Source organism: Sceloporus occidentalis, unplaced genomic scaffold, assembly GCF_023333645.1.
Source record: "Sceloporus occidentalis isolate IW3139 unplaced genomic scaffold, rSceOcc1.0.p SCAF_1, whole genome shotgun sequence".
Classification (NCBI taxonomy): Eukaryota; Metazoa; Chordata; class Lepidosauria; order Squamata; family Phrynosomatidae; genus Sceloporus; species Sceloporus occidentalis.
This window is the reverse complement of record NW_028316981.1, coordinates 127,257,745-127,758,819: the sequence shown is the minus strand read 5'-3', so window position 1 is coordinate 127,758,819 and position 501,075 is coordinate 127,257,745. Positions and strand designations below refer to the sequence as shown.

The 501,075-nt window shown below is 42.4% G+C and overlaps 3 protein-coding genes and 1 long non-coding RNA gene across 6 annotated transcripts; 1 reads left to right on the top strand and 3 right to left on the bottom strand.

Moving 5' to 3' along the window:
* Positions 1 to 33,322: 33,322 nt before the first annotated feature.
* Positions 33,323 to 373,101, bottom strand: SEPTIN9 (septin 9). Of its 3 annotated transcripts, XM_089534879.1 has the most exons (12): positions 372,950 to 373,101; positions 312,785 to 312,841; positions 186,834 to 187,493; positions 79,913 to 80,104; positions 59,719 to 59,847; positions 59,366 to 59,447; positions 55,154 to 55,291; positions 44,083 to 44,200; positions 42,879 to 42,974; positions 42,142 to 42,238; positions 38,409 to 38,460; positions 33,323 to 36,589 (listed from the first exon to the last, which is right to left on the bottom strand). In XM_089534879.1, the coding sequence occupies exons 1-12, from the start codon at positions 372,969 to 372,971 to the stop codon at positions 36,451 to 36,453; spliced, it is 1,782 nt and encodes a 593-aa protein (XP_089391005.1). In that variant the 5' UTR covers positions 372,972 to 373,101; the 3' UTR covers positions 33,323 to 36,450. The 3 variants fall into 3 exon arrangements, with proteins under 3 accessions (XP_089391005.1, XP_089391024.1, XP_089391015.1); XM_089534898.1 differs by lacking the exons at positions 312,785 to 312,841; positions 372,950 to 373,101 and adding an exon at positions 288,726 to 289,407; XM_089534889.1 differs by lacking the exons at positions 312,785 to 312,841; positions 372,950 to 373,101 and adding an exon at positions 244,020 to 244,150.
* A 52,916-nt stretch (positions 373,102 to 426,017) lies between these two features.
* On the bottom strand, positions 426,018 to 437,788 carry LOC149322119 (T-cell antigen CD7-like). Its single transcript, XM_089523658.1, has 5 exons — positions 437,773 to 437,788; positions 436,585 to 436,668; positions 433,288 to 433,629; positions 429,889 to 429,995; positions 426,018 to 426,634 (listed from the first exon to the last, which is right to left on the bottom strand). The coding sequence occupies exons 1-5, from the start codon at positions 437,786 to 437,788 to the stop codon at positions 426,518 to 426,520; spliced, it is 666 nt and encodes a 221-aa protein (XP_089379784.1). The 3' UTR covers positions 426,018 to 426,517.
* Positions 437,789 to 438,797: 1,009 nt separating this feature from the next.
* Positions 438,798 to 463,812, bottom strand: LOC149322118 (uncharacterized). The gene is made up of 7 exons (XM_089507737.1): positions 463,687 to 463,812; positions 450,349 to 450,406; positions 445,875 to 446,042; positions 444,246 to 444,563; positions 442,663 to 442,917; positions 441,232 to 441,375; positions 438,798 to 439,933 (listed from the first exon to the last, which is right to left on the bottom strand). Exons 3-7 carry the CDS (start codon positions 445,933 to 445,935, stop codon positions 439,791 to 439,793), a joined length of 921 nt encoding a protein of 306 aa, XP_089363863.1. The 5' UTR covers positions 445,936 to 446,042; positions 450,349 to 450,406; positions 463,687 to 463,812; the 3' UTR covers positions 438,798 to 439,790.
* A 15,305-nt stretch (positions 463,813 to 479,117) lies between these two features.
* Positions 479,118 to 500,298, top strand: LOC149322117 (uncharacterized). Its single transcript, XR_016279802.1, has 3 exons — positions 479,118 to 479,306; positions 494,133 to 494,226; positions 498,770 to 500,298. It is a non-coding gene; the product is annotated as an uncharacterized LOC149322117 (long non-coding RNA).
* The last annotated feature ends 777 nt before the right edge of the window (positions 500,299 to 501,075 follow it).

The following is a 501,075-nucleotide window of genomic DNA, read 5'->3' as shown; positions in this document are numbered from 1 at the left end:
AGCAGCATGAGCTTTCATAGACTTACGTCTACTTCCTCACATTTATTTCAGGTAGTTTCAAAGGGGCTACAAGATCTCTCTACATACTGATTCTACAGTCAAACACAGCTATATCTTTGAAACCTACCCTAATTAGTTTTTAAAAACCTGATCTGGCATCAGAAGCAGAGTAAGGATGAGGTCATCCTAGCCTCTCTAAAGAAGGATTTCCAGAGCCTGGGAGCAGTCACTGAGAAGGCCTTCTACTTTGTTCCTTCCAAATGATCCTGAGAGGGCAGTAGGATAGAGAGAAGGGCCTCTTTGGATGATCTGAACACACTAATGGGCTCATACTACAATTTCCAGCTGAGGATTCAGGCAGCACTGCATCCTGTTACACTCCAATATATGCCCCAACTCTAAGGATCTCTAGGCACAAGAGATGACTCATGATTAACTGTTTCACAGGCATAGTTAGGAATAGAATATCTTGACAATAGCCTACTTATACAAAATGCTGAAATGATTTTGCAGTTTTAATGGGATGGTGGTGGTGGCAGTGCTTTTTAGTACAGCCTCCTTCATTTGGTGCCCTCTTGATATTCTGGACTACAACCCCCAACCACTTAGCATGCTGGCTAAAGGTGATGTGACTTTGGCAACAGGATGCAACAGATGCACAGTGAGTGTTCATGAGACTGGAATGCTGCACATTAAAGCGTGCTGCCATAACTCTATTAAAAACTTCCCATTCCTTTTCACCAGTGTGGTCTGATTAATTCAGAGTTAATTAATTAACCAATTGACATTCCAGCAATATAATTTATTGTCATGACTCAAGAATCCAGCAGTAGCTTGGGACAAGGACCCAGAAGCTGAGGAGCCAGAGGTGCCAGCAGAGGAAGCACTAGGCCCAGACTACACCTTGGGATGACATGGTCTAGTACCTGAACCTGAGGCCTATGTTCCTGGAACAAAACCGCAGCTCCTGGGCCTGGTTCCAGTATGGGGACAATCTGGCCTCTTCAAGGAGTTCCACAATTCTGGGAGCCAGTAATAGCATGCCTGGCACAAGCCCCTAGATAGGCCATGAAGTGCCAGGTTTCAAGCCAGAGACCTGTACCCTTTCCATTTGCCCATCTCCCAAGGTTGGAGCCTGGAAGTAGTTTGTGGCAGGGGCCCTTTCACACTACACAATTATAGCACTAATAATTCCACTTTCAATTACCATGGCTGCCTGTTATGGAATCCTCCTAGGATTTTTAGTTTGCTGAGAGGCACCAAAGGAGCCCCCTGGCTGAGGATTCTAAATGTCTCTCCTTCCACTGAAAATCTCATGGTCTCGCAGTTAAAGTAGAATCATGGTGCTATAATTGTGTAGGGCGAAAGGAGCCCTGAGGTATAAATGACCTTGGTTAAGTTCCAGACTTTGGGGTCATCCACGCTGCACAATTATAGGGCTATGATTCCACTTTAATTGCCACAGCAACATCCCATGGGATCCTGGGATTGGCAGTTATGGAGAGGCCTTTAAACTTCTCAGCCAGAGGGTTCCTCTGGTGCCTTTGACCAAACTAAAAGCCTCCGCCCCATAATTCCATGGGATGCAGCCATGGCACTATTATGTAGTGTGAAAGGGGGACTGGTTGAAGCAAAATGCTTACTGGGAGCTATCCTTGGTGCTGTACCTTTCTATTCTTTCCCATGGGCTCTTATTACCCATGGACATAACACTAAATAAGATATAACAAGACAGAATTATAAGACATTACCTTGCCATTCTTGTGTGTTTTATTATGTTGGGTCAATGCAGGTGCCTGGTTTGAACCCATTTAATGGGATATGGGATATTGCGTAAAAGGGAAGCAGTTCTGTTTCCCAGTGCTTCCCTTCTGACTGCAGGTCTAAGTGTCTTGTATCTTCAGTCTCTAGTGCCAGTTTCATGGTTAGACAGATATCAGATTTCTATGCTTTATATTCATTCAGGAAATCACATGGGCTTCCTTCATCAAGTATAGGTCAGCCTATATACAAACATCAACCACCTGGTGACTACTTGAAACACTGCAACTTGGCAGCTGTCAGAGGCCAGAAATAGGATGAAATTGGGTTTTATATGAAGCTCCACAGGCAATCCTGCTGTTTCGCTGCTATTCTGGCTTGAAGTCACAGAGATAACAGACACAGAGATAATAGCTATGATTCTCTTCAATTCATCAGCATGCTACAAAACGTAAAGCTGGATGGCATCCTTGTTAAGATGCTGCATTGGAATGGAACAGCCCTAAGTACTTCCGCTGCTTTTCTAACCATGAAGAGTAATAGCACTCCATCTTCTACCACAAGCTAGTCTGTACAACCACCATATCTGCCTGCAGGAGAGGGAGCAAGTGACTACAGTTTTTGTGATTTCTCTACCACAGGGTTTTCCAGCTGTTAAGTAGTGTTGCCAAGCCTTCATCTTGAAGTGATGCAGCTGCTGTAAGACCTGCTCTGCGGCCTTTTCAGCCTTCTCATGTAGCAAACAGGACTCTAGTATTATCTCCCAATTAGTGTTTTCACTTATACAGTTCTGTCTCCAAATAAAGTACACCATCAAGAGCCCTCTTTACTAAACAACATCAAAACTTTTTAAAAAATTGTTACTATCATTCTTGAATAACCTTTCCTTATTACCGTATAAAACATAAACCATAAGGATCTGATTGTTTTCTTACATGTGGCTGTATGGTTGTAAACTTTATTTATTTATTCATTAACTTATTTACCTCTTGCCCATGATCATAAGATCTCATACAAATAAATAGAAACAATATAAAACAACTCCAGATTGAAACAATAAACAGGGGGTTAGACTAGATGTGGTCCCTTCCAACTGTAGCATTGTATGATTCAATAGGGGGAAAAGAGAGAGGACAAAAGTGGACAAAAGAGGCTAACATTTGCCTATGATATGTGCATGCAAATTTTGCAATTACCATCATCAGAAGAACAATTGCCATTTCATCATAGGAATGTAGGCTGTGAGTAGGCATCTTACACCTGTTCAGTCTGCTGTTCAGATGAGGAATATTTTAAAGGTTCCTGCCCTCCCTTCTCTTGGTTTGTCATCATTAAACACCAGACTAAGACCTCAATTAGAGGATTGTCTTCTGCATATCTCCAGGGTTACAGAAGATACATAGGCAAGGAGCAAGATTCACACCAAGGTCTTACTTAATGGAGGGGTGGGAACCATGTGCTCCTCCCAAACTAGATGGCATGTTTAGCACACCTTTTGCAGAAAAGTTCCCCCAAGTGGTGAAAGATACCTGTTGGTCCTAGCACATGATTTTCCTTATCTACATCCAGTATGCTTTTCTTTCTGACAAGTATTTAGATGATAAACACATCATCTTAATATGGAAGGTCCAAAACACACTGCAGAAACAATCCAGTTTGAGGCTGCTTTAACTGCCCTGACCCAGTGCTAAGGAATCCTGAGAACTGCAGTTCATTGTGGCTCCACAGGTCTCTGAAAGAAAAGGCTAAATGTCTCACAAAACTACAGTTCCCAGATTTCCCCAGCATTCAGTCAGGGCAGATAAAGTGATCTCAAACAGGATTATTTCTGCAGTGTGTTTTGGACGAAAGTCTGATTACTGGGACATCTATCTCAGAGAATTCTGCCTTGTGAAGAAAATGCGCTAACTAAAGGAAACACAGGCCTGTTACAGACAGCCAAAATAAAGCTGCTTCGAGTCACAGTGGAGGTATGCTGTTTCAATGATGCATGCGTCCTAAGAGTCCAGAAGTCGCCTGGAGCATGGCTTTGGTGTGGCTTCTGGACTCTTAGGACGCATGCATCATTGAAACACCATACCTCCACTGTGACTTGAAGCAGCTTTATTTTGGCTGTCTGTAACAGGCCACAGTTTCACCCACAGACCAATTCAATTCTGGGTCAGAGCTCAGGCCTGGGCTGCCATGCACGCCATCTTGCCTTTCATACAACTCTCAATCCTTGCTCCCCCCCCCGCCTCCCAGCAATAAAAAACCGCAGAGCTCTGCTCCAATACAATTGTGCTAAACGTAAATATAGGTTCACTTTTAAATGACTGGTTAAGCTGACTGCTAGCTTGAAGGGATTATGGCTCTGAAATCCTTGAAATCTGTGGGAAACACTACTGAAAAAGGATAAATACACGTTACAGAACAGCAGGTAATAAAACATTGTGTTTAACTCTCCTAATACCATTGCTTATTAATTAAATCTCAACCCTCCCCTCACCCCGTGTGTGTGTGTGTTTGCACATAGGCATGAGTGTGCACACACAGAGAGACTGCAACGTAAGTAACAATTAGCTACATTGTACAGATGGGCTATGTAGGAGGCTCAGAGAGATTAAGGTGACTTCCTGAAGATTAAACACAGCAAGCCCACAAAGAGCAGACCACCAAGGACTCTTGTCAAGCCATTCAGTTGCCAGAAGGCTTGATTAATTGTGCCATTTCTTCTTCTTCTTCTTCCCCTGCAAGCCATTAAGAAAAAGGCCAGCACAGAGTGGGTTAAAGGCAGCTTATCAAATTAGGCATTAAACTAAGTGGAGAGAAAGCACTGGTAAGAGTTTGTAGTAAAACCATTCAAATTACAAGTGTGGGTTACAGTAATTGCTAAATTATAGTGTGGCTGCTTCATTGCACACAACTCTGACCTACCCCCCAACTTTAATCATATGCAGGGGCTGACTCTGGCAGACAAAACCCAGGGAGTCCTAAGTTATAGTTTGACACTCTTATTATTCTGATTATTGTGATTATTACAACTACATTAGCACCTAGAGGACCTAGCCAAGGACCATTGTGCTGGGAACTGCAGAGTCACAAATAATAAAAATGTTAAATCTGACAATTTAAGTAGTCATGAGAGACAGTGAGGCTTGGAGAACAGCGTGTGGGAGGTAGTTTGGCAAAGAGAATGAGTATTGCATTGGCTTCAGAGAAGAAAGAGTGAGAAATATGGAAAGAGTCATTGAAGTGATATCTGTTGTACAACCAGTGATTGAATAATAGAAGCAATGTATTCAAAGATGAATGCCTATCATTTGACAGCTGCATCATCTCACGGTGACTAGTGTGGGGGAACACCAGAGAGTCCACCCTCATAATCCTGCCACTTTAAATATAAATGCTTGTTCATGTTCACATCTAGAGCTTCCAGTTATCAAACACCAAATGAATCACAAGTGGCAGGGAATTCTCAAGCATCAACCTGTCCAACGCACACCACACAAGCCTTCCTTTGACATCAGGTATGACCAGTTTAGATGTGGGGATTCTGCAACTTCTCTACACTGAGCAGCCATGCCTTATCGATAAAAAATAGTATGACCCCATAAATGCTTACTCAGATGTAGGACCCAGTGTCTTCTGTGGGGCTATCTCCTAAGAATGACAAGAACTACAGGCTTAGGATGGCACTTTGGAAGGGTACCCAGATATGCATCCAAATACACATTCCATGCATAACACACTAGAATTGTTAGCCCACCCTGATCTTTACCTGTTCTTACGATCCATCTGACAGAAAAATAAGCCCATTCTGAGCACTGTTGTCTACATATTCCCAGCCCAAGGAAAGAAAAAGATTTGGTTTTTATGAATGCTCAGCTTTCTTCACTACTACAGGTACATACTCTTTGACACTGGATTTCCACTAATGTTTATGTTGTTACTTCAAGGGCCTGTATAGACAGCCCCTAAGGAGTGGTCTAGAGCCGATCTGGCCTTTCTAGGGCATGAAAAGGAGCTACGAAAAGCGGCTTCTTTTGTGCCCAGAGGGGCACTGTGATGCCACACACCATGCGGTGTGGCACACAGCAACACACTGCCCTAGGGGCAGAGCCAGGGCGTGTGTCATGTAGACACTGTGCCCTGACTCTGCCCTCAACCCTGCCTTTAAGGCTGGGGTGTACAGGTCCCAAGCTAAAAATCCATGCACACTCTAACAATTACCATGTGTTTAAAACTAGAGGGCCAGTGTGGTGTAGTGGTTTGAATGTTGGACTAGGTTTCTGGGAGTCCAGGGTTTGAACCCACACTTGGCCATGGAAATCTACCGATGATGGTGACCTTGGTCAAATCACACTCTCCCAGTTTCAGAGGAAGGCAGTGATAAAGCCACTCTGAACAAATCTTGCTGAGAATACTCCGTGATAAGGTCACCAAAAGTTGGAAACAACTTGAAGGCATGGAAAAATACAAATAACCATGCTGGGATTGTTCCACTTCATATGACAGGTGAGCAACTGAATATTCTTAATGCTTTTTTTGTGGGTATGAAAAGAATACTTACCTGAAAATGGGTTTACAGATACTTGGGGAAACCAGTTAGGAAGAATAAGACAGAGCCAAGAATTTTGTGCCTTTTTTCACCTGCTATTCACACATCCCAAAGAGTTCAGGAAATTGATCTGCACAGAGACACATTTGGTGCAGAATTGGTGTTTTACACAATTTTTATTCAAAACCATCACAGTTTACAAAAACACACTTGGCGAGACTGCTCAAAAACATGTATTTCACAAAAAGTGTGTGTTTATGGATTTATTATTATTATTATTATTATTATTTGTGCATGAACACTGTATATTTCACTGAATTACTCTGTTGTTGTGAAAAAAGCCCCACTTTTTCCAAACGCATGCAAGAATTTCATGCAAAATCTGTGAGGAGCAGCCAAAAACATATATTTTGCAGTAAAAACCATGTTTCTGGAAACAATAAAATGTCTGTCACAAAAAGTGTGTATTTCTTTCAGAATAATTTCCTGAAACACTTTGAGATGTGCAAATACTTGGGGAAAACTAAATAGAAATATCCATTTTTTCCTACATGCAAGATGTGCATCCATGCTCCTTTGCATAAAAGCAACTACTGCAAAATTCTTGTCACTTGAAAAACTGTTATATTGGGAAGAAATTTTAGCTCAGTGTGGCAGCTCCCCTAGTGCACAATTGCTTCCTTCTAATGTCATTGTCTGGCTAGCTATCTGCATATCCTTTTTATCCAGTAAAAGTAACATTATCTTAGCCACTAGCTTTTTGAAGTTGCAGCAATTATGAGGTGATGACTCAAAAAGAAAAACTAACCACAAAAGCAGCAACAATCTAACACTACTGGTATCGCTGGCTGCTGTAAGTACATCTTTTGAACAGAAATGAAGAAGCTGAACAATGGGAGTATGCTGGGGTCTGTTAGTGGAGGGGAGTGACATTTCTGACCAGTGCATAACAATTCAGAAGCTGTGTTGTAGTATATTTAAGAAAAAATTGTATTTATTCTAGTAGTGTGATGAACATATAGCTATTTAGTTGGGGTAACTATTATAGATGACTGTACTTAGGTAAAAAAAATAGAAACAATAATTTTATTGTTTAGGGAAATCCATCAAAGATCTGAAGAGTCCTTCAGTTGATTACAGAAGCCCCTAATACTGTCTTCCCCATCTGCACATTAGTTAGGCGATCATTGTACAGGTGGAATCTCCCTTATGTGCAATTCTGAAATCTAAAATATTCCAAAACCCAAAACTTTTTAAATGGGTGGCTAAGATAATGGCACCTTTGCTTTCTGATTATTCAGTGTACACAAACTTTGTTTCATGTGCAGTTTTTTTTACAAAATTACCTTCAGGCTATATGTATAAGGTGTATATGAATATAAATGAACTTCATGTTTAAACTTCAGTCCCATCTCCAAGGTATCTTATTATGTACATACAGGTAAAGGTAAAAGTTGTCCCTTGACAATAACGTCTAGTTGTAATCGACTGTAGGGGCTGGTGCTCATGTCCATTACCAAGCCGAAGAGCCAGCATTGTCTGAGGACTGCTCTGATGGTCATGTGGCCAACATGACTGCACTGAACACTGTTAGCTTCCTACTGAGAAGTGTTACCTATTTATCTACTTGCATTTGCATGCTTTTGAACTTCTAGGTTGGCATAAACTGGGACTAGTGACAGGAGCTCACTCCATCATGCAGCACTCGGGCCTCGAACTGCCAACCTTCCAATCTTCCAATAGTCAGAATTGGCATTTTAACCACTACGCCACCACATCCTTATGTAGGATGATCCAAAAAGAATGCTGAAAATCTGAATAATAACAGCTTTACTTTTGCTCCACTCCTTTTAAATCATCAGGTATATGCAAAAACAGGTATTCCAAAACAAACAAAGAAAACAAAACAAAACCCCAAATCCAAAACACCTCTGGTCCCAAGCATTTTGGATAAGGGAGACTCAACCTATATGAACTACCTCCTGCTTTCTAGCTGGGAAAACAAGGAAGTGACTTCAGAATAAAAAAGAAGGGAGTAAAGCCTAAGAAGAGCAATCTATACATAATCTAGGAGCACACTTGAACTATTTTCCATCCCCCTCCCCCTTTCAGATTAGTTTCTGCACATTGGTCCAAGAGTACGACCCTCTGTTATAAAAAATGTCTACTTTTCTTTTTTTCTCATCTTGAATTTCTGGCTTTTTATTGTTTTGAGGACCCTTTGGACTTTTATTTGCGTCTTCCAAATACATGTGAACTAGAAGGGGTTCTGCCCCTCAAAGGCAACTGTCTCAGGATCATCTTATTTTTTTTTATATAAAGAGGAATGGGAACATTGATTCCAACCAACTTAATTACAGGCGATGAGGTTATAACAAACTATATGCAAAACTAATTCCACATTATCTCTTGCAAGGTGGAAGCTTTCAGTCACAGTTAACTTGGCCAACAAGAGATGGGAAAGAGTCTACAGCCTGGAGTTTGTTATTAATTTGTTGGCAGTCCCAGGCTGCAAGGGAATATACACTATCAGACTTAGCCAGCATGAAGAGCCATATCCGGACCACTGAAATCTAGAAAATGCTACATATAGGAGCCAAGTGTTTGCTTTGGACATTTTGTCTGATCCACACCATGTTGCTGGGATTGTTTATGTACCATGTGTCTACTGGAGTGTGAAGGAATTGTATAAGGATTATGCTGCATTATAAAGGATTTTATGAACATTGCAACACCTGTGAAATGATGAATGTTACATTTGCAAGGTTTGTAAAATATCACAAATGAGGATCAGGTTACCCTAGCTCATGCTCAAGATCTTGTTATTTTAAATGGACTAATCAAAAGGACACCACTCTGTCTCTAAAAATGCATGCCCTAAATTAAATTAGTTAAACCTTTAGTCTTTTGGCACCTAATTAATAATAAAAAACTAATACAATGAATATCTTGCTTAGTATATCCTGTCTTCTCCCTCCATGCTGAGACTAAAGTGTGAATTACTATTCTTTGAGAGTAAGCTCTCTAACTGTGTACGTGCTTTGCATGACAAGTAGACATAGTTTTAGTTCAGGACTTGTTTTCCCTCATTCAGCCATAAGCACATAGTAGTATGTCAAAGGTAGGGCTGTGCACCAACCTAGAGGTCCAGTTCAAGCCATGACATATACGCCTCATCATTTGACAGATGAAAACCAGGATGCATGTGATGAAGTATGATGAGAGTGTGATCAGGATGGCAAAAAATTATTAGTTAGGAAGAATAATGCAAGTTAGGAAAGGTTGCAGCAGTTTGCTTTTGCCTGCCCCTTCTGGGAAGGGAAAGATTCCTTCCCAATCCTTTCTTGTACCCCATATTGGGGCTGCATCTGCACTGTAGAAATAATGCTATTTGAAGCTTATGTAACTGCCATGGCTCAATGCTATGGGACCCTGGGATTTGTAGTTTGCTGTGACACCACAGCTCTAACAGAGAAGGCTAAATAATCCACAAAACTACAAATCCCAAAATTCCATAGCATTGAGCCATAGAAAGCAGTGTCAAACAGCATTATTTCTGCAGTGTAGATACAGCCTGAGTTAACTAGGTGCAAACTACTTTTGCACTTTGCAGCAATTAATCTGAATACAAAGGGGGAATGTCAGGAAGAGGGAGAAACCGGGACATTTTAAAATCAGCTTTGAAAAGTGGAACAACAAAGAACTGCTCCTGACAAAGCAAGGAGTTTGCTAATATGGTAATTCAGAAAACAACCCAGTTAAGCTTGGATGGATTGGGAGGCCTGCAGTAGCATTTTGAGCTCCTGTTTCCTTTTCAGGGACAGTGCAAGAGATTTTGCTGCTTGAGATGAAGAGTAGGATGTTGCCTTCTCCCAAGCATCCTGTTTTGGACATGCTTTTTCTGGCAGCTTGAAATCTGGTCCTGTATTAGGAGCATGCAGAACATCTCAAATCCTGGATTCCTTCACTTCTTGAAAGTGGGCACCAGCCACACTAACAACAGCCTGTCCCCAGAGCATTTGGTACACAACAAAATGGTTTCAGGCAGGGGTTCATCTGTTGCAAATGCAGCTCTATGGGCAATTGAGGCAGTAGCAACTTGTTATAAACCTGCCTCAAGCCTGATGAGAAAAGGACCTCTCATGAGAGCTCCAGGCTCCTGTGATGTATCTAATCTTATGGGAACCTGGAATTTTCTCAAGAGGTACTCCTTTCATGACACTTGAGGCAGGCTTTGTATAGGTCTAGTACTGGCCAGTTGTGAGCTGGTTAGGCAACAGAAAGGCCAGACTCTCATTAATGTCTGAAAAAATCTGGCAATCCTACATCTCCCTCTCCATATACAAAAGTTCACTCAAATGGCTGTGGACTTTCTCTTCTACCTGATGGTATTTGAAGCTGATGTAACTGCCATGGCTCAATGCTATGGGACCCTGGGACCCCAGAAGGGGCAGGCAAAAGCAAACTTTCCTAACTTGCATTATTCTTCCTAACTAATAATTTTTTGCCATCCTGATCACACTCTTAAAGGCAGAGGGCTAGTTTAGACAGCAAATAACAGAATGTGTCACATTCGGTTCCCTTCTCTGACACTTTGTTGCTGCCTTCCACCACCTGAAACAATTGTCTTGCTATGCTTAAAGACAGGGTTTACTCTCTTCCCCTTTTGGGGTTTACTCTCATCAGCACTTTGCAAATAAAGCTTGGGTCTCTGCCTCCCTGCTTTGCTGCTGCAGCTGAAGCTGCACAGTACAAAGCCAACATGGACATGGTGGGCAGTCATTCAACCAAAGGTCCAGTTTGGAGGGGAAAGTTCCAGCATACCTTGAGAGACTATGCAGCACACAACCTTCACAACTGCACCTCTCCACCTATCCCAAATCAAACGTTGGAGTCAGAAGGCAATACTTGAATAGTAGTTTGTACAAAGTAATCTTGGTTAGAATACTGGGTTTCCATTGCCAGGGTTTTCCATCACCCTTACAGAATACATGCTACAGAGGTAGAAAATGAACCTTTGTTAATGACTAAAATAACTTGAAGACTGTTTTAGAGAGCAATAATTGAAGACATAAATTTCCGTGTTCTTCATAGCTGAGAGAAAGGGTTGGCACTGAACCTTTGTGTACAAATCCAATCCATATTAAATTTAGGGGAAGGGGGTGATAGCCACAGGTACTCAGAAACTAAGGGACTATCTTGAAGACTCTTTTATCCCCATCCCCATTTGTCAGAAATCTGATGCAGGAACTTTGTCACAAGAGAAACACAGAAGGTACTTTGGAAGGTTTAAAGGATGTCATCAAATTTAGCCCTCCTGATTCATGTGCCCAGGAGTCCTCTCACACTAGGATGGCATCAGGTCACGGATACTCACATATGTCACACGTATGCTTCCCTTATGCATACTTATGTCCTCTTTTGGGTGCTATGAGGTTTGGTATCTCCTTCCTTCCTTTACAGCACCCAAAGCCACCTTCTCAGTATTGAAAAGCCCCCCAAGCTGCCCCACATGGCTGTTCTCTGCTCCATGGGGAGCAGACATGAAATGATGACACCAGTGTTCAGATCCACTGGAGTCCTCCTGATGTCTCATTACTGCTGTAATAATTTCACATCTGGCTATGAGAATGTAGCCAGTCTCTTTTGCATTCCTGTCTATGCCTTACAAAGCAGGGAGTGGTTATACATTGGCTCTGAGTCTGTTTAACAAGTCAGGAGTGGTATATGGCTAAGCCTAGGATAGGTCCACATACAGACCTAAGATGCTACCTTGAACCATATAGGATTGCAGCCTACGTTCCACAAGTGTACTTTGACATGTGCATTCTGCCACAAAGCAACTATTCCCAGCATAATCTCTTGGGCTGCATCATAATAATTTTTTTAGACAAATCATTGTCAATGAGATGAATTCTAAGTTCCTTTTTCCTCATGAAGGACATATGGTGTTTTCTTTGTCCTTCACCAGTCTATTAAGCCCCTGATCAGCATGATGCCCAAGAGCTGAACACCCATCATTTGAATGGGAAGTCCTTGAGCTTTATGACAGGATCTCCAGAAGGACCCCTGAATGGAAAAGCACTGGCAGCATGTTTTGTTTGTTTGTTTGTTCATTCTGGAAGCTCATCAAGCCTTACTTATTGAGGGCTCATCAAAATTGGCCAGATAACACTCCTCCTGTCCTGCTTCTTCGAGGGTGTTTTTGTGAGTCAAACCATGATTTTTGTTTACACCCAGGGAAGAAGGAGGTTTTTTTTAAAAAAAATCCATGAGAGCTTCCAAGCCAACCAGTGATACATTCTCCATCTGGTTGCCTCATCTTGGTTCCTTCCATACACCTGGGCAGTCCCCAATCATGGCAACATGGACAGGTGCATGTTCTTCCCCAGCTCTCCTCAGTAAGCTTCTGGGGAGGGGAGGAAACCCACTCACATCAAAGGTCAACCAGCACAACAAACCCCAGTATATTTAAGGCATGACTGGGTGCAAGGGCAGGAACAAGCACATCAGGTTGTGCATTCAAGGCACAGAATAGTCTGACACTTACAACATGAGAGTAGTGGAAAGGGCCTCATGTGTAAGAAATATTGGTGTTTATATTAAGCAGGGATGTAGCCAGGAATTTGGGAAGGGGGGGGGGTCCAGACTAAGTGCCACCATTATAATGGGGCTTGGGTGCGGCAGCGCAGCAGCACACACCATTCATTTTATCTAATGGAAGGGGGGGGGCGGACCCCAAGACCCCCCCCCCCCTTGGCTACATCCCTGTATTAAGCAGAGTGCAGCATGCCCCAGTGCCATATGAGCTTCTGGTATAAAACAGGATAGAAATATGCAAGATGTTCTGGTAAGATTAAAAAGTCAAACTTGCCTTTATTGTTGCAGGAAATGAATCAGAGATAGGAGAGTAGATAGAGAAAAGAAAGATTACCTATACTTGGGTAAAATAGTCCCTAATGCTAACTCTCATGTGTGCATCCTCAGGCTGAAAAAAGATTCAGAGATGCATTCTTCTCAAACAAAGGGTTGTAAAGCACTAAAACGTTTTGTGGAGAAGTGGGGGGGGGAGTGACCTCTCTAGGCAGGAAACGGGGAAAAGCTTGAGTTTCATAGTTCAAGAAGCAGAGGTAAACACAGGCATGCACTTCAAAGTTTCCACTATGCCAATTACTATAATAAAAACTTTATTTGTATCCTGCTTATCTGCTGCAGGGAAATCAAAGCGGCTTACATGTTAAAACAGCATCAATATACAATACATGATATGTATACAATACACTATCTAACCCCCCTTAAAAAGAATTAAACATAATACAATTAAAATTGATTTGTTAAAATAGGGTATTGTCAACAGTCCAATAGTCCAGTGGGCAAAATGGTGGCATACTACATAAGAGGGGGAGAATTTATTCATACCTGAGTCAATTGCTGATGCCTCTTCATTTTCAACATCTTAATAAAGACACAGAAGACTTGTAGTGCCGGGGTGGGTGGGTGGTGGCAAGTGAAGTGAAAACCTTACTTCAACCAGAGAGGTTCAGGGATCAAGTATGTGCATGCACCCAGGTCTTCCCCCCAGGCTCCACCAGCACAACATGACCCTGTCTTGTCCATGCTATGGCAATTCCATCTGAGTTTCCCATGCTTTCTTACACTTACCATATTGCAAAGAGGGAAAAAAGACATCCCAAGGGGATGGCTAAAGTGACAGTTTCAGACCTTGCTCAGGGTATCCCATTTCCAGTGAGAACTCTGGAATTACAAATCTGTGGTGGTGGAACAAATTATTAGCTGCAGTCCATGTGTCAAAAGGAATAATAAAGGATGGCTTTCTGAGTTGCTACAGGCAATTACTACTTTGAGCATGCTCGGAATGGTTTGCACTAGAGAGATAGGAAGAAGTTTTTATTGCTGTTTCCTCCCATGTGTTGCAACAGTAAGTTTGGAAACATATGGGAGGGAGAATGAAGAGGGAATCTGGAAAATGGAGGGATGGAGGCTAATAATTATAAGTAGAACTGCCATGTAAGGGCTGTGTCTTATAAGCTTATCGCATGGCTCTCCATGGCACGGGAACAGAATGTGTCTTAATGCACAGGAGAATGTGTCTTACCGCACAGGAGAATGCCGCCGATGCTGCCGGAAGCCCGATTCCGTTCCCCATCCGTCCCACAGCAGCCGATTTTCAAGAACAGTTCTTGAAAATCGCCTGCTATGGGATGGATGAGGAATGGATTGAGGACTTCCGGCAGCATTGGTGGCGTTCTCCTGTGCAATAAGACACATTCTCCCCCTATTCCATACCCTTCTGTTCCATTCCATTCCCATGCCACAGAGAGCCGTGTGATTAGCTTTGGGATCAGCTCATAGTAGCTCCAGGCTCTTCATATTGTGGAGTTTCTTTCCTAATCCACCTACTACGTTTTCAAAAAAAAGTTCACCATCAATAATTAGATAAGTTACCCAAGCATAAGTGTCACTTTTTGAAGCAAGCCACAGCATCACAAGACAGCAAATGTTACATCTCAAAAATGTATATTTTCATACATATTCCACCTTTCCTCCAAGGAACCCAACAGGGTGTATGTACATCAGCCTTACCTATACTAACAGATGTGCCAGGTTGCAGTTTCCATAGTCTCCAGCCACCCTGGTCCTTGACAGATTGATAGCCCTCTCATCTTTCCCTGCAAAGCTTCAAACAGTATACCTCAGCCAGGGATGTAGCAAAGGAGAGGGGGGGTTCTTGGGGTCCGGACCCCCCCCTTCCATTAGAAAAACGAATGGTGTGTGCTGCTGCGCCGCCACACCCAAGCCCCATTATAATGGTGAAACTTAGTCTGGACCCCCCCCCCCTTCCTAAAATCCTAGCTATGTCCCTGCCTCAGCCTCCCCTGCCTGATGTCTTCCAGATGGCTTGCCTAGATAAGGATGATGAGAGCTTCAGTTTCATACTTTCAATGGACATTAGACTGGGGAAGAATGAGCCAGCAGGGATCCAAGGTCACCCAGTGAGGTTCATGTGGCTTTGAATCTGGACTTTCCATCTCCTAGCCTAATACTATAACCCAGGGATAGGCAACGTTTTTGAGCCGGGGGCCGGGTTGGTGTCCCCCAGACAATGGGGGGGGAGCCAATAATTAAATAATTAAATAATTAAATAATATAGGGCATTTTCAAATGTAGGACAAATTTTTAAAAATGGAGGACATGCCAAAAATTGATGATTTTTTTAAAATGTTAATATAAATGCATGTTTCTTAGGCATGATCAAAATGGAGGACATTTGGGCATTATTCCTAGACAGATGGCAGAAATGTACTTCCCTTTCTGGTCAACCCCCCCCCCCCCCCATTCCAAACAGTACATTTGGGCATTGAACATGGCTTTACTTAAGACGGCCTCTTGCATATTTCAGAGGCTTATTGCATAACCAAACTCTTTGGGTTTCACACTGAACATGGGTTCACATGGCTATGCATATTGAACATGTCAAGGTGGTTTCACAGTTCTTGCACCAAGTGTACTTCTCAGAAGTGTGTACTTGGCCACGGGACTTTGGTTTTTCTTCACTGCGCATGAGTTTGTAAAAATCACAGCAATTTACATTGGCCTTGCCTCAGAGGTTTGCTGATATCAAGATCACCATTAAAGAACCAAAAACACACAGAAAAGGCACTTTGGAAAGTCACACTCTCTTGGCTTCAGAAACAGTGCATGCATGCCTCTCAAGCTGACTCATATCATCATCATCATCATCATCACCATCATTATCACACTATCACTGTCAAAACAAGGGAGACTTGTTAGCATTAAAAGCACCCAAAATAAAAATTTAAAAAACCTTGAGGCCTCTGGCCACTCACCACCTCTTCCTTCCTCCTCTTCCTCCTCCTCCTCTTCTTCCTCCTCCTTCTGCTCCCCCTCCTCCTCCTCCTCTTCCTCCTCCTCCTCTTCCTCCTCCTCCTTCTGCTCCCCTTCCTCCTCCTCTTCCTCCTCCTCCTTCTGCTCCCCCCTCCTCTTCCTCCTCCTCTTCTTCCCCCTCTTCCTCTTCCACCTCCCCCCTCCATGCACCGCGTGGCCTGGGGCGGGGCAGAGGAGGCAGAGGAGAAGGAGGTGGGTGGTGCGGGCCCACACAGGGAGGCAGGGAGGGCAGCGCGGGCCCGCGTGGGTAGGCAGGGAAGGCGGCGCAGGGCTTCCCCCTTTGCCTCCTCTGCCCCAGGCCATGCGGCCCTCCTCTTCCTCCTCCACGCAGTGGAGGAGGGGGAGGGCAGCACGGTCAAGACCAGGAGCAGGAGGAGGAGGAGGAGGAGGCGGTGGTGGCAGGACCGGGCTGGGGCCGGTCCTGCCGCCTCCGTGGGCCAGATGCGGCCCACGGGCCGGGGGTTGCTGACCCCTGCTATAACCACTACAAATCATTGCCTCTCAGTGTGGTGCAGTATATACCACCTTCATAGACTCCTTGTGAATAAATATTGCAAATACCGTTATATTTGCAGATTGATATCATCTTTTTAAAACCTCAGCAATAATAATGCATATTTTACATTGAATCCATCACATAGACAGTCTCCCAAAGTTCCTTGAACCCCACAGAGCACTTATTTGCTGCTTAACCTCAATTGGATGCAACCTCAAAGTCAAAAGTAAAATATGGAATAGATAAAAGTATGCAATAAAAATCCACTGCAGAGAATTTTCTCTACCATTCCCTTCTAAATCCTTACATTACATCCATATTACCTAATTCAAAGTGACAGAGGCCCCACTCTTATCCATGGCAAACACAACACCTCTTCCCCTTCAGCTCTGTCTATCTGTTTGCCTCTCATCCCTCCGCCATTGAACTGATAAGTACACCTCCTTCCTTAGGATTTCCACACCCAGTGGGCCAAGCCAACTACTCATAGAGGTTACGGTAGCACATCATTCTATTTCCCCTCTCACATGTACTGCTTCAGATACTTTAGGTCTTATAATTATCTGAGTCATCTCCAAGTTCCCCCAGATCAAGCAGTCTCTTGTTCCTTATCCACTAAAGCCAAGAGAAAGTGGCAGAAATGCCGAATGCTCTTAGGAGGAGAGATGTTAAAGCATCTTAAGGCCCTTTAAATGATTCAGATACAACCCTGTGTGTAATAAGACATCTATTTTGGTTAATCTTTTAGTTGCAAATCTTGGAACTTTTGAACCTGCCTGAGGCTGCTGTCAGCCACACTCTATTTAAGATTGCTTATTGGGAATAACTGCCGTTTCCCAGTGTAACCTCCAAGCTTCTTAAAGTTGCTCTTATTGCTTTGCCCAAATATACTTGCCTGGAGGATACAGAGTGAGGTTTTTTTAATGATTCCTCTACGAAAATTATTTTACCATGATGATTTGAGCACCATAATGAATCAGAGGAGACCAGGTTATTTCCAATACGTGAAAGCAGAAGCTGGAAATAGCTTTCTTATGTTTGGGGAGATTTAATTTTCTTTATATATGTTAAGTAAGGTTATGGACTTGAATGACTGTGCTTTGATTACTGAGCACAAAGGATTTGAGGAGGCTGGAATGGTTTGATCTTCTTGAGGGGGGGTGACTTTGCAAGAGCATTCTTCACCTGCAGTCCTGTGTGACATCTGTACATTGGAGGTTGGATGACTTGCTTCTGTCTTAGGGTGTATCTGCACTATACAATTAATACAGTTTGACACCACTTTAAGTACTGTAGCTCCATCCTATGGAACCCTGGAATTTGTTGTTTGACAAAGTCTTTAGCCTTCTCTGTTAAAGAATGCTGATAGCTCACAAAACTACAAATCCCAAAATCTGCAATATGGAGCCATGGTATCAAACTGCCTTATTTCTATAGTATAGATGCACCCTTAATTTCTGGATTACTGACAACAAGACTAGTGTCCACACCTGGCACAGCAAGTGAAACATCCAGGTTCTAAAGGTCCCAGAGGGTATACTGGGACTAATGCCAGTACTTTCCCCTTCGTGTTATCTTTCTTTTTAATGTTTAACTTGAAAGCAAAACAGCTGAGGCAGTGGCATCATTAGAGGGGTGCGGGAGGTGTAGACTGCACCAGGAGACATCCATGGGGAGCATGACACCACTGATCCCCAAAGGTTTTCCTTTTGGCAGAAATGGCCTGTGACATTTGCCTGCATCCCTTTAAAACACTGGAGATGGTAAGAGTGGGGTGAGGCTTAGAGGGAGAGAAAAGAGAGGCCTCGGGTTTTTTTTAAATTAAAATTCTTTTTTTAATTTAAAATTCTTTTAAACTTTTCTTTTTAAAACACACACCACATCTTACCAAATTTTCACATTAACCACATGAACTTTTGTCCATGTAAATACATTTAGGCTGTGTGTATGATACTATAATTTGAAAAAAAATGTAATTTTAATTTTGTTAGTTATGTTACAACTATTGCCATTAGATTCAGTGAATCAGGGGAATTCTAATTTAGGAGTAATACTAGGACAAACAAACAAAAAACATTACTAAGGATTCTGTATGGTGTGGTATGGGAGGAGATCAATGGGGGCAGTGATGCCAACCTTAGTAGTAAGCCCAGCATTGAGCTGGACCAGGTTGTGACTGAGTCCCTTTCACACTAAATAGTTATGATGCTATGATTCCACTTTAAATGCCATGGCAATATCTTGTGGAAACCTTGGACTGGTAACTGAGGGAGAGGTCTTTAGAATTCCAGTCCAGGCAGCTCCTTTGGTACTTTTGATCAAACTACAAACCCCAGGATTCTACAGGCAGCCATGCCAGATAAAGTGGAATCAACCTGCTATAACTATGCAGTGCAAAAGGGCCCTAACTGTGTTTGCCACTTACTACTTCCTGGTAGTGGCTATTTGACACATGAACTGAGTTCTGGAGCCTGGACTTCAACCCTGAGCTCCACCCACAGCTAATAACTCTAAGCAGTGTAAGTTCATATTAATTTCTGCTTCTTTCCCGGACCTGGATGGTGGTAGAGGTGGAAATATCTCTCTGTTTATGCTAGGAATGGCACTGTACAGATATGATTTTGAGCACTTATAAAGCTTTCGAAAGAATCATGATAGAGGTGGTTAATAAGGAAAAGTTATAATCATTTTTTGCTTGTTTCTTTATGAGTATCTAGAAATGTTGAGCAAAACTTTTCTTAAAACATCTCAATTAATTGTTAAGATATGAAAGAGCTTGATCAAATAGGAAAGATAAATAGGGGAGCTAAGGGGAAGCACAAGAGGAGAGAATATGATTGAATGGGGAATGTTTGTGCAATCTAAGCTAAAGTGGTTGGCTGCCACATTAATAATGAGGATATGCATTATTAATAGCAGTGTTTATTATTATAAACCAAATACAGCAAGTTAATATTTAATTCAGAATCTACAGTGCATGAATTCCTATTCACTCCTTACTCTGCTCTTCACTGTTCTACTGGAAATACTCTGGACATAGATTTGCCACAGAAGATGAAAGGAAACCTGGGCTAAATATTGTGGTGACATGAGCCTATTGTTAATCCCAGCTAAAGGAGAGCCACTGGATCAATGGGACCATTTAACAATTGATTCTATAGGACTATCCAACAGGACTCCAACCATAAATTCCTCTGCCCAATGCCATAATTTGGTGGTGTTTCCAAATCCAAAGAAAAACAGTTCATGCAGTACCCATTTGTAAGACAGTCATGGTCTGAAGCAGGAACTCTTTTGGACTAGCAATGTCCAGAATTTTCAGCCAGCCTAGGGATTCTGATAGTCATAATCTAACAAGTAACTTTTCCACTGCCTGCACATTGTGTATGGATGTCTGCAAAGGTTTTTCCACACATTCTGTTCATTAGATGTTCCTAAACATGAACAACTGCTCGGGCACAGGGTTTACTTTCCAGACAACCATGTTAGTTACCAGAGGGTGGGGTCAGTACAGAGCTTGGGAAAGTTACTTTTTGGGACTTCAGCTGCCAGAATTCCCTAGAATGGCCAGTTAGCATGCTGCCTGGTGCAATTCTAGGCACTGTAATTCAAACAAGTGAACCAAAGTACCATTTCTGCACATGTTGCTCTACACACAAACAATGCACTGAACAGGGATGTTTGGGCTGGGGAAGGCAGTATATGTAGAGCACGCCATTGGTGATATTATTACTATTATTATTTATTTATATAGCGCTGTAGATTTGCACAGCACTGTACATAAAAACAATAAATATAAAAGAGTAAACTTGCCTATGGTGTACAATAAGAAATAATAGGATAATGCATATAAAATACATAGCAATACAAGAAATGATTCAATAAAACAGGCAACAAAAGAACATCAAATAGCAAGTGACAATCATGCAATGCCTGGGAACGCTTCTCTGAACAGGATGGTCTTCAACTCCGTTTTGAAGCTGGTTAGAGAAGTGATGGCCCTTGCTTGCGGGGGAAGAAGGTTCCAGGAGTGAGGGGCAGCAAGTGAAAAGGGGCAAATCCGAGATGGGGCAGAGGAAATGCTGGTCTGGGACAGTAGACCTTGACTACCAGAAGGGAGGGCCCTAATGGGAAGGTGAGGAGAAAGAAGGTCTGATAAGTAAGGAGGGGCCAGCCCATGGAGGGCTTTAAACATTGACAGCAGGAGCTTATACTGAATATGGAAAGGGACGGGAAGCCAGTGAAGGGATGCCAACACAGGAGAGATGTGGTCAGAGTGGTGGGCAGATGTTACAATGCGTGCAGCTGAATGCTGGACAGAAATTAAAGGACGGAGGTGAGAAAGAGGAAGCCCAGCCAGGAGGATGTTAGAGTAATCAAGTCATGATAGAGCATGGACCAGAATCTTGGCAGTAGAGGTGGAGAGATATGGTCGGATTTTGGCAATGTTGTATAAAAACAATCTACAAGCCTTGGCTGTGGTCTGGATCTGAGGGATACATGACAGAGAAGAATCAAAGATAAAACCAAGACTGCGGGTTTCTTTACTAATTTTCTTCTCAAAAGAAGCAACAAGTAAAGTTGGCAATTTTCTTTCCACTATGAGAAAGTCTTCAACGACTACAGTGTTTGAAGCCTATTAACAATTCACAAATAATTCTGTGCAAAATTCGCACATGGTTATTATGCACAAAAGATAGCATTTTCAGCACAGATAATAATAATTTTGCACTATTTCCTGTGCAGAAAATTCTGTTTTCTATGGACAAACAAACAAAAACACATGCAAATTTTGTGTAATGTAAGTCCAAACTGTGAAGATTCTCATCAGTCCAGTATTCTTCTCAGGATTTTTTGACATCTGAAAAACATGTTTTTTTTTTTTTAAAAATGTTTTTGAATATTTTCAAACATTCTTTCTATACTTAACCTACATTTGCCATTATTGGACTTCTCACTGAGGAATCTCAAACAGACTTTGGCCAAAACACACTGCAAAAATAATCCAGTTTGAAACCACTTTAACTGCCCTGGCTCAATGCTAGGAAACTCTGGGAACTGTAGTTGGTTGTGGTACCAGAGATCTCTGACAAAGAAGACTAAATGGCTCACATAACTACAGTTCCCAGAACTACCAAGCATTGAGCCAGGGCAGTTAAAGTGGTCTCAAACTGTATTATTCCTGCAGTCTGTTTTGGCTCTATCTTAAAGTTATAAACATGTCATGCTTATTGGGTAGCAAAACTTCCCCTAACCTGATGCACCAGACCAGAGTTGCCAGCATCCTCAGAGCATGGTTATTGTCACAGCCCTATTAGCAATAGCTGTAGGGGATACTGAGTAGGACTTTAGAGTAGAGGAGGGAATCATAGAGTCCTCCAGATATTGTTGTTCAGCTGTATCTATTTTTCATTGCTTGCTTTGTTGACTGGGTTGTTGGGAGTTACAGTCCAGCACCATCTGGAAGACTATGTGATTCCCATCCTGGCTTTAGGGAATCATAGGCTTGAATTGAACTGGTCGCACTAACTAGGACTGAGCCACTAAATCAATGGGATTTCCATTATTAGTATTGGCTGTATTTCAATAGGTTTATTAGGTGCTGCTTATAGATTTCACACCATAACTCCCCTGCTTTCCATGTGGTTGTGATTGGTGCAGAGAAATCTCCAGACTACCAAAATAAATAAATAAATAAAAATTATGACAGAGTGAGGAACGGCTCTGCTGGCTGTGGCTTATGGGACCTGTAGTCCAATATTTCTGGAGGGCATACGGTTGAGAAATGCCTGAATAGAAAATTTCATGAGCTGGGGTATGGTTTGTTTTTGCATCCTAGTTGTGGCTTAGGGCATCCGATCATGGCTCAGGGAGGGTGGGAAGGTGGTCTGCACTGAGCAGAATGTAACAAGAACGATGGCTTTTTTCTGAGAGAGTCAGACAGGGTTTGGTTTTGAGAGAGATAGGGTGCAGAGTTTCAATGAGATAAGGGTTAGGATTTGTCTATACTTTCCAGAAGACTCCAGCACAAGATGCACATGCCCAGCCTCATTGTGACTTCAGGCAAGTCCATAGTGACTCACATCCTCAGAATGACTTGGCAAGGACACTGCAGCTTCCCGTTGCCACCTATTGCTGCCATGTTTTGCTCCAGGTTTTCTGGAAAACCCAGAAAATGTTAGCTTTTAAAATGTGGAACAAGGGGGGAGACCCCAAACTGGGTCCGGGCATTGTGCAAATAGGCTGCACCAGATTCAGGATTTTGGTGCTATGTGATGTAAACACCATACAGTCAGCCCAGTGGGGATTTGTTGCATAGGGCTAAAACAGACAAGCCCAAAGACACGGTTTGGATTGAGGATAGCCGCAATAGCCAGTCAGAAGAAAGAACTCACTTGGGTTTTGGGGAGCATAAAACAATAGAATATTCAAAAGCAGAATTGCAATAAACCTATAGTTATTGTTGCTTTTAAAACTGCCTCTGTCTCTATCAAGCCTGGTAAGAGGTCAGTCACATGTAGCAATACAATCACACCACAGCAATATAGACACAGGTCCATATTTAAGGGGTCACCTCCTGGTCTGAGTACCCAATGTGGGGGTGGGAGGAATCAAGTGGAAAACCAATGGTAAAATGAGTGACAGGATTCCACATGTTGAGACTGTGGGGCCATCCTAGAAAGGGGATCTGTCACACTAGTATTTTAGAAATAGATGATGGTGGGAAACGAGAGTTCAAATCCAGCATATCTGGAAGACATCAAGTGGGCGAAGGTTTCCTTTGTTCTGTAAATTATAGGCATCAGCTCAGGGTCTGCAAGCAGCAGCAGGTCTTCCATTGTAGGATTCTTTCAGTAACACACATATCACAACACCAAATGTGTGTCTGTGTCTGTGCGTGTGTCTGTGTGAGATTCCTTGATTAATACATCCATACAAATGGTAAACCATATGTCTCCTCTGAAGTGTGTTCTGCAGTTTGAAAAGCTGCCGTCAAAACAAATATGGTAGTTCACATGATGCCCCTCCATCTTTTTGTTCCTGTGCCACGGCAGGAAACAATACCTAGATGAAAAGAATTGTTCTTGCACCTAGGATTGCAGTTTGACACAAAGCCTGCTGGTAGTCAATATGGTTATTTTCACTGCTTATTTTCGTTATGCCATTTGTAGCAACTGGGCTAGGGTTTTTGCTTGTTCATTTATTTGTTTTAGTGGTAACCATATGTCAACTTTTAAAAGTTATTGAAAATAATTTCAACAGGTATAATTTTGGGGACTGCAGGTGTCCAACCAACAACATGTTCTACTCAGCTATTATGACAAAAGTGGGCAAGTTCCAGAGAGCAATTTCCTTAAAGGTTCAGCAGCCCTGTGTCCCTTACACCTGGTCTTTTTAGATAGGAAGAAGACACTAGGACAGGGGTGAACACAAGACAACTTAAAGGCCAGTAATATTATTGTTATTATTATTAGTATTAGTATTATTAATATCCTGCCTTCCTCCTAGTATAGGGACTCAAGGCGGTAGCAGATCTCGTGTTTGACTGCAATGATTATAAAAAAAATCGCCAGGCCCCAACTGGCTTCATAAGCACTGCAGAAGTATTGCAGTTTGACACCACTTTGTCATGACTCAATGCTATAGAATCCTGAGAATTGTAGTTTGTTGTGGCACCAGAACTCTCTAACAGAGAAGGCTAAATATCTCACAAAACTACAAATCCCCAAATTTCATGGCATTGAGCCATGGTAGTTAAAGTAGTGTCAAACTACATTGTTTCTGCAGTGCAGATGTAGCCACAAAAGCTATTTTGAAACTGAACTGGATTTTTAGTTGCCATCTCTAATCCTGATGAAGCCCAGTGCTCTTGGGGTGAAGTAAATACAGTAGGCCTTGGTATCTTTGGGATTTGGTTCCAGGATCCTCCATGGATACAAAAATATATAGATCCTCACATTCCATTGTATACAATGGGGTGGTAAAATGGTGTTCCTCATATCAAATGGCAAATTTACTTTTAGCAATTTATATACTTTTTAAAATTATGGTTTAATCTATGGATAAGTAATCCGTGGCTATGGAGGGCTGATTGTAACTGACTCTCCTTCTGATCCACCATTTTGTACCTTCCTCCAATGGGATAAATTCAGGGTCATAGAACAAAACAAAAGACATATCACAAACTTGGAAGTCTGCCCCCCCCCCACCCAATCCTGTGTAACAGGATTCCTTCTTTCCAAGACAACACCTTCTGTGCTTATGCTACTCTCATTTTTATTTTCTGTTCCAGTCCCGAATCTACTGCCTGTTGGTGTCTTTGCAAACCAAAGCTCTCTATGACACTGCCTCCTGTACTGTTATTCCTAGAGAGGATTTATAGGAATTGAGGAGAAGACTCCAATGAAGTTATTAATCAGAGAGATGGAAGAGTCCAGGACAGTTTATTGTGTGATATATATGAGACAGAAGTCTGAATATTGATGTCTCGGAGAATGATTAGGATAGAAAAGAATTTAGGGGGAGGGGAGGGGAGAGAAGGAAGAGCAGCATTGTGGGTAAATATATATGCAGTTTCTGGTGGTGATTACCTTCCAAGTAATTAGTTTTTAAATCAGGCAGACGTTTCAGGAGCCACTTACTCTGAGCTGTTTTAATTATTTATGTTCCCTTTTATTCATATTATTTATAGCATAGTTTTCTTTTAAATACGAGCAGCCATAGTTCGATGGGTCCACTCATCCTGAACAGAGACCCTTTTCTGCCACAGCTCCCACCCAGCGGAGATCTCCTAAGTCTTTACTTTGTTGACAGCAACAACCAGCAGCCAGTCAGTCAGATGGACATCTTATCCCTGTCTTGTTCTCTCTGTTCCTTAAGGTAGGGAGAGAACTGGGAGGTGAAAAATTCTACAAGGCCCTGCTTTGCATGTGCATCTCTGTTTCTTTCATTTGTTACAGGAACTGTGTTTCCACCATCAAATATATAGGCCAGTTTGCTTCTTACTCTGTTGTAATATATAACAAAATAATCTAGCCATTATGGTAGTCAATGTAAAAAAAAAAAGAGCTTGGTGTTCAGTGAAATCATTCTAGTTTTCATCATCTAACTCAACTGGCTGTCTTGCACTAGAATAGTGCACTAGGGAGTGTTAGATGTGTCAGTCATTTGCTCCATATTAGCATTTTAAAATATTGATTTTCACAATCAATTTTATGAAAAAATCCCAACCTGTGAAAAGTTAGCAAAAACAGCCCCCCCTCCCAATGCCCCTGGCCAAACTTCAACCATCACAACTGGCAAAAAAAAAAATTCAATATGTATAACTATTCCCAGTAGGGAGTGTTTAATGTTGTATCTGGCTGCCACGTAGCCATTAAATAGAAGAAGCCTGCAGGAAAACAGAGGGAGCAACCCTATTTCAATTCCAGAGATATCAATTAATACACCAGAATGTGAAGCCAGATTTTTAGGCGCTAAGCACTCCAAGCTCTCTGCCTGGATGGGCAAATTTATCAATCGAGCTTCCTTCTACATTCAAATCTTTTAAAGTCCCAAGTTCTTTTAATCATATTTATGAAGAAATTTGCAAATTTTGGAACATGGTTATCAAAACCAAACCAAACTACCCATTCCTAATAAAATCTATAGATCTGACACATATATCACATCTTCCTTCACTCGTGGCTCAGCCCACAAACTGTTTCCAAGATGGATGTACTATTAAGGTCACAACCTTAATAGTCAACCATCTGTGTTTTAAAGTAAGTTGAGCCCTTTTGAGCTCACTGGGTCTTTTGGCAGTTTTTTGATACCTTCAGTCAATAAGTGCAGATACTGAAGCAGTAGCCAGGATAGGTCAGTTGAAGCAAAAAGAACAGGTCAAGTGTACCTAACTAATTTAGGCTTAAATCCTACTGGTCAGCCCAACAAAACAGACCCATGGAATCAATGGGATCTACATATGTGGTGGTGGTGGTTAGCTGCTATAGAGCCAACTCTGACTCAGGGTGACCCTGTGGATGAGACCTCCAAGACTCTTTATCCTCCACTGCTCTGCCCAGGCCCTGCAAACTCATGCCTTTGCCCCCCCCCCCCCCCAAATCTGGCATGCGGTCTTCCCCTTTCTTCTACCCTCTACCTTTCCAAGCATTATTGTTTTCTCTAGTGATCCATGTCTTCTCATTATGTGGTCAAAGTATGACAGTCTCAATATGATCATCTTGGCTTCTAAGGAGAGTTCTGGTTTGATCTTTTCAAGGGCCCATCTGTTTGTCTTTTTGGCTGTGATGTACTATTCACTAATTCAGAATCTGATTACCATAAGTATGTCTTCTTCAGTTGAGACTACCAGCAGGATTCAGGCCTTAATATTATAAATTCTCTTGAGCTATCGTTTTGTCAAAGCATGAATCTGACACACTGGGCTCAAGTCCAGGAAGTCTTATGCCACAATACATTGTTAGGATTCATAAAGATGCCCCTCTGAACTCAATCTGAAGAAGTAGTTTTATATCCACAAAAACTCATGCAAAAATAGAAACCAGTTAATTTTTAAAGGTGCTCCTACATTCCTGCCCCCTCTTTTTATCCAGGGTCCTTGGTTGTTTTTATTCACCCAGAAGTGTAGTCAGCAACAATTCATGGCGACCCACTTAGAATCATAGAATCATAGAATCATAGAGTTGGAAGAGACCACTAGGGCCATCCAGTCCAACCCCCTGCCATGCAGGAAATCCAAATCAAAGCATCCCTGACAGATGGCCATCCAGCCTCTGTTTAAAGACGTCCAAGGAAGGAGACTCTATCACCTTCCGAGGAAGTGCATTCCACTGCCGAACAGCCCTTACTGTCAGAAAGTTCCTCCTAATGTTCAGGTGGAATTTCTTTTCCTGTAGCTTGCATCCATTGTTCCGGGTCCTGTTCTCTGGAGCAGCAGAAAACAAGCTTGCTCCCTCCTCAATATGACATCCTTTCAAATATTTAAACAGGGCTATCATATCCCCTCTTAACCTTCTTTTCTCCAGGCTAAACATCCCCAGCTCCCTAAGTCGTTCCTCATAGGGCATGGTCTCCAGACCCTTCACCATTTTTGTCGCCCTCCTTTGGACACGCTCCAGTTTCTCAATGTCCTTTTTGAATTGTGGCGCCCAGAACTGGACACAATATTCTAGGTGGGGCCTGACCAAAGCAGAATACAGTGGCACTATTACTTCTCTTGATCTAGACACTATACTTCTATTGATGCAGCCTAAAATAGCATTGGCCTTTTTAGCTGCCGCATCACACTGTTCACTCATGTTCAACTTGTGGTCTACTTGGACTCCTAGATCCCTTTCACACGTAGTTTCATTCAGCCAGGTGTCACCCATCCTATATCTGTGCATTTTATTTTTCCGCCCTAAGTGCAATACCTTACATTTCTCTGTGTTGAATTTCATTTTGTTAGCTTTGGCCCAGCTTTCTAGTCTATTCAGGTCATTTTGAATCTTGATCCTGTCCTCTGGGGTATTAGCTATTCCCCCTAATTTGGTGTCATCTGCAAATTTGATAAGTATGCTCCCAATTCTGTCATCCAGGTCATTGATAAAGATGTTGAATAGCACTGGGCCCAGGACAGAGCCCTGTGGGACCCCACTGGTCACTTCTCTCCAGGATGAAAAGGAGCCATTGTTGAGCACCCTTTGGGTTTGGCCGGTCAACCAATTACAGATCCATTTAACAGTTCCTTTGTCTAGCCCACATTTTACAAGCTTGTTTGCAAGAATGTCATGGGAAACCTTGTCAAAGGCCTTACTGAAATCAAGATATACTATATCCACAGCATTCCCTTCATCTACCAAGCTGGTAATTTTGTCAAAGAAAGAGATTAGATTTGTCTGGCATGACTTGTTTCTCTGAAACCCATATTGACTTTTTGTGATTATGGCATTGCCTTCTAGATGTTCACAAACTCTCTGTTTAATGATCTGCTCCAGAATCTTTCCTAGAACTGATGTCAGACTAACTGGACGATAATTGTTGGGATCCTCTTTTTTCCCCTTTTTGAAGATGGGGACAACGTTTGCCCTCCTCCAGTCTGCTGGGATCTCTCCTGTTCTCCAGGAGTTTTCAAATATGATTGCCAATGGCTCCGATATTACTTTTGCCAGTTCTTTTAATACCCTTGGATGGAGTTCATCTGGTCCCGGAGACTTAAATTCATTTAGATTAACAAGGTGTTCCTCTACTATCTCTTTATTTATTCTGTGCTGAAATTCCCCTATTCTGTCCTCTGCTCCATTATCCTCAGGTTGAGCACCCTTTGCCTTTTCTGAGAACACTGAGGCAAAGAAGGTATTGAGTAATTCTGCCTTTTCTCTATCTCCCGTTAGCATTTTGCCATCTTCTCCACGCAGTGGCCCTACCGTTTCCTTCTTCTTCCTCTTGCTGCGGACATATCCAAAAAGCCCTTTTTATTGTTCTTAACCTCTTTAGCAAGCCTGAGTTCATTCTGCGCTTTAGGTTTTCTGACTTTACCCCTACACATGCCTGCTATTTCTTTGAATTCCTTTTTCGTGATTTCCCCCTTTTTCCATTTCTTATACATGTTCCGTTTCAAACTTAGCTCGGTTGAAAGTTCCTTAGTCATCCATCCTGGTTTCTTGAGACACCTCCCGTTTTTCTTTCTCACTGGAACTGTTTGAAATTGTGCCTTCAGTATCTCCCTTTTGAGAAAGTCCCATCCGTCCTGAACTCCTTTATCTTTTAGTATTTCTGACCATGGAATCGCCCTCAATACTTCTCTAAGTTTACTGAAATCCGCTCTCCTAAAGTCTAGGATGCGTGTCTGACTCTGCCTGGCTTCTCCTCTCCATTGTATAACAAACTCCAGGAGAACATGGTCGCTTCCACCTAAGGATCCCACCACTTGCACCCCATCAACCAAGTCATCCTTGTTAGTTAGGATCAGATCTAAAATAGCTGACCCCCTTGTTGCCTCTTCCACCTTTTGGACCATGAAATTGTCTTCCAGGCAAGTGAGGAATTTGCTAGACCTTGAGGATTTTGCTGAGTTTGACTTCCAGCAAATATCAGGATAGTTGAAGTCGCCCATCACTACTACATCTCTCTTTTCTGACTGTGTGGTCATCTGTTCTAGAAAGATATCATCCAATTCCTCAGTCTGACTTGGGGGTCTGTAGTAGACTCCCACCGTAACACCCTTGTTGTTTCCCTCCCCTTTGATTCTTATCCAGATGCTCTCCACCTGGCTTCCATGATTGATGTCCAGGATCTCTTCACTGGTGTAAATATCTCTGACATATAGTGCTATTCCTCCTCCTTTCCTGTTTGGCCTATTTCTCTTAATAAGGTTATACCCCTGTATTTCCACATTCCTATCATGAGACTCATCCCACCTGGTTTCAGTGATGCCTATTATATCATATTTGCTTTGTTGTACTAGGAGTTCGAGTTCATCTTGCTTATTTCCCATGCTCTGTGCATTAGTGTAGAGACATCGCAGACCATGGTTCCCTTTTACTTGCTGCCTGTGCAAGTTTTTTTGCCTCCCACTGCTGGGTCCTTGCACTGTTTGCCTTGTTTCCTCTATGTCAGTTTGACTATTTTCGCCATCCCTTTTGCCTTCCTTAATATTGTCTCCCTTCCCCTCGGAACTCAGTTTAAAGCTCTTCTGATCAAGTTCTTGAGACTGTTGGCAAAAACATTTCTTCCAACTGGCGTGAGATGCAACCTGTCTGTTGCAAGAAGTCCCTCTTCATGGAACCGCAGCCCATGATTGAAGAATCCAAATCCTTCTCGGCGGCACCATCTGCGAAGCCAGTTGTTCACATCTGCTATTTTCCTCTCCCTTCCTGGACCATGCCCTTCAACTGGCAGAAGAGACGAGATGACAACCTGTACATCCATTCCTTTCAGCTTCCTACCAAGCGCCTCGTAATCCCTTTTGATGTTCTGAATGCTGTGTCTTGCAGTATCATTAGTTCCCACGTGGACCAAAAGGAAGGGGTATTGGTCGGTAGGCTTGACCAGTCTTGTCAGCCTCTCTGTCACATCACGGATCTTTGCACCTGGAAGACAACACACCTCTCGAGACATCTTGTCAGGCCTACAAATCACTGCTTCTGTACCCCTCAGCAAGGAGTCCCCCACTACGACTACATGCCTCCTCCGAGGCTTAGCAGCGACTGTTCCCTCGGGTGGGACTCTGAGGCTCCCCTGCTCTGTCCCAGAAGTCTGTCCAGGCTGCTCTTCTTCATCCTCCTTGATAAGGGAAAGAGCTTCGAATCGATTTTCTAGCTGCAAGCTCCTCGAACAATTCCTTCTTGGCTTACTTCTCTTTGTGACATTCCTCCAGCTGTCTGCCTCCTCTGTTTGGCAAGTGACCTCTTCCACCCGAGCATCTTCCTCTGCGTGGTACTCATCCAAGATGGTTAGTTCTATTGTGTCCAGGAAATCCTCTTGTTCCCTAATATGCTGAAGTGTAGCTACTCTGGACTCCAGCTGCTGCACTTTCTCCTCCAAGAGTGCTACCAACTTGCACTTGGTGCATGTGAAGTTCTCCACTTCTGTAGGCAAGAAGAGAAACATCCCACAAGAGTTGCAGGTGACTGCGGCAGATCCCTCGTTCTCCATACTGCAAAGTCTTTAGTAATAAATATAACAGTCAATCTACTGGGAATACTTCTTTAAAGGTAAGTACTGGCTGCTATCTTACACTTAAAGGGAAGGTTGAAATGAAATGAAATGAAATTTTATTTATATACCGCTGTTCCAATGATCACGGCGGTTTACAACAAAGTAAAATACATCACAATACAGAATACAACAGCTTAAAAACCCATGTACTATTATACAACTATAAATCCATCCTGTTTCAATATCTGATTCTAACCTGATGCCACTTGAGCAGAGTTGTTGAGTTAAAGAAAACGAAAATTCTGTGACTCACAGAAGCTCCGCCCCTTCAGCAACGAGCACACGGTCTCGAGCACACGGTCTCAAAATGGCTGCCAAGCAGCTCCTCTCCTTCTCCTCTCTCTGGCCGGACTGTTCTGGAAGGCTCTGGAAGTTGGTATATAAAGCTAGTCTGCTAGCTCCGCCCCCTTGTGACTCACAGATGTGACTCACAGAAGCTTCGCCCCTTCAGCAACGAGCACACGGTCTCGAGCACACGGTCTCAAAATGGCTGCCAAGCAGCTCCTCTCCTTCTCCTCTCTCTGGCCGGACTGTTCTGGAAGGCTCTGGAAGTTGGTATATAAAGCTAGTCTGCTAGCTCCGCCCCCTTGTGACTCACAGATGTGACTCACAGAAGCTCCGCCCCTTCAGCAACGAGCACACGGTCTCGAGCACACGGTCTCAAAATGGCTGCCAAGCAGCTCCTCTCCTTCTCCTCTCTCTGGCCGGACTGTTCTTAAGACATTTCAGCTCATATCTGCCTGAAAATCCATACAAAATGGCAATGAGTGATGCACTGACATTTCTTCAAAATTCTTCTCATGAATTTCTATTTTTCTGCTTTCTTCCCTTGGCTCAAAGCTAGTGGATAACATTTACCTAAAAATATTTAAGTTATAATTGTACTGGACTCATGGTGCTGCATTTGGCAGACACATGATTTGTCTGTGGCCACCCACAGCAGAACCCATGAAATGCTGGAGCTTGGATTATTGACCAGTTTTTAGATGATCCCAGACATTCTGATGAGCCTGAAATTTGGGCATGGTAAGGTACTGAGAAGAAGGAATGGCACTGGGTGTAACCTTCCACTTCTCACATTCACATTTGGCTTTTGTTTCTGCACATGGCTTTGTGAAACTGAGATTAGGTCCATGTGGTGTTCAACAGACTCTATATAGAGTTGCTTCATAGTTGATAAATAAAAGTTGATTGATAAAAAACATTCATAATTTGAAATTATGAATATGTAAAAGAAAACCTTCTAATCTTTGTCCTAAGGTGCAAATGTAAAGCTCTCAGTTGGGTGTGAGTAAAGGACTCTGAAGGCATTGGTGCTTAACTTTCCTCCTTTAAAAGCACTCCTTTAAGCACATCCTTTTTTGGAGTAATGGCTAAGGTTGCAGATCAGCTACTTAACTATGCAGTGTCTCCAGCTTAACATCCCCCGATCCTACTTTACAGGGTAACAGACACTGTGAGCAATGGGGATCTGTGAAGCATACTGACATTTCCACCTCCCTCCTTCCTCTGGTGCGACAATCAGAAGCAAGGGTCTCTGTCACAAAGTGTCCTCACGCCAGATATTACTATGCTGTGTCCTGATCAAAAGGAGAACAGATTTCTTGCTCACAGTGGCTGATGCCCAGTAAAGCAGGATTTTAGAACTTTTACAATCATGGCAATAGTACCATTATTGTGAATACATAGGGATTGTGAATACAAATCAGTTACCATCTGTAATTGTGATAGTGTATTCAAGGCAATGTTTTGAAACTTGCTTTGGACATGGAAGCTGGAGTAGCTTCATTTGGGCAAAAGTTCCTAAACAGATTAGTTGCCAATGCATATTGTATGGCTTTAAGCTTATAGGTATATTTTCTGATCCTTAAAAAGCATGCACACAGACTTGTTCTCACATTTTCCATTTGAAACATTTATTTTTGGGAAATACATATTAAACACTATTATTTATACAAAACAGGACTAAATTTGCCATAATGCATACAATCCTCAAAAAGGCCATTTCTGTAGTTTTGGATGACTTTTTTTTTTTGGTTTATTCAATAACACCTCTTCCCTCACCCTGCAAAGTACAATATAAAAAGAGAAAGTCATTTTCCCTTGCTTTCACTAGATGAGATATTAGCAAACACAACATGATGCATTTTTTTGTTGTTGAAATGCATCCAAGGGGAGAAAAAGACTCTCTGTTTCAGTTACCCATTTCATAGTTTTAAACACTTGAAATATATATATTTTAGTTAATACACAATTTTTATTTTGCTAAAATATAGCAAGTCAGCAAGTAAAAAAAATAATTTTCCTCAGCTTAACACAGCTCAGTAAAGTTTCCTCCATTTTATTTCATTTTATTTTATTTAGTTTCGGAGCGAAAAAATACAAGTTAAAAAGGGCAGTTCAGATTTACTTGCAACAAACAATGTATGAGAGCCTCTGAACAAAGAATATTTGGAGAACTATTAATCAGAGATGAAATGAGACAAAATAAAAAATGCCTGACAACTTGGATTAAGACAAGAAAAGCACCTTTGTCACCGGGAGTTATGAATGCAGCAGATGGGGTCACCTGAAATCTAAGGTACAAATCAATTTGCATGCTTGTGTTATGGATACCAGAGTTTGGATGGCAATTCTGAGAGTTGCATGCTTTAAATAAGCAACTTTTCTCACCGCCTATTACGATAACCTGCAACAGATAATGGCTACTGCCTGGCATCCTCCTGTGATGTGTGAAGGTGCAAAACATCCCCATTTGCCTACTTAGAGGGGGGCACATTGGCACCTATATAAACAAGATGGTATTTTAACATTTGTCTTCGGTGAAAGCCAGGATCCAGAATTACTCTTTTCCTTATATTTTGTTTTTGAGGGTTCCACAAGAGGGCAGCATGGTCAGAGCTTTCATTTTGCAAAAAGGGTCTGCTAATCTACCATTTTATGGCATGGGAGAGCATGTGAATGTTCTCTGGAGTACTTGATTTAACAGCAAAGAAAACAAAACTCTATTGTTTCCATTTTAAAAACAAGAAGAATAATGAAGAAGGATAATGTTCAACAAATCCCTCCAATGTTGTGGGGGAAAGTGGCAGCTTTGCAACTTCTGTCTTTTCAGAAGGAAAAGACAAAACCACCTTCCATTTGCAATATAGTTATCTTACCAATGCATTAAGACTGGTTGGAGAATCTGCATGAAATCTATATTAAAAGAACCCTCAGAATAATCCACAGAAGTGGCACAGCACTTCTAAAAATTAGGGTCAGCTAGCACAGGCAAACAACTTTCATTTACTCCCAACTCATCCACAGGGATTGAGATCACATGCAGAAGTGTACTGTGTAAACTGGTGCTCTTCTTACATCTGTAACTCTGACCAAAAGTTCTGTTGCAAAATGCATGCAAAAATCCTAGACTCAGCTTTTCATACAGAGTATGGCTTTTCACATGGAGCTGAACAACATGTACCGGCATGTCTCTGCATGCACAGTTATTTAACCACAGTTAGAAGGGTTACACACAAAATTGCAAACAGAGATAATCCAAGTAGATGAATGCAGTGATTAGCAAAACAATTGTAAAGTTTTCTCCACTGACTTTGCAGAAGCTGTTCTGAACAAGCATCTGGTAGGACATCTGAACAAAAGTCTGACTCAAGTGTACATACATCAAACATACAAACTTCTAAGAAGGCAACAGGATTTGGGATTTCAGGCCTGCAGGAAAGGAAAACAAAGGAGGATACCCTCCAACAAAGTCTGCATTTGCCAACAGGATCTTGGTCTCATTAAAAGTTGCTATGCTTATCCCACAGTAGGCCTCCTCCTCTTCTAGTGAGGAAGGTGGCTCCCTATTATTGCTGGCTTTCTGAAAGAAAGAGTACAGAAATTAGAAGTAAGAGGTACACAGTACTCAGTGGAATAGGGCCATACACTCATAATTCATCCTTCTGTCACTCTACCCTCATGTTAAGAGCCATATCTAGGCATAAAAATCTTCATCTGAAATGGATGGTGTTTGATATAAAAAGAGAGAGAGAAATACACAAACTGAAAAATAAACAAAAAAATCCCTTTCCACACCCCTGGTTTACCACAGTGTAAACCTTTGGCACTACTTAAATCAAGAGGCTCAGAGGGGGAAAGCCCATAGTCTGAACCACTGAAATAAAGAAGGCAGAAACAGGCTCCTCTTTTAACTGTCTCCTTCCACAGAATATGGAAATATGTGCTGGCACATTCTGTCTATCACGCTTTAGGGCCTTGTCAGGCCTGTACAAATAAACAGGATAACATTACCCCAATCAACTTTGGCCTTCCAGGATTTCCCTGCTATGGTTCTGCCTTACTACAGTGGGGAATCCAGCAGATAGAGGATGACCAGCTGCATGGACGGGGTGAGGAATGCATGGCATTCTCTTGAGTGCAGCTGTGCCCCATGCTGAACTAGCCTGAAACCATGGCAGAACACAGGAAAGGATGATGGACTTTTCAGGCAACCCCACCAGGCTTCCGTACTAGGGCAAATGTCCCATGAAAGTATAGTTCAGTTCCTAATATGCCAAAACGGGGAAAAGTTGCTCTCTACCTTCTAACCAAGTTCACTGTTTCAGCCTCAAGAGCCTAAAGCAGAGAGGCCATAATCAATCAGTTTTCTCCACTGAGTTCCAAAAAAGGATGGCTGGCCCATCACAATGGAAGATCTAAGCTAACATTTCCACAGCTAACATTAGACATCAAATTAAGGAAAGCTTCTTCTGAGCCTGTCCTCAACATCTTTAGCTCCCTATTGGTCTCTTACAATAGCCTAAATGGACAGAATGGTCACTTTACCCCACAGAGACTGGGAAAAGGGCAAAGCGCTACATTTCCTATGGAAAGTACTGTTATTTGGTCATCATGGTAGGTTTCAGTAGCAGAGAGAAGAGACAACAGAGGGGCTATATGGTTTTTGTTTTGTTTTTAAGAAGAGAGAAAGATGGGGAAGGCAGGAAGAGAGAAATGTGGATCAAAGCTTGATGAAGGAGTGTTACATTTCATTTGCCACCAACTCCTCCTTGTCAGCCACACCATTGGAGAGCATGTTCTTGCTTTCATTCAAGCGTTTGACTCTGTAAGCTTCAAAATGGATGCTGCTGGTAATGTCCTTGATGTTTTGCATGTGTGTCCTACAGGAAGGATGAGAGATTATTATAAAAGAGTTTGCGTCTAATATTGGAAACAAACAGCTGGATAATATAATATAAAAGGACTCTGAAACCACAGTAAAGAATGTGCTTTGCCCACACGAACTCCCATATTAGATCCCTGACTTCTCCATTTGCTATGAAAGACATCTGCTCCAGATCCTGCTGCTAAAACTAGGGGTGGGAAACTCATGCCCTCTACATGAAAGAAAAAAGAGGCTCCTCCCTCCCCAACTGTCATCGTTTGGCCTCTGAGGGAGAGAGAAGGCTGGCCCAGTACCATCAGGGGCTAGCCTGAAGAAAGAGGCTCCTCCCTAACTGTCATCTTTCGGCCTCTGGGGGAGAGAGAAGGCTGGCCCAGTACCATCAGGGGCTAGCCTGAAGAAAGAGGCTCCTCCCTCCCTAACTGTCATCTTTCGGCCTCTGGGGGAGAGAGAAGGCTGGCCCAGTACCATCAGGGGCTAGCCTGCAGAAAGAGGCTCCTCCCTCCCCAACTATCATTGTTTGGCCTCTGAGGGAGAGAGAAGGCTGGCCCAGTACCATCAGGGGCTAGCCTGAAGAAAGAGGCTCCTCCCTCCCTAACTGTCATCTTTCGGCCTCTGGGGGAGAGAGAAGGCTGGCCCAGTACCATCAGGGGCTAGCCTGCAGAAAGAGGCTCCTCCCTCCCCAACTATCATCGTTTGGCCTCTGAGGGAGAGAGAAGGCTGGCCCAGTACCATCAGGGGCTAGCCTGCAGAAAGAGGCTCCTCCCTCCCCAACTGTCATCTTTCGGCCTCTGAGGGAGAGAGAAGGCTGGCCCAGTACCATCAGGGGCTAGCTTGAAGAAGAAGAGCCCTCCCTCCGGTCCATCTGCCTTGGTCCAGGCCTCAGAGGGAGAGAAGAATGCTGGACCTGATTCCCTCCCCCCCTCACCATTCCCTTCTCCTTTTGTGTCGTGTCTTTTAGATTGTAAGCCTGTGGGCAGGGAACTGTCTGTTATCCCCTCTATTGTAAACCGCTCGGATTCCCAGTGATTGGGCGGTATATAAATAAAACCTATTATTATTATTATTATTATTATTATTATTATTATTATTATTATGTTACTGGAGTGCAACTCCCATCAGCCTTAGCTGATGGTCTGGAACGTCCTGTGAGGAGTAGCTTAAGGAACTGAATATGTTTAGCCTGGGGAAGAGAAGGTTAAGAGGTGACATGACAGCTGTGTTTAAATATTTGAAGAGGTTTTCTGCTGCTGAAGAGACTAGGATCTGGAGCAATGGATTAAAACTACAGGAAAAGAAATTCCGTTTCATTGTGTGAGCTGTTTGACAGAGGAATACAAAGTCTTCTTTGTTGGAAGCTTTTAAACAGATACTAGATGGCCATCTGTTGGAAGTGCTTTAATTGTGTATTCCTGCATGGCAGGGGGTTGGACTTAATTGCCCTTGTTGATAATTAGTAGAGTATATAGAGGGGGTGATGGGAGGTGTAGTCCAACACCTGGAGAACCACAATTTGCCTAGGCTGATGGGTGCAGCCCTTTCTATCAGTTTTCTAGGACAGGGTAGGAGACATAATTATTTAAGTGGTCACTGCTTGTGTAATCTTTGACTTAAAAGCACCATTACTAGCTATGGGGAGAGCAACCAGGATACCACTTCATATCTCTCTCTCTCTCTCTCTCTCTCTCTCTCTCTCTCTCTCACGCACACACACACACAAAGAGAGAGAGAGAGAGTTGCTTGTGCTGTACCCTTCAAATGTACGTTGTCTTTATTTACCCACCCCATTTCCTTCCTGTGGGAAAAGTGCTACCCACCTGATCAGAAGATCCCGCAAGTAAGCAAACTCACAATGTGTCGTGTTCTCAACTGTAAAAGCAAGATACAGGAAAGGTGGTTAGCATTAAATCAAAAAACGAACACAAGGCAAAATTCCAATGGGCTCATCAATTCACAAGGACTGTCTTCTCCCTCCCTCATATCAAACTTTAATAAGTTCCTTAAAGAGCTGCCTTCTACATGCCTGGAAAAAAAGAGGGCCCTCAAAATAACCAAATGGGAAAGTGACCCCACCCTGAGACTTGGGGACACTATTTGTTATTTTAGGGGCCTGGGGGGAGCTAGAGAATATGAAGATAATGCAGTCATCACCTCCAGACAATTGCTCACCCCTGGGTAAGAACAAACATCCCCAACTTGATGCCCTTCAGATGTCCTGGACTACAACTCCCACAACCCCTGGCCAGCATAACCAGTATTTCTAGCAGTGATGGGATCTGTAGTCAACACATCTGGGGGGGAGAGTTAGGAAGGCTGTTATTAGAACACAAAGAGCTCTTTAGGTGGTGGTATATCCAAAGAATACCTATCCTGGAGCTCTTTCTTTATAGTGGTGCGTGCGTGTGTGTGTATTTTCTTGCAAACAGGCCAATGCCATCTTCCTTTGAGAAAACTATTTAGTGAGCACCTGCCTTGTGATGGTCTCTCTCTGCTTTTATGAGTTATCAAGGATTGGCCACAGGGGGGAAGCAGAAGCTTAAAATGAATTGGCTTTTGAATTGTTCAGAATTCCAAGCCATAGAACATACAGAAGCAGAAAAGGAGCCTCAAACTAAATGTGGTTTGTGGCTGTAGTTTAGCTTCACAACAGTTAATGAGAAAGTGTGTGTAGGGAAGGAATGAAGTCATTTGGTGTTGCCAGGGAAGGCAAATATCTCTGCACACATGTCCAGTGGGATGCCATGCAATGATCTGAACTTCTCTACACATACACCCCTGCCGACTCAGGCCACCAGTAGTTTAAAGAATGGAAGGAACACAGACAGTGTCTCCCTTCTCCCCACACCACAGACAGGAATATTTTTGCATGCTTCCAAAAAGCAAAAAGCAGTAGACAGAAATTTAAGGTAAATTGTGGGGTTTTCTCCACTTATCTCTCCCCACCACATAGGTAAAAAAGTGAACTTGTGAGGGAATACCACCTAATGCACTTCTATTTATAATCTTTACACAAAGGAAAGCAGCCATGATGAAGCCATTTTTTACTTTTTCTGCCATGTAGTATGTCACTGAAGACATATCCTGCTTTCAGTATGTTCCTCTATGAGTGATAGGAAGCAAATGCCAGTTCACTTGAGTTCATTTGGCCTAGGATTCTACTTGGTCACTCACATCCTTTGACCCAGAAATAAAATGCATGACTCTTCTTGTGTACATACGGGCCTTCAACTTGTCTGTTCACTTGTGGTGACCCCATGAATTTCATAGAGTTTTCTTAGGCAAGCAATACTCAGAGGTGGTTTTTCCATTTTCTTTCTCTGAAATATAACCTATAACACCTGGTATTTGTTGACATCCCTCAAGCTTTTCCAGGGTAGAAAGGACTCAGGGGAAGGGAACAGTCCCTTCCTCTGGTCCTTCCCATACTGGAAAGGCTTCAGAGACACTTCTTCCAAGCCATCCCAGGGCGGGAGAGGATTTGGGTTTACATTCGTGAATAACCAAAACTGCAAATATCAAACCCATGACTGGAGAGGGACGACTGGACTTCCCTGGAATACCTTTCACAGGGATAAACTACAGTGGTGAGTCAGCATGGTGGGAGGAAGTTACAGAAGCAAATTGTGGGTGCCAATCCATGACTTAAGTACATTTTCACCCTACACAGTGTCAGAGGCAGGCTGGGGAAGGATCTGATCCACCCATGACATGCCTTCTAATTTGATCCCACTCTAGCAATGTTGTAGCTCCATTTGGGTTGAGAACATGTTTCCAAGGTCAAATCTTCACCTGCAAGAGTAATTGTCCTGCATTATCTCTGTCTTTGGAACAAATGATCTGATCTGTCTCTTGGCCCTCCAAGGACATGCTCCATCTGAGGCAGTGGATGGGATGGAAGACTTCACCCATGCCAGCCACTGATGTGTCCCATCACATGTGTCAACAAGATGTGGCTAGAAGCAATATTCTCTTATTTTGATTGCATGCACAGTAAGTTACAGTGAGTTTGAATTACATGAGAGCCTAGTGATTCTGAATTGTTTTGACTTCTTAATGAGGGATTTGAAGAAAGTAAGGGTGGTATCATCTCAGAATGGGAAATAGCTCCAAATACTTCTGCATCATTGAACCAGTTTGACCTCAAGTTACTCTCCTTCCCTCTGACAACTGCCTCTTCAGAGTTGTGTTTTTTATTGAATTTATGGCTTCAAACTGCTTCTATTACAGTATGGTTTAAATTGTGAGCTAGTGATGCACTGGGATTTAATACCTTGTTGGATATATTGTTCCATTTTCAATGGGTGTAATATTGAACGTGGAGCAAGCTTGTTTTCTGCTGCTCCAGAGACTAGAACATGTCACAATAGATTCAAACTACAGGAAAAGAGATTCCACCTAAACATTAGGAAGAACGTCTCTAATTTGTGAACTGTTGAACATTGGAATACGCCACCTCCTTTGGATGGTTTTAAACAGAGGCTGCATGGCCATTTGTTGGGAGTGCTTAATATGTGTCTTAATGTATGGCAGGGGATTGGGCTGGATGGCCCTTGTGGTCTCTTCTGGATCTATGATTCTATGTTTCTAGAATAATAATAATAATAATTGCATTTCACATATGTTAGGATATCTCTATACCAAAGTTGCATTTGCTTTCTCTTCTCTCTTGCTGCAATTTCTACTAAGCACTCCTTTCTTAGTCTGTGTAGGGATAGGCCATAAAGTGGTATGTTGTGTTTGAAGATATTTCAAGGGCATGCCTCATATTAAAAACACAAGATGACCCTTTGCTCCTAACAAATCTGGATTAGATGAGGTTGTAATTTGATATTTATTCTTACTATATTATACATTTTGATGTTGTATCCCACCTTGATTCCTTGTGAAAAGGCGGGCTAAAAATAAATCATATCATCATCATCATCATCATCATCATCATCATCATCATCATCATCATCATCATCATCATCATCGGGGGACCTTGTTGTTGGGCTGTATCTCCCAACAATCCCTGACCACTGGTCATAATGAGTGGAGCTGATGAGAACTACAGACCATCCCATCTGAAGACTCAAAATCTCTACAGTCCTGGGCTAGGACACTACATCTCTCCAAATCTCTATAAAGACAAAGGATGGGAGATGGAGAATTTATGTTGCAGCATTGGAACATTTTGGCCAAGTAGCAGATCACTGTCAATGGCTTTCCCTGTACCTGAAAGCTCGATTCTACTATCCTCATAGACTGCTGGAGAAAATAAGCCAATCCCCACTGTCTGCAGTGCCGCCAACAACAATCAAGGATACTTTTTGGATGGCACAGACCGAAAGGGAATTCCTCTTCATCTTCCAAGTTAAAAAACATGTGAGTAACTTCATCAAAAGAATTCAGGGTTCTTTTTTCTGTCCAGCATGAGACAACAAAGCCCATATTCTAGGGAACTGGTGATACACTTCACTGTTGCTCTCTCTGTACATCCAAACATCACTTTGGCAAATCTGAAGATATGACAATGGCAAGGAAGCAACAAACAGGAGTGAGAATGCTCACCTTCTATTGTTCCCCACTTTGTCTTCCTTCCCAAAATTCGTCGGCCATTAATCTGGTATTCCTGGTCACTACCCACCACAGCAAATGGAATCATTTCCTAGAGTGGAAGAGATAAGTGTCAGAAATAGGAGTCATAAAATCCAACATCCTTTAAATCAAAGCTACATTAAAAGCATGAAACTGATTCTTATTCCACCCTACATCTCATTATTTCTGAGTCTTCTGGAATCCCTTTTCAGTACTTCTATCAAGAGTCTCCCAAACAGTGGGGTTAAATAAAACCCCAGTGAATAAGAGATCCTGACAAGCTTTTCTATTTTATACCTCATTTTATACATGGCGTGGTGACTGGGCTAGTTTAACAGTCTAGGCAAGATGGCGCACACTGCCTCCCTTTCCCCATCTCATGTACAGAAGACTGAGTAGGTTGGGCTGGCACTTTAATCTGTCATCAGAACAGCTATCTCAAAATCAAGGCTAGCAGTCTGCATGGCATACACAGGTCTTTCCTCCCAACCCCCTGCTGAAGCTCTCTGCATTTGCTGCAGAGTGCCTAACTCTGTTGGGTGGCAGGGCTGGCCCTTAGAGAGTGGCTCACTTTGCAAGCCATTAGTAAAGATAACAAATAAGTAAAATACTTGTAATTCAGCATGAACCTTTAGGGGTAGGCCAAAAGCTCAACTGTAAAACATCTGAGCACACGCTAAATGAGATGCAAGGAAGGACTGTCCACTTACTCTAAATTTTTCATTTATTAGTCGGTCTTCAGAATCTTCATCAAATTGCTTCTGTGGATACACATCAATGCCATTGGCAAGGAGATCTGCTGTGATCTAAGAAAACACACAGAACAGATCTGAGATTAGACATAAATTTCTCCGCCTTGCCAAAGAAAGAGAAAGTAACAGGAAGAGACAGAGAAAGAAAATAAAATTTCACTTCTTGAAAGGGCTGGAGTGCTGAACCTCAAATGAGCCAACAAACTGCAATGAAGTTCACATGGGGCCTCATTCCTCCTCACCCACAAGGGGTCCCAAGACACTGTCTAAGGAATAACAAGTCAGACTGCTAAGCTGGTCTGAGTCTGGTTAGTGTTTGGATGAGTGTTTGCCTGGGAAAACCCAAGGACAGTGCTTTGAGTTCAAAGGCGGGTAGGCAGGCTGCATTTTTCAAAGCAAACAAACAGTGACTGGCTGTTATAGACATGGTTGACAAGATACACATTAAACAGTAAGTGCAGAACATTACTAGGGAGTGTCAACATTTGAGGATTTCCTTTGATCATCCAAAAGATCCATGCTGTTTACCTCCCACTGAGGTTGCACAGCGATCTTTCCCTTCTGCCCATGGGCTATCTGCTCTAAGGGCACCCATGGTAGGAAATATGTAAAGGGAAAGACAACTCTCTCATTACTGGATCACAGGGAAGTAAAGGAAGATAGAAAAGTAGGTAACCAGAGCAGGGTGAGGGCAAAGATTACACCGCTTTGGCTACTAACTCCAGGCCCAGAGAAAGTGGTTGAAAAGTTATATGGCAAGAAGCCAGGGGTAGAAAATTCAGAATGCTTCTGGGTTACACAGAGAGGCTCCCTTTTTCCAAAGCAATTTTAGCAGACGGCTGTTTTGTTTTCTTAAAACAAAACTTGTAGAAATATCCGAGGGGAAAAAAAAGAATTAAAATAGGGAAATTGAATTTATTCCCTCTCCCTGAAGAGAGAGCAAGCCAAGAGAAACATAGGCAATGGGTCTGGAGATCGATGAAGGCCTTTCCTCTCACCACGGAGGACTGCTCTGAGCTGCGTCGCAAGGAATGTGCTGGGCTCCTGGCCAGCGATTGGGCTTTTCAGAGAGCCATCATGCAGGAGGGGAGAGTGGGAAGCTGTAGTAAGATCTTCAGGAAGGTCAAAGGAGCACCATCTCACCACCACACCTGCCCCTTACCCTCTGTTTGAAGTAGTCCCTCTCCTCCAGTGTTAATGTGTCCGCTTTGGCGATGACAGGCACAATGTTGACCACTTTGCTCAGGCGTCTCATGAATTCAATGTCCAGTGGCCGGAGGCTAAAAGTAAGATTACAAGAAAAGGAGACTATGGAGGTTACGATGTATGGCTTTAATCCATTGTTCCCTCTCCCCGCAGATTCAAATGCCCATCTCCCTGCATAGGAGTTTCTAACTGAAGTGAAAGTGCAGAGCTAGAATATGAACACAGGTATCCTTGGTTCTGTTCCATCTTCTCTCTCTATGATGTGAGAAAGTTGGATAGGACCACATGAACTAGATGGGGCTGGGACCAATATTTTGTCACTGAGGGCTGATACCTTGGGCCCTAAATCTGTTAGACCCAACTCAATGGAATTCTAGTGATTCAACATCAACCTAAGTTCTATTAATTCTATGTATGTACTCTAGTTGGGGGTTAACAACTGGATTCAGTCCTTAGACTGTCAAAATAGCATAGATACTACAGTCGGCCCTCCACATTTGTGGTTTTAATTTTTGCAGATTTGATTTGTGGATTTGATTAATATGTTATCTCTAGGAAATGCTAGGTCCTCCAGAGAAATTCTGCTGGAAGTTGAAGCCAAGCATAATCAGACATGCACTGTAGACTTTAGGAGAGTTGATTTTAATAAACTTAAGGAAATACTGGGAGTGAACCTGTGGTCAGGAATACTAAAAGAGAAGGGAGTTCAGGATGGATGGAAGTTTCTCAAAAGGGAGATGCTGAAGGCACAATTTCAAACTGTTCTAATGAGGAGAAAAAATGGGAGGTGTCACAAGAAACCAGGATGGATGACTAAAGAACTTTCAGTGTAGCTATGTTTTAAACAGGGCATGTATAAGAAATGGAAAAGGGGGGAAATCACCAAAGAGGAATTCAAACAAACAGAAAGCATGTAAACTCAGAAAAGTTAAAGCGCAGAATGAGCTCAGGCTAGTTGGAAAGATTAAGAACAATAAAAAGGGGTTTTTTGGGTATGTTTGCAGCAAAAAGAAGAAGAAAGAAATGGTAGAGCCACTATATAGGGAAGGTGGAAAAATGCTAACAGGGGACAGAGAAAAGGCCAAACTACTCAACACCTCTTTTGCCTCAGTCTTCTTACAAAAGGAAAAGGGCACTCAAATTTAGGAAAATGGAGGGCACAATACGGGAAATGCAGCACAGAATAAGTAAAGAGGAAGTACCGCATGCCCTTCCCATATGCGGGGGATCTGTTCCGGACATGCACACACTTGCGTAAGGGAAATTCCATGAATCCTCAAGCCCCACTGAAAACAATGGGGCTCGTGCACGTGGCACGGTATGGCATGTGCACCATTGCCTTTTATGGTATGCCACTTTCAGCGTAAGCTGAAAACCATGTATAGCACGCCCATGTATGACATGGATGCACTATACAGGAATATCTGGTTAATCTAAATGAATGTAAGTCTCTGTGACCAGATGAACTACATCCAAGGGTATTAAAAGAACTGACAAATGTAATCTTGGAGCCTGGAGAACAGGAAAAGTCCCAGCAGACTGGAGGAGTTGTCCTCATCTTAAAAAAGAAAGAAAGAAAGAAAGAAAGAAAGAAAGAAAGAAAAAGAGGGGGGGGGGGGGAGAAGGAGAATCCCAACAATTATTGTCCAGTTAGTCTGACATCAATACCAGGAAAGAATCTAGAGCAGAGTCTGTGAACATTTAGAAGGGAATGCCATAAACACAACAAATTCGCATGAGTTTCAGAGAAACAAGTCATGTCAGATTAATTTGATCTCTTTTTTGATAACATTACCAGCTTTGTAGATGAAGGGAATGCTGTAGACATAGCATATCTTGATTTCAGTAAGGCCTTTGACAAGGTCCCCCATGATATTCTTGCAAACAAGCTAGTAAAATGTGAGTTAGACAATGCAACTGTTAAATGGATTAGTAACTGATTTACTGGCTGAACACAAAGGGTGCTCAACAATGGAGCGACGTGACCAGTGTCACAGGGGTTCTATCCTGGGCCCAGTGCTATTCAACATCTTTATCAATAGGGGGTATGCTTATCAAATTTGTGGATGACACCAAATTGGAGGGAATAGCTAATACCCCAGAAGACAGGATCAAACTTCAAAATGACCTTAATAGATTGGAAAGCTGGGCCAAAGCTAACAAAATGAATTTCAATAAAGAGAAATGTAAGATACTGCACTTAGGGCAAAAACAATGAAATGCATAGACACCTGGCTTATTCAGACTATGTGTGAAAAGGATCTAGGTGTCCTAGTAGACCACACGTTGAACAGTGTGTTGAGGCAGCTAAAAAGGCCGATGCAATTTTAGGCCGGATCAACAGAAGTATAGTCTCTAGGTCAAGGGAAGTAACAGTGCCACTCTATTCTGTCTTGGTCAGGCCTCACCTGGAATGTATCCTGTTCTGGGCATCACCACTGAAAAGAGATTTTGACAAGTTGAAACGTGTCCAAAGGAGGGCAACTAAAATGGTGAAAGGTCTGGAAACCATGCCTTATGAGGAGTGACTTAGAGAGCTGGGTATGATTAGCCTGGAGATGAGACGGTTAAGAGGTGATATGATAACCCTGTTTAACTATTTGAAGAGATGTCATATTGAGGATGTCACAAGCTTATTTTCTGATGCTCCAGAGAATAGGACATGAAACAATGGATGCAAGCTACAGGAAAAGAGATTCCAACTAAACATTAGGAGAAACCTCTTGACAGTGAGAGCAATTCGACAGTGGAATACACTCCCTTGGAGTGTGGTGGAGTCTCCTTCTTTGGAGGTCTTTAACCAGAGGCTAGATGGCCATCTGTCAGGGATGTTTTGATTTTGAGTTCCTGCATGGCAGAGGATTGGACTGGATGGCCCTTGTTGTGTCTTCCAGCTGTACAATTCTATGACCATAGAGTTGTGCTGGAAGACCTAGAGATTCCTAGAAAAAACACTTCTCTAGGCATTTGTAAATTCTCCACTATGATTCTATGGTCAAATTCTGGAAGATTTTGACCACTGAGTTCTGTTGGAGGACCTAGAGCAGTGATGGCGAACCTTTTAGAGACCAGGTGCTGAAACTCAGTGGCATTCCCACACTGGCTGTCACCTGATGCCATGCTAATGACAGTTACCACATAAATGTAACCACGCTACTGACATTTACAAATAGGGAACTAGGTTCACATATACGTTGGTGTACACAAGAAAAATAAAGTGACTGTCACACGTAAGTGGTAGTGTCACAAATTAATACGGAAAAGATTTTTAAAAGTACAGGTGCTTGACACAAATTGGTGGCAGCTGCAGGATAACAAAACCCATTAGGCTGCCATCTGAGGAAAATAGTTAGGTGACTGAATGTTACCATCACAACATATAGCCATAATAAATCAATCGATAAAATAAAATGGTCGTAATCTCCAAATATGTGGTCCTGGCCTCTTTGGAGGAAGCACAGGATAGGAATGTGATGACTAAATTTTAAAAATCCCTATTGTGAAACTTAAAAGTTAGCAGTTAATTGCACATACTTTTCAATTGGGGCAAGATGTGGAAGTGGATTGCTAGATGCAATATTTTAATCAGTGCAACAGGAAGCAAAAGATTACTTTCTTTGTTCTGTATGCATTCAGACATTTGAGAAGGTGATCATATACATGTGGGATCGCCTTCTTCTGTGCAATCCACCCTGCACATTAAGGTCCTCTGGGAAAAACTTACTGTGGGTAATAAAGACCAGGCTGGCTGCAGTTACCCAGAGGACCTTCTCATCTGCCACTCCCAAACTATGGAATGGCTGGTCAGAAGAGATCTGAAACATTACCAACCTTGACAGTTTTAATAAGGCTGTCAAGACGGTTCTCTTCTGATAGGCCTTCCCGGAATAACCGACTTGGTCTCCCGTTGACATGGACCCCATACAGAATATTCCATGTACCCATCTCTTTGTTGTTCTTTGATTGTTTTAATAATCTGAATGTCATTTTCATGGTAAACTTTCCAAATGTTTGACACATATATTATAAATAATAAAATTTTATTTATATCCCGCCTCTCCATCAGGATTGAGGCTGCATACAATAAGGGTAAAAATACAACAATATAACAGTATAAAATAAAACCATTCCCTCCCATCAATACAACAATTAAAATTCCCTTATATAATTTTAATTTGTAGTCCTTTTTGGACTACAATTCCACAGTCAGCATAAATTGTAGCCCCCAAAGTAACTTTGGACAGATAGGCACATAAACACCACATGTACACTTGTCACATATCAAACACTGGTAATATCTCTTCTTTTGTGGGAGTGACAATACAAGTTAAATTGGTGTGTGTTAAGTTCCTTGACTTATGTAGACCTCAGCAAAAAGAGGAGGTCCAAGAATTTCAGCTCAGAGAAGGCTTCCTAATTAGGGAGTGTTTTTGCCAAGAAATACAATGCCAAATGCTTAGCAGACCAAAAGTATATTCTCCCTTTTCCCTCCTCCTCATCCCCCCCATTTCCAAAATATCTTCACTGGGCCTGGCAGTTTATAAGGAGTAGCCATTCCATACCAATGACCCACAAAAGGAAAATGTTTGTCAAGAGCAAGTTTAAAGCAGTTTTCACAGTCCCAAAGAAATGTGACTCTCCTCTATGCTCAGCAGAAGCTAACTGGGATCCAATTAATCCTTAACCTACTATGGCACAGGCCTGACTGACTAAATGGTGTGTGTGTGTGTGTTGGTGTCTGTGTATAAATTTTGGCTGCGGGGATAATGCTGCTTTGCTACAAGCATGCTGGTTGGCCTTCTGGTTGGTTGGCAGCCCTGGGTGCTCATCCCCTCTTCCCATAAATAAAAACAACATGGGAATTTGTATTACCTGACATTTATTCATTTTGGCCTTGTATGTGAACAGACACACGTTGCCAAAGGAGAATGCTCCTACAGGAAAAAAGCAGGTGATAACAGAAAGAACACAAGCTGGATGCGGTGTAGAAGAAAATTATGCGGGGAAGCCTAAGAGGCATAGAGAAAAGGGATAATATATGGGCTGGAAGCCACGCTGCCTGGGAAATGCAAATGGGCAAGCACTAGCCTTTTGATGTCAGGCCACAGCACGGTACAGATGGAAAAAATATTCAAATGACCAATGAAGTATATGTTTCTCAGGTGTTGGGAAATCCCGATGATGAGGACATGGGGGGGGGGGGGGGGGACAATCTTTGCAGTTTGGGTTTTCTTTACAAAAGATTTGCTCATTTTTTGTGTAGGTGCAGAAAACATCATTTTATTTTCTGCACAAAAGATAACGCTTCTACGCAGAAAAGAAAATTGGCAAACAGGAAGTGCTGTTTTCTGCATACACAAAAAATGTGCTTTTTAACATAAAGTCCCAAACGGTGAAATGCCCTTGAAACCTGCATAGTTCTTGAGACATTTCTTACTGTGGGGAGGAAAACAGAAAAATTATTTGTTGTTGCCCACAAGGATGAAATTTAAGAAAACTGGCATTCCTACTGTGAAGTCCCTAAGAGAAAATAAAACACATGGGAGACAGCTGCTTATGTGATGTATCACATGGCAAAGTGAATATTAAACCCTAAAACCCCCCTCAATTAAATATGTCATCCAATTATAGTTGGCTTTACTGGATAGTACTCACTCACTCTCCTACTTGTCCCCCCCCCCCCCAAAGATGTCTTCTCCCTAAATATTTTATTTCATGCTAATTGTGTCCTTATCATGATACCTATTGTAGTGAAATGAGGGTTCTCAATCATCTATCTATCTATCTATCTATCTATCTATCTATCTATCTATCTATAAAATAGAAGGAAATCCTTCATCCTAATTCTTCCTTTGTTAGATTAAGGCTTCTTTTTGTTTGGGGTATTGTATTAGAAATGAAGTTAACTTAAAAGTCTGAAGAGAATCATATGTTTCAAATTAACCTTATTGAGAGAAGGCCATTTTTGACAGGGAAAAAAAAAAACCAAGCCAATAATATCCATCCACATTCCTTATTTTCTCTGAAAGGAAATTTTACTGAGGAGGAATTTTGTGTTCTGTATGATTTGAATAAAATGATAACAGAAGGCAAAACAAAGCAGGTACCAATGCAGGCCATTGAAACACTATTTTTGGTCAATGTGCTCACTTTCTCATTAGTGATGCTATTCTCTCCATATCTACAACTTACTATTTATGTTGTGCAACAGTTACAGAAGGTTAGCAGAATATCCAGACACGTCCATACATATTACAAAAGCGTAACATATAACAATGCAGACTGACTTAATGTCACGATGCTAGATAAGGGGTAGGTGACCTAGCATCCTCCAGAGTGGAATTAACCATAGCAAAGCATTGTGTGTGTGTGTTGTGTGCCTTCAAGTCCTTTTCAACTTATGGTGACCCTAAGGGTTTTCCTAGCAAGATTTGTTCAGAGGTGCTTTGTTATTGTCTTTCTTTGAGGCTGACAGAATGTGACTTGCCATAGGTCACCCAGTGGGTTTCCATGGCTGAGTGGGGATTCAAACCCTGGTCTCCAGAGTCATATCACAGTCCAACACCCAAACCACTATGACAACTGACACTGTGTGTGTTGTGTACCTTCAAGTCATTTCTGACTTATGGCAGTCCTAAGGTGAATCTATTATGAAGTTTTCTTTGCAAGATTTGTTCAGAGAAGGTTTGGCATTGCCTTCCTCTGAGGCTGAGAGCATGTGACTTGCCCAAGGTCACCCAGTAGGTTTCATGACTGAGCAGGAATTCCTGAGCAGGAATTGAACCCTGGTCTCCAGAGTCACAGTCCAACATTCAAACCACTATTCCACACTGGCATTACAAGGTGTCAAATCCTCAAATAGAACTTGTATTATTGGCAATCTAGATGAGCCCACAGCCATACACAGTAATGTACATAGACAAAAAGAGCTAATGAGTTAGGAAAATGTCCTAATTTATAGCCTCTTTTCAGAACCAACTGGGAATTTTCTAGTAGGGTGTTGAATACTTGCTGTATTACTACCTAGGATGGTCAGAAGTATGGTTCATGCTGGGGAGAGAGAGAGAAAGAAGGACAACTTCTCCCTACAAAAGGATTGAACTACTGCAACTGCCAAAAATGATTTACATAAAGTTTTGCTTTAGAAAAAGATAAAATGAGAGAGGCTTTATAAAAAATACTATATCCAGTCCAATTTCAGAATCAAGCAAACAACCCATCAAACTTGGGCTGTAATGAGATGGGACAATAGAACTGCCTTACAGACTTGAGTAAGGGATTCAAAGAGCTCATAAAAGCTACTTGGAGCTTTCCTGTGGATGCCTGACTCAGTATATGATAAATATTTATGACTACTGAACGAGTGAGAGAGAGACAGACAGACAGACACACATAGAGAGAGACTTGAGCTGAATTGAATTTTATCCAAATTTTATCAGCCTAGAAAACAGTGCTCATTTCAAGCTGAAGTCCATGTCCCAAAGGCATTGAAGCTTGATGTATAATATGCTAATACAGGCAGTGTGTAAAAAATGCATGTGCTTCACAGGGAAAGAGCCAGGACCCATGGGTGGCTTAATTAGAATAGGGAGAAATGTCAGACATGTTTGAAGCTTATTGGCATTTCAAGATGTGTGTGTAGAAACCTGTATTTATTTATTATTATCATAATCCACTGACATATTTGCTCTTTCACTATATATAGTAGTTTTCTGCCTAGGGAAGACCCATAAAAATGCCTTCCAGTTTGTGTACATTATAATAAATTACTGCTCACATATCTTCATGCTTCATAATTCAGTGTGGGTTAGGAGCTTTGGTATTTTTGAAGCAGGAGACCCTATGGAATAGGCATCTGGTACAGGATACTTTCTATGCAGTGGAACCACAAACATGTGGTTTTTAAATTAGGAAGAATGAACTGTTCACACTCTTGGGATGTGGCTAAGCTCTTCTCTTCTAACAAGCACACAACAGGAACATCCCCATCATTTAATAGGGAAGACCATGAAAACAAAATGGGAATTTGGTTGCACTAAGAGGCTTCCATTAAAAAAAATGGTTAAACACACCAAGCAATAAACCAAAGACCACAACCAAGGTCAACAAAAATACTGCATTTTGTGTGCATACACATACACAAGCATTGCTGCTTGCCCCTCTCTTTTATCTTATTTCAATAAAAATAACCCAAAGGTAGGTGGAAGTAGGGTCAGGTTTCTGTTTCCCCCAAAGCCTCCCACATGGAGCCTCACCATTTATAAAGATCTATGATTTTCCCAACATGTAAAGCCTGGGGTACATGCAAAACAGTATCTAGAGGAAAAAATGCATATCTTTACATGAATTACACACCTGATTTAGGGATGCAGGGTCAAAGATGGAACACTCTTTCCTCACTTAAGTGTTTTCATATTCACCCTGGTGAGGGAAGGTAGAAGGCACGGGAAACCAACACAACCCAAGTGTGATGGCAAGAGCATTCTTGCCAGGAAATAATGGGGCACATCAAAGTCACCCCAATCCTGGACCTGTCTGAAGCTGGCACATGGGTCAGGGAATTCATTTTGTTACATGTAGGCAACTAACATAGATCCTTTGAGACCCAAGGGGAAGGCTGTCTGGTAAGGGGGAGAGCAGATCTGTCAAGAAGGAAAGCATGACAATGCAGGGACAAATCCTCTCCTCTTCCTGACTTCTTTCTGTCAATAGCCCACAAGGATATAGAATTTCACCCAGTATCAGACAATGCAAAGCTAGTATTCCCTGAAAATGATCCAGCTCTGTTACAAGGAATCAAAGAGCACTGTTTTTACATCTGAAAAGTTCTGTGAAAGGCAAAAATAGCCAAGCTTAGAATTCATTTCTATCACTAAATTGCTGGCACTGAAGTGGGAGTGATATGACAAGCCAAAGGAATTTCTAGGACAATGATAACCATCAGCATATGCTTTTGGGTGGGGGAGGGGGAGAGGCTAGGGGAGAGGGACAGTTCCTTGTTGCTTTCTGCTAAAATTTCTCTTCTGCTCCAAACTCTACCTCACCCCTCCTCACCCAGCTGGAAAACTGCAACTTAAGTCTTAATTAAGGCTTGCTGGCTTTGTCTTCCTCCATCTACAGATCTGAATGTTCATTTTGACATCAGGATCAGAAACCAACAGCCCCAGAAGAAGCTGTCTGTGGCAGGAGCCAAGAGAACACCTACTTCTAACCCCCAGCAGGGGTATCATGCTACTTGTAGCCAAAAGTAACTGCAGAGACATGAAAGTCAATAATGGAGTGTCTCATAGCTTCAAAACCATTTCTTCTATTGGAAACACATGTTCTTGGGAGAAGGGGAATACACCAGGCAGACTTCTAGGCACCATCTACCATGCAAGCAGCTGGGTGAGAGGCAAACTGCAGGATGCCATTAGAAGGTCTCGGTCAGGCAAGCTAATGTTTCAGTGGCTGTGTATGTGAGAAACAGAAGTTATAATTACACTGGTTCACAAGAAGGGCCTGCCTATTGAATAGGATCTTTACCAAACAAACTCAGAATCAGCATTATAGCCATGGTCCTAAGTGAAAAGGCATACACGTGTGCACATGCACCACATATGGGGGTATATGATAAGAGTGCTCAAAAGAATATAAGATTTGCTTTAAATGAGAGACTGAATGTGCCAATTTGTTGGATCTGACTAGTTCCAGAGATAAACTGTGGATCAGTTCACCCTACTGGAATTTTGTTTTTGATTATGATTCACAGCCATACCTATACCTACTGTATTCTCGACTATAAGTCGAAAAATTTATGCTCCAAAATTGACCCTAAAATCTTGGGTCAACTTAAATACAGGTCAATACACTAGTACTACTTAGAAATGTCCTAAAACAAGCAAGCTGATGCCCATGTTTTTCTCTGTGTGAAAGAGGTTCCCAGTCTGATCTTCAATGCTTCTCTTCCCAGGGAAGAAAATCTCCAATTAACACCACTTGCTTCTCTCCTCAGTCCAATCTGCAAGGCTTCTCTTTCCAGGGGAAAAAACTCCCCATTGAACACTACTTACTCCCCTTCTCAATCCAATGTTATTTCTCCACCTCTAGCTGCCTCAGAAAGACAGCTGGAGACTGTAAAACACCATGGAGGAAGAGCCAGAGGCACGCACCTGTGGGTCCTGCCCCCTAGAACCTGTTTCCTGGCCTCTAGATGCCTTAGAGAGGCAGTTGGAGGCTGGGAAACACCTGGGGTGAGGAGCCACGGGTGCGATGATGCCTGTTCCACCTCTTTCCTTCCCCTGTGAACGGCGAAATGGCATCATGTGCCACCTGTGACACATATGCCATAGGTTCACTGTCACGGGTATATGCTAAGGTAGGTTATCTTGACAAATAGTAACTAAAGTTCTAAAGTAACTAAAAATAGTAACTGTTGGCGCGTTACAGACCGCCCAAAACGGGAGGTCTCGCGCCGCTGCCGATTGCTGTGTCTGGGAACCGCAGCAGCCAAACTGCGTGGTTCCCGGGCGCAGCAACAAAGAAGCGCCAAAATGGTGCTTCTTCCTGTGTCTTGGAAGAGGTGCCGCAAGGCGCACACTCGCAGCGCCACTTCTGGTGCGTGATGTCTGGACGCTGCACTTGCGCGATGTCAAAATGGCAGTGCCCATCTGTATGCGGTGCCGCCATTTTGACATTGTCGTTACGTGCGAGGGGCAAGGCGCATCAGGAAGCACCGCCCCTTGTGCGTAACGACGGCGCCCCATAGGGCCCGTCCAGAATGCGCCAAAGTGTCCTAAAGTCATCCGATATCATTGTCAGTGGGTGGGATTTGAACTCAGCTCTCAGTAGTACAACATTCTAGCCATTACACCATATCTCTGCTTGAATCACAACCTACAAAAGCCCTAACTTGTGAGAACGCAGCATAAAAAAGTGATAGCAAGCCAATTTGGTAGGGGAAGTAGGGCAGATGACTACATATCTGGACTTTGATACATGAACAATTTATTTTCTTTACAGAAAAAAAGAATGAGGAGTATACATACGAATGGCCAGTGGCAGGGATGAAGTATATACAGCAGTGGACTCTGCTATCTGGTATCCGCTTTTTCCGGTTAATATTGAGCTCTTCTTGCAGGTACTTCTCATATTGGTCATTGATGAACTTCATAATGGGTTGCCAACTGAACAAGGAAAAGCATGCATGTAAAGGGAGGAGCAGTATCTATGTAGCATGCTTCATAAAACACACACACACACACTTTAATATGCAGTACTGACATCTACCTGCTTTTATTTTGGGTGCTCTCCACAGGCTGCTTTTGTGTGATTATATCATGGCTTAATAAGCAGAGATATAAACAAGACTTTCCCCAACTCATGCAACTCTTCATGCAAACCATGGTTGAACTAGGATGTTTCTAATTAAAGAAATTTCTTCTTACCTTTTAAGTGAAAAATCATGGTTATTTAGCATTAGAACAAGTCAGGATATTAAGCCATATCCATACTAGCATTTTATAACATGACTTGTTCTGCAGCTAAAAATGTTAGCTTTCTGGTATAAATGAAATTGAGAACTATGGTGAATTTGAGACAATATTTGTTTCTGTATGCTGTGAAGGGAAGAAGAAAGGAGAGGCATGAGGAGGAGTTGTTGCTGTTGTTCTTATATGCGTTCAAGTCATTTATGACTTATGGTGACCCTAAGTCTTTTTGCATGTTTTTTCAAAGGGAGTTTGCCATTGCCATCCTCTGAGGCTGTGATTTGCCCAAGGCCACCCAATAGGTTTCCATGGCCAAGTGGGGACTCAAACGCTGCTCTCCAGGGTCATAGTCCAACACTCAAACTACTACCCCATGCTGGATCTCATGCATGTGAAAGCAAAAGAAGAATTCATATCTTATCTAATGTATATCTCCTGTTTTACTAAGCTTGGGTATTATTTGGAGCTAGCTTACATTCTGCTTTAGATTTGTTATCCAGAATAACCAGAAATCACCAACAAACTTACTAACATCACTCGTTTTAGTACCAGGCAGGCTTCCTAGGAAGACACTAATTCATCTTTTGAATTTTTTTCCACTCAGTACTTGGCTTTAAGAGACCAGGACTCAGTTGCCAGCCTACTTTTGTCTGATTCGCAGCATAGTATTTGCATACAGAGTCTTAGACTCTGATCTTAGTCCCAGTTTGAGCACACCTAACAGCAACCCAGCAAGTTTACACAACATGAGTTCTACTGAGTCAGTAGGTGTAACTAATGTAGTTGGGATTTAACAACAGAATTCAGGTCAAAATTTCTCCTCAACCTGTTGTGGGTGGCAGTGGCACAGACAGAAAGAGTTCTGCATGAGAGTTCTTGGGCTGCAGGAATATGCTATACCTTACAAGTTTCTAGTTTGCTGAGGAGATTTCACCCAGTGACACTCTGCTAGTTTCTACACTTAGGGACAGCAATGAGGTCCAAAACAGATTTGTATTTGTTGAACTTAGGGAGGCTCAGACATTGTTTACTGCTTCTGGGAGGCTGAGAACTCTTGTTTCACATACCATAGAGAGTGGTAAAGAAATTACTTTTCACCTATTCCATCCTATTTCTCCCATCTAAGTAACCCACACAGATGGCAGATGTGACCGTTCTCTAATTGTGCATCAAGAGCATAGTAGATTCCTATGATTTCCAGGAGAAAGCCTTTTTAGCTTCCCACAAAGAAATTCAATAAGAATGATGATCCTCATGAGTACAGATGTATGAGTAATTACAAAGGTCCAAATCTGAACAAGTATGATTTTGTTTTAGCATCTTTGCTAGTACTGAAAGCCCTCCAAATAAATTTCCCCTTTCTTTTAAGTTTCTGTTCTCATCCGGTGGGTGAAGCAGGAGAATTCTATCCCCATTCCTATCTCTGACCCAGCCCTTGGCTGTCAGTCTCACTGCGAAGGAACTCATGCGAAGGAACTCTGAAGATAACACTCAAACTAATGCCCTTATTCCTGCTCAGGTTCAATCTCTCTTTCTCTACTTCCCAGTCCAGAAACACAAAAAGTCTGATGGATAACAGTGAATCTTTTCAATCCACTTGATCCAAAAGAAGGGCTGGCCATACTGTAGAGCAGTGGTTCCCAAACCTGGATCCCCAGATACTGTTGTGCATCTACTCCCAGAATCTGATTACCGTCTATACTGGCTGGAGTTTCTGGCTGCTGAAGTTCCCAAAACATCTAGGGACCCAACCGTGCTCTTTAGTGCTCAGTGTGGCTTCACAAAGCTCAGATAAGAGCAGACTTAGACGCCAGTATTGTAACAGAAACAATGGACAAGGTGTCCAGCGATTCCATTAATGAGATTGTACTGGATCAGCTTCAATCTGTGAGTACCGATGACGTGGACAAGCTCCTTGGTAGAGTGAGGAAAACAACTTGCCCTCTCGACCCTTGCCCATCATGGCTGGCCATCCGAGGGGCGGGGGGATGCATTGAGGAAGTTCCTTATGGATATCATCAATGCATCCTTCAGGGAAGGACATATTCCATTTTGTCTGAAGGAAGCGGCTGTTAGGCCGCTTCTGAAAAAAACTTCCCTGGATCCCCTGGATATGAACAACTATAGGCCAGTCTCTTTGCTACCGTTCTTGAGCAAGGTAATCGAGAGGGCGGTTGCTCTTCAACTCCAAGCTGTCTTGGATGAAACTGATTATCTAGACCCATTTCAAACTGGCTTCAGGACAGGCTTTGGGGTTGAGACTGCCATGGTTGCCTTGACTGACGATCTGCATCTGAGCATCGACAGGGGCAGTGTGACCCTGTTGGTGCTCCTAGACCTCTCAGCGGCTTTTGATATGATAGATCATGGCATCCTCTTGGATCGCCTGAGAGGGCTGGGAATTGGAGGCACTGCATTGCAGTGGTTCCGTTCCTTTCTCTCGGGTGATGATCGGGGACAGTTGCTCCAGTAAAAGGGAGCTCACCTGTGGAGTCCCGCAGGGTGCTATTCTGTCCCCGATGTTATTTAACATCTATATGAAGCCGCTGGGTGAGATCATTCGGAGTTATGGAGCTGGGTGTTATCAGTATGCTGATGACACCTAAATCCATTTCTCCATGTCTCGTTCGTTGGCCTCAAATTCTGATGGTGTCTCCTCTCTCAATGAATGCCTTTGGGCAGTAATGGGCTGGATGAGGAAAAACAGATTGAGACTGAATCCAGACAAAACGGAAGTGCTCACGGTAACGGCCCCGAAACCAAGAACTGGGTTGCAACCTCCAGTCCTGGATGGGGTCATACTCTCCGTCAAGGACTGTGTTCGCAGTCTGGGGGTGCTCCTTGACTCGTCGCTCCTAATGTCGAACCAGGTAAATGCGACAGTCAGGAGCGCCTGTTATCAGCTTCAGCTGATACGCCAGCTGCGCCCTTTTCTGGAAGTAAGGGATCTTGAGACTGTTGTGCACGCGCTGGTAACCTCACGTCTAGACTTCTGTAATGTGCTCTACATGGGGCTACCCTTGTGCTTGGTCCGGAAACTGCAATTAGTACAGAATATGGCAGCCAGAGTAATTTCTGGAACATCCAGGAGGGACCATATTACGCCGGTTCTAAAGTCCCTCCACTGGCTGCCCATTAGCTTCCTGACCCAGTAGAAGGTGTTGGTTATCATCTTTAAAGCCCTAAATGGCTTGGGTCCAAACTATCTTCAGGACCGCCTTCTCCCCTATAATCCTCCCCGCGCACTCCGCTCCTCTGGGAGAGGCCTACTCCAGCCACAAAAATCTAGGCTTTTGACTACCTCCCAGAGGGCATTTTCCATCATCGCCCCCAGACTGTGGAACGGCCTGCCGGATGAGATCCGTCTACTTACATCCTTAGACAGCTTTAAAAAGGCTGTTAAGACGGATCTCTTCTGGCAGGCCTTCCCAGAATAGAGAACCCGGCCTTAGAAGAACGTCTGGGAAAGATACTGCTGCTCCCACTGATTGTTTGCGGGTGTGATGTTGCTGACTTTTTGGTCAGTTTTTAACTTGTATGTCTGTGTATTTTTTTGTTTTGTGCCTTTTTAAATACTGTATTGGATTTAATACTTTTTTAAGGAGGGGAGGGTATTAGGGATTTTATATGTTCTGTATTTTTAACTTTGTTAGCTGCCCCGATTGTTCTCAAAGGGGCGGGATACGAATAAATTTTATTATTATTATTATTTACACACATACCCCCAGCATACAAAGTGGCCTCTGAGATATCCATTTAATTATTACTTACCAGTTCTCATTGTTGATATGGTCTCCAAATCCTGGGGTGTCAATGACTGTGAGCTTCATACGCACACCCTTCTCTTCAATATCTGAAACAAAAGTTGAAGAAGGTAGGTAGCAAGATGTCACCCTAGATGAACCCTGTGGAGATGATCCCCCCCCCAGTCAAACACCTTCAGTAAATGGACAAAAGGGATCATACAGACATTTAAAGAGTTTCTAAAATCTGCTGTTCTAAGGACCCAAAGGAATTGCCCATTCTCTTAGTCTTCCACCCTGTCTCCAGGCTGTTGAGATTCTCAGCATCCCCCCTGACTCCCCCCAAAAGCAACAACCTCACAATCTCTTGGCAAAACTCACCATGTGTGATGGACTTTATTTCAATTGTCTTGGGGATTCGCTCTTCAGTACTTGGCTGCACAGATTTACGGCTGATTTTCGATTTGAAGAGAGTGTTGATTAGTGTGGATTTTCCCAAGCCACTTTGACCTGAAAGGCAGCAGAGGACACAGATATCAGAAACCATGCTATTGCATAGCTAAAATCACCCCACTGTTGGCTTGTACAGTGTATACATTTAAGTTCTGTTCAAATATCATTTGGTTAGACACACAAAGATTGCAAGAACTCAGTCACTGTTGCAGAAAGTCTCATAAGATTGATTTTGCCTTGTTCCCACAACAGTAAACATTTGGAAGGATTTAATATCTTATGTGGGGCACCATACAAAGTGCCCCATAATGGCAATTGAACATGCCTATCAATATACCGTCAACTCTTTCATTTAATCTTCCTCATGTACATAAGACAGCTTAAACTTTATGAAGAAACAGGGACTGAGCAACCTTTAATTTAGGGGCAAAACAGACTGCTCGAAGGAATGAATCTGTGCCTCCCCTTTCAGCGCCAGATTGGGTCTGCAGCAACCACATGCTGCAGCCCAATTGGGGCTGCTCCTTTTGGGCAGGAAAAGAAATGCTTCTTCTGCCGCCCTTGCGGCTCTTCTGCGCTCCTGCACTGTGTGGCATCTGGTTGCTGCACTGTTAGAGCATCACAGTGCTGCCCACCTTCTGGTCAGGTGGGTGGCATGATGGCAGCTTGGGGGCAGAGGTGGGATGGGTGGCATGTGGCCACCCATCCCACCTCTGGCCTTTTTGGCTGGTCTGTTCAGCCCCTTAGTTTAAAAATGGAAGATATATTTGGTCATAGCCTGTGTGATTTCTGCCCCTTTCAACTTTGTTTTAAAACTTTTTCTCCTTTAACACAAACTCCTGTTATTAGCAGTGGTTTGAGCATTAGACTAAGACTCTGGAGACCAGAATTCAAATCCCCACTCAGGTATGGAAACCCACTGGGTAACTCTGCTTAAGTCATACCCTCTCAGCCTCAGAGGGAGGCAAAATCAAATGCCCTCTAAACAAATATTGCCAAGAAACCTCCATAATAGGTTCACTTTAGAGGTGCCATAAGTCAGACCTCTGCTCTCTTTGTTGCTTGGGAAAGGGAGGGGGAGGATATGGATGTGGGGAATGCTTTGGCTGGGGAGGAAGAGGGTAATATCAGCATGAGCGGAGCTCCCATTGAGGTAGTGTGGGGCAAGGGGAGGTATGGCGGTAGGAGAAGGGACTTGCGTTACAGAGGAAGGCGAGATCGATGCGTCATATCTATCTCCCCTTCCTGTACCCCTCCTAACCAACGGGACCTGAGGGTCACTCCAACCATGCCACAAACCCTGTCGCTGCTCCTGTGCAATGCCAGGTCGATTAACAACAAGACCCACATAATCCACGATCTGTTGGAAGATAGCAATTGCGACCTGGCTTGCATTACCGAAACCTGGCTTGGGCCTGGGGGAGATGTTGTGTGGGCACAGGCCCTCCCTGCCGGGTTTTCGGTGAAGGACCAGACCAGGTTAGGTGGGCGGGGGGGTGTGTGGCCTTGGTACACAAGAACACCTTGTCTCTCACCAGGAACCACATCCGTCAAACTTCCTTTATCAAGTGTATTTACTTGACCCTGAGGGCTAGGGACAGTCTAGGGATTTTGTTGGTGTATCGGCCACCCCGTGCGCTAACAGACTCCCTTAACGAGCTGACACAGTTGGTTGCGGAGCTGATGCTGGAAACACCCAGGCTGCTTGTCCTGGGTGACTTCAACATCCCCTTCGCAGCCAACTATCTTCCATCCGGTGCGGCTCGGGAATTCATGGATACCATGACGGCCATGGGCCTGTTCCAGCTGATCTCGGGTCCAACGCATTTTGCGGGTAACACACTCAATTTGGTTTTTTGTACGGATGCGGAAAATCCGTGGGCGGAAATAACCAATATTTCCCCCCTGTCATGGACGGATCATTTCCTCGTGGAGGCAAAAATCAAGGCCTTTACCCAGATCCCCCCCGGGGGTGGTGGACCTATTAGGATGGTCCACCCTCGAAGGCTGATGGAACCCAAAAGGTTCCAGGAAGCCTTAGAGGGGAACATGGTTGGAAATGACGGCGACTCTGTTGACGCCCTGACTGGTATCTGGAATACTGGTCTCTCCAGGGCTATACACAGCATCGCTCCCAAGCGCCCTCTTAGGCCTGCTTCCAAATGTAAGCCCTGGTATACGGAAGACCTCCGGGCGAGGAAGCGGGTCCTGCGACGGCTAGAGCACCGCTGGCGGAAACACCAACGCTTAGCCGACAAGGCTCTCCTGGACCACCTTTTGGAGGACTACGGAGAGGCGATACGAGCAGCTAAGAACTCGTTCTATGGTGCTCGTGTCGCGTCCGCGGAGTCGCGTCCAGCAGAGTTGTTCAGGGTGGTCAGGGAGCTAACTCAGCTCCCTCCTGCCCCGAACCAGATCCTTGAACCTACTAAGGCCTGCTGTGACCAATTTAACAACTTCTTCGCGGATAAAACCTCTCGGATAAGCGAAGGTCTTAACGCCGGCATTAAGGCAGAACCTAGAGCAGAGGTATCCAGAGCCTCCGTGGACTCCATCAAACTGGATCAGTTTGAGTCGGTCAGTACCGATGATGTGGACAAGATCCTTGGAAGCGTTCAGAAGACAACCTGCTCCCTTGATCCCTGTCCCTCATGGCTAGCGGCTCAGGGGGGACCGGTGGTAACTTCGATGTTACACCGGATTATTAATACATCTTTGAGGGATGGGCAATTTCCATCCAGCTTGAAATTGGCCACTATAAAACCGCTGTTAAAAAAGCCCTCCCTCGACCCCCTGATACATAGTAATTATCGGCCAGTCTCGCTGCTGCCATTTTTGGGGAAGGTGATCGAGAAGGTGGTTGCAATCCAGCTTCGATCGATCTTGGATGAAACGGATTATCTGGACCCATTTCAAACTGGCTTTCGGGCGGGTTACGGGGTTGAGACGGCCATGGTCGCCTTGGTCGATGATCTCCGTCTGGGCATCGACAGGGGAAGCGTGTCCCTGTTGGTGCTCTTGGACATCTCAGCGGCTTTCGATACCATAGACCATGGTATCCTTCTGGAGCGCCTGGCAGAGGTGGGAATCGGGGGCACTGCGCTCCAGTGGTTCCGGTCCTACCTCTCTGGGAGGTTCCAGATGGTGCAGCTGGGAGACGTGTGCTCCAAAAAGAGGGCCCTCACAACTGGGGTCCCTCAAGGAGCCATTCTGTCTCCGATGCTATTTAACATTTACATGAAACCGCTGGGAGAGATCATCCGGAGACATGGGGCGCAGGGTTATCAGTACGCTGATGACACCCAAATAGTTTTCTCTATGTCTCCGACTGATGCAGTGACTGGGGATGGCGTCTCTCCTCTCGTGGCGTGCCTGGAGTCAGTAATGGGCTGGATGAGGGAAAACCGACTCAGTCTGAATCCAGAGAAAACGGAGGTGCTCGTGATAGGTTCACCTGGCCCAGGGATGGCGGTGGTTCCACCTGTCCTGAACGGGATCACGCTTCCCGTAAAAGACTTGGTATGCAGCTTGGGGGTGCTCCTTGACTCGTTGCTCCACCTAACATCTCAGGTGGATGCGATGGTCAGGAGCACCTGTTATCAGCTTCGGCTGATCCGCCAACTGCGTCCCTACCTGGGCCAGAGGGACCTTGAAACGGTGGTACATGCTCTGGTAACCTCTCGTTTGGATTTCTGCAACGCGCTCTACATGGGGCAACCCTTGTACCAAACCCGGAAGCTACAATTGGTACAGAACATGGCAGCCAGACTGGTCACTGGTACATCCAGGACCAGTCATATAACACCTGTACTTAAAGATCTGCATTGGCTGCCTATTCGCTTCCGGGCGCAATACAAGGTGTTGGTTATAACTTATAAAGCCCTACATGGCTTGGGCCCAGGATACCTTGAGGACCGCCTCTCCCCATACGATCCGCCCCGCACACTCAGAACATCCGGGCAGCAATTATTGAGGGTCCCAGGGGCAAGACTATCCTCCACTGCAAGGAGGACATTCGCCATCTCGGCCTCGACCCTCTGGAATACGCTGCCCATAGAGCTCCGCTCGGCCACCTCCCTGGCACAGTTCAGGAAGGATCTAAAAACCTTCCTGTTCAAGCAAGCATTCCCTGAATAAGTCCTAGTTAGCCCCCCCCCCCTTTTTTTTTTTTGATGGCAATGGTGAACTGGCTAGAAGGTATTTTAATGTAATTTTAATGTATTTTTATTGTATTGTACTTTGTATTATGTTGTACACCGCCCTGATTGATAGAAGGGCGGTATAAAAATAAAGCTTTTATTTATTATTATTTATTAGAAACAATCTGAAGGTACACAAGAACAACAAAACTGCCCCAAATCCATTCATGCTGCAACACAGAAATTCTGTTTTAGTGAAATCCCTCCAATTTGTATTTCTCCCAGGATTATGTTTCCCTGCAATATAAGAGAGGTTTGTTTCAATGAGATTTTCAACAAGAACGAGACATATGAACTTTTTCCCACAAGGTTCCACCTGATATTCTTAACTCCAGATAGGAGAAGGTTTCCACTGTGTTTGCCCAGGTTACATTTACATTCCTTCCATGCTTTAAGAAGTCACAAGGGTGGCTAAAATATTAGTTTAATCAGTACCTCTTTACCTCAGGTCAGATGCAATGGACTACAATTCCTGTAATTTCCAGCCATGCTGTAGGCAACGCATTCTTGACTTAGTTTGACAGATAGTTGGCTGGACTCAGCCTGAGCTAATAGCACTCAGTTCCCATTAAAATAAATAAGACTAAAGTGATAATAACTTTTCACATCTCAATGAGTTCTATGTTCAATCAATCCAGTCTAGATCCAATACAGTGATTTTCCTAAGGATATTTCACTACTGAACCTATTCCTCTCAACCCAACATAAAAATTAAACTTTGTACCATTGTCGTTGTGGACCTTCAAGATATTTTCAACATACAGCAACCCTAAGGCAAACCTGTCATGGGGTTTTCTTAGCAAGATTTGTTCAGAGGGGGGTTTGCTTTTCCTTCCTCTGAGGCTCAAACAACTTGACTTGCCCAAGGTCACCCAGTGGGATTCCATGGCAAAGTGAGGATTTGAACCCTGGTCTCTAGTTGTAGTCCAACATTCAAACCACTACACTACACTGGTTCTTTTGCACCATACTGACTGACAATTAGGAAAAATTTTGTTCGTTTGTTTATATTTAATATAAATACATCTTGTATTCCACCCTGCGCAGGACTGAAAGCAGTTTGCACTAATTCAAAACACAGTTCAGCTAAGATCTTATTATGCAAAAGTTTTTTTTAAAAAAAATAAGCAAACTTTTCTGTTTTAAAACCACATAGTTAAAACAATTCAAATCAAATTTGAAATATAGTTTAAAAGATAAAAGCACAGGACACTACAAAAAACAAAACAAAACCAACAATACCCTTCTGCAATATGATTTAAGAACCAAGGCCCTGCCTAAATAAAAAAGGTCTTTACTTGCCATCAGAAAGAAAGTAGAGGGGGAGGCAACCAAACCTCCCACTCCCCCCCCCCCCCCAGTATAACTGTCTAAATACCCTAAAGGCAAAAGATTCCATCTGATTTTGGAAGCTAAGCAGGGTCAGTCCTGATCAATACTTGAATGGGAAGCCACCAATGAATACCAATTGCTGCAGGCTATACTTCAGAGAAAGAAACTGGCAAAACTACCTCTGTGGATTCCTTGCCTATGAAAACCCTATGAAATTAAAGGGGTTGCCATCAGTTGACAGGCAACTTGAAGGCGCACACACACCTGCCCTAGGCTGCATCTGCCCTGCAGAAATAATGCAGTTTGGCACCACTTTAACAGCACACAACAACAACAAAACTGCCCCAAATCCATGGCTCAGTTCGATGGAATTCTGGGATTTGTGGTTTTGTGAAATATTTAGCCTTCTTTGTCAGAGCACTCTGGTGCCAGAACAGATTACAAATCCTAGGATTACAAAGCACTGAGCCATGCTCACCAAAGTGGTGTCAAATTGCATTATTTCTGTAAGGCATATCCAGTCCTAGTCTTATAGAATTTCTTCAAGGGAAAAAACACAACTAAATGCTGTGTTATATCCTACTAACATGAGATGAGATGAGATCTTTTGAGATACTACAAGTTCTAGTGACTGAAGTGGAACAATTCAATTTTCCTGTCTTGTCTTACATTTTTCTTTTCCAATTGACTCTCAACATTCCAGGATCCCAGTTGTTCCCTGAGCATGCTTAGCATGCTTAGGCCACATTGGTCTGTTTGGGAAAATCTGTCACCATCTGCCATTAGACATTTGGATACTTGGCCTTCACATGCATACTGGGAGCTTCCTCTTGTTTTCTAGTTCAGTTCCCTATCTGTTGGCAAAGGAATATTAGAGAGAGAGAGAGAGACTCCATCTTCAAGATTTTAAAATGACCTCTAATCTTCTATGCCTTATTTTCTTTCCTTGAATCAGCCCAGGCCACTAGCTGTATAACAAATCTAGTTAGTGCAAAAAAGATAAAATTGCACCTAATAGTTTTGAAAAGATTGACACATACTTTCATGGATCATTTCCCCCCAGCCAGATGAGATGCAGTACTGAAAACATGTACAGCAGTACTGAAAAGGTATTGACAAGGATAATTACTGGTTCATTTACAAAGATAAAGCCATCACTTGCAGCTTCAAATTTCAGTCAAAACTGAAATATGCAAAGGTAAAAAATAAAAAAAAGGAAACCAGTGAGTTTGTGTTGTTTAGATAACAGCTTTTGCTGGTTAGTTTTTATGCAGGACACAGAAAACCCAGGTCACAGAGTTCCCATACACCAAGGGAATGATACAGCTACTTTTAAAAATCTAAAGTGGAAGCTTTTGCAGAATCATTTCTAAATATTAGCCCAGTAAGAACACAGCAAAAGCCATGCTGCTGGGTCAGACAAAAAGTCTATCCAGTCCAACATTCTGTTTATGCAGCAGCCAGCAGATAACTAAGAATCAGGATATAAGTGTAACAGGACTCTATAATAACATCAAAAATTCAAAATACAGTGATATCTTTATTGGACCAACCAAAATGCACAAAATACATTTTGTAAGCTTTTGAAGCTCCTCCAGCTTCTTCATCATCACAATCAGCAACAATAACACATTTTGAAAAAATGCAGGACTGTGACTCTAACATCATCATAATTTTCTTTCTTCTGTATGATTTTTAACATATTTGCCTGATGAAGAAGCCAGTGGGCCATCAAAAGTTTGCAACATGTATATTGTGCATTTTGGTTGGCCCCATAAAGGTATCATTGCCTTGTGGATTTTGGATGTTATTCTATTTTGTTACATGGCCAATATGGCTACCCCTGGATATGTTTTCAGGTCCCTATAATGTACACCCTCCAGCTCCTCCTCTCTCTCTCTCTCTCTCGGCCATCAGAAAGATAAGTGCGCTTAGTAGGATGAGAAGCAGCAAGAATGGGATGGATAGAAAATGCTGGCCTGTTTCACTCAGGCTGGCCTTGACATGGGAGGTTGTTTTGGACAGAAAGGATGGCTGACATTGGGGTGGGGGGGTGGGGGGGGTGGGGCGCAAAAGGAGAAACTGCACTTATTTCACCTGAGCTAGTAACAAGCATGTTGTAATGTATTTTCAAACACCATATGAAATGAACATCACAAACAGAAGGCAGCAACTGATATATACTGATCTCTTTCATACAGCCTATATTTCCTATACCAAAACATCTGGAGAGTCCAGGTTAGATAGGCTTGCCATATCCCGCCTGGGGGCGGGACTTTCCCGGTTTGGGGTGGGTCCACACGGTCCCGCCCCGGTTTGGCCCTGCCCCCAGGACACCCCCCTCCCAGCGAGGGCCTGGAGGCTGGGGCTTGGGAGAAGCTCTCGCAGGCCCCTCTGGAGGCCCTGGAAGAGGCTCCGCGATCGCGGAGCAGTCCTCCTCCAAGGCCTCTGGGGCTTGGGAGAAGCTCTCCCAGGCCCCTCTGGAGGCCCTGGAAGAGGCTCCGCGATCGCGGAGCAGTCCTCCTCCAAGGCCTCTGGGGCTTGGGAGAAGCTCTCCCAGGCCCCTTTGGAGGCCCTGGAAGAGGCTCCACGGCCGGAGCTCCGGCTGTGGGGTCCTCCAAGGCCTCTCCAGAGGGGCCTGGGAGAGCTTCTCCCAAGCCCCAGAGGCCGAGGAGGAGGCCGCTTGCCACCGCGGCAATGGCCGTGATGACAGGCGGCCCCCACGCTCCTTCCCGGCCTGGGAGCAGCCTGAGGCTTCCTCCCAAGCCGGGAAGGGGAATGAGAACAAGGCTCAAAAATGTGGGACCTTTTTTTTTTTTAATATTCCTGGCCAGGAAATTTTTTTAAAAAAAAAAAAGTCCTACATTTTTGAACCTTGTCCTACATTTGTCCCGGTTTGGAGGTCCTCACCTATGGCAACCCTAAGGTTAGAGAAGATGACTGTGAAAGTAAGTTCTTTTCATTATGTGTTTCATAGCACAGGATTCAAAAGGATGCTAAGGCACATGCATACTCATGGTCTAAAAGAAACACAAGGGGGGAAAGGTCTCCAAGAATTTAAACACATCTGGTTAAGTTTACAGGCAACCATATAAATATCCTCACTGAAATCATGCTCTAGCTAACTATACAGTTTTACTTCACTGTTAAATTGGGGAGGGGGTGGTTTCCAGAATTGCTGTATTGGCTTCAACCAAGAGCAGGCAGGAAGTAAGAGAAATGTAAGGCAAATGATTAATGAAGAGCTAGAGAAAACTACTGAAACAGACCCAAGGGGCCATGAGGCTACAACATATTAGCCCAACATGGAATTGCAATGCAGGCCAGTGAGGGAGAGAGAGAGAGATCCAGGTAATCTTTGGAACTGCACTTTTCACCTCTATTTTCTGGAATAGCCAGCCAATAAATCATTCATAGCTCCTATTACTATGAATTCAGTATCAAAATATCTTTGTTCTTGCCATGTCGGAAAGCACGTCTCCTGATATCTGCAAACAGACATGCTAAAAGAGCCAGGGAAAAACCTAAATCTTTTCCCTAGACATAAGCCACACAAGTACAGGATTGCCAATTTTCCTATTATAACCCAATCCAGTGAAGTGCAAGACAGGAAGACCAAACCAAAGGAAGTAAAATCCTAGACTGTCCCATTTGTGGTCTTGCATACTGGTGTTTGTTTGTGTGTCTTTGTGTGTATTTCATATATATTTGCCACAGAGCAGATGCAAGTAAATTCATAAACCCAGGAAAGGAAAGGATAGTGGTCCGAGGATATGCTGCAATGTGCAGACAACTTGGTTCTGTTGATTCAGCAAACTGCACAGAAATGTGTATGTGCACACACACTGGAGTTAATCCAATTCAGACTTCCAGAGGTATACTGAAGCTGCTGTGTGAAGAGAAATGAATATTTTATGGGCCTCCAAAGAAATAAGGGAAGCAGATGGATTGCTATATTCCTGGCGCTGCCTTCCATCAAACTTCAAATAAAGACAGAAGAATTTTAAACTTAATGCTTCACTTCCTAAATATCTCAAGCCAGCTCTGCACAGGCTGCAGTACAATCTAGGGGTTTATTAAAATCTGTGTGACCAAGCCATTGCTAGCAGATGAGACAGAGGATGCTTAAAATTCAAATATTCATGGTGTACAATTCATTCAATGAGAACTTCGGTGAGGATGGAAATTTGTAGTTTTAACTACATTCCAAATAAAACTGAACTATCTCAATTTGTCTGTTTGGGCTCATTTGCTAAGCAACTAGCAACTCTAAACCATGGCTAGGGATAAATAAATGTTAAAACAGTATGTAAATGTAGTTGGTAGTAAAAACCCCAGAAGAATGTGTGCTTGTTTTAAACAATCCCAGCAAGACAGCATAGAAGAACAAGTCATATCTCTCTCTCTCTCTCTCTCTCTCTCTCTGTGTGTGTGTGTGTGTGTGTGTGTGTGTGTGTGTGTGTAAAGTTTATGTTTGGTTTGGAAATCAGAAATAGAAGAAGAGGACACTTCAGTGGTATTCAGGACTTAAAATTGGTCAGGACAGTAGACCTTCCCTGGTTGCCTTGGCTAGTTCTAGACAGCCAGATAAGAAGGGTCTCTGTGTGCTGTATTGTGCTGTAACTCTGAAAATGTCATGTTCAGTTTCCTGTCTTCCCTCCTAGAGATCAAAAGGTTAATGGCTACATTCTAATGCTTTTTCACATTACACACTTACACCAATGTGATATTACTTTAATTGACATGATTCCATTCTAGGGAATCCTGGGATTTGTGGTTTCGTGAGGTAGTTTGAATTCTCTGCCAGACCTCTGATGCATTCTTAAACTACAAATTCTAGAATGCTATTGTTTTCAGTCATGGCAATTAAAGTGGAATCAAAGTACTCTAACATCAGGCTTGATGGAGAAATTGTCAGGCAAATAGTAACAGGCTACCCTATTTCTCTCAGCTGGGTTACCTTCAGAATGGGAATGGCAAAGGGAGAGTGACCTGAGGTTAATAGTGCAATGAACCTCTTCATTTCCACGGGGCTTTAAATGTACACACAAACTGATGGTATCTCAAAAGTGGCTTTTATCATTCAGGAGATTCTCAGGATGCCCCCTTCAGTGAGAAGGAATCACTCCATCAGTGAGACCTCAGGTTCCTTAGGTGGCATTAGGTGAACATCTTTAGGCACTGCAGTCGCTACCACCAGCAATCTTATCTAGATGCACGAAGTGTATTGCATCAGTTCAACCTCCATCTTGTTAGGATTCTGTATCCCTCCATTGTTAGAGCTCAGAGTGAGTTCATTCTGCTTGATAATGAATCACCCTGCAGTGGAGTCTGCATTCCTTGGCTTGCTACTGAGCATAAAAACCAAAAACCCTGCCCCCATCTAGGGAAAACAAGTCTTAAAATGGGAAGCTCGCCACAGTAAAGAAGCTGACACCTTGGGACATGTTTGAGGCAGAAGAAGACCAGACTGATCTAGGATCACTGGGACATTTAATGAGGCCATCTTAACACAGCTTCCTTCCTCCCTTCAGAAGCTTCACTATGATCAGACATTTATACCTTGCAGGTGTTGTGTGTATGTGTGTGTCATTCTTTCTCCCATCTGAACTTGGCAACTGGTGAACCCCCTACCAGAACTATGGCACTGCTGCAAATCCAACTCATTCTGTAAGTCGGCATTCCAAAATAGTTTGGATACACTAGAAAACATTCCAGCTGGCAAGAAGTCAACCTAGCCTCAAAAGCAATGCCCTCTGCTCCTGGCGTCATTGTTAATTACAGTATTATAGTATGCTGTCTAAATACCCTAAAGACAACAGATTCATCTGATCCTGGAAGCTAAACACAGGAGGTGTGCACTTCCAGGCCCCCAGAACAGTTTTTAAGGAGTGGGGCTCATCACTGGTAGGCAGATTCTTAATAATTTTGCCTTCTTGCAGGTACATTCTTGCAGGGAGAGGGCAAATTACTCTTCCCACCCATTATCATGCCAGCACCCTTAAATATGAAGACTCCTACAAGTTCAATATGTACATAGAATATATACAGAGTATGCACATCAAAGTGCCTTCTACGTTTTCAGTGCAATTTGTTCCCAAGTAAGTGTGCATAGGATGGATAGATTGCAGGCAGCCTTCGATATACCCGGGAGAGTTCAACTACAATAGTTGCCCCTATATTTCTTAATGCTAAATTATTTAGTACACTTCTGATTGATAATCCCTGAGGAGGCCCAATTATCCAGAAGTCCTGCTGGTCCAGCTTTTTCCAGATCATTTCAAGGGGCCTCATTTCCCTAAGCTAGTTTTTGGGGAAGAGGCTCAAGCCCTTCTGTTGGCTTTGTTCCAAGGTCCATACACAGTTCAAAAGGGCTGCAGGATGTGGAAAAATCCCAAAATGTGTTCCTCTCTCTGGACTGTCCCAGAGACACACAAATCTCTAAACCACATGGCAAAATCTCTGCTGGACAGGGAAACGCAGCAAGAGAAATGAAGCCATCTTCATACTGGAATATGTGGTAAAGCAAGGAATCTTCACTTGTATCCAATAAACAGTAGGTGAACTAGCCCACCTACTAGTCTACTCCCTGTGCCAGCAGCCTGGTTTTTTTTAGTTATGAGCTCTTTGTTGTTGTTGTTGTTGTGTGCCTACAAGTTGTTTACCACCTATGGCAAACCTAAAATGAACCTATTATGGGGTTTTTTTTTTTGGGGGGGGGGAGTTTTTTTCAGAAGGGGGTTGCCATTGTCATCCTCTGAGGCTGAGACAGTGTGATTTGCCTAAGGTCACCCAGTGGGTTTCATGGGAAGCAAAGTACTATCACTTTCCCCAAAGGGCCAGAGAGCACATTGTTCCTGTAGAAATTTTCTCCAGGATCTATATATCAGTAAAGGAGGAAAACTCTGGAAAAATGTGACCCCCGGTGTTTGGAAGAGTAATGGATCAGCTGATTTTTTTTCTACCAATGCTCACCACTCTCATTTAATGAAACATGATTGCAGCGACACTCACCACATAGACACATGTTCCATCACACTGAGGAAATGAGGGGTGCTTCCATTTGTATTTAAACCACAGAGAAAACTGCACTTTTCTACTATATAATACTAGCTTGTTATGTTACAGACCTTCTATGTCCCATTTGTATTTTGTCCCACTTTGCCTTTTACCAAAAAAACCCCAACAACAACAACAACAACAACAACAACAAAAGAGAACCCAGTCTAACTGTACACACAAAGAATTAGCTGTGAAACAAACATCTAATCTTAGAAATGGAAATAAGCCTCTCCAAAGAGTCCTGCATGGCTACATGGCTGTGAGTTCTGATGACATGGACAAGATCCTTGGAAAGGTAAAAAAGACAACATGTCCTCTTGATCCCTGCCCATCATGGCTGGTCATACAGGGGGGTGAGGCACTGGTGGCACTTCTTAGATGTATCATCAATGCTTCCCTTGGGGAGGGCCATATACCATCCACTTTGAAAGAAGTGATCGTTAGACCGCTCTTGAAAAAACCCTCCCTGGACCCCCTGGAGATGAAAAATTATAGGCCTGTTTCTCATCTGCCATTTCTGAGCAAGGTGATCGAGAGGGCAATTGCTCTTTAGCTCCAAGTGGTCTTGGATGAAGCCGATTTTCTTGATCCATTTCAAACGGGCTTCAGGACCGGTATGGGGTGGAGACTGCCATGGTGGCTTTAACTGATTACCTTCATCTAGCCATCGACAGAGGGAATGTGACCCTGCTGGTGTTGCTGGACCTCTCAGCGGCATTTGATACAGTAGATCACAATATCCTTCTGGAACGCCTGAGAGAGTTAGGAACTGGAGGCACTGCGTTGCAGTGGTTCCGCTCCTTCCTCTTGGGCAGGTTCCAGAGGGTGATGCTCGGGGACAATCGCTCTTCAAAAACAGAGCTTAATTGTGGTGTCCCTCAAGGTGCCATCCTGTCCCCGATGCTATTTAACATCTATATGAAGCCACTGGGAGAAATCATCTGTGGATATGGGGCCGGGTGTTATCAATATGCTGATGACACCCAAATATACTTCTCCACGTCCCGTTCATCAGTGACAATGACAGATGGCATCTCTCCCCTCAACCAGTGTCTTCAGGCAGTAATGGATTGGATGAGGGAAAACAAGCTCAAGTTGAATCCAGACAAAACGGAGGTACTTACAGTATTGGGCTGCAACCTCCAGTCCTAGAGGGGCTCACGCTCCCCTCAAAGGATTGCGTTCGAAGTCTGGGGGTGCTTCTTGACCCGTCGCTTCAGATGAGGAATCAGGTGAATGTGACGGTCAAGAGCGCCTGTTATCAGGTTCGGCTGATATGCCAGCTGCGCCCTTTCCTGGAACAGGGTGACCTCAAAACTATAGTACATGCACTAGTAACCTCAAGACTTGATTTTTGCAATGCGCTCTACATGGGGTTACCCTTGTGCCTAGTCTGGAAACTCCCGTTGGTACAGAATATGGCAGCCAGGTTGGTCACTGGAACAGCAAGGATTGACCATATAACACCAATATTAAAGTCACTCCGCTGGCTGCCTATCAGTTTCCGAGCACAGTACAAGGTGTTGGTTATCACCCTTAAAGCCCTACATGGCTTGGGCCCAACCTATCTAAGGGATCGCCTGCTTCCATATAATCCGCCCCGTACCCTCAGGTCCTCTGGGAAGAATTTATTACAGCCCTTAAAGACCAGGTTGATGGCGACCTCCCAGAGGACATTCTCTGCAGCCGCTCCCAACTTATGGAATGGCCTGCCGGACGAGATCCGTCAAATCACCAATCTAGAGAGCTTTAAAAAGGCCATTAAGATGGATCTCTTCTGGCAAGCCTTCCCGGAATAAAATGCTAGGCCACAAATAAGACTTCCCATTCAGTAAACTCTGCCCATGATGATTTTTATTTAGCTTAGTCGGTTTTAATGTGTAGTTTTTAATCTTACATTGTTTAATCTTGTTTTAAGGGGGGTATTATGTATATATGGATGTATTTTAACCTGTTGTATGCCGCTTTGATTGCCTGGCAAAAAGCGGGATAGAAATAAAATTATTATTATTATTATTATTATTATTATTATTATTATTACTCCTCACTGGAATCCTTGGTTGCTGTAGCAACCAGAGGTTATCTGTTGCAAAACCTTAGAAAACAACAGAAGATGCATGGGTGATACACAGAGACTTCAAGGGAATCTAGGAAAAAAATCAAAGGACTAGGGGAATCAGGCATAAATAGAAATATACTGGCTGATGCTCCATAAATTAATCTGCATGTAATAAGAGCTAAGAAATTCTATCTCCTCTCAGCAGATGCTTTTGTTTTTTGCTCAGATCACAACTGTCTAATACAGAGAAGGTCATCTGTAATGTTCTAGATGTTTTTGGACTGTAGCTCTCACAATCTCTCACCACAGGATATTTTGGCTAGCACTTCAAGACCAAAAAATGTGGAGGGCCACATGCTTCACACTCTTTACCCATCACTTCAGACATCACTCCATATACCAGAGAAAGAGAATCTTTAGTTCTCCAGGTGCCTTGGGACACAAATCATACAACTGCTTTCCACTGGCCATGCTAGGTGATGCTGGTGGGAGCCGAGAACCAAAACATCTGATGTGACAATGATTCCCTGTTGCTGCTCTTGGGTGCCTTCAAGTTGTTTCTGACTTATGAAGATCCTAAGGAGAATCTATCATGGGGTTTTCTGGCTTACTCAAGGTCACCCAATGGGTTTCCACCATTAAGCAGGGAACTGAACCTTGATCTCCAGAATCATAGCCGAATGCTCAAACCACTACACCAGGGGTCGGCAACCTCCGGCCCGCGGGCCGGATGCGGCCCGCGGAGGCCTGGCGACCGGCCCCTGCCTCCCCTTGCCGCCGCCGCCGCCGCGGCGGCCGCCCGTCGCGGCGTTTCGCCGCTCTGGGCGCCGCCATTTTGGGCGGCAAAATGGCGGCGAAGTCTCGCGCGACCTCCCTCGAGGTCGCGCGAGACTTCGCGGCCATTTTAGCTGAAAAAATGGCGGCGCCCAGAGCGGCCTCTGGGGCTATGGGCGCCGCCATTTTTTCACCCAAAATGGCGGCGCCCAGAGCGGCGAAAAGCCGCGATGGGCAGCCGCGGCGGCAGCGGCGGCGGGCCTTTGAGAGGCCCGCTGCCGTCCCTGGGGCCCTCCAGGAGGGCTCCGAAGGCGGCAGCGGGCCTCTGGGAGGCCCGCTGCCGTCCCTGGGGCCCTCCAGGAGGGCTCCGAGGGCGGCAGGGGGCCTCTGGGTGGCCCGCTGCCGTCCCTGGGGCCCTCCAGGAGGGCTCCGAGGGCGGCAGGGGGCCTCTGGGAGGCCCGCTGCCGTCCCTGGGGCCCTCCAGGAGGGCTCCGAGGGCGGCAGGGGGCCTCTGGGTGGCCCGCTGTCGTCCCTGGGGCCCTCCAGGAGGGCTCCGAGGGCGGCAGGGGGCCTCTGGGAGGCCCGCTGCCGTCCCTGGGGCCCTCCAGGAGGGCTCCGAGGGCGGCAGGGGGCCTCTGGGTGGCCCGCTGTCGTCCCTGGGGCCCTCCAGGAGGGCTCCGAGGGCGGCAGGGGGCCTCTGGGAGGCCCGCTGCCGTCCCTGGGGCCCTCCAGGAGGGCTCCGAGGGCGGCAGGGGGCCTCTGGGTGGCCCGCTGCCGTCCCTGGGGCCCTCCAGGAGGGCTCCGAGGGCGGCAGGGGGCCTGCTGCCGTCCCTGGGGCCCTCCAGGAGGGCTCCGAGGGCGGCAGGGGGCCTCTGGGGGACCCTTTTCCGTCCCTGGGGCCCTCCAGGAGGGCTCCGAGGGCGGCAGGGGGCCTCTGGGGGGCCCTTTTCCGTCCCTGGGGCCCTCCAGGAGGGCTCCGAGGGCGGCAGGGGGCCTGCTGCCGTCCCTGGGGCCCTCCAGGAGGGCTCCGAGGGCGGCAGGGGGCCTCTGGGGGACCCTTTTCCGTCCCTGGGGCCCTCCAGGAGGGCTCCGAGGGCGGCAGGGGGCCTCTGGGGGACCCTTTGCCGTCCCTGGGGCCCTCCAGGAGGGCTCCGAGGGCGGCAGGGGGTCTCTGGGGGACCCTTTGCAGTCCCTGGGGCCCTCCAGGAGGGCTCCGAGGGCGGCAGGGGGCCTGCTGCCATCCCTGGAGCCCTCCAGGAGGGCTCCGAGGGCGGCAGGGGGCCTCTGGGGGGCCCTTTGCCGTCCCTGGGGCCCTCCAGGAGGGCTCCGAGGGCGGCAGGGGGTCTCTGGGGGACCCTTTGCAGTCCCTGGGGCCCTCCAGGAGGGCTCCGAGGGCGGCAGGGGGCCTGCTGCCATCCCTGGGGCCCTCCAGGAGGGCTCCGAGGGCGGCAGGGGGCCTCTGGGGGGCCCTTTGCCGTCTCTGGGACCCTCCAGGAGGGCTCCGAGGGCGGCAGGGGGCGTCTGGGGGGCCCGCTGCCGTCCCTGGGGCCCTCCAGGAGGGCTCCGAGGGAGGCAGGGGGTCTCTGGGGGACCCTTTGCAGTCCCTGGGGCCCTCCAGGAGGGCTCCGAGGGCGGCAGGGGGCCTGCTGCCATCCCTGGGGCCCTCCAGGAGGGCTCCGAGGGCGGCAGGGGGCCTCTGGGGGGCCCTTTGCCGTCTCTGGGACCCTCCAGGAGGGCTCCGAGGGCGGCAGGGGGCCTCTGGGGGGCCCTTTGCCGTCCCTGGGGCCCTCCAGGAGGGCTCCAAGGGCGGCAGGGGGCCTGCTGCCGTCCCTGGGGCCCTCCAGGAGGGCTCCGAGGGCGGCAGGGGGCCTCTGGGGGAACCCTTTGCCGTCCTTGGGGCCCTCCAGGAGGGCTCCGAGGGCGGCAGGGGGCGTCTGGGGGGCCCGCTGCCGTCCCTGGGGCCCTCCAGGAGGGCTCCGAGGGAGGCAGGGGGTCTCTGGGGGACCCTTTGCAGTCCCTGGGGCCCTCCAGGAGGGCTCCGAGGGCGGCAGGGGGCCTGCTGCCATCCCTGGGGCCCTCCAGGAGGGCTCCGAGGGCGGCAGGGGGCCTCTGGGGGGCCCTTTGCCGTCTCTGGGACCCTCCAGGAGGGCTCCGAGGGCGGCAGGGGGCCTCTGGGGGGCCCTTTGCCGTCCCTGGGGCCCTCCAGGAGGGCTCCAAGGGCGGCAGGGGGCCTGCTGCCGTCCCTGGGGCCCTCCAGGAGGGCTCCGAGGGCGGCAGGGGGCCTCTGGGGGAACCCTTTGCCGTCCTTGGGGCCCTCCAGGAGGGCTCCGAGGGCGGCAGGGGGCGTCTGGGGGGCCCGCTGCCGTCCCTGGGGCCCTCCAGGAGGGCTCCGAGGGCGGCAGGGGGCCTCTGGGGGGCCTGCTGCCGTCCCTGGGGCCCTCCAGGAGGGCTCCGAGGGCGGCAGGGGGCCTCTGGGGGGCCCTTTGCCATCCCTGGGGCCCTCCAGGAGGGCTCCGAGGGACGGCAGGGGGCCTCTGGGAGGCCCGGTGCTGTCGCTGGGGCCCTCCAGGGGCCCCTCCAGCGCTGGTGGCCCCCACCAGCTTTTTTGCCGGTCTCTGACGGGGCCTGGGGCCCCGTCAGGGGCCAGCAAAGGTGGGGAGGCCTGGCCCCCGGAGGGTGGAGGCTCCGCCCCCGGTACGCAGCCCCGCCCCGGAGGGTGGAAGCTCCGCCCCCGGCACACGGCCCCGCCCCGGAGGGTGGAAGCTCCACCCCCCCGCACGTGGCCCCGCCCCGGAGGGTGGAAGCTCCACCCCCCGGCTTCGGCCCCCCAGTCGCCTGAGGGACACCAACCCGGCCCCCGGCTCAAAAAGGTTGCCTACCCCTGCACTACACCATGCTAGTTCTCCAATGATTCCTTACTCATGCCTTATACCATGAGATTGCAAGTAGTTTATCTATATTCTCTGTGGACTGCATTAGACAACAGTGTATTCACTCAATGCCTTTCACACCATACAGTTATAGTGCTATGATTCCACTATGATTCCCATGGAATCCTGGGACTAGCAGTTTAAGAAGCGGCCTTTGGAATCCTGTGCTAGAGAGTTCCTTTGGCTCCTCTGACCAAACTGCACACCCCAGAAGGATTCCATAGGATGCAGTCATGGCCATTAAAATGGAACCCTGGTGTTACAACTGTGTATTCTGAAATGACTGCTGAAGTACCATTTAGCAATCTCAGTCTTCTAGAATTACAAAGGCAAACCGGATCACAGATCATACTGGAAGAAACTCAACAGAACATACTACTTTGCAGTGTAGATACAACAGTAAAAGCAACTTATTAAAAGATACATTTTTTATCTTTAATATTCCAGAGCACAAGCACACAGTCACTTTGACTTTCAGACTACAGAACATCTGCAGTTAATTTGGAGAGGTTTTTTTTAAAAAAAATATGTAAGAATATAATGTAAGAATCTACCAAAGCTTATAAAATCAGAATTCCCAACCCTCAGCAGACTGCTCCTACAGCAGGACTGGGTAATTTCCAGGGTTTGTGTGGGATACATTAGCCTCAGGGGTGATACATAAAGTTGCCAAATCTAGGGCCTGGACCCATTAATTCAGTCCTCAGGGCAAAGGGGAGGAATTTCAGGTGCAAGCACTGTCTTGAAAGTGTGTGTTTCTCCCTTAATTTTTAGACAGCCTTGGCTGACCAGGGTGGAAGTGATGTGTAAAGGGGTGTTCTGTTTTAATATGCATTAGGTATTTTAAGTGTTTTCATTGTTTTAAATTTTAATATTTAAAAACAGTTTTTTAATTGAATGCACTATGTAATGCTTTTTTTTTTACTTCTGTACTTTATACTGTTTTAGCTGCTGTTTTAATTTATGCTGTAAGTCACTTGGAATCCTGCTTCAGAAAGTAAAGTGGATATAAATAAAATAAATGGCACCCACACACATTTACTCATTTGTTAGGCTTGTTGTTTTTTTGTTTTGTTTTTTGCTTAAATGGCATACTCTGTGCAACTGTTGTTGATACTTCATGTATCCTGCTTATTGACATCACTAGAATCTGTCCTTTGTAGCATTACAAGGAGTCATCTCTAGGTTTCAGGTTTTGGTAGTCCTGACATGGCAGCTCTAACCAATCTCTTCCTCCACTTTAACCAAATATGGCCAGTAGTGCCCCTCACAAGCTCCTAGAAGGGTGCTCCACCACTGTAACTCATTTTGGATGTCCTCGTGTGCATTCTTGTTCAAAGCCAAAACTGACCAGACAGTCACTTCCTATTTTGAAAAATGACCTGCATGGGCCCATCCCAGGAAATGGGATGAAACAGGCAATGACACACTCCCCAAAGGCTTTAGGGGGTACTACTGCCCCCCTTGTTTTCCTACAGAAAGAATGGAGAGATAATTGTAACTTTAATAAATGATAGAGGTAACAAGTGCCACCCAAGGAACAAAGGCATAGCCCACTGCTACTCAAAATGGTAATACATGGACCAATGCTAAATTATGAACTGTAGGTTATTAATCCCTATAGTTTCCAGGATAGAAACAATTGCAGCCAACGGGCACAAAAATGGTACTGGTCCCTACAGGACACTGGGGGAAAAACCTGTCGATCCTCCACATCAAATAGCTTAAGAAGCACCGCTGTAGTCTACGCTTACAGTAAGACTTACCGACTACCATAATGTTGAACTCAAACCCTTGCTTCATGGCTTTCCTCCGCATCTGCTCAAGAATGGCATCTATCCCAACATAAGAAAAGTCAGCAGCTGGTTTATCTGTTCGTGTTGGTGCAGCTTGCTTGAGGCTAGTATCTCGAGTGGCATCCATCATGCTGCTTGGGTAGCTGGGAATGGCCTCTGAACCTGCAGATGAAAAGAAAAAAAAATATTATAAATATTACATGGTAATAGTTCTACCAGCAATGAAAATAAATAAAAGCATTCATTAATAAATACATAAGCCTAAATCACTGGATATATTTAAATCTTTCCTTGTAGCTAGTAGTGAAAAGCAACAAATAAAAATCAGAAAAATGTATCTGCCTATCTATCTATCTATCTATCTATCTATCTCTCTATCATCTATCATTATTATTTTTTACTTCATTTATATTCTAGCTTCCTCCTTAAAACTGAGACAAGGAGATTTATAAAATATAAAACAACTAAAAAGCACATGCAAAAATACAAGCAAGCACATTTAAAAAAGTTATTTTCCTGTCTCCATAATGGATGTTAAATACCTCAGATGTCTCTGTGGAGTTTTCATACAGATATCTTTGCCATACAAAGATAGTATTAGATCAGGAACACAACTGACGTAGGTACAACACTGCACAAATAATCCAGTTTGAGACCACTTTAACTGCCCTGGCTCAATGCTAGGAAATTCTGGGAAATGTAGTTTTGTGAGACATTTAGCCTTCTCTGATAAAGAGTTCTGGTGCCACAATAAACTATAATTCCCAGGATTCCCTAGCACTAAGCCAGAGCAGTAAAAGCACTGGATCATTTGTGCAGTGTGCTTTGGACCATAATAAAATGAATATGCATTTGGTAGCAGATTTCAGTTTTCAGAGTGCTGGATAAGATCCGGATTTCTATACAAAAGACTCTCCAGGGGATCCTACGCCTACTTTTTGGCTCTGAAAGGAATAAGAAATAGAGTCCTCTCTTGCAACTGCTCTGGATACTCAAAACAGTGAGATGGAAATCTATCTTTCTTTCTTGCAAATGCATTCCACTCATTCTCAACCATACAGTCTATCCATATATACTTGAAGCTCTATACTGTACTTCTGCTTTTGTTTTGTGGTGGTGGTGGCAGCTTCCACTGCTGATCTGGGGTGTGTGAAAAATGGCCTCTGCTTCAGCACAGGGAGGGAGGAGAGGCTGCATCAGGCTGCATCCACACTAAAGAAATAACCAGGTTGGGCAGTGCTTTAACTCTTTTCTAGCTCATGGCTATGGAATTCTGGGAGTTAGAGTATGTTCTGGGGTCCAGATATCAAGGTTGGCTCTTTTCTGGCTCCTGGCTATGGAATTCTGGGAGTTAGAGTATGTTCTGGGGTCCAGATATTGGGGCTTGGCTCTTTTCTTGCCTCCTTTTATAGGACACATCCTACATTTCAGACTTCTGCCCAGAAGGAATTTGAAAAGTCCTCATTTTTTGTAAGATGAGCAGATGTCCTCCTTTTCTGGGATGTGTCCTATGTTTCAACCTTCTGGCCTGGATGAATGTAAAAATGTCTTCCATTTTTGGTAGGAAGACACACGTCCTCCTTTATCCAGGATACAACACACATTTCAGACCTGCCTAGGAGCAATGTCAAAACTTCCTCCATTTTATCAGCCTAGGAGGAATTTCAAAACATCCTGGTTTGTTCAGAAGTGTGCCTTTGCCAGCCTTTCCTTGAGACTGAGGCCTGTTACAGACTGCCAAAATAAAGCTGCTTCGGGTCTCTTTGGAGGTATGCTATTTAAATGATGCATGGGTCCTAAGAGTTCGGAGGTCACGCCAAAGCCACACTCCATTCCTAAGTACTAGAACGCAGCTTTGGTGCAGCTTCCAGATTCTTAGGATACATGCATCATTTAAACCGCATACCTCCAAAGAGACTCGAAGCAGCTTTATTTTGGCAGTCTGTAACAGGCCTGAGAGACTGTGACTTACTTGCCTAGTGGGTTTTCTTTGTTTGTTCAGAATGTGCCTTTGCCAGCCTTTCCTTGAGGCTGAGAGTGTGTGACTTACTTGCCTAATGGGTTTGTTCATAGAGTCTGCCTTTGGTGACTTGGGTGTGTGCGAGTGTGCGCCTTCAAGAGGTTTTCTTGGGAGGTTTGTTCAGAGAGGGTTTGACTTTGCCATCCTCTGAGGCTGAGAGAGTGTGACTTTCCCAATGGTTTTCTTGGAAGATTTGTTCAGAGGATATTAGCCTTCACCTTCCCTTAAGACTGAGAGAGTGTGACAAGCGCTGTGATGTCCCTTGTGCGCCGCACCATTTGGACATGATGCATGAGCCACGTCATTGACATGTAAGATATTTAGCCTTCTCTGTTGGAGAGAATCAGATTTTCATCGAATCCTGGTCTCCAGTGTCATAGAATCATAGAGTTGGAAGAGACTGCAAGGGCCACCCAGTCCAACCCCTTTATTCTGCCATGCAGGAACTCTCAATCAAAACATCCCCATTGACAGATGGCCATCCAGCCTCTGCTTAAAGACCTCCAAAGAAGGAGACTCTGCTGCACTCCGAGGAAGGAGTGTGTTCCACTGTTGAACAGCCCTTACTCTCAGGAAGTTCCTCCTAGTCTAACACACAAAGCTATATCCCAACCTCCTATCCAGGAAGAATGTCAAAATGTTCTCCATTTTGAGCATGACTGAGAAACATGAATTTATATTGTTTTTTATTAATGTTTTTGGCTTTTAGTTGGGTGTGTTCTCCATTTTTGAACGTCCTACAATTTGTCCTACATTTTATCGTGCATCATGTCCTACATTTTTCCTACATTTTGTGTCTGGGGGGGCTCTTAGCCTCTCAAAATGGCGGCACTTAGACTGGACCCCCCCCTTCTCAAAATCCTGGCTACGTCCCTGATTCAGTGCAAGGGAAGAACAACCTAACAAGACTAGAAACAGAACAAAAACAAACCAAAGGAGCCCAAACTAAAAATATCTTGGCCTAAACATCAGCAAATCAAAAGCTGATGGAAAGAAAGATCTTCAAACAAAGGAAAGGAGGGAGATGAGATAATCTCTTGGGAGCCGGAAACTCCACAGATGTGGCTATCAAACAGCATGCCCTATTCATCCACTGCCACCAAATGTATGTCAGGAGACTACAATATAAGTAAAAGCAACCCACTCCATAGATCTTGAAAGGTGGGCAAAATCACATGGGAGGAAGTGGTGCTTCAAGATCAGACCTATGGTATGTCTTTTTTCTTTATGACAGTGCAAGTCTCCTTGAGGCCTTGCCTGCCTATCTTTTGCTCCATTTTCAGCATGTCCATCCTTTCCCAGCCTTCTCTCTTCAGACAGATACTTTGTCTTCAATACTGGCTAATGAACAATCCACCCTCTGGAAAGCCCCTTAATGAACTGCCCTATGCCTTAAAACTCAAAGCAAACAGCTTGGGGAGTTCCCTGGTAAGACTGGCCACAGACGCTGCTGTCCTTGGGCATGGCTCTGCTGTGACTGCTTGTAACCCTGTGCTGATGGCAAACTTTGTCCCCAGCATTTCAAAAACATATTTTAAAAAAACTTTTTAAAAACCCCTCTTTTCTGATAATTTGTTACAGAGTACTGTATGGAACAAATGCTATTTATAAATGTGTTTTTCTTCTTAAAGCAAAAACTTCTTACTTCAAAGTAACTGTCTATCTCCAGTAAAAACAAATAAACACCAACAGTGTTTCCATTCTTCCTCCCCACTCTCCCCTTGTTTCTTTGGCAAGGGTTTTTTTTATTATCATGACTTCATCCTCCTTGTCTTCATCTCAGACACAAATCATATTTCTCCATCCTGTGTAACTTTGGAGCACTCTGAGTATTTTCGGATTAAGTAATGTCATCCATTATAGCTGCTAGAAGTGGGGAAGGAGGAATCTGTGAGCCAAAAATGTGCCACAATGCTTCAGGATAAAGTTTCCACAGAAGCAGTGGCAGAATTTCCTGTTATGGTGAAGAAGTGTGTCATCAAACTTACAACGCCATCCAGTTGGAGAGTGAACTACATTCCTACTGTCAGAGCCTCTGACTTGGGGTTTGCATTTGACAATGAAATCTTGCACGCACTTACTCAGGAGTAACCCTACTGATTTTGAAGGGACTTACTAACTTAGTAAATATGCTTAGGAACTTGTGATAGATAGAACACATGTAATGACAATCTTGGGCTTGCCCTTAGAAAACAAATTGAATCTTTGCTCTAAGTTGTGTGTGGTGGTGGTGGTGGTGGGGAAGCAACCAAAATATAAGATAAAGGAGTGGAAGTCATATTATAGTAATTTACCATGTGATGCCTGTTAAATTCTAATTGCATAATGAAGCCCAACATTATTAACTGCTTAGATTTGGGAAAGAAATGTTATTTTTAGTACACAAGAATAACTGGGATTGGATGAATGGTTTTCTGGTTCAAAATCTTGTTCTCACAGTGACTAGACTGGTGTGTGTGGGACTCCTGCAGGCATGCATTCAATAGCACTCTCTCAGGCATTTTAACACACATTCAGACATCTGTCACAGAGATACATACACCCGTGTGTGTGTGTGTGTGTGTGTGTGTGTGTGTAATGTGCCTTCAAGTTATCATAAGTCAAAATTTATGATGACCCCATTAATTTCATAGGATTTTCTTAAGCAAGGGATACACAGAGGTGGTTTTGGCAGTTTCTTCTACTGGTATTAGTTGGTGGTCTCCCATCCAAGTACTAACTAAAACTGATGCTGCTTAGCTTCCAAGATCAGACAGGATCCAATGCACTTATGATGTTTAGCCCAAGTACAGCCTTTCTAACTGGAGGTTATAGATAAACTATCATAAGCAGTAGCTATTGCTATCCTGAGTAATAGTTATTGCTGGCTTTTGTTGTTGTTAACTGTGTTCAAGTCAATCCCATCTAATGGTGACCCTGTGGATGAGACACCTTCAAGACTCCCTATCCTCCACTGCTTTGCTTAGGTCCTGCAAATTCATTCCTGTAACCTCCTTAATAGAGTCTATTCATCTAGCATGTGGTCTTCCTTTCTTTCTTTCTACATTCTTCCACCTTTCCTATCATTATTGTCTTTTCAAATGAGTCATGTGTTTTCCTGATATGGCCAAAGTACAATACCCTCAGCTTAATCATCTTGGCATCCAGGATGATTTCATGCTTGATTTGTTCTAGAATCCATTTGTTTGTCTTTTTGGCTGTACATGGGATTCTCAGCATTCTCCTCCAGCATCACACTTCAAATGATTTTTCCCCTTTTCTTATTTGCTTTCTTCATTGTCCAAGTCTCACATCTGTACATGGTGATGGGAACGTCAGACAGAGGCTTCCAAAGCCACCCTTCCGGACCTGTTAGAATCATAGAGTTGGAAGAGACCGCAAGGGCCATCCAGTCCAACCCCCTGCCATGCAGGAAATCTAAATCAAAGCATCCCCGACTGATGGCTATCCAGCCTCTGTTTAAGACCTCTAAGGAAGGAGACTCCACTGCACTCTGAGGGAGTGTGTTCCACTGTCGAACAGGCCTTACTGTCAGGAAGTTCCTCCTAATGTTGAGGTGGAATCTCTTTTCCTGGAGCTTGCATCCATTGCTCTGGGTCCCTGTCTTTGGAGCAGCAGAAAACAAGCTTGCTCCCTCCTCAATATGACATCCCTTCAGGTATTTAAACAGGGCTATCATATCACCTCTTAACCTTCTCTTCTCCAGGCTAAACATCCCCAGCTCCCTAAGTCGTTCCTCATAGGACATGGTTTCCAGACCCTTCACCATTTTAGTCACCCTCCTTTGGACACGCTCCAGTTTCTCAACATCCTTTTTAACTTGTGGTATCCAGAACTGGACACAATATTCTAGGTGAGGCCTGACCAAAGCAGAATAGAGTGACACTTTTACTTCCCTTGAGCTAGACACTATGCTTTTATTAATGCAGCCTAAAATCGCATTGGCCTTGTTAGCTGCCGCATCGCACTGTTGGCTCATGTTCAAGTTGTGGTCTACTTGGAGACTCCTAGATCCCTTTCACATATTGGCCTGTTACAGACAGCCAAAATAAAGCTGCTTCGAGTCAAAGTGGAGGTATGGTGTTTCAATGATGCATGCGTCCTAAGAGTCCAGAAGCCACACCAAAGCCACGCTCCAGTCCTTAGGGCTGGAGCATGGCTTTGGTGCGACTTCTGGACTCTTAGGATGCATGCATCATTGAAACGCCATACCTCCACTTTGACTCGAAGCAGCTTTATTTTGGCTGTCTGTAACAGGCCGTAGTCTCGTTCAGTCAGGTGTCACCCATCCTATATCTGTTCATTTCATTTTTTCGCCCTAAGTGCAGTACCTTACATTTCTCTGTGTTGAATTTCATTTTGTTAGCTTTGGCCCAGCTTTCTAGTCTATTCAGGTCATTCTGAATTTTGATCCTGCCCTCTGGAATATTATATATTCCTTCTAATTTGGTGTCATCTGCAAATTTGATAAGCATGCCCCCAATTCTGTCATCCAAGTCATTGATAAAGATGTTGAATAGCACTGGGCCCAGGACAGAGCCCTGTGGGACCCCACTGGTCACTTCTCTCCAGGATGAAAAGGTGCCATTGTTGAGCACCCTTTGGGTTTGGCCAGTCAACCAGTTACAAATCCATGTAACAGTTACCTTGTCTAGCCCATATTTTACAAGCTTGTTTGCAAGAATGTCATGGGAAACCTTGTCAAAGGCCTTACTGAAATCAAGATATACTATATCCACATCATTCCCTTCATCTACCAAGCTGGTCATTTTATCAAAGAAAGAGATCAGATTTGTCTGGCTTGACTTGTTTCTCTGAAACCTATGTTGACTTTTTGTGGTTATGGCATTGCCTTCTAGATGTTCACAGACTCTCTGTTTAATGATCTGCTCTAGAATCTTTCCTGGTATTGGTGTCAGACTAACTGGACAATAATTGTTGGGATCCTCTTTTTTTCCCCTTTTTGAAGATGGGGACAACGTTTGCCCTCCTTCAGTCTGCTGGGATTTCTCCTGTTCTCCAGGAGTTTTCAAAGGTTATTGCCAATGGCTCCAATATTACATTTGCCAGTTCTTTTAATCCCCTTGGATGTAGTTCATCTGGTCCTGGAGACTTATATTCATTTAGATTAACCAGGTATTCCTGTACTATCTCTTTACTTATTCTGTGCTGAAATTCCCCTATTCTGTCCTCTGCCCCATTATCCTCAGGTTGAGGTCCCTCGTGTCTTGTGGTGTTCAGGCAATGTTATCAAGCACTGTCGGCTTTTATTTTTCTGCTTTTGTCATTGTTACATTCTCTCCTGTTGATTATTAGATACGGAATCCTTTCCTTCCCATGGCTACAAGCGTTTCTCCTAATCTGATCCCTATTTGATCTCTTCCTATCTCCCAGCTTTCATTTTTTTCTTCACTCTGGAACTGTTGCTCTGTTGCTCCGAAAGCGACAGCAATTCACAATCTTTATCTCTCTAGATCATTTAATCTTGCTCTTACTGAAACCTGGCTCCCAGCCCATGACACTGCTACCTCTGCTGCCCTTTCTTTTGCCCTTTTCACCCTCACAAGCCGCCCTGAGGGTTGAGGGTTGGGGTTGGTATCTTATTGTCTAATTCCTGCCAGTCTCAAATTCTTTCTTTCCCCCCTAGCTATTGTTTCTCTTTGTTTGAGTCTCACTCTATTACACTCTTTTTTCCTTTACAGTTGCAGGTTGCAGTCTTCTATCGCCCTCCTGGTTCTGCTACCCAGTTCCTTTCAGACTTTGAGTCATGGCTGACATTTTTTCTTTTGGATGCAGTCCCCTCTTTGATCCTAGGTGTCTTTAATATCCACCTTGATGATCCCAAGAATCCTTCATCATCTTGCTTTAGTTCCCTTTTATCTTCTTTTGGTCTTCAACCTCATTTCAACACTTCAACCCATTCTTTCGGCCGTTGCCTTGACCTAGTTCTTGCTGCTAAGTTTGTCTTTTCTGACTACTTGACATCTGATTTTCCATTTTCTGATCATCATTTAATCTCTTTTATTCTTACTTATGTCATACTGTTCAACACTATTTTCATGATCTTCAGTCTGTTAATTGTGACCATCTCTGTCAGTCCTTGGATTCATCTCTCTCTTCTCTATCTCTTGGGGACTCTGCTGACTCAGCTATGTCCTTATTTAACTCCACTCTTTCTTCAACTCTTGACAGCTTTGCCTCTGTACCTGTACACACATCTTCCTCTATGACTAGGCCTCAGCCCTGGTTTACTCCCATTGTTAGATTCCTCTGGTCCTGTTCTCGAGCGGCCGAATGTCTTTGGAAAAAGTCCAGGGAGTGGGCCGATTTTATTCATTATAAATTCATCCTTTTATCCCTCTCACACACCCTGTGCATGGCAAAACAGAATTATTACAAATCATTGATCAGCGCCAATGATCATTCTCCTGCTTGAATACTTGACTAAAACCTTCCTCTGCCTGTGTCTCTTCATTATTTTCCACTACTGATTTTGCCAACTATTTTATTGCTAAAATCACCACTATTCAATCTGAGATAGTTCTTCCTGATTTGTCTTCTACCACTATTCTTCTGGCACCTTCAACCAAAAAACTCTGTGTTTCCTCCTGTTTCTTTGGATGAACTCTCCATGTTGCTGAACTCTTCCAAACCTACAACCTGTTTTCTTGACCCAATTCCCTCTCATCTTTTATTCTCTATAGCCCCTTCTTTTCTGCCCTCGTTTCTCTATATCTTTAATCTCTCTCTCTCTATAGGTTCCTTCCCTTCAGAGTTTAAACATGCTCTCATTTCCCCAATTCTGAAAAAATCTTCTCTGGACCCGTCTTCTTTGTCTAGCTATTGTCCGGTTTCTCTTCTTCCTTTTCTTTCTAAGATTTTGGAATGGGTTGTTTAGTCTCGCTGTCTTGAGTTTCTTGAAGCCAACTCCATTCTAGATCCCTTTCAGTCCAGTTTCCACCCATGGCATTCTACAGAGATGGCCCTCACCAAGATCTCAAAAGATCTCTTGTGGGCAAAGGCAAATGGCCTTTACTCTGTTGTCATTCTTCTTGATTTGTCTGTGGCCTTCGACACCATGGATCACAGTCTCTTAGTTGATATACTTTCTGACCTCTGGTTCTCAGACTCTGTTCTTGATTGGTTTAAATCTTACTTGTCAGATAGATCTTTGGCAGTAGTCATGGGTGGTCAGACTTCGTCCTTTGTTCCCTTATCTGTTGGAGTTCCCCGGGGCTCTGTTTTGGGTCCCCTATTGTTCTCTCTTTACACATTGTCCCTAGGAAAACTTATCAGTTTTCCTATCATCTGTATACCAATGACACTCAGCTGTATCTTTCCACCCCTGACCTTTCTCCGGAGCTTGAACAGCAAGTTTCATCTTGTCTCACAGTGGATGCACCATCACCGTTTGAAGCTTCTATTGTTTTATATGTATTTTGTAGAATGTACGCCATTGGCAGTTTTCATTTTTATCGATTTTATTGTCTGTATGTACAGTGCTATGTAAATCTACAGTGCTATACAAATAATAATAATAATAATAATAATAATAATAATAATAATAATACTTGCCTGCACTATGCTTCACTCCATACTTTAAGGACCATTACTCCAATCTGTAGCTCTTTTGGAGCTCCTTGCCATATCTTTTTGTTCAATCCACCAAAAGTAATGTTGTACCATCAGAGAAACCAGCTCACTCCTCACCCCTAAGTCCAGATCATCCTTGAGCAAGTTAAAGCATACTGGTCCCTATAACAATTCTCACTCCTTTAAGAGGAGTGATAGGTTTCTCCTACTTTCTGCTTTTTAACAGGGGAGGGTGGGGAGAGAAATCTTAAAGACTATTTCGAAGACTGAAACAGGCATTCGTATGGTATCTATGCTCAGACCACTGAAGGTGGTTTGGGAAAGCCTTTTAGATGTTTAACTCCTGCTTCTTAGTACCTGACTGCAAAAAGCAAAAGAATAAAGACTTCTACAGAAAGTTCCAGGAACAGCCAGTGCAAACCACATATAAACCATATTTTAAAAACATGGCATCAATTCAGACTTGACTAGCTTCTCCAGTATCCTCAAGGGAAATTATCTGTTGCAGGTATCTGTCCAGATTGATTGTAAACATGATGTAAAAAGCAGATATTCAAAACAGATTTAGAAACTGATCTAACAGTCCTGAAAAGCCAGACACCCAAGAGGCAGAAGGAATGTCCATGTATGTGATGTCTGGTTGCTGTCATGTGGGACACAACTAGTCTTTTCATGGAGGAAGGAATCCCCTTTACTAGAAAATGACCTATACTACAAAACATGTTTCTCAGAATTAATTTTAAAACATATTCTTTGTCATCCTTGAAAATGTTTTTTTAAATAAAAGAAGGGGATGAGCTGAAAGCCTATAACCAACAAGTATCACCTGGTTTTACCCTCTTGCTTAACATTTTCATCCCTTAAGGTATGAGGGGAAAAAACAAGACTGAGTGATAGGGAAGAATACCGTGCACTTTAAACACACACACACACACACACAATTTGAGGTTGTCTTTTTTTATTTAACACTGTCCACTTAAAATGTGCATAAAGACAAATTCTTATTCAAGCTCCCCTTTATTTGAAAATTTATGAGAGACATAAATAAGTATATCCCCAAATACTGAATAGGCCACAAATGCTGGGAGTTAGGGTACAACAAATGAGCAACACAGCTTGTTTAAAAAGATCTGAAATCATTAGACAAACAGAAAAGATAAGTCCTATACAAGTGCCTTATTGACTGTGCAAAACATTTTTAAAAAACCCAAAATTTATTTATTTTTTTTAAAAAATCCCCGCAAAACCCTAGAAAGGGCACTTCAACATATAACACGAAACCATGACCTACTAATATCTCTAGATCTCTTCTTCTTAATTGCATCTTGAGACTTTGATAATGCCTATACATTTGTGTAATCTTTGAGTTGGTCTAATAAAGGTATTAAACTAATACGAATTTGGGAACCTCTATTGGAGAGCACCCTAGTGATCAAAAACCTATTGTAGCACTGTTAGTTATCACTCACCTAAGAACATATTAGGCTTTAACTAACACACACACACACACACACACACACACACACACACACTTTACAGCAATATTGTTGTTCCTAGTCCTTTAAATGTTTGTGAAGATGGTTAGGCAACAAGACATTAAGAGTGTAAAAGCAATTTAATTAGGGACCTATTGTTAGGGTGGGAATCTTGCAGCCTTCCAGATGTTATACAATGGCAACTCCAAGCTTTGCTTACCACTGACTATGCTGGCTGGGGTTGCTGTGACCCAGATTAAACTAACAAGAGAAGGTGAGTTCATTCTGAAAGCCATTCTCAGAGTGCTCATTTAAATCAGCGTCCACATGCTAGTTCCAGAAGATACTTCTGAGCACTACCTGGGACTGTAAGCTTTTGGTTTCTCTCATTTCTCATATATATATATATATATAATGTTGATATTTAAAAAACAGATACACACATGCATTGGCCAAACACAGTTGCTAATCATCGTGCAGTACTACTACCTGTGTGCTTTGAGGATGATGGAACAAGCAAGAGGAATTGATTCATTATGGCCACTACGTGAAGTTCTGCCACACGGGAATGCTTTGCAGTTGCCCCCACATGATATTAAAAAGGCCTCTATAGCCACATGGAAACACTCACAAAAAGGCCTTCTGTTCCTTCCTTGGTTTTCCCCACTTCCACCCCAAATTTAAAGAGAGAAAGGCCTGTTACAGACTGCCAAAATAAAGCTGCTTCGGGTCTCTTTGGAGGTATGCTATTTAAATGATGCATGCATCCTAAGAATCCGGAAGCTGCACCAAAGCTGCACTCTGGTGCTTAGGAATGGAGTGTGGCTTTGGCGTGACCTCCGGACTCTTAGGACCCATGCATCATTTAAATAGCATAACTCCAAAGAGACTCGAAGCAGCTTTATTTTGGCAGTCTGTAACAGGCCAAAGTAATTTGTTCCATGGCTAAGCTAAATATATTGTCTAGGTCTCTTTGGTTCTGATACTTGTAGGTGGTCCAGAGTAGCATGTACACCATGCAATTTTGTCTGTATTACACAACTTATCTTCTTGAACACTCTTTTTCATACAGGAGTCCAGTTATAGATAATAATCAACCTCCATTCACATACAAAGCAATTTAAGACATTTGCAAGCAGCATCTCATGAAGCAGGGAAACTCAAACAGCACTCTTCAGATGTTGGAAAACTACACATCTCAGTACTCCCCCCCCCCCCTTACAAACTGGCTATGCTACCTAGGACTGCTGACAACATTCCTGTCTCTCTTTTAATGCTCAGAAGTAGGAAATACAGCAGGAATGGGATTTCTGATCTGTGCTCTGCACAACTGCCTATTTTTCATTAGGATTGTTAAGTACCATCCAGACACAGGGCTCCCACCACCAGCAGCATCACTAGGGATGGGTCTGGTACCTCATGGTGTCACCTCCACAGTGACCTTCTCCCTTACCACACCATGCAGTATCCTTAGTAAATTTTTTGTACTAATTTTACTCGTAAATCATAAGTCTCATACAGTGCTACCTCGGGTTACGAAATTAATTCGTTCCGCGGCGCCGTTCGTAACCCGATACATTTCGCAACCCGAAAAGCCGCTGGAAAGCCGCTAGCCGCGCTTCCGATTTGAATTTCGCGCCGAAATTAATTTCGTAACCCGAAAAATCTTTCGTTACCCGGAACAGTTTTTTTAAATCTAACTTTTTCGTACCCCGGAAATTTCGTAACGCGGTCAATTCGTATCCCGGGGTACCACTGTATATCAATGAATGTAATGTCAATAGTTGTGACATAAACAACTCGCAAAATCAAAATATACCTTCAAATTACAATATCATATGCACAGCCTGTATGTATTTACCTATATATAGTTTCATGTGAAAATTTGGTAAGATTTGATGTTTTTAAAGAAAATTTTAAAATAATTTTAAAAATTAAAAATAATTTTTTAAATATATATATTTTTTAGAAACTAGGGCCTCTCCTTTCTCCTCCCACTGAGTCTCACCCAATTTACACCATCTCTTCAGTATTTTAAATGGATGCAGGTGAATGCTACAGCCTGTTTCTGCCAAAGGGCAGATGTTAGGGGAGCAGTGGGGTCACTCCACCTTAGAGGGTTACCTGGTGTGTCCTGCACCCCCCCCTAGTGACATCACTTCCCACCACATTCAAAAACAGGCCTTCTTCCTCTCTTTCTTCTCTCCACCACACACACACACACAAATGAAAGGGAAAGTCATCAGAAAAGGAACAGTGGAGCACCAATTCCTGGGAAATACTAGTTCCAATTGGATAGCATAGGCCATTTCACTTTCAAAATAAAAAATAAATAAATAAATAAACTTTTTTTGTATACCGCCCTTCAAAACATCAGGGCGGTTCACAGCAGACATCCATACAATTATTAAAACAACATATTAAAACCATCAATACAGTAAAAATAGTCTGTGCCAAATCACAGATGACTCGCCAATGGCTAACAGGGGAACTAACAAAGGGACTTAACAGGGACTTAACAGAGGGGGGAAGGGCTCACAAGGCAGAGGCTTAGGGATAAGCCTGCCTAAAGAGAAGCGTCTTTAGCTCATTCTTGAATTGGGCCAGGGAGGTTGCTGAACGGAGCTCGGTAGGCAGCGCGTTCCAGAGGATGGGGGCCGAGGTCGAAAAGGCCCTTCTGGTGGTGTTGTTCAATCTAGCCTCTGGAACTTTTAGTAGCTGCTGCCTGCTGGATCTGAGCGTGCGGGGCGGATTGTACGGAGAGAGGCGGTCCTTCAAGTACTCTGGGCCCAAGCCATTTAGGGCTTTATAGGTTATAACCAACACCTTGTATTGCGCCCGGAAGCGAATAGGCAGCCAATGTAGGTCCTTTAAGACCGGTGTTATATGACTGGTCCTAGGTGTATTAGTGACCAGTCTCGCTGCCATATTCTGCACTAATTGCAGCTTCCGGGTATGGTACAAGGGTTGCCCCATGTAGAGTGCATTGCAGAAATCCAACTGAGAGGTTACCAGAGCATGTACTACTGTTTCTAGGTCCCCCCGGCTCAGGTAGGGACGCAGCTGGCGTATCAGCCGAAGCTGATAACAGGTGCTCCTGACCGTCGCATCCACCTGAGATGTAAGGTGGAGCGACAAGTCAAGGAGCACCCCCAGACTGCGTACAGAGTCCTTCACGGGGAGCGTGATCCCGTTCAGGACAGCAAAAGCAAGCCCTGATATAAAGTCAAAGGCTTCCATGGCTGACATCCATAGTTTTTTGTGGGTTTTTCAGGCTATGTGGATTCTCTGCATTCTCTGAAGATGCCAGCCAGAGATGCTGGCGAAACATCTGGAATAAACTCTTCTAGAACATGGCCACATAGTTTGATAAACCCACTAAAAACTAAGCCCTGATACATTTTGCCTTCAGAATTTTGTGGCCCCTGTGGATTCATTTGTCAAATTGAAGAGAAGATTTTAATCAAATGAGGTTGCTCTGCTTTGCCTGTGTTCACAGGTTTGTGGCAACGGAAATGTCTGTTTAAAACATCTCTAGCTTAAAAAGAAGAAGAAAAAGTGCAGCATTTTTCAAGTGGCTCTTCAGTCGCTGCACACCTCCCCCAAAGGGAAGTACAGCCCCAGCTGGTTCTGCAGTTGCCAGCAACATATGTGTATGCTGAAGTGTGTAACTGGAAGCTCTTCATTATACAGAGGGTTAAAAAAAAAACAGTTTTGAAAAAAGCAATGGGAGTTAAATTCTTTTTGTTCCCCCTCCCCAACTGTTCTGAATTCAGTGTGGAGGCTTCCCTCCCCCTACACACACACCATGACAGGAACTCAGAACTGGTTAGTGTGGATCAACAAACTCCCAGTGGGACTCCTTGCCTCTCTCTCTCTCCTTCCACCGTTTAAAGGAGCTCACACTATCTTGGCCTCTCCTTCCTGCAGAGCTAAGCCTCCTACAGCTGGTGTGAGAAATGGGGATGGGAGGAGGGAAAGACTCTTCTGTGTGTGTGTGTGTGTGAGAGAGAGAGAGAGAGAGAGAGAGAGAGAGAAGTGGTAGTGGAAAGGGAGAGCAGGACAACTGGTTATTTACTGCATGCCTGTCTTACCTTTCCACCAAAAAGGGTGGGTGTCCAAGGTGACTAAGAAGAAGAAAAGAATCTCAGAACAATCAAAGGCGATCAATCGCATGTCTATCTCACAATCAAAACTCAGCAATACAGACAATTAAATTCCACCCCACCATTTACAACCTCCTTCTGCAACAAACCAGGTTAAATGCCAACAGTCTTCTTCTTGTTGTTGCTTTGTGCCTTCCAGTGGTTTCCAGTCTTATGACAACCCTTAGGCAAACCTATCGCTGGGTTTTCTTGGCAAGATTTGTTCAGAGAGGGGTTTGCCTTTCCCTTCCTCAGAGGCTGAGAAAATGTGACTTTGCTCAAGGACACCCAGTGGATTTCCATGGCTGAGTGGAAGTTTGAATCCTGGTCTCCAGAGTCATACTCCAGTGCTCAAACCACTAGACCACACTGGTTTCTCTGAATACAAATCTCTTTGCTAGCAAGACAGTCTCTTGGCTGGGAGTTCACAACCCAGGAGAAGGCACTGAGAAAGCCTTGTTTTGCACCTCCACCAGTGGTAGTGGGAGCAAAAGAAGGCTCATTTCAATAGCTTTAAAGCTCAAACAGGCACTTTCATATAGCATGAACCTGTAAGATAGGGCATGGTAGCTCATAACCAGCATTTTTAATAGGCCATTTGCCAGTGGAGCTGTTGTAATAGGAAGTCACATACTCCCTGTTCTTGGTCTTAGGCCAGAGACTGGGCTCCAGCACTGTGGACCAGCTGGAGTTTCTAAATACTTTCTGAAGATAGCCCAGGTAGAATAGGATTCTGTTCGCAGTTTGGGGGTGCTTCTAGACTCGTCTCTCCATCTGATGGCTCAGGTGGATGCGACAGTCAGGAGCACTTGCTTTCAGCATCGGCTGATATGCCAACTGTGCCCCTTCTTGGAGCAGAAAGACCTTAAAACAGTAGTACATGCACTGGTAAGCTCTCGGCTCGACTTTTGTAATGCACTCTACATGGGGCTACCTCTGTGTCAAGTTTGGAAACTTCAACTGATACAGAATATAGCAGCAAGGTTGGTTACAGGTACATCTAGATTTGCCCACATTACACTAGTTTTAAAATACCTTCACTGGCTGCCTGTTAGTTTCTGGGCAAGATACAAAGTGTTGGTTTTAACCTTTAAAACCCTACAAGGCGTGGGTCCTGACTTCTTGTGGGAACGCCTTCTCCCATTTCATCCTCCCCGAACTCTTCGTTCTGCTGAGAAGAATCTGCTTCAACCAAAGAAGACTAGACTTTAGGCAGTAACCCAGTGTTCTTTTTGAACAGTTGCTCCTAGACTCTGGAACAATCTGCCGGATGAGATCTGTCAGATTACCACCTTGGAAACTTTTAAGAAGGCTATTAAGTCTGATCTCTTCCGGCAGGCCTTTCCAGACTAGGTCCACCTCTATTTACCTGCCTCCCCCCCTCTTTTCTCCACCCCTTTTCCATCCAATCTGGACCCTGCTATAAATTTCTTACAAATCTTCTATTGATTTTAACTGTTATTTTATACTATTGTTTTAATGTCTTTCTGGTTTAATCTCTTTCTAGTATTACTATGTTTTTATACTGGGGGGGAGGGATAGTGGTTTTTAAAAATTTTAACTGTATCTCGTTTTATTGTTGGAATCTGCTTGGATTCCAAGTGATTAAGTAGAATATTAATAATAATAATAATAATAATAATAAGTTACAACAGTTCAAAGCGGATGCAGGTAATGAATGTATCATTGTTGCCAGATTTGACAACACTAAGGATGGGCACAGTTGATGCACTAGCTTCAGCTGCAAAAGCACATTGCCTGGCCACCACAAATACCTAGCTATCCCAAGTTCTGAGCTAGATCCAACTTTGAGTACATTCAAACTGAACCAGGTGTTCCAGGTGGAAAGGTTTCAGAAGGGTAAGCTAGGTAACATCAACCTGTTTCAACCTCTAGCAAAAGGCAATTTTAATCCTTTCTTACTTTTCTTAAATTTGGTTGCCCTCATTTGCTACATTACTTGGCAGCAGCTAGTGGTTTTCAAACTAAAATAGCTTCCTTTGATTTAGGTGGAAAGAAGAGATAGAGATGGGGGTCACCAGCATAGTAATGCCACCAAACATCTCAAATTTCACAAACCTCTCCCAGCAGTTTCAAGTGTGTGTTAAATAAAATGAAGGTAAAGAGTGCCAGTGTAGTGTAGTAGTTTAAGTGGGCAACTGTGTGTTCATTGTCAGGAGAAGTTCTGAGCTGAAAAAGGGTCATTCTGGTACTGAGCCATTTTTAAAAACATCTTAGAGCTTTTTCCAAAGTGATTTCTGAGTGAAATAAAATCAGAATTCAGAAGTAATGAATTCACACTGCATAAGGATAATGAAAAGAAAAAGAAGCAAGATTTGTGCACTGCAAATTTCCCCAAAAATATGATTGCGGAAAGAGAAAAAATGAGAACTGCAAAGGACACAAAGCTAGGGAAAGCAGTGCAAGTGCCGCTCCCTGGCTGCATTGTAGACTCTCTCAAAACGTTTACAAAAGATGCTTATTTCTGTTCCTATCAGCAAAAGTGCTGATCCACTGGCATGCCAATCCTTAGCCAGCCTGGAGGCCCTCTCTTTCTCCCTGCCAAGAACAGAGACAGCTATTCATTCCATGGTAAACAATACTGTTGCATCTAAGCAAGCCTTCAACCATGGGATGTTTGGAGGGGAGGGCGAAGGGGAAAGCAGAATAACAACAGCTCTTCCTATGACAGTGGAGCAATTAGAAAGACAAGGGAAGGACAAAAGAGAAGAAGTCTTTTTCCATTAGGCCTCATATGTGACCTGGTGGGTTTGGTGCATGATATATGATGGGAAAAAGGCACCACAGTTTGCCTCCTGCTGCCTTGAGCTTTGGTGCTGGGAACAGTTCCAACTGCATTGTACCCATTGTTTATTGACCCAAATTAACCTACAATATGCTGGCCTTTATCCTGTCTTATTTATCTTGAGGTAGTGGCTTGAATTTTGGGCTATGACTATGGAAACCCACCGACTCACACTCTCTCAGCCTCAGAGGAAAGAAAAGGCAAAATCTCCTCTGAGCAAATCAAGAAAACCTCATGGGAAGTTTGCCAACAAGCATTTGTCCTCTTACAAGTGAAATAGGCTGCTCAGTGCATTTACATCCTCCCATCAGCCCCTTTGATAAATAAAACTGAAGATTTTCTTTTCATTTGACAGAGCACTGCGAGTTGCTTTCGTTTCACCAGCTTTTTCAGTGAAACTCACTCTGACACCCAAATCTATTCTTGGAAAGCTGCTTGTAGCAGAGCACCTGCAAATGATCACCTGAGATGGACAAATGAGCAAACTCTTGTTATTAGCGATATCCCTAGTCAACCAGCAATGAACCCTGATCCTCTGGAGTAACATTTTGAAAAGGAAGCATGGGAGGGAGGGCTACTGCTTCAAGTCTCACTCAAAGTAACCTGCTACTGCAGTTTTGGGCCACATAGACACAACTAATATACCTTTTCCCTGGAGGCTGGCAACCATGTGGGGTGGGGGAGGTTTAAACCTCATTATTTATTTGGAGCTAGCTGTGCACCCAAGGACCTAAAAAAAGTGAACCATTTCTATACTATTTGACAAAGCACACCAGTGAATTCTCTGATCATAGCCAGCAGCCTGTTCAAGAAGTCATACTGGCTTTCACTACTGGAACAGGACTGGCCCAAATAGAAGGACTGGTTCATCAAAGGTAAAGGACCACTGTAGTCATCATTTACACACTGTTGAGATAAGCATTACAAGTACAGAATCTGGGGAAACCCTATAGCAGGGGCAGGAACTGTGTGACCGTCCAGATATGAATTCAAAGGGTTCTTTCACAAGGAGGAGGCAAGCATAATTACATCGTGATTAAATCAAGCTAATAGCATGATCAAAGGGGGGAAGACTGTCACCCCCATGCGCTTCTCCCATTCAGGTCTCACATGTAAACAGTAATGGACGCGTCATTGAGTAATAACAGGAATTTCTGTTATTACCCAATGACACGTCCATCACTGTGTGATAATCCCCCCCCCCCCGATCGCACTATTAGCACGATTTAATCGCGATTTAATGACGCTTGCCTCCCATGTGAAAAAGTCCATTGACACAGCCATGTTAGTCTGGATCAGTATGCAAAGAGATCTTGTAGCACCTTTGAGACTAACTGGGAGAAATAATCTGGTAGTGCAATCTTTCATAAATCTTCAGATATGATTAGGCTGCAAATCCTGAAAGCCCTTGACAGCATGCTACTGCTAAAGAATGCTGGGAGCTGCAGTCCAACAACATCAGCGTGTGTGTGCACGCACGCACACACACACACACATTGTCTCACCTTTTTCTTGGCTTGGGATTCAAAGCAATTTACAACTATTTAGAAGTATGACTAAAAACCCCCGATTATTGTAATAGAAAAATCAGAACACAAGTAAACAAGTTGGACTGGATGGCCCTTGTGGCCTCTTCCAACTCTACATTCCTATAATTCTAAGTTAAAAATACATGTTAAAATCAATTTTAAAAACATATGATCCCCACCCATGCCCTATTAACATGGTGAAACTGGCACATTTTCAATGTCGAAAACAGAGAAAGCATTGCTTTCATATACTTTCCCCCCATTTTGCCTGCAGAGTCACATTTCCAGAGACTGTAATTAAAAGTCAGTACACATATTCTTTTATCTTGTATGCCCACTATGAATTCAAATAATCAAGCACATCACTGCCTGCAACGGAAATGGAACACTTTCTCCTTCGCTGCCTTATGGTAGAAGCAAGCAACCTGAGCATCCAACTAGTTTGCAAGAAATTGGTAAAGACCACCAATGCCCACTTCATTCAAGAGGCAGGTGCTAATTTTCACCTCCATCCCCCACTCCATGGGCTGCACTGGTACATCACTGCCACACTAAAAGTGATATCATGTCACTTCCAGTTCCCATTTTGGATGGTTTGAAAGTTTCCAAGGGATGGGGGTTGGAGGGAAGGATGTAAAGAGCAGCATTTCCAAATCGTCTTAGCACATGGGGTGACTTCAAGGGCAAAAACCATCACCCAAAATTAAAATAGAGGGATTCTGGAGACTTTGGAGGAGGGGTTGATAGGGGCTGGCTCAAATGCTACATACAAGCCAGAGGCCATACTTTTTTCACACCTATTTTGGAAGAACCAACTGTTTTTCTCTCTATTTAAATAATCCATTATTCACACTCACCTAGAAGAGCTCTCCTGACCACCTCTAGAGAGCTGAAGAACATAACACTGCCTTGCCTTCTCCAATAACCTATTCAAGTCCCACAATGCTCACAGATACCACCCAGGCTAGAAACAGGAGAATATCTTCTCCCCTAAGCGTTGTCAAAAGCTGACAAACCCATTCACAACATCTTCACAAAGCACTGCAAGAATACATATGCCTAGAGAGTAACTTTGTAGCAGACATACCAATTCATTTGCACCCTGCTGATTTTCTCTTCAGCTTTGAAGATGACGTTGCCCTTGGTGGGCACACAGTAAGATGATTTATGGGTCTGCCTGCAGTACTTTTGATTCAGGAGAGTGGACATTTGTGAATGAATATAAGTGTTTTATGGGTGTTCACTAGTATCTCAAGATAGGTAGCTAAGGCCTAGTCCAGACGGGCCAAATACAGTGTACTTGCACTGTATTAGGGCTAAGGGACTGCGCGGCAACCACATGGTCCCCCCTAGCCCTATTATGGCACCGCGTCATAGCAATGGTGGCACCCTGTACAGATGGGCACTGCCATTGCTACATAAGCACTGTGTGGCACTGTACAGTGCTTATGTAACTAGTACGCCATGGTGAGGCATGGCGAACTAGTTACGCTGCAGCCGTGGTGTAAGAAGAACCCGTTTTTTGCGGGTTCTTTTTTCACCAGCGGGAAGCTGTGCAGTTTGTCCACTGCAGCTTCTCGCCGGCGGGAAAGTGCCTAACACACTCCAAATGTGGGAAGCATCTTTTGTTCTTCAACTTGTGTAGCATTTACAGAACAGCCTATTACCCAGCAGGGAAACAAATATCTTGATCCTCACTCAAAGGTAAATCCTACTGAACTGTATTCTATTCCCCACTCACTAGGTGATCTTGGGCAAGTCACATGCTCTCAGCCCCAGAGGAAGGCAATGGCAAACCTCCTCTCAAGAAATCTTGCCAAGAAAACTCTATGATAAGTTTGCGTTAGGATTACCATGAGTCAGAAATAACATGAAAGCACACAACAACAACAACACTTACCCACATAGCCTTACATACCCTTACTAGGAAGTCTCATTGAACTTAGTGGAGAATTGACACTCAGATAATATGCAGAGGATTCAGGTTACAGGCAAATTGGTCAAGGTGAGTCAGAATAATCCATTGATTTGGATTTAGGCTGGAGGATCATGTCACTGTTTACCATATTAAACCAGGTTCCTGTAAGCATCTTTGGTTCAGACCATCACACTGAGTAATAAATTATAATAATAACATTTATTTATATCCTGCCTCTCTACAAAATGCAATCGGGGTGTCTTACAAGGTTAAAATATACAATCCAAAGCCTCAACCCACTCCCCCTTAAAATACAGTTAACAATGTGGAATTAAAAACAAAAAAACATACTTAAAACAATTCAATAAACTGTGGGGAAGTCAGAGGTCAGCAATTAGATTTTCCTTCAGATGGCCAGGGGACTATTCAGGAAAGACCTGCCGGAAGAGATCTGTCTTTATAGCTTTTTTTAAAGCTATTTAGGGTGGTAATATGATGGATCTCGTCCGGCAGGTCGTTCCACAGTCTGGGGAAAATAGCTGAAAAAGGCCTCTGAGAGGTTGTGGACAGCCTTGTTTTACAAAGCTGTAACAAGTTTTTCCCCGAGGATCTAAGTATGCGGGGAGGATAATATAGAAGGAGGTGGTCCCGAAGATAGGTTGGACCCAAGCCATTTAGGGCTTTAAAGGTGATAACCAACACCTTGTACTGGGCCTGGAAACTGATGGGCAGCCAGTGGAGTGATCTTAGGATCGGTGTTAAATGACCTCTTCTGGATGTACCAGAGATCAGTCTGGCTGCCACGTTCTGAACTAACTGAAGTTTCCGGACCAAGCACGAGGATAGCCCCATGTAGAGTGCATTGCAGAAATAAGATGTGAGGTTACCAGTGCATGTACTATAGTCTCAAGGTCCCTGACTTCCAGGAAAGGGTGCAGCTGGCATATCAGTTGAAGCTGAAAACAGTACTGCAGGTTGTGCAATATCTTTTTTTAAAAAAAAACAATCCACACTCAGAATTGGCTATCCTTCTCCATGTTGAATTGTTATTAGCTGCCTCATTTCCTACACCCAATGCTCAACTTCCCATTGATTAAAGATTTAACACAGTTCAGCTGGATTTTTGCTTTTCCATCACTGCACTGCCAAGAACTTTGGCAGTTACAAGCTTGTCATTGGAAAGTAATGGGTTGAACAAAGAGATCTGAGTCTCTTCCACTCTAGAAAGATGCAGAGACAACAGTGTGAGAAATCACCACCACTATGATGCAACCCAGGCTGGAACTCCAGCCATCAATCTGACCTGCTGGCAGCATGCAAATTTCCTGTGGATTACACACCCCTTTTTATGACTTAATAAAAGCTTTACCCACTATCAATGGGCATTAGAGGTTTTTAATCTCCTTAATCTTGGTGAAAATCCTCTGCTTGATGCCAAACATGACCTTGCCCAGTAGCAGCTGGTCTCACTTCTTAATACAAACTCTTTCCAGGTTCACATTAGTTCAACCCAGGGAACCAGAGCCAGGTTCAAACTAGCCAGCTGAATAAGGCCAGTTGGCTGCTTCCTCAGCACTGACTTATGCTACTGGCCTGTGTCAATTAGCCTCCGATACAGACCATGCAGAGCCAACATGGCATAATAGTTTGACTGTTGGACACTGGGAGCCCAGGGTTTGAATCCTTGCTTGGCCAAGTAAACCCACTTGGTGACTTTGGTCAAGTCACACTCTCTTAGCCTCAGGGATAGGAAAGGACATAGGCAGGTTTACTCTTTTATATTCATTGTTTTTATGTACAGCACTGTGAAAATCTACAGTGCTATATAAATAAATAATAATATCCCCTCGGAACACATTCTGTCATGAAAACCCTATGGTAGGATCACTTTAGGGCTGTCCTAAATCAGATATGACTTGAAGGCATACAATTTCTCCTTCCTTGGAGGTCTTTAAGCAGAGGCTAGATGGCCATCTGTCGGGGATGCTTTGATGTGGATTTCCTGCAAGGCAGGGGGTTGGACTGGATGGCCCGTGCGGTCTCTTCCAACTCTATGATTCTATGAATTTATACAATAGCAATAGATAATCATCAGTGTAAAATAGCTTCTCTTTGAAATGAGCAAGCCCAGGGCTGCCTCTGCCATGACCACTTATGTGAAGCATTCTGCTTTGATTATACATAGAAACAAGTAAGCAAATTAACTCTCTAGTCAACAGCTTCCTAAGACTGTACATTCCTTCATTGCTAGTGGAACAGTTACTGGTGATCAGTAATAAAATTTGTAAAATTTCCAAATGAGATGTACAAAGAGCCACCATTCTCCTCAAATTGCAACTGCCAAGAAACATGACACCTTCCAAGCTTCTTTCCCTCTACTGATATTTGGTATTCCCCACAATGGCCAGTTCCCTAAACATTCCTTATGATACTGCCCACCATTGTATCACTCTGTCAGTAGCAGCTTCTTAAAAAGTGCATATCTCTTCATGCACTTGCACGCTTTGTATTAAAGGGAAACCTGGCTGTATCAGTTAGAAAACCAATGAGTACTAGGAGCCCTACAGATGTGTTACTGTCTTTGGAGAAAAGAGAGTTGACTTCTCCAAAGTAATGGTACCTTGGTGGACTGGAAAGTGTTCCAGTGGTGCATAGTGCAAACCCACTGCCTCCTTCTTCTCTCCATCTCTTCTGTCCATCTCTTCAACTTAGTGGAAGTCCCAAGATACCCTCTTGGTGGAAGCCAGGGAAAGCAATGTAGTGTATTTTAAGATAAATCCCTCATCACTGGCCATCCTAGGTGGGATTGTAATGGGAGCTGCAGTCCAAAACATCTGAAATAAATAAAACTGCCCAGCCCTATGTAGGTAATATTTTAAGGGACCAAATACAGACACCCTTCTCATATACCTTTGAACCATGGGAGTGTTTGCCTTCCACAGTAATAGCTGGCTTGGGTTTTACTTTTCTCCAGTCCATAGACAGATAAACCTCACAGGGGCATGCTTTAGTTCAGATCCATCAGCTCACAGCTTTGGAAGGCTAAGTACATATGTTAACATTTTTCAGAAACAAAAGAGCTATACAGCTGTACTTGTACTGCCACCATTCTTTAGTTTTGTATAGTCTCGCATATTATTTTCAACTGTGATATTTAAATTATGGGTTACCTGCGTGTTACTTGTTCTGATATTGATCAATAGTCATTAATGCGGGGTGGTTTATGCATCCAATCATATCTGGCAGATCTAATACCCTAATGGCACTGAATCATATCTACAGACAGATAGCTGGAAGGCTAAGCCATGAGGTTTACATGCAGCTATTGGTGGTCCACCTTAACCAATAAACAAGGCAATCACTCTGCTCAGAAGTGGTTATTTTTGTAATAGAAAGTGACTTTAATAAAAGTATCTGGTTTTAAATTAAGAAAGGGTGGATAAAAAGACTGAGTTGTTTGAGGTAACAATTCTGAAAAATAAGACGTATAAGTTTCATAAAAGGAGCAAATCCATTTGATGAACAACTTATTGAAATGGCACCCATGCTCTCACTTGGGTATCTCATATTGGGTCTCTCTCTTCTTTTGGTAAAGACTGTTGTAGTGCAATCACGATCCACATTTCTTCTGGCTTCTGAGTAGGGCAAAAAAAGTTGCACACTGAGGGACTGTACATACAGCCCCGAAGGGGTGGCCTCCAACCACCCTTTTCCTAGCCAGATTGGAGTGACAGCAATCTCACACTGCAGCCCTGATCTGGCCTTTCAAGGGTGCAAAAAGGAGCCACAAAAGGCGGCTCCTTTTTGCTCCCTCAAAAGGGTGCCAGAGCCGTGTTGCCATGGCTATAAGGCACTCCTTTGGTGCTGCATCATATGGATGCAGCGCTGGAGGAGTTCCATGATGCCGCATGCTGTGTGGAGCAGCACGTGGAATCAGGGTGCCCTGGGGGCAGAGGTAGGTGTGTGTCATGAGGACACTATGCCCCGACTCTGCCCCCATGCTGGCCTTAATGGCCAGTGTGAACAGGGCCTAACTCAACTATTTTATTTCTCTATGAACCTTCAAGGTATGTCTTCATATACAGAACTATACAACATAAAGAAATCACAATTGTTTTAAGCCTGGGTAAATTGATAATTCTCTATGGAGTCATACAGTGGTGATGTCAGCAAAACTAGCTTTGGGGCTCTCACACAGTACATAAAACAACAGTAACATGTTCCTCAGTTTGTCTATGCAACTCCATCGGTCCCTCGCTCGGCAGAGGAGGAGAGGAGGCACCTGTGTCTTCTCCTGGGGCGTTGGCCTGGCAGGCGGTCATGGAAACTGCTTTTGCCTCCTTTGAACCTTGATCTGTTATATTTGTTTTTTATTAATTGTGATAAATTGTAGTTTTTGATGTTTATTATGTTGTATGGATTATGGTTTTTGAAATTTTGTAATTGCTATTTTTATGGTTTTTATCAGGTATTATGTTATGTTTATATTTAATTTGCTTAATGTCATTTTGATCTGGACTTGTGTTGAGGGGTTGGGGTAAGGATTTTCTATGAATCTTGTTTGACTTGTAATGTTCCTATATTTTCCTACTGATTGCCATGGTATTGATATTGCTTATTTTTATTGTTGCTTTATATGGCTGGGGGGCTGGAAAGGGATTAGTTTGTTTTTTATTGTATTTTTAATTGTACTTCCACTGTTGTTAGCTGCCTGGATTCCTCGTTGGGCGGGATATAAATTATTTATTTTTTATTTGTTTATTATTAACTGTCCAGCTCAATTAATTTCAAATATTGTAAATCACTCCACCTGCTAGTGCCTATACATCTTCTCTCCAAGCTACATATATACACACAGCCTCATTGTCCACTTTATATTACATGTCCTCTCCCAGTTTTGTTTTGTTTTTGCCATCTTTGTTTTGCATGTACACATAGAAACACCATCTAACCACACACAAGGTGGCAGCTAATTAGCTACCTAACTGACTTCTTAGAGATTTCCAAGAACAGATTTTTTTAGCTCACCAAGGCCTCCATGGAGGCAATATCCAGATTCTAAAGTTGCAAAGGCATGATTTATCCCCTGGCTTTCATATTTTGTAAGCCATCCTGGGAATTTAATTGAAGGGCAGAATGTAAGTCTCTTTATTTCTATCTGTTTAAACACACCCACATACACATACACAGTTCCTAGACAATTATGCCTGTTGTGTGACAGATCACCAAAGTGCAAAGAACAAAGACTCTCTCACTGCTATTGCCATGAAATAAACAATAATAGAACCACCCAGCAAAAAAAGAAAACACATTTGTTCCAGAGAACACAGTAGTTATTTGCTCTCCACAATCAAAGCAGCTTATTCTCACAGTCTACCATACCGTATTCTTCTGGTTGCATTCCATGGCTAATAATAAGGCATTGCATTATAATACTTCAGTCTTTGGCCCATTTTAGTTCACTGCCATTGTATCTCCCTTTATTAGCCCATTACAGCTCTAACATCTTCAGGTGAGGCCTCCTCTCTGTCCCAGCACTTTCTCAGGTTCAAGTGGTAGAACAAAAGAGAAAGTCAAAGGAGGCTAGGATGGCTCATTCCTTGCTCTCCTGGCAGGTCAAAACATTCCTGTGCCACCAGACATTTTGAAACTGGCTGGGATGAACTTTCAATGATATACCATGCTGTTTTGTGGTTTATATATAGTTTTTCAATGAATTTCAAGTGTTTTAATTTTATAAATTGTTTAATTATTTTTAAATATATACATTTTGATGTTTCTATAACATGTTGTAATTATAAATTTGCCCTAGAGTGTCCATATTGGAAACAAATAGAAGACACACAATGACAACACTTGGGGGCCCATTACTTGGGAAAAGGTGGGATATAAATGAATAAAATAAACAAATATATCCAACATTTCTCTATGCTAGGAAAAATGAGGATATAGTAGCCTGGAGCTGCATCCTCAACTCACTTATGTGTAGCTCTGCTAACATAGGGAGATATCCTAATAGATGCAAGGTGGGAGCCAATATGGTGTAGTGATTTGAGCAATGGGCTATGACTCTGGAGACCAGGCTTCAAATCCTTGCTCAGCCATGAAAATCCACTGGGTGACCCTGAGCAAGTCACACTGTCTCAGGAGACTACTACACATAACCTTTCAACTGCTATTCAACCAATAAAAAAGCAACATTGGTAATATTTATTGCACAACGCCACCCCTAACCTGTGGCTGCTCTGTCGCCAACCCGTCCCTTTTCATTGATTGGGAAAACCCATCAATGACCTCACAACAGTGCAAATCCTCAGATGCAAAATGTCACTGCCAGAGGAGCTTCAAGATTGGCAGTCACATGGTGTCAGTGTTTGTCCTCTAACACTAGCCCTAACTCTAACCCTCACGCCCACTACTCTCAAGTAGCCTGATTCCCTTTATTTTATTTATTTTAATACTTCTTTTCTTTCTTTTTTTTAAAAAACTTATCTCCCAGTACCAGAGTTCTGGAATTGCATGAAAAAACTGGGGGGGAGTAAAAATGAAATAACTGAAAGGTATGCTGGGTTAGGTATAGGGCAGAGAGGCAAGGTTAAGGGAGAATCAGGAAGAGAGCACAATGGGAGCAGCAACCCTAGTTATGTGACTGAGAAGATGTGTGGTGATGGTTGCTCTGAGAGAGGTATGTTTCCATTTTTAAAAGCCTGATTGCTGTGAGAATGGGGCTCTCAGCCACAGACGAAGGCAAGGGCAAACCTCGTCTGAAAAAAATCTGCCCAGAGAAACCCATGATAGATTCACCCTAGAGTCTCTATAAGTTGGAAATGACTTGAAGGCACACAACAACAACAACAACAGCAGAAAGAACAACAATAGTGAAGCAGAGAACAGGAAAACATGAATAATAGAATCTGACAACCGTCAAGAAGAAATGAGTTACCTTAAAGTTTGCAACATTTGGGGCTGCAGTTTTCAGTAATGCAGGGATGGTGAATTTTACCAAAATGGATTAAATTATTTGAGATGCTTGAGGCAATAGGAAAGAAGTGGTGACAGTTCAAAGGGCCATATACATTTTTAAAAATGTTGCTCTTAGTTGGAGAATTGTGGAAATTCCATCAGAATTCACAGGGACTGACTTTTATAAGATGCATGGTTAGGCTGGCTAAACTTTTGACTGTTTTGTCATTTCACCTAGTACTGAATCTGCCTACTCTTGGCCTCATCCAGTACATTTTATCTTAATGTGATTTAAATGTGCTTTAAATGCATGTACACATTTGCATTTTGTTTCAATGAATTCAAAAAACTCTTCAACCATGTTACCGGTGGTGTCCCTTCTCAAAAGTTATGAACTCACAATCTCTAACCTGCTGGGGCTTGAACAGAAAATCTGAGTTTCCTGTCTCCAAAATCTCCTCCTTTTTCACCCAGTTGACTGGCTGTTTTCATTAGCAGTGACAAATGAGTTGTTAAACATTTCCTGTTTATCTCCATGGGGCAACACCAGATGAAGAATGCATGCTCCTGCGTAGGACATTAGGAAGTGCTTCCCTGGGAAACCACCATACCCTACTCTTATAACACAATCTATTTGACCAGCAGCAAATGTCTCTCCCAATACAGTGTAAAAGGAGGAAGGCCAGAATCTGTATGACGCTTGTTGAGACCATCCCCAAAATCTGAACAATACATCTTTTTTCTTCTTCTAGTTCACAAATTATGAAACAGGTAGAGGAAGGAAAGTGCCAAGGTTTGATGTTGAACATTAAGAAAACAAAAATAATGAGCATGGGAGATCTATAAGAATTCATCCTAGATAATAAAAAAGTTGAAATAGTCAAAGAGTTCCCATACTTTGGATCAAATATTAATCAGAACGAAGACTGCAGTAAAGAAACTAGAAGAACGCTGGGATTGAGAAGGGAATCTGTGAAAGATCTGGACAAGATCTTAAAGGGCAAAGATATAAACTCTGAACAGTAAAGTGAGGATTGTCCAAGCCATCATATTCTTGTCACTATATGTGAAAACTGGACAATGAAGAAAGACAATCAACTAATTTGAGATGTGGTGCTGGAGAAGAATGATAGGATACTGTGGATGGTCAAGAAGACAAACAAATGGGTTCATTACAGTAACCATATAGATTTAGAACTCTATAAACTCAACACAGTATCCAGCTGTCAGATGTTCTAACAATCCAGGGAACTACGAGAATATCCTCCATTTCCTAGTTGTCTGTACTGGCAGGACTCATTAACAAAAATATATGTTTATGCCATCTTCTTCTTAAAGGATCTACAGTAAGACTTTCCATCTATGCCACTTCCATTTTTGTCTTCCCCTGAGGCTGAGAGAGTGGGACTTGCCCAAGGTCAAATAGGTTTCCATGACTGAGTAGGGATTTGAATCTTGGTTCCGAGAGTTATAGTCCAACACACAAACCACTACACCAGTGATGGCGAACCTATGGCACGCGTGCCAGAGGTGGCACTCAGAGCCCTCTCTGTGGGCACATGTGCCATCGCCTCAGCACAGTTTGCCAGAGTTTGTTACTAGAAAGCCAGAGGGACACGGCACTTTGCAATAAATAAGTGGGTTTTGGGTTGCAGTTTGGGCACTTGGCTTCTAAAAGGTTCACCATCACTGCACTACACCATTCTGGTTTTTATATATAGCATAAGGCCTCAACAAACTGGCATAAAGAGCTGGTCTTGGGGTTGAGTGGGGGTGTGGTATCTGCACGCCAGCCACCCGGATGCTGCCACCATGCCGCCTGCCTGACCAGACAGCAGGTTGTGTCATGCTGCGTCTTTGGCGTAGCGCTAACATGCGCTGCACCGAAGAAGTAGTGAAAGGCCGCCACCACTGTGGCTAGGACACCCTTTCCATGGCTCCTATTTGCACTGAGGAAACACCAGATCAGGGCCATGGCATGCAGTTACAGCGGCCCCAATCTGGAGACAAATGAGGCAGCTGCAGACCACCCCTTGGGGGCACTCTGTTCAGCCCCTTGGACTCTGTTTCATTTATAGTGAAAGGCCCAAAACAGATGGGTGAAAAGGTGTGGCCTCTGGCTGCTTCAGGGGTGTGGTGTGCAGATGACCCCCCCCCCCCCCCCCCGATTCAGCCAGAAGCTACTGCAAAGCTGCTGAAGGCAGCCCAAAGTCTCCAGCAAAAGGAGCAGCAAAAGTCCGCTCCTTGCTGGTGGCTCACCCTCTTTCGGAGCCGGCCATCCAATCGCCATGGTCCCCAGCTGATCGCAGGGCGATAGTGCCACCCGTCTGCTTCTCCCTAAAGCTAGCCAGACTTACCTTTGGGCCAAACAGTGGCATCACAAGGGGGGTGTGGTCGTGCAGACTGCAGTGAGTGGCACCTCAGAAGAGGGTTGACACTCAGCCAAGCACCCCCACGTCCCTGCCCGGTGCCATTTTACTCACAAGTAAAGTAGCACCAGGAAGGGAGGAAGAGGGCATGGCCTTCCCCCTCTCCCCCGCCGCACTAGATGACACCCCAGATTGGAATGCCACTGGGTCCAAAAACCTTTAAATGGAATTGGTTATAGCAACGTTTTCTAACAAAACATGTTGTTCAACATGTCTGGGAGAGAGAGAAAGGAAGAGAGAGCGTATGTGCACTAAGCCTTTTCCTTTAGTTTTCCATTGTCAGATGAACAGTCTCCAGTATGTTTAGTTGTATGATGCCTGCTGAGATCTACAGAACGCAGACAGAACTGAGCTTTTAGATTATATCAGGGGTAGGCAACCTTTTTGAGCCGGGGGCTGGGTTGCTGTCCCTCAGACAACTGGGGGGCTGAAGCTGGGGGGGGGGAGCTTCCACCCTTCAGGGGCGGGGCCGCGGGCCGGGTGTGGAGCTGCCACCCTCCGGGGGCGGGGCTGCATGCCCGGGGCGGAGCTTCCACCCTCCAGGGGCGGGGCTTTCTCTGCTCCCTTTCCCGACCTCCAGCTGTCTGAGAGACAGCTAGAAGTGGGGGGGGGATTGGGAGAGGGGGTGACAGGCGCGCACCTGCTCCTCCTGCCTTTCTTTGTCCCCCAACTGCCTCTCAGAGACAGCTGAGAACCAGTAAGGGCCCGTGAGGGGCAGGAGCAACAGGTGCGTGGCCCCTGCTCCTGTCCTCGGGGCTTTGCCAGGCCTGAGGTGTTCTCCGAAGGACACCTCAGGGCTGCCAAAGCCCCATGGGCAGGAGGAGGCGTGTGCCCGCCTTCTCCTCCTCAGCCCCTTCCTTTGGCCGAACAGGCTCCAAGGGGCCCTTTCGGCCGAAGGGGACGGCTGAAACCACTATCATTGTTAAAGCAGACCTTTTAGCATTAAAAGTACCGAAAATACACAGAAATTCACTTTGGAAAGTCACACTGTCTCACCTTCAGAAAGAGTGCATATCTCAGAAACTGATATCATCATCATCATCATTATCATCATCACCACCACCACCGCTATTATTGTTAAAGCAGACCTTTTAGCATTAAAAGCACCGAAAATACACAGAAATGCACTTTGGAAAGTCACACTGTCTCACCTTCAGAAAGAGTGAGTGCATGTCTCAGAAACTGACTGATATCATCATCATCATCATAATCATCATCATCATCATCATTACCACCACCACTATCATTGTTAAATCAGAATACTGGAAAAAATGCACTTTAAAAACACATTTAATTAAAATAAATACTGCAAAAATGCACTTTAAAAACACATTTAATTAAAATAAATACTGCAAAAAATGCACTTTAAAAACAGCACACTTAACCAAAATAAATACTGTAAATGGGCACCCACCTCCTCCTCTTCATCCTCCTCCTCCCTGGCGCCAAAAAAGGGCAAAGGAAATGGCCCTTTCCTTTGCCCTCTGGCTGCAGCCCGGCCCAACAGAGGAGGAGCTCCTCCTCCTGAGCCTGGCTGGCCAATGGGGGCAGACTGGGGCTGGAACAGCCCCGCCCCCTGCCAGCCCTCACAGGCTCCGGCCTGGAGAAGGGTCGGGCTGTTCAGCCCCAGCCTCAGGAGAAGGAAGTCCTCCTCATTAGCCCTGCGCGTGGCCCTGCAAGGGCACGCGCAGGGCCAGTGGAAGTGCCCGCGGCCCAACGTAGAGGAGGAGGAGGAGGAGGTAGGTGGGCCGCAGAGGAGGAGGAAGAGGGCGGACTGCGCAGCCGTGCAGCGCCCAAAGGAAAGGAGGTGGGGGAGGAGGAGGTGGGTAGCCGCTGCGGGAGCACATGGAGGAGGAGGAGGAGCGCCGCCCGGCCCACAGCCAAGGCAAAATCCGGGCCCCAACCAGGGAATTGGTGCCACGGTGGTGGCAGCGGCAGGACTGTGCTGGGGCCGGTCCTGCCGCCTCGCCGGGCCGGATGTGGCCTGTGGGCCGGGGGTTGCTGATGCCTGGCTTATCTTGTTTGCTGGAAACTTTACAACAATACTGCACTTCTGCTTTATATTCAGATTGTGAACTCAAACATAGGCAAATGTACTCAAGTATTCATGCAGCCACTTCATTCTGATTTTCCCTCCCCTGCCCCTGCTATTTTTAGAGTAAAATACTTCAGAAAGTCAGTGTTTGGTTAATATTATTAATATGACTGATTGATTAATATTATGTTATTTTTTTAAAGACATCTTATTCAGTTATGGATGAGATATCCCTGCAGAGAGGAAAGGGAGACTGGCTGAAGAAGAAGACAGTCATAATCCTTGGCATTCTCCTATACTGGCTTTAAATTTTATTGCATTCCACTTTAGACATTTGAGACAAAAGAAAAAAAAGAAAGGGGAGGTAGCTTTACACAAATCCCAGAAAAAAGAACCTGGAAATGCTTCACCACCAAATAATGCCTCTTTAGTCTGCAATTGCTGTAGTTATCTGTAATCAGGACAACTCTGACTTGCACAGATTTTATGAGATACTGCCAGAAGGTTCTGTTATTATCAGCCCTGCTCAGGCCTTCCACAGTCAGGGACTCCTTTACTGAGTCAAAATTTGAGATAGCCAGAGTGCATTGGGTTATATTGTACCCCATAACCTGATGTTGGATGCAGATTTTAATTCATGTGGCACCTTACACACACATACAGTACAGATGGGTCTGTGGGAGATACTTTGATTGAGATTTCCTGCATGGCAGGGGGTTGGACTGGATGGCCCCTGTGGTTTCTTCCAACTCTATGATTCTATGAAAGTGTTGTTCTGGTACTGTTTTCACATCAAATAGTATTTCCTAAACACCCCCCCTCCCCCAAGATTCTGAAATATGTCATCCATCCTTTAAGCATCTCTGGGCAGAAGGTACCTTGGAAGATTTGAAGGAAGGGCTGTTTATATAGTATTTGCCCACATGGGGGGGGGGGGGAAGGGAGAATTCTATGGTTCAGCAACTGGGGCTGACAGACCTTTTGGATCAGGATGACTACACAATACAGTAAAGATCTTCAGTTTTCCTGCACTCTATTTATATTGCCTAGCCAAAGTCTAAAACATAAATGCTATCCAAAGGAGCAACACACATAAAATAAGGATGTGAAATGTGAGAAGAATGAGCCATGGGAAGTTGGACATAGTAAAAATGGAAATGGAGCGCATGAACTTAGCAGTATTGGGGGTGAGTGAATTAAAATGTACAGGAATGAGCCACTTGGGGGCAAAACAGAGAGCAAGTTAGGAGTGGCTTGCCGCCACCCCTTTGCTCACTGGGTTGGGGCTGCAGCAACCATATGCCACTCCCCCAACTCTGCCTTTCCCTGGTGCAAAAAGGAGTGACAGAAAGGCATTTTTTGTGGCTGGGAAGGGATGCCTTTGCCACTATGGTGGCATTTTTTCAGTGTTTCTTTGGTGCAGCATGTGTAATATAAAAGAGTTGACAAAATGAAGGACACAAGGCATGAAGAATTATATGAACTCCAATATGCAATAAGAGAAAAGGCAAAAGCAAATCACCAGGAACAGACAATATTCCTATTGAACTGCTGCAATCCACATTCTACTCTAGTGTTAACCAATTCTAGTGCTAACATATGTCAACAGATATGGAAAACAAAACGATAGCCAACAGATTGAAAGTGGTCAATATACATCCCCATCCACAAAAAAGGAGACACAAAGTACTGCAGCAACTATAGGACCGTACCACTAATCTCCCAAGCTAGCAAAATTATGCTCAAAATTCTGCAATATAGACTCCAACCATATATGGAGAAAGAAATCCCAGAGATTTAAGCAGGTTCAGGAAACGAAGAGTCACTAGGGACCACACTGCAAACATAAGGCTAGCCTGGAAGAAGAGACTCCTCCTTCCATAACTGTCATCTTCCGCCTATTAGGGAGTTGATCAGGCAGGCCCAGCTCCATCAGGGTTAGCCTGAAGAAGAAGAGCCCTCCTTCCAGTCCATCTGCCTTGGTCCAGGCCTCAGAGGGAGAGAAGAATGCTGGACCTGATCCCCTCCCCACCTCACCATTCCCTTCTCCTTTTGTGTTTGTGTGTCTTTTTAGATTGTAAGCCTGGAGGCAGGAAACAATCTATTATCCCTTCTGTTGTAAGCCGCCCGGATTCCCAGTGATTGGGCAGCATATAAATAAATCCTATTATTATTATTATTATTATTATTATTATTATTATTATTATTATTTTATGATGGCTAATGGAAAATCAGCATGTGCTTTATAGACGATAGCAAAACCTTTGACTGCATAAATCATGAAAGGCTATGGAATGCCCTTAAAGACTTGGAAGTGCCAGCACATCAGATAGTCTGGATGAGGAATCTGTACTCAGGACAAGAGGCTACTGTCAGAACAGAACACAGAGAAACAGAATGGTTGTCAATTGGCAAAGGCGTCAGACAAAGGTGCATCTTATCACCCTATCTGTACCACTTATATGCAGAACTTGTAAGAAAAGCAAGCTTGGACAAAGAAGGAGGAGTGAAAATAGGAGGAAGCAATATCAACAATCTGATATGCAGATGATACCATAATACTAGCAAAATACCCCCCAGACCTGGAACAACTACTAAGAAAGATCAAGGAAGAAAATGCAAATGCAGGCCTATTGCTGAACATAAAGAAAACAAAACAATGACAACAGAGAATCTTGACAAAGTTAACCTAGGCCTGTTCCAGACTGCCAAAATAAAGCTGCTTTGGGTCTCTTTGGAGGTATGCTATTTAAATGATGCATGGCTCTTAAGAGTCCGGAGGTTGCGCCAAAGCCACACTCCATTCCTAAGCACTGGAGCGCAGCTTTGGTGCAGCTTCCGGATTCTTAGGGTGCATGCATCATTTAAACAGCATATCTCCAAAGAGACCCGAAGCAGCTTTATTTTGGCAGTCTGTAACAGGCCCTAGATAATGAAGAAATAGAAATGGTAAAAGAGATGTCATACATGGGATCAAACATTGATAGAAATGGGGACTGCAGCCAGGAAGTCAGAAGAAGATTAAAAATGGGGATGGTAGCTATTAGAGAACTAGAAGAGATTCTAAAATGCCAAGATATACAACTGAGCACAAAAGTGAAAATCATACAAGCCATTGTATTCCATATTACCATGTATGGATATGAGAACTGGACAGTTAAGAAGACAGGAAGCAAATCAATTTACTTGAGATGTGCTGGAGAAGAGTGCTGAGGATCGTGTGGATGGCCAAAAGGACAAACAAATGGGTCATGGAAGCAGAAAGAGAGGACGGCCACATGCTAGATGGATGGACTCTGTTAAGGAGAACATGGGTATGAGCTTACAGGACCTAAGCAGAGCAGTGGACAGGGAGTCTTGGAGATGTCTCATCCACAGGGTCACCATGGGAAGCGATTGACTCAAGGACAGTTAACAACAAACAACAAAGCCAAGGCCTACCCTATTCTGGAGGGATAGAAAGATTCAACAAGCAACTATTGTTGTAATTTAGTTCTCCTGAAAACTTTTTTTTAAAAATCAATGAAAAGGATCTTCAGCACTGACACTGACACCAAAAATATTGTGTTGTGCAAGTATGTTGCAGCAAAAAATAGTAAAGCATTTGACTGCACTTTGAAGTCCATCAGATTTATTGTGGAATAAACTGCCAAGGGCCAGGATCTCTGCATCCAGAGCAGGACATGTTATTTCCAGTGGACACAGATAACAGGAGAAAGAATGTAGTGAAATTTATAGTTTGAAAATGACTGAACTAAGGCTATCATACTTTGGACAAGACTCATTAGAAAAGACTATAATACTTGGTAAAGTGGAAGGCAGTAGGAAAAGAGAAAGATAGTATTACAGGTGGACAGACTCAAATAAAGGCAGCCAGGGCCCTGAGTCTGCAAGACCTGAGTAACATAACAGGGGGTCTTGGAGGTCTCTCATTCATAGGGTTGTTACATGTCAAAGCCAACTTGATTGCAGTTAACAACAATATAAGGTTGGTCATCCATATTCATGGATTCTGGATTAAATAATTAGAACTCAAGCATACATGACTTGAAAATATTTTTTTTAAATCTTCAAAAGGAAACCTTGATTTTGTTATTTTATATAGGGAACACCATTTTCCTATACCATTGTATAATGGGACTTGACCATCAATGACTTTGGTGTCCATACCTGTGGCCTGTACAGCCAACCCCTGTGACTGGAACTAATAAAAAAATGTTATTTATGTTTCCCCGCCTCTCCCAATGGATCGAAGCGGGGTTACAGGCTACTACTAAACCCCAGCAGGTACCAAGTGTGTACTGTACAGGCCTTCTGGAAAGTAAGCTCTAATAAATGAAATGAGACTTCCCATTAAATATAGGTTTGCAGCAAAGGTGGGAATCATGTGATCTTTCACCACCACCCATGCTGGCAAAGGCTGCTGGGAACTGCAGTCCAACAACATGATTCCACCCTCAGTTGACAGCCTTCACGCCTGTTGTGTCTCACTCTGAAAAAACTCAAATCTGCAAATAATTCCAACTCAACTACTTCATGCTGGGGTCTCCCTTTGAAACTTGTGTTATTGCTGAAGCATGACAACTTTCATGTCTGTTATAGATCACACAGTACAGGCAGACTAAACTAGTTTCTGTTACCATTTAAGTATCTGACTCGTCTCTGGTTATTCTCTTATAATGAAAGAGGCCAATTGGCCTCTGTGAATAGGAAAAGGACATTGCTGGCATGTAATGAAGCCTACTGTCAGCCCTCCAGCTATACCCAGTTGAAGAACTGAGGCCTGAAACAGACGGGCCAAATAGAGTGGCTTTTGGCTGGTTCAGGGTTGTGGCATTTAGACAACACATGCCCCCAAAGTGGCCTGAAGCTGCCGGCAAAAGGAACAGATTTAATCCGCTTCTGCTGGTGGCCTGTTTGGAACCACAGTGGTGACCTGATTTGGGAGCAGGCTGTATGGTAGCTGCAGTCGCGGAGTGATTGCAGCTGGATATCACTCCTTCTGGGCCGTCTACTTTGGCTCTTAGCACATGCCAGTAGTAAGGAAATTTTGGTCTTCAATTCCCATCAGCCCTACCCAGCCATTGATACAGGACTAGGCAAGTAAAGCTTTGGAGAGCCTTGCATGTGTAAGCCTTCCAGTCACTTGCTGATTTATGGTGACTATGGCGGGTTACAGACTGCCCATTTGGGGCGGGCTGTACCCGCCCCTTTCCCCGGTGTATCGGGGCCTCAGCTGCCAGAACGGCAGCTGCTGAGGCCCCTTCTCCGCCGCTTTTCAGGCTGCGGGGAAGCGGCAAAACACTGCTTCCCCACAGCCTGAAAAGGGGTGTCCTTGGGGCTTCAAGCCCCAAGGACACCCCACGGCGGCGGGGAGGAGGAGAAAGGGGCTGCTTGGCCCCTTTCTCCCTTGCTTCGCTTGGCGCAGCCGTCTGAAGGCTGCGCCCAGCGACGCAAAGCGGCACCGCAAACCTGGAAGGAGCTCTGAAATGGAGCTCCTTCCTGGTCCGCGGAAAGGGCGCAGTAAGCACCCTGGTGCGGACCGACGACGTCACGTCCGCCCCGTATAGAGGCGGCGCGGTCGTGATGTCGTCATGGCGGCCCCCATGTGGAAGGGGAGCCGCCATTTTGTACGGACTCAGTCCGTACTAGGGTTAGGGGGGTGCGGAAGCACCGCACCTTCCTAACCCTAGTACGGACTGACTCCATACTTTCATGGTGGTGTGTAACCCGCCCATATGAATTTCATAGGGTTTTCTTAAGCAACATCTGGTATAAAATGAGTTTGTGGAGTAAGCTGCAAAAGCATAATTGCCAAGCTAACACCATACTTGCAATCCTCTTCAAAACCCCTACATTTACAGGATGTACACTGGTAACCATCACATTCATGCAAATTACTGAGACCAAAACTACACAGATGAGTCACAGCCCACCAGCTCAGCTTCTTTTTATCATCCTCTGTACAGAGCCATCACCCAGCATGACACTTTAAAAGAGAAATACAAATTAAATACTGTAAGAAAGACATATCTTTGCCACAAAGACCCTACAAATTTAGAGGCTGAATAGTTAGGGGAGACAAGAAGGTGAGATGTAATGGTAACCAATAGATTCTGTTTGATGGCTTTGACAAACAAGAGGAAAGTTCTTTCCTTCCCCCTTCCATCCCCTGAAAATTACAAGGAGGTCAACTTCATTCACGATTGATGCATGGTCTCTCCCAATGAACCTGCATTCATGAGAGGTTTCAAGGGCATAGTTATTTTAGAAACTATTTGAGGAAGGTATGTCTCTGTGTACATGTCTTCTGAAAAGGACTGCAAAGGGCACTTACAGGAACACTAACACCTATGTCCCTTCACACTGCTTCAGTCAGTGCACTCTTAGAAACCACAGGGGCAGTGCTGTCTGGCCCTTTCAGAAAAGTTTGGTTTCCTCTTCCTACACTGCCTTTCAAAATGCATTTCTTTGCACTTGCAAAAGAAATAGCTGCAGCTCTCCACCCACCACCATGCTATCTATGTGGTCATCTAGGCTAATGGTTCTCAAACGGTGGGGTGGGACTCCCTGAGAGTGTGAGGGTTGATCAAGGGGTGGGGAAGTCTTGGCGGCTCCAATCCCTCCTGTTTCCAAACTTTTTATGTGTAAAATGTACACATGCGTTGAATTAAATATTGAATTTATTTAAATAAAAGTGTTCTAATTTGAATCAAGTTATTTCCTTATAAAATGTTAATATATGGATATACATGAATGTGAAAAATGAAAATACACACATTAAATAAACAGAATATTTTTATTCCTATACAATGTTGAGTGGAGTATGTGTGACATCCACAGAAAGCAAGTACCAAGGAGAAAATGTTTGAGTACCATTGATCGTCTAGGCCTTTAAAAAACAGGTTAAGAAGCAGACTCTGAGGCAGAAAAAGAAATGTGTCTGGCCTCCCGCATCCAGTATGCAGTAGGCCCCAACAAGAACTGGATACACCAATATATTGCTACAAAGTATATCCAAATTAAAACTATTGTTTGTGGGGGGGGGGTAATTTGTTGTTGTTGTGTGCCTTCAAATCATTAAGGATGTATAAGGCAAATCTATCATGGGGTTTTCTTGGCAAGATTTGATTAGAGAAGGTTTACCATTGCCTTCACCTGAAGCTGAGAAACTGTGACTTGCCCAAGGTCACCCAATGGGTTTCATGGTCAAGCAGGCATTGAACCCTGGTCTCCAGAGTCAAACACTCAAACCACTACACCACACTGGCTCTCCAAGGGGTAGTAGTAGAGTTTCCATTTGGGAATAACTAGACAGCACATGGACAACTTCCAGTGCCCCCAATCATTTCAAGAAGGGTGCCCAGAGTTATCTCTGTTATTAAGGGATGCTCCATACAGTCCGCAATACCACAATGAGAAGAAGAGTTGGCTGTCTAGCAATTTCCACATGTTCTGAAATGTTCCTTATTATACATTTTACAGGTGATTCCTTCAATCATAGAATTATAGAGTTGGAAGACCATCTAGTCTAACCCCATTCTGCCATGCATGAACTCTTAATCAAAACATTCTCGACAGATGGCCATCCAGCCTCTGTTTAAAGACCTCAAAGGAAGGAGACTCTACCAAACTCCAAGGGAGTGTGTTCCACTGTCTAACAGTTCTTACTGTCAGAAAGTTCCTCCTAATGTTGAGGTGGAAACTCTTGCCTGTAGCTTGCATCCATTGCTCTGGTTCCTATTCTCTGGAGAAGCAGAAAAAAAGCTTTCTCCATCCTCAATAAGGCATCCCTTCAAATATTTAAACAAGGCCAAGGAAGCCATGATCCTGAGCTTGCAAGGCCTGGGCAGAGCTGTGAATGACTGGGGCTCTTGAGGTCTCCCACACATAGGGTAGCCATAAGTCAAAGCTGCCTTGACAGTAAGAACACATGGCTAGAAATGTTCACCTGGAAACTCATCTGTCAGCTTCCTTTGTCCAACACGCATTAATTTTTTTTTTTGGGGGGGGGGGGGGGAGACAAATTTCTTGCCCTGTTTTGAGCAAAGCTTCACAGTGTGGTTGCCCTAGGAAGAGGAGGAGGAAGAGGAGGAGGGAAGGAAGGAGAAAAAGAAGGAGAACCTCCCCGAGGAAGAGTTAATAAAGTTTCAAAGCCAAAGGATGACCAAGTCCAATATCTACCTCTGGGACTTAAGTTCTGCAAGGGCAGGGAAACGCAGGCGCTCCCAGTGTGCTTTCTCAAGCCAGATGGCTAGATAATAAGGCGTAAGGGGAGGGAAGGCTGGGGGGCTGGGGGAAGGGGAGGGAAGGACAGTGAAGTTTTGTCCCTTCTTTTCAGAGAGCAACCCCCCCCCCCCCGAGGAAGGCGGGGGCAGAGGGAAGGCGCTCAGCAGAGGCAGCAATGAGCACACTCAAGGCACCATTGGCCAAATATTTACAAAGAGATAGCTGTGAGGCACAAAGCCCTTTTCTTCCCGCAGCAAAGCAATCTGGTCAAGACATGGCAACTGAATTCCCTTCCAGTGCTGGCTTCGCTCTTCATGCACGCCTTTCTTCTGAAGAGGAGGCTAAAGAAAGGGGGAATAAAGTCTACAGGCTGATTCTCTGGTTCCCATCCCCACACCAGGCACCCCTTCACCTGCCCAGGAAGGAAGCCTGAAACTCACCGCGCCCCCCTGCCTGGCCCACCCAACCTTTCTTCCCTTGCTCCAGTCCACCCTTCCTGCCCCATGCCCCCTCCCCCCTTCTCCCTGCACAAAGCAACCTGGAGCAGGAAGGGAAGGCAGAAAGGAAAGGCAGAAAAAGAAAGGCAGAGAGAAGCAACTTCCCCTTCCCAGCTGTAGGCAAAGTTTGCCTGCTCTGCCCAAGAACAAAGGCAGGGAGTGCTGCAGAGAGAGAACTCACCCCAGCAGCTGAACCTTCTTCTCCAGGCTCCTGGCTATGTTCACTGAGCAGGCCCCGCCCCCTTCCTGGGTCACGTGGCCCAGAAGCCTCCTCAATGATCAAAGGCGCATTGTCATCCTCTGACTAAGGGCTAGCAGCATCCCACAACTAGGCAAGGAGAGCCCCAGGAGGTGGGCAGGAGGCGGGGAAGGGAAGAGCACACCACTGGGGCTAGTGGCAAAGGAGGAGAAAGCCTGGCCGGATGGGGCCCAGGTGGCTCTGGAAGCAGCAGGATGCCCAAAGGATCTGGTAGCACCACAAGTTCCCTTGCCGCACTGATTTTCCAGAGTAACACTACTACAGTATGTCTTTGCAGCCTACCACCATGGAAGCAGCAGTGTGTGTGTGTCTGTGTATGAGAGAGAGAGAGAGAGAGAAACTTGGTGGATGAGCCATTTGCTTATGGCAGGCTCAGAAACTCATATCCTGACTCCAGACATGTTTACTGTAAAATAAATCTCATGAATTTCACTCGGTCTTTACAAATAAGTTTCCCTTCTCTCTCTCTCTCTCTCTGTCTCTTTTGCAGCCCAGCTCCACAATCCTAGGTGGGCTTCCGAGAGCCAGCCCCACTGGTCTCTGGGTGCATCTACACTGTAGAAATATTGTTAACTCATGGAATCCTGGGATGTGTAGTTTTACAAAGTGTTTAGCCTTCTCTGGCAAAGAGTGTTGGTGCCTCACAAAAGTACCAGCGCCAGGATTCTGTAGGATGGCACCATGGGAATTAAAGTGCATTAAGTGCAAAATGCATTATTTCTACATTGTAGATGCCAAGATGACGAAACAGAGGCCATTGTTCTTTGGCCACATCATGAGAAGGCATGACTCATTAGAAAAGACAATAATGCTAGGAAAGGTAGAGGGCAATAGAGAGAGAGGAAACCCACATGCCAAATGGCTAGACTCAGCCAGGGAGGTTATGAACCTGGATCTGCAGGACCAAAGCAGAGCAGTAGATGATAGGATTTTCGAGATATCTCATCCTCACAGTTACTAACTTGAGGGCCAACTCAGGGGCAGTTAACAACAATAAAAAGATGCACCATAAGTGGGTCTTTCTTCCAAGTAAACATACACTGGATCAGACTGTATGCCCTCTTGGCTCCAGCAAAACACAGATCAATTTCCCAAGGAGAAGATCCTCCAGCCCTACAAAGTCCTCCAAGTTTAGCTGCAATACTAATAGGACACACTACCTGGGGCCAAGTCCCATTGAATTCAGAGGGCCTTCTTTCTGAGTAAACGTGCAGAAGAATAGAAGGCTGCATTTCCAAAGCACCAGTCCTAATTCAGAGTAGAGGACTCAAGTCAAGGAACAGAATCAGCAGGCATCCATGTGTTACAATACAAAGATTGGAATTACTATAATTATCACAGCAGCAGCAAAAACACTACTTCTGCTAGGGGTAGCAGTGAGTGAGGCATCTTGGACACAAACATGGGAAACTCTTGTTCCAAACCCTGCTTTACTTGACTTATGGTTTGGAGCATATAATCCTCTGGTCAAACTATACTGAAGGGTTGTGCTATTCAATAGTTGTCCCCATCTCCTTATTTAAGGATGTGGGGTTGGGGTTGTTTTTTAATATTATACTGAACACATGTACAAGCTGTCAATATCTGTATTTCCCTTATTATGAATGAGATTCTCTTCATGTTCAATTCTGAAATGACTGTGCACACACCTCCAGAGCTGAAACTGATCTTCCATTCACAAACAGATCCATTCCCACCATCTGTCTGCATGGAAACATGCATCTGCAGATTTCTATAATCCATGCACACCTCCCTACTAACACTCTCCCATCCCAGAAAGATTCTTTCCACACAAAGCATTGGTGCTCATTCTCACCCATCAGGGAAGATTATCAAAACTCTTCCAGTTGTCAAGACATGGGTGCCTCAAAAACACCAAATGGGACTGAAAACAACACACTTTCTTGAGTAACACAGAGTGAGCAAACAGAGTGGAAATATAGCAGTAGTGCAAAAAGTTGTGCACAAAGTAGTAATAATTTAGAATGGCAACTGGGTTCACTGGAGATCAGCAGATGGACATTGCAATCCTATATATCCTTTTGAATTTGGAATAAGAGTCACTGAACTCAATGTGATTTCCTTCTGAGTGGGCATGCATAAGGGCAACGTGATATGCAATAGGTCTTTCCCTTTCTTTATTTTCTCTCCCAACATAGCCTCTCCATCTGTTCTTGTGGATCCTCCAACACTCTGAAGCTCAATATAGGGCACATGGGGAGGTTTAGTTTTAAAGCTGAATGGATATCTTTGAGTACAACTTTAGGATTCCATTGTGAATGGTTTATAGCAAAGGTAAGCAGATAATTGCATCCAAACTTCCCAAATTACAGAACTTGATACCACTTTGATTCAATTGTGATGGATTCTGTGGAATCCTGGGGATTATTATTTGTGGAATTTCACACAATTCCCTCATAAGGAGCTCTATTAGTGTTGTACTTTAGGGGAAGTGGACTTGAACTGTCTCTGGCAGAGAAGTCAAAGTATTTCATATTACAAATCCCAAGATTGTTCAGTCATTAATGTATATCATGCTGTTGTAACGGAGTAGGATAGATACACTCATCGTACCTATCTTAGCTGGAACATAGGATGGATTTTTTAGGTGCCATCCTACTACACTGACTAATCCTGGGCAGATTAATCCTGCCTAAACTGACTGAAGGGATTATCCACTGTCCAACCTGCACAGGATCATATCATATCATATCATTATAAGGAAGTACTTTTTACTTAATTTCCTGTAAAGATGGTTAGAATAAACCTATAACCATATTTGATCTCAGGTAAATATGGTAAGAGAACCTCTGTGAGTTACCAATCATGGAGGAATACAGAGCATAGGCTTTCCCCAGAAACAGCCCCCGTGTTCAACCCTGTTTGTTGTCAGGTTGAGTCTCCCTTATCTGGAATTCCAAAATCCAAGCTTGTCCACATGGGTGGCTGAGATAGTGACATCCTTGCTTTTTGATGGTTCAGTGTACACAAATTTTGTTTCATGCACAACATTATTAAAAATGTTCTTTATAAAATTACCTTCAGGCTATGTGTATATAAGCTGTATATGAAACATAAATGAATTTTATGTTTAGACTCAGGTCCCATCTCAAAGCTATTTCAATATGTATATGGAAATATTCCAAAATCTAAAAAACTATGAAATCCAAAACACATCTGGTCCCGAGCATTTCAGATAAGGAAAAATCAACCTGTATAAGCATTCTCCTCATAGGTCATAGAATCATAGAGTTGGAAGAGACCACAAGGGCCATCCAGTCCAACCCCCTGCCATGCAGGAACTCCAGATCAAAGCATCCCCGACAGATGGCCATCCAGCCTCTGTTTAAAGACCTCCAAGGAGGGAGATTGCACTACACTCTGAGGGAGTGTGTTACCCTGTCAAACAGCCCTTACTGTCAGGAAGTTCCTCCTAATGTTGAGCTGGAATCTCTTTTCCTGGAACTTGCATCCATTGCTCCGGGTCCTGTTCTCTGGAGCAGTAGAAAACAAGCTTGCTCCCTCCTCAATATGACATCCCTTCAAATATTTAAACAGGGCTATCATATCACCACTTAATCTTCTTTTCTCCAAGCTAAACATCCCCAGCTCCCTAAGTCGTTCTTCATAGGACATAGTTTCCAGACCCTTCACCATTTTAGTCGCCCTCCTTTGGACACGCTCTAGTTTCTCAACATCCTTTTTAAATTGTGGTGCCCAGAACTGGACACAATATTCCAGGTGAGGCCTGACCAAAGCAGAATACAGTGGCACTATTACTTCTCTTGATCTAGACACTATACTTTTATTGATGCAGCCTAAAATTGCATTGGCCGTTTTAGCTGCTGCATCACACTGTTGGCTCATGTTCAACTTGTGGTCTACTTGGACTCCAAGATTCCTTTCACATGTAGTTTCATTCAGCCAGGTGTCCCCCATCCTATATCTGTGCATTTTATTTTTCTGCCCTAAGTGCAGTACCTTACATTTCTCTGTGTTGAATTTCATTTTGTTAGCTTTGGCCCAACTTTCAAGTCTATTCAGGTCATTTTGAATTTTGATCCTGTCCTCTGGAGGATTAGCTATTCCTCCTAATTTGGTGTCATCTACAAATTTGATAAGTATGCTCCCAATTCTATCATCCAGGTGATTGATATAGAGGTGTGGGAATAAGAATAGAGACACATCTGTAAAATAATTATTTGGGTGTTTACTGTCTATGTGCAGTACTGTACACTATTTGTAGTCATCTTCCAGAAGAAGGAAGAATGTATTAATGTGGATTTTAGGAGTTGTGGAACATGTATGTTTTGGGATGAAGCATGGAAATGATAGTTTAATATCTGAGTGGAAAAAATGGAGGAAAATATGATAATGCTTGGCCTGCTCAACGGGCCCGGGAAGAAGTAAGCTTCCAACACATGATTTCAATTTGGCTAACTTTGCCCCAAAGATTAACAAAAGGAACTTCAAAGCTTTCCATGAGCCAGGCTAAATAAATTATAATTGGGAAAACTGTTTATGTTGTTATTATCTAACATTTCATAGAAAGCAAGGAAGACAAAGAATAGCAGATGGGGTCCCATTCTGCTGGCAAAAATTTGCAAACTTGGAGGGGATCTTTCATCTTGAGGGCTTACAAACTCAATCACAGAGCAGACCTATTTATGTCTAGGGCCAAGAGCTTTTCCCTTCCTACAGTGAAGCAGGCACTAAGGAACTGGCAAAACCACCTCTGAGTATCCTTTGCCTAAAAAATCCCTATTAAATTCATTGGACCACCATAAATTGACAGGTGACTTGAATGCATGTGTAACACACACACACACACACACACACACACACAGAAAGAAGGCAGAAATTCAACAGATGAAGCTTTTGAATCATTGCATCTCCATGCAGTTAAAGCTCCCCTGACTGAATGTATGTCAGCCATGTGACACTTAAAGGGGCAACAGTCTTCTAAGAAATTAAAAGAAAAGCCAGTGTGACCAGGGCCTGTAAGTAAACACAAGGAAATTGCAAGCATGAAAGAATAGGGACTGCGAATGTTGCAAATCTGCAGCAGTTAATCTTCATCATCATCATCATTTCTTACCCACCTCTCCCTAAGACTTGAAGAAGGGTATAATATAGATCAGTGGTCCCCAAACAGTGCCCTTTAAGAGATTTTGGACTTCAGCTCACAGAAGCCTTTGCCATGTTGACCAATAGTCAGGGATTCTGGGAGCTAGAGTCCAAAATACCTTAAAGAGCACAGTTTGGGGACCGCTGATATAGAAGAAAACACACAAAACCATTTCAACACATAGGTTAAAGATAGGGCACCTTAAAATCATTCAAACAAAAAAAAATTAAAATATTGTTTTAAATTCAGGCAGCACGTTTACCTGTTGAATCTTTCCTGGCAGGTCATTCCAGTCTATAGTTGGCCAGTGAAAAGGTCCTTTAGATTATAGTTGCCAATCTAGTCCAGGCAGGTGAAGTAAATTTCCCCCAGAGGATCTGAGTGTATGGGCAGATTATATGGGAGGAGGCGATCCCATAGGTAATCCAGACCCAAACCTTGTAGGGCTTTAAAGGTAATATAACCAACTCCTTGTACTTTGTGCAGGAACTAATTGGCAGTGATTTTAATATTGGTGTGATATGCTCACTCCTAGATGTACCAGCAATCAATCTGGCTGCTGTCTTTTGAACTAATAGAAGTTTCCAATCTTGGTACAAATGTAGCCCAATATAGAGCACATTGCAAAAGTTCAGCCTTACAGCTACATTTTCTTACAATGTCCAGGCAGGCAAACAAGCTACTAAACAAGCAAACATCAGATCTAGTACTTCAAAATTTAAGGGAATAGCTGTAGCTTGTGAAATATTGTTTCCACTGTAGGCAATTAAGTAGGGGGATCAAATGGATCAAATGGAATTTGGGCTTTTAGAGGAGGGGGAGAAAAGGGAGGGTTAACTGATAAATAAGTCAAAGGCCATTAGGCCAAACAATGAAATGTCCTCATTGGGTTTAAACAGGAAATTAGCTGCATTTTGACCTATGCTTTGGACTCATGAGCTGTTCCAGAGACAGCAGCAGCAAGCAGTTTAAACTTTTCTGGATACTTTTAAAGATGGTTACAAAGATAGCAGGCAACTTCAAGGCATAAGAAAAGAGTTGCAAAACCAGCCTTGTTCACTCTTACATGCTCCATATAGGAATAATGGAAGGGCCCTAATTCAGTTCATCAAAGGGCCACAGAGCACCAGTTTAGCACACAAAATGTCCCAGATTAATTCCCTGCCATTTTCTCTAACTAAAAGGCTCTCAGCCAGCAGAGCTAGATAGGCTGCACCCATCCCCCATCTGAGAACTCTGGAAATCTGCTGCCAGTCAAAGTAAACAATATTGGGCTAAATCAACCAGTGTCTGACCCAGTTTCAGACAATTTCTTATGTAATTTTCTTTTGTTTCTTAGAGATAACTGTTGTACAGACTCACAACAATGCATAAAGTTCATAACACCACTTGGCAATTATTAAGAGTTTTATTTATATTATTAAATACATATCAGCACTATATATTTCCACAGAACATAGGTTTACAGAATTTATAACCATTGCAAAAAGGTAGTGGAGGGGGATTTCAAGAATATCACTTGATTTCACCACACTTGATTACTGTACACTGGGAAGGTCGGTACCTGAATGCATGAACTATATTGTCCTTCAAATAATATGAGATGTAGATTTCCATCTGTAGTGGTATCTCTGCAATCCCCCATTCACACATGCAAATAATTAGTAACTGATATTACAAATACAGAGTGGTGATCATCAGTGTCAAAACCAGGACCACCAGGACCTAGCTACATGCACATACATACTCATATTGCCTATTCCTTGAAAAATTTTGTTCTAGTGGATTTATTACCACCACATAGGATTTCAGGGACAGAATGGGAAAGAGAAAGTAGAGAAGAGTCAGAGTTGCTGTTGGTTGGAAAAAGAAGAACAATGCCATCCAGTCTCAAACTTTGCACTGGCAAAGCAAGCTAAAAAAACAGAAACAAAAAACCAATGACACCATAACATGTGTCCTTCTTCCATTTAGTTTCCAGCATTCTCTGGACCCTCAAAAAGGTTTTCACAAGAAAGATAATTCTCCATGTTCCTTCTAGATTCTCAACTGTGTAAATCTCAAATTGTGAAGGCATGCTACACCCTTTGTGTGGGTTAGATAGTCTGTATTTATTCTCCTGAATCTAATGTAACAATATTAATAAAATGCATGAGCTTGTGCACACTTAGGGTCTTCCACATATCTTGGACTACAACTGTAATTTTGGGATAAGGAGGGCTGAAAATGAACATATTTGGAAGGCACTAATTTGTAAGTGTCTGTCATATGATCTATTCTACACTGGGCTTTCAGCTATCTTCAAGGTCTTCATTCTTCCAAACTCAGACATATGTTTTCCTTAAAAGCATCTGTGCATGTGTATATTTAACATAGGAGGAAAGTCCACAAAGGGGGAGTATTTGCCAGAGGCAACAGGAGCTATGGAACAGCCTGGACCAGCCTACTATCAAAATGTATTGACCTTGGAAAGTATTTATACTAACTCCACCTTCCTTGCATGGAAGGGGCTAGGTCCAGCATTTTCACATTCTGAAACAGCTTTATTGAAATCCATTCCAAAATAAGGGACTCTCTCCATGCTGCAGCAGGATCACAGGAGCTGCTTTTCTGTGAATTCATTCCACACCTGCACTATTGCTGCACCATTCAACATTGCTGCACCACTGAACAGAGATACAGAGCCAACTCTGCAGGTTCTTTCCCTGACCTTCTGCTGGTTGAAGAAGGGATGAATGATTGGGTAGAATTTATTGTTTTGAGGCTTAAAGTCTCTTCCAATTCATGGCAACTCTATGGCAAGCCTATCATAGAGTTTTCTTGGCAAGGTTTGCATTCCATCCATGGCATGGCATGCAGCTACTGTGAACAACAAGAACTACTCGTGAGTAGTGTTATTCAGTGTTTTAGATCTGCTGAGTCTTACTAGTGAATGAGCATTGCAGTATGGGAAATCTGATGCTCAGAAATGCATCTAAATGCAATCAAATACCTTCACAAGCACCATGACATTCAGATCTTCCTATTTCATGTAGGTTTGTAATGCAGAGGAAAATTCAGTATCTGGCCCAGAACAGGCAATTAGTGTATGAAACTTACAGAGAGAAAGGGGATCTAGAACTGCATGGAGCAGTTTCAGAGAATTCTTGTTCAGCAAGGAAAAATGCATGCCTTTCTGTAGTGCTGCTACTGGTTAATTGTAGCATAGGCAAAGGGACCAATATTTGGGTCTCTTGGGATAATGGAAGTATTTTAGACCCAATGGATCCAAGACCATAACCAGACTAGCCTTGGAGCATCAAAGTTGATGGCCTGCTGTTGGTGGTTTATCTATTCCTGCAGAACTTTTGTATAGCACTGTGCAAATCTACAGTGCTATATAAGTAAACAATGGCCTGATTTAAATGGGCCTTTTAGTACGTCCTGATTATGTACTAGAGTTGCCCAGGAGTGTAGTTTTTAGACGCTCCCTAACCCTAGTATGGCACTAGGACATCAAAAGGGTGGCACTCTGTACATACGGGCGCCACCATGTTGACGTGATGGATGCCTAGCGTCCACATGTCTTCATGACGCTGCAAGTGCACCATTGGCGCTTTGCAGCATCATAATGGCGCTGCAGAAAGAAGCCGCTTTTTGCAGCTTATTTTTGTTGCGCGAGGGAGCTGCATGGTTTGTCCGCTGCAGCTCCCTCGCTCAACAAACGAGGGCTGCGGGAAACTCCCCTTTTTGGGCGATCTATATCCCGCCAATAATAACAACAAAAACAACAACAACTTTCTCAGCAACATCAGGGACTGCCTGAAGGAAGAGGCCCCTCCCTCCTCAACTGTCATCTTGGCCTCAGAGGGAGCCATCAGGCAGACCAGCAACATCAGGGACTGCCTGAAGGAAGAGGCCCCTCCCTCCTCAACTGTCATCTCGGCCTCAGAGGGAGCCATCAGGCAGACCCAGCAACATCAGGGACTGCCTGAAGGAAGAGGCCCCTCCCTCCTCAACTGTCATCTCGGCCTCAGAGGGAGCCATCAGGCAGACCAGCAACATCAGGGACTGCCTGAAGGACGAGACTTCTCCCGCCTTTAATTGTCACCTTATATTTGTATTGTATTCAATTTTTACTGTACACCGCTATGATCATTGCGGAATAGCGGTCTATAAATAAAACATATTATTATTATTATTATTATTGGGTTTATTTGGTGGTTGTGTTGCCTGCTGGGGGTTCCCTATCCTACTAATAGAACTTCTCTCCACTGGCAGAGGGATACTTCTGTCCTGTCCTAACCTTCTTTCCTCTACTTATGAGCATGTCCCTGAATCATGACTGCTCTCTTAACCAAGGAAAATAGGAAAGAGATTTCATCTGGAAGAAAAGATAGGTACTGAATGAAGGAGGGTAAGGACAAGCAGGAGCTGCTGCCTTTGGCCTGCTGGATTACAGCAAAATCCTGCCTGCATCCTGTTTCCCACAGTGGCTACCCAGAGGCCATGAGAACCCCAAGAGTAAGACATGAAGACAACAGCACTTTCCTACTTGTCTTATTCAGAAACTGGAATGGATAGGGATATTTCCTCTGATACTGGAGGTAATATATAATGATGATGACTGCCTTATCCTCCATGAATTTATCTAATCCCCCTTTAAAGCCCTCCAAGTAGGTGGCCATCACCAGATATTGATGAACATCCGTTCCTATGAATGATCCAAATTTCTAATGTCCCAGGAAAGGAAGAAAAGCTTCATCCTACCCATTTTCTCTGCACCACTAACATACTGTATCTCCCCTGACTTGCCTCTTCCCCCACCTAAACTCAAAAACCCTAAACAGTGTAACATTTCCTCACCGAGGAATTACTTCAGGCTCTTGATCATTTTGGTTGCCCTTTTCTAAGTCTGGCAGCTTTGATAAGGATAGCCAGAAAACACAGATCCACCTTAAACCCAGGTTGCAGTTCTTCAGAAATAGTTCAGCAATCAGTGGAACTTTGAGGAAAAAACAGAACATCAGAATAAATCTCTGCATTTCAGTTAAGAAATTTTTATCCAACATAGGACAGTATAACTATGGAAGGGAGACAAAATGAGGACACTGCCTCCCCAAGTAAGAATTCTGCCCACCAATAAAATTTTCCTTCAGTATTCGAATTTCTATCACTGCAGAGTGAAACATTTTTTAAAAATCATTCACACCTAGAGCTCTTACATCTTCTTTTGATTTTCTTGGTAAATTTGCCCCTTTCCTTTGGATGCCTGAACTGTACTCCTAAATGCTCAGGTGGCATTTTAAGTTATTTCAATGCTAGAAATTTAGGGACCGGGGGGGAAAAACATATTTTGGACAGAAGAGGTAGGTATTTCTTGACAAAACATCCTTGCCCTCTGACAACAATTTTAATGCTATTCTTGGGAGACTGAAAACTGTTGGCTAAGAGAAGGAATTCAAATTGCCGCCCTACTTCATCCAACTACCCACCCCTTTAATGTCATTTTGGTGCCTCAGCTTGGCTGTGTATTGTGTACCCATTAACTCTGCCCAACACAGGGAGAACACAACCCCTTCATACAAGGCAGAATCTACAGTAGTTCCACTGTGCATTGAACATCCCCACCCTTAAAAAAAGCAGAGTGTGGCTATAAGAATGGCTCAGAATGAGGTCTGCATTACAATTATGTTGTAGCAATCTAAGATGAGCTGGTGAGTCTTAAAAGCGTGCTCTGTGGTGGGAAATGACTCAGACATATACAGCACCAGCTAATCAAGAGACGCAAGCCATTCTGCTTTGCATAATCACCTTTGCTTTTCTCAGCACATAGTCAAAGCTCTTTGCTGAGACGTCTTGATGCCTTGGGATTTTCACAATGTCTGGTTTGTAGGAGTGAAAAGGTGTCACTGGGATAGTTTGCTCTGAGCAACATTACTATAGCCATATGACCCCTTGCAGACCTACAAATTCCTCCAGGAAAGCTCAAGCTATGAGAAACCTGCCAGCTATAAAGGTGCCACAGGACTCCTTTGTCAGGGATGATGGGAGTTGTTGCTCTTCACCTCCGGCTCTAACTCACCACCTTGTTATGCAGCAGAGCTGACCAGCTTTGGTCAGTGGTTAATGCTTTTCTTCAAAGCAGCAGAGTTTCAGAGAATAGGCTGAAGACCCTGACAAACTCTCCAAGCCTTCTCACTCTTCTTCCTCAGATGTCTCCAAACTTCTCCAGGATTCTGCTGGCTCTTGTATCTTCACTCAAGACACCAGACAACTCAGTAGTCTTATATAAAAGATCTACTTTATTCTACTATATACAAATACTATATGCCCTACAAATCACAATCTCCAATACTCCACAATATCTCCAAACTACCTCAACTACCCAGCAAAAAACATTGGCAAACATTGCAATTATTATAGCCATTGTTAATCACCACCCACTAGTCAGTTTCCACCCAGTGGGTGTGTACATTCATTTGATTGGTTCACATAGTTCAACCCACACTTAAGACCAACCCAAGTATTTCATCATTTTACCTTGTACACTTAATGAATCTCAGGTGTTTCCAATTGTACATTCTATAATTCTGTCCTTGACTTTCAAGACTTCTAAATTACATTAGCTTTTTCACCTGTGTAGCTTCTTAATTGCTCTTGCTTAGTCATTGTGACTTTCACATACATGTTTTATTTCTATTACTGTATGTCCCATGTTGCATTTTCCTTAACATCCTTGTCATATTCCATACCTATAACGTTTTCTTGTTTGCTTCAGTGCTGCTCTTCCCACCCTCACCCTGTTTTCCTGGCCTCTCCTTCCTGTTACTCACACCCATTCCATCTTTAATGATAATTTATACCAGTGGTTCTGTCTGATGTCGTGGAGAAGAGCAACTGTCAGCCAGTAAAGGGGTGGACAGAGGCCACCCCTTTCTCCCTCAGATCGTGGCCATGCCAACCAAATGATGCGGCAACAATGCACCATGAAAAAGGAGCTGCAAAACACGGCTCCTTTCTCCACTGCTGCCCTGGAGTGGCGTGGTGACATCCCTTGTGCACAGTGCCATTTGGAAATGGCGCATGAGGCATGTCATCAGCGTACGCAGCATCTGAACATGAGCACACCAAGATGGCACCTGGACAGCACGGTAGGATTCGGAAGCGTGCGGACGTTCTGCTCTCCTGACCCCTAATTTCAGCCCCAGGTTGGCACATAGCGCCAGTCTGTACCAAGCCTATGTGACCATCCTAGGCCCAACCACTGCCTCTTTGTGTCAAATAGTAGGGGAAGAGAACTGCTCAAACATGAAATATGAAATCTCTGATAAAATATCATACAGTTTCAAGTCAAACTGAAAACTCACTTACTGGATTGGGGTTGGGTGGGGTGATGGGTGAACCAAGAAAACTAATGAAAGGAAATCGAATTCGGAACAGCAAAATGGAGCAATTCATAACTGAACAACTTTAGCTGAGATGTCTGGATTCTAATTGGAAACTTGATCCTCCTACTCTAAGTCCGCAATACTATGCTAAATTTGCTCATGAAGAGGATAAGGAAAATTAAATAAATGAATGAGAACACTCTGTCACCTCCAGAGGGCAGCTCAGGCCTTCCTTTCTGCTCCAACGAAATGCCAAGTTTGTGAGCCATTGAGCAACAGCCAAGTGGAGCGGGAAACTTTCAGAGGAAGAACACTGAACACATGGGAGTTACATCAGATGGGGAAGAGGTCCCAATGGCAAGAGGTCTTGAAATTACAGAGGGTTACAAGGACAAAAATGCACAACTCCTTGAAAAATCCTTCTAGCCTTGGAAAGAGTTGTTGTTTTGCATCTTTATATTCCCTACGGTTCAGAGAGTTCCTTTTCCTGTACTGGTGGGACTTTGAACGCTTTGGATTAAGGTAAGAAGAGGAACCAGGCAACAGAGGACAACTCTGTGCTGGGCTAACTCTGCTCCATTTCTGTAGTCCATCTCCCAGAGTCAAACTGGAATAGTTTCCATTTGTGCACAGCATTTGGCTTCTTGTCTCCTTCACAAGCAATGCTGGTTGGAGGAGGGAGAAAAAAATGAAGAATCACCTCTCAGCTGCAATGCCTCATAAATCTGTCAAGTTGCTTACATTATTGGCTGGACAAAGATAAACCTCATTTTCCTACTTTCCCCATTAATGTGCCTGAAATAAACAAAACAAAACTGTCTGAAACCAGTTGTTCCTCCATTCTTGGCATTTTTAAGGGTAAGAATGGGACTAGGAAATTAAGGCCCTTGGCAAGATCTTGCTCCAGGGCTGCAATTATTTGGAGATGGAGGGCAGAATGATGGCATTGTACCCCTAATAAATACTCTGGCCCTTCTTTTAAATTTTTCTTCATTCCCTAAATTTATAACAATGCAGAGTGAGACACTGAAAATTATTCACATGTAGAACTCTTCTATTTGCCATGTTCACATTTTCTTGATATTTTATATTTTGATGCCTAGACTGTATTTCTAAATGCTCAACTTAGGTTTTAAGTTACTGCAATGACAGAAATGTGGGGGCTGAATAAAACATTTCATGGAGGCAAAATTCTTTTTTTGGGTGTACATTACCCTCAACCCCTCCTCCAGCTATACTACTGACATAGCACTTAATTTACAAAAAAGGTAAAGAGATGTCTTTCATAGCATCTAGTTCAATACACCAGAAAGACTTCCTAATCTTACTAATTGTTCAATGAACTAATTCCTACCAGCAGCTTTAGAAATCTTTCTCATTTAACAACACAGGTCCAATAAAGAGGGATGATCTCACTGCCTAAATGCAGTTCACAGCCTTCCAATAGGCACATTGAAACTTCAGTTGACTTAATACCACTGGTGTAAAGTCTAAACCAGCTAAGTGCAGTTATGCATCCTTGAGGTTTTCTGCTTGCACTGTTTCTATCGCAGCACCATGATTATCTCACAAACCAAATCCAGCTGAACTATGTTTGTTGGGTGGGGGGAGAGAACAATACAAGTGTCATGCTGTAATGTTTTTTTTTTTTTCTGGGCAACCAGAGTGCAAGTGGCATCAGTGTTCTCTGTATCAATAAGTCTCACACTTTTGCCCTCCAGATGATTTAGATTTCAATTCCCAGAATCCTTTGCTATTGGCCATGCCTACGGGGGTTTCTTCTAAGAACTGAAATCCAAAATATCTGGAGAACCAAAGATAGCAAACCATGGATCTGTGCCACTTTTTGGATCTGTGTGCTGCTACCTTTGGAGAATCTTGTTATTTGCAGCCAAAGTTGACAGGAACAGAACTGTCTTAAATCCAAGATTAATGGATTTCTGAACAGGGCTCTGTGGCTGTGAGATCTGTGTTGTAGTTTAAATTTAAAGTTTTTTTTTTAAGTATTGCTTTCTAAAATAGTTTACATGTAATAAAATCCTACCCAGATTTGCAAATAGCTGTTGGCATTTCCTTTCCTCCTTAGAACTTGAGAGCGAAGATAGGATAGGGCCTGCTAGCATGAATGATGAGACAGGAAGACCTGCATTCAAATATATCATCCACAAATGTCATAGTTGGTTTAATGTAAACCCTCTGTTCTCTCAGCTTCAGCATCCCAGCTGCACTATGGAGGTGATTACACTGGAGTCCTTTGCGTTTTAAAAATATACGGTACTACATAAATGTTAAGCATTGTTTTATCTTGAGAGCTGAAAATGTTTCAGTCCCAGCAAATGCCTTGGCTCTGAGATTTGATCTGTGTGATGGATGGGGAGGGGGCTGGGTAGAGGAGGAGCACTAGTGCTTGCAGGCTTGCTGGGGTCAGAAGTGCTCTCTGCTTTGAGGTTTGCAGTTGCGCAGGAAGGATGTGGGTTTTCTTTCTGGTGCACCTCAGTGATAGCCAAGGGCAAAACATCAAGTTTCTGACTCAGAATTGCAAAGTGAGACCCAGAGTTTACAACTGAGCAGCCAGATGGCTCTTATTTTCAGGGGAAAGCTTTCTTGCAGAGTGCTGAACCTTATCCCAGAGCATCACAGCACCATGGGGCATAACGGATACAACTGACTTCACAACATTTCCAGCTTCAAAGCAAACACAATGCAATTCCACAGCATTCCTTATTTTGGAAATCTTGACTAGGGAGCAGCTCTGACTTGCAATGAAACCATGCCAGCAACAAAGTACAGGCTTGCATAACATCACCAGACACCTTTGGATTTTAAAAGAAAGATGTTAAAAAATAAATCACAAGCCTAAGTTTTGTTTGGTTTGCACAGATCTCCACAGCAACTCATTTTCTTGGTATTTTTGTGACCTATCCTCATCTTTCTTCTTTGGAAAGAAAAAGAGGGGGGGGGGGGCAGGTCAGCTTTAACAGTTTCCTTCTCTCCCCCACCCCTCAACTAAGATATTAACTCTAGTCACTACAAAGCTGCAGAATCTCTTTGTATAGCTCACTTGCACAAACCCAGTTCAAAATGTTACTATTATCTCCTCACATCCAGATAGCTCTGCCTTCCTTTTTCAACTTCATACACATGAAATGGAGAGGTTCAGTTGGACTGATGATACTGTATTATTGGAAGGAGGACCTTTTCCACCTCGGCCCCAACCCTCTGGAATTCGCTGCCCGGAGAGCTCCGCTCGGCCACCTCCCTGGCACAGTTCAAGAAGGGAGTAAAAACCTTCTTGTTTAGAAAAGCATTCCCGGATATAGGCTCCAGTTAGCCTTCCCCCCCTCTGATAGCACTGTATGCTGGCCAGAATTGTTCTATTGTGATTTTAATTGTATTGTTTTTCAATTATGTGGATGTGTTTTTACTGTTGTACACCGCCCTGATTGCAAGAAGGGCGGTATAAAAATAAAACTTTTATTATTTATTATTATTAGTTTTATGCCTTAATAAAGGAACTTTAGGAGAGGGGTGGGAATTGTACAATCCTACAGATGTTACAAGCCACACAGAGAGGAACAACTTGAGTTCTAACTAAAATCTGCCAAAATATATGGAAAACAAAACAGTGGGACACAGACAGGAGAAGATCAATATACATCCCAATTCACACAAAAAAGAGACACAAAAGATTGCAGGAACTGCAGGACCATAACATTGATATCTCACACAAGCAAAGTCATGCTCAAAATCCTTTGTAGAGACTCCTACCATATATGGGCGAGAAGTTCTGGAAGTGCAAACTGGATTAAGAAAAGGAAGAGGGACTAGGGTTCATACTGCAAACATACTGTATGTTGGTTAATGGAGAACACCAAATAATTCCAGAAGAAAATATTTATGTGCTTTATAGATTATAGTAAAGTCTTTGATTACATAGACCACAAAAAATTATGGAATGCTTGCAAAGAAATGGAAATGCCACTATACTTGACTGGCTTGATGAGAAACCTGTACTCAGGATACGAGGCTACTGTTAGAATAGATTATGGAGAAACAGAGTGGTTCCCAATTGGCAAAGGGATCAGACAAGGTTTTTTTTAATCACTCTACTTGTTCAACTTGTATGCAGAAAAAATCACATGCAGAGCAAGGTTAGAGGAAGGTGGAATCAAGACTGGAGGAAGGAATATTAATAACCTAAGAAATGCAGACAACACCATACTACTAGCAGAAAACAACCAAGACTTGAAACTATTACTAAAGAAAGTAAAAGAAGAGCATGCTAAGGCAGACTTAATGTTGAACAGTAAGAAGACAAAAATAATGACTACAGAAAATTTACATAATGTGAATATAGATGACAAAGCAATAGAAACAATAAAGAGTTCCCCTACCGTGGATCAAACATTGACCAGAACAAAAATTTCAGTCAAGAAATCAGAAGACTGCAACTAGGAAGGGCATTTATGAAGGAGTTAGACAAGATTCTAAAGTGCAAAGACATAAAACTGAACATTAAAGTTATCCTAGCCAAAGCCACTATACTCCCCATTATCATGTATGGATGTGACAGCTGGACAGTGAAGAAAGCTGAGAGAAAGAGAATCAACTCATTTGAAATGTGGTTCTGGAGAAGAGTGCTGAGGATACTGTGCACAACCAAAAAGACAAACAAGTGGGTTCTAGAATAGATCAAGCCTAAACTCTCCCTAGAAGACTAGAAGATCAAATTGAGACTTTCATACTTTGGACACATCATAAGAAGGAATAACTCATTAGAAAAGTCAATAATGCTACGAAAGGAAGTAGGAAAAGAGGAAGATCACACGCCAGATGGATAGACGCAGGCAAAGAAGCCACAGCCCTGACCTTGCAGGACTTATATAGAGCCCTTGAGGACAGGGGGTCTTGATGATGTCTCACTCACAGGGTCACCATGAGTCAGGGATGACTCAAGGGCAGGTCACAACAACAACAAATAGATGTTATTGGACTGCATCTCCCAATGGTATTAGCCATCATAACCAGTGGGGAGGAATGATGGAAGCTGCAGTCCCACAGTGTGTGGAGGGCTGTATGATTCCCATTCCTTCTATGGGACATTCCTGGAGATAGAGCTTTCCTAAAAAATATCAGTATGCCAGGCAAGATACTATGAAAGTTATGGACCACTTTCCCTTTCTTACTAATAGACACTGGAGTTTAAAAATCATAATGTACAATTCCTTCCACTCACTTGATCTTTTATGTGTGTAATAATTCATCAATTAAAATGGCCTTTCCCTAAATCATGACCGCTAATTAAAAAGTACTTCAAAAGCAGTTTTTAAACAGTGTCTTTGTGTGTGTGTGTACGTGTGCACACGCGTACACATGCTGGATACCTCCTATTACAAAAAGCAAGTATGGGGGCTCTGACTCTGCTTAGCTTGAACTGGATAGAGAAGATGAGTCTCTTGGAAATAACATAGTATCCTAATTTTTTTAAAGTAAAAAGCTTTCTCTGGAAAAGATTTCATTTGAAATGTTTATGTGGAAATGTAACTAGCCCTGCAGAAAAGACTCAGGTGATACTGCAATGCAAACTGCAGGTCAACTGTCAAAGATTTGTCTGATTATTTCCAACAGATACTTGTTCAGACTTCTTTATCTTTTCAGCTCCTGGCCTTGTGTCACCCTTTTCCCTGTCCATTCTCTCTCTGAGTTTTATTTCCTTCCTTAAGCATTCTCCTCTACCCATCTCCCTCCCTCTGTTTGGGAATGATGTGACTTGTTGTCCAACAAATCTAGGAGTAGGGTTTTCTTTCTCTCTTTTTTTTAACCATTGCTTTGTCAAATCTTCCTTTCCCTGAACCTGCCGTGTTTGGGGTTGACTTTCCGTTCCTCTCCTAAAGGCAGGAGTAGACAACTTGTGGCCCGTCAGATGCCTTTGGTCTGGAACTCTCCTTACCAAGGACTATAATAATTAGGGCTGATGTGGTTAAGGTTGGAGGGCAACATGCATTATCCACTCCTGCCTAAAAACTTTCTGCCTGCTTTCCTCTTCTTTAGCATATGATCAGCTCAGTCAATGGCAGCCAGAAAACCTCTCCTGCCTGCCCTCCCTGTAATGGCAGCTGACCAATGACTACCAGGGGCTCAGAAACTTATAAGCAAATCTGTTCCTACCTTGTAATACAGTCAACTGCTGCAGATGCAAGAAACACTTCATAGAATGACAGACTGGAAGTTACAATTTCCTGCTTTATTTACCATCCTCAAAGCATTCCTAAGAGATTAACTCCTACCACCCTCTAGATTAGTGAGATCAAAAGAGGAACTAAATTACCCCATGCCAAAATGTGCATGAGGACATGAAACAAATAAAACCAATGCAATCAGCTGACCAAAGAAAGTAAAGAATCTACCCAGCAGGGGACAGGAAAGTGAATAGCAGACATCTAACTGCAGAGGAAAGTCTTCATAGACTCAGATCTTACTCTCAATGGCATCCCATACCAGGGTGTCACCCTGTGTGGGGGTGGGTGGGGCTTTTGGGGTGAGGCTTTGGGGTGGAGCCAAAAGGAGCCACTCCCAACTCCCTGTCCCTCATGGTTTTACGTCAGAGTAAAGCTTAGGGAGGCAGGGATGGGGGTGCTGGGCCCTATCCCTCCCTGCTGTGCACCGTAGCACATGGCAGGGAGGTGAGGGACACTCACCGGGTGTCACCCCCCTTTTGTGGTGTCATCCCCCCTTCAGTTTATTATTATTATTATTATTATTATTATTATTGATAAAAAGATTAAAGGTGTTTAAACAAAAGATTTTTACAATCAGTTCTCTGGTAAAGGTTAGGAATCACTGATCTAGAATATAAAATGGTTTGCTGGGGTACTTGCAGAAGTTTCTCATGTTAACAGAGCATCACAGAATTCGCTGCATGGTTAAAGGGCGTTGCTTCTACTACAATATGACATATATCAGAGGCAGGATATGAGATTTAAGCAGGACATTGCCCTCTTTGTTATAACAACTCCTCTTTTCAAGTTCAGTGTTTCCCTGCCCTTCCTCCAAGGTTTCCTTCACAATTTATCTCCCAAAGATCCTGCAGACAGATGGACTCACACACTGTGCATTTCTTTCCTGGTGTTAACTCCTTGTTGGTTTTGTTTACACTCACAAAATGAAACCTAGGGAAGACAACAATATCGGTCAACATAATTTCCACCACTGTATCCAATACATTGGAAAGTAGAAAGCTTGCAAATCACTACGTGCCACATCTCAACCAGGAAGATCATGATGCATCATTCATCATGCTAGAAAAGTCTGAAGGAACAGGCCTAACATTAACAAAATGCTCACACGGCAAGCAAAGAAGACACACAGTGTGTCAAGGCTAGTGGCTGATAGGCATGGGGAAACAGATAATATCAGTTATGAGCAGTATGAGAAAAGTATGCATGTTCAAGGACTGTGTTTGATCTGCATTAAGAATATCCTTACCAGCTCTTACTAGCCAAGACAGACAAAAGTCAAGCTTTCATTTGGAAGGATAGGCTAATTGAAGCACCTAATCCACATCAACAGACTATAACAATTTAAATGTATCTTAGGCACGTTACAGGCCACCTGAAAGCGGCGGTCTGCCGCCGCCGTCATTAGTGATGCCGAGGAGGCCCAGCGGCCAAACCGCGGGGCTCCCTGACACCGCAAAAAAAGAAGTGCCAAAATGGCGCTTCTTGTTGCGGTGCGCCAATGACGCCACAAGGTGCCAATGTTGTACTCGTGGCATCATTAGCTCCGCACAACGTGCGGACGTTAAGCGTCCGCTACATCAAGATGGCTCTTGATCCAATTCCGTCACAATCCATGTCGGGGCTTGCACAAGGAAATGCCCCTTACACCAAGGTATCCAGATTTGGGCTAAAATCCGTCTTTTCTCAAAAGACTCAGGTTGCGCCAAATTTGAACTTGCCCTCGATCATGATTGGGGCAAATTAGGGAGGGATTAGGGTCAGGGGGCGGGCAGAGGTCAGAGCATTCCCTCCCATCATCAGAAGGGAGGGGGGAGGAGGAGGAGGAAAGAGCCGAAAAAAGGGGAATATGGTTGCAAAGGGTGACAGGAGGAAAGGGGGAAATCAGGGGTGACTTTTGGGCTGCACAGGGCTGTCAGAAAGAGGTGGGGGTGGAGAAAGTGATGAAGGAGGAGGAGGAGGAGGAGGAGGAGGAGAAAGGGGCCGTGGGAAGAAGGGAGCCATGGAGGGGATCCTAAAACGGAGCAGGAGGAGGAGGAGGATGAAGGAGCTGGGGGAAAGGGTCAATGGGCATCCCCAAGGAAGGAGAGGGTCTGAAGGAAGGAGGAGGAGGAGGAGGATTTCCAGGGGGAATTGGGTTGCGGGGCTACACTGGGGCATGTAGGGAAATCAGGCTGCTTGTTCTACTTGAACCTTCTTCCCCCGCGAGCAAGAGCCATCTTCCCCCGCGAGCAAGAGCTGCTTGTTCTACCTGGAACCTTCTTCCCCCGCGAGCAAGAGCCATCACTTCTTTAACCAGCTTCAAAAAGGAGTTGAAGACCATCCTGTTCAGAGAAGTGTTCCCAGGCATTGCATAACTGCCACTTGCTATTTGATGTTTCGTTGTTGTCTGTTTTATTGAATCATTTCCTGTATTGTTATGTATTTTATATGTATTATCCTACTAGACAGGCCCCTTCCCCACCACCTTTCCCTTCTCCTTTTGTGTTGGGTCTTTTTAGATTGTAAGCCTGAGGGCAGGGAACCGTCCAATTAAAAAGATTGTATGTACAGCGCTGTGTAAATTTACAGTGCTTTATAAATAAAGGTTAATAATAATAATACTTTCATTCCCTCTTGCGCCTGGATTATTGTCTGAGGGAGGTGGGGGTGGTGGAGAAAGCTGAAAGGGAGGAGAGGGTCGGAAGGAAGGAGGATTGCCCAGGGAAGTAGGGCTGTGGGTCCAAGCTGGGGGATGTAGGGAAATCAGCCTCTTTTGACAATTGATGCGCATTATTTTTTGGGTGCTTGCTTGTTCTACTTTCCTCTTGCTCCTGGATTATTATTATTATTATTATTATTTGTGTTATATGAGGATGCTACAGGAATGCCTGCGCTGCATTTCCATTTTATTCTCAATTCATTCCATGGGTCTACTTTAGTTGGAGCTGACAGGTCACACTCTCTCAGCCTCAGTGGAAGGCAATGGCAAAGCTCCTCTAGCAGGAGGAAAAGGGTCAGGTCAGGTCAAAGGCAGGGCACGAACGGAGCTCACATCAGGCACCCCTCCCTTTTCATATTTTTTAAAAATTATTTTTGACCAAATATGCGCATGATTTTTTTCCTTGAGGCAGACAGAGCAGAGCTAGCAGCTTGTGCACTTTCCCTTTTCTCTGCTAGCTTCAAGCAAAGGGGAACTGTTGCGAATGCAAATGTTACAATCAAAGGGCAGACCTACAATGCGAATGTTACATTTTTTGCTGTTGTCAATTAGACAAATGATACATGCTTTTGCTACTGAATTCAGAGGCAGCCCTGAATTGCTTTTAAAAGCAAAAAAAAGAAAAGAAAAAAAAAAGAAAAAAAAAAAAGGAATGCATGGCAATTGTATCCTTTACTGGCATTTCTGAGGTGAGGAATTTATTTTTATTATTATTAATATCATTATTATTATTTCATGTGTAAGAGACATTCTGGGGGGCAAGGAGTGGGGGATGCATTAGCTTGCATGGGATTGAAAATGGGGACAGGGGCAGATCTGACCCAAATGCCCACACATACACACAACACACAAAAAAGAGGTTTTAAAAAAATTGACACTTTGGGGCATTTTGTGCATGGCTCTTTAAAAAAAAGGAGGGGGGAGGACACTTCCGATGCCCCTGCAAAACGTCACCATGACGATTGCTTGATTGACAGCAGGCACCTTTGGCAGCAGGCACAGAATGCATTCGATTTAAAATGCCCCTCTTTTATATCGGGCACTTGCTAACAGAGAGATTCAGGGGAGGGGCATCTGAATCAGCCCAGTTCCTTCCAGATTTTTGATGCCAGTCTGAATGGGGCCAAAGTATTCAAAGCATAATAGGATATTTTTCCCCACCAGGCCCAAAAACTCAATTGGAACAGGGCATCTGAGTCAAGAACCCTATCTGATGCCATGCCACTGCCTCAAGGGAAACCTCAATTCGTATCACACAGCTAGAGGGTGAACCATCTGTTTACCTGCATGACAATTTATCTCGCTTCAATCTCCCATGAGGGAGGGTGGGTCAGAGTTTTGTGGGTTTTATTGTTTTTGTATTGTGTACTGCATAAAATCTGTTGTTACCTGCCTCAACCCCCAAACGGAAGAGGTGGGAAATAAATAATAATAATAATAATAATAATAATAATAATTAGTATCATTATCATTATTATTATTCTGTTTCAGTACCATTTCAGGCTATATATTTTCAAACTATCTAACATTCTGTCTGCCAAGACTATGCTATAGTTTTCCATAGCAAATATATAGAGTGGTAGGCAAAGACATATTTCCATATAGGCACTTGGTGTTGTTCAGAAGACAAGGCAGGACTCTCAGGAAGTCTATCCCATATTGATGAGTGTATGGGAGGGGGGAGTGTCTGGGTATTTTCTGAGAAAAATTCTAGTTAAGAACCAGCATGGAAATGGTAAATCATTGCTATATACACATCCCACCAGCTCTTAGACAAAGGGCAGTCTAGATTGTTTCTCTCACTCAATAAAGCTTACTGCAGACATGGGCTGTTTGTTGTATACAGGAGTGAAGGAATATTCTTCCCACTGATTAACTGAAATTAGCCTTCTGGGGCCTCCCTGTACATTTTACTTTCTCTCTTTGCAGCTGCCAGCCTTTGCTGGGTTGGCACAGTTCTGCAAAATCCTGATTTCAAATCAGGGTAACCTAGGGGATGCATCCATTCTTTTTGCCTGGGGTGGGTACCTAAGTGGCTGCAAAAAGTTCACATCCTCACCAGCAGAACTGCCATGAGTCTGGAAAGCGGCAGCACTCAGAAGTGCACAAACTGCTCAGCTCAATGATGACAAATAGGTTGCTACAGTCAGGCAGAAGACCACCCCAGGCATTGAGAGACTCACAGTGGATCTGGGGCTCTGCCTCTTGATTTATAACTTCATTTAACAGAGTCAGTGAGCAGAAGGGAGAACAGCAACAGAGTCCCTCCACTCTCTCTGCCTCTTTCTGCTTCAGATTTTTTTTGAGGATTTCCCCCCATAAATTTAAGAAGTACCCCATGCCTCCATGAAATAGCCAAAAAATTGACTAAGTGGCAGCAGAAATTCAATTAAACATTCACAACCAAGCAATAAATCAAATCTCTTATGCCATTTCTCATCCTCCACTATATAATTGTGCACACATCTTTCTCAACCTCCAGGTTAAGAGAAATGGATGATCAAGCTTGTCTTGGTACAAACAATGAAATGCATTTTCCAAAACCATAAATGTGACAAAAGGCTTCCTTTTATTCGTCCAGTTTATCAACACCATTAGCTTCAATCCTATATACAGTTGGCCTGCCACATTTAAGGCTTTGACTTTTGCAGATCTGATCATTTGTGGTTTTGATTAATATGTTCTCTCTAGGAATCTCTAGGTCGTCCAGTGTAACTCTACCAGAGGTTGAACACAGAATTGTGCTGGAGAACCTAGAAGTTCCTAGAGAAAGCACTTATCTAGGCATTTGTAGGTCCTTCAGCATGATTCTATGAGCAAGGTCTAGCAGATGTTGACCAGAGTTGCACTGGAGGATCTGGAGAGTCCTAGAGAAGTATTCTCGCAGGGAAAAAGAATAGTGTTTTTATTGGTGGTTTTTCCACATTCAGGGGATCCTTCACCCCTAACCCCAGTGAATGTGGAGGGACCACTGTAAATTTATTTCAAAAAGGGGTGGTTTGCAGCAACCACATGCCATGGCCCCGATCCAGCGTTTTTCCAGTGCAAAAAGAAGTAGTAAAATGCTGCTCTTTTTGCGCTAGAAAAGAGGCATCCATCCACTGCTGCCACTGCAGCTTTTCGATGCTCCTGTGACATGCGGCGTCTAAACGCCACACCACTGGAACTCCTAAAGCTGCCACTGTGTAAATGACCAGGTGGCTTCACAAGGGTTTCCTGCCATCTTGTGGGTGTGTGTCATGCATACACCACACACCCCAAGCCACTGGGAAGCAGTTCCGGCCCTAAGTCTACTTTCATACAGCAGAATTAACTTATGGGTGAAGATGCACAGAGTTGGTTATACATGATTAATGTACATAATGTGAGATATGCACAAGCTGTTCACCATCTATTTCCTATTCAATTTAGGGGTCTTCAGAAATCATGAAAATGATTTAGATCATTTTCATGAAGTTGGGGAGCGAAGAATTCATGTACTCAGAGTCTGAATCCATATGAAACCAAACTCCCATCATCCCATATACCAACTACAAATTATTGTTCTAGATGTGGATCTTAAGTTGCCAAAACCTCACCATCCATTTACAAGAGTAAGGTGTCAATAAGTTTGGAGAACCCCAAAGTTTGTAGAAGAATAAAAGGAAGAGGAAGCAAAAACAGACTGTTGGACGAAACACCAAAATTTAGTGTGGAAAGGGAGAGAGGATGAATAGAATGAAACAGGGCATGAGTGCCCAGAATTCTGGAGCTCTTCAGTCTGCAGTATTTTGTTCCAGTCATGCTTATACATGCAACCAGTAAACTCAAGTGTTAAGATTGTAAAAGTAGTTAGAACAGGGCTACTGAGGAATCATTTCTGGGGGAAGCTCAAGAGCTGCAGAAATATACTAAGAATTTGATTAAGAAAGCATTAAAGGAGCAGACCCACTATCCATAGCCCAGTGAGGACTGAGCATAGTCACTGGTCACAGAATGCTAGAAGTCTGTTAGAGGAAGAAACCTAGAATCCTAGAAAACCTGGGAGTTCAGGAAGATTTGAATGGGGTATCCTGAGAGAAGGTATAGCTAGCTAGCTGGAATACTGAGTACTGCAGGAGTAGTTCATGCTCTAACATCATGTTAAGCTTACACAGGAAAATATAACCCATCTGATATGTTCACCTGAACACGAGAATACCAAATGCATACTGAGGCAGAGGTAAAGGCATGTCCCTGAGGGCCTGCCTGCAGGACCCTCAGGCTTTGTGCTTCCCTTCAGAAGTCTATGTATCTGGTGTAACTATCTTAAAAGAGGTTTGAGTCCTTTAAAACTTGCATATGATTAAACCTGTATATTATTAAGCCTATCTTATCAGGGCTTCCAGTAAGATTTGAGTCCAGACTTTAAGTACCATGCAAGGTGCTGAACTCTATCACCAAAACAGATTCAGTGTCTTGAATAGCTTCTTTAGTTTGGAATAAAAACCTGAGAGAGTCACCACCTGACTGGCATTGGGGCTACCATGCCTGACCAGCAGTCAGGTGGGGGCTCCCAAGTGAATTCATCAGAACACACTGAGTGACTGTCTCCAGACCTTTGTGCCAAACATGTGAACATCTGAAAAGGGGCTTCACAGGGTAGAGGGACCTTGTTTACGTGTCTCTGCTGCTTCCATTGGTGCTAGCCCTCCTGTACTCAGATAAGACACCTGAAAAGAGCTGCTGCTCTATTTTACTACATATGCTTCCAGAGAATAATGGTGACCTAGAAAATAGTATCTAGGAGTCAAGGAGCACTCTTACATAATAACCTGTCCTTTCATGATCTCTCACATTAAAGAAACTAACCTGCACAGAGAACAAGTTCCACTTTTCATGATTAAATAGTGTACACCAGGGTGCATAACCTGTAGCCTGGGAACCCCATGCAGCTCTTAACCAGATGGGCGGAAAATGTGAGGCCCTCAGTCTTCCAGCCACTGTCACTCTAGTAATCCCAAAAAGAGATTGTGTACAACAACACTTGCATGTGTACAGCTGCACAATTAATTGTTTAATACACATTTATTGCAGAATGCAATTCAGAAATAAAACTGAAAGAATGCTGGCAGTGCTGTTGCCACTGAGAATATACTGAACATCACATATGTTCTCCAGTGCCACGTTCATAACATAGAGGGGAAACACAAACAAATCTGTTCTGTTTTTATAACTGATTATGTCTGATTGTCCTCTACTGTAGTTTTATTTACATTAATACAAATGCAATGGGACCAATGTTCTTTATATCCAGATTACCTCTTTGTGTCATACCATGAAAATGAAGCAGCACGTTCTACAGACTGCTATCTAGGAGGCCTTTCTCAAGGCAAATTACAAACTTTACCTCCTTTTGCCTTTGGTACACATACCAGAGTCCAGCACAAGGAGTATGTGCATGTAAAATTACATGCATGTCTCTTTAATTAGGTTTATTTATTTAAAGCATTTATTAATTGCTTCTCAGTCTATTAAGGCTCCCATAGCAATATGCAACAATTTATATATTTAAATAGTCTTTTTAAAAAGTGGAAGAAAATCCATTTTTAAAAGCCAATTTTTGGAAACCAACTTGAAAAAGCGAAGGCCATATGGAAAAATACTACTTTGATCACCCAGCCTGATTACCCTCGGGTAGGAATTGCACAACTACCAAGATGATACTACAATGAAAACTCTGTCTCATGCACTCTTCTAGCTTCTTGGAGTGAGTTTTAGGATGTTAAAAAAAGTTATTAGAGTGGTAACATTTTCAGAGACAACCTCTGATTTTTCTGTAATTGGAATACATGCTATTTAAAGGACTGCATCTCTCTATATGAGTTTGTTCAAGCTCAAAGATCTTTGGGAAAGCCCTTCTCTCTTTCCCACTACCTTCTCAGACTTGTTTGTTGGGGCTTCTCACTGGCTGCTCCCAGACTTTAGCATTCCCTCCCTAGATACACTAGGAGAGCCCCCTTGCATGGCAGGGAGTTGGACTGGATGGCCTTTGTGGTCTCTTCCAACTCTATGATTCTATGCTTCCTCCTGTTGACAAATGAAAACTTATTATTCTGTCAGACTTTTAGGAATTGACTGAGATGGAGTTTTAATCAAGTGCTGTTTTCTTGGTTTTTTAAAACATACACCATCTTTAAATTAATTTTAAATGGTATAAACTCTATAAATTGTATAATAGTTTTTTAAAAATATTTCCATACACCATATACATTTATATTAAGTTTTTGTATGTTTTTAATTTATTTTGTTGTAATGTGCCTTCAAGTCACTTATGGCAACCCTAAGGCAAACCTATCATGGAATTTCTTGGCAAGGTTTGATCAGAGGGGAGTTGCCTTTGTCATTTGAGGCAGAGAGCACGTGACTTGCCCAAGTGGGATTCCATGACCAAGTAGAGATTCGAACCCTGATTTCCAATTGTAGTCCAATGCTTAAGCCACTACCACCATACTCTTTGTACTAGTTTTAATTATTTGTAAGCCACCTTAAGTCCCTGTTACTGGTGGAAAGGTGGAAAATCAACCAATCAGTCAATCAGTCTATTAAAATGCTTTATTCAACAGGTATATCCTCTTCATGAGAAGCAGCCTGATATGTCAGTCTGAGTGTTGGACTGGGACTCTGTGAGATCAGGGTTCAAATTCTTGCTCAGCCACAGAAACCCCCGGGTGATCTTCCGCAAATCACTCTCTCTCAGCCTCATTGGAAGGCAATGACAAATCTTGCCAAGAAATTCCTGTGATAAGTTCAACTTAGGGTCAACATAAATCAGAAATTCCTTGAAGGCACACACACAAAAATGTCCTTCATATTTTATAGATTTATATATTGTATCAAAGTTGGAACTCCAAGAATAAAAGGAAATGAGAACTGGCCCCTGGAATCCTATCATTCAGAAAGTGGCTCCAAGCCTCTAGACCTAGGTCTAAACTGGAGAAGAAAGGCTTTTATCAGCAGTCTTCCTCTACTGGAGCTCGGAGTGATTATATCACAGGACCAGGGATGTAGCTAGGATTTTAGGAAGGGGGTGGGGGTCCAGACTAAGTGCCACCATTATAATGGGGCTTGGGTGCGGTGGCGCAGCAGCACACACCATTCATTTTTCTAATGGAAGGGGGGTCCAGACCCCAAGAACCCCCCCCCCCCTTGGCTACATCCCTGACAGGACCATCCTGATCACTTTGGATCTTGTTTAATTTTGGAACCTGAGCAAGGCTGAGCCTGGATAATATTTGGATAGCACACTATCGGGAAGGAAATATAGGGATCTCCTGGTAGGGCTAGACAGAAGAGACACTGCCAGTCAGAGCTGACAATATTGAGCTAGATGGATCAATGGTCTGACTCAGTATAAGATATCTTCCTATATTCCTGTGCACCTTTGGTGGCAAGCACAAACTTTGGCCAACAAGGCCAAACAACACATTTCTCAACTCCTGCATGAAGTAGAAGTGTTAGATTTTATTTTTAAAAAGTGTCAATTAAAAACAGGGATGGTATGCAACATTTACTTGGGGGTAAGCCACACTAAAGAGTGCATCTACATTGTAGAAATAATGCAGTTTGACATCACTTTAACTGGCATGGCTCCATCCTACAGAATCCTGGGATTTGTAGTTTTCTGAGGCACCAGCACTCTTTGGCAGAAGATTAAAGACCTTGTAAAACTGCAAATCCCAGGAAGCAATTGGCTTGTGACATAGCACTTAAAGTGTTATCAAGCTGCCTCAATCCTGTTGGAGAGGTGGGATAAAAATAAATCATCATCATCATCATCATCATCATCATTTCTACAGTGAAAATGCACACCCAAACTCAATGAGGCTTACTTGTAAGTAGTCATATGTAGGGCAGCACTATCAGTGTAGCTTTGCCATGTACTAACTAGCAGTCTATATAAAGAAACTCAAACTATTCCGCAATGGAGCCACAGCCCTCACTTGTGCCACCCACACATTTCCTGCTTGATTATAAGGACTTAGGAGGTGACCTTGCCAGTGGGGTGGTCCACTGGGGAGCAGGAAGAAGGTCTTGGCAGCCTGTGAGGTCATTTCTCAGAAACTCCACTCACTGATGCACTGGGCTTCACAGAGGAAGTCAGTTCATGGTCACACAGAGGTTGTCTAAACACTTTAGTGCTTTCTTCAAAGCACTGTTCAGCTCTCAAGTTCTTTTCCCAGGCAATTCCTGACAGCTCCAAGAGGTGTGTGTTGTGCTTGCTTGCTTGCTTGCTTGCTTCCTTCCCCCTCGCTCTTTCTGTCTTTTCATCCTTCCTTCCTTCCTTTCTTCCTGCCTGCCCCCCCCCCCCCCCAATCTCCTCTGTTTTCCCCAGGATGGAAGAAACCAACAAGGCTGAATAGAAGAGGCCAAGGCAAGCAGGTGATACTGGTGGGGAGAATTTTCAGAAGAGCTGTACAGCTAAACAGAAGATCTCTGAAATCTAGTTGAAAGACAGTATAGAGCCTGCAAAGTCTACCTTTTCTGGACTACAACTCCAGAATCTCCTAAATTACTAAAAAGTTATTTTTGTGGACTACAACTCTCAGGGTTTATGCTGGCTGGGAGATTCTGGGATTTACGTATGGTCCAAAAAAGCGACTGGGGGTAGTGCCTTCTTGGGATGATCAGCTAAAGACAAGGATGCTAATGTAGGCAAAGCTAAGAAGAGGTAACAGTAGAGCCCACTTTCTAGGACTAAAAAAATCACGCCACTATCCTGCTTCCTGTGTCTTAGAAAGAGAGATTTATGTGGGAGGAAAGAGTCATACTGAGTGTAAAACTAATGTGTCTGGGCAGACAAGTGGTAGAGAGGAAAAATTAGGGCTGTGGGTGAAGACATCAAGATTAATCAATAATATCCATGAACTGTGTTTCTCCAGTACACTGGGGAACCTTTTTAAATTTTGTTTTTAATTTAATATTGGGCTGCTATGAGCCCCAACTCCTAAAAACACCCCCAGGGTTTTCAGTCTATGCCACAGATATGTAATGCTGTGCAGCCAAATCCTATGCATGTTTACTCAGACAACAGTTTTACTAAATTAACTGGGATTTAATTTCCCAATAGCTGTGCATAGGATTACTAGTTTAATGTAATTTGCTCTATACTTCTGGGGCAGAGAGAGAGAAACCTCAACAGCAAATTCTCCGCAGCTTTAACACAATGCAATTCACAAATTTATTTGAGGAAAGTCAACTAAGGCCTGTTACAGACAGCCAAAATAAAGCTGCTTCGAGTCACTTCGGAGGTATGGTGTTTCAATGATGCATGCGTCCTAAGAGTCCAGAAGCCACACCAAAGCCACGCTCCAGACTGGAGTGTGGCTTTGGTGTGACTTCTGGACTCTTAGGACACATGCATCATTGAAACACCATACCTCCACTGTGACTCGAAGCAGCTTTATTTTGGCTGTCTGTAACAGGCCTAACTAAATAAAATAAAACCTCCAACTGTTGACTTTGGGGGAAACATCTCCTGTACCTACAATAAGTTGATCTGGAAATTATCTTCTCAGATACATGATAAAACCCAGGACATTCGAGATGCCTGGTTATACTTGGAGACAGAACAAGAGATTTATTATTCTGTTGTGAAAATTCTGGACTAAGCCTCTCTTACAACATCTGCTTGCAAAGCATTGGATATGAGCTCTTCAGAGATGCAGATAATGGCAATAATTTGTCCCAGTGATTCATTAACAAAATACTGGAGGTTTCTGAAAACAAACAAGTTGCCAAAACAAAACAAAACTCTGGGCTTGTAGTTGCAGATTTCAATTTGTGTTTCTTTTCTTTTTTTAAATTCCCCCCAAGTGTTAAATGATTTATCAACTTGTTGAGGTCCTTTGAAAAATGCTGTTGCACATGGAAAGTGCTTCTGGAAAGTACTTCATGTGGGCTTTGCTGGAACCAGAAACATGGTGTTTCAAAGATGAGAGCAGCCACTCTGCTGGGCCTTTGGCATTTTATGTTAGTACATGGAGGGCGCCACCAAGAGGCAGCTCTTAGTTGAGCACCAAAATCATCATAAAGAAGTAAACGGATGGGTGAAAGTATGTAAGACTAAGATTATACAGAGAAGAGACGGTAAAGAGGTGATATGATAGCCCTGTTCAAAAATGTAAAAGGATGCCATGTTGATGGAGCAGGCTTGTTTATGTAGCTCCAGAGATAGGGCACAGAGCAATGGATTCAAACTACAGTCCTCCCTCCATTCTCACGGTCTTCGGACTCGCGTCCCTTGGTTATGTGCAAGGGATGAACAGAGAGTGGAGGAATGGAGCATGCACCCATGGCACACACCTGTGCACTCCCATGCCTATATTTAAGCCAGTGGGGTCTGGAACATATCCCCCATGAAAAAGGAGGGGCGATTGTACAGGAAAAGAGATTCCACCTAAAGGAGGAGGAATTTCCTGACAATGAGAGTTGTTTGACAGTGGAACACACTCCCTCAGAGTGTGGTGGAGTCTCCTTCTTTGGAGGTTTTTAAACAGAGGCTGGATGGCTATCTGTCGGGGGTGCTTTGACTGTGTATTCCTGCATGGCAGGGGGTTGGACTGGATGGCCCTTGTGGTCTCCTCCAACTCTGTGATTCTATGATCAGTTTGGGGAAGATGCATCAAACCATCACCAAAATGTAACGATGCATCAGGGGCAGCTGAATTTTATACCAGGTAACATTTCTAAGCAGTTCTTCAGTAAGCAATTAACTACAACCAAACGATCCATTTTGAGTTTGATATTTATTTCCATTAACTACAATGTGTCAGAAACAACTTAGGTGGCAGTCAGTCAGTAATATTTTTCCAGACTACTGAAGGAACTCTCACTGGGTGACCTTGGGCAAGTCACATGCTCTCAGCCTCAGGGGAAGGCAATGGTAAACCTCCACTGAACAAATCTTGCCACGAAAACTGCATGATAGGTTTACCTTAGGGTTGCCATTTCAGGTACACAGCACACACACACACTGAAGGAACGGATGCTCAGAATATATGCACTCATCCAACTCTTATCTTTGGCAAACTGGCTTTTTAAGTGTTTGTATTATTTTAGAAACCTACAATACTGGTCTGGCCAGAGTTAACGCTGGGACAAGAGAAATGGGTATACAAACTGTGGGAAGCAAACCATGTCCAGCTGTATGGAAAACCACTATCTGTCTTTAACTAAGAACATGGACCCATTTGAATCATTCCTGCTACCATCCTTTTCCCATTCTGACTGCCAATGTGCACAATAGTTTTCATGATTCAGAACATGCCTGTTAGAATCACAGACTGAAATCCACTGAATTAATTTCCCTTTGTGACCTCATCATGGTTTGAGAAGACAACAGAGTCCAACAGCTTCCAGGCAAGACCAGCAACAATGAATCATTGCAAACCCCCCCCCCCCCCCTTTTCATCTCCCTTGTGTTTCTTGTTTTGTAGGAGGAAAACAAGTAAGAATCTATTCTTGAAATATAATTCCTGCCTGATGTCATGCAAATGTCACTAGCCATAAAAATGCAAAAGAAAAGGAGAAGGCTTCTTGAAAATCAGAAAAATCATCCCAAAGAAAATGGCTTTTGAAGTTTCTTGTAGGTTACCAGCAAAATTCTCAGATACTATGAAGATAAATGAAACAGCAGAATTGCATGGGGCATAATAAAAACCATTTTATAGCAACACAGATGTTCTCATGTTTCTTCCCATTTACAGGCAAAATACACACACACACAATCACTACCACCATGAACAACAACCCAAGCTCAAAGCCATCTTTCTAGCTCTTCAACAATCCACAACAGAAAGGAGCTCTAAAGAGCTTGTATATGCATTTCATAAATTTCAGCAATAACTCTTGAAATCACACAGGTCTGACAGAGGCTTGTAATGTGCACAACGTAATTCAAATATACACATGCACATTCATATTAGAAGTGTCAGGAAACAACCCTATCTGTAGACAATGAGTTTGGGTCATTAAGTTTTGATCTATCACTCCGAGAATGGCCAGGGGATTCTAGGAGCCAGAGTCCAAAAAATAATTCTCCCACACTCTTCTTCTGCAAAAGACAATCTTATAAGCTGCTTTTCAGGGGTCATGGGGCTAGACTACCACCAGAGTGGGAGTGAATGGTCACACAGTTGAGCAGGGAGGGCATGGGGCTCTCTCATTTCCTCCTCCATTTATAAGCCCCACTCATCAGTTCTTTCAAACAATGTGCATCTCCCACATGACAGTTTCTATACTTATACTCCTCACCAAAGGCATTATCTTTCCACACTGGTGGGATTATGTGCTCTGGTGAGGTCAAAAGCCTATGCTGATGGCAACAGTGCTGCTTTTGCTGAGGAGCCAGACTAAATGTGCCAAACAGCTACTGGGCAGCAGCAGTAGTGGAGAGTGATATTGCAAGAGGATCTCTCAGAGACAACGGCAGTGGCACCATAGTTAAGACTTGTTAGTACTGCACAGAAGGAAGCAAGGTAACCCCCTTTTGAATGTATTTCACCATGAAAACCTTATGATGAGAGAATCCAAAATTAAACAAGAGATAGTTGCAGAAGATGAAACTCCTACAGAGGAAGGCACTCAATGTGCTATTGGGATACAGCAGATTACAACTACAAGTAGTGTTTTGGCTGAAGTGGACTCAAACCAAAAGGAGGTTCAGCTGTTGACATGCTCAGAGGGGAAAGGAAAGCCCCAAACATAGTCTAGGAATGGGGAATGTGAGAAGTATGAATTAAGGAAAGCTTGAATAATTAAACAAGAAATGGAATGTATAGACATTGCAATACTTGGGGTGAGCAAGTTAAAGTGAACAGGAGTGAGACCTTTTGAATCAGATAATTATAATAATAATAATAATAATAAATTTTTATTTCTACCCCGCCCTTCCAAAAAATGATCAGGGTGGCTTACAAAGTTATAAAAACATTACAATACAAGTTAAAAATTCAATCAGCAGTTAAAAACCATTAATTACAAAAGCAGGAACAGGAAACGATAAAATAAGAAATACATATATCAGGGGCAGAAGAAAAATGCAAAAACATTCATCGATCCAGGGTCAGAAAGGAAAAAAGGGGCAGGAAAAAAAACAGACAAACAAATTAAGGTGGGAAGGCCAGCCGGAATAAATATGTTTTCAGCTGTTTTTTGAAAACATCTAATGAGGTGGCGGAGCGAAGCTCTGCAGGGAGCTTATTCCATAGTACAGGGGCAGCAATAGTAAAAGCTCTCTGCGAGGTCCGAATAAGGTTGGACCTAGGGACCTCCAACAATTTAGTCCCAGATGTTCTGAGTGTGCGGGGTGGATTATGTGGGGAGAGGCGGTCCTCCAAGTACCCTGGGCCCAAGCCATTTAGGGCTTTATAGGTCAAAACCAACACCTTGTATTGAGCCCGGAAGCGAATAGGCAGCCAGTGAAGATCTTTTAAGATAGGTGTTATGTGGTCCGACCTGGAGCTACCAGCGACCAATCTGGCTGCCATATTCTGCACTAATTGCAGCTTCCGAGTTTGGTACAAGGGTTGCCCCATGTAGAGCGCATTGCAGAAATCCAATCGAGAGGTTACCAAAGCATGTACGACAGATTCAAGGTCCTTACGGTCCAGGTAGGGACGCAGCTGGCGTATCAGCCGAAGCTGATAACAAGCACTCCTGACCGTCGCATCCACCTGAGAAGTCAGCTGGAGCGACGAGTCAAGGAGTACACCCAAGCTGCGCACCGAGTCCTTCAGGGGGAGCGTGACCCCGTTCAGGACCGGGTGATAGATCTCACTACCCGAGACCGGGGAGCCTATCACCAGTACTTCCGTTTTCCCTGGATTCACACTGAGTTTGTTCTCCCTCATCCAGTCCATTACTGACGCCAAGCAGGCATCTAGAGGAGAGATGCCAGCCTTAGTTACTGCATCAGTCGGAGACATAGAGAAAATTATCTGGGTGTCATCAGCGTACTGATAACACCGCGCCCCATGTCTCCGGATGATCTCTCCCAGCGGCTTCATGTAAATGTTAAAAAGCATAGGGGACAAAATCGCTCCCTGAGGGACACCAGATGTCAGGGCCCTCCTATCGGAGCGACAGTCCCCCAGCTCCACCATCTGGGATCTGCCCGAGAGGTAGGAACGGAACCACTGCAGAGCAGTGCCCCCAATTCCCAACTCCCTCAGGCGTCCCAGAAGGATACCATGGTCAATGGTATCGAAGGCCGCTGAGATGTCCAAGAGCACTAACAGGGACACGCTCCCCCTGTCCATGCCCAGACGGAGATCATCAACTAAGGCGACCATGGCAGTCTCAACTCCATAGCCCGCCCGGAAGCCAGTTTGAAATGGATCCAGAAAATCGGTGTCGTCCAAGATCGACTGAAGCTGGAAGGCGACTGCTCTCTCGATCACCTTCCCTAAGAAAGGTAGCAGCGAGATGGGCCGATAATTATTATGGATCAGGGGGTCTAAGGAGGGCTTCTTTAGCAGGGGTTTAACCACTGCTGATTTTAATTTAGATGGAAACTGGCCCTCACTTAGAGATGTATTGATTATGTGATGCAACATTAGTCGCACCACATCTCCCCCCTGAGCTGCCAACCATGAGGGACAGGGATCAAGAGAGCAAGTCGTCCTCCTAACACTTCGGAGGATCTTGTCCACTTCATCGGTACTAACAAACTCAAAGTGATCCAGTAATTAAATGAAAATCTAAGAAGAAATGGGATGGCATTAATAGTGAGATGTAGTAAAAGCAGTCAAAAGATATAATGTGAGATCTGACTAAATCAGATCAATAAGATTACAGGGAAAACCTATCAATATAACCATAATTCAGGTTTGTGTTCCAACTAAAGAGGCAGAAGAAGAAGAAACTGAAAGATTCTATGCTAGAGTACAGGAAGAAACTGCTCACACACCAAAACATGACTCTTTGCTAATCACAGGCAAATGCAAAAATAGCAGAGCAGAATCAAAGATTGTAGGAAAATTTGGCCTAGGATCAAGAAATGAAGCAGGAGAGCAACTAATTGAATTTTTAGAGGCCAACAGTTTATGCACTGCAAGTACATTCTTCAAGCACCCAAGAGGTGACTGTTTACAAGGAAAACCTGAAGCATATTGTGGCACGGAGTATGAACTGCTGATATCAACAATTAGAATAAAGCTAAAGAATAACACTAAATCAACTATCATGCCAAAATACAACCTGAAGAACACCCCAGTAGATTTTAAGAATGGGGGGGGGGGGGGAACCCATGGATTTGCACTATTAAGCCTAATTGACTGGGAGCCAGAATAACTATCGTGAAGCCAATGGCATTGTCAGGGAGGAATGCAAAAAGACCCTAACTACAAAAAGTCAAAAAGAAAAAGAAATCTCAATGGATGAAAGATGAAACTCTTTAAAAAGTTACGGAGAGGTGTGAAACAAAAGTAAAAGGTGATATAAATAGGTCAGAATGCTGAATGCAACTCTTCAGTTATTACACACAGGAACAAAGAAAACTACTATAATAGTTAATGGAAAGAAATAGAACATGACAACAATAAATGAAAAGCAAGAGACCTCTTCCACGAGATCCAAGAAATGAAAGGGAAATTTAAGCAACGCATGAGGATGAAATATGATCAGCAGGGGAACACATTCCATGACCAAGTAGAAATAAAAGGACAATGGATACAATACACTGAAGGACCATATAAAAGAGATGAAAGGATGGCAGTTTCATAATAGGAAGAACCATTTGAGGATGTGCCTACAATTTTAGAAAATGCAGTGGAAGCTACATTCAGGGCACTTGGAAAAAATAAATCACCAGGAAGAAATGGCATACCAGTAGAGTTGCTTCAAGCTACAGTAACTACTATAATAACTACAGGACCATTTCATACCACACATGCTGTTAGCAACCAAAGGCATTTATCCTCTTCCTCTCCATCCAGAAAAACAGAAAAAATGGGGAAAACATAAAAAGCCTCATCTGAAAATACTCTTTGTGAGCATTCCACTTTCTGGATGTATCAGAAAAACAGATAAAAATGCATTAAGAAGTATCCAAAATAAAAACATTTTACTGCCTGCACAAGTAGCAGAGGCATTGATGTTAAGTGGGTTGGAAGACTGAATTCCACACCCAGAAGCATCTCTCAAAATATTTCTTTGAAAAATAGTATTGAAGTGTGTGAGTGTGGACACTGGTCAGTTTTTACAAATAATCTCACTATGTAATCCGAAATGGTCAGCCTTTCCAAATGCCCCTTCCCATCTCACCACTGACCCCAATGCTACTCCAAACTACCAGCCTGCCAGATCTGTGCACCTCCTGCAGCTTCCAGCTCTCCACTGTCTAGACACCACCTTTCCAAATGCCATTATGTCCCATCCAGTCCTAAATGTTGTTGTCATTCTAATCTATTTTGCCACGGGCCACTGCCATCACCAATTCAACATCTCCATCCTCCTTGGATGCAAATACAGCAATTTGAAAATTATGCTCAGCACGCCTTTCTGGTCAATTATGATTACTACACTGTGGGGGGGAAAACATTTTTTAAAAACCATGTGTTTGTTTGTTTGTTTGTTTGTTTAAATCAATTTTTGCACTGTTTTAATGAAAACACTTAAATCCTTCTTATTATAGTAATACTGTGAAACATCATTTTGTCTGTTAGAAACATCAACCATGTTTTAATGCTTCCCAACATTAACAATTCAATCGAATGAGACTCAAGCTAACGTGTTTTTTGGCTTGCGCAGCGGGGTCCGAAACGGATCTGCCGCATAAGCCAAAGGACCACTGAATTTGTTTCTTAATGGCACTTATTGCACTACAATAATGTGATTAAAAAGAAGCAACACTCACTACTGGTCTAACAATGAACAACTGCCAATAAACTGTTAAAGTTAAAATGTTTAAATTCAAACAGTCATTGCTGTCCCAGTGAAAGGCTTGAAAAATAGTAATAACAGCCAGACTTTAAAAAAATAATAATCAATTTTTTAAAAAAAAACAGGAGTGTTTTTTTAAAGTCATTTGGTTTAAACCAACCTGGTTATATCTATAGCAAAAGGAAGATGAAAGAAATGGTGAGGTGTGGAAGAGATGGCAAACTGACTCAACACCTTCTTTGCCTCAATCTTCACCCAAAAGGAAAACTGTGCTCAGGCTGAGGAAAATGGAGCAGATGACATAGTAGAGGAAATGCAGCACAGAATAAGTAAAGAGGTAGTAGAGGAACACCTGGAAACTTCAAGCCTTTAAGGCCAGATGGACTATATCCAAGTTTATTGAAAGAACTGGCAGAAGTAATCTCAGACCCATTGGCAATAATCTTTGAGAACTCTAAGAAAACAGGAGAAGTCCCAAAAGACTGAAGGAGAGCACATATTTTCCTCATCTTCAAAAGGTGGGGGCGGGAGAGAACCCAAACAATTATTGTCAGTCATCCTGACATCAATACCAGTAAAGGTTCTAGAGCAGAACATTAAACTGATAGTCTGTAAGCATTTAGGAAGGAATGCTATGATAACTAAAAGTCAACATGGAGTTCTTCAAAAGATGCCAGACTAATTTTACCTCTTTTTATTATATGGAGTTACAAGCATGGTAGATGAAGGGAATGTTATGGATGTAGAATATCTTGATTTCAGTAAGGCCTTCAACAAGATCACCACAATATTCATGCAAACAAGGTAGTAAAATGTGGTCTAGACAATGCAACTGTTAGGTGGATTTGTAATTGATTGACCAACTGAGCCACATAGTTATGTCCTGGGCCCAATGCTATTCAACATCATTATCTATGACTTGAATGAAGGAATAGAGAGCGTGCTTATCAAATCTGCACCAAATTAGGACAAGTAGCTAATATCCCAGAGGACTGGATCACAATTCAAAACGACTGTAACAGCTGGGCCAAAACTAACAAAATGAATTTGAATAGGCAGAAAACCTGGATTGGTCCCCAGGATGGCATAAGGATGGTTGAATATTTACATGTCCACCTGTCTCCACGCCAGGCACCTACTATCAACACATGCCCCTTACCTGACTCAGTTGTTACCACTGGTGAGAAACCCTCCATCGCTGCATCTGACAGGGAAGCAAGGTGTCTGGCCAAGTGGTTGTAGCTAGCAGCAATATCTGAGTAAGGGAAGAGGAGCACGTGGCTCTCTATTCTACCAGGGTTTGCTGTAGAGTTTCCACAAAACACTGCAGCAAACTATGGGCCATTTAGCATTAAGGTTCCTATACCCCAGGATTGGGCCAGATCCACCAGATCCACATCCAGTCTGCTAGATTTGAGCCCAGTCTTAGCCCAGAACTAATGGCTTGTATTGTCCAAACAGGACAACATTGAGGCCGGGAGAAATACATGGGCCTTTGGGCTCATGTGGACAGCCCCTAAGTAGACCAGAAGCTGAACATGAGTCAGCAGTATGATGCAGCATCTTAAAAAGCCAATATGATTGTAGTCTCTATCAATAGAAGTATAGTAAGCTAGATCTAGGGAAATAATTGTACCACTCTTTTCTGCTTTGGTCAGACCTTACCTGGAATACCATCTCCAATTTTGGACAACACAATTCAAGAAGGCTACTGAAAAGCTAGAATGAGAAAAGCTGAAAAATCCAGAAATGCAAATTACAAGTAGACTTCCAATCTTTTACAGGTTTTAAGTTCAGATGGAAATCCACAACTGTGGTGTATCCCATCAGGGAAAATTATTAGTTCTCACAGTTCCTCACTCCTTTCCCTAGACTCAGTATTCAGTAAACTTTGATCAGCTGTTGTTATCGCAGGTATGACAACAGAGGACAATCCCAGTTCTGTTACCTGAGAACATTTAACAAGGGTTGCCAGGGTTGGAGACTATGGCTGAGATCCTACATTTCTGTTTAGTCTGCATGTCCATCTCCATGTTCTCCCATCTCTCAACAGCTTTCAAGCACTAGGAGAGACCTCTACTGCTATTGCTTACTGGTAGGCCGGGGAGGTATGGTGCGGACATTTCTGACCATGGTGAAGAATTGGATGTCAACAGGGTCAGGAGGAGGAGAAATGAAGCTGCACTCACAAATGGAGTACACCTACCTTTTCTTCACCATTGCCTCCAGATCTTCATGGTCTGAATTGTTTCCCACTTCCTTCCCTGCCCATCAATAAGCAGCAGCTTATTGGGACTTGACAGCTGCCAGGCAGCGGGTGGCTTTTGGATAAAGGGCAAGATAATAGCCTTCTATGCCCCATTGATAATGGGATTTAGGCACATATAAGTCACTACCAAGATCCCAGCCACTGTCACTGTACATGGAAACCATGTGCTCTGGCCTTGAGGACCCAGAAACCACCAGGAGTAAGAACTGTACAGCCCTCTAGATAGTTTTGGACTGCAACTCCTAACCATCTTCACTTTTGGCTATGCTGGGTTTTGCAATCTAGGAACATAAGGAGGGATATACTGTTTCCCGTCCCTGTGCATTAAGGATCTTTAAGACCATTTGGGTGGCCTGTGTGCTACCAGCTCTGGTGTTGCTCATACAAGTCTTTCAGGAAATGATGGAGAGTTTGCACTTAAGCAGGCATAGTGTTTTCCTTCTTGCTTGAAATCAGTAAGAGAGAAGACTTTGCTATCATTAGTCAAAGCTTTTAACATCAAAGGGACACTGAATCATTCTTCTAAGCAGATGATTATATTAAGAATGAATTGATTACAGAGCTGCCTGGCACAGTGAGATCAGCTTGAAAACAGTGGAATGATAGAGCCAAAGAAGAAGAAAAGATGCAAGATTGTCTGACAGTTAAATTTAACATAATCCCAGATTATCTTGTCACCTTCACTCCCTTATGTCATAACCACTTTGAGTAAAATACACAACAAGTTGTGACTGCCACTTGGCAGTTGAATGGCTTACAACAATGGCGTATGTGCTTGATGACAAATTGTCATACTGCGCATGTCCTCATGTATTTTTTGCTCATGTATAGATGTGATAAATTAACTCGGTCTGATGTACATAAGTCACAACAGAATTATTCAGTAGCCCCCCTAGTAGACAAGAGATGTATAAACTAAGGAAATGGAATACTCATTTAATCTACTATTGAATGATATTTTATATAGTTTCCTTTTCTGGGCAGTGTTGCATGAGATGAAGATTTAGAGTGGGGATAGGAACAGGGGAAGGAATTAACACTAACCTGGACTGCCAATACTATAGTCTTGACATATTAAGAATTTTTTTTACAGGCCCTTGTACACCTGAAAGAGCATACATAAGACCTTGTTATGGCTCTCCTCACATTACATCCAAGTTTGACTTTATGATCAGCACAGGCAAAGGGTCAGAATTCCATTATCACTGTGTCCTTCTCTTTGGAAAAACTTTGCATATTGATATTCTTCCTTTCTCTCAAAAGGTAAAAATAGTTATGTGGGGAATAAAGGAAGAATTCATGCATGCCAACCATCTCAACTGGCCACACATAGTATACAGTATACAACACCTCTTGGCTTAACTTTTAGGATTAAATAAGATTTTTAAAAACTTTTCTATAGTTTTGATATAGTTATCATTTTTCTTCCATTAGCTGCACCAGTTTGAGGGCAATATGAATAATCCATAATTGGATTGACAAGATGTGAGTCTCACATTTTCCCACCTTCTCCAAAAGAGAAGCCCTGGTGGCACAATGGAGCCCTGGTGGCGCAGTGGGTAAATGCCTGTACTGCAGCCATTCACTCGAAACCACAAGGTTGCGAGTTCAAGACCAGCAAAAGGGCCCAAGCTCGACTCAGGCTTGCATCCTTCCGAGGTCACTAAAATGAGTACCCAGACTGTTGGGGGTAAATTAGCTTACTTGCTAATTAGCTTACTTGCTGTTCACCGCTATGATCTTTGGAATAGCGGTATATATATATATATATAAAAAAAACCCAGTGTGGCAACTGGGTCGCAGTCCCACATCTCTGTCTCATAAAGCTGCTAAAGCTAGCTGAATCTCAATCCATAGAAATATCTAGAAAGGTTGGTTTTTTAAAAAATCCATTTATTCCATTTAATCACCTGCCATTTCAGAAATTTCCAAGGAGAAGATGTACCCTATAAATATGGATATTTCTGTTTCGATTTTATTCTCCTTTTATTTTATTTTTTCATGTGCAGTGCAATTCCCGGGGCTCTCAAGAGTTTTCAGTCCAAAGTATGTCCCAGCAAATTGAAGAAGTGAATGCACCAATTGCAAAGAAAAACAATGCTTCTTCACCATTATCTTTTTAAAAAAGCATTCTGAACAAAGAAATAATGAGTTGGCCCAATAAAAATTCAGTTCAGGCTCCATTCCAAAACATGTAGCTTCTTCCATTTATAGCTATGTTGATTCCTGCTTTATTGCAACAGCCCAGCCTAAGAAATAAACTGTGACTATGTGTGTGGCTTTAGAGGGTTGGTAAATAAATAAATAAATAAATAAAAATAAAACAACTCTCTAAACTGGCCAATTGTCAAGATATCTTGTCTGATCACAATGAAGTTTGATGTTCACCAAAACAAAACTATCTTTGTGTAATCATAATCCATTGCTTTAGTTCATCTTGCATAATTTATTGTGTTTGGATTGTTACTAGGCTCTTCCCCTATCGTGTCCAGGCCAACAGCATAGAGAAACATTGCACTGAGACAGAAACAGGTCTCTATCCATAGTCTGAGACATAATGATCCAACTAAGGCAAGCCCTTCCTATCTTCTCAATGTAAACCAGGAAGGTATTTATTAGATGAGTAGGAGGACAATACTCAAGGCTTCACCTACAGACAGCAAAATGTAATCTGAGACTTTAAAAGGGGGCTTGAGCAACTGAAAACGGTATGTTTCTTTTCTCTCACTTCCCAAATGTGAGAGGGCAAGAGGCAGATTGGCAAAATTATCTTTAGGTACTATATCAAACATCCATTTGGATATAAACAGCAAGATTAATCAAAGTCTCAAATAATCTAACCACTTTCATCCACCTATTGACTTTTTGAAACTGGTTTACCGTAATATTCCTATCCACAGAAATAATTTTACACAGAATCAGATGAAGTGGGCTACTACCCAAAAACGTTTATGTAAGACAAAATGTATTTGTCTCTAAGATGGGACAAGATTATTTGTTATTCATTCTATATATGAGTCTGTTAGACTCAGCATAGCCAGCTCACCACACGCATACATCTTCTGCCTAAGAGGCCATCATTCAATATCTGGAAAGATCATGATAAACATCAAGCTGAATTTCTGAGTTGAGATTTGGGTACACACCTCTTAATAATAGTCATGAAACACGATAAAAATATTGGAGGAATGGCACAGGCGAAATAAACTAATTGGAATCAGGACATTTTCTCTGCCTTCCCTTGCCATCAATGCACAGTCCTGGAGAACAAGGTTCCAACCCACATCTTTATTCTGCTTTGGGAAGAAAATGAACACAAACTGGTTAGTGGGCAAGTCAATTTATAATTAGTCTGCTAAATACCCTAAAGATCTATCTGATCTTGGAAACTATGTAGGGTCAGCCCCGGTTAGTAATTGGATGGGAAACCATCAAGGAATACCAGGTGCTGTAGGCTATATTTCAGAAGAAGAAACTGGCAAAACAATTTCTGAATGTTCCTTGTGTATGAAATCCCTATGAAATGTATGCGATCACCATAAGTTGACAGGCACCCTGAAGGTGCACACACACACACATATATACAGAAAGAAAAGCTCCATGCTGAGGAAGACTAATATCTAAATTATATTTAAAAAGTTACAAATGGGTCAAGGTTGTGAGGTGTCAGAATCTGGCAATCAGAGTTCTACAGTCTTTGAAAATGATGGGTGCATTTTTAAAATTAAATATCTAGAAGCCACTGACAGGCTTATCCTCTGTGGAGGGAGCTAATCTGTTCAAAAGGCCATTTATGCTGTCACCAACTAACATGGAGTCTTGTTTTCTTGGATGTAAACATATTGCCTGTAATTTTCAATGGGTGACTCCAAATTTTTGTGCATTGAGTGTGAATGATTTCTTTTGCTACTCCATTAATTTGGAATACAGTGGTACCCCGGGATACGAATGCGCCGCCTTACGAAATTTCCGGGTTACGAAAAAAATCCATTGAAAAAAACAGTTCCGGGTTACGAAGGTTATTTCGGGTTACGAAGAAAAATTTGGTGCTTTTCGGCGCGATTTCACACGGAATCGCGGCTTTCGCTATTAGCGCCTATGGGCTTTTCGACTAGCGAAAGTTTCCGGGTTACGAAAGCGGCGGCGGAACGAATTAATTTCGTAACCCGGGGTACCACTGTATATATTTTTCTGAATATTTTCAAACTGTGGATGGTTGAATCAGTGGATACAAAAATCTGTGGATACAGAGGCCCAACTATAGATGCCTCCTGGCACCACTCTTAACTCCACCGCAGGCCCAGAGGGGCTGACTGTGATACTTACAAATCCCCTCATGCATTACAAAATTGCACTTTGAGTATGTGATGATTAATCTGTTAACACAAGGAAATAAGCCTGGAGGCAATAGGAAGCCATCATCTGTCAAAATTATTAATAATGGCTGGAATCAGTAATGTGGCCTTACTAGCCCATGATTCTGTTCCAAATTACAAAGTTTACTTAAAGCAATGTCTAAATGTCCCAGTTTTAGTTACTTCTCCTTGTTCACATTTGTCCAAGATATGACAGCCTTATTTCATAGTAAGGGAAATGTGTGTGTGTGTGGGGGGGGGGGGGGGGCTGGTGCATTCTGGGTGCAGTCCCCATTCCTAGCTTCCCAAATTCCAGATGTTCAGCAAATTATTCCTGTGATCGACCTACATTCTAAATGTAAAAAAAGTCTCTCTCTCTGTGGAGGGAGAAACCCTGGAAAAGGGATTCTGGTTGTGCAGAAAGAGACCTGTGCCTATAGGCTGTATGCAAATATTCATCTGAGTGGAGTTGGATGGAGGCGAGGAGAGAGGAAAACATCAGTCAACCCCATCCCCTCCTATTCACTGGAAGTTATGGACTGGTCTGGAGAATCTTACACTAGTGCAGGTACAGAATCTATCTGAAGAAGAAGCTGAATTTAGTTTGCCTCTGCCCATTTCTGAGCTAGAATATGCTTCTAGCATCTGAAATTTATCCCAACACAACCTTGCTCTTGACATAATCAATGAGAAGGACAAACACAATTGATAATCAAAGTTGCTATTTTGGAATAAATTACTGACAAGATCAAATCAAGTCAAATAATGCCCCAAAAGGGCACCTAGAATGTCTTTTTCCATAAGAGGAAAAACTGCTGCAAAAGGATCTCTCAGTAACTGAGAGAAAAAAGTGGGCAACATAAGCATAGACTTAATGCTATCAATGTCTTTCTCTCAGTTAGTCTCAAAGGTGTTACAAGATCCTTTTGCATTTTGATCCAGACTAACATGGCTATATCTTTGAATTCTACCATGAAGGAAATCTGCTGTTTGGTATTCAAACAAAGCCAAATGCCCCTCCATCTCCAACCCTGAGAGGAAGATACACACTAAAATGAGAAAGGCCTAGTCCACAGGGTTCATCAACCTCATCTATCCTGCCACAGTTCAGGCTGTCTAGTCCAGGCATTTCAAAATGCCATTAAGAACTTCATCCACTTCACCACACAGCCTGAATACTGTGCAAGCTCATCCATGGTCCCAACATTTAGATGAGGTCAGCCACTGGTGCTGGCACTTTAGTACTGCAAGTTATTTCATGCATATATCACACATTACCCATTCATCTTAATAGGACGGGCCACCCCTTGCGCCCCACGTGCTCCCCGCGGCTTGAGCGCATACACTCAAGTCCACATATAGCACGCCCGCGTATAACGCAGACACACTGTACAATGAATGGATGCAGATGCAGAGTATGAACACTCCTAGGCAAGTTCATCCATGATCCTGACTTTCAAACAACGTCAGCCACTGACTGACTGACTGAAAGAGCATGCATACCCATGTCCATACACACACAATTTTCCCATTGTTGGCCTCCATATGTTTAGCTTGTCTTCCTTCCTATGTTCACCTCTTGGCTTCCCAGCATGCATCCAATTATCAACTTGCTTCACCACAACAGTTTCCTTCCTGACAGTACCACCCTCATTCTCCAACCACTGATTGTCTGTGGCTTCATGCTGGAAAAGACTAACAAATGGGCAGGGGAGAGAGTTAGGGAGTGCAATGTGCTTTCAAAGGAGAGAAAATACAAGCAAATCACATATTTTGTTCCGTTATGTAGTTGCCTTGCTGTTTCTATCCTGCTTGGAGATCTTCCTGCCTAGGTCAAAATGCTGATATTCCAATAAACAAATACTTAACGGCTGTCATTTTCTAAAGCAGGAGTGGGCAAAGTGGGACCCTGTAGTCACATGCACTTTTCCACTCCAAAGACTATTGACAACCTGTCAGTCCTCTCAGGACTCCTGTGTCATCTTGGGGATGGGGGAGTCAACTGCTACTTCTGGAAGCTTCCAGAACTGGCAAGTCACCTTTGAAATAAATTGCAGATCTAACTTTCAGATAGCCTTCCCCAACTTCTTTTCTTAAAAGGCACACAGTTTGTGTTTCTGATTAAAGAAAAAAGAGAAATGGACTCCAGCCACTGCTGGTTGAACATAAATTAATATGTTTCGGGGAGGGGGGAGGGTGCAGTCCTTTTGGTTCCTGAACAAATGGGCTTTGCAAAAAACGGTTCCCCTCAAGACTTGCTGGAATTGCTGACCACTTGTCTAAAGTCCATGATAGGACTTCTATGATGCTGGCAGGTCAGTTCACTACTCCGGTCCTTTTTACTTCCCCAATCACATCGTACTGATAAGAGAGACTAGAGCAGCAAGTGCTTTAGATGGAAATGCAACAGTAGAGATGGAAAACCATATATTACCTTACCAGTTTATCCTCTCTTCATTCCAGTCTTGACTCACTCCATCTCTTTCAAAATAGAAAGCACAGCAAGTTTTTATTTTTCCAGCTTATCTCACATTTGGCACCTGCCCTGCTTGGACAAAAAACGAACAATGTGTACTCTCTGCCCCCCCCCTTCACTACACATGCTCCTATTCTCCTTCTACCTCTCCCCCTCCCTCAGCTTCTCAGAGCTGAAGGCTCTTTCCTGTGTAAAATTATATCAACACATATAATCTAGCCCAAATGTGTCAGCTGATCTGTAGGAAATGTTTCCCCAACATCTTTTAGTCTCTCAGTGCAGCTAAATTGCTGAGCAGCTCAGGGAATTGGAAAGGATTACTCACTGTTTATCTGCCTAGCTTTCTGCCTGGTTTTTATTTTGAGAGAAGTAGTTGTGTTTATTGTCTTTTAAACCGATTTAAACACTAGGCTACAATTAAGCAATCAAAGGTGAGCAACAAGAGAGCCCAATAAGACCTTCAAAAACTATATCACTCCAGTGCAGCATCAACTATGTGGCTTACCAGTTAGCCTCCAGGTACAATTCAAAGGAGTTGGCCTTTAATGCCCTACTCAGTTTAGGACCAATCTAACTCCTCTCAGATATTCCTTCCCTGATCATTAGGACTGTTATCCAAGGCTCTTCTGTGGGTACCACCACCCACAACTAGGAGATGGTTGGCTATGAGGGAAAGAGCCTTCTATAGTCTGCTATCAGTAGCAAGCCTTCCAGGGTAGGTGGGGCAGGGGACCCACTTAGAGTCCTCACTTAGGTACCATGCAGACCCATCCCTCTTCCAGCTTATGTTTTATGTTTAATTTATTGCTTTTATTATGTATTTTATTTGCAACATTTAAAAAAGGAGCAGCTGCCTTGATTCCATATCACACCTGTTGCCATCAACTTCAATAAATTCTCAATTCTGAACTCAAGTGCTTCGATGGAGTGAAAAATAAGTCCAAATAGGAGAGGTTAGGAAGAGGGTTGCAAAGAGATGAGGAAGGAGATGTGCTAAGTGTAACATTCTGACTACAGCAACCTGCAGAAATCATCCAATTTGATGATCAAAAGGTAGTATGTTGTGAGAGTATTTACATACAATTCTGTGCAATATTAACAGACACATACTGACTAAATCCAGTTGTTAGTCTCAACCAGAATAGGCCCATTGAATCAAAGAGAGTTTGTTAAGTCAACACTCATAGAAATTCTATTGAGTCAAAGACAAAAGGATAAAAAAGAATGTAAGTGGCTTCCTAAAGAATTAACATTAAACCAAAGCAGCCACAAAAAGGACTCCATTGAGCAATGCCTCTGGGTCTGCCACATTTGCTCTCTTGCATGACCTCTTGCGCTCTCTCTCTTGCTACATCCTACAAAAATGTATCCGAAATCCCACCTCACTCCTGAACTGCAACCATTGATGACCCCCATTTCATCTACTGCAACGTCACTGAAAACTTCTGTGATAGATAACTGAACACAAACTTAGCATCTCTAAGACAGAATCCCAGAGGAGACACAGAAAGAGAAGCCTCCCTTTTGGAAAGAAGAGATAAAGTGAAAAGATAAAGCTTCTTCTAATTACTCAAAACAATACTTCTACGATTGAATGATTCAGACATTAATTCCATGGGTATCAATCCAATGCCAGCTGCTTATTAACACATGCTTGCAACATCAAATAAACATTTGAGAGCAAAATGTTTCCTAAAAAAAATACATTAATTCCTGCATAGTTTAGTGAGCTCTGATTCAAAGACACACAGTAGAAAGCAACATAGTAAACTCCACATTTCTTTACCCCAACATCTTATTGAACAATAGGCTAAAGAGGGAAAGATGGAAAATACTGTATTTCTCTCCCCCCCCCCCCAATATTCTTTATCAGTTCCAGAAATCAGTCATTTTATTGTTATTCCTTAGCGTTGATTATCTGTATTTGAAGTATCAAAAGAGAGAACGGGGGAGGGAGGAAATCTAGCAGTACCTTTAAGACTAATTTTTATTTTAGTATGAGCTTACATGGATAATAATGCTTCTTCATATACAGTACGAAATGATATTAAAGTTGTAGGTTCTTAAACATATTTATACAATTGTGGGAGTGGGATAGAATGTAATACAGGCCACTGTATCCCACACCCACAACTGTATAATACAACTGTAAATATATGCTTGATAACCTGAGGCGTTCATATTACTTTGTATCACATCTTAAGAAGTGGACTGATTTTCACCAAAGTTCATGCTAAAGTAAAAATCAGTTAATCTTAAAGATGTGGCTAGATTGCTTGTTTAAAATCCCCTTTGCTTTCTACTTCTCATGTAGACAAACTAACACAGCTACTTCTTTGGAAAATATTTGAAATACCAACTCCTGCTCATCCCTCTGGCTTCCCTGGACAAATTCACAACATAAATGGTATTTGGTGCAATTCTATTTTATTATAGTGATTGGTAAAACAGATGAACAGCAGACAACTGAAAGCATGATGAGAAGCCACTGAGAGCTTCAAGGACAGGGTGGATGCAGTTGTTGGGCTTGTTAATTGTTTCCTTTTTGTCAGCTGTTTCTAGGACTCTGCTGGAAGTACAGGACACAATCAACACATGACACACATTGTCTGAATTCATGCCATGTCACCTCAGTCCCTGGGAAATTGCTAACTGGAGGAAGCCATTCCCTGGTGCCAAGACTGACATTTGGAGGTCACACCAGGGACAGAATACCAAAAAATAAGAGTTTTTCAGTAGCAATGATGCTTCACCAAACTCTCCAGCAGTACTGCTTCAGATATGGAACAGTCAAAATCAGATGTTAGATCAAGGTTGTTGTGTATCCAGGTCAGGGGTGTGGAAAGGGATGGTGCTTTTGTTGACCCACCGATACCACAAAATCCAGTGATTCCCTGAAAATTGGCATGATTTTCAGGTGAAAATCATCTGACAAGTGCACCCAAAGTCCTCACTGTGTGCAAAATCCCAATTCCCCAAAATTGCCTCAGAATCTCTCACATCTCAAATGCCTTCTTTTATCTCCATCTCACCTTCAAAATGTTAACAGGAAATGATATGACATCACTTTGAGTCACACTTGTGAAGGAGAAACAGGGAAAACAACATATTTTGGCAGGCTTGGGTGGAATTGTGGCCTGCAGACTGGTTTGGCAGTGGAAAATGGACCTCCTACCTCTGCACAGTTGCCCACCTCTGTGTTAGATCAAGGCCTATTTGGTTAAAGCATCAAACCTCAACATGGGCAACATCACACATTTTTGTTCAAGTGGACTTATTCAGATGCTGCAATACTGGCTCAGCATTTTTTCTTAGCTGATATAATTTGACACAGAGTATTGGGATGCAACAAACAAAACAAAAGTAGAATAAAATGAATGCAAGAACTGAACAGTGTGAAAATTTTTATTCTAAAAGCTAGAGATCCATAAAATGTAGTATGATAGCAAAACTATAGTATATTTCAATTCTTGGTGTCAAGTGGATTATTTTATTTTGGGATTTATTTCTTGTTCATTTCTGACTTAGTTATGTCTGCTCAAGTGCAAATCATTTGCTGAACCAAAAAAACATTGAGTCCTGAGTGCCATAGCTAATTTCCTTTTTAAAAAGTTATGGCCAAAATGTTTGACACCTTGCCTTGAACAAGTACTGTCCAATATAGGTGCTACACCAACCCAAGAAGGTTTTGAAACAAGGACAGATTGTACTCGCCAAGCAACACAATTCAGTGCTGTTACAAGAAAAACCAACAAAACCAAAGAGAAAAACCATCACAAGGGACTGTCATTAACTGCTGAAAAAGAATTTGATAAATTTCACTGGGTATGCCTGTATTAGATGCATGTTACCATCAATGTCCTTGAGGAAAAATGAAGGCCAGTTCCCTTTGAAAAAGCCAGTTCCTTTAGAACATTTTTCTTCAAATCAACCAAATTGTTAATGACTTGCCATCACTCCTACTTTTCCAAACAACTGGAGATGCCCCAACTTCTCTTTTAAAAGCCTGGCAAACAGTACATTTTGCAACTCAGTGAAACATTTAAGCATTGAGAAATTGGACACACCTAAGGCTAAACCCAAGGTAGAGTTGTTGTTTTTTTAAATAGAAATTGGACACATTTTAAGGAAATTGGAATCAAGCAGCATGCAGCTATAAAGAAACCGAGTTATTTAAAAACAGAATTACAAACAGGCCTTTAAAAAAAAGAGTTGGGATGAGAAAAGGGCAGGCCAAAACACATTTTCATAGTTAGGATTTTTCTAGTTTTCATGTTCAAGTTGTTTCAATGAGTGTATGATGTTGCGGCTTAGCCTGACCACCTCTTGCTAGGAGCAGCGACAATTATAAGCATTCTTTAGGTAGGGATCAGGAAGAGCCAAAGAAGAGAAAAATGTATTTTCCACCAGACTTGAGTACTGCACTTTAAGAGGAAAGCCATTTACTCTTGATAAAGTGTCCATTTCCCCCTAAAGCCCAAACCTGTATCAATATAACAGTGACACTCCTTGGGAAAGCCAGTTAGGACTACTGGAAGAAACATGGTTGATGTGATAAACCTAAATCTTTTACAGTCAACCCTAATCATCCACAGATTCTTTATCCATCGATTCAAGCATCCATGGCTTGAAAATATTCAAAAATATATAAGTTCCAAAAAGCAAACCTTGATTATGACATTTTATATAAGGAACACCATTTTATTATGCCAGTGTATTTGATGGGACTTGAACATCGACAGATTTTGGATCCACAGAGGGGGTGGGGGGTCCTGAACCAAACCCCAGCAGATACCAAGCACCCACTGGACTTCAGTAAAACATTGCAGGAAATGAAAGATTTCTCCCAACAACAACTTTTCCAGGTAGACTGAGGGGTTATTCACACAATGAAAATAATCCAGGATGAATTTGGGATTAATTTCTGTTGATTAAACTTGGGCGGGGGGGGGCAAAGCCCCCACTTACCCCGGAATAATCGATATTGGGGTTTTCCCCTGAGCTTTTACAAAAGATTCAAGATAAAACTCTCCATGCCTCTAATGGGTTTCGAGTGCATCTGCATCATCCAACAGCCCACGCAGCTGAGAAAGTGCCATTCCTTCCCCAGCTGAACAGCTGCCATTGGGGAGAAAAGAGGGAAAGAGAGAGGGAAAAAAAGGGGGAGAAAAGGGTGCCCACATGTGTGATCAACCGAATTCACAGAGATGCGCAGCACATTTCCTGGAAAAATGCAGTTCCATGGTGTGAACAAACCTGGAATGAGTGAGTGAAGTTATTCACATTATTCAGGTTAAAAAAAGGGGGGTGAATGATGCCTGACTTGCTTCCTTCAGTGGTTGCCTAGGTGACAGACAGTGAGAATATCCAAAGTGGAAACCCTTATGTCAAGCAGCCCAAATGGAGCAATCAAGCAAACATGTCTGGTAGGGGTTTCTGACAGCTTGCAAGACTTCTAAGAAAATCGATTAAGCTTCTGTTTAAGTACCTATGCTCAAAGGTCATAACAGTTTACAACCAGATCTGTTCCCATCAACTTGTAGGCAAGGCTATCCCCTGTTTCCAGATTATATGATACAGCTAGTGTTGCCAAGTCAAGAATATCCCCAGCCTTCAGATTTCAATGTCAACACTGAGACTTCAGAATTGCCCCCTCGTAATGTCACAAGGGGCAGTCCCTGGTGATGTTCAAAGGTTATAAGGGCAATCCCCTGTTGATATTAGCATGATACATTAAGCAAAAACCACAGCTGACATTCAAATTTTAAAAAACGAAGTCTTTAAAAATGGAGCAAAACATATACACAGTTTTCAAGGCAGTGCTCTCATCCTTAGATTCCTCCCTTTTGCCCCAAGGATCAGAGAAAACATGCCAGGCCCTGAGATCTGGCAACCCCAGCTATAGCTCTTGAGCTATTGTTCTGTCTTAGTAGATATCATGAGAACATAAAAAGCATTAAAATCAAGAATATAATTTAAACCATGTGCTACTGCCGCTCTTTAACCCAAATTCACTTCCTGCCTTGTTGAAACTGATGGACTGTAAGATCAGAAAGCAAATTTCACTTTAAATATACCACATTTATCATTACTATCATGGGCCATTGTTTGGCCAAGAAACTTTGGAAATATGGTAAAACTGTATGTGAAATTTTCCATATACATTAATATTGCTGAGCAAAGGCAAAATGAATATTCTCCAACTAGGCATTGTATTTCGCATCAATAGAAAGATTTATTTTTTCAATGGCAGAATGGAGGACATTCTGGGAGGGGGGGTCTCAGATGGAGCGGGAGGGGTAAAAGAAGCTCTCCACTCCTGTGTGATAACATGTCATTTCACAACAGCCTAGTAAGAAGAGAATAATTTCTGAATAGTTAGAACTATTTGATAATTCTATCTCCCCCTCCATAGGCTCATTAGGAAAGAAATAAAAGTGAGATTAAATGAATCAAGAAGATAAGCTTGATGAGAATTTCAAGCATTTTTGTTTTTTTTAACATATGTGAACTATTTATTCATGAATCCAGATTGTGGGCAGGGTGACCAGATGTCCACCTTTTCCAAGACATGTCTTCCATTTCAGTATTCTGTCCAGGAGGAATTTCAAAATGTCTCCATTTTGAGCATGGCTAAGAAGCATGAATTTATGAGTGTTTTAGCTTTTATTTGGTTTATGTCCTCCATTTTGAGAATGACTGAGGACTATGAATTTATATTTATATGAGTGTTTTTAGGTCTTTTTTTTTTTTTTTTTTTTTTTTTTTTTTTTTTTTTTTGCAGGTGCCTTGTCCTCCTTTGTGGTTATGATATCTGGTCACCCTGTGAGTGCGATTCCATTTCAGGTCTGCTTAAAATACACCTAGGCTGAATACTGGCACATGCTTGTTTCCAAGACAAGCATTTTGGAAGGATGGAAAAGCATAGCACCTCTGACCTCAAATTCATATCTCGGCAGCTGTACTCTACTCTTTACTTTAGCTTCACTTAAGTTTCAAGAAGCCCAGCCACCAAACTGTCATCACTCTCTTGGTTAATCAGATGCCAGTGGGCCCACTTTTTCCATGGTGGAAGGAAGCTAGGCTTATTTCCTGCACTGTGGCTAAGGTGCCAGTTGTTCTTCATTTTCCCCTTTGGATATTCCATGAATGTACAAGTCATGACATTGCTTATGTTCACTGCCTTCAAAGCAAATAAAATATCACAGAAAGTCATTGTGGAGCAGATGGAAAGGGAGGGAACAGAAGCTGAGAGCCAAGCATACTTGCTTAGGAGATAACTATAGTAGCTACAAGAATCCACTTACTCATGCTGTTCTCATTATATATTCTTCCATGCTACAGACCAGCTTTCCTCAAGCTGGCGCACCCCAGATGCATTGGACTAGTTCCCATCATCTCCAAACCATTCTAGCTGTGAGTGCTTAGGGTATAACACTTACAGAGGGTACAAGCTTGGGTGTAGGTAGTACAGTGCAAGGTTAGAGAGGATTAGGACTCATTCTGTGGCATTCTGATATTTGTGAGAAAAATCAAATATAAGCTTTGTGATGAGAATGTCATGTCACTACTAGTACTTTCCATTTATAAGTATATAATGGTTTATGGTGGTGGTTTTAGTCCTTACTGTATCTATGCTTCTAGGGTTCCATGAGCAGTAAGCTCTGGCACCACTGTTTTGTCACTCTATTTCCAGCTGCCCTCCATCATGACCAATTTTATCTTTTACAGTGGAGCAGCAATTCAGCAATATTTCACCAGATGATGGAATGTGTTTTCACATTTAAGTATCCCCCCCCCCCCCCCCGTGCGCTTTTTTAAAATCATTGTGTTCTCCTTTTGTGGGGCTATAAATGTGTTGTGTTTTTAAAATGAGAATCAAATAGGAAGAAAAATAGGAGTGGGAGTGATGGAAGATCCACTCTGCCCTAGGTTGCTGAAACACTGCAGATTAATGTAGTTTGACACTACTTAAACTGTCATGGCTCCATCCTGTGGAATCCTGGGTTTTATAGTTTGTTGTGGCACCAGAGCAATCTGACAGAGAAGGCTAAATATCTCACAAAACTACAAATCTCAGAATTCCACAGCATCGAGCTATGGTAGTTAAAGCAGTGTCAAACGGCATTAATTCTGCAGTGTAGTTGCAGCCCTTGTTTCTAACCTCTCCACCTCTGGAGAGCCAAAAAGAAGGATTCAGTTGCCTAAGTTATTGACTGAAGGACATTAATTCCCCCCAGCTGAAAAATGAAGAGTAACCCAAAAAATTGAGAGGGGAGCTTTATCAATTCATGCCCATCAAGGAAGGGTTATGAGCAGAGTGCTGATCAATATGCACTCTTTGCTAATAGTAGACCCTTAGCACCCAGCTATAAATTACAATACATACATAATTTAGGGGAAAGATAAAGTATAGGATACAAGTGTAAAAAGTTTAGAAAGTTTAGGAAGAGTCAAATATGCCACAGATGTTATGGACAATGCTCTAAAATTATTTAGATTTGTTCATTTGTTTCTACTCTCAGCCACACTAGGACAGTGCTGAAAACAGGCACCAGTAGCTTAAGACCAGATTGTACATTAATAAGGGTTTTCTTCACTTCTTTGTCCCTGCATGCTTCTGTGTAACCTGAGACTTTAATACAAAGCAATGTTGTAGTATAATTACAATCAGCAACAACTCCTTCCATTACCCCATTTTATGATAAAAATAATCAAAGGACAAATGATGTGACATTCTCCAAAAAATAAAGACAAGTGCATCATTTGGAGCCAAGTGGGAGATCACCATAGGCTATGACTGTCTTGGATCCTTTCTGAAGAATTCTTGAAATCGACTACCATTTCAGAGGATACCCCTGATTCACTTTGCTAAATTTTACCCATGAAATTATAGTAGTCAACTTTCAAAAGACCCAAGAGACCAAAGGGATGCCCCTGCCCCATGGTAAGGAAGGAGATGTCAGTGAAAACAATGAAGTGGGAGAAAGAAGCAGTTGAAAAGATAAGAGTGTATTGAGACTCAGGTAGCTTTACAAAAACTAACACAGCACTGCTACGTCTTTTTCTGGGCAATGCATTTGAGCAGAGAGGAACAGATACTGTAGATGGATGCAAGGAGAACCTATCGTGTCTATTTGCCTCTGATTCCTCTGCTCTTGTACGAAACGCAGGGCTTCTGTGGAACTAAAAGCCCCCTTTGTATTAATCGCCGTCTCATGCTTTAAATCTCCTGCCAGACAGCTGCTGTCATTGTTTAAGCCTTACCCTCAGCAGCTGACCTGGGAAACCGGAGCCCCCTCTAAATTACCCTCATCTAGGGTTGCCATAAGTGAGGACCTCCAAACCGGGACAAATGTAGGACAAATGTAGGGCAACATTTTCAAATGTAGGACACATTTTTATAAAAATGGAGGACGCGCAAAAAATGAGGTTTTTTTTAAAAAAATGTTAATATAAATGCATGTTTTTAGGCATGATCAAAATGGAGGACATTTTGGCATTATTCCTAGACAGATGGCAGGAATGTACTTGCCCTCGGGTTCAACTTTACTTCTCAGAAGTGTGTACTTGGGCAAGGGACTGTGGTTTTTCTTCACTGCGCATGAGTTTGTAAAAATCACAGCAAGTTACATTGGCCGTGCCTCAGAGGCTTGTTGATATCAATATCACCATCATCATCATCATCACCACTATAATTGGCCAAGAAAGGCAGACTTGTTAGCATTCAAAGCACCATAAATACACAGAAAATGCACTTGCATATATTTAATAATAAAAAATAATGAAAAAATAAACAAGGCAGGGGTGTATATATTTGATAATAAAAATTAATGTAATAAAATAAAAAACAAGCAATAATAAAAATTAATAAAATAAAACAAGCAATAATAAAAATTAATAAACTAAAACAAGCAATAATAAAATTAATAAACTAAAACAAGCAATAATAAAATTAATAAAATAAAACAAGCAATAATAAAATTAATAAAATAAAAACAAGCAATAATAAAATTAATGAAATAAAATAAAAACAAGCAATAATAAAAATTAATAAAATAAAATAAAAACAAGCTATAATAAACTTTAATAAAATAAAATAAAAACAAGCTATAATAAATATTAATAAAATAAAATAAAAACAAGCTATAATAAATATTAATAAAATAAAATAAAAACAAGCAATAATAAAATTAATAAAATAAAATAAAAACAAGCAATAATAAAAATTAATAAAATAAAATAAAAACAAGCTATAATAAACATTAATAAAATAAAATAAAAACAAGCTATAATAAATATTAATAAAATAAAATAAAAACAAGCAATAATAAAATTAATAAAATAAAATAAAAACGAGCTATAATAAATATTAATAAAATAAAATAAAAACAAGCAATAATAAAATTAATAAAATAAAATAAAAACAAGCAATAATAAAAATTAATAAAATAAAATAAAAACAAGCTATAATAAACATTAATAAAATAAAATAAAAACAAGCTATAATAAATATTAATAAAATAAAAATAAAAAGCAATAATACAAATTTTAAATATTAAATAAAATAAGTATTTTATATTTTTAAAAATAATTTAAAACCCCCCAAAAACAAAGGCAGACCTAATGGCCACTGACTCAGCTTTCCTCCTCCTCCTCCTCCTCCTCCTCCTCTGCCCCAATTCTGCCCTGGCCTAAATTCAGGCACCCTTCCTCCGGCTCCTTCCTCCTCCTCCTCCTCCTCTCCCCCCTCCTCCTCCTTATGAAGGCTGGCGCGCGTGCGGAGGGAAGCAGGGCAGGTGCGCGCGCGGAAGGAGGCAGGGAAGGCAGGCGCGCAGGGAAGGCAGGCGCGCACGCGTGCAGAGGGAAGTGGGGAAGGCGCGCACGCTGCCCCTGGCCCCTGCTGAGGCCTGGGCGGCGCGCAAGCCCTCCCAGTGGGGGCGCGGTGGCGGCGGCGCTTCTGCCGCCCGCTGAGGAAGAGGAGGAAGGCGGAGCCGGAGGAGGAGGTGTCTTGGCGCCGCAGCAGCCGCGTTAGCGGCAGCGGCAATGGCTGGAGCGGCCCCCGAACCGGGAACAAGGCACGGGTGGGGGCCCAAACCGGACCGGGACCGGGAGGGGCCCCCCGAAACCGTGATTGGCACGGGGGCCGCCGGGTTATGGCAACCCTACCCTCATCCCACTTCCAGGCAGCTGCTTGCTACACCATGACTTCTGTCTCTAGACTCCAGTGAAGAACTCTGTCCCACATGATGCTGAGCTCAGCAATCTTGGGAACTCATGTCATGCTAAGCTGAGGGTTTAGCAAGATGGGTCACATTGCCTCTGATCAATATAGTTTTCTCTCCATGCAGTTTGTTTGAGTGCAAACAGGGATAAGCCAAATGTTCTTTTATTTCACTTTTTGCCATCTGCATCTATTTTCTGTTTTTGCTCCTGCTCCTGGTGATCTTTTTGTTTGAGGGCCATTTTTTCTTTTCCATGTCTTTTCTCTTAAGAATCATCTGGACTAACTAGGGCAAAGGTATTAGATCTGATGACAACATGTTGGTACACAGTGGCTATATAATAAATGTCACTAGAACCAAATGAAAGCCATCTCTACACAAAACTTTCCCATTTTGGTAAAATGGGGAATCCTTGCCAATCAAACAATTTCTTAGTAAATTTTACATTGGCTCTTATGAGACCACCAAAAGGGAGTAATTCTGGTACTGATAAGATGGCACTCATATCATCATACCCAATTTTAAAGTCACTATTTTAATATTGGTGTTAAAGTAATAATGATTGTCTAACAGACTGTTTTGTTTCCTACCAAGAATCTTAGATTTTAGACAATTCAAGGGAAGATTTAATAGCCTTTCTTGGTCTGTTTTCACAACTAGCAGCCTTTCAGTTCTCATTTCCTACCTGGTATTTATACAGAACCCACTGGAGAGATGCTAATATTTCATTCAATTAGCTTACCAGTGGAGGCACAGTAGCTATATTTCCAAAACTCTGCCCAAAGTTGGAGACATGTTGGAAATGATGTTCCTTCCAGAAATCTCTTTAAGATTTTTCTTTGCTAAACAAGGCAGGAGGAAAAGAGTGAGAAGAAAGCAGCCTTTATACTGATGGTCAGGTCAGAACTTTCTAAGAAGATTTATTTACTGAAATTGGCTCTCAGCAGGCCTGTCCTTGAAATCAGAGATCAGGATGGAAGGAAGCTTGGACAAGGCCTTGTTTTTATTTCCCACACAACCTGGATTTCAAGAAAGAAGATGCCTCTTCAGTTGTATACAATGGAACACAGTTCTTCTATAATGTGATTTGGCAAGGGCAGTTCTGTGGTTATCACACAGAAGACTTGAAGATTTAAGAGAAACACTCCCTTCCTGTCCCACAGCATGAGTGATGTGAAAAGGTCCAGCTAAGGAAGTTCAAGAACATTAGAGGGGGGGGGGGGGGCTCTAAACATAGTAGATGGTGGTAAGAAGTGGTTCCCCATGCCTCATGTATTGCTAAAGCAAAACAGTCCTAGCCAAGTATGTTCCCAATAAAAAATAGAAAGATTAGAAACGTGCACTTAGCATGGTTCACAATTCTTCTGACATACCTCAAGAGAGTAGAGGTTGAGCCTCCCTTATCCTAAATGCTTGGGACCAGCAGTGTTTTGGATTTCAGATTTTTTATTTTATTTTAGAATACCTATTTTGCATATATGTACATAATAAGATATCTTGGAGATGTGACTTAGGTCTAAACACAAAATTAATTTATGTTTCATATACATCTCATGGTGATGCAGTGGCTCAGGGGTTAAGTCACTAACTCTGTTGATTGGAAGATTGGCAAATTGGCAGTTCGGGACCCAATCGCTGCATGATGGGGTGAGCTCCCATCACTAGCCCCAGCTTCTCCCTAACAGTTTGAAAGCATGAAATGCAAGTAGATAAATAGGTACCACTTCAGTGGGAAGGTAAACAGTGTTCTGTGTAGTCATGCTGGCCACATGACCCACAGAGCAGGCAGACAATGAAGATTTTCACACGGCATTGTTATATCGTTCCTTTATCATCCTAAAGTGTAGTGGAATCGTCTTTACAGATAGACGATTCCAAAAGATTTTCACATGAGGCTGTTAGTGTTCTTAAATTGTTGATATATCAGAATTCAGCAATAAATGATTAAAAAACGATTTCAAAACAGTTACATTCACACACTGGACACAACAACGATTTAAGGATGATTTAGCAATGATTTAAGAACACTAACAGCCTCATGTGAAAATCTTTTGGAATCGTCTATCTGTTAAGACGATTCCACTACACTTTGGAATGATATAACGATGCCGTGTGAAAATCTTCAGTGCTGGCTCTTTGGCTTAATAATGATGAGCACTGCCTCCTATCTCAGCCACTCATGAAAAACGTTTTGGTTTTTGGGGTGTTTTGGATTTTAGAATTCCAAATAAGGGAGACTCAACCTGTACCAGCAAATGAAACAACCCCCATCCCCAGGTTAACATATTGCACAGGCACCTTGAATTCTGGGACCTTCATAGTACAAAGGGTGAAGGTAACTGGGTCAAAAGTGAGAGAAGGAATAAAAGCCCCCAACCCTCCTTGCAATGTGTAGAGGGAGAACTTAGAACAGCCCAGAGAAAAGCAAGAGAGAAATGGTTTCAGAAGCTGTTTATCCAAAGAGCCAACAATAGGTAGGGATCATACCCTCTAATTATTAATTAACGTACAACATGTTTCATGAACTGGACAAGAAGAGGATGTGGTATCGGACAAGATACCTAGCATGAGAGGGAATGAAGGCATCAGTGAGAAATAAATAAATTGTTCTCTGAATGTCTTGGGATGACAGCTATAATGGCCTCTTTAAATCAAATGAATAGGAAAGTATGCAGAACTTTGTACCAAGGAGGGAGGAGGTGATTTAACATAGAGTGTAATTGAAAGCAAAATAGAACTAACATAAAACAGGGAAGCAAACTAAAAGGGGGCTTTAACCCATGGAAAAATTATTGCTCTCCAGTTATAGTATCCAGAGGGGAAAGAATCCTGAATTTCACTAAATAGAGAGGCTGTTTTTCATTTGATCTGTTTGTTACAGTAAAATGATTCCGCATAGCAAAGCATCAGCCAAAAAATGGTATGCTATCCAGATCACATGCACATTACAAAAAGGATTTGTATAAGTGGAACAAGCTAGATTTGAGTTTGTTGGCTAGATGAACATATTGCCCAGATTTATGTTTCTTTTCCAAAATTTGCCTAGCATCATTAGTGACAGAATATTTGTAGAATGGAATAAAGAACTCAGCAAATTTAATTTTTTTTATTAATTTTTTTTAATTTATGTTTTCCTGCCTCTCCTGGCAGATCGAAGCAGGATTACAGTCAAATTATACAGTTCAACAACAATAATTCTAGTAACAGTATTTAAAATCACAGTATAAAAACCATAAACTATCTAAAAACAGTTAATACAATATAAAATTTCATTAACATCCTGAGGTATACTCCTATTCAAGAGATAGAATTTTTCATCAGATCTATAAAAGATCAGGAGGGTATGCTTGCCGGAAGAGTTAAGTTTTCAGCGCCTTCTTAAAGGCATCCAAGGTAGAAGTGAGTTGAAGCTCTTCCGGAAGGTTATTCCAAAGTGTAGGGGCCATTGCCAAATATGCTTTTTGGGGAGTAGTTGTTAATCTCACTTTAGGATGATCAAGTAAGTTCTTCCCATTTGTTCTGAGAGTGCGGGGCGGATTATGTCGGGAGAGGTGTTCTCTCAAGTAACTCAGGCCCAAGCCATGTAGGGCTTTAAAGGTAATGACCAACACTTTGTATTAGGCCTGGAAGCTGATTGGCAGCCAGTGTAAAGATTTTAGTACAGGTGTTATGTGGTCTGACCTTCAGGTCCCAGTGACCACTCTGGCTGCTGGGTTTTGGACTAGTTGAAGCTTCTGAACTTGGTACAAAGGTAGCCCCATGTAGAGCGCGTTACAGGAATCTAAGCGAGAGATTACCAGTGCGTGTACTACAGTTTCAAGGTCCTTTCAGTCCAGGTAGGGACATAGTTGGCGTATCAGCCGAAGCTGGTACCAAGCACTCCTGGCCATCGCATCTACTTGAGATGATAACTGTAGAGATGAATCCAGGAGTACTCCTTTAGGGGAAGTGTGACCCCGTCTAGGACTGGATGACAAATCTCCATGCCTGGACTTGGGGTACCTATCACAAGTACCTGTGTTTTCTCTAGATTCAGCCTGAGTTTGTTTTCCATCATCCAGCCCATTACTGACCTCAGGCAGGCATCTAGAGGAGAGGTGCCTTCCTTAGTCACTGTATCAGTCGGAGACATGGAGAGGTAGAGCTGGGTGTCATCAGCGTACTGATAACACCGTGTTCCATGATTCCGGATGATCTGTCCCAGCGGCTTCATGTAAATGTTAAATAGCATGGGGGGACAGGATGGTGCCCTGAGGTACGCCAGATGTCAGCTCTCTTTTATGAGAGCAGCTGTCCCCCAGCCTCACCATCTGGAACCTTCCCAAGAGGTAGGATCAGGGGGAGGGAGGAAAAGACAAGGATTAAATGTGAGTTGCTAAAGAAGGAAAGAGACAAGGGAGGATGTGCATTACCAGACCTAAAATTATATTATTGGGCTTGTGCATTAATGTGGATACAAGATTGGATTAAATTGGAAAATGTAAATCTACTGAATATAGAAGCCTAAAATATAAGATTTGGGTGGCATGCCTACATTAGGTATCACAAGGAAGCTGTTACGAGGGATTTTGAAAATCTTTATATTCGGAATTGATTATCATAAAAGGGTAAAATCAACGCATAATTGAAGGAAATACAGATTGGTGAAGAGTAAATGAGAGAAACAGGGGGAAAAGATTAAGAAAACATTGAAAATAACAAAATTGACTGCAAGGGTGTATAATATATATATATATATATATATATATATGAATAATTGCTTATTATTTGTGTTAGAAAAGCAGATAAGAAGATATAAAATACAGTGGGATCTTGTTATACGCTGGGGTTTGGTTCCAAGATCCCCCGTGGATAACAAAATTCATGGATGCTCGTTCCCATTAAATATAATGCAAGAGCATAATGGTGTCCCTTATAAAAAATGGAAAATCAAGGTTTGATATTTGAAATTTATACTTTTTTTTACAGATGCTTGAATCTGTGAATAAAAAATCTGTGCATAAGACCAGCCAACTGTAGAGAAAATGTAAATAGAAGGTGCATTTTCCTAAAAGTTGTTGAGCACAAACGTTATTTTATTTATGTGTTTTTCATATTAATAAAGAATACTAATTAAAAAACAATCTAGTTGGCTGAATTCTTTCCTCAGTGAGAAGTTCCTAGTACTCTATTTTTTTTATTAAGTACATCTCCAAGTCCCCGTTATTAAAAACTTAATATAAGGAACAATCTAAATGCAGCGGTGATAATGTTCTCAACTGCAAAACTTTACCAGCATTACCTTTTAGAAGACAGGATTCTTACATTCCAAGTTTCACCTCTGTACCAAATCATCAAAAACTCTGAAGTGAGTTATTCGCAATAGGATGTAGGTACTATATACAGAGTCCTCCATTGTCAAAATGCAAAAATCTAATGTATGCCACAGCTTACTGTAACTGTTTTCAGATCAAATGAGTGCAGTACAGGTAGAGTATCTCTTATCCAAAATGCTTGGGACCAGAAGTGTTTTGGATTTTGGATTTTTTTTTTATTTTGGAATACCTATATTTGAATATATGTACATAATGAAATATCTTGGAGATGGGGCCCAAGTCTAAGGATAAAATTCATTTATGTTTCATATACAACAAGGTAATTTTGTATAATATTTTTAAATATTTTATACATGAAGCAAGGTTAGTGTACAATGAACCATAAGAAAGCAAAAGCAAAAAAAGTTTTTGGTTCTGAAGTATTTTGGAATTCCAGATAGGGAGAGTCACCCTGTACCTCTACTGAGTTAATGTTATGAAATAACGAATTCACATGGTCCAAAACACACTGCAGAAATAATCCAGTTTAACTGCCCTGGTTCAGTGCTAGGGAATCTTGGAAATAGTAGTTTATTGTGGCACCAGAGCTTGCAGATAGAAAAGACTAAATGTCTCACAAAACTACAGTTCCCAGAATTCCCTAGCATTGAGTCAGGGCAGTTAAAGCAGTTTCAAACTGGATTACTTCTGCAATATGCTTTGGATCAGTGATGCTACAAATGAACCAAGAGAGAGATTCAGTGCTATGCATAAGGTCTTGTCTACAAAATCCCCAGTGTATCTGAACACTAGTTAGTTTTGGAATTCATACACAGATGGTTTGTAGTCAATTCATTTAAGACATAGATATAAGTTGACCTGTGTGAAAGCAGCCATGGGCAAACATATAAATTTTATAATTTCAAAAGAGTGATAATAATAATCTAGATGAGTAGCAGAACAGCTATTAAAAGATACAAGTACATTTATCCACAAATAAAGATGCACAGTTTTTCAAAATCTATTATTCCACTTACCTTCTTGACTTTTGGGTATAGCCTCAGTCACTCCTACTGCCTGTACTTTTGGTTCTGGTGGCAGGTGCTGGTTGGCTGAGAAAGGCTCCGTATTTTCAATATGCTTGGCAGGGTGTACTGGGACCTCTGTAGACTTTGTTACCTGGATTTCCACACGTTTGGTAGCAACATCAGGCATAGGTGGACTACTGGCTTCAACTCTACGCTGTGTTGGCTCTGGAATCTTTGTGGGAACATCCATTCTGCGAAGCGCTTGGTCCTGAGGTTTACCTATACTGATCTCAGTCCTTCTGGGAGCAGTCTCTGGAGGCTTGTGCCCCAACACATCTCCTCTCTTTAGGCCAAATCTTGAGGCTCCTGCAGTGGAATTCTCCACTTGCTTAGATGAGATATCAATGGAGATCTCTGTTCTTCTGGACACTGTTTCAGGATGTTTTGGCCCAGAGAGCTCAACTCTTCTCAGAGAGGACTTGGGAGACCTTTGTGCAGGAGGCTCCACATGTCTGGAAGGACTCTCTGAATTCCTGGCCCCAAGATCCTGGAACTTCTGTGTGGAGCTGGATACTGTAGATCGAACAAGTGTGTTGGGTGTCCGTCTTTGTGGAGTGGAAGAATTTGGTGGCTGGTCTACCTCTTCAACCTCAAAGGATCTTTTCAGAGCTGAAAGATATAAATATAAACAAGTTTTGAAAAATACAGTCAAGGCTATGAAGTTAACAGTCTTTAGAGACACAAGCAACTTCAGTTTCCTAAACCTGTCAATTATTCAGCAAAGTCACATTCTATTGTATGATGCCTCCTAAACCTCCTCTCTCTAATCACTGAAATCATATCTTGAGCATGGAATTACCTGGAGGCTTGTCCCTATTGTGCTGAGCCTTGAGGAAGCTACAGAAGGAGCTAAACATCTCACCAAATGTCTCCAAAGAAAACCAGCAGAGTCTATGCCCAGCTAGAGGCTCCAAAGGTGGTCATGAGCTCTCATTGGGTTCAAAAATGAGCAAGTGTCTGGGCTGAGATGAGACAATTTGTTGGAGTCTTTATTAGTTAAACTTATTTGAGTTTGAAATTGGCCCTTCTCCACTGATTCAATTAACATAGGTCCCTGAGAGTCAAACTGCACAACACTGGTCAGATTTATCCTCAATTTTGTAGTTAGTTGAATTCTAGCTTGTTACTGTGTCAATAAAAACCAAAATTAAAAGCCTTTCTTTGTTACTGGCTTATAAACCATTTTGAACATGGCTTGTCATTAAATCTGGAACCAGAACTGTAGCTTATATTTGGCTTGTTTCTCTAGCTATCTGCCTAAAATAGGTGCTGAGAGAGAGGCTGGAAAAGAAAAGACCAAATATGGGACAAACAAACTGTGTTTGGTTCAGTCACTGACCTACAGGAAAATTAAGGTCTAAAGCACTGGCTGGGAGCCAGCAGGGCATAGTGGTTTGAGTGCTGGAGATCAGACTTCAATTCCCCACTTGGCCATGTAAACCCACTGGGTGACTTTGGGCAACTCACATGCCTTCAGCCTCAGGGGAAGGAAATGGCACATTTTCTCTGAACCACTCTTGCCAAGAAAACCCTATGATAGGGTAATTTTAGGATTGCCATAAATCAGAAATGACTTGAAGGCAGCCATCATCCACAACAAAGCACTGACTGCAGTTTCTATGGATGCACAATCAAACTTCAGAGCCACAAGATTTTGGCTCAGGGGTGGGCAAAGTGAAAGGATGGCTTCTCCTGAATACAAATCCCCCCCATGAAGTTTCCCCGCAGCCTTCGGATTTCTAGCTCATGGCAAGCCACTCCAACATCACCAGAATTAGGACAGCAATGCTAAAGACATCCAGACAGAGGATACTGAATTCTCTCTTCTTAAGGATGCATGCACCATAAAACCAACCCTCAGTTATTATTTGTTTTGAATCTCTTCCTCATCTTAGAGCTGCCCAAATATGTACTTGTGTGTTAAAGTTACATGCACTTGCTTATTTACAAACACAAAGCAGCTATAAGATTAGCTGCAGGCCAGAGTTGCACATTTTTAATGTGCAAGTAGCACACATCTAACTGAGTAACCATTCCTATGTCTGTTGTGGAATTCAATGGATTTACACACAGAATCATAACCACATTCAGAAATAAAGAATGCCTGGAACAGAACTTGAACACAGGAACACTTCTTATGTTCAGAGAGTGCAACTCAGCAAAACCAAAATTTGCAGAAAAAAGGATCTTTCATTATTAGATTGCACAGCCAGCATAGCGCAGTGGTTTGAGTGCTGGACTGCAACTCTGGAGAGCAGGGTTCAATTCCCATGGGGTGACCTTGGGCAAGTCACATGCTTTCAGCTTCAGGGAAAGGCAATGGCAAACCTCCTCTGAACAAATCATGCCAAGAAAACCCTGTGATAGGGTTATCTTGGGGTTGCCATAAATCAGAAATAACTTGAAGGCACACAACAACAACAACAGCAACAACAACAAGAAGTCAGGGCAAGACAGGTCATCTAAAGAGAGGGAGACTCAGTGTCAGGGTACCATGCAGAGCATTTTTCCATGTTTGGAGATTTGGGTAAGAGGATGAGAGAGCAGGTAAAGGTAAAGCCAGAAAGGAAGGAAGGAGCATTCTCCCCCCCCCCCCCCACTGCTGGGATAGATGGACAAATGGTCTGACTCAGCAGAAAAGATTCTACATGTGTCAACACAAATAACAATGCTGAGGCATCTTAGTCAATGGCCTGGAATCCAAGTACCTTAAGCTGATATCCCTAATTGCTCATTTGAGCAAAATATATCCACAGTGCATTTAAGGAACATAATTTCACTGCACGACGAACCAAACATTTTTGCAGCAATGATGCATTTCCCCTTAAGTAGAAATCCTACCAGTAAACAACAGAAAAGAAATGAAAACTGAGGCAAGACAGTGCTATCGTTGCTTTTTACTTGCCACACTTGGCAAGTAAATTTCTGTTTGAATTCTGGGCTACTTCCTTATTGACTTATCATATCATTTTCAGTATTCGACAAACATCTGGAAGCCACAAGACAGAAGGAGGAAGCCTCAAAGCCACACACTTGCAGGGTATGTAGGATAGCATCCGTTGGCACTAGCAAGACAGTTACTGTGGCATTACAATGGTGTGTTGCTGGTAACAACACTCAGCAGAGAAGCCTGGAAATGTCACAGCATGCTTGCAGAATTATACTTAACCTTCCTGGTTTGTGCATTACCACCAATTAAGATAAATGGCTGTTTACATACTGCATTTGCTAAGTAATGAGACACATTATCTTTTCAGAGAGGTTAAGTGTCTGCTCAGTTAAAACTACCTCTCAGAAAACATCAGATCTTTATTGCTATCAAATGAAGACAACAGCATAGTGAGTAATGAGGGTTTCAAAAGCACTGAGCAATAAGCTAAAAAGAACCCCAGAGACAAGCGCCACAGAATTTCAGCAAATGAGGTAATGAGGCAATAGCATTGTGCATTCTTATAAACTAGGGATGAACAAACCTAGCCTTGGGAAGTTTGCAAATCAATCTCAATTATTTCTGTAAAATGTTTGAATGGGAAACTGCACTCCAATTTGATCTTGGGAGGGAGGGCATGCAGATGTGATCTGTAGTGTACTGGTGGAGTGAAAACAAAGTGGTTAGGAATTAGCTATGCTGCTTTTTTTTTTTTAAAGGCAGGGAGAAAGAGGTTGGTCCTTAAAATGGGAAGGGAAAGAAGTTGAAAGAAGTCAGATGCAGTCGGATGCAGGGGTCAGGGGAGAAACTAGTAGGTGGGGGACTCATCAGCTGTACCTGGGACAAATGAGAACCATGTGTTGTTAGTGGGAAGGGAGCTGGAACTAGGACTTGATGGGAGAAGGATAGATAAGGAAAGCAGAAGGGTCTTTGGGCAGGGAACCAACAGAGTGCATGAGAGGAAGCGGAGGCAAGACCACAGATTTCTCAGACTGATTTGGAATGACCTGACCAGTCTTTTGGCTGCAGGGCTCTGTGTCTGAACGATGGCATGGCAGAAGCCATCCAGTCCCACAGTACATTCCAGTCCAAATGGCTCTGCTTAGCTTCTACTCAACCTGGAATTTTCTCAAAAGGTGTACATAGCCCAAAACTCGGAAGTGATGAGTTGCAAATTACTATTTACTACTCAAGGCATGTCTACATGGAACAATTACAACATTTCTCCCACCCCTTCCCCTCACTGCAACCTGTTGACACCATGCTGGATCAAAGCCCCAATTCAAATGTGGACTGTCTTCACGAGAAAAGGCTGCACTGAATCTATCCCATCCCTTTTAAAATCTGATTTACAAACCTCACCTTTTGTTCTAGATTTTGCATGAAAATCCATAGCAATGCTGGGTGGCTGTTTGGGGTTACAAGGAGGTATCTGGCCATGTGATTAGATGTTGGCCACTTCATTTCTAACCTCAGAGGAAACAACTCACACCAGTGGCAGCAGTGCCAGGTAGCAAGCAGAACACACATGTAGAGAGCTGCCCAGCATGGCTATGGAGTGCAGAGGTAATGTGGTGGAGTGGGGGTCAGAATATTTAAATTATTCTGAGCAGCCCAGATTATTCTGGCTGGTATAGACAAGTCCTAAGTGGTTCCTTTCTTCAAAACAAAAGGTACAATTGTTGTTGTTGGGTTCCTACAAGTTGCTTCTGAGTAACATATGGTGACACTAAGGCTGTTTACATACTGCAGGATTTTCTTGTCAAGATTTCCCCACAGGGGAGTTGCCTTCCCTTCTTTGGAGGCTGATAGTGTGACTTTACCAAGGCCACCCAATGGGTTTCCATAGCCAAGTAGGGATTCAAAACCTGGCCACCAGAGTCATAGTCCAACACTCAAACCATACTAGCTCAAAGGTATAATTATGTTACTATTGTTACTTAATTAGGGATAATTTTAACACCTTTTGCAGTGTTACTTATCTTTTAGATATTTGTGTCATTATGGGGGACGCAGTAGCTTAATGGTTAAGACAGGGGTAGGCAACCTGCGGCCCGCGGGTTGAAAATGTTGTCCTACATTTGTCCCGGTTTATTTATTTATTTAAATTTTTAAAAAATATATATTTAATTATTTATTTTTTGGCTTCAGCCCCCCCCCCCCCCCCCAGTTGTCTGAGGGACAGCAACCCGGCCCCCGGCTCAAAACAGTTGCCTACCCCTGGGTTAAGATGTCAATTCTGATTATCATAAGGTTGGAAGATTGGCAGTTCAAGGCTCAAGTGCTATGTGATGGGGTGAACTAGTCTCAGGTTCTGCCAACCTAGTAGTTCGAAAGCATGTAAAAGTGCAAGCAGTTCAATAGAATCCTGGGATTTGTAGTTAGAGAAGGCCTTTAACCTTCTCTGCCAAAAGTCCTGGTGCCTCACAAAACTACAGATCCCAGGATTCTGGAGCCATAGCAGTTAAAATGGTATCAAACTGCATTATTTCTACAGTATAGATGCACCGATAGAAAGATAAGAGAAAAGTAATGGGAGGCACTGACATCTGGGCCTTAGATGTGTTATGTGATTTCAAAAAGAGAGGAGTATGGAGCTCTCACATCCTGCTGACAACACAACTTGCTTTTTTCTGATGAAGACAATTTGGGCTGAGCAGTTTCCTTCGGATCTGTCATCTTTAGGTTTCAGCTGGCTTTATTCATGATGTCCTACCATGTTTTCCTAAACCACTTGTTCTTGCACTGTTGGCATTTGCAGCCAGACCTTTCCTAAACCCATAGGCCCAAGGAGAACAATTTCCACAGAGCTTGACGTACTTCACCCTGCATTTCTCTTTGGAGCAATCAAATCTACCCCTTGTCAAGCAACCACAATTTCCAAGAAGAAAAATATACATTGGTCAGGGGTAGATGCCTCCAAGCCTCTGGCTCATCACAGAAAGTGGAGGGCACCTGTGGACACTGAATAAGCCTGTGGACAAAACAATTTTAGGACAGACGTTCTGGGAGAAACTTTGCCTGAGCCCTCCCAGGACAGAAGAAGGAGAGTAGAAAATGGGATGTATATTTTTTTGACAGTCAGCAGAGGGAAATACTTTTGACAAGCCTCTTCTCCCACCAGCCATAAAACTTGAGGGAAGCAAAGATTATCCTGGTTCAGGGCTGCCTTGGCCCGTTGACCAAATTTTCTCTTCCTCCAGTTTCCACTTGCATTGCTAAGCAGAAGGCTTGTCTTTCCGCTTCTTTTTCTGACCCAGCCCTCCCTTATTCCAGCTAATAGGGGTTCAGTTGAAAAGAAAAGAATGAACACTACAACACAATCAGGAAATATCACATGAGGAAGAGGGTGCTTTTTAAAAAACAGTGTCTCCAGGGCTAATAAAAGGGAAGTATCCCCCACTTGAGCATAAAAACCCACTAGGTAACCTTGAGTAAGTCACACTCTCTCAACCTCAGAAGATGGCAATGGCAAACTGCCTCTGAAGAAACTTCCCAACAAAACCCTATGATAGGTTCATGTTAGGATCACCATAAGTCAAAAATGATTTGGAGGCACGCAACAATAACAACAACAAAAGGCTGGATAACCAGTGTGGTGTAGTGGTTTGAGTGTTGGACTGTGACTCTGGAGACCAGGGTTTGATTCCCAGCTTAGCCATGAAAATGCTTTCAGTCTCAGAGAAGGACAATGGCAAACTTCCTCTCAAGAAACTTGCCAAGAAAACCCCATGATAGCTTTGCCTTCATAAGTCGGAAATGGCTTGAAGGCACACAACAACAACAACAACAACAAAACCAGAGACTTTCTCACTGGATGTTGGGGCCCTGGGGTTCTAAACAGACCCAGCCCAAGTACTAGGCCACCCTTCATATCCAGCCAAGGTTCTCTCTTGCCCTGTTGCAGAACCCTACAAAAGTTGTGTGGTTTGTTCTCAAATCCCCAGTCACTAAAGTCATAAGCTTTCAGACTTGCTTTTCAAATTGATAACAACTAGGCATGATCACTGAAGCATGATCGGTGGGCAGATTTCCCAAATTTAGACAGTTTTATAACAGCTGCATGGTCGAAGGCAAGATCTGATTGGAAGAGCAATCAAAGGGAATAGGGTTGAAAGACATAGCTGTGTTTGTTTCAACATTAAAATATATAGTGCTAGCACTTTTTTGAGATTGAAAAATAAATTTCTGTTATAAGTTTTTGTGGACTCCAGTTTAGTGCCTCATGCACTACTTGACTTAGGGCCGGAACAGACCAGCAAAAAAAGCTGGTTTCCTGGCAGCTTGGGGGCATGGCCTATGCATGACACATGCCCCCAAGTCAGCAGGAAACTGCCGTGAAACTCTCTGGTAGTTTACATGGCAGCAGATTTTTGGCACTCTGGCGGCACAGCATTTAGACTGCAGGAGTGCTGAAAAGCCACGCCAATGGCGGAAAGGATGCCTTTTTTCCGGTGCAAAAAGGAGCGGTATTTTGCCACTTCTTTTTGTGCTGGAAAAATGCTGGATTGGGGCTGCAGTGTGTGGTTGCCATGGCTCCAATCTGGCGATCAAAGGGGCAGTGTCGAGCCAGCCATTTAGGGCTGTCTGTTTTGGTCCTTTAGTCATCTGGACCTGTAGGGCTAAGAGGGAGAACAGTGGATGCCAACTGCACTTGCAAAAAATGGACCCCTGCAGCATCTGGTATGTGTTTTTGAGGCCATTTTGCTGCATCCCAAAATGCTTCGGGGGATGTCACTGAGTTCTGAACACAGATGATCCCCTGTTCTCACCAGATCAAAAGTACAAAATTTGGGGCTGCTGGGTCCAAAATCAAAAATGTGTGCAACCTAGGAATTTGTACCTGCTCCCTCCACATCGGCTCTGATTATTTCCATTACTGCCAATGAATGGATATTATAGTTCAGTATGTAGAGCTGTCAGTTTAAGTATAAACCCTGTCTTTTTTGAAAAAAGTAATCCTCAGAATGTTTTAGGAATAAATAATCTAATTTCTGAAAGCACTCTAAAATCTACTGAATAACTTTCACCACCAGCTTGGAGTAAGTTATTTCCCTCCTTCTGCCATGTGCCTATTTATAATAGAATCAAAACAAAATTGCTTCCTCAAAATTATGAGCTTAAATTGGTCAGGAGTGTCAACTAATGACCTCTGCAAGCTTGATAGGCAGAAGAATAGACATGAACAACCATTAGTAATACCTACTTCAAATTGCCTATACCTCATACCTCTTGAAAAATCTACACCTTGTTCTGCCTTCTTGTAATTCAGAGTTAGATTCTGTCCCCTTTCCCCCCATTCCAAACCATGGCCAAATTTCATTCATAACCAGTTTCATCTGGAATGAGCAGCCATTTAGATGTTGTTGGTTTGGAATTTGTTGGAATGAATATAGAAAGGGAGCTTCAGAAAGGAAAACGGATTATAAGGTCAGGGACACTGAGATGTATTAAATGAAAAATGTTACTGGAGTATTTTTTATAACCAATACTGAATTATTTTTATTTATGTTACAGTTCAGGATAATTAATTATAAATCATTTTTGTTTTTCAAAAATGAACCCAGTCTAAAAGGAGATTTCAATTCTCCATTTTATCTGCACTAGTAGATTGCTATCTATGGAAGGTCATGCTGAAATAAAATTTGTCTTAAAGGTGCTGCTAGCTGCTGTCTCTCTCTCCCCCAAACACCCCATTTTACTTTTTACAGTTTAGCACAGTCAAGTTGAAATTCAAACTTTGCTGGACAGTACTGAATCCACAAGCTATCAAACACATGCTGTTGTGTACCTCCCAATCATTTCCAACTTGTGGGCTCTTCATGGCAAGATTTGTTCAGATGAAGTTTGTCATTGTTGTACTCTGAATCTGAGAGAGTGAGACTTGCCCAAGGTCACTTGGGTCCTGTTTGCATGGACCCAATAAAAGATCCTCCCCCACATCCCATGGTGACAAATCCAGATGACACACAGACCAATACCCAATTCTGGCCCAAAAGGTCTGGATAATGTTGTTTTTTTAACTCACATTTTGTTCCACATCTTCTTGGAAGATCCAGAGCCCTCCCCTCCAATACCAGGTAGCTGTTTACAGTGAGTCCCACTGTACCACCTGGCACAGCTGCTGCAATGGCAAATCACTCCATCTGAGGCCAGAACAAGGTGCCAGTCATCCTAGCCTCAGAGTGAGTGACTCTCCCATGGTGGTGACTGCATCAGATGGCTCACTGGGACAAGTGTGCAAACAGCCAACCAGTGTTGCAATGGAGGGCCAAATAATAGGAGAGCATTGGGGCAGCTTGGGGGCCAGAATACTCCAGGTTTTCCCCATAATATTCTGGCCTGTATAGACCTGGCCCCAGTGGGTTTTCACGGTTGAGTGGAGATTTGAATGCTAGTCTCCTGGAATCCTAGTTCAACACCCATACTACTCCTGCTCTGACTGTCCTTCAAATATTAAGCTTTTCTATGGGTTTTTTTTTAAAGCATGCAGAAATTATCTGAATCCCTCACAAGGCAGTGTGTTCCACTGAAGAGAACAGATCTGATAACCCCCTTGTGGTTTTCCACAAAATACTCATGAGGGGGGAAATAGCCCTTATAGCCTATAAAGGTGAGTGTATTGACCTGAACTAAATGCGGGTGGCAGTAATGACTGCAGTGTTGTTGGCCCAAAATGTTTCTCCTTCCTGTTTCAGTGAGCTTTAGAAGCTCGGTTTTCCTGTGTGCATTACTAATAGTTTGTTGTTGTATGCCTTAAGTCCCCAAGAGGGTCCTTCCATGAGTTTCAGGCTCTGCTAAATATGGCTTGACATAAAACACTCCCTTTATTAACACAGTGGTAGAGCAATTCTCGGTATGATCTACATGGAACAAGGGAAGCAGAGCCAGTCACATCTGTTGTTTGTATTTTTTAAAAAAAGACAAAACCTTCATATTACAGCCAAATGGATGTCATACATATGAATGCTTCCACTCATGCAGTACTACAGGAAAATGAAGTCAACAAAAACAGAAGAGGAAACTACTTCCTGCAAGCATATGCAGAGTCCTGAAGAGAATTCAAAAGAGAATAAGGAGATGATCTTTCCCCTTCTGAAAGCCAGCAAGATGTAGTGGTTTGAGTGTTGGATTACTACTCTGGAGACCAGGGTTTGAATCCCCACTCAGCCATGGAAACCCACTGGATGACCTTGAGCAAGCCACACACTCCCAGCTTCAGAAAAAGGCAAAGGCAAACTCCCTGTGAACAAATCTTGCCAAGAAAGCCCCATGATAGATTTGTCTTAGGGTCACCATAAATCAGAAATGACTTTAAAAGCACACAACAAGAACAAATTTCTCATTAGTCATTTCACACTCCATCAGTCCACTTCTCTCCCCATGACATACAAACACTTCTGATTGTTTTGTTTTCCTGAGATAATATTCGAAACAATTCCCAAGGACAATGTATAGCACATCCAAGTGCTGGGCTTGGTGTTAGGGTTGGGCAACAAGCAGCTGTCTCAGATGATCAGGAGCTGATAACTAGAAGCCAGTGAGCTGAGCCAGAGAATCAGAGCCAAGGAACAAGGATAGGTTAGAACCAAGAAGAAGGTTGGAGGTTGGGGTTGTGAGAACAAGGAGGAGTCAGAAGCAAAGAACAGGCCAGAGAGACATCAGTACCATGAGAGGAACGAAGCAGAATTGATGGCAAAGGTCAAAGTCATAGGAACAAAGATGAATTAGAACTGACTAACAAGCCAAAAGCTGGTGCCATGAGTGCAGCACAGGTCAGGAACAGCAAAGGACACACAGAGATGCACCACAGCTGGGAAGACCTTGTTACTCAAGGAAGGTCCAACCCAGACAGAGCGCATTTTTATAGCTTTTTCCTGTTCAGAAGGATCTATTGGCTGTCTAGGATGGATGAGGCCATGCTAGGACCTGAAGAAGATTTTCCAGTCAATAGTTTTGTGTAACTCACCACATGAGGGAGAGACATAGAAATGCAAAGTTCATGACTTGATCCCTAGCAGCTTCTGACACTTGGACCCATGAACCCCTGGCTCAGCCATTTACTCCTTTGTCAATTTTTGGCATCTTACCATCTCTAACCTACCTCACAACATTGTTATGTAGATACATTTCAAAGGGGGTTAGCTGTGTTACTACAATGAGACAAAAGTAACAAAGTTGTTATATCACAAGTTAAAGACTAGCAAATTTATTGTGGCCTAAGTTTTTGCCAAACAATCAGATGCAACAGGAAAACAAACTGAGAAAAAACAATGTATCCTCTTCAGAATTATTTGGTGGTAGATCAATATACAAATGAATGCATTCTAATGAAACCAAATAAAAGCTAATCTAGAATGCCAAAACATCCACATTGATTCAATATGCAGAGGGTTAAGGTCCCCAGAAAGCAAAATATCACAGAAGGTGTCCAGTGAGAACTATCTCAAAATATTCTTCTTTTAGAGTAATCAAAATCTTTGGGGGTAGGGGGAGAGAATGACAGGAATAACATTTAGTGGTGGACTGTTCTGCCTCAGAAGCTTTCTCAGAAGCAGACCAGAAAAATAAAGAATCACCCCAGCAGGTCCAGTTTCCACAAGCCCAGTCCACTCAAACATCCAGTGGCAGAAGACAAAGTTTCAGACTGTGAGCAGCACCAATGACTACTGAACCACAATGTTAGTAAAAGGCCATTTTGGAGCAAGCAAAGCAGAGCAAATGGGACAGATCTGCCCCATCCCTTAGAAAATTGGTGGGATTTGTGCAGCCCTCTGAATGTTGCTGGAATTCATCTCCCAGCAACCCATGGACAGGATAGCAGATGGTTAGGAATGCTGGGCGTTCCGGTTCAACAACACCGAGAGAGCCAGACAATTTCCACGGCTGCTCTAAAGCAAGGATGGCCAACCTGTTTTAATGCAAAGGCCAAATTCAAGTTCTTGGGGGCAGAGAATGCATACTAATTAGGAATTAGACCAAAGGCAAAAGGATGAAGGCAAAAATACCCATTTTGTTTAGCATTATGTTCTGACTGCCAGTAACCATGCCTTAGGAGAGAGATTTCAACCTTCTCTTTATATTATTTATTTAATTTATTTAATTTATCCTACTGTTTACCACTACATACCACACAGCAGTCTCTAAGCAGTTTACAACTGTAAGCTAATTGCTCCTATCAAGCTGGGTACTCAAAGCAGAATAGAATGGCACTATAACTTCCCTCAGTCTATACTCCTATTGATACAGCCTAAGATCATATTGGCTTTTAATGTTTTTTTAAAAAAACTATTTTAGTTTTTTGTTAGTTCTACAATTTATTGAACACCTTAATATTTTTGAATTACTAGTTGGACAAAATTGCCTGTTTTGTCTGCCTTTCTCAACTTTGTCTTTGGTTCCTGTGTATCCACTTCCAATGCTGACTGTTCCTGAAATTGTTCCTTGAGCTTCAACCACTCTACTAAGCCTCTGAGGGTCCTTTCTATATGATAGTCCTTTCACATTACATAATTATAGCACAATAATTCCCCTTTAACTGCCATAGCTGCATCCTACGGGGTCCTAGGCTCTTTAGTTTGGTCAGAGACACCGGAAAAGTCCTCTAGCTGAGGACCCTAAACCCTATTCAATAAACTGCAAATCCCAGAATTCCACAGGGATGCAGCCAAGGCAGTTAAAGTGAAATCGTAGTGCTACAATTCTGTAGTGTGAAAGAGCCCCTAGATTCTTGCTACGTGCTCCTTTGTACGATATACAAGCCTGACCACATGGGAATCAAATTCATTTAGCCATAACATCTTGCAGTATGCACAAAGGCAGATATAAATCTTTGCATTTATCTATGCCTTAAAGGCCCCTGCCTCTTCCTAGGAATTCTCTGTGAAACCCTGTACACTCAAGACAGCTTGTTCATAGCAGCATTTAAGGATAAACATGTCTCACTGACCATGACGGCTTGATAAATGCTCTATCAAACCACTTTCTCTCAACAACAACAATGCCTTGGAAAGCCAGATGGATTCCTCTTTGCCCCAGAAGAAGAGGGAGGGAGAGAGGAAAGTAAAAGCAACCAACTGGCCAGTCGTAACCACCCCCCAGCTACCACTTTGGCCTGCAGAAGGGGTAAAGGTCAGTGTGACAAACAGGAACCACAGCAAGCAAGCTAAAGTGGAGCAAACAGGAGCTGGCTAACAGGCAGAATCTTCTGTCAGGAAGTATCATGCGGAAAAATCAATTCCACCTTCTACCCCCAGCTGTCAAATGTACTTTCCTTCTTGCTCTTGGAGCACACAGGGAACCAAAGTGCTATTCTGACAAGCAAATCTATCCAAGGTTTTTTTTTAAAAAAATTACCCTTCTTTCACTTAGATTACATTTGCATCCCTCTCTAATTCTTCCACAGAAAACTCTGGGAATGCCCAAACAGAAAGAGAGGGATAAATGTATGAGGAATTAGAGAGAGAACTTGTATAGAAAGGACAACACAGAAGGCACGAGGCTGTGATAGAAAGCCTAGATCCACGTTCTACGACTTCTGCTCTACTTTACAAATCCAGAACCTGTGAAAAATTGTGCACATTGGGAAGCTGGTTTACTTCTGTTTCTGTGATTTGCAAAATCTGATGGGATGGAGGAGCTGTGCCAAAAGGAATATGTGGCTCTTGGACAGATATACAAGTTACCACCCACCTGATCAACTGAAGCACATGGCACGATCATGGTAACCCATCTACTTACCTGTACAATGGCCTTGCTCAGTAGGTTTCAGCACATTAAAACTGGGAGTGGCAGAAGCATGACAGAATTCCATGTCAGCTATATGACCCAGATTTTACAGAAAGACAGATATGGGAATAAGGATTCAGCCTGTATTAGAAGAGTTTACATTCCCCCTGAAAACATGGGTTTGCCATTTGAGGGTATTCCTGGATTCAGCGTTGAGCCTGGAGACCAGGTTTCAGTAATGACCAAAAGTGGCTTTGCACAGTTAAAACTAGTGTGCCAACTGCCCCTGTCCATGGAAAATTCAGATCTGACCATGTTGCTACCTTGGGTGCATCCATTTGGATTACTGTAATGCACTCTAAGGGCCCATTCAGACTACCTTTTACCCCAGATCAGAACCCGGATTAACCATGGGAAGTTCATATTGGCCCCGATACTTCCACAAGCAAAAATGAAACTTTCCCACCCATTCAGGGGCAAATGCCCTTTGGCACAGGTCTTTTGAAAGCAGAGTAAAAGTTGTATCTTTTGAAAAAAAATGGGTCCGGCAAATATGAACTTGTCCCTGATCATGATTAGGTCAAATTCAGGGGAGGGATTTAGGTCAGAGGGAGGGCAGAGGGCAGAACATGCCTCCCCTTCATCAGGGTGACGGAGGAGGAGGAGAAGGAAGGAGCCTTGGAGAAAGGGTGCTAAGAGAATCAGGGTGATGGAGGAGGAGGATGGAGCCAGAAGAAGGGTGTCAAGGGCAATTGGGGTGACAGAGCAGGAAAAGGAGAAGGAAAGAGCCTCAGAGAAAGGGTGCCAAGGGAATCGGGGTGACGGAGGAGGAGGATGAGAAGGATGGAGCTGGAGGAAGGGTGCCAAGGGCAATTGGGGTGACAGAGCCAGAGGAGGAGACGAAGGAGCTGGAGGAAGGGTCAAGTTCAAAGGAGGCATGGTCAGAGGGAGGGCAGAGAACGGAACAAGCCTCCCTCTCGCAGGCAGCTTTCTCTCTCTCTTTTTATATTTTAATTTTAATTTTTGACAGACTATGTGAATGATTTTTGGGTGATACATATAGATAGAATGTGTGTGTGCTTGTGTTACATTTCCCTTTCATTTCCTCTTGCTCCTGGAATGGCAGCCTCACTTTGCAAGTGGCATTATTATTATTATTATTATTATTATTATTATTATTATTTTAATATTTGAATGCTACACAATAGATAGAATGTGTGTCTGCTTGTGCTACATTTTCCCTTTCATTTGCTTGCTCCCGGAACAGCAGCCTCACTTTGCAAGAGGCTATTATTATTATTATTATTTGTTTAAAATGCGAATGCTACAATGCAAATGTTACAAATGTTTCCCTTTCAATTTGGAAAAGTGTTACAAGAATGAATGCTTTTGCTACACACAACACACACACACACCTGGAGGTTTTTAAATTTGCCACCAGTTTGTTTATTTAAAAAAGGAGGAGGGAAAGAAGCCATTCTGTTGGCCCAGGGGTAGGCAAACTTTTTGAGCCGGGGGCTGGGTTGCTGTCCCTCAGACAACTTGGGGGCCGAAGCCGGGGGGGGGGTAGAGCTTCCACCCTCCGGGGGCGGAGCCGCATGCCGGGGGCGGAGCTTCCACCCTCTGGGTGGAAGCCCCACAGGGAGGAGGAAGCGTGTGCCCGCCTTCTCCTCCTCGGTCCCTTTCTGGCCAAACACCCCCAAACTGCATTCCAAAACACACACAACAGCACATTTGTGCATTTCACATGGCTTTACTTAACATGGCCTCTTGCATATTTCAGAGGCTTATTCCATAACCAAACCCCTTGGGTTTAACACTTAGCATGGTTTAACATGGCTATGCATATTGAACATGTCAAGGTGGTTTCACCGTTCTTGCACCAAGTGTACTTCTCAGAAGTGTGTACTTGGTCAAGGGACTTTGGTTTTTCTTCACTGTGCATGAGTTTGTAAAAATCACAGCAATTTACATTGGCCTTGCCTCAGAGGCTTTCTGATATCAATATCACCATTAAAGAAACAAAAACACACAGAAAAGGCACTTTGGAAAGTCACACTCTTTTGGCTTCAGAAACAGTGCGTGCATGCCTCTGAAGCTGTCTGATATCATTATCATCATCATCATCATCATCATCATCATCATTATCATCACACTATCATTGTCAAAGCAAGGGAGACTTGTTATCATTAAAAGCACCCAAAACACACTTTGGAAGGTGACACTCTCTCGGCTTCAGAAACAGTGCCTGCATGCCTCTCAAGCTGAGTCATATCATCATCATCATCATCATCATCATCATCATCATCATCATCACACTAGCATTGTCAAAGCAAGGGAGACTTGTTAGCATTAAAAGCACCCAAAACACACTTTGGAAGGTGACACTCTCTCGGCTTCAGAAACAGTGCCTGCATGCCTCTCAAGCTGAGTCATATCATCATCATCATCATCATCATCATCATCATCATCATCATCATCACACTATCATTGTCAAAGCAAGGGAGACTTGTTAGCACTTAAAGCAGACAAAATAAAATTTAAAAAAACCTTGAGGCCTCTGGCCACTTACCACCTCCTCCTTCTGCTCCCCCTCCATCTCTTCCTCCTCCTCCTCCTCCTCCTCCTCCTCTTCCTTCTTCTCCTCCCCCTCCTCCTCTTCCTTCTCCTCTTCCTCCTCTCCCTTCTTCTCTTCCCCCTCCTCCTCTTCCTCCTCCTCCTTCTCCTCCCCCCTCCTCCTCTTCCTTCTTCTCCTCCCCCCTCCTCCATGCGCCGCACGGCCTGGGGGTGAGGGCGCTGCGGACCCATGCAGGGAGGCGGGGAGAGTGCTGCGGGGCTACATGGGGAGGGCGCCGCAGACCCGCGCAGGGAGGCAGGGAGGGTGCCGTGGGGCCACGCAGGGAGGGCAGTGTGGGGATTCCCCCTTTGCCTCCTCTGCCCCAGGCCACACGGCCCTCCTCCTCCTCCACCGCACGGTGGAGGCGGAGAAGGAGGGCCGCGCGGCCTGGGGCAAAGGAGGAGGAGGAGGAGGAGGAGGAGGAGGAGGAGGAGGAGGAGGCAGAACCGGGCTGGGGCCGGTCCTGCCGCCTCCGCGGGCCGCATCAGGCCCGCAGGCTGGGGATTGCCAACCCCTGTGTTGGCCAATTGCTATAGGAAACATCACCTTTGATGAAAGCAGAAGTGAATTTGATTGACAGCAAAGGAGCCTTCATTTTAAACCAGTACTGCAAATGTGAACTCTCTGCAAAGAGCTGCAATGGCATTCAGGGGTAAATAACCCCGCTTAAAGTAAATGATAGTGGGCACTTACTTCCGGAGGGATTCGGGAGGGGAGGATCCGAATCTGCCCAGTTCCATCCAGGGCAAATAGGTGAGTGGGAATGGGGCCCAAGTGGGGCTGCCTTTGACCAAGAGCTGCAGCCAGATTGTTAACCACAGGTGCTTACAGGGAGCACACAACTCCCTTGTTACAACAGCTCCACTGGCTGCGAGTCCATTTCCAGGGACATTTCTTAATGCTGGTGATGACCTATAAAGCCCTATATGACTTGAGTCCAGGTTATTTGAAGGACCGAGTGGCCAGGATGGCTCTGTCTTTGCTCTCCTTCCAATGGCAGGTCAAAATATTTCTGTACCATCAGATCTTTACCAACTAACTAGGGCTGAACTTTTAATGCTGGTATATGGTCTTTTAATATATCTTAATATTTTTTAATGTTTAATATTTTAACTCCATGAATAGTTTAATTGCTTTTTAAAACTTAACTTTATACTTTGAATGTTTTTATATTGTTTTTAATTTGCATTGTTTTAAATATGATAGCTACCTTGAGTCTCATTATTGGGGAAAGGCAGGCTACAGATGATGATGATGATGATGATGATGATGATGATGATGATGATGATCACAGACTATTAGGCATTTTGGTGATGTATGCAGCCCAATGAACCTAAATATGGAGGGGTTACTTTTTGTTACTGAAATTTAAGCTGACTGCCACAAGCTCCCTTTAGGTAGGGGACGCTAAAGGCTCCAAGTCATCAAGAGACCTCAGGGCCTAACATGTCAAAACACTTATTATTCTATCCACATCCCCCATCCCCCAACATAATGCAGGCTGAAAGGCAAGTACTGCTCTGTTATACCAGAAAAATGATTTCTGTAGAAAACTGAGCCAGAATTGGTCAGCAACAAGAGCTTCACCCTGTAAGGATTTTAAAGATCACTTCAGGACTATGAGGCTCTACGGCTCTTCTCTGCCCTCAGAGAAACAGCAGAGGAGGGAATTTCACATCTCTGAAATTTCTCCCAAAGCAAGAGTAATGAAGGTGAAGCCATCTGCCAGAGTGCCAGCTAGGGCCTGATAAATACTTCTTGTTCTGTCCAGAAAATGGGTGATAATGAGGTTTTGAAGCTTTACTGCTTTGTGACAGATCAGCACAAGGGAAGTTCAGAGAATGAAAGGAAACGATCAAGTAGGGGCTGCACACTTTCCCCCCTTTTCTTCCTATTTCATGCTAGTCATTTAGAAAGTAACATTTCTTTGACAGTTTGTTTGCATTTTCAGTGAAAAGCTAAGGGTTGCATTTCAGTTCAGTGAAGATCTTTTGGTAAAGCTCAATGTGTTTTACTTTTTTCTGTTGTTAATGGAGTTTATATTTTATTGCCTGGATTTTATGACTCTTTGTTTCCCAGACTCCACATGGCCAAAGAGAGGAGTGCCTGCCTTCATATCCCTCCAGACCAGCTTAATTTACAACAAACTAAACTTAGGCCTGTGACTCCAACATTGTTATTTCTTCTTCTTCTCCTGTATGATAGTTCAGTATCTTTTGCCTGATGAAGAAGTCAGTGGAGCTTCAAAAGCCTGCATGATGTTTTTATGCATTTTTGGTTGTTCCAATAAAGGTATCACCATTTTGTGGATTGTGGATGTTATTTTGTTTTGCACATTGAAACTTTGAAGTCAAAAAATGTGCACCAGTGGATCTTACTCCCAGTTAACACACAAAGTATGGGACTGAAGTCATGCCCTATAAATTTCACTTGTAGTTTACGATATCTGTGCTTTTAGACAGAGCATGAGATACTTTGTGTGTAAATAACAGAGAAACAAAAAAGAATAAATGACTATGGATTCTCTCTAGGGGTACAACTGAGTTATGTGTGTGTACCTTCAAGTTGCCTGTCAACTTATGCAAATCCATGCATTTTACATAGTTTTATAGGCAAGGAACCTTTACAGGTGATTGGTCTGTGTCATCCTCTGAATTTAGCCTACAGCACTGGAACCTCTTGCTGGTATCTCATCCAAATACCAACCAGGCCTAGTCCTTATTAGCTTCAGTGATCAGACAGGATGGTGGCAGTTTAAAAGGTAATGCTTCTCCTCCAGTTTCACTGCATTTTATCACTACTCTGCTATGTCCCATCTTTGTCCAAGGAAAAAGGCTTTAAACTGCACTGAGCTTTCTTAAAGCTGGTGAAAATGCTTGTGGCAATAACTGTGAATATCACTAAATTAAAACACACCATTAAAAGCAAAAGCTACCCTCTGAAATAAACATTTTGTGTCCAGGAAACTGTGGCTATATCAAAACTTCTTCAATGGAAATTGCTACTGCATACAGAGAATTATGTAGGCACAAGTTGATCTATCACATCTGACTTCCGCCATGCTTACTCTCTCCCTCTCTCACACACACACATATCTAACCACCTATCTACCAAACCACCCATTTCTCTGCACACATGCATTGTCAGGAAACTTTATCCAGATCTCACTCTTTTAATACAAAGAGCTAGAGGCCTTCAGACATGATAATCTAACACTTCAGGTTGCATGTACTGACTTACTGACAGCTTCAATGTTCTCTGCCTAAGAAATAAGAACTGTATATACTTGTGTACAAGTCAACCTCACGTATAAGTCGAGGGAAGGTTTCAGGGTCAAAATCATGGATTTTGATGTGACCCGTGGATAAATCGAGGGTAAAACTTAGGAGTGAATCTATAATGAAGGATGAAAAATGGAAAATACCACTTTCATTCCTCCTCTTTCTCTGGACCTCTCCCAACCACGTAACATTGACTCCCAGGTGCTGGAGGAGAGGTTTTAACACTGGATTGAGAAGGGAGGCAAGTGGTGTTAAAGAGGTGTTTCTTCCATGGGAAGAGGAGGCTTACAAATCAGATTAGAAAGGGAATCAAGTGGTGTTAAATGAGGTGTTTTTTGCATGGGAAGAGAGGGCTTGCAAATCAGACTGGAGAGGGATGCAAGTGGTGTTAAATGAGGTGTTTTTTTCCATGGGAAGAAAGGCTTGCAAATTAGACTGGGAGCCTCTTTAACACACACACACACACACACAGAGAGAGAGAGAGAGAGAGAGAGAGAGAAGCATGTGCCACAAGGAAGCATCAGCCTTGCTTATTTTAGGACCTTTCTAAGCAGTATTAGTTATTGAACTTTACATAAATTGACCCAGGATTTTAGGGTCAATTTTGGGGCATAAATTTTTCGACTTTTGGGCGGGTTACAGACCGCCCGTTTGGGGCGGCGTGCACCTGCCCCTTTCCTCACTGTATCGGGGCCTCAGCTGCCAGACTGGCAGCCTCCGAGGCCCCATCCGCCGCTTTCCAGGCTGCGGGGAAGCTGCAAAAGGCCGCTTCCCCACGGCCTGAAAAGGGGTGTCCTTAGGGCTTCAAGCCCCAAGGACACCCGGCGACGGCGGGAAGGAGGAGAAAAGGGCCGCTTGGCCCCTTTCTCCTCTGTGTCACTGGCACAGCCGTCTGAAGGCTGCGCCCAGCGACACAAACCCAGAAGGAGCTCCAAAACGGAGTTCCTTCCGGGGTCGTGGAAAGGGCGCCCTAGGCAGCCTGGCGCGGCCCCAATACATCACAACCGTGCAGCCTCGTTTGGAGGCGGCGCAGTTGTGACGTAGTGATGGCAGCGGCCATGTGGAATGGCCACCGCCATTTTCTACGCGCAGAGCGCGTACTAGGGTTAGGGGGTGCGGAAGCACCGCCCCTTCCTAACCCTAATACGCGCTCCACGCATACTTTCTGGCGGTCTGTAACCCGCCATAGTTGAGTATATATGGTAGTTAGTTTTGCACAGAGAAGGGACAACCTGGATCTCAAGGGAAGTTACTTTTCTGTTTCTGATGGAGGTGACACTTTGTTACCTGTCTTTTATTGCCCTTTGTCCCTGGTCCCCACATGGCCAAGAAAAGGAGTGGCCTCTGCCTGCATTGGGAACCATCCAGAACTGAACTATAGCAGAAATAACCTCTGATACAAAATGTAGGTCTGTGGCTCTACCATTGTCATTTTTCTTCTCCTGTATGATGCTTGAACATATACACCTGATTGAGAAGCCAGTGGAATTTTGAAAGCTTGTATAATGTATATTGTGCCTTTCGCTTGGCCAAAAGGGTTTCACTATTGTGGATTTTGTTGTGTCTTACTGACCATATTTTCAGTGATGGTAAATGTGTCTGGACCATTTTAAATCTCATCTCCCTTTAGATGCCGATTTCCTGCTAAGTGAACTCTTGGGGCCCATTTACTCTATGAAAAAACCTGGTGTGGAAACCAGGTTATTTGCATGGCATCCACACTTACCCTGATTGCACTCAGTGCAGTTTATGGGGGGAGCATGAAAAAACCCACTTAACCCAGTGCCTTTTGCACCAGGTCCCCTACTGTGTCTTTTTGTTTTGTTTTGTTTTGTGCCACAATGATCCAGATCTTAGATAGTGAGAATAAGCTATCAAATCTATCCTCCCATTTTTCTTTGTGACAATGCTCCCTATACCCAGTCTGTAGGGGAAAGAGGGCATGGGGGTTTGAGAAAGAGAGGGAGGGTAGATGTGTGTCCATGTGAGTGGGAGGGTGGGTGTTGACAAAGAAGCCAGCAAGCATGCCAGAGCCAAAGCATGCACTCCCCCTCCTCGGCCATTTTCCCACAGCTGCCTCGCTCTCCCTTTTGGGGACTGGGATGGGGTCACTGCTTGCTGATGAGGCTGGGGCTACTTCTGCACTGGGTGGGAAGTTTGGCAGCCCAACTCAGGAGGAGAAAGGAGGATGGGGTGGGAAACAAGCACCCCGAGAGCAAAGGACCCATCAGCCACTTCATCCTTTCCTGCCCCCCCTTCCTCCTCCTCCACAGCATGCTCAAAGTCACCATTTTTGAGGAGGAGGGTAAAGGTTTTTTCATCAAGGTTGGATGACCATCTGGAGGGAGTGCTGTGGGTGTGTCTTCTGCATGGGAGGAGGTTGGACTGGATGGCCCTTGGGGATCTCTTCCAGTTCTGGGAATCCCTAAGGTGACTTGGACAGGACCATCTGTGAGAGCAGAGATACAGACTTCAAGGCAAAGTGTTCTTTCCAGCATTTTAAACTGACAGTTGCAAGTGTGAATGCTTGATCGAATTTAAATGTCTAGGAGAGATTTGATTGGGGCAAATGTAGTAGGAACATCAACTCAGGGTTGCATCAGAGGGGAGTTCTGAATCTCCTTGGTACAAAAAAGTAAGTGTGAATGAGTCTTTAGATAAAGGCATGGCATTGCAGAGAGGAGGATTTTTCAGTTTTTTTCAGAACTGCCATTCACCTCTAATTCAAGTGGGAAACAAGGTATTCTGTTTTTAATAACTCTAATGTATTGGTCCTTGTCATCCTCCCATCCTTTCTGTTTTCTTCAGAACAGATCTGTACTTAAGACAGGCATCCCCTATTGTGGTAACTGTAGTTACCAGGTGCAGCTGGAAAAGATCTTTAGCAAAATCTCTCCTTGAATGCTGACTAAGCAATGGTTCCCAGGAATTTTTTTTTCCTAGAGAAAAAACTGACACTTACATGTCAGTTAAATTATTATAGCACTGGTTTCAATTTATATAGTGTAAGTATATTCCCAGGGTGGGTTTTTTCTCCCCATTTCTCTCCCACTTAGGGGTTGTGCAGATGGGAAGCTAAATGCCATCCATTTTTGCCCCACCAACCACACGCCACGGCCTCCAGATGGAAAAAAAAGAACTCGCTTCTAGGTGGGTTCTTTTTGTGTCCCTAAAGGGGTGCCATAGGTGCACTTGCACATCATGATGACACCCCTTGTGCATAGTGCCGTGTGGGCACTGCGCACGAGGAACATCATCATGACACACACATCTAAATGGGTGCACACCAAGATGGTGCCCAGGCAGTACGGTAAGGGCTTTGAGCATGTGAATGCTCAGCTCTAGTGCAGCCCTAGTTCACCTGCAGGCCAGCACAAAGTGTTGGTCTGTACAGGCTCTCAGTCTTTTAATTTGTTTATCCCACCTACACCTACATGATGGAGCTTATGGCACCATTTGTGCTATCCACTTTAAATCAGGCTACAACCCACCAATGAATCCTATCTCACTAGCTGAAGACCAGTGACTGAGACAGAGGTTCATCCACTAATGGCCACAGCAACAAAGAATGAAATACGTTATGTTTAAAAGGCTGGAGGACATTGCTAGGCATCTACATAAACTGCAGTTGTAATACAAGTGCTAGTTTTTAATACAACAAAGGGCTCTTTGTCACAAAGGTTTCTTTGGTTTTTAACACCTTGTCTGATGAAAAAGCCAGTGGAGTTTGAAAAGCTTGCAACATGCATATTGTGCATTTAGGTTGACCTAATAAAGGTATCACTGTTTGGTGGATTTTGGATGTTTTGTTATTTTTGCTAGGACAGCAAAACTAGTAAGACCATCCCTCTGAAAACTGTAAAATTGCCCCTTGTTAGGTTTGCTTTCTTTGTTGCCACATATGTAAGAAGAGGGAGTCCACAAGCTTTGCTTTCTTTCAGTCCAGCCCATCTCCATCATTGCTACCCTTGAATTAGTTATGTGGACAGAAAGTGATGGGTATAAAGAGGGAAAGCTATCTGCATTGAAGGCTCTCCCCATGACTTGGGCTGCTGGGAAATCAGTGTTCCAAATTTCACCCAGAGAGCCTCCATGAACAAAAGGTGGCCTTCTCTTCAGAATGGTTACCTTCCACATGTAGATGATGATGGAAATGTATGGAAGAAAAGGAAGTGGTGGGATTGGCCTGCTCCCTCTCCTCACACATTTAGTTTACATAGTTGACTAGCTTGTTGAAAAGGACTTCACAGTATGAACCTAATGTCAGCAATTGGGGGAGTCCTTCCAACGTAGAGACCCATGCCAATTACTAAAGCAGACATAACAAAAACTATCAAGGATACTTTGCAGCACAACATGTCCTTCAAATTGCTTCTTTGGCACATGCAACGCAGTGAAGTTCTAATATTCTATTATATACAAGATGTTCCCTAGTGCATTTTGTACACATTGCTGTTACAGCGAAGTGGATGTTTTCCAACTGTGGCAGAAAGGATTCCCCTCCCTCAGCTCAAAATCCGTTTAGCAGATGCCATTTGCAATAAAATTATACAATGCATGCTTTTTTCAGCCTGGGGGACATTTACTGCAGAAAAAACAAATTACAGAAATTAGTCACTAAAATATAATCCTTAGGAAAGAGACATGAGATCACCTAGCCTTACTTATTCTTCAATCATAATTTTCCAGGGACCGAATTAACATCTATTTTTACTGAGAAAAGAGATGAACATGAGCTGCTCTGGGTTGGAGGGTCAGTTCTGGCACATCCTTGGACCTAGCCATTTGGTCAGCTATGCTAATGGGGCTGCTACAACTTGAAAAGACATTTTTGGCAACTGGTAGTCATCCCCACACCATCAATTGATTGATTGCTATTTGGGGGTGAAGCAGCATTTATGGGTCAAAACTGGTGTCTATTTTTCCCCCAAAGCACCTTTCAGATGTTCTTTTTTTAAAATGGGATTCACAGGGCCAAGGAACAAGAGCCCCACACAATTCCCACCTTGATCAAAAATTGATCAAAGCACACCAGGACAGGAGAAATGTGGTGATTAGCCAGGTTTATATATGAAAAGTATAAAACTTGCCAAACCCAAGCACAATCATGAAGAAGGAGGAAAAGGAAGATTTATTTTTGTTCTTGTTGTGTGCCTACATGTTGTTTCCAACTTATGGCAACCCTAAGTTGAACCTATCGCAAGACTTTCTTGGCAAGATTTATTCATAGAGGGTATGCTCTTGCCTTCCACTGAAACTGAGAAAGTGTGACTTGTCCAAGTCACCCAATGCATTTCCTTGGCTGAGTGGAGATTCAAAATCTGGTCTCCAGAGTCATAATCCAGTTTTCAAACCACTGCAACATGATGCTGTATTTTCCCCAAAACTGGGGTTGAAGGCAGCTAGTCAATAAGAGCAAATGAAAGCCTAAATTCTACCCTTAATCACAACTAGAGTTGGATTTACTTACAGGCTGACTCACTATTCAACAGTTGAAGCAGTGAGTCTGCACCAGTCAGGACTAAGAAACAGGATTTCAGCTCTTGCATTTTAAGTTGTTGTTGTTGTTGTTGTTGTTATTGAAATATATACAAAAAATCAAATACAGTCAAACAAAATATATTGGAATGTGAGATCTCTCTAAGTGCATTGCATTTTGTCTCACTCCATCAAAGATATCAAATTGTTCTCTTGGACAGGTAAATCCAAAAACTGGACAACAGACTTCAAAATCTCCACTACGAACCTATGCTTGTTTCTTTAAGTGCCATCCCAGTTGACTGTTCTGCCTCATTCACAACTAGCTGCAAAGTTTCTTCAAAAAACAAGAAGAAGAAGGAGAAGGGGGAGGAAGGAAGGGAGGAAGGGAAAGAAAAGAAAAAGAAAAGATTCTTACACAATATTATTTACTAAATGCCAGGCTCTGGCTCATGCCATGCCTTCTGCTCTTATCTTAAGGAAATGTTGTCCAGAAGTCCCTCCATGTTTACATCATTGAAAAGGGGGGTGGAAAACCTGGGGGGGGGGGGGAGCAGTGCAGCTGGCATACAGACTTCTGTCAGGCCAGCTGCAGGCACCTTGTCCCACCATTCAAATGTCAGGAGTCAGCAATGTAAATATTTGGAATGGTTCTGAAGCCCAAAGGCTGACTGTTATTGTCTTTAAATTCACAGCATGCTCCCATCACCATTTGGCTGGGGCTGTCCAGCCTCCTTATTTACATTGGTTTTCCCTTCCAGGGGAGAAAATGTAAATGGCTTGTTTTCCAGGGATGCAACAAATCTTTTTAATAGAGAGAGTGCCTGTGTACCTTCAAGTCACTTGTTGACTTATGGCCACTGGATGAATTTCATAGCATTTTCTTAGGCAAGGAATCCTCAAAGGTGGTTTTGCCAGTGCCTTCCTCTGAAATGTAACCTTCAACACCTGGTATTCATTAGTGGTCTTTTATACAACCACTAACCAGGGCTGACCCTGCTTAGCTTCCAAAATCAGACAAGATCTGGTGCCTTCAGAGTATTTAGGCCTTTAAAACCACAGCAGTCAACATGTTTTCCAGGGCTTCAGCTGGAGGCCCACCAGGAAATTGATCAAAGGTGCTCAAATTGTTTTCAATGCAGACCTGGTTTGGAGGGATTTCCTGCTCAGTAGGATACTAGATAATTTATTATTTACTTGGGAAATTGTTTATTACGTTTGATACACTGATTTCCCTCAAGGAGGTTAAGGTTCCTCTTCTTGCATCCTCACAATAATCCCATGAGTTGGGTTAGGACAGCAGATAGTGACTGCCCCAGTCACTCAGTGAGCTTCAGGGCTTTGTGGCTATTTAAACCTCGGTCTCTCCGACCTTTGATGAATGCTCCAACTACATTGAGAATACAGACTTCACTCTGGCCATTATATGGAATATATCATATAACTATGGATGGGTCTACACTGGTGGAACGCAGTGGCTTAGTGGTTAAGATGCCAGTTCTGATGACTGTAAGGTCAGAAGGTTGGCAGTTCGAGGCCCAAGTTCCATGGGATGGGGTGAGTTCTCATCACTAGTCCCGGGTTCTGCCAATCTAGCAGTTCAAAAGCATGCAAAAGTGCAAGTATATAAATAGGTTCCACTTCAGTGGGACAGTAACAGTGTTCTATGCAATCATGCAGGCCACATAACCACCGTTGTCTTCAGACAACGCTGGCTCTTTAGATTAGCAACAGAGATTAGCGCTGCCCCCTACAGTCAGCCATGACTAGACATTCATGTCAAGGGGAAAGCTTTACCTTTACTTTTACCTTTACACTGGCTGCTCCTGGAGTATTCTGGCCCCAAACTGCCTTGGATTCTCCCCATTACCTGGGCACTCTGGAGTGATATGGTGTGATTGTTTACACACATGTCTTGCTGCACTGCCCAATGCCAGCCTCTGCCACCATTGCAAATCACTCCCACTGAAGCACAACAAAGCACCCAGCCATGTGAGAAATGCTGAGCACCTCGTTGTGACCTAAGAGGAAGCAACTTGTACCAGTAGTGGCAGTGGCATGCAGCACAGAAGGATGCTATGTGAGCAAACACACAACATCACTCTGGAGTGCTCCAGATTTTCTGAGAAGTTCCAGCAATGGTGAAATGTTTTAATTCATTTTAAGGAAAAGATGGTCCAGATTCATTATAGAACTGCTCTTCTCATGTGAAGATAGTCCTCAGTCGAATCAGGTCTTTGGCCTCTCCCAGTGTGGGCAGGGTGATGTGGGGGCAGGGGAAATTGATGGAACTGGCCCATGTAGACATGCCCTATATCCTGTAATTCTAGATTGTCATTAGAGGCAGATTGTGGCTTCAATGTCAGCTGGACAGAGAATTCACTTTTGGTTGTACAGTCGCCCCTCTGTTTTCACAGGGGATCCCTTCCAGACACAATCACCTTGTGCAAATGGAAAATCGTTGATATTGGAGTCCTATTTACTCCAATGGTAGCGCGCTCTGGCACATGCCCCATTGTGTTGCCCTTCGTTTGCCTCTCATGTATTTCTGAGAGACATGCACTCCAACAGAGGGGCAACTATATTCTGAAATTTAAAAAAGCTACCTGAACTACTGACCCTCACGTTCAGAAACTTTAAATAGGCCTTTTAAAGTTTTGGCTGAAACTCAGAGCAGATTCACTACCTCAGTGGTATCACAAAAAAATCCACCACTACTGACTAACTCCCACAGTCCTAAACCCCTGGCCATGCTGGCTGTGGTTTATGGTAGATTTAATCCAAACTATTTGGTAGGAGGCAGGTTGTCTACCCCTCCTATGCTGTGTTCTAGCCATGGAGCCAAGGTTGTGTAAGGGAATGCACATTTGATATAGGGACAGTCGAAAAGGACAGATTTAAAACCCAGCATAGCACATGGAGTAGTTGACCAGAGCAGGACAGGCACGCCTTTTCATGGAACTACCGAGTGTGATATAATGGTTTATGCCAAAGTAGGATTAGATAAAGTAAACCAATAGTCAATCTTCCACTTAGTCATGAAGCTCACTGGCCAGCCATTCAGAAATTAAAACCCTTACAAGGGTTTTGTCATGATGAAAACAAGCGACTTGGCACCAAATCCCACTGCAACAAATTGTGTCTGTTTCTACCCTTTAGAATTGAGATTAAGAATGGTTGATCCTTTTAAATACTAAAAAAATGTTCTGGAAAAATCTACATTTAGGTCTTTTTCACCTTACATCACTACAGATGAAGTCTGGCTGTTGTGCTGCAGTTTCCCAACCCATGCAGTATCACATCAGCCAGGTCTTTCGATGTGCAAAATACTAGCCCTTAACAAGGGGCACTGCAGCCTTGCAGCTGGCTCAAGGTCAGTGAGGGCAACTCCTGTCACATAGCTACTTCTTTCAGTGCCCCTGTGCCAGTGAATATTGCTTATGCACAAAATGTGTGCCAGTCAGCAGTGTGACAATGGTACCCCCACCCTCACTGCTTTTCTCATAACACAGCTAAGATGCTCCTTAGTCATTCCTGTTTTTCACTGGCAGAAGACAGATTCCATATTAGTGGGACAGTGAATCTACTCTACTTTTCCATCTGAACTTAAATGAGCCAAGATTATAAGCCCATTTCAGGGATAGCACCTGTGAGACCCCATCTGGAATTCAGACTAAGTCCCAGAGTGGAATCACCATCATCCCCACCCACCATGGGAGCCAGCAGCTGCTATTGGTGATTTTAGCCTAAAGAGAGAGTGCCCCTTCTGTCTCTCATCTCCAACCATGCCCTACAGAGAGCAACCTAGGGGGCTGGGTATGTTTAGCCTGGAGAAGAGAAAGTTAAGAGGTGATATGATAGCCCTGTTTAAATATTTAAATGCAGCTTCAGAGAACAAGACACAAAGCAATGGACTCAAACTACAGGAAAAGAGATTCCACCTAAACATTAAGAAGAACTTCCTGACAGTAAGAGTTGTTTGAAAGTGGAACATGCTGCCTTGGAGAGTAATGGAGTCACCTTCTTTGGAGGTCTTTAAACAGAGGCTGGATGGCCATCTGCTGGGAAAAATCTCACCTGATTTTGACGAGTTATCTTCATCAACCCATCTGCTGAGAAGACTTGAGGAGAACAGAATCAATGGTCAGGTGGCCATAATGTCTGCCACCATAAACACTATTATAACTGGGGATCAAGCTATATATCAATGCCAAAGTAAAAAGGGAGTCATATCTCAAACAGAATGGGAGCCTCTCCTAAACATCTGCCCTAGGTAGGGTTGCCATTTCACGGTGGTGGGCGGGACTTTCCCGCCCCCCTGGGGGGCGTGCCCGGTCCCGTCCCGCCCCCGCCCCCGCCCCCGGGTGGCTGCCCAACTCTGAGCTCCCAGGGCTGCTGCCTGCCTTCTATAGAGTGCTGCCTATGAAACATGCCTGGAGCAGCAGCAGGAGGACTGAAACCAGCAGGGGCGGGGTCTGCTGCACTGCCCTGCCTCTATTGGCCAGCCCTCTGCTTCCTTATTTGGGCATGATGCTCCAAATTCCAAGCGGAGAGGGCTTTGTAGGCAAGTTGCTTTTTGTTCTTCCCCTCTTTCTCTTTCTCTTTCTCTTTCTCTTTCCCCTCCTTCTCTTCTTCTTGTTATTCCGTTTTTTTCTTCTCCTCCTCTTCCCCTCCTCTTCCTCCTCTCCTTTTTCTTCCTTTCTTCCCCCTCCTCATCTTCTTTTTCTCTTTCTTCCTCTCTCTAAGCCCCCCTCCTCTTCTTCTCAGGGGTCCAGGGCTTCTCAAGGCTTTGCCCCCATTAGAAAAGAAAAAAGGCTTTGGATCTGTCCCATAAATCCCTCCTAAGTTGAGACATACCTGGGAAAAAGAGGGGGCGAGGGGTTTGGGGGGGTTGGAGGGGGCAAGGAAAAGGAGGAAGGGGGGAATTGCTAAGAAGGCTTGGGAGTGGGAAATGTAGTTTTCAAAGGCACAAAGGACTGCCTGTGATCTTGCAAATGCTATGCCTGCTTGGGAGTGGGAAATGTAGTTTTCAATGGCACAAAGGACTGCCTGTGATCTTGCAAATGCTATGCCTGCTTGGGAGTGGGAAATGTAGTTTTCAAAGGCACAAAGGACTGCCTGTGATCTTGCAAATGCTATGCCTGCTTGGGAGTGGGAAATGTAGTTTTCAATGGCACAAAGGACTGCCTGTGATCTTGCAAATGCTATGCCTGCTTGGGAGTGGGAAATGTAGTTTTCAATGGCACAAAGGACTGCCTGTGATCTTGCAAATGCTATGCCTGCTTGGGAGTGGGAAGTGTTCTTGTAGAATTTGGGGGGGGGGTGTTTGGCCAGAAAGAGCAGTACATTTCAGCCTTCTGTCTAGGAATAATGCCAAAATGTCCTCCATTTTGAGCATGCCTAAAAAACATGCATTTATATTAACATTTTAAAAAAGTATCAATTTTTTCACGTGTCCTCCATTTTTTTAAAAAACATGTCCTACATTTGAAAATGTTGCCCTACATTTGTCCTACATTTGTCGCAGTTTGGAGGTCCTGCCTTATGGCAACCCTAGCCCTAGGCAATCCTAAAATTTGCAGTTTACGGAGGGTTATTTAGTATTCTCAGTCAGAGAGCTGTAGCACCCCCACCAAACTACAAATCCCAAGATTCCATGGGACGCAGCCATGGCAGTTCAAGAGGAGTTATAGTGATATAACTGTGTTGTGTGAAAGGGCCCCAAGACAAGGACAATCAAGATCTGATCTGTCAGACCAGCAGCATGCCGTCCAATGTACACAAAGATCAAGCCTTGCCTCTAGATAGCTATGCATCACAAAGTAGCCTGTCCCAGTCTCCCTCTTGCTAATATCAAACACTCTTATCCATGAATTTGGGGCTACAATAGGGATCCTGAGCAAGAATCGTGATGAGAGAAAAGGAAGTAGGAGGCTGAATTCATTCAAGCCACAATCCATTTAGTGTTAGGAAAAAATCTCCCTACAGTGTCTACTAATTTTAAGAGCTTTATGGCAAAACAATCAAATAGCCCCAAGCACTGGGTCCAGGAAACTGGAAAAGCAACAACTACCTTCCCACTTAAAACTGCCAACAATTTAAAAATGAAAATGATGCTGGGGGGGGGGGGGGGAGCACTGGTGACTCACTTGATCGGTGGAAACATCTGCTCTCTCTGGGAAAACTCTGACATCAGATTACTGCAAGCTGCAGCATAAGTCACAGAGAGCATAAATGAAATGGAAAAATATATGAATATATGAAGTGTGTTGAAAGAATGCCGATCAGAGAGAAAGAGAAAACATCTACAAAGCACCATATATACCTTACAGCTGTGCAGTATGTTCTGTGGGCCAGGGTACAGAAGGTTATGAGTTCAAACTTTCCACTTCCTTTCTTCTTTCTACAGAAGCACTATCCCCCAGTCCTACCAAGAACAAACATGTGCAGTCACTTCTGCAGACTAATAAACAGACAGTAAATACATGGAATACTACAGTGGGAACTAGTCCCATGACAGATGGGCACACAACTAATAATAATAATAATAATTTATTTCTATTTCCCGCCTCTCCTTGCGAATCGAGGCGGGATCACAACAGTATCAACAATACAGATTACAAAATGCACAATAGAATAAAAACAGTATTATTTAACAACACATACAATACTAATCAGCCAGCAGTATTGCTGTAGGTGAATTAAAACATCCAAATCGTCGTCTGTTTCCACATTATCAAATCGGAGTAGGAATATTTAACTATAACAGTGGGCACATGAGAAACTCAGTCGCCTATAAACCCTATGCGTTCAATTGGTGAGCACACAGGTTCCTTTGCACATATTGAATACAAAGAGCATGTGTCAGCCCTGACATGCAGTTAAGGAAAGCAACTAGAGCTTGGAAAAGTTACATTTTTCTAAGCAGTGTTTCAAGTGGCATTGGGAGGAGGAGAAAATGAAGAAAGGAACTGATGTGACACTGCAAGGCTTTACAAAATGCTTCCTATCCCCCCCCCCCCCCCCCAAGATTTGCTATTGCAATCCTGCTCCCCATCCAGTACTATCTCAATTTCACTCAGTCAGCAAAGGGTCAGCACTGGAAGGAGTTCTCTGGGTGAGTGTGTGTGTGTGTGTGTGTGTGTGTGTGTGTGTTCATGCCTTCAAGTTGCTTTTCAGTTTATGGCAACCACATAGATTTCACAGAGTTTCCTTAGGCAAGGGATATTCAGAGGTGGCTTTACCAGTTCCTTCCTTCAACACATAGCCTACAGCACCCGGTATTAGTTGGCAGTCTCCCACCCAAGTACTAACCAGCACTGATCCTGCTTAGCTTCCAAGATCAGACTGGATATGATGCCTTTAGTTCAGTACTTCTCAAATAGTGGGGCGGGCCCCCCAGGGGGGGCGCGAGGCTCCGTAAAGGTATGTTATGCAGAGGTGTACTTATAACAATTTTATAGACAAATGATACTATTTACAGTCGCGGGGGGGGGGGGGTGCGAAATGTTTTCTTCTTCCTAGGGGGGGCATGACAGAAAATAATTGAGAATCACTGCTTTAGTTGAAGAAACTATCCACCAGGAAAAGCTCATCTATAGCCTGCAAACCTTTTATTTCTGTGTGAGGGAACTTAAGAGGCCAGCAGTGCCCTGGCAGCTTGTGAAGGATTTCACTGCTAAATCATTCTGTTGTTTCTGTGTGCTTTCAAACAGTTTCAGACTTTGGTGAACTATCACTGGCACTAAATCTACTGCTACATAAACAATCACAATATGTATGCCATTCTTTTCACAAATTCAACTGACCCACATTGAGCCTTATAAAAAAGGGCTCCTGGGGAATCTAATTCTGTTTCAACACTCTGCCTCCTTGCTCCTCATCCTAGTCCCTACTCTCATATTCATTTTATCTGAGTCACTAGTTAAAATACCGACATATAAACAGAGGGCTGTAACACCACTTGAGTTACCTCCCCTCTTCTAGCCAACATCACCATTCTTATTGGATGTGAAAACTCGCATTTGCAAAGTATGTTATCACCCATTTTCCAGACCAGCTCCCTTCCCCATCCTTTGGTATGCCTCCCCAGTGGTTTCCTTTTACAAAAGTTTATTGGCTTGGTGAGGAGGGGTTGGAGGAGGGTTGGCTTTCATTTTACTGCATCCTTCTGCTGCATATTCAAGAGGACGGCTCACAGAGTGATGTACAGGGAGGAATAAAGGCCAGGAAAGTTCTATTTACCACCGCTTTGTGAAGGAAGCCTACAGTTTAGCTCTCTGGACGATCCTATTTCTTCCAAGTAGGGAAAGAAGCACAGGGTGTTGTAACAATGGAAGGGAAAGGGAAGTTAAGAAGATGAAATCATCTTTTTTCTGTAAGAAGCAGAAGACTGGATTCTACTCACAGTGTAGGTGGGGGAGATTTTTAAGCCACAAACAGGCTGCCTTGCCAGACATATTGTTCAAGCTGTTTGCGGTAAAACTGCCCCCACCTCAGAACTGCTATTCAGTGCTTCAGAAAAGTGGGTTGGTTGGGTTTCAGGTTTGCTTGTTTGTTAATTTTCTCATTCTTGAACAAGTGAGCACCAGGCTGTACCAAGACTTCAGCACATTCTGGATTTTGTTTCTTTTTTTAAAAAACACCCATGCACATTTATTATGAACAGCTGCTCATACCAGACCAAATTAGTACAGAAGCAAACACTTGCCATAGATGGGCAATAAATAAGGGCACCGTCTTCATATACAATACAGTTGTGTGAAAGAATGTGCACATGGTCAATGAAAATTGAGATGCCTTGGTCTGCTCTTCACATCTAGATGGATCACAAGAGACGTGTCAGCATTAAACCCATGAGCACTGGTAGTGAATCTGCTCCTGGTTTCAGTAAATACTTGAAAAGAGCTTTCCAAGGTGTTGAACGTTATCCTACCATATGTTCAGCACACTTGATAACCACTTTAAAGTTCTGACTGAGACACAGAGCAGATTCACCACTCTATTTACGTGAAAGCAATCATCTGCCACTCCCCATGAGGTGGTATAGATATCTGGTCCTCTTTTGGATTTCCAAGACAGAAGGACTTCCCAGAAACCATTGTATGAAGCAAGATTGAGACGGAGGCTTATTCAATCCAGATCATGTAAAATAAGCGTGAGGAACCCATGGCTGGGCTACAGTCAAGGCAGCTTCATCAGATACAGGGAGTTAAATCTGACAACCTCTTCAGTGGTTCCCAACCTTTGGTCTTCCATTTGTTTTGGACTTCAGATTCCAAAAGCCCTAACTAAGTTGGCCAACAGTCAGGAATGATGTGAGATCAAGTCCCAAACATCTGAAAGACCAAAGGTTGGGAACGACTGATCTAGAAAATCTCACATTCCTAGTTTTGTTTCCAGCAACATTCTTTATTAATATTGATCTTCCCAACACATACCTTACAAGGTCACTTTAGCAACTTAGTAAACAAAAGTCATCAAGTCTACTTGATTCTTCCAAGATATGGCCAGGTCCCTATAAATTAACTGCCATCATCTTCTCAATCAAAAAGCAACTTCAACTGGGAAAAAGGCAAGGGATGGCACCAAATGACTGAACTGGGCACAAACCCAACCACTTGAAACAACAACGTGGATCTTAAAACAGTTTTCTATCTGTCTTGCTGCTAGAATAATCTTTTATCTCTAACATGTGTTTTTTTTTAAAGATATGTATGAATATAGTTAATACAACATGCAGAAGAAAATGTATTGCTATTGTTGTGTGCCTTCAAGTTGTTTCTGACTTATGGTGACCCTAAGGCCACCCTATCACAGGATTCTCTTGGCAAGATTTGTTCAGGGACGGTTTTACCATTGCCTTCATCTGAAGCTGAGAGAGTATGACTTGCCCAAAATAACCCAATGGGTTTACATGGCCAAGCAGGGATTCGAACCCTGATCTCCAGAATCACAGCCCAGGGACCAATTTTTCTTTCCTGGAGCTCCACATTTTACTTCAGAATCCTTCTCAAAATTTTGATTAGAGGTAATGTTACATCACTTCCTATTGCCTGTTTGGTAGGGAATCAATTGAAAAACAGAGATATTGGGAGTGTGGGGTGTTTTAACACATTTGGGGGGAATTGTCTACGGTTTTGGGGTGAAATTGCCACCAAACTGTGCTGCATCTTTTTCTAGAACAATTTGTGGTCTTTGGGGGACTGGTGATAGGCTTCTGGGGCCACAAAAGTGGAGTCAAAGGGCAGCATAATGACACAGGCTGTACATTCTCCACCTCTGCACTACACCATCAACATCATTCCACTGGGTTCAGAGGTTGAAGCCAGGAAGTGGGCAGGAAAGGGGTAACTGCTACTGTTGTGTTTACTGTTCCTGCTCTTCATTGCCACTAATAGACTGGGTCAAAAGAGAAAGTGAGGAGAGGATGTCCTCCCAGTCAGTATATGGGGGGAGGTGGTGGTAGTGAACCTGCATAAGGGAATATGGTTCAGCACATTGGAAAGCTCCTTTTACGTGTGGTTGGAACCCAGAATGGATTCACCCATGCCCTGACATGGAAGCTACCAGTCGCCAGGGATGGGAGTTGGTCTGAGCACCAGCATGGACATAGGTGAACCACAAACTAAGTGTAGCATGCAACTTGAATTTGCTTATTTTTGAACTCTGAGATGAGCATGTGAGGGCCTAGTCCAGATCAGACATGGGTAGGGAGGGGCTTAATCATCCTTCCCTCAAACCTTTTGCTGTATCTACCTTTGTATGTGGAAAGGGGTAAAATATAGATTCTAAAGTCCAACAGGCAATGCATGAGCCCTGTAAAAGACAAGAAGAGAAACATGACATATCAGCTTTCCCAGGCAACATGCATGGACCCTTATTAGTGGTAAGAATGGAGTATGAATCAACCCTAATCAGCCAGATAGCATTGTCAACATTGCTTCTTGATAAGACCTCATATTGAGAGCCAGCGTGGCATAGTAGTTTGAGTGTTGGACCATGACTTTGGAGACCAGGGTTTGATTCCCAACTTGGCCATGAAATCCACTTGGTGTCCTTGGGCAAGTCACATGCTTTCTGTCTCGGGGGAAGGCAATAGAAAACCTCCTCTGAACAAATCTTGCCAAGAAAACCCCATGATAGGTTTGCCTTAGGGTTGTCATAAGTCAGAAATGACGAGAAGGCACATAAAATCAACAAAAAAGCCTTATATTAACAGATTTTGGTTAATAGGATACAACAGAACTTTGGATAGCCAACCAGAAAAATCAAATTAACTAAGAGAAGATTAATTGAATCAATTAGACAGTGTATCTACTATACAGGTCTTGGCAAAACTATATGCACTCCATTCAGCACAACAGCAGCCAGCCTGCAAGACATCTGTGTCCCAAGCTGAGTTTACCTCCCGCTATGGCAAAGGCAGATGAAATGGTGCCAGTGTGAGTTAGATCGTCCAAGCCACCCACAATGTCACGTCACCACAGTGCTTTCCCATGCCACACTGTATCTTATTTTTAGGATGTGGTTGTCTCCTACACTTCCTGTTTGGCACTTAATAAAAACTGGACCAGAAAGGCACATGCTCCCAGAGGAAGAGAGAGAAAGAGAAATGATGGAGGCACACAGAGTGTGCATGATAACCATATTACCAGACAACCTACCAAGATCTGAAAATGTAGCTCTGTTTTACAATACAGTACTGGTGTTATCTTTTCCATTTGCTCTTTGACACATCCCCATTCATAATTGGTCATTATTTTTACAGCAAAATGAGAGGGGAAAAACATAACCCTCAAGCATAGTATCTATAGAAAAAAAGATATCTATATCCTTCTAATAAAAACCAAACACCCACATTGCTTAGAAACTATAGGAAAATGGCCAGATACATTCAGTTTGACTTGCCTCTTCTCATTAATCACTATCCAAGTCCACTCTCTCCCACTGTGTCACCAGAATGCTGTCACCATTATGAGTAACACACTTAGTGAGCTGTGTTTTGAAAAGTAACAAATCATCAGGGTACTATCATAGTACAGTCGGCCCTTCTTATACACGGATTTTTTATACACAGATTCAAGCATACACGGTTTGAAAATATTCCAAAAAAGTATAAATTTACCTTGATTTTCCATTTTTATAAGGGACATCATTTTGCTATGTCATTATATTTAATGGGACTTGAGCATACACGGATTTTGTTATACACGGGGGATCTTGGAATCAAACCCCAGCGTATAACAAGGGTCTACTGTATACACTTGAAACAGGCTCTTTTTTGTTTCAGCTCACTAACTTTTTCAGCCATTGATAGATTTGCTGTTTCTGGCTTATGGCCATCCTAAGGTGACCCTGTCATGGGATTTTCTTGGCAGTATTTGTTCAGAGGGAGGTCGTCATTACCCTGAGGCTGAGAGCATGTGACTCGCCCACAATCACCCAGTGATTCCCCCAGAGTTGCAGTCTAATGCTCACACTACTATGGCACAGTGGCTTTCTCATGGATAGATAGTGTCACTATTTTATTTTTATTTTATTTTTGGTCTGAACACTGCATTGGACTAAATGACCTAAATCCAGCTGTTGGTTTCCCAGCAGACAGGGTCCTAACCTCCTGTATTCTGGGTTTAGCTCCTCCTATTTGCTCCTGTAGGCAGGGACAATAAACAAAAGACCGGCCCCTATATAGGGAGGAGCTAGCCCCCCTGAGCCTCGGTCTTGTTCCTGCCTACGCTCCTAGCAGGATGTGTCTCTTCGAGCCAGCGAAGTTCTTCCTTTCTCCGAAAGCGGTTTGAGAGTTATATTGGCCTTCCCTTCTTCTCCTCTCTCCTGCCTTTCCCCCCATTCCTTGGTGGTGGCTATGGCAGAGGACCCCAAGAGCACTGGCTAAGGGTCATCCTTAGCTCAGGCTTCCCTAGCTCAGGGTCTGCCAGCTCAACAGAGGGAGCTGGCTTCAGAGGGAGACCCATTGGGATGGGTTTGCTGTTGCTCTGCAGCTTCTTCACTACTGTCACTTCAGTCCTTTTCTTCCCTTTGTTTCTCTTGGTGCCTTGGGAGCATGAAGAAGGACTTAATATGGCAAGGGCTCCCAGGATTGGAGAAAGGTCTTGGCTCTGCCAATGACTCTCCCCCTCCTCCAGAGCTGCCCCCTTTCATGGTGGGAGCACAGGAGATTTCTGCATACAGCATTGCAGCACATGGGAGCCGTGGGAACAGATGGTGAGGGGTTTCCCCTCCATGTCTCTCTTTCTCCACACCACCTCTGCCCAGCCTGTTTAAGGCCAGGGATCAGTGAGGAAACTGGCCAAAAGTCATGGAAACTTCCCTTCTCAGCATCCCTGCTCAGCCCATTTGGGGCCAGAGTTCAGAGGACAGGCCAGCCAAAAGCCATGGCAAAGGATTTCTCTGCATCACCTTTGCCCAGCCTGTTTAAGGCCAGGGATCAGTGAGGAAACTGGCCAGAAGTTATGGAAGCTTCCCTTCTCAGCATCCCTGCTCAGCCCATTTGGGGCCAGGGTTCAGAGGACAGGCCAGCCAATAGCCATGGCAAAGGATTTCTCTGCATCACCTCTGCACAGCCTGAAACAGGGCCAAGGTCAGAGAGGCAAGCCAGCCAGAAGACACAGGAGAAGGGTGAGTACCAGGGGCCCTCTCTCTCTAGCCACCAAATAACTTTTGCCAGATCTAATGCCCTTGCTCGGGGCAGGCATTGCCATGAGGCCTCTGCCATGGCCATTGCAGGCACTATGCCTAGCATAAGGTTTGGGACTCTGCCAGGAGGGCAGATGGGGGCATAAACCCTTGGTCTCCCCCTTCCTTCCCATCTCTGGCCCCAATGGCACCCAGGATCCCAACAGGTGTGGGGGATCCTTTTGAAGACTGGGAAACACATGTGGTGTTGCCAGGGCTCCTGCACATTCCTTTGGAATTCTTATAATGAGATGGTGTCTAAGGAGGCAGAGCACTCCTCCTCTATTTTGTACAGCCACATGGCTGTAAAGGAAGCTAGACTTGGCCCAGCAGGAGCTGAAGCTTCCAACTCTAAAATGGTCCTTTTTGGCTGCCACAGAGCATCCCACAAAAAAGTACAAAATGGCTTCATGTCCTCCCCAGAGAGAGCATGGCCTCTGCCACCCACTTCTAAACAGAGACTGGAGGGCCATCTATTGGGTATGCATTGACTGAGAGTTCCTGCATGGCAGAATGGGGTTGGACTGGATGGCCCTTGGGGGCTCTTCCAACCCAGGGATTCTATGAGAGAGCACATGGATACAAATCCTCCTGTGTTCCCTCCCCAAGAATTACAACAACAAAAAGGGGGAAACCACTTGTGGATATCATGGGTGGAGAGTTCCCTTCACCCCCAATTGTGTTTGGCTGCCCCAAACTATAGCACCCTTGAGAGAGCAGCTTGAGTGCTTGGCCTCTCCTTTCCATCAGAGATTATCCTTTCTCAGCACACAGACATACCTCAGGTAAATGGGGGGCCATGTCCCACAGCAGCCCCTCTGCCCTTCCCAGCTACCTATGCAAGTGGGAAGGGAGTTGAGGACCAAGTCAACTTCTATCATGCAGCCAGGTTACTATAAAGCCTGCCTGAGATAATAAGGGCTAAGCTTGTAAACCCCAGCTTGAAGTTGGGGCTGTTTCAAACATAAATAAAACAAAATGCCCTGTGAATATCAGGGCTACACTACAGGCCATATGCAGCTATCTACCCATGGTTACAAATGGTCTTCAGTCACTGCTAACCCAGGAGCAGTTTCTTCAGTGCCTGGAAGAAGCTACTGCCCAGGCAGCCTCCCTTGATGGGGCAAATAAAGGAGGGGAGAGCCGCCACAGCAACAGGGCTGGGGGCTCAGATTTACCAGAGATACTGGTTAACTTTCTCTGGTGTTCATTTTATTACTGTTAGCCCATGAGGTTTGAGTTGTGCTATTTCTGCTCGCCCCCCTCTCCTTTTTCCAGGCCAGAGAAGATGCCTGGAAACTAATTCAACAGGGGAAGGGGCTAGCCATAAGCCAACATGATGATTTTTCTTCCTCCCTCATGGGCCTCCATCTCTGTCTCCATTGGGGCCAGAGCCTTTTTGCCTTAGCTGGAACAGCCTAAGATGAACACATGGTTCTACCTCCTTTGTTATCAGCCATAGCACTTCTCATTGACAGCATAAGCTTTAACAATACAGATTCATTTAAATGCTAATAAACAGGGTGACTCAAGCAAGGACAAGGCCTCTGGTCACTCAGCAGGCCTCTAATGCTTACACGCATTGAGGATCTTTGGTAAAAACAACTCATATGAGGTGATAGATATATTGGATTAAGGTGACCAACCAAGCTCCACTTTATTGTCATAAGGGTTATGTTCCTGTTATAAAACACAGGGAACCTCAGTCAGCTAGCCTCAGGAGAGGTGGCTCCCTTCCCTTCTTTCATAGGAGAGATGTCTATTAAAGGGAAGAAACTAAAAAATACAGTTTCTTCCATGAGATGGTTCTCACTAATACAGGGGGTTAAGAAAAATTCTTTTCAAAAACAAACAGACAAACAGCCTCCTCTCCATGGGGAGGAGACCCCCCCCCTTCCTCCATGAGTGTTTTAAAACAATATAATCAGGCTTTTCTGCTAAGGGGTTGCTTCAAATCCCATTCAGACATCTTACAGAGCCCTGAAGAGTCTGCCATAAAGATCACAATTACCTCTTACCTTGGCTAGATAGTTACATTTTAAATAAGAATGCCTGCTGATGGACTTGCCATTCAGCTGCTGCCTGGCTTGGAAGACCTATTGTAACAAGGTCTATCGTGCATATGATGAGTTGGGCTGAAGGCCATGAAGGTTCATGCTGCCAATCTCTTTCTTTTAGTGGGCTCAGGGTGCTACAAAATTCCTTTGCATATTGTTGGGCATGCTTTGATTGTGATTTCCTGCATGGCAGGGGGTTGGACTTGATGGCCCTTGTGGTCTCATCCAACTCCATGATTTTATTGTTATAAGGTTAGCTGCTGTGTGGGTGAGTGACTGGGTTTCATGCCAAGGTCTGGCCCAAACAACACCATTGTCCACTGCCTTCTGAGACTAGGAAAATGGACTTCCTAGTGCCTATATATATATATATATATTCACAAAACCAAAACCAAGAAAACCAAACTGTGATTTTACTATTTTATACAGGAGACTCCATTTTACTATGCCATTATATTTTATGTGACTTGTGCTTCCATGGATTTGGTATCCATGCAAAGTCCTGAATCCAACTCCAGTACATATCGAGGGCCCATGATACTATTTAAAATTTAGGTTTATGTTCCTTTGACAGATCCTTTTTGTGGAGAAAATTCTCTCCTCTAAATTCGATACCAGAGGGCTATCCTTGCTCTCTGTTCCCATTTCATGACTCCTTAATCAGCAGTTCATTCAGCCGGGAGACCCCTCAGCCTTCATACAGGTTGATGATAGTCTGCTACATGGAGTTGGGGTGATTTTTGAAGCCTCTAGACAAGTTCATCCTCAGATGAAATCAGACTTAATTCTGACCACAGGCCCTGTTAACACAGAGTGCGTCCACACTTCTGCATGTACTCACCAATGTCTGCGAGGTAAAGGTTAATCCAGTGTCTCCCTTGCCTAACCATGGAATTAGTTTTATTTTACACAGGTTCACAGATGTTCCATTAAAGAACTGCACATTGTTTTGAAATATTAGTTGGAGGTCAGACATTAACATTCCTCTTTCAGAGTGGTAAGTCTTAATTGCTGCAAGTGAAATCACCTTAATATCACCTTCATTGCTATAACCAGTTGACAAGGTGATCAGTGATAGGCTGGAAGCTGCCATAGGTCCAGATTAGATCAGGTTCTATTCTGACTGATCACATAATCCACCTTTTAGACAAGTTCTCATCGACGGCTTCAGGTTTTCAGTGGCTGACCTGCTATAGTCCATCCAAGATGACATTAAGAAGGGACTTGACCCAACATGGTTATAAGGCAGGTGTCTGCCATCACGTCGGTTCTGCTCCATAAGAGAGCAGCTAGAATGGCGGCCATCCTCACATTAAGAGGCTGTTGAGGGGAGTTTCCAACAAGGTCCAGCCCATCAGACATCATTCTCCAACTTGGGACGTGAATACAGTCTTAAAGGCGCTGACGGTTGGGCTGAGCAAGTCCCTTCTGGAGGCCTTCCTCAAACACCTCTCCCTCAAGGTCATCTTCCTCAGGGCCATTACCTCTGCCAGTTGGGTGTCAGAGCTGGGACCCTGTTGGTATGTAAAGACTTGTGTATTTTTAGGCCAGTCTCAGTGTGCCTTCATCCAGACCTTACCTTCATGCCTATGGGCAACTCAGCCTTTCAGGTGTCACAGGACATTCTCCTGCCTTCATTCTGCCCCGATCCTAAGAAGGACTTGTAAAAGACCTGGCACACATTGGATATGCACAGAGCCCTCAAAATCTACATCAAGAGGACTTCAACCTTAAGGTCATCTGAGATGTTGTTCGTTTCTTTTCTTCCAGGCTCTTTGGGGTTCAAGTTATCTGCCTCAACTCTGATTAGGTGGGTCAGGTCTGGTATTCAAGAGAGCTACCGAACTCTTGATGTTGCTTCACCCGAGGGGGTGATGGCGCACTCAACCAGGAGTGCATCTACCTCTGCAGCCCTGGCCACTAGCGCCTCCCTGTCAGACATTTGCAGGGCGGCCACATGGAAGTCACCTTCAACCTTCATAAGACATTACAAACTGGAGGCATCATTTGGAAGGAGGGTCCTCCAACAGATTGTGTTGGGGGCCACAGTCTCCTAGCAGCACCTCCCTCCCAGTTCGAGAGGGCTTTTGCAAATCCCAGAATACAGGAGGTTAGGACCCTGTCTGCTGGGAAAACAAACGTTGGTACTTACTCGTGATAACGTTCATTTCCAGAAGACGAGGATCCTAGCATCCTGCCCACCCCGGTGCTGCCTGCGGCCTCTGACCCTGCCTGCTTGTTGGTGGACCTGCCTTGTTCTTCTTGTTGCTGGATTGGTTTTCTGAGTTCTTGTTTGTTCTTGCACTAGTTTTTTCTAAGGTGTTCTAGTTAACCCTTAGCTGAGGGTTAAAGTTCAGTTCCTTGATTTACCTTACTAGTCACTTGGCTTGTTATTGACTGAGGCTCAGGGGGGCTAGCTCCTCCCTATATAGGGACCGGTCTTTTGTTTATTGTCCCTGCCTACAGGAGCAAATAGGAGGAGCTAAACCCAGAATACAGGATGCTAGGACCCTCGTCTGCTGGAAATGAGCGTATCACAGGTAAGTACCAATGTTCGTTTCTCAACAAAGTAGTGAACCTGTTAAGTCAACACTTCTGCAAATGCCATTGATTCAAAAGTTCTCCTCTGCTCATGATAATAACAAATGCAATCCTTTCGTCTGAACTGGCACACTCTCCTAAAATGAAATTACTATAAAATGGACCATCTTCCAGAGCTGTTGGGTATATCAGCATTTAGGCACATTAGCAGAAACCAAGACTCCAAGAAACCTACTTCCCAGTGTTTCCAGAGGAAAAAAGAACACATTTTACAGTGCTGGAGGAGATACACACAAAGCAATAATACTTTATGAACCGTTCTGTATATTTCAAAAGCTAGAATCTTTTTACCCACATAAATTATGCCCAGTTTTAGACTCTCATTTTCATGGACAAAACAAAACAACCAACAATTAACTCCCAGCTTGAAAATTACTCTGTTCTGTTTTGGAATAATCGTATACCATAAATCTACCACCAAGGATTTGACTGATCAATTGAAACTGATAGGAGAGATTCAGCCCCAGCCTTCTGGAGAACAAGCAACTCTGAAATTACAGTTTTAGATAAATAAATAAAATGTAGACTTTATATATTACACTGAAGCATACAGATCAGTTGCAGCACTCCAGTTCACACTTCTGTCCTAACGTGACCTTGGAGATTAGAATATCCTCTGCTCCTTCATTCTCAGTTAACCAATCATGTCGAAGAGAGTACAGTATACTGCCAATTAATATTAATGCTATGTTACAAGTGCTTTGACTTCAAAAATCTGATAACATTACAGCCTAATATGACAAATGCTTATAGCAAGTCATCAGCAACACAAATTATCTGCAGACCCCTTCATGTGAACAGGAATAGATTTTAGAAAAGGTATGCTCAGAATCCCTTAGCCATCATGGCTGCTGCTGCCACTACCACAGCTCTTGCAACTCTAAATCTCACATATAGTCCCAATGCATGGTTTGAGGATCTTGCTGAAGATCAATAAATCTACCAGGGTCAGGATAGGAGATCACTTGGGAGTCCTATATATGCTACCCACAGTTTCTTTGTGGAAGAGGAGCAAACAAATAAATTATTATTATTATTATTATTACTATTATTATTATTATTATTATTATTATTATTATTATTATCCTTTATTTATAAAGTGCTGTAAATTTACACAGCACTGTACATACAATCTTTTTAATTGGACGGTTCCCTGCCCTCAGGCTTACAATCTAAAAAGACACGACACAAAAGGAGAAGGGAGTGGTGGTGGGGAAGGGGATGAGGGCCAGCAGTTCTCCTCTACCTCCGAGGCCTGGATCAGGGGAGATGGACTGGAGGGAGGGCTTGGCTTCTTAATGGATGGTTAATCTTCTTCCAGGGAGGCCTGTTGGAGCTAGCCTGCCTCTCTAGTAGGATAATACATATAAAATACATAGCAATACAGGAAATGATGCAATAAAACAGGCAACAAAGAACATCAAATAGCAAGTGACAATTATGCAATGCCTGGGAATGCTTCTCTGAACAGGATGGTCTTCAACCCTGTTTTGAAGCTGGTTAAATAAGTGATGGCTCTTGCTTGTGGGGGAAGAAGGTTCCAGGAGTGAGGGGCAGCAAGTGAAAAGGGGCGAATCCAAGATGGGGCAGAGGAAATCCTGGGCTGGGATAGCAGTCCTTGACTACCAGAACGGAGGGCCCGAGTGGGAAGGTGAGGAGAAATAAGGTCTGATAAGTAAGGAGGGGCCAACCCATGGAGGGCTTTAAACGTCAACAGCAGGAGCTTATACTGAATGCAGAAAGGGAGTGGGAGCCAGTGAAGGGATGCCAACGCAGGTGAGATGTGGGATGTATGTATCAACAACATTATTACTCAGATGTTAAGTCCCATTGAGCTGAGCGTGCACTGGAAACATGCACAGTGGATTATAGCCTCACTTTTTCAGCATCTGCACCAAGCAGAATGATGCTTTAGCCATATGATGGAATTATTCATATGGTGAAGCATTCATAATTTAGGACAGATCTGATATCACACCCAGAAAAACCAAAGAAACCACTTATGTCATGCTACTCTGGAAGGCTCTCTCCTATTTTTCTTCTTTTTTGGAAAAAAAAAATCCCTCCATGGCACCTGGTGGCTTTGATGTCAGTGAGCCAATTAATTCATCCCAGGTTTTAGTCTTAACTTGAAATAAACTATCCAAGGTACTGAAATCTGCCTCCAAAATCAGTTCAGCCTATTAGAAAGTGTGCTAAAGTTCATATTAAAACTTTGAGTGGATTTACCAACTCTGCTGGCATCCAAGCCACCAGCTTGCCAGTGAAGGCCCCTCCAAAGGTGGAATTCCTGAAGCAGTGAGCATTTATCTGTTGTGGAGCTGTGAATGTTCTTCTAACATGGAGTCTCTGTGTATGTCTAAACCACTGCACTTGCTGCATAAAATTTCTTCATTCAAAGCAATACGCATACAGAGTTCCATTCAAACACAGCAAGAACAAGTGTCTGTCTTGACGTGGTGCCGGCTTCATAATCAGCAGCTCTGGCTAATTTGGTGTTTCTGGCAGACAAATGGAGATCCTCTTGGCAAGGGTGAGCCTGTGAGAAACACTGGCACAAGTACAAGCTGAGCTAATGAGAAGAAGAACTCCTCAAAAGGCCTGCCAAGTCCTGTAAATGCAGGGGAGTGAGTCACATTCTCTTGCCTGAGTGCTGGCAAAACAGAATTTAAATAATGGAAGGACAAGCAGGAGAGGGAGTGGGTGGTGGCATCATGCTATGCTTATTCAAAGCAATTGATCTTTGGCCAATCTCCTTTCAAGATAGTCCAAGCATACCTCACATCATCCCAGACACATTATACAGGCATAATTATGTTATCAGTCTAATAACCACAGTGGGCCTCCCAGAGAACAACAGATCCAAAACAATTATGGTAACTTTTGTAGATGGTTTCTGCTAGCAGTGGGAGACGTTTTGAGCTAGAATTCTTTCTTGAGAAGAAGAGCTATCATTCTGACAGACAAAAGCAAACTTTGAGATAAGGAGAGATAATTCTTCTATCCTGAAATAGGAAAACTGTGTGTAAATCGCCTCCTCCTGAGTTGCATGAGAGAATCTGTTATGTCCTTCTGAAACCACTGGCCAGAGCCATCTTGAATTCAGAAAAATTATGGAAAAGGCTGGGGTTGGGGGGAGAACATGGAGTCATAGAAGTCAATCATGTCATGAAAGGCTCCACCTGCAGGACTGACAGAGTGTCTTCCTGTAGACCAAACAGCAACACACCAACATGGACAGCTTGGATTCAAGGAGAAATGCCGCCTGAGTGCCCCCCCTTGAGTAAAGCTTATCCCATAGCATCTCATATAATGAGAAGCAAAGAAAGGTTTTTCATAGAATTATGTCACAATGGAAAACTATTTAAGTGCTTAAGTGCAGCTCCCGAGATAAACATATCACTGCCATCACTGCCACCAGGGAACCCTGGTGGCGCAGTGGTTAAATGCCTGTACTGCAGCCATTCACTCAAAACCACAAGGTTGCGAGTTCAAGACCAGCAAAAGGGCCCAAGCTCGACTCAGGCTTGCATCCTTCCGAGGTCGCTAAAATGAGTACCCAGACTGTTGGGGGCAAATTAGCCTACTTGCTAATTAGCTTACTTGCTGTTCACCGCTATGATCTTTGGAATAGCGGTATATAAATAAAACAAATTATTATTATATAATCAGATGAGTGGGAGTAGGAACATCAGTCCCTAAACACCAGTGAGGGACACGCAGAGGCAGAAAACAGGATGATCAGTGGAATAATAATGCATTCCAGTCCAAGGATGGGAAAATGGATTCTCTTCTCTTCTCTTCTCAACATACACCGAAATCAAGCTGGCAGACCAGATGAGATCATGATGGGGAAGCCCACCCCCATACCACACCTCTCCATTAATATATTTCTAGTCCCATCCCTTCAATGGGTCAATTTGTCCCTCTCTGTGTAGACAAAGAGACACTAGTTCCACATCTCTCTCCACCCAGAGCATTGTTCCTGCTATCTCTGATCTCAGGTTGCAGATAGCCATGGGATTTCCTCCTGCCCTGCTTGCATTTCCCAATGAAAATGCAAGGAGGGGGCAATTCCACTGCTATCTTTGACCTGAAACTGGAGATAACAATAGGCTACCCTCACCTCAGTTTGCCTTCCCTATTCTTCCCAGCTGGGAGGCAAAAAGTGCATGAGGGAATCTTCCCAATGACAAAAAGTAGAGCTTGGAGAGAGGCATCACCTGGACCCCTCACAAGCTGCATCTAGACCCTGTGTGGGAAAGATTATTTTTGCAGGACAGAGTTTTCTTTTCCTTGGTTTAATTTGTGCATTCATCTTCCAAGATTCCTTTCTACATACATTCAATGTCTGCTCATGATACATGGGCCTAACTGTGACCATGTCAGTAGCCATCCCTGTATTCAGTTTTGAGATACACTGTGATCAATTTGTGTTCACCTCAGACAGGAAACATATGGAAGAAGCAGAGAAGAAACTGCTATATTTTCAGTTCAGTTCTATGTACAGGTAAACCTGTTATAAAAGCAGATGTGTTCCTGGTCACTTCTTCTTTTACAGAAAATTTGGTATCTGAGGCAGAAATAACATGGAAAGAAGAGGGAGATGTTCCTATATCACAAAAAAGAACAACAACATGCTTCAGGATGTTGAACTTTTTATCAAAAACTAACAGTATGAAATAACCAGGTCAGGTCAGCAAAATAAAAACATATTGAACTTTTAATGAGTATTTGGAGGCTTCTTCCAAAATGCATCTAAGGATAACTTTTTCTTTCACCACCCTCCACTCTTCTTATGATTTCCATTTTGATCTCTAGTACTTCTAAAGTACGCTGGAGATCACTGGGAAGGCTGGCTTATCTGCTCTCCCTTTTTCTGCCTGTTATGCTGTCTTTGGGTGCTCTGTAAAGGATTCAGGAGGCAGCTGTTTTTCACTTTGCCTTTTGTAGGCAGGCACACAGAGGTGTTTCCTCCAGATCTCCTTTACCATCCTCCTGATGCTGTTAAAAAAAAACTTCCAGTGAAATAGGGGGGAAGAAAGAAAGGAGACTGGGGCAATGCAGACAACCCCAAAGGGGCGGTCTCCAGACACCCCTTTTACAGCCAGATCAGGGCTGTAGCAACTGCACACCATGGTCCCAATCTTGCCTTTGCAGAGTGCAAAAGGGAGCTGTAATAAGCAGTTCCTTTTTGCACCCTACAAAGGGTGCAATCGCCACGGTGCTGTGACTTTACAGTGCTCCTTCAGTGCTGCGTCGTGTGTATGCAGCAACAGAGAAGCGCCATGGCACCATGCAGCATGTGCTGTGGCGCACAGCATCACACCAGCCTGGGGTGGAGCCGGGGCATGTGTCATATGGACACAACGCCGTGACTCTGTCCCCAAATCTGGCTTTTCCTGCCAGTCTGCACACCCCATGTAGGCATAAAAGGCCTTTGAAAAAAGGAATTTCACCACCAGAGGCTTTGTTAGCTGAGTTATGACTATATCTATTGATATATCAAGGATAAGACTTTTTTTTGTAGTGACCTGCAAGACTGCTTATGAAAATGATTCACCCAGTACAAAAATGGCAGCCTACAGATACTGTAGCAAGTTACAGAAACTAAATAAATGAACTGCACTCATCAGCTCTGTTGTGCCTTCCTTTGCTATCAAAAATTATTTGGATGACATCCTTTTCTTTAGGTCCTGTCTCCAAAAAGAAGTTGTTTCTGCCCAATTATGGTGAATTTTGTGAAACTGTTTAGACTGTTTTGGAATTCTTTTATGTTGTTTTCCTTCTCTGAATCCCACATTGAAATTTTCAGATATAGGGCAGGACATAAACAATTTAATTGATAAATAAACATAAACAAATTTCTACTACTCCCCACGTCCCTGCTGCATGAACTTTACCCATATAGAGGGGAAGAGTATTTCTGAGCTGGCATGGCAAGATTCCCCAAAAATTAATCTGAGCTTTTAAAAAGCCCCACTCCTTTCCAACACAAGTATACCCATGTTTGGATTCCAGAGTGAGTACTTCATACAGAAGGCTACCTGTACATTCCAAGGAAATGTACTACCTTATGGTGCTACCTCCTTCACTCATGTGTCCACAAGACTCCTAGCATACAAGGCCCACAAGACTCCAAGCATTGGCCTGAGAGCTCCATAGAGGAACAAGTCCACATCATTTCTTAGCCTTCACTATTGTCATCAAAACTTTGAAAATGTGCCAGTAACCAAGTGCCAAAGAGGCAGAACAAAGGGAGGGGGAGGGAGATATTGATATGTACAGCACAGCAAGCATGTAGGCAAGCCAGCACTAACTCTACCATTAGGCAGAGCAGAGCTGCTGTCTTGTGCCATCAATAAGGGAGAGGGAGAGCAAGGAGGCATCTCTTCCTAGGTGGTGCAGTGATGTATTGTTTGTTGTGGACTTGCCTGGTTGCCCTCCTTTGTTTGTTAACTTCTCCCAACACCTCTTATGTAGTACCACCAAGAAAGACTGAGTGATGAGGCAGAGACACTTCTGGTCATGGACTGTAACAGGCTTTCCATTTTGTCTGCATTGCTTTGATCACATGATGAACAGGACAGCAAATGAAGTGATAGGTGAGTACTAACAATGCAATGGAGAACAGTGCTGTGTGTCTCTTGTGTCCCTTTGGAAGCCACTCTCTCATTGTCAGAACTGAAAGAAGCCAGCTCAGCTGCCTCCTCTATAGGGAACAGTGGCCACTAAGTTGATCTTCATTTAGGTAGCCAAATGTCTTGGGTGGAGCCTAGCAGAAGCAAAATCACACACTATTCTGACAGGAAAAAATCAGAGGGGAGCAGCCAAGAAAAGGTGTACATGGTAATCCCTTCTCTTAAAAGATTCCACTCCTGTCATCTATTCTCTTCCTTGCTGGATTGCTCATACAAACATTCAATGCTCAAGAGTTGTTATTTGAACATATTAGGACTAATTCACCAAAGTGCATCAGTTCACATTCTCTCTAGACCACAGTAGAGTGTACAAATGCATGGAAGACAGCAGCCAAGTTTTGCTCCTCTTATAGGCTGCTCCAGTGTGTCACCATTTCTTGCCTCTTTAGGGAAGGTTTAGGAGTGTGAGAAGGCTAAATCACACCATCATGAGTCAAATTAGAGCCATTTTCTGATATAAAATCTCCCCTAAAAATGAGACTGTTTTTTACAAACAAACAAACAAGGGAGGCATTCGCGGGACCCTTGGGAATCTTCTCCCAGGCTCTGGGAGTGGAGTTTGGGGGCCACATGGAGCCCACACTTTCCTCATCTTGATCTAGATTTTGATACATTCAATTAAATTAGTTGTGATGTTTTGTTTTGTTTTTCTAATTTGACAACAGCACCTGCAAATCATACATTAATTGCAGTTTAGCATTCCACCACATTCCCCAAACTGGCACATACACTGGGAGTCAACAAGCAAATATGATACACAGTTGCTACCTAATTCTGAGCTAGAATATACTTCTCCTTCATGTCAGAGTCACACTATTTTGACTGAAGCAACAACCAAACAGAACTCTAGATTTCTGTACCCAGGACAATGCCCATGGAAAATGATATGCTCTGAACTCAGCTGAGCTATGAAGGGATTCTGAGGAGACAATCTGCCAGCCAGATTCAGGCACCTCAGTTTTTCAGCTTCCCTTGATCCTGTCCCTCCCACCATGCAACTTCAATCACAGAAGTTGAGGGTGTTCTGTTCTACCAAAACAAAGTCAGATGAGAGTCACATCTGCCCTCTGAACTCTCTGAGTAAGAGAATAACCATGGTCAATAGTCATGACTCCATGAAAGCAAAGTGGTTTCCATGCCTCACTAATCTCCCATTGTGGAAGGGAAATGAATGGATCTTTCTCCATTCCTATAAATAAAATAATAAAATAATGTTTTTATTTCTATCCTGCTTTTTGTCAAGCAATCAAAGTGGTGTACAGCAAGTTAAAATACAGCTATATATACACAGTACCCCCCCTTAAAACAAGATTAAACAATATAAGATTAAAAACCAACTAATCCAAATAAACAAACAAAATCATCATGGGCAGAGTCACTAGATGGGAAGTCTTGTCCGTGGCTGAGTATTTTATTCCGGGAAGGCCTGCCGGAAGAGATCAGTCTTAATGGCTTTTTAAAAGCTCTCTAGATTGTTAATGTAACAGATCTTGTCCGGCAGGCCATTCCATAAATTGGGAGTGGTTGCAGAAAATGTCCTCTGGGAGGTCGCCATCAGCCTGGTCTTTAAGGGTTGTAGTAAATTCCCCCCAGAGGACCTGAGGGTACAGGGCGGATTGTATGGAAGATAGCTTGGGCCCAAGCCATGTAGGGCTTTAAAGGTGATAACCAACACCTTGTATTGTGTCCGGAAACTGATAGGCAGCCAGTGGAGTGACTTCAGTATTGGTGTTATATGGTCACTCCTTGCTGTTCCTGTGACCAACCTAAAGAGAGAGCACACCCCCATTTTGCATCACAGAAATGGACTGGATTGTGTGTGACTTAAGGTCTGTGACCAAGCACAGCAAGAAATGGGAAAGTAGTAACAGTACCACTCCATTTTGTTTTGGTCAGACAACAGGAGTCCAATTCTGGGCACCACAGTTGAAGAAGGATATTGATAAAATCAAACATGTTCATAAGAGGACAAGAAAGATGATCAAAGTTTCTGGAAACCAATCCTGTGAGGAACAACTTATTTTGATGGGTATGCTTATTTTGGAGAAAAGAAGACCCCCCATAATGGCATGATAGTCATTGGCTGCTAATCCATTTCCAGACACAATTTAAAATGTTGGTTTTCACCCTATAGTTCCCAGTTATTTGAAGGACTGTACCTCCCTTTATGAGCCCATTAGAGTGTTAATATCTTCCATAGAGGTCTTTCTCTCTGTCTTACCACCCTCTCAGGATCATTTGGAGGGTACAAGGGAGAGGGCCTTCTCAGTGGTTGCTCCAAATTTGATCTCCCTCCCCAGAGAGGCCAGAATGGCCTCATCCTTGCTCTCCTTTCAGCAGCAAGTAAAAATATTTTTGTAACATCAGGCTTTTTAAAACTGACAAGGGCTGGGCTTTTAAATGCTCTGCAATTCAGATCTTAAGGTTTGTATATAGTTTTTAAAAATGCATTTAATATTTTTAATGTTTAGTGTTTTAATTTTATAAACTGTTCAATTTTTTATGTTTTATATTTATCCTTTTAAAATGTGTTTGTATTGTTTTTAATTTGCACTGGATTTAATTTATTGTTAGCTGCCTTGAGTCCCTATGTCAGGAGAAAGGAAGGATATAAAATAAATATTTAAATATCTGAAGGGGTGATCAGTAAATGACAAAGCAAGCTTGCCTTCTGCTATTCCAGAGATCAGAACTTGGACCAATGGATTCAAATTACTGTACAAGCAAACAGGTTCCACCCAAACATTAGGAAGAACATCTTTACTGCAAGAGCCATTCAATAGTGGAATAGACTGCCACAAACAGTGGTGGATTCTCTTTTGGGAGTGCTTGAGCTGCATATTGCTGCATGGCAGGGGGGTTGGACCAGATGCCCTTGGGGTCCCTTCCAACTCAGTGATTCTATCATTGTACGTTTGGTCCTTTAAACATTGCTGGATGCCAGCTCCAATCATCTTTTATCCCTGTCTACATTGGCAAGGTGAACTAGGAATTACAGTCCAATAAAATAAGTTGTCTCACCTGCACCACGGCTTCAAGCTTGGATTTCACTGCAAAACTAAGGCTGCCCTTCTCAGGAGATCAAGCTGGATGAAATGCAACCATACCCATTTCCTTCCCACTCCTCCTTTCTGAAACAGAGGTGGCTAACACATGGTCCTCAAGATGATGCTAGACTGCAAGTCCTACAATCCATTAATATGCTTTCCATGGCTTATGTGGGCTGTGGTCTAACACCTGGAGGGTGGTACGTTCCCCATGCCTGTCCTATAATGATCCTACTTGTCAAGGACAGAGAGGGATCTCAGGACAAGCTCTTCCTGGCCAGAGCCAAGGGTGCTCTGTGCCAGAAACCCCCATCATATTATGTGAGGGGACAATGTGAAAGAAACATATTTTTCAAGTGTAAACCACAACAGAGCTCACAGAGCACAAAAAAGACCAAGGAGAGCTCCATCCCAGGGCCCTGAGCAGTGTGGGAATGGAGGGAGGCAGCAGGATGAAGAAATCTTTATGCCCTCTCACTGAATTTCTCCTGGCCTTCATGGGGCAGGGTTCAGGGGAAGAACTGAGTAACCCTGATGTGCTTCTGCTGACTATGAGGAGGCTAGGAAGGGAAGAGACCTAGGCAGGACACAGGAATTCAGGAAGAAACTTTATGAAAGAACAGGATCTTTATCTGTCTATCCCAATATTGACTTCTAATAGCTTTGGCTATTTCACCAGTCCTGGGCAGCCATAGTCTGGCCACAGTGATCTGTGAGCCAATAACCTCCAATGTAGATTACTGCTATGAATTACCATTACAGGGCTGTCTTTGGAAGTTTAAATCAATACAGAATATGGCTTCAGGAAGTCTAATTAATACAGCCTAATCTACTGATAATAAAACACCAACTCTCTACCTGTTAGCCTCCAGACCCAATGCACACTGTTAGCATTTACCTTTAAAATCTTAAATGGGCAAGTAGAACTAACATACTTGAAGTCACCAGTGGTTCCAGGTCCAAGCAAAAGGCAGGGGATGCACCCTATTTCAAGATGAGTCTTGATCCTCAACCTTGGCTTGAAGGCCTTCTTCCTTCCCTTGTTTCCTGTGCCATAAAGTCTTCTGCTGAAACCCTTCTCTATCAGACATATTTCATTTAAGGGAGAAGGTAATTTTCACTGTGACACATTCTCCCTTAGCTTTGAAATAACACTGCCTTGAAGATGGCTTGTCAGATGCCTATGCTGCCAGACTTTCACTAAACAAGACACTTTTATGTACCCAGGCATTTAAAATGGTCTAGGCTCTAGAGAACATAAAAATGTTGACTGTTGTCTTTTATCAGGTGTATTACGCCTACGAGTATTATTGTAATAAACAATTTCACCATATATATTTTGTCATATACCACCTTAGAATATGAACTGGATAAAGGGAAAATAGAAAAGGAAGGCTAGACTAAATAAAATGGGCTGTTTTGTTTAGCAGCAGTTTTCCAATCCCCATGGGATTGTTTTTAGTCCAAAGGTAGGAGAATACGTTGCTGGACTGTAGCTCCCATAATCTATTACCATTGCCTATTCTGGCTAGGACTGATGGGCATTATAGGCTAAATCCATCTGGAGGGATTTACTGCCACTTTTACTTGGAGATATCAGAGACTGACACTGTAGAAATAATCCAGTTTGACACTGCTTTAGCTGCCATGGCTCCAACCTACAGCATCCTGGGATTCTTAGCTTTGTGGGGCAACAGTACCCTTTGACAGAGAAAGCTAAAGCTCTTATAAAACTGCAAATCCCAGGATTCCATTGGATAGTGCTTCCTTCCTGACCCTGGGCAGCAGTATCTCAGATGGCACAGTTTTATTTATTTACTGAAAATCATCTCTGGCCCTTCTGTGTCCTGCCCCAACGAAAAGACAATATTTTTCATAGGCTGCAGAGCTAGAAGCTACTGTAGTTGGAGTTCCCAAGGGGTCACCTCCTGTCATTCTGCAAGTCAGAACTGCAGAATTCTGCAAGTCTGAATTGTGAAATACACCCAGATTCTTCTTCAGATTGTTGCATTGGCAGTTTGAGGGCATCTCTGCAGATCAAAACCTATGTTGAACACACGGAAAAAGGGGTGCATAGAACTACTCTGATCTCTCCACATACATCTCTCACACTCTGCCCCATGGAGAGAAGACCCCAGAAGATGTCCAGGCCATGCAATTTATATGACCCATTTTTTAAAAAATCACTCTCCACAGCAGTCCTCATCTGTTTCTAGGTTAGCCCTAGTATGAATCCAATGGCACAGAAAACCACCAGGCAGACATGCCACCAACTCCATCAGGCCAAGAAACAACATGGGAACGTTTCTATGACATGAAAACTGCTGATGTTTAAAGTCCATTTTTAAAAACTCTCCTAGTTCTCCAGCAGAGAAAGGCTCCAACACTCTGCAATCCTTTCAGATCCAATTACATCTACACAGAACAATAGGCCTAAGAGTAACTTGTGCCAACTCCTTTAGACTTGGGAAAACATTGCTGGAAACTGGACTTAAGCCTGAGCCTAACAGAGACAGATTTGAGGGCTGAGAGCGAAAGGCCTGGAGAACTTTTCCCTCTTCAGACATTCAGAGCCTTCCTTCCTCTCTTGAAAATCAAGAGACATAACCCAGAACTGCTCAGGGAAAAGGCACAGGACACACACAAACACACCAGTTTTGCTGACTGGCCTGTCAGTTTTGAGAATGGGGGGGGGGGGTGGGCATGGAGGGAGTGCCAAGCAAAACAAAAAGGAGAGGGAGGGAAGGAGGGAAGGCTTCCAGCGTGCTCCTGCTTTAGGCTGCAAGAAATTCCACAAAGGCTGCATCTGCACTGCAGAGATAATCCAGTTTGACACCACTTTAACTGCCACTGCAACAAACCATGGAATCCTGGGAACTGTAGTTTGTTGGGGCACCAGAGCTCCCTGACAGAGAAGGCTAAATGAAGGCAGGGTAGATGACAGTTCTCAGAATTCCATAGCATGGACCTGTGGCAGTGAGGGCGGCATCAAGCTGGATTGTATCTGCAGTGCGGATGCAGCCAAAGGTACTGGTTTCTTTCTCTCTTCACCCCATAAGGAAAAGGTGGGGTGAGGAGGAGTCCCTCTTATGAAGACCAACAAACAGAAAAGGCCGCCACAGACTACCCTCCTCATCGCAAAGGCAAAAAGAAGAGGCAACAGGCTTGTCACATTTTCAGACATGGCGATATTTGGACAGGGCCTGTTTCCTCATCTGTGAAATGGGAAATACCTATAGACACACACATACATCTAGAGATGTAGAGGGCCTCAGTTTCCTCTTCAGTGAAATGGGTACACACATACACACACACACACACACACACCTATCCCCATTTCACAGGTGAGGAAACACACATATCTATAAAGATGGATGGGGATGTCTTTAAAAACCCCATCTGCCTCAAAGGCGTGCGAGGAAGCTGCCTTTGGGCAGGAGGGCCGCCCTGCGCCCTTCCCTCGGGAGGAGAGCGTCTCCTCGGAAGGGCAGAGAGGGCGGAGGGCCTTGGGAGAAGGGGAGCGAAAGGACCCCATCTTAGCCCCCCCTGCCCTGGGCAAAAGGGCCCCCTCGGGAGAGCAAGGCTCCTCAGCCCCCAGGGCCTGCTCCTGGCCGGATCCTGCGCGCGGAGCTGGACCCAGGCTGCGGGGGTTTCCCTCCGGCCTCCAGGGAAAGAAAAGGGGAGGGAGGGCCAACCCTCGGGGAAGAGGGGATCCCCTGCCCTGCCCTTCTCCCTCCCAGGCAGCCTCCTCCTTTTCCCCATCAGGAGGAGTTTCCCAACGCCCTCCATTTTGAGCCCGGCTAAGCAGCATGGATGCACATCTCTCAGCTTTGGGTTGGTCCTTTCTTCCCCGGGGAGGGGGGTGCTGGTCATGTCCTCCATTCGCTTCCCTTCCCTCGGAGGACCCAGGCGTCCTCCTTTCCCCAGCCAGGAGGGGATGCCCCAAGGGTCCTGCCCTGAGGGGGTCCCTGAGGAGGGCTGGGGTCCCTGGCCCTCCTTACCCTCGAAGTCGGAGATGATCCCTTCCAGGTGCGCGTTCACCGCCGGGTCGGACATGGCCCCGCTGCTGCGCTCGGCCTGGGCGGCACTCTGGGGGGGAAGGCCAGGCAGGGCAAGGAGGCCAGGCCGGGGAAGAAGAAGAAGACCCTCCCCTCCTCCTCGCCTCCTCCTCCTCCTCCTTCCCCCAAAGTTCCCCTCAAGGTCCTGAACGCGGCGCTGGCAGCAGCAGCAGCAGCAGGAGGAGGAGGAGGAGGGCTGCCGGTCGCCCTTTGGACGGCCCCCTCGGCCCCAGAGGGAAGGGCAAGGGGCAAGGAGGGAGGGGGATGAGGCTGCTGGCGGAGTTCAAGCGCTGCCAAACCGGGTGATGATCTCTCCAGTGCGGATGCAGCCTCCCGCGCTCCTTGGGTTTATCCGTGGTTGAACAGCCCAACGCATTTGGGCCCCAGACACTAGCCCTCCTCCCTCAGGGGCCTTTGGAGAGAAAAGACCTGGACTGCCAACCCTCTTCCCAGATTAAGGGCCCTCTGGGTAAAGGGAGATGGCTCTTGCCTCTTCCCCTGGCTCAGTTCTATGAAATTCTGGGAAGTGTAGCTTGTTGGGGCACCAGAGCTCTGCACGATCCCACCACCCGATCCTCAGCAGGGCTACACTTCCCAAAATTCCATAGCATTGAACCAGGGGTATTAAAGCAGCATCAAACCAGATTATTTCTGCAGTGTGGATGCCCCATCAATCCTTTTATCTTTTTTTCCCCTCCTGTATGATTCTTAACACCTTTGCTGGATGAAGAAGCCAGTGGAGTTTGGGGGCATTTGGGTTGTCTGAATAAAGTTATCACTGTTTTGTGGATTTTGGAGGTTGTTGTACTTTACTATATGGCCAATGTGGCCACCCTTGAATATGTCACCTCAAGGTTGTGGATGTGCACAAGTAACCAGTCCCTTCCCTCCATAGCATGGATGAAATGTATAAGGGACAAGCAGAAACTGTTGAGATACTATGTTATTTGTTAATAATGATTAACAACACTCTGCAAATACCTTTCTTTCAGGATAATAGTAGTTGGGTCTATGTCACAGTCCAAAGGGACCTTGGCCAAGAGGGAGCATCAGAAGGCAGGACACTCTGGAGTCCTCCAGCTTTCTCCAAACTAGTTCCCTCAAGAGGCACAGCTGGCCCTCCATACCCACAGATTCTGTATCCACGGATTCAACTATCTACAGTTTGAAAATGTATATTTTAAAAAATCCCACAAAACAAACCTTGATTTTGCCATTTTAGATCAGGAACACAATTTTATTATGCCATTGTATATAAAGGGACTTGAGTGTCCACTGATTTTTGTATCCATAGAAGGTCCTGGAACCAAAACCCAACAGACACTTTATTGGACTCCACAACACTTTCCTCTTGTCATCCCTCCCAAAATAACTTTTGTTATTGGCACATTTTAAAATATATCTATATATAAATAGGATTGGTGAGATTCTGGTGCAAATTCCTACTCAGCCATGAAGCTCCTTCATTGACCTTAAACCTGGTCTACCTCACAGGTTTTTTTTTTAAATGAAGATTCTTTCTTTTAAACAAAAGATAATAGGTTTCTTGTTATGAGGTTGTTTTTATGGAGGCCAGCGACATATACATTCTTCACTGAGCTTCTTGGAGGAAAAGTAGATATTTATTATTATTATTATTATTATTATTATATAAAGGTAATACATAAACAGAAAAATGGCTTAAGCTATAACAATAGTTTTAGAGACAGTAAGAATCTAAACAGGTATATGAGTTCGTCTTTTATCCATGCTTTTCAGTTGTATCCATGCTTTATAATATTTTGTGGTACTTTCTGTGGACCTGATGATAACTCCCCTGAACATGCTTTGCTCATGTTTTGAACATACTAAGAACATCTGGTGAAAGCCAGGGTATTTCATATTGGTTTGAGCACTGGGCAATGACTCTGGAGATCAGGGTACAAATCCCTGCTCAGCCATGGAAACCCACTGGGTGATCTTAGGCAAGTCACACTCTCTCAGCCTTAGAGAATGGCAAAAGCCAACCCCTTCTGAAAGAATCTTGCCAAGAAATCTATGTGATGGGATTACCAGACATAAGAAACTACTTAAAGGCACACAAGAAGAATATCATCTGTTAATCATTTATAAATGACATATAAAATGTAACATCACATATACAGTAAGTGTGCTTGATTTCTTTGTAAGTGACACAGTCTTCCCTTCTGCATTTAAAATGCAACATTTCTGCATTTAACAATCTATTAACAGCATAACACAGAGAATTTTTTTGGATGAGGAAGAATAGCATTGTTTTTTCCCCTACACACACACACCCCTCTATGAGAATAGTGCCCTCAGCAGGGTTCTGTTCAATTTGAGTTAGGGAAAAAATGGTGCCTGCCACACTTTATAAGATCAAAAAGAACAATAAGGGAGCTTTGCTGGCCTTGAATGCTTCAAGCTGTTCCTGGGCCCTGTTTGGAACTGCTACACTGCAGCATTTCAAAGGCCTTACTGTGGGTCTGTTTGCAAGCCCAGTGTTTTCAAAATACACAGACATCATTGACATTCACAATACACTGACAACATCTAAAAGCAGGCGAGTGCCTGTTTTCTTGAATGGGCCCTAGTTGCACATTTCCAAGTGTGAGAAGATAATAAGTCATCTTAGCCGCCATGGATCTAGCAACCCCAACTGCTGCTGCTGCTGCTGCAGCAGCAGTGCTGGTGTGTCACTTCCTTAGTCTTGCCCTGCTGCCAGTTGGGAGAGGTAGCTATTGTTCAATGAACACAAGCCAGCAGGCATGCTGGATGAGTGGTGCCAGCAGCCTTGGCAGTACCTCAGAAAGGAAGCTTATGTTTTCTTCTCTCCTGCTGTGCCAAAGTAGAGTAGTTAGAGATGCACAGTCCCTTTCAGAAGCTGTTCCCCACTCTGTAATAGTTTAAAAGCACTCCGGCCCAGGATAATTGAACTGAAAGTAATGAGGGGCTTGGAGGCTGAACTATTACACCAGCCCCAGATGTTAGATGACAAACCCCATTATCCCCAGCCTGAAGCAAAGAACAAGTCCAGACTGGCATTTGAATGTTACTTCAACATTCTCAGTAGGGCACTGGAATCCAGTGCTGCACACATACCATTGCTGCCTGAGGTTGCTGCCTTCCTCTGCCTAATGATAGAGATCAGTTCAGGGAGATGATATTGTCAGCAGCAAACTGGTATAAGGAAAGCAAACCAGATCAAGGCAAATAAGAGTGGAGTCCTATGACTTCTTTTCTCTCTTCAGAATAGAAATGCCCACATTATGTGTAGTTTGGCTCTGTGCTCTTTGGACATCAGTAAAGATCCTGTATTTTTGAGGGGCACAAGTCTGCTAGAGGTGAAGATGTGCAAGTTCCATTGATTTCTCACCAGAGGTGAAAACATTTAAGTCCATTGATTTCAGTACGACATTAGCCACAGGGCTATAAACAGTAATGGCTGGTGGTCTGCATGTCAGGCAATGCACCCACTTTGCGTTTTGGCCCAAAATCTAAAGGAGCTATCCAAGGTGCTCAATCCATTTCAGAGAAAGGCTTCAGTACCTTGGATAATTCTTTTAATATTCAAACTAAAACTTGAAGTGGATTCACCACCCCATTGGCATGGAAGCCACCCGCCTCCACTGGCTATAAGTTGGTAGAGAGATGGACCCATGCATGCTAGCCCTTCCCTTTATATCTGTTTGCTCCCAGTCCCTCAGACCTCCTTCACACAGCATTCCCTTGAATGAGAGTCAGATATTCCACATGATCAGGGACTGGGCTTTATCTGGGTCCCTAATGCCATGCAGTATTTACTTGCTTTCAAATGAGTATGAAGAGGCCATACCTTCATTATTATTGAATACCAAATACATCCATACATTAATACATCCATAATACTTCTGGTTTCTATACACTGATGTGAAAGTTAGACAGTGATGAAAGTTAACAGAAAAATAACCATCTCATTTGAAATGCAGTTCTGGAGAAGAGTTCTATGGATGCCATGGACTGCCAGAAAGATAAATGAATGGGTCTGAGAGCACATCAAGCCTGAGCTTTTCCTAAAAGGCAAAATTACTGAACTGAGGCTATTGTATTTTGTATGTGTCATAAGATGGCATGGCTCATTAGAAAAGATGCTAATGTAGGGGAAAGTTAAAGGCAGGAGGAAAAGAGGAAAACCATGTCACAGATGGTTCAGTCAAAAATGTCCCTGAGTTTGCAAAACCTAAGAAGAGCTTTTAATAACAGCATCTCCTGGCAGTCCCTCATTCATAGAGTCACCACAAGACAAAACTGCCATGATGGCACACAACAACAGCAGGGCACACTTTCAGGAGTGCATAGCATGCACAGGAGCTGTGTCTCTCTGGACATTTATGTGTTTGAACAATGCCTGGAAAGTGCTCTAGTTAATTATGGGCTGGATTCAAACTGAGTCATATGTAGAGAAGAATCTTTGAAATCAGTGGGACCTAAATCAAGCACAATTTATGTTTTCTTGCTTTTTATGGTCCTTCCTTAGGCATGACTCAAACCAGATTCAACCCTATAATCTTATTGTTTTCACTGAAATCAGTGGCCCTTTCCCAAATGAATGATAAGAGTTGCTGTTGTCTCCCATGCCGTAGCATTCAAATAGTGAAGCAATGCTGCCCCTGTGCAAACACTTAGAACATACCATGCCCAAAGTAAAGGCATTACTATATATTTACATATTTGATGGAGGAGGAAGGTGGGAAAGCAATTTAGGGAGAGGAGAACAGAAGTGACTAAAAGATGGACACTAAGGAATATTTTTTGTCAACTGGGGGTGGGATTCCAAAGGGTAGGGCAGGAAAATTCCAGGAGTGGATTGGGCTAGGTCAGGGGACAGAGTCAGTGCAAAGTGGAGGCAGCTGAGGTGAAATTCAGATCATTTGGACAGTTTCCCATCCAGGGTACAAAAGGGACAGATCAATTGTACACATGTGTATCCAGGGATTAATTTGCATGGAACTTCCTTCAGGCACACAACAAAATTTAATTCTAGGCACATCAACTCAGATGAAATCCCCATATGGTAAAGAGAATACTGAGAAGCACATTAAAAGCAGAAAACAGTGAGGACACAAGCTCCGCATGCTCTAAGATGGTCATTTGTTTATTCATTTAGCACACAGAGCTTCTCTCCTCACTGTCTTTTTTTTTTTTTTTTTTTGGTACATCCCCATGTGTCACCTTCCCAGGCTACAAAACATCTTTTCCAGCCAACCAAGAAACACTCCCACAGGGGCGCGTTACAGACCGCCAGATTGCGGTGGTCTGGCTCCGCCTCCGCTTTCAGCATCCGGGAGCCACAGGGGCCAAATCGCGCGGCTCCCGGACGCTCTGAGGAAGGAGCGCGGAAATAGCGCTCCTTCCTGGGCCCCGGAAGAGATGCCACGAGGCACTAGTCGCGCACTCGCAGCGTCACTTCCAGGGTGCGACGTGCAGACGCATAGCGTCCGCTATGTCAATATGGCGGCGGCCGTGTGGAACGGCCGCCGTCATTTGTCATTGACTCTGTCTGTGATAGGGTTAGGGGCGTCTGGAAGAGACGCCCCTTTTTCAAACTGGGACGTCCTCAGGATGTCCCTAATGGCAGTCTGTAACCCGCCACAGTTTCTTCATTTCAAATCCACATTTCCCCACGTTTCAAAGCTGCACTGCGAGTGCCTTGTAAAGCTACAGTTGTATGAATGAATTCTTACTTCAGAATAAACCCCACCAAACAAAGTGTGACTTATTTCCAAGTACACCTGAAAGGGATGTAAGTAAAGGGGAGAGACAACCATGTGAAACTCATAAATACTCAAATCTGGCTAGGTCATGGGTTCTGTGGTTTTATGAAAACCGAGCGGAAGTGACACCATCAGAAGGAAATCAAGCCTACTTTCTCTGAGTGTTTATTTGGGGGAAATGACCCCCTTACATGTAGCAGCTGGGAAACACAATGAAATAACAGGAAAATCGCACACCCTTTACAGTCAGGATTAGAGACACAGAAGAGGGAGGAGTGGAGTCACAAGGCCACATTCTTGCACTCCAGCTGATACAAAAAATGGTTTTTTTTCTGTACTTGGAGTGCTTTTTGTTTGCTTGTAACAATCTGTTAAGTGCTACTTTGTTTGCAACAGCTTATGCACCAATGGTTAACAGACAACAGTGAAACATCACTTAAAGGAGGAGTAGAGTCACATAGCCTTTTAACATTGCCTTCAGTTACAGAACATGGACTTTTAGAAGGCACTACCTTTGCAGCTGCTACATTATTTGTCAGTGTTAGAAGACTTTAAGTTAGTGATCCTTTCCTAGGGTTTTCTTGGCACGATTTATTCAGAAAGAGCTTGCCATTGCCTTCCTGTGATGCTGAAAGAGTGTGATTTGCCCAAAGTCAGTCAGTGGCTGCTGGCTCTTGCTGCATTGGTTCCTATTTATTTATTATCTACCTGTTTACATTATAACCTACCTACCTACCTACCAACCTAACTATTACATTTCTATACCTACCAATACCCAAAGTGTGCTGGGTGGTTCACAAAATAAATTTTAAAACATAGCAATAGAAAAACAGAATAAAACACCACGGGGACACCTCTAAAGTTTTCAGCAATAACACAGTTAAACCAAAGTAAAAACAAAGCCAACCATCAATGATGTAAGATCTAAAAGCCACTAACAGCAAGGTTCCCCCATCCCAAATGAATGACTACAAAGTCTGGACAGATGGAAAAACAGACAATTCACCCATAACCAGGATCTTTTGCCTTGTTGAGTGAATCTCAGTTTATAGCCTCTCATCCAATCATTATGCTGCCCAAAATCCTGCTTTACAGGTAGTAGATGAAAAAGAAAGATAGAGCTAGATGTTGTCTGCTTACCTAGGCCCACATTGCCAGATAACTTCACCCAGTGTTTTTCTGTAGAGGTTGAACAGCATGGGAGATAAAGTAGAGCCTCAAGGAATCCTGCAGTACAGCTAGCTACCTTTAGGCCCTACAATAATCCCCCAGCAATGCCTTCCAGAATCCATCATTCAAACAAGAGTGGGATCACCCCAACTTTGGAAGAAGAATGTCATGAAAGGCATAATGTTTTAACACTGGTAGCTGCAGTAGTTGGGAGGTAATGCAGACATTTTTGTGTTGATGAGCAAATTAACATATGATTAACATCTAACAGAGCCAGCATGGTATAATGGTTTCAGTGTTGAACAGGGACTTCAGGACACCATGGGCAAGACACATTCAGCCTTGAGGAATGCAATGGCAACCCCCCCCCCTTGAAATAAATCTTGCCAAGCCCCCCCCCCCCAAAAAAAAAAACCTGGGATAGGCTTACCATAAGGCAGAGTCAGTTTGAAGAGACACAACAGCAGCAGAAACGATCTGTATAACCACACACCTACTGTTAACCACTATTAAAGTAATCAATACTTCATTTTTTCCATTTCAATTCCCCCGACTTCACTGATTAAAATCCCCCCACTCACATTTAACCAAACACATCTAAAGTATTCTGCTTGCTGAGGCAACACTCCATGCATGTGATAAATTTGCTTGTCATCCATGAAACTTTATGCCAGATCAAATTTGTTCATCTTTAATATGTTGTGAGATTGTTTACTGTTGTATCCTCAAAGTGTTCCATAGCTTCTTCCCTTGGCCCAGATTATAGAAGACTATGAACCACTCAGAAGAAAATGTCCCTGGATTATAAAGAAAAGATGATGCAATGGTGGCAGAAAATGACCCTCTTTGTCATCAACACTGCTTTATAGTAGCCTAAACAAGGTGCTACCAGCTGTGTTCAGTCAGCATGAGTCTCCCATCAGCTGTTGGTACCCAGAAAAAGACATGAGTATTAAAAGGGGGATGCAATTCCTGTACCCCAGAAGACTACAAAAAAAGTGCAAGTTCTTCTGGGAAGGAGACTAGTGCATTAAGGGAGAAGATAGAGGCCCACTCCTCCGTCCCCCATTCCTGCAAATTGAGGAAGATGGAATGAGGGCTTCTTGTTAGGGCAAGGGTTTTGGCCAGGATTCTCTTTGTTGTGGCTTCCTGAAAGTTGAGAAGCCCCATTTGTTTGTTTGTTTGGCTATTCTTTCTAATCCTAGTATACTGCTTCCATGACATATACAGTGAGATGTATCTTTTAATTTACTGTTTGCATAGTTTGATGGCCATGGGTTAAACTGTGGAGAACTATTATTGTTCTGTCATTGGGCTTGGCAGCATGTGCACTGCTACTTATTAGAGCTAAACTGCATCACCCTTTGCAGTCATTTCCTCCCATGTGTGCCAACTCATTGTCTTCTCCTTTGAACCTTTACCACAGAGAGAGAGAGAGAGAGAGAGAGAGAATGGAAAATCTGCATGCTTCAAGCCAGAGTACCATCATGAGAGCTAGTACTGGCCAGCCAGTGACAGCTATTCCACACATTACACAGAACGAGAACACAGAGTCCCAAACTGTACCACTACAGGTGAAAGGCACTCAAATTTTTGAATACTTTCTTAGGTTAAAGAGGACATGATAAAGCAAATTAGGTTAAAAATGATGTGTTTTAGCAAATGCTTAACATACAGAGTATTTTTTTACAATGCAACCTGTGCCTGTATTCTGAAAGGGGTTCCACCCCGCTCCAAGACTACCACTGCCTTACCATTTTACCACTATCTTCTTCATAATTTGTTGAGTGGCTCCCAATCCCTAAAAAGAGATGTCTGTTAGGAAGTAAATAATACAATTAAGGCAGGTGGAGGGAAAGAGGGGACCTGGGTTGAGATGGACTTCTTCCTCTTTCCAATGATGTAACTACAGGACTGGCACCTTATCTTTGTGCTCAAACACCCTGGGGCCCTTGTATCACTCTGACAGGCCATCATTGCTTTCTTTTGCCAGCACTACCAAGGCTCTGAGTTCTTGCTGACCTAAGGAGACAGCCAAGGCCCCAAAATGCTCCCTGCTTCCTCTGAAGCCAACACATGCATGCTGTCCACACCCAGAGTGTGGACTATCAGTTTGGATCTGCGTGCTCTGGATGGAAACCAGCAGCATCCCAGAGGATGAACTCCACAGGAACCAAAATCTGGCCCCTTCCCAGTGCATCCCACTAGTAGGGCAAAGTTCAAGCAATTTGACTGTTTTTTTTAAAATGTAAGTTCTTTTGGAGTCTCACATGGACAAAATTTTAAAATATTACTTTTTCAGATGACATCTCCCAAAATGTCTTAGCCAGCATGGCCACAGGTACAAATAATGAGTTTTCCAAGCTCTGTTATAGCTAATTTATGCAATAGATTAAGAGGGGGGCAAAGAGTGATCCTCTAGACATTGTTGGGATGTAATTTTCATGGCTGATGGGAGTTGTAGTCCAACAATCCAACAAATCTTCAAGTTCAATTCAGTAGCATCCTGAACCTCACACTCCTATTGATTATGAGGTGACAAGATACCCAGCCCACATTGTATACACACTGTCCCATGCATTAAGACCCTTAGATCAACCCTTCTCTATATCTCCCATCTAGGAGCAATACACGGTGTAGGCTAGGGTCTTGTTGAATATGTCAGTCCAGTTTTGGAATAGCCTGCCATTAGAGGCCCAAGATCATTGATTTGGGTGGCAAAGTAAAACCTGGTTGTCCACCCAGATCATAGCTTGGGTCTTAGATTATTTGATTTTGGGTAATTGTGATTATATTGAATTGTTTTAATGGCTTGGATAATTTTAAAGGTGTTTATTGCATGTGCCTTACCCTGAGATCTTTAAATGTAGATCAGGATCAAAATATTTAAACAGTCAAGCTTATTCTGAGAGAGGAGAGTATAAAAGGGTAAAGAAAAAGAGTTTATTCCAGAATATTCTCAATTTAGGCTTTGGCAGGAACAATCTGAAGGCTTTATCACAAATCATAATTGGGCAGTTGATCTTTTCTTTCAGCTCGCTCTTTTGTGAACCTCTGTTTTCTAAATCTCATGATTGTTCCTATACTGGACTAATTTCTGTGCCTAAGTCAATTAACAAACCCTCAGGACATTTGGTTTCTCCATTAGGATGCAACATTTGTGTCATTTGTTTACTTTGGGATAGCACTGGCTGTTGCAAAGACCTTGGCATTGGGTTTGGGGTAGATAATCAAGTGATTCATCTGCTTAAAGTAATGTTCAACTTCAATACCATTTTTATTTAATTGGGCTCTAGAATTTAAGATTTTGTTTGCCACTTGTGAGTTGATACATGTTATTTTTGCTCTTGCATTGTATATTTATTATAGAACAGATATTTCACTGTTACAATATCCTCACTAACACTAGGGTTTACTTTGGACCACTATCAAATGAGCCTTACGCTCCGACTGATTTAATCAGTCTTTAGGTCTAGGACGGTTGCAGAGGAGTACTGGATTCTTCATTAATGTAAGTGAGAATGACTAATTGGCCCAATTCTGCTTGTTCCTAACCTGATTTTGTTCCTGACTAGGTGTGCTTTTCCTCTCCAAAGTGGCCTGTTGAAATATGAAATCTTGAATGGCATCTAGAGCACTGAGATCTTCCTGAATGGGTGGAAGATCTGGGAGTTTGTATTTGATACCTTCTTTTTTGTTATTAACACTTAATTTGGGGCTTAATACATTTTTATTCTTTGCTTTGTTCATTTCCTTACAGTTATCTTTAGTGGCTTTATCTTTCTTATTCAGTAACTTAAATAAACTATTAAAATTAAACTTCTTATTTTCCTTTTTCAAGTGATTACCTTTCTCTTTCTTTGCTTCATACATTTCCTAGCCTGCTTATTAGAGTTACTATTTTTAACTTCTAATTTACTATTTTTTTCATCTAAATTAGAAGTAGAGTCTCTTTCCACATTACTCTTATCTGCTGTCAAAAGAGAGGGGTCCATCCCCTGTAACTTTTGTTCTTTACCAGAGTATGCCTCCTGTACAATATGCTGCTCTGCAAACGTACATCCTGTATTATATTTATTGTGCAGGTGAGCTAGAGCCCCTTGCACCGTCTGTATTATTTTTCTGGTCAGAAAATGAAGTTTTTAAATTTGCTAGTTCATCAAATAATTTCTCTACCAAGCATCTCTGTAAAAAACATTGTGAGGTAATAAGTTCTAAGTCTGAAGAATCTGGCTTCTCATTATCTTCAAGAATTAAAGTTTGATATTGACTAGATGTGGCTGTAATATCCATGTCATAGACATAGTTATCAATAAAGGTTGCTTATTGATCCTGTAATCCTAAAACAGACTGTACATTATTAGGTTTCTTTTCATTTTGTAAGGGTTGAGATTCCAGACTAGGACTGGAATCATGAGAATGCTCCCGGCATCTGGGAGCCTTTTGTGACACCGGGGATACAAGCCTGTACCCTTTCAGAACTACAGATTAACTGTTTGATGCATATAGTGTTTGATGCATAAAATATTGAGATGGAAGATTCAGCAAGGTCTGGGAGGCTCCAAAGTGTCAACTCCTGAAATTGTTGAGCATGTTCATTACCAGGTCAGCAAATCTCAGCTAAAAACATTGCTTAGACAGTACAGATAACCCAGGAATTCATTGGGTTTATAATTCATAAGCAGTGGACTATGTAGAAGCTGTCAGTCAAGTGGCTGCCAAAATGTATGACTTAGGGAGCTGGGGATGTTTAGCCTGGAGAAAAGAAGGTTAAGAGGTGATATGATAGCCCTGTTTAAATACTTGAAGGGATGTCATATTGAGGAGGGAGCTAGCTTGTTTTCTGCTGCTCCAGAGACAAGGACCCAGAACAATGGATGCAAGCTACAGGAAAAGAGATTCCACCACAACATTAGGAGGAACTTCCTGACAGTAAGGCCTGTTCGACAGTGGAACAAACTCCCTCGGAGTGTAGTGGAGTCTCCTTCTTTGGAGGTCTATAAGCAGAGGCTGGATGGCCATCTGTCGGGGATGCTTTGACTGAGAGTTCCTGCATGGCAGGAGGTTGGACTGGATGGCCCCTGTGGTCTCTTCCAACTCTACAATTCTATGATTCTATGTCTGAATGCTGACCAGAAATGAAACTGAGTGGATACTTCCAAGTTGATTTTGCAGCATTTTGAGTGATCTAATAATATTTTTTTGGGAATGACTCATCACTGTTGATGGAATATAGTTACTGTATATACTTGATTATACATTGACCACATGAATAAGTTGAGAGCAGATTTTGGGGCTAAAATTATGGATTTTGTTATCTCCCATATAAGTGAAGGAGGATGTAACAAAAGATCTATAGGATGAAGGAAAATGATGCAAAAGAACTTAACAAAATTCCAGCAGGCATAACTATTGGTGCTCCCACTAAAAGCAAGATGGATGAAAGAGCAGGGGTGGGGGGTGGGGGTGGGGGAGGTCAGTGCTTTCAGGACATATTACACTTTTGACTTTCACCAATGGATGGCTGCCTTTTTATAAAACTCTAAGTACAGTACTTACATTGACCCATGGATAAGTTGTCACAGGTTTTTGGGTTAATTTTTGACTAAAATGTCTAGACATACACAAGTATATACAGTGCATTACTATGATCCACAGACCAAAGACATTGCTTGCAATGGTGGCACTTGGGTTCTCCATGGGTGAAGAAATTCAAGACTCAAAGGTCAGCAGACAAGGCTGTGCCCATTTTTTGAAGGAATAAGAAAGTATTCTGATGACTATCTTCAGGAGGGCCAAATAATGCAAAATACTAATCTAATTTGTCGTGCTGATTAAAGGAGGCATTGAAGGAAAAAGAGTGAGGGAAACACCAGAAAGCTGTTCTCTTTTTGCAGGACAATGCACCTGCTCACAGGGCTGGCAAGACAATTGATGTTTTGAAGAATTTGGGGCTTGATTGCACAGAACATCTACCCTATTCACCAGCTTGTGCTCCATCTGACCATTTCATTTTTCCAAACCTTAACAAAAGTTTCAAAGGAAGGGCATTTTTAATGATTCAGAGGTGATAGCAGGAGCAGAGCAGTATTTCAGTAACCAGACATCTTTTTTTTTTCTTGGAAGGGTTAAAGAAACTTGAGAAATAATGTGTCAAATATGTCAAACTTTGGAGTGAACATGAGGAATAGAATGTAAGCTTCATAGCTCTAGATCATTCCCTTCTTGGTTGTACTGAGAATTTTTCAGCACCTCCTTTTATGTCCATAATCTCCCCACACAAATCATTTTCTTCAGCCAGCATCGTCAAATAGCTCCCAGCCTTCTCTCTAAGCTAAATTCAGAAAGCGGTCTGTGGCATTTCCCATGAGACCTCTGTAGAAAGGATGTCAAAAGAAAAAGTTGTATGACAAGATTTGAAAATCAACTTCCCCAGTAAAGTGTGTGTGTGTTGTGTGCCTTCAAGTCGTTTCTGACTTACAATGACTTAAGTCAAACTTATCATGGGGTTTTCTTGGCAAGATTTGTTCAGAGGTTTGCCACTGCCTCCTTCTGAGGCTGAGAGTATGTGACTTGCCCAAAGTCACTCACTGGGTCTCATGGCCAAGTGGGAATCGAACCATGATCTCCAAAGTCATAGTCCAATACTCAAACCACTACACTGTGTTGGCTCTCTGAAACAGATTTAGGATGTCCTGAGCCTTCCCTGTTCCCAGTATCCCATTGCTCAACCAGAGAATCAGAAAGAGAGAAGACCAAAAATAAACACAGGTCAGAAACTTGTGTTAATTTTGTCCAATTCCTTCTCTTTAAAAAGTAAAATACTAGAAACTCTGTCTGCACTCCACACACACACACACACCCATCCATACAGGTGAGGTTTGTTTAAGGGAAGAGCAGCCTCAAGTTATGGGGGCTCTGGAAGGCCATATTGCAATGTGGATCACTCTGACGTATCAACCAAGAAACACCAAAAGGAGGCCTTTTGTTGTCATGGATGTGTATGGACTAGCAGGCATCACCATTCCCTCCCCTCAAATGGATACCAAATGGATGAGAAAGGTTATTCTCAGAGGAATACAGGAAGCATTTTCAATAATAACAAATGTTGATGTAAACTAAAGGAGAAGAACTTTAAATTGATTGCTCGTCTGCTAATAGCTTTAACAAACACATGGCATAAGGTCTTTCCATTTTGCTGAGCTTTTCCACGTGTATGTAGGTTCCAGCCAACTCTTCCTCTGAGGGAGGGAGAGAAGCAATATTGCCATGTGTTCATATTCAGAAAGGGCATGCCACAGTGGGGGTGAAGATGATAAATAACAGAAACAGAAATACAGAAACAATCTTCTTCCTAACATTTTCGCAGCACATTTCAATTCCATAGCTAGCTTATGAAGCTTTACTGTGCCACCAAATGTTTTTCATTCAGAGATCTGGAAATCAGTTGTTGGGCTTGCAGTGGGGGGGGGGGGGGGAGAGAAAACAGGATCTTTCCATATGTAATGCAAACAGAGGCTTCTGGGTTTTCAGACAGAAATCCACTGATCCCCCTGCCCACCAACATAGATACATTAAACAGATACAAATTCCTCTCCCTTCCTTGTGAGGAAACTTGAGATATATATATATATATATATATATATATATATATATATATATATAAAAAATCTTTAGTCAATTAAAATAATCAATGGCAATAGTAAACAGAACAAAACTGCTCACAATAAAACATACAAAAGAAATAGAACATTACATAAATTAAAAAACACTTCAAACTTATACCTACTAAAATTATATTGCACTATATATCATTATAACTCCCTCTAACTTATACAAGCATATCCTTATCACCATGATTTCTAAACTATAAATATCTCCTAAATATCAGTCAAATTCTACTTATATCTATTTATAAAACAATCTGATTACAGTCCTTGTAATCAACTACCAAGTGGTTTCTTCTCCCCAGGGCTTTGTCCCACCATTTCTGTGAGTAGAACAAGGAGTGTCTGCTAAGAGCAAGGGGGGAGCCTTTTCATCTCTAGATGTCTTGGGCTACAGGTCCCATGGTATTGTGCCATAAACCATGCTGGCTGGGGGATTCTGAATGCTGAGGTCCAAAACAGTTAGAGGGCTAAAGGCTCTCAGCCCCTAGTTTAGAGACTACCCTTTAAATTGCTCATATGTGGGAGAATGACAGACCAAAGCCTCATGGCAATGGAAATGGGATAAGTACAAGCCTTTAGCCGAACCTCTGAAGGACACAAATTTCAGATCCGCTTCCCCTGACAGATTCAAAAGCCTCACAACCCAACACGTTATTTAGGTGAGAGCGTTTGATGTTGAGCGATACAATGCTGTTTAGTCCTCTCATTTGTTCTGCATAACTGTCACCATGGAGTGATGATCTGGAGCTCCCACCTGCCACTCCAAACATTCAGAAAATAAGGCCTAGGGTGGAGAAAAGTCACCCACCATAGAGAGAGGTGAGCCACTTGGTACAAACATGCAGTCAAATGCCCCTCAGCGAACAATTTAAAACTGTTACTAGATGGGGACCTTGATACATGTAATGAATCAAATACACAGATATAGGATGGGAGAAACCTGGCTGAATGAAACTACGTGTGAAAGGGATCTAGGAATCCAAGTAGACCACAAATTGAATGTGAGTCAACAGTGCAATGTGGCAGCTAACAAGGCCAATGCGATTTTGGGCTGCATCAATAGAAGCATAGTGTCTAGATCAAGGGAAGTAATAGTGCCACTCTATTCTGCTTTGGTCAGGCCCCATCTGGAATACTGTGTCCAGTTCTGGGCACCACAATTCAAAAAGGATGTGGAGAAACTGGAGCATGTCCAAAGGAGGGCAACTAAAATGGTGAAGGGTCTGGAAACCATGCCCTATGAGGAATGCCTTAGGGAGCTGGGAATGTTTAGCCTGGAGAAGAGACGGTTAAGAGGTGATACAATAGCCCTGTTTAAGTATTTGAAGGGATGTCATATTCAGGAGGGAGCTAGCTTGTTTTCTGCTGCTCCAGAGACTAGTATGCAGAACAATGGATGCAAACTGCAGGAAAAGAGATTCCACCTCAACATTAGGAGGAACTTCCTGACAGTAAGGGCTGTTACTCCAAGAACAAACTCCCTTGGAGTGTAGTGGAGTCTCCTTCCTTGGAGGTCTTCAAACAGAGGCTGGATAGCCATCTGTCAGGGATGCTTTGATTTAGATTTCCTGCATGGCAGGGGGTTAGACTGGATGGCCCTTGTGGTCTCTTCCAACTCTATGATTCTATGATTCTGTTCTAGGATGGTTGAATGAATGAGTGGAGGGTAGGGATAGAGGGGTCTTACATACTTGAAACAAGTTGAACAAAACCAGGGAAATGTACAAATATAGGATGGGTGACTCCTGGCTTGACACCAGTACATGTGAAAAGGATCTAGGCATCTTAATAGACCACAAGCTGAACATGAGTCAATAGTATGATGCGGCATCTCAAACAGCTAATACGATTCTAGGCTGCATCAATAAAAGTATAGTGTCAAGATCAAGGGAGGTAATAGTGCCACTCTATTCTGCTTTGGTGAGCCCCACCTGCAGTTCTGGATGGATATTGACAAGCTGGCATGTGTCCAGAGGAGGGCAACCTAAATGTTGAAAGGTGTGGAAACCATGGCCTACAAGGAGCAGCTTAGGGAGCTGGGTATGTTTAGCCTGAAGAAAGAAGCTTAAGAGATGACATGATAGCCATGTTTAAATATTTGAAGGGATGTCATAGTGAAGAAGGAGCAAATTTGTTTTCTGCTGTTCCAGAGACTAGGGAGATTATCAAATGGAGGATAAGGATAGAGCAAAGCAGATCATGCCCATCCTTAAACTCTCCTTATCATGCGATCAAGTGAAAAATGATCACACACGTCATGATTATCCTGTCATCATCCCATCAAGGAAGTAAAATTGTCCTATCATTTTTCTATTAACAGAAACTTCTGTTATTGAAAAATGACAGGTCAGTTCCATTTCATTGACTGGATAATGACGGGAAAAGCACAACCTTATTTGATAATCTTTTTGTGATCATGTGATAGGACGGCATAAGGATGGCATAATGACAGAATAAGTGCAACATCATCTGATAATCTTTGCACGATTGTGCAATAAGGACAGAAGTGATCCTCTTCCCTCCCATCCTTTTCTCCTTGTGATAATCCCTAGGACACATGGAGCAATGAATTCAAGCTACAGGAAAAGAGATTCCAGCTAAACCTTAGGAAGAACTCCCTGACAGTAATAGTTGTTTGACTGTGGAATAGGCTGCCTTGGAGTGTGAAAGAGTTTCCTTTTTTGGAGGTTTATGAACAGGGGTTGGATGGCCATCTGTTGGGAATGCTTTGATTGTGCCTTCCTGCATGGCAGAATGGGGTTGGACTAGATGGCCCTTGTGGACTCTTCTAATTCTGTGATTCTATCTAGCAGAGTGGAAAGAAAAATGCTACATTGACATTACCTGGCTGTGGTTCCAACTGTTGTCAATAAAGTGAACACAAGCAAAGAAGGAGCAAGTTCGAACCATGTGAAATAACAGACCATTTTGGATTACTCTCTACAGATAGGATCAACTCCAGGATCTAGAGTGGGGATAGCTGATGTATTTGGGGGAAGACAGTGAATTATTCACACTGCTTCAATCTTTAGTGCTTTGTGCAAAATTACCATGGTGGCACTGTTGGGGCCCTTTGCTGATGCTGGGGCACCATGCTGTCCTCTTTGGGTTAGTATGAAGTTGGGGCACTACATTTTCAGTTGTTTCCTAGTGGAGGGCTCCTAGTGCTATCAGTCAAAAGATATAATGTAACTATCTCTTCTTGTTGGGCCTTTTAGTGACAGATAAAAGATGGAAGAAGTGGTGGAAACATCCAGAAGCTCACAAGTGGAAGAAGTTGAGCACCTCTGGAATGGACATACACACATGTGTGCACACTGAGATACAGACACAAGCATAAGATTACCATTCATATATACTTTCTAGATCAGTAGCCCAGAAAGATATGAGCAAGCCCATGCCCACATATACTTAGAGGAATTTTTGGTAGAAACGTGGTGGCTGAGAAGAAGCCCTCATTTTGCAATGCGCAAGATATACAGATAAACAAATACCTTCATACATGTAATTTTTGGATTATATTGTGCTTGAATACCAGATTCCTGCAATTTTGTGTCTTCAGGATGTGTTGGACAAAAATTCCCACCTCCCATTGGCCATGCTGGGTGGAGTGACCAGGCAGACGATGGGGAAAGCTATTGCAAAATTTTGTAAGTATGTGATATAAGAAAATATACCTGAATCATATATTAAGTCTATTGCTTGACATTTTGTGAAAAAGCAGTTATTGCTCTTCCTTGAAATATCATTTAAGTCCAGTAAGCAACTTAGCAGACCTGCAATGTCATGTTAATGCACTTTCCTGAAGGGAGGGAAATTACTTAATTGTTCCCTAGGCAATGAAATCAGAGATCTAGTGATACTGAGATGTTATTAAACTTAGTGGAAATTTGAGAAAACAGTTGTGTGATTTATTGATTTATTTATTTGAAGTATTTTTGTATTGACTCCCAGCCCACAAGGGCTCCCGAGGTGATGAACAAATAAAAGCCAATTAAAACAATACAGAAATGAAAACATTTTAAAATCACATTAAAATACTCTTTAAAAACTCATAGGAGTTTATCACACTGAAGGAATTTCTCTTAATTTTGAATGAAAAGAAAGTGGGGCCAGAACACATTCAAGTGAATTCACTAGTTCAGCGAAGTTACGTGAATTTGAATTGCATTCGAACTGACTTCCCATTGCTCGAAAATAGCTTGCCATTGCCCGAAATTGCGTGTGATCACCTCTTACGTAATAACATGAAACCCCATGATTGTGTTCTGACTGACTTTCCATTGCCTGAAATTGCAACGTTATTGTGTGATAGATGGTGGTCTATCATGCAATAACGTTAAACCCCATGATTGCGTTCAGATTGCCATTGGATTATACTTCCAATTTCCCTTGTCTGATAAACTCCCTAGAAGCAGTCTAAAAACAGTCTAAAAACAAACTCAGAATGGTCTAGAAGAGATTTTTTTTCTAGAGATGTACAGCAATTGCCATAGATCATTGGGGAAGTCCTGGACTTAACACCACTGAACATAGCAGAAGTTCAGAAAGAGCATGAGAATTATACCCTCCCAATGTCTTCCATTGGGCATGTGGGTATAGGGGAGAAGGAACTTCATGTTTTATGTGGAAGCCCATCAAACCTATTTTAAAAAGTGCTATGCTATGTAGCCCCACCTCCAGGATTATTTGTTTATTGGTCAACAGTACCCATCAGCCTAGCCAGTGTAGCCAATGGCAAGAGACAATGGAAGATGAAATCCAGCAATACGTGCAGGGCACATATTCCCCTGCCTTGGTTTAAAAAAAGGCTACAAGCAAAGTTCTACAACTTTCCAAGAGAACTTGTTCCTCGGCCCTGCTATGGGGCATCCTACATTTCCATATTCTCAAACTGTCCTGATTTGGCAGGAGTAGTGCTAATTAATTCTACGTCTTCCCACTTTTTGTGATGCTTTTAAAATTCCTCTGTTTATCTTGCTTTCTCCCACATTCCTCCTTTGTCCTCAGCTTATTTCCATTACTGCAAACCCAACTGAATACTGGGTCCAAAGTACAGAAGTAGTTTGCACTCAGTTCAGCAATGAGGGGAGGGGAGGAGAGGAGGAGTCAGAATCTTGCTCTTTCCGGTAGGCTCAGTCAAAAGCCTCTTCTAGCTTTCTCATTAATAACTTTTGCCATCTTGACCACATTCCGACATTGCCTGACCACACATGTTCCATTTTTCATCTGTGAAATTTTGGAGGGTATGTCAGTTTCAGACTGTTAATGCAACAGTACTGACATTTTGGCTCATGATGTGGCCCCCACTCAAATTTTCCCCATGGTAGCTCCTGCTTTAGTACCGTTTTCTCCTTCCTTCCTTCCTTCCTTCCTTCCTTCCTTCCTTCCTTCCTTCCTTCCCATGGCAGTCTGCACTTTGGCACTTAATATTGGCAACACTGCCAACTTCATCTTTAAGAGGAACATGGTGCATTCTAAATCTCCTTCTTCCTGCCATGTTCACACTGAAGTATCTAAATACAGTGGGCCCTTGTTATCCATTGAGGTTTGGTTCCAGAACACCCCAAAATCCATGGATGCTCAAGTGCCATTACATACATAATGAAATGGTATATCTTATATAAACTGGCAAAATCAAGGTTTGCTTTTCAGAATTTATAGTGTTTGAATATTTTCAAGCTGTGGATGCTTGAATCTGTGGATAAAGTATCCATGGATATGGAGGGTAGACTGTACTCTGCAATAAGCAAGAGCTTCCCTTTGTTTAGTGAATTTTTCACAGTTTAAAAATCAGCAGTCCAGCTACAGAGGTGGCCTCAAGCTTTCACAGTTCATAAACATCCAAGTGTGATTTCTGCTCCTGTTGTTCTATCTCTCTATCCTTCTGGCACTGGCCCAGAGAAGGGAAATGCTAACTTCTCAGAGAACTGCACTAAACTCAGTGCAGCATGTTCCCTAGAAAAACCGGGAAGAGGAATTTGACCTACATAAAGTCCCCTTTTGAATGCCATATGGGTTAGTGGCTTCCTTATTTACCTGGCACCTATTTACCTGGATGAGACACATGCAGAAGATATAATTGTGGCTGGCTTCTGCAGCACACATTAGGAAGCAAAAGAGCAACTGGATTGGCAGTTGTTAGCCACTTAGACCTACAGCATTCATCCTTCCTCAGTTGTTTTGAAACTGGAAGCTACAAACTTCATTCCCCGTCTCTGCTTTCTGCCTGCTGTGAGAGTTTGATCACTGGAGCCGAATGGCTGCTGGGCTTGTTCTGCTTTTAATGACCAGCACCAGAAAAACACCTCCGCTTGCCAAAGAGGGGCCTAGCAAAGACCCAGTCTCTGTTTCCTCCTGTAAAGCTCAGGAGATTTCTAAAACTCTTGTTCTTCCAGAGGCTGTATAAAGGGGAGGGGGATAAAGAAGGGGCTTCAGGCTCTGCTATAAAGGTGAAGAGTGAATACACCCTCCAACATTTTGACAGAGGGAAAAAAGATGAATCCAGTGATCAGCCAGCCTCTGAAGAGCCTGCTGAGTGATACAGGGAGCTGGACTTGTACAAGCACTTGAGAGACGGGCGGCTGCTGTCTTCATATAATTGAACTAATTTGAGGGCTTGTCTGCTTCTGTTCTATTTACGATGACTGTTTGCCCTTCACTTGGCTCATCATTTATATAGACTGTGTTTACTGAAATGGATTTTATGAACTGTGCCTCTGGTCAATTAATTTAATAATTTGTTTTATTTATATACCGCTATTCCAAAGATCATAGCGGTGAACAGCAAGTAAGCTAATTAGCAAGTAAGCTAATTTGTCCCCAACAGTCTGGGTACTCATTTTAGCGACCTCGGAAGGATGCAAGCCTGAGTCGAGCTTGGGCCCTTTGCTGGTCTTGAACTTGCAACCTTGTGGTTGTGAGTGAATGGCTGCAGTACAGGCATTTAACCACTGCGCCACCAGGGCTCCATTGTTTGCACTCCTCTAAACATTACACAGATTTCCAAGTGTTCTTTCTTTTTAAAATATATGTAGTCACTTAATAACAATGTGGTGTTTTTTATAATTCTGTTATTGATTACTTATAAGGTTTTTGTTTTCACAATTTGTATTATTGATTATATAATTTTGTATTATTGATTACCTATTTTCTGGATATATTGTTGTTGTGTGCCTTCAAGTCATTTCCAGCTTATAGCAACCCTATCATGGGGTTTTCTTGACAAGTTTCTTCAGAGGGGGTTTGCCATTACCATTCTCTGAGGTTGAGAGTGTGACTTGCTGAAGGTAATCCTGTGAATTTACACAGCCAAGCCGGGATTCAAATGCTGATTCCCAGTCACAGTCCAACACTCACATAACACCACACTTGTTTTCTGGATACATACAACTCATTTATTTTGAGTTAAAGTGTCTATTCAGGACATTCCCTGTTATTCACGGTCCTTTCTGCTGTATGTTTTGGTATCTAAAGCTCCTTTCTTGTGTTTTTGTGTCGAATGCCAAGGGGATAGTGAATCTATTTCAGAGTTTTAGTATAAATGTTGAAGGCATTATCTGAGATGCTAAATCTATTTGGGAGATAGTGTTTGGCATCTTACACAGTTCACACAAAAACCCAAAGCGGATCTATTATCCCAGTGACATGGGAGAAATCAGCTGCCACTGACTTAGAAATAATCAGAGACCTGAAAATTTTATTTTGTGGACAACTCTAGGAAATCCCCAGCTAGCCTGTCCTCAGGCCATGCCACCTAGAAGACTTTGGCAACAGTGGCTTGAAAGTGGCACCTCCTGCCAAAGGATCCAAACATATACTTTCCAAGCCCTTTCTGGTTGGTATGATGTGTCACTCTGGTAGAAGGTGAGCATCCCAGTGAGTCTGCTTGGCATGGGTAGTGCCAACAGTCAATAAAGCCAAACCAGTCTTACTGAAGTATGCATATAAAAAAGAAGAGGATGCCATTTTGGCATTGGCAGCTGATTATCTGAGTGGGCAGGAGAGTATGCCTTACTTTTCCCATTTATCCAGTGTTTAAAAACAGACTAACTGGTTACAAAGCTCTAGCAAAGGAAATAATTTGGTAAATAATGCCAAAGCATCTTGTTTCCTTGAATTTCCTGCAAAATCAGACATGCATGCCACATGAGACAAGCCTTTCAATCATCCTGTGCCATAAAAAATTCTACAGAAATATGTTTCTTAAGTGCCACTTCCCACACTTACATTTTATAGACCACATCTCTTTGATTTCAGAACAGAAAGATGCTGTCAACTGAGCTCCTCAGTGGAATGGGACTGGATTTAGGTTTTGAACCCAAATTGCTACAAAACTGGTACCAGTCCAGCTGTACTAACAAGAGATTAACACAATAGTTTGAGAAGATGGAACTTAATATTCCTGTCCATAACAAAAGTGGGCCAGGGGAATGTGAGAAGCAGCTCTACCAGGGACATTTTTTTTCTTTATGAACTGTCCTTATGTCTTTCCTTCTAGAGTGGAAAGAGAAGAAGATCCAAGAAGCATCTTCACAAAGACTGATGATAAAAGCACAAGGCAAAACAAAGACATAGGTCACTGAGACAAGTCACGAGGCTAGGAATGGGGTTTGAAGTTAGGCCAGAGAGGTCTTATCCAACTCTTCTGGAAAATCACCCCATCTATGGAAACTGAATTGGCTGGAGCAGCCATTACAGGGGAGCTGTTTTTTCTCTCCAGTGCTGCCTGTCCCTGAAGATGTATGGGGGCTCCTAGCAAATTCAGCTAATGGGAGGAACAGACATCCACAGGCCTGTCACTGGCCATATCCTGACAAAAGCAGCTTGAGGCATCAGCTACTGGTAAACACTCTGCTGCTCTTGGCTCCCACAGTGTTCTTGCTGCAGTGATGGAAAGAGGAATGGAGAGTTTATTAGGCAAGAAATTTCTTTTCTCACGGATTGTCATCAACATCTCCCTCCCCGTTTTCTTTCAATGCCACAAGGTCCATTTCATCATATCAAATCCTAAAGTGTCTGTGTTTGATGCACAAGTGCTATCACACACAAATACATCTTCTATGAAAAATACATCTTCTTCCGTCACTAAGCGGACGTTTTCCATCGCCGCCCCGGCCCTCTGGAATACGCTGCCCGCTGAGCTCCGCTCGACTACCTCCCTGGCCCAATTTAAGAAGGATTTAAAGACCTTCTTATTTCATCAAGCATTCCCCCCATGAACATCTCTTAGGGCCTCCCTCCTCTTCCGTGGCCATGAGGAAGGGCTAACTGGGGTTTTATCCTTTTTATTGCTTTATTGTTTCTTTGATGCACTGTTTGCGCGCGATTTGTTGATTTATGTATTTTTCACTGTTGTACACCGCCCTGATCTATGGAAGGCTGCGGTATATAAATAAAACTTTTATTTATTATTTATTTATAACTATTTAATCCCTGATTTAGGAGACAACTGTATGTGGGTGGGTAGGAAAAAACATGTCCATGCAGGAAAAGTCTTAAGTACAGAGCCTGCAGAAAAAACCTTCTCCTAAAGATCTACCATGGACCAGGCTCCAGATCTTCACAGTGATAATTCCTGAACAGGATCATGACAGTGAAGCAACTCACTATAGACTTAGAACTTTATTACATCAATCTTCTGTCTCACCACAGTTGTGTTAGTGCAAGGAAGCAGAAACATATGAGTTTGGGAACATTCATTATGGCACTTCTTTGTAATAATGTGAAGGTGCTGCTTTGCTGATCTGTGGTTTTGCATGCTCTTTTGCACATGGCCTTCATAGCTCCACCTTCCTGCACTGTGCTCTATCCAGAATGCTTTTGAGGGTTTTTGTTTGTTTGCTTTTGTTTTAAATGTAATGGAGCAACTATACCAGAGAGAGAGAGAGAGAGAGAGAGAAAAGAAAACAGAAAAGAAAAACAGCCTACTTGGGAATAGTGAGGGGGAGCTGGGAGAGGAGAAGAATCATGCCCACTGGTGCCACATGACTGCTAGCATATCAGAACTGAAGAAAAAGGAACCTGTCACACCTGAGGTCACAATGGTAAAGCAGAGATATTAGGAGCCATTGATAGATTTTCCCATCATTGAAAAAATGTGCTGTATCAACACTGGAAATGCAAAGCAGCAATGAGAGAGGCATGATGTCATGTGATCAGAATTAAAGCTAGATAATAGCTTTTTTGGCCAAGGAAACTATTATCTAGCTTTAATTCTGATTTAAAAGCCACATCTGATAATCCCCTTAGATTTCCAGAGACAGCTATCAAATGCTCTCCCAAATCGTATCTGCATCAAAAATCTTTTTGGCCTCTCACTCACTGATTCCTGGAAATCCAGATGTGACTGTTCCAAATCAATGGATTCCCAAACATAATCCCCAGCGTTTAATATTTGAAGAGTTTGCAGCAGAGGGACCTGGTATCATGACTCACTTGGAGCCCTTTCCCACTACGCCAGTGATTTCCAAACACCCAGAAGCTCCACCCAGCTCAGTCGATGGTCAAGAATTCTGGGGACTGAAGCTCAAACCATGTCAGGGAATCCAAGAATGAGGACCACTGGTGTAAAGCTGTGGCCCTTCTGAGGTTGTCAAGATACTACTCGAATCAGCATCAGACAGTGCAGCCAACTGTGAGGAATGCTAGGCTTTGTAGTACAATGACATCAGGGGGGCGACAGTTGTATAGTTGTATAAAGGTAGCAATGTGTGTGTGTATGTGTGTGTGTGTGTATGCAGATGATGGCTCAGTGGTGTACCCATTGCCCATCTGTTCCCTTTCAGCATTTCCATCTGGGTATGGCATGGTGGCAGCAGAATCATCCTTAAGAGGGTGAATTTTTTTTAAGGGCGGAAAGGAAAGAAGCCGAAAGTAAAAAAGAAAGAAAAGAAAGAAAACACATATCATGCTACCAGCAATTCTCTCTCTGCCTTTTCTCTCCTGCTGGAATCCCCCCTTGTAATCCCCACTAATTCTCTGCCTCTTTTCCATATCTACAGGCTTCTAATCCTCTCTGCTCTTCTCCAGGGATGTGTAAACAAATCTGTTGCTGAGGGTTTATGGGAGCATTTAAAGAGAACTTGGAGGCTCTGAAGGGCCAATATTGAACCTCTGGAATAAGCTGGCCAAGGGCACGCAGTGGCACTATGCTCCAAGGCAGCCAGGCAGGCAGGAAGGAAGGAAGACCCGGCAGGCAATGAGGGAGCTTGAGAGGCTAGCTTTCTTGCATATTTGATCACCTTGGGTTACATATCTGGAGGGGGTGCTGTAATGTTATCCATCTTCCCTGTAATGGGCACTTCATTCCTCTTTTCCTTCTAGCTTGTTCTTTGCAGCACAGCCTGGCCTCACTCCACCTAGGAATACTTTCCCATGAATCACACAAGTTTTGCTGCACCATTCCCACCTCGACCCACAGTTCCTTTCAGGGACAGTTGATGCAGGAGGGGCCTGGATCTGTAGCCTTGGAGCCATTTCTCTTGCCAGAAGCATGGGAACCCCAAAACCCACCAGCAATTAGTACCCCTCCCTCCCCTTTGCAATCCCTGGGCCAGGATTTAATTGTCAAGTAAATACTGCCACCTAGTGGCTCTCATAGAGACTTAGCGGAAGGAAGAAATTGCTTCTCTTCTGAGCCTCTTTTTCTGAGAGTTCTTCCACTTTGGTCTAAAGGTACATTGATTCTCTCATTATAGCGCCTTTGGTTTTTCAGGGTTGTTGTTGTCACTGCATCGCCTTGTTTCATTCTTTTTGAGGTTTGTTTGTAGCAATTTCTTGGAACTGCATGAAGGCTTTTCCAAAGGGCATTTTAAACAAAACAGCAGGGCATGTTTTTCAGAAGGAGTCCTATGGTTTGAAGGGCAAATGTTCTCCCTCTGGATGCAAAAGTGCCATTTTGTGCTTCTGATTTAGCACTATAACAGTGGGGTGAGGCTAAGCTACACTTAGGTTACTGTAGCTTAGCAGGGCTCTTTTTTACTGAAGTAACAAAGACATGGTACAGACTGGCCTTTTGTGCTGTGTTGGTGCCAATTTTAGGCTTAGAGAGCATTCACCAACCACACACTCCCTAACCTTAGTACGTGTGGGGGCCACCATGATTGCGTGGCCCCGCCCACACATCACATGTGTCGGTGATGTCACAGCTGCGCAGCATCCAAATGGCACTGCACAGCTGTGATGCCATCATGCTGTCCTACAGGGCTTTGCTGCATCACAGTTGTGCAGCAAACAGGAACTGCTTCTAAGCACTCCTTTTTTGCTGCGCTGTGGTACCATATCATTTGGTTGCTGTGGTAATGGTGCACAGCAGAGAGAGGCAGCCCCAGCCCGCCTTTTGCAGGTGGTATGTACTGCGCCAACGTTTCCATATACACTCATCCCTCTACCTTTGCTGGGGTAGGGGCACAGGAACCCTGTGAATGTGGAAAAATCACAAATAACAAAACCACTATGTTCTTACCTGAGAAAACACCTGTCTAGGAATCTCTAGGTCCTCCAGTGCAACTCTGTGGTCAACATCTGCCAGACAGTGACCATAGAATTGCACTGGAGGAGCTACAAATGGCTAGTGGAGTGTTCTCCCTAGGAATCTCTAGGTCCTTCGGTGTGATTTTTGGTTAAAGTTGATCACAGAATTGCACTCCCCACTGTAGATATTCCTAGAGAGAACATATTAATACAATCCATGAATAATCAAATCCGCAAAAGACAAGGCACAAATGTCAAAGGACGAGTGTATATTATCAGGCCACCTTCCTTTCCTAAGGAAACCCTAAGAAATTCATGGTGTCACCATAAGTCAACAAGCAACTTTGTTGAATTATGAAGACACATAACATCCTGATCTATTATGGAGATTAGTCTATTACAGTATACACACTACACAGCTGTTGCAGTTTGATACAACTGTGACAATCATGGGCTCTATCCTATTTAATCCTCTGTAGTTTGCTAAGGGACTTTGGGCCCACTCATACTAGAAATTATAGAATTATGATTCTAGTTTAGTTGACATGGCAACATCTTATGGGATCCAGGGGGTTGATCTTTGGGCAGATACCAGAGCTCTCTGACTGAGAATTCTAATACTTTTCTCTAAACTCCCTAAATTCGTGAATTCCATAGGATGCAATCATGACAGATAAAACAGGATCATAGCACTAGAACTGTGTAGTGTGAAAGTTTTCATAGGGGCCATTCTCACTGGCACCTTTGCGCTGTAAGGAACTGGGAAGCTTCGGTCTCTCCCTCCCCGGATCCCTCCGGAAGCAAGTGCTGACTTCCAATCAGGGGCATTTTAACCCGAGTGCCCTCTTGGGAGAAATTGGGTTTAAGGTGAAGGTGCCTGGCTGTCAATCAAATTAGTTCCACGATGGTCATAGGTGACGTTTGCAGCACTCATTGGGGCATCAGAAGTGTGCTTTCCAGCCCTCCTTTTTTTTTAAAGGACCAGGCACCACTTGTCAAATTTAAAAATCTCTGGTGTGTGTTTGTGTGTTGTGGGAATTTGGGTCAGTGCGGGTTATGATCTGCCCTTGGCCCCATTTTCAACCCCAAAATGCAAGCTAGTGCCATCTCTGTATCCTGTATCCCACTCCCTTGCCACCCCAGAATGCCTCATACACAGGTAATAATAATAATAATAATAATTCCTCATCTCGGAATGCCAGAAAAGGATGCATTTTTTTTCTTTCCCTAGGCTACCCCTGAATTCTTTAGAGACAGTAGCAAAAGCTGTATCAATTTGCCAATTTGCCTAATTGGAAAGAGAAACATTACATTCGAATTGTAACATTCATTCACATTGCAGCATTCATTCCAAAGGAAAAAAAGGTTTTTGCAAAGTACTCTTCTTGCAAAGGGCTCCTGAAGAAGCCAGATCTAAATATAGATCTACCCATTGCAAAAAATATGCGCATAGACAGAGAAAAATAATAATAAAAACTGAAAGGGAAAAGGTCCCTGATGGATAGCAGAGGCTTGGCTTGCTCTGGCCCCCCCAACCTGCCCTGAATTGACCCTTCCTCCTGCTCACTTTATATATCTACATATCTATATATCTATTGCAAAAAATATGTGCATAGACAGAGAAAAATAATAAAAATAAAAATAAAAGGAAAAAAGTCCCTGATGGATAGCAGAGGCTTGGCTTGCTCTGCCCCCCCCCCCCCGCCCTGCCCTGAATTGACCCTGTCAGTCACTCCCTTTTTGCCTTCTGTCACCCTTTGCCTCCAGATTCCCCTTTTTCCTTCGGCTCTTTCCTTCTCCCCCTCCCCTCGGATGAGGGGAGGGAATGCTCTGACCTCTGCCCGCCCTCTGACCTTAATCCCTCCCTGAATTTGCCCCAGTCATGATCGAGGGCAAGTTCATATTTTGCGGAACATGAGTCTTTTGAGAAAATACGGATTTTAGCCCGAATCTCAATAGCCCGCGCTAAGGGGCATTTCCTTGTGCAAGCCTCGACATGGATTGTGACAGAATCAGGCCCAATATGAACTTCACATGGAAGAATCGATTTCAAAACCGGGATAAAAGGTAGTGTGAATGGGCCCATAGATTTTTCATTCTAGCCCACTTCTCTAAACTATATAGTACAAGATTCATTTGTGTGGGGTTGTTTCTGGGTTTGTTTGTTTTTTACTACAGCTCCCATGACCTTTAGCCAGCACAGCTGATGATCAGGGTTTATGAAAACTGTCATCCAAAATATTAGGAGGTCACCAAGTTGCTTACCCTTTATACCATAGGGTCTTTTGGAATACAGCATTTGCTGGTGCTTCTACTGAAAAAACAACAACCCAAATGCTTGTGCTTTCTTTGTTTTAAAGCACTAAAAAACAACCACCAGAGTCCTCTGTTGCAGCAAAAATCAGCCTACAGCAAGGGGCGAAGCCTAATAGTTCTGTTTCTAACTTGTCAGTTCTTCCTCATTAATAAAGTTTTGCCACCTTGACCACACTCCAATATTGCTTGACCACATGTTTTGGGTTTCATTTTTGAAATGTTGTATGCTATGACACACACCAGCAAATCGAAGTCTCAACCGGCAAGAGAGGGAAGGTTTAAACATCCCATCCTTGCATGTTGAGGTGTGTCTGATGTGTGTAATTTAAAGGGAGTAGCTTGTGTGTGTGTAATTTAGATGCAGCTGCTGAGGCAAAAAAAAAAAAAAAAAAAAAAGAGTTTAGTACTTCTGTCCTAAGACAATGATAAGTGTTGGTTGGTTTGGCTAGCCATTTTCTCCCTTCTGTTATTGCTAATAGCTTTATCCCCTATTTCCCCACTTTTCTTATACCCTGTTAGCCCTATTATAACCTAGACACTAAAAACAATGGAAATTGTGTGTGTGTAGGGAGGGGGGAGACCAATGGAATATTTTGGCTCTGAACATGAGTATGGTCACCCAAGGTAAAAAAAAAAAAAGTGTTGGCTCCTGCCAGACCAAATCCCGAACAGTTATCACTAGCTCATAGATTTCTGTGATAAGGAAAAGTTTGATAAAACTGTCTGAGCACTGTTCTCCATCAAATTTCAGATCCATGTAGATGACTCACTAAAAACATCTCATGAGACAGCTTATGGAAATTGTTTACAGCCAAGCAAGGGATGTGATTTGAGATCAAGAGAGTCAGGATGTATACAGAATGCACCGAAACAGCTGCTGCCTGTTGCAGAGGTTTTGGCAGTGGTGGTCTTTAAAATCTAGGGCTGAGGCTGACTCTGATGCTCTCTCAACAACGTCAGAGAGTCTCCTCAGTGAACACTGTGTTGACCGAGTCATGAGTCTTTCTGTCCCCCCACCAAAAAATGTAGAGGCACTGCCTAGTTTTAGTTGTTAATGTTTTTAAAGTACTGCATATACTTTGGAGCCAGCATGCTTTCAGCTATGACTCCAGAGACCAAGATTCAAATCCCCGCTCACCCATGGAAGCCCATTGGGTGACTTTAGACAAGTCACACACTCTCAGATCCAGAAAGCCCTGTGATAGGATCTCCTCAGAATTGCATAAGTTGGAAATAATTTGAAGGCACACAACAACAACATACTCTTTGCTAAGGCAAAACTGATGTTAAGCAAGTTGCAACAATACTCTGAGATTAAGAGCAGGGACAGTGATGCAACAACTGTGGCCAGTGCCATGCATAGCCAACCACCAACTGGCACCATGCACAGCCAGTTACCAATCAGCACTGGGCAGAGCCACCTTGCCTTCAGCAGAAATTGGCTTTCTTTGAGCTTGAGGTGGAAGGGAAAAAAGTGCACCCATGGAAGACATGGAGACTAGAGTGCACTTCATTTCTAGAGGGGTTCATCTGCTCAAGCAATGCAAATTCATGCACAGCTCCAGTAAAGAATACAGCATCTGAGAAAAAGAAGAAACTCATGCTTTCCCTACAATGTTTCCTGGAGTAAACAGGCAGAGATGATGAAAGCTCCTTACTGTGAGGAGGACAAAGGCATGTCTATTGAATATATCTGGAGCAGATTGTCCTTTACTCAGAAGTCAATAAAGGGCCATGGATTTTAGCAAGTTTGCCAAAGGTGCATGAGTCAACACGCTGACAGAGACAAAATTGAACTTGCTACTTTGTGTCCCACATATTAATCCTCAGAAGGTGAAATGTAAAACACTGCAGTTATCCCAGTTTAGCAAGAGGGATGCTATTTCATTCAGGGATCTAGAGGCTCATTGAAACATTACAATGGCCTCCAGACTCTGCCTGGGGTGAGGAAATCACACATGTCATTGTTAAATCGTGGAATAAAACTATGGATGCAGTGAGTGCAACCAGCTTAATGGCTTTAAAGGCAAAGTGGATGAAGTTTGATGGATAATTAGGTTATCATTTATTACAAGTAATTAAAAAAAGTGGGAGACAGCTATTGTCCTCATATCCTGGTTCTGAGCTTCCCAAAGACATCTTCCTGGCTGCTGTGAGAAAACAAGACTTTGGATTCCATAAACCTTCCTCTGATACACCAGGATCTTATCATGCTGCAGGCTTTTACACATCTTCGTCCATTTTTTAAAAGTCAGTTTTATTAAGCCCACCGTCAAGTAGATCAATGGGGAGAATCAAATGAGGGAAGATGCACAAGACTCCATCTTCTCTCCAGACATAATCACTGGGGCCAAGAAACAAATGAACAGAGAAAAGGGGATTCAAGCCTTGATTCTGAGACAAATCTGTCTTTCACCATGGCAGCAATGCTGGGAAACAGCCAAGGAACAATAAAGTGGAACAGTGCAGTATAATGGTTAGACTGGACTAGGACTTAGTAGATCCAGGTTCAAATCCTCACTGAGACATGAATCTCACATGGTGAACTCAAACCAACCTTCTCTCTCAGGCAGACCCACTTGCAAAGTTACTGTGAAGATAAAACAGGGGCAGGGAAGGAGAGCCAGGTATATTGCCTTGGGCTTCCTGGAGTAAAAGCAGGATATAAATGCAATAAAATTAAAGGAAATATGTACAAGATGAATCACACAAATTCAATAGGCAAATCTAAGCTGAAAAGCACATGGACATACCCTGGCTGGACTAATGTTTTTTTCTCTACCATCCAAATAAAACACCAGAGTGTGAAAACATTATTTGGGGACAGCAGTTCCTGTTGGCCATGCTGATTGGAGGATTCTGGGATTTGTAATCTGAAAGGATAACTTTCCCAGTCATACACATACACTCATAACCCTAGGCCACAAGGGCATAAATACGAAGTGTTTCTTTTGCTCCAGTATGTCCTGCAGGCTCCCAAGGAGAGATGCCCTAATGCAAGTGAATCATTTGGTGCAACATGTCCATGAGCACGTGATGTTTCTCTGTCTGCCTTCTCTCCTCCCTCCCAGGAAGAGCTCCCTAGAGCATTGGAGTTCCTCAATGAGTACATGCTCCCCTCTCCACCTTCTGGCATGGATTTAGCAGCACACAAAACCCATCTTGCTGGCCTGTTAAAGGGTGATTTCCGTAGCTGGCTCCTCTCTCCTCCAGGCTGATTCAGTCCTGGAAAGAAAGGCATCTGAAACCAATAAAAGGCCCGTGGATGCCTTTCCTGAGAGTGGGAGCATTACTCACTGCCACTGAGCACTCCATAGAAAGCACAACATTGGGCAGCCAAGAAGGCTGAGGGAGGGAGGAGGAGGAGAGATGAGGCAGCTGTTTGCAGAGGGTCTGTGCAAAGCAAAGAAGCCCAGTTGCAGAGAGGATACTAGGAAGTCATTGCCACTGGGCTGGGAAAGAGTTGGGAGCCAGAAGACTAAGGCCCCATTCCCACTGGGCATATAAAATGACATATATTGCTGCGAGTCTGAATCGGATCAAGTTTCCAAGTTGTATTCGAATCAGGTTCATTGTTCCCATTACAAAAGGGAGCAAATGGACTCATTTTTTCTTGACCCATGTTCTAGTTCCCATTGAAATTTCTCCGTTGTATTTTGAAGCGGGTTTTTTTGTTCCCTGTTCTCATTGCCTTTCTAGAACTGTTTTTTTAAAGCTGTCAATCAAGCGCTTAGGCGATTAGACGTCACAGTGATGTCTAATCCCCCCTTCTTCTTCAAACCAACTCAATATGCAGCAGCCACCCACCCCTTTTCTGTCTCCAAAAAGGAAACAAGGCTGGATGCAGGAGCCACATTCAGGGTTTTGGATTTCTCTCTCTCTCTCTCTTTTTCCTTTCCACTCACAAAAGTTTTCACCAGCCTCCCTTTCTCCATATCCCTTCTCCTCTTTCCTTTCTTTTTCCCTCCCTCTTCAAAAAACCCAGTTTAACTTTCTTCTTTAAAAAAAAAAAGTTTTACACACCACCGGGGAAAGGCTACGTGAACGGGGGAAATGGCACTGGGAATGCCAGGAAAGAACAAAGCTGGTGACACCCCTGGGACAGCCCCTTGAACATTGTTCCTTCCCCGATTGGGGCACCCTTGTTGTTCCCATTAATTTGCCGCGGATCTGACACGGCAGCTGGAAAAAAACCCTCTGGAAAAGTGGTGTCAGGATAACCTGGGTTATCCACCGCTGATTTGGGTTTTAGCTAGAGAAATCGATCAAAGTTGGATCGAATGCGGATTCAAATGGGAACGATTTTCCTTAAACAAGGATTGAACGCAAGTTCAAATGGGAATGATGTTCCTATAATCCGATTCTAGATTCAATTTATAGCCCAGTGGTAATGGGGCCAACGAGGATGACTGAGGGTAGAGGCAGGGATAAGGAAGAGGCACAATATCTCAATGCTTTCAGGGTTCCAAACACCCTGAAACTGAATCATGGCAGACTCTTTACAAAGTCACAAGATGTTAATGCAGCCACTGCACTCACTCCTATTATTCTTTAGAAGCTAACTGCACTCCATTCTGTGCGTGCCATTACTCTTGCTGCCTCCCTCCAAAGAAAAAAAATGATTTAATGGCTAAAAAGCAAAAGGAAGACAAACTGTAAATTTTATTCAGTGCTATTGATTTTTTATCAAGCTATATTTCTTTCAATAAAAATTTAAAAGAAGCAGCAAAAGCAAGGAGGATTACATAATAGTTACCAAGTGTCTATGCCATTGGGCACAGGGCAGATGCATATGACTTTATTTTCATTCTTCAGTGAAGACTGTGGATTGTTTTAAAAGGACTACCCTGAAGGCACCAGATCCTACTTGATCTGGAAACTAAGCAGGGTCAGCCCTGATTACTAAAGTACGTGGATTAGAAATCGCTGCCAAATATCAGGTGCTGCAGGCTATATTTTAGAGGAAGAAACTAGAAAAATCATCTCTGAGCATTCCTTGCCCAAGAAAACTCTAGGAAATTTGTGGGGTCACCACAAGTCAGCAGGTGACTTGAAAGCACATATTCTAAAATCACAAGATCCCATCTGATTTTGGAAACTAAACAGGATCAGCCCTGGTTAGTACTTGGTTAGTACAATGAATGCCAGGTGCTTTACGCTATATTTCAGAGGAAGGAACTGGTAAAACCAACTGACTATTCCTTGCCAAAGAAGACTATATGAAATTCATGGGGTTGCCATAACTCAGCGGGTGACTTGAACACAAAAACACACATGCATCCTTCACTGGGTGCATCTCTGCGATATGATACCTCACTAAAGTCTGAGTTTCAAGTGCTAAACTTCAGAGTGTAAAAGCAAAGTGGGGCTTTCTTTTAGGTGACAGCACACAATGCAGCCACCTCACTTAAACTTAGTAGGCCTGTGATAGGCCAGAATTGGATGACAGCCCTGTTTTGAACACATGGATCATCTTATTAACTGAGAACATTACATTTATCAGCAAACAAATCTATGGCAAATCACTTAGTGGGGTTCTGGTGTGGTCACTCATTTAATGTCTGTAGTTCCATCCTGAAAGACATCTCTGTGGGGCATAAACAGTTCATTAAAAGGAGAGTCCTACAGAACCACAGAAAGAGGCACTTCAGTGCAATAGAAGGAAAAATACAAATGGCGAAACTATCAAAGATATCTTAATTGCAATGGAACCCTCCTTTGCAACACTTTTTACAGGTATCTCATAGTAGGATGCCTAAGAAGAAAACCTATTTATGTTTTCCCCCTCCCCTCTGATTCATCTCAAAGCAAAGTCGAAGCCATTCCCATTTTTCTCTTTCTCTGCCCCCCCCCCCCCGGCCCGGTGCCTCTGAGGCAGAACAATAATTGCAAACATATTTATGGCTTGAATAGTAACTGAGAAGGCTGCCTGGATCTACTGGCCTCCCTATATAATCATGTTTCACTTAGTTAACATGATATGGTCTCTCTCTGTCCTGCTGCCAATGCTGCAGATGTGCTACAGTTGGAAAGGAAAAGAAGAGGGAAGGCCCTGCTTCAGACACTGGAAATACCTTGTGATCTCGCTCTCCTCCACTCCCCCCCCCCCTGCTCCCCGGCAAGTAGATTATTTATTTTTTGGATTCCACTTCCTAGAATCTCCAGCCAGGATGATTACTGGCTGATATTGGTTGAGGGATTCTGGGAAATGAAGTACAATACAATAACATTTCCAAATTCCGATGCATACATGGAACTAGGTGAGAAGCACAAGGACATTCCAGCTCCATCAATAATCTTAAACAGAAGTGTGTAAGGACAGAGGCAAGAATGACAAAATGATATGACATGCAGGTAAGCATCAAACTCAATACTGAGGCTTCCATTTTAAAATTGTATGTGCTCAAGTGGGAGAAAGCATGCTTCAAAGCAGAGCTTGGGATGTTTCTTTTGTGAAGGCACTAAGTAGTTTACTCATTACACTAACAATCCAGCAAGTCATCATTTCTTACTGTTACTACAGTCCAGAAAGCTGATTCATAGAGTTACTTGTTACTAATGAGATATTATTGTTGGCACTATTATGCCACTGAAAATTACAAGAAATACAAAAAAATGCTCTCCGGTTCTCCTACTTGGCTAATTCAGTTATTCCTACTTAGAAATGTTGAGAAAAATGCAAAAGACATTACAAAGCAATCCTCCCTGTTTGGATTAAGGAGTGAAACAGATGGGAAGCTAGGAGCAGCCTCTCAATGCTCCTGCCACAATAGATCCCCAATCAGCCCGGGACTGCAGCAACTGGATGGCCCAATCCCAAAGTGGGCTACTGCCACAATCCCAAACAGGCCACTGGCATGAGCATTATTATTATTATTATTATTATTATTATTATTATTTTGCTGCTCCTTTTGCTGGCAGCTTTGAGATACTTTAGATAGCCTTGGAGTAGCTTCCAGCCACTTTGAGGGCATGCATCATCTGCACACCATGCCCCAAAGTGGCCAGAAGCTGCTTCAAGGCCATCTATTGCATCCTGAAGCCATCAGCAAAAGGAACAGCAAAAAACTGCTTCAGGAGTGTGTCATCCAGTTGCCACGGTCCTGAGCCGATCGGGGCCCGATCACAGCCAGAGCAGACAGTGGCTGGAGCACCAGAGCTAGCAAGAAATTCTCTCTTGGTAAGGAGAGACCACCAGGATTACCCATGAGGCTCATGATTGTCCCTAGGGTTTTGGTTAGTCTCAGGAAGTGACAACTAGGTGTGAGAGGGCAGGGAGCTAGCATAGCCATCTTGCCAGACCATGGCATAAATTTTAAGAGCTCAGACGTAACTTACTTCAAAATTAAAAGATTGCATTTTGTTTGGTAGAGGGGTTTAAACACCCATGACAGGCAGACTTCTTTTTAATCTGCACGGTTTGCAAAGTTTGTTCAAGTTCATCACATTACTGCAGACTAGTATGATAGCTGTCATCTGATGAAAAATAAAGTAATTAACCAATCCAGGTTGGGGTGGGAAAACCAAACTTAGTTCCATGTGATGTAATATGTGATTAAACACATGAGGCCTGAACAGTGAAAAATAAATCTCATTGGGTTTGTGACTAACCCTTGACCTCTGAGCTCTGACATCTGGCCCAAATCCAGAGGTTTCTGAGTTCTCATGGATTTTATAATCTCAGGGTGGGGACTTTATTGCAGTTTGTCATTTTCTTTCCCCACACCAGTCACAGCTGGTAACACTGGCCATCTGTTCAGCAATGTATTCTTTCTCTGTTTCTCTCTGTCCCACTGCTTTCTCTCACCATATACGCACACTTTCTGTTTATAGAGCAGCTCCCCTTGAGTAGCAATTTGTTCACACTTGGCACATTAATTAAAAAACGTTGATTCATTTTGTGAATCATAAGCAAGATAAACATCTGATCCACTGATGTGACATTGGTAGTGAAATTGTGATATGCTGAATTAATCAACAGTGATTTTTTTAATTAATAGTGAAATTTTGATATGTTGAATTAATCAGCATACTAACTAGTATTATCAGTTCTTACTTTCAAAGCAACCCCAAGCACTCTGCAAAACAGAGCTCTTGCTGCATGGAAAAAATTCTTAAGCTACGAACCACAGCACATTTCATCATTTAACTGCAAAACCTTCCAGCAAAACTTTAAATAGCTTCTGTAATCTCTGACTGGATATAAAGGCAGAAGGAAAATGAAATAATGAGTCAGTTCATTGCTATTCATTATGTCAAAACTGAACAAATATGAAAATAAAGAAAAATGAACTTGCTATTTAAAAGTAAAACATGGGGTGGTTTCTTCCCATGATGCAAAATGCCCACAATGAAATAACATAGCATATTATACTTAGCAAAGTATTTGTCAGCAGCTCTGAGAATCATGCTGGTGGCATGGCAGATGAGCATGCAGAAACCTGTCCCTCAGGGCCTCACTGTGATTAAGAGGAGATAATCCCCTCAGGTAGCTGATTTGGAGTATTATATATTATTATTATTATTATTATTATTATTATTATATTTATTTATATTATCCCACCCTTTCCCCAAAACTGGGACTCAAGGCAGCTCACAACGTTGAATACAATTAAAGGCATAAAAAGTAGTTCATTAAAATAGAATTAAATTACTACAATATTAAAACAAGTTATATGTTAAAAGAATAAAATACAATTAAAAAGATTTTTTAAAAAACCTTTAAAACAATACAACAACACCCCATCCCATGCTTCAAAAACTTTCGGGGTATCATGAAAAGGCATCAAATCACGTTATTCAATTTGTGGTTATTTTTATCACCGTGGGTGAAGAGACGCTCTCATGGGATTGCCTCCCCACAGAAGCCAAAGTAGCTTGGCTGCATTTGGCTTACAATGCACTTTTAACTTGAGTGGATGGAGGCCGAGGATGGGATTTCCTGCTTCATGTCAGGCACAGATACAGCACCCAATATCTTTGGCAGCTCCTGCTTTTCCCACCTGTACATTTCTTTCCTGTAAAAACCCAGCAGAAAATGTTCACAATACCATATTGAGAAGGAAAATACCCCCTACACACACACACACACACACACACACACACACACTTCAAGCACACGATAGGTTAAGTGATCAGATGCTTTAACTAGTGCCCTGAAGGATAAAAGTGTGACTGGGGTTAAAAATCACAAACATTGCCCTTTCTACAACTCTCCCATGCAGTAGAACTCAACACCATAACTGTAAAGGGCAGCCTCATCACATGGTAAGTCCCTCCAACAACACCTCTTGGGGCAATCAGCAGCCTCTATGGCCAAAAGCAGATGCCAGCTCCCAAAACAGGCTGACAACTGAAGCACAGCCCACACATATATCCCTCCTGCTGTGCAGATGAACTTGCCATAACAGCACAATTGTGGCTAGAAGCCATGCTGTACCATTAATTTTTCGCCATTCCACCACAAAGGCATACACACAAACACATGGACACTCTACTAGCAGCTGCCAGTCACCTCCTACCCAGCCACCAGCCCATTGGATGTCCCACATGACCAGTTGCATAACTGATTGACTGCCCATACAGTGCATTGGTGTGCCCAGTGACACAATGACATACCACAGTCATGGCCTTTGTTCTACATACTTCCTTTCTCCCCCTTCCCCCCATGGCTCCCTGCTAGAGCAGCCAGTTTGTTAATGTTTTTATTAAATCCATTTTATCATTGGACATCTCAAATGTCTGTTGTCATTTTGCTTCACAGGGTGTGCACGCTTGTGCAATCAATTTACAGATGGGTAACAAAAAACTATGACCAACAATGGTGCTGGCAGCCACCTGGCCTTTCTCCATACTGTGCACAGTCTGCACACTTAAGCAATAGTTTGTGCTTTCCAGCTTGAACTAGAGCAATGCAGGACTTATTTTGCTCCATTGTTGAGACCTGGAGTGCAGCTTGGGTCTAGTTTCCTCCCATTTCAGCCATGTGCATCATCTGCATGGGTGGGTTCGGTTTCTTTAAGCTGGTGTGGATAGATCCTCTGCTCTGTTACTGGTTTTGACTGAACTGTAACGGAGCTATCCATGGTGCTGAATCCATTTGGATTTAGCAGCCTCGATTTCTCCTTTAAAGTTCTGACTAAAACCCACTATCCCCTACAGATAGGGAAGACACCAGTCGCTACTGCTACCTCTCCTTCCCACTGTTGACCAGAATGAAGTCCTTGTCTATGAGCCAGTCTACACAACAGTTGAGGCTGCAGAGGGGAATACCATTTTAACTGAGAAGAATTTATGTTCTAACCAAAATCTTAATTTATAAGACCTTCTTCTCTTCTTTTGCTCTTATTTCATTGTTCTCAAAACTTCCCTACTGGGCTAATTACTTCTGTGGGAATGCAAAACTGTTGTTACAGGGGTCTCTCCCCCCACTGTGTTAAATTGCTACCAGTTCCCATGAAGGCTTCAACAGATGCTTAACATGTGTCAACCATCATAATTTCATATTGAAACTTGTAATAATAGTGTTGTCTGCTCTCCTTACATAGAGGCCGAAAGAAAGAAATGACAGCAAAGATGAAAGGATGCGGAGCCAAAGCTGGGCCAACATGTTTATGACATGGAATATGGGTAAGCGGTATTCAAATTGTTTTCATTATATGCAGTGATAGAGAGATTAAGAGAAATAATATATGTGTGAATGAATATCAATGTTTGCTCCAGGTTATATAAAAATTGTGACATTTCATTTGGAGGGCTTTCCAAATCAATATGCTGCCCTTCCTCCTACAATTCTATGGAATCCTATGGGGGATGTAGAAATGAAATAATTCTTAGGGTTGTAACTGAAGCTCCCTTCACATGTAGGTTGCAGCATGTGACTTGTGGTATGTTGGTATATAACTATCTATGGGTGTAGCTAGTGGAGGTGGTGGAGAGAAGGGCATTGCTTCCACAAATGAGAATTCTGGGCCCCAAATTAAATTTTCCTTCAGTCCCTAAATTTATAGTGCCACAGAGAGTGAGACCTTGAAAATTGTTCACACCCAAAGCCCTGATATTTGCTGTGCTTACATTCCCTCAATCACACTGTCTGTCCTGTTTCTTTGGATGGCTAAACCATATTCTAAATGCTCAACCGAGTTCTTAAGTTACTGCAATGCTACAAATTTGGAGACCAAAGAAAAAATTCAGTAGGGGGAGAATTTTTATTTGAGGAAGCAATGCTCTCATTTTGCCCACCCTCCATAAATACACTCATGGTGTACACACATATACACAGCTTGAAAAGGGGCAATTAAATTAGATGGGTATGATGCAAGCTTATGTGTTTAGGCAAGATATACACAACTTGTGAACCACCATGCCAAAGAAAACCCACTGGACATGTCTTGTGACCAGTCAACAGCTCAACATCATCCTTGTTTATGTTTTCTTAATGCCAGAAGTTGCTGGATCTGTATTTCCCCTGGGTTGTGAACCATAGAAGTGCAAGTGGAAACATATCATCAAAGCAATAGACTCTGCCCACTTAGGCTGGCCTTTGGATTCTCTTAGACAGAAAGGAGTCTAAGGCTGTATCTGCAGTGCAGAATTAATGCAGTTTGACACCGCTTTAACTGACATGGCCCAATGCTATGGAATTCAGGAAGTTATAGTTTTGCAAAATGTTTAACCCTCTCTGTCAGAGCGCTCTGGTGCCACAACAAACTACAAATCCCAGAATTCCATAGAATGGCTCCATGACAGTTACAGTAGTGTCAAACTGCATTAATTCTGTACTGTGGCAGCAGCCTAACAGGACTTCCTGCTCTAGTTGAGCCTAACCTGTGCAATATGGTCTTTTTTGAGCTCTCGTGTGTTTTTTATATTCTGGCTATTCCTCAGTTCTCCATCATGGTTTGCCTATGATTCTGAGTTTCTCTGGCAGTGACTGCTGTGTGGCCCATAGTTCCCAGTTTTTCATTCACCCCAGACTGTTGCCCATGGCTCAGTCTTGACACCCAGGCAGGTAGTAAAACCAGGAGGTCTACTAATACTCTGAATGATTGTATTTCACTTGAGTGACAAACTGTGCGCGCAAACCTTGCATCACAGAATGCATTCTGCAAGAGAGGTATGTGTGGAACTCTGAGATTCATTCCCAGAACCTACCATGTTTAGAATGTGCCTGCTGAATCCACATGTGAACTGATCAAAGCAAGACTAGAAATGAAACGCATGTACAACCAATAGATTCAATACAAAGGAATGCTGTCTGTATTAAGCATCCACATCTGAACAAATGCATTCCATCTGGGCAGTGAATCATGATGGAAAACGCAATAAGAATCAAATATTTTGGCTTTTGCTTTCCCTTGATACATATACAACATCATCATAATCATCACTCCCCCCCCCCACCATTCCTTTTCTGCCCCTTCTTATTCAAAGGGACAGGGATCTACAAGTTGATAACCTTATTTGCTCTTTTCACAATTGTGCATTTTTTGCAAATTGGTCCAGTGAAGGCCCTTAATGGGAAAGAACACAGCAAATGCACAAGGCAATTATTAACTAGGAGCCCTGTTAGCCATGCGTGAATGCTCACTTCTCCCCCAGGGATTTGCAAGAAGGACAGAGGACTCAGGAGGAAGCTAACATCTGCCCAGGATAATCTGCTGTGAGCAGAAGCCCTCCAGGGCAGCATTGCATAAGAGAGAAGCGCTGACACGTTCCACACAGTGAATGCGTTGCTGCTGTTGCTACTACTGCTGCCTTGTTCCTGTCCCCCGCTCCCCATCTCTGTGTGGGTGTGTAACTCTAACTCTGTTGCTGGAACACACGGCCCAGATTAGACCAAAGCCGAGTTCAGTTTTCCTTCGCCACTGTTGCATTCCACCCTCCCTTGGTGGTTTTCTCTCCAACATGTGGTTTTGCTTCCAATGTGAATGCCCAATAGTCAAAGCCAGCAACGCCCAGGAGAGCTGTACAGTTTCCCAATGAGTGCTTCTTCTATGCCAGCTAAGAAAATTCAGGAACAGAGGCAGACTTTTGTGGCCTGAAGGAGACAGAGCATTCCCCACCATCCCCTCAGACACTTTAAGAAAGGTCTGAAACAGAGAAGCACTAAAAGGTTATCAGTTTCTTTCTGGTTCATTTGAAACCAAGGAGTACCCCAAGCATCCAACTTTTCCCCACTGAGACCAGAGATCAATAGTGTTGCCTAATCCAAGGCCATCTAGTCATTTCTGCCCTACAAGTTCCACGTCCTGGTGAAACATTTGGGGCACCAGTACTAATGCTGAGGCAAATTTAATCCATGCTAAGTAGAACCTTCTCAGCTACTGTTGAGCATGGATGGTAGTGCTTCATTAGGTGATTCAGGTAAATGATTCAGGCAATCAGTAGAAGGGTGTTTGCTCCGGTATCATTTTCAGCATGTGCCCAGTGATGCCAGGCCTTGATGCCAACACTATATAGGAAATGGCACAAAGAAGGAGAAGTCCACATAGTGGACCTGTCTAAACATGTATCCAGATGGATTAAAATGACTAGAAAGTCACAAATTTTGTTTCTCTTCTTTCCAAATTTATCTTGGAGATCAATACATGTTTTGTTTATCCAAGAATATTTTCTGTCAGCTCCTGATACAACCAGAGACTTTTTATACCAGATCCCTGGGCCAGTTTATTTTAATTCAGTATAACACTGGAAGATTCAGGAACACCATCCTGGATTTTTAAAATCACTGTGGATGTGCCCTTAGTCTAGAATAAATGGTGGGCTTGTCTATGTCAACTTGGTGAATTCAGGCCCAAAAGAAGATCTGAACTAGACAGCAAATAGCCTCAGTTAATCACTACAGCATACCAGCATCCATCAGCTACCCTTTCCTATACTGGAAAAGCATTTATCAAGCCCATTACAGAATAGTGTTACAGTTCTATAACAGGTAACAACCTTTGAAAGTATTGCAAGAGAAAAGTTTGCTTTTCATCAACCTGCTCCCTGTTCTCAGATGGATAATGATGAATAAAGTGGGTTCCATCCAGTAATGAGGTCTTCTTGCCTAATGTGATGAAAGCTTCATTCTTGTATAGATTTCTGACAGTAAAACAGTTAATCTGGCATGAGTTTCTGCCTATACTTCAGCAGTCCTTTTATACTGTAATGATACTTGTCCTAAATAAGCCAGCACAAGGCTGCCCAAGACAATTTGCTGCCTGAAGCAAAGCAGGAAATGAGGTACCTGAGCATGCAAACCTAGAGTCAAATTATTTTTGGCAGAAGAGATAGGACAATTCTCAAGCACATTTCCCCATATCTCACAGTGAAAATAGAAGAGCAACAAATCAAATAGCATTTGCTGTCCTTTCCTCACATCCAGAACCTCCTGCCTAAGGCAACAACATCACTCACCCTGACCAGACACAGGAACAGGGACAGAGGCATTTCCAGTCCACACCTATTAGCAGAAATACACAGGCACACTCATTTTAAAATAATTTTTTGTAGCACAGTGCGTCAAGATGTCCATTGCTAGTAAAATAAGGATGGGCAATCTCTGCAGCTATACTGATAAATTAACCTCCATTTTCCAGGGTCATTATCCTAACTACAGAGGGAATACACATTCATGAAAGATTCCCTAGCCTGCCAATGAGAAACCCCCTTTCAAGGAAGCTTTCCACACAGCAATATAAACAGTTCCAGAGGAGAAAAAGAGAGAGCAAGGAAGCTTCTGCCTTTCACACAAGTTTTGGCATGAAAAGTGGTGCTAAACCACAACACACATGCAAACAAATGGAGCAGCCAATTTCCCATATATAAAGGCATTTTCCAGCCAAGAACTGGGATAGGCCCTCTCCCCCTTCCCCCATTCCTCAAAGCATTACCCCCCCCCCACGCACATACACACATCATCCAAGTTCATAGTTAACAGGGCGCACATTCATTCCTTTCCCTTGCCGATTCAAAAAGTGAAAAATAAATGGGAGGAGGGAAGATGAGAGAATCAAATGAAATCCAGATACAGAAAACTATTTTGACTCCTGATACCTCTGTTGCAATACTACAAGTCTATATGAAGATCATATTAGGGTGAGAGGCAGAAAGGTAGAGCTAAAGCAATGAAACTTAGGGTATGCTGATGTGAAATAAGAGCTTGGCTTGGCTGATCTTTTTCCAGTAATGCCAAAGCGTCAAGGATAGGTGGTAGGTGAAAGCAGGGAGAAAGACAGAGCAATACATTCACACACACTAGATCGAATGACTCCACCACTCACCTGTAATCCGGTCTCTCTCCATTACTACAAGATATATTTAGCATCCGTGTGTCCCAAATTGAGCTTAACCACTCTCCCTGCTGTCTTTTTATCTTCTATTTCTTCTTCTTGAAAAATACTTTTAGTCTAACTTCTTCAGTCAGTTGCAATCATGACTCCATCCAGATTACCACATTTCCATGTGCTGATCATATGTTTGTGCTCCAAACTGAAGTAGCTTTGTCTCATTGAAACAGAGAGGAGTAAAGAAGGTGCCAAAGGCATGACCCAGAAAAAGAAATTCAACGTGATTTCTTCTCCACTCCAAAAAGAGAGAATATTCTGCCACGTGCAGAGAGACTGAGAAATTCAATTCACCCACAAGACAGTCTTAAAGGCATAGCACTCGCATTTCCAGGGCAACACCACTTTCTTGCCTTGTCATTTAACGTTAAGCAGGAGATGCTCAGCTACTTGGCTTCTTAGAACACCACAAGAAACTCATCCAGCTGCTAAAAAGTCCCTCCTGATTTCTTCATGCTTAATGCTGCTGCAGTTTCCTCCTCCCTTGCTCTTTTATGTTGGCTAAAGCATTTTATATTGATCCAAAATCCTGCTTATTTCTTCAACCAGCCTGGTCTGTGAGCTCTTAAAAAAAATTATATCAATTTATACATAAAGCATTCCACTCATGAAGGCTGACTTCACTCCGCAGCAGAATGAGAGAGAGAGAGTGTGTGTGTGTGTCATAGGCTGTCTGCTACTAGGAAGGATTACGGCACATGTTTGCTCTCTCCAGTGGAGAGGCTTCCTAACGCAGGCTTGGCATGGAGCCCCATTGTTGCCTTGGCATGAAGGAGCTGCCTGCTGGATCTTCCTGTGTCAAAACAGAGGCCAACAGAGATGAGCTTTCACAGCTGGCCTGCAAGGGACCAACAGCCACATTCCCTTTGGAGGATCTCTGTGTTGGTATGTGTGTCACTGGAGCCTACAGTGCCAACATGACTGTCACTCTGGCCTGCAGGAAGTCTGGACTGGTAGCACTCTTCAAGAACCCAAGGTGATGAGGTCTGTGCTGGCAAGGGCAACCAGACTGGAAACAAAATGGAGCTGTCAGAGTGAGCTCACCAGAAGGATGGGGGTTATTATATAGCTAGTTTTATTAGGTGGTTGCTTCAAGCATCTGTGCGAGGTTGCAGAAGGTGCTGCTGGCATGGCACAAGTGTTACAGGAACAGTCTTCCATTGCAAAGGCATTAGAGAAAAGAGGCCTGGACTCTTTTTTTGCAGTGATGAGGGTGGATCTCCAAAAGAGGGCCTTCATCAATGGGTGTGCTCATTCAGCACACTCCGTCCCAACAAGCCAGCCCACCCAGCCTCCAAGTTTTGCCATCATTAAATCCATGCCAAGGCAATTGGTGGGAAACAATTAGGTATACAGCTAGTGTGGATTATGCTGGTCTCCAAACCCAAGGTGAGGTATCCTTTGGCTGGCCTAAGATATTTTGCAGCCTGGGGTGGGGCAGCAAATGTGCCCCCTGCCCAAGCTAAGGTGCTGAGTAGCCAAAAACAGCCAAGTTATTTGGCCACAACAAGCAGAAAAGCTCACTAGCATTTCCCTCCCTCCTTGGCAGTAAAAATGTTGTAATAGCAAAATAAACAGCTCATGATCTGCTGCTCTTTTGTGACCCTCTAAAGCTGCTGCCTAAGACAGCCCCTTCATGCTGCCTAAAGATAAGGCCACCCTGGGAGGATTGGTGGAGGACTGGTGGGCAAACAGGAACAAATGCTTTGGGGTTCCATGGTTGGACTGTGTCAAACTTGCACATATGTCTCATAAAGTCACCCAAATATAGAGACCACTTGGAATTTCACAAAACTCTTAGTTTGGGAGCTTGCCTAGGAGGTAGGCATGTCCCAGGCAGGCCATCACACATGGCTGAAAAGCTGTGCTTGGCAAAAATGACAGCCACAGTTGCACAGCCTTGACAAGCTGGTGTTTGAATCCCTTTGAACGCCAGGATTCCACCAAGAGGCAGCTCTCCAAACATTTAAATGTTCCCTGTGATGGATAGTCAGCAATGCCTGTGCATGCATATTTTTAAGAAACAAAATCTGATGAGGAACTGGTAAGCAAATTCCTGCCAGCTCCTATATTCAATGCAAATTCCAAGGGTGGTGGTGGTAGGGATAACTAATGCTAAACAGTAGTCCTCCTGGGCACAAGTCCAGAGACAAGTTGGGTGAAAATAAATATTATCAAGTCCACAAAATAATGATCTTCACGTCACCTAGCCCACTTGCCAAAGAACGTTCTCCCCATCTTCCATAGCCACTGCTGGTAGCAAATTAGTTAATGTCATTCAGCCAATAAAATCTACTATTTGAAAATAATTGCTAATACATTATTGAACATATTGGAGGAAAGGCTGCCAATTCTATATGCAGTGGGGTTATATATATGAACACACTGGATATAGAGCTACTTGCCTCCATGCTGCCTGGGAATGATAAGAGTTGTAGTCTGATCCATCAGGAGGGTGCCAGATTGAGGAGAATATTTACAAAACAATAGGTGTGACGTGATGATGTTGGTATGCTCATGCTGTACATGTTCTGCCAGCCTCATAAAAAACAAAAAGCAAAGCCACAAAGTGGTGGATTTTATATGCTGCAGAATGACTATGCAAGCCAGAAGTTCACCAATAAGGTGCAGTAAATCCTGCAGCAAACAAAAAAATGAAATAGGGTAAGGTTGTTATCACCAGATTACACAGGGACACCAGTGAGTTCATGGCTGAACTGTGATAGGAACCAGAGAGTTCCATTTCATGACTACTCATCTGGCTCTCACACACTGACCTTTCTGAAGAAAGAGTAAATGGAGTGGTCTTTTACCCCTTAATGCCTACGTCACAGTGAAGTACACCAGAGAAGCATGCCAAAGTGGTTGTCGCAGCAATCTTCCAACCCCCTCCATTTGGAGAACATCCTTCTCAAACTATGAGCTCCAGATTGAGAAGTCTTGCTTACTCTAATCTGCCTGACCTCTGCTGACTAAGTGGAATGATTTTGCTTTTTGGATACTGGTATGACTGCATCCCAAAAATGGCATATGTCCTTTTTCTGTGTGTGCAGAGCATGACACTGTCGGTCAGTATTTATTTGGTGATTCATTTCCATTCCATATTGTTAGGACAGATGAATCATCTTCCCATGATGCTGGAAAGCCTGCTCACAATTCTTTCTATAGCCTCCATCACAAGCCCTGAACTATGTGCACCCCCCGCCCCATAATATGCTAATATTCTACATAACGGAAAATTTATGGCATTTGGGATCAGACTGAGAAAGTAAACCCAATATGAGAGGTATGAGACTTGGCACTTTCAGAATAAATTATTCCTTCCAACCATGGATCGGGATCGACTCGACGGTGGATAACAACAACAACAGCAGCAACAACAAAAACCAACCCTGAATACTTATAGGCTTTCTTCATACAATAACATAGAAAGACTTGCATCTCTTCTAATATTTTATGTCTTTCACATTGTACCACAAGATGTTTCTGTCTGCCTACTTGCAGAAATCTTGCAGGATTAGACATTTAAGCAAGAGGTTCCACCTTTCTATACATGGGAAGAAATGTAGCATTTCCCCCCTTGAACTTTAAAGGGTATGTAATAAAGAAGAGAAGCCTATGTAGCCTGGTGTGGAGTCCAATATGCAGCAAAAGTAAACTTGAAATAAATTGCATTCCAGACATTTTAAATTGAAGGGAGATAACGAAAAAGCTGTTGGCTGTTTCAAAATTTTCTCCTCACTGTTTGAAAAATGGGAGATATTTGAAGGTAAACAACTAAATATAAGATTGTGTGTGTGTGTGTGTGTGTGTGTGTGTGGGATTTGTTAAACTTAGCAAGTTCTAGATCAGTGGTTCTCAGACTTTAGTTTGTTGTTGTGTGCCTTCAAGTCATTTCCAACTCAGCAAATAGGAAAAGAACAACACATTTCTTTGCACTGATCAATCTGTACACATTTGATTGAGGCTCCTTCTACCAACTTTCAGGCTGGCCATCATCCTCAGTTGCTAAGACACAGTACTGACATGAATCAAGCCTGTTCCAAGATGGGGTGTGGTAAGAGAAGGAAGAAAAGTTTAAAAATCCAATTAAAGGCTAGAAGTCTCAGTTTGGACAGAGCTTGTCTTTCATACAGAAGCATTTTGCAAGTCAACAAGGGTAATGCTTGCAGCAGAGGGACAAATAAAGCATCCATTATGAAGCAAACAGGCAAGCTCAGATAGCTTTGGATTTTCTGAGCAGCTTCAGAGATAACCACAGAGTGCTGGGGAATCCCAGTTTGGATCTGTTAAGCTGTTGTTCTGTTCCTTCAAGTTGTTTCTGACTTGTGATGACTCTAAAACAAGCCTATCATGGGGTTTTCTTGGCAAGATTTGTTCAGAGGAGGTATGCCATTGCCTTCCTCTAAATTTGAGAGAGTGTGACTTGCTCAAGGTCATCCAGTGGGTTTCCATGGCTGAGCAGGATTAAAACTCTGGTCCTCAGAATCATAGCCCAATGTTCAAACTACTATACAAACCACATGGATTTGATTAATGTTCTATCTAGGAATGTCTAGCTCCTCCAGTGTTACTCTGCTGGACGTTGACCATCAAGTCACACTGGAGAACCTAGAGATGCATAGAGAAAACACTTCCCTTGGCTTTTGCATGTCCTTCAGCATGATTCTATGGTCAGCCTCTGGAACCATAGAGTTCCACTGAAGGATCTAGATATTCCTAGATAGGTGTTCTCTCGGGTTAAAAGAATAAAATAATTTTAAAAGAATTTACTTGTACATACAAATAAAGTAGCAATTAAATAAATAAGCAAGAACATTATTCACTAAGATCATTCACCACTTGTCTCCTTAATTTTATAGAAGATGCACAAAACCTAACCACTTTTAAAGTGATCCTATCCTCTGTTAAGCATTTTAGATAGTAATCATCTTATCTACCTGGAATTTGCTATAAAATAGGTGTATTAAGTGTAGAGCTTATGTTCCTGTAGAAATGACAATAGAGTAGGGTGCAGCTAACAGTTTCAACCTCATTTGCACCACCCCGACATACAGCTATGCTTCCAAATTTGCCCTGCAGTAATGCCAATGACAGAACATTAAATCTGGCTAAAATAAAGGATTTCTCAGGCTAAAATCCTGCATCAGAAGCATAACTAGGATGGTTCCAGAGGTTGATTTGTAGTGACCCCAATAATTTTCTAGGGTTTTCTTAAGCAAGGAATACTCAGAGGTGGGGTTGCCAGTTCTCTGCTCTTAAATAGAGCCTACAGGATCAAAATTAAGGAACGCAGGAAGACATCAGATTTTTAGGCACTAGCCCTATGTGGAATTGAAAAGGAGAGGGGAAAAATTGTTAACTGTCTAAATCAACTTCTTAGATTTCCTTTTGGGGAAGTTGTATCACTGCACCCTCTGGAACATATTTTAAGAATAATCACGTAAAGAAACATTGCAAAGGGAGATCATTGGAGCCATCATTTTTGGAAGTCTACCACCTTTGGTTGTCTGCAGGTTTTCAGACTGTTATTTTGTTTAAATATACTTCCATCATAGCAAAATTGCTGTTAGCAGAAAATCCCTTGAATATCCTGTTTGGGATCCAGAGATTTTAAAAGTTAAAAAAAAAAACCTAAAAAATCTGTTCTACACACAGATCCTCCTTCAACACCTACCCAAGACCACTCCTATCTCCCATTAACATTTTAAATGAGCCATTTCTGACTGCTCAAAAGAATGGCTATGAATCAAAAAACATTGCAGAGCAGGAACTGACCCAAGGTTAGCCAGCTAATGCTAGGTCTCACATTTACACAAAGTCCTTTACACAGAGGAAAATTCTGAATGGAGGAAGGGAGGGATTTGTTTTGGGGAACAAGGTCATTTCACAGCAAACAACTGAGCAGAGGCTGCAGCTGCTGTACATTCATTTCATGTCTATGTAGTGGTTCCAAAATATTTTTTGATTGAAAGGCTACTCCCCAAATCATACTGATCTGTGCTTTCCCCTCTTCCTCCCTGTCCCTCTCTCCCTCCCTCTCTCCCTACATCAACACTGATTTGGTAACTACTGCTCATTGGAGACTAAAAGCGTGTTCTGTTTTTTCTTTTTCTTCTTCTCTTTTTTAGAAAAAAACATAGAATTTGTTTCAGTTACCTTCATAAGGCTGAAACACCCCCCCCCCCCAACAAAAATCTCAAAAAGAAATGGAAGAACACTGCTCCTTCTCCATACCCAAACAGTCCAATCTGGACATGATTCAGACAGGAAGCAAAAGTCTCGACTCCCACACCATGAATAGCTTGCTCTGAGGACAGTTTTAGAAGTGGGTATGTTATTCTGTGGCTACATTATAATTAGGGTTTTTGGAAAGTGCTGCATGATAGCTGAAAGATCTTGTATTTGTGGATCTTAGTTGTGTTTGACCTGAGAACTCCCTCTCTATATGTATTACTCTCCAGTCTAGATACAGCTGCTTTTCTATGACGACAGTACAGGGCAATACAGGGCTGTCCAGAAACAGGCAGAAAATTAACACGGACATCTGTAAGCCCATGGAAACAGGGCAAAGTGAACCTCAGAAGTCCACTGTCTTTTTGCGTATGAGAGAGTAAAAATGTCTACAGTAAGTTAGGATATTCAAAAGAGCTGAAGGACAAAGATGACTGAGGCGTGGTACAGAGCGCCAAAAAGAGGTGCTGGGGAGGTGCCTTTCCTTGCTCCACAGCAACGCCGGAGCAACCAAATTGTGTGACACTGCTGCACAGCGCTCTTTGGACACTGCGCTGCTGCAACGTTATAGTTATGCATGCTGTGTGGATGGTGCTGTGCAGCTGTGATGTCCTTGTCACGTGCTAGGATTGCGGGGCGTGTGCACACGCCACCCTGAGGCAACCCTAGCATGTCACCATGACGCTGGAAAGGGCTGGTATGTACCGGGCCTGAGACATATTTCTGCTACTTATTTACATATTATTTGCAGGTCTGGAGAGGATTGCAGGACATAATAACTCAGTGCAGGACAGAGCGCTAGTCTGACCTGCACGTCTGTGGACATTTGACCTTAACAGTCATAAACTGATGGATCTCTCATTACATATTATTATTACTGATGCTCAATAGCTATAGATTTTCCCAGATTACTCATGGTGGTCAACCTTATACAGCTTAGGTTTAGACTATTTGAAAGAGCACATCTCCCCAGATGAACCTGACAGAGCTTTAAGATCATCTGGGGAAGTCTTTGTCTTGGTTCCACCACCATCACAGTTGGTGAGGACACAAGAGACAGCCTTTTAAGAGGTTGTTTCTACCCTCTGGACCTCCCTTCACAACATGCTAGGCTCCCCACTTTCCTTTTGCTGACAAGCAAAACCATTATTATGTGAGCAAGCTTTTATTGGTTAAGCAGGGAAGGTTCTAATTTAGATGTGTGTGTTTTCTGTTTTTAATTTTTGTACGATTTTTAAACAGTTTTATTATGTTTCAATGTGATGATTTTAAATAGTTTTTGCACTGTTTTGTAAATGTTTTTAACGTGTTGTTTTGGAAGATGCCTTGCGCCCCATCCTGGGAGAAAGTTGGCATATAAATATAGTAAATAAAATAAATAATAAAAATATTGTACAACATACCTCAGACACACATAATAGGAGACTGATGAACTAGACCAGTATTTATTGTTTTCTGATTCCTATGAGAAATGGGGAGTGAAAATAATGACATATCTCACCCCTTTCAGCCTTTGAAACCTTAGAGTTAGTTTTCACTGGTAGTCTGTAAAGATTTGTTGACGTTATTCTGCAGAATACCTGCCATGATGTTCAGCACTTCAGGTTTTCCAATGTTACAATCTTGTGGATTTGTAGCTTTAACAATTCATAAGAGATTATCACACCAGGGCCAATAGCACAACAATTGTGCTATTTGAAGATAATAGAAGCATAGCACTATAGCACTCTATATTTTCACACAGTCAAGCATGGTGGTTTAAACCACAAAATCTTTCTCTTCACATTCAGAACCTGAAGAGAAGGGAGAGGAGAGGAAACTATATTGCAGTGCCAGTAGGATACACTAAATCGTAGATTTGGAAGAGACCACCAGGACCACCCAATCTTCCATCATCACCACCTCAACATGCAGGAGGACACAATCAAAGCACCATTGACAGATGGCCAACCAGCTTCTGTTTAAAAATCTCCAAAGAAGGAGACCCCACCACACTCCAAGGCAGCGTATTCCACTGTCAAACAGAAAGAGAAGTTGCTACTCTTCATCTCATTACCCTCCTACCACAGACATTCATGCTCCAGCTCCACCAAGATCTGGGTCATCTTTACAATACCTATGAACCCGGCTGTGAATCACTCACCTCTGGTCACCTAGACACAGACGCGCCAGATGTTCTCACTCTCTGCTCTCTACTATGGTGCTTGTCCTCCCAGGCTATTTTCCCAGCACAGTTTCCCCTTACTCCCAAGGCTGTTACATTCCAAAGAAGATACATATTGGTTGATATTAACAGAATGTGTTTTCCCCTTCTGTGTTGGTGTACTGTATTCAGGGAAAGGGTAATCTGGAATGACACCAAAACAAGAACCAGAAAGAACTAAATTCCACTGCCCATTTTTGTTTTCTTTTTATAGGATAACTGCCCATACTTCCATAGCAATACAAAACCATATTATTTTATAATTCAAAAGGAGCTACCTAGCATGACACACTGGCAGCTGGTGGCTCCCATTTCAGAGAGGCAGTGAATCCTCTTTGAACATGACAAATCTGCATTAGAGATAAAGTTCATCACTTTGGAGTAAATTTCAGAGTAAAACGCAGAGTAGATTTACCACCCTAATTACAAGGAACATATCACTTAGTTTTCACTCTCAAAGAGCAGTGTCTTATGGCTAAAAATACCCTATAGATGTTTTTTTCCCGAAACCATCAAAGAGGGAGATTCTACACTCCCTTAAAACTGCTTGTTTCAGTGCTGCACTGCTTATGCAATCAACAGCTTCATATATTTAACCAAAAGCAAAATAAAATAAAATACAGTGGGCTCTTGATATTTGCTGGGATTTGGTTCCATAATCCCCACTCCCATGGATACCAAAATTTGTGGATGCTCAAGTTCCATTATATACAATGGCTTAGTAAAATGGTGTCCCTTATGTAAGATGGCAAAATCAAGGTTTGCTTTTTGGAATTTATATTTTTTAAAAAATGTTTCCAAACTATGGGTGGTTGAATTTGAGGATGTGGAAGGCCAACTGTAATAATAACATTAACAACAACAACAACTTCCAAGTAGCCACCTGAAAACTAGAAATTTTGCTGGGACTTCATTCAATATAGTCAGTATACCAGTTTCCCTAACTTCACTGTATATTTATAAAATTCTTTCTCAAATCCAGATACAGACATTCAATAATATGGTTCAGGCCTAGTCTGTTTAGCAGACTGTCTCTCCCTGCATGAGCTAGCCTGGGCTATGAGATCTTCAGGAGAGGCCCGCCTGTCAGTCCCACCACCATCACAAGGATGGCTGATGAGGATAGGAGAGAGAGACTTCTTGGTGGCTACCCCTAAATGCTGGAACTCCCTTCCCAGGGATGCAAGATTGCCCCCCTCTTCTGTTGGCAGGCTAAGACATTTTTATTCAGACAGGTTTTAAAACAGAAAGTCTTTAAATAATGGACTGAGGTGTTGTACTGTTTTAATTGTACTGTTTTATATTTTTAAACTGCATTTTATTTTTCTAGTGAGTGATGTGTCTTAATACTGTAATATTTTAATTCTATGTTTATGCTCACTTTTGTATATTTTTAATTGTATTGTTCTTTTAAATTGTTAGTCACTTTGAATCCAATTTTGGGGGGGGGGGGCAGATGATGATGATGATGATGATGATGATGCAGTTCAGAAGAGGTAGACTGGGGAAAAGATAGCCATAGCAGAAAGCAAGAACTAGAAGATGGCAACAACAGCTGTATGGCAGGGGTTTTTTAAACAGGGGAGTCCAGAATCTAAATCCAGTTGCATTGGTGGGGTTAGCCTAATTGGGGTGGAGAGATGGTAGTAGGACAGAGTGGATATGTACTGACTCAAGAGATGGGGGAAGAGAAAGTATATATTAGAAAAGCAAAACAAATGATTTAGAAGTGGCACATTGTTTGTGTGTGTGGAGGAAGGAAGGAGCCATGGTAATATTCACAATCTCTCTTGAATGTATATACCCACACTCAAGAGATTTAATGAGAGAATTGTGCAGCTTCTAAAACACTGAAATGAAACATACGCAGGCACAAAACATGGTGGGCATGGGAAGGCATATCACTCTGTCACAGGAAATATCTAGTGTGCCCATCATTGGCAGACTGTGATCTGAGCAAGAGTACTCTGCTGGTAGAACATTTGTGCAACAATGTCTAAACAAATTCACATTTAATATCAGAACATCTGAGTGAAAAGATCTAGGAAATATCAATCTGTTCCTCCTACTCTTACTTCTTTACTTATGTAGATGCTTCTCCTGGACTGCATCTTCACTGCAGAAATAATCCAGTTGGACACCACTTTAATTGCCATGGCTCAATGCTATGGAATTCTGGGAACTGTAGTTTGTTGCAAAACCATCACAGAGCTCTGGTGCCCCAACGAAATACAATTCCCGGCTCTGGTGCTGCAATAAAATACAGATCCCAGAATTCCATAGCATAGATCCATGACAGTTAAAATGGTGTAAAGTTGCTGTATACCATGTAGTCCTTGCTTCATTCCATCTCCAGTCTCAGGGGTCAAGTGGCTCTTCAGTACTCAGACATTCCCAACCCTATCTGTTCCTTTCCATGAATTGAGAGGGGTTTTTCACATGTGCTTTGAACACTATGCTTAGATTGTTTACAGGCTTATCACCAATGTGTCAGGCAAAATTGTTTGCGTTCCACTCCAATATACCACACTACTCTTTGGATGTCCTATCCCTTTATTTGTGAAATGCTTATCTGAAATCTAAAGTCCGAAATAACTTCAAGGTAAAGAAAAGTAACAAATGTGAAACTGTTGTTTTCCTCCCTGTCTTTCTTGAACAGGTTGATCATGGACATTGTCAGCATATTTATTCCAGGATGATTTTCTATGCACCTTTAGCTCCCCCATGGCCATGAACTGATTTGGAAGAAAGTCAGCAAAAAGAAGGGCCATAAAGCTTTGCTTCTCCTTTTAAAGTTACAAAGCAGCCCCTCTGAAATATCACATTGGCTTGCTCTGAATCCAAAGCAAGTGGCAGCAGCATCAACTACCTTTTTTCATTTCATCATCATTTTCTTATCTTTTCATGTAATGCATTACAACTTTCCTAAGGTTAGAAACAAACTCATGTATTGATCATAAGCAGCAATTCATATGTGCATTAATGAAACTGATAATCTTGGTGACAGCTGGCATTCTGATACAGCTAACACAGACCTGAATAGCTGTATCAGAGTTCCCATACAAAAACAAATGCTGGTATACTGTGTCAGATTTTGGGACTTGCCAGTGGAAATTGCTTCCTTTCCCAGTACTGCTTAATTCTGTATTTGTTCCCTGTTCAATCAGATTAGTATTCACATTAAATCAGTCTTTGCCAACAAAGTCTAAATTATATGAACCATGGCAGATTCCATTACCAGATTTTCTGTGAAAACTAAACTAGCAGTTTCCAGTGCAAGGGACGCAGGTGGGAGATGACTGATGATCTTAACTCTACTATGTGCCAAAAAAGAGGGTGCATTTGTTCAACATTTTAGCCTTCCATAAAATGCACATTCTGGTTTCAGGAATGTTTCATACCTCTTCCCAAAAATGTGAAACTGTTCATAGGCACATAAAACATGCTACCAAAGATAGAATACTTATAAGAGGAAGACACTGGGGACCCTAGCCCTTATACATTTAGGGAAAGTGTATAAAGGGTAGATCCTGGGGAGGTGTGATTGACAAAGGATCTTCTAATGTCTCTGAGGTAAAAGGTAATCACAGGGCATAAATGGAAGCCCATTGTGACAAGGAGCTAACCTGCATCAAGCTTCAAAATATAGCCATATCACTAACCAGTTCTTTGGCAGCCAATTGATTTAATTAGGCCTAGTCAAGACAGTACACACTGTGCACATCGGTACTGGTTCATGCTTTGGAGTAGTTTCTCTTCTAATCTAGTGAGCAAGGGAGCATGCAGCAATGTTGCACACTAGGTTCCAAATCTGATTGCATAGCCAAGGATAAGGACTGTCTTGTTCTGGAATGCCAGAAACTTACCTTTTGCTCTTCAAAATATATGAGCACCCCAGCAAATCCCATTCCAATTTTGATTATGTTTTTAAAAAGCCCTTTGGAACAACCCTAGTACAAAAAGAAATGGCTATAAACAGCCCTTCAAAAGAATGGAACGAGGGGATGTACAAACAACAACAACCAGTAAAACCCAAGGAAGCATATCATAAGAACTCACACTGCTTTACACCAGTCTAGAAGATCTTGAAATTTAATACTCAGCAGGATAACAAAGTAATGATGACAATGTCTCTAAAGTTGGACATCCATGAATTTGGCAAATGGGGCAGGACAATAAAAGGTTCATTTCGAAACATCCATGGGAGGAGAAGGTCCTTCACCGTGTGTGTGTTGCTTGAGGGTAAAGAAAGCAGAAAATCAACATCTAATTTGCTGACACAGGTGCAGGCAACTGGAAGGACTACCGTGTTTTCCCGAAAATACGACACTGTCTTATATTTATTTTTCCTCAAGAAGATACACTATGGCTTATTTTCAGGGCATGGCTTATATTGCATCTTATTTTTATTAAGTATGGTACAACAATCTACCTTTATTCAAATATAGTTAAGTCGTCTTCTTCAGGAACATCACCATAACTCTCCAAACCCAGAATTCCATTCTGAATTTCTTGTGACTCCATTTCTTTTAGAACCATTGTCCCCAATCTTTCCGCTCCCTTCCCACCCCCTTCCATTCTGCACTGGGCCTATCACTATGTCTTATTTTTGGAGTATGGCTTATATTGCACAAATGCTTAGAAATCCTGCTATGGCTTATTTTATGGGTATGTCTTATTATTCTGCTCTGAAGTGGAAATCACTCTTTCCTGATAAACAATGCAGCTATCCATATAACACATAAAACTTATTTATAAAATTCCTTTTTAATCAACATCGATGACTCTATATGCAAATGAGCCAACTCTTTGGCAGAGGGCTGGATGCAGCTGGGGTAAGTCACCCAGCAAGTAAAACAAAAAGTGGACAAAAACAGGCACAGGACATTCAAGATGACCTCATCAATAGAGGCATTCAAAGCAGGTGGGCATCATCAGCAAACTCCTTGGCAGCTCTTGAACTGAGAAAACACTGAGGAAGAATATAAAGGGGAAAATATGTTCACTTCTCTGGCAATGCTGTGTAAACGTTACATTCAAGTGCAGCTTCAGCCAGAGTATTTGTGGAGCGCCTGCAGATAATTCACTCCAGGCTGCATATATAGCCTTTCCATTGCAGTCCTCCCCTCCATTCATCCGTATTTATTTTGCTAATAGTTGAGAGCTGACATGAATGCTCACAAATCCTGGAGAAGTTTCCTAAATCACCATTTGGTTTCTAAACTGCAAAGCAAAATGTGAACTAGCATTAAGGGGTTTTTCCTTAATGCATGCACTCAAGATTTGCACATACATCCAATAGGCTAAGCTTCTCTTGATAGATTTAATTCTGATAAGGTGACAAAGCTCAAACACTAATAATCACAGCATGTTTTCTATCAAAAGCTGTCAGATATTAAATACAAGATAGATAAGATGATGTCATTGTACCCCTTCTTCCATCATCAGCCTCAGAAAGGGGCCTTTTACAGGTAAGACGATAATACAATTTTCTTCTGCTCCTGCTAGGCACTTTTTTCCTAACAGAGGCTACACTTGTGCCCTTCCTGATCACCTGCCTGGTGACAGGCAAAAGCTTTTAATTATTGTTTTGATGGGCCTTTAGGAACTGATTTCTCACATGGAAAGTGCTTCTAATAATGTGCTGTATTTTCTGCATTTGTTGTTGTTTTTAATGGGTATGCTTTTAAATTGCTTTTAAATTCTATTTATAGTTCAATTATATTTTAACAATGTGAATGTTTACATGTATAGGTATGCCTCAGTTAACAAAGAAGCTACTTTTTATGGCCTTTTTATGTCCATTAAACATTACCTCCTTTTCCACTTCTGAATAGCTGCATTTTTTAGCAACATCAACACTGAGAAGATGGTGAAGAAGGGCTGGAGAAATAGAGACTTTTGGAGTTGGACTGCAGTAGCATGTCTTCATTAAATAATGCAGTAAAATGTCATTCTAATTTAGCAATTCTTCTGCAAACATGCATGCCTACCACCGGTAAGGTAAAAAGCAGCTGCCTTGAGAATCCCTAACTGAACAGGTAAGAAAAACAAAACAGAGAGACAGGTAGCCCTCCCTCACTAGCTATCCCTAGCATATTAAAAAACCAACAACTCATAGATCCATAAGTTTGGCAACCAAAATTGGTATTACCTGCTGAACTGCTCTACTTTTTCATAGTGCAGGAACCTATCCCTATTCTTTCCATGTTATTTTTGCTTCTGGTTTCAATTTTCCTTTTAAAGAAGCAATGCCTAGGAACACATCTATTTTGTTAACTACGGAATGCCTGTGCCGGCACTACCTTTGGAAGACACTCTGAGTCTCAGGGCTGGGGAAAGGGTGGGATATAAATAAATGAAAATTAATAATAATAATAATAATAATAATGTTACAGTCAGTGCTGGCTAATATAAAGTCTTCTGCAGGAAGCTCTGGATGTTCACAGGAAATCATTTTTCAGATGCCAAGATGCTAGGGTATGAAACCAGGTTACTCCCCCCCCCCCCATAGAGCAATTCAACATGGCGTTGGCTGGATTTCTTTTTCTCTTGGTTCCTTGGGAAATTAACAAGATTGTTGGTGGGTTCTAGGATCTGGTGACTTGGATGCCTTGAGAGTTCCTGGTGCTATTTGCAAAGAGAGTAGCAAGGTTGGGAGCCATTACAGATTTACAGGGGTCAAAGTCACTCTTCCTCAGCCATAACCAGTTCTCTTCCTAGAATCTGGGAAACTATCAGCCTCAAGCATGAGACAGTTCATCTCTTGCAGAGCCAAGGAAGGAACTCACATCTCTTTCTCCCAGATGCAACTTTCTCATAGAACCATAGAAGAATGGGAAGGGATCCCAAGGGCCATTGGGTTCAACCCCTGCCACGCAGGAACATCAGTGGACAAGGTGCCTTCTATTGTTGTTTTTCTTCCCATTCCACTCACTTTCTCACAATATGAATACACAGATATAACTGTAGCTGTGAACCCACTGCGAAAACAGTATACCCTCCACATCTTGTACACACTCACTGCATTTTCCCACATACTATCCCTGGTTTTGTCTCCTAGTTCAAACTCTGGAAAACACATAATTCTGTTTTTTGTGTCTGTTTTAGACTAGTGAGCAAATTGAGATTCAGCCAGTTTCCCAGGTTAAATCTTGTAAGAAATTGCTTTAATGCAACATGTCAAGGACAAAAAAATGGGAGCAAATCTCTAAGTCAAGGTTTCTCATCCAGGGTTCCCTGGAGCCAGGGGTCTCCATGAGAGGTTGTTAATGGTTCCATGAGTAATTGTGATTGAAGAAAAATAAACTTTTAAAAAAGCTGTAAATTTTTATGCACAGGCTCCTGAGACCTAAAAATTATTTCAAGGGTTCCTCCAGAGTAAAAAGGCCAAGAAAGGCTGCAAGCTGTTCTGAAAGCAAGGACTGGAGTGTTGTACTGATTACTCTTAACATGATGTATACCATATAATGCTATAATCTCTTTCTCATGTCAAGTCTAGGATAGAGTTCTATGTGCAGCATTATTGTGCCAAAGAAGTCAACTGTGTTGGGAATGTTGGTCTCTAGAAATAAAGCAGCCACCTGCAGGTTGACTCCATCCAAATGACGTTGTTGAACTGAGTATCCATGGGGCATATTATTCAATGATGCAATGCCCTGCCTGTGCCAGGCAGCTTGTCTGCCAAGAACCTGGCATTCCTCACAATGGGTCAAACAGAAAAAAAGTACACAAATAAGAACTGCAACTGAAAGGAGATTATTTATTGTATCAGCTCGTCACCTTAATCAGTCAGGGTCTAGTGGCTAAAGTTCTGTCTTCCAGTTCTCTATCTGTTCTATCAGGAAGTCTAACTCTCGGATCATCTTTGTGTGGCTCATGTTTATACTCTATCAAGACCATTGGCTTTCTGTTTATCTTCTGTTAGAGAGGGACTCATGGTCTGGTGACATGGTTTCAGTCAACACATTGCAGGGTGACCATGTGCTAGGGATGTACATCTTCATAAATTTCATTCTGGCCAGCAAGAACAAATAATTGCATAATTTTTCTCCTTACTGTGAGAAAGTCATTGAGAACTGTGCAATTTTGGAAGACAATTTGCAGTGTATTTTTTTTTTTTTTTGCTCAGAAAAGGGCAAGTTTCCCGCGCAAAATCAGCAATGATATTTTCTACACAGAAATGTTATTTTATGTGCAGAAAATGTTTTCTAAATAGAAAACATATTTTCAGCACAGAAAATGTCATTACCTTCACAGAAAATGCCCATTTAGCATCCTCATCAGGATTTCCAAACGTTTAAGGAATCCAATTTTCAACCATTTAATATATATATATATATATATATATATATATATATATATATATGATTATTGTTTCCATTACTATTATAGGCAGAGAGGACAAGTATATTATTCCATGTTTAGAAAGGCTGGAAAAAGTTGTCATTGTTTAGCTGTTGCTGTTATTATACCCATAATCTCACAGCCAGTATGGCTAGTAGGGGATAACACTGAGGGATTCAAGGACATGGAGTTGAAAAAGGGTAACTTTTCCAAACTGTGCATTTTTCTTTCATGTGTAGTTTACCTTTCTTTCAGAGAGCTTAAGGCAGTGAATCAGATGGATAGTAAATACGAGGGTCATTCTACAAGTACTTAGCCTCACCGCCCGATGGCGCTGCTGTTACAAAAGAGTTTTACCATTGTGCAGTACATTCTTTTAGAAGCCTACTGTCAAAGTTTCAGTCAATTCCCTTCATTTGTTTTGTTTTGATAGCCTTTGGAAGCTAGCGTGTCGGTCGGTTTTACAAAGAGCAGTATTGTTCAGTGATTCGATTATTATTTTTGGAACAGAAAACGCACAGCGAAATCAAAGAGCGCTTGGATGCTGTGTACGGTGACTCTTCTCCTTCGATGGCGACCATCAAGAATTGGTTCAACGAGTTTGTTTGTGGCCGCACGTCAGTTTTTGATGAGCCACGCCCAGGTGCCTGTTCTATCGGCCGGAAAGGTGATGGCCACCGTTTTCTGGCATTCACAAGGTGTGATCCTCATTGATTACCTCGAGAAGGGTAAAACAGTCACGGGGCTCTACTATGTCGACTTATTGGGCCAATTCGATGCCGAATTGAAGAAAAAACGGCCCTGTTTGACTAAGAAAAAAGTGCTGTTCCACCATGACAACGCGCCGGCTCACACCTCCGTGGTCGCCATGGCCAAATTGGTCAAATTGGGCTACGAATTGCTTCCCCATCCACCGTATTCTCCAGATTTGGCCCCCTGTGACTTCTTTTTGTTTCCAAACCTGAAAAAGTCACTCGCCGGGAAAAGATTTGGGTCGAATGAGGAGATCACTGCCGCCACGGAGGCCTATTTTGCAGACCTCGGGAAAACGTATTTTTCGGACAAGTTGAAAAAGTTGGAGCATTGCTTGGCCAAGTGTATCGAGCTAAAAGGAGACTATGTTGAAAAATAAATTGCCACTTTTCCAAAATTTTCGTTTTTCTTTTGTAGACTAAGTATTTATTGAATGACCCTCGTAAGTTGTCTTAGGGCTGTTTTTATCTCAGCATTGTTTTCCCAATTGTCTTTGCAGCTGCTCCCAGCTCTTTTTAAATCACACTTAACTTGATTTGATTGACTTTATTGTGTTGTATTTTGGATTTATATAAATCACCTGAGAACTTCAGCTATAGGGTGAAGGGGTGGATGAGTGAATGAATGTTGTTGTTGTTGTTGTGTGCCTTCAAATAATTTTTACTTATGGTGACCTTAAGGTGAACCAATCATAAGGTGTACTGAGAGTGTGTGACTTGCCCAAGTGGCTTTCTTTTTTTTAAAATAAATTTTATTAAACATTTTAAAAATAATACAATCATGTTCAGATAAAATAGATTACACTCCAATACAACATATAAAATATTTTTTTTCAATTTTTTGTATTCCTAAATTCTTCCTAGGTCACTGACTTATCTCATTCATTCTTTCTTATCTTTGTAATTTAACTGAACTCTACCTAAACCTATTTCTTCTATTGAATCCTGCAAAATCTCTTATTACTATATTGTTCAAACATCCAATTGCATTAACGACTTCTACTTTTCCCTGTTACCATCATCTTATCCAACAAATAATATTTCTAATCCTACTTATTATAACTTAATATTCATTTTCTAATCACTATCAATATATTCATTATCCTAAAAATCAATAAAAATTGATAAAGTTACTTTTTTGCTTCGACTAATATTAGTTCCTTTAATTATGTTTCTATAATAATAAACATTTTATCCTCTTTCACATTACTCAGATAGGTCCTCCAAATTTCCCATTCATCATGGAATTCTTCCAGACTTTTATTATTAACTAAATATGTCAATTTATCCATCTCAAACAAGTCTAATATCTTCCATCTCCATTCTTCAATTCCCGGACATTATTCTTTCTTCCAGTTCTTTGCAAATATGGTTCTTGTCATGGCCAAAGCGTACCATAATACTTTTTCATATATCTTTTTACCATATTCTTTGGCATCAAATATGTTAAGGAGATAAAATTTAACGGTCGGTCTTCCCTTCAGTCCAAATTTTCTTTTTCATTTCTGTATGTATCTTTTTCCAAAATTGTTTTGCTTTCGGACAGTTCCACCACATATGTAGGTAACTACCTATTTCTTTATTGCATTTCCAGCATATGTCTTTATTTTCTTAAACATTTTTGCTAATCTAACTGGGGTAAGGTACCATCTGTGCATGGACTTATATATATTTTCTTTTACATCAACACTTATCTTTTTTTTTTTTTTTTTTGCCCAAGTGGCTTTCATAGCCAAGTGGAGATATCAACCCTGGTCTCCAGAATCTTAGGCTGCCATCACACTTCAGAATTAATGCAGTTTGACAACAATTTACCTGTCATGGTGTCATCTTATTGAATCCTGGGATTTGTAGTTTGCTGTGGCACCAGAGCTCTCTGACAGAGAAGGCTAAATATCTCACAAAACTACAAATCCCAGGTTTCCCGGGATTGAGCTGTGGCAGTTAAAGTGGTGTCAAACTGCTTTAATTCTGCAGTGTAGATGCAGCTTCAGTCCAACACTCAAGCCACCATTCCACATTGGCCCCTGAGTGAACAGTCCCCTTTAATGAACCTTTGAGGTATGTTATGCTATCTAGTGAGCTTCCAGGATGAAAAGAGATTTTAAACATGGGTCCTCCCAACCCTAGCCTAGTACTCTGCCAGTTCTCCTTTGTGACATTATAGCATCTTATAGAGTTGATTTCCATTCTTTCTTAGAAGTACAGCTAACTTACTGTACAAGCCATAAGAGAATGAAAGACACCATTGGATTCATAGTACCAGCAGGATAACCACACACAGACTTGAAGCCACAAGGACATTTGCATCAGGCAAAGGTTTGCTCTGGAGACTTACTGGATAGTGGATACCAGGTGTGAAGGCTTGCCTGTGTGAGGTTTAACCAGCCTGAAGTGCTAAAGAAATTGTACATATAGCTCAGGGCATGAAAAACAGATGTTGTGGTTGTGAATGTCATACTATCAAGTTATCTATCCATGTAATTTTGATGAGGTTCCCATGTGCTCAGCACCTGGCTCCTTAATGCAAGCAGCTCCATAGCTAGGAAGATTTGGGCAACTTTAGTAACTGTGATGCAATCCATCTAGATTGACAAGGGGGGGGGGATAATACTGTTTTATTGCATACACCAATTTTATTATGGGGTGACATATGCATTGCTTCTTTAATGTTAGACAGACTGTGGATTCCTCCTTAGGATATGTCCTCATGTCACTTTCTTTCTTTCTTTCTTTCTTTCTTTTGTACCCTACACAGTATCAAGAAATTTTTGTGCTGTAACTGAGCAAAGGTGATGAATACTGTTGTATCTTATCTTTGGAGAAACTGAGACTGACCTACACAAATTCAGAAGCCCTATAACTGTCTCTTGCATTCAGATTTGTTCTGTCCTTTGAGTCTTTACAAGATACTGCATGTATTTTCAATAACCTCTTTAGAACAATGAGGTCTACAACCTTATTCTTAAAAATAAAACATTTTTTCTCTATAAAACTAGATATAAGCTGTGGTGTTCCTATCATCCTGGTCCACAGTAGTGCTAGGAATGGGTCACAAACAGCTAAAATGGAAAAGTTGGGGCTACAGAGAATAAATTTGTGACTCAGTGAAAAAATATAAAGTTCCCCCAGCTGTTTGCCAGCAGCAGATATAAGTGACAGGCAGATGCTGGCAGTTGGTGACTGTGGGCCAGCTGGTTAGCCAGGAAAGCACTTCTACGCCAGGGTGTTGGCTTTAAGCCAAGCAGAAAAGGGATTCATGGCTGTCCATGAAGGAAGGGATGTTAGGAAGGAGCTCTTCTCCCACCCTGACATCCTATAGGGTGGAAAGAGACTCTGGAAACTACTGCCCAGAGGCCTTCTGGGGATTATGCCCACAGTATTCCTGATGGCAAAGAAGGTGGAGTGGGTGGGTAGGTTGAAGGGTGGGTAGATGAGATGAGGAACAAAACATATGCAGCCCCCCGCTCTCTGGATTTTCAGACTCCCTTCTGGACCTCTAAGATTTCAGGAAGCATTCAGGACAGTACAGATCCTTCCTTCCTCTCACTAGGTACAGGAGTAGTGAAAAGCATACACCATGTTTAACTCAACAGATCTACTGCAAGAATAAGCAACATGTTCCCTCCAGATACTGTTGAACTGCAATTCTCCACATTACCAATGGTGTGGGAAACTGTCAGTGAAATTAAGGTGAAGGGAGTTCCCAAGGAGATTAAGGTTGAACTGAAGGAAGCAACAATCCAATAACATCTAGAGGGCCACATGAAGCCGATCCTTGCCTAGAGACCACATAACATCACTTCTAAATTTTTAGGTTCAGTGTCTTGATACTCACTTGACAAGTTGACAGAACCTGAACCTGAGAGAGAGAAATTGCCTTGGAGGTTTGTAGACATGGTTTTTTTGTGGGGGTTTTTGTTTTGTTTTGTTTTGTTTTGTTAACTGAAATCACAAGGAAACCCAGGAATGTACATAGTTGAAGGTTGTTTTATAACATTGGGGAATATAAAATACTTCTGAACAAACACACCTCCAACAAGCCTGGAAGATTCTAACTGATGATGATATGACTATTTGATAATAATGAGTTTGGAGAATACCTTTTCCCCAGAGAAAACTCCTTTCCAATTGTTTTCCATTTGAAGGAGAAATACAGTAGCTTCAGTAGTATCAAGGAGCATTACTGTCACGTCAAGAGCTTTCATAATACATCATACATAAACATCCAAGTGAAGTAAACATAATTGTAAAACAGAGGCAAGCATCCTAATAGTGGCACAGACATATATAATTTGCACTACACATGTGGGATGAATTATTTGCCTCAGGGCAACGTATATATTCTACTGATAACGGTAGTCACAGCAACATCATGCATTGTGCATTGTGCTCTGCAATTGACCAGTGGACATTTGGGTTCCATATTTCATACTGAGGTTACACAATGTGTTTTTCACAACAGCACCCAGTCATTGAAATGTGTTGAACAATGTTGCTATTCTACATGGGGATTGCATAGTGCTGGTGTAGCGTACCTCCAGATACAGATATTTATGCTACACTGAAGAGATGTTGGATTTCAGCCAGAATGTGTAGGTCTCATTTAACTTTCTGTCCCAGTTCAAATATCCATGTGACTCCTCAACCCCAACACACATGATGCACAGTACAAAAGTAGAATCATAGAATCATAAAATAAAATCATAGAATCATAGAACTGGAAGAGACCACAAGGTCCATCCAGTCCAACCCCCTGCCATGCAGAAAATCACAATCAAAGCATCCCTGACAGATGGCCACCCAGACTCTGTTTAAAAACCTCCAAAGAAGGAGACTCTACTACAAGGGAGTGTGTTCCACTGTTGAACAGCCCTTACTGTCAGGAAGTTCCCCTAATGTTGAGGTGGAATCTCTTTTCCTGTAGCTTGCATCCATTGTTCCAGACACTATTCTCTGAAGCAGCAGTAAACAAGCTTCCTCCATCCTTATATTGTTTGAAGGGGTGTCATATTCTTATACAGGGCTATTGTATCATCTCTTAACCATCTCTTCCCCAGGCTAAATATACCTAGCTCCCTAAGTCTCTTCCCATATGGCATGGTCTCCAGACCCTTCACCATTTTGGTTGCCCTCCTCCGGATATGCTCCAGCTTCTCAAAATCCTTTTTGAATTGTGCTGCCCAGAACTGGACACAATATTCCAATTAAGGCCTGACCAAAGCAAAATAGATTGGCACTATTATTTCCCTTGATCTAGACACTATACGTCTATTGAAGCAGCCTCGAATCATATTGGCCTTTTTGGCTGCCACATCACACTATTGACTCATTTTCAGGGTGTGGTCTACTAGGACTCCAAGAACTGTTTCATGTGTCTGTTGTTATCTCCCATCCTATATGTATGCATTTCAACTCCCCCCCCCCCTCTAAGTGCAGTACCTTATATTTCTTCCTGAAGTTCTTTTTCTTAGTTTTAGTCCAGCTTTCTAATCTATTAAGGTCATATTGAATTTTGATCCTTTCCTGTGCGATATTAGCTACTCCTCCTAATTTGGTGTCATCTGCAAATTTGATAAGCATGCTCCCTATTCTTTTGCCCAAGTCATTGATGAAGATGTTTAATAGCACTGGGCCCAGGACAGAAACCTGTGGCACACCACTGGTCACTTCTCCCCAAGATGAAGAGGAGCAGTTGTTGAGCACCCTTTGGGTTCGGCCAGTCAACCAATTTCAAATCCACTTAACAGTTGTATTGTCTAGCCCTCATTTTTCTAGCAAGAATGCAAGAATATCATGGGGGACCTTGTCAAAGGCCTTACTGAAATCATGATATGCTATGTCTACAGCATTCCCTTTATCTACCAAACTGGTAATTTTATCAGAGAGAGAGAGAGAGAGATCAGATTAGTCTGCCATGACTTGTTTTTGGGAAACTCACGTAGACTCTCTGTTTAATGAGCTGCTCTAGAATCTTTCCTAGTTATGATGTCAGTAAGCCAAGACACAGTGAGAGAAAAGTGGCTTTCTGCTTACCTTTCCTCATGCCTTTGAAGCACTTCTATTTTCTTTCCAAGGGAGATGGTTGTAAAAGCATGCCTTTTGTCATGTTAGAAAAATCAGTTTGAAAAAAGGCATGTTTTTATTACCATTTCACTGTGGAAGGAGAACAGAAGTACTTTGAGAGCATATGAAGCGGTAAGGAGAAACTCACTTCTGTCTCACTGCATCACAGCTTAATTTGTAATGCAATAAGGCTCCTTTTACCTGTGTGGAATATTTGCTGCCTATTTTCTCTTTCATATCTGTTAAACAATTAGATATGAAAGAAGCCACCATGGTTTAACTGTCTAGAGATTGTTGGGACTATATAAAAAATCCAAGCTCCTTTTGAAGCATTTGTCATTGTAGACTTTACATTTAATGAAGGTAAACAAAGAAAGTCTCAATCTGAAGCTTACTTGGACTTGTTGGGTCACCAAGCCTTCGGAGTCTCCCACTGGAGGTCCTTGAAATTCCTAAGACAAAAAGGAAATCAGTGTTAGTGGTTAAACAGATGCAGGGATCAGAAGATGACAAGTAATAAGTATGGAAGAGCTTGTTTTGTCAAAAGGTATAATATCAGATGAGCTTGAGGTACTTTCCAAGCTTACATGTTATGAAATCTATTTAATATAACTCATGAAAGATCTTGTTTGTAATCCCACTGGCAGAATCCTGAATGGCAGTGAGGGAGTAAACTTTAAATATTGAAGCATAGATTCTCAGCATTCTGAGTCAGAAGAAGATTTTCATGATTACACACCACAACCTTCTTTTATCTTGGGCAGATAGCCATAAAGGCAAGTATCCCTTGGATTATCAGTGCCATGTGGAAATTATTCCTGGGATGGCTCATGATTTCAGGTTTGCCACCATCAACCATCACTGGTCAATTGTCCCTGAACTTTGAAAAAGATCCTTCTTCATCATGGCTAAAAGGTGTTCATAATCATGACAGAGAGAAATGTGAAAGAGGGAGCAAACACCATTCAAATTAGCCAAAGTTAATGGCAACTGCTACTGGCGGTTCTATTTGGAAAAAGTGACTCATGCTGTAAAAGCTTGCATGGCGCCATGTGTGCCATGTGGCTTCCTCCACTTCCTCTAAAAAGTATTATTACTACTAAAATGGTAAATTAAGAAAACTATAATGTGTGGCTAAACCACTGGCCTGTTCCCATGGAGATTAAAGTTGAACTGAAAGTATTTAGCTTCTCCAGTTTGGTTTTCTTAAAACTGAAGATAAAGTACAATCTATTCTAACACAGAAACATCTCTTCAAGGTCTCCAACCCCAAACTGAGGTCCACTAGTAACAATGCTAAAGAATTGAGATTATGAGCTTCAGCACCATTTTAGGCCCCCATATCCCAGAGTTGTACGGAGCATCTAATGCATAGGGTAGGACGAGATTATCAAACTGCAACTCCCATCTGCTCTAGTTAGTATAGCCAGTGGTGGGGGATAATGGGAGCTGTCCAACTACATCAGGAGGGACACACAGCCTCCCACCATGATTCTGTGAAAGCTCTTAACTGCCTCTCTCCCAAGGAATCAGAATATCTGCCAGTAATCAACAGGGAGGCAGCCATTTTGTATGTCCTTAGCATGCATGCTTCTTTGAAGCTGGGAAAGCCCATCAGCTTTGGAAAAGCATACACACACACACACAAAACTTAAATAACATGGCATGGCAAGGGTTAGGGTTAGAATACAATCTGAAAATGCTCCTCTGTTGAAATAGCACAACCCAAGAACATTCCAGAATATGCCTATATATCACTTCTATACAAAATTATAGTCCTAGGGATGGCTAGCTGATTTGTGGCTGAGCAATATTCCTTCAAACTTTATGACATATGGTTTGGCAACCTCCCTTCCATTTTCCACTGTTCAACAACACTGATAACTGACTCCACTTCAATGGATATTTCTGTTTGATTCTAATCATTTAATATTCTAATCAAGACTCTGAGTCTGGCCTTCAGTAGCTCTAGGCATTTATGGAAGCCCGCCTCTGACTTCAATTTGCCTTAGTCCATTCAAGCAAGAAATGAAATCTAACACACAAAACTGGTAGGCAAGTCAAGGTTGCAGACAAGGCTGTGAAGGTTGTCTTGTCCCCAACAACTGCAAAATAGACATATATTGAACCAGAAGCCTTTTTCAGGATGAAGAAATACCACATCATGAATCTTTGTGCCCATTTTACATCTATTAAAGCACAGAAGCCATGCCAAGAAAAAAAACGGACTCTGAAAATTACATCTTCTGAAATACTGTCTTTATCTGTATCCTGTTTTTGCATTACAACTTTACACCACTCTAGAAAACACAAACAAATGTGGTAGCATTTCACTTTCAGGTAAAAAGCAAGGGCTGCAGTTCTAGATCAGCTTCTTAGTAGATTCTCCCAGATCTGAGCACTCCAATCCTGATTTTCCAGGCACTGCTGCAAACAACAAGGGGTCTGCCTGCCTGCTGATCAGGACACACTATATTTACGTTTCCACTCCTCTCTTTCCAGTGATCTCCACTGTTTTATTTGTTTTGTTCTGTTTTGTTTCTGTTTTTGTCTTGCAATAATGTGTATGTGTTAATGTTGTTTAATTAGTTGGTTTTAATTATAATTGATTTAATAATTTTTAAGGGGGGAGGGCATTTTGATCTACAATGTATTGTATTTTATCGCTGTTAGCCGCCCCAATTGACCTCAAGGGGTGGGATATAAATAAACTTTTATTATTATTATTATTATTATTATTATTATTATTATTGTCAGAAAGCAGAATACCTGTCTTAATTCTTCTTCATACCAGAGATCATGGGAGGTATCTGGAAATGTCAGTCTGCTGTGTCCTAATCAACAGGAGAACAGATCCCTGTCACTTGTAGCAACAGCAGCCCACTAAGTCCAGACTGAGGGACTTTCATACTCTGTGGCAGGGATTCCCAAACTTTAGTCCTTCAAGTGTTCTGGACCTAAGCTCCCAGAGGTCCCAGCCAACTTGATCAACAGTCAGGAATGCTGAGAGCTGAAGTCCAAAACATCTGTAGAAGTTTGATGATCCTGCTGTATTGTATATGTAGGGAACATAAATATGAATCAGTCATGAATAATTGTGATTATGAACTTCAGTCAAATTGTACAACTTCCCATTGGTCATTCAGGGCAGGGGGAAACCTTGGGATTGTAACTAATGGTATTTTTGTACTGGAGCAGGGTTAGTACTTTGATGGAGAATTACCAAGTGCTGAGGTCTACATTGTGGAGGGAGGCAATGGCAAACTACTTCTGGGTATTCTTTTCTTATCAAAATCCTATGAAATGCATGGTTTTGCCATAACAGGCAACTTGAAAGCATACAGGGGTAGGGAATTTGACTAGGCCCAAGGTCTGTGTTGCACTCCAGGCTCTACCCCATAAGTTGGATGATGTCAAAGGCTACCTTGTCCTTCAAGTCCTTCAAGGTTTAGTGGAGCTGCTCCCTCAAATCTGGGTTGGATCCAGGTTTAAATGCATGCAGTTGACTGCTGGAGGCACACAATATGGAAGCATCTAAAACCATCTGAAAATGCTACATAAAGGGCCAGGTGACCTTATTGAATGGTGGTAGGATGGTGCAAGAGAAAAGCCTTTAAAATCAGGTGGAGACAACTCTTAGAACTTCTTAATAACACACCTCCTCTGGAAATCTGGTCATATTTCCCATTCACAATGGTGGTGGTAGGCTGAAGTTTCTAGAGAACTATCACAGCCCATTGTCATGACTACAGTTTTGGAGATCAGGGTTCAAATCCTTTTTGGCTGTTAAACCTGTTGTTTAACAGATTTAACAGCCAAAACTTGGGCATGTCACACTTTCTCAACCTTAGGGGAAGGCAATAGCAAACCTCCTCTGAACACATCTTGCAAAAATAAAAACCCAACCCACCTCATGATAGATTCACCTTAGGGTTACCATTTAAGTTGGAAACAGCTTAAAGGCACACAGCAACAACAATAACAACAAGAGGAAGATTTCTGGGTACCCCAAAACTATAGAGCCCCAACAAAAGTGGACTCATTCAATCAACTGTTGAATGATAAGTCAACACTAAGTCTAATGGCTTCAGTGGGTCTACTCTAATTAGGACTAAAATGGGAATTACCACACCATTTCCAAACCCAGATTGCATGTACAGCGCTGTGTAAATTTACAGTGCTTTATAAAGAAAGATTAATAATAATAATAATAACTTTTCTTTTCCACAAGAACATCATGTTTGAGAGTCCCAACCTTATTTGCATCTTTTCCCTAACAATAATAATATAAAAGCAGTGAAACTGTAGAAAGCTCTACCTTTCAGCACTGACACATTGAATGCCTGAGGGTCAAATTGCATGTTACATAATTCAGAGTTCAAGCTTTAGCTGGCCATATTAATTCTGAAGGAGCAGCAGCTCTGTGGGAAGGAGACTATTTGGAGTGAGGATGAAAACTGGCTTTCTGAAGAAAATTGCTTCCTTGTGACTATTGATTCCCACGCCCATTTTGTTTACTGTGCCAGCCTTTCAAGCAAATACACATTGGGTGGAGAAATTTTCAGTGGGAAACTGGTATAGAATTGGCTGAAAACCAGAGCTGGGGAAAGGTACTTTTTGAATGAAAACTCCTAGAACGCCCTAAACAGCAATGGTCAGTGGCCACATTTGCTGGTGGCTTCTGGGTGTTGGAGTCCAAAAGGTAACTTTCCCAAGCTCTGCAGAAAAGTGCAAAGAATGTAACATGAGAAAAAAAAATACTGTGAATGAGAATTCAACTGTTTTGTCATTTGGCTGCCTTTTTCTTTCACCTGCAAAAGTTCAAACAAGCACTTCCCTTTCATTAGCACTAAAACTAAACCAACACAAGGAATAGGCAAAGTCACACAGCTGCTCCCTAGCAGTAATCAGAAACACTCACTAAAAATGTACAGTTTCCCAGCCGCTGAGTAAGGAAGATACTTGCCAAATCAAAGCCAAGCACAGCTGCATTGAAAACACAAGCCATGTGTGTTGGGGACAATTTGGGCTGCCTTCAGCCTCTGATATCCTCCCTGGCAGAAATATGGTGCATTTGCAACTCACTTCACAGGGAGGAGAGAAAGCGGTCTCACCATTTGCTGCTCTGTCTACTTGGTTTAGATCAGCAAATACTGACACTGGCCTGACTCACTGCCCAGCTTGCAGCCCTCTGACTTGCTTTTTCAGTACAGCTGCAGCAGAAAAGGGGGAAAGAACTAAGGTGGAATCTTGCTTATTTTGAGTTCAACAGAAGATTCCCCACTGATTTCAGTGGAGCAGAAATAGAGCCCTGAACACTTGCTATCCCATTTTTCCCCATACACTCATTTTAAGGGCTCAGATAGGCCAGAATCCTATTGGTGATGAATGCAAATTCTGGTGTATATGTTTTAGATGACACTGCATAAGCAGATATCTTGTAATTCCCAACTCAAAAGCAACCAGAACAACCCTGTAGCTCCCCATACATTTTCACTGCCCCACCGCATAAGTGCAACTAGAGGATCCCACGATCACCTTCCTTCTTCTTGCCATTGGCAATGTGTGGGGTTGTGTCAGGGCACCCTTGAGCACCCAGGTAAGAAAGAACACCTTTCTCATCACCCACTGGCCTATTAGTGTGCTTAGAACTGCAACCTTCAAGTTACATTAACAGGGCATTGGACAATAAGCTCTTTCAGAAATCCTAGGGTAGAATGAAACTTATATAGATTACAGATATTTACAGTAATAGGATTCTTTCTTATACATTTCTTCTGAACTTTACTTTACTCTTTCCAGATAGGACAGCACTACTTTTGCACTGTAAAAAGCTTTCAACCATTTGCACATCCACATATCACCCAACACAATGTTTCTTACTTAATCTACTTGGAATGTACATACCACCCACACTTTCCATACATACATAAACATCTTACACTCTCTGAATAATTAAACAAACGTTCTACAAACATGACACAAACACATCCCTTCACTTCCAATCTCTAAATAATGAATTTATTTAAATTCTTTTTATATTTCTTCTTTATTCTCATCTTTTTTACAAGATCTTATATTGCACTTATACTTCCCCTTTATTTTTTCCTTTATTTTCTATAGTATCGCCTTTTAGAACAAAATACATCCTACAGACTAGAGAATTGGACCTTATTTCAAGGCATTATCTTAGTCGATCAGATTCAGCTTACTCAGAAGACCAACCTTGTGTTTAATCAGAAAGAAAATCTAGCTATGATTAATCTTACTGTCTAGGCTGCCTACCACCTTGGGTAACTTAAACCTGTTTGGCCTCTGTTGTAAGACGTCAACATGCCCAAGGTCACCCAATAGAAATGTGATGGTAGGACTCTCCTGTTTTTTCAGTAATCTATCTGCTGTGTTATGATGGCATATCAAAAATATGGCTCCGTCTAGTAAAGTTCTAGGTTCTCTTTATGAAATCATGGGTGCTCAACTTGGTCAGTGTGATTTCCATGTACATTGAAGGTTGAGATTAATGCACTGCTCTTTTAAAAAAAAAAAGAAAGGAATTCTTAATATTAAGAAAAAGCTATAACAATTGCAAAAATTGAGAAGCCAAACAGGTTTAAGTTACATACGGTGGTAGGCAGCCTAGACAGTAAAATTAGTCATAGCTAGATTTCTTTTCTGATTAAAAACAACCCTGGTCTTCTGAGTAAGCTGAATCTGATTGAGTAAGAGAATGCCTTGAAGTAAGGTCCAATTCTCTTGTGGCATTAGTTTCTGCTGAGTACATGCAGCTTCTAGACCAAAGCATTCTGGGGAGTGATTCAGTGACACACACACCTCCCGTTTGACTTCTAAAGCTTGCTGTTTTAATCCTGGACACACAATTTACTGCAATCCTCCTTGATCAAGAATGGTGACAAAAGATTCTGACAGGGTACATGTGAGTTAAATGGCAACAACCTCAGAAGGTCCCATAAACACTTTGGTGAGGAAAAACTTTACCAGAAGAACTATACCCCAAAGCTGGACCTCTCTTATCCCAGAAGAGCAATCGGAGCCTCTTCTGCTTGCCTAGATGAGAAACATAGGGGGGAATATTCACTCACATATGGAGATACATTTAACCTGATTTTAAAAAAAAAAAATCTGAACATTAAGGAATTGCTAGAACAAATTGCAAAAATGAAGGAATCAAACCAATTTAAGTTAAATCAAGGGACAGCCAGCCTGGATAGCAAGATCAATTTTGAGGGAGTAAAACTAAATTTTAATCGGAATGTCTTACATTTCCCTGGAAGCCTTCACAGTCCTCAGACTCCCTCTGCTGTCCTGCACCTCATTTTACTCAGTTTTGTGTGGGGAGAACTGACTTCTATATTAAGCTTATTTTATTTCACCAGCTGAAAACCTCCTTCATTCTGACATCCTGGAGTGCTTTCTAACACAAAACAGCAATGTGTTCCTTAAAAGAAGCAAAAGACTTCGGAAAAGGCCTTTGCTCCACATTTCTTCTTTTACAAGTTCAACAGATGCTTGTGTTTTCTAGCTGTGGACTTTCCCCACTACTTCACTACTTCTCTTTCAGACATGTTTTACTCTCTGCTTTTTTCCTGAAAAACCCAGATTTCCCTGTGTCTCTCAAAACATCAGCTAATGCTGCTGTAGCATTCATCACCAGAATGATGCTGCTTCTATGTACTAAAATATCATGAGAAGTTATATGTCTCGACTGCTCTGTGACCCTTTCAATGCTCAGCCTCCAGAAAGCAAATGTTGGATTTTCCCAGGGGACAATTTATTTATGACAGTTCCCACTTTTGCCTTGCTCAGACCTTTCCCTCACTAACTGTTCATCACTCACATCAAGGAAATAAAAGATACCACTGGAACCTATTTCAGTATTAGCGCAGGAACATGCAAATCAAAGTATCATAGAATCATAGAATCATAGAGTTGGAAGAGACCACAAGGGCCATCCAGTCCAACCCCCTGCCATGCAGGAAATCCAAATAAAAGCATCCCCAACAGATGGCCATCTAGCCTCTGCTTAAAGACCTTCAAGGAAGGAGACTCCACTACACTCCGAGGGAGTGTGTTCCATTGTCGAACAGCCCTTAATGTCAGGAAGTTCCTTCTATTGTTGAGGTGGAATCTCTTTTCCTGGAGCTTGCATCCATTGTTCCGGGTCCTGTTCTCTGGAGCAGCAGAAAACAAGCTTGCTCTCTTCTCAATATGACATCCTTTCAAATACCTAAACAGGGCTATCATATCACCTCTTAACCTTCTCTTCTCCAAGCTAAACATCCCCAGCTCCCTGAGTCATTCCTCATAGGACATGGTTTCCAGACCTTTCACCATTTTAATCGCCCTCCTTTGGACACACTCCAGTTTCTCCATATCCTTTTTAAATTGTGGTGCCCAGAACTGGACACAATATTCCAGGTGAGGCCTGACCAAAGCAAAATACAGTGGCACTATTACTTCTCTTGATCTAGACACTATACTTTTATTGATGCAGCCTAAAATTGCATTGGCCTTTTTAGCTGCCGCATCGCACTGTTCACTCATGTTCAACTTGTGATCTACTTGGACTCCCAGATCCCTTTCACATGTAGTCTCATTCAGCCAGGTGTTAGGTGAATCTTAGAAAGAATAGAGTGGAAGCAGGCAGGGACTTCTTTTGCATTTGTATTAGTCAACACAAATATAAAGGAAACACAATACAAATTTTAACAACTGATACATTTCTCCTGCAAAGCCTCACTATATACATCCAAAGGTAGCCTGTATTTTTGGAAAGGGTGTGGACAAACCTTTTCATCCTTCAATTTTTTTTGTGGAAATCAAATATTTGCATAAAAATACACTAAATACAGATACTGATACATTAAATACTGATACTTATTCCTAACCAATTTTTTCCACATTAAGGTACTTAGGCATGTCTAAAATTTTGCTTTTTTTTATCATTTTAAACCTTGGATTCTGTATAAGGGCCTTTTTAAGAAGCAAAATCATACATGTTAAAAAATGTCCAAAGCAACCAGATAAACAATACTGGATTGATAATTTACAAATATACTGAGCTCATGCATTAGCAATGAATCCTAATTTTTAAAGAGATAATATGGCACAGTAGTTTTCAAGTATTTTCCCAGAGGAAGGCCTTTAAAGTGGTGAACAAACTAAACTGCAATGAAGCCCAATAATTTTTCACTATGACATCACACAGTGAGAAAGAGCAAGTGGAAGAGTTCATAGCTCTTTATAGTTCATAGATGCTATAAAACCTATATAATGATTCTTGCATATGATAGCAATCATCTCCTTATTCTAGCTGTCCAACAGGCATATATACTAAAAATGATAAATGCAGAGTTTATTTGTTCAAAGATTTTGTTGTATTTTTAATGTTCTTTAAATTGGCTACATTTTATACTTTCTTCTATCAGAACAGAAAAAAAATAGTCAATATGTGTTAGGAAGGATCATGTTCATTCACTTAATCAAAGGAATCCTGACTCAATTCTCTTTCAACCTCAAAAATTAAATCAAAATTATTAGCTGGGGGAGGAATTAGTGAGTCCCAACTACAGCAGGCTCACTGAATCAGTGTCTGAATGGTGGGAAAACACATGTAAAACCCATTGATTCATGGTTCTGCTTTAGTCAAAATTAACAATAGAATTCATAACATATTTAATAACAATGCAACAATCTTGGCACATATTTTAAAAAATCATGCTGTCATTGTAAAGGTGAAATTGACATTAACCTTTCCACTGCATCTCACTCTACCAGGCCATAAATTAAGATAACATGCCTCTGATTAGAGACATTACATACCGCTTAATGACTAGTTGTGCTAATTCATGTTGCAAATTGCTATGCAACTAGCTGACAGTGTGAATGTTGTTTACAAGAGTTCCATTCTGTTTATGAGTAGGCAAGCTAAGAATCACTACAGTTCCCTCCTGGGCATTTCCCATAAAAAAACTGGACTTGCTTTCTCAGTATAACAAGATGTGTATGCCTCTCCTTTTATCTATAAGCACAGTTGGGCTCTGGTGTGTGGGAAATGAGCAAAGGAAACCCAGTTGGGGACTATGGCCACCTCACCTGCAGTCAGTACAATACACATTTCATTCTCCATTACTAAAATTGGCTCCTCATACTTTAAAATTATAAGGCAAGAAAACTACTGGGTACAAGTTTAACGCTAAATCTAACTACATAGCAAAACAACCCTTGTACTGCCAGGCCTCTGTTTAGTCCTACAGATTTTAAAAACAAACTTGGAAAATTAATTGGAAGGTCTAGTTCTGGAGCACAAACCAAATGAAAGAAACAAAATCAGTTAAGGAACAGACCCATTCATATATATGGCCCATCTACTGGTGAGGCTAGAACTTTAGAAAAGCTTGTATCAGTTTGGCAGCCAAGAAAGACTAAAAAAACTTAGGATGCTTTTGTTTAACAAGCAGCTACCCAACAGTGGTAAAGTGCCTGCAGACATCAATATCTAGATTCTCTCTACTGTATTATGTTTTGGAAGCTCAGGAACACACCAAGAGCTCCTTTTGTTTAGTGTGCTGGTCTTATCTTTTGCTTGTCATCTGTTTGTCTTTCTTAACAACATTTTACCATAATGTCCAAACTGGAAAACTATGCTAAGAATGGTGGCTCCAACCTATTTTTAAAAACTGATTATGCCAATGAAGGCTTCACTTGAAAAACAAACCAATCTTCTGGAAAATCATTTTTGTCAGGACTGTGGCATTGAAAAAAAGAGATGGGTTTCCTTTCCCTGTTTCCTCCATGATCCAGAGACTACTCAGACTTCCCTGTGTCACCTATTGACTTGAAGAAAATGTGTGTGTTAATTGGTTAATTGCATTCACAGAATTGGCATCATATCTACTTTGCCACTTGGACCAACTAAAGAGGGAAAGTCAAAAGTCTCCTCTTGGGAATTAATGAGGAGTGTGACCACACCTGGCACTGAGCTAAGAATGATTTCTAGTAGACGAGGTAATATACTATCTTCATAGCAACCCACCTGCACATTATGTGTATCTGTATATGGTTGTGTAGGTGTGTGAGGATATTCTATGGTGTAAATATGACATAATTGCCATTGTTGTTATAGAGCGATTGGTGCCTTTCATTCATGATTAATGTAGAAGTGCGTGTCATCACCAAACCCCACTTCAACTGATATTTTCTGATATTTTCTGTGTTTCAGTAGGAGTGGCTGTTGGTACTGAAAAAGAAACCAGAGACATATTTCAAAGTGCTCAGTTGATGAGTGTTTTAAAAGCCTAATGTGTTTTGCTCACTATATAATCTCAGTTTTCTGGACAAACAGAAAACATGCTGAGAGTTCCTGCTCCACAAGTTCCTGTAGTTAGATTCAAAATAGTCCACGAAGAAGACTTGAGGATATGTAAAGGGCAAAATATGCTGGACCTTTTTTAAAAAAACAAACAAACAATAAAACATCCATGAATTGAACACTTTGGGGCATGTCCTCAATTTCTTCTGTGACTTTTATTTGGTGTTCCTCTGTTTTTGTTTCTTTTCTTGATATTGTCTGCTAGGTTAGGAGTGTAAAAAATGTTCCTAATTTTTCTCAACATTAACATACTGAGGCTTGGTGCAGACCATGGCAGACACCAGAGTGGAGCAAAACAGAGTGGCAGTGGCCAGCCGGCAGCAGCAGTGGTAGCCCAGACACAGTGGCTGCAATGAAAAATATGGCAGTTGCAGAAGAGGTGGAGGTGCCAGAAACCATCACCAACTACACCTGCAGCAAGTGCAAACTGGTAGCTCTCTTGGAAAGAAGGTCAGTGCACTACAGTTACATTTTGAGTCTCTTCAGTGCATCAGAGAACATGAAGGCTTCCTGGATAGAACACAGGGAGAATTAATCTTATAGAACCAACAGTTCTGACAAACTGTCAAAAAAATGAAGAGGCCTGTAACAGTGAGGAAACACCCTGGAGGAAAGTCACTGTCAGGAGCAGACTGTACAGAAGGGATTTAGAACCTCTCCAACTAAGCAAGCGCTTCTTACATCTTCATGAGGATACCAGCAGTGAAGAAACTCAAAGAGGAAAATAACAATAAGAGATATCACATGCTAAGGAAGGAGTCAAGGTAATTGCCAACTGCAACAAAAAGAAAAGAAAGGTGCTGGTTGTTGGGGATGTGTTGCTCAGAGATATAGGATGTTATCAGACAAGGGAAATTGGAAGTATAATCCAATGGCAATCCGAACGCAATCATGGGGTTTAAGACTACCACACATTGGGTGATAGACTATCACACGCAATTTCGGGCAATGGGAAGTCAGTCCAAATGCAATCATGGGGTTTCACATTATTGCATGATAGACTACCACATGCAATTTCAGGCAATGGCAAGCTATTTTCGGGCAATGGGAAGTCAGTTCAAATGCAATTTGAATTCATGTAAATTCGTTGAACTAGTGAATTCACATGAATGCGTTCTGGCCCCACTTTCTTTTCATTCGAAATTAAGAGAAATTCCTCCCATGTGATAAATTCCATAGAGGCAGCTTACATGATGACTTGAGAAGTGTGCTGTCTTAATGGAGCACGTATCCATGATGTCATTGACAACTTGCCAAAACTATTTTTTTAAAAGAGCAGTACCCCCTTTTCCTTATTCATGTGGGATATCAACAGCATGACCAAGAACACCTTCTAGCAGATAACTTATAACTATGAAGCTTTGGACAGGAAGCTGAAGAGGTTTGCGGCACAAGTGGTATTCTCATCAGTTTTGCCAATAAAAGATAGAGCATTACATAGTGACAGGAAGATGCTAAAAGTGAATGGCTGGCTATGCAGATGATATGGACAGGAGAGTTTGGTTTCTGGGACCATGGTCTTCACTTCTTAGACAGAGGACTACTGGCTACAGATGAGCTGCACCTCATCAAGTCTGGGAAGAATGTCTTTGGTAGCAGCATGACCAGTGGCATCACTAGGGGAGTGCGGAGGGGTGCAGACCACACCAGTTGACACCCCAAGGGGGGGTGACACCACTTCTCCTCAAACACCTGTATTTTGGCAGAAACGTTGTGGCATTTGCCTGTATCTCTTTAAAATGCTTTAAGAGATGGTGGGAGTGAGGTGAACCTCAGTGGGAGAAGAAAGAAGGGGCTCCAGAATTTTGAATTTTTTTTTCAAAATTCCAATTTTTTTAAAAAAATAAAATTTTGATTTTTTAAAAAATATATATTTTAACATTTTCTTTACAAACATTACATTTTAACCAAATCTTCACTTTGTATATATAAATACATTTAGGTTATGCATATGATATTGTAATTTGAAGGTATAATTTTAATTTAGCTAGTTGTTTAAGTCACAGCTATTAGCATTACATTCAATGGTATATGGGAATTATGATTTACGAGTAACATTAGTGCAAAAGAGCATTACTAAGAATTTTATAGGATGTGAAATGGAAAGAGGAGGTCAATGTGGGGGGGAGCGTTTGACACCAGGAGTTCCCACACCAGGTGACATCAACCCTAGGGACGCCACTGAGCATGACAAGTCTGATCATTAAACCAAATCCTTGGAGGGGGAGGGGGTTGGAGATGATATCAGCCACAAAAACCAAATCCACAGGTGCAGAATCTGAGTAGTACTTCATGCAAAAAGAACTTTGGGATCACTGTTGATCATAATTTGAACATGAGACAGCAATGTGATAGTGCAGCAAGGAAGGCAAATGTTATTTTTGTCTGCATTAATAGAAGCATAGGGCCAGTACAGACTGGCCCTTTGTGACGCCCTCATCACGTGCTAGGGCTGCCTTGGGGTGGTGTTTCCACATGCTCCTCAACCCTAGCACATGACTAGGGCGTCACAATGGTGGTGCCCTTTACACATGGGCACTGCCATGTTACACCATTTTTATGTTGCTCGCATAATGAGTGTGCTAGCGGCACACTGTGGTGCACATGTTATGCCGCAGCTGTGGCGTAAAAAGAACCCGCTTTTTGCGGGTGGCTGCAGCTTCCTTGAGGAGGAAAAACAGGCGCCAGCAGGCTGCCCTTTTTGGTTGGTATATACCGTCCTTTGTTTCCAAGTAGAGGAGAGCAAAAGACCCAGTATATGCTGTGCTGGTTGGGTCTTATTTGGAGTACTGTGTTCAGTTCTTTATGCCTCATTTTAAGAAAGATATAAACAAGTTGGGGCAGATTCAGAGAAGGGCAACAAGAATGATATGAGGTATGGAAAAGAAAACATAGGAAAGATTGAAGGAGTTGGGCATACTTCACTTGGTAAAGAGAAGGTGATGTGATCACACTTTTTAAATACCTCAAGGGCTGTCACAGTGAAGAAGGGGCAGGCCTGTTCTCTGCTGTCCCAGAGGATAGGACCAGGTATAATGGTTTGATGTTACAGGAGAGTAGATATTGATTGAACACAAGCTTCTTGACAATAAGAGTGGTTAGGCAACTGAACCAATTGCTTAGAGTGGTGGTGAGGTCTCCCTCTCTGAATGTCTTCAAAAGTGGCTGGACAGTTACTTGCTGGGGATGATTCAGCTGGAGATCCTTCACACAGGCAGGATACAGACCGCCCAAAAGGGTGGTCTGTCGCTGCCCTAGTTTGCTGCGTGAGGGAGCCACAGCAGACAAACCACGCAGCTCCCTCGCACAGTAAAAAGAAGCTGCAAAAAGCGGCTTCTTTTTCTGGTGCCGTTGTGATTCCACAAGGCGCCAGTGGCACACTTGCGGCATCATAAAGGCACCAAGACGTGCGGACGCTAGGCGTCCGGCATGTCAAAATGGAGGCGACCATATGTACAGGCCACCGCCATTTTGATGCCCTCGTCATATGCGAGGGGCGAGGGGCATTTGAAAGTGCCGCCCCTCACACGTGATGGGGGCGCCTCATAGCGCCCATTTAAATATCGCCAGAGTTGGGGGCTGGACTCCAAGGCCCATTAGGCCCTTTCCAATTCTATGATACAAGGATTCTGTGACTCATTGTCTCACCCTGTTGAAAATGCAGGCAACTGGTGTGTGATTTTCCCCCCAACACCATGCAAGAGTAAAAACAGAACAGTGCCTTTATCATTTTTTCCCCCTATTCTTTGTGTAAAATACATTGGATTTTTAGGTGCAAAAATACATTGTTTAAGGAGAAAAAGATTTTACAGAATTTTAATTAAGTGCTAAAGTGAAGAAGGCTTCCCAAAATACACAAAACTCTTTCATCTTTTTCCAAAAAGTAGGAAAATTTAAATGCATAAAAAATGAAATTAGCAACATCCTTAATGCAGAAGGTTGTTCTACATTGCTACTGCAGGTATACAGGAGTGTCATTTTTTTATACTTCTGTACGGCTTGTGTAGTCCCTATAAACACAGCAGGACCACCCGAGTGACTTCTGAATTGGGGCGGGGTGTTATCAGTACGCTGATGACACCCAGATATACTTCTCCATGTCTCAGTCTTCAGTTTTGACTTCAGATGGCATCTCACCTCTCAATGGCTGTCTTAAGGCAGTAATGGATTGGATGAGGGAAAACAAATTGAAGCTGAATCCAGACAAAACGGAGGTACTTACGGTATCGGCTCCGAACCCAGGTATCAGGATACAACCTCCAGTCCTAGAAGGGGTCACACTCTCCTCAAAGGACTGTGTTTGCAGTCTGGGGGTGCTCCCAGATTCATCGCTTCACATGACAAATCAGGTGAATACGACAGTCAGGAGCGCTTGTTATCAGCTTCAGCTGATACACCAGCTGCGCCCTTTCCTGGAAGTCAGGGACCTTGAGACTGTAGTACATGCGCTGGTAACCTCACACCTTGATTTTTGCAATGCACTCTACATAGGGTTACCCTTGTGTTTGGTCCAGAAACTTCAATTAGTTCAGAACATGGCAGCCAGATTGGTCTCCGGTACATCCAGAAGAGACCATATAACACCGATCTTAAGATCACTCCACTGGCTGCCCATCAGTTTCCGAGCCCAGTACAAGGTGTTGGTTATCACCTTTAAAACCCCCAATGGCTTGGGTCCAACCTATCTTTGGAACTACCTCCTTCCATATAATCCTCCCCCGCACACTTAGATCCTCAGAGAAAATCTGCTGTCTACGACCTCCCAGAGGACCTTTTCAGCTGTAGCTCCCAGATTGTGGAATGTTCTGCCGGACGGGATCCGTCATATTACCACTCTGAACAGCTTTAAAAGAGCTATAAAGATGGATCTCTTCCTGCAGGCCTTTCCTGAATATTTCTCCGGCTATCAAAAGGAAAATCTAATTGCTGACCTCTGACTTCACCACAGTTATTGTATTGTTTTTAAGTATGTTTTATGTTTTAAATTCTACATTGTTTAATTGTATTTTAAGGGGGGTGGGTTGAGGGTTCAGACTGTATATTTTTAATCTTGTAAGCCGCCTCGATTGTATTTTGTAGAGAGGCGAGATATAAATAATAATAATAATAATAATAATAATAATAATAATAATAATAATAATAATAATAATTTACTTTGCTAAACACACTCTTGGAATGAAGCAGAGCTAAATGGTACTGCTTTAATCACAGTGCCTTGAGGTGTGTGCTGGAAAAAAATCATGCTTCTTATCTTCTTCATTTTCTTGAAGCAATCATCAAGTCACAGCTTTTGAAGGCTATTGTGATGGTAGTACAATAATCCTTGTAAAAGATTAAAGGGAAAGAAAAGGTTATCTGGGAAGGTAACTGATAAGGAAACCACAATTACATCCCTTGTGTTGAGAGGCAAGCTCAACTATGCTGTTAGAAGACCATGCAGAGAAGATAAAATGTATGTTAGATATAAAGGGACAGGAAGGAATTAAAGGCACATGTGGTAAAAGCAATGGAAACCCGAACAGTCCAAGATATAACCAGGAAATCTCAAATTAGGATACTTCAGTAAGTGGAGTGATATCTTTCTGTAAATTTGCAGAAGAGGACATCGCAGCTCCTATTCTATGGCAACTGTTTTAGATCTCTTAAAGGAAGAGAAGGGAGGCTTTGAGGAAGCACTACTAGTTATTAATGCCATCAAAGAGTTGAGCTGCTTTTTCACCATGGATTTCTCAAACAAGTGGGGGGGGGGGGGCAAAGGCATGGAATCTACTTGGGATGGATGGTTTGTAAAAAAACAAAAGAAAACATCAGGTTTCCATTTGTCTTAAAACATCGACTCCAAAGGACAGCAGAAACCAGATGCATCAAGACATGAAACCATCTGGAAGACAGGAAGTGATCACTCCAGCTTTGTGGACAAAGGGACTGGTCATCAATGCCAATATATTTAATAAGGCATTCATTTAGTAAAAGGATGGGCTAAGTGTGCTCTTTCAATGATGTTTTTGCAGCCTTTGATCCCACCATACTCCCTATATTGTTTTTCCTGTCACCCTCCCTTGGCAAGACAACTCTTTTAGAAGCCTGTAGGAGAAGGAACTCACCTTTTAAATGGTTGCAAGGCCCAACATGTACTGTTCATTTAAAAAAAAAAAACCTTCAAATCCAGATGTGGATTTCCAGCTATTTCTGTATTTTGTTTTCTGGCACTTTTTGGCAGCCAATGCAGCCCCTGGAAGGTCCCAGAGACAAACAAAACAAAACAAACAAACAAACAAAAAACTGGTACTCAGACCTGTCACAGTTGCCCATTTCTTGGTGTCATCCTCTGTGTTACCAAAGAGGCAGAGAAGGGCTGTGGCTATACAGGCTTTCAGCCATTATAGAACCCAAAGCTATACCTTGCCATTGCCAGACTGGTGTGGGCTCATGCAAGTTGGGATCCAACTACAGCTGGCGTGTCACAAGTTCTCCAGGCCTGATTTGAGTTAGAGGCCAAATCACCGCATCTTGTGCCAGCTAGTATCCTGCATTAATTATGCATTGTGTGCAACATTTTGACTAGGACTGGCCTCCTGCAAGTGACCTATGGAAGTGCAGGTCACAGTACACATGCTGAGTTTTTGGGAGGATACTTGTATCCAGCTGACAGTGGCAGAAACAAGTTGCACATGTTGGGTCATTGTGCATGTGGCAGCACATTGAAGTACACAGAGTAACATATGAATGCTCACAATGTCTATAAATTGTCTCTGCACACTGTACATTGCAATTGTGCAATGAGTTGTCAACTGTGAACATTGATCATTAATTCACATAGGTTACACTATGTTGGTATGCAGTGCTGGGTTGCATAATGCAAGCCCAATGGTTTCTATTGGCAGATATTTATGCTATGGTGAAGCAATGTAGATTCTTGATCTAGACTTGTTTTAAAACTATATTAAAACTAGACTGGATAAACGCTGAATAAAATTGCATCCCTATACTTTAATTGGAGGTGGGGAACATGCAGCCCTCCAGATGTTCTTGGTCTCTTGATCACTTACTCCGAGCCATGCTAATTGGGTTGGGTTTCCCTTTCTTTGATTTAGAGGAGTGTGCAATGATCCATCTCAAATTTCCATGTGGCAATTCAGTAATCTTTCCAGAGCAATGAATTATAGTTTACTTCAGAAAAAGGTGCTTCAGACTGTGCAAGTATTCTTCAGCTCAGAAAAATGGCCAGAACAGTGGCTGACTTCTATCCAAGTCCTAAATATCTGCTGCCAATGTTATACTTTTTGATTCAATGCTAACCTAGCAATTAACACCCTCTAGCTACCCAACAAAGCTTGGACTGAACCTCTGGTTCAGCAAGTATATCTGGCCAGGAACTGTTACAGCCTGACAAACCTCCACCTTTGGCTCAGAAGTAGATCTCTCAGCATTCAGTGTGGTTTAGTTTATCCTAGAAAAGTGTGTATAGGCCTGTTGCCTCAATCACTGATTCTTATTTCTGTTTCTCCCAGGTCTCAAGAACAACAACTCCCATCCCAACCATCTTTTATACAGTAATAAATCCATCAGTGTTCCTTTTCCAAAGCAAGGTTTATTTTTTGCGGAGGGGGGGGGGGGAGCATTGTTATATCAACTCTGTAGCTTTCCCAGACCTTTTTTTTTAAACTACATAACAAATTAAAATCAGGCTCAGCCCCAGAAAAGGAGAACTTTGCATTGATTCCCAGAAGTGGAGAGGGAAGAACTAAATAAAGTTTGGTGGGAAATGGTTTAGATCAGACAGCTGCCTCATCAAAGAATAAAACCCAGTCTTCCTCCCACCCACCCTGGCTCCCCCCAATACACCAAATGGTTGCTGCAAGTCATCCCCCCCCCCCCCCCCACTTACCAACTCATAATGTCTTGCAAATCAAAACCAGAACAAGGGCTTATGTGTGGAAACAAACACCTTGGCTTACACAGAAAAAGGATAACGGATGCTTTCTTGGGGAGTATCAGCCTCCACAAAGCCCAACCATTTTACTCAATTATAATTGGACCTGACCCAGCCAATCAAGGGGTTGATTACCTTTTTTTAAGTCTTGAAGTATGTATTTTAAAAAATGGGGTGGGGAAGGGCAAAGAACATCATTCTCAGATCATTTTGTCTCTCTTTGTATTGTCTTGATGATGACAGTGAAGTGGCTGTAAGGAATAAGGGAGGAAACAGATGTGTTTCCAGCCATGGGTAAAGTGCCTGAGTACCAGAGCTTGGAAAAGTTACTTCTGGGGAGTACAACCCCCCAGCATTCCCAGATATCATGCCCAATACATGCATTTTCCATGCAAGATGCCCACAGAGCTATCACATCCACAGATGTACACCCCCTTAGCTAGGCCACTGATTACATGCAGGCTAATTTGATATCCACAGGTTAAGTTCATTTATATATGGTGTTAATATACAGAGCATTTACTTGGATTAGCACTTTAGTGTGCATTTATTGAATGTATTTATTTCAATTACATGATAAATTTCACTTGTTGTACTTCTTTCATCCTGAGAGATGAATTGGCATTAAAAGGGCAGGAAGGGCAGGAAGTGTGTGTGTGTGTTTGTTGTGTTTATGTATGAGAAAGAAATACTCTTGCAAGGGTGGGTTTTTTGGTTCTTGTTTTTTAAAAGGATATGTCTGCACAGGAACTTTTTGCATCTCTCCTTTGGTGCTTTAGTAAGCCCAAACTCAAAATGATAATTTTGAAATAAAGAGATGGTGTTACTGTTGGAAAATTTTTGCATTCTCTTTCCCCTCCTTAGATAGATAGGGATTTCCTGCATGCAAACTCTCCTCTGTCTCTCTCATTCAAACTAGCCATGTGATTTAGGTCATCCCCTTTGGGACTAACAGATATTCTCTCAAGATTTTCAACTGAGCTGTTTGGTTTTCCATCTTCCTCCTCTTTCAACTTTCTTTGGAAAGATTGTGAAACAAAGGCGCATTACAGACCGCCCGTTTGGAGTGGCCTGCAGGCGTTCCTTTCCCCACCGGATTGGGGCCTCAGCTGCCAGAATGGCAGCCTCCGAGGCCCTGATCTGCTGTTTTCCAGGCCACAGGGAAGCGGCCTTTTGCCGCTTCCCCACGGCCTGGAAAGGTGTGTCCTTGGGGCTTCATGCCCCAAGACCTGACGGCGGCGGGAGGAGGAGAAAGGGGCCGCTCAGCCCCTTTCTCCTTTGTGTCACTGGCGCAGCCGTCATAAGGCTGCGCCAGCGACGCAAACCGCGGAAGGAGCTCCATTTTGGAGCTCCTTCGTGCGCCGTGGAAAGGGCACTCTATGCGCCCTCGGGTGGCACAAAGATGTCACATCCGCGCTGCCCCATTTGGAGGTGGCGCGTTCGTGACGTCGTAATGGCGGCCCCATGTGGAACGGACACCGCCATTTTGTACGTCCTGGGGACGTATTACGGTTAGGTGCATGCGTAAGGCATGCACTTTGCCTAACCCTAGTACATCCCCAGGACGCACTATACGTCCGTCTGTAAAGGGCCAGAGATTTCTTTTTACCTGAACCATTCACTAGCTAGATTAGGATATAGCCTTTATGTATATATAGATTAAGGCCATTAATAAACTTTTGTTTGAACTACAAGCTACTTGTGTTGTTTTTGGGGTCAGTCTCAGTTCTTACGGAAGCATTATTAGACAAGAGCACATTTCTGCTTCTCTGCTGATTTAAAGCTAGACCCTAACAGGTGCAAAATGCTGCTCCTGGGGCAATTGTGCAACTGCCAGACCCGTGATGGCACTGTCCTCTCCTCCTTGCTGTTCTCCTCCCTGCTGCTATTCTCAAGTTTCCTGTCTATGTTTTTTTCTTCTTTTTTCACTTTTACATTAAACCATAGCAGAAGAGCTCCAGAATTGCATGAGGAAAAGAGAAATGAAAAAGAAGGTGTAGCAGAAGTTGGGTGTCTGGAGCCTGCCCTTAGTGCCATGTTACCTTATCCAATGTATTTTCCTTTAATTTTAATACAATATTCTTTCTAAAGTTCAAGGTGGATTTTGTATTCTGTGGGGGGCACAGCTGGACAGCAGAATCACTTCTTAGGGAAAACCTCCCCCTCTCTCACTCTATTTTTCTCTCTTTGTGGAAGAAGAAGTAAGTAGCATTTGGGAGACACTATACAGAGAGGAGGTCCTACAATGGACTGATGGCAGCAGTTGCAGGTGAGGCAACCAATCCAAGGGGATAAGGGACCTGTACAAAAATACAGCCCCAAAGGTATGATGGGTAGGGCATAAGAGCTTAAGAGAGAGGGCAGGAAGAGAGCAGCCTCGGTTGTCCAAATGAGAAGAGAGGTGAGCGATGGCTGTGCTACAAATGGTATGTTACCATTTTATTTTCAATTGCATGACTCCTGTGAGGAAAAGAGTTGTGCAGAAGAGTCCTGAGTCACTGAAAATTGTTCACAGTTAGTACCCTTATGTTTGCTGTGTTTCCATTTCCCTAGGAACTTTGTAAGCCTTTTCTTTTATGTGGATGCCTAAATTTTTTTTCTAACTGCTCAAATGAATGAAGTATAGTGCAATGCTACAAATTTGGGGACTGGAGGAGGGGGGATTCATGGGGTGGCAGAATTCATATTTGGGAAGGGCAATGCTCTCATTTTGCTGCCCTCCCCACCCCTCCTGGAGGGACTGGAAGCCTTGTTCTTAGGCAGCCTTGCAAACAGTATTACAGTGAGGAGAGGATCAAACTGGACAAGATGTCAGCTCAGTGGATGCAATTGAGTTAATTGAGTGAATGCACATTTGTTGTTACATCAATAGCAGCCAAGGGTCAGGCTGAGCAGCCTTCAGAGCGTAGGGAATAGGGAGGGAAAGTAAGACTCTTTTTCTCTCACTGCCACAGTCCTGACAGCAACTGCTTTTCCAAAGAGAGAAAAAGATTGCCTCTTGCTCTGAAATCATTTTGTCCAGACTTGTTTTGCATGTCAGTGGGTGGAGGTGTATATGTGGGTACAAAATCTTGGCAGTTTCAAATGGGCTTACCTTTAAAAAGGAGGTCCCTGAGGGGTTATGTTTTGCTATCTGCCCTCTGTAATTCAGCAGTGCTCCCTTCTACACTGGGACAAGGTGCCCCAAGGGAATGACACTGCTTCATGATCTATGTACGTGGATAGTCCACTCACTGACATAGTTTTGGGTCCCAATTTGGCAGGGAATCCTCTGCTGTCCCACTTTTTCAGTTGCTTTTAAAATGTCCCAGTTTCCCTCTCCTCACTCCCCCCCTCCATCCTCAGCTTACTTTAGTTACTGCAAACTGAGTTCAAAGGGCAAAAGTAATTTTCACTCAATTCTGCGGGGGAAAGAGTAGTGGCAAGAATGGGACAGCATCTTGGCTCAGGCAAAAACAAACTGCTCCAGCCTCCTAAGGCCCTGTGCAGACCAGTGAAAAGCCCCAGCCTGTGGGCAGTGTCATTCCCAGAGTCATTGCATAGCATCAACATACTCGATGCCATGCCCCTGCTGCCAGGGCACCATTTTGGCATGTGCCAATTTACATGGCATGTGCCATGATGATGCCACTGTGGGGCAATGCCCAAACGGCGCAGTGTGGAAGCGGCATCATCATGGTGAGCCACTGTGCCTATGATGCCCTTTCCAGGGAGCCACTTGGGACAGCTTCTTTTTGCTCCCTCCAGGGAGCAGATCAGTGCCACTGTGTGCAGTTGTTGTGACACCAATCTGGGGCAAAAAGGGGCAGCTGCATGCCGCCCATCTGTATAGCCTCTTAGTTTGTCTGTTCTACCTCAACAAGTTAATGATGATTTAATTAGATAAGAAATCCAGTAGTAGTCTTTGTTTTCTTATAATATTATTACAGGGCAAAAAATATAGATATGGACTAGCATATGAAACATAGGAGATTTAAGGATCAAATAAGATATCATATAGAGAAATATAAGATAAGAATTGTATCAATGTGGAAAGAGTGGTCAAATAAGAAACTCATAAAAATAACAAAGACTAAGACACATAGGTAGTGAGGAAGTTAGGATGTATGTCATTATTTTAAGTGGGATTAGGAAAAAGCTTGTAGAGAGAGAGGAGATTGGCAAGAAGGTAAAGTAAATAACTGAGGGTAGGAGTAAGTGTAAGAAAGTCTGAGAAGGTAGAAGAGTGATTGGGATAAGAAAGAAGGCGAAAGAGGAGTAAGAGTTGGAGGAATGGTTTAGAGGGAGAAAGGACAAATACGAGGTCAGGAAAGTAAAGGTAGAAAGTAGAAAGAGAAGGAAAATTTATGGAAGTGAGAAGCATTTGAATGTATTTGAGTGAGTTTGGTGTTAAATGGTACAGTAACAACAATAATAATAATAATAATTTATTTATTTATATTTCCCGCCTCTCCCTACGGATCGAGGTGGGATTACAACCAGATGAAATACAGTCAACCCTGCTTATACACAGATTTCTTATACACAGATTCAAGCATCCACGGTTTGAAAATGTTCAAAAAAGTATAAATTTCAAATATCAAACCTTGATTTTCCATTTTTTATAAGAGACACCATTTTGCTATGTCATTATATTAATGGGACTTGAGCATCCATGGATTTTGTTATCCACGGGGGATCTTAGAACCAAGAGGGGATCTTGGAACCAAACCCCAGCGTATAACAAGGGTCCACTGTACAGACAAACCATACAACATAATATAAGTCTTAACAATACTAATTGTTCCTGCAAAATTAACCCATATAACATAAAAGACAAAATTAAAATTTAAAAAATCTTATCTTTACATAGTGAATGATTGGAGTATAGAGGTGGATAAGGCTAGTAACACAGAGTCAGATGGGAAGGCCTGCCAGAAGAGATCCGTCTTGACAGCTTTCTTGAAAGCATCTAAGGTGGTAATGTGACGGATCTCTTCCAGCAGGTCATTCCATAATTTTGGAGCGATCAAAACAAAGGCCCTCTGTAAGTGGATAACAATCTAGTCTTATGTGGTTGTAATAAGGTCTATGATATGATATGATTGCTATTTTAACTGTGTGTGTTTTTTGTCTGTCTTAAAAAGTGAAAATCAATAAAATTCTTTAAACATATATTTTTTATTATTATTATTTAAATTTTATTGTTTAAAAACACAAAACAATAACAAATATGATACCATTACTTATCACTTATCACTTATATAAAAAAATAAATGAAGAAGTTTAAACATTCTTACCTAATGGTACCATTTACGCTTTAAATCAGTTCTATTTTAACTTTCACTTCCTTAGGCTATCACACAAAGTCCCTCCGTTCCTATCTAATCTCTTATAACTAACTCTCATTGTATGAATTAACTATTACCCATTAGATCTATAAATAATGATAATAGTACTTACTTACACTGTTGGTGGAAGTGCAAAAAAGCAAGGAAATTTTGGGAAATTATACATAAAGAAATTAAAAGGATGATAGATTTTGAAGGAGGCTTGGATTCAGGACTGTATCTTTTAAACATCTCAGACAAACTAAAATTAGACAAAAATAAAGATAAACTTATATTCTTCTTGATTGTGGCGGCGAGATTGGTCTTCGCGAGATACTGGAAGAACGAAGAAATCCCAAACTTAGATGAATGGAGATTAAAGACAATGGAAATTTGTGAGATGCAAAAATTAACTACGTTATTAAGTAATGAAACATTAGATAAATATTATGAGGTTTGGAATCCATGGAAGGAATATATACGAAATATGAAAAGAGAATGTAATTCATTCGAGCTTTGATAGAGAATTATATAGAGGTAAAGGATTACTAAGTGACTGAATGAGTAGATTAGAATTGTCGTAAAGAAAACATATTTTTTTAAAAAACCCAACAAATAATGGTACTACAGTGTACCCTTTCCTTACATGGAGGGTCTGTTCTGGACCCTCCTGCGTAAGGCAAATACTGCGTATGCTTGAGCCCCCGTCATTGCCTCTTTTGACACAACTTTCAGTGTAAGCTGAAAGTCTTACCTTTGTTTGCCTTGTAGTCACAACAACATCTTAAAAATTGCATTTGTAGCATAATCATACTCGTAGTTTTTAATAGAATCAGCACAGGCCATGATATCATGCCAATTCCAGACTGCCTTAATGTACTACTCAAGACTAAAATCTCTCACACACCACAAAATGGACTCCTTCTCTTTCACAAAGTAAGACAAGGGGAGAGATGTAGGTTTGCTAAATAAGGGAATTTGAGTGCTTCTTGTGGGCATTTTTACCCAGAAGATTGTAAAATAGATTTGCCAGCACCCACTGAGAACTGTGTATCAGTGGTTCTTAAACTTTTTACTCTTGTGACCCCCTTTATATCTATATATAAGTGTTGCATTCTCCCCACTTGACATAGTATATGAATAAAAATATTTTCTTTGTTTAGCATGTATTTTTTCATTTTCACATTCATGTATATTCATATTTTAATTAACATTTTATCAGGAAATAACATTGTTCAAATTAGAAGTTTTATTTAAGTAAATCCAATATTTAACTCAAAGCATGTATAGATTTTACAGATGAAAAGGTTTGGTAAGAGAGATAGAGGGAGTAGGGTCAGAGCCTCCAAGTCTCATGCCCCCCTTCAACAACTTTTGCACCCTCCATCATTTGAGAACCACTACTGTAGATCATATGCAGTATGGCAAATGTACTAAATGCAGGATGATACCAATAGTAATAGGAGCAAAAGCTTTTATTTAGAGAGAGTCTGTCAAATTATATTACAGAGATCTTATACCAAGCAAGCTCTCAATCTCTATGCCATATGCTATTCATTAACATGGATTAGGTTAGTTGTATGACTCACTCTTTAAGTAAAACTCATTGTAATAAAAAAACTTCTGTAAAACCAAAGAAATGTTCTATATGCCTCATTTTTATTGTCATTAGGTAGTTGTAATTTAAAAAGAATACTTCTGAGTTGTTATCATCTCTTTGACTTTTTAAATTCCATATTTTATCCTCCTCCAAGGAATATGTTGCAATTAATTCCAGATCCCACACTCTTTAAATATCAATGCACATTTGCTGTGCATGAGGTGAAGGTACGAGAAATGTTATCTTTCCTCTCACACTATGGACATTATCATACAGGGAAAACTGGGGATTTAAACAGAGATTATCCCATGAAAATCATGCACAACGTTGTGATTATCCTGGGAATAAACAATCAATAAACAGGAACAAATTATTCACAGGGAAATTCCATTAATGATTTGTTGGTGTTTATTGCCTGTTTATTTCCTGTTTATTCCTGAGATAATGACTCTTCAATCGCAATTTGTGCGAAAATGTTAACTGTGATTGTGCGATGTTCACAGGATAATCGCTGTTTAAACCTCCCAAATTTTCCTGTGTGATAAAGTCCTATGTTCTGCTGCTCTCTCCCACTCTCTCTCACTTTTACTCTCTCATGCACTTCCTTGAAAGTTTGCTTTTACACATGAGATGTAAACCGCTTTGATCTTTTGGAAAAGCGGTATATAAATAAAATTTATGATTATTATTTTTATAAGTCTGGTTCATTTGCTGTACTTGGTGGTTAGCCAGTTTGCTTGCCCATGGGTTACCTTCAGACCCTAGAAGTTGTGTGTGACCTGTAAGAAGGCAAGGCATTGACAAACATGAGGTAGAGGATAAGGATTCATTGTGGCAGAATTGTAATTTTTTTTACTCTGACTGGAAATGAATGTTGAATGTACACATTAACAAGGAATCAGATGTTTGACTGTTTGCCTTATTAAAACATGAACAGTATACCCCACTGATTTCTGAAAGCCAAAGTGATTTTTCTCTCATTATATTTTTTTAAAAAGTGTAAGAATAGCTTGCATCTGGGAGTCCCATGTGTTCCTTTGTGAAACAACCTGGCCACACTTTGCATTCAGAAAGAGAAAAATGTAGGACAGGAATGCAGACAGAGATGCATTGGCATCCTAGAAGTGGGTCTTTCTGTTGTAACCTTCCTTGTGAATGTCTCAGGTTTCTATTATCATAAGAAACATAACAATTGTGTATCTTTGGTGAAGACTGATTCAGTGCTCCAATAGCTTTTTCAACTGTGCAGCTTCTCCTACAGTGTGGATTTTGAGCTCACATGATCCTTTTCTGAGGAGGAAACAGAGCAAGCAAAATGGTGAGTACATACTCTGGCCTTTTGTTGGGATGGCCTCCTACTTCTGATGCATCCAGGTGGGGCTGCACTGGAAAGGATTTTCTCTGCCCCGTCCCGGATCCGTCCCTTCTCTCTTGCCGCCCTTCATTCCTGGAACCTTCTTCCTCTGCATGCACAGCTCATCACTTCCCTAACCAGCTTTAAGGCTAAGCTGAAAACCATATTGTTTAGGGAAGCGTTCTCAGGGAATTTGTGATTGTCATCTGGCTGTCTGATAATGTTTGATGTGATGTGATCTGCTTTTATATTTGATGTTTTTAATTTGTCTTTTCTTTTCTACATGGTAATTTTATCTACTCCTCTATTTAATTGTTATTATCTTAGAGTGTACGCCTTGGGCAGGCTTTTATATACTCCTTAATTTTACCAACTTTGTACAGCGCTGTGTATAATTACAGCGCTCTAGAAATAAAGTTTAATAATAATAATAATAAAAGCCCTGCTGGCAGCATCTTCCCATCATGGCAAATGCTACAATGGGTAGTCTCTGAGGGCACCTCTCCCATAATCTCTCACTTGGGAGAAAGATTCCTCAGAATTGAGTATTTGGGCTTCAGCAGCTTTCCTAGAAAAAAACCCAGGTGATTTGGGCAGATGGGTAGCAGCTGTTAGGGGCATGATGACAAAGAAGGAACAGCCCTTGTCCTCCCACCTCCATTGCTAGTGTCCTTCTGACACTGCCACTGTCCTTTCATTATGTACTTCATTTCTATCACATGGTGTGTAGTTTAAAAGATCTTGGTTTGGTAGACACTATTTTTGGACAAATTGCTACTTGTAGTCTGGTGCAAATTTTGTTGGTTCGGTGCGACACATTTCCTAACAAGGATGCTTACGAGTGGTCATTATTTGTGTGAGAAAAGCACATGCCCTCCCAACAAGGAAAACCACCATGTATACTGTAAAATTGGGAGACCTTAATGCCATGGGCATCATCAATGTTCATGGCTGGACTTTAAATTCTTGTATCTTTTGGACTAATGGCTACTTTGGACATATTCCCGGAAGCCACTCCTGTTTCTAAACCACCATCCTGAAAGAGGTTTAATATATTACTTTCTCCAGAAAGTCACATTCCAATGAGAAGGGTGGGGTTCAGTAGTACCAGTCTTTCTCAGAAGCAGCAACATGTATTAATCCTTCTCCAGGGACATGAATGAGTTATACGTGGCATGGAAAAGAACCTTGAAGCCCTAAGGCAAGGATTTTTTGTTTTGTTTTGTTATAGCAGGCTTTCCAGTTCCTACCACTGAAAGGAGTACAGTTTGCCACAACTAGGTGACTGGCTTTACCAGGAAATTAATTTTTGTTCAGATTTTCTTTTGTTTAGCTGTTTCTGAGCTGAGTTCACAAAAGCACTGCCATTCTCTCCCATGCCTCTGTAGTGTTCACAGTAACACAGCCTATTGAAGTCAAATGTCCCCCTTTATAAAGCCATGGATACTGACAAGCCATTAGCACAGATACACACTTTAGAGATGGCTGTTACAAATGCAGCCACATACGGCAATTTCACTTTACAATCTAACTTTCATTTCCTTATGCTAGTTTTTTTTTTTTCCTGCCCAGTTGTCAACTAAATAGCCAGTTTAAGGGAGAAGTGCACAAAAGTGGACTATTTTTAGAGGCACTTTTAAATTTAAATATACTGCCTCAGCAAATGATTGAGGTCTGCCCCAAGCAGATCTCTTCAAAGCAAACTGAACAGCAGGGAATAATAATTCTGAATTCTGCTCACCACATGTAAAACAGGTGATCTGTTTGACACCATTCGACAACAGCAGCCATGGGCACAAACAAACAAGCATACTCTCAACCGTTCTGAGGAAGGAGATTATGAACAGCAAGCCCAAGGACATAAAGATCAAGCAAGCCACAAGTCAGGCTATGGCTGTTATACTTGCTCTTCAGTACTAGCCACTATAATTATGAAGCATCAGGCATGCACAGCATAACTTGAACTGCTGTTTTAAAGGAGGCTGATGTAAACCCCTTGCATCTCAGATGCTACTCTCCCTTTCATTCCCAAATAATCAATATACAATAAAGTGGCCTTGGTGGGCTTCATGTAATCCACAAGCTGCACTTTCTGCACCCCTGCTGTAAAGGAATGAAGAAGTATAATCGGCCCTCCTTATCCATGGATTTTTTTATCCATGGATTCAAGCATGGATGGCGTGAAAAGATTAAAAAAGTATAAATTTCAAATAGCAAACCTTGATTTTCTATTTTACATAAGGAACACCATTTTGCTGTGCCATCATAGTTAATACTCGAGCATCTATAGATTTTGTTATCCATGGGGCATCCTAGAACCAAACCCCAGCGGATAACAAGGACCCACTATACTTTGTATGAAGTGAAAGCTGGTGGCTTCCATATTGGTACTGGAGTATTGGGTTCAACAGCTTGGGTAGTTCTTTTACAGTCTAAACTATCCAAGGTGTTGAACCCAATGCTCAAGATAGTTTTGGTGCCTTAGATAGTTATTTCCAACTTCACACTTCTACCCAGAGTGGATTCCCTATCCCCACTGACATAAGACACATCAGTTGGCACTATATGTATATCTTGTCATGCAGTTTCCAAATTGATACATATTACTCATAACTTTGTTTGTCCTGACCTGCTTTGCTTTAATGCCCTCCAGTGCACTTACCCTTATTTACTTTACCCACATGAAACCCTCTCCAAATTAGAATTAAGCCCCTCAAGTGAAAACTATTATTGAAAACTTTCTATAAGAAGTGATGGTTTCAGTGCTCTCTGGTGTCTCTCTTCTCATTCCACCAATATTTTAAAGAGAAAGAAATTACAAGACCAAAATGAACCATAAGAATCAATACAGTGGTTACTTATTTTCTTCCAGATTGCCTATAGCCATTTTCTTCTGATAAGGATTTTCCATTGGTCTAATGCACAGCATATGGACTCAGACACAAGATCTCCTCTCACATGCAATGCTGTTGAAAGCCATGGTCTCTTCACTTACTGTAAGGCAATGGATGTTTGTGAAACATAAACCACCACATGGTCAGGAGCTACCATGCATATCACACCAACTTGATTGGCATTCAGTTGAGAGTTTTCAGTAAGGCCTTTGACAAAGTTCCCCATGACATTCTTGCAAACAAGCTTGTAAAATGTGGGCTAGACAAGGCAACTGTTACGTGGATTTGTAATTGGTTGACCGGACGAACCCAAAGGCTGCTCAACAATGGCACCTTTTCATCCTGGAGAGAAGTGACCAGTGGGGTCCCACAGGGCTCTGCCCTGGGCCCAGTACTGTTCAACATCTTTTCCTCTTTGGAGGAAAAAATTGGGGGAATACTTATCAAATTTGCAGATGACACCAAATTAGGAGGAATAGCTATTACTCCAGAGGACAGGATCAAAATTCAAAATGACCTGAATAGACTAGAAAGCTGGGCCACAGCTAACAAAATGAACTTCAACAGGGAGAAATGTAAGGTACTGCACTTAGGGCAGAAAAATGAAATGCACAGATATAAGATGGGGGACATCTTGCTTAAGGAGACAACATGTGAAAGGGATCTAGGAGTCCAAGTAGACCACAAGTTGAACATGAGTCAACAGTGTGATACAGCAGCTAACAAGGCCAATGCAATTTTAGGCTGCATCAACAGAAGTATAGTGTCTAGATCAAGGGAAGTAATAGTGCCACTATATTCTGCTCTGGTCAGGCCCCACCTGGAATATTGTGTCCAGTTCTGGGCACCACAGTTCAAAAAGGACATTGAGAAACTGGAGCGTGTCCAAAGGAGGGCGACTAAAATGGTGAAGGGTCTGGAAACCATGCCCTATGAGGAACGTCTTAGGGAGCTGGGTATGTTTAGCCTGCAGAAAAGAAGGTTAAGAGGTGATATGATAGCCCTGTTTAAATATTTGAAGGGATGTCATATTGAGGAGGGAGCAAGCTTGTTTTCTGCTGCTCCAGAGACTAGGACCTGGAGCAATGGGTGCAAGCTGCAGGAAAAGAGATTCCACCTCAACATTAAGAGGAACTTCCTGACAGTAAGGGCTGTTGTGGAACACACTTCCTCGGAGTGTAGTGGAGTCTCCCTCCTTGGAGGTCTTCAAACGGAGACTGGATGGCCATCTGTCGGGGATGCTTTGATCTGGATTTCCTGCATGGCAGGGGGTTGGACTGGATGGCCCTTGCGGTCTCTTCCAGCTCTATGATGCTATGAGTCTATGATTCTATGAGAGGAAGGATGCTGCTGACTACAAAGGAAAGATCTGTGTGATTGGCCCTGTTGTTGTTGTTGTTGTTGCTGTTGTTCATGATGTGTGCCTTCAAGTTGTTTCTGACCTATGGATACCCCAAGGTGAACCTATCATGGGTTTTTCTTGGCAAGATTTTTCAGAGGAGATTTGCTATTACCTTCTCCTGAGGCCAAGAGCATGTGGCTTGCTTAAGGTCACCCAATGGGTTTCATGGCCAATCTTGGACTCGAACCCTAGTCTCCAGAGTCATTGTCCAGCATTCAAACCACTATGCCACACTGGCCCAGTAATGGTATTATGAAGGAAACATTTGGTAAACTAGTTTGGCCTGGTGGAGCAAGGCCAGTGCTAAGAACGAATTTTTATCCCATTAGCAAGTCCTCCAACCCCTTCCCCTTGCTCTTAGTGCCTGGCAGGGCCAACCCAAGACATTATGCTGCCTAAGGGAAAGAACAAGATAGAAACCATCCCATGTACATAACGGGACTGTAGTACCTAAAACTTTCTTTAACTTTGGTGGTGGGACAGCATCCACCATCACACCTGAAGTCAGCAAACAAGCTTATGATTTGCCTAAGGTAATTAACAAGAGCCAGCATTGTGTAGTTGTCTGGGTGTTGACTAGGACACTGGATAACAGCGTTTGAATCCTTCCTCAGCCATAGAACCCCACTGGGTGAACTTGGGCATGTCACACTCTCTCAGCCTCAGAGGAATGCAAAGGCAGACCCCATCTGAACAAATTTTGACAAGAAAACCTTGAAAACGACTTGAAGGAACACAACAATTACAACATAATAAGTTGCATGGCATTTTCTTCTTCCCTCCAAAACCTGGCAGCCACCTGCCAGTATCTGCTGCCTGAGGGACACCTGCTTCAGTCTGCCAAATGTCAGGGGTGCTCTTATTCTTTGGTTTTCTAGGCAAGCCTCATGAAGAGCTATTGCTCTGCAAGACCCTGTGGTATACCTGCTTTCACTGTATGAAAACATAGCCTTCAAGACCAATTATTATTATTATTATTATTATTATTATTATTATTATTATTATTAACCTTTATTTATAAAGCACTGTAAATTTACACAGCGCTGTACATACAGTCTTTTTAATTAGACGGTTCCCTGCCCTCAGGCTTACAATCTAAAAAGACACCACACAAAAGGAGAAGGGAGTAGTGGTGGGGAAGGGGATGAGGTCCAGCAGATCCTCTCTACCTCCAAGGCCTGGACCAAGGCAGATGGACTGGAGGGAGGGCTTGGCTTCATAATGGATAGTTTGTGCTGGCCAAATGGCCATAATAAAGTTATTATTATAATGGATGGTTAATCTTCATCCAGGGAGGCAAGCGACAATTATGCAAGGCCTGGGAACGCTTCTCTGAACAGGACGGATAAAAAATGGGTGGCCCTACATTTAAATTGAGGATTGGAGAGGACAATACATTCGAGATGGCCCTCGATATACAGGGTTCAACCCTCCATGGCTTGAAAATATTAAAATAAATTCCAAAAAGCAAAATCTTGATTTTTGCCACTTTATATAAGTGACACCATTTTCTATGCCATTGTATATAATGGGACTTGAGCATCCATGGATTTTGGTATCCATGGGGGGGTCCTAGAGCCAAACCCCACCAGATACCAAGGCCTTGCTGTATTCTGGCCCTTTTTGCCCTGACAGGTATATGCATAATCTTTGGGACCTGATGGGCAGCAATATGAAGACAACAAAAGAGTTTGCTTCTCTGCTGTTTGGGTGGCAGCTTTGTTCCTCTGCTATTTATAGAGATGACATCATTCTCTTGTGCTTGTCTGTCTTGGGCAGTTTCCCAGCTCTGAATTTATGTCATATACATTCTGCCCCCATCCATCCATTCATCCATCTGCTAAAACCCAGCCACGACTTGCAACTCACTGAGATTTTTCTGTAACGCACACGTGTGTTGTACATGTCCAGACACTTGCAACTCAAGTCTTCAGCAATGGCTCAAGGCAACATGTACTCATTTCCTTCATTTATCCTGTCATATGAAAGAAGATGAACGCCACCTCCCAACATGCCTTTGATCATCTCAGATATAACAGCTAATGCAAGAAACTGATTACACATGTACTAGAACTCTGACCTTGGTTTCATAGAATTAGTTCTTCTGTAGTCCAGCCTTACAAATCTGTTTCAGCAAGCATATGTTGAGATCCCCAAATATAGTTCTGCAATTCTGATGCCAGCTACATCTGTTCCTGGTACGGTCAGATTTGGACATGGGCCTTCACGCATTAGTTATAACTCAATTGGATTATTTTAACATGCTCTGTAGGGGCATGGCCCTGAAAACCACTTGGAAGGAGTACAAAATGCTGCTGTTGGAAAACTGACTGGGACAACGTGCTAGAATGATGTGATCCTTTTACCAGTATCAGTTCCTCTGCCTCTCAGTACAATACACACACACACACACACACACACACACACACACACACATCATCCTTCAATACCAGCATCTCCTGTATGGTTGCTACTGCCTTAAAATGCACGGTTGGAAACAATAGAAGAGATGGCACATATAGAATTCTATGGTTCGAGAATTTAGGTCATCTTTCTGTTTATCCTACTTTTATCCAAGTAAAAACATTTCCTTCTAACCAACCATTTGACTTTGATGTTGCTTAATTTCTTAGCTGCAGTATCATCACTAGGACTGGTGTCACCCAGTACAGTAACTCATGGTGCCACCTCCCCTCCATTGACTTCCTCCCCTCCATTGACTTCCTCCCATACCACACCTTAAAGAATCCTTAGTAATGCTTTCTTTGTAATTCCCATATATCACTGTATGTAATGGCAGTAGTTGTGAAATAAACGACTATCAAAACTGAAATTATACCTTTAAATTACAATATCACATGCACAGCTTAAATGTATTTATATATACATAGTTTCATATGGTTAAAGTGAAATTTTGGTATGATGTAATTTTTTTTAAAAAATAATATTTTTAAAAAGGATAAAATTTATTTTTTAATTTAAATATTTTTTTAAAAAAATTAAAAACTGGTGCCTCCTTTTTCTCCTCCCACTGACTCTCGTCCCACTCACAACATCACTTCTGCTGAGCTCCAGCATTTTAAAGGAACACAAGCAAATGCCCATAGCCCATTTCTGCCAAAAGGCAGATGTTTGGGGAGCAGTGGTATCACTCCCTTTTAGGGTGTCTTCTGGTGCAACCACACCTCCTATGTGTCACCCCAGCTTAGTTGAGGGGGGCTAACTATTGACTTTAGTTTGTGAACATGTTTTACAGGGCTTGGAAGTGGTAAGTTATAAACAGTAGTTACTTGTTTATTTCCCCAGTTAATAAGGTGTAACTACATTTTGTATTTTAACACCAAGGAATAACTTCTTCTCTCTTAAAGTATGCAACTTGAATTACTGAGTTACTTTTATTGCTATGGGTGTGTAGTCTCTCTAAATGGTTCAAGTATTGCATGCAAGAACAAATAATTTCAGCAATACTCCATCCCATGAGAATGAGCTTGCTTGCTTGCTTGCTTTCAAAGATGTATTAACGTGTATTATTCACTGCCCTAGCACTGTGCTTCATGTTGCTCAGTGGAAAACATTTAGATTTTTAAAGTAAAAGTAACGACATAGGGTTTTTGTGATGAAGAGAAAAATGTATTACTTTTTAAAATGGTAGGTGTAACAGCATGATGTAGTGGATTGCGTGCTAGACTACGACTGTGGGAGACCAGGGTTTCAAACCCCACTCAGTCACAGAAATCAGCTGGGTAACTTTGGGCAAGTCACATTCTCTCAACCTCAGAGGAAGACAAGGGCAAACCCTTACATGTTTTATTATAGCTGTACAAAGCTGCCTCCATTCAGTCTCCAGGATAATTCAGCAATTCAAACCCAATTTGCCCAATTTGGCTTAGTTTTTGAATCTGAACAGAGATTCAGAAATGTGAATTGTTGGGTTTTCCATTGACTTGAATTGTGACACCAGCTGTTCACGTTGTTGTTTTACACAAGTGCATGAAATCTGCAGACATGGTAGCACCTTCACATCAAATTGCCAGACTGGAGGGTTTTTTGTTTTTTTAAAAGAGAACAGTTAGTTGAGTACTTAATCCTTTCAATTTGTGCCACTTTCTGCACTTGAGTGCCTGTGAACTGTGAGGAATTGGCCAAAGCAGTTGCACATCCCCATTTTATAAGCAACTTTGAGCAATTCCTGTTTTGAGGGGAAGGGGAAAAATTAAATTTAAAAAAATCTCTTCACTAACTAATTCCCTCCCCCCATCCATCGCCCACTCTCAGTCTCTTCCTCTGAGATACAAACAAGCAATTATATTAACAATAAAGATAACCACTGTCAGTTTGCAAAAATGCTGAACTAATCTAACAATCTGAAACTGTCCAGATGAGCACAAAATAGTTAGCTTCAAGTACTAACACACTACTAAACCTCGATGCTAACAGGAAAGATAGTGTCTTTTGCACACACACATGTCCATAGACACATAGACACACACACACAAATCAGCACAAGGAAATTAATCACAGCATGGCATTTTATTTTCCTGTTGGAACAGGAAAGACCACCCAGATGAAGGCATTCCACACGGCAATAATTCCCAAAGTTGCTGGCAGCCCTAAGAAGCTTAAAACTTGCCAGCCTTAAATAAATGAGAGAAACTAAAATCAATAGAGTCACTCAGCCTGGAGGAAGGAATAATAATAATAATAATAATAATAATAATAATAATATATTTCTAGCCTGCTTCTCCAACAAGATTGAGGTGGCTTACATCAATATAATCCATACAATACAATAAAATAAATCCCACTATCCCCTCCATCCTTAAACTAAATCAACGTAATAATTACAACATAACAACTATAATAAATATAATTAAAACCATTAAAACAATCACAAACAGGAAACAGGACATCATATGGTAGTCACTAGGATGGTCCATATCAGTGGGGCAACAGGGGGGCTTTCCAGACTGGCCTGGATACATGCTAGGGTTGCCTGAGGGTGGCGCCACCGCACACCCCACAACCCTAGCACGTCGCAGCGGAGTGATAATGGTGGCGCCCTGTATACACGGGCGCCACCATTATGACATCACGGCCGTGCCACAGCCAAACAGCGCAGCGCGGGTGTGACGTCCCCGCGACGCTGCAGGGTACTTGGGGCACCCTTTCAGCATCATAAGAAGGAGTTCCGAAACGGAGCTCCTTTTTGCCGCACGCATCGCTGGCATGGCCTTTACATGGCCGCGCCAGTGATGAGGAAGAGAAAGGGCCCCTTTCCCTCCTTCCCCACAGCTGTCAGAGTGTCCTTGGGGCATGAAGCCCCAAGGACACCCTTTTCCAGGCCATGGGGAAGTGGCATTTTGCCGCTTCCCCAAGGCCTGGAGAAGTGGCAGATTGGGGCCTCTGGGGCTGCCGCTGCGGATGCCCAGGCCCCAATCTGGAGGAGAAAGGGGCGGGTGCAGGCCACCTCAGAGGGGCAGTCTGTATGCCACCTAAGAATTATTCAGGGAAGGCCTGTCAAAAAAGATCTGTCTTGACAGCCTTTTTAAAGCCATCAAGGTTGGAAATATATGTAGGATCTCCTCCAGCAGGCCATTCCATAATTTGAGAGCGGCAGATGAAAAGGCCCTCTGGGTCACCGCAGCCAGCATGGTCTTTATTGGCTGCAATAAATTTTTCCCAGAGGACCTAAGTGTGCTAGGCAGATTGTATGGAAGAAAGCGATCTTGCAAGTAGACTGGACCCAAGCCATGAAGAGCTTTAAAGGTCCTCAGCAACACCTTGTACTGTGCCTGGAAACTAATAGGCAGCCAATGAAGAGATTTTAAAATCAGTATTATATGATCACCTCTAGATCTCCCAGTGACTAATCTAGCCACCATGTTTAGGACAATTGAAGTTTCCAGATTAGGCACAAGGGTATCTCCATATAGAGCACATTACAGAAGTCAAGTCATGAGATTACCAGCGCATGTACCACAGTTTTCAGGTCCCCTGGCTCCAGGAAGGGACACAGCTGACATATCAGCCAAAGCTAATAACAAGCACTCCTGGCTGTCACATCTATCTGGACTGATATCTGAAGTAACAAATCCAGAAGCACCTCTTAGTCACTGTAACATCTTTGACTTCCATGTATGATATGCCTTCCCTAGTGTATACATTTTTATTATGAAGACATTCATAAATTAGACAAAACCGCAAAATAAATTTCCAGAATTTGCAGGTGGTGATGCACATGCTAATGTGAGTCAGGAGGCTCTGTCTCCCTTTCCATATACTTAGGAACCCCGAGGTAGACTCAGCTGTGGAGGGATTACCAGTGCTCACTATGGAATAAGCATGGGCCATCTTAAGCCCCATAGCACATTCTGAAGGTTGCCCCACATTTTGAGCCTCCCTCCCTTTAGACTGCACTTTGTTTAGGGTTCTGTCTCCCTACAAACAATAGAGACAGTGACAAGTTTGGCTTCAGTTGTCATTGTTCACTTAGGGAAACACCTAAATTTCATTCCCAGCTCCATGAATATGAAAACTGCTATTTTGCTCCTGTGCTTCTACTCTAAACCATTTCAGGGGGCCTGTGTGCTTCATCCTAAGTGACGAACATTTCAGCTTTTTTTCTGTAGAGTGACACAAAAATCATAAACTGAGACGTCCACCATACTGAAACTGCAAACTCTACCTTGAAAGCAAGGATGGCACTACAAGGAAGGAAATGAGGGCATCCCCCCCCCCCCCCGAATAAGAATCCCTCCTCTGAAATCTCACTCGAGTCCTCAAATTCCCAACAGTGCAGAGAATAAGACACTGAAATGATATGCTTTCCCAAGTATATGCATTTTATTATGAAGACATTCTACACATAGAACTATATACTTGCTGTGTTCACAATCCCTTGGTAACTTTTCCTGCCCCTTTCCTTTGCCCAATCTCTATTTCTAAATGCTCAACTGAAGTTTTAAACTACTGAAATTCTGCAAATTTGGAGACTGAATGAAAATTTCATTGAGGGACAGAATTCCTATGGGGGGCACTCCCCTCATTCCCCCCCCCCCCCCCGTACCCAGCCCTCTGCTTGTAAGAAGCCTTGGTGGTGCAGTGGTTAAATGCTGGTATTTCAGCCACAATGTTGTAAATTCAACCTTAGAGGAGGACTCCAAGGTCCACTCAGCCTTCCATCCTTTCATAGGTCAGTAAAATAATTACTCATCTTGTTGGGGGCAATTGGCTTACAGACTGTAAACCACTTAGACGGTGCTGAGTTCACTGATAAGCGGTAAAGAAATGTACTTGCTATTACTATTGAAAGATAATCTAGCTTCAGAGATAATGGTCATGATGGGTGTGTGTGTGTTGTTTGGATTTTTATCTCTTTCCTCACTCTCCCAAATTTTGTATCTATAGAATAACTCAAAAGGTTAGTCTTGTGCAATATTACTCAACTCTGGAATTTATTTCTGTTTGTGGGTCACATTGGCTACTTTTCCAGAATTGTTTCTTAATGTGTGAAGCATTCAAATTATGGCTCAACTGGTGTCCTAACAAGATAAAGCATGCAAAGAGTGATGGGAAAAGGGGCTGATTACAAGAGAAAATGGAATGCTTGTTATTTGCTTTTTTGCCTGACAATCACTCCATTATCCAGACCCAACCTTGGAAAGATCTCTGAAGCTGCACTTCCATTTCTGTTGTACTCTTCTGATGCTGAATTTTGCCTACTTAAAAAACAACAACAAAGAATATAGAGCTGCAAGAGTGAGAGATTAGTCATCCCCTTTAACTCATAAAATCAAGATTGTTTCCCCACTGCTGGTTTTTCATAGACTTTTCATTTAATTGGCTAGTATATTTTTAGAGGTGAGACAAGGAGCATTTTACAAAGCTCTGGATGAAATTAAAATCATTTGTAATTATGTATTCATTTCTTTGAGGAAGACTCAACATTCAGTTTAACTCCCTGGGAGAATCTTCAACACTCCCTTTAATTAATTTCGACAGTCTATGATACTGTTCAAATTTGTTTGACAACTTTGAATAACCATTGAAATAGACACCCTGTAGTTTTGACTACAGCACATGTAATACGCTCAGACAAATCTGCAGCATTATTGAATAAAGGAACACAGTTCACCTACTTAGTGGAATGGACTCTCTGAATATCCGTGATGGAGTATGTGCTCTACCATATGCCCTCCTTTACCAAGACATATCCTCTTTTTCAGAGATAAAATTTCTGTCCAGGAAGAATTTTTAATATGTCCAGTGATTTTTAAAATGACCCATTGCTGTGCCTTCTGTATGCTGGTGCTCCCTGAGAGTCATCATAGCAAATTGGTGGTTTGAAGAAGTCAGTCCATAAGTATGTTCCCATTTAAAAAAAAAAAAAGTATGGTAACCTTAGCTAATACATGCTTGTATTACATGTTGAGCATAACAGTATGTATTCATAAGTATTTGTTCCACCTCAACTCTTAACATTTGAAGAAGAGTGACTGCAGATGAACTGCAGGACATGTACCACATATTACATTCAGAACATGACTGGAATGTCCAAACATGTGCTATTCCCTCTACTAGGTAAATATACCTCATTCTGGTAAGAAAACAAATTGGTTCATAGACTCTATAGAATTCCTTATGCTTGTTCCATGCAGGATCACAGGAAGTATTGTTCAATGACCCTGTGTTGTTTCTTAGACTCCCAGCCTGTAACTGCACTTATCAGTGCCAGCTTCCAAAGACATGAAGAAGGGGAGGAGCAGGTTGTGTGACCATAGTATTCTGATTAGTTTGTTTCCCATTGCATGACTTCCTAGCTGGACAATCTTGGGGAGTCATCACACCATTCAAGCAAAAGATCCAGCACAGTTAGTCCCTCCCCATGAGACAGCAATACCAGGACAGGTTCTGTCTGCATCAGATACTCAGGTAGATCACATTGACCATTTATAATACAATTGCATAAGTGCATTGCTTCATTTATTTCATCTCCCATACACAGCATTCTCCTGATCAGTTAATCTGGTAAACAAATTGACCATTGTTATGCAACAGCACAATGTGATCTATATATGAGGACTGATCAATTATTGATTATATGTAAACACTAAAAAAAAAAATTCTAGGTGTCCAAAAGGCCCGGCATCAGGTTTTTACTTTGAAGAAATGGCAACAGTGATGTATATTTGGTGGAGAATAAATATCCTATGTAGAAAGGCTTCATAAAAGGTTTGTGAGAAAAGCAAGTCTTGGCTGGTAGAGTTAAAATTGAGCAATCCTGATAATAAAGCTCGGAAACATTTCCTTCTGACATGATAGGAGCTGGGTGGAAACCCTGATCCAACCAAACACAAAGGCTATAGGGTTTATAGGCAAGCAGGAGGTCTTTGAACTGGAGGATGAATCCCTGTAAAATACCTAACCAGGATAATGATATATTGTAAGGCTTATAGTTGAGTCAAACATAAACCATGCCAAGAAATTACACATTTGAGTTTGCAAAAAAAGAACAACAGACCCAAGCTGAACATTTTCTGCATCAATGATTTCAGGAAAAGAATCAGATGATAATAACATTCATGAGAGCTGCTAATTTTTGTTCCTCACCCCCACTAGGAATTGAACATCAGTTTGTGGTTGCTGTTATGACTTATGGTCTTCTATCTTAGGGTCTTGGATGACAAGATTTATTAAGGAGATTTGCACTGCTTTCCTCAGAGGTTGAGAGAATGTGATTTCCATAGCTGAGAAGGGATTTCAACCTTGGGCACTATACAGACCAGCATCTTGGGCCGGCATGGGGGCATAGTTGGGATGTAGCGTCCTCATGACGCATGCCCTGACTCCACCCCCAGGGTGCCGTGATGCTGTGCTCTGCTCCACATGGCATGCATTGTCACTGTGCTCCTGTGGCACTGCGTCAATATGACACAGCACCAAAGGAGCGCTGCATAGCTGCGCTGCCATAGCTATTGCATCCTGGGAATCCAGCTAGAAAGGGGCGGCTGGAGGCTGCCCCTTCAGGGCTGTATGTACACCCCCTTGGTATCCCAGAATCTTAGTTCAACACAAAAACCACAGCACTACACTGAGTCTCAGTTACATACTTAAATAAAGCAAAATTTTAGGTATGTTTTTTTATCATTCTCTCCAACCTGTTTTAGGGGTACAGCATAGTTGGCTATTCCCTAAGCTTTGTACCATGAACATTCCCAATGTGGGCATAAATTGTCACATGCCTCTCAGGAGGGGTACCACTAGGGGGTATAGGAGATGTGGACCACTCCAGGTGACACCCTAAGGCGGGTGACACTACTGCTCCTGAAACATTGGCCTTTTGGTAGAAACGGGCTGTGACATTCACCTACAACCCTTTAAAATGCTGAAAGGATGGTGTGAGTGGCAAGGCTCAGTGGGTGGAGAAAGGAGAAGCCCCATGGTTTTAAAAAAAGTACTAAGGATTCAGTACGATGTGGTATGGGAGGAGGTCAAAGATGGGTGACACCATGAGTTATCACACCGGGTGATGCTAACCCTAATGACACCACTGGCTTTCAGTTGCTACAGGATAACACAGGCTTAGCTACAGTACCCCAACATGACATGACTGTCTAATGTAAGACCTATGCACTATTTTAGAGTAAGCACTACCTCCTCGTTGCTGGTTGCTGGTTGTTTAGACTATGTATGTCACAGGAGTCCTCTGATTAACCTACTGGCTCTACGCACAGAGTAAAAATTGTTCTAGCTACGTAAGTAAAGGGCACAAATTCCTTTGCCACAATCCAGAGGATAATGATAATGTGCTGATAATATTACTAAAGCTACTATGTTGAATTAAAAAAGAGAGAACATTCACAATAAATGCTCTTTTTTATAACCTAAATCCTTAATGTATCCCAGAAGCCCTGAATCCACTCAATCTCTCCTGTGTGCCTAATTTTACAGAGGGTAGTCTTTTATTTAAATGAACATCTAAAAGCAGTCTTCTATTTGAAGGTAGCTATTTGAAGGGCTCCGCATTCCAAGTCCATTTTAAAGACAAGGAACTGTAAGAAATTTCCAATTAGTTCTTAACATCTAAACAGATTTTGCCATTATGGTGAGACAATATCTATTTGAATTAACTTCTAAATTTGCACCTGTACTTACAAATTAGCAAATGTGATGTTATGTAAGCCTACGTATAGTCTTCACTAATTTCATTCTCAAAGGAAGAACCAACTAATTTTAGCAATTTTCTTCCTGCAACAATAAAGTCTTCAAAGTCTAATTTGCAGCTTGGGACTTATTCAGCTGAAAATTCACATTTCTTTTCACAGAAAACAGTATTTCTGCACAGGAACAATTTTTAAGTGTGGAAAATCCTGTTTCATGTGCAAAAAATGCTATAGCTATGGACCTACTGTGCACAAAACTTGCTCAGAAAACAGCATTTTCTGCATACAAGAAATATTTTTTGTACATAAATATTATTCTCTGCATAGAAAATTTTGTTTCTTATGCAAAAAAAGTTGTCTTCTTTACAAAAAACAAACAAACAAAAAAAACCCATGTCTGAATTTTGTGCAGGATAAGGCCTGCACTGCAAAGAGTCTCATCAGTTCAGGATTTGTCACATCAGGCATGTTTTCAGCCATTTAAAAAATATTTTCTAATATTCCTTCCATTCCTGTACAGGGCAATCCTGTCCAAAAAACTGCATGTACAAAAATGTTTAGTTCCTCCTTGGATGTGTAACAGGAGCTCATGTGAGGGGAAGCTCCTAGTTACAGCTCTGTCCCCCTTGCAAGTGATCCACTGTGGGGGTAAACCTGAGTTCATTCCACCTGCCCTGGAGAACTCAGGGAGAAAAGAGTAGCCTGTACTGCCAGGGCAAAGAGGTTTTGAGGTGGTGGTGGTGCAGGGATGTAGACTGCACTGGGTGACACTTCAGAGACATTATCTGCCTTCCAATGTGGAGTGTACTAGCAGACCTCTCCACCAATAAACCAGGACTCCCAGAGACCAAAGATCCTGGTCCAACTGGCCAGAAGCAGCAAGCAGACAGCTGGGATGCCATTGGCACACCACAATGAACTCCTGGGGGCCTCTCTCATTGCTGAATGGCACCTGGACCCCTTCAAAACTTGTGAATAAGGTGGGTAGACCAGGATAACTCAGAACATGAACAGTCCCTTTGAGTGCACTGGCAAGTAGATCAGAGTCTTTCTCTTCCACAGCAGCCCAATTTACTCCTGTGGGACTACTGGCCTGGCTGAGACGGGGGGGGGGGGGGGACATGCCAGGCAACCTGGGCTTGACAGCATGAGTTACTAGGATGGCACCAACCCTAGTGATACCAGTGCCCCAGGGTGAGGCTGCTCTTTATTCCCCAGGTGCACAAATGCAGCCAGAACACACAAAGGTGTGGCCACATAACTGATCATATGGCCAAAGGGCCAAGCTTTGATTAGGGACCCTAAAGCTGTTACTGCACACCTGCTGTGCAAAGTGCTACTGGACAGCTCCTTTGATCTATACAGGGTGCTATACTGTCCCCAATGTTATTTAACATCTATATGAAGCCGCTGGGTGAGATTATTAAGAGTTATGGAGCTGGGTGTTATCAGTATGTTGAGACACCCAGATCTATTTCTCCGTGTCTCGTTCGTTGGCCTCGAATTCTAATGGCATCTCCTCTCTCAATGAATGTCTCCAAGCAGTAATGGGCTGGATGAGGAAAAGCAGATTGAAACTGAATCCGGAGAAGACGGAGGTGCTCCCGGTAGCGGCTCCGAAACCAAGAATTGGGTTGCAACCTCCAGTCCTGGATGGGGTCACACTCTCCTCTAGTGACTGTGTTTGCAGTCTGGGGGTGCTCCTTGACTCGTCGCTCCTGATGACAAATCAGGTAAATGCGACAGTCAAGAGCGCCTGTTATCAGCTTCGGCTGATACACCAACTGCGCCCTTTTCTGGAAGTAAGGGATCTCGAGACTGTTGTACACACGCTGGTAATCTCATGTCTAGATTTTTGTAATGTGCTCTACATGGGGCTACCCTTGTGCTTGTTTCGGAAACTGCAATTAGTGCAGAACATAGTGACCAGAGTAGTGTCAGAAGCATAGAGGAGGGACCATGTTACTCCGGTATTAAAGTCCCTCCACTGGCTGCCTATTAATTTCCAGGCCCAGTATAAGGTGTTGGTTATCACCTTTAAAGCCCTAAATGGCTTGGGTCCAAACTATCTCAGGGACCGCCTCCTACCATATAATCCTCCCTGCACACTCCGGTCCTCTGGGAGGAATTTGCTGCAGCCTCAAAGATCTAGGCTTTCGGCTACCTCCCAGAGGGCTTTTTCTGTTGTCGCCCCCAGATTATGGAACGACCTGCCAGATGAGATCCATCAATTGACATCTTTAGACAGCTTTAAAAAGGCTGTCAAGACAGATCTCTTCCGGCAGGCCTTTCCGGGATAGATAACCCCAGCCTCAGGAATCCCTCTTCTCATGATAGTCCCCAAGGTCCTCCCTGGAAATGCTACTGTAGTTTACTGTTTTATTTGTTTTGTTTTGTTCTGTTTTGTTTTTGTCTTGTAATAATGTGTATGTGTTAATGTTGTTTAAGTTGTTGGTCTTAATTATAATTGATTTAATAATTTTTTAAGGGGGGGGAGGGAATTTTGATGTATAATGTATTGTATTTTATTGCTGTTAGCCACCCTGAATGACCTCAAAGGGGCGGGATATAAATAAATTTTTATTATTAATATTATTATTATTATTATTGATCATGTCCTCCAAAATTAAAGTTCAGTAAATGTAACCAATAGGATTTTCTCATAAAAGTATTCATAAGTAATCAGTAAGTAAGTCAGAAATAACTAAGAAATCACCAACATAATGTTTTAACAAACAAGCAATGACAGCAGAGGATCAAGCTGATCTCCTGAGCCAAGGAAGTAGCGAAGCAACATTGAAGATGGTTCCCCACAGCCACAAGCTTCCTGACTCAAGGGTGAGGCATCTTACCTAAGAAAATGTCAAAAGTCAAGAACAATAATGTTGAAACTAGACTCATTGTGAGCCATAAGAAGGGAAATGACTCACATAGGAAGCTGATAAGTGATCTGTGTGAATGGGTTCAGTTTAATAATCGTAAAGTCTCCAGGCAAACATGACTGAGCACTGTGGCTTGAAAATGTAACTATGCCATCAAGTAATTAAGAAAGGCTGTTCCTTGAACAAGGGCACTGTGTTTTCCATGGCAAAAAATGGTTACTTTTCAGCTGTAGGGAGTTTTGAGGAGAGAGAAGTGATGTGTGGAAAGAGTGAAGAAGCGCGATGACCTTTAATATGATGTGGTCAATACCAGCTGTAAACTCAAGCTGTTTGATTCCATGTGATTTTACAGCACCAGGCCACAGGAATTTATTCTAGCTTGTTACAGGGGAAATACAACCCTTTTTCTCCATGCAAGCGTTAGTGCCTACCTCTAGAAATCTAGAGACAAAAGTGTACACATACCTCCTACTCCCACACCTCTACCTTTGTCTTCCTATTATTTTAAGGAAGGAAAGTTGGATTATTTAAATTTTGCTTGTAGATAATCTGAAGCAAAAAAATCTATATGAACTATAAAATGGACAAGTTAATATACCACAAGACCAGTTGATGAAAAAACAAAAATAAATCAAAAGTTGAGACTTACACAGGGTAAGCCCTAGAGGCAGCTTCTGTCCACTACCTGAAATTCAGTGCCCCATTATGCCACAGATTTAAATTCCCCACCTCTGAAATTCCTAAACAAGGGAAGGATCAAGAGTTAGTTTTATTTACTAAATGATAACACTGTCCTTTAGGCTGGAAAACCTGACCGTTACATAACAAATCTTACAATGAACACCTGCCATTCTTCCTTTTTCTTTGTACAAGAATAAGATCTTCTTAAAGGTTGTAGAGTCAGTACATATACCTTTCTTTCATCATGGTAGTCAGTGTGGAACACGTATGGGGTTCCCTTGAAATCTGCCACCCAGATGATGACAAGAATCAGACCTACTTCACTTCAGCAAGGTGACAGCATTATTTACCCTCATTCAATGCCCTATATTCACACAGTTTCAGAAGAAATAAAGCAACAGCTTATTTATTTGTAATCATTTCTTTTTTAATGGCTGCAAGAAAGATTTCAGTAAAAATGTTGCACCATTTGTTCCCTTCTGAGCCTAATTTATAACTTTTGTCAACTGAGACTCCCCCCCCCCCCCCTTTACTGGCTTCAGAGCTCTGTTACCTAGCTGGTTTAGTGGATGTTTTTATTCTTCATATGTCCTATGGATTAGGGGAACAGGAATGTAATTGTTGTGATGTGTTGATATATTTTTATTTGCTTAGGGTGCATTAGGTGTTATACTTCCATAGCACCTGCAAACGGGATTCCAAACAGAAAAACTTAACTGTAGTTAACAAGTTTCCTGTGTTGAGTATCATTATATTAAATTTCATATCAACATAATGGTGTAGCTTGGAAAATGTATTTTTATTAGAACCAATAAAAAGCATCAATGAAGTCTCCCAGCTTCAGGAAGTTTAACTGGTTTAACTGCAAGCTCCTCAGCAATGTGATGAGTAAGCTGGAATTGGCACTTTACCAATGTAAAGCTGCCTTGTATCCCTGTACCGGGAAGAAGATGGGATATAAATAATAATAATAATAATAATAATAATAATACCAAGCTATGACTAATCAGGAATTCCATTCATGGATGGTACTTAACCAGCCCATTGAGACATGAAAGACAACTATTGTGGCTAGAAGTCTAGCTGCTATGAATTACTGTTTTTAGTGATCAACACCGGCTAGAAAATAAGTAGCCATTAATTTTACAATCGTATATAGCATTTAACAGTTGCTACAGATTTCCCTTGCATTTCAGAAGCATTTGTCACACAATAATTAATCATGAAGGGATCAGTGGCAAACTCTGCAAAGGCAACAGCTGGAATTTTTAAGATGTCAGGCCCAGAACTGTGCACATCCATGCAGCATGTCTGTTGAAGCACTGTAGAGAAGAAAAGTTACCTCAAAAAAAGAGGTACCAGAAAATATGGGAGCTGCATGCTATGGCTGGTATTCAATATTGCAGTCACTGATTCATAAAATCCTTCACCCAATCCATCTGCTGGCTCTTAAGGTGGATTGGGGTCTTTCCAAGGCATATCACTGAGTTACATCTCCCTAACTGCTGGTGAGGCACCCTCCTTCCATGCCAACTGCCATTGCTGTGGACTCTGAGGGAGAGAAGAGCACAAAACATCACAGCAGAGAGAATGGGAGGACCACAGTGACTATCTGGGGCCAGGGGGAAGCAGAAGCTGCTTGTTCTACTCCTACTTGGACCTCTGCCTTCCAAGTGCCTTGAAGAAGCAGAGCCCTCCCTCCAGTCCATCTTCCTTGGTCCAGGCCTCAGAGGGACAGAAGAACTGCTAGATCTGATTCCCTTCCCTACCACCATTCCCTTCTCCTTTTGTGTCGTGTCTTTTTAGATTGTAAGCCTGTGGGCAGGGAACCATCTAATTAAAAATAATAATAATTGTAAGCCGCTCTGAGAGACTTTAGGACTGAAGGGCAGGGTATAAATACTGTAAATAAATAAAAAATAATAACTAAATAGCCAATCTAGAATTCTAGTGAATAGCATTTATCTTTATAGTGTCTCAGCTACCCTTTGGATGTGATTATAAGCATGTGGCCCCTCACTGTCAACATGTGGTTTACACAACATATATCAACTATAAGCATATAAAGCCACTCAAAAGAACGTTAGACCTTAAATCCATCTATTTCAGTATCACTCATGGTTATTAGTTCTGTTTATAGCCCACCTTTTCTCCTATGAGCTCAGTGAGCATACGTATTCACAAAACCTTTACAATTCCCCTATGAGGTATCCTAAACTGAGAGAGTGTAGCTGGCCTTGGATCAGTCAGTGAGTTTCCTGGATTAATGGGGATGAACATGAACTCCCAAATTGCAGTCAAACACTTTAACCACTCAAACACTTTAACCAGTCAGATGACTTTCCAGAATATTAAGCTGAAATTTCTGCAATCTTGCTACCTCCAATTTTAATGTTGAAAGATGCCCAGGACTCTCTAGTCTATACATGCAACCTATGCTCTGCCACTAAGCTATATGCCTTTAGCTTTAATGCATGAGGAAATTTTAATTCTTGAGTAAGTTAATAGTACACTGAATCCATTTTTAATTGTCACAAATTGTACATTGACCATGCACAATTCTGAAGAGGTAGCTAGCATTCACAGTGAAGTTTGTAGATGGGAGGCTGAAACTGAAAACAAAACAGAATACTGTAACAACAGTTTTAAAATGCGATGGCAAGGAGTAAAAGTCACAAGAATAGCCACTGATTAGGTAACAAAACTGCTAAAAAGGATTTAGAGATCATACTGAACATATGCCAAAAAAAAAAGAATTGAAAGGTAGCTTGGTGTGAGTTGCACAAATTTCGTCATGCAGGAAAACTTGACAGAAACTTTGCTTTCCTTACACCATACTTGCCTTACTATCCCCAATATAGGCCCTTTCCAGAAGGGCCTTTTAGTGCATACTCTTTCAGATGCCCCCAACCCTAGTACGTACACAGTACGTACAAAATGGCGGCGCCCATTCTACATGGGCGCCGCCATTAGGATCTCACATCCGTGCCACCTCCAAACGAGGTGGCGCGGATGTAAAATCCTGGCACTGTGGAAGGGCGCCTGTGGCGCCCTTTCCGCGGCGCAGGAAGGAGCTCCAAAATGGAGCTCCTTCCTTCATTTGTGTCGCTGGCGCAGCCTTTACATGGCTGCACCAGCAACACAAAAGAGAAAGGGGCCGAGCAGCCCCTTTCTCTTTTCCCCCGCTGCTGTCAGGGTGTCCTTGGGGCTTGAAGCCCCAAGGACACCCCTTTCCAGGCCGCAGGAAGCGGCCTTTTGCCACTTCCCCGCGGCCTGGAAAAGCAGTGGATTGGGACCTCAGGGCTGCCGCTGTGGCAACTGAGGCCCCGATCCATCGGGGAAAGGGGCGGGTACAGGCCGCCTCAAAGGGGCAGTCTGTAACGTGCCATAATTACATAGCCAAAGTTTAATAACTCAGGGGCTTGACAGACAGGCTCTTTGCCTCAGCCTGGGCTCGAACTAGGGGTGCATGGGGGTTATTATTATTATTATTATTATTAACCTTTATTTATAAAGCGCTGTAAAGTTACATAGCGCTATACATACAATCTTTTTAATTGGACGGTTCCCTGCCCTCAGGCTTACAATCTAAAAAGACACAACACAAAAGGAGTGGTGGTGGGGAAGGGGCCTCTCTAGTAGGATAAAACATATAGAATACATAGCAATATAAGAAATGATTCAATAAAACAGGCAACAAAAGAACATCAAATAGCAAGTGACAATTATGCAATGCCTGGGAACGCTGCCCTGAACAGGATGGTCTTCAACTCCATTTTGAAGCTGGTTAAAGAAGTGATGGCTCTTGTTCGCAGGGGAAGAAGGTTCCAGGAGTGAGGGGCAGCGACTGAAAAGGGGCGAATCCGAGATGGGGCAGAGGAAATCCTGGGCTGGGACAGCAGACCTTGACTACCAGAACGGAGGGCCCTAGTGGGAAGGTGAGGGGAAATAAGGTCTGATAAGTAGGGAGGGGCCAGCCCATCGAGGGCTTTAAATGTCGACAGCAGGAGCTTATACTGAATGCGGAAAGGGAGGGGGAGCCAGTGAAGGGATGCCAACACAGGAGAGATGTGGTCACAGCGGTGGGTGGATGTGATAATGCATGCAGCTGAATGTTGGACAGAAATTAAAGGACGGAGGTGAGAGAGAGGAAGCCCTGCCAGAAGGATGTTACAGTTTACACTCTCACCCTGGGCGCCACTTTGGCATGCCCCCATACAAGCAGGGCATGTTATAATAATAATGATAATAATTTGTTTTATTTATATACCGCTATTCCAAAGATCATAGCGGTGAACAGCAAGTAAGCTAATTAGCAAGTAAGCTAATTTGCCCCCAACAGTCTGGGTACTCATTTTAGCGACCTCGGAAGGATGCAAGCCTGAGTCGAGCTTGGGCCCTTTTGCTGGTCTTGAACTCGCAATCTTGTGGTTTCGAGTGAATGGCTGCAGTACAGGCATTTACCCACTGCGCCACCAGGGCACGGCAAAGTGTCCAAACAGCACCGTGCTGGGCAAATGTCATCATGGCATGTGAGCATGCCAATGGCACTCCATGCGCAGCCTAAAAAGAACCCACTGGGAGCAGGTTCTTTTTAGGCCTCCCAGAGGCCAAGGCATTTAGTTGCTGCGGCCTCCATCCAGGGCAGAACGGCAGTGTCTCACCACCCCTTTCTGCCCATCTGTCCAGCCCCTCAGTTTGTTTAATTTATACTTTACCTCTCTCTTGACATATGAGCTAAAGCAGTATATAATAATTCTAAAACAAGACAGGCATTAAAACCCTGATTATAAAAAAGTTAGAACAAACAAGCTATCATATTAATCACTGAATGTCTCTTTAAATGAATAGATCTTTACATCCTTGCTAAAGAGCAGAATGGAGGCCAGCGTAGACTCCCAAGGAAAAGAGACCCACAACCTGGGAGCAGCCACCAAGAAAGTCCTGTGTCCTCACCAGACAGGACTAAGACAGTAGTGGGACAGAGGGAAAATCCTCCCTAAAGGATCTTAAAACTCAAGCATTTGAGACCTCTTTAACTGCCCTGGCTCAGTGCTAGAGAGTTCTGGGAACTGTAGTTTTGTGAGACATTTAGTCTTCTCTGTCAGAGAGATCTGGTGCCATGGCAAACTAAGACTGAACCAGGGCAGTTAAAGCGGTCTTAGACTGGATTATTTCTGCAGTGTGTTTTAGAACATAGATAGTCTGAGTCTAAACCGTACAGGACATTAGGAAAATAATGGTCAAGTTACTAAAAATATAAAACTCTCATGCATGCAGACTTTGATGGGTATTTGCAAGAATTCAGAGCTTTTGAAAAGCTTTAGATAGAAGGATCCTTTCACTTCAAGCATGTTGCCTAATGCATTTGCTTTTCCTCTCCAAGAAACGTGCCCCTCTTGGAGTGAGTTTTGCTTGTTGCTCAAAGGGAATGATACCAGCAAATCAGTGAGCTGAGTTGAGTCAGTGCATCATTTATTGCTGAGTCAAGTCCAGGGTGAATCCCTGAAGTGACTTGAGTCCAAGTCAGTTGACTACATCACTGGAAGTGTGTCTTTGGAGTTTATCACATTGAGGTTATTGGAGCTAAGATCAGGGGGGAGTGCGAGTTGAACTATGCGAATTGACATTATAACGTGACTGTTTTATCACACCTGATTGCCCATCTGTTGCCCTTCCAAATCGAGGGGGAATTGAATCCAAGGAAATCACGTGATGCGGATTCAGGCAAAGCGGAGTGAGTGTAAATTGTATTTCCACACCGGTGCATACCATGGGGATTCAACAATTCGAATTGGGACCCTTGTGCATGCTCAGTGGGGCTCTGGACGCATCCTGAACCTTTGCACTTCCGGGGTGAAAAAGGGAGCCTGGCTTCACTTTCACGGGAATGACAGCTTCCCCTTTCTTCCTCCCTTCTAGTTTCCCATTCCTGGCAGCCAAATTCAAAGGGTCCTCTGTGTCAGAGCCCCTCCACATCTACATCTATCCTCTTGTCATTCTCCTCATCTATTCCATGTACATCTCTCCTTCCCTTTGTAGCAGTTGCCTTCTCTTAGGTTGCATCCACACTGGGGAGATAATCTGGTTTAACTCCAGTTTAACTGTCCTGGCTCAGTGCTATGGAATTCTGGGAACTGCAGTGTCCTGAGACATTGAGCCTTCTCTGCCAGAGAACTCTGGTGCCTCAGCAAACTAATAACTTAAATCATTATTAATATTAATATTATTTTTAAAATTATTATTATTATTTTAAAATAAATTATTATTATTATTATTATTATTATTATTATTAATATCAGAGTTGGAGTTTGTTGTGGGGTGCTTGGCTCGAGGCTATGGAATTCTGGGAGTGCCATCTCTGCCTCCAGCCTCCTTTTTCTTTCTCTTCAGATCTGTCATCTGGATCTCCATCCCTAGCCTCATGTGAAGGATAGGGAATGTCACCTATCTCTAAATGCTCTCTGCTTCATCCAAGTGTATCACCCACTGGCAAAATTGTTGTTGTTGTTGTTGTTGTTGTTGTTGTTATGCAGTAAAATTTTTAATAATAATAATAATAATAATAAATTTCTTTCACTGCAAAAATAACCAATGTAGAAACTGCAGTTCTACTTGGAAGTAAATCCTGCCTCCACCTTGGCCCCACTTTGGAGGACATCCTGCCCCCCACCCCCAAAGAGTCCTTTAGAAACTTTACTAACTCCACTCTCTCTCTCTTTGCTCCCCTCTTTTCCCTTTCCCTTTCTCTCTCCCCCCAATCTCCCCCCTCCTCGCCAGCATGTCTCCTGTCCACGTTAAAACGTGAATGCATTCATTCAGGGGGGAGCACCGGAGGCAAATGGGGCAAAAATGCAGCACGGCATCATGGGAAATTTGCAACCCAGGGGTTTTGCAGTGGTGTTCAAGAGCACAAGCAAATTGGAATTCCACACCAGACCAATCCGTAGTGAGTTCGAACCGAGCCTCAATGTGAATCCCATCAATACACTTATTTAGTGAACTCGCCAAAATGAGGAGCCAGTAAAGATTCAGTTTGGAAGCCCCGCAGAAGCACCACACAAACAGCTCCCATTGAAAGGAACCAGGTGTGAAAATACACAGCGTTATAACCCGCACTCACCCCTGATCTTAGCTCCAATAACCTCAGTGTGATAAACGCCTTTGCTTCCAAAAGTTTCAGAAAAAACTGCACAAGCCTTTTGACACTGGTCTAAATACCCTAAAGGCACCAGATCCCATCTGTTTTTGGAAAATCGGCAGGGTCAGCCTATTGGATGGGAGACTGCCAATGAATGGCAGGTGCTGGAGGCTACACAGTTGGTCCTCGGTATCTGCAGAGTTGCAATCCACAAATTTTAATACCCATGGACAGCAAGCCTGCATTGTCTCGAATAGCAGCACGTGCATGAGGCTGTGCTAACATTGGGGACAAAGGAATGGGTGGGTGGGCTAGGTGGGGAGGGCCTCAGCATAGAGCTCTCAGTGGGCTGATGGGAGGGTAGTAGCAAGCATGGGGGGGGGGCCTGACTACTCTGCTCCCCTCTGGGTGGCAGTGCATCCTGGAAGCCATCTCCCTGCTTCTCCATGCTTTCTTGAGCTGGCGGCAGCGACCTCCTGGGTCCCCTTCCAGGTAGAAGGCCCCTTGGAAGGGAGTAAGGAAGAAGAAAGAATGACAACCCTGCCTGCTGCCCTCACCACCACCTCTCTTGGTGATCACCTCCTCTACTTCCTGCCAGTCTCTTCCTCCAAGGCTGGCCTCCTTGCTTTCCAGCCAAAAGTGCCACCCCCTTCAGGAGACTGGCAGAAGCCAGAGGAGGGGGTCAACAAGGGAGGCGGTGGCAGGCAGAGCTGCCATCCTTCCTTCTTCCTTCCTTCCTCCCTTCCGAGGTGCCCTCTGCTTCAGGAGTTCACCGCTGCCACCGCCGCCGCCACTGCTGGAGAGTGAGAAAGAGCAGGGAGATGGCTCCCAGGGTGCACTGTCACCTGGAAAGGAGCAGAGAGGTTGGGCCTCCCCCTCCCTGCCTTCGCCACTGCCCTCCCATCACCTTGCTGGGAGCTCTCCACTAGCCTGCTGTGAGCCCTATGTTAACCTCCCCCCACCCAACCCACCCCTTTATCCCTAGTGGTGGCAGAGCCTCACGCATGCACCACCATCGAGGATAAGGGAACTTGAGCATCCGTGGATTTTGGTATCAGCAGGTGGGTCTGGAATGGATACCCCGTGGATAAAGGGGCCAACTGTATTTCACAGGAAGAATATGGCAGCAAAACCACCTCTGATTATTCATTGCCTAAGTGAACCCTAGGAAAGTCATAGGGTTGCCATAAGTCAACAGCCAACATGAATGAGCACACACACACACCATATTCTGGCTGTGCCCTAACCCCACTGCCTCTGCAGCTTAATACAGCCTTGCTTTTCTTTGAAGAGTTACTGTCATTTCTGGCTTTGAAGACAGTTGTGAGATCATAGTGTTCTGTTTGCCAAAACGTGCAATAAATCTGGGGCTGTATTACAGTGTGCTCTCTTCTAATAACCAGAGAGGCCCATGAGCATCCAGTGATGCTCAGAAAACAGTGAAAGACTGTCTACATCTCCCTCTATTCATGTCACTTGGATAAATAATGAGTCTTAGTGTCAGTTCCTGAACTACCAGAATAAAATTCCCTGTGCACTAATAAACGGGGAGGAAGAGAGGGAATATTGATTCAACAGCCAAGGTGTCATGATAGCTAAAAAAGAGAAGATCAGCTACCAACTGAGTGGACATGTTGGTGTTGCTCCTAGCAACCACCGGGGCCTTCACACAATCTTGTTTGCTATAGCCATGTGGGATTTCTTTCTAGGAAATTTCACAGGGTCATGTACAGTTCAGTAGCTACCAGGGATAGGCTGGGCCCTTATTCACACAGAAGAAGAAAAATATTAGTTTTTTGCTGACTTAATTTTTTTTTATCAGTGTGGAATGCTGAAGATATCTTGCCAGTTTATATATTGTGTATGAAGTCAAAATGTTGCATTAGACTTTGGTTCTGTTTTATGGCTGACATGATGAAATGTAGAAATCACCTGGCTTGGAGATTCAGTGGAGTCAGCTACATCATGGGCTATTGTGGTAATCAGACTGTACTGTACTTTGGTTAAAATAATGGATTCAGTGCCCCTGTGTGAAAATGTGGGTGACTGAATCCCAACTGTCCCTCTGTATTTTCATGTAGAGCTGCTTCAGGAAGCAAATATACATCTGAATAACCCACAAAGTAGTAGCAGCACAGGAGGGAGTTTGGAGGAAAGACACTGTGTTTCCCCTGCAGCTAGAGGCTAAGATGGCAAACTGCCATTTTATATTCTACCATAATGCTCTCAGCATCACAACTGTGTCATTCAGAGGCACTGTGAGAAATTTAAAATGGTAAGATGTCAATCTAGTCGCAGATGCCATGTAAGCTCACAAATGGGGCATGACTTTACCAGTTCACCTCCCCCTCTTCAAAACGCCTACTGGTAACCCTGGTTATGCCCAATGAGCATGTTCTCTTTTTAAATGGATCATTGTTAGTATAAATGATACCAGAAAGTAGCATCATAACAACAGTAGAGATCCCTGTTAGACTGCATGACAAGGAAAGGGAAAATGAGATCAGTGTTATTGTAGGTGACAAATAGAAGACTATGGTGCACACCATGCATGATACAGTGTCCGCTTCATTGTACAACTTCTCACCAGACTGTCCATCTATCCCGGTAGGATGCTACCAGAAATATGAAAAAATGCTGATATTGGAAGCCATGACTATATCATGGATTACTTTAACCACAGCCTATTTATTTGTTCATTCATTTATTTTATACCCCATCTTTCTCTCAACATGAGTTCCAAGCCAACTTACAAAATAGTTTGAAAGAAAGTCTAGTTTCTGACACTAACACTGTGGTATACGATGATGGCTCCTACTCCACAGCTCTCACCTACACCATGGCCTGTTACAGACAGCCAAAATAAAGCTGCTTCAAGTCACACTGGAGGTATTGTGTTTCAATGATGCATGCGTCCTAAGAGTCCAGAAGTCGCACCAAAGCCATGCTCCAGCCCTAAGGACTGGAGCGTGGCTTTGGTGTGGCTTCTGGACTCGTAGGACACATGCATCATTGAAACACAATACCTCCACTGTGACTCGAAGCAGCTTTATTTTGGCTGTCTGTAACAGGCCCATGAAAAGTAAACATTGGTAAGTAAACACTGGACTCAAATATACAGCAAATATGTATTCTGAAAAGTACCCTTTTATTTTGCCAATCAAATAACTTCAAAACTGGAATGCCTACACACTTTATGATGGGGGGGGGGGGGGGCAGAAGAAGGCCAGCAGGCACGGAGTGAAAAGCATATTCACCACTTAAAAAACCCCCATACCATTTCAAATAATTGTTTCATGGCACACTGAAAATGAAAAATAAATATTCCTCTCCTCCATCACCTCCCTCTGACACAAGGTGGGGGAATCACTCCAGCCTTCTCATTGCCAAGTCCAGAGATTTCAGGGCTGAAAACTGAGACAACGCACAGCTCCCTTGTGCCGACAAAAAGCGAGCTAGTGATGTATAAGGGGCAGCCACTCAACATGTCAATGAGACTGATACATTAAGCATCTGCCACAGTTGCATAGAGGCCCAGCATGGCACAGTGGTTTGAGCACTGGACTGCAACTCTGGAGATCAGGGTTTGATTCTCCCACTTGATCATGGAAACCCATTGGGTGACCTTAGGTGAATCACACACTCTCAGTCCCAGAAAACTCAGATTGGGACACCAGAGTTGGAAATGACTTGAAAGCACACAATAGCAACAACAAAAACAACATTAACTGTATAGCATGTGCCCATTAAGATTTTTTAATAAACTCAGGTCTAATAAGGAGCCCTGGTGGCGCAGTGGTTAAATGCCTGTACTGCAGCCATTCACTCAAGACCACAAGGTTGCGAGTTCAAGACCAGTAAAAGGGCCCAAGCTCGACTCAGGCTTGCATCCTTCCAAGGTCGCTAAAATGAGTACCCAGACTGTTGGGGGCAAATTAGCTTACTTGCTAATTAGCTTACTTACTGTTCACCGCTATGATCTTTGGAATAGCGGTATATAAATAAAACAAATTATTATTATTAATAATTATTAATAAATGAGGAAAATCTATACATGCACCTTTCAAGGCAAAAGAAGTCAAAGGATACAATGTAAAATCAAACCAAATCATTTCAAAAAGGCTTCATGGAAAACCTGTAAATATCAATATAATTCAAGTATATGTACCAACCACAGAGGCACAACGAGAAGAAACTGAAAGATTCTGTGAGAGAGAACAGTAAGAAACGGACAACACACCAACACAGGATGTCAAGCTGATCATTGGAGACTGGAACACCAAAGGTGGAAGCAAAGAGGAACAAAAAAAAAGTAGGCAAAAGAGATGAAGCAGGTGAGCATCTGATGGATTTTTGTGATGCCAACAACCTATTCATTGGAAATTTTTCATACAACCAGAAAGAAGGCTATACACATGGACATCACTGGATGGCCATCCCAAAACCAAATAGATTATATAACTGGATGTAAAAGATGGCAAAGTTCCATAGTGGTAGCCAAGACTAGACCAGGCACTGAGTGTGGCTCAGATCACAGATTACTCATATCAAAAATAAGAGTAAAACTCAAGAAGAAAACAAAACCAGTCATCATACCAAAATATGATCTAAACAATATCTCATCAGAATTTATTGACAATATAAGGAATAGAATTGTGCTACAAAGCATAATAGACTGAGAACCAGAAGAACTATGGTCTGAAGCCAGGGGCATAACAAAAGGAGAATGCAGACACTCTCAGTAGACAAAAAGAGAGAGAAGAAACCATGGATGACAGATAAAATGTTACTAGTAAAAAAAGAAAGAAGAGAAGCAAAACAAAAATGAGATAGGAACAAACTAAGAAGCATGAATGCAACAGTACAAAGGCTAATGAAAAAAGATAAAGAAAACTACTAGTACAACAAAAGAAATTTCAAACCAAGGACCAGGACAGTCTATGACAACAAAAATAATATAGTTCAAGACCAAGAAGGAATAAAAAGATAGTGGATGCAATACACAGAAGAGTTATATAAAAAGATGTTAAAATGTATGACATGTGAAACAAAGATGAACCCCAAATTCTAAAAAGTGAGCTCGAATCTGCAATAAGGGAAATAGTGAAAAACAAATCACCAGGGACAGATGATATCCTAATCAAACTGCTGCAATCCACACTGACAGAGTCACCTATAGTACTAACATATGTCAACAGATATGGAAAACAAAATGATGGCAAAGAGATTGGAAATGATTAACATATATCCCCATCCACAAAAAAGAAGACACAAAAGACTGCAGCAACAATAGGACCATAGCACTAATCTACCATATAAGCAAAATTATGATCAAAATTCTGCAATGTAGACTCTAACCATACATGGAGAGAGAAATCCCAGAAGTCCAAGGAAAAGAAGAGGCATATGCAAACATATGATGGCTAATGGAGAGCATGAGGAAATTCAAAAAGATCAGCATGTGCTTTATAGACTATAGCAACATCCTTAAAGACATGGGAGTACCAACAAATCAAATAGTCTTGATGAGGAATCTGTACTCAGGACAAGAGGCTACTGTCAGAACAAAACACAGAGAAACAGAATGGTTCCCAATTGGCAAAGGGATCGGCCAAGGCTACATCTTACCACCCTACCTGTTCAACTTATATGCAGAACATATTGTAAGAAAAGCAGGCCTGGGCACAGAAGAAGGAGAAATGAAACTAGGAGGAAGGAATATCAACAATATAAGATATGCAGATGACACCACAATAGTAGCAGAAAACCCCACAGACCTGGAAGATCAAGGAAGTGCAAAAGCAGGCTTACTGTTGTACATAAAGAAAACAAAAATAATGACCACGGAGAATCTACCCAAATTCAACCTAGACAAGGAAGAAATAGAAATGGTAAAAGAGTTCTCATACCTAGGATCAAATATTGATAGAAATGTCATCTTTAATTTAGGAAAACATGCAAAACCTAGGCAACTGAATCCTCTTATATGATAATTACAAATCAATCTCTGAATAAGGTACATTATAATACCACCTATAGTGGAGATGGTCTGAATCTGATTATATATGCCATCTTGCATTTGCACAAATCCGCAGGTCCATTCTGTATAAGTCTCCATTAAAACAGTAAACAGAGAAGGATAAAAAAGAGTGGGGGTTTTTTTGTTGTTTTTTTGTGATAAACACATCAGGTCTGCTTTCCCACAGGACTGGATCTCAAGCTACAGTGTATTTTCCTCTGATCTACATGTTGCAAAAATGCATACCAAAATTACTTACATGTAAAGAGGCAGAAATAAGCAACGTCTAAATCTCTGTGTACTTGTTTTACTGTAATGCATGAAGCAGACCTTAAAAACCACAGGAAGTCAGAGCAGGGCTTCCAGAGTTCAGTAGGTGGGACTTGTGCCATCAGCACTCACTTTTCCTTGTCTTCAGCTTTTTTCCTTTCACTCATACATCTTTTCACCATATGCTTTGAACCCCAAACCAACCTGAACTTGTCCTGGATGAAAATAACTACAATGGGGTTGGAAAAAAACAAGTTCTGTACATGCAGAATAAATTCTGGAAAGCTCCAGTTGTGGAAAACATACATCATTGACAGACAGACAGACAGATTGCAGTTTAGAATTTTTGATTGTATATGCCCATTTCATGGGAGCCTTTTTTATCAACTGTTGTTCCTTAAATAATTTTGAACTTTCCAAAATACACAGAGGATAAAGCAAAAGTAACAAGCCAATCTTTCTCTCTCAACAAGAGCCCAATGGATAAATTCAAAGCCCCTGAACAAGTCTGTTCCTCCACTCACCTGTGTACGATGTCTTTTTCATGCTGCCCTTAGCTCAGCTGTTACATAGGAAGAGAGTAAAAGTTTCTCCAAGCTACTCCGACAAATAATCCCTAGGGTGATAGACAATATACAATTGCTTTAATAATCCTTTTGTTCCAGCAGGGAAAGTGCACTCCCCCTACACGTTGCATGTACACGCAGACACCGTTGCAGCTGAGGAGGGACTCCACAGCACTCCCATTAATTCAAACACACCTTTTCTAATCTGATATACAGTTGTGGGTTGTTCCAACTGGGCTAAAGCTGAGGGAGGCGGCTCTGAGGAGAGCTCAGCTGCAGCAATACTTTAACCTTTTCTCCCTCTGTGAGTAAATTAGCCCTGGCACATGTTCCTGCTTCTTCCAGGCCTCCCAGATTCCCTCCAGGTTTAACCTGTGTGTGCAGAGAGGGAAGTCTTTTGGACTTCCCACCCCACTGGTTCCCATATGCTTACTTGCTCTCTCGTCTGTTCTCTGGCTTAAGTTAAAGTCGAGTGCAGACAGAGGCAAGTAGGCTCTAGTTCAAAGTACACTGTGGCCTGTCAGCCTGTGTTATGGTAAATAGAGCTCCCCCTCTGTCACCCACCCCTTGAAAAGCACACAGAAAGAAAAGGTTTGCTCAAGGCTGTACATTATGCAAACAAACTTGCTCAGATCCATTCTATAGATTTAAGAGGCTATGTATACATATGCAGCAAGCATTCATTGCTTAGAAGGGAAGTGGGACACTGCCGCATAGTTATCTGAAACTCTACACAATGGCACTAACCTGAATGTTTTATTTATGGGAGGCTAAAGTTTTGATCCTATTTTCTAACAATGAATGTTGTGAGCCACTTTGCATCCAGTGGGGCCAGGTGTGTGTGGCGGGGGGGGGGCGGTGGCAGGGGGTTTAAATAAATAAATAAACACCTATCCCAGCACATGTAGTTCCCAGATATCAGGGCCTGGCCTTGAGTATCAGGTAGGGTTGCCAGAGTAAAGTCTGGAAATGGCTCCTGTACATTTTGGTTGTATAGAAGAGGGAATTTCAACAAGTGTTGCTTGTTACCTGATTGTACTGTATGACAAGCTACACCTGCTGAAATTCTTTCTTTTACACAACCATTAAAGGCACAGAAGCCATCTCCAGGTTTTATTCTATCAGCCTTAGACACTCAGGGCCTGGCCCATCTTCTCCAGTCCTCAGGGTAAAGTGGAGGGTGGGGAATTTCTGGGCAACAGAACTGTTGAAGTGTGTGTGTATTCTCAAATTGTTATAGTCAATGTTTTAAATTTCATAGAATCATAGAGTTGGAAAAGACCCCAAGGGCCATACAATTCAACCCCCTTCTGCCATGCAGGAAGGCACAAACAAAGCAACCCTAACAGATGGCCATCCAGTATCAGTATAAAAAACTCCAAAGAAGGACACTCCATCACTCTCTGAGGCAGCATATTCCACTGTCAAATAACTCTGTCAGAAGGTTCTTCCTAATGTTTACATGGAATCTCTTTTCCTGTAGTTTGCTCCAGGTCCTATTTTGTGAAGCTGCAAAAAAAAAAGCTTGGTCCATCCTCAATATGACATTTCTTCAAATATGTAAACAGAGCTATCATATCACCTCTTAACCATCTCTTCTTCATTCTCAACATAAGACATTATCACATGATTATTGCGTGATCGTGGACATTATTGTGCAATTGTGGGAAGGACTTTCACACAAAATCGCACTTATTGGGACATTGTCCCATCCAGAAAGCGCAATTGAACATGATCACACACAAAAGGCTTTCTCACTAAATTGCGCTGATCCCGTGACTGTCCCATGAATGAAGTGGAATTGTCCCCTCATTTCCCCTAATGTTGTATTATTGGAAGATTCCTCCAAGTCCTCCCTCCTGTCCATCTCCCTTGGTTCAGGCCTTGGAGGTTGACAAGAACTGCTGGACCTCATCCCCTTCCCCACCACCACTCCCTTCTCCTTTAGTGTCGTGTCTTTTTAGATTGTAAGCCTGAGGGCAGGGAACCATCTAATTAAAAAGAATGTATGTACAGCGCTGTGTAAATTTACAGCGCTTTATAGATAAAGGTTAATAATAATAATAATAATAATAATAATAATACAATTCCACTTCATTCACAGGATATTCATGGAATCAGTGTGATGTAGTGAGAAAGCCTTTTGCATGGTCACTTTCAATCATGCTTTCTGGATGGGATAAAGATGCCCATCCCGGTGTGATAAAGTCCATACCCATCTACCTAAGTCACTCCTCATAGGGCATGGTTTCCAGATCTTTCACCATTTTGGCTGTCCTCCTCTGGACATGCTTCAGCTTGTCCACATCCTTTTTGAATTGTGTGACTAGAACTGGACACAGTATTCCAGGTGAGGCCTGACCAAAGCAGAATAGAGTGGTACTATTACTTCCCTCAGTCTAAACACTACACTGCTATTGATACAGGGCCAAAAGGGTGGCCTGGCAGTGGCCTGTTTTCCTGCAGAGGGACGCCACAACAGTCAAACTGCCTGGTGTCCCTCCACCCCAAAAAGAACCCAGAAAAACCAGGTTCTTTTTAGGATGGTGCGCACACATCATGAGTGTGCCATTGGCGTACTTGTGACGTAAGCAACATGCACCGACATCTATACGCTGCAAGTCACTTATGTCAAGATGGCGGCCCCCATGTGGATGGGAGGCCACCATTAAGCCACCGCCATGCTACCCTAACATTCCAGAGCATGTGGTTGTCACGTGCTCTGGAACCCTAGTATCGGCAGCGGCACACCACTTTTGACCCGTCTGTCCTGGGCCTTAGTTATTAATACATAAGTAAGCAGGCAGTGTAGAATTCCTGCCACAGAAAACTGGGGAGAGGAGGCAGAAAATGAAAAGTTAGGAAATGGTCAGAAATGTTCCAGATCCTACCTCTCTCTCGCAGACATACTTTATTAAGGAGGCATTGATGAGGGTAAAAACTGGCCAGCCATTGCTGTGTAGCACTAGAAATACCAACTGGCTGGTTTTCAGTTTTATTTTTAAACAGTTTGTGGAGAGGTTCTGTTCATTTATGCACATTTATTTTCTGGCTGTAACAATTATATGGTGAGGTCAGGATTGTAAAGCAAGCACAGACTTATTTTGTTTATTTCCCCCCCATTTATTTTTAATGTTTCAGGCCATAGGGCACATGTGTACTAAATTCCTTCAATGTGGATAGATTTTTTTCTGTCATTACTACATGGCTACAGATGCTTGGATTCTTACAGTTGGGTCACTATGCTACCTAAGCGTGTGCCATCTAAGCTTAACTCTTTTCGTGTGCAGCTTTGAAACCTTGGTTGTGTTTTTTTAATTATTATTATTGATATGCTGTGTTTTCATTCTTTTTTCTGTTTTAATTGTATTAGATTTCACTAGTGTTAGCTGTCATGACTACCTCTTATTGGCAGACTTGGGTGGAGGGCATAAATTAACTGATTGACTGGCTAACTGTTTTAATTGCTTCTTATAAGGTGGCTGTAAATTTTACTGTTGTCTGTAAATTGTACTGTATATTTTACTGTTGTCAACCGCCCGGATTGGTTTCCCATAGGGCAGTATACAAATTATTATTATTATTATTATTATTATTATTATTATTATTATGTCTATTTTAATAATAATAATAATAATAATAATAATAATAATAATTTGTATACCGCCCTATGGGAAACCAATCCGGGCAGTTGACAACAGTAAAATATAAAATACAACAATTAAAAACACTTTATCCCTCCCCCCCTTAAGACAGTATTAAACAGTATAACATATTAAAAACACAATATCAAAGCATAAAAACAACAATTAAAAACTAAACCCCCTGATATCCCTCTGTTGATCCTCAACCATCACTAAGATGGGGCCACGGGAGGAATGAGGGAATCAGGGAACCTGGGCCGAGATGGTTAATCTGGAAAGGCCTGCCGGAAGAGATCCGTCTTGACCGCTTTTTAAAAGCTGTCTAATGATGTTATCTGACGGATCTCATCTGGCAGGTCGTTCCAGAGTTTGAGGGCGACAGCAGAGAACGCCCTCTGGGAGGTCGCCGCAAGCCTAGATTTTAAAGGCTGCAATAAGTTCCTCCCAGAGGACCGGAGAGCGCGGGGAGGATTGTACGGGAGGAGGCGGTCCCTGAGATAGCTTGGACCCAAGCCATTTAGGGCTTTAAAGGTAATAACCAACACCTTGTACTGGGCCCGGAAGCTGATAGGCAGCCAGTGGAGGGACCTCAAAACCGGAGTAATGTGGTCCCTCCTAGATGTTCCTGAGACAAGCCTGGCTGCCATGTTTTGAACCAGCTGTAATTTCCGAGTCAAGCACAGGGGTAGCCCCATGTAGAGTGCATTACAGAAGTCAAGGCGTGAGGTTACCAGCGCGTGCACAACCATCTCGAGATCCCTTACTTCCAGAAAAGGGCGCAGCTGGCGTATCAGCCGAAGCTGATAACAGGCACTCCTGACCGTCGCATTTACCTGATTTGTCATCAGGAGCGACGAGTCAAGGAGCACCCCCAGACTGTGAACACAGTCACTGGAGGAGAGTGTGACCCCATCCAGGGCTGGAGGTTGCAACCCAATTCTTGGTTTCGGGGCCGCTACCGTGAGCACCTCCGTCTTGTCTGGATTCAGTTTCAATCTGTTTTTCCTCATCCAGCCCATTACTGCCTGAAGACATTCATTGAGAGAAGAGATGCCATCAGAATTCGAGGCCAACGAACGAGATACGGAGAAATAGATTTGGGTGTCATCAGCGTACTGATAACACCCAGCACCACGACTCCGTATTATCTCACCCAGCAGCTTCATATAGATGTTAAATAACATCGGGGACAAAATAGCCCCCTGAGGAACCCCACAAGTGAGGTACCTCTTACTGGAGCTACAGTCCCCGAGTAGCACCCTCTGAGACCTGCCCGAGAGGAAGGACCAGAACCACTGCAAAGCAGTGCCCCCAATACCTAACCCCCTCAGGCGATCTAAGAGGATGCCGTGATCTATAGTATCGAAAGCCGCTGAGAGGTCTAAGAGCACCAACAGGGTCACACTCCCCCTGTCAATAAAGCATGTGTAATTGTGAAATGTACACATCTATTGGGACACCTTTTTATATTTGTGTACCTTCAAGACAGTTTCATCTTATGGTGACACTAAGACAAACTTATCACAGGATTTTCTTGAAAAAATTTGTTCAGAGTGAGTTTGCCTTTGCCTTTGCCTTGCTCTGAGGCTGAGAGAGTGTGAGTTGTTCAAGGTCACCCACTGGGTTTCCATGGCCAAGCATGGATGTCAGCTCTGGTCTACTGGAGTCTCAGACCAATGCTCAAACTGCTACACCACACTGGCCTCTGGTGCCTCTGACCACATTACAAATCTCAAAATCCAATAGGATTTAGCAGTGGCAATTAAAATGGAATGATCAGAGTGCTGTAGTTATATAGTGTGAAAGGGACCTTAGTGCAAAGAACGGAGTAGTACTTTATTTATATTTATATAGTGGAAAAGGTAAATTTGACTGCTTCCAGATCACCATCTGCAGCAACTGTGCTCTTTTATGTAAGCCCATAGAGTACAGGGGGCAATAGTAATGTGGGCCATCCAAAACACACATAGGACAAGCAAAATGTAGAATGGCCAGAATGAAAAGGGAATAGGCACAGTCAATGAGAACACCACCTGACAAGTTCAGATTGCTGACCACAAGTTCATATCTGCATGATATGAACTCTCCACTATATCCTAAAGATGTCCCCATCCCCACCAGTATTCTGTCCCTTGATAGCAAGGAGAGTAGATACAGATCTCAAGTAGTTGTGAATGTGCATGCTGTGGTAATGTACCATTTTTTTGTCTGGGAGCCCAGAAAACTTTCTCTGTCTTTAACAACTCTGTAAAGGAGAGAATTTCAGCAGAGGCAACCTGTCATTCAAGAAAGTAGCTGAAATGACTTCTTCAGCCATAGAAAAGGTGGCCAATGAACCTTGTCTTCCTGAGATGTGAAATCAACAGGCACAGAATAATAATAATAATAATAATAATAATATGTTATTTCTATACCACTATTCCAGCGATCACAGATGCTCTCATAGACTGCCAATCACCACATATTGAAGGCCCACCTTTCAAAGCCAGGTGTTGGCAAGCTTAAACAGAGCTCTTGGTCAAGGCAGGTTTCCTTTCTCATCTTTCCCTGTATCAGATTTATGTTACATAATTTTGAAAGGGCTAGCATTCACAATAGTATAAAGTCTATTTTGAATAGCCATATCTGACTGTTCTGTGGGTGAGCAAGCAAGATTCCTCTGTGCAGACAGCATCCCAAAGACTTGTTTCTTCCATACCACACACACAAACACACACACACAGTTTGTGTGTGTGTTTGTCCTATACTGAGAACTATATCTAATCACAGTGGTTTCATTCTTATTAGTGGTAATCTAGGCCAATGCCCTCCATACTTCTTCCCTGCCAGGAGCCATATAAAAATGCAGAATCTAAAAATATCAAAAGACCTTTTTTTTAAAAAAAAGGATAATGGCTATATGACATAGATTCTTTTCCTTCTCCTTCTCCTCTGCCTGGATGTCAGAATTGCCAAGAGGCTCAGCCCTTCTACAGGAAAAACCAAGTTAATGTTTAATATAATACAGATCCCACAGGCATCAAACAAGGAAATCTTTTTAAAACCTTTTGTGTGTGTGTGTGTGTTTTAAAAAAGTAAAATCATTCAGGGAATTCACAGTTCGTTAAAAAAAAGGGGGGGGGGGTTCAAAGAAATGGCAGGAATCAAACCAGAATGTAGGCAGGCAAGGTGTGGCAGCCGCCCCCATGTATTCAGCTCTGCCAAAACATCTCTAATCTTCCTGGAAAAACACACAAAACACACCAACTGCTGTTCCTTGCTCCACTCCTACAGCCCCCTCAGTTTCCCTGGTTTGGGTTCCAATCCACAGCTTTTTAAAAAAACACACATCTCTCCATAATCTGGACAGTAGCTTGGTTTTTGTGTGACTTTCACATTTTCACAGTTGGCATAAATTTAACCAGTAAAACATATTTTCTAAAACAGAGATGCATAATAAGAAAGGCTGCATACATTTAATTTCTTCTTGTCATGTAAATATTAAAGGAACTGGTGTCAAGAGGGGAAGAAAGGAGATCAGGTGAGGGGGCTTCCCACATTAAAAAAAAAAAATAGGTGCACTTGTTAAGAACACCCATGGCAGCTCAACTGATCCTTACTTGGCCACATGGTGAATTCTAGAAATTTCAGGATGAGGGCTGAAAGTACTGTAGTGCACTCCATACACAGCAGGATATTACAAAATTTCAGAAGGCCAGATGCAAAGAGAGAAGGTGTGGCAATGGGAGGTTTGAGTGGCTGTTCAGATCATTTAGATGTTTGAAAGGCCACTGAGGTATGCCCCAAATGCACTCTCATAGCCCCCAAAATGTTGCTTGTTTGAAGTTGTCTGCTTTCAAGTCATTTCCAACTTATGATGACCCTAAGATGAACCTATCATGGGGTTTTCTTGGTAAGATTTGTTCAGAGGAGGTTTCCCATTGCCTTCCCCAAAGGCTGAGAGCATGTGACTTGCCCAGGTTCACCCAGTGGGTTTCATGGTCAAGTGGGAAATCGAATCCTGATCTTCAGAGTCTCAGCCCAATAGTCAAACCACTACACCATGCTGGCTATCCCAAATACCTCCCTCTTGATTCCACACTGATTTCCTTGCATTTGAGAGATCAGAAGAAAGTGCATATGCACTCATATGGAGAGAGTTCTCTTGTGTCAGATCTCCTGACTGACTACAAAACTTGGAACCAATTCTGAGGTATGGCTTTCTATATCTCTAATTCGGTATAGACAAATCTGCCAATGGCAGTTTCTCCCTGTTTCTCATTTTTCCAGTTTTAGATTTGTTTTGTCCCACTGCCACACCAGTTTATCAGTTATGTACAGAATTTTGCCTAACACACACATGTTTTGCATGCAGTTCCCCATATACATTGAATTTTTGCATGCTCTTTCTACAAATACAGGCATTTAATAAATGCCAAAGTCCTCTTTCATTTAGCTTTGTGTCAGACTAGCAAAGTATGAAAGAATTTGGTGTGTCTGTCTGTGTGTGCATCTGAGAAAGTAAACTGAAGTCTACAAAAGCTCATGCTACCAACTTCGTTCTTTCAGTTAGTTTGAAAGATTCTACAAGATCTCCCTACATACTGATTCTACAGACTAACACAGCTATATCTTTGAATTCTGTCTGTATGTCTCTGTGTAGTACTATACTGCACTGCTTTCCTCTTTTCTATTTCAGTATTCTAATGAAGGTTCATGGAAATGATTTTTAGACTTGTCCTTAAAACTGCCCCAGCAACTAATTGCTGCCAGACATAGAAGCTGGTGTTTGTGTTTATACTTGGTATACCTTTATCACATCTATCTGTCCATTTAGATTTGGAACAGTTTATTCTGGTTGAACCAAAAACAAGCAGCACATACATGTGGGCAAACCATCGCACTGGAGACACAATGGGATTAAAGATCACCTCCCACTCCTTGTACTGATCAGATCAGGCTGCAGCTGGGACTAACCAGGCTCCCCTTGCCACAAGCACATTGTGTCTTCATGTTGTCTGTCAGTTTATGCAACTCCATGCATTTCATAGGGTTTTCGTGGGCAAAGAATACTCAGAGGTGGTTTCACCAGTCCCTTCCTCTGAAATGTCACATACAGCAGTGGTTCTTAAACTGTGGGGCAGGACCCCCCTGGGTGGGGTGCAAGAGTTACTCCTGGTGTAAGACTTAGAGGCCCAGACCCCCTTCCTCCTCCTTTGTGTCCCAAACTTGTTTTCTTCTGGAGGAAAAAGAAAGGCAAGGAGGGTGCTTTATGCCTCTGCCCAGGAGAGGAGGAGGAAGAGGGGAGCTATTTCCTTATAAAATGTTAAAATATGAATGTACATGAATGTGTGAACAAAAATACGCACACTAAACAAACAAAACATGTTTATTTATATACTATGTCAAGTGTGGGGGGGCAACATCCATATGTAGATGTAAAGGGGGGCACAAAAGCAAAAGCTTTGAGAAACACAGTGCTTACAGTACCTGATATTCAGTGGTGGTCTCCCATCCAAGTACTAACCAGGGCTGATTCTGGATAGTTTGCAAGGTCAGATGGATCTGGTGCCTTTAGGACATGCAGAATCACTTTAGGTCCTACCACTTTCTTCTGTGCTGTAATGGTGCTAAGGAATTTAATGTACATTTCCTTCTTGTTAACAATTAATGTGGAAACTGGTGAAACAATTTTCCTGTAATCTTATAGACAGAACAAAAGGATTAGGCAGAAAGGGTAATTTCATTCTTCCAGCAATCAATTTATGTAGCTTATCTCTTTGTTTATGTAGCCTATTTCTTTGCTCCCACAGTATGACCATAAATTTTTTTACAGGATTACATAAACGGCATCCCAGTGTGCTCAGTTCCAGCATGTCAGAATGCAACTGGATTAATTCACACAACATGGCTGGAAGAATTATAAACTCAGAGCAGATGTGGCTGAATATTTCCAGGCATTAGGAAACAGAGAGAGAGAGAGAGAGGACACCACCTTCTTTCAGTTTGTTTCACACCTGGATTGGTAATAAAGATTTACTGACATGGTTCTTCCTCTATGTTATACAGAGAATCAGAGTCCTTAAAAGAAAAAGTCAAGCTTTCATGGGAGGGTAAATAATATTTTGTAGCTAGAGAACTATATATATTAAATTTGTTCTGATATATATGTGAATAGTTGGTATCTGTATTAAGCAGAGTGCAGTGGGGTTAGTATAATGTGGTCTTGTGGTAGGAACAGGAGAAATTACTGTAGATGCTCCTGTAAGATAAGGTAAGAAAAGAAAAGAAAAGAAAAGAAAAACATATTTATTGTCCCAGGGAATCCATCTTAGGATAGGAAAGGAGATAGGCAAAAAAATGGATCTGAACAGTACTTGCTTACAAGAACCCCTAAAACCTGGCTCTCATGTGGGGGAGTAAACTAGCATCCATTTTATTATTGTTGGGGTTAAAACTCATATGCCCCTTCCAGAACAAAATAAAACAAGGAAACTGATTTCTTGAGAGTGGGAAAATGAGGTCTGCAAGTAAGAAGAAACCTTGTGACCCAGCAGGTACGATAATCTCCAGCAAAAGGCTTGAGCACATAGACTAAAGAAAGATTCAGAGGGATGAAAGCAAAAGGGTGGGCATTTTCTAGACTTCCCTCTCTTACTAATCACTTTTTACTACCAACAACATATATCCCAGATTGTATGTATGGAACTCATAACTCACTTTAGGTTCTCAAAGCATTTTCCATCCAGGCTTGGGCCAGACTTTTACAAGCTTAGTATTACCAAGGTTGTTGTAATAAAAACCTTCATACCACATCCTCAGGCTTGTCTACACAGGCCAAATAAACCAGTCTCCCTACCTGCCATGCTGACCTGTCCACATGATGCAAGGGCCAATCCCTGGTTTGAGTGCAAACTGTCTTCATGACATATGGCTATTTCCACACAGAATTTGCATCATACCATCCATAAATAAATTTAAAATAACTCACCTTTTGCTCTAGATTTTGCAGAAAAACACAGACCACCCTGCAGCAATACCAAGTGGCTGTCTACATACACGTCTTCACTATGTTGCCCAGCACCAGTGTTGCCATTGTGGGTCACTCCTTCTGAGGTCACAACAAGGCACCCAGCTGTGTGATCAACATTGGGTAGCTTGTCTCAGACCTCAGCAGCACTGGCACTAGGCAATACAGTAGAATGCATGTGTAGACAGCCACTCAGTGTTGCTGCAGAGAGCCCAGGTAATGCAGAGGCAGGGCAGGAGAAATCTGGACAAGCTGCTCCCAGAGTATTGTGACTAATCTAGACAATCCTCTAGATACATGACCCATAAAGTTGTGAAGTTTGGGTTGAAAGTGCTCTCAGTGCATTCAGTGTACCACAGGAACCAGCATATTTTTTTTCTTCCCTAAGGCCAAATTTGCAGCCAAAGCCAGTTGTGAATCATTTGGCTAGAGGCAATGACATCAGCCAGATGAGTGATATTTCCCCTGCCTAAATCCACGGAGCAGTTTTGTCATTGTTATTTTTAAACAAAACAAAAATCTCTATTTTAAAATAAACAAACAATAAAGCAGATATTGTTTAATCAGCCAAAGGCACATATGGCCCTTTTAAAAAATAGAAAGGTGAGAAGCACAGAAGCAATGTGGGGAAAGAGGCAAGGACAGATGGTTGACCTTGTGTTCAACTCGACAGAATGTATGGCCACTAGAATGTATAACTACATGGCCACTAGAATGCCACACTATAGAATTAACGCATGCTGACACCACTTTAACTGCCATGGCCCCATCCTATGGGATCCTGGGATTTGTAGTTTAACAGGCCTGTTAATAACAACATGTTTTGAAGGTCTCTCATTGATAGGGTTGTCATAACTCAAAGCTGACAATTCAACAGCAACAACAGCATGGCCATCAAGCAAATTGTAAAGATGGGTTCATCCTCTCATATGACAAGCACACCAATTTCTCCTTAGGTACTGCATCTGTCTCCAGCCTCTCTGTGTGCTTTTCATACCGCATGATGACTGCAATACATGAGGCTTTTATCCTAACAGATTTTATGTTTGTTGGTTGATTTGTTTGTTGTAAGTATTTCATAACCTACTCTTCAGTCTACAAACAGCAATCTGTAACAATAAGATGAAAATAAAATTTAAAAATAATCATATTAATGAAACCAGCAAAGCAGTGGGCTCAGTCATAAAACTGGGCAAAAGACCAAAAGGAGAAAGGTATACTCTGGTGCTTTCTGGCATGATGCCTGGAACGCAGCTAGCATCCCTGGATGAACATTCAAGAACCAGTTCTTTAGAAATGGAAGAGTTCTAAGCATGATGTATTGGTTTCAGTGTTGGACTAGACTTTGGGAGACCAGCTGGACCATGAAACCCACTGGTGATCTTGGGCAAATCACATGTTCTCAGACAGAGGGTAAGGCAATGGCAAATCTCCTCTGAACAAATCTTGCCAAGAAAATCCCATGATAGTTTTGCCTTGGTGTTGCCATAAGTTGGATATGACTTGAAGACACACAACACACATGCATCTCCATTCCTCTTGTTTCCAGAGATATTGCCAGTCCCCTTGCTTCCAAAGACATTGCGAAGGAGAAACATAAAAAAGGGACCTGCTCAGGCAGCTTCATGAAAGAAGAAAATGGCACTTGTGGTCCAAGTAAGCAAGAGTGGGGAGCTTGTGACCTTCCAGATGGCACTGGTTTCTAGTTCCTATCAGCCCCAGGCAAGTGACCCATTGGTTGGGGATGATACTAGCTGTAATATAGCAACATTCTGGAGGGCCAGGATTTTTTCCCCTCCATGTAGTTTGTGATGCCTGTTCTAGTCAATCATTCCTGTGCATAAAAAGTGTTATTGGACTGGATGGCCCTTGCGGTCTCTTCCAATTCTATTATTCTTTGATTATATTTTGTATTAACTGAGGCTTCTAGGTAGTTTTCAGAGGCAACTGAACTTCCACCACACTGCAGTAATCCAAATGAAAAATGATCAAAACTCAGAAAACCACAGCTGGGATACCTTTCTCTGGGGACAGGATTTTGCCTGGGTTAGCAAAAAGATGTCTCATGTCATGGAAGCCACATGGGGTTTCAATAAGAAGAAGGCCTCTACAACTTGGGAAATTATTAATTTACAACAATGCATCCTTATCCAGGAAAGCCTGGACACACCATCCCACAACAAGCCAGTCACCAATTGCCTTGACTGGACTGAACTCAATTCACTGGTCCTCATTTGATATGTTACTGACTCCACACATTTACTGATCTCTTCCACAGGCTGGAAGTTTGGTTCTCTGAGGACTTTCTCACATGACCCCTGTTCTTGCCGTGGTCACATTAATGAAGGGAAGTGTATATTTACTGGTTTGGGAGCTCTCCCTATCACATTTCTCTTCATTAGCCTGACCTGGGTGTTGCTAGTTCTTCACTCTCTTACACCCTTGTCCTTAACCCTGACTGCCAGCTTTGTGTTCTACCCAGCATGCCTTTTGTTTGTGTGTGTTTGTTTTTATAAACACAATTTGTGTTTTTTAACACAATTGCTAATGTGGTTAAAAAAATAAAAAAATAAAAGGAAGTTCCACCACCACCACCACCACCACCCCCTGCTGTTCTGGAATAGCAAAGAGGAGGGGAGATGGGGAAAGAGGAGGCACTGACACCTTGTGACTGCACAATCCCGGAACTGCAACAGGAGTAATTTACTTGCTGCTGTGGACTAGCTCTATAGCAACACAACTGGAAATTTATTGATGGTTTTTTTGCCTATCAGTGGCAAGGTGCAGGCTAACCACAACTGGAAGACAAGGCAGTGACGAGAGGGACAGGGCGTTGTATGATAGTTTTCACCAAAGGCACTATTATCAATTTTTATGGTGGTTTAAAAGCTGTATGTGATAAAGTCCTGGGTTGAGAGTGTGTGAGAAGCTGCAGGTTCTGCCAGGTACCCCACAAGGCATTTCTGCTGCTGTCCTGACCACCATACCTACCCAACCCCCAGGATTGTCCCCCTACAACTCTGATTTACCTGTCTGAATTGATAATCACAGTCCTTCAGCTTGCCAGGCAGGGCTTCTGCCCACACTCCACAGCTTGTTTCTGCTCCCTGTCACTGAAAGATGCACCTTTAACAGCTGTGGCTCTAAAGTGACCTTTGTTTTGTTTCAGCCAAAGTAAACAAGAAAGTCTAGCTTTTCATAAGGGAGCACTTGTTGCCCAACATATGTCATATGTCCAGAAGAGATCTTCCCCCAGGGTAAGAAATGTTCCACTGAAGAAGGAAGAGTGTAGGAAGGAATCTATCAGAGATACTTCAAGCAGAGCTGCCGGATGCCCCCTTTTCCCACTGGGTGGAGGATGTCTTGGGGAACAAAGGGGAGATGAATGGAGAGGATAAAAAGTGACAAGGGAGCAAGAGTTCAGAGCTGCAGGGCCACTAGCTGCCAAGCAACCATCATTGTATTTGGGAAACAGCTTTTCTGGTGAATGTGAGGATGGAAAACAGAGCGATGGGGCTGTAAATCATCCACCTCCACCTCCCCACTTTTGTGTTTGTTTTAATTCTGGCCCTGCCAGCTCCATTCCAGCTCATAGTATCTCATCTTCCATAGCTACATGGCTGGAGGGCACACAGAAAGTTTTCCACCCAGCTTAACTTCCTTGTCAGGCTCTCCAGGCTAGCTCTTGGCAGGATAGAGGGAGGAGAAGAAAGCTGCCAAAGAAAACACTAGGTGTGCTGTGCCACCCAGTTGCTGGCAGGGAAGAGGGAGCAGAATGAACAAGTAAAAACACCCAATATTACAATATTAATTGTAAAAGAATTCAAAGAGGGGGGACCAGACAGCACAAATGGAGATGCCATGAGATGGCAGCTGCCGCTCTCTGACATCCAAGGGGCCTCTCGTAGCTGCAGCCAGTTTGTGATCCTAACAGAGCCAGGAGGAGCCATGTGACTGATAGATGGGCATCAACCCATCTAACTTGCTCTGTCTTCTTTAGTTAAACCTATGGGCTGGGGCCTTCTTGAGTCAGCAGAAAGAAACTTGCCTCTTGAAAATTAGCCTAGCAATCTTTCATGGAGAGCCAGTGAGACAGAAATAGCAGTGGTTACATTTTGCTGAAGTATTTTGTATCCCAAACACAACATTAATAATTATCATTTTGCCAGAAAGATTTGGGGCAGATGACAGCCAACCAACCTGATTAGCTACCAAGCATATTTGCCAAGAAAACCCAATGATAGGTTCTTATTAGTGTTGCCATAAATCAGAAACGACTTGAAGGCATACAATAACAGCTGCAGCAAGGGAGAAGCTCACCAGCTGTAATGACCACTACATGGGTGCAATGTCAAGCCAACCCTCAACAGCTAAATGTATGCTATGTTAAACATGGAATTAAAGATGTCTTTCAAGTACACATGTACAGTCCCTTGTGAACTGGGACCCGTGCACACAAATGGGAGAGGTTTAAACCTTTTCCTCAGTTGGTTTTTATTTCAAAATGCATCCTGCTCCCAATCTGAGGACTAAAAGTATGGGGGACTCCACTAATGCCAATGGTTAATCTCCCCCTCCACCATTTTTAGCCTTTGTGGCTGTAGGGAAGGTACAGAATTTTGATATAAAAACTAGTTGTGTTTTTTAAAACATTCCTTATCTTTGTGCACTGGTCTCAAGCCACACAGGGGAGGGTTCAATGTACATTTACTTGAAGGTAAAAGAAAAAGATCTTAAATCACAATCTTCATACTTAATATAGTATGCATTTTTATATGTGTTTTGCTTCAAGGTTCAGCTCTCAATGTTTACTCTTCTGTGAAGGTAGCCTAAAATCACTTGGGGTTTTTGTTTTTATAGAGTGTTAGCCTTGGATGCTTACAAAAACTTCAGTCTTAAGTCTGAAAAGAAAAGTGGATTATTTACAGTTTTAGGTAAACTGGAAGGAAAGCTTTCCCCTCAGCTGTTTATGTTGTTGTTGTTGGATATATTCACTAAATCACACAGGTACTAGGGCTGAATCTGCACTGCAGAAATAATGCAGCATGACACAGCTTTGACTGTCATGGCTCCATCCTATGGAATCTTGGCATTGGTAGTTTATTGTGGCACCAGAACTCTCTGACGGAGAAGGCTAAATATCTCACAAAACTACAAATTCTAGAATTCCATAGCATTGAACCATGGCAGTTAAAACATCTTAAGAAAGACAGAAATGTCAATTAGGCATAGTGGGATGTTTTGTTTTGTTTTTATAGATAAGAAATTTAATCCTCCTCCACGCCTCCACCACCGCCACACCCAGCCCTTCCGCGTTGGCAGTGGCGGAAGCATGCAGGCCGAGGCGGTGAGGAGGCCTCTGGCGCTGCTCCTCCGCCTCCTCTCCACCGCCGCCACTGCCGCCACCTCCATAGAAGGCCTGGGCGGCGAGGTGGAGGCTTCTTGGCCTCCAACATCCCCACCTGTCCTTTTGCCCGACCACGGCGGCAAGGAGGCTGAGGCGGTGGCAACGAAGAAGAGGTTCCGCAGCGGCAGCGAGGAGAAGGTAAGGAGGGAGGGAGGGAGGGAAAGAATTGGGGAGGAGAGGAGGGAAGGAGAGGGACTTTTGTCCCCATTGGGGACAATTTCCAGGTTCGCCATGTGTGTATGCTCAAATCTGCGCATGGCAAATCTGCATATAATGAGGGCTGACTGTAATTTTGCTTCCATAGGAAATTAATGCTATGGTCCTATAGTTGCTACAGTCTTTTGTGCCCGATCATTTCCAGTCTGTTTGTCACTGTTTTGTTTTCCATATTTATTGACATAAATCAGTTAACACTAGAGCTGATTCTATTTGTGTGGATTGTAGCAGTTCAGTCCTATCCATCCCTACTCTGAATTCCACTGAGTTCAGTGGGGCTTAGTCCCAGGAAAATAGCTATAGGATAGAATTGCAACCCTTAAACCTTTCCTCTTTAAAGTACAAGTCCTGTGTAAAAAAGAGTTGCCTCAACAACACATAGGCTGGAATCCTATTGGCATCTTAATTCACATATAAGTTGTCCTACAAAAGCAGTTGGACATTTTGTCCAGTGTGGAATATCCTCATTTAGTTCACTGTTGCAGAAGCAGAATTGTGCATGTGGTGCCATTATCCATGTATACACTGTGTGTGTAGATGTGCGCTACACATTGTGGATGTGCACTGAAGCACATTACACATTGTGAATGGATATAATCAAGAAAGCTATGGCCCTGAATTTGCAAGACTTGAGCAGGGCCATTGGTGACCAGAACTCTTGGAGTTCTTTCATTTATGGGGGTTGCCATCAATCATTGCCAACCTTGTGGCAATTAACAACAACACAGTGTACATTCAGTTGCAGATTTTGTGTCTTAGTTCAGTTGTGCAACATTGTCATTTACCACAAAGACTGTGTAGCACAGTTAATGAATAATTCTGCATTACGTATCACTGTAACACCTCAGGCACATACTGTTTAGAGTAGCTTCAATAGTCCAGATGGTTCCTCACTCTTTAAAGTTTTCAATCTAGAGAGAGGCAATTTGGTTTCCTCCAAATTATGCTTTTGGGACACAAGTCCCATAATTCCTGAGGCTGGTGGGTATTGTAGTCCAACAATATCTGGAGGGTACTAGATTGTCTGGCCTTGCTTATCCTGTCATCCACTTTGGACAGGCAATGTTTCTTGGAGGAATATGTTTTGTTAAAAAGGTACATTTGCTCCTGCTTTTGAATTCAGTGGCAGTTGGCAGAACATCACTGATGAAACATTTCTCTCATACTACCATAGCCCTGTTTTTGCTCAACCCTGCTTCCTCTCAAAAGTAGCAAAGCCTTTGATGAAACAGGTGGGATATATCTCCAGACCTGGCACTCCTATCCAACTTTTTTTTCAGCTTTCAACCATGGCATGGGTAGGGTCAAGAATTCAGAATTCCAAGAATTTAGAATCCTCAGGATAAAATAGATTAACAGAGGCACTGGAGGGGCAAAGAACAATGAGGGCAAGTAGGTAGATATGCAGTCTGTGCCTGGGGGGAGGATGCAGGCTGTGCCAAGCTTGCAGTGGTGATGATGGATATGTCAGAGGAGGTACTGCCTGGCAATTCACCTGCAAGAACAGGGCAGGGGGGAAGCAATCAGCTGGAATTTAATAAAACCTCTCAGCTCAGCATAAATCAACTCTCACTGGCGGCTTGATTTAAGGGACATTGAGACAGCCCTGACTTGTCTTTAATCACAGTGGGAGAGGCAGGTGTAGTAAGATTTAATGGGCAGGGGGAATGTGATCCTACCTTCCCTGAGCCTCCACCCTTAACATTCTTGAAGCCCTCTTGGTATTACAATGCAGGTGACACAAAGAAATCCAGTGCTGAAGGTATGCAGTCTCCCAGGCTAGGCAACATACAGCCTACAGGCTACATGATGGGGGGTGGGAGTAGTGGTGGTACTTTGGAGTGGGGTCTGAGGCTATCATCAGTGATGTGCCCTTTTCATGAACCTCCAGGAGTTGGGGATCTGCTTGGGGGCTTCCCAGAGGTATACTGGTTGGCCATTCTGTGAAACTGAATGCTGGGATAAAAGGGCTTTGGCTCCAACTCAGCTAGACCTCTTCTTCTGCTGAGTTTCTTAAGATTTACAGCAGACATGGAAATCATGTGGCTCTCCGAACATTACTGTACTGAAACTCCCAGTATCCCTAGTCATCAATATGGTCAATGGTGAGGAATGTTTGGAGCTACTGTTCCCACAACACATATGCAAAGGCAACACAATTGCCAGACCTGGGTACTCATTTTAGCAACCTACAAAAGGATGGAAGGCTGAGTCAACCTTGGAGCCCTGGAATTGAACTCACAATCTTGTGGCAGCAGTACCAACATTTAACCACTGTGTCACCAGGGTCCCTTTCAAAGCACTTAAAGGCACAAGACAACAACAAATAGTAAATTAAGGAAGGACATACTTGCTGTGAGATAGCAGTACTGTAAGATTTGAAATTTAGATAGAAGAAGGTTAATGAAGCCATGAATATTTGGGGAAACTGCTTTGAACCTGGCAAATTTTGCCACAAGTATCTCATTTATTTGGGAAATTAATAATGGCATGGTTAGAGATAACCTTATACTAATGATATGAGGACAGGGCTCTCAAATGACTGGCAATAGCCTTCCATTTATATTTTTGTCTTGTGCCTTTATTGGAATGAGTCAGAGCCTGGAAGAGACATTGTTAATAATAATAATAATAATTTGTTTTATTTATATACTGCTATTCCAAAGATCATAGCGGTGAACAGCAAGTAAGCTAATTAGCAAGTAAGCTAATTTGCCCCCAACAGTCTGGGTACTCATTTTAGCGACCTCGGAAGGATGCAAGCCTGAGTCGAGCTTGTTGTGGTCCAAAACACCCCAAATCCCTGAGCCAACATACCCAGTGAGTTATTTGGGGATTTGTAGCCCCCAAAATAATTCTGAAATGTATATTTGTATTTTTTTAAATACAAACTTGTGATCATCAGTATCTCCTTAAAGGAGATGGGTTTATTATTATAAGAAAGCATGCTGACTGTATTATACTTTCCACATTATAAAACAATGATTGTTGGAGGGCCCAAAATTGAGGAGGATCTCATGAGAACATTCTTATAGAAGAGTGCAGATTATTCTTCTGTTGTTTACATATCAGAAAAGATCAGAGCTGCTTCTCTCTGATAAATCACTGTCTATTTTGTACCTATGTTTTGCCCACTGGAAGATTTGGTGCATGCTACTATTTTATTTATTAAAATGTTTCTCTCGTGCCCTAAATCCATGATGCTCATCGTAGGCTGCAGGAAATGCTTTAGGAAATATTTTTTAAAATTAAAACAATGTGAAACAACTGTTTAAAACAATTTAAAACATTGCATGTCAACTTGCAGTATAGGGTAGAAATCCATGACTAGTCATGCTGTGATCACTGAGTCCCAAAACTTTGGTAAAGAGCCAGGTTTGAATTTGGCACCAAAATGAGCCCAATATCTATGCCAACAAGGCCTCAGAGGGGATATGTGCCTCCTTCCAGTGCCCTCTTTTTGCTTTCAGTCCATCTCAGCTCTATAGATTGTTGAAGCTGCTGACTGTTTGGATTGTAACTATTTTGTTATATGCAGCCAAGTTCAGAGTAGAACCTTCTGTTGAAGTGTCTTAAGACTATTCTTGCTTTTTATTTATTTTTATTTTTTTATAGAAAAAGCAACATTTTGAAGGTCATTTTACTAGTAAGGTATGTTTCAGAACAGGTAACTATTGACAGATAACACTCTAACTGCAAGATGGCTGCAAAAAGTTAGGCTCATTAGGCACAAACTTCTTCTGCAAGCAGAACACCTTCTGTCAGCAGAATGTCTTCTCTTTGCTGACCAGAGAATTCTGCTAACTTTGCTGTACTTCGAGTACTTTGCTGGCAGAATAGCTCTGCTGGCTAATCTCTTTGTAGAAGAGCCCTAGTACCTCCTCCCCCACCACAAGAAAGAAAGAAAGAAAGAAAGAAAGAAAGAACGAAAGAGGAAGAAAGAAAGACTGGGGCAGAGAGGGAGAAGCCAAAGTCTAATCTGCACTGCAAAAATAATGCAGTTTGACACAACTTTAACTGTCATGGCTCAGTGTTATGGAATTCTGGGATTTGTAGTTTTGTGAGATATTTAGCCTGTCAGAGAACTCTAGTGCCACAATAGGCTACATGCCCTAGGATTCCATAGGATGGAGCCATGGAAGTAAAGTGGTGTCAAATTAAATTATTTCTGCAGTGTAGATTAGATCCAAATTATGACAGATCCAAACTTTCTCCAGTCCAAGGACAGAGTAACGGCAGTAGCACAGAGTAGAGGTGAGGGGTTTGGATCCATTACAGCTTCAGCTGGCCTAGTGTTGGCTCAGGTGGCCCTTAGCCATCCTGGCCAATTAGGATTGCACTCCAAGGCTGCATCCAACCTGTAAAAACAATCCAGTTTGAGGCCATTTAACTGCCATGACTCAATGCCATAGAATTATGGGAACTGTAGTTTTGTGAGCTATTTAATTTTCTTTGTCAGAGAGTGCTGGTGCCAACAATGAGCTACAAACCTCAGGATTACATAACACTGAACTATGGCAGTTAAAGTGGTGTCAAACTGGATTATTTCTGCAGTGTGGATGCAACCTAAGTAAATACAGCTATAGGGCAGAAGGAAGCAAGGCCGACTCATCCATATAGGCGAAGTAGGCAGCTGTCTAGGGCGGCAAAATTTAAGGGTGGCTTTGCAGCTTTTTTTTGTATATTTTTTGTGTAATTAAACAATATTAAAGGGAAACTCATTATAGCAAGTGATGTAAAAGCAAGCTACCCTATGATGTACAATGGCCAAAACATAAATGTGCACCCCCCCTTGTCCGTGGTACGGTCACATGGTACATCACTCACCTTCTGCATGCATCTTGAATGCACCTCTCACCGCCCACCCGCCTTACCCTTGGTGCCACAACATGTAATGTCAGTTGCCAGTCGTCTTGAGTTTACTGTTTACAGCAAACAAACTGACTTGATTTTGAATGTTTGCCCAGTAGGTTTAATACTGTGCTGCATTCTTACAACAAGTTTTAAACTAAGTAAAGAGGAAGATTTAGTTGTTTAGGTGACTAATCTGTTTATTATTACATTATCTTAGGGGATAGGGGGATGCACAGCTGACCTGTATCCTATGTCTTTTATCATTACGTAATCAGAAATCAGAAAAAAGAATATTCTTCTATAAAAGGCAATAAATTAGGCTACAGAGACAATGCAAGCAGAAGGCTAAAACTTTAACAAAAGGAAACAAACAAAGTTTTATGTCATCTTTAGTTTTAACAAATGAAACAACAGAAATCAAGGGGTGAAAATAATTATGAGGGGTGACAAGGGGTGCCAGAATATTTCTCGTCTAGGGTGGCCAGATACCTAGAGGAAGGAAGTGCTTTTCACAATACATAATAGCAAGAGCCAGTATGGCATAGTGGTTTGAGTGTTGGACTGCGACTCTGGAGACCAGATTTGATTCCCTGCTCAGCCATGAAACCTACTGGGTGACCTTGAGCAAGTTACATGCTCTCAGCCCCAGGAGAAGGCAATGGCAAATATCCTCTGAACAAATCTTGCAAAGAAACCTTCATGATAAGTTCACCTTAGGGTCATCATAAGAAGAACACCAATAGCATTTACATTTCTATACTGCTTAATAGTGAACTCAGCACTTTCTAAGCAGTTTACAATCTGTAAGCCAATTGGCCCCAAAAAGCTGGGTACTCATTTTACCAACCTACAAAAGGATGGAAGGCTGAGTCAGCCTTGGAACCCTGGAATTGTAGGGGCGGTACAGCCAGCCAGTTCCATGCCAGCCATCTTTGCCCCACATGAGTGCTGCAGCATCCACATGCTGAAGCACAGATGTGCTGTCTAAAAGCAGCCACAATGCAGCCCTATGACAGCTCTTCCACCCAGAGCCATTTGGGCGTTCAAGCGCCCTTATGTCATGAGGCTGCACCCCGTGTGGATGAGGCCACAGCCTTGTGATGTAATGGTGCCTGTAGTAGGGCTCGGTGCATATGGATGCTGCGCCATATCGAGCCTTATTATTGCCACAAACGGCCCATCTGTACTGGGCCATACTCACAATCTTGTGGCAGCAATACCAGCATTTAACCACTGTGCCACCAGGGTCCTTTGCAAATCACTTGAAGGCACAGGACAACAACAAATAGTAAGGTAGGGAAGGACATTTATACTTACAGTAAGATTTGAAATTTAGATAGAAGAAGGTTAATGGAGCCAGGAATACTTGGGGAAACTGCTTTGAACCTGGCAAATTTTGCCATAAGTATCTCATTTAAGCTATCAACCTGTGCCCCCTGGGTGCCACCTGCCTCATTTTGTTGTGGGAATCCCTGGCCCCTTGCCACAAAGACATGCCCTGGCTGCACCACTGATGAAGGTAAAGATCTACAAGGTAGAAAGAATAGAAAATACCCAAAACTTTCTCTAATGGAAGCCAATTTCGTAAAAGAGAATGATTTTCCAGGGGCAGATTCCATGACAATTGGTAGATGATCTGCTCCAGGTTTAAGTCCAGATTTTTATCCAAGGTGCTAGATCATATCCTAAGCATAGATGAGCATGTTGGACAACTTCTTCAGATTTCAAACTAAACTAAGTAGATACGACACTCTTTAGATACAGGAACTGCCAGCTCCCCAACTGTGATTTTCTAGCCTTCTACCAGAAGAGAAAGCTTGAGGCGCTGTAATAGTGGGCCTGGCAGGTAGCCCAGGGACCACACTTTGCCCATACCTTCTATATCCCAATACCAGCTAAGCTTTAGGTATCTGTGAAAGAAACTAATGACACTATAGTATAGCCAAAATCCTGCACGGGAGTTACGAAAGCATAACTCACAATTATGCACTCATGATCCCTATGTATTCCTTAGTTTATGGGACACTTAGACTGCCAAAATAAAGCTGCTTCTGGTCTCTTTGGAGGTATGCTATTTAAATGATGCATGCATCCTAAGAATCCGGAAGCTGCACCAAAAGCTGCACTCCGGTGCTTAGGAATGGAGTGTGGCTTTGGTGCGAACTCCGGACTCTTAGGACCCATGCATCATTTAAATAGCATACCTCCAAAGAGACCCGAAGCAGCTTTATTTTGGCAGTCTGTAACAGGCCATAGGGACCATCAAAATTCCCCAATACTTACTTACCAGGAAGCAGCCACTGTGTTCATTGGGGTTTGCTCACAGAGAAGCTGTTGAGGTCTCCATTTCTTGTTGCACCAGAGAGCACTCATGGGAAGGGAGAGAATGCCAATGAGCTGATTCCCAAGTGACAGGATGATAGACGTCTATTGATTGGAGTGGCTAAGTGGGGATTGAGGGAGTCCAGCCAGGAGTCACTGTACAGCCACATAACAACTCCCCAACAGGCTTCTGGTCTATGTTTTCTGCCAGGGACTGAGAGAGAAGGAGAGGGAATTTGGACCCTCTCTGAATACCCAAAAGCAGGAGTTCCTGTCCTTTGCTCTGAGGAACCCTTAGGGCTCTGTGTGTACTTCCCAGGTGCTCCATGGCCACTCCAGGAAAATTAAAGAAATAAAAATTTAATGAAATTAAAGAATAACAATATACTAAACTCCATTAACTTGTAAGACATAAGGTAGGCCTCTTAGGGGCTCTGCCATAGAAATAAGGACTCTGCAAGTCAAAAAGGTTGGAAACCCCTGCCTTAAAGGCACCAGATCCCATCTGATCTTGGAAGCTAAGCAGGGTCAGTCTTAGTAGCTGGATAGGAGATTGCCAAAGAATAGCAGGTGCTATGGGCTATATTTCAGAGGTAGGACCACCTTTCAATATTCCTTCCCTAAGAAAACCCTATGCAATTCAACAGTGGACTTTACATTGTATTTACATTGCTTTTGTTGTTGTTGTTGTTGTGTGCCTTCTAGTCATTTCTGACTTATGACAACCCTAAGGCGAACTTATAAGGAGCCCTGGTGGTGCAGTGATTAAATGCCTGTACTGCAGCCACTCACTCAAAACCATAAGGTTGCGAGTTCAAGACCAGCAAAAAAGGACTCAAGCTTGACTCAGGCTTGCATCCTTCTGAGGTCACTGAAATGAGTACCCAGATTGTTGAGGGCAAATTAGCTTATAATTGTAAACCGCGTAGACACTGCTTAGGCAGTATGAAGCAGTATATAAATGATCATGGGGTTTTAGTGTCAAAATTTGTTCAGAGGAGGTTTGCCATTGTCTTCCCCTGTGGCGGAGAGCAAGAGATTTGCTTAAGATCACCCAATGGGTTTTATGGCCAAACTGGGAATCAAATCATGGTCTCCAGAGTCATAACTCAACACTCAAACTACTATTCCATACTGGCTCCTTATGTACATTGTACCTCCAACTAATCTAAACATGCACATTTTTAGCTAAGCATAGATCTTACAAAACAACAATAAGCTTCCCCTTATTTCCTGTTCCCACAGAGGAAACCAAATGTCAACAGAAACTGTGCCTGGAACCATGCTCTCTAAGGTAATCACACCACTATGTTCCCCAATTTAAAAATATCTGCGTATGGAGCATATGTGTCACCTCCCTCCCTCACCATTTTCCTAACTGTTCCTCAGCAAAGCATCCTCAAGACTGAGGAAGTCTTCTATCTAAGTACTGTATGGACAGAGCTTGTTTTGCAAGAAAATTTAGTCATTCATTTTATACTACAACCCCCATCTCTTTGCTCCTTTCACTGATAATTATATTTAATGAAAATTCTTAAGGAAATATTGCCCTCTTGTGTTCTGCATTAAGTCTTGCAACAAATTCCTTCCTTCTACCATAATGGGAATTTTCATTCTCTCTTGCAACAAATGAAATCAGGGTGATTCATCAAGCAGCACAGAATGTCATAAGCCCAGAAACCAGTGCCAAGTGTGTGGGGATTTCCTGACTGAAGTTGAAAAAAAGCCGACTTGACACTAATTTAGAAGATTCTGCTGTGAAAGATAAGTACAATCTATTTTGAGCTGTCAAACATCAGTATCCACATGGATGCCATCTAGTGGACAAGTGACATTATCAGAACACTTCGCAAATGTCTATTTCATTTCATTTCACTTCCTACCTTTATCTTATCTGCTTTCTCTCCTGTACCAGCAATAAGATGCTCCCTTGCAGCTTTTGTGGCAGGACTCAGGTATTTTCTAAGGCCCTGTGGTAGGCAGAAATTGCACAAACGAATCTGGAAAATGACACATTAAATTATTCTAGCTCTATACTTCAGATATATTGTTAAAATCTTCAGAGTTTGGTAAGAAGGTAGTATTGCCAAGTAACAGCAATAATCTTCAAAGTTGTAAGGAAGAATGTTACCTATAAACAACCCCACCCTCAAACACCCCCAGCCCCCAAATACTTTTGGGGATTAAACAGGGAGGCATGACAATCTTTTCTAGAATAATTTGTAACATAGTTATTTTTGCCCAGTATAGTAATGATTATGTGTTGTTGTTAACTGTCCCTGAGTCTGCCCCAACTCATGGCGAACCTGTGGATTAGACATCTTCAAGACCCCTGTCCTTCACGGCACTGTTTGGTCCTGTGGATTCAGGGCCATAATTGAGTCTGTTTTTTTCTGGAGTCCTTCTTCACTGTCCAGCTCTCACAGCCATGTTAAATTTTGGGAGAAAGGCAGGATATAAATCCCATAAATAAATAAATAAATAAATAAATAAATAAATAAATAGGAATATAATGTCATAAGCCCAGTACATAATGTCATAATTAGTGCTCAGTTGTGTATCTTTACACTTTAGGATCTTATCTAGTTCTTTCATTGCTGCCCTTCCCATTCCTAGTCTGCCGATGTGAAAGGACCATTGTTAAATTTCCTTCCAACGTATGAAAAAGCCATCTCAAAAGATAAAGGGAAGAATCAGACTCTTCCTCCTCCTCCCATAATTTGAGTGGGTCAATCAGCAAGAAATACAGTAAGCAAAGCACTTTCACCTTAGCCTAGCATTACCCAACATTTTGATAGACAAGTCACATCTTATTATTCCCAGGAGGGATTATTTCAAGAGCATGTAAGATCTATGACCTACAAGAAGAAGCCTTCCCATGTGCTTCTACATGTATTGCTGTGATATGCCTGCCTTCTCTAATCCTGTTTCATTTCTGTATTTGGAAGAAAGATCTAATTGTACTTATTTAATATGGGACTCTTGGCAGTTATTCACCCTTAACAGAAGATGCCTGGAAAGAAACAGTGCCTAAATCATCCAGAGAAGCAGTGGGCATCCTTTTTTCTAGGCATGTATGTTGGACTCACCAGACCATTTAATAACTTATTTCATTTCCTTTTCATGGTACAGCAGCAGTCCTCTTGCTGCCCACAGCTTGCAGACTATTGCCTTAGACAAAGGGGTTAAATCTTCTTCAGCAGAAAAGCTATAAGCACTACCGACTCTATTATAGAAAGAATAAATGAGAGGGATGATTCCTGCACCGGATAAAAATATGAAGCAATAACCAACTGCTACGGTTGGTTAAGCAACGGCTGTGGAGCCAAGAGGACTAAATGGGTCTGGCATTTACTGGCCATTTCCTAGAGCAGTCTGAAAATTAGAGCTGTTAGACCAAAGTGGCATGATAGTGGTTTCAGAATGTCACCTACTCCTTCTTTGGCAGTGCAAGTAACAGGTGAGGCTCCCCCATCTGGAGTAGGATAACTATGGGGACATGGCTCCCTTGTTATTGTATACCTTCATGTCATTTTTGGCATAATATTTATTTATGTATGTATTTAAATGTACCTATCATGGGCTTGGCAAGGTTTGTTCCAAGGGGATTTGCCATTTCCTTCCCCTGAGGATGAGAGAGAGTGTGACTTGCCTAAGGTCACCCCTTGGATTTCTATGCCTGAGGGGGATTCAAACCTTCGTCTCCCATAGTCCAACACTCTATACTAGCTCTTTCTATACCTCCCTAAAGGTGGTATGCAATGTAGAACTACTAATGCAGTTTGACACCACTGTCATGGCTCCATCCTACAGAATCCTGGGATTTGTAGTTTTGTGAGGCACCAGCACTTTTTGGCAGAGAAGGCTAAAGACTCTGAAATTAAAACTACAAATCCCAGGATTCCATAAAATGGAGCTACAGCACTTAAAATGGTGTCAAACCCTGATCCCTGCTCTAGCGAGTATAGAATACAAGTAGGTTCTTTAATCAGATAGATGTCTAGGCCACAAACTAGCATTTCAGTGTTTTGTTAGTGTGGCATCAGTGCTATAAACAGCTGCTCCATGACCCTGGTATAAGGGCAACTTTGCCTTCTGTGCAGGAATTTCATTATGAGTAAAACAGGTCTTAAAGGTGAGGTGGAGCCTTTGGAAAAGGGATAGACCAGGCTGACATTTTGCAGAAATGAAGCTCCAGTTCTCTAGTCCATATGCCATTCAAATTTAACCAGCTCATTAACAGATATTAAACAATTTTTGAGAATTAAAACATATTTAATATACAGAGATTTAAGTATTTGTGACTGGTTTTTAATCCTTAATAAATAGTTACAGGAATAATCAGCTATTAAAAGAACATCTAGGTGCTGGTTGATTAACTCTTAATTATAAGGGCAAGTCTTCTTCAACATATTTATTATATCTCCTCTTTCAGTATTAGTTAAGCATGCCACATTTGATTATAGAAGAGCAAAAACCTTATTTATTACAGATTTTGCAGTTCTGTAATTGATTGAGTTAACAGTATCTGTTAAAGATATAATACATGCTTTACTTAATTATTTCATTAATATAAATAGAAGTCTCCTCTGATCTCATAGAAAAGGCTTTTACAAAAGCATTAGGGGAGATTAGTCATCTCACACTGTTTCATTGCTTTTGTCAATCTTCCATCAGACATCCTGGAGACTGAAGGTAATAAGGTTAAAAAAATTAATGTAAGAATTAAGTTGAATGAAGCTAAGATCTCTCCTCCCTAGGAATATGTTGTCTAGTAATATTTTTGTGAAGTGAACCTGTTGGGGAGGGAGATTATTTCATTTTCTGATCTGTCATCCTCGTCTTCCTATTGCTTTTTGTCTTTATTCTTCTGTCCATTAAAAAGTCCAGAGTGCAGTCCTCAACAGACATCACAGTCAGAGTCAAATACATTTCAACAGAAAAATATAGAACAATTTAAAAGAAAACCAAAACAATAAATATGCTAAAATTATAGATCAAGTGTCTCTTATCCAAAATGCTTGGGACAGACATGTTTTGGATTGAGGAATACCTGTATTTGCATATACCTACATAATGAGATAGCTTGGAAATGGGACCTAAGACTAAACATAAAACTCACTTATGTTTTATATACACCATATACACATGGAGTGGAGGTAATTTTATACAATATTTTAAAATATTTTTTCATGAAATTCTGGATAAGAGAAACTCAACCTGTATATTAAACCATTGCATAATTTAAAAATTTGTCATGGCCAGCCAAGAGCAGGACTTGGAGGATGAGGAGGAGGATCGGTCTTCTCCAGAGCAAGGGGTAATTGAGGCTGCACCTGGTGTTAATTCTGCTCTGCCAGAGCCCAGCCCTGATTTCCCAGGCCCAGAGGAGGAGGTTCAGCCAGGTCCTAGTGCTGATGGGATTCCTCTGGTGGTACAGCAGCCTAGTGGTGACTCTGGGAAGGAACCAGGCCTGTAGGTTCCCTCCTTTAAACAACGCAGGGCTGAGAGTGCTGGCAGATGCAGGTCCAGGAGGATTGCTGAGAGACAATTGGCAAACAAGCCTCAGCTGGCACTGAGCAGGGAATCTCCTACTTAAACACCTGTGAGATGCTAACTCAGTGCCAGAGTTTATTGCATGATCCTTTGGTATGACTGCTGCTTGTAGTGGCTCTGTGTATCTTGACTCCTGGTTGCCTTGACTCTTGAATTTGGAACGAATTGGACTATTGCTACCTTCTGGCTGACCTGACCTTGGACTGGACTGACTATTGTGATCTCTATATTCTTGGCTTTGGCTTTGGCTTTGGCTTGCTCTCTTGCTCACTCCTTGCAAGGTTTGTGGACTGTTTCCAGCTGCATAGCTAATTACCTTGCTGAGCCATCCTTATTGGTGTGTGTTTGTTTGTGCTGGCTGCAGCCCAGGACAAAATTAAAGTAGTATAAGACTACCTATATATACACATTGGGTGAGCTATAAATGCCCCAAAAGCGTTTTGAGAAAGGCAAGTTTTAACTTGGCACCAGAATGCAGCCAACATTATCAGTCAGGCCTCCAAGAGGTCATTCCACAATCAGGGTGTCACAACAAAGAAGGCCCTGTCCCATGTCCTCACAAAGTGTATTGTTCCTTCTGGTTTTATTGTATTTTTTCCTAAGCAAGCATGGAGAGAGATGTTTCAGAGACTTTCTGCTTCATGTGCCCAAATGATCTGGCTGACTTGAATATTGTGCCCCTTGATCTGTGTGGGCGAGTGCACCATTTAGTGTTCTGCCATGGCTCCATCCAGCAAAATGCTGGGATTTGTAGTTTTGTGAGGCACCAGCACACTTTTGGCAGAGAAGAATAGAGACCTTGTAAAACTGTGAATCCTCAGATTCCATAGGATGAGGCTACAGCACTTAAAGTGGTGTCAAATTGCACTATTTTTACAGTTTAGACACACCTTTTGACAATAAAATGGCTCGAGACAGCCTTGGCCTGTATCTAAATCTTGTAGGTTTCGTGAAAATGTTCATCAGTTCTCACAGATAGTTCCCAGGATGAATATTATAAAACATTTGAGTACAAATCACTTTAAAAATTTCTTTTCTTTTTAAACAGGATTTTTGAGTTCTGAGCAAGCACTACAGGTCACAGCAAATATAATCTCCAAGAAATAACCAAGAACATTCTGATCTGGGAATTATATGGTTCATTCAGGTGGAAAGTCAGTTTTCACAAGGACATTGACTTTTTTCCTATTCTATAATTTTCTCTTCTTCTTCTTCTTCTTTTTTTGAAAGGACATGACAGGAGAGATTAATAATAAACAATCAGGAGGAGGAAATGGACCACACATCGGAGAGATGGCTTCTTTCTCTCCCCCCCCCCTTTCCTGGAGGGCTAATAGAAGCCATGGGCGAGGTCTAAGACCTTGGAGATGGAGGAGGGGAAGAAGGGATAGGTGGGTTAAATGGGGAAGGGAGGGGGGGGAGAGGGGGAAATGTTTGTAGGGGTAGTGCACTGAAGAGCATAGATAGAAGATGTAGAATAGCAACATGGATAACAAAATAAGGATAGCAACATTAAATGTGAAAGGACTGGGGTCTGTAATTAAAAGGAAAAGGATTGAATCATTAATGAAAAAACAAAGCGGATATTTTTTTTATTCAGGAAACGCAGCAAGCAAAATCAGGATCATCGGAATTGAAGATGAACTGGGTTGCCACATATGAAAAAGCATATGGTACTTCTAAAGCAAGAGGAGTAGCAACCTTAATATCTAAGAAATGTGGGTTTGATATACTAAAAGTTAAGTCAGATGAAAAAGGAAGATTTGTATTGGTGCAAGGAACGATGGGGGGAGAAAAATCCTTGTTGGTAAATGTGTATGCTCCAAATGAAAATCAAATGGAATTTTATGAAAAAGTATTTAAGGAAATGGAGGATATGCAGGGAGATTACACAATTATGGCAGGAAATTTCAATATGGTCATGGATAAGTGTAAAGATAAATCAGATCCAACAATAAGGGACAGACTTAATAAGATTACACCTTTGAAAAAGATAATGAATAGGAAAGAATTAAAAGATGTATGGAGATTGATCAAAGGAGATGAAAAGAACTATACTTACTATTCAGCGGTTCATAAAAATTATTCTAGAATAGATCTCATTTTTGTATCCACAAATATGATGTCAAGGGTATTAAATAGTGAAATAGAAGGAATAAAAGTTACAGATCACAGAATAGTAAACATGGATTTCATAATTAAAAAAGATTATAGAGAAGCAAAAAGATGGAGGTTAGATACTAGCATACTTAATAATAAAGAAATAGTGAATAAAATAGAGGAAGAATGGCAGGTTATATGGGATATTAATAATAAAGAGATTTCTCAAGCTTTATTATGGGATACTATGAAAGCAGTGGCAAGAGGGATTTGTATTAGGGAAACATGTAAGGTAAGGAGACAAAAGGAAGAGAGGAAAATTAAACTGGAAACGGAAATTGAAAAATAAGGATTATATAAAGAATAGAAGTAAATATATATATTGCAAGCGAAAAGAAAGGAATTAGAGAAGATAGAAATAGATCAGATCCAGAAAAATTTGATATATTTACGGAGGGAGTTTTTTGAATATAGTAACAAAAATTCAAAAATGTTAGCAAGATTAACACACACAAAAAAAGAGAAAAATCTGATAGGGGTTATAAAGGATAAAACAGGGAAAAAATGTATGCTGATGAAAGAAAAGATAAGGATATTTGAAGAATACTACAAAGATTTATATACAGCAGGGGATAGTTCAATTGACAAAATTGAGAAATATATAGAGAAAAATTGGAGAACAAAAATAGAAGAAGAGGATAAAGAAATAATGGAACAACCAGTTTTGAAAAAAGAAATTGAAGAAGTGATAGATAAATTAAAAGGAGGGAAATCACCAGGAATGGATGGATTAGGACCAGAATATTATAAAACTTTTAAAAAAGGTTTTAATACCTAAATTAGAAGTGTTATACAATAAAATTTTAAATGGAGAAAGGATCCCACCATCATGGGATCATTCAATGATAATACTGATTCCAAAACCAGATAAAGACTTGTTAGACCGAGGTTCATATAGACCTATATCCCTTATCAATCAGGATGCTAAAATATTAACAGCCATAATGGCAAAAAGAATGAATAAGTTTATATATAAATATATTCAAAATGATCAATGTGGATTTGTGCAAGGAAGACAAATGTCAAATTTAATAGGAAGAGTACTGAATAAAATAAATATAATAGAGAAAAGAAAGCAGGAATAATGGCATTAGATATTTATAAAGCTTTTGACTGTGTGGAATGGCCAGCATTAAAAATAACGTTAAAGAAATTAGGAATGGGAGAAAAGTTTAGAGGATTGATAGATCAGTTATATTTAAATAATACAGCAGTAGTAACAATAAATGATGGAATAACAGAACAAATTTCAATTTCTAGAGGAAAAAGGCAAGGATGCCCTCTTTCCCCGGTTTTATTTGCAATAATCATTGAAATATTAGCAAATATTATTAGGGAGGATGAAAATCTGGAAGGAATTGGGGTGAGAAAATTGAATAAGATAAGTTTATTTGCAGATGACACTCTATTAACAATTAGAGACCCCTTGGAAAAAATGAATAATGTGAAAAACCATTTAAAGGAGTTTGGACAAATGACAGGACTAAGAGTCAATTGGAATAAATCAGAGCTAATGTTGTTCAATTATCCAAAAACAGAAGAACAGGAATTTGTAAAGGATGGAAAGATAGATATAAAGGTAAAAGATACAATTAAATATCTAGGAATAAAAATTACAAAAAATCTACACAAATTAGAGGATCAGAACTATAAAAAATTAAGAATAGAAATTAAAAGGAAATTAGAAGAATATAAAAATATTAAATTATCATGGTTCGGTAGAATCACATTAATAAAAATGAAAATTCTGCCTAAGATTAATTTTTTGTTTAGGATGTTGCCAATACAAATATCAGATGTTGAAATTAAAAATTGGCAAGTATTAGTGAATAATTATTGTAACGGGAATAAAAAAGCAAGGATTAATAAAAGATATTGGTATAAACCCCAAAAAGAAGGAGGTTTGGGTCTCCCAAATTTAAAACTGTACTATAATGCAAACCAAATAAGATATATTATAGATGGAATCATAGAGAAAGAGGAATTAGATTGGTTAGAGATGGAAACAACAGGAATAGAGGAAAAATTGGAAAATATATATTTTTAAAGAACTTACTATGAAAGAAATGAAGGAAATAGAAAACCCCTTTTTAAAGAATCTATTAGAAATTTGGAAAAAAAATAAAGAAAAACTAATGCCAGCTATCTCACCTTTAACACCAGTTATAATGCTAAAAAACATTTCCAGTAAATTTAAAGGAAGAAGTAGGGAAATTAGTAAAAGGTCAAGAAAAATATAGAATAAAAGAATGGATGAAGACTATGAGGGAGAAAGGGAAAATAAAGGAGAAATTGCAAGGATCAAAATTAACTTGGTATAATTGTATTCAATTGGAACAATGGACAAAGAAGTATGAGAAAAATATAGGAGAGATTAGAGAATATACAAAATTTGAACAGTTGATTAGGCAAAGAGAAAGTATAGAGGCAAATGAAACTTTGAAAGGGGCCGCAAGTGAAATGTATAAATTATTATTAAAATATAATGAGAAATAAGATCATCTTAGGACAACATGGGAGGAGGACTTAGCACAAAAAATAAACGTCCACGAATGGGGGAAAAATTGGAATCAACGCCATTTAAAATTTTATTCTATACGAATAAAAGAGAACTACTACAAAATAATTTGGAAATGGTATTTAACGCCTGTAAGGTTAAGTCATATAAATAAGAATTATTCAAGGTTATGTTGGAGAGGGTGTCAAGAGATAGGCACTTACATGCATATGTGGTGGGCTTGTAGAACCGTAAGGAAATTTTGGCAAATTGTATTTGAGGAGATAAAAGAAATAACAAAAATTGATTTAGAATTTAGTCCAAAGATAGCGTTATTATCTTTATATGATAAAATTAACTGCACCCAAGTTATAAAGGATCTAATTACAAATTTATTAACAGCGGCGAGATTAATGATAGCAAAAAAGTGGAAAGATCAGGGAGATTTACAAATACAAGATTGGTATAGAGAGATATGGCAAATAGCAATTAATGATAAGTTAACTAGTGAAATTAAGTTTAGAAGAGGAATAATCAAGAGAAATGATTTCGAAGCAATATGGAAAACATTTGTACAAAAAGTTTTAGGAAAAGAAGGAGGTGTTTTACCACCAGAGGAAGAGTTACAATTCTGGAGATAGAGTAATAAGAAGACAGGCTCGGGTGATGGGGGGCACTTGGGGGAAGGGGGGAATTATGGAACATATATGATGAAAAGAAATATGAATTAAAGTTAGATAAAGTAGTAAAGAATGGAATATAAAGGGATATATTATATGTATGGGGAATATAATGTAAAAGTTTTTTATATATTATTGTAAGGTGAATTTAATCAATATTTTGTTTTATCAATTTATTATAATAACATTTATTAATTTCATTCTACCAATAAAATTATAAAATATAATAATAATAATAATAATAATAAAAAGGAAAGGCAGTTTTCAACATCTCTCTCAACAGTCTTTTAGTAATCTCTACCCTTGCTGCACAAACTGAACACACATTGTTCTGATGGGTAAAGATGAGGGTTGTGGTGAAGGGGCTTCCTGACAAAAATGTCACTTAGAAAGGCTGACAAAATGTCACATAACCACAGTTCTGCTATAAACAAGTGAGCAGAAAGTTCACTTTAAACCTGAAACAAGCAAGATGTTCAAAGGGCTGTCTGTCCTCATGAGATTGTAACAGATGTTTTACCAGACTGGACCAAAAGTTCTTCTAGTCTAGCACAATGGACTGGAATCAGGAGGACAAAAGCAACTTCCAAGGACCACAGCTTGGAAATAGCTCATTACAAAGAACGAGAGATTTAAACATTCAGTGCTTTTGTTTTCCCATGCAAGAACAAAGAATGTCAAAGGACTTTATCAGACTGGCAAAAAAGACAGGAGCATTGCAATATACTCCCGTCAATATTGTGCACTAACATAAAGATTATCACATAACATTGCACAACGTCACAGTTATCACATGATTATCCTGTGAATAAAGAGGCATTCTAGTGCCACTTTTTATTCACAGGATTTTCCCATGAATAAAAAGTGGCATTAGAAAGCTTCTTTATTCACAAGATAATTGCACAATAACTGTGACGTTGCCTGACATCATGTGATAATCTTCGGATTATTGTGCGATACTGTTGGGAGCATATAACTTTTTTGACAGTCAGTCCAAAGGTTATCTGCCCATTGGGCAAGATTGCATGATTTCAAGTGTGTGTGTGTGAGAGTGAGATTGAGTGTGAGTGTGTGTGAGAGAGAGAGAGAGAGAAAGAAAACAAAAGAAAACAAAGTGGCTTCTAGCTGTTTATATTAACATACACCTCCAATGCAAGTGGAGCCATGTTCCAAGGCTAAAAACCACACTCCAAGGCTTAAAAAAAACAAAAAGAATTCAGGATACTCCAACTCAAGGCGGAAAATATGCATCTTCACACTGGCTGCAGAAGTGCTGGACTGTGACAAAGCAAAAAAGTGAAAGTGTGACAATGCCAATGGATGTAATTATACCATACATAAACCAGATAGTCCAATGGGGGTCATGGGGTGAGGCGGCATGTATGAGAAACCTCCATGACTGTATCATTCACGGACTGATACACCGATGCCCTATATAGGTGCAGCATCACATGTGTGGCTGATCAATGGGGTGGCCATGCAATGGGATGGCATCTGGGCAGATGTGGGGGGGGGTACTTTGAGGTTGTAGTTGGTGTCTAACAGTACACATGCATGGTGGAGAGACAAAAAAAATTACCTAGCAGTGTGGCTTGGAGCCGTGCTGTGTGGTCTGCCTGTGGATGTTTGGCCCAATTTGGGAGTGGGCCATGTGGACAGCGGGATTTCAACTTGCTTTTGGAAAAATCAGGATTGAGCCACTTTTTTCTGCTCCGGCCCTGAGTGTGCATCTGTTAGGGACATTTTCACTAACATTTTGAGAAAGACATTGTGCAAAAGACAAAAGACATTTTGTTTAAAAAAGGAGTGCTTTGCATAAAAGACAATGTTGTCAGAAAAGGAGGGATGAGAAAGGGCTTTCATACTAGGTTTAGAAATGTTAACAAAATAACTCTGTGGCACCAGAATTCCTGTCTGCAACTCATCAGAATATTATGGATGATGAAAGTTACAATGGCCTCCACCCCATGGAAGGGATGGGTGAAATCACAGTACCCCAATTGTCTCTGCTTGGTTTGGGGAGATCATGTACTTCTCCCCATACTACAATATCTGCCATTCAGCAGGACTCCCAAAATAGGAATAGCAAGTACATTTCTATACTGCTTATCAGTGCATTAAGCACTCCCTAAGCGGTTTACAATGTGTAAGCTAATTGCTCCCAACAAGTTGGATACTCATTTTAGCAAGCTCGGAAGGATGCAGACCTGAGTCAAGCATGTGAGTGAGTGGCTGCAGTACAGGCATTTAACCATTGCACCACCAGGGCTCCTATAGCATTGAAATGGTCTGGAAGTGGGCTTTAGGAAGCTGAGGAATGTGCTTCAACCAGCCCAATAATAGATCCCCTCATCTAGATGCAACCTCTTGTTTATAATACTGACCAGCCAAAGTGTCAAAGTGGTGACAACCATCCATGGGTGTTTGTCCCTGAAGAATGTATATACATCTCATTATCAATGAAAAGTTGCCTTTGACACACTTGTTAATTATTCTTCCAAACTGTTCAGCCAATAATTTGAGCTTCAATCCAGGGTTTGAGGCAGACATCCCTCTGGTTCCTTCCCCACCTTTTCTCCTCCTCTCTGTCTCTTTCTTTGTCATTTCCCTGACCCCTTTGGGGTTTTTCTTTTCTCTCTTCCTCCCCCTTTTCTCTAGTCCTCCTTTCCACACTCACTTTCCCCACGCACCCACCCACTGATGCTGCAGGAATCAGAAAGCTGAGCTGCCTTGCTGAAAAGAAGCAGAGGAAGTAAAATGTCCATCCCAAGAATAATTTGTTGCTGTTCATTAACACATGGATTTTTTTTTCTTTCTCCACCCATTTAAATTACTATTTATGAGGCAAGAAATTTGCCACCCACCCACCCTTATTCAGGGATGGGAAGAATTATGAGAGCAATTTACACCACTAACCAATAAACCTGCAACCTCAAAATCACTGGTGGGCATGGTTCTTCCTATTTCCATACATTTTGGACAGGGCTGGCTGGAGGTGTCACTAGGGACACCTCCAGCCCACAGGTGTGTGGATTGCACCAGGTGACACCTGGTGGGGTGGTCACTCCTATACATCCCAAGACTCAATTGGCTGCCCCTCTACCAGCCAAGGTGCCTCTGTCCTCTGCTGCCTATGGCTGATGGTGCAGGTGCCTATGGCTCAGCAGGTCTGGCAGAGCTGCTGAGTGAACAGGACAAAGGCTGCTGGGTGGCAGCAATATCCCATCCCACCAGGGGCTGCCTTCTGAATATGGCAAGTCGGCTGGCCAGGTGGGAAAATGAACAGCCTACCTTTCTCACTTGCCCTGGTGGCGCAGTGGTTAAATGCCTGTACTGCAGCCACTCACTTAAAACCATAAGGTTGCGAATTCAATACCAGTGAAAAAGGCTCAAGCTTGACTCAGGCTTGCATCCTTCTGAGGTCGCTAAAATGAGTACCCAGATGGTTGGGGGGAAATTAGCTCATAGTTGTATACTGCTTAGACACTGTTAGTTCAGTATGAAGTGGTATATAAATGAAGCTGTTTGTTTTGCCTATAAGCTCTGTCAGACTTGGACAGCTGCCAAGAGGTGGCAGTAGCCTACCCTCACCAGTGGCCACTAGTGTGAAAGGGCTGCTTTCCCAGTTTGGTGAGTCTGTTGGCCAGATGTGAAAGTGAGTCACCTCCCATTCTCACCTGATCTTTAGCTTGGGCAGACCCAGAAAAGGCTGTTGAGGAGTGGAGGGGAGTTATTTTAAAAATGATCGGCATCGAGTGTCAAATATATTAGGGGGTTGTTCCCACTACAGTTTAAACTGGATCTCAATCATGTTTAAATCACCATTGTTTCCACTTAATTCAAATCCCTGAAATTATTCAGAAAGGGGGACCATGGTTTTTACCCATTTCTATCCATTTAACCGACGTCAAAAAGAGTGGAAATAAATCTATTCACCCCAAGTGGGAACCAGGCAGAATCAAATCGGATTCAAATCTGCCTTGTTTCCTACTGGCAGCAGCTTTCCTGGCCATACCTCCATGCTCCATCCTCAGTCCTCCCGGCCTGCCTGTCTCCTGCCCCGGCCTCTCCTCTGCCCCCGGTATGGCCAGGAGGATGGAGGGAGGCATGGCAGGGAAGCTGCAGCTGTCACTTCCTGCACTGATTCATGAAACAGGCACAGACACGGTGGGAACCACACTGTTTGCTGAACTGGTTTCAGAAATTGGTGCATGAAGTTAATTAAGAGGTAAGTAGGAATGAGGCCTAGGTAAGTCATTCAGAATGGCTTTTCTCTGTGTATTCAGATGAATGGGGAAATCACTCCATGTATCTCAATATGGAGATTGATGAAATTGACTGAAGGAAAGGGAGAATGACATGGACAGTGAAGATGGGAAAAAAGCTGGTGGATGAAGTAAGGCCTTTAGGTACCATGTTGTGGACCCTAGCATTCATAGAATCATAGAATTGTAGGATTAGAAGAGACCACAAGGGTCATCCAGTCCAACCCCTGCCCTACCCTGCCATCCAGCCTCTGTTTAAAGACCTCCAAGGAAGGAGACTCTGCCACACTCTGAGGGAGTGTGTTCCACTGTCGAACATCTCTTACTGTCAGGAAGTTCCTCCTAATATTTAAGTGGAATCTTTTCCTGTAGCTTGCATCCATTGTTCCGTGTCCTATTCTCTGGAGCAGCAGAAAACAAGCTTACTCCATCCTCAATATGACCTCCCTTCAAATGTTTAAACAGGGCTATCATATCACCTCTTAACCTTCTCTTCTCCAAGCTAAACATCCCCAGCGCCCTAACTAATTCCTCATATGGCATAGTTTCCAGACCTTTCACCATTTTAGTCACCCTCCTTTGAATACGCTCCAGCTTGTCAACATTGTTTTTGAATTGTGGTCATGATATCTCACACTCCCTCCCACCGCAATTACATGTGAATGGGAAGGCATGAGCTAGCAGCATCTATGTCACCTCCCTGTAATCACCCATAGTTTGAATGTGGATCACAGGAGTGCCATTTCCTCAGTGTTCCATGGATCATTATTTTTAAATGGCGTGTGATAATACACTTCCAAGTATACAATCATCCATATGGATGCTGACTATGTATAATTTTTCTTTTAAGTGAAATATTCTCAGGTGAATATTATCTAGGCTTATTTACCTGCTACTTTTCTATTTTTTCCAGAAAAATATTCAGCCATCCTTCATCATCTTCTCTGACTGACATAGCCAGCAATGTTTCATGTGAAAGTATCATTTCCACTGGAAGTGTTCTTTTAAGCTTCTGCTCAGATCAATCTCATAATGCATGAAAGGGGAATGTAGATTAGACATCAATCAAAAAGTTGCTCTTTCTTGTGATAGTAACTATTGCAGTACTTAATTTCTTGCTCTACTAACCTACATTTCATAGTCTAGGCCAGAGCTCAGAAAAACTAATTTTTGGAGGACAACCCCCAGATTCCCCCAGCCAGCATATCATGCTGTCATTGAAATTAGACTATTTTAATTAGCCATGGTTAGATTCTCTGTAGGTTAACAATGGATCATTAATGGCCTCAGCCTGTTCTCCCTCCCTAGACTTTTGCTCATTGTTCATTTCCAGCCTTTTATGGCAGTGACAAATAAGCCCCTCAGCCCCTCAACAACACCCTTATCTTGGTGTTAGTGAGTCATATCTGCAACAGCACACCAAAATGAACTGAAGGTGTCTGCATTTGCACCTCAAAAACTAATAAGACATTGAACTTGAGGTTTGTTTTGCAGAATATGGGCAGGTAGTACATAGCTAACCAATTTTTTTTTAAAAAAAAAAATCAACAGCCAATAATCTAGTTTCTTTCCTCTACCACAATAACCAACAACACCTTTGTGAAATAACGGATAGGCCTGTATAAGTCTGTACTAAAGAGCAATTTGTTTTCCTGTCTGCAATGACTGTAACTTGCTTTTCATGTAAAAAAGAAAACACATTTATATGCTTTTTTCTCTTTTTGGAGAGGAATTTTCCTTCTCCCTCCTATAGCTAGTGTTGAGTTCCCTTAGAGCCTGTGTGTGAGAAAAAGAGGATAAGTGTCAGTATGCATTCTCCCTGATATCCAAAGTTTCATTTTCACATTGCAGAACAATTATTAAATCTTTCAGGACATTTGGTTGCAGTGGTTGACAATTAGCCCAATTAACTGAACCTTGAGGGTACTCATTCTTTTGATTATCCTGGTTGATTTTACTCAGCAGCAGCATAAGGGAAAAACCCTGAGAAAATAGTTGGCTTCTGCTAGGCAGTTATGGTAGCATTAAGCCAAACTTACTGTATTGTAATCCACTTTTGCGATTGTTGTGAATGACAAGATGACATGGCTTAATCTGCAGAAGCAGCCCAGGGACCCCTACAATGGCAAGCCCAAACAAAGCTAGACGACAGTGGCCCTCTCTTGCAGTTGCTCCCATCTGTATATGAAACTTTTGTTCTCCTGACAAATGTCTAAAGATGATCTAATCTCCATTTGAGACAAAGGCCCTGTACACACTGGCCATTAAGACAGACATGGGGGTCAAGTCAGGGCATAGCGTCCTCATGATGCACACGTAACTCTGCACCCCCAGGGTGCCCTGATGCCACATGCCACTCCACACGGCACACGGGATCATGGTGCTCCTCTGGTGCTGCATCCATCTGAAAGCAGAGATGGACTGCAGAAAATGAGTCCCTCTAGTAGTGGGGAGGGGAAAAAGAGCTTGCTTTTGTTATCCAAAGTTACCCAGGTGAATGTTGTAATTTTGTGGTGTGTGCAAAGAGCTGTTTCCTCCCCAGAGCTACATACAGTGCAAAGACATGGTGATTATTACAGGGTTTCCAGAAAAATATAAGCTGTGTTGTACTTTCCCTGCTCCCAGATGGAAAAGAAATGAGAGAAAGCCAGATACAGGATCAATAGATTCATAGATAGACAGACAGTTATATGCTCATTGAGAAAGGGTAAATGTTTACTGTGGGTTTTAGATTTCTTGCAAGTAATTTCAAATTGTAAATGAAGTTCTCTGGGAAGGACTAATTCCACATTTCCTTGTCTTTGATGCATGTTCTTTTGAACCCTTTACTCAGACACAGCCTCTAAATTAAATAGGCCCTTAAGGTAAATATGAGTTATATATTTGCATTTGTCAGGATAACATTCCATTCCTTACTGCAGTGTATTCCATAGCAGGGAAACAAAACAGAAACTGTGAGGTCAAGAGGAGTGCAGGACTGGAGGAATTTATTTTAAAATGTGGAAATAAAATGGGGGGATGTGTGGGGTTATTGGGGGCAAAGGTTTGCCACACTGGAATGTTATTTGCTTTGAACATGTGTGTGTGTGTGTGTGTGTGTGTGTGTGTGTGTGTGTGTTCCTGCACAAAGGAAAACAGATTTTTCAGGGAGTTTATCATTGTCCAAAGCACACTGCAGAAATAATCCAGTATGAGATTACTTTAACTGTCTTGGCTTAGTGCTAGAGAATTCTGGGAACGATAGTTCTCAGTTCTCAAGATTCCCTGCCACTGAGCCAGGACAGTTAATATGGTGTCAAATTGGATTATTTCTGCACTGTGTTTTGGACCCATGTTAATCTTTTGCAGAAATAATGACGCAATAGTCTTGTGGTAGCTTTAAAGATTAATAAATTTTATTTGACATTATCTTTCATTGATGGTGCTTCCCTCAGCTGTCCAACCAACAGATTCACCAGCCACACTCTTTTCACCCCCTCCAGACAAAACATCTGGAAAATGGCCAGGGATTGCAATTTTTAGGAAGCAAATTCAGCAGATACAAAACATTAAATGGGAGAGATGCCACAAATCACAGAAATTGCTAAGGAATAATTTCCTGCTACCTATTCCAGGCAAAACAACTGTGTTCTGGAAAATAGCCCACAATACCAACATTTCAGATAACCATGACTACCAACTGCACTAGTTGTGGAAGAATAAATGAGAGTGGTGTTGCAAGTGTTGGGGAGGGAAATAATGGAAATCAGGGCCAAACCTCTGTATTCTAGAACATAGTCCAAAATACTAACTCAGTGGATGACAGATGAAACTCTTGCAACAGTTAAGGATAGGCAAGAAACAAAAGAAAAAGGTGACAAAGATAAAATCCTGAACACAACTGCTCAGCAACTTGTACACAGGGACAAAGGAAGTACTATTATATTCAATGCAGAGAGAAAAATAATAACAAAAAATGAAAAGTAGAAAGAGGCCTCATCTGCAAGATCTGAGAAGCCAAAGGGAAATTAAAACCAAGAGTGAGGATGCTATATGATCAGCAGGAAAACACACTACATGATCAAGAAAAAAATAAAAAGATGAAGGAAACAGTACACAGAAGAACTATAATACAAAAGATGAAAAGATTACATATTCATTCAAGGAAGCACCTTTTGAACACACAGCTTTGGAAAGCAAAGTGGAAACGACACACAAACTATATCCAGCTCCCTAAGCCATTCCCCATATGGCTTGGTTTTCAGAACTTTCACTCTCTAGGTCACCCTCTCTCAACATGTTCCAGCTTTTATCCTTCTTGAACTGTTGTGTCTGAAATTATTATAATGAATTTTTTTCAGTATGAAGACATGAAATCACCCTCAACCTGGTCAGATTTACTTATTTGAATAACATTTCTTAGTACCAAAAAATCCCAGAATCACCTCCAAGTCCACTCTGATTTATTTATTTGTTTATTTATTTATTTTATTTTATTTTTATCCTGCCTTTCTCCTTAACCCAAGGGAATGTAATTATTATCATAACATTTCTTAGGGTTAAAAACTGAAATCATTACCAATATCACTCAGATTCATTTAATTTTTACTAAAGAAAACTAATTATAATGCATTGCTTGGAAGAATCCAAGATCCAGACTATGGCTTGTCTGACTAAAAGCTTGCCCAATCAACAAACTCTCCAGGAAGGACATTCTCTTGTTACTGCCACCATCACAAGTATAGTTGATCAAGACAAATGAGAGAACCTTTTAATGGCTGCCCTCACTTTGGAAGTCCCTTCCATAAGTTAGCTTGGACCCCTCTTTGGTCTCTTTTCACCCAGTAGCCAAAGACCTTTATTGTTCTTTATATGTTTTAAACTGTTTTAAATATTTTAATAATTGTCTATTTAATAGTTTTCCAGTGTTTGTACCAAGTATTGGTTTAACTGTATTTCAGTTCTCCACTGTAAACTGTATATTGGGGGGAAATGGGTTATAAAAGGAAGGAAGGAAATGCAGAATTTGTTTCATGATGCTCCAGTTAGGTTTTGCAGGAAGGCTATCAGATGGAGGCACTGCTGACCTGTAGTATGAGCTCTGTGTGTGTGTGTGCGTATGCGTACTTGTGAGCACCCACCCTTCCACTGTGAGGTGACCCTTCTTCCTCATCCATGGACTGTCAATAGATACCCCCCCCCCCCCCTGCAGTATTAGGAAATCCAATCCAATAAAGCTAAATGGTGAGAGATTCTGGAGACAAATCCAAGGAATTTATGCCACACATAACAAAACTGTGGAATCCACCTTCTCACTAATGTCCATCTTTCCCCAACCCATCATCATTGAAATGTGTTAGACTACAACTCCCATCATTCAGCAGGATAGGCAATGGGAAGAAATGACATTGGGAGAGGCTGCACTTATTACCGAACAGGTATGGTGTGATCTGTATAAATGCTCTTGGTCACTCGGAAGTCTTGCATCCATACAGTAATACTCTTACATGATACTCTTGAAATACAGACAGGAAAATGTGGTCTGTGACCTTCTCAGTGGTTCTTTACCCAGAAAGTTTGTTCTGTGAAATACAGATATCTCCTAAGTAGACATGCATAGAAATGAGCTTTGTTTCTTTGATGTAAAAAAAAATCCAGATTGGTAAGAATCACATCTGGCCTTGCCACAATAGTCCTGCCTACTTGTTCTTGACCACACCTTGGTGTCCTAAGCCCCACTCACTGCTGGAATGCAGCTATGAACCTTTCAAATTGGAGTTCAGCCCTAGAGAGTAAAATGCTTCTAAAGCCTGGTCATATTCCTATAAATACATAGAGCACTCTCCTACTCTGTACTCTCCATATGGCAATCCTTTTGTACTCAAATTGTCTCTTGTATCTAGAGGTAAGCAAACACCAGCCTTCCAGATGTTACAGTGGCACTCCCAGAATTCTACACCATTGGCTCTATTGGCTAGGGATGATCGAAGCTGCAATACAATGTCTGGGAGGACACACTTTACTCACCCTGCTTTTGGAAACCTTAAGCTTTGCCAGCATACCAAAGTAGGGAGAAATAGGGGGGAGCACTTTCACAAGACCCAGAATTCTGTCAGGGATGTGAAATGGAAAAAAGGGGGTGGGATAGAACACATTGTCAGAAATCTTAAACCAAAACACTACATGCTGCACCATTTTGTTGTAAGTCCCACTCATCAAAACTTTACATCACTCTGCCCCACACCACACTGAGAGCTCATTCATCCAACTGCAAAAGAGAAAGGCAGAAGATTCTATTTTGAATGTGCAGAACTAAAGCAGACGAGGCATTCTGAGACATTTGTTTCTTCCACACCTTGAAACACCCAAAATGTCTGTATCTGATCCATGTCAATATACTCAGCAGAGCCTGGAAATTTTTTGCTACTTTGGCTAGACTTACCAGAATCCCTCTACCATAGATACTGAATATTGTGGCTTTACGATTCTGGATATTAAGGTACCAAAAAAGTATTTTTCTAGTCTCAGTGTTGCTTTCCTGCAGGGCCTGTGCAGCAGTTATGAAAAAGTTCAAGTTTCCACATACCCATGACTGTGAGACTGCACACCCCCAGCAGAAGATGTTTTTGGAGAGCTGTGTTGCTTTTACCAGGTGGGGGGGGGAACATTCAAAGTGATTCTGAGGACCTTTATTATATATGGAACTGCTGCTTATATTGCAGTCACCTACTGTTCTGTGCCCCTGTCTTTATCTTTTTTTTTATTAATCTTTATTATTACAGAATAACGAAAAGAAAAAGAACAAGGTGTTTCCTTACATACTTATTTTGACATCCAAAGCCATATAAGACCTATTATCCTTATCAGCTCCTCATGCTGTATACCGTGAAACCAAGATTACTTCCCTATTATTGACCTGAATATCACTATAAATAGCCTTTATTTTAATTTATAAATATTCGATATCGTGTCATAATTCTTTTGAAGATTCTACTTCAAACCATTCGTAGTTTCCTTTCTTATTTACCCTCCCCCTAAAACAAATCATTGGCTTAAATATCAAACAATCATTTCCTCTTTAATTTCCCATCTTATTGCTAGGTATTTTTTAATTGGGCTCCAGTCATCTTCCACTCTTGCTTGCGATTTATTTTGAATTTTTGCTGTTAGGCAATCCATATCTTTCATCTCCAATAACTTATACAACCAATCCTCCAGTTTTGGGACATATGTCGACTTCCAATGTTTGGCTATAAGAATTCTAGCTCCTGTAATTAAATACAGCAATACTCTCCAATAACATTTTTCATATGTAGGTCCAATTATCGTTGTCATGTTCAATAGATATAATTCCGGCATAAAAGGAAATTCAATATTCAACATGAGTTTAATTACTTTATGAACCTCTTGCCAGAAAGATTTAATTTTGGAACATGTCCACCACAAATGCATGTAGGAGCCTCTTTCCTTATGACACTTCCAACATTCATTGTTCATTAGCCTATAAATTTTTGCGATCCTTACCGGTGTGTAGTACCATCTATTTTTAACCTTTATATAATTTTCTATTAAGTCTTGTGAGACTGTAAATGTATACGATTTTTTCCATGATGCCTCCCATTGCTCCAAAGGTATATCTCGTCCAAATTCTCCTGCCCATTGTAACATATATTTCGAAATTGTTTCCTCTTCTAATTCTCTATTTAGAAGTAGTTTATATAGTTTGGCAATTTTGCCTTTATCCCTTGCCCAAATTATTTTATCAAGCTCGTTTTCCCCTTTTTCAAAGCCTTCTTTATGTAGATCTACTTTATATCTTTGTTTAATTTGTAAAAAGCCAAACCAACCTATATTTTTGCCCTTCATACTTAATTTTTCTTTCGTTTCCATATCCCAACCTCCGCAGTCATTCATTTTTAATATATCCTTATATCTAATCCATTCTATATCTCCTTCCCATCTCCCAAAAAAAGCTTCCTGCGTTGACACCCATAAAGGAATTCCAAAATAAAATTTATTTCTTAGCTTCTCCCATACCCAAAGTAATGCTTTCCTAACTGCGTGATTCAAAAATTCTTTGTTTACTGTATGTTTTCTATACCATGTATAGGCATGCCATCCAAATCTGTTGTTTATTGCCTCAAGGTTTAATAATTTCTTATTTTTTAGAGTTATCCATTCTTGTATCCAAGTCATAGCACATGCCTTATAATACAGACCCAGATCCGGTAAGGCACAGCCTCCTGCATCCTTTGGTTTTTTCAATATATTTTTCTGAAATCTAGCTTTCTTTCCTCTCCAAACAAAATTAATGATAATTTTCTCCCATTCTTTCAAAATTTTGTCCCCATTTGTTATTATAGGTAGATTTAAAAACAGAAATATTAATCTCGGGAGTATTGTCATTTTAATTGTGGCGATTCTACCTAATATGGATAAATTCATCTTATTCCATGTTGTTAAGTCCTTTTTTATTTGTTGCCAAACTGGTACATAATTATTTTCAAACAGATTTATGTTTCTATCGGATATCCAAATCCCCAAATATTTTACTTTTTTTTCCACTTGCCAAACCGGATTTAGTTTCTAATTCTTTTACTTCTCTTTTACTCATGTTTTTTATTAACATTTGGGTCTTATTTTTATTTATTTTGATTCCTGATACCGTGCCAAAATCATTAAGTTCTCCGAGCAGAATTTCTATATTTTTAATAGGATCTTCTACAATGATAACAACATCATCTGCATAAGCTTTCAGTTTATGCTCACAACCTTTGATTTTTAAACCTCTTATCTTAGTGTTGTTTCTTATAGAGTTTGCTAATACTTCCAACACAATAATAAAAAGCAGAGGCGACAGAGGACACCCCTGACGCGTTCCTTTATAGATTGGTATATTTTTTGTCTTTTCTCCATTTATAATTAATTGTATCATTTGTTGTGAATAAATTTGAGCCATATTTCCTAAAAAAAAATCCCCAATGTCCATTCTATCTAAAATTTCCAACATAAATTGCCATTTTACCGAGTCAAACGCCTTTTCAGCGTCAAGAAATACCAGAGCTGATTTTTTGCCAATATGAGTGGAATAATACTCTATAACGTTTAATATTGTCCTTATATTAGTTCTAATATACCTACCTGGAAGAAATCCGTTTTGGTCCTCATGAATAATTCTGGACAGAATTTTCTTTAGCCTATTAGCCAAAATCCATGTATAAATCTTGTAGTCTAAATTCATTAAGGCTATGGGCCTATAGTTTGCCATATTTGTTCTGTCTTTGCCCTCTTTAGGGATTAAAACCACGTCTGCCTGGTTCCAGGAAGTCGGTTTCCCGTTTGTGATTATATTATTGAATGTATTACATAATATATTACTTTATTCCGTTTTGAAAGTCTTATAAAAAATTGCTGTGTATCCATCAGGGCCAGGTGATTTACCCAATTTCTGTTTATCAATTGCTTCCAAAATTTCAGCCTCCGTGAAAGGCAGATTTAATGTTTCTTTGTCCTCAATAGTTATTTTCTTTATAGCTTTCTTATCAAGATATTTTCTGATTTGTATTAAATGTGCATCTTTATCAGTATTTTCCTTAAACAGGTTTGCGTAAAATTCTTGAAATGCTTTTTTCATTTCATTCTGTTTAGTAATTTCTTTCCCCTTATGCTTGACTATAGTGATTAATTTCTTATCTCTTTCTTTTTTATTTTGTAGGCTAGCCATCGTCCTGTCTTATTTGCTTGTTCAAAGTATATTTGATTGGTTTTTCTTATTTTCTGTGCTACCTCCTCCATATCGTACTTGCATACTTTATATTTAATCGCCTCATATTTATTTTTTATTTTCTTATTTCTGGGATGTTGGTTAAACTCTTCTTCTAGTTTTTTTAATTCCACCATAGCAGTTTTATTTCTATTCTCCTTCTCTTTTTTTAGTTCTGTTGCTCTTTTTATTAACCATCCCCTAATAACAGCTTTGCATGTATCCCAAATCGTTGTATATGTAACATCTGATGTCATATTTTGTTCTAATAAAATTTTTATCTCTCTTTTTATTAGTTTAACATATTCCGCATCCTCCAAAAGTTCCTCTTTTAGCCTCCAAATCCATTCTTTCCTTTGCGTATTCAATTCCATCTCCATTTCGATCATATTATGATCTGATAAAATTCTTGGGGCTATTTCCATCTTTTTAATATTATACAGTAAGCTTTTTGATGTCATAAACATATCAATCCTAGATAACGATTGGTGAGTGTCAGAATAGTAAGTAAAACCCTTTTTCCCTTTATACAAGTGTGTCCATACATCCGTCAGCCCACATTCTTCCATCATATCAAAACAACTAACTGGAAGTTTCCCTTGATTGTTATGTATCTTTTTTTTTTGATTGTCTATCCCATTTAGGTTTCAATACTCCATTGAAATCTCCTGTCACTATAAGTTTATCCCCGTCCATCTTGTTAATTTGTTGACTTAAATTCTTAAAGAAATTTTCTTTCCTTTCTAATGGGGCATATATACATATTACATTTATTTTAACATCTTGTATTATTATTTGTACAGCTATATATCTACCTTCGTTATCTTTAAACAGTTCTTTTACCTGGTATTTTTTATCTACGTATATTGCCACTCCTCTTTTTCTTTTTTTCCTTTCTGATGAGTAAAACATCTGTCCTAAACACGGATTTCTTAAATATTTTATTTCGTTTTCTCGTATTTTAGTTTCTTGTAGACATAAAATATTACATTTGCTTTTTTCCAGATAATGAAAAATTAGTTTCCTTTTTTTTACATTGTTCATTCCTCTCACATTTAGTGAGCCAATTTTGACTCCCATCTTGCTTTAATCAATTTATTTCTTCTTCGTCTGCGGATTTTTCTGTCTTTTCTGCTTCTTCTCCTGATTTATTTTCTTCTGAGACGTTTTCGTTTTTTCCTGTCTGATATTCTTCGTCCCTATGATTCTTATTGTTCTGACCTGTTTTATTCTTTTTTCTCTTATCTAGCACCCTGCGGTAAAAGTCCTTTGCTTTTTCTACCGTATCAATCTTGTATCTCTTCTGTTTATATACAAAACTCAAACCCTCAAATTTTTCCCATCTGAATCTTATATCATTTTCCCGGAGTGCCTGTGCTAAAAATTTATAATCTTGCCTTTTCCTCAAAATTTGTGTTGGGAGATCTTTATAGACATCGGTTTCTTTACCGTCAATTACCAATTTGTTTTCATAATTTCTTTGACATACTGTATTCCTTAATCTTACGTTAGTGAAACAAATAGCCACGTCTCTATCTAATTTCTTCTCCCTAGCAGTAGGTGAGTTAATTCTAAAGATTTTTTTCAATTTGCCTGTCCAAAATATCTTGTGGCATATCCAAAAAGTTTGCTAATTGAGGTATTATCCGCTCAAAAAGTTGTTCGTTTTCTTTTTCCTGTATGCCTCTAATTTTCAGACATCGTTCTCTATGCCTCATTTCTTGAATCAAAATATTATGATTTGCTATTTGTTGTTCTATCATTGTTATTTCTGCTTTCACTTCCACATCCTTAGTTCTAATTGTTAACTGATCCACTTCGGTTTTAAGATCTTTTAGATCTTCCGATATTTTATCTAATTTGTTTGATAGTCCTTCTATTTCTTTACGGAGATCTGTTCTTATTTCTTCCCTATTTTCTTTTAGTTCTTCCCTTATTTCTTTTTTGAAAGCCTTTTTAAATTCCCTTAGTTCTTGGAGAATTATCATATTAATATCCGATTGTTTATAAAGAAGCTCCGAGGAGTCCCTTCGACCCGATGGGAAGGTTTGAGCTTGTCCCTGTGTCTGCTGTTTGGATCTTACTCCTGACGCCATCTTTCCCTTACAGTTCACTTTAGGGTGTTTTTAAATTCTAATTCTAATTTCCTCTATTTTCCTAATCACTGCAGTTTTTAACTGATGCTTCCTAAATCTTATCTTGCCAGAGTAGATTTGATCAGAACCAAAGACAGCTCCCACACTATTTGATTCAGAGCCTATATTTTAGGCTGTTTTTACTGCTTCTCATTACCTTTATTTCCCTCAAATTCGAAATCTTACTACCCCCTCCCCCCGACTATTGTTTCTGAGTTTGTTTGAAGTTACTTAAATTGGGTGCAAAACCACTTTGACAAGGATATATTTCAACAGAGAGTCTCAATTTAGGATGCAGACAAAAAAAAAAATTAAAAAGGGTTATATGCTAGCTGGTGCCCTTAGGCTACCGCTGGCAGCAAAGGCTGCTTAGCGATCTCTAGCTCTCCCTCAATCTGCACTGCTTCCCATGGGATTTAATGCAGCCCGGGAGGGCGTCCAGGAGACCCCCAATGAGCCCCAACTAAGCTCCTCGCCTTCTTCGGCAAGTTAGTGCCCTTGATTGGCTTGCTGCCGGAGGACAAATAAGAGGGATGCTATAAAGGCAGCCCCCCTTCCAAACGCTAGCTAGTTACCTTGCTGGCGAACGGAAAGGCATGGGCGGTGGACCGCCAAGTAAAAAAAGAGACAAAACCCTTTCCAAAGAGTCACGAGGCACCTCCCGCCGCCGCTGCCGCCGTCACAGGGGAGGAGGTGTTCCTGGGCCTCCTTTTAAAGAGTCCTAGGCGCTTCCCGCCGCCGCTGCCGCCGTCACGGGGGGAGGAGGTGTTCCTGGGACTCTTTTTAAAGAGTCCTGGGCGCTTCCCGCCGCCGCTGCCGCCGTCACGGGGGAGGAGGTGTACCTGGGCCTCCTTTTAAAGAGTCCTGGGCACTTCCCGCCGCCGCTGCCGCCGTCACGGGGGAGGAGGTGTACCTGGGCCTCCTTTTAAAGAGTCCTGGGCGCTTCCCGCCGCCGCTGCCGCCGTCACGGGGGGAGGAGGTGTTCCTGGGCCTCCTTTTAAAGAGTCCTGGGCGCTTCCCGCCGCCGCTGCCGCCGTCACGGGGGGAGGAGGTGTTCCTGGGCCTCCTTTTAAAGAGTCCTGGGCGCTTCCCGCCGCCACTGCCGCTGTCACGGGGGAGGAGGTGTTCCTGGGCCTCCTTTTAAAGAGTCCTGGGCGCTTCCCGCCGCCGCTGCCGCTGTCACGGGGGAGGAGGTGTACCTGGGCCTCCTTTTAAAGAGTCCTGGGCGCTTCCCGCCGCCGCTGCCGCCGTCACAGGGGAGGAGGTGTTCCTGGGCCTCCTTTTAAAGAGTCCTGGGCGCTTCCCGCCGCCGCTGCCGCCGTCACCGCCCCTGTCTTTATCAGCATCCCATTTGACAGATCAAAGTCACGTTTATTTTAAAATATTGTTTTATTTTGCTTCTAAAAATGAAGTCATTTCCCTTCATCAATATAATATTTTATTTTACTATTATTGTATTGTATTTTTTTTCATTTCCTCTGCTTCATCAAAACATATGCAGATAATCTTACCTTAGCCCTATGACTGTATGATGGCTATCATGTATGAACAAAAACTTCATACCTCATTCTGCTTGTTCAGCCAAGCTGTTTACAAACAGCTGTACAACTCTTGTGATATTATTATCTACACATTTAACCACTATTCCAGTTGCCTCAGTGTTGTCTAGTATTATAAGGCAGTGCACGAAGTTTTGCCTAGGAAATGAAAAATGGCAAAGCCATAACTACAAGATATCTAGGCAACATTCTGAATAGGTCAGCATTTTTAGATATTTCCAATACAAATCTTATATTTAGTGGCCTCTAATGCAATCCCAATAGGATGATTTCTTCTTCCTTCAGTTGCATCTTCAGCCCAAGCTGTGAAGGTCATCAAAAAAAGGATACAACTCAACCACTACCATGTAAAGATACACAGGGAAGCCATTGAAATCCACAAACACCTGGACAATTTCAACCAGAAAGAAGAAACCCTTAAAGTGAACAAAATTTGGCTACCAGTCCTGAGGAATAGCAAAATAAGGACTCAGCAAATGCAAATGGGAAACCACTCAGAGTCAGGGGCTTTCCCAGCAGATAATGATCACCAATTAGCAGACATTAATCCTCTTTTGCATTAGCCTCCCAGCCTGAGGCCAGCCATTAACAATGAACAATACACATGCAAATCACTCCTGCATTCACAGTATATATACAACCAACTTTTTCCAGGCAAAGCATTCTGTGAAGATGCCAGCCACATATGCTGGCAAAATGTCAGAAAGAAACTCTGCTAGAACATGGCCACATAGCCCGAAAAACCCACAAAAAACTATCAAACTATAATGGCTTTTTTTCGCTCCTACCTCCATCCCCCTTAAATACAAAATTAAATGCTGTAAATACTGTAATGCAATGTCATATGTTAACAGCACATAGCAAAGATATAGTGCCATAATAATGTTATAACTTTAACAGGCTACATATCAAGGAAATGACTTGAAGGCATACAATAACAACAACCTAACAAGCAAAGAGCTCTTGAACCTCATGTAAAAGAGTGTATTAAGCAACCTAAGTGCTACAATTCAGTTTGAAGCATAAAAAGAATGTCAATTGTGTATATCAAGGAGGAGGAGGAGGTTTAAATTTACATCAGAGTGCAGATTTTGAACAGGATTCAAATTCCAAACTCTGATCAGCCAACACAAATGAAGGGCCTTTCCACACTACATAATTATAGCACTATGGTTTCCAGTTTAATGGCCATGGCAGCATCCTGTGGATTGGAAGTTTGGTCAGATGTACCAGAGGAACCCCCTGGCTAAGGAATCAAAATTCTCGACCCTCCACTACCAATCCCAGGTTTCCTTGGGATGGAACCATGGTACTTAACACAGAATCATAGTGTTATAATTGCATTTTGTGAAAGGGCTCCAGTATACAAAAAATACTAACAGCTGCTCAGATTGTATACATTTGGATTGTCTTCCAAAATGAATTGAAATTCTAAAACAAATAGGAAAATGAATTGGAATTCCAGAAGACTTCAGCTATATTATTCTTTATACAGATTTGGTTCAGGCACTGTGTTGCGCCGCAAGCTGCATGTCATGTCTTCATAGACTATATTTTGCATTTCCCTTTTCTTTCCTTTTTTGCAGTATTTCTTGATCTGTTAAAGAACAGGGGGTAGAAAATAGGCAGCAATTAATATGTGTTGCTCAGGAGAGAGCCTTACTAGACTGTTAATGATTTTCATGTCCTTACACAGGAGAGGGAAGGCCAGCGTGGTATTGTAGTTTGAGCATAGGACTACAACTTTGGAGACCATGGTTCAAATCTCCACTCAAGCACAAAAACACATTAGGTGATCCTGGGCAAACCACATTCTCTCAGCCTCAGAAGATGACAATGGCAAACCTCCTCTGAAGAAACTTGCCAAGAAAACACCATGATAGGGTCACCATAAGGTTGCCATAAGTCAAAAAAGACTTGGAAGCAAACAAGAACAAGAACAACAATGTTGTCTGCAATGATCCCAGTCACACGCTCTGCTCCAATGGATCTTCAAAATCTCTTCTCTTTGATGGAACCACTTTCTGACTTGACCTATCAGCAGGAGGTGAGGATGGCCAGGCTATTTTGAACTAATTCTTGTAGGAAGAACTAATTCTTATAAGAAGACACAGGAAATGATAAGTGCAACCTCCTCTATAAAGCCAGTTTGTGAGATATATTACTAGCAGTAACTAAGGGTGTTACTGGGGGTGTGTGAGATGTGCGGACCACACTAGGTGATACTACAGTGAGCACGACAGTTGGGTGCATGAGAAAGGGTGTTACATCTCTTTCTTACTTGCCCAGCAGTCATGGTAGTCCCTTCTGTTTGAGCTTCACCATGGTTGCAGCCACAATTGATCCCAAACAGACCTCCGGGGCACTGGCACTGTGCCTTCGAGCAGAGGCGGCTGCTGGAGGGGCTGTCCCATCCGTTTGGCCTTTGGCATGGTTTCAAGCATATTGGAGCCCAAAATGGACCTCTGGAGGATTGGCACTTCCCCCTCCAGCAGCAGTGGCTGCTGGGGAAGGACAGCCTCTTTTCTTTGGGCTTTGGCATGGTTGCAACCATGCTGGAGCCCAAATGAATCTTCAGGAGCTGAGGCAGTCTGACCCCTGCTGCCTTCACCTTCACTGGGTGATAGCAGCTGCTGGTACACCACCGATCACGACTACAGCAGTTTGGAAAAGAACCGGCATTATTACTCCGCTATAAAGGCTATTGAGCCAAACCCATAAGACAGCTTGTCTTTTGTATTGAATAAGAATAATCCTATCCACCAGTCCTATCCATGTGTTTTGTCCAAGATTTGGATCCCAGGCCTTCCCACTGTTTTGTCTTGCAGGACCAGAATTAATACGAACCCTTTACAGTCCTTAAAATGGAAAATGAAGTCCTGCTGCTCCCTCAGGACAGTGGGTCTCAAACAATGTGGGGGGCACTGAGAAAGATGTGAGAGTTGCCCAAGGGGGGTTTGAGGCTCTTCCTTCTTCTGAAACCTTTTCTGACAGGGAGGAGGAGGAGGAGGAGGAGGAGGAGGAGGAAGAGGAAGAGGAGGAGCTTGCTGGTTGGTGGGGGACATCCCAAGTCATTACTACTTCTTCCCCACATGCCATCACTGCCCCAGTCCCCAGAATAATACTTCAATCAATGGTGTCACACCTAGTGGCACCCCAGAAGAGGGTACCTGGTCAGGACCTCCTTCTGCTGGGGGGTGAAAAGGGGCAAGCATGCCCTTCCAGGCATTGCTGGAGTGGTGGCCACCTCCTGAGGAGGGAACTGCCACTGCAGCAAAGAAAGGTGAGCATCCCCTTTGGCCACTGCTCTCTCATTGTCATCATTAGCCCCACAGCAGCTACGCCCTGCAGTGGGTGCCATCCAGGGTGTTGCCACTACTGACTGAAACAGCCTCAACAAGCACCCCTCACTTTGTCCAGTGCACCCTAGAGGCACAGTGGCCAAAGGAGAGCCAGCATCATTAAAGCCCCTAATGACAGTTGAGGCTGGCAGCACCTTGCTCTGGCTGGGCTCCCTGGAAGGCAGAGGAGAAGTGGCCTTTGTAATGAACAGCATTTTGGACCGGCTGACCAAGGAAGAGTGGTGTAAGTGCACTATTTCCTGAGAGCCACTGGAGCAGAGTGTGTGCCACCATTTCCATCTTCTTGGCTAGGTGGTCAGCTAGGAACTCCCATTTGCAGGCAGAGGCACTTGGCAAGCTGCTCCTCCAGTCCAAGTGGAGGAGATGCAAAGGGAGGTCACAAGTTTGTAAGAAGTTTGAAAACTACCACCTTAGGTTGCTTTTGTGACCCCTTGACCCCTACAGTCTCCCTGAACAGCCCATCTTCTGACCCTAAACATTGGAAACTGCTTCTCATGTAAGCTTCCAGGAGCATCAATTCAACTTTTAAATAGATTGCAGAGACAACCTCATCCCCAAGGTTCACCATTTTTTTAAAAAAAAATTCTAAACTAGGGCCTCTTCACATTACACAGTTATAACATATTGGTTCCACTCTAACTTTAATGATTACAGCCTATGGAATCCTGGGCTTTGTAGTTTACTGAAGTACTAGAGGGACTTTCTCTAGCTGAGAATTCTAAAGCCCATCCCTAAACTAGCAATCCCAGGATTCCATAGGTGCTAGGTGTTACCATGGCAGCTAAAGTGGAATCACAGTGTTTTAATTGTGTAGTGTGAAAGGGCCCAGAAGGAGACTTCAGACCATTTCCATTTCCTTTTTTTTTTTTTTTTTTTTTGAGGTCTTGGGGTATGAAATTGCCCCCCAGACTTGCTGTATTCATTCACCCCCATGTACAATAGCAATATTGAAATCTGGAGACTGTTTATATGAGAATTCATCTGCTTTCTCTAAGAAAAAATTACAGTCTGAGTCTTCTTTATCTGGAATTCTGAAATGTGAAATACTTAAAAATCCAAATTATCAACATGAGAGACTGAGATGTTGACAATTTTGCTTTCTGGTGGCTCAGTGTACCCAAACTTTGTTTCATGCACAAAATTATTAAAAATATTGTGTATAAATTACCTTCAGGCTATACGTCTATAGCATAAATGAATTTCACATTTAGACTTGGGTCCCATCTCCAAGCTATTTCATTATGTATACCCCACCCCACCCCCAGAAAAACCCAGAAAACACACTGAAATCCAAAACACCTCTGGTTCCAAACATTTTGGATAAGGGAAACTCAACTTGTATTACTTTACTTTATATTACTTTATATTATTCTAAACCATGTCCTATCTGAGATACAATCCCCACTCCATCCCATCACTGGGATAAAACCAATTTGCTATATTGGAAGATGAGTATAACTTGCAAATGTAGGTAGTAGTATTAGCATACATTTATAGGAGATAGAAATAAAAATCCCAGCATTGAAACCATCAGCAAAGACAGCAAGATGAAGGTATACACCATCCATGGAGATGAGGAATTCTTCTGTGAAGTTTCTGTAGTGGAAGAAAGTGGGGAATTAGTTTTATTCTGGTATTTTGCTTGCTAACCAATACTTAAAGGAACCCATTCCCTATGCTTGAACAATGTGTTTATTTTTGATTATCATTCTCATCTGTGCTAAGCTCCTCAATAAATTGCTGACATGTAGATTATACAGTAGCTAGGATCTAACATCAAGATGGATATAACAATATTTCCCCACCCCACCCCCTTAACCTTGTACTGTACTTAAGCAGAACCCCAGGTAGTTCCTTCTCTACTAGAAACCAATACTGTTTCCTTGAGATTTGATGCCTAGGGCTTGCTGACTCAAGAGGTTTTCAAATTAGTTAGGGTTTATTCCCAACAGAAACAAATCCAGATTTGCCTGATAATGGGACACCTTCCCAGTTTGGACCAGATTTTGATTTAGACTATCGGTAGGTATATCATAGAATCATACAAGTTGGAAGAAACCACAAGTCCAGCTCTCTGCCATGCAGGAATACACAATCGAAGCACTTCCATTATATAGTCATCCTGCCTCTTGTTTAAAAACCTCTAATGAAGAAGATTCCACCACATTCTGAGGCAGTGTGTTCCATCTATATTAATAGGTAATCTGTCTGAAAACTGATGAAAATGTTCTCCCTGGATTTAGTTCTTCAACAGCTGCTCTTGAACAATTAACATAACAATACTCAACTTTCCTTAAATAAAAGTTTTGATAGATACAGTTTTCTATAATGAGCTAATGTCACAGAAAAGTTCAGTAAATTCACTTGCTTTCTTCCATATCATTTAATACCTCTTCTGCCCATAATAAGTAGTGATCTTTTTTTAGGGCCAAGGAGGAAGGGGGAAAAGGTGGAATTGGATGGATAGTAGTAACAATGTGCTGTTTCTGTATGGGTATAACTACATTGCACAATCATAGCAGTTTCATACCACTTTATTTGCCACAGCTCTGCCCTATCAAATCCTGGGATGTGTAGTTTGGTGAGGGGGAAATTGCAAATAAAGTGGTATTAAAGTGTTGTAATTATATAATATGAATATATGTTGCTCATCCATTGAAAGAACAGGAACTGGCAGGTTTGCCATTCCTTATTGAAAAACTACAAAAGCAATAAATTGGTGATAACTTTCTTCCATTGATATGTATTTTTGAATTTTCCAAATATATAAAAAAAGAAATGCAAAGAGAAAAATGAGAATTTTGAATGGGATCTTAGCATTGGTTAATATAGACACACACTGGAAAATCAACACTAATAACAATTTTGAAAGACTGGTTAGAGAGATATGGGGTGTGGTATACATGAACAAACCAGTTTTTACACATTTCCAGGAGAAGGTGATGCAACCATACTTTAAGAGGAGGGGGACTGTAAATCCTCCTTTAGGCTGCTAACCTTTGCACACTTGTCTGTGAATATGTCCCATTCAATATAGCAGGACTCCCTTCTCAGTAAATCTGTATAGGATTTCTCTGCTAGACGCTGGAAATGTGTAGGTTTGAGTCAAACACCTACAGATCAGGCAGGTGAGGTTGGGGGCCAGGCAGAGCCTTAGTCACAGAATCAATGTTAGGAAAGGAGAGGCCTCTTCCCTGTTGGATGCTGTAGCCTGTGATCCGATCAAAACAGTGGCTGGTCATCTTATACGTCACATCTATTTCTTTCATATAGCTAAAGATACACACCTGCTTCTCAAGTGTTCTCAAGAAATATTATGACATGGCTGATTCTGACTTGGGTATTCAATTATATGGCGGGTTACAGACCGCCTGTTTGGAGCGGGCTGCACCCGCCCCTTTCCCCGGTGTATCGGGGCGTCAGCTGCTAGAGCGGCAGCCGCTGAGGCCCCGATCCACCGCTTTCCAGGCTGCGGGGAAGCGGCAAAAGGCCGCTTCCCCGCAGCCTGAAAAGGGGTGTCCTTGGGACTTCAAGCCCCAAGGACACCCCGCGGCAGCGGGGAGGAGGAGAAAGGGGCCACTTGGCCCCTTTCTCCCTTGCTTTGCTGGGCGCAGCTGTCTGAAGGCTGCGCCCAGCGATGCAAAGCGGCACCGCAAACCAGGAAGGAGCTCCGAAACGGAGCTCCTTCCTGGTCCCTGCAAAGGGCGCACTAAGCACCCTGGTGCAGACCGACGACGTCACGTCCGCGCTGCCCCGTATAGAGGCGGCGCGGTCATGACATCGTCATGGCAGCCCCCATGTGGAAGGGGAGCCGCCATTTTGTACGGACTCAGTCTGTACTAGGGTTAGGGGGGTGCGGAAGCACCGCACCTTCCTAACCCTAGTACGGACTGACTCCGTACTTTCATGGCGGTCTATAACCCGCCAATATCTTACCAAAGTCAGAATCACCCATATTATAATTCTGGCTTCTGTGTATGGCTGTGAAAGCTGGTCAGCGAAGAAAGCTGACAGAAAGAGAATCAGTTCATGTGGAATATGGTGTTGGAGGAGAGTTCTGAGGAATCTATGGACTGCCAAAAAAGACAAATAAAACAAAACAAACAAGCTTCATTTATATGCTGCTTCATACCCCCTAAGCAGTGTCTAAGCAGTTTACAACTGTAAGCTAATTTGCCCCCAACCATCTAGGTACTCATTTTAGCGAGCTTGGAAAGATGCAAGTCTGAGTCAAGCTTGAGCCTTTTTGCTGGTCTTGAACTCGCAACCTTATGCAGTGCAGGCATTTAACCACTGTGTCACCACGGCTCCTGCAATAAATGAATCTGAGAGCAAATCAGACCTGAACTCTTCCCTCAGAGCCAATGGTGATACTGAGGCTATTGAGCATTGTGGATATCATGAAATGACATGACTAAATAGAAATGACAGTATAGTTATGTTTAGTAAAATGAAAACAGGAAGACCATGGATGTATCCAAACTATAGAAATAAAGAAGTTGGACACTACTTTGGTGGGTTACAGACCGCCCATTTGGGGCGGCCTGCATCTGCCCTTTTCCCCGGTGTATCAGGGCCTCAGCTGCCAGACCGGCAGCCTCCGAGGCCCCAATCCGCCACTTTGCAGGCTGTGGGGAAGCGGCAAAAGGCCGCTTCCCCACAGCCTGGAAAGGGGTGTCCGTGGGGCTGCAAGGACACTTTGAACTCAGTTTTCACCAACTGAAGTAAACTGAGAACAAAGTAGGAAGAAGAAGAGAGAAACTGGGACATTTTAAAGCATCTGAAAAAGTGACACAATAGAGGATTAATTGGGATTGTTGGAGGGTATGAGGTAGTATGCCATTCACTGCAGAAGTAATTGTCACTCTCCAAATGACATCTCCTTTACCTTTCACTGCCAAAATGATATTGCCAGTGTTCACTTCCTTGGGCTCCTTGTTTATTAGCAGACTTCCCATGCACACATACACATCACTGTCATTCTTCTTCAGCTGTCGCAGTATTATTGTTGCTGTATTGTTCAGCACAGAACATTCTGTGCGATTTTTATATTCAGGATCTTGTGCCTTGTTTTCACCATGTTCTGAGGCATACAGCACATCCATGGGCTTTCCCAGGGTTCGTTTCAGATACATCCCTATAATTTCCGGATGGCTAAACTCACAGACCATACTCACAGACTCCCCTTCCTCAGCAATGATAACAGTTAGTTCCTGTTTAACCATCTTTTCTGGAAAGAAATACAAAGAAAGATTGTAAGAGAGATGGAAATCCTGAGTAAAGATATTGGGGGACATCACAAAGAAATAATGGGGCTTATGTGTGTACTCAGCCTTAGGATTTCAATGGGTCATAAATCTCACAGATGGCATGAGTCAGTCAAAATATGCTAAATCCAGGCAGGGCTTGAGCTATTTCAGTTTCTGAGAAATGATTATACACTTTTTACCAATACTGGATCACACTTTTCCCAGTATTATTTGCCCATTTGCATAGAGGTATAAATAGGTTCTTCTTGCTCAGGTCTTCATTTCTGTTTCTCACTTCTGTTGCTGAAAAGTAATAGTCCCCAGCACTCAACCAACAGCATTTTTTTATTTGTAGAAATAATAACAACAACAACAACAACAACAACAACAACGTTGCCCTCCAAGCACTGGACTGAAACTCCTATCAGCCCTACCAACTCTTGCTGAACAGTCTTATTCTATTGAATGTCTGTTACTCTTACTTTGATCAGTTGATTTATTATTTTATGTTATTCTAAGCAGCATTTTATGTATATAAAGTAAAAAAAGGTAAAATATTATTTTTAAGAATAAATAAATAAAATGCAACTTTCAGAATTATTTATGATTAGCACCTTTTCTAATCAGGTTTTATTTATTTATATAACTGTTAAATTTCTATTAAAAGACAATATTTCAGAAAGAAATCTTATGGCTTTCACATGCAGAGAAACCAGAATTATGTGCTGCAGTTCTGTCTTCCCCCTTTTTTCTACCCACATTTTCAAAAGTGTGTGAAAGCTAGTCAGCGAAGAAAGTTGACAGAAAGAGAATCAGCTCATGTGAAATGTGGTGCTGGAGAAAGGTCCTGAGCAATTTTAGCTGCGGCAGCTAAAAAGGCCAATGCAATTTTAGGCTGCATCAATAGAAGTATAGTGTCTAGATCAAGAGAAGTAATAGTGCCACTGTATTCTGCTTTGGTCAGGCCTCACCTGGAATACTATGTCCAGTTCTGGGCACCACAATTTAAAAAGGATGTTGAGAAACTGGAGTGTGTCCAAAGGAGGGTGATTAAAATGGTGAAGGGTCTGGAAACCATGCCCTATGAGGAATGACTTAGGGAGCTGGGGATGTTTAGCCTGGAGAAAAGAAGATTAAGAGGTGATATGATAGCCCTGTTTAAATATTTGAAGGGATGTCATATTGAGGAGGGAGCAAGCTTGTTTTCTGCTGCTCCAGAGAACATGACCCAGAACAATGGATGCAAGCTCCAGGAAAAGAGATTCCACCTGAACATTAGGAGGAACTTCCTGACAGTAAGGGCTGTTCGACAGTGGAATGCACTTCCTCGGAAGGTGATAGAGTCTCCTTCCTTGGAGGTCTTTAAACAGAGGCTGGATGGCCATCTGTCAGGGATGCTTTGATTTGGATTTCCTGCATGGCAGGGGGTTGGACTGGATGGCCCTAGTGGTCTCTTCCAACTCTACGATTCTATGAATCTATGAATCTATGGACTGCCAAAAAAGAACAATAAATGAATCTGAGAGCAAATCAGGCATGAACATGAAAGTTAAAGCTGTGTCAAACTGCTTTATTTCTACAGTCTTGTAGTAGCCAACATTACACGTAGATAGACTGTAAAACACTTTTGAAAATGTGGGTAGAAAAAAAAGGGGAGAAGACAAAACTGCAGCTAACACCCTCAGTACTGGAGTTTATCACATGGGAGGAATTTCTCTTAATTTCGAATGAAAAGAAAATGTGGCCAGAACACATTCACGTGAATTTGCTAGTTCAGTGAATTTATGCAAATTCAAATTGCATTCGAACTGACTTCCCATTGCCCAAAAATAGCTTACCATTGCCCCAAATCATGATCACCTCTCACGCAATAATGTGAAACCCCATGATTGCATTCGGACTGACTTCCCATTGCCCAAAACTGCATGTGGTAGTTATCACGCAATAACGTTAAACCCAGTGATTGCATTCAGATTGCCATTGGATTATACTTCCACTTTCTCTTGTCTGATAAACTCCACTGCCTCCATCCAGAAGCAGCTTTGAGATCAGAGAGTGGCAGAATGAGTCCTAGAGTTCCATTCCACTGTTATATAACAGCAGATAGGTCTGAGACCCTTAGTGGGAATCTAAATTATTAAATTCTATTTTACCCGGGGTTTTTGTTTTGTTTTGAGACTCAAGTTGTACAATTGGTTGCATTTTCCTGTTGCTTTCTTTCTGTCCTTCCTCATTCTTAATAAATAAATAAATTCTTGTTAGTAAATATTTTTGTCTTGCATTGACAATATTATTCCCCTTTCACAATTTCCTAACAGTGCTTTTGGTGGCTAGAAAGAAATTTTTGAAAACATTCTACACAATTAAAATACTTATACCTAGAACTGATCTAGTAATTTTTTTCTATAGAGCAGAATCATACACTTAGCTTGCTAGGACTTACCTCTGTGTAGGGTAACACAGAAACATTCTGACCATTCACAATTCCAAAAAAAGACAAAGCTTGTGCTGGTGTGGGAAAGCCATGTAAAAATCTGATGTACAGTTTCATACAAGCCACCCCCCGCACAACACACACATAGCTATTAGAGTGGATTGCAGCAGTACTTCTCAGGCTATCTGATCTGGGGGTTCACCAATTTTTTCCAAGTGTCCCAGGGACCAGCAGCATATTTATGCACATTGTGCTTAACAATTGCTTCTTTCTTTCTTTGACACTCCCCAGGGACTGGCAAATGATGGTTCATGGACTATCATCAGTCCATCAACCACCACTTTGAGTAACACTGGGCTAGATAGCTATAGGCCAATTTTAACATAAATAGAATAAATAGGAAGATGCTACATTTCTGGAGATTTACCTATTAAAAATTTATTAAGTTAAGCTGCCATGATACAGTGTTGTGAATTAGAGAAGAAAATTTAATTATGCATACCTTTTGAAGCTGAAGTTCCTGAGAAAAAGAAGAGGAAAGATGTGGCAAGCATCCAAGACATTTTGCAGAAACCTTTCTCCAAAACTCAGTTTTCACAAGAAAGTAGAAATTCTGCAGTTGATAAAACTAGCCTGCCGCCAGTATAAATCAGATGATTCTCAACTGAAGGGTTGGTAGCTCTGTCGGCTTATGGAAAACCACATAAATGTATGTATGATGTTGTGGTGATGGTGAGAAGAATTAGTCATGAAGCAAAACCAATTGCTGCTGAGCACATTTTTTAAAAAAGAAACTAATCAGGCAGCAGCAGGCAGAATCTGTGACCACAGAAAACAGATATAAAACTACTCAAAGTGTCTGTGTTTTAACTGAGAAAATGTATGTGTCCCCTCCTGTAATCACTGAGACACTCTGTTGAGAAAATGGTCACCCACTTTGAATTTTTTCTTATTTTGGAATTTTTTCAGGAAAAATATATATATATTGTTTTGCACAGAAAAGACTTTGCACAGAAAACTGTGCATTTTGCACAAAATACATTGATACAGAATAGCAGTAGCAGCACAACAGTTGAGAAATATTGTCCCCAAAGAGGCTCACTTGGAATCTACATTATCACCTGGCACCAGGAATATTATTATAATTATTATTCTGACTTTCACAGTTGGCCAAATATTGCTGAATGGTTTACATGCTTTGGTGATATGGCTTCCTGGAATGCAGGAATCTGAGAGACCATCTGCTAATGTGGCACGTTCCAAGAGGTGTTACTTTTTGTAGTTGTGGTATGATGATCATATCAATTGTGATTTCATTCAGATTGTGCGACTCTTTGAAATTGCTCTCAGAGCACCTATCGGTACTGCAACCACAGTTGTATTTCCCCAGAGACACTGAATTTCGGAGTATATCTCTTGGTATTTTGTTTCCCCCTCTCTTTCTCTTCAACTCACAGTGAAACAAACACAAGGGCAAAATACAGCAGCTTCCAGCCCCTTTGAAGGTGGAGCGTTTAGATGACGAAGCAGTTGGGAAGTGAAGGAAAACCACTGGTGAGTAGGAAGCAAAAAATAACAATCACACGACACAGCTTGATGCCACACATGTGGACAGCCTGTGGTATGGACACCTGATGGTGTTCAGCTTGACAGCCTGTGAAGTTGCAAGGACAGCAAGGTTTCGACTCACTGCAGGATTGAGCCATATTTTCCTTCCCATCTGCTCCAGCCCTTAGATGTAAACTTTCTTTTACCCAAACACAATTATGCTTGGCATAGTATATTGTAGTTTATCAGTTTCAATCTTAGCATCCCATGGAATATTTATTTCACTATTTTTGCAACTTTCCAGGTTTATGTTCCCACCAATTCTTTGCAATTGGTAAATCATTCTTTTTTGCATGGATTTCAGTGTACCATTGCAGCAGTGATGTGTTCAAGTCTTTTACTCCAAATTTCAAATCAAGTCTCAAGTCACCAGAATCTGCATTATTTGGCCCATCTGTTTCTGGTATGTATTCACTAACATTTTTTCCTTTACTTTGGTATACACACTCAAGCATCCTGTCTGCTCATGAATAGCTTATTTCACTTGTAATCATACCCTGCCAACAATATTACATGGTACATAAGAGCCAATCAGTATCATCTCAAGGATGCAAACATGGTTTGCTGTCACTATTTTCTAGGTTTTTCTATCTAAACTGCATCTGTATTGCAGAAATAATCCAGTTTGACATCACTTTATCTGCTAGGGTTCAATGCTATGGAATTAAGGGAATTATAGTTTGTTGTGGTACCAGAGCTCTCTGACAGAGAAGGCTAAATGTCTCACACAACTACAGTTCCCAAAATCTCATAGCACTGATATATGGCACTGAAAGTGGTGTCAAACTGGATTATTTCTAAAGTGTGGATGCAGCCCTAGAGCACCTAATTCTATGTGAAGCCAATTGCTGATTTGAGCAGGGGTTTTTAGCCTGAATTATTTTTCTAGCAGTAAGTTTTGATTTTTTTAAATTTGCATACTCTTGGCCTGAAACTGATGCGCCAAAAGTGCCACTCTTTGGGCAAATTCAGGGGCATGGCATTCAGATGATGCATACCTCCGGATTGGGCTGATGTTGTGCTGTGGCCACCAAAAGAGCACCCAAAAGCATTCCTTGCTGGCAGTCTATTGCAGACTGCAGCAGCAGCTAGCCTTGGGACCTTGGCATCTGGTTGCTGGGGACCCACACTGCTCAGGGTGCACTTGTGGTTGGAGCAGACAGAGGTTACTCCAGTAACTTTAAGGGCCAAACAACTTAGCCATACTAGTTCATTTATTAGATTAAAAAATCATTGGGGCTGGGGAAGTGGCATAACTAGAACCAAATTCTTTCCCTGTGGTGGAAATTCCTTGTTGAAATAAAAAGCCATAGAAACATGGAGTCACTTTGGTTAAAGAAAAATAGGTTTTTAAAATAGAGGCTTGGAGTTTAGAAAAAATTAGAGCAAAGGAGTAAAAAGAGCATCATGACCCATAAGAAGCTGGCACCAACAAAATTAGACATAATATACACAATTTAAGATAAGGATACATTGTTGATGTTCAGAAGCAAGGTTAGAAGAAAAGCTACTAAATTCCTACAGGAGGGGGTAAGGAGTGATGATGCAGTTTCAATGTATGCATGTATTTCTGTTCTGATTGTAAGAATTCTGTATGTTTAAATTGTAATTAGCCAATCAGGTGTATTGAAGAAGCTTCTTCGTCTTCAATAATATAAAAAGAGCCATTTTGTCTTGTTCGGGCTCTCAGCTTTTTGGAACTTGAATTCCACTGTGTTCAATGTTTTCCTTTGTCGACAATTGGAAATAAACTTATGGATTTTCAATTTACTAGGTCCTCTTGCCAATTCTTTGCTCTGTCAGTCCTAGATCTTTAAATTTACTGAAATTTCTGTTACACCTCACTATACATTTCCTTGCTTCAAACACCTTTTTGAAACATTTGGAAACCTGAATAACAGCTTATGTTCAGTATGTAGAGAGATCTTGCATGCAGAGAGATCTTGTATGTTCAGTATGTAGAGAGACTAACTGAAGGAAATAAGTTAGTAGCATGAGCTTTTGTAGACTTCAATCAACTTCCTCAGATGCTTTTGACCAAAATGAAAACAAAAAAAACTTAATTCAGTCATGAAAGTTCACATATCTATATGTACATTATCAAAAGAAAGCACCATCCACAATAATTTCATTCACATTAATGTTCGAATCAATGGCTATATCTTGATAATGAATATTCCTTGACTTCTCTCTCTCTCTCTCTCTCTCTCTGGTCTCAGTAAGATTCTTCCAGAATTGGTACTCTGAAAGACAGAAAGAAGAGAAATAAAAATGAAAAAAATGGCAGCGAGAATTTCACTGAATGCAATTGGCCCATCAGTTAGTTCACTTGTGAAGCAAATACATGAAACATTATTGCTATAGTGCAACCCAAGTGAAAAGATAAGAACAATAAAATAATGCTATGATCAAGCCTTGCTTATTTCTAAAAAATTGCAAGTGTGTGTGGCCAAATCTGGACTTGAACAATGGCATGAGGGTAGGGCATACTGATTTGTCATATGTGTGGGAAGATTTAAATATCTGTTGGTGGCTGAAGAAAGTATGTTTGATATATGCACCCCCCCTCTCTTTCTTTCTTTTTGGATAATGCCCAGAGGGTTGTTCTATTGCCCTTAGTACCCTCTCCAAAACATCCCCTTCCACAGCTGTGTCAAGCCTTGGAAACGATTCCTGTTGCTATTGGGGAGAAGTGGGAGAGGCAATTCAGAAGAGGAAGACGCGTCTTGTCTTTGTGCTGATGGGAAGGAAAACAATGGTGTACTCCATCTGGAAGGGCACCCTCATTTCTCACCCACCCCCCGCCCCATTTACTGAAACTAGCTGCTTCTTCCTCTTCTGAATTGCTTCTCCTCTCCCATTAAGGAGCCCCTTCCCAGAGCCTGGCAACTGATGGGGTAGAGGCAAAGACATGGAACTGCATATGACTTTTTCAGGTCGGATCTCAGTCTTAGTGTTTAACTTAACAAGCACCAAGTTATGCTGTTTTAGCTTTTCCAGGCATATTAGGTGAGAAATAATATTCATTATATTGTTTTAATTGCTATTTTAGAACGTGATACACTAAAATGACACCTCTTTTTTACTATTTACTCTTGTTGTATACTACTGAATACTATGCACTGTTGAAATTATAGACGGCTGTAAAAAAAAAAAAAAAGGCCAGGATTTTTAGTCAAAATTTATGTTGGGCTGAAGACAGATTTGTCCTAGGGCAACTGGGCAAACAGAAGGTGACATCTTTGCCACACCTGCTCCTTCAGCTCCCTGGCAGACAGATGGTTAGATGACCCAGCTGCGGGACAGGATGAGGTGTATGTTTCAAGGTGGGAGACAGAAACCTAAACAACTGGGCAGAGACACATTTCATGAATGGCAAGCCTTTCTGCTGACAGAAAGCAAATCTTGGGTCTAACCCATGGATCCAAGCTCCAATATAAAGTTCTCAACTTCTATCTCTAGACAGGACTGTTTCTAAATAACCACCTGGAGAGGAAAACATCAATACACAGGCAGCATTTAACTGATTATAAAGACACACCTTTCTTTTTTCTCCAGTACAAAACCCCAGCAATAGCAACAGCCACTACGATAATCAGGAACGGGATCAGAATGGAATTTCTTGTGGTATTTTCGGATACAGATTTGTTGACTATGCCATTTTCAAATGTCATGCAATCAAAAGCTGTTCCAGAGAAAAATAAAAAGAAATATTTAGAGTAAATATATCAGCAATACTTATTGTGACTTTTTATTATATATAAATACTTCCACATGTATTATAAATAAAAAATGAAGGCATTACAGTATCACTTTTTAAAAAACAGGTCTGCTACACATTATCTAGGATCTTTACACTACACAGTTATCACATTATGACCCCAGTTTAACTACCATGGTTTTTTTCCTGTACAATCCTGGGGTTTGTAGTTTGGTCAAAGACACTAGATCTCTCTGGCTGAGAATTCTAAAAAAAAATTCCCAAACTGAAAATTCAGGGATTCCATAAGTTGTTATTATCACAGATGTTGTGGGAAAATAGCACTATAGTTATATAGTGTAAAAGAGCCCCAGAGACATTTGACTCCACACTGTTGGGAGAAGTGCTGGACTAGATCAAAACAAGTGACTTTCCAGTCCATTAAATGTCAAACCCAGCAAGCGTTTCCATTTTAATTAAATTTTCTCCAAGCACTTCTACCCATGTCCCCTAACATTCCCTTCACATTCCCTTTCTAACTAATTTCCTGCAAAATGATCACCTTCCACTCAGATCCTCCCCAAAATTCTTTCAAAGAGAAACTACAATGACTCCTCCTAACTAGAGGATCTCAGATCCGCGAAACTGGAAATCCACAGAGGGGCGACCTCCACTATTTTTAATTGGGCGCACCCCTACACACACACGCACATGGGCACGTGCCCCATTCAAGCCTATCGGGCTTGAATATGCATGAGTCTCCATTTTCACAAAGGGGGATCCGGAACAGATTCCCCACAAAAAAGAAGGGCCAACCGTATATCCCACTAGATAATGAAGCTAATCTTGATATTAATCCAAACTGGGGAAACAGACATAGGCCTGTTACAGACTGCCAAAATAAAGCTGCTTCGGGTCTCTTTGGAGGTATGCTATTTAAATGATGCATGGGTCCTAAGAGTCCGGAGGTCGCGCCAAAGTCACACTCCATTCCTAAGCACTGGAGTGCAGCTTTGGTGCAGCTTCCAGATTCTTAGGATGCATACATCATTTAAATAGCATACCTCCAAAGAGACCCGAAGCAGCTTTATTTTGGCAGTCTGTAACAGGCCATAGTTTCCTGAGCAGTGTCGAACTATTCTTTTGTTGAGATTTCTTCCTATGTAAGAGAAATACAGTATTCCTAGGTTAGAAACTGTGACTGCTGAACAGGCCTGAAAACTGTACTGAATAACTGCAAAAGAGAAAAGGTGAGGGGGGGGGGGAACTCACTTTGTAGTGGATGAGAACTGTCTCTGTTGTTGAAAGTACAGCAGTATGTCATTTCATTGGCAAAAGAATCCAGCTGTAGAGAACTTTTGAGAGAGTATGAGCCATTCACACCTTTTATATGCTCACACTTTGAATTGTGAGTCAGATTGGTTCCATTATTATCATACCAATAGAGGTGCTTGATTGGATATCCTCCAGCTGCTGTGCATACAACAGTCTCATTCTTTCTTGTGATCTGTGGTTTGGTATAGGGTGCTGAAAAATATGTAGGTGTACTATATATAAATTGTCAAGCTACATAAAGAATTGATGGGGGGGGGGGGATATAGATTTTTAAGGACTGAGAGTTCAACCAAAGGTGTTTTCATCATTAAAAGCAAGACTAGTATTGATATACAGAGTATTTGCATTTTGCATCCCTCCCACTTTCCATTCCAATTAACCGTGTATCTTGGATTTCTAATTTGTTTGGCAACAGTTTGTTGTTGTTGTTGTTGTTGTTGTTGTAACTGCCCTCGAGTCAACCTAGACTCATGGTGACCCTATGGGTGAAGTATCTCAAAGATCCTTCTCTTCCACTGCTCTGCACAGATCCAGTAAATTCAGGCCCATGATCTCCCTGATTGAGTCTATTGAGTCTATCCATCTTGTGTGGTCTTTCTATCTTTCTACTACCTTCTACCTTTCCTGGCATTATTGTCTTTTCCAGTGAGTTATGCCTTCTCATGATGTGGCTAAAGTTCAATAAGCTCAATTTGATCACCTTGACTTCCAGGAAGAGTTCAGGCTTGATCTGTTCAAGGACCCCTTTTTGGCTGTCCACAGTATCCTTAGCACTTTTCTCTAGCACCACATCTCAAACGATAGCTGAAACTGACGGCCTGGTAAAGCCGACTTGTCGCTGGCCAGCTTCCACATGACTTAGGAGCATGGCGTTTAGATGCCACTTGCCCTGGAGCCAGAGAAAAATCAGCCCCAGCAGCAAAGAGGCAGCTTTTTTTCTGTCCCAAATAGGAGCAGATTTCTTTTCCACTCCTATTTCAGGTGGAAGCCAGCCAGACTGAGGCCACAGAATGTGGTTGCCACAGTCCCCACCCAGCTTTCTCTGGGGTGATATTAAGCTGCCCCTTTAGGGTCACCTGTTTTGGCCCTGAGTTGATTTTCTTCCTGCCTGCTTCCATCACTGTCCATCTCTCACATCTGTTCATGGTGATGGGAAATAAAATGGCTTGGACAATTCTAACTTAATGCTCAGTTGTATATCTTTACTCTTTAAGATCTTGTCTAGTTCTTTCATCCCTGCACTTCCTATTCCTAGTCTTCTTCCAATTTCTTAACTGCAGTCTCCATTCATATTTGCTCAGATATCTGATTTTCCCCCCTGTAATTCCTTTGTATGCTCCATTAGCCATTATATGTTTGCAGTGTGGTCCTTAGTTTCCCTTTGTTTCCTGAAACCTGCTTGCACTTCTCAGATTTCTCTCTCTATGTATGATTGGCAACAGTTGTTCAGTAATAATGGAAAAATTTAAAGGCTCCAAACAGACCCTACTTGATGCACATGCTTATAGGCTCAAACTTACCAACAATGTTTAGAAAGGAATTCAATGTGTCATAACCCTTGTCAGCTTTAAGAAAAATATTATAATATCCCTCATCTGATATTTGTACATTGTTGAAAATCAGAATGGCAAAATTATCCAACGTCAGTGAAATTCTTCCATCATCGGAGGTATACTTCCCAGCAAACGTGTTGATTTCACTTTCTTCTGGACAACTGCTTTCATTATAAGAGCAGAATTTCATTGTGACATCTGTAATAATGTGGTTGCTCTTGCAAGTAATATTAGTATTTTTTCCACGTTCTCCAACATATGGTTCACATGAGAATTTGGAAAATTCTAATAGAAAACAAAAGAAGTATGCCAGTGTTCCAGTTAGTTCAAGCACCAAACATAGATTATTAAACTAACTACAATAGGCCCTTAATATCCACTGGGGCTGCATCCCAGAAATCCCCATGGATACCAGAATCCATGGATGCTCAGGCCCCAATATATACAAAGGCATAGTAAAATGGTATCCCTTATAGAAAATGGCTAAATCAAGGTGTGCTTTTAGGAACTCATATTTTTATTTTTATTTTTGAATATTTTAAATCTGTGGAAGGTTGAATCAGTGGATAAAGAATCCACAGATGCAGGTGGGCCAACTGTATTTTCCTTTCTCATCAGTAATTGTTTTGTTTTTACCTATGCACCTTATGTTCTTTAAAAACCATTTGCATTTTTTCGCATTTACAAGTTCATTGTATTGTACCAATCAACCAAAGTACATTTACACCTCCAGCATTTATTCCCAAATGTCTTGTAGATTTTTGCTAGTTTTACTGGAGTTAGATACCAGCGATTTTCCATTTTGAAATAATTTTCTTTTAAATCCTAGCATTTAATTGTTGTTTTCTTCTAGCTAATTCCCAACTTTCCAGGTCAATGTCTCTCCCAATGTCTGTTGCCCACTTAATCATTACTTTGAGCTTCAAACGCCGATGGCGCATCCACTGTGAGACAGCTGTGAGACAAGACAAAACTTGCTGTTCAAGCCTTGGAGAAATGTCAGGGATGGAAAGATACAACTGGGTGTCATCGGCGTACAGATGGTAGAAATTCTTCAAATTCTTCTGTTTTATAATTGTTTTAAATTTGTCTGTCACTTGTTTGTATGGTAGCCAATGAATTGCCTGTAGCTCATAAATATCTGAAAGCAATGGCAACTAGCCTGTAAATCAGAATGGTAGGCGAAGATGGATTCAGAATATAGGCATTTTGCAATGAGCATAAATGTGCCCCTTTTTGGAGGTCCATTCCCCCCTAGCCCAGTGTACCTGTCTGGTACCCGTGTTCCATGAAATTCAGCCAATGAAGAAAGACAACTGAAAACAAGAACTCTTAACACACAAATATGCAAATACACATGCATATACTTCTGGCAAATCAAAAATTTCCAACTAAGCAAATATTTGAGATATTAAGGTCAGATATTGGGATTTTCTGTCAGATACATATCCTTGGCCTTTGTAGTTAGTTGTTGTTTTTGTCATTGTTCTACAGACTTTATGTGTTTTATTGAAAAACTCAATTAAAAATTTAATTAGGAAAATAAAGTGCTAGCCAGTGAAATCCACAGTCACCGGAGAAAAGAGGAAAGCTTACCTGTACTACTCTGTACATCCTGCAGTAGTAAAACAAGAGAAATGATTTGGAGGAATGCCATCTGGAAACTGCTGAGATGTTGCTACGGTTCCATCAACTGCTTTAAGACAGTTCTTCCACTGGAAAGGGGTTAGAAATTGAGTTGCTTCCCAAGAAAGAAATCATTCTCTGTTGAAAAAAATATTTGCCTTGTTAATAAATAAAAATTATTCCTACTCTGTTATTTTTATCAGAGAGATGCATCAGATTTGGATGAAATTCTGAGCAGAGACAGCCTCCCTGGAGCCAGTTTAAGAATTTTCTGTGGCAAAGGATGCTTCTTTCCTTCAGTGTGAACACAACTGAAGGTAGACTGACTTTTTATTTAGACTAAGAAACAGAAGGTCCTAGCCCCAGCTCAGTGAAAGCTGGATTAGCTTTACTCCTCCTCCATACAAACAAAGTAAACATTGATCCATTCCACAGAGTTGTTTGAAGATTGGTTATACTGTATGAAAGAAATTTCTGTAGGTTATGTGTGGCGGTGGTGAGGATGATAGATTAAAATCCCATAGATTAACTCTGAAGCAATTCATCTGTCCAAAAGGATTATTAAAAATAGAAAGAGTCCATTTGATAGTTGAAGACAAAGACTGCATATGTATATATCTTGTAAAGTGATTCTGCTATCTCCTTTTCTACCAAAAGATGGAGTGCTACTTCTATTTTACAGACAATGCAATCCTGTAATGTTGCAGTAGTTTCTTTTTTTGTTTGATCAAAACTATTTGTTGAAGGCAAATAGCTATCAACATTTATCGTCACTGCTCCTCTTGAAGCTGCCTATATAGCTTGGGCCTGAGTTACTTGAGGGAACGCCTCTCCCTACACAATCCGCCCCACACTCTCAGAACAACCAGGAAGAACATATTAGAATATGTAAACACCAGGTTAACAACAACTTCCCACAGGGCATTTACTGGCGTAGCTCCTCAATTATGGAATGGCTTGCCAGAGGAGTTCCGTTTCATTACCACGGTGGGATACTGCTGGTGTGTCCTTTTCCGCCGGTGGGAAGCCGCAGCGGATAAACCGCACTGTTTCACGCCAGCAAAAAAAGAACCCAAAAAAAGTGGGTTCTTTTTCTGGTGCACTTCTGATGCCCAAGTGTGCCAGTGCACAAGTGCGCCGTGACATGTGGACACTAAGAGTCCATCAAGTCAAAATGTGTGTACAGGGCGCCACCATTTTGATGTATGGAATGTGTAATAGGGTTGTGGGGCATCTGTAAGTGACAGCCCGAGGCAACCCTAGCACATATTCCTTACGTGCTTAAAAACACATCTGTACTGGGCCCATCTTAGATGCCTTTAAGAAGGCACTTGAGACGGATCTCTTTCGGCAGGCCTATCCACCCAATCTGCTGTAAGAGAGTTAGAAATACACCACCTTTATTTGTAAAGATATGTATTTTAAATGATGATTTAGTCTGTGTATTGTATTGATAGCGCTTTTACTGTTTTACTGAGTGTATTTTATATGAAATTGTAGTTTTTTATCTTGTAATGTTGTTTCTATTGTTGTAATCCCACCTCGATCCACAGAGAGAGGCGGAAATAATTATTATTATTATTATTATTATTATTATTAATAGAATAAATGCTGCCACTAAGAGATTCTGCACATGGCCTCAACCAAACAGAATAAAGATGGAGCTGACCATATGGTGGCAAATCCAGTACTCTGAAAATCAGGCTCAGTTCACAGAATACTTTAAGTTATCTGATCGGGGTGAAGGATTGGCAGGGTTTTTTTTTTCCACCAATGTGCCAGGGACTGGCACATTTGTGTCCATTGGCAACAACTGTTTCTTTTTTTCTTGGAAACTTGCCACAGGCTAGCAACCAATGGCTCACACAGACTTGCGCCAGTCCACAGACTGCCACTTTGTGTAGCACTGATATAACACAGCTTCTTTTTGCCAATAGACAAGCAATCCTAAGCTTTTCTGGATATGGTAACATAACCTTAGGCGGAACTGACAAATTGTGAATAATAGGCAGCTGCTGGCCCAGCGATCATTGCTCCCATGATAACAACACTTGTGCTTAACTAGTTACCAGTTTATGCCTTGCATTTCTCCAAGTGAGTGTGATTGGGGTTGGCTTTCTACTGGTGCATCTGGTGAGGTACTACTCAGATTTCTCTAATGGACACCTAGGAAATGCTAAATCCATCCCTAAACTGCAAATCCCATAATTTCTTCCAAAGCATCAAGGCATTATAACTGTGCAGTATGGATATATCCTGTTAACCTGTTGTCAAAACACTATAATTGTATACTGTGAATATATCCCGGTATACACAGCTTGATACCACTATAACTATCATACCTTCATTGATGAGACCTAGGATTTCCAGTCTAGTGAGATGCACTTAAAATTCTCTGCTAGACAGTTGTGGCATGCTCTTCTGCATCAACATAGCATAGTTGCTCTCTAGCAAGGTATTCCAAGTCTCTCACTACATTACACGTTACAAATCCCAGCATCACAGACATACCCTTCAACTGTCACATTTTTCAAGGACATTTTTCTGTCTTGTTTTTTCAGCTGCTTTTAAAATGTCCCAGTTTCTCCTCCCACACTTTTCCTTTGCTCTCAGTCTATTTTAATTGCTGCAAACTGAGTTCCAAGTGCAAAAGTAGTTTGTACTTAATTAACTCACTTAGCACACCTAACTCTTAAAAGCCTGGGTTTCAATACCTGTGTATTCAACCTGTTAAGAAATTAAGGTTGTCACCCCTTTCTTTCTGAGAAGTTCCACCTCTATATGGTAGGCATATACAACATGGTCTTCTCCCCATTTTAAATAGCTATTGAATATGACTGATGCAAATAGGAAAAAAAAACTTAATTTCAATCTGGTGTTGAAGCATTTACCAAAATTCACATTTTTTCCATATCTTGACTAAAATATGTACCTGGATCAGTGATGTGAAAGACTCTGCAGACAGGGCAAAGTGCCAGAATGGATCACATGATCAGGGCAGGGGGCAACTGATTAAGGACTAGGTAGCCCTCATATGATTCTTGGGATAAAGCCTATAAAATGGTTAACTGAGAGCTCTGGAATGGACTGGGCAGATGCTTGTTCCTTGTCCATGGCAGGTAGCATGGGAAGAATTTAACACTTCGGTGTACACCTTGGCATCTTTTTGGTGAAGGGTACGATTCTAGAATAGCATCTAGAGGTCCTAGGACATGATAGATGGCGAAGGAGTCTACCCTTGCACTTGACCTGGGGTTTTTACTCTCACTTAGAAGGTCTTACAATTTGGGTGGGAGTGTTTACATTCCAATAAGTGGCCAACCAGGGAGCAACCCAACAATTAGATTGTTGTCACGGTCAGGTGTAGTCTAGGGTAGGCCCCTGGCCTCAGCTCTCCCCTCTTGCTCTTTTGATGTCCAATTAACTTACATAGGATTTAAGTTAAATAAAGTGGTCCTTATTTAATCCAACATTCTGTATTTCATCTTGCTGTTCCATGGTTGTTCATCAAGGAAAACACACATACATAAATGCATGAGAAAGTGAAACTAAAAGATCTTCCCATCTTGATGAAGTCATCTGTTTTCACTCTATGCAAACAAGGAAACAATGTACTTGCTATTGTATATCACTATATTTTGCCTCCCCCATACACATTAGATAGGTATTTATTTGCTGAGCTGTCATCTTTTTGATCTAAGATATCCTCATGCTTATTTCCTCATGCTCTGCACGTACAATATTCTAACAGCCTGGGAAGGGGATACACCCCAAGTGTTAACACAATCTGAAGTTTGGATAAAGAGTGTTGTTGCTCCTGGATTAAAAAAGCTCTATCTAAAATATTCATCAAACTGCTAGTCATCAGTCTCTTAACAGTATGAACTGCAGTTCAGTAAGGGGTGAGCTAGGCATTACCACAGCACCCCTGTCAAACTGTAATTCCCATGGTTTGAGCACAGAGAGTAGGGTACTATGATAGTAACTGGTCCAAAACTACTATAAAGTATGTCTAGCCTTATCCTACATGAAGGGTACAATCAGTGGTGTCATATAGCTGGTTCTCACAAGTTTGGCTGCTGCTGAGGGGCTGGAGAAAACACCAGCCAGACATGGAGCTGGGCAAGCAAATATCCCCAGGTGAAGGGGGGATGGTGGGACACATTTTCACATTTAGGCAAAACTATTTTAAAAAGTAGAATTGGTTGCTGCTTACTTTAAATAGCACCACTTGTTGCACCAAGTGTGAAGCTCCTGGATGAGTCACAGTAGTCTGTTTTCACACCACAAACCAAAGACAGTCTTTATGATTTGGTCATTTACTACCATTTGTCTTCAGTTACTAGTTCAAAATTTGTCCATGGATTGGACGTGGTAGAACAACTACATTGTATGAAGATTATTCTGAAGATCTGAGGATTCCCCACAGGAGAAGAGCATTTACCTTTTATGGTAGTATTAGATGGTCATGTTCAGGTTTTGCTTGAAAAGGAGCCTGATATCTGTGAAAAAGAAGTAGAAAAACATTTCATTCATTGTTTCCCAGGTAGTTTTATATGAAATCCAGGGGCAAAGAAGAATTTTCATCTTCTTTGTGTATTGGATTACTCAAACTGCTTTATTTATGAAATCATTTAGGTATTCATTATAGAGAGTTGGACTATAAGACATACAGAAATCCTTGCAATTGGAAGTGATGCCACTGAAATAACATGCTATTGTGATAGCATAACATGCCCCATCAACTTTCTCTCTTCAACATGTCCAATCTCTTCCTGAAGAAGTCTGAGTTTGCAGTCATCACTGCATCTTTCAGTACTGATACCAGTTTAGCTTGGTGTGTAACAATATACTTTCCGGTGGGTGATTCAGCCTTCACAGATGATCCCAGATATGAGAGCAGCTATCTACTTTCTCGATAGTGCACCTATTTTTATTTACTTTTCTGGTTTGTCTCCATACCTACTACTTATTTTCTACTTACTTGCACACACATTCCCTGCTTTTGGTCCTTTAATTGTTCATATATGGACTTTTCTTTGTATTCCATGACAGGAATATTTCTCCAGTTTAGAACTACAAACATTTGCTCAGGAATTTCTGACATGAGACTTTGTCACAAACCTCTTGAATGCCCAAATAAAAAGTGCAAACAAAATTACCCCCATCCAAATGTTTAATGTTTAGAGCAGGGGTCGGCAACCTGCGGCCCGCTGAGCCCTGCCGCCTGGCCCCTGGCTGCTGTTGCCGCTGCCGCCGCCACCGCCGCCCGGCTTTTCGCCGCTCTGGGTGCCGCCATTTTGGGCGGCAAAATGGCGGCGAAGTCTCGCGCGACCTCCCCCGCCATTTTGGGCAAAAAAATGGCGGCGCCCATAGCCCCAGAGGCCACTATGGGCGCCGCCATTTTTTTGCCCAAAATGGTGGCGAAATCTCATGCAACCTCGGGGGAGGTCGCACGAGACTTCGCCGCCATTTTGCCGCCCAAAATGGCGGCGCCCAGAGTGGGCCTGTAGGAGGCCCACTGCCGTCCCTGGGGCCCTCCAGCAGGGCTCACAGGACGGCAGGGGGCCTCTAGGAGGCCCGCTGCCATCCCTGGGGCCCTCCAGGAGGGCTCCGAGGGTGGCAGGGGGCCTCTGGGGGGCCCGCTGCCATCCCTGGGGCCCTCCAGCAGGGCTCCGAGGGCAGCAGGGGCCTCTGGGGGCCCCTCTGCCGTCCCTGGGGCCCTCCAGGAGGGCTCCGAGGGCGGCAGGGGGCCTCTGGGGGGCCCGCTGCCGTCCCTGGGGCCCTCCAGGAGGGCTCCGAGGGCGGCAGGGGGCCTCTGGGGGCCCTTTGCCGTCCCTGGGGCCCTCCAGGAGGGCTCCGAGGGCGGCAGGGGGCCTCTGGGGGGCCCTTTGCCGTCCCTGGGGCCCTCCAGGAGGGCTCCGAGGGCGGCAGGGGGCCTCTGGGGGGCCTGCTGCCATCCCTGGAGCCCTCCAGGTGGGCTCCGAGGGCGGCTGGGGCCTCTGGGGGGCCTTTGCCATCCCTGGGGCCCTCCAGGTGGGCTCCGAGGGCGGCAGGAGGCCTCTGGGGGGCCCTTTGCCGTCCCTGGGGCCCTCCAGGAGGGCTCCGAGGGCGGCAGGGGGCCTCTGGGGGGCCCTTTGCCCTCCCTGGGGCCCTTCAGGAGGGCTCCGAAGGTGGCAGGGGGCCTCTGGGGGACCCTTTGCAGTCCCTGGGGCCCTCCAGGAGGGCTCCGAGGGCGGCAGGGGGCCTCTGGGGGGCCTGCTGCCATCCCTGGGGCCCTCCAGGAGGGCTCTGAGGGCAGCAGGGGGCCTCTGGGGGGCCCTTTGCCATCCCTGGGGCCCTCCAGGAGGGCTCCGACAGCGGCAGGGGGCCTCTGGGAGTCCCGGTGCCGTCGCTGGGGCCCTCCAGGGGGCCCTCCAGCGCTGGTGGCCCCCACCAGCTTTTTTGCCGGTCTCTGACGGGGCCTGGGGCCCCATCAGGGGCCAGCAAAGCTGGTGAGGCCTGGCCCCTGGAGGGTGGAAGCTCCGCCCCCGGCATGCGGCCCCGCCCCGGAGGGTGGAAGCTCCACCCCCGGCACGCAGCCCTGCCCCGTAGGGTGGAAGCTCCAGCCCCCGCATGTGGCCCCGCCCCGGAGGGTTGAAGCTCCACCCCCGGCTTCGGCCTCCCAGTCGCCTGAGGGACACCAACCCGGCCCCCGGCTCAAAAAGGTTGCCTACCCCTGGTTTAGAGTTCAACAGAAGCAATGTTCCACAAGCCATGTTTTTCAGCAGGGTTTGACCATGATAATTTTATCTTTAATATTATCCTTCACCAGTTTGCCCAAGATAAAAGTTGAGCTAAATAGCTTTTAATTTCCTGGTTTCCCACTGGGATCTCTTTTGAAAAATGAAAACTCCTATTGGTCTCTCACCAGTAATTTCATACAGGTGCTAATCTTAAGGACATATTGCATATTTTTGTTAGAAAATGAGTTAGTTTGTATTTCGGTTATTTAAAATCTTCTAGATGATTATCTAATCCCAATAATTTGTTTATTGTTTCCCTTCTTGGAAATACCAGTCTTGGGCACAGGTATCCGTCCTACATCTTCTGCAGTAAAGACAGAGGAAAAGAATCCATTCAGTTTTTCCACATTCTCATTGTCCCATTTTAATGCTCTTTAACTCCATTATCACCCAACATCCCAACTATCTCCCTAATTGGCTTTTTGTTCACTATGCATTCTTTATTATTGGTCATGATGCTATTAGCAATATGCTCCACAACAATTTTTCATGTCCCTAATTTTCTTTGTGTAACTTTTGCGGGATACATACCTCCATTTTGTAGCGTGGCGGCAGCAGCAGTAGGGTTAGGGAGCGTGCACCATTCACACACTTCCTAACCCTAGTACATACTAGGCTAACCCTAGTATATACTGGGAGTGAAAAATGGCAGCGCCCTGTCTACATGGGCGGCATCATTTTCACGTGCCAGACACCTAGTGTCTGCAAGTCCCGGTGCGCTTGTGATGCTGCAAGTGCTCAATTGGCGCATTGCGGCATCACAAGCACGCCGCAAGAAGAACCTGCTTTTTGCAGGTTCTTTTTGTTCTGCGACAGAGCCATGTGGTTTGGCCGCTGCAGCTCCTTCACGGAGAAAACCAGGGCAGTGGGAGACCGCCCTTTTTGGGTGGTCTGTATCCCGCCTTTGATTTCCTTTTTAGCCACCACATTTTGACAAGACTTTCTATTTTTGAAGAAAACTCCCCTCCTCCCCCAACACTGTCTTTTCAAGTGACTTCTTGGACTCTATTTCACTTTCTTTTCCAAAGATTTGGCATCTTCACTTTGCAAGTGTCTAGTTCACATTTGTAAAGAGCCAGAGATTTACCTATCTTTAAGTGCCACAACCTGCTACATCAAACAGTAGACTGGAGTTCTGATATATATGTAGATCAACTTATGAGAAAGGGTCCAGAGTGATGCTTGCAGAAGCTAAGCAAATGAAACATAAGCTTTAGCAGCAGGTGCTATGAAACTGGTAAGACCATTGAGTACATCCCAGTAGACAGACTAGGTGTTTCCTCCTTGAGGACCAAGCTGGAGACTTGTATCCAGGAGGATGTGGATGTGCACCAGGTGACAAATTGGCAATAGCAATTGTGAATATGACCACACAACAATGATTCCACTATTCCGACTAAAAACCTCAACTGGAATTCAGTTTGAGTGTTGGACTAGGACTTCAGGAGACCAGGGTTCAAATCCCCACTCAGCCTTGGAAACCCACTGGGTGATCTTGTGTACATCCTACTCTCTCAGCCTCAGAGGGAGGCAATGGCAAAACTCCTCTGAACAGAGCTTTTTTTAAAAAAATCCTAGGGTAGTACAACCACATATCTGTATCAGCTTGAAGGAACAGAACAACAACAAGCAGGTACTTTACAGGTCTGAGCAAGCCTAAGGGAAGCTCAAAACAGCCCATGGAGGGCTACATATTTCACATGACCCACAATTTCCCTACTCATAGTGAAAACGGGTGTGATTTTTACATGTCTGTCTCAAATAGACTTGAAAACCTTGAAAATGAAAAATTATTCATGTTAATACATCGGGACTGAGAAAATAAGACAATTTATTGTGTGTGTGTGGGGGGGGGAGATGATGGAGGTTTGAAAGATTCGAGGGTCCAATTGCAAACCCTTGAAAAATCAAAAAATCTAGATGTGGAGCCCAAGAGCAGGTCCAGCAGTAGACTCATAGAATCATAGAGTTGGAAAGGGCCTCCTGCTCAATGCAGGATCTCCAGCTAGAGCATCCCCAGCAGATTGCTGTCCAGCCTCTTTTCGAAGACATCCAGAGAAGGAGATCCTATCACCTCTCTAGGCAACTGGTTCCATTTCCAAACTGATCCGACTGTAAAAATGTTCAATTGAAATTATCCCACTCCTCTAGCTTAAAACTAGTAGACCTAGTTCTATATTCTGAGGCAGCAGAGAACAGGTCAGCATCTTCCTCTTTGTGACAGTTGTTGGGGTATTTAAAGAGTACAATCATGTCACCCTCAGTCTTCTTTTCATACAGCTAAACATGTCCAGCTCCTTCAGACTTTATTCAGATCTCTTGTTTTCTGTAGTTCTTATTATCCTTGTTACCCTTCTCTGAACTTGCTCCAACTTCTCTATATCCTTCATAAAGTGAAGTACCCAGAACTCAACCCAATACTCAAGATGAGGCCTGAGCAACACAGAATATAGTGGGACCATTAATTCTCATGACTGGGAAACTCTGTGGTTTGCCTTCTTTGCTGCAGCACCACACTGCTAGCTTATGTTCAACTTAGGATCAACAATAATTGTAAGGTCTTTTTCACATGTGGCACTACTAAGCCAAGTATCCTCTATCCTATACCATCCTATACTTATGCATTTGGTTTTTGTGATCTACATGTAGAATTTTGCATTCATCTCTGTTAAACTTCATTTCATGAATTTCAGACCAGATTTCTAGTTAAAGTCCTTCTGCATTCTGTTCCTATCTTCCAATGTGTTAGGTACCCTCCTACTTTTGTATTATCCACAAATCTGATAAATATTCCCTCCACCTCATAATTTAAATCATTGATTAAAAAATATTGATGAGTGTCGTCCCAAGGACAGAACCCTGCAGCACTTGAGGCTTCCTTTCAGTCTGAAGTACAACCATTGACGACAACTCTCTGAGCACAATTTTCCAGCCAATAATGGATCCATATGATGGTGTTTCCATCTATTCCACATTTAGTCAGTTCGCTAATCAAAATACCACGGGGGACCTTATAAAATGCTTTACTGAAATCCAGATAAATGATACATCATTCCTACCATGTACTAAACTAGTGACCCATCAAACAGACAAAAAATAAAATTAGTTTGGCATAATTTGTTCTTGACTAATCACTGCATTGACATGACGATACTTGCAAACAGACTTCTGTACAATCTGGTCTAACATTTTTCCTGGTATTGAAAGTCAGGCTGATTGGTTGGGCAAAGTTCAGTTTTTGCTAGGAGGAAGGAGATCCAGGGCAGAATCAACTACTGCTTTAAAAAAAGGTAGAAAAGGTGGGGAATTGTGTATTGCTCCTGACCTATACAGGCAAATGACCAAAAACCAAAGAAACTAGAGAGACTGCTGTGCACTTGCCAAATTTAGTAACATTTACATTATGTTGATTTCAGTGATTACATACAGAAAGGAGGCACAAGCTGATTTCACTTTTAATCTTTTAAGTGAAACCTGCCCAGGGAAACCCAGGGTCATATGGGTGGAATGGAAGGACTTTAACCCTTAGCCCTTTCATGGTCCCAGATTGAAAAAGTGATATGGATATGGATATATTGGGCAATAGCTCATAGACATCCCAAGCCATGGTAGTGGGGGATTATGGGAGCTGTAATCGAAAAAGTAACTTTTTCAAGCTCTGCATGATACCTACTAGAATTGAAAGGTGCCTGCTCCTCCTGCCATCTTTTTTATCTGTGTTCCCTATGCCAGCTATAAGTGGCTACACCTTTTGTTTGGCTTGGATGAAATAAATTATCCATTCACTTCAAGAACAGAAGGCTGTGTTGTATTTTCCTCCCCTGTGGCTCTAAAGACCCTTCCCTGTTTCGTTGGTTTGTTTGTGCCTCAGTGGTTGCTGATTATTGTAATAAAAATGTTGGACAAGGATCAAGAACCTACATTTGAAGTTATCTTGGCAGGCATGAAAACAGAAACACTGCTCAGCCAGAACCTTTAACCCTCATCAGTATAGTTCTCAGAAAGCTGCTTAGTAAGTAACTTGTCCCACAGAAACCAAACAAAACACCAGCAGTGACAGAGCACATTGGTTCGGAGAACAGAAAAGTGAAAGACAAAAACAACAAACGTATATGAACTTGGCAAACAATTGTGAAACTGAACACAAATCACACCCTGCAGCTCCTTCTGTAAGAGTCTTGGCCCACAGAAACAAAACAAAACACCAGCAGTGACAGAGCACATTGGTTCGGAGAACAGAAAAGAAAAAAACAGAAACCTCTAACGTATATGAACTTGGCAAACAATTGTGAAAATGAACACAAATCATATCCTGCAGCTCCTTTAGTAGCTATTGAAACAGTCTGGTGGGAATTTCTTGGGCTACAAAGAAGCCCAGAACAATGCACAGTAGTAAAATGATTGTACCCTTGAATGCCCCTTGACAGAGGCAAGGGAGTCAATAGCAGAGAAGAAAAGTTTTTGCACCCATTGGTTCAACCCAGTGATGTGTGGTGACTTCCATTTCACTGGGGCAGTGAATCTACTCTGAGTTTTAATCCGAATTTGAAAAACAGCTATCTCTATCTGAACCTTATCCTTCCTTGGTGTTATATGACAAGGAGCAGCCATGTAATAGCACTGAGCCATGGCAGTTAAAGCAATGCCAAACTGCATTGATTCCATAGTGGAGATGCAGCCAATGTAATGCCTCTAAGGAAATCCAGATGGACAACCTTTGTTTGAAGTGTCTTCATTTTAGAGACCATCCTGATCTCATGCTCATTTTCCCATTGAGATGCTTTAAAAAGAATACAAATGTAAAAGTAGTTGGTTCTGGGCATGGATATACTTGAACTAAGAGACTGAGCTGCCTGGCTACTCCTTTTTCAGGCTGCTTGCTAAAATCACTGGATAAGCTTTGCTTTTCTCTTGTTGAAAAACACTGGATAAGCTTTTCTCCCTCCTGCTGAAATCACAGCCTAGACTTGGCATTGCTACCTTTAGCTGAAATCACTCCTTCAAACAGGTTATATATGCTGTTAGTAATTTCTTGTTTCTTTGGTTCAGAAAATCAAGCTTCCGGGGTGAACCAGAAGACCTTATTCACAAACCAAAGATGTTTCTAGTAGACATATTTCATAGAAATAAAATCATAGAATTGTAGAGTTGGAAGAGACCACAAGGGCCATCCAGTCCAACCCTCTGCTATGCAGGAACTCACAATCAAAGCACCCCCAACAGATGGCCATCCAGCCTCTGTTTAAAGACATCCAAAGAAAGAGACTCCACCACTCCCTAAGGGAGTGTGTTCCACTGCTGAAACGTTCCTCCTAATGTTGAGGTGGAATCTCTTTTCCTGAAACTTGCATCCACTGTTCTGTGTTCTAGTCTCTGGAGCAGCAAAAAACAATCTTGCTCCATCTTCAATGTGACACCCCTTCAAATGCTTGAACAGGGCTATCATATCACCCCAAGCTAAACATTCCTAAGTCTTTCTTCATAAGGCATGGTTTCCAGACCCTTCATCATTTTGGTTGTCCTCCTCTGGTAACACTCCGACTTGTCAGCATTCTTTTTGAACTGGGCACAGTATTCCAGGTGAGGCCTGACCAAAGCAGAATAGAGTGGCACTATTACTTCCCTTGGTCTAGACACTATACTTCTGTTGATGCAGCCTAAAATCGCATTGGCCTTTTTAGCTGCCGCATCACGCTGTTGACTCATATTCAACGTGGTCTATGGGAACTCCTAGATCCCTTTCACATGTTGTCTTGTTTTTTTGTTGTTGTTTTTTTTAAATTAAATTTTATTATTAAAAAATACACAAATATACTCAATTACAACAACATTCAAAAAAGAAAAAACCAAAAAGGAAAAAAACAATACATAAGCAGATACGTATATACATGTCAACACATACAAACTAACACCAAACATACCTCATTCATATATTCCTACTTATGAAATATAATAATATCCGTTATATTATTCCAAATAAAGAGTAACCTTCAATCCCACTTCTCCCACTCTTCTTTCTATTGAGTATTCTGACTCTTCTCTCTCATTGTCCCTCTAATCTCTTCTCTCACATACTCTCTTCCAATCCTATCTTATCTATCTATTCTAATCTACCTACACACACCTTCCTCACCTACTGTTACCTTCTAACTTCTTCCTTATCATCACCTTATTACTCTTCATTAATTACACACATACAACTCTCTCTCTCTTCATTCTTACCAATCTCTCCATTTGACTTCCTCCTACCTTTACTAAATTTACAGGATATATGACTTTCTGATGCTAACATTGTCACAAGTGGATCCGATTTTCCTTAACTATCGAGATTTATCTCCCCACATATATATATATCTCCTAGCGAGCCTGAGCACTAGTAGATTTAAAAGACATTACTGCTATTTCGCCCCATTGCCTCTAAAAATTGAATCACCTTTCCCCATTCGTCCCTAACCTGTTCTGTTCCATTATCTCTTAACGTTTGAGTTAAATTATCCATCATGATAGCTTCATACATTTTTGTAATCCAATCTTCTAACCTTGGGCCCTTTCCGTTCTTCCATTTTTGAGCGAAGCATATTCTAGCAGTAGCTATTAAGTAATAAAGAATTTTCTTATCAGTTCCTTTTATCTGATCATCAAAAATACCCAACAGGTAGATCTCTGGTTTCAATTGTACCTTTTTCCCCAACATATTCACAATTTGACTATTTATCATTTTCCAAAATTTTTTAGCTTCTTTACATGTCCACCAGCAGTGATAGAAAGTTCCAATCTCTTTCTTGCACTTCCAACACAAATTGTTATTGACCTTGTAGATTTTTGCAATTTTTGCTGGCGTTATATACCAATGAAAAAATAGTTTATAAAAGTTCTCTCTCAAACTTTGAGAAACTGTAAATTCATAATTGTTTTTCCATGCTCTTTCCCATTGCAGCATTTCAATTGGATGACCTATTTCCCGTGCCCACTTAATCATATCCTCTTTCACCACTTCTTGTTCCATTTCGTAAGATAACAGCATTTTGTAGATCTTTCCAATTACTTTCTCATGATCTTCTAATAATAATTTCCCTAATTCCAGATTACCTTGGGATCTTACTACCTTTTGTTCTTTCATGTCCTGTTTAAATCTCATAACGATCTGATTGTATGTAAACCAATTAATTTTCCAGCCTTCCTCATTGAGCGTCTCTTGGGATTTTAAACACACTTTGCCTTCGTTACTATCACATGTTGTCTTGTTAAGCCACGTTTTCCCCATCCTATATCAATGCATTTCATTTTTTCTACCTAAGTTCAGTACCTTACATTTCTCCGCATTGAAATTCATTTTGTTATTTTTGGCTCAGCTTTCTAATCTATTTGGGTCATTTTAAATTTTGATCCTCTCCTCTGGGATATTAGGTACTCCTCCTAATTTTGGTGTCATCTACATATTTGAAAAGCATGCCCTCTATTCTTTCATCCAAGTCATGGATAAAGATGTTGAATAGCACTGGGGCCAGAACAGAATCCTGTGGTACCCCACTGGACATTTTTCTTCAGGATGAAGGAGAGCCATTGTTGAGCACCCTTTGGGTTCAGCTGGTCAACCAATTACAAATTCACCTTCCAGTCACATTGTTTAGCCCACATTTTCGCAGTTTGTGTGAAAGAATATGAGGGGGGACCTTGTCAAAGGCCTTTAATGCAGCATAATTAAAGCATACAGTCATTCAAATTTTGAGTCCACGGCAATGGTTTGTGTTGGCTGAAACCAGCATTAGGGTTGTGAGCCAAGGTGGCACAGCTGGTCTTGATCAAACAATATGTCACTACCTTACCTGGTGCCATGCACAGTTGAGTGTGCTGACATCAGCCAAAAACTTTGGACTCTGCTGCACTCAGACGAAAACTTCATGGAGACCTATGCAAGGGCCATGAAAATGGAGACTGGGCAGTGGAAGTTGCTGTTTTGACCGTGGCAACCGGGACTGAGTCCCAACCCTAAGGAACAGACCTCTACCACAGACTGGGGCCATCTACTCCATAGAGGAAAATGACAAGGGGCCCTTCTGCTAAGCTGTCACTGGGGCCAAGGCTCATTGCTATGGAATTCTGGGAGTTGGAGTGTGCTCTGGGGTCCAGATATCAAGGCTTGGCTCCTTTCTGGCTCATTGCTATGGAATTCTGGGAGTTAGAGTATGTTCTGGGGTCCAGATATCAAGGCTTGTCTCCTTTCTGGCTCACTGCTATGGAATTCTGGGAGTTAGAGTATGTTCTGGGGTCCAGATATCAAGGCTTGGCTCCTTTCTGGCTCATTGCTATGGAATTCTGGGAGATAGAGTATGTTCTGGGGTCCAGATATCAAGGCTTGGCTCCTTTCTGGCTCATTGCTATGGAATTCTGGGAGTTGGAGTGTGTTCTGGGGTCCAGATATCAAGGCTTGGCTCTTTTCTTGCTCATGGCTATAGGACACATTTCAGACTTCTGCCTAGAAGGAATTTCAAAAGTCCTCATTTTTTGTAAGATGAGCAGATGTCCTCCTTTTATAGGATGTGTCCTATGTTTCAACCTTCTGGCCTGGATGAATGTAAAAATGTCTTCCATTTTTGGTAGGATAACACACGTCCTCCTTTATCCAGGATACGGCACACATTTCAGCCCAGGAGCAATGTCAAAACATCCTCCATTTTATCAGGGTGTCCAGACATCATCCTTTATCCAGGACATGTCCTACATTTCTGCCCAGGAGGAATTTCAAAACATCCTGCTTTGCCCACCTTTCCTTGAGGCTGAGAGTGTGTGACTTCCTTGCCTAGTGGGTCTTCTTGGTTTGTTCAGAGTGTTTGCCTTTGTCAGTCTTTCCTTGAGGCTGAGAGTGTGTGACTTCCTTGCCTAGTGGGTCTTCTTGGTTTGTTCAGAGAGTTTGCCTTTGCCAGCCTTTCCTTGAGGCTGAGAGTGTGTGATTTCCTTGCCTAGTGGGTCTTCTTGGTTTGTTCAGAGAGTTTGCCTTTGCCAGCCTTTCCTTAAGGCTGAGAGTGTGTGACTTCCTTGCCTAGTGGGTCTTCTTGGTTTGTTCAGAGAGTTTGCCTTTGCCAGCCTTTCCTTGAGGCTGAGAGTGTGTGACTTCCTTGCCTAGTGGGTCTTCTTGGTTTGTTCAGAGAGTTTGCCTTTGCCAGCCTTTCCTTGAGGCTGAGAGTGTGTGACTTACTTGCCTAGTGGGTTTTCTTGGTTTGTTCAGAGAGTCTGCTTCTGGTGACTTGGGTGTGTGCAAGTGTGTGCCTTCAAGAGGTTTTCTTGGGAGGTTTGTTCATAGAGGGTTTGACTTTGCCATCCTCTGAGGCTGAGAGAATGTGACTTGCCCAATGGTTTTTGGGGATTTGCCTTTACCTTCCCTTAAGGCTGAGAGAGTGTGACAAGTGCTGTGATGTCCCTTATGCGCCGCACAATTTGGACATGATGCATAAGCCATGTCATCGACACGTACCCCATGTAAGATATTTAGCCTTCTCTGTTGGAGAGAATCAGATTTTCATTGAATCCTGGTCTCCAGTGTCATAGAATCATAGAGTTGGAAGAGACTGCAAGGGCCACCCAGTCCAACCCCTTTATTCTGCCATGCAGGAACTCTCAATCAAAACATTCCCATTGTCAGATGGCCATCCAGCCTCTGCTTAAAGACCTCCAAAGAAGGAGACTCTGCTGCAGTCTGAGGAAGGAGTGTGTTCCACTGTTGAACAGCCCTTACTCTTAGGAACTTCCTCCTAGTCTAACACACAAAGCTATATCCCAACCTCCTATCCAGGAAGAATGTCAAAATGTTCTCCATTTTGAGCATGACTGAGAAACATGAATTTATATTGTTTTTTATTAATGTTTTTGGCTTTTAGTTGGCGTGTTCTCCATTTTTTAACATCCTACAATTTGTCCTACATTTTGTCGTGCATCATGTCCTACATTTTTCCTACATTTTGTGTCTGGGGGGCTCTTAGCATCTCAAAATGGTGGCACTTAGTCTGGACCCCCCCCCTTCCCAAAATCCTGGCTATGTCCCTGCTGGGGCCCCATAGGACTGATATGCCATCCAGGAAAGAGATAGTCCATAAACCACTACTATGTTTCACATGGGGAATGGAGGGTCATTTGAAGCACGATTGCCCTGTTATTGAATGGCTGCGGAGGGCCATAAAGGAGGCCAAGTAGTTTTACAACATGTCCCCCAGGCTCAGGTGGCTATGTGGCAGCAAAACAAATCCATGTTGCAACATGCTGTGCAACACCCTCTCGCTGCGGACATACCTGGATAGCCAAAGGAAGCTTGCCTATACCCTACACACGGGCAGGAGAAAGGTGAAAGCAACTCCTAGTAGCCTCCTATAGCAGTTGTCTGTCTTTAGTGCAGGTGACTGCCCACCATACCTACATATTAATACTAGTTGGTTATGCAGTCCATCATCCTGAGGCAATCTGAGGAGCCTTGGTGGTGCAGTGGTTAAATGCCTATACTGCAGCCACTCACTCAAAAACATAAGATTTGCAAGTTCAATACCAGCAAAAGGGCTCAAGCTTGACTCACGGTTGTATGCTTCCGAGGTCACTAAAATGAGTATCCAGATTGTTGGGGGCAATTAGCTTACAGTTGCAAACCACTTAGACACTGCTAGTTCAGTATGAAGCTGTATATAAATGAAGCTGTTTGTTTGTAACTGTGTAATGATGTTGTCCCAATACACGCTAAAGCAACTGGCATGGAAGTAGCTGATCTGAATGGAGGAGGGAGGACAGAGAGTAGGAAAAGCAATTCCCAATGTGTGATCTTGGAAGCTAAGCAGAGTCAGCCCTGGTGTGTACTTGGATGGGAGACCACCAACGGGGATCCCAGCTGTTGTAGGCTCTGTTTCAAAGGAAGGAGCTGGCAAAACCATCTCTGAGTAGTTCCTGCCTGAGAAAACCTTAGGAAATTCCCAATCTCAGCCTTTCTTTCTATAGAGGAGAAGAGGAAAAGCTCCTACCTGGCTGCAGGAGAGAGCCTTGCTCCTCTGCCAAGGGATGAAGTCTTTGGAGTTTCTCTGGCTCTCCTAAAATCTAATAAATCCCAGACTTTCGCTGTTCAAGGGGAGGCAGGAGGAACATCTTCCCTTTCAACTTCTCAGAGGGAGAATGTTTAAAGTGAAAGGGATTTCCTCTTATTCTCCAGAATAGCAACTGGGGGGGGGGGGGGGGTAGTTTCTCTTTCGCTTTTCCACTGCTGCCTGAAAATCTCTGCTTCACAGGAGAAATGCAGCTCTGCAGAATGCGACTGAAAGGCCATCCTTGCAGATCTCAGGATCTCGTCTGTGCCTTCAGGTATAGATACAGAGGAATACAGCAAACCTTCTCTTTGGCAAGACCATGGAACAACCTCTTCAGCAGAGAAGGCTCTTGGGCAAGATCAGGGCTGGTGCCAAGTGCCAGGGGACCAGAAAGAAAGGGGGGGTGCCACTGTCTAGATTTCTCCTCTCATAGTTGCATTAATATTTGATTTCTCCTTCCATGTTTGTGCAAGGAGCCAGTGGCATCTCTGGGATGGTGCAGGGGGGTTCGGACTGTGCGGATGACACCCTAAAGGGGTGACACCACTGCTCCTCAAACAGCTACATTTTGGCAGAAACAGGCTGTGGCATTCATCTGCTTCCTTTTAAAAGGCTTTAAGAGATGGGGGAGTAGGGGGAGAAGCTCGGTGGGAGGAGATAGAAGTGGCCCCAGAATTTTTTAAAATTAAGATTTCACATTTTAAAACTTTAATAAAAAAAAAGATTTCTTTTGACATTTTTATTCTTTTTAAATTTTCTTTAACAACATCACATTTTAACCCAATCTCCACTGGGTATACGTAAATACATTTAGGTTGTGCGTACGATATTGTGATTTGAAGGTACAATTTTAATTTTGCTATTGTTTATGTTCATTATTATTCAAGCATTGGACTAGGACACTGGGAACCCAGGGATGAATTCCCAGCTTGACCATAAAACCCACAGGGTGTCTTTGGGTAAGTCACACTCTCTCAGCCTCAGAGGATGTCAATGACAAATCCCCTCTGAAGAAACTTGCCAAGAAAATGCTATGATAGGTTTGCCTTAGGGTCATCATACGTCAGAAATGAATTGAAGGCACACACCACCACCACCACCACCACAACAACAACCCATATTGTACATAGGAGATTGAAACAAGAAAGAATATTCAGAATTTCTCCAAGTATCAAATTCATTTGTGATAGAATTTAGTTTCTATTTGAGACTATCATCAGAAACAGCAAACTTAAAGATTTTTCTTAGCCCCCAAGTGGTAACTGCACTCGGGGCACTTGAGAGAAATACATCACCAGGAACAGATGGCATACTAATAGGGTGCTTCACGCTGACGAGACGGAGTCTGCTCTGGGTCTAATTAAAATCTGTCAACAAATATGGAAAACAAAACAATGACCCACCAACTGGAAATGCTCAATATACATTCCAGACCTCATGATGGGACACCAGTGATTGCAATAACCACAGGACCATTGCATGCTCAAAATTCTACAACAAAGATTTTTACTATATATGGAGTGAGAGAAGCCATATGTTCAAGCTGGGTTCAGGTGAGGAAAAGGCACTAGGGATCATATTGCAAACTTACATTGGATAATGGCACATACCAGAGAATTCCAAAAGAAAATCAGCCTGTGCTTTATACATTATAGCAAAACCTTTGACTGTGTCAATCATGAAAAACTGTGGATTGCTCTTAAAGAAATGGATGTGCCAGAGTATTTGATTGTCCTGATGCATAACCTATACTCAGCACCAGAGGCTACTGTTAGGACATAATACAGAGAAATGGAATGGTTTCCAATTGGTAAGGGGTCAGATAAGGCTGCATTTTATAACCCTGTCTCTTTATTATTATTATTTCTGTCTCTTTAACTCATACACTGAACATATCATGCATAAAGCAGGATTAGACATACAGGAAAGAGGTTTGAAAATTAGGGAAAGGTACATCAACAATTTAAGATATGTAGATGACACAACACTACTAGCAGAAAATAGCAGACTTAGAGTGATTCAAAAACAGGGTTTACAGTTGAATATTAAAAAAAATAGTGACCACAGATTATTTACATAACTTGAAAGTAGACTGATGAAAACTTTGAAACAGTTCCAGATTTTCCATGCGTTGGCTCAATTATTAATTATAAGGAGACTTCAGTCAAGAAATCAGCAGTCTAGGGCTTGGATGGGCAGATATGAAGGGCTAGACAAGATCCTGAAGTGTCAAGATATATCATTGAATATTAAAGTTAGGATTATCTATGCCATCGTATTTTTCATTTCTGTATATGGCTGTGAAAGCTGGAAAAAACTGATAGGAATTGAATCAACTCATTTGAAATGTGGTGCTGGAATTCTACAGATACTGTGAACTGCTGAAAAGATAAATAAGTAAATCAAGCCTGAACTCCCTGTAGAAGCCAAGATGACTAAACTGAGGCTATTGTACTTTGGTCTTATCATGACTCGGTAGAAAAGGCAATAATGTTTGGGAAGTTTGAAGGCACTAGGAAAAGAGGAATAATAATAAGAAGAAGAAGAAGAAGAAGAAGAAGAAGAAGAAGAAGAAGAAGAAGAAGAAGAAGAAGAAGACTTATTTATAGCTCACCCAATCACATAGAATCTAGGCGGGTTACAATAATAGCAAAAATGCATAACAAATAACAGTTTCAATAAAAAATAGCAATACAAATGTATATCAAATACAATACAAAATACATAGCAAGTAACATAACAAATCAATTAAAAATGCAAATTAATTCCTTCACACCCCCATCCCAGTCCTGAAATAAACAATAATTAGATAATTTACAGTCTTAAAATAAACATAATTCAAGATACTAGACATAGCAATACAAGATACAGAATCCAACATACAATAATATAATAGTAATTAAAATACAACATAACATATCAATCTTACAACTCCCTCCTGACAGCAAAAATCATAATATGGTATAAAACAACGATAATAGATAACTAAAACCCATTATCCCTATACTTACGTTAGCATTAACAAACAATAAACTTTCCTCTCAGGGTGAAATAAATTAAATTACTGGAATTGTGGGAAGAGAAGGAGGTGAGTGCAAAGTTCCTCTTCCCTCTCTCAGCTGGAGGAGTGATGGTCCAGAGGCGAGCACCGAAGCTTTTAAGTCCTTGCCTTGGTTTCCCTCAGCGTCCTTCAGCTGGCTCAAGTTGGAATTATAGGATGAGAAGGAGGCAAGCGCAGGGTCCCTCTTCTGTCTCTCAGCTGGAGGAGCGATGGTCCGGAGGTGAGCACCGAGGCTTTTAAGTCCTTACCTTGGTTTCCCTCAGTGTCCTCCAGATGGCTCAAGTTGGAATTATCGGAGGCGAGCACCGAGGCGGAAAACCACATTGCAGATGGATAGAATCAGTCAAGGAACCTGCAGCTTTGAGTCAGCAAGATCTGAACAGGGCTGTTGAGGGTGACTTGGAGGTGTCTCATTCATTGCGTTGCCATACGTCAAAGTCAACTTGATGGCAGTTGCAACAACAAACCCTGTAATATATAAACATACTTCCCTACCTCATGATATCACTCTTGATTCCTAACAGCAGTGGATTTTGAGAGAGGAAATATATGACACAATGTCAGCACAACATGGAAAAGTGTACCTGAATCACATCAGAGGGTTTTAGAAGAACATGGCATGGGCCACACCCAATATCAACCCTTCTGGATGGCTAAAATGTGGCCTAAGCAGTTAATAAATATCTTTCCCTCCTCTTCAAGTCCTTCTCACTGCTAGACTAACACGTGATTCTTTCTTTTCTTTTTTTTTCTTTTTTTAACACGTGATTCTCTTTCCTTTTTTGCTACAGGAATGAGTAATCAATTAATTCAATGTATGTCTTGCCTTTCTCCCAGAATGGGACCCAAGGCATCTTGCAACATTTTAAGATAAAAGTTTAGCTAAAAAACCTCCAGCTAATCTCCACATCCACAAAGTATCCCATGTAGTCACAGGTCTATAGTAGGATGGAGCAGCTGTCCTCCCAGTTGATGAAGTGGCCTCCCTGAAAGTGGCACCCATCCACAGTCTGGCTATCTGTGGAAATCGCATCTTGGTGAAGCTGTCCATGATCTGCAGGTGACAAAAATGGGGGGTACAAAGGGACTGTAGTCCATGTGCGATCTGCTGCATTCCAAGGAAGGAGGAAGGAAGTGACAATGGATGTACATGTGTGGCGGTGTGGCATGATATGAGCACACTGCAAGTGATGGGGGCTCGTGCCTCTGCCTACCTGATGGATGTTTCCCAGGTACATGATGAGTGGCAGCAGGTCCTTCTCCATGGTCAGGATGACCTCCACTAACACTTCTCCCATGGTGGTATTGCCTATCCCAAACCATTGGGTGGTTTGGCAATAGTTGCCATAGTGGGCAAGCAACCAGATGATGATTGAGGCCTTCTTCTCCACTGGGACAGTTGTCTTCGTGATGATTTCCACCTTCTCCACCTCTGCATGTGCCACTGTGCCACTGTCACTGTGGAAAAGGGTGCAGGGCATTCAGAAAAATTGCTGCCATTGTTCATTCACCCAGATGTTCATGATGTACCGCTCCCACCAATCCTTGCTAGTTAGGTACACCCACCAGCAGAATGGGCATCTGGGTGGTGGCATCATGATGGTGGTTCTGGCTCTACTGACTAGCATGGCTGCAGTGGCCACAATGATGGCTGTGTCTTGCTGTTGCATGAGATCCCCAACTGTAGCTGTCATGATGCATACTGTGGACTTGGTTGCATGGTCAGTGACCCATTGACCACACCAGCAGATTGCAACATGGCTGCAAATGCTACCCACACTAGCGAGGTACATTCCATGATTGGGCTGTGTGAATCCTTCAGAGCCAAAGTGATCCACTGTACCAACTGATGAATGGTTGTGCAGTGGTGCAACTGGCCAGCTGGTCATTTGCCTTCCAATCGGGAGGCAGGAGGTGATAGGTGTGGGGCTGTGCATTTGTACAATCATGCACATGCGTCAGGGGGGCAAACAGAAAAATAGTAATAGAGCAGTGTGGCTGGATCCTGCAATTGCTCCATTCTCATATTGATGTTCTTTTTGGAAGGATGTGGCAGGGATTGCATCCCTTCAAGTCCCCTGAGAAACCAGTGTGGTCCCTTCACTCCCGACAACTTCCCACCCCTGAGCTAATGCAACTGAAGATGCTTTTTATGTACTGAGAAGACAAACATGTGCAAATTTGTCTGGATGTTCATATCATTAATTTGCTCACAAATAGCTTATGTTATTCAAGAAGCTGTTTTGAAGCTTTGATTCTTGTCAGCAGAATATGAAAAGTGACAGGGTTTCACATTAATTGCCACAAATTAGAATTAATGTGCCTTAATAGCTCATTAGAGTCCCAAGAGGAATTTCAAGCACAAGACAAATTACCACTCTTGTTTTAAGTATAATGGGATAATAATCCCAAAAGATTTAAAGTAGCTAAGAAGAAGAAAAATGTTGATCTACTAATTGAAAAATGAAATAGACCATATTTAAACAGGGAATCCCTTAGCCACAGCCCTGTCATTTTCACTTTGGAAAAAAAAAGACCTCCATAAGTCTAACATTCATGGGACCCTGAAAATGGGGCAAAACGAAACTCCCTAGAGCAGTGAGGGCAAACCTTTTAGGGGCTGCGTGCCCAAACAAAAAGTCTTCTGGCACCAGGTGTTACCTGGTGCTGGGGGCGGGACTTCTGCACTCTGGGGGGGGGGATTTCTGGGGCAGAACTTCTTCCCCTGCCCTCCCAGGCCTTCAGCTGCCTCTCCAGAGACAACTGAAGGCCCGGAGTGTGAGGGGGGAAGAAGAGGAACAGACACACGCCTCTTCCTCCTCTTCCACCCTGCACCATCCCCAGCCTTCAGGTGCTTCAAGAAAGGCAGTTGGAGGTCTGGAAGGAGGAGGAAGAAGAGGTATGCACCTCTTCCACCCTCCTCTCCCCACTTTTGTGCTGGGGAAAAATGGGGTCACATGCAGTCTGTGGCACACATGCCATAGGTTTGCTGTCATGGACTTAGAGGGTATGATTGGCCATTTGGGATCCAAAATATTGAGCAGAGGGACCCAGTCTTCTGAGATCCTGGAGTGGGAAGCAATGCAGGCTCTAGACCTCTAAAAGTTGCCCACCCCAAAGTAATCCTACAAAATCTGAGGGAAACAAGTCCACAGGAAGAGATCATTGACTGATGTGGAGGCACATCAGTGTCATAGAGCCCCACTCCAGAGTACCTATTCTGTGGTACAGCTCTTAATCTGATCTAGTTCTCATTCCCAAAAGACAAATTCCCCACAGTAATGTTTTCCTCACTTCTAATGAGATTTTTACTAGTTACATCACTGAAACATGAATGTACGGGCTTGGAGGAGTGGCCTGTATACTGTTTCCTTTCTTAGATCATGAAGCAAGAAACTATATCCTGCATAACTCATTAATGTTGAAGTGAAACTTCTAACAGAAGCCAGATTTTCTATGAACAATGTAATGTCACTACTGTGCCACTCGCACTGACTTTTAGTCTGTTTTCTTGGCCCCATTCAACATAGAATGGATACACATTATCAAGAAAGAGCATTTGCATCTCCAAATTAGGACACATATTTCCACCATCACTTTCAGATGGTGATGTGTATGTATAAATGTGTATATATGTGTATAAGTGCAAAATAGTTATTTATCATTATTAGTATTTCAACAGAATTTCAGTACAATTCACAATTGTGGGGAAGACTGGCGACCTGTTATGTCTGCTTTCTAGTAAGGGCCAAAGTGAACTGGTAGCAAAAGGTAGTGGATGAATATAAACACTGTGGGTGGGGTGATGCTGTAAACAAAGTAGTGTCCCCAACTTTTCCCAGATTTTCAGTTGTTCCTTTTTTTTCCCTTGAAAGATAGAGAAAATAAAAGGGGAGTAAATGTTTCTTATGCATCGGGATCTTGTAGCACCTTGGAGACTATGTGAAAGGAATTCTGGCATAAGCTTTTGTTGACTTGGTCTATTTCCTCAGATTCACTCAATCCATCTGAGGAAGTAGACTAAGGACCTTATCGCACACACAATTTTAAACGTTCTGGGGATGGAAGGAGGACGCTCGTGTGCGCGCGCGTGCTGCAGAAAACGGAGTTTATCACACACAAATATGTCCTCCAAGAGGTCCTGTTCCGTCCCCCGGCGAGCACCCATTCGCATCCAGTCCTGACAGGCGTGATTTTTTTGCTGATGGAAGGTAATCCGTCAGGCAAAAATCACGCCTGTCAGGACTGGACGCGAAAGGGTGCGCGCCGGGGGACAGAACAACGCCTCTTGGAGGATGTATTCGTGTGTGATAAACTCCGTTTTCTGCAGCACGCACACGCACACGAGCGTCCTCCTTCCGTCCCCAGAATGTGTGTGCAATAAGGTCCTAAGACTATGAAAGTGTATCCTGCAACTTCTCTTGCACAGTTATGGGTTTATCACAGGAGGCTTTAAATCTGCTATTAAAGCTAAAGAATAGCACCTTTGTTAGTACTTATTGCACAATATCATTCCCATTTCATCACTGCTTTGCTGTTACGGCATCTCTTTTCATTCATGTGGAACACCCATCAATAAGTTTCTAAACACACTGCTGTAGCATTTGTCCTCAAGTGCAATAACTTCCTTCTGTGGCAGTTCTGGTATTGGATAATCATATGGTGTCAGTGTCTTCTCCCTATTCCAGCACAGACTTCTCCCTTCTACAGAACCCACCTCCTCCTTACAAGGAGACATTTTCATTTCTTCTTTGGTAAGTGAAAAGGGGGAGAAATCAGGGGCAGGGAGGTAGTGTTAAGGGGGAATGAGAGAGAGATGGTGAAAAAAACAACACCTCATGCTATTGACATAGTAGAAAAAGGTCTAAAACTTTTATATTTTCTTTTCTATTAGTAACACAGTTGCATCAAGACCAATGAGAGATGAAGGTTCCTTAGTCCCAAAGATGCTACAAGATCCCTTTGCATACTTATATTCCAGACTAGCATGGCTATGTCTCTGAATTCTACCGCAATGTGTTTTTGTCTTTGTCTCTGCTTAATGCAAAAGCCTGCATGAGATTATTTGCCTTACACACACACACACCCATCTACATGCACACACAAATATATATGCCTTGAAAATCCAAGTGCAGTTGTAGATTTATATCTCACCTTTATCCCATGGCTAGGCTTGAAGACAGCATCCAGCATAACAATCAACCAATCAGTCAATGAATCTATCTATCTATCTATCTATCTATCTATCTATCTATCTAGAAGATCAGTAAGTACACAATGGCTGAGAACCTACATCATCCTACATAGAATATATGTGTGTAGCCATGGTGAGGAGTTCACCTGAGAACTAGGAAGGAAAGAGCTGCTCTTGGCTCTTCACTGCAGTTGGATGCTGCCTATTTATTTATTTATTTATTTACTTCATATGCCACCTTTCTCTCAGAGTGGGGCCAAAGATATCTCACAAAATGAATAACTTAAATCCTGCTTTCAAATAGGGAGAGGGGAGGGGAGAAGACACCATGTGATTTTCCCATCATTGTATATGGGCTGCATACAGGCTGCATATGCCTGGCTTCAGGAGAATGCGATAAAATCTATTCTTGACAGTTAAATGTGCATGTATCCTGTCGGGGGAAAGATGGGATAAGGTGCATGCGTTAATCTCCAAGGAGTGAGGTAACTGAGGATTAATTGGTATTGGCACTGTCAAATCGGGACAGTTGAGGGTATTACCCAAAAATGCAAGGGTCCCAGGAGGATACCCACAATTGATAATCAAATAGGGGAATTTTATTATCTCAGATGAAAGCAGCTAAGAGACCTCGGGCAACTCAAATTGGGGATGAAGCCTCTGGAGAAATAGAACTCCAGAGTGCAATTTCCAAAATAGTTTTATTTATGAATCAAGGGCGGGATACAGACGGGCAGGAGAAGACGTCTTGGAGGTGTATTCTGCTGAATACGGAGCCTCCAGACCGCCCGCCCCGGGGACGTGCTTCAGGTGTCGGGGCTTCCACACGGGGGGCAGTGAAGACGCCTCACCTGGGTCCGTTTCGGACCCGTAGCTTCTATACTGCCGCCTCGGAGGACGCCGCAAAGAAAGGGGCAGCTTCCGCACGGGCGGCCCAAACCGCGGCTTTTTTTTTCTTTTGCCGGCTGGCGGATGCGCAGCTGCGCAGCTGCAGCGCTAAGCAGCGGCGGCAGAAAGCCTATGTGCACATTTAAAGCGCCCAAGCCCCTTTAAAACTTTTTCCCCGCTCTGCCCAAGAACAAAGGTGGCAGAGGAGAACGTGGTGCCCATCCTGGCATCATGTGTCATTCTGCACAACATCTGTGAGACCAAGGGCAGGGTCCTGGATGAGGGCATGCGATATAGGTGCCGTTTTGTGCTGCCCACCCTGGGAGCAATCACGGCGGATGAAGAGGATGCCAAGAAGGCAGCAGGGGAGGCTGTGAGGAATGCCCTGGCAGATTTTTTTCTGACAAGGAGAATCTGAAGGATGGCTCCTGTGCCATCATCTGTGATGTCAGAGTGCAATGTTCTGTAATAGCATAAGCACATGAATAAATGTACCCCATTATCCACAGTTTGAGTCTGCCTATCATTCCTGATCTGTGCTGTGGGCATGTTTTGCCACGTGCCTGAGGGGGACACACACAACCACACACACACAAAAGGTCTCCTGGCGCCTGTTTTCCTGGGTGAAAAAGATACATCAGCTCCAACTGCCAATTGCCCCTTTGACAATGTATCAATCCCCCTCAAATTCAAGGTTTCCTAATGGCTCATTTGAATGTATCAATAGGGCACCCAGAGGGCATCTATTGGGGGAGAGATTCAAACTGCTCCTCTGAAAGCTATCATTGGCCTAGGACCACCTTGGCCTAACGGCCCTGAGCCGCAGGTGCCCATATATACCCGTGCGCAACTGTGCAAGACCCCAGGACGGCGCTCAACATGGCAGCGCCACGCAGGAGGGTCCCGGTCCGATTCGCCTACTGGACCGATGAGGAGGTCGGGATCCTCCTGGACTCCCTGATGCCACAGGCAGCTGCGAGGAGGGTGATGGCCAGCACCAACAAGCCCAACCGGGGGCATTTTCTCGAGTCCTCTCGTGCCCTCCAAAACCAAGGGTTTCAAAGAACGCTGCACCAATGTAGAGTTAAGTTTAAAACTCTCAAGGCAGCGTTCTTTGAAACCCTTGAAGATTTCGGAGAGGAGCCCCCGGTTGACAAGCGGCCACCATTCTTCTCGCGGCTGAAGGACCTGTGGGTCAGGGGAGATAGGCCCAGACCAGAAGATCGCCGTCCTCCAGGTAAGTCAGAGCTCTTGCCATGCCCTGTCCTCCCCTCCTTGACCCTTCCCTTGCCCTCCTCTCCTTCCTGCACGGTGCCAATGCCATCCCTCCTCTTCCCTTCTGCAGGCGTGCGGCCGAGGCGGAGGCGGAGGGAGGGAGGGCACCGTGCCAGGTCGCCCTCTCCACCATCCTCGGGGGACGAGGATTTCCCCGAGGGTGGGCCACAGCCAGGACCAGCTGCTGTGGCCCCTCCGCAGCCAGAGCAGGCTCCTCTGGCGGCAGGTAGGTCCCCAGGGTGAGGGTGGGGGTTGCCTGACTGCAGCCCCCACGACACTTGTGCCCTCGTCTGCCATGCCAGCATGGTAACTTGGGCCTTTCCTTCCTCTTTTGCAGGGCTTGAAGTCCTTGCTGCTGTTGCCGCCGCTGAGGAGCCTGGCCCGAGCCGCCGCCTGCCAGGGGAGCCAGGGGACTTGGCCCTCGATGCCAGGACCCTGGATCGAGTCCTCCAAGCCCGGCAGCAAGGTAAGTGCAGAGGTGAACCCAGGGAAGGGAGCGGGGGCACCCAGAAACCCTGCCTGTGGGAGTGGGTAATGGGCTCCACAGGCTGACCTTAACCATCCTCTTTCTTTTCCCCCCACAGAGAACTGGACGGAGAGGAGGTTCGCTGCCCTGGAGGAGAAGGTGGACAAGCTGGCGGAGAGAGACCCTCCAGGAACTCCTCCGCCGGCTTCCCGCCCCACCGCCTCCTCCCCCTCCCTGAAGCAGCTTCCCTCCCCTGCCCCCTCTGCCATCCCCCTTCACCACCACCCCCTTCACCCTCCCCCTTCCCTTTGTAAATATTGTAAATATGTAAATAAAAAATATTTTGTTATTGTTAATAAAAAACTTTATTTTTTAAAAAAATTGTGTGGTTCATTATGCGCAACTGCGGCAGTGTGGCTGTGAGTGTGAATGTGACAGCTTAGGCGTAACTGTGCAGTCTAAAGCTAGGCAGGAGTGCTGGGAGGTAGCAATGTCCAAACTCTGTCCTTCCAGGCGTTTGGACTTCATCTCCCAGAATCCCAGACCACAGGGCAAGGTGGCTGGGGGTTCTGGGAGATGAAGTCCAAACGCCTGGAAGGACAGAGTTTGGACATTGCTGGTTTGGGGACCAGTGAGCCAGGCATGGTGGGAGGAGAGAACAGGAAGGGTAGACTAGAGTAGATAGGGCTGGGAGGGAACACATGCCCTGGGAGGCGAAATGATGTCTTTATGGGACAACATGGGACCTAGTGCCTTGTCAGTGCTCCCTGCCCCTTGATCCCAGGCCCCCTCTAGTTGCCCTTTGCCTTTGGGGGCGGGGTGTGGGTGGTGGGACTGCCACAGAGTCACTGAAGAGGCTGGAGGATGGCCCAGCAAGAGGCTGCTGAGCCAGTTCCACCTCCATGGCAACTCCCTGCTCCTCAGCTGGAAGGATTGCTCTTGCTGGGGGCTCCTGCTGCCCTACTTCTTCCTCCACGACCCTGGGGACAGCCCTGGCTCTTCCAGCTCTTGCTGGGGGCTCCTGCTGCTCAACCACTTCCACCACGACCCTGGGGACAGCAGCCCTGCCTCTTCCACCCTGCTCCCTACGTACCCTTCTGCGTCTCGGGCCACCCTGCCCTCCCCTCATGACCTCCAGCATTTGCCCCATCAGAACAGTCTGGGCTTCCAAGGTGGTGTTGAGTCGCCTCTGCTCCTGGTCTGACCTGTCCATTGATCTCTCCTGGTTCTGAACGGCCCTCTCTTGAACTTCCACTGCCCTCACTTGCACTTCTAGGTTCCTCTCTTGAAATCCCAGTGCCCTCATATTAACTTCTAGGTTCCTCTCTTGAACTCCCAGTGTCCTCTCTTGAAATCCTAGTGCCGTCTCTTGAAATCCCAGTGCCCTTTCCATGAGCTCCCTGCGGGACTGTCTGCCCCTCATCACGGGCGGCCAAAAACGGGGCTTTTTTTTTTCCTTTGCCGGCTGGCGGATGCGCAGCTGCGCAGCTACAGTGCTAAGCAGCGGCGGCAGAAAGCCTATGGGCACATTTAAAGTGCCCAAGCCCCTTTAAAACTTTTTTCCCCGCTCTGCCCAAGAACAATGGTGGTCTCCTGCCAGCTGGTGATCAGCTGGTGTTGGCATCCTTGTCCGCTTGCACTTTGCCAGTGTCACCAGCATCATGGATGCCTCCTCTCCTTTGGTCCCCGCGCTCCTGCTGAATCTGCAATGCACAGCCACAGCTGTCTCCGCTGCCACCGCTGTCCCCCTGCCATCCCCCATCACCTCCCTTGTACATATGTAAATATTTACAGTTTTAGGGGTTTTTTATTGTTAGGTGAAAATGGCACAGGAATGTGTGTAGGGGCTCACTTTAAAGTCCAAACTTTCCAAGCAGCGCATGCGTACATGTTGCTCTAGGGTTAGGGTTAGGGTTAGGGTTAGGGTTAGGAGTCTTAAAATGCGCTGCAGCTGTGCTGCAGCTTCCACACCTGCATGGCAGCGGACGCTGCAATTAAAGCCTGACTGCAAACTGCTCATGTTCCAAGACCCCAACTCATTATGCGACGCAGCAGACACGGAGCTTTTAAATGGGCAACTTAAATTAGCGGCGTAGCAATTCTGGTGTACTGGTGCAGCAGCTCTCATGGCTTCTTCCACTTCTCGATATGTGTCAGCATTCAGGTAGGACTGCTCCAGTTTCTGCAAAATGTTTGGCTGGGACCATATAGCTATAAGGTCAGCTGTCTCCGCATGAGACCAAGATGTCCCCCTGCCTTTTTTCGGGGTGCTGGTGGATGGCTGAGTCATCCTGCCTGGTGGCAAAGGGGAGCCGCCGCACAGCTGTGCCAGGAGCAGCCGAACTGTGCCCGTTCCCAGGTGAAAATGGCGCAGGAATGTGTGTAGGGGGTCACTTTAAATTCCAAACTTTCCCTTATCACTTTCTACAACCAAAACATCCGCCGGCAAAACTTACAACTTCCCGCGGTTCTAGCAACGCATGCGCACAAGTGGCTCTAGGGTTAGGGTTACGAGCCTTAAAATGCGCTGCAGCTGTGCCGCAGCTTCCACAGCTGCATGGCAGCGGACGCTGCAATTAAAGCCTGACTGCAAACCACGCATGTCCCGGACCCCGACCCAATATGCGACGCAGCTGACACGGAGCTTTTAAATGGGCAACTTATATTTGCGGCGTAGCAATTCTGACGTACCGGTGCAGCAGCTTACATACGCAGCTGCGCACGTACGCCGCAAATCAAAAAGCGGAAAAAAGCAGCACCTTTTTAATGCCACTTCTTCCCGCTTGGGGCGTGCGGGGTGTGTGTTCATGGCGGCATTCAGGTAAGGCCCGTCTGAAGGCTCTACCTTCATGATGTCATGAATACACCCCTTTTTGCCCATCTGTATCCTGCCAAAGACTCTCTCTCACACTCACATCCAAGAACTATATAGAAGGCGGCAGCAGACAATTACTTAAGGCGTTGCAGAGGGTGATACTGTATTGATTCCAGTGTGGAGTCCAATCAGGGTGGCACTATGATGGGGAAGTGGCTCAGCAAGCCATCTGCAATGTTGAGGAGTCAGGCAAGATACTGACAAGAGTGTCTGTCTGACCTCAAGTGAGACAAAATTGTTGGTGCCTAGGCAGGCATATTTATTGTGCAAAAGTTATCCTGGAGCAGGATTTGGGAGTTGAGAGGATTTCCCAGGAGAGAAGAAGGATAAGGAAAGTTGTGAATGGCCAGTCAATCAGTGTAAATGGCCTTGGACAAAGGCATATTGCTCCCAGAGGAAAATATTCTTGGATTTTTGTTCATTTGTAAGCACAATGTCTACCACCCACCATCATTTGTATTAGCGAAGGAATTATGCAGATTACGATCTTGATCGACTATTCTTTGGCTATGTGCTCTTGAGCTTCCTCCATGCTGAGTCTCCCGGATCTTGTTATATGATAAAGCTAGTTTACCGCACTAGGGATGCCCTCTCAGCAACATGCCTCAAACATCCTTTTTGATATCGTAAAAGAGGGATGTGGAGGCTAGACCTTGGGGTAACAAGGGGTATGTGTTTCCAAGCTCTGAGACTGAGGCTATCCACATTACCGCACTACACTCTTATAGTGCTGCTATTCTACTTTTACTGCTCTGGCTGCTTCCTGTTGCATTTTGGGCTTTGCAGCTCAGTGAGGCCTAAGAGCTCTCTGGCTGAGAATTCTAAATGCCCCTCCCAAAAGTGCGAATCCTAAAATGCAGCTGGAGGCAGCCACAGCAGTTAAAGCGGAATAGCAGCACTATAAAAGTGTAGTGCAGTAATCTAGTAAATTATATATACATGGAACTTCCTACCCAACTTAGTTCTGCTTGTCTCCTGGCTTGACAATGTTTTGATACCACTAGAAAGCTTTTTGATTTCATCAGCAATATGGTCTGACTGACATTTACTTTGTCTCCCATGGCTTGGGTTCTTACTTCCAATTTTGTTGGCTTGGGATCGTTTTCTATGCTGTGTCACTACTTCTTTGTTTCTAAATTTGGGAATGGTTGTTTTTAGCACTCGGCTGTCAGCGGTTTTGAGGAGGTTATTAAAGATGAAAAACTGGGATATGAATGTTAAAAATTAAAATAATTAAAAGATCTCCACCTTGAAAAACCCAGATAAAAAGAAAGTTACCATGAGTTACCAAAAAAAAAAAAAACAACCCCTAAAGAATTTCAGCATAAGGTTTCCTGGGCTCCAGTCTACCTCTTTTGGGCTCCAGGAAAGTTTGTCCTGACATAAATTGGTTAGTCTTAGCAGTATTACAAAGCTTCCCCCCCCCTTTTTTTTTTTTTTTTTGTATATATACTGTCTCTTTGAAAATTGTTCAAATACCCACTAGATGTCCCTATTGCTATGCAACATTAGATATATGCAACATAAAAATTTTACATTGTTAGGTGAATGAATGACATTGCAAACATACAATGGATAATGGAACACATTGGGGAATTCCAGTAGAAAATCAGCATATGTTTTATTGACTAAGCAAAGCATTTGACTGCATAGATCATAAAAAGCTATGGTTTGCACTTAGTGGAATGGGAATGCCACAACATTTGATTGTTCTGATGTGTAACCTGTACTCAAAACAAGAGGCTGCCATCAGCACTGAATATGGAGAAACAGAATGGTTCCCAATCAGCAAAGGGATCAGGTAAGGCTGCATACCATCACCCTGTTTATTCAGTCTGTATCATATGCATTGTATTCACTGACATTTGGCCTTTTCTTATCCAATTTGATATGTTTTCCAGAGTAAAATCTCCAAAATTTACTTTTGGGGAGCATGTTGCCAATCTCCTATTTTACATCTTCTCCAGCATAGCTTTGACAGTTCATTATCAGTTTTGTGGTGTTTAAGCAGATGGTAGTACCATTTATGAAATCTTTTTAATACATTTTCTTTAGCCTGGGCAGATAATTTTTATAAGGTGGAGCTGCCCACATTATATCCCATTGTTCTCTGACAATTTGATCGCCAAATCTGATTCCCAGACAATTTTTAGTTCTTTACATTTTGCAAAACTTTCCTCTTGTAATATTTGATATAATTTTGAACTTGCCCAGTTTTTTATTTTTATCATTCCCACCATATGTGGTAATGGTTTTGAAGGACCTTCTGTTCTAATTATTTTATTAAGAAAATGAGTTATTTAACACAACTAATGAAAGCTAAGCCCAGAAAACAGTTCTTGTAAGAGTGGAACCAGAGGACTTTATCACATGGGGAGAATCAGGGGAAAGCGGAGGTTTATATGGACAGTAACCCCTGAAAATTGTGTGATCACAGTGAAGATTTTCACACGACATCATGATTAAAGAGGACTTATCCCATCAATAAACAGGTAATAACCAGCAACAAATCATTGTTGCTGGTTATTCCCTGTTTATTGCTGGGATAAGTCCTCTTTAATCTCAATGCATGTGAAAATCTTCACCATGATCACATGATTTTCATGAGCTAATGTCTGTTTAAACTCCAGCTTTCCCCCCATGTGATAAAGTCCTTATATCATGTGCAGCTAAGAGAGGATGAAATGGCATTAGCAGGTTTTGAAGACTGATTGATTTTATTTAGGTTAAGAAAGGGGGGATACAGCTATGTAGAAAGGAGCACCAAGATGCCACCCCTTTCTGCCCTATATAGAGGCTGCAGCAACCAAATGGCGCAGCCTGTGGGAGCCCTAAAAAGAACCTGCTCCTGGCAGGTTCTTTTTAGCGTGCGCAATGGGTTTCTTTGGCGCCCTCATGTGCAATGATGATGTCCATGTGGCACTATGGCATTTGGATGCTGCGCTGCGTGTATGTCAATATGGTGGGCCCTGTGTGGACGGGGGCAAGCCAAGATGGTGCCCAGATGGCGTGGTAGGGCTTGGGAGTGTGCGGACGCTCCACTCTCCTGAGCCCTAAAATCGGCCCAGGCTGGTGCATAGTGCCAGTCTGTACAGGGCCAAAAAGATGACATTATAAGGAAAGGGTGGTGTGTTTTTCTTCTTCTTCCTGTTTTAGTTATAAAGAGTTAAAATTAAGAGTGAACTGAATACAAGAAGTTTATATATGAGGGAATGAGGGGATGGATTACAGAAAAGGATTAAGGAATACATTGTCTTGGCAACTGGGAAGTCAGTATTTGTTGCTTACTTATTTATTTTGAGAGCAAGATATATGTGTATAGGAGAATGTTGTGGGTTGTAGTGTCTTGTGTTGCTATTACATGATTTATACAATTATGCACATATTTTTATATATATGAAGTATTTATACTAACTGGAACTAAGTACTATCTATTTAAGTTTATTCTCAAGTACAGTGGGCTCTTGGTTTCAGGACCCCTCGTAGATAGCAAAATCCATATTTGCTCAAGTCCCATTATTTACAATGGCATAGTAAAATGGTATCCCATATATAAAAAGGCAAAATCAAGATTTGCTTTTTGAATTTTAATATATATATATTTTCAAGCCATGGATGGTTGAATCTGTGGATGCAGAATCTGTGAATACAGAGGGCTAACTTAAATCTAAATGTCTAGGTCTGCCATTTATATATAAATTATTTATTCTAGATATTCCTTTCCCCCCTCCATTCCTTATATTGATCGTATTTAACTTTTTGTTTAAATAGAGGATGGTCTAAAAAGGGATATAAAGGTGATAGCAATGGTGCTAGGAATTACTTATATTCAAACTGTATTTTGAACGTCCCCTCATTACATGGACTGATTATTTATTATATTTTTAAAAATTTAGTTGAAAATATATCTATATAATTTTATTCTAGCATCATTTCTTTTTCTGTTTGTGTCCAAGCTAAAAATAAGAGATCTGAAGCAAAAAATATTAGGCTTAGCATGGGATCCAAACCAGTTCTCACTGCATTGTAAAAATAGTGTGCAAAAGTTGAGACACCAACAAATTGATTCCTGTCACTCACTGCATGGTGATTTGAACATCAAAAATAATGAGCTTTTCTTGGTGTGTTGGTGAGCTTCTTTGAATTTGGATCTTACATAGGGGGAGTTGTCCAGACGCTTTTGCTGGAGCCTTTGCTTCCACCACCCCCATCCTGCCAATCTGCTGTTCTTTTCTGAAAATAGCAGTTGTGGATATTGTCTGTGTGATTGCAAACAATGAGCAAAAGCTTCGTGGACAGAATAACTAAGCACATTGGCTAGGAGCGGGCATGGATCTATTCAAACAGTCCTTCAAGTCACATTTTTCCATACAAGGAAGTAGAGAGTCCAAACTAAAACCACAAGTACCCAGTAGTAGAGCTGGACTGGGATAGATTCAATGTTCCTGCACTGAGTTGATTAAAGCACCTGGGGAAGACTGTCTAGACAGAATGGAATGCATGCTAGACCATCCTCTGTTACAAAATTGAAATACAAGGTTGACTTTGCCATTCTTGCCCAGATCCCCCATACGATGCACAGCTTAGGAATGGGAACTCCGTTGTGCAGGAAGCTAGGCTGGCCTCCTCCCTGATCTTCTTTCACCTGCAAGCAAAAACTTTTCTTTTCTAGCAGGCTTTTAATACATTCCTGCATCCAGGGAGGATTCCTTTTGGGGTGTTCACTTTGGTATGTTTTCAGTGGTTTTATATTTTTAGCTTTTAAGGATTTTACATTTTGACGTGTCATATAAACGTGGTGTTTTAACTGTGTTATAAAAATGAACTGTTTTATTGTTGTTGTTTTTAAGCATCTTTTGTGAGCTGCTTTGGGTCCAATTCAGGAGAAAGGCTGCATATAAAATAAATAAATAAATGATTTACTTATACCAATAGTAATAGAAAAAGCATTCACATTTCATATACTGCTTAATACCCAGCACTCTCTAAGTGATTTACGGTCTGTAAGCCAATTGCCCCCAACAAGCTGAGTATTCATTTTACTGACCTACAAAAGGATGGAAGGCTAAGTCCCTGGGATTGAACTCACAACCTTGTAGCTGCAATACTGGCATTTAAGCACTGCACCACCAGGACACCCTTAATTTACTTTTACCACTACAATTCTCTCATATTGTTAAAAGCAATCTAGCACCTTTAACAGAGGTGAGTAGAGATGGCATTGACAGACTTTGGCATCAGAGATTCTTTTTCTAATGAGTAACCAAAACTGGGATTTAAGGACAAAGTTGACTGAATTAGAAGAAATGACCCAAACCCACAAACACCTGCCTTTAGAAAATGGCCATAGAAAATGGCCCTTATCTCTCTAGATAGATCTGTCAGTCTATCTCTCAGTTTCGTTCCTTCCACCAACCTCACATATTAGCTCTATGCTAAAATAAATGGATTGCTCATAGAAACAATAATAATTGCCTCTTCAAAGCCATTACAGAAATTCCAATTAAGTCTTCCTTGAGTCCTGAGGTAATTAAGCAGATAAATTCCATCTTAATGGACTCTTTTCTCATTAAAAGAAAGACAAAAATGTAACTGTTTAGCCAACCAGGATCTGACTACAGCAAACATAGCCATCAGAGCACATATACTGCTTAGTTGTGAAAATACTGATTCAGACCAAACCATAGGCATGATGATAAACAACCTATAAAGACATTGAAATGGCTTTACAGGAAAATGTACTTTTTTGGATCACGTTAATAACATTTTATAGTGGTTCAAATACCTATTGGATAGAAAGACAAGATGAAGGCTGGTCCAAGATGTTTTTCTGCCTGAGGCAAAGATGCCTCTCCACAATTCCCCATTTCTCAGTTGAGCTGGCAGTTGAATCTGCCCAGTTCCACCAAGAGAGCATTAGGACACATCCTCTATTGAATTCCAAGGATGAAAGCTATCCTCAAGATGGGGTTCATGGAAAAGGCCAAGGAGTCCACACAGCCCTGTCCCCACACATTTTATGTCTATCCCTTTTCCCTTGGCATATGCCACCTTATTTATGCAGCTGCCTCAACTCTACCTAGTTGGAGGAGGCCCTGACCAGGACTGGGCCAACCTAACAAGCAGCACATTTGGGCCAAGATCCTGTTTGATGCAGAAGAGCATTAAGTTCTATACTTATGCAGAGTTCCAGGTGCAAGAAAGAGAGGGCAGAGGCACAAGATTAAACTAGCAGATCTCCTTTTTATAGCATTGCAAAAAGAAATAGGAAGGAGAGTTCTTAGTTCATCTCCACAGCCAATCCATGGTTCTTTGGATTGGGAATGGGTGTATGCCCAGATGCTACCTGGCAGCGATTACACTGCCTTTGAAGCGATTTTGCTTTGTACCACAAAGGACATTCACTTATGTAACTTGAAGCCAGTGGCTATGCTGGCAAGTGGATTTTGTGAGCTGAACTCCAAAGATTATCTTTTCCACTCACTGCCTCTTCTTCAAACAGCTCTGTACTTTCTTATCCTGAAATGGCATGTGTAATGATGATATTATGATTTGTTGTATGTAACGTGTTTAAAATGTGATGATATGATTGTAACATTTTAAATTTTAACCAATAATTTTTTATTTAAAAAAAACTTTGTATTTTCTGCCGCTTCTTTATTAGCCAGTTTCCTCTATGATAATTTTTACCATGAAGCTTTCAACTTAGCCACCTAGTCCTCCATCTCCTAAACTGAAGCATGTGTAACTGCCATGAATTCAGAGAATTATTCCATTATCCCCTGTAACAATTACCCTTAATATCTCTCTTTTTTTCCTTTTTCCTTTTTCTTTCGCTACCCCCCCCCCCCCCTTTCCCCTAGCTTCTACTTTTGAATTCATTGAAATTAGGGGAGGCGAATCATTCAAAACATTTTTTCCTGTCCTCAAATATCTACAGTGAGATCTCATACAAAAATGGCTCTTCTTTGACTAAAATAATCACACCACTGATTGATCATTCTGTTATAGAGTATTGATTATAGATTATTTTAAAACCAGAATTTTAACCAGAAATCAGCAGGGAGACCAGGAGCTCGATTGGAAAGGAAACATAGTTTATTTAGCTGCAGCATTGTTCCCAGAGAAAATTCATATTTCAAATTCTGGGACCACGATTCTAAAATGAACCAAGTTTTTATAGTATTTTGAATAAAGGAAACTACAAATCACATTTTTATTGGTTACATTGAATTAAACAATCTTTTATCTAAATATTTTGTTTCACTGTCACTAAAACTGTCTCTTGAAGTACTTCCTTTATTTAGATTATAATTATAAATTAGGAGCCATTTCCAAATTGTTTACATTCCAAAGCAGAGAATTTGACATGACCTAAATCCTTCATCCTGACAAACTCTGCTCTCAATTCATTTCAGTACTATAATTTTCAACTCCTGACCATAAATAAAATTCTGAATTTAAATCTACCCACCAAAAAATCCAGTAGGAAAGGATCTAGCAATCAAAATGTCATAATACACCCTCTGAAGTTGGAAGAATCAGACACAGAGGAGTCAGATTTCCAGGAATTTACAGCTCCTGATGACAGGTGGCCTCTCTGGGCCCAAGTATCAGGGGACTGAAAAAGTGGGACACCCTACTCCCCAGCGGGAAGTTGTAGACACTGAGGACATACTGCCATTCTTTCAAGATCGTCAATTAAATAAGGAGAGACTACATCAATCCCTGTGGCTGTAAAACAGGAGATTCTGGCTCATTAAGCATTTCGTGTCTTGAGATAGCTGCCTTTAAATCTACCAGCAGCTCCCTGGCATGTGTGTCGATTGCAACTGTTCTATCTTGGTGACTGGCAGTGCTCAGTATGCTTTGGGGTTAGTGTTTTCTTGACATTGATCTAGCTACAATTGGTGATTCTGTTTTACTCCTTGCTAGCTTTGTTTATCTGGGCTACTGACTTGCTGTAACAATTTCTGGGCTGGTTGATGACTGGCTGGCTGGCTCTTGGTTCTCCCTTCATCTAGCTGAATAACCTGAGACTGACCTGGCTGGATTAGCTACCCCACAGCTCTTGCACTCTAGCCACCTGATTCCTAGGTCACTTGCAGACCCAAAGCCACTACATCAATCTGAAAGAGATTCAAGGAGAAAAAAGATGAGGCACACAATTTACTGTTTTGCATGTGCTGTGTGAAGATAAGAACACATCATTCCCTAAGGCCTCAATAGATGGTGAAAGCAGTTGACAAGGACGTCAGTGAAGGCTTCTCTGGCATTCTTTCTATCTTCAAAGGGGGCCTGAGAATTTGATATGATTGAGGCCAAAATGGGGTCAATGCAAAACAATGGAGGGATATTAAACTGAAACCCTGAACAGCAGAACTCCTGTTAGGGAATGAGAATGCATTGCAGTCTTTGGATTCAGATTTCACTCACAGAACCATGGAATATGAGCTTTCTCTCTCTCTCTCTCTCTCTCTCTCTATATATATATATATATATATATATATATATATATATGGCATTCTCTACATAGACATCTCATTTGTCTCACAGTCAGAAAAATTAGGAGTAATTTACAGTCTTTACTTCTGCCAAACCTTATAATTTTATGATATTTGTAAAGCAATCATATAACCCGGGACTCTAGAAGTTCAAGGCTTTATCCTTACTTTCCTAGCTACTAGTTTAATGCACTTAACATTAACATTTGAGAATAATATTGGAGGTCACTTTAAGCCCTTTCAGAATTCGTGGGATGCCCTTTTCTTGTTGTAAGTTATCAGCTACTTCTATTTTGGATTCTTAATTAACAGTCTGAGAACTCTGAACATTTGTTCTTTCAGAGGAACTTTTCAGAATTCTAGGTCCCCTTTTGTGATTAGAAATGAGCCATTGTTTGTGCTGTTCAAGAAATTCAAATCAAATTAACATCATTTGGACCTCACTTTCTGAAAGCCCAGGACTCCTGCTAGTGTTGGAAAAACTGACATTAAAAGGCATTTTCACAGAAAAGGACAGCAAGTCCTGCAATTTTATTATACAGTTTAACTCTATTATTAATATTGTTTTAGCTTTTTCTTTCTTTTTTGCTTGCAGTTCTTTCCAAATTTGTATCTGTCCATTGATTGGCAAAGAAAATTCACTCTTTGAATATAATTATCAAGGCAGAAAATGTCCTCCCCTATTATTAGCTGAATAAAAAGCTAGCCACCTGGCCCTTAGAAGCTGGCAGGCTGAACATGAACCTTAGCTATAGCTCACATTGTCAAAAGCCCCACTGGAGGTGATAGTAGGTGGCAGAAAGTTTAACTGAAATCTTAGACCAGAAAGGGCATAACAATGAATTGACAGGAAGACACAATGTTAATTTTGTTCCAGTCCCACAGAGTAGATTTTCTGTGGTCACAAGGCTCCAGAGGGGAAATTGGTGAAATGTATTTGAAGATATCTTCTCTTAGAATGTCCACCTCAGGATTACAAACCCTAAAGTTTTTCCAGATCTACTTTCTTTTTCTTCCTTCTTTTTTAAAAGTCTCTTCTCTTCATCCCATCAGAATAAATCTCTTTTATTGAGGACATACATTATTGTTGGTAAATGTGAAAGTTACTACTGGGTCTATCCAAATGGAGTAATCAACCAGTTAGGCAGAAGCTGAAGAACTAACAACCTACACACCCACACAGGGGCCAGCAGAGAAAGAAAAATACTCTGTTTCCAATCATGCATTGGGAGAGATGCAGCTACAATAGTCTCCCATCCAGCATCCCTACATTTACCTTTTCTCATTTGTAGTCCCCTGAACATGGTCATTTCCTGATCAGTTAGAAGTGGAAGGATCCGACAAGCATCCAGCAGTCTTCCTATAACTGAATAGACAGCAAGAGGCCTCTTCAAAGACTTCTATGGTCCTCCAGAGTTCCCCGGGGATGATGCCGATGCTCTGCATGCAGCTATAGAAAAATAACTGGAAGATTAACTATTGATCCACCACTGCACTCTCCACCAACTAGGAAATGGCCAGGTTTGGGTTGGCAGCAGCTGAGATAAGTTGGGTTGGAGGGAATTTTGGTTGTTGCACAATCAGTACAGAATGTCTGATCTCTGCAACAACCAAAAAGTGAGTTTCAATGGCATATATTCATCCTACTCATGTCATCATATTTTACCAACAGGATACCAGCTTCTACCTGCCTTTATCCTCTTTGTAAGGTAGAAACATTGCTCAGTAGCCCTTTTTCACATTACCTTGGGAACTTGGTAGCCCAGTAGTTAATAGGAAAAACAGCATCAAATATACACTCATTTCAGTTTTCAAGTGGAGACTAGCAATTTCAATGAGAGCAAATATGGTGTAGTGGTTTGAGTAATGGACTAAATCTCTAGAGACCAGAGTTCAATTCCATGCCCAGCCATGGAAACCCACTGGGTGGCCTTGGGAAATTTACACTCTCTCAGCCTTGGAGCAAGGCCAAAGCAATCCCCCTCTGGAAAAATCTTGCCAAGATAACCCCATGATAGGGTTGCCTAAGTGATGTCATAAGCTGGAAATGACTTCAAGATGTGCTGCAACAACAACAACAACAACAACATAGAAAGGGGGGGTGTAAGGAAATAGAATGTCTCTACAGAGTAACTAGAAAAGTCTGAATATCTCATGAAGTGAAGCTTGTCTCACACATGCTGTTATGGAGGATAGAAAAAGAGGAAAGAAGGGGAGGAGAGAGGAGACTGTGAAGAACAAAGGAAGACAATGCAGTGCAAGAAGAGAGTAGGGCAAACAAACAATTTAACAAACAGCAACTCACCCCAGATAGATATTATAGCCTAAGCTCCTAACATCTAGCGAGTTGCCAACTCCAACAGTTACAAGGAATACAGTACTTTTGTAAAAGGAATGATGAATGCTTGAATTCTGGGGACATGACCTAAGAATTAAAAATAGGTGTTATAAATCCCAGTACAAGATTCTTCAGTAATATGACAGCACTAAAGTCACTGATGCTGTCTCATCTAAACTGATAAGAAAAGAACAATAATGGTAAAGTTCCTCTGGAGGAGTTGACAGTTCACAGCATCTTTGTACTGAGCAGAAACGGAAAACGTCTGTCCAACTAAAATGAGTGCTGTAGTGGAGAGCACAACTTCATCCAATTGCAAAGAAACCTAATTTGGGCTTTGATAATTTCTAGAGATCATGAAATCTATTATTAATGTCATCTCTTTTTAAAAAAATACATTTTTATAGAACAGCCTGTCATTTTTGTACATTATGTACTCTGTAATTTAGTCTTTGGGTTGCTTTCAAATCTAAATGCTGAGGACCTGGCGTTGCCATTATTAAACATTGTTGATGAAAGTGCAGTGAAAATGATTAACCTCTTCCAAACCCAGAAACCATTGGTTACAATGGTTATGATCTGGGCAAATTAAGCATTTTTTATGACTTCAGTCATATGCCATCCTATACTCAATTATCTAGGAGGAGTAACATCCAATTGTTTTCTATGAATGGATTTACTTTTTGAATACACATTACAATTTAGTTAACTTACTTTAGTTAGCAACATTGATCATAGTGGCAGAAACTTAAGCATATGTTAAATTCACATAATTAAATGAAAGACCTTAATTTGGTCTGGATTTGTGAAGTCGAAGGCTTTCTCTGAAGATGCCAGCCACAGATGCCAGCAAAATGTCAGGAACAAACTCTTCTAGAGGATGACCACATAGCTCAAAAAACCCCACAAAAAACTGGACTGTGTTGCAAATTTCTAGGAAAGACTAGGCATAGACAAGAGGAAATGCAAAGAAATGTAAATGAATAATTTGTAATGTAATCCTGCCCCCTAGTTTTCCTGGAATAAGATTATGACAAATCCCCTTATAGTAACAAGACACAGATAGACAGACACACAGACACACAAACACACACATACAGTAAAGGAGAGGGGAAAATGGCATCTTCCATCTGAGCACTCCTCGAAGTGCAGTTGGGGATGAAGGAGAATTTTGTTTTATTTTGTTTTTTCTAAGAAGTTACTTATTCAGAATGAAGAGAACTTGGGAGTTTAAAATAAGAATAAGGTGAGAGAACCAGAAATTGGAAAGTTTTTGCTCAGAAAACAATATTTCTGCATATAGATACTATTTTCTGCACAGAAAATGTTTTCTGTGCAAAAACAACCACATGCAAATTTCACGGAAAAGAAGTCCTGAACTGTGAAGATCCTCAACAGTCCAGGTCTCTTCTTCTCGGGGTTTCTTAACACTAGAAAAACATGTTTTTCAACCATTTTTGAATACTTTTGCATGGTTGTCTTATCAATGCTTTTGGGGCAGTTTCAAGCCTCAGACCTGTCAAACTATCAAAATAGTCCTCTACACAAAACTATGACAAAAAACCTACAACTATGTGATCTCTTTTATATCACAGACCTAAACATGTGTCCTTGAATAAACAATCTTTTATTTTTATATTTCAATGAATACACACCCAAATAAATTTCAGAACACTTGCAACCTCAATACTGTTGAGCCTAAACCCCATTGTGCTGTTATGTGCCTTCATTTTCTACATATGGCATTCCTAAGGTGAACCTATCATGTGGTCTCTTGACAATATTTGTTTGGATGGGGTGCCTTTGCCTCCCTCTAAGGCTGACAGAGTGTAACTTGCCTTAACGTAACCCAGTGAGTTTCCATAGCTGAGCAAGGATTTGAACCTTCATCTCCAAAGTTATAGTCCAATGTTCAAAGCTCTACACCACACTGGCTCACTAAGCACTGTTACATAAGAGAAAATATCATTGATATCAGTTTGTGCCAGGGAATGCTATCGTTCTGGGCTGCTGGTCTTTAAAAGTTTTATTTAGAAGTAAAATCCATCATCAAGATATCCCAATATAAACAATGCCCACACAGTCTATAGCAGGTGTTTTTGTTGACAACTGGCATTGTCCAGATGTCACACTGCTATAGCCGGGTACCAAGTGGTAATGAGATATTTCCTACAGCACTGTGGGTATTAATCGCCCAGATGGCCATGTCTGCCAAAACTTACATATCTGTAGTCTGATCTAAAGTGTTAAAAGGTCAATCTGTTTCAGAGCAGTTCTCTGGCATGGATGGGAAGGCAACATAATGCCACATGGAAAAGGGAACTATGCTGCTCATAGGTCATATTATGTTACATCTAATCCCATCTCTAATCAGCAAAGTTCATCTCCTTCTTGCCTTGCTGGACAGTTTCTCAGCCCCCATTCCCTGCCACCATATTATATCTGTTGAAGAAAATGGCACAGATGCCTGTTGAGTGCTAACTCCCATCATGGAATGTATTTTATATGGAACTGTAATTCTATTTTTATTGATGTAATCCCTCCTCGATCCATAGGGAGAAGTGGGAAATATAAATAAAAACTATTGTTATTATTATTATTATTATTATTATTTACCCCAAAATTCAAATCTCCTTTATCTCAGAAGCTAGCCCAGGCTAATAGAACCAAAGTATCCACTTTCAAGCATGCAGTGACTCACTGAAAAGGACAATAGACTAGTTCCCAAAGCCACAATCCACAGGGCTGCTAATTATTATTAATATTTGTCAACCCACTCTTTATTAATTTGTCTTTGACAAAAGCTTGCAAAACAGTTCCCGGCACAGACATTTCTCTATTTAAATACTAGTAAGTATTATTATTGACTAAAACCAACTATGCCACACCACATCCATTGGTGTACTTCCACATCCAACCTTACTGGAATCAGGGCTCTCTTGGTCCCCCCCCCCACCCCTCCCCCAATTCCTGCTGCACCTTTCTGCCGTGCTGAAAACTAGCTCCAAAGAGTTTCCCAGCCCTCTTTTAATTTAAAAAAAAACAAGCAGATTTCTTACCATATCGCTTTGTTATGCTTCTGAAGAAGATTCATTATGTTTCTGTCTGAGATTCAAAGTACAGTAAACCACTGTTTCAGAAGTACATCAAACCAGATACATAAATACACACTATTTTGAAGTTAATATGCTTGTTAGAAAAACACACCTTTGCCTATATTGCTTGAGGCTTATCTGATGTGTATGAAAGATTTTGATATGAAATGCTGCTATTTTCCTTTACTTAGCTACTATGCACACATCAAAACAATGTTTCTTTGATGTAACTGAGCATTTGTATTTCTCTGGTGTATTCAGCCATTCTTTCTTTCTCTGTGTTGCAATTATTTTCTCCATGGGTCTCCACTTCTCTTTCAAGCAATTTAGTATGTAAAGCATAAAATGGCACAGACTTTCACTAAATGAGGGACATTTCACTAAATGAGGGACGTTACAGCATGGGAAGAATTTTGAACAGGAGCTGAAAGCTGAAAAACATCTCCTTATGTGGTTAAAGTCTCCCTGATGTCATATTTTAGCAAGGATGCAATCCTGAGATTGCTCGGTGAGACATTACACCACTTGGATGTGAAACCATTTTTTCAGCCCAAGCGGCTTTGGTAGCAGTAATGCTCTGGTTGGAAATAGTGCAATACCACGGGCCTCATGGCACAGAAAATCCACAATAAAACTGTTATAGCACAGGGAATCAAATTCTCTCATGTTAAACAGCAGAGAGGGAAAATAGAGGTGGGTGAGATGGCAGGAATGGCAGGAAGGGCTTGCTAGTTCAGAACAATGAAAGTGTTAGTTCTCATGCCAAAAACCTCTGGAGGGAAGAAAGGTCAACTTACATTGTGAAGTTGAAGGATTTCACAGCTGGCGTCCATAGTTTTATGTGGGTTTTCCAGGCTATGCGGCTGTGTTCTGGAATTTATTCCTGACATTTCACTTGCATCTGTGGCTGGCATCTTCAGAGGGTGGAGGTATGGAGGTATGTGAGGTATACATACTTGTGTGACTCTTAGTTGGGAGGAAGTGATTTACATGTTAATCTCGGTGTTGATCTGTTGTTGAATGGCAAGGTCTCAGGGTAGGAGGATATGCAGGAGATTCTGACGCATTACAGACCGCCATTTAGTACGCGCTCCGCACATACTAGGGTTAGAAAGGGGCGTGCTAGGGTTAGGAAGGGTCTTACCTTCTTAACCGGCCCCATCCCTAGTACGCGCAGAGCATGTAGTAAATGGCAGCGCCCGTCCACACGGGCGCTGCCATCTTTACAGCTCAGATGCACAGTGTCCAGATGTGGCCCGGTGGAAGTGATGCCGTGAGTGCACGCCTCGCGCCTCGCGATGCCACTTCTGGGTGCCAAGAAGAAGCGCCATTTCGGCGCTTCTTTTTAGCTGCGCCGGGAAGCCTCACGGTCTGGCTGCTGGGGCTTCTGGGTGCAGTTAATGACGGCGGCGGCAGACCACCCACTTTTGGGCAGTCTGTAACGCGCCTCTGTAAATAGGAGAAGAATCTCATTAAAGTTTGGGTGTTTGGATGGGATATCTAATACTAAGAACACAAAACAACCACAAAAATTGGAACCCAACTGGATTCATCATGGAGATCTGAATCCCCGGTGGGCTTAAGTGTGAGTTGATGGTTTGAGCTTTTCATTGCTCTTTTACACTCTAAGTTTTCCCTAGGGTCTTCTCCTGAGTCTTGGCAGGATTGCTCCTATTACCAGATCATCTGGTTATATAAGGGTTTTAGTGAGCAATACGTGACCATTGTTGCTTCTGAATTGAGTAGAGACACATTGTGTGAGTTGATGAGCAGATACAATATATTTTAAATGGTTATAGGCCACTGAGGAAGACTGAGGTCAAAACATGTCTGGCCTTGAGTTTTTAATATCATTTTAGGATTTTATTTTTGCATTTGCACTACTTATAGTGGGGTATTGTTACCCTTTGAGAAACTTTATTGACTTTCATGTTCCAGGGTCAGATAACTCTGGCCTTGAGGTTGGATAATTTATATATTTTTTGCAATTGCTCATTTTTCAGTGGAGTATTTATACCCTTTTTGAAATTATACTGGACTCTCTACTCCAGTGTTTATTTTATTCCTTATTTCTGTACAGAGGTGTCTTTTGGTAATTGGAAGTGGGTTACATTTTACACACATTATTTTCTTTCATAGTACCCTTTTTATTGTATGCCACCTTGAGTTCTCTATACATACAAATATTTTAATAAACAAAGAGACATTACTTCTACAGCAGGACTATTACTACAGAATCAGTGTGAAGGGGCAAGAAGTCCATTATATAATTGTGACCCCATGAGTAAGCTAAAACCAAAGATCTGTAAGATGACACTGAAGAACCTTAGGTACTTCCTAAAATCAATTAAAATTCTCATATCTTACATTTCATCCTTAGTTAACTCAGGAAGCTCAGTGAAATAATGATGAGACATGGCAATTAACATGCACACTGCTATCAAGAGATTGACATAATTAGGCCTAGTTATCAGGCAGTTGGGATGACAAAAATCATAACTGCAGAAGGCTTTAATCAGTCCCAAACTATTTGTGCATTACATCTGTGGTATCTGGATACCCCTGATTTAAGGTAGTGACATTTATGTGTGTAATTACCTAGGATTTCCTATGACAGAGCCTGTGATTCATGAAAATTAGGAAATCACAGTAAATTGATGAAATATTTTAAGGGTGATTTTTCTCTTCAGGTTGAGCCATCGTGATTTAAGGAACTGCTTCAGAATAAGAGAAGGAGTTTCAGAAACACAACTATTCTGCACATACCAGCCAAATACATCTGAGGTAAAGTTGTCCATATAAGTTGCAAGCATGTCTTCTCTGCACCCTAATTTAATGAAATAAATTGCAGATTGTAATTCTTCTGTCCTTTACAGGAGTGGGAGCTGTGCAACCCTCAACAAGTTGTTCAACTGTAATTCCCAGCATGCTCCCCTATTGCCTATGCTGACTAGAGATGTTGGGAATTACATTGGTGGGTTCTTGTTTTATAGTATTGGAGGACAGGATTCAAAACCTGTCCACAAATGTGAGATATATACACCCACATACTTGTACCAATACACTATCATGTGGAGAAGTAACAGGCAATAAGCCTAAACAATAAAACAGCAGTCAAATGAATTGAATAGAGGGGACATAATTAAGTAGAAAGCACTAAAGAATAATTTTTAATCATTATTGAAAGCACTGGAGAATAATTTTAATGTAGCAAGAGAAAGATAAAATGCACCTCCTGGAACTATCTGAGGAGACAGGTGCAAAGCAGAGTTTGGAAACTTTTGCCTTTTTTGGACGATAAATATCCAGAATCCTCCTGCCATCATGGTCAGTAGTGTTTCCAAGCTTTTGTCCAAAAGTAATGTGTACCAACAGAAAAGGCTACCTAATGTTTGCCATCTGCCTAATATTTGAAAGAAAGGCAACCAGAGAAGGACTTAGAATAGCAAAGAGAGCATATAGTTTCTATGAAGCATAATTTGTATGAAGATCTTAGGATTTGATTTCTGGCATTTCTGGGTCAGGCTGCAGAAGACCACAGTCTAAAAGTGCATCTGCACTACACAGAGCAACTTGGTACCATTTTAACTTGTATGGCTCCACTCTATGGAGTCCTGAGATTTGTAGTCTAGTTAAGTACTAACTTTGATAGCAGGAGAGTTCCTGTGCAGTTCTCTGGTGCACAGAATTATCTCACAGAGAAACTACTAGGATTCCACAGGGTGGACTAAAGACAGTTTAAATGGTATCAAGCTGCTGTATCTATGTAGTGTAGACATAGTCTGACATTTTGGTGAGCCACTGTCAGCCCATGATGAACTAGATGGATCAATATTTCCCCAGAGGCCTGTTAAAGTAGATATGGAACTGGCAGGTCATCAATCCTGATATCAGTTTTAAAGGTAACGGTAAAGGTAATCCCTTGACATGAATGTCTAGTTGTAACTGCAGGGGGCAGTGCTTATCTCCGTTACTAAGCCAAACAGCCAGCATTATCCAAGGACTGCTCTGGTGGTCATATAGCCAGCATGACTACACTGAACGCTGTTACCTTCCCACTGAGAAGTGGTACCTATCTATCTACTTGTATTTGCATGCTTTCAAACTGCTAGGTTGGCGGAAGCTGGACTAGTGACAGGAGCTCACCCCATCATGCAGCACTCAGGCCTTGAAATGCCCACCTTCCAATCTTCCAATCATCAGAACTGGCATCTTAACCACTAAGCCACCACAGTTTTACACCCATTTACTAGTTTTGGAAATTTACATATATACCCTAATGTATACCTGTAGTATACATTAATTTAGCTTGATCAGATTAAAACACAAAAACTTTTTCTTAAATTTATTGTGCTGACAAAAACAAATTCCCTATAATTCCATATTGCATTATATTTAATTTCTCCCCCACCTCTCTCAAACAAAAAACAGACAAGGTGTTTATCATGAAAATGGAAAATATTTTTACTAGACCTAGAGAAATGATGGCTGGACACTATTTTAATTCAAAAGAACACCAGGCTCAGTATGCTGTGGGTGCAGAATTGTAATAATACCAGGTCTTTCTGCCTGCAGTTTGCCAAGAGGCTGGCCATTACTCATCCTATGCCTCTTGTCAGGATGTCTTATGATTTTAGACTCATGACCTTGAAAACAATACAAATTCCTGGAACCAAGCTTTACTTACAGCAGTTGCTGCTGAAAGAACACCTTCCACACCTAAGATCATGAGAAAATGACTTGGACACGGTAACTCAGAAAGTCAAGAGATACAGAGATGTTTATGCAGAGATGCTGTAATCAAAAGAAATGTTGAACAGCATTTTTAGGGGGGGGGGGGGAATAACCTTTCCATCCATTTGTACTGATCATACATCCTTTGCATTCAAAAAGTTAATGAGAAGAATCTGAGGAAGGCTTTCATATAAAGAAGAGCTTAAGTCAAGACCTAGGCTAGGGATGATTTGGGGTTTTTTAATCAAATGCTGCCACAGGATGAAGGTGACAGCATGAAAAGCATGCTTCATCTTGTCATTCTGAGACACAATTCTCCTCACCCCACACTCCAGTTGCTTTTTCTCCAACAGAATGTCTGATACTGATATGGAGTTGATTATTTTTCCTATATTGTATTGGAATATTAGTTTTGGAATGAAATAATCATTTCCAATCCAAATTTATTTCAGTGAAACAATCACAGCATAGGCATGCTCTCTCTCTATGTAATGCACAGGTTTATATTACTCCAGGAACAAAAACCTTTAGCAGATTCAGAAAAGCTTTATTTAGCAAGCAGAGATGATCACAGTATATAGTTGTTGCCAGGATTGAGGGATTTCCCCGTTATACCAGTACATATAGAGTTCAAACAATTCACTCAAAACCTTCATCCCATTTGTCAAGGATTCAAAACATACCCTTTTCCCAGATCTTACCCCTCCTGTACCAAGCTGTGGATTCCCACAAGAACAACCTCGTTAATTGGCAGCTCATACCTCCTCTCCACACATGTTCTCATTATCCCAAGCCACTCCTGTTACACAATCTTTACTTCTCCCAGCCTCAACAATAGGATTGCATAACTCATCATCCCACAGCTACATACATATGTAGCAGGGACCATGTCTGGTATGTGATCCTGGCAATATGTTGGGGTGGGCAACAGGTGCTTGGTTCTCCAGATGTCATTAAACCACAGCGTCCACAATCCTTGACCATTGGCCATGGTGGCTGGCACTGAGGGGAGTAGGAGTTCAAAATCATCCCTGATTTGTAAACTCTAATTCAGGTCAAGTCAAAAGAAAGGTCACAAACAGCTTTGTCACCATTTTTCAGTATACATAGTTGCTGGGGTAAAAAAATAACCTACAACAGATTTCATGGCACAGAAGCCAGCTTGCTCCTCTTCATAAGTTAAAACTAAGAAGGCTTCCCTCTTTCTTCATAACTGATCAGTCAAGTAAAGAAATCCCAGTAAAATTTATGAAAGAAAGAAAAAAAATTGTAAATACCTTTGCAAAACTGAAATTTCTGATTGAAAAAATTCCCATCAGGATTTAATTTAAAAAATATTTTTAATCATTTATATAGTTTTATTCAGGAGGAGGCAATGGCAAACCCTTCTCTGAACAAATTTTGCCAAGGAAATCCCATGATAGGTTTGTCTTAGGGTTGCTATAAGTCAGAAAGATCTTGAAGGCACACGACAACAATATTGTTTTATCATTTATATTTTCATATTTACATTTATAACCTACCTGTACATTAAAAATATACAAAATGGCTAAAAACATTAAAAACAACAAATACACATTTAAAAATAAGACAGCTCTGTTGTTGTTTTTAAATGGCAGCCACTTTTAAATATAATTAAATTAAGAATATAGACTGAAACACATGGCACTGTTACATTCTGAAATAAAGTTATATCATACACTGCCAATGAGGGGCACTTTGCAGCAGAGTCTAGGAAAGGATCTACACAGATGTGGATGTATCCTGTATTTAGTGCAATTTGTTCCAATACTGTTCCTACCTAGGCTTGGAGTTGCATTGCATCTATATAAAATAGTGCCTACTTACCCCAATGTGTGTTCATATGTTTTCAGCAGTATCAGAGCCAGTTCCATACAGTGTGGTAAACATATAAATAATATAAGAGCCACACTATTTACCATGGCAAAAGAGGCCACATGCATGGTTCTTTCTATCCCAGTTCACATCCTTCTTCCTTGCCTAGTTAGGCAACTTTTAGCTTGTCTGCAATAATGGTCAAACCAGTTTTGTTTGCATCTATGCTAAAGTTGCCCTTCAATTTCTTATGACTCTATATTTGGGTGAATTATATTTACAAAGACCTTCTACAGTTAAATCATCAACAAAATTAAGCCTGAAGGTTTCTGATTTGTGATCAGATATTTCAGTTATCAAGTACACAAACTCTTCCTCGTATGAATATTTAAAGATGAATTATGGATTTCTCTTTGTCCACTTGAGATGGGGATTTTGAACCCTTGGACTCTAATTATGCAGTTGAACAATTTAAAGGGCAAGTACTGGAAAGGAAACTCACAGTAATCCTTATCCATTTGTGAATCTTTCTTTGTTATATTATTCTCTGTCATGCAGAGTGACTATATTATAGAAATTATAGTATTATTTTGATATGACACAGAAAGCTCCTGCTTACGAGGGGGTATCGTAAAGTAATAATTATCACCCAGAAGTTATTATGGTATATTGATGAAATTTTGTGAGTTCCATCACTGATCCCTAAGTGCATGATGTTGAGAAAATCAGCTCATTGTGTCCTATATTTTTATTACAGATTGTGGCAGAAGTGACTGAAGTGTAAGATGGAGAAGATGGTTCCCGGCAAATTAATGATGAGACGATGGAAGTTTATGGAAATGATTGCTCATCTTATGACACTATTGTGAGGTGAATTTTGAGGAGGCACAAAAATGGCCAATTGTGACCCAGAGGCCTCATTTTGACCACCCCTGTTTTAGATCTTTTTCAATAGCAGCCAGGAAAAGGAAGTTGTTCCTTTCTGCAGGCCTTCATAGTATATCTGAAAAAGAGTGATGTATATATCCCATACTCTTTCTAACCCAAAATGACATTTTAAAAAAAACCTATCAGTTAACAATTCTCCTTTTGTTGGCTCTACACCATCTTATGAACAGCATGGGTCCATGGTAACATCTAACCCAGGCCTGCACAACATACAGCCCAGGAGTTGCACGCGGCCCGCTAAAGGGTTTGGGGCGGCTCACAAGGATGTAGAACAACTTCAGGGCTCCTCTTCTGCTCAGTCTCCTACTGAGGAGAGGGCCATGTTGAGGAGGATGGGCAAGCACTCACCCTGCAAGGCTCCTCCACTGCTTGGCTTTCTCCAGAGAAAGCCAGGCAGCAGAGGAAGAACAGGGGCAAATGCTCACCCCTCAAGGCTTCTCGGCCACTTGGCATTCTCCTGAAGAGAGGGCCAGGCAGAGGAGGGAGAGCATGGAATTATTAATTAATTAATTAATTAATTACAACCAATTTATAGCCCAAAGAAGTTCAGCCTATTTTAATTTTTGCCCCTGCCTACTGCCAAGTTGTGCAGGTCTAATCTAACCGAAGCAGGTGGTCTGCAACTCCTGGTTTAAACTCTTGTAATGGAGCCTGTAATATTTCAAGGGTCCTTCCTAGGCAGTGAGTGACACATTGATGCTAAAAGTCAACACAACAGCCTTCTGGTTTATACTGTAGTGAACTTTGAAACAATAGAGCAGGCTGTTCATTTACAGCACAATTGAAGAATTCACTGGCATAAAAGATAAGAACGAATGAGCTACATTTGGAACAGCTTTGACATTTCAGCTAGGCCATGGTGTGTTCTTGCTGCTGTCACTCAGAGACATACACGTGTGACCTTCTCTTCCATTTTCTTCAGTGAAACAACAAACAACAACAAAAAGATAAAGTCTATGGAGGGACCACAGAGTTTTACTTGATTCTATGTTCATCTGGGTAATTTACCTCAAATGTGTAAAACCCCGGAAAGGTTATCAGGAGCTACTGGACTTGAACTGGGAGACTGCAGGTTTGTTTGAAGCTGTCCCAGGTGAGCAGCTAAAATGCATGCCACAGCCTGGAGACTGAATCAACCAGGTCTCCATAGGTTGTTTAATGACTACAAGAGGGGTGAAGCAAGGCTTAACTGGAAGGTTCACCTGAGCTCTAGTATATTCCTGTATCCTTTAGTCCTGACTGCTGGCTTATCTCATTTTTCCTGATTGAGCATTCACCCTGGACTGCAGCTTCTAAACTTAAAATGATCAAGCTTGCTGAAATACAGAAATAAATATAATTTTATCTGCCTATGTAACTTCTGGAAAAGAAACACTCCTCTCTCTCTTTCTCTCTCTCTCTCTCTCTCTCTCTGTGTGTGTGTGTGTGTGCACGTGCGTGCGTGTGTGTATGTTATTTGCTTTCAACCCTTTTAATACTATTCCACTACTAGCTGCTAAACCATATTTCTCATGAAGCTTTCATACCTTCTTCACAGAAGAAAACCAGGAATTGTGTGGCCATGCAACATCAGAGTGTGGTCAAGATGGCAAAAGTTATTAATGTGGAAGAACACACAGATAGAAGAGGCTTCAGCAATTTGATTTTGTGTGAACCTACTGGGAAGGGTGAGATTCTGCCCCTTCCTCTCCTCTCCTCTCCTCTCCCCTCTGCTGAGTTAACTGAATGCAAACTACTTTATTTGCTAGTAATTTATTTGCTAGATAGATACTGTAGATGGATGTAGATAGATAACCTTTCTGCAGAGATATACTATTTTAATTGGGATACACACACACACACACACACACACACACACATTATACAGAGAGAGAGAGGGGGGGCACGTAAACAGTCTGGTTCAAGGGAGGGAGGGAGAAGAGAGAGAGAGAGAGAAAGTTTCATTCTGATATTGCAAGTGCCCCTGCTGTAAAAAGGTCCAGTTTTTTGTAAAATTCTTAGGGAGCTGTGAATTAAGGAGTGTATATTTGAAAAGCCTGTCAAAATAACACCTAAGAAGGGAGATTAATTATATCTGTGCACAGATCTATGTTTTTCGATTCTTTTGTCAGCATG

What these genes read in the sequence shown, in the direction of transcription:
- SEPTIN9 (XM_089534879.1), bottom strand. Translation starts at nt 372,971, where the DNA reads ATGAAAAAGACATCGTACACAG. An exon ending in TATACCCAAAAGTCAAGAAG is followed by an intron (nt 80,105 to 186,833) that starts GTAAGTGGAATA and finishes TTTCATCTGCAG; the next exon opens with GTTCAGAGGCCATTCCCAGC. An exon ending in GTTCAACATTATGGTAGTCG is followed by an intron (nt 59,848 to 79,912) that starts GTAAGTCTTACT and finishes GCTGCCTTTCAG; the next exon opens with GTCAAAGTGGCTTGGGAAAA.
- LOC149322119 (XM_089523658.1), bottom strand. An exon ending in TATCATTTTGGCAGTGAAAG is followed by an intron (nt 429,996 to 433,287) that starts GTAAAGGAGATG and finishes CTTCCACTACAG; the next exon opens with AAACTTCACAGAAGAATTCC. An exon ending in TATTTCTATCTCCTATAAAT is followed by an intron (nt 426,635 to 429,888) that starts GTATGCTAATAC and finishes GTTCTTTAACAG; the next exon opens with ATCAAGAAATACTGCAAAAA.
- LOC149322118 (XM_089507737.1), bottom strand. Translation starts at nt 445,935, where the DNA reads ATGGCATTCCTCCAAATCATTTCTCTTGTTTTACTACTGCAGGATGTA. An exon ending in GGATGTACAGAGTAGTACAG is followed by an intron (nt 444,564 to 445,874) that starts GTAAGCTTTCCT and finishes GTTTTCTATTAG; the next exon opens with AATTTTCCAAATTCTCATGT. An exon ending in GTACTGGAGAAAAAAGAAAG is followed by an intron (nt 439,934 to 441,231) that starts GTGTGTCTTTAT and finishes TCTGTCTTTCAG; the next exon opens with AGTACCAATTCTGGAAGAAT.